Source organism: Lissotriton vulgaris, chromosome 4_1, assembly GCF_964263255.1.
Source record: "Lissotriton vulgaris chromosome 4_1, aLisVul1.2, whole genome shotgun sequence".
Taxonomy (NCBI): domain Eukaryota; kingdom Metazoa; phylum Chordata; class Amphibia; order Caudata; family Salamandridae; genus Lissotriton; species Lissotriton vulgaris.
Genome location: NC_141691.1, coordinates 2041691610 through 2042268325, shown reverse-complemented (window position 1 = coordinate 2042268325; position 576716 = coordinate 2041691610). Strand labels below are relative to the sequence as shown.

The following is a 576716-nucleotide window of genomic DNA, read 5'->3' as shown; positions in this document are numbered from 1 at the left end:
AGAAACCGGTCCCCGGTAGCTTGTTTCCTTCCCAGTATAAGAATTGGCTTGGTAGTTTGGTCTGCCCTGTTCCCATGATGCACTGGGCCAGGGTCAGACTAATTTGCATATAGCCAAGTTCTGAGCTGGGATGGTGCAGTGAGCTAAAAAACGGTGATGGATCAAGCCCTGATCTTTGGACTGGGTAAGAGTGGTCTGCTTAATTCAGACACTCTTTTCATCACCACCCCCTTTTCTGAATCAAAACTCCTTACACAGGCCTCAATATTATTTAATTTACAGACACAATTTCAGAATTTAAATATTTCCAATGTTAATTGCTTACAACTAATTACTGTTGTTACTCATTTATCTTAAACAACTAACAGCCATTAGTGTATTGACAGGTTGTAGGTGCATGTCAGTTGTGTTATAGATCTGGATGTTATAACATCTCAGAGAGAAACTAAAATACTGGTTGGGTGGCATAATATGTGACTCACAGAAATGTATTTTGCATGTTCACTTTGAGAGAGCCTTTTTTCATCCAACTTAAAGACCTGTTTGCACATATTTCTGTGTGCAGCTGTGGGTGCTTCCCGAAGGCTGGTAGGGGCATTTTCTTTCAATGTTGATGCCACATACAGTGCAAGACACTGGACAAGCACACACTTTAAAGGGCTTGAAGCTGTTGCGCTGTACAATTTGTATATTACAGTAACTGTTGAGCCTATTAAGCAGTGAAATGTTTCCAGTTTTTAATATTCTTAATTTTTCAAGACTAGATATTCTCAATGCTTTGTCAGCCTTGCTTTATCATTAAATTCAATTGCTTTAAAATGCACCATTTTGGCAATCTTTTTCCAATGTTTTCTCGGGTGGAGGGCTGAAGAAAAGTGAAAAATGACTCACTCTCCCCACCAGGGATCTATCCAGCAGTTTGCATAATAAAGCAGCAAAAGTAATTGACAGCCAATCTGTAAAATTAAAAGACATCTTTATTATAATTAATTATGAGGCTTCGTCGTCCAACCGTAGTTTTACAATTGAAAGAGGGAGCCTGCCTGAGCTTTCTCAGACAGGCCTTTTATACAAAAAGTTTGCCCCTAGGCTCACATTCTTGCTGTGAAACACATCATTGTAGGTCGCTCCCATGGTACCATAACAAAGCAGGCTATAATTATGAATTCCATTCTACTTGCCCAAACTGACCAACCCATCTTCCATCATGAACATATGTCAAACTTCACATATTTTCCTGTGCAGGCCGAAGAAGCTCACAATAGAACTGGTTTCCTCCCCATCATATAAACAGTCACCTCCCCATTGTAAAAGCCCAGAAGCAGAGAAACAGAGCCAGGTGTGGAAGATAGAAATGTAGGATAAGGGATGCTTGTGGGTCATAAACAGGCATGGCTACTGTATTCGGCCTTCTAATCTTGCTCAGGCCAATGTACACAACAAGTTGCTCAGATCTTTAATATAGATTGACTAGAGGGCATGGACTGGTTTGGTGAGGCCAACATCACATAGGCAGATTCAGCCTGTTCAGGTCATGGAGAAGTCAGAGAAAGGTGGACGTGTCCTTTGGATCAAATTCAGCCTTTAATCAAGAGAGTTGCTAAGTAGCAAAACAACACCACAGCAACCACTTGATGATCCGACAAGCACAGACCCAGACTCAGACTGACATGGGTCCAGGCCATTGCCTACATGAGGGCAAGACACAAGATGGATGCCGTGGGCTCAGGACAAGAACAGTGATTTAAGGGTGATAGCATCACTCGATCGTGACGCAAATACACAGGCATAATGTCCTGATCATTACCGGTCTATTGATACCAAATTCGTCGTGGTATGATGATATTTTCTGCACAAGTGTTTAGGCCTTGGTACACCATTATGGCGGGGTCCAGAATTTTCAGAACCACAGACGCTCCTTTTGCCCTTATATAGGCAACAACCCAAACCCATGCCAGTCCGAATCCAGGTCCACACCCATCAGATCATCAAGTGGCCACTGTAGCACCATCCTACCACCCAGCAACTCTCTCGGGACAAGTCTTCTTACACACGTAGTGGTACAAAGGCCATATATGGCAGGACCAAATAGTGAACACCTCTATCTGTAGTATGTGGTATAAGATCACCCACCCAACAATTAGTGATGTTCTAGTGTTGATGTAGAAGCTGTACAGAAGGGTCTATCAGTAAACTCTGGCCTAACCAATGTATGTTCAGGTAAAACATGGAAGTCATGTGAAGAAACAGTAAAGAAAGAAAGAGTATGTTGGGAAGTTGGTGCAGACGTCAATTGTGTAGGAGAAATAAACCAGGATATAGTAACTAATAGAATACATAAAAGTATTAAAATAGATAAAGTTATACCGCACTTAGAGAACAATATTCTATAATGTCTGTTTTTCATTTCTTGCTTTTTATCGTCATTCCTCAATACAATCTCCATTTTCTAATGTCGCTCACGCAATCTTGGTAGAGTACTTCAGCTGTGATTATTAGCAGGTCATAGGGACACTGCAAGTCCTGCAGGCCTACTGCCACTACTCAGGTCACAAACTGAACCGTTGGTACTCCTACGTGACCCTGCAACTGGCAAATGGTAACCAATCAAAAATTTAACAAAAAACCATAATACAATTTCAGAAAAAGCAAGAGAAAAGGAAAAACAAAAGTCAAATGCAAAGAAGTAATAGTAGGAAGAGACATAGGTTGGAAGGTGGGTACAGATGTCAATTGGGTAGCAACAAAAACAATCCCACCCATAAAAGACAATGTCATTTTAGAATAACACTAGAAAACACGTTGTTGAGAACATATAGACCACGGGAGGACGTAGTGACCATTATTACGAATGAAATCATAATTTTCCACAATCCTAAACAGAAGGCAAATCCTAGAATTATCTAATAGCATTCTATATAGCTTCCTATGCATTTCAGTAATCTATTATATGTTCAAGTGAAACAGTGGCATTCCTGATCAATGCTCTCAGATGAAAAAGGGATACACTTCCACAGAGAGACTTCATTCTGCTTTTACTAAACAGAATAGTACTTTAAAACAAATGCCAGCAAAGCAGCAAAAATTAGTTTCCAAACTCCAATTCTATGCAAGCTCACAGAAAATACCCAGAGTCCGCCAAACCCTCTCCTTGCAGGCTTCTATTGTCCATCAAATCCGTTTCCAGTGTCTTCTTCGCGTTGGGCCTCTTCAATTCAGGCTTTTTCATGAGAAGACAATACTGTTTAGTACGAGTGCCCTCCGGGCAAACACTCACAGCTCACTCGAAAGTCTCAATGTCTTAAAACAATGCACCAGTGTCTCTTCTTTGTGGCAGACACTACAAATGATGCGCTCTTCATTAATCAAGGGCACAAAGCATCTCGTGCAGATCCAAGCACCACTTAGCAACAAACCTAGCAAGGTCAGCAGCACTTTCAGACTCCAACACTCAATTTTAGTGTCAGAGGACGCTCAAGCTGCTCTCTCATTGGCACCAGAAGGTAGTGCCTTTTTCCAAATGTGGATCCTTGGGTGCACTGCCGTTCCGCTGGTGCAAAGCAAAAGAGGTGTGGGTGAGGCCAAAACTCGGGCCAAGGGGGTCAGGGGACCGCGCGCTGCCAGAGGTTCAAGCACATGACAGTTTGAACAAATTGCACAAAGTGGATGACAGTCCTGCCATCAAAAGCAGGGATCCTTCGCATCTTTGCACTGAACTTCTGAGGCAAAACAGCTCCTTTTTTCTTTTCTTTTCACAACGCCTTCTGATGAAACAAATGGCTTGCTTAGGAGGTACCACTGGGGGCACGCTGATGATCGCTGTCCATGCTGATGACCGCTGCCCACGCTGCTGATTGCTGTTCACGCTGGTGATTGCTGTTCAGGAATTGCAGGGCCAAGAAGTCTGTAGTCGTCTGCCATGTTTACTGATGGGGAGTGGGTTTAGTGTTGATCACAGGTCTGCAGGGAATCACTCTTCCTTTGACTCTGGAAGATCCAGCAGGACCCTAGTGATGTAGCAAGTGTAACACAATTGTTAGTTTCCTTCAAGTCAGATATAAAAACAGTTAAGCAAGTGGCCTGTAATCTGCAAAGGAGTGGCAATACACCATGGGAACCAAAATGGATGCCCTCACACAGTGGCATTGTCTAATGGGGTACATTTTTTAATGGGGTAAATACATATTCTCCTTAATGATGAAGCCTAGGTGTTCCTAAACTCCTTATCTAGAGCATCTCAAATAGAGCAATGACATAATACACATTATCAAGGACATGAAGAAGTCCCTTCTTTAAACAATGTGCATCAAATGCGCTATGTAATACAAAGGCTAATGATCAACTGTGCAGACAAAAGGACAAGAACTAGAGAGTCCTGGTATCTGCATGATTAGAACACATCTTATTAAAAAATTGAAACAGAAGAAACAGAAGAGAACTGAAAAATTAAAAATAGACATTAAAAATATGTCGTACTAAAAAAAGAATGTAAACTTGAGATATCTCCTATTGAGATGGAAAATCTCCTATTGAGATGGAAAACTTGTATTGGGTCAATTAACCAGGCTATCACTATCCTGACAGTCAGTCTGAAAAGACATTTGAAGTGGGCCTAAAGAAAATTCTCGAAAACTAGTCTGATCAATCAAAAGGGAATGTATGTGACATAAGGGGGTTCCTACTACATCACTGCAGTCTTGAAGTGTGAACATGAACAATACACCCATAATAATAAATGGGCTGACTGGTGAAAGGAAGACGGAGAAGGGAAAAAATGGAAGTAGGACACAACTAAAATCTTCAATAACTAAACATGATGCAACATTGGTCAGGGCAGAAGCAAAAAGAAAAATCTATAGGAAGGACAAGAGTTTGCTTGGGTGGCCTAAGGCATGTGACACAGCACCAAGAGCACGGGGATACATGAAAAGACCAATGTTACACCAATTTAACTCTACCGCTGACAATCTATACCCTACACGGTAATTCTAACTAATGTTCAGTTGTCTCTTCAGGGGAAAAAAATGAATCCATAGGCTTATTCAGGAATCAAAAAATGCGATAAAAAATGCGATATCAAAATTAGGCCACCTTTAGTCACGGATCTATAATTCCATCCTTAGGCCCAATCAAGGATACATAAATGCAGAGCTGCCTGTCCTTAAGGAAAAAAGGGCAGTTAAGTGACTAACAACGGATGGCAATCTTTGATCCAGTATATCATTTTAGTTTTCTTAAAAAAATCATTACAGCCAAATTAGGCATGCACTGGAAAAACAGCTGCCTTACGCGCTCACAGTATGAGGTCCATATCTGTGAAATTTATCTTAATACAAATTCATCCAATTTATTGTGAAACAATGCATATCGTCATATGTGTTCCTTCACAACACAGGGGAACTTGTACACAAAAGTAGCACCATAGAACAGAACATACACACAAAACATTAAAATAAATAAATCAAATAACGCGTTTCAGTGGACCAAATGTATGAATGAAACATAAACACACATTTTTTTCTTAAAGAAATTACGCACAAAAAAAAAACATTTCTCTTCAACCAGCCAACTCACGTGTCTTGTGAATTAATCCATGAATTATCTGTAGGAGGAAGCAGAAAAGATACACAACACACACATTTCTCATAATACAACATCAATTATAACCCTTTTTATCAGACTACAAAACATGACACAACGTGACATATAAAAACTTTTCATTACTTACCTGTAACTTATTTTCTATGTACCTTGCAAAAACGCCCATTCTCACTCAGGCCTAAGGCCTTTAAGTTGCAGAATTTTGGGGAAGGGTTTCTACTTATTGCCTATCTAAAACTCAATGTAACACTTCGTTTTTCTTTTTGTCAAATAAACTTAACTAAAAAAAATTAGTTCCTAGCATGGAGACACACATTTCTACAGATCATGTAGCAGAATGTTTGATATTTGTTTTCTCAAAGAAATCACTTTTGCATTTGCCCTTTTTAAATCATGTTCCTTCATTTTACACAGTGCTTAATTTGTAAGACATGAAGTGCAGGTGCTACAATTTTGCATGAGGAATACCTTTCCTATTTGTTTATTATCTCAGATGTGCGCTTTTAACGCAGATGTAATGTGAATGCGGCAAATGAGAACAAGCCAGCCTGCAATGAATGAAGGTTACAGATTTAAATCATATACAATCAACTACATCTCATATAAAGCGCTTGTGTGCAGCATTATGAAAGCAACTGGGAGCTATGCAAACCACGTGTGGGATCTACAATCCTTCAGGGTACTGACAAATGAGGCTGCAGTTTTACAAATTAAATAGTGTTCCTTTTATTATTATTAGCGGGATGCAATGCTGTGTCAGCCCTGCCGTATTTCTAATTTGAGATAAATGTGTTGATGACATAATTTACTGAACAACAAGCCTTGTGTGGGAACATGCTGGAGCTATTATTTATTCTTAGGCTAAAATGCAATTATCATTTGCTGTACATGTCCTTGCATCCTCTGCTCATTTTAGTTCAAAAACCCCAACCCAGCTAATGTCAAATTTGTAACGCTTTAAGAAGACACTTTTAAATTATAAACATGAGCAGGAATTAAATTTATCAGAGCAAGTCAGGCTATTCAAGTGACCTCAGGTCAGGACCGTGGCAGGGGCAGGGATTTAAACACAAAGAGGCAGCTGAAGTTAGCACCAGATGCACGTTTAACCATGTCATGCTGCATTCCACAGGCGAGGCCCTAATTAAAAGGTCACAAATGTCAACAAGACAGCCTTACAAGATAACATCTCAGCCACTACTGCTGGAAACACGTTATACAGGTTCTGCCAGTCCCCTGCTCCTGGTAACTGAAGCTGACAAGGCCAGTAGGTTTAACCACTTCCACATAACCTGCAATATTTCACTATATTTAAAACAATAATTTCTCTCTTTTTTCTTGCAATTCTATGACACATTGACTCGCTGAATCATAGGAAGGCACCACCTGCAAACATATATATTAAGGTCTAAATGTATGCATTTACTAAAGAGACGCTTTAAAAAGGGGCCCTGAAACCATTCAAAACAGTCTATTTGTCTGAAAATCGACTTTTGCATTCTAGATACTAAGAAATAAAAAATCCTACAATTTATTGCATAATGGGTATTACTAGAATGTCTAATACCTAATTTATGAATCATACTTTTGAAAATACTAAGTTATACCTTATAGAAATGAGCTTGTTTGCGCCTAGGGTAAGGGAAATTGCGCGCAGATGTGTTTGGTCATTTTCGTGGTACAACATAACTTAAATCAAACATTTTAATGCTAGGGGGTCATAGTATGAGTGTTAAGCTTCACAAATATTAAAAAACGATTTTTGTAGCACTTCTTTTTTAATAATTATTTTTCATAATTAATAATTATTTTTTTCTAATGAAGCCTAATTATTGCTATTTGTGACTGTTCTACTTATAAAACGCTCACTACATCCCTTGCCTATTATTTGATACATATTAACACACAAGCCTAGGTGCAGCTGCCTAACTGGGAATGCGTGAGATTACTGAACAGGCAATTTCGTTTTTTCATTTTTTCTTCTTTGGAGCCTTATTTACATCTATTGAACGTGACCCATACACATACATACATTGAGCTCATTCCAGACACAAAACAGAAGGGGGTCAAACACTCAGGACACACAAAACAGCGCGCTCTAACCATTTCTTGTACATAGCGCCGTTCTTGTACATAGCGCCGTCGCAATGTACAACAAAACCTACAAACAACATAGACATTTAAACACACATTTTAACCCATAGGTCAACACTTAGGACAGGGACAAGGAACAGCCTACAGACTGTGTTAAAAAATGACCTGCCAATACTAGTTGTAAACCATATTTACAACAAAAACGTTTTAGTTCCTATTTTTCTTGTTTTTTTTTAATTCTTCAACAGATTTCCAGAAGGCTGCAAAAGGGACAGCCTCACAGACCTTTTAGAGAGAGCTCATAAATTGGAGTTCCAACCGGAGGTATCAGACGCGAATCCTCCAATCGGGAATCCTTTGTTGCAACCTAGTCAGTACTAATACAAAACAAAATACCGCGACCAGGCATCTGCGCTCACTAGTCGGGTTTCAAACTTCATGGGGCTATCTCCAACGATATACACGCAAATGTACGTGACCCACGGTTTTTGAATACTGCAGTGTTCAAATAAAACCAAGGAACCAATACTGAGGAAGATTATCCAACGATAATCTGAACCACAGCAACCAAAGGCCTACCAAATGAACCAAATGTACCGGTACCCAAACCAAAGCGTCACATTTCTGCGACCAATAAATAACTAAGGACTGCGTCACATTTCTGCGACCAATAAATAACTAAGGACTCAGAACCAAAGGACTGGGAGCGACCCATTTTTATTCTTCAACTAAAACAGATGGAGAAAATATCTCTTCAACTGCCTATACAAATTGCAATTTGCATATACACAAATATTTGTCCAGATTATAACTGTCAATTCCCCACTGCACTAACAGTCTGTTAAAAAATACTTACAGCAAAAAAAGAATGGGTTCCTTAGTCAGGAGTGACATCTTTAGGAGAGTTTTAAGTCAGAAAAATCAAAAAAACATACTAGGCCACAGAGACAGATAATCCCCCAGAAAACCCTGTGCCCAGAGTACCTCTTTTTGGTAGAATTCTGTCTTGTCTTCCCCAGCAGTTTTTCCATCCTTTGACAAAATACTCCTGTAGATAACCACTCCATGATAAGGCCCCACGTTGGGCGCCAACTGAAGAAAAGTGAAAAATGACTCACTCTCCCCACCAGGGATCTATCCAGCAGTTTGCATAATAAAGCAGCAAAAGTAATTGACAGCCAATCTGTAAAATTAAAAGACATCTTTATTATAATTAATTATGAGGCTTCGTCGTCCAACCGTAGTTTTACAATTGAAAGAGGGAGCCTGCCTGAGCTTTCTCAGACAGGCCTTTTATACAAAAAGTTTGCCCCTAGGCTCACATTCTTGCTGTGAAACACATCATTGTAGGTCGCTCCCATGGTACCATAACAAAGCAGGCTATAATTATGAATTCCATTCTACTTGCCCAAACTGACCAACCCATCTTCCATCATGAACATATGTCAAACTTCACATATTTTCCTGTGCAGGCCGAAGAAGCTCACAATAGAACTGGTTTCCTCCCCATCATATAAACAGTCACCTCCCCATTGTAAAAGCCCAGAAGCAGAGAAACAGAGCCAGGTGTGGAAGATAGAAATGTAGGATAAGGGATGCTTGTGGGTCATAAACAGGCATGGCTACTGTATTCGGCCTTCTAATCTTGCTCAGGCCAATGTACACAACAAGTTGCTCAGATCTTTAATATAGATTGACTAGAGGGCATGGACTGGTTTGGTGAGGCCAACATCACATAGGCAGATTCAGCCTGTTCAGGTCATGGAGAAGTCAGAGAAAGGTGGACGTGTCCTTTGGATCAAATTCAGCCTTTAATCAAGAGAGTTGCTAAGTAGCAAAACAACACCACAGCAACCACTTGATGATCCGACAAGCACAGACCCAGACTCAGACTGACATGGGTCCAGGCCATTGCCTACATGAGGGCAAGACACAAGATGGATGCCGTGGGCTCAGGACAAGAACAGTGATTTAAGGGTGATAGCATCACTCGATCGTGACGCAAATACACAGGCATAATGTCCTGATCATTACCGGTCTATTGATACCAAATTCGTCGTGGTATGATGATATTTTCTGCACAAGTGTTTAGGCCTTGGTACACCATTATGGCGGGGTCCAGAATTTTCAGAACCACAGGGCCCACCCTTGAATCCATATTTATCCATTAAGCTTGCTCACTACGCTCTCTACATGAAACCACTTTCAAATGTCACCAGCCAATACTGCTATACATTTCATGCCATAGCTTATCTGATCGACCCCAAAAGACACCCCACAAACTTAACCACCCCACACATTGTACTCCATATTTCAGTCTAATTCACCCCTCCTAGACTCCTTCAGGAAGTCAAAAAAGAAGATGAAAGAGAGCCACCAAAGACCCCTTACAAATGTCAAATCTCTGCCGTTTACATTCTCCTCAGGTTCTCACAGATTATTCCATGCTGTGCATTTAATGTCATCGCTTGACAAATGTATGAAGAGTCACAGATGTCAAAGCAGCATTCATTTCCTTCAATTTAGATTAAATTGAACTACAGTTGAAACATTCCTGAAGGGGGCACCATTTGATCAAATTACTTAAGTACAATAACAGTTTTATATAATGCAAATTGGCAAAAAAATACAGTAATTTCTCCCTCAAATATGATCATTCATAGCAGTACTGCATTTTTCACTATTAAAAGAGTAGGGATGTATCTATCTAGAAGCCTTATTATAAAGTGCGAGTTCCAACATCTCTGAAACAAGTGCATGGCGCAGAGGCCTGCGTCGAAATATTGTTAGCACTGACATCGATTAGCTTTGCCAGAATACACACACTGGCAGGCAGTCTGTGTTAAAGTAATCATTGGGTGAGAGAGGCGCAGCACAGACCACCATGTGTGAAAAAGGCCGCTTTATTGAAACAGGGGCGCAGCACAATATTCCTAGGCATACTCACAACACACAGTGTTTTCCTGCCCTCTACCCCTAAGCTCCTCCTCACTTAACATACCTCAGCAAGTAACTATGTTATAACGTACTGCACTACTGCAATTGTCAAGTTTTTAACTTCCCCTACTGTTTAACAGTGAGTCTATTAACAACTACTAAACTTAACTTCCTATAACATAACCTTTAACTTCCTGCCTCATTCTGGTGTGAGCTTTTTTACATCCTTCCTTTGGGCTTGGTTCACCAATGGCAACAACAATAACCTTAGCTCAGCGGATCCCAATCTGTGCTCCAGATCAGCCTAGTGAGCTGTCAAAAGTAGCCAAGTGCGCTGTGCAGGAAGCGTTTCTGTTTTCAGTTTCAAGAAATAATCGCTGTGAGAAAGTCATCCTTTTTGGCCTTGATCACCCCCAGTTTTTGACTGATACTGGTCGTAGCTCACTAGGACTGTGCCCTGGGCTCTGCTAACTGGACCTAGGGCCGGTACTCTGATTAAAAGGTGTATGGAAATTAGATGTAATTGCAATTGGTACTGACAACCTACTTGTAAGTCCCTGCTTTATGACAGGGCATATAGGTTTAGGGTCCCAGCAGATTTCTTGCACTTAAGTGTGCACTGCTGTTTCGCCTGCTGTCATTTTAAAAGTCAGCCCTACTGTGCAAGCTGCTTTTAAACTGAAATTATATGCAAATGTAACTTTGGATTAAAAAGGAATTTCCAAAGTATTAAACTACCTTATTTTTGCATATAAGTCACCCCAAAGGTCTACTCTAGGTATCCCCAGAGTAGGATGCCGTGTAAAAGTAGACAGGGACATTTTAAAAGATGTTTAAATGCCCTGATGAGGGAAAAATAGCCACTTCCATGTTTCCCCATCCTCGCATTTTAGCTCCGGAAGCTAACATGTGAATACCTAATGATAAAGTATAACTATTGACAGGATTGATGGGAGACAGCTAGTACTTAAAAGATTGGTAATGATGAATTCAGTAACTTGCCACTGTTGACTTTATCATAACAAGTGCAGAAAAGAAGTTATAGAACGTTCTTGTCTGTGAGCCAAAGGCCAGCCAACTAACAGCCTCTCCTGATTGGGCAGTCTTGCCAAGTTTAGCCAAATTGCTTTGTTGAAGTGATAAGTGGCCTGCATAGAGACAAAGGTTATCTGGGAGGAGATGTGCAGCTGCAGAGAACAGCCAGGAAGGGAGCAGGGTAAACAAACTGGTATTCAAAGAGAGCAGGACAGTAAGGAGCAAGCCAGACCTGCCCTCATTTCCTGTACCCCCCTAGCCAGATGGGAACACCAGGAATGGAAATTGCAGGAGGCCCGGAAGGGGAGTGTTAAGGAAAATGAGCCACACCAGTAGGTTGGCTAGGCCAGATCCTAACCACATTGAGAAAGTTGCACCATCTTGAATTTTAAAGTACAGTGCTTTGTGGGACAAGAAGGTGGCACCATTTGATCAAATGCAACATGCAACACTTTGGAGGAAACTGTCATGCTTTTGGGTGGTACCCTGTACCCATTGGTCAGGGTATCACCCTGCTTGTCGACACAGACTACTGGATAAATATAAGAGGGCTGTATAGCAACTCGGATCTGCTGCCTGAAACTACAAGAAAAACAAGGACTATCCTGCCCGAGCCCTGGCCTGCACCAAGAGGACTGCACTCTGAATGACTCCACCTGCTGCACCCTAAGGAACTACAGCCCTAAAGATGTTACCTTGCTTTAAGAATAGAAGAAGTGGACTTCTTGAAAGCAACAGGTTAAAAGAGCTCCACCTGCATCATCTCCAGCGCGAAGAACCAGAAGGTTGGCGGTCGTCTAGCAATACAGAGCATTCCTCCTGAATTTAAGCCATGCCTTCCACTTTAGAGGTAATTTGGGTCAAAGTAAGACATGGAAAAGTTTGCTTTACCATTAATATTGCCCCAATGTGACTGTAAAAGTAAAGGAGTTTTGGAGCTCCTGTGCAACCTGTCAGGCCAGTGGCAAAGCAAGGGAGCAAGGCAAAGGCTCTTTTGATACCACTGCCTGCAAGTGGTTAGGACTCCCCTTGAGAGGGTGGGATGGACATTGATGGTCATCTAAACCCAACCACAGATTCAGGGAACTGTTATATCTTGGTGGTAATGGACCATGCCACAAGGTATCCTGAGGATATCTCCCTCAGAACAGTCACTGCTCCTTTAGTGGCTAGGATCCTACTTGGTGTGTTCACCGAAGTGGGTTTCCCAAAGGAGTTGGTTTCAGATAGAGGCGCAAATGTTATGTCAGCCTATCTGAAAGTGATGAGCTATGAATGTGGTGTTACCTACAAGTTCACCCAGGTCTGGTGGAAAGGTTTGATAAGACCCTGAATCGCATGATCATCAGATTGTGTGACAAACTCAGGAGGAGAAAGGATATTCACCTCTAATGCCTCCTGTTTGCATGTAGAGAGATCCCACAAAGAGGGGTTGGCTTCTGTGCCTTTAAATTGTTGTTGGGCACTCTGTAAGAGGCCCATTGTGCATAGTCAGAGAGTCTTGGGAAAAGTCTCTCAAGGAAACCAAGGACAATGTGCTGGACTATATACTAGGAGATCACACATGTTAGATTACATGTGAATAGCAAGAGGAAACTGGAGGTCAGCCAAGAGCTCATGTATGACCAAAGGGTGCTATTCCTGAGTAGATTCAGGGAAGTTGGTGTGGGTGTTAGATTCTGTAACTACTAGGGCCCTCCAGAACAGGGGGATGGTTATTATCCTATCCTAGGGATAAAGGATGAGGTTAACTACCTGGTTGACCTTAACATCCCCCCACACACAGAGTCACCACAGGATCTGACATGTCAATAGGTTGAAACCCTACCAAGACAGGGCAGACATGGCCATGTGGATGGTCACTGATGAGGGAGGGGGGGGGGATGAGACTGCACTACTACCAGCCCTCCTCTCCTACAATGTGAAAGATAGGTCAATAGAAGGAGTGGTACTCTCTCCCAAATTGACTGACCAACAGCACAGATACTGCAAGCCGGTGCTAAATCAGTTTGATGGTCTGTTCTCTTTGACCCAAGGTATCACCAGCTGTTATATACATGACACTGACACTAGTGACAGCCTAACCGTCAAGAACAAGTTGTACAGGTTGTTTGACCAAGTCAGATCCAGCATCAAGGAGGAAGTAGCTCAGTTGGTGGAATTGGGGTAATTGAGCCCTGTGACAATCCATGGGCTAACCCAGTGGTGCTGGTACTCAAATCTAACTCCCGAAGAGGAAAGATGGAGTTAAGGCTCTGTGTGGACTACAGAGAACTGAATTTGGTTACAAAGACTGATGTCCACCCTACACCTAGAGCGGATGAGCTCATTGATCAGTTTGGGTCTGCACAGTACCTAAGTACATTTGATTTAACCTCAGGCTACTGGCAGATTGTCCTCAGTCAAGGAAAAAGGAGAGGGCCCGCATTCTCCACACCAGAGGGACATTACCAGTTCAAAGTAATGCACTTTGGCTTAAAGAATGCACCTGCCACCTTCCAAAGGTCGGTGAGCAGGGTCCTGTATGGGCTGGAGCAGTACAGTGCAGCTTACCTGGATGATATTGCTGTGTACAGTCCCACCTCGGAGAATCACATTGACCACCTGGAGGAAGTGCTTCAGGCTCTGCAATAGGAAGCCTGATTATTAAGGTCAATAAGTGCCAGAAAGGGCAGAGTTCAGTGGTGTACCTGGGCCACCTTATAGGTGGAGACAATGGACAACCTCTTCAACCCAAAATGCAAACTACTGTGGATTGGGTAGCTCCCACATCGCAGACACAGGTGAGGCCTTCCTTGGTTTGAATGGGTCTTACAGATGATGTACAGAATTACGGGACTTTTGAGCCCCCCTGTTATGACTATACACTCTGAAATCAGCCCAAAAAGTTATTTGGACCCCAAAGTGTCAGAGGGCCTTTGGCACTTCGAAAGAGACAATGTGTTGAGCACCAGTGTCACTGCCCCTGACTACACAAAGGGATTTGCGCTTCAGACAGATATTTCAGAATAAGGAATTGGGGCTGTGTTGGCACAAGTAAGTGAGGAGGGCCATAATCATCCACTTGCCTTCATTAGCCGACAACCTTCTCCCAGATAGAAGAGGTGGAGTGCCATTGAGAGAGAGGCTTTTGCTTTGGTTTGGTCCCTGAAAAAGCTGAGACCATACCTGTTTGATACCCACTTTCTACATTCAAACAGACCAAGATAGCTCATGCAGATGAGGGGGGAGAATCCAAAGCTGTTCAGGGGATCCATTTCCCTACAGGTTATGGACCTCACAGTAGAACACAGACCTGGGGCTGCCCATGGCAATGCAAATAGACTTTCCAGGATTTTCCACTTAGTTGATGAGGACTACCAGGGTGCAGGTTAGTTACCCATCACCTTTTGTTTTGGCAGGAGTGGCTGTGTGAGAAAGGCATCCATTTAGGTACTGATTAACCCCATGTTTAGTGACTGATTATGGTAGTAACTGATTCAGACTTTGCCCTGAACTTCGCTAACTAGACCCTGGGCTGGTACTCTGACTAAAAGGTATACAGTAATTAGATCAGATGTTTTTGCAGTTGGTACTGACAACTTACCTGTAAGTCCCTAGTATATGAGAAGGCACATAGGTTTAGGGGCCAAGCAGATTTTGTGCACTTAATTGTGCACTGCTGTGTTGCCTGCTGTCATTTTAAAAGACAGCCTTACTTTGTATGCTGCTTTTAGACTGAAATTATATGCAAATTCGACTCTGGATTTAAAGGTATTTCCAATGTATTACATCACCCTATTTTTACATATAAGCCACCCCTCAGGTCTACACTGGGTGCCCCCAGGGTAGGGTGCCATGTAAAAATAAGCAGGACATTTTACACAATGTTTTATATGCCCTGGTGAGGAAAGAGCTGCCACTTTTGTTTTTCCCCATTGCTGCATTTTAGCTCCATGGGCTAATCTGGGAATACTTTAATAAAGTATACTTGTTGACAGGAATGAGCTAAAATAATATTTCAAGGACTTAAAGAATAGTAATGATGAATCCAACAACTTGCCACTTTATGATAACTAGTACAGAAAATAAGTCATATAACTTTCTTTCCTGTGAGCCATTATCCAGCCTTCTAGCAGCCTCTCCTGATTGGTCAGTCTTGACAGGCTGTGCTAAACTGCTTTGATGAGATGATATGTGGCATCATAGAGACAAAGGTTATCTGGAGGAGGAGATTTGCACTTGCAGAGAACAGGCCAGGAAGGGGGCTGGGTGAACATATTGGTCTTCAGCGAGAGCAGGATGGTACCCTGCAGCCAGATGGGAGCCCCAGGAATGGAAGGGGGAGTGTTAAGGAAAATAGGCTACACCAGTAGGTTGGCTTAGCAAGATCTTAACCCCATGGAGAAAGTTTCTCCATCTTGAATTGATAAGTACAGTGCTTTGTGGGACAAGAATATGATACACTTTGGAGGAAGCTGTCAAGCTTTTGGGGGGTACCCTATACCCCATTAGTCAGGGGTGACCCGCTCCTTGTTTCCACCGAGATAAATGAGAGAGAAATTGTGGTGATGTGATCATGTCAGAGACTTGTGAACATTCCGTGATGTCATCTGGAATATTGTGTTCAACATTCTCTGGGGGCTCAGAGTGGTAGTTGCTATCTGTGCATTGGCTGCACTATGGACAGCTCTCTTTACTCCCCAATAAATCTACTGTGTTTCTACCAGTATGTCGCATTTCTGACTGCTATCTTTATGTCAAAAAGGGAATTAGAAGAAATCAGCCGTCAGAAATTTGTTCAAAGTTTCTCTGGGGATTAACTACTTCATGCCAAGTGACTTTTCCGCCTTATTACCTGCGCTGCCTGCCTCGCGCGTTAGGTATCTGTTGTAAATAGGATGGTGATAGATGACTGGATACTTCTAGTTGATTACATGTAGATTTATTGTAGGACACAGCTGAGTACTGAACCTCGCCAGCTGACCAGACCATCAACTGACTCTAGTAGAACACACTGGTCAGATTAGAACACACACAGGTATACAGGAAGGCTGAGAAGGTGAAAACACTAAGGAAGGACTAAAGACTACAGTCAGCCAAATTACAAAAGAATCAATGTACAACACATCTCCCTCCTTACAGAAAAGAAATGAAACAAACATAAAAATAAAACTTGATGTATAGGAGACAACAACAATAATAATAACAACAGAGAGGAGGTCTAAGACGACTTGAACTAATTTCTTAGTTCATGAAGGCAAAAGAGCATATTGGGGCAAAGAGTGTAAAAGTGAAGTGTGAGGTGAGACCAAACACTTAAAACAACTAATAGGCATTGTAGGAGAGTAGGGTCTGCAATCCTATGATCACCCAGATTTTTTGCTTTTGTTTCACTGGTTTACGACTTTCTCTGGCTGTGGGCCTGCTAATCAGACCCACAGCCTGGCTGTTCTCTTTCTAAATTACGAGATGTACCCTAGGTGCATTTACCAATTGGTACTGGGCCGCCTTATCAGACCCCGTAACGCAGGGCATAGGTGTACCCAGGGCCGCCAGGGGCTGCAGCATGTATTATGCCACCCCTGGCTGGCCTCTTAAATTTGACACAACTGGCTGCACGACAGCTGGGGCGAAGACGTGTAACCACCCTTCGCTTTAGATATAGTAGCCCTATATCTAACCATACAATGGACACCCGAGTCCCTATCAGTCACTCCTATGGCAGGCCTTAACAATCCTGAAGGCAGAGTGCGTGGGCTCGTGTGAGCTAGGTTCAGGCCCGAGCCGAGCCCGGCTGCAGCTTGCGGAATCAAGACCCAATAGCTGTTCCATGATAACGCGTACCATATCGGTAACTCCGGTATCGCGTTATCAAAGCATGTCGAGTAAGGTGTCATACGAATCGGGGTGCTGCCCTCTCACCAATTCTGGCGATGAGGTTAGTATCCCACCCTTCTAGAGGGACACGACATGTACGTAACTGTGAACCCCGGTTAAAGTTAACTGAAGCCTCAGCTCCACAAAATGGATGCTGCCACCACAGACACAAGTCTGACCTCCTGCTGCTGGGAGTCCTTCCAGCGAGGAGCACTTGGACAAAGGGTTTCCTGTCGAGGGCGCTGTTCGCACCGTCCCAGACAGGGTTTGTGTATTCTGGGTAGGTAGGGCTTTGGCGAGAAGGTGACTGCGGAGTGGCACCCCGGTGCTCACTACGCATCTGCCGGTTAGAACCAGTTCCAGGGGCGACAGCCCTGGCCTGGGGAAAGTCCGGCAGGGGAGAGGGGCGTAACTACCCCCCTTCCTGGTCCCACCCTTAGGGCAGGACCTAGTCATGTACCCACCCCTTTCTTTAGGATAAAGACCGGAGCGGGGACCCTTCCAAATTAGATCATCTTTGAATCAAGAACTACTTTCTACGAAAGGACACTCAAGACTCTTCTCAAGATTTCTCCCTTGTGGCTAAGGAGTAGTCACCCTGCATCAGCGGGCACCACCTAAGAACTCTGCGGTTTGCTGCAAGTCCTTCCTCAAGGATCCGACGGCCCAGCTCGACGAGAACCGGCTTCCCTGGCACCTCTGACCTCTACCCACGTCATCAGCTCAGCTGTGATCTGTGGGTGCGACGAGACCTCGAGGGACCGGCCATCATCAGAACCTGCACGCTCTTAAAAACCAGCACGACCATCGAGGTAACTCTCTGGTGAGTGCTCTGGGGTCCGAGAAGCCCCGACCCTGAGCCGCTCTAGCACCGAAGTGCAGTCTCCCAGCATCTCCACGATCTGCGTGGGGCCCTTCTGCTCGCTGCTCAGCACGTTGTCTGGTCACTCGCCGCTGGCTTGTGCCCTTCTGTGACGACATCCGAGAATCATCACTGCTGGTCTGGTTGCTCCAGACTGGCCCTTGCTTCCATCTTTGCGAGAAGCACCCCGGACCCTCCTGGTCCACTCAAGACGCCATCTTAGGCCCACCGCGTGGCCCTGAGATCTGCCAAGGCTTGTTGCCCCATCCTGGGCCCAGCGACGCCGACAGCATCATCCTTCGTGGGACAGCTCGCACCTCCACCGTGGTCGCCGACAACGCCTCCTGGTCCGTGAGACTGCAGAGCCTAGCGTCGCCCACTCACCTAGTCGAGGTGACGGCCAACCGGTGCCTTCCTGGTACCCTCTGACTACTGGCTAGTAGTACGAACTTGGTCCCCTCTGCTTTCAGGTTTCATCAATCTCCGATCCAGGCTTGGATCTCTATGAACTATTCAGCACTGGTCGCCGGCCAGCAACTCCTTTCTTCCGGCTCCTGGCTCGTCAGCGAAGACCCCGACGCCTGTAAGACTTGTGCAGCCGCAGCCCTCGTGGCTAGGTAACTCGGCATTTCGGTGCCTGCATAGCCTCCTTACTCTAGGGTCCCGAGTCCCTCGCTTCCGACTTGCCTTATTGGGTCCGCCCGAGACCTTAACCTTTCCGTGTCCTCGGACACTTGTTTTAAACTGTGCACTTGAAGTATTTGCTAAAGAGATTTGGTTTGTGCTTAGTACCCTGTCCTCATAAAGAGTACAGGGCTGTTGTGATTCTTAATAAATATCCTGTTTATTTTCATAACACTTGTGTGGTGTCCTTTCACTGGGTGTTCAAGGGGTACATGTGTGGTAAACAGCTGGCTTAACACGCCCTCTCGAGTCTTTAGCCTTAGACTGCTCGTATCCACGCTACTAGGATAGCTGGTCTATAGGTTGACTTACAACCAAACACCATAAGGGTCGTTGGAACGATACATAGCGGTCGCTAGAATAGCGAACGTTGCATATCGGGCCAACTTCTCACATTGGTGGCAGCGGTGGGATTTGAGCTTGCTGTTGTTTTACCACACGTATCCTAAGAATATCTTGTTGAAAGATCGCACAAGTACTGTTAGTACATATAACCAAAGCTTAGAATACTCTGAGTTCTACTGAACCAGCTGTTGTAGCTCCTCAAGGCTTAGCACACCTTGGCTACAACTCTTAGCAAGGGTACAGTAGGTAAACACGTAGTGTAGGTAAGTGCACCACTTACACCACACTAGAAACAGTATGTCGGACAAAGGAGGAAACTCTGGGTCTCCCCTTATGTCAGTTGACCCTCCACAGGTCATCCCTTCAGGATATACTGTGCTGAGCTTCAAGGAGTTAAGACGACTGTGTCACTCCAGGAAGATTCAGCAGGGGTCTAACCCCACAACGTCCTTTCTGATTGGTCTCTTGGAGACTTATGATGCCAGAAGAGCTGAGAAACTGCGTAGCTCTTCTAATCCAGAAGGAGACATGCCTCCCCTCGAGGGAACCCGGGACGATCCTGACCTCATCCACCTCGCAACTGAGAACGAAGATGTGGAGGAGGATGAGGATGAGGATCTCTCTGGGGATGAGGCAGATAAGGGACAGGTAGAAGTCGTCAGACTAAGCAGGTCCAACTTAAGCAAACATGATAGCGGTACTGGGGGACCCCTGGGGCCACTATCAGGTCAGCTTAACATTGGGAATGGACGAGCCAGGTCTCTGTCAAGAGGCTCTGGCAGATCCCTTCAAACCAATGGCTCTCACAACTCGTCTCAGAGAGGGATGACGTCCCCCCAGAGGAGAGTGTACGAAGCTAAGGAAAGGGCAGCTAATCTAAGGATCGAAAGGGAAGAACTTGCCCTGGCCAAAGAGAGGCTTGCCTTTGCAAGAGAGCAACAGTTAAGTGGGGTAGTCCCCACTGGTGGCAGCAATGTACCTAGTAATAGGGAAAAGAGTTTCGATACGAAACACCTTGGTAAGATAGTGCCCCCCTTTAAACAAGGGGACGACATCCACAAATGGATTACTGCTTTGGAGAGGGCCTGCACTGTGCAGGGCGTTCCCCAGAGTCAGTGGGCAGCTATCTTGTGGCTCTCCTTTGAAGGAAAAGGAAGAGACAAGCTCCTCACCACAAGGGTGGAGGATGCTAACAATTACCAAATCTTGAAAAATACACTCGTTGAAGGGTTCGGCCTAACCACTGAGCAGTACAGGGTGCTGTTCAGGGATACCCAGAAAACGCAGTCTCAAGATTGGTCTGATTTTGTCGATTGTGCCACTAAGGCTTTTGAGGGCTGGTTGCTGGGCAGTAAGGTTACTGATTACGAAGGATTGTATAATTTGATGATGAGAGAACAAATTTTAAACAATTGTCAGAACCAGTTGTTGCATCAGCATCTTGTCGACTCGGATCTGACCTCTCCCCAAGAATTGGGAAAGAAGGCAGACAGATGGGTTCGTACAAGAGTTAAACAGAACCAGGGCCAGAATCAAGGTGGTCAGAAGAAAGCAGACCAGAAGGGTAAAGATTCTAAAGGGGAACAAAGTGACCAGAAGTCTTCGACAGGTCCCCAACAACCCAAAGAGGGTGGGGGTCAGGCTCCCCAAAAGAAGAAAGAAGGCCAATCCAAAAGATGGTGCCAGTACTGTAAAAGTAAATCTCACTGGTTTAGTGAGTGCACCAAGAAAGGAGGAGGGCAGACTCCTGCCACTGCAGCCCCTAAGGCACCTGTGCCCCCTAGTACAGTCAGCAGTGGTAGTGCGCCTCCCAAGGGTTTAGTAGGGTTAACCCTGGGTTCTGAGGGGCGTGACAACTTAGTTGGCACACTCACTCAGGCTGTCCTTGTCAGTACAGGGGACGTGGACGTGTCCCCTGACGTAAGCCCCAATTCTTTGGGCAAATACCGACAGACGCCTTTCATAAATGGAAAGATGGCTCAGGCCTATAGGGACACTTGTGCCAGCGTCACCATGGTGACGCCTAACTTTGTGGACCCTGGACAGATCATGCCAGGTACAGAATTCCTGGTGACCAATGCAAGCAATGTCACTACCAATCACAGTATGGCAATTGTAGCTTTCTCCTGGGGAGGGGTAACTGGCCAAAAGAAGGTTGTAGTTAGTCCAGACCTCCCAGTGGATTGTTTGTCGGGCAATGATTTGGAGTCGTCACAATGGTCAGAAGTGGAGCACCGGACTCACATGGAAATGTTAGGTTTGCGAGCACATGTGTTCGCTGTGACTAGGTCACAGGTCAGGAAATGCCCCACTGAACAGGTGCTGGATCCTGGAACAACGGACCAGACACCTCCCAAGAAAAAGAGCAGTAGGGTTAAGGCTGCACCTTCCCCCTTGCCCCAGGTCGAGGATCAAGTCTCAGAGGAGGCTGACCTACAGGAATTGCGGGAAACTGAGCCTAGGGAATTCGAACTTGATCAAGTTGAATTCTTGGGTTCAGGGGGACCCTCAAGGGAAGACCTGGGGAAGGACCAGTTAGACTGCCCTTCTCTTGAACCCCTCAGACAGCAGGCTGCTGCTGAGGCTGCTGGGAACGCCACAGGTACCCACAAGGTATACTGGGAAGATGGACTCCTGTACACTGAGTCAAGAGACCCCAAGCCTGGCATGACCAGGAGGCTGGTTGTACCCTTGTCTCAGCGTGGTTTCCTACTTACCTTGGCCCACGAGATTCCCTTAGCAGGTCACTTGGGCCAGACGAAAACGTGGGACAGGCTTGTCTCACACTTTCACTGGCCTCACATGAACGAAGATACCAAGGAGTTTTGCCGCTCCTGTGTCACTTGCCAAGCCAGTGGTAAGTCAGGTGGCACGACAAAGGCCCCCCTTATACCACTGCCTGTGGTGGGGGTACCCTTTGAACGGATGGGGATCGACATCGTCGGTCCCATGGAACCACCTACAGCATCAGGGCACAAGTTTATACTGGTGGTAGTGGATCATGCCACCAGGTATCCTGAAGCTATTCCCCTTAGGACCACTACAGCCCCTGTTGTGGCAAGAGCCCTAGTTGGAGTGTTCTCCAGAGTGGGCTTCCCTAAGGAGGTCGTCTCCGACAGAGGTGCAAACTTTATGTCGAGCTACTTAACTGCTATGTGGAAGGAATGTGGTGTTAACTACAAGTTCACTACACCCTATCACCCACAATGCAATGGGCTTGTTGAGAGATTCAACAGGACCCTAAAAGGGATGATTCATGGACTACCTGAAAAGCTTCGGCGTAGATGGGACGTCCTGATCCCCTGCCTCTGGTTCGCCTACAGAGAAGTACCACAGAAGGGGGTTGGCTACAGCCCTTTTGAACTTTTGTACGGGCATCCTGTAAGGGGACCCCTGTGTTTGGTGAAGGAAGGATGGGAGAGACCTCTCAAAAAGCCTGCAACCAACATAGTGGACTATGTGCTTGGCCTCCGCTCGCGGATGGCTGAATACATGGAAAAGGCATCTGAAAACCTTAAGGCCAGCCAAGAACTCCAAAAAGCTTGGCATGACCAAAAGGCTGTCTTGACTGTTTACCAGCCCGGACAGAAGGTGTGGGTGTTGGAGCCAGTGGCCCCAGCAGCACTCAAGGACAAATGGTCCGGGCCCTACACCATCCTGGAGAAAAAGGGAGAGGTCACCTACCTGGTCGACCTGGGAACTCCCCGGAGCCCCCACAGGGTGCTCCATGTCAACAGGCTAAAAGCATATGTCGACAGGAAGGACATGAGTTTGCTCATGGCCCTAGATGAGGGACAGGAGGAGGAGAGTGACCCTCTCCCCGACCTGCTCACTCAGAATCCTGACGATGGATCGGTAGATGGTGTTGTCTTTTGTGGCAGCCTCTCCGAACATCAACAGAGCGACTGTAAACAGGTTCTTCAGTCGTTCAGACATATGTTTTCTCTAACACCCAGCCAGACCGATTGGTGCACCCATGAGGTTGACACTGGTGACAGCTTGCCCGTTAAGAGTAAAATCTACCGGCAGCCTGATCACGTTAGAGACTGCATCAAGAGTGAAGTGCAGAAAATGTTGGAGCTGGGAGTCATTGAACCCTCGGATAGCCCTTGGGCTAGTCCCGTAGTTCTAGTGCCGAAACCTCACACCCAGGGTGGTAAGAAAGAGATGAGGTTCTGCGTAGACTACAGGGGTCTCAATGCAGTCACTAAGACTGACGCCCACCCAATACCGAGGGCAGACGAGCTTATCGATAGATTGGCTTCGGCCAACTACCTAAGTACGTTTGACCTAACAGCTGGGTATTGGCAAATCAGGTTAGCTGAGGACGCCAAGCCTAAAACCGCATTTTCAACCCCTGGTGGGCATTATCAGTTCGTGGTGATGCCCTTTAGTCTGAAGAATGCACCTGCCACCTTCCAAAGGTTGGTGAATCAAGTCCTTACTGGGCTGGATGACTTCTGTGCGGCGTATCTTGACGATATTGCTGTCTTTAGCTCCACCTGGGAGGATCACCTGGTCCACCTGCGGAAAGCGTTGGAGGCCCTGCAAGCAGCAGGCCTCACTATCAAGGCCACCAAGTGCCAGATAGGGCAGACACAGGTTGTATACCTGGGCCACCTTGTCGGTGGAGGCCAGGTTCAGCCACTGGAGAGCAAGATACAGTCAATCAGGGACTGGGCTCCTCCAACCACCCAGACTCAGGTTCGAGCTTTCTTGGGCCTGACTGGATACTACCGGAAGTTTGTCAGGAACTATGGTTCCATCGTGACACCATTAAACGAACTGACAAGTAAGAAAATGCCAAAAAAGGTTCAGTGGACAGCGAGCTGTCAAAAAGCATTCGATGACCTAAAGCAGGCCATGTGCACGGCGCCTATCCTCAAGAGTCCGGACTACTCCAAACCATTCATTGTCCAAACAGATGCTTCTGAGTTGGGTGTGGGAGCTGTTCTTTCTCAACTGAATTTTGATGGTCAAGACCAGCCCATTGCTTTTATAAGCAGAAGGCTGACCCCTAGAGAGAAGAATTGGTCAGCTATTGAGAGGGAGGCCTTTGCTGTGGTTTGTGCCCTGAAGAAGCTGAGGCCATACTTGTTTGGCACTCACTTCAAGATTCAGACCGACCATAAGCCCCTCTTGTGGCTAAATCAGATGAAGGGTGAAAACCCCAAACTGCTTAGGTGGTCCATTTCCCTACAGGGGATGGACTTTACAGTGGAACATAGACCTGGTACTGATCATGGCAATGCCGATGGGCTCTCCAGATATTTCCACTTAGAACAAGAAGACTCACCTGGTCAAGGTTAGCTTATTGTTCCGACGTTTGGGGGGGGGGTCATGTAGGAGAGTAGGGTCTGCAATCCTATGATCACCCAGATTTTTTGCTTTTGTTTCACTGGTTTACGACTTTCTCTGGCTGTGGGCCTGCTAACCAGACCCACAGCCTGGCTGTTCTCTTTCTAAATTACGAGATGTACCCTAGGTGCATTTACCAATTGGTACTGGGCCGCCTTATCAGACCCCGTAACGCAGGGCATAGGTGTACCCAGGGCCGCCAGGGGCTGCAGCATGTATTATGCCACCCCTGGCTGGCCTCTTAAATTTGACACAACTGGCTGCACGACAGCTGGGGCGAAGACGTGTAACCACCCTTCGCTTTAGATATAGTAGCCCTATATCTAACCATACAATGGACACCCGAGTCCCTATCAGTCACTCCTATGGCAGGCCTTAACAATCCTGAAGGCAGAGTGCGTGGGCTCGTGTGAGCTAGGTTCAGGCCCGAGCCGAGCCCGGCTGCAGCTTGCGGAATCAAGACCCAATAGCTGTTCCATGATAACGCGTACCATATCGGTAACTCCGGTATCGCGTTATCAAAGCATGTCGAGTAAGGTGTCATACGAATCGGGGTGCTGCCCTCTCACCAATTCTGGCGATGAGGTTAGTATCCCACCCTTCTAGAGGGACACGACATGTACGTAACTGTGAACCCCGGTTAAAGTTAACTGAAGCCTCAGCTCCACAAAATGGATGCTGCCACCACAGACACAAGTCTGACCTCCTGCTGCTGGGAGTCCTTCCAGCGAGGAGCACTTGGACAAAGGGTTTCCTGTCGAGGGCGCTGTTCGCACCGTCCCAGACAGGGTTTGTGTATTCTGGGTAGGTAGGGCTTTGGCGAGAAGGTGACTGCGGAGTGGCACCCCGGTGCTCACTACGCATCTGCCGGTTAGAACCAGTTCCAGGGGCGACAGCCCTGGCCTGGGGAAAGTCTGGCAGGGGAGAGGGGCGTAACTACCCCCCTTCCTGGTCCCACCCTTAGGGCAGGACCTAGTCATGTACCCACCCCTTTCTTTAGGATAAAGACCGGAGCGGGGACCCTTCCAAATTAGATCATCTTTGAATCAAGAACTACTTTCTACGAAAGGACACTCAAGACTCTTCTCAAGATTTCTCCCTTGTGGCTAAGGAGTAGTCACCCTGCATCAGCGGGCACCACCTAAGAACTCTGCGGTTTGCTGCAAGTCCTTCCTCAAGGATCCGACGGCCCAGCTCGACGAGAACCGGCTTCCCTGGCACCTCTGACCTCTACCCACGTCATCAGCTCAGCTGTGATCTGTGGGTGCGACGAGACCTCGAGGGACCGGCCATCATCAGAACCTGCACGCTCTTAAAAACCAGCACGACCATCGAGGTAACTCTCTGGTGAGTGCTCTGGGGTCCGAGAAGCCCCGACCCTGAGCCGCTCTAGCACCGAAGTGCATTCTCCCAGCATCTCCACGATCTGCGTGGGGCCCTTCTGCTCGCTGCTCAGCACGTTGTCTGGTCACTCGCCGCTGGCTTGTGCCCTTCTGTGACGACATCCGAGAATCATCACTGCTGGTCTGGTTGCTCCAGACTGGCCCTTGCTTCCATCTTTGCGAGAAGCACCCCGGACCCTCCTGGTCCACTCAAGACGCCATCTTAGGCCCACCGCGTGGCCCTGAGATCTGCCAAGGCTTGTTGCCCCATCCTGGGCCCAGCGACGCCGACAGCACCATCCTTCGTGGGACAGCTCGCACCTCCACCGTGGTCGCCGACAACGCCTCCTGGTCCGTGAGACTGCAGAGCCTAGCGTCGCCCACTCACCTAGTCGAGGTGACGGCCAACCGGTGCCTTCCTGGTACCCTCTGACTACTGGCTAGTAGTACGAACTTGGTCCCCTCTGCTTTCAGGTTTCATCAATCTCCGATCCAGGCTTGGATCTCTATGAACTATTCAGCACTGGTCGCCGGCCAGCAACTCCTTTCTTCCGGCTCCTGGCTCGTCAGCGAAGACCCCGACGCCTGTAAGACTTGTGCAGCCGCAGCCCTCGTGGCTAGGTAACTCGGCATTTCGGTGCCTGCATAGCCTCCTTACTCTAGGGTCCCGAGTCCCTCGCTTCCGACTTGCCTTATCGGGTCCGCCCGAGACCTTAACCTTTCCGTGTCCTCGGACACTTGTTTTAAACTGTGCACTTGAAGTATTTGCTAAAGAGATTTGGTTTGTGCTTAGTACCCTGTCCTCATAAAGAGTACAGGGCTGTTGTGATTCTTAATAAATATCCTGTTTATTTTCATAACACTTGTGTGGTGTCCTTTCACTGGGTGTTCAATGGGTACATGTGTGGTAAACAGCTGGCTTAACACGCCCTCTCGAGTCTTTAGCCTTAGACTGCTCGTATCCACGCTACTAGGATAGCTGGTCTATAGGTTGACTTACAACCAAACACCATAAGGGTCGTTGGAACGATACATAGCGGTCGCTAGAATAGCGAACGTTGCATATCGGGCCAACTTCTCACAGGCATCACCACTACCTACTCCCCTTAGACTGACAAAACAGGAAAAAGATAGTGCACTCCCTCCAAACTGACTTTGACCAGCAAAACAGGAAGAGACAGTCCACTCTCTCAAAATCTGTTTCCGTCCACCAACACTTTACGCTCTGAGTTGAAGATAGAGAGTTCAACAAACGCCTTCAAGCTTTATGGATACCACATTCTTACATAAACTTAGAAGATTCCAAACGTAGGTACTCCTGAAGATTACAAAGAGCAGTGTCACACGCGATGTAAAGAAAATCATTTTCCTTCTTGAAGCTTCCACTCCAAAAGATGGATTCGTCCATCCTTGCTGTAAAACTTGGAACCTTTTTTCCCAAGCACAGGCTTACTGACTTTGCGTCCGTTGTGGACTTCATGTCCAAACTCTGACTTAGGACCACAGTTCCCGTTGTGGACTTTCTGTCCAGACACTCACTTGAAACTTTTGTCCCCATTGTGGACTTACCGTCCAGAGTCACACGTGGATCCTCTGTCCTCATTGTGAACTCACCGTCCCGAGTCTCACCTGGAACCTCTGTCCCCATTGTGAACTTACCGTCCAGAGTCTCACGTGGGACCGCTGTCCCCGTAACGAACCTATCGCCGAGACTCTCACCTGGGACCACTGTCCCCATTATGGACTTACCATCCAGAGACTCACATGGGACCAGGACCTTTGTCCCCGTTGTGAACTTACTATCCAGAGTCTCACTTGGGACCTCTGTCCGCGATGTAGACCTTCCGTCGAGACTCTCACCTGGGACCTTTGTCCCGGTTGTGAACATTTTGTTCATCTTGCAAACTTGACTCTACTTGCAAGACCACTGTCCATGCTCTGTTTTTTTTTTTTAGGCTCTTTGACCAGCTTCTAATTGTGTGGGACTTTATTTCTGTTCTAGATCCTCCGAACAGCCTCTGCTCCTTAACCGATTCATGCTTCTCTTTGTTGTTCCTGGACGCACTGTACTTTTTTTTTTTTTATTTACCTCTGTCACACTTGGCTTCACCTTAACTGATTCCTGCTTCTCTTTGTTGTTCCTGGACACACTGTACTTTAAAAAAAATAAATTTATTTACCTCTGTCACACTCGGCGGCTTTTTTGCCCCAGTTATGTACACTGGTAATAATCTGCACATTGAAGTTTAACTAATTATAATTTCCAGTTGGTAGTAAACAGCATAGGCAAAATGATCAGAATAATAGTGGCTTCACGAAACACAGTACATTTTCTTATGCTTGCTCACTGACACGTTTCATATATTCTGCCAAAATATTAATGAATACAGAAAATAACCACTAGATGGCACTGTTGTGAAGAAAACAAATTAAACAGTCTTAAAACGCTGTCCTGAAATGCTGATAAGAGTGTACAGTACTGCCGTGTTGAATGCCGTTGGATGACTCGCATAATGACTGCAGCATAAAAACTTGATGAAGAATGCTGACATTTTAGAACCAAGAGTGGATATGCTCGCTTACCTAAACTTCTGGCATGAAGCTGGTAGCACATCACAAAGTTGCCGAAAATCCTCGTTTTAAGCGCTCCCATTACGCGCCACACACACAAGGAAACGCTAAACATCCCTTCAATAATACGCAAATGTTCTCCATTGCGTTGTGCTCCCGTAGCCTCGTTGCCATAGAAACAAATCTGGTCAGCAGAAAACGTCGCCAAAATGTCGTAAATAAGATGGTAATAGATGAGAGAATACTTCTAGTTGATTACATGTAGATTTATTGTAGGACACAGCTGAGTACAGAACCTCGCCAGTTGACCAGACCATCAACTGACTCTAGTAGAACACACTGGTCAGGTTAGAACACACACAGGTATACAGGAAGGCTGAGAAGGTGAAAACACTAAGGAAGGACTAAAGACTACAGTCAGCCATATAACAAAAGAATCAATGTACAACAGTATCACTCTTACTTCTCTGACCGTTTGTGTACAGAGTGATCCATCGCTGGCGCTGTCTTTTCAACACTGATGACGTAGTGGAATCTCCGGGAATCAGCGCATTCCTTCTGGTGGCTTGTTGTCACGTCATCATTGTTTCCCCTGTTGCCTAGGTACTATCGTCTGGCTGAAGAAACACTTCCAAGCGCATCATAGCGCAAGGACGTGAAACACAAAACGTCACGTCTGGAAGCCATTTTGCAACTCTGCTTACTTGGTATTGTGGTTCCCATAGCAACGCATAACTTAAGCTGCCATAAAGCCACGAAGCCATCAGTACCGAGTGTCATCGGTAAACTTACTCCACTCCTGGAATAAACAAATGGTGAGTGGAGCACGAGCATTTTAAAGCAGGGGATTGGAGCGCGAGCAGTTTCAAGCGCGAGCAGTTTCAATTTGACGCGCATGAAGGACAAATGCGCGCTAGTGTGTAGCAATAATTTGCAGGATATTAACCAGCTGACAGGCTTACACACACAGCTATTTTCTACATATGTTTTTCATACACTTCACACTGATACACACAGCACTTATGTGTCAGTCGGCAATTTTAAGGTCATTTGCATAATTTCACTGACACACACAGCATTTTGAAGGCGTCAACATGTCATTATACTTCTAATTTAATTTTACATTCAACTTCGCTGGCACACACAGCATTATTATTTGCATATTTTCAATGCTTTCGCTGAAACACACAGCTTTCACATATGTGTGTCATATTATACTGTTTATACTAAAACACACAATTTCCAGCATTTTAAACTAATACAACACTGCCATCTTGTGGTCTAATTCATCATTGCACTTATATTCATATTCATCAAGCAACTCTTTCAAAGATTTATGACTGAAATGTTCCGTCATATCTGTATGAGTGCCGAAATTTTATTCAGTGATAACGGTGTGGCTCTGGATCACTCTCTGTGTTCATATATTTTAATTTTTTCTTTGACCAGTAATATGTAACGACATGATTGTACTGCAGTAATGTTTGTACATTTGCTTTTCTCTCCTTATTTTCCGATTGCTTAATAAAAATGATTTGAACACAAAAAAAATAAAAAAATCCCCATGTTGTGATTGTTCCATTTTATTTCTCTGTGCTGCCTTTAGACGGCACTGCCGTTGCAACTCCTGCGTTTGATTTTTCCGTGGGGGGAGGGGGTGGATAGGGAGGGAGGGGAGGGATGGGGGGAGCATAGGAGCGGGATGGAGGGGCAGGGGGGAGTTAGGGGGTTGAGGGTAAATGTATTAATCGTTGTTTACCTTTTGTTTATTTGTTGCTCCTTATTTTTTGCTGACAATACCTCTTCTGTAGCACCACAAGAGTCATATACTGTGTGCAGGCTCCTATTCAGACATCACACATGTCCTTGTAGGAAGGAAAGTCCACAAATAACTAGTCCCATATTTAGCTGCAGTGGCACTCAAAGGCATCGTCCTCCAGATTATAGTTACCATTATGACACCCACCCTCCCAGCGATCAACACCCTCTAGATGGCTCAAACTAAATCCCTGTTAGAATATTTCAACATATTTTCTCTGAATGTCAAGGGCCTCAACCATCCAGTGAAACGAAGAAATGTCTTTGACTACTTAGTAAAATCATAAGGGGACGTCATCCTACTCCAAGAGACTAAGCTATCAGAGGAAGATATGGGTTTTATAAATCTCAACTGGGTTTCACACTCTTTATGCTCCTCTGTCGTCCACAAGAAAAGAGGGGTGATCACCCTAATCTCAAAGAAATCAAACATCTCCATTGCCTCACACATTCATGACGCAGACGGTGGGCTATTAATAACCCACATGTTGAGAGACAAAGACCCCATCCACGTGGTAAATATATACGGTCCTAACTCTGCCGACCCAGACTTTTGGGAATCAGTCTCATCCTCTATTGAGAACATACCGCAAGATGAACTCTTGATTGTTGGTGGCGACTACAATCTCCAGTTAGACCCCTAATAGACCGCCAATCCAAATGCACATATCAACCATCCCGCTCTCACGAGTCGCTCACTCGCATGTGTTCCAAATTTAACCTAAGAGATTCTGGCGCCTCCAACACCCTGTTGGGAGGGACTACACATTTTATTCAGCTCCACATAATTCTTACTCCAGAATTGACTATATTCTAATCTCTAGCCCCTTCACTCATCTTATAGAAGAAACAGACATAGTACCTAAACTAATTTCTGACCATTCTTGCATTAGTACTAAACTTCCAGTCTCTCACTCTATATTACCCCCAAAGCGCTGGCGCTTCAATGAGGAAATACTGTTGAATCCTTAGGACAAACGACAAATAGAGAACGCAATCCGGGATTATATCACATTAAATGATTCCCCAGATACGAACACCTCCGTCGTTTGGGATGCTCTTAAAGCTACAATTAGGGGTGTCATTATAGGCATTAGAGCGCTGACAAATAAAAAATTAAACACGGAACTTGACACACTTGAAAAAGATATAAAGGCTCTAGAAAACGCCCATTCAGCTAACTTAGACAGCAAGCCCTCTCTGGACCAGCTTATTAAAAAGAAATACGAAAAATAATACGATTGTGAGTAGACGTCCTGGAGTATGGATCAATGAGTTCAAAGCGCTTACATTGTGTGAGGGGAATAGAGCAAGGAAACTGCTTGTGTCCTACCTCAAATATAGACAGAAACAATTCACCATATCTTTGATTAAAGACTGCGCCAATAATAACCACTCCAAACAAGACAAAATATTAGCCTCCTTTCAGGCCTTCTACGAAGACCTCTACAAGAACAAGCTGACATGCGAGCCGGAAGCTTGTACTAAATACTTAGGCGCTCTAAACCTCCCTGAACTCTCAGAACAGGACAGCTCTACACTAGGGTCCCCCTTCACAGACAAATACATTTCTTCCTCTATTAAATCTCTCAAAAGCAACAAAGCCCCTGGCCCAGATGGTTTATCGGCAAGCTTTTACCAAGCGTTTGATAACTCTCTTAGCCCCATACTATTAAAATTATTCAACTCGATTGCTACCACAGGTAGTGTCTCTGAGAAGTGTGGCTCAATGGTTAGAGCGGCAGACCCTGATGCAGAAGTCTAGCCCGGGACCAGGGTTCAATTTCCCGCCTCAGCGGGTCTTGGGCTCAAAAATTCCACAGACATGATAATTCTCGCCTCGGTGCCTATTCGAATCATGGAGTCCCACTCAGCAACTCTGGGCAATAGCTTGCTTAATCTCCACAACGGCCCCCACAACGCTAAGGAAGCCTGGCCTCCACCTTGGGGGTGCCCAGGAGTGGACGCCTCACAGGGAAAGCCAGGATGGGTTCCAAAAGCGGTATTCGTACAAGCGCCTTGAGACCCTTGCGGGTGAGTAGTGCGCAATACAAGTATCAATTTACATTTGATTAAAAGGGTTAAAGCCACTATAATCATTTTCCCGAAGGAGGGTAAAGACCGCTCTTAACAAAAAACTATCGCCCTATCTCACTCATAAACCTGGATTGCAAAATCTACGCATAAATCTTGGCCAACAGACTCAATACCATCCTCCCTAAACTTATCAGCACCTCTCAAGTAGGCTCAACTCTCAAGTAGGCTTTCTTAAATACCGCATGTCCAATCATAACACAAGACTTCTATGCCATATCCTGGTGAAAGCTAAAAAACCATCCACTGCCTCTATTACTATCACCCTGGACGCAGAAAAAGCGTTCGACAGGGTGTCTTGGCCCTTCTTAAAACACTGTATGCAAGCTTTCAACCTGGGGAAGTCCTTCACTGACATGGTAATGGCCCTTTACTCTTCTTCATCTGCCCGGATAGCCATAAATGGTACCCTGTCAGACCCATTTCGATTAGAGCAGGGCACCAGGCAGGGCTGCCCCCTCTCGCCAGCATTGTTTCTCCTAGCCCTTGAACCACTCATAACAGTTATAAAATGAAGCGAAGACATTACGGGAGTGAGCTTCAGGGATACACAGGTGAAACTGGTGGCATATACGGATGATAGTCTGGTGGTTACAGAGAACCCAGAGACTTCCATAAGGGCTCTCATGTCTACCATAGAGAGATACTCTACCCACTCTGGGTACAAACTGAACCGGGACAAATCAGAGGTTAAGCCGCTAAACATCCGTGGCACCAGAGGCATGCTAGGAAATTCTGGTCTCTCATGGCAGACCGGCTTCATTAAGTACCTAGGTATTGAATTTGGCAGCACCTTTCTCAAGACCCTTCAACGCAACGAGTCCATCACATTAGAAAAAATTAAATCACAACTAGGCGGCTGGTCCCCCCGCTTTATAACCTGGTGGGGAAGGGTCGAGACCATCAAAATGATGATCTCCCCCCTAGTGAATAATCCCATTACAATGCTCCCTCTAACCTTGTCCCAGGACTTTCACCACAAATTAGACGCGTTACTTTCCAAGTTCCTATGGAAAGGGAAAAAGGCAAGGATTAGTAAAAGAACGCTCTGCCTTGATAAATCTTTAGGAGGGGTCAATTTAGCGGACTTCAAATTGTACCAGACGGCCTCCCTTGTCTACTGGCTTTCACCCCCTACTGGCTACACCCCTGTGTGGCTAGCCGTAGAGAAAGCTCTTTTTAGAAACTTTACTCGAGCGGCCATCCTAACTGCTAACACTAGTACGGCCACTTGCTCAAAATCCATCCTCCAGAATACGAAAATCGCCTTGGTGAAAATTGATAAACTCCTAGAAAGAAGTATAAGACATTCTATCTGGGAATCGCTATGGTATAATTGTGCACTACTCTACAAAGGGAAGCCGCTGCCGCTACAAAATGAACTATGGATTAAAAAGGGCGTATATTCTTCCCGCACCAACTGCTTGGAGACTCTTATCCCCTCTCTTTCAAGGAACTCCAATCCAAATATGACTTAGACTCGATGGAGTTTTACAACTTTTTGAGTATTAAAGCTGTGATCTCTAAAGCAAAATTATCCACAAAACCTCCCTCTCTTCCGAAATATCTAGTTAATCTCAATAAGCTTGGCCACCAGGTCTCTTGGCTTTACAAGCTACTGCACCCGCAACACTCTAATCTCAATAAACATCTCACACAGTTCTGGGAATCTCACTCCTCTTTACCAGTTTCAGATTTGGATTGGTCCAAAACCTGGGATTCCACTTTGAGACACAAACTAAGCCCTACACTCTTCCAGACAAAGTTTTGGCTTCTCTATAAAGCTTTCTGGACCCCGGTGCGTCTCTTCTCACACAACATTAGGGAAAATGCAACTTGCTGGAATTGTAATGACAAGGTCGGAGATTTGGAACACCTCTTACTCCAATGTCTATGCATTGTACCCTTTTGGGACCAAATCTTCGCCTTTCTCCCTAATGTCTTCCCTTTCTCTCCCACCAGGGAGCTATCCACTCTCTCACAGAAAATGATAGGGCCCTACTAGACTTACTCCTCACTGCTGCTGTAAAGACTGTTCTTAATACCTGGAAGGACACTCGCAAAGCCTCTTTTAAATGTTGGTTAGATTGGGTTACCTTCCTAAGAGGAGCTGATAACATTTCACTTCAAAAGACTCCATGGCGCCCTCTTCACAGACAAATGTGGGTCACTCTTGATAACTACTTCAGCGCACACAAACCTCCTTGAACTTTCCACCTACTCCTCTGTTTCCAGCTAAACACGACCCTACACATTCTCTGCCGACTCCAGCTCATCATGCCCCTACACGCTCTCTACGTGCTAAACCAATAAATCCATCATCTTCAATGAATGTGAACGCCTACAGGTCACTGTACTTGTGTTGATACTACCTATGCAATGTATACGATTGATGTCATGCATCTTTTTTCTTTCTGTTTGTCCCATGTTTCCATATTGATCTCCTAATGTCTATTATCGCCCATGCATTTTTTTTTTATTTCTACAGTCAGTCGCCATTCTTATTGTACCCATCATTGGTTCCTATGTTTTTCTCATTGTATGTACATGTCTTTTGTGTTCTTTTTGGAAACAACCAATAAAAACTTTTGAAAAAAAAATCCCCATGCTGTTGTTTTTCAAGACGACATTCATCTTTTTACCCAAACTGAAGCTGAACACGATTCTGTTCTTGATCAAATATTCAATGTTCTAGCAAACAGAGGGGTCACTTTACAAAAAAATAAGTGTATCTTCATGGTCAAGGAAATTGAGTATCTAGGCGAGGTCATCTCCGAACAGGGTATCAAACCCGGACCAGGTCTTATAAAGAGCATAGTTGATGCACCTTCTCCTCAAAACAAAGAACAACTCATGTCCTTCCTTGGACTCTGTGATTTTTATTAGAAATTTATGAGGGACTTTGCCAAAAACACAGAATGTTTTAGGGCACTACTAAAGAAAGGATCAACCTATGTATGGTCTGAAGAGTGCCAAAAAGGATTCCAATCCATCAAGAATCCCATAGTGCAAGCTCCTGCTTTGCAAGCATTTGTTGAAGGAAAGCAAAGCATTATCACCGTGGATGCCTCCGAGCATGGTTTGGGAGCTGTTCTCTCACAAAGCGCTAATGGAAAAGAAGATACTGTTGGATTTGCATCTAGGACTCTTCGTCCTGTTGAACGGATATATTCCGTAATTGAAAAAGAACTTCTGGCCTGCATATGGAGCATTGAAAAATTCAAACAATATGTGTAGGGCAGATCTTTCATTCTCAAAAACGACCATTGTCCCTTGGTCGACATCCTCTCAGGTAAAACATCAAGCGCACTACGGCTCGTCTGTCACGTTTATCTACCAAACTCTTGGAATACACCTTTACTGTAGAAAATGCTTTGTTGCAGTTATTAATCAGGACAACTTATCTTTTGCACAAGATGACTGGATTACGCAAATTGATAAGGATCCTATTCTCAAGGAGGTTGCATCTTTGATTAAGAAAGGCTGGCGAAGGGAGAGATGTCTTTCACATGATCTTCAGATGTTCTGGAAAGTTAATGATGAACTTTCATTGGAAGATGGAAAAGTAGTCAGAGGCGATAAACTCATTCCTCTTTCTTGTTATCGAGAGAAGATCATTCTTGCTGCAAATTCAGGTCATCTTGGAGCAACTATTACAAAGAGGAAAGTCAGGAATGACTTTTGGTGGCCCAATATGGATATGCAAATTGATGACTTGGTGAGGCAATGTTCACGCTGTAACGCCAGCGACAAAGTCTTAGTACTTGAGGTACAGTTGAATCTCCTGTACCTCCTCCTGGCAGAGCTTGGCAAACACTTGGTATGGATTTTCTCGGACCTTTTCATGTCCTTCCTTCTAGCTCCAATAATTTTTTAGTCCTCATTGACTATTTGTCCAGGTGGATGGAGATTAAACCAATTTCTTCACCCGATTCAAAAAGTGTCATTAGCTGTTTGGATGCCATTTTTTGTAGAGAGGGTGATCCTGAGGAAATCCTCACCGACAACGGTGTTCAATTAGTTTCACATGAAATTACCTCATTTTTACATTCTTACAGTATCAAACATACTAGGACTCATCTCTGTCATCCACAAAGTAATGGGAAAACTGAGAGGTTTAACAGGGTAGTGCTGGAATGTGTGCAAGCAGCTTTCAGACCTAAGTCCTGTGTTTTCCAAGCTCTAAAAGATCTTGTATGGTCATATCGCACTTCATCTCAAGTAGCTACCAATTTTTCTCCATTTGAACTTATGAGAGGCAGAACAGCGTCTTCTCAAGTGTATCCCTTCTGGATGGTTAAATCATTTCATCTTGGTTGCGACATGAGGTGTATGTGGGAATCTGCATGGAAAACTTCAAATGAAGTTTGTTCCAAACCCTACTAATTCTCCACCCCGAAAGGAACTCACAGACTCGGTGTTGGAGACTGGGTCAGGGTCAAGACCCAGTCTCAGTAAGAAAATGTTTTTCCAAATTTCTTGATTCGCAGCAAATTGTAGAAATGCGAAAAAATGCTGGTAAGTTGTCTAATGGAAACTGGTGGAGCACCTCTCATGTCGCCAAGGATCCTTCCATTTCTTCTGAAACTGTCAAAGTCAACTAAAAAGTTTCAAGCGGGATGGTGTTAGGAAAAGTATCAGAGTCTGTGTTATACCACGAAAATTAGAAGATTATGTCTAAGTTTTATTGCTTGTTCTTCTAAGTTTTATTGCTTGTTTTCCTTTTAGCTTTTTTCTGTCTTTTACCTGCTCCCTCTTTTTCTTTCTTTATCTTTTTCCCTTTACCTGTTTCTCTTTATATTATCTTATCAAAAAGGGGAGGTGTGGTGATGTGATCATGTCAGAGACCTGTGAACATTCTGTGATGTCATCTGGAATATTGTGTTCAACATTCTCTGGAGGCTCAGAGTGGCATTTGCTATCTGTGCCTTGGCTGTACTAGGGACGGCTCTCTTTACTCCACAATACATCTTCAGCTGAAATCCATATAGCGTTGTTGATCATCATTTCAAACTGTATTACAACTCGGATCTGCTGCCTAAATCTACAAGAAGAAGGACTGCCCTGAACCAAGAGGACTGCACTCTAAATAACTGCGCCTGCTGCTCCCTAAGGATCTACAGCCCCAAGGGCTTTGCCTTACTTCAAAAAGAGAAGGAGTGGACTCTTTGAAAGCAAAAAGTTAAAAGGACTTCACCTGCATCATCTCCAGCAAGAAGAACCCATCTGCCCACCTTCGGCTAGACTTTCAAGCATTTGACCGGGTGCATTGTGGGAACCGTAGTCCCAACCTTTGAGGAGCAACTCAGATACTCTGGAACTTTGGTTTTGTGTTTTGGACACTTTGAGCGCTCAAGAGGAACTCCAGGAAGACATTCCAGAAGTTTGGAGCAACTTTTGGAAAAAGCTCCATAAGGTGACTGACTAGATGTCGAGAGTCAAGCCGACTACGATAAAACGCGACCCGACCTGTATTTGAGATTAGTCCTGCTGAAAGTTTCAGGGCTAAAGACTTCCAGGAGTTGATTGTGGGCTCCTGCTGAACCAAGCTGTTGAAGATCCTGCTAATCCGGCCTGCTGGAGATGTCTGCTCGAGGACAAGAGAAAATCCTCCAGAAAAGTTTCTACGTGCGAAGGTAAAAGATTGACAGAGTCCTCCCGCTTAGTGTATCTGTAGGCTTGGCCCTTTTTGGCTAAAGTCCCTAAAAATTTTGCCTTCTCCCAGACCTTTTTTCTGATATTGTATTGTATGTGGTTTTTGTATAGCGCATGCTGTCACCCTACGGGTATCCTGGCGCTTTTTGATTTAAACCATCAACCTCAGATGAAAAGGAGGTGAGCACAGAGATACACTAGCAGGTCGGAAAGAGCCAGGTTTTCAGACTACCTCTGAAGCTCATGAGGGACTCACTCCGTCTGATACTCAATGGAAGTTCATTCCAGAGGAGCGCCGCAACCACCCGGAAGGCCCTGCCCCCCAGCCTGGACCTCTTAAATCTTGGGACTTCCAGCAGGCCAGCTCCCGCCGAGCGGAGCTGTCTCTGTGGCCGGTACCAGGAGAAGCAGCCCTGCAATGGGACTGGGCCTAAGTCGTGTATCGCTTTGAATACCAGGCACAAAGATTTAAACAGTACCCTCTCTTTGACCGGCAGCCAATGCAGGTCCCGTAAGGCCTGGGCTGATGAGGCACTTCGATTCCTCTTTAGGGCCAGTTTGGCTGCAGCTGACTGTACTCTCTGCAGCCCATCAATAACAAACTGGGGAGCCCCCAAATACAGGGAGTTACAATAGTCCAGCTGCTCAGCACAATGCTTGTCACCACCAGTGAGCGCTTATCATCTGGAAGGATCGGGAGAAGTCGACGCAGCATCCGTAACAGACCGAAGCACAGGCCGGCTGTCTTGCTGGCCTGTGACTCCATTTCTAGGTTTTTGTCGAGCAGAACCCATAGATTTCTTAATGTGTTAGACGGGGGCACTGACTCCTCCTCCGGAGTAAGCATGAACTCCCTCAGTAGGTGCTTCGTTAGCCCTGCTGGGGCGCAGTACAGCACCTCTGTTTTTTCCCCGTTGAACTGCAGTGAGTTCTTCCGGAGCCAGCTGGCTGTATGTCGCATGCATTCTTGGAATGTGTCCATCGAGACTGCATTTTTCCCTTCCAGGGAAAAGGCCAGCTGTGTATCTTCTGCATAATTAACCACCTCTACCCCAAATGATTTAATGAGGGGGAGGAGAGGCTGCAGATATACGTTAAACAGGATGGGGCTAATGGCTGACCCGTCGTGGGACCCCGTGAGCTACTGGTGTCTTGGGGGCGGAAAAGGGTGCCAGTGTAACCACCTGCTGTCACCCTGTAAGATAGGACCACAGCCACTGTAGTGCGCATCCCCACACCCCCATTCTCTCCAGTCTTCCTAGCAGGATAGTGTGGTTTACCGTGTCGAATGCGGCCGACATATCGAGAAGCACCAACACCGTGACATTCCCGTTGTCGGCCCACATTCTCAGTTTGTCCAGCATCAGAGTCAGTGCGGACTCTGTCCCGTGTGCTGGGCGGAATCCAAACTGATCTCTATCCAACAACTGGTTTTCCTCCAGGAAGCCGGATAGTGACCCACCGACTGGCCGTTCCAGGATCTTGATCGAGAAGGGCAGCAAGGAGATGGGTCTGAAGCTTACCGCTTTGGCGGGGTCCAAGGAGTTTTTTTTAACAGGGGTGTCACCATCGCCTGCTTCCAGCCATCTGGGACCGATCTCTCCTCGAGGGACTGGTTGCAGATGCGTTGTAGCCAGGGAAGGGTTGGAAGGCCATATGTCTTCCAGATTTTTACCGGCAAGGGGTCTTCTGGTGAACCTGAGGAAACACTATGTGCCAGATTGTTAGAAATGCAATCCTTAAGGTCTGGGAACCTTTCCAGGGTAGCTGGCTGGTATGAATTCCCTTCCGCCTTTTGTGGTGAGAGGTCGTGGTCTCTAAGCTCGTGACCTTGGAATCTGTCAACAATCTTTGCCACTTTTTCTGTAAAGTGACAAGCTATTTTGTTGCACAGAGACCTGTGACGCTATTATCTTGTTGCCAAAACAGGCTGGGGCGGAAAGCTCTCTGACTATTTTAAACAGCGCGTTCGTGCTGTTGGGGGCTTGTAGGATGGAGTTGGTGTAGAAATCTGCTTTACACTCCAGGATCAGCTTCTTATATTTACCCTGTACCAGTTTTAGTTCTTGTTTGTCCACCTCTAGATACTTCGTATGCCACTTCCTTTCTGTTTTTTTTCATACCCGTCTCAGCATTTTCAGCTCGTCGGTGTACCATGGTGTTGCCAACTTAGATTCTTTGGGCACTTTGCCACTGCTGATCAGTGTCAAAGTGCAAGTGCTCCCTGTAAAAAGTACAATGGTAATTGGTTGTCCATAATTGGTATGTTTGCCTTACTAGTGAAGTCCCTAGTAAAGTGCACAATGTGTGCCAGGGCTGGTAATGCTAATGCTACTAGTGGGCCTGCAGCACTATTTGTGCCACCCACAGAAGTAGCCGTAAATAGGGAACTCAGGCCTGCCATTCCAGGGCCTGTGCGCAGTTTGTTAAACTGCCATGTTGTTCTGTCAAGTGCACTCGCTTGCCAGACCTTACCCTTCCCTTTCTATGCACATTAGACACCGCTATGGTAGGTTTCGGGTACCCCCTGGACAGGGTGTAGCGCATGTGAAAGGTAGGACATGTACTAAGGCTCTTTTCTTGTTTGACATTAATTTGGTGGGGAGTTAGCTCACGCAGGTCCTTAAAACTTCTCCAGCCCCCAAGAGTATTGATGATGCAGCAAACCGCCCCACTTAGTACACTAGGGCGTGACAGCTCTGGGCAAAGGATCTCAATACTGATATAAGTGAGGAACAGTGATCCTTTTGCTGCACTCAATATAGGGCCCTAACCCTGAACTACAGGCTGCGGCTGATTCACTTTAAATTCCTACTGAGGCTATTTCATACATCTGCGCGCCTAATAGGATGGGATAGGTAGAGAATCTGTGCTGCTTGCGATGCATGGAACACAGACTTTTTGCATCTGGCGGGGGCATGCCCGAGGTTCACGACTTTTGGGCAAGAGTGCTTAGAGATATTGCTAGTATCACTGGTCACGCACCGGCCAACACAGGTTTTGTTGCCCTCCTGGGCTATGTCAAGGAGACTTCCCCTGGGGCCCGCCAGCTGACTGTGATGCTACTTTTGCTGACCAAGCATAGGGTGGCAATCCACTGGGGCAGGCAACTTGATCCTACAAGCAAAGTTTGGCTGCCAGATGCAGCTCTGTGCCAAGAGCTGCTGGATGTATACTGGGAGCTGATGCCCACCCATGCCCATCCTAGGGACATTTGGACTCCCCTAACGTGCTATCTTAGACCACTTAGCGACCTGAATTTCCTCTTGCCCGGCGACTGGCTGCTGGCAGCGCCCTGGCATGCATCCCAGCACAGTTTGCTGACTTGCCCATATGCCAACCATGCCTGCCACGTGTCTTAACAATCTGTCCTGAACTGATGTGTTTAATTCAGCCCTAAACATTATTTAGCTTGAGTGAGTCATTCGAGTGCCAAGTTACCAGTTAATTGTCTGGTTACTCCCCTCCTCTTCCCTCTCCCGCTTATCCCCTACCCCCTTTCCAGTCCCCCGACCCATCGTACATTATGGAGTGATACTGTTACCTGATGGACTGTATGCAATGCTTTCTGAAATGCAATCTGTGCCATTGCGATGTCTGTTGAGAAATAGATAACATACACTCAAAAAAGGAAGTAAACCTTCTAAAAATCCAAGAATAAATCCTACACAAACTTTGAACAGTCTTTCTAGTGTAAATAAAGTTCCGCTTGGGTTTTATGGTTAGCAAAATATATTGGACAGCTCTTCTTCACCTGTGCTGATGAGAAACCCTCCGTGATACCTTGTGAAATGAAGTCGAACTACAGAGCAAGAACATATGAAATGACTTTATTCATTTCATTTCATCAACTTTTATTCGATTATAGACTTGTATAATCATAAAAAGTACATTTTAAAACAGGGAAGTATAACATAGTCAAAAAGAACAAGAATTAAGTCAATATGCGATTGATCACAGAACTGGCATCGCTGAACCGAACAAAAGATGCCAAAGTGGGTTACTGTTATAGAAATGATACAAGGAATTAAGGAGATGCAAGTCAAGAGCTTCAAGATCCTGTATAAGGCGTTTAGCAGTGGCACAAGTGACAGAATTGAAATGAATATTTAAATCCCCAACAATAGTGAAGTTGGTAGATTGTGCTAGAAAAGGGGCGATGAGTTCAGGAAGTGAAGCAGCCCAGCAGCTAGCTGACCCTGGCGGGCGGTAAATCAGGGTACCGGTTACCCCCATACTATTAAAATTATTCAACTCGATTGCTACCACAGGTAGTGTCTCTGATTCAATGGGTAAAGCCACTATAATCATTTTCCCGAAGGAGGGTAAAGACCCCTTTTAACAAAAAACTATCGCCCTACCTCACTTATAAACCTGGATTGCAAAATCTACACAAAAATCTTCGCCAACAGACTCAATACCATCCTCCCTAAACTTATCAGCAACTCTCAAGTAGGCTTTCTTAAATGCCGCATGTCCAATCATAACACAAGACTCCATATCCTGGAGAAAGCTAAAACAACATCCACTACCTCTATTACTATCACCCTGGACGCAGAAAAAGCGTTCAACGGGGTGTCTTGGTCCTTCTTAAAACACTGTATGCGAGCTTTCAACCTGGGGAAGTCCTTCACTGACATGGTAATTGGCCCTTTACTCTTCTCCATCTGCCCGGATCGCCATAAATGATACCCTGTCAGACCCATTTCGATTAGAGCAGGGCACCAGGCAGGGCTGCCCCCTCTCGCCAGCATTGTTTCTCCTGGCCCTTGAACCACTCATAACAGATATAAAATGAAGCGAAGACATTATGGGAGTGAGCTTCAGGGATACACGGGTGAAACTGGCGGCATACACGGATGATAGCCTGGTGGTTACAAAGAACCCAGAGACTTCCATAAGGGCTCCCATGTCTACCATAGAGAGATACTCTACCCACTCTGGGTACAAACTGAATAGGGACAAATCAGAGGTCAAGTCCCTAAACATCCATGGCACCAGAGGCATTCTAGGAAATTCTGATCTCTCATGGCAGACCGGCTTCATTAAGTACCTAGGTATTGAATTTGGCAGCACCTTTCTCGAGACCCTTCAACACAACGAGTCCATCACGTTAGAAAAAATTAAATCACAACTAGACGGATGGTCCCCCCGCTTTATAACCTGGTGGGGAATGGTCGAGACCATCTAAATGATGATCTCCCCCCTAGTGAATAATCCCATTACAATGCTCCCTCTCACCTTGTCCCAGGACTTTCACCACAAATTAGACGCGTTACTTTCCAAGTTCCTATGGAAAGGGAAAAAGGCAAGGATTAGTAAAAGAACGCTCTGCCTTGATAAATCTTTAGGAGGGATCAACTTAGCGGACTTCAAATTGTACCAGACGGCCTCCCTTGTCAAGCAAGGTTCCTACTGGCTTTCACCCCCCTACTGGCTACACCCCTGTGTGGCTAGCCGTAGAGAAAGCTCTGCGGCAATCCTAACTGCTAACCCTAGTACTGCCACTTGCTCAAAATCCATCTTCCAGAATACGAAAATCGCCTTGGTGAAAATTGATAAACTCCTAGAAAGAAGTATAAGACATTCTGTCTGGGAATCGCTATGGTATAATCATGCACTAATCTACAAAGGGAAGCCGCTGCCGCTACATAATGAACTATGGATTAAAAAAGGCGTATCTTCTTCCCGCACCAACTGCTTGGAGACTCTTATCCCCTCTCTTTCCAGGAACTCCAATCCAAATATGACTTAGACTCAATGGAGTTTTACAACTTTTTGAGTATTAAAGCTGTGATCTCTAAAGCAAAATTATCCACAAAACCTCCCTCTCTTCCGAAATATCTAGCTAATCTCAATAAGCTTGGGCACCAGGTCTCCTGGCTTTACAAGCTACTGCACCCGCAACACTCTAATCTCAATAAACATATCACAGAGTTCAGGGAATCTCACCCCTATTTACCAATTTCAGATTTGGATTGGTCCAAAACCTGGGATTCGACTATGAGACACAAAATAAGCCCTACACTCTCCCAGACAAAGTTTTGGCTTCTCTATAAAGCTTTCTGGACCCCGTGCGTCTCTTCTCACACAACATTAGGGAAAATGCAACTTGCTGGAATTGTAATGACAAGGTCGGAGATTTGGAACACCTCTTACTCCAATGTGTGTGTATTGTACCCTTTTGGGACCAAATCTTCGCCTTTCTCCCTAATGTCTTCCCTTTCTCTCCCACCAGGAAGCTATCCACTCTCTCACAGATAATGATAGGGCCCTACTATACTTACTCCTCACTGCTGCTGTAAAGACTGTTCTTAATAACTGGAAGGACACTCGCAAAGCCTCTTTTAAATGTTGGTTAGATTGGGTTACCTTCCTAAGAGGGGCTGATAACATTTCACTTCAAAAGACTCCATGGCGCCCTCTTCACAGACAAATGTGGGTCACTCTTGGTAACTACTTCAGCGCACACAAACCTCCTTGAACTTTCCACCTACTCCTCTGTCTCCAGCTAAACACGACCCTACACATTCTCTGCCGACTCCAGCTCATCATGCCCCTACACGCTCTCTACGTGCTAAACCAATAAATCCATCATCTTCAATTAATGTAAACGCCTACAGGTCACTGTACTTGTGTTGATACTACCTATGCAATGTATATGATTGATGTCATGCATTCTTTTTCTTTCTGTTTGTCCCATGTTTCCATATTGATCTCCTAATGTCTATTATCGCCCATGCATTTATTTCTTTTTATTTCTAGTCAGTCGCCATTCTTTTTGTACCCATCATTGGTTCCTATGTTTTCCTCATTGTATGTACATGTCTTTTGTGTTCTTTTTGGAAACAACCAATAAAAACATTTGAAAAAAAAAAATCCCCATGCTGTTGTTTTACAAGACGACATTCATCTTTTTACCCAAACTGAAGCTGAACACGATTCTGTTCTTGATCAAGTATTCAATGTTCTAGCAAATAGAGGGGTCACATTACAAAAAAATAAGTGTATCTTCAAGGTCAAGGAAATTGAGTATCTAGGCGAGGTCATCTCTGAACAAGGTATCAAACCGGGACCAGGTCTTATAAAGAGCATAGTTGATGCACCTTTTCCTCAAAACAAAGAGCAACTCATGTCCTTCCTTGGACTCTGTGAATTTTATTCGAAATTTATGAGGGACTTTGCCAAAAACACAGAATGTTTTAGGGCACTACTAAAGAACGGATCAACCTATGTATGGTCTGAAGAGTGCCAAAAAGGACTCCAATCCATCAAGAATCACATAGTACAAGCATTTGTTGAAGGAAAGCAAAGCATTATCACCGTGGATGGCTCCGAGCATGGTTTGGGAGCTGTTCTCTCACAACAGGCTAATGGAAAAGAAGATACTGTTGGATTTGCATCTAGGACTCTTCGTCCTGTTGAACGGATATATTCCGTAATTGAAAAAGAACTTCTGGCCTGCATATGGAGCATTGAAACATTCTAACAATATGTGTAGGGCAGATCTTTCATTCTCAAAACCGACCATTGTCCCTTGGTCGACATCCTCTCAGGTAAAAACATCAAGCGCACTACGGCTCGTCTAGCACGTTTATCTACAAAACTCTTAGAATACACCTTTACTGTAGAAAATGCTTTGTTGCAGTTATTAATCAAGACAACGTATCTTTTGCACAAGATGACTGGATTACGCAAATTGATAAGGATCCTATTCTCAAAGAGGTTGCATCTTTGATTAAGAAAGGCTGGCCAAGGGAGAGATGTCTTTCAGATGATCTTCAGATGTTCTGGAAAGTTAATGATGAACTTTCATTGAAAGATGGAAAAGTGGTCAGAGGCGATAAACTCATTCCTCTTTCTTGTTATCGAGAGAAGATCATTCTTGCTGCAAATTCAGGACATCTTGGAGCAACTATTACAAAGAGGAAAGTCAGGAATGACTTTTGGTGGCCCAGAATGGATATGCAAATTGATGACTTGGTGAGGCAATGTTCACGCTGTAACACCAGCGACAAAGTCTTAGTACTTGAAGGTACAGTTGAATCTCCTGTACCTCCTCCCAGCAGAGCTTGGCAAACACTTGGTATGGATTTTCTCGGACCTTTTCATGTCCTTCCTTCTAGCTCCAATAATTTTTTAGTCCACATTGACCATTTGTCCAGGTGGATGGAGATTAAACCAATTTCTACACCGATTCAAAAAGTGTCATTAGCTGTTTGGATGCCATTTTTTGTAGAGAGGGTGATCCTAAGGAAATCCTCACCGACAACGGTGTTCAATTAGTTTCACATGAAATTACCACATTTTTACATTCTTACAGTATCAAACATACTAGGACTCCTCTCAGTCATCCGCAATGTAATGGGAAAACTGAGAGGTTTAACAGGGTAGTGCTGGAATGTGTGCAAGCAGCTTTCAGACCTAAGTCCTGTGTTTTCCAAGCTATGTAAGATCTTGCATGGCCATATCGAACTTCATGTCAAGTAGCTACCAATTTTTCTCCATTTGAACTTATGAGGGGCAGAAAAGCGTCTTCTCAAGTGTATCCCTTTTGAATGGTTAAATCATTTCATCTTGGTCGCGACATGAGGTGTATGTGGGAATCTGCATGGAAAACTTCAAATGAAGTTTGTTCCAAACCCTACTAATTCTCCACCACAAAAGGAACTCACAGACTCTGTGTTGGAGACTGGGTCAGGGTCAAGAACCCAGTCTCAGTAAGAAAATGTTTTTCCAAATTTCTTGATTCGCAGCAAATTGTAGAAATGAGAAAAATGCTGTTAAGTTGTCTAATGGAAACTGGTGGAGCACCTCTCATGTCGCCAAGGATCCTTCCATTTCTTCTGAAACTGTCAAAGTCAACTAAAATGTTTCAACGGGGGTGGTGTTAGGAAAAGTACCAGAGTCTGTGTTATATCACGAAAATTAGAAGATTATGTCTAAGTTTTATTGCTTGTTCTTCAAGTTTTATTGCTTGTTTTCCTTTTTGCTTTTTTCTGTATTTTACCTGCTACCAGTTTTTCTTTCTTTATCTTTTTCCCTTTACCTGTTTCTCTTTATATTATCTTATCAAAAAGGGGAGGGTGTGGTGATGTGATCATGTCAGAGACCTGTGAACATTCTGTGATGCCATCTGGAATATTGTGTTCAACATTCTCTGGAGGCTCAGAGTGGCAGTTGCTATGTGTGCCTTGGCTGTACTAGCGACAACTCTCTTTACTCCGCAATAAATCTTCAGCTGAAATCCATATAGCGTTGTTCATCATCATTTCAAACTGTATTACAACTCGGATCTGCTGCCTAAATCTACAAGAAGGAGAAGGACTGCCCTGGAGGAACCCTGGCCTGAACCAAGAGGACTGCACTCTGAATAACTGCACCTGCTGCTCCCTAAGGATCTACAGCTCCAAGGGCTTTGCCTTACTTCAAAAAGAGAAGGAGGGGACTCTTTGAAAGCAACAGGTTGAAATGACTTCACCTGCATTATCTCCAGCCAGAAGAATCCATCTGCCCACCTTCGGCTAGACTTTCAAGCATTTGACCAGGTGCATTGTGGGAACCGTAGTCCCAACTTTTGAGGAGCAACTCAGATACTCTGGAACTTTGGTTTTGTGTTTTAGACACTTTGAGCCCTCTAGAGGAACTTCAGGAAGACATTCCAGAAGTTTGGAGCAACTTTTGGAAAAAGCTCCATAAGGTGACTGACTAGATGTCGAGAGTCAAGCCGACTACGATAAAACTCGACCGACCTGTATTTGAGATTAGTCCTGGTGAAAGTTTGAGGGCTAAAGACTTCCAGGAGTTGATTGTGGGCTCCTGCTGAACCAAGCTGTTGAAGATCCCGCGAATCTGGCCTGCTGGATATGTCTGCTCGAGGACAAGAGAAAATCCTCCAGAAAAGTTTCTACGTGCGAAGGTAAAAGATTGACAGAGGCCTCCCGCTTAGTGTATCTGTAGGCTTTGCCCTTTTTGGCTAAAGTACCTAAACATTTTGCGTTCTCCCAGACCTTTTTTCTGACATTGTATTGTATTGTATTGTATTGTATGTGGTTTCTGTATAGCGCATGCTGTCACCCTACGGGTATCCTGGCGCTTTTTGATTCAAACCATCAACCTCAGATGAAAAGGAGGTGAGCACAGAGATACACTAGCAGGTCGGAAAGAGCCAGGTTTTCAGACTACCTCTGAAGCTCATGAGGGACTCACTCCGTCTGATACTCAACGGAAGTTCATTCCAGAGGCGCGCCGCAACCACCCGGAAGGCCCTGCCCCCCAGCCTGGACCTCTTAAATCTTGGGACTTCCAGCAGGCGAGCTCCCGCCGAGCGGAGCTGTCTCTGTGGCCGGTACCAGGAGAAGCAGCCCTGCAATAGGACTGGGCCTAAGTTGTGTATCGCTTTAAATACCAGGCACAAGGATTTAAACAGTACCCTCTCTTTGACCGGCCGCCAATGCAGGTCCCGTAAGGCCTGGGCTGATGAGGCACTTTGATTTCTCTTTAGGGCCAGTTTGGCCGCAGCCGACTGTACTCTCTGCAGCCCGTCAATAACAAACTGGGGAGCCCCCAAATACAGGGAGTTGCAATAGTCCAGTATGCTCAGCACAATGCTTGTCACCACCAGTGAGCGCTTATCATCTGGAAGGATCGGGAGAAGTCGACGCAGCATCCGTAACAGACCGAAGCACAGGCCAGCTGTCTTGTTGGCCTGTGACTCCATTTGTAGGTTTCTGTCAAGCAGAAACCTTAGATTTCTTAATGTGTCAGACGGGGGCACTGACTCCTCCTCCGGAGTAAGCCTGAACTCCCTCGGTAGGTGCTTTGTTAGCCCTGGTGGGGCGCAGTACAGCACCTCTATTTTTCCCCCGTTGAACTACAGGGAGTTCTTCCGGAGCCAGCTGGCTTTATGTCGCATGCATTCTTGGAATGTGCCCATAGAGACTGCATGTTTCCCTTCCAGGGAAAAGGCCAGCTGTGTATCATCTGCATAATTAACCACCTCTACCCCAAATGATTTAATGAGGGGGAGGAGAGGCTGCAGATATACGTTAAACAGGATGGGGCTGATGGCTGACCCCTGTGGGACCCCGTGAGCTACTGGCATCTTGGGGGCGGAAAAGGGTGCCAGTGTAACAACCTGCTGTCACCCTGTAAGATAGGACCACAGCCACTGTAGTGCACATCCCAGCACCCCGTTCTCTCCAGTCTTCCTAGCAGGATAGTGTGGTTTACCGTGTCGAATGCGGCCAACATATCGAGAAGCACCAACACCGTGACATTCCCGTTGTCGGCCCACATTCACAGTTTGTCCAGCATCAGAGTCAGTGCGGACTCTGTCCCGTGTGCTGGGCGGAATCCAAACTGATCTCTATCCAACAACTAGTTTTCCTCCACGAAGCCGGATAGTGACCCACCCACTGCCCGTTCCAGGATCTTGATCGGGAAGGGCAGCAAGGAGATGGGTCTGGAGCTTTCCGCTTTGGCGGGGTCCAAGGAGGTTTTTTTTAACAGGGGTGTCAACACCGCCTGCTTCCAGCCATCTGGGACCGATCCCTCCTCGAGGGACTGGTTGCAGATGCGTTGCAGCCAGGGAAGATTTGGAAGGCCATATGTCTTCCAGATTTTTACCAGCAAGGGGTCTTTCGGGTGAACCCGAGGAAACACTATGTGCCAGATTGTTAAAAATGCAATCCTTAAGGTCTGGGAACCTTTCAGGGTAGCTGGCTGGTATGGATTCCCTTCCGCCTTTTGTGGTGAGAGGTCGTGGTCTCTAAGCTCATGGCCTTGGAATCTGGCAACAATCTTTGCCACTTTTTCTGTAAAGTGTCAATATATTTTGTTGCACAGATCATGTGACGTTATTATCTTGTTGCCAAGACAGGCTGGAGCTGAAAGCTCCCTGACTATTTTAAACAACGCTTTCGTGCTGTTGGGGGCTTGTAGGATGGAGTTGGCGTAGAAATCTGCTTTACACTCCGGGATCAGCTTCTTATATTTACACTGTACCAGTTTTAGTTCTTGTTTGTCCACCTCTAGATACTTCGTACGCCACTTCCTTTCTGTTTTTTTTCATACCTGTCTCAGCATTTTCAGCTCGTCCGTGTACCATGGTGTTGCCAACTGAGATACTTTGGACACTTTGCCACTGCTGATCAGTGTCAAAGTGCAAGTGCTCCCTGTAAAAAGTACAATGGTAATTGGTTGTCCATAATTGGTATGTTTGCCTTACTAGTAGAATCCCTAGTAAAGTGCACGATGTGTGCCAGGGCTGGTAATGCTAATGCTACTAGTGGTCCTGCAGCACTATTTGTGCCACCCACAGAAGAAGCCGTAAATAGGGAACATTTCAAGGCCTGCGCGCAGTTTGTTAAACTGCCATGTTGTTCTGTCAAGTGCACTCGCTTGCCAGACCTTACCCTTCCCTTTATATACACATCAGACACCCCTATGGTAGGTTTGGGGTACCCCCTGGACAGGGTGTAGTGCATGTTAAAGGTAGGACATGTACTAAGGCTGTTTTCTTGTTTGACATTAATTTGGTGGGGAGTTAGCTCACGCAGGTCCTTAAAATTTCTCCAGCCCCCAAGTGTATTGATGATGCAGCAAACCGCCCCACTTAAGTACACTAGGGCGTGACAGCTCTGGGCAAAGGATCTCAATACTGATATAAGTGAGGAACAGTGATCCTTTTGCTGCACTCAATATAGGGCCCTAGCCCTGAACTACAGGCTGCGGCTGATTCACTTTAAATTCCTACTGAGGCTATTTCATACATCTGCGCACCTAATAGGAAGGGATTGGTCGAGAATCTGTGCTGCTTGCGATGCATGGAACACAGACTTTTTGCATCTGGCGGGGGCATGCCCGAGGTTCACGACTTTTGGGCAAGAGTGCTTAGAGATATTGCTAGTATCACTGGTCACGCACCGGCCAACACAGGTTTTGTTGCCCTCCTGGGCTATGTCAAGGAGACTTCCCCTGGGGCCCGCCAGCTGACTGTGATGCTACTTTTGCTGACCAAGCATAGGGTGGCAATCCACTGGGGCAGGCAACTTGATCCTACAAGCAAAGTTTGGCTGCCAGATGCAGCTCTGTGCCAAGAGCTGCTGGATGTATACTGGGAGCTGATGCCCACCCATGCCCATCCTAGGGACATTTGGACTCCCCTAACGTGCTATCTTAGACCACTTAGCTACCTGAATTTCCTCCTGCCCGGCGACTGGCTGCTGGCAGCGCCCTGGCATGCATCCCAGCACAGTTTGCTGACTTGCCCATATGCCAACCATGCCTGCCACGTGTCTTAACAATCTGTCCTGAACTGATGTGTTTAATTCAGCCCTAAACATTATTTAGCTTGAGTGAGTCATTCGAGTGCCAAGTTACCAGTTAATTGTCTGGTTACTCCCCTCCTCTTCCCTCTCCCGCTTATCCCCTACCCCCTTTCCAGTCCCCCGACCCATCGTACATTATGGAGTGATACTGTTACCTGATGGACTGTATGCAATGCTTTCTGAAATGCAATCTGTGCCATTGCGATGTCTGTTGAGAAATAGATAACATACACTCAAAAAAGGAAGTAAACCTTCTAAAAATCCAAGAATAAATCCTACACAAACTTTGAACAGTCTTTCTAGTGTAAATAAAGTTCCGCTTGGGTTTTATGGTTAGCAAAATATATTGGACAGCTCTTCTTCACCTGTGCTGATGAGAAACCCTCCGTGATACCTTGTGAAATGAAGTCGAACTACAGAGCAAGAACATATGAAATGACTTTATTCATTTCATTTCATCAACTTTTATTCGATTATAGACTTGTATAATCATAAAAAGTACATTTTAAAACAGGGAAGTATAACATAGTCAAAAAGAACAAGAATTAAGTCAATATGCGATTGATCACAGAACTGGCATCGCTGAACCGAACAAAAGGTGCCAAAGTGGGTTACTGTTATAGAAATGATACAAGTTTAGGAGTTGACTTTGCGACGAGTTGATATTACTATTTTAAGAAAAGTCGCTATCATTTTTGCTTCATGCGGGGATTTCGGAGATTGTAAGTGGGAAAGTGCTGAATATGATTGTCTGAGACCGCTTGAGCGGAGGAGGGGCAAAATCCATGTTTTCCTTGCTAGTCTGTAGTACTTGCAGAAGAGGACAACGTGTATCGTCGATTGTTCAGAGACTCCGTCGCAGGGGCATCTCATCAGATTTCTGGACCAGTTCTTCATTTCTGGAAATGAGACCAGACGGAAAAAAAGATTGAACCGGAGTCTTGTAATTAAAAACTTTTCATAGTTTGAGAGGAAGTATGTCAGGTATGGCTGTATGAGTTTCCCTGTCTGCAGTATGCGAGATTTTTCATTTTGTTTTTTGGTAATCTCAGCTTGGTTGCGGAGTTCCCTTAAGTGGCCCATACACAATTCCTTCAACTGTTTCTTCGAGATATCTTCTATTGAAGGGGGTTCGAGGAAGTAGTGCTCGCAGTCAAGATCTAGAAAGAATTTGTAAATATAATTGAGCCAAGGTATTTTCTTCCAGTACGCTAGACCGAGACATTCGGTGATGAGGGAGTGGGTGATGTGGCTTTCGGGGTTACACCATATACGCTGCCACAGTAGGATGGGCTGGCATCGTATGGTGTCGGTCATATATTCCATACCCTGCTCCCGATGTGAGGCTAGGATCGGGGAGCTTTGGGGGAGAGCTAGGATGTATTTGATAAAAGCATTCTCAGTAACCTGGAGTTGGTCGATACATCCATGGCCCCAGATGCCTGCTCCATACGTAGCCACACTGTGGCATTTTGCATAGTATATCGTTAATAGTTCCGCTGGAGCTGGTTTGCCTAGTTTCCTTGAGAAAGCACTTAATGCTGATACTGCGCGACGAAAATTAAGGTTTCTAGCTTCCACTGCCTTACTCCAGGTCAATGTGTCTTCCACTAAAATGCCCAAGTATGGGTACACCGATGTTTTTTCCAATCTGCTGTTGTTAATGGATATGGGCTTGGAGACTCCTGGTCTTGGTCCGATGGTCATTGTGAAGGTTTTTTTAATATTAACTTTTAGTCCTAGGGAGTCCATGAAAGTCACATATTTATTTAGTTGTCGCTGGAGTTGGTTGGATGTCCGTGCCAGGATGACAGAGTCGTCGGCATATAAGAGGATGGGTATCGGGCGATGATCTATCTGCGGGAGGTCCTGGCTCCCTTCCAGCATGGCCTGTTCAAGCCCGTTTGTGTATAAATTGAACAGGAAGGGAGCCAGCACGCACCCCTGCCTTACTCCTCTTGATATTTTAAAGGGACGTGATAGTTCGCCGCCAATGCCAAAACGGACTCGACCTTCTGCGTTGGTGTATAGCTCTCTCAGGAAGGCTAGTATGGGAGGGTCCACTCCGAGGTTTTCCAGGATCTGCCATAGCTTTGCATGCTGTACGCAATCGAAAGCCGCGCTTAGGTCTACATAGACCAGATAGATGTTGCCTCCTTTAGCTCGCGCGTACTTTCCAGCCAAAAGGACGAGGTTTAGGGCCTGTTCCACCGTTCCGAACCCCTTCTGGAAACCGTATTGCAGGTCGGTAATGATGTTATTCTCCCGGGCCCATGATTGTAGTCGGTCCAGGAGTATGCGACCTGCAATCTTGCCCGTGGAGTCCAGAAAGGAGATCGGTCGGTAGCACGCAGGGTCGTTGCGGTCCCCTTTCTTGAAAATAGGCAGTAATGTAGATGTTGACCATGATTGGAAGAGCCCAGTTTCGGCGACTGCTGCCATTACCCGTGTGATTATTATTGACCAATAATCGACATTATGTAGGAACAGGTCCATGGGGACCTCGTCTGGGCCGGGGGCCTTGCCAGGTTTTGAGGCCTTGATTGCTTTTCTGACCTCGTTGAGGGTAAAGCGTAACCTGATGGGATATATATTTCTCTTGGCTAGTTCAGAGTCTTGTGCCTGAATTGTTTGGGCAGCACCCGTTGGTATTCCGAAGATTTTTGAAAAATGGGAGACCCAGTCGTCCTCAGTTATTGCCACATCAAGGTGGTTTGGGTCGGTGATGTTAGCCAGAAAGGGTGATCTTATGGTCTGCCAGAAAGCAGTGCTATCTTTCCTTGATGCACTGTCGTGCAGTTGAAGCCATAGATCTTGCTTTATCTGCTTTTTGCGATTTTTCAGGGCGATATTGTAAATTTTTCTCCGTTGCGAGATTATTTGGGGATCTCTCGGTTTCTGTCTTAGGGCGTCTTTGAGAGATGTGAGGGTCTTTCGGCAATCAGCGTCGAACCATCTCGTGGTGGGAAGTCTTGGCTTGTTTTTTGTATTTATGAATAGCTCGTCCCTTATTGCTTCCTGGATGTTATAAAAGGAGGTGATAATTATTTCTGGGGATGCCTCTGGGGACAGACAGTTCGTTAACCAGAGATGCGTTTTTTCGATGACCCTTTGTGTTATCTCTTCCGGGTCGATCTTTGACCATTTAATTGCGTAGCCATTCGTCTTCCTCATGGCCAGCGATTGTTGGTCAAGGGAGCTAGCTTTTGAAGAGAGTGTTCCAGCTTTCTTCATGAAGATTTCCACACTAAGAGGATAATGGTCGCTGATTGGATTTGACCCTATTTTGTAGTTTTTTAGTTGCCCTTTATAGGAGTTTGAAGCTAAAATATAGTCGATGGTAGACTGGCAGCCTCGCCCGTGAAAGGTGGGTAGAAAGTCCTGCACCGGGTTGACTAGTTCATTGGCAAAGTCAAGGTCTAGGGTGAAGAGGATTTCATTTAGTTTGTTACCACCCGACGTGTGCACAAAGTGGGGAATGGGATTTCCGAGTTCATTCTGGAGCCCACAGTTCCCATTCTTGTAGTTTGGGCACAATGTTAAATTAAAGTCACCTCCCCAGATGTAGTTGAGTATGGAATTGGGATTTGTCTTCTGAAGTAGAAATAAGTATGCTGCTATTTCATCTAGGTATGAGCAGCATTCCAGAGTGCCGGTGTTATTATAGTAGTTTATGAATATATGCAAGTTTTTCTTTGATACTGTTGGCTGTGTGACTTGAATGATTTGGAAGATGTGTGTTTCCTTTAATAGTTTCACGGTGAGAGGAACAGTATTGGAAAAATAAATCATAAGTCCACCTTTTGGTCTTCCCATAGTGCTAGGTACTGCTTTGGTGAAGAATGTTTTGTAGCCCGCTAGGTGAAGCGGAGTTGTGCGCCAGGTCTCCTGCAGGCACAGAATTTGTTGGCTCCTTGCTGTGTCGAGCCATGAAGGACAAGTTATTTTTGTTGTTAAGCCTGCAACGTTCCAGTAGGCAATGGCCAGGCTCAGGGTTGATAGTTCCTTCACAGTTGCGGGTGTTGTCGCGTTGTTGATATTCGCTGCGGCTTGTTGGATGCGTATTCCCAAGTTGATATCAACTTCTGCTTGAGGGGTGTTTGGTGGAAGCTTGTTTGGGTGTACAGATATTGCCTCGTACTCTGGAGATGTTGCATGCTGCTTGGCGATTGCTATTTGTGGTGTGATGTCAGGTATTTGTTTGCTAGGTTTGTCCCGGATTGGTCAGTCGACCATTTCGGGACAATCAAAACGGTTTTGGGTTGGAAAGCCCTGCCATCCTTCATAGGTTTGATATGGTCTGTCCTGCCAATATGGCCTCTGGCGTTCTCTGGGCCTTTCTCTCGCTCCGCCCCTAACTATATAGTCATAAGAGTGTTCCATCTGTTTCCATGGCGCTTGGTACCATGACTCCTGATTCCACGGCTCTTTGGGGAGCTGGTGCCATGCCCAGGGTGGAGGGTTACGCTGCTGTTTCGCTGGGGGACAGAAGAAGGAAAGATGTCGAGCATCGATCCCCCCTTTTTTGTCGAGCTGAGGCCAAGCACAAATATAATCTACTGTTGAGGGATCTCTGCACGTTATAATGATGCAGTCTCCGCGTATTGATTTTGTCGTTTTGCCTATCCAGGCTACCCTACGGGCTGTGGTGATCCCTTTGGATAGATGGGATTCGAGGGGTCTATTGATGCTTAACCACTGCATTGCTTTATTTTTAAGTGACCATGCAGTTTCTGGTGTATCGTCGGTTAGCTCTGGCACTCCTGTGAGGACTATTGTGTAGGGAGTAGCTTCCGGGGGCAAATGGGCAGGACGTCTGGTTGGTGGAGGTTTTTTGGGTGTGTTTTTGGGAGTCTTTTGGGGGGGCTGTGATTTCAGTGGAAGAGTTTCGGGCCTTTTTTCTAGGCAGGCTCTGCTGGTGTCTGTCTTTGTCGTTGGGCCTGGAGTGTCTATCTTGTCTGTCTCTGTGCTTACTGTTTGCTGTACAGTTATAGCAAGAGGTTTCTCTTTCTGAGGTTGGGATGTTTTAGCTGCAGGTTTGGGAAGTGTGGTGTTTTGTTTGGGGTTTTTTTGTGCTAGGGACGTTGGGTTTGTGTGGTTGACTATTTTCTGCGTGGTTGCTTGGTTCTGTTTTTTAGGTGGCTGCGAGGTGTTACGCTGCCCCTTTATTTCTATACGGGTGTTTGAGTCTAGAAGGGTGGCCGAAATTATGGTTAGTTGGGCTTCGAGATTTCTAATGCTGAGTTGAATGGGTTTTAAATATTGATATAAGAGGTCTTTTGTTGTGGTAAGAACTTGCGAGGTGATTCTGCAAGTTTTACATTGGTTTTCAATATAGTCGTTTGAGATTGCCTTGTGTGGGAGGATAGTTTCTGGGAGAAGTAGTGTGCTATGGGAAGTGGAGTTTATATGAGTTGTTGCATGTTCCGAGCACTGGACACTAGGTAATTCTTCTTTGTTTACTGAACGTGTTTTTGGGATTGCTCCTTCCCTATCACCATTCTGGGGGGGGTTTTCGTTGGGTTGAGCATCCCCCTGAGTTTGACAACCGGCTAGATCAGGAGTTGCTTCCAGGTCGTCGAATGTTGTGGAGAGGTCTGACTCAGAATGTGTGACTGACAGGTCTACTACCGACGGAACTGTGTTTAAATCTGGTACTGACAGTGTCACTGGAAGAGAACAGTTTTGTGTATTGAGATTGATGGGAGAGGTGGCGTTTGCTATAGCGCCAAACGAAGAACGCTTCGCGTTTGCACTCATGAGATCTAATGATACTCTCTTCTCCATCAGGGCTATGCTCTGGTTTATTGTCTCATGGACCCGCAAGATGAATAAGTCAATAGGGCCTGTTACTTGTGCTACCTCCTGCGCGTGTTTAGATTTTGACTTAGAGGTGCTCCTTGTTTTTGGTGGCATGTTTGTTTGTTGGGTCAGGGATGAAAGAGAGGTGGCCCGGTCCGGTCTCTATCGGGCACTAACGGGCAACAACGGGCCCGCCCTTGGCCCGGGCTTCGCCCGGGTGTCGACCCGCACGCGTCCCGCGATGCGCGTTATGAGCCCTGTTTAAGTAAGTGTGTTACAGGGAAGGGGCGGGGCACTGGGAGGGGGCGCGGCTCACGCGGGAAGAGGGAACAGCTGGTGTTACTGACGCTGTCCCTCGCAGTCCCAGGGCCGCGCCTCTCACCTCCTCTGCGGCCTCGCGTCTCCTCGCTCAAGGTCCCGGTCTGCTTTGGAAAATGAAGGCTGCTCCTGCAGCAGTGGCAAGTAAGGCTTTGGAACCGCTGGAGAGTCATTTCAATCAGCAACCTCTATGGCGAGCGGCTCCCGCGAAGCGGGGGCCGCGAGAGGTTTTGTGCGCCTTGCAGGGGGCGGGGCACTGGGAGGGGGCGCGGCTCACGCGGGAAGAGGGAACAGCTGGTGTTACTGACGCTGTCCCTCGCAGTCCCGGGGCCGCGCCTCTCACCTCCTCTGCGGCCTCGCGTCTCCTCGCTCAAGGTCCCGGTCTGCTTTGGAAAATGAAGGCTGCTCCTGCAGCAGTGGCAAGTAAGGCTTTGGAATCGCTGGAGAGTCAGTTCAAACAGCAACCTCTATGGCGAGTGGCTCCGGCGAAGCGGGGGCCGCGAGAGGTTTTGTGCGCCTTGCAGGGGGCGGGGCACTGGGAGGGGGCGCGGCTCACGCGGGAAGAGGGAACAGCTGGTGTTACTGACGCTGTCCCTCGCAGTCCCGGGGCCGCGCCTCTCACCTCCTCTGCGGCCTCGCGTCTCCTCGCTCAAGGTCCCGGTCTGCTTTGGAAAATGAAGGCTGCTCCTGCAGCAGTGGCGAGTAAGGCTTTGGAATCGCTGGAGAGTCAGTTCAATCAGCAACCTCTATGGCGAGCGGCAGCGAAATGACTTATAATGCAGAAGTAAGGTGGGGTTTTCTTCTTTTCCAGGCAAGGTACAGACATGATTCTGAATGCGCACGTTGGACATATACTGCATACAATGGCGACGGAGCAGGCAGTCGGTGGTACAGAGGAGTTCATGGATGTGCCTCACTTCGTGAACAGCTACAAAGGAGAATGAGGCAGTTGTGTTGTGATGGAGTTGTCAGAGGTCACAAAATCGTGTTGAAAAATGTTATGTTTGTAATAAAATGTAGTAAAAGTGTTTACAAATAATGTTTTTCATTGGGCATTTTTGGATGACCAGCAAATCTTGGATTTTGCAGTAATATTCACAATGATATTACTATGCTAAAATTGTATTAAAATCAACCCAAATCATACCTTTTGTTTGTCGCATGCTTTTTTCTTGGTTTCAACAGCTGGCACCATCTCCTATGAGCCTGTGCATTCTGATCACTAGCACACAAGTATGCTTTGAAGTACAAAGGCATTGGATTTGATCTGTTTCACCTGATGAATGCACATGAGCCCACAATGGCTGTGGAAGGTGTAGAAACAGGTTGGCTGTCGAAATAGAGAGACGACTTACGATGGACATTGGATAGATCTGTGCCCCAACATCACATTCTCAAAAAGCCACAAAATAATGGGAAATTCCTAAACAAGTCTAGGGGCATATTACCAACAACTAGTCAAAAATTATCGCCGCACATCGGCGATTTTTATCGCAGATAAACCTTGCTATTAGCAAAAACGGCCGCAATGCATGAATATCGCTGAAAAGTCAGCGATATTCATGCATTATCGAGCAAATGCTCTTAGCCATGTTATCCACCTCCCATTGGATAACATGGCTAAGAGCTGCTCAGGGCAGGTGTTAGCTTTTGGAGATATTTGCGCTTAGCGCGAATATCTCCAAAAGTTGGTAATAGGAGATAGCGATGTTAGGGACTGTTTCCAGTCGCTAACATCTTGGCACGCCCACTTTGCATGTCATTAGTGATAAATATCACTGACATGCAAAGCGGGGCCCAAGATGGTCGCTATCTCCTTTTAGCTGTCACTAACTGGTGTTAGCGACAGCTTGGTAATAGGGAGATAATTTTATCTCTGCTTTCTTGGCTTTTAAATCCAAAAAAGCGGAGATAAACCCCCTTGATAATATGCCCCCTGATTTATTAATTGTATGAGTTAGTGACCATGGACAAATATAATTAGGTCCCCTCTTACTCATACATTGACGTTTAACTATTAATTATAACTTCACCTGATTCTTTTAAAGCTCTTCTGTTTTCTGTGATACCACTAAACAAGTCTTGAAGGGGCATATTATCAAGAAAAGCGTTAAAATTATTGCAGCTTTAGCGGCAGGAAACTGCTTCTAAGGCGGCGATAATGGGCTTGATAATATGCTCTTGAGAATTCCAATAGAAGCCCAGGTTCACACCAGAACCTGGGCTTCTATGGTAATTTCCACGGGCATATTATCAAGCCCATTATCGCCGCTTTAGAGGCAGTTTCCAGCCGATAAAGTGGCGGCAATTTTAACGCTGTTTCTTGATAATATGCCTTTTGTGAAAAGCCTGTAACAGCCTCAGGGTAATCTAAATAGTCACAGTCCATATCACTAATCTGTTTTAAAACATCTTTGATGTATGAGAGCCAGGGAATTTGAAAGTCCTGATCCAAAGCAAGAAAATCAGGGTGGCTTTGGTGAAAATAAATCTCAGTTTAAGTTCAAATCGAAAGCCATAAAAACAGCTTTTTTTGTACAAAAGACACCTCGATATGGGGCATCCCTGTCTCTTTTAGAATATTGGAATCCTAAATCCATTGTGGGACTGCGAGTATAGGTCTTCACATTTTATTTTCTTGTCTTTGTAATTAAATATTGCTACTGTGGCCCCACACGCCACACTGTACAATACTACCACGGTACATTTTAGACCAACGTTTCTTTAATAGGCTGTGTCCCTAATTTGGTGGCAATTGATTTCATGCATAGTACATGTTTTATTGAATCAACACTTTGTTCATTTTTTAGTGCCGTTGGTTCTCTTAGAAATGAATTAATTGCATGTGAGATTTCTTCATGGGCCTTTATGATGCAACCAAATCTCCTGGTGTAGACAGGTCATAGTATGGCTATTATCAGCGATTAGGGAGATAGTAAAACAGGATGGAACACATCCTGACCATTTAATTCTAACCCCATTCGGCCTTCCTGTTGCAGTATTCATTATCCTCGAATGCTCCATTTGCTGAGGCACATTCACTTGCAGAGTTAATACTTCCTCAACTCTATTTATGGCACCACACCCAGTCAGTCAATAAAATAGCATTTGTAAATGCAACATAGCTAGTTTCACTTGATTGTCTCTTTACAAGGGGATACTTAATCTATGCCTTACTGTACAATTACAATCACAAAAGAATATAAAGTGAATAGTGTCTAGCTCAGAAACATTTTCATAGGGAGGCTGTTTCCAATACCCCACCTCATGCAACCCTTTTGGAACATCTAAAAACCAATGTATAAAATTAAGCCTGCACCTTGTCAATAATAAATGGCGAAGTGGATTATTTGCAATCGTCAAAATTGGGTCACCTCGAGAACATGTTGTGAATAAAATGTATTGTTTTAAAGTGGATTTAGGAGGGTTCCTTTCCTCTCTTTTACACTGCCACCCAGATAGAAACGTGAAGGTGTCAGATTGGAAAAGAATTCTGTGCAGCCCACACTCTTCAGTATATCCTTGATATTCCCAAGCAAAGGGATATGCAGTGCTCCCTCAAGTGATCTACAGTCGTCAATAACACGTTGATTACGTTTTAGAGCGGGACTGGACCGAAATCTAAGCCATCGCATAACAGGATCCAGGGCGACAGTGATATACCCCAGTCCTACATCCTCATGAACCACGAATGACGTACCCCAAAAAATAGAGAGCAAATTATTCCTACATTTACAATAGACATTAGTGATTATAAATTTATACCGAATCATCAAATTATTAAGGGGTTCCCATAGGGGTTGTGGCAAAAATGTTCCTGTCTCTCTCCCTGAGTATCAATTAGTTCACATACCTCTTTTTCCGAAAGTGGGCATCTGGCAAAATATCCAGACTGAATTAAAGAAAACTATCACTTACCCAACCCTGGAGGAATGTGGCCAGATCTGTTTCCAGTATATCAACTAACCCCACTCATCTGGCATCAAATGTACTGTTATAATAATGATTAGAGTACTGGGATTATCTTCAATGGATAACAATACAAAATGATAGTATGGTGAAGTAACAATGTCTTGACCACTTTTTAAGCAAGGAGGTTTAATGCTAGGACAAGAGGACCGACCCCCCTTTCCCCTCCCCAAACTGGATAGGGGTGTGTGGCAGTAAATGACAGAAATCCATCCAAATTGATCTTAATTGCCAACCATGTCTCTTGTAAACCCAAAATCTAGGCTGTCTGGGTGCAAGTATGCCAGTTACTAAAGCAAAGCTAATTTACCAGCCCTGCAACATTCCAAGAAATAACCATACATGCGATATTTCCCCCTAGAATTAACAATGTGCTCATATAGAGTCAATCACAATTGGTTGTTGGTAGAGGGTACTAGACGAGGACATTTTCCATCCTTATGGAGGGGGTAACAACTTTCCTTATCTGAATCAATGTGTCATTCAACTTCACCTCATGACTCAAGGTGGGCGAACTGAGTAATAATAGCCACACCAGGGGCCCGATGTAGGTAAAACGCAATTTCCGATTTCAAAATACCGAATTGCACCGAATCGGTATTTTGAAATCGGAAAATGCGATGTAGATAAAAAAAATCGGAAAAATACCGATTCGGTCGTAATCGGTATTGTGATTCGATACGTACCGAATCGGCATCCACCGAATCGGAATTTACCGAATCGGCAAATACCGATTCGGTAATCGCAATACACCCCCATGGCCAAAAGGCCCATAGGAACGCATTGTAAATACCGAATCGGGATTTACCGAATCAGTAAAATCCGATTCGGTAAAATCCGATTCGGTAAATACCAAATCGGTGAATGCCGATTCGGCAAGCTAGCAAACTGAAACCAGAGACAACAGCCAATGAGGTGGATCCACCGTCCCCCACCCTAGCAGGGAGTGGCTACCCAGGCAGGTGCAGCTCATTAAGAACTTTCTGGAGAGGCAGCCTGAGCTGAGCATTCACAGTGAGCAGCAGTGGAAGCAGGATCCAGAGCACTGTGAAAGATGGCTAGCAGCAGTGAGAGCCAGAAGGCTGTGCAGAAGAGGAAACCTAAATTCAGCACCATGGAGCTGCAAGTGTTGGTGGAGGAGGTGGTGAGGGTACACAGGCAGCTGTTTGGGAGGCTGTCCCTCACTGTACCTGAGAGCACAAAGAGGAGGCTGTGGAGCGATATTGGGGAGAAAGTTAACGCTGTTGGTGTTACCCCCAGGAGCCTTGACGACCTCAAAAAGAGGTTCTATGATATCCGCAGCCTAACAAAGCGGAAACTGGCAGAGCTGCAGAGGCAAGCTGGACTTACTGGTGGAGGCAGGAATCCGGCGCCACCCCTCACTGAGCTGGAGGAACTAGTGGCAACTACCATCGAGAGGGAGAGTGTGGTTGGAGTTGGGGACCTGGATAGCTCAGCCAGAGCTACAGCTCAAGGTAAGAAGCATGCGCATCATGACACACCCTACCAGACACCTCACCTTTAGACCCAATGCACAGCCAAACCCCAGCCCAGTACTGCTACCAACAGACATGAGAAATGCATCATGGTAAATGTAGTCAGCAGAAGTAGGCAAAAATGCCAGTGCAGAAGCATAATTAAAAGAACTGTGAAACTGAATCAAAGTATTAGAAATGATATGTGCAATGCTTTAATTGTAGTGACTGTAATACATCAGCACTCAATTCACAAATGCTTCTTTATACCTAGGGGCACCATCAGGCGGCGGAGCAGGAGCAACTCAGGCACCAGCACCAGCACCATCTTCCAGTGCGGTGGCAGGGCAAAGCACCAGTCATCAAGCACAGGAGGAGGAGGAGGATGAGAACACCAGTGGCCAGGGAAATGAGGAAGACCTTGGACATTCCTTCACATTTCTACACTCCCCCCGAATATCTGGCACGCCCCCATTACTGTTCTCCCCAGAGAACTCACCACCACCGAGCCACCCTGCACCTGCCACGTCTCCTGCCAGGAGTATTGTTGTAGCTCCATTGCACCCCATCGAGGGAGCAGCGGGTCAGGCCCCAGCTACCTACACAGTTACACCTGTGGCACCCCAGCCCACACAGCAGGGCAGCAGCAATCCCCGGAGGCGTACAACATCCACCACTGCGCTTCCAGCACGGGAGGGCAGCGTCTTTCAAGGGCTGGAGGGCAGCATGGTAAAGATACAGCGGATGCAGGCTAAATCCATCTTGGCCTGCCAGCGCCAGTTGCGCAGCATAACCTGCAAATGGGAGAGATGGCGCAGGGGTTTAAGACATTTGTAGAGAGCAATATTGCTACAGGTCTTGGCCGTATGACCACTGCCATCACGCAGCTATGTACAAAACTTGATGAGCACGAGCTCTCTCGCCGCAGGGATGCCCGCATGCACAATAGGTCAATAAACCGCCTTGCTGCTGCTACCGCACAGCTATGCCAACTTGGGGCAAATATGGAGGCCAGCCTGACCCAGAACACGGCGGAGGTCACCAGGGGCATGGCCCGCATTACGTCTGCCATGGAGGCACTTATAATTTCAAACACTGTGGTCAATCCAGCCCTGGACCTGGGCGAGGCTGGGGACAGCAGCAGCCGCAGCAGCCCGGCCAGCGCAGTGTCAGAGCCGCGCCGGAGCACCAGGCGCTCTGCTGAAGCTGCTGGACATGCAGAAGGGGGAGAGGCACATCCCAGTGGGGCTGCTAAGCGCAGCAAAAAATAAGCTTGCCAGGGCGGGTGAGGCAACCCGGACAATTGACATGGAACCACTTTTTGTTTACATTTTCTTTTGTTGCACATCAGTGCAGTAACGGTGTTGTAACATTATTAAAAATTTCTTTTTGTAACATCCATTGACCTGTCTGTGCATCTGTACTCACTCAGAAATAGTTTTCTGTAATCTCCTCACGTCTGTATCTGCCATCACTTGGCGTAGACACCCCAGCAGGTTGTGTTTGTGGCACAGCAACGTCGTCGTCATGGTCCTCGTAGTCTGACAACTCCACCTCAGTGCCCTTCTTCACCGCAAGGTTGTGCAACATTGCACAGACAGCTATGATCTTGCAGCAGGTGATGGGGGTATACTGCCTTGCACCTCCACTCTTGTGCAAGCATCTGAATCTGCTTTTCCAGATGCCAAAGGTCCGTTCAACTACATTCCATGTGCTTTTGTGGGCCCGGTTATACCTCCTTTGGCTGGGTGTAGAGGGGTTGAGGTAGGGGGTGAGTATGAATGAGCGGAGGGCATATCCACTGTCGCCTAGAAGGAAAAAGGGTAACATTACTCACATGCATACATGTATTTCACTTAGCTACTTTGTGTTATGGGGGTCTGATGATGTGTCTCACCTAGAAGGTATCCTTCACCAAATTCGCCAGCCGTCAGCCGTGCATAGATGCCGCTCTGTTGAAAAATGTAGGAGTCGTGGGTACTCCCTGGGAATTTAGCGACAAGGTCTGTGATGGTGCACTTCGCATTGCAGATCACCTGAACATTGATGGTGTACGTAGACTTCCTATTGCGGTATGTGTATTCTGTGTCAGCAGGGGGGCAAATCAGAATGTGCGTGCCATCTATACAGCCAATGATTTGGGGAAATTGTGCCATCTGGTAAAAGTCAGCTTTTGTTTGTACCAGTTCCGCGTGGGTTGCAGGGAATGAGATGTATTGGTCCATCCTCTGTATCATGGCGTCAAGGAATTTGTGGAAGAACCTTGACAGGCTGCTCTGGGTCACCCCTCCTACCGCAGCTACTCCACTTTGATAGCTGCCAGACGCAAGCAGGTGTAGGCTACATAGCACCTGCACGTGCGCAGGGATGGCGTGTGCCCTTGGGGTGGGGTGGTCCAACAGTGGTTTGAGGTCCCTGATGAGCTCAAGAATGGTGTCTGAGTCCAGCCTGTACCTCTGTAGGATCTCTGCCTCTGTGAGCATGAACAGGGTGATCCTCTGTCTGTAGACCTGTTCCTCTCTTTGCCATTCCCTCTCTCCTTCCTGCTGTAGCCGTAGCCGCCTTGCAATGACATAAAAAGCAGCCATCCTGCAAGTTGCAATGCATTTTGGGTCTATTTTTATAGGTTGAAGTTGGTTACCACCTGATTGTAATCCATGGTAAATACCGATTTTGAAATACCGATTTTGAGCCAAAATCGGTATTTCTATGCTTTCCTACATCTCTCTCTCTGTCCGATTCGGAGATTTACCGAATCGGTAACTCTACCGATTCGGTAGGTTATCCGAATCGGCATTTTTCCGAATCGCTGTCTCTACCGATTCGATACATGGACCGATTCGGTATTTTTTCCGAATCGGTGTCGCTACCGATTCGGTACATGTACCGAATCGGTATTTTTAACGATTCGGTATGTTACCGATTCGTTCTCTTTCCGATTCGGGGTATTTCCGAATCGGATTATTTCCAATTCGGTAGCCATTCCGAATCGGTATATAAACCGATTTGGACGATTTTCATTGCCCTACATCTCGATGGCTGTATACCGATCGGTAACGGCCTACCTACATCGGGCCCCAGATGTTTGACATTGAAGGGCTCATTGTTAAGAAATACATTAAGTATTACAGACATGTCAGGCTTATAAAAATACCCTAAAGGCACAACTTCAATACTTATTCCCATTTTTCACCTTCAAATTGCATGTTAGATTAGGATAAGAATATGTGATTAAGCAATTGTACACAATGCAAGTTTAAAACAAGCCAATCCCCCTCATTGGATTTTCTAGAGGTGCAGAAGGCACTTGACTTTCCTCTCAGTTATGCTTTCACTGAACAGTTCGCTCGCTTTGCAAACCCTTGGCGACAGCCAGTGGACTGATTTGTTTTTAAGATACCACCAGCCTTCCTTTGAAGTGGTTTTAGTACCTGAATCCCCTTCATAATTAGTAGCTTCAGGAGGTACATGTAGCATGTCTTGTGTGCAAAAAGCATAACCTTAGTGCGCCTTGCGTCATGATTGAATGACTCTTTCCGAAAATTATCGTTATTTGAGGAGGCTTTTTCTTTATTTTCATCAAATTCTTTCCCCCAGGTAATTCCTACTCATTAACACGACAGTTCAAACTTTTCGCATAGTGTAACTCTGCGCAGGTCGCTCGGATTTGTCCACTGATGCACTTGAGAATGTCTTTGTAGTCAGGGCACTATCCACATCATTAGAACCGAGCAGTAAGTATTAATAGGACTTAACAGATTGTTTAAAAACTCCACCATATTTGCTGCAGCTGTTTCAAGCAGCAATCATTTACCCTTGACCCCTTCTGACTCCGGCTTCTTATAAGAGAGTCTGTCTCCTCAGCTGATTTGAATCACTCAGTTTGCCCCGCAGTTCGCCCCTGGCTCCCACTGGTGAGGAAGATTGCTTTTAAGTCTCTCTGTCACGCCTACAGAGCCTATCATCACACGGGTCCAATCTACCTTAGAAATAAGTTCTCACACTATGTTCCCCGGGTGCACCCCTAGATGCAATGATGCCTCTTTGGCCCACTGATGCCTCTTTTCTGCCAGTACCAGATTTAACCAGACTCTGCCAGCTGAGTCTCCTCTGTCGCAATGGTCACACTGCAGAACCGCTTCTGTTACCTTTACACAGAGCATAGAACTTGCTACACTTCATAAAGTCCTACCTATCTGCTCCACCACCACATTCTGTCAGTCTCATTGAGTCCTCTCTTCAGTAGCTAATAAAATATTAGCATAACAGCACAAAATGTGTATTTACTAAGCATTTTCACAGATGTTTGCATTCATATAAATGAACTTGTAAAACTCTCATTAAATATTGAGTCCCTTGTTAGAACAATTTGTTCAACTAACTATCTTTTGGCATAGTGAGCAGGGACACTGTGTTTCTCTTTCCCCACCTGCTGTCAATCACTTGCTCCAATTGTTTTCTCACATTCTGCCATCAATCAAATGACATGATGTCCAGAACATGCAGGGCCGGCAACTCCTCAAAGTCCATAACAGGCATTTCATGCAGGCATTCAATCACACACCAACGCTGAAGAATGGGGACAGGAAGGTGAGTCTTCACATCTGTTGTTCTCATGTGTTAAGAGATTATTGTGCATGCTCTATACTGCTATCCATGCTCAAGACCTAAAGTGAAAACCAGCAAAACAGCTAGGACTTCTTCTATGGTCCCAGGCTTGCCAGCTCTAATTGGGTGTTCTCTGCACATCCAATATCTTTCCTTCCAGTAGGTGGGCGGGTAATAGGCTGTTGCCATGCATGTCCCTTGTTCTCTGATGGAATACCATGAAAGAGTGGCTTGTCATCCATTTATAGAAATGGTTCTGTTGTCCCATCAGATGCACATCTGAGATAAGTGGTCTAGGTCGGGAAACAGGCAGCTCTAGCTGTCTGACAGATCCCATGTCATCAACACTCACAAACACACAAAGAGGGGGCTTTGAGTTAGCCCTCATCAGCCCTTCCAAGTCTGACTGCCTTTCATATGTTCTCCCAACTCAATCTTTATTTAGTTTAAAAAACAATAAAAGATACAAGATAACAACAAATAGACATTTTAGAAATACCACAAGTACAGTCATCACCTCTTTTAACAATCATTCTGTGCATGTTCAAGTTTCGTTTGCTATGAAGACCAAGCTCAATAAAACAATTTAAAATTTGCTAAAAGGAATAAATGATTTTCAGATTCATGCATTTAAAACAGAGGATATAAAACTACCAGGCTTGGAATGAGGCTACGAATTGCTAGAACATTTCAATAAACAAACTAAAAAAAAAACTCATTGCTTGGGTTTTAGGCACAGTTAAAATGCAAATGTTATAAGGTGCAAAACTGCATGTGGCTCCTATGATAATTCACATAATCTCTATTGAAAAGAAAAAAAGTGCAAATGCTGTAAAGTGCCAGATATGTCTTTGGTTCCTTGATATTCCAAGCTAGCCTCTATAGAAGTGGTAAATAACCACTAACAATATGAAAGTGCAAGCGCCTACACCATAAGACCTCATTAAAGGATATTATATTAAAAATGCATACCTTTCTTTGTTCTTAAATTAATAGTAGTATTGTGCAGTTATATACTGTTCAATTACATACCTTATAATGGTTGTAGAAGGAACAACTCACAGGAATGTGACCTGCAAGCCAAAGTCTAGCTAGATAGCCCTTTAATATTCCAGTCTCAAAATATTTATAGCAGAGAGTGGCTTTGAGTACAGAAGTTGCACTGCCCAAGTAATTTGCTCTTTCTACTCACATTATTTGTAAAGATAAATAACAGTTGAACCAAAGGAATAGAACCACTGTTTGATCTGATAGCCAGGCATCCTGGGTATGTAAATGATCCCTTGCATGACTGCAGAAGGTAGGGTGCTTTGGCTGTAGAGAAGCTCCAACAGATGGAAGACCTGCACGAGATTCCACAAGCAGATAGACGCCTTTTGAAATAGGGGCCCTAAAATTCACTTTTAAAACATTAACCATTTGATGAGCTCAGTGCTTAACTTGTCAAACAGTGAGTGCCGGGGCAATGAAATGTTGACGAGCCGGATACCAAGGCTGCATAGCCTTAACCCCACCTGATGCCTTTTTAATCAGCTACCAGACTTTCCCTGCTCATTTGTCTCACTCGTGCATCTTCCTGGGTTCTCGCTTTCTGTTTACTTTCCCTCTCCTTTTCCGGCATCCCGTTTTGTGTGGTTTTCCCTCTCTTTTTTAAGTTTAAACAGAGATTTTTATTTTGGAAAAAATACAAACAAACACATAAGGTATCAGAAGGCAATAAAACAATGAGTGATTTAACATCATACTAAGAAAAAGAAAGTAGTTGCATATAGACTTTTTTTATAATAACTGTGGAAAAAATACTAATAACGTGACATTATATATACATATGAATGTAAGAGAGCTTAATACTTTATAAAGGAAATCAACACTGTAAGGAATAATAGCTGTAAAAGAAATACAATAACAACTGAAAAAGAATAGAGAAAGAACTTATATAAGTTATTATATTAGCAAACAATATATCACTTAAACCATTCATGGTGGTTTGGGGACTTCTTCCGACGATGTTTGATGTTGGGTAAACGTTTGTGCGGAAGTAACCAAGAAAATAGTCACAGGGTTCTATATACGTTCTCTTTTCTGGAGTAGAGACATAGGGGAGATATAAGAACGATCATGTCGATGGTTATAACATGCACTGTACCACCTAGTTTGACAGGAAAGTTGTGTGGAATGTTTCCAATTTTTTGTTATTTGTTGGAACGCAATTGCAATTAATAAATCCACAACGTCCATGTTATAAGAGAGGGGTTGCCAATGTTCAGCTAGTGTACCTAGAAAGATAGCTGTAGGGGAAAAGGGAAAACGAGTGTGACAGATGGGATTAATTTGAAACCATACCTTCAACCAAAACTGATGTGCGAAAGGGCAGGAAAAAGCATTTGTAATAAGTCAGCATGAGAAGCGTTGCATGGCCAGCAATTTGAGGAAAGTGTGGGTTTGAATGTATGTAGGGACATTGGCGTGAACATAAGTCGATTGTATGTAAAGAAAAGTGTTTGCGCCGTGCTGGCTGATCTTGAAGTCTTGCGGAGTTTCAGCCATCATTTGTCCCAAAAAGTAGTGGACCATGAAGAGTTTAATTTGCATTCCCATTGAAGTTTTATGTGAGTTTTAGTTCTGTGTTCAATGGGTGTGTTGAGAAATTTGAAAATTGATGACGCGCTAGCTTGGGCACTCAAAATGGGGAGAATATTGTGGTGAGGTAATGAGGAGGATGGAGTAGAGGATATATTACAAGGAAGGCCTCAGCTATACTTTTGGTCAATAACTTAAATTTGAAAGAGAATAATTTTAGTAATTTATAAAGTGCTTGTGCATCAGAAAAAGTAAGAAAAGAGTAAAGCGGATGGAACCAAAGTAGCCCTCTGTCTCGCCAAGCCTTCCAAAAGATGGGTTCGTTTTTCATTTTAAGAAGATTTTTATGCCAAATGGATGAGTTGGTTTTCCTTCTCTTGATCTCTTACGTGTCTGATGTGAAAAAATAAGTGCAGATCCACCAAAAATGAGTGTTGGCGACCTCCACCCGCAACCACCGATTCAAATACGCACTGGGCAAGCGGATACTGTGTTTGTAGGTGCTACTCATAAATATGGAAGCAAATGGAGGGGCGGGGGTAGCCTTACTTTATTCTTCTTGAGCCACCATGCAGTGTCCCATACAGAGGGGTTATGCTGAAAAGTCTGTACCGAAATATCAGCACATCTTGGAGAAGCTGCCCTCTATCGAACTGTGAAAGACACATTCAAGGCAGAAATCCAATAACCAGTGGTTAAATGCAGAGCTGAGTAAACTACAAAAAGAAAGTTGTCAACTGAAACTCGATTATCAGAAATCATTCACTGAGGACGATAAGACACAAGCAGACTGTTTAGATGTGGCTATCACAAAACATCATCAAAAGAGACAAAAGCCCCTGGATTACCAAATTGATCAGCAAGCCCAAACGACACAAGCTGCCAGTGGAGGTAAAAACAAACTCAAAATGCAAACAACCAAAGGTATCATAGAACAAATGTATGAGGTTGTGTTTGAAAGCGTAACACTGAGTGCCTGGTTGAAGGCAGTAGGGCTTGTACCCTGTCTACTAACATCTTTCAAATACTTAGCAAAAATGTTTTTGTTGATACATTTTCAAATATAGCAGTGAAGAAGGAACAGGTGAAAACCTCAAAAAGCGGCAGCGGATTACTGAGTGTTTGTGGGAATCACAACATGTGTTAGGGTTAGTGAATGATGGTGCAAATCTGGCACGGCACTGAGGATTTCTGACAGCAAGTCTTTACAAGGTGTGAAGAGGAATGATCAATGGTGTGAGTGTGGACATGCTCTAGGGGTGTGCCATTCAAGAGAGAGCTCCACATGGAATGTGTGATGTTCAGTAACCTGTCTTCTCTGGGTTTTGAGTTGGATGACAGACAACTTTCACACTTAGAATCCAGCCACCCCTCCAATGGCTGGTTGGCTGTGTTTGCTTTGGACTCTGTATACTAGGCCTCCTGCCTTTTGGGTTGCTTATTGCTCTATAAATACCACATATGAACATATATGCATACATACAGTGAGTTTGTTAGGATATAATCTTTTATAGGAATTGATCATTTCTAATTCATGTAAACCTTGGGACATATTGCAATAAGTGCCCTGGGGATGCAACAGGAGTTTGCACCCACTTTGCACACTTTGGTATTACAGAAGGGGGCCCAGACCATGTTCGTCCCTTTCAGTAATATAAACATCCCTGGCGCACTTAAAGCACCACTGCTACCATAAGGGGGCATTCACTCATTTGCATAGGGGTATGCCCACCAATCAGTCGCTCTGTGTTTTTAGATGAATGCGCTGCCGTGGGGCAGCATGACTTCGCGGCTGCTCCGCGGGCAGCAATTTTCACCATATTGGGCATAAGGTGTGCTGGGCGCAAACAATGACAATGCGTAATATGGGTCCTGGTTCTACCTTTTTCTGGCAATTGTTTATTTTGTGGTTCATAAGTGACAGATACCTTCTCTTGTATAAGGAGTCTCTACTAACCTACCACCCACATCACTTCCAGCACTGCTGCCCTGGAGACCTGATAAAGTGCAGTAAATGAATGAACTAAGCAGCAAAACCATATAGATGGCCAAGACTTAGTACCTTAACCACACAATCATATCAAAAGATATTAACACAGTGTGCTACGGTTGATGCCAAAGCATATCTAATGTCACGGAGATGAAGTCACAGGAAAATGAAAAATACTGGCATTGTAAAGTTTAACATAGTATACCATTATGTAATGAGGCTCACAACACTGATCGCAATTCTGAAAATGTATTATAATATGAAAATAATCATTACAGAAGACAACATTTAGTTAATCATCAAGGGAACGAGAATGCACATTGTCAAATCATAATGCAAACGTTTAAGCTAGCACTCTCTACATGTCAAGCATACTGACATAAGGTCTGTCTCATCTCTGAAGCTAAAAATAAAATGATTAAGAAAGCTGGCTATCCCCAAGTAGTACATCTTTTTATAATGTTTTACACAATTTTCACAGCATGACATTACGTAAATATGCAGTACTGAAATGTTACTAGCACATCACTTTAATATTTACAAATAACATGCACTCGCATTGCCTAACAGTGCACATAATTTGATTCAGATGAGATAAACAATGAATGGTTTTGCACATAACTAAATTGGCATGATAACAAAGACCCAGGTGAATTGCTTTGCAAATCTTGCAACATGGAAATAGCCTTTCAGGCCGAAGCCTGTTAACTATTATGTGCCCGATCATAATGCGGTTAGGAAAGCATTCCCACCTAGGGCCCCAAATACGATGTGATTAGGAAGGCCCCCTGACGGCATTTGCTTCTTCCGAATTGGATCGGGAAGGTGTCTTCCTGACCGAGGGCCAGATTACGATGCAGGTAGGAACATAGGCTCCCATAGAAATCAATGGAACTCCAACCAAATCGTATCTGGAAGCATCCGGATGCATCATACTCTGTCGGCCGTACTCTCCTGATCCGAGTCGGTTGGAAACCATTTCCAAACCGCATCATAATCGTGCCCTATGTCTTTTATTTGCAAGTATTGACCATAGTTTGTAGCTGAATGAAAATGATTTTCTCAAACAGAATGAACACATAAACATGCAGGGCTCACACACATAACAAACGGGGATCAGCTTGATACGATCTAGTCACGTCAACAAAAGAGCGTGTAAATATGCTCACACATTACTGTAACAGAAAACATTAAAAATATGTCCTGCCACCAATAATGCGTAACATTCTAAGATATTTCTAATATTCTGTATGGTGCCTCTGTTTCCTGTTTGATGTTTAACCCTTTCCATGCTCATGATTAGCTCAGCTCATCATGATGCACGGTTGAGCTGTGCTGATGACGAGCTGAGCTCGTCATGGTTAGTAGGAATGACGAAAAGTCAGCATAGGAGGGGAAAACACCTAGCAGCCAAGGTGTTAAAAAAAGTCCCCTTCTTGTGTTCTCGAAAGCAGAGACCGAAATGTACTTGAGAGGAAATTGATGTGAATATAAAAAGAAGTTATACAGCATGAAACTTACCAAATTTGTTTCACCCTTATAACAATCTTATCTTACTAGGCCCATTTCATCATCAATCCGCAGTCTCACAATGGTGTCGACAAATTTATAGATTACTACAAACCATGGTCAGATGGATCTTTTTGTTGAGCTGACAGGGACTAGAATACTAGGAAACGTGAACAATTATTCTAAGAGGGCCTGAAAGAAAATAATTGTAACCTCAAACATAATCCAAAACCTTCTTCAGCCACAGATACAGATGCCTTAAGACAAAAAGTATGACCAAAAGAAACATACATAATCGATAAAGACAATTCATGGAAAATATTTATCTAATACCTCGTATTGAATAGACAAGTCAAGAAAATACACTTCAAATCAGAAATTTAATGACAAAGTATTATTACCAGTGGCCTCAGAACACAACACAGAACATTATTACACAGCTGGAAAATACTCTGTGGAGAGAAAACAGGATACATTTGAGGCTCAGTTGTTAATCATACTACCTAAAGCAAAGCTGATCGCTTCAAGTTCGTTCTCGGTTAGATCTTCTCAAATCTGATCTGCTGCACCATGTGCCACTGTTGGAGTCAGACAAGCTCTCAGCCCAAAGGTTATTTTCCTGTACACTTTACCAAAGTACAGGATTGAGGTCGAAGTTAACTATAGTTCAGTTCCTTGAAGTCTATTTCATCTAGTGTGGATGGAAAGGGGCATAGAATAGACAATAGGAATCCAAAGTCTGTCCAACAGCATGCCACGCAGGAAAGGAAAACAACAGTCAGCCAGACTCCTCCCCCGATGGGGCAATTATACCTCCAAATGTTCCAGGTTTACTCCTCTTAACATATCAATTCCATCGGTCCATGCATGAGGTTCTTATTGGTCACTCATAGTGGGCTCTTGTGGGGTGATCAGTGAGCCACACAAATCTGTAAGAATTAAGGGGGTACTTACCAAATAGCCGTGAGGTGAATGGCCAGCGTGTCCAGCGTATCCAGGCTCCAGCGCTCCTGCACAGCCGTGAGGGAAACGGCCAGCGCTCCCGGTGACACCAAACTACAATACCCAGGTGCCCCGGCGGCGGGAGTGACGCCGCACGAGCGCCCGGAGGCGCCATAAAGCACGGAGCTGCCAGAGCTCCTTGGGGGGCCTTACCAAATAGCCGTGAGGTGAACGGCCAGCGTGTCCAGCGTATCCAGGCTCCAGCGCTCCTGCACCGCCGTGAGGGAAACGGCCAGTGCTCCCGGTGACACCAAACTACAATTTCCAGGTGCCCCGGCGGCGGCAGTGACACCGTACGAGCGCCCGGAGGCTCCATAAAGCACGGAACGCCCCTCGCATCCGGGAGTCGCGCGCGGGAGCTGCCCGGGAGAAGCCCGGGACAAGGGCGGGGCCGTCTGTGGCCGTCCGGGGACGACTAGGGACGGGACGGGCCACCCCCCTTGGCTTTAATTGTGAGTACGAGTCCAATTTTGGCCGGGCTAGTGGCTATTTGTTTACAAAACTTTGATTGTGACCCCATAACTGTCCGTGACTTTCGATATACCCCCAACATGTCTATTCAATCTACCCTACCGGATAATACCTACTGAAAGTAGTCACTAGAATTAATAGCGACAGAAGGAAATTGCTAGGTAAAGGTAATTTACCTGACCTACCTTTGGTTTCATCTCTGGACCCTAATAATGCGGATATTAATAACACCAACGATACTATTATAGCAGTTGAGACCGATAACACCTGTATTAATGTTGAATCCACTGAGGCCCCTGATGATCTTACTGTGGTGGAAGATATATCGAATCCATCTGAGACCCTTGAAGGCACCCCTCAACAGTCTACTAGGGCCACAAAATTTATGAGAGCATGTAGGAAAACTGCTCCTAAACGGGGAAGCCATTCTGCCAGGAAAAAAGAAGGACACCACACATAAGGAGAATATTGGTGAAAAAGGGGCACCATCTAAAGACAATTGAGTTTCCATCAATACTAACCAAATTGATCTGCTAGTAATTGAAGTGGGTTGTGGAGCCTTTGTTAGCTAAAATTGATGAATTGTGGGCTGAAGTACTGAGACTGAGGGCTGTGGTGGATCAGCACGTAGCTAATTTGGACAAATCCATACCAATTATAAAAGATACTACATGCCCTCAACCTGCACCTAAACAAGATAAGGGAAGGCCTCACCACGTTAATAGCGCCCCTCCTGTTACTAATGTAGGAAAACAACCACCAAAGGAGACACCTGTATTGGCTCGTCCATTAGTACATGATACGGGTCGACCTTTGCAGGTACCGGCGGTTGCGTCAGCAGCCGTAGTGCCTGTAGGTTTAAACTCTGATGTAAGAACACTACCAGCACCAAATAGAGACAAGACTGTGCCGGTGCCAGCTGTGTCAGCCATACCAGCTGCCATAGGGGGCACTGATGGGGTACCTCTAAGGATATGTAGACGACCAGTAGACCTTCCCCCTGAATGTGTACCCTATGTTGTGGTCTTAACTAACGTCCCGGCTCTAACCCAGGCCCCATATACCCAGGAGTCTGGGGATTCCTTAAAAAACAAAACAACTTCATGGTTAAACCGCCATTGCGGTTATCCAGTTGGCTACTCTGATCAAATTATATCTATCAGAAGGGTCAACTGGATTGGTAATACCCGGAAGACCTGCGGGGGTTATTGCGTGATCATTAATTTTAAACACCCGCAACATGTTGCGACGGTCTTGCTCAGAGCAGCTGCATTAACGCAGTCAGAGACAGATGTCGTCGCAAGACCATTGGGCTATTTCTATAACCATCTTAACAGGTTGCCTTCTGCTAATTGTAGGGAGGGGGCTATTAATTTTAACTTCTCCTCTATTGGAAATAGACCTGTGTTGCCCACCTTTAGCCCTGGTTTTTCTGATGGCAGACCCATCCTGCCTATGCCTATGTTGAACCCTGTCCCCGGTGGGAACAGATTTTTAACACACACCCCCAATTTTGTACCCACTTGTGATAGCATTTTTTCATCTGCTAATGGGATGGTCTACCAAGTCCCAATCCAGAACAGGTACCAGTCATTGAGTTTCCTGGACCAAAACGACTGACATCAGATGGGACCTGGAATTGGGAGGGATGCTAACAAAAATTGTAATGGAGAGTCAACCATGTCTGAAAATGAATTGGTTAATAATGTGACGATAGATTGTATGTCCACCGGAGGAAAAGATGAGAATTTTAGGTACAACATTCAGCTTTCTAATTTAGATGAGAACATGTCCAAATTTAGTGATGGCCCGCCTAATGTTAGCCACTGTAGGAAAAGTGAAACTTGCAATATCGCCAGTTGGAATATTGCAGGCTTGACGGCCAAGGAGGATATTTTAGGATGGAAAGAATTTATTGGTCTATTTGATATCATTTGCCTACAGGAAACTTGGTGCAAAAATTTCAAGGGCAGTGATGGCTTTGTATCCTACGAACTTCCCGCCTTGGCATCGCCCTTTGGCAGAGCAAAAGGGGGGTTGTTGGTTTTGATTTCAGTCAAGTTACCAATTTTGGTGAAAAAGCATGTATTAGTGGGGGCTCACTCCCAAATTCTATGGCTAGCACAAGAAGCGGGTAGAAATATCCTCTTGATTAATTTTTATAATAATATATTTGATGGTACAAGGCACACAGTAATTAACGACTTAGAAAATGGGCTAAGTAGTATTGTGAATAATTTTAATGGTGTTTATGAATTTATTTTTGTGGGGGATTTTAACATTTCAGTTTGCCCCTTATCATCTCAGAAGTTATGTGGTGTCTACGATCGTTCAGGGGATGCCGATGTTCACTTTCCCCATAATCTGTATGGAGAAACTCTGAATAGCTTTCTGATAGATTATGACATGGAAATTTTGGAAAATGGAAAGAATGACTTGGGAGAAAGTTTACCGACTTTCAAAGGGAGGGGGGCTAATACTGTCATTGATTTTATGTGCATGTCCTCTAACCTAATCCCCTTGTGCTCAGAACCGAAGGTGGTTGATGTTATGCTAAGTGACCATAACTGCTTAACTATTGAAGCCATGATCTGGAAACCTGCCCCCGTTTCCGATTTGGGTACTGTTGTTAATATTGAACCCAATAGACCCAATGGTTTCAGGTTGAGGTGAAAAGGAGATAAAGCCGAAATACCATCTGACTCTATCATTAATAGCTGTATGACAGAAATTACGGCGATCCTCGAACAGGAAGAAATCATGGCTGACAGTATTGATCACTTTGGTAGAATTAATGCAATCATCAATAAGAAGTTCACTAGAGTAGCTGGGCACAAGAGTAGACAAAAAAGAGGGTGGTTTGACCATGCCTGTTCTACTGCCCGGAAAGACCTCAAAGAGGCCTTAGCAGTTAAACCTAGAGATAAGAGTCTGGTGACCCAACTTAGGCTGGATTACAACTTGACCCTTAAGCGCAGAAAGGCCGAACTCCAGCAGGAAGCGTGGGATAATCTTAGCCAAGCAGCAGAATTGAAGAATTGCACACTGTTTTGGGCCACTGTGAACTGTCCATTTCTTAAGGACGAGAAGATACCGGAGCTAACATCAAACGTGAGCATGGAATCATGGATTCAACATTTTTCCATTATCTTTGATTCTGGTAATGGCCCGGTCTCCTTTGGAGATGGTTGGCCTATTGTTGCCTTAAATATCACCATACCAGAGGTCATGGATAGTATTAGAGCTAGTAAGGGAGGGAAGGCCCAGGGACCAGATGGGGTGCCTATAGATGTGTACAAGACTGCCCCGGAGATATGGGGCCCATTTTGGTTAAGATTTTTATTGCAGCAGTTAGTTGTGAGATACCGTTAACATGGGCAGAATCAATAATTATTCCCATCTTCAAGAAAGGTGACCGGGGTGATGCAAAAAATTACTGGCCAATATCCTTACTGGATTCATCCGTAAAAGTTATGAGCCGGGTCCTTTTAGTCAGATTAGAGGAATGGGCAGAGACCAACGGGATTTTAACCAACAGTCAGTTTGGGTTCAGGAAGGGCCGTGGCACCATAGAGCAATGCTTGAATTTAGAACTTTTGGTAGGGAAATATACCCAGGCCAAAAAAGGGTCTATTTATTTATGTTTCGCTGACCTAAGCAGCGCTTTTGATATGGTAGACCAGGCTATACTCTGGGCCAAACTGATTGAAATGGGAGCTCCCGAAGGTATAGTCCACTTCTTGGCCCGCCTGTACGAAAAATTATGCACCAGTGTTCGGTATGGACCTAATGGGGAGTGTACGAGCAAGTTCAGGATCGGGAGGGGAATAAGGCAGGGGTGTGTTTTAGCACCCCTGCTCTTCACACTCTTCATTAATGAGGTGGATTCTGTTCTACAGACAGTTGCGGCAGACGTCCCGAGAGCTAACAACCTTAACATCCCTGTGTTACTCTATGCGGATGATGCCGTGCAGGACCCCATTAGGTCTTCAACGTTTGATGGACAGGTTTGTACAGTTCATCAAAAGTAGGAAGCTGGTGATTAATAGGACTAAAACTTATGGTATGGAGTGTGGGTCAGGACGATCTAAAACAACATTTAACTCCCATTATTTCATAGAAGGTGAACCGGTCCAAAAAGTTGATAACTTTTGCTACTTGGGAATTACATTCTCTAAAAACAGCTGCTGGGATTCAGAACATAAAGCTGTTAAAACAAAGATGACGAGGAGTGCTAATGGGGTATTTGTGTTCGCTAAGAAGTTGGGGAATAGGCGTATTAAAGACATGTTAAATAATTTTCAATCCAGATGTCTTTCTGCAGCCCTCTATGGGGCTGGAGTATGGGGTGTGTCACCAGCGGGGAGTCTGCAGGTAGAGGAGAATAATTTTCTGAAAAGGCTCCTGTGTTTACCCAAATCTACCTCCAACAACTTGGTTCATAAGGAAATGGGGATTCAATTTTTGAATGACATGATTATGTTAAGACCCCTATTATTGTGGCGCTCGGTATGGCTGAATGATGGTACCTCCCTGAACAGAGCCATCATCGATGATTGCCTTACTTTGGATCAGCATTTTAAGATCCCTTGGATCAAATATACTATTGATAGTTTTCAGAAGGTTTTTGGGTTTAATGTGTCCAATGATCAATATTGTGCCTCTGACATTTCCAAGTCTAATTTGAAAGTCACTTTCTTGAATTATTGTGCAGAGAGGCGTGCTTTGGAGGAACCAAATCTCTCTACTTGTATGCTGTATAACAGTATGAATGACTTTATTAGACTCCAACCGTACTTGACACAGGTGACCAGAGTCTCGCATCAGTTTGTGCTGACCAGGATGAGGATGGGAACAGTACATTATCTGGTAGTGTGTCCCAATATAAAAATGCGTCCATCCGGACCCTGTGCTTGTGATAATAATGCTGAGCAAAGCACTATGCACTTTCTTTTATTGTGTCAATTGTATGGTGAACTGCGGAAAATTTTCCTAAAGCCTATGCTGAAAAGATTTGGAGTAAGAACAATTAACGACTCTATGAAACTGCTTTTTAATCTGCACCACCCGGACATCTGCTTTTTTACGGCTACTTTCCTGCTTAAGGAAATCGGTGCTAGGAAAAGTATGTGTTTTTAATTATTTTAATTATTTATTCCATCCCCTTCTGGATAATAATGTATTATGTGTTTCTTTTTTTTAAATTGATCAAATGTTCTGTATTTATAACTGTGTGTGCTTTTATGGACATGTTTTCTATGCTCCGAATAAAAGTAATCCTTTTTGCAAATTTCATTAAGATTCATTAAGTTCAATTGTATTCCCATTTCGTCACTTCTATGGAAGTGGGTGGAACTTTACTTTGCTAACAGTCTATCCATTCCCAAGTGCTTTCCCCTGGGTTTCCAACAATACTGTTACATTTCTATCGAATATGCTTCTTAGCGAGAAGGGAGTCCATTGTTAGCTAATGCAGAAATGAAACTTCACAGAATGTTCTCAAATGGCTTAGGTGTCTTTCTCGTATTATTTTACTTTAACACAGAGTAAGAAAAGCATTTGAGACCTACATGAAAATTAGCTGAATTGCTACCATTTAATTTAATTATAAATCACACATTTCATAGTTGTATTTTTTCGATTCTCTTCATTATAGAGTTATAGTTTCTTTCAGGTACCACATATCAGTATTAGGCACTACTAAAAACCTTTTCTTGAGCATTATTTGTATGTTATCATTTTCAAAGCAAATTATTAATGTGTCACTCTCAATACATGAGTTATTGTACAAACGCTACAGAAGCTCAGATTTGCACTATATCAAATCTCTCTAATGTAAGCAATTTTGCATTTCAAGAACTTCCTCATCCATGTATATATTTCAAGTATGATGCACATTTTGAATGTTATTATCACAAAACTCTCTATTTTAACAATATTATAATAATATGTTCATGTATGTTTCTCATTGACTCTCTTTATTTTGTTTACATTTTCATATCATCATTTTAGAACACTCTGCATGCTTTTACGATGTAGCACGTATTCTCATGTTTTTCGACTTAGCAGGTTAACAGGTGTTCATCACAAAATATTAGTCGTAATGATCTTTTACAGGTGAGAAATGATAATGGTAGATGTCAGATAATATCTTCACTCCATCAGAGGCAGGATTTTAAAATTAAGAAAGATCTTATACAGACTTTGAAATATAAGACATCATAATGTTGAACTGTATTCCCAGATTGGTTTATCTCAGAGTAACAGGAAGAAAAATATGGGGAAGCTAAGTAAAGATTTACTATTTTAAACTCCACATCTACCTATCTTTAACATATATATATATAAATGTATATATATATATATTCACTGACAAAACCATAGGTTTCACACCAGTTATAGTTAGCTGGAAATTTTACTGACATAAAACCATAGAAATTCCCACGTTATAGTTAGTTGGACTCACTATAACTTGCGCGCCTGCAATGCACTGCTGATGACGTCACATATTACATCACTCATGACATGGTCAGTGACATCACTCAAGACATCACTGATGAGACCATCCTTGTGACAGAGTGACAGACCTAATTTCAGTGTAATGTAACGCTTGAAACACATATTCAAAAATAGAAACAAACATTTTCAAAAAAATGGAAATACCCAAGCCAGTAACAACAACCAATTCAGTAATTCCACCATCTATATACACATTCACTCATTCACCAACAGTTCTATATAGTCACTCATATATATACTCACTCATCATATGTAGTGATACACCTATACATCCTGTTACACATCAGCAGTCATCCAAAAGTTACTCACACACATACTCACACATGCAAATAAACTATTGAACATCCATTTATTTGCATATACATTTATACACACACTACCACCTTACTTCTAAGGAAACTTACACATACTTACTCTCTTAAACAATCACTTATAGAAACACATACTTATTTGAACAGGAACTCCTACAATCTCTCACTATATATACTATACTCACTTATATACATCAATACTCACATATACTAGATTAAAACATATGTCGTTACTAATGAAGACACTAGTGAGACAGTCATTCACTCACTAACACACACATATACACACTCATCCACCCATACAGTCCTGCACATATGCTGTCTTCAAAACACATACAAACAGTGAGTCAGTCACCAACCCCTGCAGCCACTTATACACAAAGAGAAACACTGATACAAACATTTAAATATTTAAACAATACTCGCTAATATATGTATTCACTAAGATACACTTAATAAGCCAGTTAACCAACTAATTTTTTTTTAAAAAAGCATCCATTTACACACTTATTTAAACATTTATTCTTCCATCGACCTTTACAAATACATATATAAAACAAATTTATTTTTCAGAAAGACACACATTCACTGGATGGTGTCATCAGTGATGTCATGAGTGATTTCACTGACCATGTCATGAGTGATGTAATATGTGACGTCATCAGCAGTGCATTGCAGGCGCGCAAGTTATAGTGAGTCCAACTAACTATAACGTGGGAATTTCAATGGTTTTATGTCAGTAAAATTTCCAGCTAACTATAACTGGTGTGAAACCTATGGTTTTTTCAGTGAATTTCAAAGGTTTTTTTAATGCTAATTCCTAACTATATAAGACCTGAAAGCCCACCAGGAATCTCCAGTATGCGCCAGGGGACTGCATTGCAGAGAGGTGTAATGAAGCCACAACCCTTTTTACACCTCTCTGCAACGCAGCCCCCGTGCATGTTTGAAGAGGGGGAACTAATTCCCCTTGCATACTGGGGGCCCCTGGGGGCCAATTAGCCCACCTGGAACCTCCAGTATGCGCCAGGGGCTGCATTGCAGAGGTGTAATGAGACTATGCCCCTTGTTACACCTCTCTGCAACGCAGCCCACTGCCGCGTTTGCAGAGGGGGAACTAATTCCCCTTGCATACTGGGGGTCCCTGGGGTCAACTAGTCCACCAGGAGCCTCCAGTATGCGCGAGGGAGCTGCATTGCAGAGAAGTGTAATGAGGCCACACCCTTGTTACACCTCTCTGCAATGCAGGCCACTGGCACGTTTGCAGAGTGGGGACTAATTACCCTTGCATAATGGGGGTCCCTGGATCATATCTGCCCAAACACCGATATTCCGAACGATTGTAAATGACTTTTCTTGAGAAACATTTGGATTTGGATTATCATGTCCTATACTTTGGAATTTTTGAAAGACCGACTTTGAGGATGCTATAAATTACTCTAGTCTGCCCGAATTGTGTGGGTAAAATTGATACCTAGTCACTTTGAATAAGAATATACTTATGTCTCGTCTAACATTTGGAAGAAATATCTAGTTATATGACAACTGGATACCGACATAACTTGAAGGAAATAAGAACGCCCTGAAGAAGTTCTGTTGTACAGAACGAAACGTTTCGGCTGGCTGTGGTACATAAACTTAAGGAAAATAAAAGCATTTGAATATACACCAAGATTCAGCGCTTCAATAAGGACTCTAAGTGATATGATTTGATTGAACTCATTGTGAAAGTGGTGCTGTGCCAAACTTTGGAATATTCTCCACTACTCTCTACTACTTACTCTCTCCTTCTCCACTACTCTCAAATACTCACTGTCTACTACTCATTCTCTACTACTCTACTACTCTCTACTACTCTCTCTCTACTACTCACTCCCTACTACTCGCTACTCACTACTCCCTACTACTCACTATCTACTACTCTCTATTACTCACTCTCTACTACTCTCTCTCTACTACTCACTCTTTACTACTCACTACTACTCTCTACTACTCACTCTCTACTTCTCACTCTCTACTACTCTCTCTCTACTAGTCTCTACTACTCACTCTACTACTCACTCTCTACTACTCACTACTACTCTCTCTGCTACTCATTCTCTACTACTCTCTACTACTCACTCTCTACTACTCACTCTCTACTACTCACTCTTTACTACTCTCTACTACTCACTTTCTACTGCTCTCTACTACTCACTCTACGACTTACTCTCTACTACTCTCTACTACTCACTCTCTACTACTCACTCTCTACTACTCTCTACTACTCACTCTACTATTCACTCTACTACTCTCTACTACTCACTCTCTGCTACTCTCTCTACTGCTCTCTACTACTCTCTACTACTCACTCTCTACTCTCTATTACTCACTCTCTACCTCTCTACCTCTCTCTTCTTCTCTCTCTACTAATCTCTACCTCTCTACCGCTACCTCTCTACCTCTACACCTCTACCTCTCTACCTCTCTCTACATGCACACATATACACATATATGCATATATATATGCATATGCATTTATATATATGTATGTGTATGTATAAAAAAAACAACAAAACATTATTTTTTTTTTTAAACAGCTACTTTTAAAACTGTCATTCTTTTTCCCCATGGTACGCTCCCCAGTACGCGTACCGGTGCGCGTACCGGGCGCTCCCCCCGCGAAAATAAAAAAAAAAGTAATTTTTTTTGCCCCGCGGGGCCCTTTTATGGCCCCCACATCAAACCTAGGGGGTCAAGGGGGGGTCTACTCTGCCCTCTTATGGTCATTTCCCTCTTTGTTTTGGCCACCTCTCGTGTCTCGATCCTACCGAGACACAAGATGGCGGCCGCTCCAGACTGTTTAGAATGTTTACAGACATCCCAGAGCCAATCAGCTTTCTGCGCGCAAGTCGCGTGTCGCGCCCGGTGCGCGTACCGGTGCGCGTACCGGAGCGCGGCTATAGATATATATTTTTTTGAACCTTAATTACTCAAAATCCGCTGGAGCACATATCTTGAGACATAGCAAAGGCACATCGGGCTACCAGTCCCTACAATTTTGCCAAGTTTGGTGGAAATCCATTCAGCCGTTCGGGCTAAAAGTGAAATCGACCGCACTATGGAAATTAACATGGGGAAAACGCGTTTTGGGACCCCCCTTTTTTCTCGGCCCCCGCTTGACGAATAACCCCCAAACTTTCAGGGAAGGACCGGAACGCCGCGAGGCCATTTTGAGGACATTTTGAGGCAGATTCGTCAACCGGCGCCAAAGTTATTCCAAATAGAATTTTGAGATTTAACATTGAAAAAAATCCTAACTATAACTACCTACTGGCGACCGCCAGTAGGTAATATATATATATATATATATATATATATATATATATATATATATATATATATATATATATATATATATAGGTAGGTAATATATATATATATATATATATATATATATATATATATATATATATATATATATATATATATATATATATATATATATTTATATATATATATATATATATATATATATATATATATATATATATATATATATATATATTACCTACTGGCGGTCGCCAGTAGGTATATATAGTTAGGACCTAGTTCCATAGGAAATCCCCAACATTCTATTGGGAATAACTTTGGCGCTGGTTGATGAATCTTCGCAAATTTCTCAAAGAAGATGGCTCGCTCCGCTCCGCTCCTTCCCTGAAAATTTGGGGGGGATTCGTCAAGTGGGGGCTGAGAAAAAAGGGAGGTCCCAAAATGTGTTTTCCCCATGTTAATTTCCATAGGACCTTTAGACTCGGCTACAGCCCGAACGGCTGAACGGAATTATTTGAAATTTGGTAAAATGGAAGAGACTGGTTCGCAGATTACACTTTTCTTTAAATGGTGTAAATCCGTCCAGTATTTGCTGAGAAAATTGCATGTAAATTCAATTATATGTCTATACGCGCGCACGCGTGCGCGCACTGTCCCCGCCTGCCTGCCTGAAATTGGGCCGCCGCCCTGCCCGCGGTGACCCGGAAGTGCTGCGCGGACGGATGGAAATGTCCGCCCCCGCCGCGAGGGGGAAGAAGGATGATGGCGGCTGACTCTGCAGGGCTCCCGTGATGGGAGGGAGCCCTCCCATCCGCAAGAGAAGCGGCTAAGTGCCCACCTCGTTTTTGTCTCCGCCTGCCTGCCTAAAATCAGGCCGCCGCGCTGCCCGCGGCAACCCGGAAGTGCTGGGGCCAGCCGGCCAATCCCAGCGCGGCCGGCCGGGAATGCCCGCCCCCGCCGCGAGGGGAGGAGAAGGAAGACGGCGGCTGACTCTGCAGGGCTCCCGAGGCCGGAGCTGCTGAGCTGTCCGTTGCAGCTAGAGCCTTCGGGAGCCTTCTACTACTATGCCCCTTCTTATTGAGCACTTCGGTAGTCTGTCTCTTATCAGACGCTGGATACACTCGGTCACTTGTGAGCACCCGCGTTTCTTTACCCGGTAAGATTTTTTGTCGTCTTTAAACACGACTAACCCGTTTTTACGTTAACTTTCAAGCATTTTCATTCTCTCCGGTCTTTTGTCCTATCAGGGAGAGTTAACCCCTGACAGTCTGCAAACTCGAGCGCGAATTTCGGCGCCGCGTTCAGAGGTTTAAAGATCCATCCCGACTAGATTAGTAAGCGCATTTCCTTCTAATCCACCTCTTTTGGGCACACGTTTGGATTTTTAATAACTGAAGCATGCAATCCATTCCTTTGGGCACACGTTTGAAGCTCGTGTTTGACACTAAGTATAGCACATGGTTTGCTTTCAACACACACCTCCAGAGTTTTTTCTTCCACACATGTGTCGTTTTTCTACCCTCAGTTGGTCTCTTAACCCTCATTCTTTCTCCTCACCGGTCTCCGTGTTTTCACCAGCCATGAATAGAGCACCTTTACGATCTATACACAGTTTTGTCTTTGGAGCACAAGTTCTGGCTCTCTTAATATGATATGCTATATATGTACTGTTCACCATGTATACTTATGTTCACATTATCCTCTAGTAAAATCCCCTGACGAAGGGCTGATTATTAAGCCCGAAATGCATTGGGATACACCTACAAAATAATGTATATGGAAAAATGTGTAAATTTGTGATGATACAACAATTTTACCTGCACAAGAATTAAATAATCATTGGACAATTTTCCACCAACGACATCTTGTGAAGATTTATTTGAATTGTTAACACTTTTTGTAAATATGATGAACTGCAATTTCTGATGATTAATCTACCAAAATTGTATAGATTGTGACCACCTACACTCCACGGAGTGAACAGCGCAGTGCATTAGGCTCCTGAGCAGTTCTCAGGAAACTTTCTTTCCTCTTTTAGAACAAAGGTTTAGCAGGACCTTCTACCTATTGCACGCACAGATAAGTTTCTAGACCAGAGAACGTAGTATTTGCGACATAAGCTTGAATTCACTGAGTGCAACCGCTGCTGCATACCTTCTCTATCTTTCCACCTGGCAGGGCGTGTGCCGTGGAGCAACCTGCTGTGGCTGGAGCTGCCTCCTACTTTTCCGCACAGAGGTGCAGCCAGAGCCGCCTCTACCTTTTCGCAGTAGGTAATATATAAAAAAAAAAAATATATATATATATATATATATATAAATATATATATATATATATATATATATATATATATATATTAGCTTTTAAAAAACCAATGAAATTCACTGAAAAACCATAGGTTATACACTATATATAGTTAGGAATTAGCCTTTAAAAAACCAATGAAATTCACTAAAAAAAACATAGGTTTTAGGCCTTATATAGTTAGGAATTAACATATAAAAAACCATTGAAATTCCTCCTATATAGTTAGCTGGACATTTTATTGATATAAAACCAATGAAATTCGACATATAGTTAGTTGCACTAACTATATATTTCGCACATCCGCAATCCAATGCTGATGATGTCACATATTACATCATTCATGACATGGTCAGTGACATCACTGATGACATCACTGATGACAGCTGATTTAACATCAATAATCACACCACTGATGATATACTTCATGTGATAATACAATGCACCTCCTTACACTCTAATACACCTAGTGTAAAGTACAGAGTATCATGTTTGAAACTATTGACACACCAATACCATTTACTACATACCCACTCACTGATTCCTACGTCTACATGCACATTCATTCATTTACCCATAAGGTCATTCGTACATACTGTCACTCATCATTGCAACACTATCATATGCACTCATACACCTATGCAGACACTCACACACTGCCACTCATCCATGGAGTTACTCACACACCTACTCAGTCCTGTAAAGAATCAATCACACTTTGATTTCTTCATCTATACAGTTAAACACAGAACAGCTTACATTTTCACAGATATACTAACACATACTTACTCACTTATACAATCAAATCCTTCATCCATACTCTTATACATCCTCTCATTCTTCAATATGTAAAACATATTTAAACTTTACAAAAACACACAGACACTGGATGATGTCATCAGTGATGTCATCAGTGATGTCACTGACCATGTCATGAATGATGTAATATGTGACATCATCAGCATTGGATTGCGGATGCGCGAAATATATAGTTAGTGCAACTAACTATATGTCGAATTTCATTGGTTTTATATCAATAAAATGTCCAGCTAACTATATAGGAGGAATTTCAATGGTTTTTTATATGTTAATTCCTAACTATATAAGGCCTAAAACCTATGTTTTTTTTTAGTGAATTTCATTGGTTTTTTAAAGGCTAATTCCTAACTATATATAGTGTATAACCTATGGTTTTTTCAGTGAATTATATATATATATATATATATTCAATGAAAAAACCATTGGTTTTAGGCCATATATAGTTAGGGATTTGCATTTACAAAACCTTATTTTACTCGCATAAAACCATTGAAATTCCATATATAGTTAGATGCGCTAACTATATATCGCGCACCCGCAATCCACTGCTGATGATGTCACATATTACATCATTCATGACATGGTCAGTGACATCACTGATGACATCACTGATGACAACTCAAATGACATCACTGATGACAACATCCAGTGACTGGAAGTTTCTGTAAAGTTAAAATATGTCTTACATATTGAAGAATGAGTGGATGTATAAATGTCTGGATGAAGGATTTAGTACGTGCATGACTGACTGTATGAGGGAGTGATTAAATGTGTCTCACTGAGTGCATGGGTTAGTGATTAAACTGTATTAATTTGTGTATCATTATATCTGTTGTTCTGTAAACTGCTGCATGTGTTGATCAGTAGCTATATAAATAACTATATGGGTTATTGATTGGTTGCTCAAGTATTTGTATGGGAGACTGAGTATGTGTGTGGGTGGCTGGGAGGTGTGTGACTCTGTGCATAGATGTGTAAGCAGTTGATTCACTAGGTGTATGAGTTCAAGAGTGCATGTGGAAACAGCTATATGGGCGGTTGACTGTGTGCATGAGTGTATTGGTGAGTGAATGGATATCTCAGTGCTACATGTCAAAGTAAGTACATATGTAAAACACAGTACATGTGAGAGTTAACATATATAAATAACTGTGCATAACAGCCAGTGAATGTGTGAGTGGCTGTATGGATCATTGTGAACATGTATCAAGGATTGTATAAGAGAGTAAATATGTATTAGAATATGTTTCAATAAGTAAGGTGTGTATAACTGTATAGTTGAGGAATTGGAGGTGTGTTTGATTCTTTGCATGACTGTCTAGGTGTATGAGTAACTCCATGGATGAGTGACAGTCTGTGAGTGTCTGTTTTCACTGAGTGTATCTAAGGATATATCAGAGTCTGTAGAGGTTCATCGTATTAACACATGAATGATGTCATCTGTGATGTTGTCAGTGATGTCATTTGAGTTGTCATCAGTGATGTCATCAGTGATGTCATTTGAGATGTCATCAGTGATGTCATTTGAGTTGTCATCAGTGATGTCATCAGTGATGTCACTGACCATGTCATGAATGATGTAATATGTGACATCATCAGCAGTGGATTGCGGGTGCGCGATATATAGTTAGCGCATCTAACTATATATGGAATTTCAATGGTTTTATGCGAGTAAAATAAGGTTTTGTAAATGCAAATCCCTAACTATATATGGCCTAAAACCAATGGTTTTTTCATTGAATTTTCAAGGTTTTGTAAATGCAAATTCCTAACTATATATCGACTATAACCTATGGTTTTTTCAGTGAATTTCAATGGTTTTTTAATAGCAAATATGAAAAGCTTTAAAATGTCAAGTACGTGATAGATAAAAACATTTTCGTATTTATGCACGCTGATGTGCTTTGAACGCTGCACCCCCCCTCCCCTCTTTTCTCTTAGTAGTACTCTCTCTTTGCAGATAGTGAACGGTAGTTAACGCAGACCTTTACCCCTGTTGTAATCCGTCGTACCTGCTTGTCTCTCCATTTGATTGATTGTTATCCAAGCATTTACTGTTTTACAATTGATTCTCTTTGGTTCATTATCTATTTACAAACAAGCACAAAGTCGCAATACTCTGTTTAGTCTTTGCAGATAGTGAAAAATCGTGTAAAAAAATAAAAGTAATCGAGCAAAATCAGTAGGCCACTAATTGGATCTCTTTTTGACCTCGCTAAAATAGAAATATTAGGAACAACCCTTCATGAGAAATACGAAAATAGTGAGATGAACTTAGCTCCACACCATGAGGGCTGCAAGACAGCTCGACTCCGTCACCCACCCCGCCCAAAATAACGACAAACCCTATGCAAATATTAAAAATATAGACAACACACCAGCAAAGAAACAGGGTAAAACATTTTATTAAATAACTATTTACATAACTATTTTATACTTTTTATTGCCCGATCCGGCTAGCTCAATCGATCGAGCATGAAACTCATGCACTCTGATAGCAAGCGTTGCTACTGATGCTATGCAGACCAAAACTGGTTTTCAGTTTGTACATTTTTCTAGATTTTTCAATCCAAGGTTGGTTGACTTTGTAGAACGATGGCTTCAGATTTACAACATACGGTATGGTGGCGCGGACTGGGAGGGGGCGCTTCGCTCCTGCCCCCTCCCCAAGTAAGATTTTCATACGTGAAAGTACGTTAATGGTTTTGGTCCCTGAGTTGCTTCAATGTCACTGCCATTCTCAAATGGCATAAGTTCTGGATGTTGGGTGCCATAGTTCAGAGTTCTGAGCAGCGCTTGTAACACTGTCTGAAGCTTATTTCCACCTACTGCAGCTTCACTATTCTCAAAGTAAGTGAGTGTCGTTTGTGGACCTGACTGCATTAGAAAACAATGTCATATGAAACCTTCCTAAACAGCTTGATGGAGGCCCCCGAGGGGCGGTGTGATGGCCATGGACTCGGAGAAGACACTTGGCTCCGACCCCCTCCCCAAGTCTTATAGCACCGGTGTAGCCTGAGATCGCCCCCGACATAGGCGGCCGGCTCTCGGGGTCCGGCGGAACTTTTTGCCTTTTGATGACTCTTCTATTCTGGACCTTGTCCCACAATCCGTTTGACCTGAAGACACGCTGTAGTGGGGCGCCCCTTTACCGTTTCAGTTGCCATTCCGCCCGCTTTTGCTACACTGTGCCTCTTCCGCCATTCAGCTGTTTACCGCCCGCTCTTGCGACTACAGCGTCTCGCTCACCATGTAGTTGAGTTGCTCCCGCTCTTGCGGTGCAGCGATAGGCGGCTGCCACAGGACTCTCAAAATGGCGGCCGGCTCTTCGGATTTGGGCCTGGTCCACTAAAATGGCCTTGGGACTCCTTGGAACTCGGACGCTTCCCTGATAGGGCTTGGGTCCCATTCTCGAAAACGTCCCCTCAGCCGTGAAGATTCTACAAAAGTCTTGGGGGCCCCCGACTCCCGCAGGCTTCTGGTGGGGAGCGGCTGCCATGTCTGCTCGTGAAATGGCCACGACGGAGCTACGAGATGGTAGTGCTCTCATGCTGACGCCAGCTTTAGTCTGAAACATCCAGAAACACTGTAGACTACCAATTCGATCAGTTCCGGTAGCGCCCCAACATGACCCGGAAGAGAAGAACTTGCCCTCCCCTCTTTGACTGATGGTTCTTGTTGCCTGTCCCCTCTGTTGTCATTTAACAGAACTTTTTGGACTACTGAAAGGGGTTGTGTTCCGAACGCTGGTTGGTGGAGACATTTTGACTATATTCTTGACCTACGTTGTCGCGTAATGCGTTATATGACACGCCGCGTTAGCGCACCCGGAAGTGATCCGAGGCGCGGCGCGCAGCGCGTAACGTAAGCATAACAGGTCATGTGACTTGTTAATAAAACTTTTCATTGGTTCATTTTACTTTTGTTATTTTAATGATGAAAAGCTTGGTCATATGACCTAAAAATTACGCTTTTTATTGTTTTCGAACATTATTTTTTTTTAAACATATGTTATAATATTCCAGGCTAATGTACTTTCCCGGAAAATTTACAACTGTCCTGCAAGTAAAATATATTCCTTTTTCGAGAAAAAGGGCGTTTCTTCGTTCCATGACGGAGCCGTTGAGTAAAAGAGACTCGGCCTGCTGTCTTAGTCGCCGATACGCCTGATTATCAGATTCTTATCGATCACTTTATGTTGCAGAAATAAAAAAAAAAAACTGCCCTTGACCATTTATCTTTACTGCGTTCCTACATATTATACCTTTTATCCGTCATGTAATTGGACTGCTTTATTTCACTTGCCTTTTACTGATTCGAAAACAGTGACTAAAAGTAAAAACTTTACCAATGTAAATACTACTACCGTGTTTTGTTTTAAAAACCTTTATTGTGAAAATGTCAGTATACAAATACGGGCCTATAACCACGTGGGCCGGCCACGGAGCAAACTGAAGTCGTATATGATGAGGAGACATTTACACTGTAGAGGAACGTAACGAGCGGGCCATTAGGTTGGAAGAACTAAGGTGTCTAACAGTTGCGGAATCGGTGGACGTACATTTTGTAATTAAAATAAGACAGGGCCACTTACAATAAAATTTTCTAGATATACATTAGTGGGCAAGGAGTTACGAGTCCCATTTATACCGGCGCCATTTTGGGCGAGCCCGGGCAGGTCCAAGATATAGTCAAAATGTCTCCACCAACCATCGGCCAGACCAGAACCCCTTTCGGCCCTGTATGCTACAAGATGGTGTCTTCCATTCAGAAAATATTGTTGGCAGCATTTTGAAAGGAAACAGAAACAGCCGTTCTCCTAGTGAGTTTCACATTGTTACATTTAGGAAGAATGTTGAAGAGTAGTATGTGGAAAATCTGAAGCCATTTTTCTACAAACTCTCAATCAGCCTTGGATGGAAAAAAAAATCCTGAAGAATGTACAAACTGAAAACCAATTTTTGTCTGTATAGCATCAACAGCAACGCTTGAGTCAGCTTTGTGTCAAGCCGCCCTTTTCATTCAATCAATAGCGTCCCCCTGCAAACATTCAGGGACCTGGTCGTGTCTTCAGATGAAACGGATTGTAGGAAAAGAAACAGAAAGGAAAAGGAAAAAAGTTCCGCCGGACCTCGGGAGCCGGCCGCCTATGTCATGTGCGACCTTTGGCCACACCAGGGCAATAGTGAAGCTGCAGCAGGTGCAAATAAGCTTCAGACAGTCTTACAAGCACTGCTCAGAACTCTCAACTGAGGCACTCAACATCCAGGACTTGCCATTCGGATCTTGGCGCCTTGTGCTGGTTCCGACCTATTCACACATCGGTCCACTACTGACATCACCTCATAAGCCAACGGGGCACCCCACGCCGACTTTCGGCACAGCATTGTAGGATGGCCACACCAGTGCGGCAACTTGCTGGACACAACCTCGGTGCCATCCGGATCTCTGCGCGTTCGAGTCACTGTACCGCAAAACTGATCGGAACTCAGCTGGACACGCCGTCTTTCGGCGCAGCATTGTAGGATGGCCACACCAGTGCGGCAACTTGCTGGACACCACCTCGGTGCCATCCGGATCTCGGCGCGTTCGATTCACTGTACCGCAAGAGTGACCGCAACTCAGCTGGACACGCCGTCTTTCGGCGCAGCATTGTAGGATGGCCACACCAGTGCGGCAACTTGCTGGATACCACCTCGGTGCCATCCGGATCTCGGCGCGTTCGATTCACTGTACCGCAAGAGTGACCGCAACTCAGCTGGACACGCCGTCTTTCGGCGCAGCATTGTAGGATGGCCACACCAGTGCGGCAATTTGCTGGACACCACCTCGGTGCCATCCGGATCTCGACGCGTTGTGCTGCCTTCGGCCTATTCGCACATCGGTCCGCTACTGACGCCGCCTCACGTGCCAACGGATTTTCTACGCTTTTTGTAGCCCTATGCCGCATAACAGGTCATGTGACTTGTTTATAAAACTTTTCATTGGTTCATTTTACTTTTGGTTTCCTAAAGATGGAAGGCTTGGTCATATGACCTTAAAATAACACTTTTCATTGGTTTAGAACATTTTTTTCCCAAACGATGAAAGCCCCACCTTGTTTCTGGATCATTCAGACTGAAGCTGGCGTCAGCATGAGAGCACCACCATCTCGTGGCTCCGTCGTGGTCATTCCGCGAGCAATCATGGCAGCCGCTCCCCACCGGAAGCCTGCGGGAGTCGGGGGCCCCCAAGACTTTTGTAGAATCTTCACGGCTGAGGGGACGCTTTTCGAGAATGGAGCCCAAGCCCTAGCAGGCAAGCGTCCGAGTTCCAAGGTGTCCCAGGGCCATTTCAGTGGACCAGGCCCAAAACCGAAGAGCCGTCCGCCATTTTAAGAGTCATGTGGCAGCCGCCTATCGCTGCACTGCAAGAGTGGGAGCAACTCAACAACATGGTGAGCGAGACGCTGTAGCCGCAAGAGCGGGCGCAACTCAGCTGGATGGCCGCCACCTGGGGAGGCCCGTTCACGCCGCCTCCCCCACGCCCCCCCCCCCCCCGGGCCGCCCCACGCCAATTTTCGGAGCAGCATTGTAGGATACCAAAACCAGTGCGGCAGTTTACTGGACATCACCTGGGTGCCATCAACATCTCAGCGTGTTCTGCTGCCTTGGGACTATTCGCACAACAGACCGCTACTGACGAGGCCTCCCCCCGCACCACCCGGGACGCCTCACGCCAATTTTCGGAGCAGCATTGTAGGATCCCAAAACCAGTGCGGCACCCAGGCGACATCACCTGGGTGCCGTCCAGAACTCTGCACGTTGTGCTGCCTTGGGACTATTCGCACAAAAGACAGCTTCTGACCATTGTTGCTTTTTTGGGTGAAAAATGTTTAAATGTTTTTACAGTTTTTGTTCCGTTCATTATATTTAAAAGTTAATAAAGTTTTATAATGTTACTTTGTTGGAGTGTTATAAATTTTTTTTTAAACGGGTGAATGGGGCCTTGAATCGGGTTATTGTCATGTGTGGGCTTTGCAAGTGTACTGCTACAGGATCGGACATTTCAAACTCAAATGCACGTTCTTTTTCTTACCTTTCCGAAGCATGGAGCGCAATAGCAGGCAGAGAAAGGGTGATGCACGTGTTGAACACTACCTGACCTGGCAAGTTGCTGGCAGTGCCCCCCCGCCCGCTCCTGAAAGAGGGCACACACACACCGCCGCCCCGAGTACTTCACAAATCTTTAAAAGACCATGCGCTTGTTCATGAGGCTTAAATGGTTTATCACCTCTTCTAGAACACCTGCATCGACCCTCTGACGTTTCCTGGAAAAATTACCACGTAACACAATACCAAGCCCTGTCAGCTGAAACCCCCGAGGAATCGTGGGGCATATTATCAAGGGGGTTTATCTCCGCTTTTTTGGCTTTAAAAGCCATGAAAGCGGAGATAAAATTATCTCCCTATTACCAAGCTGTCGCTAACACCAGTTAGTGACAGCTAAAAGGAGATAGCGACCATCTTGGGCCCCGCTTTGCATGTCAGTGATACTTATCACTAATGACATGCAAAGTGGGCGTGCCAAGATGTTAGCGACTGGAAACAGTCCCTAACATCGCTATCTCCTATTACCAACTTTTGGAGATATTCGCGCTAAACGCGAATATCTCCAAAAGCTAACACCTGCCCTGAGCAGTTCTTAGCCATGTTATCCAATGGGAGGTGGATAACATGGCTAAGAGCATTTGCTCGATAATACATGAATATCGCTGACTTTTCTGCGATAATAGCAAGGTTTATCTGCGATAAAAATCGCCGATGTGCGGCGAAAATTTTTGTCTCTAAACAAGTTAGAGACAAAAATTATCGCTAGTTGTTCGTAATATGCCCCCGGGTTTTTGCTTGCAGAAATCGGGAGGCGGGAGACTAGCACTGAAATCAGTAGTCTCACGCCTGAATCGGGAGGGTTGGCATGTCTGGATTCTCTTTAGCTGGGGCCATAAACTACATCCGCAGGGGTAGGTGATAGCCTGGGACCAGCCTGGCATCTAAAATGGCTGCCGTGCACGACAAAATTGTGGCATTGGAAAAAAGGCAAGATGGCGCAGACAATGTTTATCAATAAGGATTCATTTATAACAAAATATTTTATCGCAGTGACAAATTGGCGGTCCACATTTCCTGATTTCCATCGAATCGAACGTTAACAGACGTCACGCAGCAAAAAAAATAAAAAGCTCACGCACAGCCGCTGGAAAAGATGTATCAACATATATGAGCCTCCTCAGCCACCCTCATGAAACATAGGGGATTAGGATACGTCTCCCGCACCCCCTTATACCTAGTAATTTAATTAAAACGAAGCACAAAATGGCGAATTCCCGTTTCGCTACCAGTTTGCGGCCCAGCTCGCGGCCCGTGAAGCGCTTCTACCGTGAAAAATGATTTTTTTTTTTATTTTCCCCACGGGACCCTTTAATAACCCCAACAACATTCCTAGGAGGTCAAGAGGGGTATACCTTGCCCCCTTTCATTAAATTCCCCCTTCGTTTTTCACCTCTTCTTCTCTCTCGATCCTACCGAGAGATAAGATGGCGGCCGCTCCGGACTGTCACGCAGCAAAAAAAAAAAAGCTCACGCACAGCCGCTGGAAGAGATGTATCAACATATATGAGCCTCCTCAGCCACCCTCATGAAACATAGGGGATTAGGATACGTCTCCCGCACCCCCTTATACCTAGTAATTTAATTAAAACGAAGCACAAAATGGCAAATTCCCGTTTCGCTACCAGTTTGCGGCCCAGTTCGCGGCCCGTGAAGCGCTTCTACCGTGAAAAATCATTTTTTTTTTATTTTCCCCACGGGACCCTTTAATAACCCCAACAACATTCCTAGGGGGTCAAGAGGGGTATACCTTGCCCCCTTTCAATAAATTCCCCCTTAGTTTTTCACCTCTTCTTCTCTCTCGATCCTACCGAGAGATAAGATGGCGGCCACTCCGGACTGTTTAGAATGTTGACAGACACCGGAGAGCCAATCAGCTTTCTGCGCGCAAAGTTCAGTTTCGCGAAAAGTAAGCGGACCGGAGCGCAGCCCGGAGCGCTGTTACAGATATATATCTTGTTTTGAACGTTAATTTCTCAAAAACTACTGGAGCACATATATTGAGACCTAGCAAAGGCACATCGGGCTAACAGTCCCTACAATTTTGCCAAGTTTCGTGCAAATCCATTCAGCCGTTCGAGCTAAAAGTGAGTCCAACCGCCCTATGGAAAACTCAATGTTAAAAACACGTTTTGGGACCCCCCTTTTTTCTCGGCCCCCGCTTGACGAACCCCCCCCAAATTTTCAGGGGCTGCTCAGAAACAAAATGTGCCATTTTCCTGAAAATTTCAGCCGATTCTGTCCTCAAACGCCAAAGTTATTAGACATAGAATTTTCAAAAATCCCATAGGGAATTAATCCTAACTATATATACCTACTGGCGATAGCCAGTAGGTAATGTATATATATATATATATATATATATATATATATATATATATAGATATATATATATATATCTATATATATATATATATATATATATATATATATATATATATATATTTATATATATATATTATCTTCTGACAGTCACCAGTAAATAGTTATAGTGAGACCTACTTTCCATAGGAAAAGCATTATTTGATTGCTAATAATTTTGATGCTGTTTAATGAATCTTCACAACATTTTCAAAAGTAGTGTTCCAGTCAATTCAGCTGCTGTTTGAACAGCTTTGAGTGATTCGTCAGGCAGCAACTGAGAAAAGCAGGGTTCCCAAAATGCATTTTCCCAATGCAGTTTCCCATAGGATTTTTTAACATGACTATAGCTCGAACTGCTGAACAGAATTACACCAAATTTGGCAGAATGCTAGATGTTGGTCTAGAAAAAGCCTCTTTTTATAATTTGGTGTAAATACATTCAGTAGTTTTGGAGTTATTAAAGAAAGTATGTTATGAGAGCTGATTGACTGCCACTATTTTAAGCAGGAAGTGGCAGAAGCCAATTTGGGACTGGGTCTCATCTGAGTCCTGAGATAAAACATGAAAAAATGAAAAAGAAAGACAGGGTAAGACTACCCTGACCGCTGGGCCTGGTTTTGGGGTCCCATTGGGACCCCAACATTTTAAGCCCTGAGGACCCCAACCACTGGGGCCCGGTTGTGCAAACAAATTTGAGTGGGGACCTGTTAGAAATGGGGGTCTCAAGTTGGCAATGTTTTGCACCGTTGTCCAAGTAGGGACTCTTCTTCCTACTCAGGGTAAGCGGGATACACTTCTAAAATAACCCCTTCTCAGACCCTTGGTAGCTTGGCACAAACATATATGCTTATCTCAGAGGCAGTGTGTAGAGCATTTGTGCACACATACAGTAATACAGTTAAAACACTACAAATAGATACCGCTCTAGTTTAGAAAAATAGGTAACCAAACAAGAGCAAAACAACAAAAATCTACAATTAAGTAATCAAAGTGCAATTTTTAGAAGGTAAAAACAGTTTTGTCCATAGCAAACTGTAGACGAGACACTTTCAACACAAACTACCTTGGATGTGTCACAATCACATAAAAAACAGCTTCAGGGAAGGTGATGCATTGGTTCCTTACACGCAGGAAAGGCGATGCGTTGGTTCCTTACTCCAGGAGAGGTGATACATCGGTTCCTTACTGCCACGCAGGGGAGGTGATGCGTCAATTCCTTACCGAAAAGGAGGTGATGTGTTAGTTTCTTACTGTGTAAGGAGGTGATATGTTGGTTTCTTACTGCGGCCCCAGTATCGTTGTAGACTTGGCGCCACAGTGCCAAGCATGGGAATGCATCTGTTTTAGATCCGGCGGCAATGGTGCTGCATTGTTCTTTCTGGTCGGGGTCCCACAATGGGTTATTTCTTGCAACCGCACAGCAGGGCATGCATCAGAATCAGTGCAGTGATCTTGGACTTCGGAGATCGGTGCATGGGATACGGCATGCTATGATTTCTCCAGCTGTGGGCGGGTGCTGCATCAGCTTCTTCAGCAGCACAGAAGTGATGCATCGGAAACTCATGCGGATGCATCGCACATCTCGTAGTTGCATCTCTTTTCCAACTTACAATAGCAGGAACAACCTCCAGAGGCCCAACTGAGCAGTAGGCACCTCTTGGAAGGTCAGGACTCCCAGTAAGGAAGTTCAGGGGAGCTGTGGTGAAGTATTTGTGTACAAAACAGGAAGCAAGCTCTACTTCAAGCCTTGAAGATCTTCTTCAAGCAGGATACACAGCACACAGCAAAGTATGTCTCCTCTCCTTGTCAGAAACAGCTACTGCAGGCCAACCCCAAACAGCACACAGCAAATGGGCAGTACTTCTCCATCAGCTTTTCCAGCTTTACTCCTTGCAGAGGTTTCTCCTGAGTCCAGAAGTATTCTAAAGTTCTGGGGTCTGGGCCCCAATATTTATATTCCATTCCCTTTGTTCTCTTGTGGTAGAGAGGCTCTGTGCTCAGTCAAACCCAGTTCTGTCCTCACTGGTCCAGATTCCTGGCAGGAGGTGTAGCATTTTCAAACACACAATATAAAAATCATCTTTACTAACAGATGCATTTTGATATTCTGAGTTCAGGCATACTAACCTCCATCTTTCTATCTTTGCCCAATGGGAATATATACTTATCTCTCCTATGGGACAGATAGCCTTTTAATAGGGACAAATGAAATACACTATATTTCACTACCAGAACATGTCACAGACATCAATTCATGTCCTACCTTTCTCATATACTACACCCTGCCCACAGGGCTACTTTAAGGGTGACTCACATGTAAGAAACGGGAACCACTTGGCAGGTCGACATGGCAGTAGAGACAGCGTGCAGAAACTGCACTGGCAGGTCTGAGAACCCTTTGAAAGGCTGCTTGTGTGGGTGGCCCAATCAGTGCTGCAGGCCCATTTGATTTACAGGCCCTGAGCACACACAGTGCACTGTACTAGGGTCTTAGTAGTAAATCAAATAATCCAATCATGGAAATGCCAATCCATAAACACAATTTACAGGGAGAGCAGATGCACTTTAGCACTGATCAGCAGTGGTAAAGTGCCCAGAGTCATAAACCAACCAAAACAGGTTGGAAACAGGAGGCCAAAAAGCAAAAAGTCTGGAGGTAAACCTAGTAAAAAAGCCTCATGGCCCCTCCCCAAAGCCATTAATTGCCCTGGGTACCCCATCCCCCAGGGCCAACTACAGCTATGTCCCTGGGTTCCCACCCCCGGTACATAGCAGTTTCTCTGCCAGCAGTGGTGCAGGCAGGGAAACCTGTGTTTGCTCTCTGTCTCTTGGCGGGAACAGTTTTTAAGCTCTAGCAAAGCAACAGCAAATATTAAGGGCAATATGCACGAAGGCAGTTTGCATTTTCTAACGGTGCAAATCGCAATTCATGCCAGTAGGAAATTCAAAATGCCAAAACGGTATGTACGAAAAGCATTTTGATAGGTGCAAAATGCAATTTCCATTGAGTAGAAATCACATTTTGGTAATTATTAAATTGGAAACGCAAACAGGGTGGGCACCCTTGGACATAGCGGGAGCCAGCCCTGGGGGCAGCTGTCCACATGGTCATTTATGGTACTAGAAGGGGGGCCATGTGGACCCCTCCTTTGTTTGGTTTTGCCCCAGGGAGATGGTGGTCACTGGGGCTGTGGTGGGGGCAGGCGGGACCCCCCACATTGTTACTACTGTTTGACCCAGGGAGGTGGTCAGTCCACAGGGCTGCAGGGTGGTTGGGCGATCCCCCTGCATTACTACTATTACTTTTTACCCCAGGGAGGTGGTGTTCCCCCGGGGCTTTTCAAAAGCCAAAGAGGGGGGCCCTATGAGCCCCCTCCTTGGCTTTATTATAATAACCCCACATGCCCTGGGATTTGAAAAACAAGGGGGATGTGCTTCCTGAAAAAGATGCGTGTCTTGTTTTTCCCATCTTTGCCGTGGATCCTTTGTCCACCCATAAATTCATGGTAAAATTCAATAAAAAAATGCTTTTAACCCATGATGGGGAGACCCCACCCCCTACCATATCTGGGGGGATGGGGTCAGGGTATTCCTTCCCAGCACAGGGACTGTGGATCTACAATTCCATTGCAAGTATCCGCGTCCCAGATATCTATATTTTCAAAAGGTAAATATCTCTAAAACTTCTTAACGGTTTTATACCAAAACACAAAAAGCTCACATTCTGGAAAAACATCTAGCTTTCTGCCAAATCGGGTGTAATTCCGTTCAGCAGCTCGGGCTGTTGTCGTGTTCAAAAATGCTTGGGGAAAATATCTTTTCGGACACCACTTGACGGATCACCCAGAAACTTTCAACACAGCAGCTGAACCAACTGTAGCAAAAAGTGACACCGAAGTTATTGTCAAAACAAAAAAAACCTTTACCTATGGAGACATGCTCCTAACTATAACTACCTTCTCATGACTGCCAGTCCCTTAAAAAATCCTTTTTCTTAGCCTTGACCCAGGGGATGCAGTTTCCGGGCCCTCTCACAGGCATGGGTTGGAGGTCCCTACCACTGTATGTCGGGTTCAGGGTACGCTGCTCCTATGCCTTTTTTGCTATTATTGAAAGAACTAAGGAATGATGCTCGAGTCTTAAAACGGCTGCCACTACTTTATGGTTTATGTGGTAACAGCCAATCAGATCTCGGGAGGACATCTGTCAGCTCTGATGATCATCAACTGCTCAAATAGTACTGAACAGATTCACACCCAATCACAACAAGCACTCTAGCTTTCTGACAAATTTGTTGTGAACCAGTTTAGTGCTGTGGGCTGTAGCTGCGTCTAAACTAGCTATGGAAATATGTATGGGGAAAATGAGTTTTCGGATCCCCTTTTTTCGGGCCCCTCACTTGACAAATCTCTCCTAAACTTTCCATGTGTAAACTCATCAAAACAGTAGCACTTGTTGCTACAAGTTTTATAGAGATTCGTCAAACGGCACCAAGGTTTTTAGCAACCTACAAAATCCATTTCCTATGGAAACAAAATCCTAACTATAACTAGCCAGCAGTCACCACCTCTGAGTATTACGTGTGTGTGTATGTATGTATGTATGTATATATATCTGTATATCAACAACAGAGCTCCCAACATAAAAGGAGCACCGCAACTCCAGCAGCATCTATGCATTTTGGCTACAAACCAGCCTTGCTCACGATCCATATGTATAGTTAAGGTACTTCTATATGAAGTTAAATGCAATAGTTGTAAACTTATCTATTTTTTTTTGCCTTAACAATATTTTGGTCCTTGAAATTTAGGCCTCAATATTTTGGATTCAATAGTCTGGTAGAATGCCCTCATATTATCTGAATTGTCTGTAAAGTCAATGGTCATACTTAATTAATGGGATGAGCACCAGCCCAAAATATTCTAGAATTGTACTGTGAAGTTCAGAGTTGGACACAACATTGCAGAATTTGAATAAGGGAAGGAACTTCCAAATACTCATTTGGTACAATTTGGGACTGATATTAAAAACATCATGTGCTGCATAGTGCCTCTAATATGGGGGGGAGAACATGGCGGCTGCCAGCTGAGCAGCCGCTTGCCTCCGGAGGCCCCTACGTCCTGCGACTCATGAGTAGGCAAGACTGAGACCCGCATCCCGCGATCCTGTTCTTACAAGGCTGTTTGAGTGGAACTACTCACCTTTCCTGTGTTGGGGCTTCAGTTTAATCTCTTCATGGGTGATGTGCGTTGGAGCCCACAATTGGACCATTCCAATCTGCCAAACTGTCGTTGCCGTGTGGGGTCCCTCAAGGCTCATCCCTTAGTCCGACACTTTTTAACATCTATGTGTCGGACCTTGCTAGTGTCATCAAAGCACATGGGATGAGCCTAACCTCATACGCAGACGACACACAGTTGGTATTGGCCATCAAGGGTGATGGACAGGAGGTGGCAGAACGGTTCCAAAGAGGCATGACAGCTATCGGTGAGTGGATGGCAGGAAACTGCCTGAAGCTCAACTCCGAGAAAACGGAGGTTGTCATTTTTGGCAATCTCTCGCCATCGTGGCCTACTACCTGGTGGCCATCAGCATTTGGCACCCCACCTTGTCCAACCCCCAAGGTGAGAAATCTAGGAGTTACCTTTGACAACCAGCTTAACTTTACGGCTCATGCCAATAAGGTAGCGTCCACGGCCCATTTTAAACTCAGAATGATAAGGAAAATCTTGCCTTTTCTGCCTGACACGGCCGCTAAGACCCTGGTCACGTCATTGGTTTTAAGTTCACTAGATTACTGCAACGGACTCTTTCTGAATGCACAATCCAGAGTCACAAAAAAGTTGCAGACGGTACAAAATGCCGCCGCACGCCTGCTGTAAAAAAAAACAAAATTTGCACCCATCTCAGATACTCTGAGGTCCTACCACTGGTTGTCTATCCAAAACAGGATAAAGTTTAAAGCTATGTGCATAGTCTACAAGGTAATGCAGGATCAGGGGCCTCGCTTCCTAAAAGATCACCTAATACCTTACAGTCCTGCCAGAAAGCTACGATCTTCATCACTTAACCAATTAGTCGTCCCACGTAGCAGAACAGTCACATGGGGTGACTGCCGCTTCTTAGTTGCGGCCCCCAAAATCTGGAACACCCTACCATACCACATCAAAGCCAGTCCATCGCTTTTACAGTTCAGAAAAAATCTGAAGACGTGGTTATTCAACCAATAATACAGTACACCCACCGCATCCTCACCTCTAAGGAATGACATTACTGCAGTCTAGCGCCGAGACACCCAAGGGTAATTGTTCGCGCTCTATAAGTGTCAGAAAATAAATAAATAAATAAATCGACCTGTCGCGGTGGGCTATTGACGTCCTGGAGTTGTAGAGGGACTGCAGAGCAGTGGCTTGCGGGCTCCTCCGGGCCGATACCGGCAGTGTCAGCACTGGGCGATTTTCTTCTACCCTGGAGAGGGCTGCTCATGCAAAGCAGACTTGAGAAACCGTGTGTCACTTTCCTCGCAGCCCCAGCAGCAATAACCGGAGCAGGTACTGGGGGCCAGGTGGGGTGGGTCCTTCTTAGCACAGCTTACTGACATAGCGCTTACAACAAAAGGTGTAAGGAGAGGCAAAAAATGTGGTGGGGCGGCGCATGTGCCAGCAAAGGTGAAATCTGATGGGGAAAAACACTAAGCAGCTCCTGGATGGAATAGCTGCTGTAAATAGCAGTGGAAAGTGTCAGGGGAAAGGAAGTGCTACCCTGGTCGCGGTTGCTGATAGTAGCTGCTCAACTTTCCAGAGCTGTGAGGTTAAGGGCAGGAGCATAAAATCAGGTAGAGCTAAAAGTAACCCATTGGATCTGAAAATAAGGACTACCCCTTCTTTGGGGGCATACTTTAAAGTTCAACCACTGGTGATGGATGTAGTTAAACAGGGTAAGGACCTCAGAAAGAGCTTTGTTGGGCAGTTGGAGTTAAGGCCCTTTTTGGAGAGGATGGATGTGGCTGGTAGCCCTCTCCCACAGCATTAATTTTACCTGTTTCTTTACCTGTAACTCTAGGACCTGCTCATACTACAGCTTTGGATAAAACAGCAACCTACCAGGAGGGGAAACTCTAGCATGTCAAAGTATGGCGGCCAGCGGTAGCACAGAGAAGACAAAGTCTCTGAGAATCGTGAGATTGTGGGATCCTCAGTGGCAACTCTCGAGGCTCTTTTTTTCACCATTTCAGTAGATTTCAAGAAGGGTGCCGCTCGCAAGCCGTTACTGCCGCATTTGACCTATATTGGGATCCTGAACTTTAATATCACGGAGCTACATCTTGTTTGCCACGGACTCTGGGGAGTGCAATAAACGCTGATCTTGGGGCAGAACTACACCGCCTGCAGGGGCCAGGACTGCGAGACCCAGCAAGCATCGCGCATTGAACAACTCAGTGCAGCTGGTGTCTCTTCCCGCCCCCTGCTTCCCCTACTTAAGTACGCCCTCTTCCCGCGGGACGCGCACGGGACGGAGCACGAGGACGGTCGGGACCCGACCAGGCCATCCCCCTTGGGTCCTTTTCTTGACACCCAAGCTAGACTTCTACTTATAGCGAAAGGACAATGTCTACAGGAGAAACAAGGAGCAAAAGTGCGCTGGGCGGTGGAGCGCCTACTGGCACTTTGGAGAAATACTTTGCTAAAGCGGGCGCCCTCCTGATTGATGAAATCACAGTATTGGAACGGCGGATATCCCAGGAAATCGAATGGGTAAGAAGATCTTCTATGGGAACTATTGCACAAGGAAGGACTCCTGAGAAAGAACATGATTGCACGACAATTGGCACAGGGAATATTGGGAACAGTGGGGTAGCGGTTATGTCTGTTGTAGATACTTCGATTTTTTTTAATGAACTACCCCATCCACTAACCCCATCAGTGATCCACATAATGAATGAATGAATGAAAGTAAACTTACATAGCGCAACTTAGCCCATCGGGCGTCAAGGCGCCTAACCAAAAACATAATCCTAGGTCCGAGAGCGTGTCTATGGGTAGGGCTCGATGAAAAGCCACGTCTTTAAGGATTTCTTAAATAGTGCTAAGGAAGATTGTGTTTTAAGCTCGTAGGGGAGGGCATTCCACAGTTTAGGGGCCACAGAGAAAAAGGCCCTTCCACCCCATCTGACTCTATTTGTCCGAGGGATAGATAGAAGGTTATTGCTAGCGGAGCGTAGGTCTCTACTGGGGGTGTAAGGAACCAGAAGGGAGCTTTTAGCTTCAGCACAGCCGTCAGACAGAGCCCTGAAAACCAGGCACAAGATTTTAAAAGAGATCCTGGCCTGGATCGGGAGCCAATGCAAACTCTTCCTGGCAAGAGTGGCTGAGGAGATGTTAGGAACATCCAGGACAAATCTAGCAGCCGCGTTCTGGATGGTCTGAAGATGTTGGATAAGGCCTTTATATATGTCTGCATAAAGCGCGTTGCAGTAATCCAGCCGTGATGTAACTAAGGCAACCACAGTCTGCTTACGGGCTTTGGGGGAGAGGAAATGGGAGATTTTTCTAAGAATCTTAATAACTCCCCAGCAGGTGGACAGAGTTCTATTGACCTGCTGTGTCATGGCAAGCGAGGTATCAATAATCATGCCCAGATTTCGGGCGGATTTGGAAGCCAGAGGACAGGCTCAAAGAGAAGGGGGCCACCAGTTGCTTGACCATGTGTCTTGTTCCTTACCGAAGATCAGGACCTCGGGTTTTTCTCTCCGTTCAGCTTCAGTGAATTTAAGATCATCCAACCAGAGACTGCTTGCATGCAGTTCCTGAAGCTGAATGCAGAGGTACTCACCGAGTGGGAGAGGGACACCATGATCTGGGTGTCATCAGCGTAAGACACCACCTCCATTCCATGCGATCACTCTAGCCTGGCAAGTGGGGCCACATAGATGTTAAAAAGGGTCGGACTCAAGGCCGACCCCTGTGGGACCCCACATTGCACAGGTGTGGCAGGGAAGAGGTACTCTCCTAGCTTGACCCTCTGCTCTCTTTGGTTAAGGAAAGAGGTCAGAAGGCTCAATGCTAGGCCCTTCACTCCCATCTCCCTCAGACGACCTGTTAAAGTTGAGGGAGATAGGGTATCAAAGGCTGCGGTCAGATCGAGCAGGACCAGAAAAGTAGTCTGGCCTCGGTCAACCTTTGATCGGATGTTGTCTACCACTACCATAAGAGCTGACTCAGTGCTGTGAAATTTCCGGAATCCATGCTGAGATTGATCCAGGAACCCAGACCCATCGAGGAAGGTAGTCAAATGCTGATTAAGATGGGATTCAAGCATTTTTGCTGGGGCAGGCAGCAGGGAAATTGGTCGAAAATTTTTAAGGGTTTCCGGATCCAGAGTCGGCTTCTTAAGTAGAGGCTTGACTATAGCCTTTTTCCAAGCCCTCAGACATGGCACGATTAATCACCTCAAGAAGAGGGGGCAGATGAGTTTCCCTACACTCTTTCAGGACCCTCAGAAGACAAGGGTCCAGTGGAGATCCTGATTTAGTTCTATTCAAAAGCGAGTCAAGTTGATTGAGAGTAAGGGGAGGGAAGTTGGTCAGAATCTTGGAGGGATCCTTAACCCAACACTCTAAAGCCGGCTGAGCAGGGACAGGATGAGGACTCATTAAATCTCTCTGAACTTCAAGAGTAGAGTAGATATTGGCAATTTTAGTGTGGAAGAACTGTGAAATCTTGTCACACAGCTCTTGGGAACCTATGATGGGATCAGGAATTTATAGAGAGCACAGAGAATCGATGATCTTAAATAGTTCCCGGGAAGAGGTAAGGGATGTAGTTAGCTTAGAGAAATAGGCCTGCTTTTCTTTAATGACCCTAATCTTATAATCTCCAAGCAAAGACTTATGTTTTTCTCTATCTGTGGGATCCCAAGTTTTTCACCATAGTCTCTCCTGTTTCCTGCAACTCTGCCTTAAGAGCCTAAGAGGCTCTGTAAACCTCTGGAGATAGAGTTGGAGAGTTCTAGTGCTGCTTCACTGGCATCCTTCACAGAAGAGATAGTGACTTGTGTCATAAGGGGGGCAAGAGAGTCATTCGTGATATCCCTATAATTTTGCCTTAGTTCTTTATTAGTGAGGCTGAGGGGCGGTGAGGAAGAGAAGGAAGATTTAAGTTCCAAGTGGACTGCAAAATGGTATGACCAGACCAGGGGGATAGGAGGACCCGTAGAGAGTCTAGGGTCATTGGAAAACACCCCGTCCAGAATATGACCAGCCAGATACAATCTAGTCCCCCCCCTTGCTGTTAATGTAAGTCCCAATCCTAGAGCCAATCGCTTAAAGCAGGGAGCCAGGGAAGGAGCAATACCGAAAAGGAAAAGAGTGACCCAACACCCAGGCGGTCGTAAGGCAAATCTGCGCTCACACCGACCGAGAAAATTACATCAACATCTCGAGTGAATTCACCTCTCCGGGTAACGAAGCAGGTGAATCACAATTCTTGCCCGACTGAAGGAGGCGACATTACCATTCCAAAAATTTGCCGCTCTCCTGAGGTCTCTCCTTAGCCCTCTAGAAGCCCGCTTAATAAAGATTGAGGCCAGGCTAACGACCATAGAAAAGTCAACGGTGCGTTTAGCAGATGCCCTTAAAGTTAATAACAAGGTTGATAGGGGCGGGGCTGGACCTAAGAATAAGAGGGGTACACTATTCCCCCCAACGAAGGATCCTAGACAGCCTCCAAAAACTCCACAACTTGAGCCGTCCATCATCAATCCTTTAATTCCCCAGCCCACTGAAGGAGCTCCTAAATCGAGTCACCTAGGGTCTAACACCATAGCTAATCAAGGAGTCCCAGCCATGACACAAAAATCCAGGCCTCTGAATCTCCCCCCAGAGGCGACACTATGGGGGTCATTAGGATGTCGGGCGGATTTGCTCCGCCAGGGTGGCGGTGGCCACCGCCACCCTGGCGGAGCAAATCCGCCCGACATCCACAGCCCAATTCCCCCCCGCCATATTAGTATGGCGGGGGGGACCGCGGCGGTGCAAAACACCGCCCGCATGTTTTCCGCCCCGGTCGCCTTGCGGCCGGGGCGGAAAACCAGTAACATGGTGGCGGTGTCTGTTAGACACCGCCCGCCATATTACCATGGGCATTTGTCAATGCCTTTCCGTGGCGGCAATGCCGCCACGGAAAGGCATGCGGAGACTCCCTGCGGGGGCCCGTTGCGGGCCCCCTGGGAGTCCGGGGCTTGGGGGGTGCACATTGGGGGTACCTATGGTACCCCCCCGCATTTGAATGTGCAACACGGCAGGCACCGCGCGGTGCCTGTCATGTTGTGCTTTGAAATGCACAACGTGCATTTTTACCATTGCGGCGGGCGGAGATTTCAGCTCCGCCCGCCGCAATGGTAAATATACAGGATGCGCCCGCCTGTGTGGCGGGCGCATCCTAATGCCCATTTCGGGACCCCCGCCCTGTAGGCGGGTGGTCCACATCCCCGGTAGGGTGGCGGGCGGCCAAAGCCCGCCCGCCATCCTAATGACCCCCTTGATGTAGTTATTTTAGCCGGTATACCAGAGACCATAGAACAGGCCGCCTCTCTTAAGAATAAGGTGGTCAACTGGCTTACCCTAAATCGACCTCTCCCCCAAGGATATCGAGTGAGGTTCTTATGGTGAGAAGAGTCCCCTGGGTTGGCAACTCAAGGAAATCAATCAATGGTGACTGTGCCATGATCAACTTTAGGGATCCCAGGACTGTCTCTCACATTTGTGGTTGGCCTCATCGTGACCAGGGGACATCTATCCAATCCTTACCTCTATTCTTTTTCTATCCACCCCTGAAGTATGCATGCGATAAGGAGGGATGGGAACGAGTCCCTAGGCGAGGGGGTGGGTGGGGAGGCAGGGAGGGAGGAGATTTCCATTGCTACATACCCAGGCAGCCCGCCTACTTTACTACATATAACAGCTTTAGCTGCCTGGATATGATTGATTGACATTCTCAGACGAGGCGGGGAGGGGGGCACCAGCAAATTAGGGGTGACCAGGAGGGTAATACCATTCCATCCACCAATCATACTGATTGAATCTTAGGGATTATGCCCGTGCTGAACAATACTATGACCAGGAACACCAAGACCCCCTCCCAGGGATGTTGCCCACTCAGGGGGAACTGCCAGGCAATCTAGGGGATTTGGCCCCAACTATAACATCCCCGGTTAGTCCATATGACAAGAAGATTGCTTCAAGTTCCATTTCCAATCCTTTAAAGATACTCTCTTGGAACCTGGCGGGTGTGGGAAATAAGCTAGACTGCCCAGAGTGGAGCACTTTTTTAGGCTGCAAAGACATTTGTTTGTTCCAAGAAACCTGGGCACGAGAGGAACACACCCATCCAGGTTTTGCGGTATTCTCTACTCTTGCCAGATGGGGGGGGGGCAAGGGGCGGCCTTCTGGCAGCCTTGCGATTTGGGTGACCACACACCTAGGTTGTAAGGCCACATCCCATCCCACAGCCTCGGATGACATTCAATGTGTCATTCTGGAATGGCCAGACTACAGTAAACTGGCACTGGTAAATGTCTATTCCAGGCCGGTAAATGTAATCCGGGAATCGAGTACCATCGAGGAATTCTCTGCCTTCCTTAGTGATGTCCCTCAGGGAATTCCATTCTTGATAGGAGGCGATCTGAACTGCCCTTTCGAGCCTCTCGCAGGACTATCCGATGGGATACCATCGGAGGAGGATGTGTTGTGGCTAGTTCCTCCCACGACGGCCCCCCCCAGTGCTTGGACACCTCTTGCAGTACAGATCACCACTCTAACCCTCAAACATGGCATCAGAGCCTGTAATGGACGCATGAAGTCGGACATTCCCCCTAAATGCACATTCAACAGAGCGGGAAGGGAGTCAAGATTGGATTACAATTTAATTCAACTGTCTTCCTGGTCCCATATTGAGGACTTCAGGGTGATAGCCAGGGAGGATAGTGACCACAAAGCGTTAGAACTAGAATACTCCTTCCCTGGCATTGATAATGTAAACGGGGCTGACGCAGACGTGCCTGCTGGTAAACAGTCATAATATTGATTCCAAAATATAGAATGGACATAATATCGAAGTAAAAATATAGAATGGACAAAATATCGAATGGACACAATATAGTGGTTAAAAATATCGAATTTAAGGTAAGTAATATCGATTTTCAAAATATAGAAGTCAAAATATCGAAGTATACAATATAGGCATTAAATATATCGATTTTTTAATAATATCAATTTTTTTAAAGTGTTTTGTATGTTAGTATATGTGTGAAAAGTGTATATTAATTTTTGTAATGTATGTTTAATGTATTTTAAGTAATGAATTTTATGTTATTTAATTTTTGCGTAATTTAATTCTGTAGTGGGTTGTGGGTTTATAGGGAAATAGGGTGGGAAGTAATTTAATTATATTAAATTAAATATTAATTTTTAGCAATTATTATTAATTTTTAATTAAATTTAGCTTTTTAGTTCTGTAGCGGGTTGTGGGTTTATAGTGGAATAGGGTGGGAAGTAATTTAATTGTAATTAATTAAATATTTTTATTTATTTATTGGTATTCATTTTGAATTTATTGTTATTTTTTAATTGGTAATTAATTTTTATTAATTGCCAATTAATTTGTATTAATTGATTAATTGTTAATTATGTTAATTTTCTAAATGTATTTTCTGTAGCGGGTTGGTGGTTTATAGGGGAATAGGGTGGGAAGTAATTTAATTGTAATTACGTAAAAAATAAATTCATTCATTGGTATTGATTTTAAATTTATTGTTAATTAATTTTTAATTGGTAATTAATTTCTATTATTTAGCAATTAATTTTTATTAATTGGTAAATATTTTGTATTAATTAAATATTTGATAATTATGATAATTGTATTAATGTATTTTCTGTAGTGGGATGTGGGTTTATAGGGGAATAGGGTGGGAAGTAATGTAATTGTAATTAATGACATGTTAAAAATACTTTTTGTGTATTGATAATTAATTTACTGTTAATTTTTAATTGGTATTAATTTGTATTATTAATTAGTTTTTGTTATTGAAAATTAATTAGTTGTTAAATAATTATAAATAGGTTATTAATTTTTAATAACTAATATGTAGTTGTATTTCTAATTAATTATTACATAATATTAAATTGGTTGTTCATTTCAATTAATGTTTTATTGGGATTGATGTTTAATTTATTTTTAATAATATATTAAATCATTACTTTCCCTACTGTTAAACTCACTGGAGTGGGAATAGTAATTTTTACCCCTACGCTATCCAACGCTTTCCCTACTGTTGCACGCTCTGGAGTTGGAATAGTAATTTTTACCCTCCCGCTATTCAACGCTTTCCCTACTGTTGCACTCTCTGGAGTGGGAATAGTAATTTTTACCCTTATGCTATCCAACGCTTTCCCTACTGTTGCACTCACTGGAGTGGGAATAGTATTTTTTACCCCTACGCTATCCAACCCTTTCCCTACTGTTGCAGTCTCTGGAGTGGGAATAGTAATTTTTACCCCTACGCTATCCAACGCATCCCTACTGTTGCACTTTCAGGAGTGGGAATAGTATTTTTTACCCCTACACTATCCAACGCTTTCCCTACTGTTGCACTCACTGGAGTGGGAATAGTATTTTTTACCCTCCCGCTATCCAACGCTTTCCCTACTGTTGCACTCACTGGAGTGGGAATAGTATTTTTTACCGCTACGCTATTCAACGCTTTCCCTACTGTTGCACTCTCTTGAGAGGGAATAGTAATTTTTACCCCTACGCTATCCAACGCTTTCCCTACTGTTGCACTTTCTGGAGTGGAAATAGTATTTTTTACCCCTACGCTATCCAACGCTTTCCCTACTGTTGCACTCACTGGAGTGGGAATGGTATTTTTTACCCCTACGCTATCCAACGCTTTCCCTACTGTTGCACTCACTGGAGTGGTAATACTAAATGTTACCCTCCAGCTATCCTACGGTAAAATATTGTACATTTTTTATTAATAACTTAAATTAATTATATCTTAATTTTAAGGTTATTTGAGTATTTTTAAGTATGTTTTAGTTAATTATATGTATTATTTTATTAATTTTAAATTACTTTTAAGACATTTAAAAAAATTCGATATTTTGACTGACTATATTTTTTACAGACTATATTTTGGATTCGATATTTTTTTACTTACCTGTTTGTAGATAGGAATTCGATATTTTGGCATTGTATATTTTGGTGACTATATTTTGGTAAGTCTATATTTTGTCATTCTATATTATGTCAGTGATCCGTGCCTGCTATGGGGTTGTCCCTGGCCAATAATAGATGGAGAGTGAGGTGGGAAAAGCTAGCCGCTAACCCAGAGAAGGTTTCAGGGCTATATGCGCGTGTCATTCCTATATTTGAAAAGATGTGCGCATTAATGGAGCAACTTAACACCGGCGATGCGCACACAAAACTCTGGTCGGCACACGAGGATCTAATCAAGTCCATGGCAGAAGTTCTTTTATCTATGGGAAAATCAAGGGGACGGAGGCAACATTGCCCTACCTGGTATAATACGGCATGCCGAAAGGCCAAATCTGACCTATTGACTACCATTAAGGAAGGCAAAAACAGATCTCTTATACAGGAAAGGAGAAGGGATTATAAGCGGCTGATCACCCGCGCTAAGGCGGAATGGGACTACGATAAATGGGAGAATTTGGCTATCACACTAGCTGTTAGGGACTCCCGGAAGTTTTGGCGACTAGTGAATACAGGGACTGAGGAACTATTTCCTGCCATTGAGCCTAACATCTCAGCCAAGGTCTGGCAAGATCATTTCCAGACCTTGTACACGGATGGAGATAGGGCCCCAACCAAGGTATTGCCAATTACGGGTACACTGCTAGAGGGGGATCTTTTTACAGAGGTGGAGGTACGGGTGGCCATTTCAGGGCTGGCTTCAGGAAAGGCGCCTGGCCTAGATGGGTCACGGGCGATATATTTAAACAAGAACCGGATATATGGGCTTCCTACCTGTTGACAATTTTTAATGCCGTTTTGAGGGGCATGGAGGTGCCCTGTACTTGGCTGGGAGCAGAGATTGTCCCTATATTTAAGAAGGGATCGCCTCTGCTTCCAGCCAACTACAGGCCTATCAGCCTTATCGATGTGTCCCAAAAACTATTCGGCAGGCTGATATTGGATCGCCTCCAAAACTGGATCGAGGAGTTATCCATTCTTAGCCCTTATCATGCAGGCTTCCGTAGAAGGATCTCAACAACGGACCAGATTTTCCGCCTGAATCTTTTATTTTGGAAAACTGCTATAATCGAGGGAGGCAGCTTATACACGGTCTTTGTAGACCTGGGTGCCACCTTCGATTTGGTTCCAAAATCCAGGTTGTGGTCCGTGTTGGCGGAGATGGGTATTCCCTCTGACATCCTGAATATCTTGATAAGACTGCACCAAGAAAACTATGCACGGGTCAGGTGTGGTAGAAATGGGATGCTCTCAGGAAGATTCCCCATTGACAGGGGGGTGAGACATGGTTGCACCCACCCTGTTCTGCCTCTTTGTCAATGGGGTAATCGACCACCTGACTAGGAGAGCCGACATTGATGCCCCAAAGCTCAACGGCAGCAGGGTGCCCGCTATTATGTTTGCGGATGATACCCTGCTGCTGTCAAAATCCCTAATGGGAATACAACGGATCTTGGATGGGTTCGCAACCTACTGGAGATCAATGCCCTGAAAACTAAATATATGATTCTTAGCCCTCCACCTTCAGTACTTCCCAATCCGACCATAGGCACACTGAGATTAGAGAGGGTCCACACATTTGAGTACATAGGGGTGACCATCAATCAAAATATGACCTGGGATACACATCGGACGAAGGCAAATATCAAATTAGCGCAGTGCTCCAAATTTATAAAATGCAGGCGCGGGGGGGGGGCAGTCACACACGGGGGGAGCTGTGGTGGCATATATCTGCCCAAAACTTGACAACCACTGAGAATAAATTCATCAGGCAGATGGTAGCCTTACCACCAAGCACCTCTTCCCTCTCAGATTAGATCTGGGCCTAAGAACAATTGAGGAAGAACTGGGGTTAAAACCACTTACCTTCTGGCAATGAATCTGGAGTACCCCAGAGCTCTTGAGCTACAGGATGGAGTTGCAAGAGATTTTATCCTAGTCTGGGAAGGCCGGAACTGTGGTTAGATCCAGCAAATGCTTGTAGCAAGGTTTCACGCAAATCCCTATCAAAGGACTATTATGAGTCTAATATAACATCTCTATTACAGAATTCACGCATGGGGCCATTAACACACTTATTTATTCAATCCAAATATTCATATCACGAGGAAATTGTCCTTGATATAATTAGCCCTGTCCTGACAAGAAAATTATTCTTACAATGGAGGTACGGCACACTCCCTCTCAGAGTACTCACCAGTACCTGGTCTCAGCCCCCTACTCCAGAGCATTGCCCAGTATGCCCACACCAACAGGAAAAGGATTTGCACGTCATATTTTTCTGCAAGGCCTACCAGAAACCCAGAAAGTATTGCCTGGTTCCCCATCTTAAAAGCTTAGGGTTTAGGCATTACTTGCCTGCTTACAGAATTTTAAAGACGGATGTTTCACCCCCGATTGTGTTTGTGGTATACAAATTTTTAACTGCGATCTGGCACATACGTACTCGTTGCATGAATTTTGATACAGATTCGCTATAAGCTCTGCACCAATTTTATGTTTTGCCGACTTTTAAATGGAATATAGTGCAATCAATTTATGATCTTTTAATCCAACTTTCGATTTGTGACAGGCAAATAATAGGAACAGCCCGAATCTGTTTATTAGGATGAAAACTGCACTGTACTTTTTTAATTCATGCTCAATGAATTTGTTAAAATTAATTGTGTTTTTAATTTCGGATGTAATCTTTTATGATCTAATCGATCGAAATAAAGAATGAAAAGAAAGAAATTTCAGTCTCTGTAGCGAATCCAGGGGAGTTTAGGGTCTTCTGTGAGCCGCTGAAGAAGAAAATTGATCTCCTAAATTCCAGGACAGTGGTTTTGAAGAATTGAGTGATGACGTGGGAGTGGCAAAAGCTGATATAACATCGCTCAAGAGGGAAGAGGTGGTGCTTCGGAACTTCTCTTATGAAATCTGCTCTGATCCTGCCCGAGTCTCCCTGGACAGGCAATGGGAGCTGGGCAGGAAGTTGGATGACTTCAAGAAGCTTGGTGTGAATGCCCAGCTTAAATTCACGGAAACTTTGAAAAACATGCATAACAACAAGATGCACAATATCAAATCAGTGCAAGAGGCAGATGAGCTCTTAGACAGTCTGGGCAAAGTATGAAATAGTTATCCATTGAGTATTTACACATCACACTTGCACCAGGGTCCCCTGGAGTAGATCTATCCATAGGCTTTGAGGTTCACGAGGTATCAGACACCAGAGAGACAAGCAGAAAAACACATGCTTATATATTCACACAGGATTACACTTGAAGAAGGGTAGTTAAGGGAAATTGGAGGCGAGGTTCTAGTTTCTGCCTTGTGTAGTATTTGTTCATAAAGGGGCAGAGTAGATTGCCTGGGGAGCAGAAACTGGATTATATCAGTCCAGGTAATGGGGGAAGGGTTCCCCAGGGAGGGGTTCTGGTTGGGGATGGAGGGAAGGATACACGGGGTGGGGAGCATTGGGTTAAAAAATGTCCTCATTCACCTTTTATTATGGCCTTGTCATGTTTGGTCTGGAATTGTTTTTCTCGGAGACTCAGTCGATCTATGACTCATGTGTTTAAACCTCCATGAGTAAGATTCAGTTTTTGACCAGGAACGTTAATGGCCTGTGAGTGAAAACCAGGAGAGCCAAAATGTTACAGTATTTAAAAGATTCTCCAGCGCAGGTCATTATCCTTCAGGAAACCCATCTTTTAAACAGAAGAGATGTCTGGAATATTTAAAAATGTAAAGTGGGTGGAACATTTGATTAGCTCTAATCAGAGTGCTAATATCTGGGGCATTGCTATTCTGATTAAAAGGCAAACCAACACTTGCATCCTAGATTCTATGGCTGACCCAAGTGGCAGGTGAGTTATTGCAAAATTGATCATTCTAGGCTTCTTGCCTACTGTGGTGGGCTACTATTGCCCAAACCAGGATGACCCTTCCTCTCGGAATGCCATCTTTTCATTTCTTTTGGAATTTCCCGACCCAGGCATCATGGCTGGGGACTTTAATATCATCTTTAATCCCAAGCTGGACAAGTCCCCCAGTAGCAGAGCTAGGGTGCCGTCCAGGTCCAGGATGTACATTCAATCGATGATGGTGCAGACCAAACTCTGTGACATTTGGAGGGACAGGTTATGTTCTCAGCCAGAAGTTTCATTCTACAACAGCAAATATGCCCATAAGTCAAGCATTGATTACATTCTGGTCAGCCATAACCTTAGGGTAAAGTTAAGGACGTCCGTTATTTCACTCATCATCAGTCAGATTATGCAGGTGTGTGGATGGATTTGGTTTTGGCAGAAAAAGTAAAATCGAGGGTCTGGATGTTTGATCGATCTTTATTTCTTGATGAATCTGAGGTTAAGTATTTGTTTTAGGAAACAGAGTGGTTTGGCAGGGACTTCCGTGGTATGGGATTCATTGAAGGCTTTCTTAAGAGGTATGAGCAAGAGTAGGGTATGTTATAAAAACAGACATTGTAGGGAGGAGGTGGCTCACATGGAGACGGAGATGAAGGCAGTCGAGCTGAGCTTGAATGCAGAAACTGACCCTGAGAAGCGTCAAGAACATCTTGCTAAACTTGGTAGTTTAAAGGACCAGTTGGACACTATTATCCGGGCGAGGATCACAAGTAGGTGGGAGGCAAGTAAGCTTGACCACTTTGAGTATGGAGAGGGTGCCGATAAGCTTCTGGCCTGGAAGGTTAGGTCCAATTGGACTCGTAATCTGATAAAACAAATAGATAGTGAGGATATGACTACTGCGTTAACCACAGACAAAGAGATTGGTGTGCTTTTTTTTCTTTTTTTCAGGAGTTATATAAAGAGGACAGTGTGGTGGACAAAACCACTGCTATGGTGTGGTTACAGGGGAGCAAGCTTTCCCCCCTAAATCCCTCTCAGTGAGAAGATCTGGACCTAGATATATCTTAGTAAGAGGTTAGGAAGGCCATTTTTGCCTGTAAGGGAGGGAAAGCTGCAGGGCCCGATGGGCTCCCAGCTGAACTTTATAGATCTTTGGGGGAGGTAATAATCCCGACTTTAACAGTGCTCTTTAATGAGATATTATCTGTGGCGCTAGGCTCCTGTATTCATGGGGAGAAGCCACTATTTCATAGATTTTTAAAGCAGGAAAAAATCCAGTGAATTGTTGGTCTTATAGACCCATTTCGCTGTTGAATGCAGATTACCAAATCTTTGCTAGGATCCTGGCAGAAAGACTGGCTGCAGTGGCGGGAGATATGCTACATCCCGATCAAAAGGGGTTTGTTAAAGGCAGGAAACTAGCTGACCCCAATTATTAATTTGTTGGCTACTGGTTTTTTTTCTCCCCCTTGCAGCAATGTGTTGTGACTTACAACATGAGGCGGAGACACAGTACAGGTTCTAGCATTTATTATGGTACAGCAACACAACGTCAGCGCACCCGCCAGCCGTTGTTAACTGACAGGTCAGCGGGCGCCTCTCCTCATAGACTGTTATGACCCCAACATTCCACAGTGGCGCAAGGAGCAGAGCCACAGCGTAAACAACATCATAACATATCCCCCTTTCCTCTACACGCAGGTAGGGAATTAGATACATAAAAAGGACAGGAATAGGGCGGTAGATTGAAGGCAGGAACATAGAACAGAAAACAATGAGTCATCCCACCATGAAATCATGCAAATGTTGAGGAAGTCTCCTGACTCGCAAGGGTCTCTGGTAAGGTTGAGTTCCTTGAAGATCATGAGACTCTTCATTTGTAGTAATTGCCCTTTGACCAGTGCTCAAGTTATCCCCACCGGGGCCTGGTGCCCTCATCTCTGCACCTGTGCGAGCACTGTTAAGCAATTGAAGATCGTGAGCCAACATGTAACCTGAACATGAATTCTTTCTAACAAAGGTTTTCGGAGGATGGTCTCGTGAGCAATACTTTGCTACTCTACATAGGTTCAATTTTTCTCCATTGGCCAACACAACATAGAAAGGGTACACTTCCTTAACCTTGAAGGGTCCACGAAACTTACATAAACCTCTGACCCAGTGTCCTGAACGGACTTTGACCCAGTCACCTACAAGAAAATTAGTCAAGATCTTTTCCTTGGTGTGTACCTTCCTGGAAGCATGCATAGGAATACTCTCGTCACTACCACTCGCATTCTTTCCGTCAACCAATTCTCTGATCCACAGGAGGCACCAGTTTAGAAGCTGGTTTTCTGCCTCGCATGGCAATGAAGGGAACCACTCCTGTCGTGGGATTCTCAGTTGTGCGATAAGCCCATACCAATTCACTCAAAGTCTTATCTATGTCAAGATTATTGGTGAGTGCCAAACTTATTGCGCCTTTAATCATGCGATTTGCTCTTTCGACAATCCCATTGGATTGTGGGTTGTACAAAGCGGTGAACGAATGTTTAATACCACACGCACTAAGGAATTCTCTCATCTCACTGGAAGTCAACTGGGTCCCGTTGTCCATAATAAGGACTGTGGGATAACCTTCTTCTTTGAAAATCATGTGTAGTACTCTAATGGTAACTCAAGTGGTTATTTTAGGGAGGAGATAAACAATGAGCCACCGAGTATGGACATCCATTACAACTAAGACAAATCTTTTACTTGGGTAGACACCCAGCATAGGTCCGATAAAATCAAGCTATATGCTATGCCACATCACTCCAGGGTCATGGATGGAACTAGGGACAGATTGGGGTCCCACCTTGAGTCTCTTCTCACTTTTGCAACACTCACTGCATCTCTCAACCCAATCAGCCACATCTCCATCAATTCCAGGCCACCAAAATTCATTTCTCAAACGTTTCTTTGTAATAGTTTGGCCCAAGTGCCCTTCATTAGCTAAATCAAAGAGTCTCTTATGAATGCTAAATGGGGGAATTATCTTATCACCGCACATGATAACCTGATCTGCGACAGTGAATAACTTGTCAATGACTGCATTAAAAGGTCTAATGCTGATGGGCAAGGTGCTTTCGAGATGAGGTTCATGACATTTTTTAGAACTTCATCCTGAGACATAGCTCCTGCCCACTCTTTCTTACTGACAGCGCCACAACTCCACTGAACCACGTCCTCAACACTAGAGATAGCTCCTTCTCTCTCTCTTTTGGACACCCCTGTCTTCTGTACTTCCTCCTAGTCTAAGGATAGGCGTGACATACTATCGGCTTGGACATTACGCCAGCCCGAAATGAATTCCACATCAAAATTATACTCCTGTAGTCTGGAGGCTAACCTAGCCAGTCTGGCTGATCCCTTCCCTGTTCCACCTGGTGACAGTATTTTTAACAAAGGTATATGGTCAGTGCGTAGCTCAAATCTGCGCCCCCACACATACATCCTGAAATATTCCACACCCCAAGCAGCTGCCAGTGTTTCTTTTTCTATGACTGAATAACAGCGCTCAGTAGAAGTCAAAGTGCGAGAAGAGAATGCCACATTTTTTTCAGTACTGCCATCATTCTGCGATAATACAGCTCCTATGCCAGTGTCACTTGCATCCACAGTGATAACAGTTTTTCTATTTACACCAAAAGGAACTAAAATACCTGTGCTGCATATTTCCAGCTTTATGTTGTCAAAACAATTTTTCTGATCATCCCCCCAACAAAACATGACACCTTTCCTTATGAGTACCTCAAGGGGTTCTGTCTTACTTGCAAAGTTCTTTGCAAATTTGGAGTAATACTCAATTAACCCAATGAATGAGCGTAATTGGTCTCTATTGGTAGGAACTGGAGCCAATTTTATAGATGCCAGTAAGTCCCTCTTTGGTTTAACACCATCAGACGAGATGGAATGTCCCAGGTATTCCACCTCAGTTGCCAGAAAGGAACATTTGTCCCTGCGTAACGTTAAACCTGATTCTAGAATTCTGCCTAGAGCATCTTTCAAGGCAGTGTTATGATCACTCACACTCTCACCAAATACCAAGATATCATCCTGGAAATAGATGACATTTTTTAGATCTTTGAAAATCTCTGTGACCATCCTCTGAAATACACTTGCGGCCGAACATAACCCGAAGGGCATCCTGGTAAATTGAAATATCCCTTCATTGGTGATGAAGGCTGACAAGTGCTTTGAAGATTCATGCAAACGTATCTGATGATAAGCATGACGAAGGTCAAGTTTTGAAAAGGATTTGGCCCCTTTCAGCAATACCATAAGTTTGTTTATGTTAGGTAGAGGAAAAGTGTCAGGAATGATGTTCTGATTCAAACTTCTAAGATCAACACAGAAACGTAAATTTCAATCTGCTTTCTGTGAAATTACAACCGGGGAAATCCAAGATGAGCACTCAATTGGCTCGATGACTCCATTAGATAACATTTTGTCCAACATTTTCTTTACCTCCCCTTTTACCATGATGGGAACCTTTCACAGCTTGTGTTGCACAGGAATAGCATTACTTTTAAGCTTTATCTTGTGAACATATCCCTCTAGGTTGCCCAGCTGATCTCTAAAAACACTTTTACCTCCCTCCAAGATGTCTTCCACTGAAAGGTCATCCACAACCATGACTTGTTCAACAGCGTGTGGGTCAATTCTAATATGGAGGTAATATTGATGATACCATCCCAAAATAGGGGGGCCCGATTCTGCTATATACACTTTACCTTTGACAGATCTGTTTTTAAAAACAATATCAATTGCAATGTAGCCTAGTATGTCTATCTGCTCACCTTGATACCCTCCAGGGTTAATATCTTTGGGTAGTAATTTTTTGTTAAGCCACTCCTGCTTGAAAATTCTTTTAGGTATGATGGTATATAGTGACCCCGAGTCAACCATTAAATCAACTCTTTTCTTTTCAATGACAAATTCTGCTTTGGGCCTGTGTTTCCTTCTGTCATTTAAATTGTGAGATTCAGTGAGAAGGATTTCTCCATTCTCAACAACATCATACAAAGAAAGTTCAACACACAGGATTCTATCAGGTCTATAAGAGCATTTATAAACAGTTGACTCTTCTGATAACATTGCTACCTTTCCTTTGTTTGCATCTCTACACATTCTTGCAAAATGGCCCTTGCAGCCACCCCTTCTACATTCGTTCCCAATGGCCAAACAATGCTTTGATTCAGATGTGTGATAAGTAGTGCCGCACTTTCCACCCGTCTTATTTCCAAATCTATTGGGATACATTCTACCCCCAAAAGTATTCTTTACACCTTTGAACCTAGTAGAGGCAGCTACCTGCCCTTCGCAACCCTCCACAACAGAAGTTGCACTCTCATTAGACATGTTAATCTTTGAATCTCTACGATCCATTTCTTTCATGCAAATTCCGACTCTTCTATTATTTTAGCAATATCAATTGTATCCTTAAGAGAGGGGTCTTTAGCAGCCCATAAGCGTTCCTGCATTTTTCTGCTTCTACATTGAACAATCAGTTGGTCCCGGATCATATCCCCAGTCATAGGGCCAAATTTACACTTTAATGAGAGTTCGCGAAGTCTAGTGACAAAGTCATCAATAGACTCCCCTACTTTCTGTGGCTGGGTATAAAATTTGTATCTTCTCATCGCTATATTTGTTTCTTTAGCAAATTTCAATTCTAATCTTTTTGTGCCTCCTCAAAAACATTCTCAATGGGTTGACCACGCTCATTTTTTGCAACAGGTAAGTACTTAAAGATATGTTGTCCTTCTTTACCTAAATTAGTAAGTAAAATCGCTTTTTTTCCTATTGCTACTGTAGTCCTGCGCAACCAAGGCTTCAAAATAATTATCAAACATCTCAATCCACTCATCACATTCTATACTTGGATTCCCTGGTTGATTAAGAAAGTGAGGAGGAGTAGACACTGCTGAAACATCAAGGGCTGTTACATCGATTTTGAATTAAATGTATACCCCAAAACTAATTCGACTAGTGGAAATGCAGGGGATATCTGTTATTCTTCTCTATTTCTATTTATTTTTAGATGTAATGTCAGATGAAAATAGAGATTGCATCAATAACATAGTCTGAAATGTTAATAAACTAATGTGATCCTTGGATGAATACTAGTTCACTTTCTTTTTATACCCAAAACTGTCTTCAGAGTAGATCTTCTTTTTTAAAGTACATTAAATGACACATGTGTACCACTTTATACCGTTAGGTGGCAGTGTTTCTCCAAGAACTACTGCAGACTTCTGTTAAATATGCCAAGCACACGTTTTGCTTGCCGTGAATGTCAATTTCAATCAGTAGATAGATCTTTCGCCTCACAATTATAGTCTTATGGCGTATGGTCTTAAAGAGTCAAAGCGCCAGGATACCCTTTGGGTGACAGTTTAGCGCTATACAAATACGCAATACATACATACATACATACATACAATTTCCTTGATTCTCGCTCCACAGGTCCTGACAAAAGACGAGGGGACCTGGGGTGCATCCTCCAGGTCCCCTCTTAATAGCCTACATCTCCTTAATACTGAGAAACGGCAACAACGCCTTATTTTGTCGACTTGGGTCTGAGGCGAATGAGGATAAAAAAAATAGTGCCTATAATATGACCCTGTTCAGAGTTATTGATGGACACATGGTCCAATCTTTTGGGTACATTCTTATGGCTGTCTTGGAACTTACCAACCCAAGAAGTTGCTTATTTTAACCAGGCTTCACATAACAGGAATAATCGTATGCTTGACAAATCTCAAAATATTTCAATAAAAGTCCTGAGGACATTGTGGACATAAACTCATTTCACATGGCAGAGGGTGTGCCCATACAGCACAGGAAGTCTCAGCAGATGCCAAATGTGCACTTCATTTACATTATGCAACAGAACAAACTTATTTCGTTTGAAGGCAGTTTTTGGACTTGTCATCCCAGATCCGTAGTTCGTCAATGTACATTATACTTGGGGGCGGATACTGAGTGATCACAATTTATGTATGTTTTAAGGTATTTTTACTGAGCGAAGCTTAGAGGGTAGGTATAAGAAATTAACTATAGAACCCAATTACCCTGAAACAAGATTAAAAAAACCTGCATTTTACAAAGAAATCAGGAACAGCTCATGATAGGAAGATAAAGCAACCATATATCGGATAAATAAAAACAACCACAAGTCACTGAAAATATATTTCTGTAGCATCAAGATAAATTTGTGACCCAGGAACTTATTAGTGTGTTAAAAATGTGGCTTTGTGTACTAGCTGCCTCACTATGGCCAGAACTGATGACTTTGGAACTGGGGAACCAGGTTCATGTCTCGGTGTCGGCTCAACATCCTGTGATTCTTGGCAAATCACTTAATCTCCTTGCACCTTAAAAATGAATGTGTCCTTATGTAATGCAACTTGTGCTCATGCAAAGCACTCCAAGTCTGCACTCTATAAAACGGAAGAAAAAAAATATAAAAACCTCAGGACTTATCGAAGAGTGGATGAGGTGTGGCGCAGCGGCCAGGGCGACAGGCGCCGGATGCTGGGGCTCATGCAGCCTGATTCATGTAGCTAAATTGCACTCGCAAAGGGCCAGATTCTCAGAATCTGGCCCTTTGCGAGCACAATTTTTGCATTTGGTATTCATGATACCAAATGCAAAAATCGCTATTTAAGAATTCGCATATTTGCGTGGAATGGCATTTAAGGAATCTCTAATAGAGATTCCTTAAATGCTATTCATGACACACAACAAAATAGCGATTTTGGACTTTTGGGGCCGCTATTTACCGACAGGTCAGACCTGTCGGTAAATAGCAAAAACTCAGAAAAATTCTTTTAAAAGCATTTTTCAAAGTTGCATGTAGCACACACACATGTCCTTTGGACATGTGTGTGCGCAACACCTGTCCATAAGTGCATTTTAGGGGTGCTACAGGGCGTCCTTTGGACACCCCTGTCACCCTTAAAATCGCTATCTCAGTTGCGAGTAGCAAATTGCTACTCGCAAATCCCCATTCATTCCAATGGGCCTCTTGGCCCATAGGAATGAATGGGGAGTATTTGCGAGTAGCAAATTGCTACTCGCAAATAAAGAACATGTAGGAATCGCTATTTAAGTTGCAATTCCTACATGAATGCCGTTTTGCGTGTCCTCAATAGCGAATCGCTATGATTCGCTATTAGGGACACGCAAAACGGCCCGTACATGAATCAGGCTGATGGTTCGGTCCCCGGCACCGGTGGCAGGGTCTGCACAGCACCATGTGACTCTGGCTATTAGCTTGCTTAATCTTCCCGACGGCCCCCAGCGCAGGGAAACCTACGAGTAGCTGTGCGCTTTACAAATTCAGGATTACTTATTATTTGAAAAAATCGAAGATCATTTTTTGGAACAAGCAGCAGCTCCAAAGCTGACGGTCAACATCATATAGTGTCTGTGCACACATCAGAAATTCCACATTCTCCAGCCTCTCCACCTTCACCTCCAGCTGCATAAATCCCTTGCTCGTGTCATTGCAGGCTGACTCGTAATATGGAAGCACCTGACAAAAGGGCTGTATTTTGAAATTTGCTACAAGCTATCTTTAAACTATCGGTGAAGTTATCTTTCTAGTAGTAACACCTGGGCAAAGTCATAACAGAATTATTGAGTACAGGGTAGTAGTACTCCAGGAGTACTCTTTTGTGCACTCTTACATCAGCTCTATTAGTACAAGTTCTATTTGTAGTATTTGTGCAGGAATATTTTTTAAATATTCAAATGTGATTCCTATTTTAGATGTTTTGGTGACAACTCACAAAGGCATGCAATGATTTGTAAAAGAGTAAGACAGGAGTACCACTCCACACACCCATAAGTGCTTTTATTAATCAGCCCATAAAATGTGGCTGTCCCTCATTGAAAGCTGGTGCCCCTTCCTATGCAAAATCAATGCTGCCCCCATTGTGCAAGGGTCTCTGTGTTGGTGCTAGGATGCACAATGGACAGCACAAGGGGAGAGCAGAGATTCTCAATATTTTTTTTAAATATGGAGCATTACTGTTTTTTTGCTGACAAGCAACACAGTGCAGCAAGTTTCCTTGTTGCACTACTTTGTGTGAAACAATAGTAAATATGTCCCTTACAATCCCCACTAACACAGATTTTGCTTGTTGTGGGCACATGGGCAGCGAGAAGGAGGCTAAACTATCTATTGCTATGAGGTGCATATGGGGGCGTAATTGCAGGTGGAATGATCATGTGAGTTCTCAATATATGGCATAAACCTGGGTTGAGGGTCCATAATCGACATCTGGTTCCTGCCAGATGAGCACTGGTTAATGCCTGAAGATGTTTAGGAGCAGGGTCAAATCCTCAGAAAAATGGTTTTCCAAGTGGAAAATATTGAGTAAGCCACTCAGTTTGCATTGCTGAGGGCACGGAAAGGATGACATCACACTCGGCATCCACATGGCTCCGTGCATGACTCATGTAGCACCACCTAGCGATGGTGATTCCCATGAAATTCGGCAGCTGCATCAGGTTCACTTAAAGAATATGTAGGAGAGTCCACCCATTCGAATTAGCCCTGACCTATTGGATTTATCAATGCATGTTATTGTTATTTTCCATTTAAGAGGAGCTTTAAAAGTCGTCCAATTAATTCTTCACTACCACGTCCAGGAGCTAATATCTATTACAAGGGACATTTGTAAGTGGCAGGATGGGAGGGATTATCGCAGGTCCCAAGCTGATCATAAGGGTCCCAGTAGATCATTGGAGAATAGAGCACCTGGTTACTGTGGCTGCTCCCTTCTCAGTTTTGCCTGGACATTTTGGCTGCTGTTAACAACCCGAGTCTTGGTGAAAAGCACCAGACCTGAAGTATTCCTGTAGAGCCTTTTGATCCAGTTATTTGTAGAGTTGCTGGGGAATTCAGGATGAGGCCCGTCATGTGCAGTCTGGACTCAGTCTGGGAATAATATCCAATTTTAGTCTTGTTTAATTGATCCTTCTCTTTCTTCCCGTTACTTGATGTTAGAAATTGGGGGCAGATTTACAAGCCCCATGCGCCGTCGGTGAATCACGTTGCGTGTCGCACCGGTGGCCCAGCCTGCTAAGGGATATTTACAAGCACAGGTAAAGTCACCCTGCGTGACTTAACCTGTGCTTGTAAATATCGCCCCTGTTCATGCAACACTTTGCGTGTTAGGGGCGGGACATGGGTGTTGCTGTGGGTGTTCCCACGCAACACCCATGTCTACTGATGCATTTCCAGATTTACAAGAAATCGTAAACCTGGAAATACGTCAGTTTGCATTCTACAGCACGCATTGAAAGAGGAAAATGCCTTCAGTGATTGCTTTTGTGTAGGAAGGGGCCCATTCCTTCACAAAAGCAAGCTCCCCATGGTGTAGGCACCCTTGCACCATGGTGCAAGGGTGCCTGCGCCGGTGCATGTCAGCTGTTTCTGCGCCGGCGCTGGGGAGATCACAAGGAATGTGACATATGATTGTAGATATGTCGCATTCCTGTGCTCTATTAGTGCCACACGTGGCGCAGCCAAATGGCTTGCGGTGCCGCGCTGCAGCACTTTCTTGTAGATCTGCCTCTGGGTTTCTCGTTGGCAGAAGTATACACCCTGTCCAAGAAGAAACCACAATCCTAATCAGGGTAAGTCAGATACATACCCTAAATTAACCTGTGCTCACCCTTTGGTAGCTTTCACAGAGCAGGCAGGCATAACTTAAGAGGCAATGTGTAATGTATTTGTGCAACACTTAAAACAGTAAAACAGTGAAAACTCCACACACAAATAATCCACATTAGGTTAAATAATAGAACTTAATTTAATTAACAAAACAAGACAAAAATGACAACAATCTAATAAGTAGAACTGGAGCTTTTCATTTTTGAAGACTATCCTGAAATATAGTGCTTAGAAAGAAGGGCTATGTGGCCGTGCTCAGGCCAAACGTTCAGGCCAACCACGACGAAGCATGGGTCTGATGGGACCTATCTTGCTGTGCTAAAAAAGGGCTATTGGCCAGAAGATGCATCGGCGTTGGAGGCGAGATGCGCAGAGCAGGAAGACGATGCGTCTGATCTGAGACTTAGAATTTGTAGGCGATGCATCATTGTCGAGCGCCACACTCCGGAATGCATCATCGTCAAGCAGCATTGGATGTAGTCAAAGCATTGTCATCAAGCAGAGCAGCTGGCGATATGATGTCCTTGAACCATGCGATGTGTTGACACTGAAGATGTGTCGGTTCGGACCGGCGCATGACAGCGATGCATGGATTTTGCTAGTTGTAGCATAGAAAACCCACTTCCAAGGCCCAGGACTTGTTTGGCACCACTTGGCAGAACAGGACTCACAGATGGCACAGTCCATTTGCTGTTTGCAGGGCTGCTGGAATTCTTGATGTCCCTGAGACGTCAGAACAGGAGGCAAGCAGGCAAGGCTTTTGGAGTCACTCTGGTTAAAAGTGGTGTAAGTCCAATACTTTTCACCTAGGCAGAGAGGCCAGCAGACAGCAGGCACGTCAGCACAGGAGAAATCAGTGCTTTCAGAGCAGTAGTCCAGCAGAGAAGCAGTCCTTCAGCATCAGAGTAGTTGTTTCTCCTGGCAGATTATCCACAAGTCCAGAAGTGTACTGAGTTGGTAGGTTGAAGACACGTTTTTATACCCAGTGATGCCTTTGAAGTAGTGGAGACTTTAAGAGGTGCTTTGCATTGCACTGATATCTTTCCTTCCTGCCCTGGCTCCTGAACCACTACAGTGGGTAAAGCAGTCCTTCATGTGGGAGCAGAACACAGTCCATTCAGGTGTAAGTGTCAGCTCCTCCCTCCCATTCTGCCCAGGATGAACTATCAGGATGTGAATGGCCCATAAGACAAACTCCCTTTCTTGTGTGGCTGTCTAGAGGAAATGCACAAGGCCCAGCTGTCACCCACCCCAGGTGTGTTTTGCAGACATACAACAATCACACAAAGCTTAAGAGTAGAAAAATGCCAAATTTCAAAAAGTACAACATAAGGAGAGGAACTTGGTATCCTAATCGATTCTAGCAATTTATTTCTTGCAACAACCACACCATATTCTTTTGGTGATTGGGTTATTTATTTACCCTATTTTTCGACAACTCTCTTTTGAATTTACACCACATTTACAACAATTTTCGCAAACATAAATATAACACCATTTTCCACAAACATGAATACATCACAAAACCAATGTATCTTATACAATCAAATCAACACCACTAAGTGTCCTTTAGGGTTCTAAAAATCCAGTCAATTATTTCCTGAATTATACTTATATCATATATATGTGTCATATGATTATGAATGCCATATAATTGCCATCTTAGTTGTAATTGCCGACGCGTTTCAAGCCAAAAGGATTCTCAAGGGGCTCTGATCAGGGCTTCTTAGTTTTAACACATTAGAATAATCTACAAAAAAATAATAAATAACATAATCACTCTTTCACCTACACCTTTCTTTAATGTTATTGCATCTCACACTCGTGCTATCATTGTACCTGCCGTTGTTTGATTTTGAATAACTTTGAATGGCTAGGCAGCTCTCTGGGTTTGAAGATGGACCGACTGTCACCGAACCTATTTAAGCAAGAATTCCATTGAAGAAACCCAAAAGCGATTACCACTTTCTTTCTATTCAAATAATGCTTTAATAATGCTTTAATCCACATACCTCATTCGTTTTGGGAAGTGAGAAGGCAGCTATTAGCATGAACCTTTTTGTCATCTTATTAATACCTGACCAAATCTACAACCGGAAGCAGAAAAACCTTTTATCACAAACTGATCCCTGCACACTCGCACCATTGTCTTATTAAGATGTTCCTTATAGGAACCAAGGCAGCCTACATTACAATCTTGTCAATTCTTTCCTTCTCTGCCTCTTTTGTGTGAGATAATACCAACAACTCCTTAACGTCCTTTTCACTTATCTCTATAAAGGAATAACCGCCATATTCATGAAAATCGGCATTTCGCACGCGATCGCAAATTCCGTTAGCGATGACCGATAATCGCTGAATAATCGCTATTTTCGGCTACCCGCGCCTGGACTGCGAGCTCGCAAATAGCAATATCGCTATTTGCGATATCGCTATTTGCGAGATCGCAAACTCGCGAGATCGGGAAAACGGGAAGTCGCATTTCGAGCCCAGTGATGACATCACAACCAGGAAGCTGCCGGTTCCCACCACCATTCTCCACAGTGAGGCTGACAGAGAGGGAGCAATTTGGAGAGCTGCAGCTATTCAGGAGAAAACCACAGAACCACAACCCTGCTACAATGGCTGAGGAACCTGCACCTGGCACCAGCAGCTCGTCTGGGCGCAAAAGAAAATTAAAATTTTCGGAGCAGGAGCTAGAACACCTGATAGAGGGGGTGGTGGCAAACCATGACAGACTGTTTGGCACAGATTCAAGGAGGGTCCCTGAACAGGAGAAGCGCAGGATATGGCAGGGGATAGCCTCGACTGTGAACTCCGTGGGAGTGGCGGACAGGTCCCTCGAGGAATTAAAGAAGCGCTGGTACGACCTCCGAGGCCGTGCCAAGGAGAAGGTGGCGGCGCGCCTTGGGGAGTCCTCGGGCACTGGAGGAGGAGGACCAACTGTCCCACCCAATACTGCCATGGAGGACCAGGTGGAGGACACCCTGGAGAAGGAGGCCTGTGTAGGATTTACACAACTAGACTCATCCCGCACCACCCAAGACACCCAAGGTAAGTGGCATGCGACTGTGACCCTGCCCCCTATGGATGTCCATGGCCAAATAGGCTCCCCCAATGTCCCATAGGCATGCCATAGTTGCACATCAAGGAATGTCCTGAAGCATTGTGGGAGATGTAGTCTGGCCACAATGTTGTAGTACCACAATGCAGCCAGACAGGTCCCAAAGCACACAAAGCCACTGCCATTCAGGGAATGTCACCCAGCATGCATGTAGCAACTGCACGTCTGCCAGATACATGCAACTAATGATCCACCACTTACCCCCACAGGTGGCGATAGCAGCGACAGCGAAAGGCTGCAAATCGATGAGGGGGTCCAGGAGGAGGAGGTGCCACCACCAACCCAGGCACCAGCCCCTGCCGCTGCATCAACACCAGCAGCAAGAACCACCTGCAGTGTCCCCCCTGCGACTGGTGCAGCACCCAGAGCCGCTGCCAGGCCAGCCACCATTGTGCCTCCTGCTACCGCTGCTCCACCTAGAGCCGCAGCCAGGGCAGTCACCACTGTGCCCCCTGCATCTTCTACACCAGCCACACCAGCAGTCACACCCCCTGCATCTGGCGCACCTGCAACACCTGCGGTCATACCCCCAGCAGCTGTCGCCTCTACATCCGGGGCTGCGCCAGTTTCCACACAGCGGCCAGCCACACACTCAGGCCAGCAGGGCAGGCATGGCAGGTCACGGCAGCACTCCACTCCTGCAAGCAGGCGGGCCAATGATCAGGGACTGGCGCGGCTCAGCGTTGAGAGACGCATGCTTCGGATTCACCAGCGCCAGGCACAGCAGCAAGGAGCTATACAGCTGCAGCTCCATATGATAGGGCGCAATGTGGCCACAGTTGCAGGCCACATGGACGGCATGAGGGCAGCCATGGCAGGTGTGGGAGAACGATTAGACAACATGACTGCAGCCATGGCAGGTGTGGGTGAGGGAATGGCCCGCATGGCTGCAGCCATGGAGGCCAACACCGCTGCCATGTCGAGACAGCGCAGTGGAGCACGCTGGCGCCACCACCAACTTATGACCCGGCTGGCCTCTTACAACAGGGCAAGTTATTTAGCAGCAAATGCTACTTCTCTGTTGGCGTGGCTCTCCCTGACCCAGCAGCACCAACTAATACAGTGCAGCGAGGACATGACTAGGGTGCTGGAGCACCTCACCACGGCCGCCATTGCACTTCACCCTCCAGCAATTCCATCCACTGTGGGGGGTGATGATGCTAGTGAGGGGGCGTCCAGCGTCAGCTCTCACTCTGCCTCACAGGTCGCACCACACAGCCGCAGCACCAGGCCCACGCCATTGCCTGAAGCCCCGGAGGAGGATGCCCCTCAGAGGCGCTATGGCGCAACGTGCAGTAGGCGCTCCTGAGAACTTCAGACTATCAATGGCACAGGCTGACGTTAAGCCTGCCATGTAGTGATACACAGCAGTATGGCGTAATACTGTTTGTTGTAGTTATTTGGACTGGAACCTTATTTTTATTTTTGTGAATTGAACAAATACATTTATTTTGCTACACACATTAGCGTTGTGTCATCATTACATTTTGCATGCATTGTTGATTTGTGGGGTGATGGAAGTGGTTGTACTAGAAACTGTTCACTGTGATGTGGTTGCGACGTCTGTGCCCTTCTGCTGGATTCTCCCCATGTGCATGGCGCGCATGTGCAGGTGGCCGGTTGTCCCCCTCAGATTCACTGCCAGAGATGTCAACAGGTATCCGGCGCTTGGTTGCAATGTTATGTAGTATTGCGCAGACAGCCACAATGCGGCAGCACTTTTCAGGACTGTAATACATGGCCCCACCTGTCTTGTGCAGTATGCGGAACCTGCTCTTGAGCAGGCCAAATGTCCTTTCTATGCAATTCCTTGTTCGTATGTGTGCAATATTGTAGCGCCGTTGCTGGGGTGTAGCAGGGTTGAGGTATGGGGTCAGGAGGTATTCACGGAGGGCGTAGCCACTGTCACCTGAATGAGAGGAGCAGATGGTGATTGCCTGTGCTGCGCTGTTACATCTTAGCAATGTGACATTTCCAACAAAGTGTACTTACCAAGTAGGTGTCCTTCCCCAAACTCTCCCCTGACCAGTCGTGTGTGGAGGCCGCTGTGCCGGAAAATGAAGGAGTCATGGGTACTCCCTGGGTACTGTGCGACAATGTCAGTGATGTATGTCTTAGCATTGCAGACCATCTGGATGTTGAGGGAGTGGTAGGACTTTCTATTGCGGAACATATACTCCATGCCAGCTGGTGGGGAGATGGCGACGTGGGTACAGTCTATGCATCCGAGCACATGTGGAAAATGGGCTACATTGTAGAATTGTAGCTTGGTCATGTCCAATTCCTGTTGGCTGGCGGGGAATTTGATGTGACGGTGTAGCTGGGTGAGCATGGCGTCAACAAAAGTGTGGAGGCAGCGTGACATGGTGGGCTGGGATATCCCCCCAGCAGCCGCTAATATCCCCTGGAAACTCCCGGAGGCCAGGAGGTGCAGGCTACACAATACCTGCACATGTGTAGGCACAGCATTGGTACGGCTTGTTGGGTGCTGCATCAGGGGGTCAAGGTCCTGTATTAGCTGCATTATCATTTCCCCATTCAGCCTGTATTTAGCATATATCTGCTCTCTGGTTTGGCCCAGCAAGGTGACCCGCTGGCGGAATATCCTGTCCTGGATCCTGCGTCTCCTCCGTGCTAATCGCTCTAGCCTTCGACGCCTCACCACCATGTACATTCCTGGCATTGTGGGACTCCTAATGCTGCTGATTATGATGGTCCTTATGTGTGATTGGTCAGGCCAGTACCTGTTGGTGATAGGACAACGGTTTTTTGAATGTTTTTTTTGCATGGCTTTCATGGTTACCACCTGCTTTGAGTTGTCCTTATTTTGCGCGGTGCAAATAGCGATTTTTGGGTTTTTCGCTAATTGCGTTTTTTCTTGAATACCGATTGCGATTATATAGCGAATTCGCTATTATTTTCGCAGAATCCGTGGTGTGTCGCTATTTCCGATTCGCTAATGCTCACCTGCCGGGATTCTGCGAATATATTAGCGAATTCGCAAATCTGTGTTTGCGAATTCGCTATTTTGATGTTGAATGCCGATTACGGAAATTGCGCCCGCATTTGCATTTTCGCAGCGATTGCGGGCGCAATTTTACTTCATGAATCAGGCTGTAAGACACTAGTTTGTGAGGGAATACTGTGTTTTTCTTACATCTATACGTGTGATCTTAATCAGAATTCAATACTACTGCCGGCATACCTTATCGGCTCATTGTGAGCGTAGAGTTTACGTAACATAAGAAAAGTGGTCCTGGCAGCTGCGGGCAGCCAGTGGGATGGAATTCCATAGTGCAGGGGCCTGAGATTTAAAGGAGCGACCCCCTTTTCTCTGCCGGTGGACCCGTGGGACGCACAACAGATGGTGGTCAGTGGAATGCAGGGGGCACTGCGGAACGTAGGGGTTGCAGAGTCACCTGCATGATTTGGGGACCCTGGCCAGGAACAATCGTTTGTGTAGTGCAGAGGGTTTTAAACTGGAGTCTCGGTTTGATTGGCAGCCAGTGTAGACGGTGCAGGATATTGGAAGTATGACATTTCCTAGGGAGGGCAAACAGAGTATGTGCAGCTGCGTTCTGTACCAGTTGGAGTCCCAGCAGACGACCATTGCAGTAGACCAGGCGGGGCTGGACACCCGATTGGACTATCAGTTGGCAAGTGGCAGAGTAAAAAAAAAACAAGAATGGGTTTTAAGCCACGCAGAAGACCGAAACAGGTACCGGCCACTTTTTTAACGTGAGTCTCAAATGAGAGGGCGGTGTCAATCAGAACCCCCAGATCTTTAACTTCATCTTTCAGTGTGGGAGGGGTGCCCAGGGTCACAGGCCATTGGTAGTCCAACTTGTGAGTGCCCCGACCCACCAGGAGCACCTCTGTCTTTGCCGAATTGAGCTGAAGATAGTTATCAGCCATCCAGTCTGCAATAGCCATAACATCGGCACAAAATTGTAGTTGGTGCACAGCAGGGTCATTGGAGAAGGTGAATACCAGCTGGGCATCATGCGCGTAAGATACCATTTTGATGATACGCTCTTTAGCCAGGAGGTCAAGAGGGCGGACATACATGTTGAAGAACGAGGGGCTCAGGGCGGAGCCCTGCGTGACACCACAGCTAAGAGGGTAATACTTAGACTGGTAGGGGGTCGTGTACCTGAAAAGAGCGTTCTGATAAAAAAGATGCAAATCAGGCCAAAGCCCTGTCTTTAACCCTGATCTCCTCAAGACGTTGAAGAAGAATGTAGTGGGAGACCGTGTCAAAGGCTGCACTAAGATCAAGCAGAAATAGTGCTGATGTATCGCCCTCATCTAGAGTGGCCCAACAGCTGCTCAGTATCAGCCAAAAGGGCAGATTCTGTGCTGTGCCTGGGATGAAATCCATTCAGGGATATATCTAAGAGGTGGTTGGCCTCCAGATATTTGGTCTAAGTGATGTCGATATGGGACTCCATGACATTGGCCAAGTAGGGAAGCAGGGAGATAGGGCGAAAGTTGTCCGGCAGTGATGCATCTAGTGTGTTTTTATTTAGCAGTGGGATGACTTTGGCGTGCTTCCACGACTTTGAAGTCACTGCTGACAGAAGTGAGCCATTGATGAATTCCTGGCCCTCGTCAAATAAGGCAGTTATGGAATTTCCTGAAGATATCCGGTTTTATGGGATCATCTGGGGAGTCTGATTTGATTTTAGCCATTAGGGTGGCCAAGTCTTCGAGGGACATGGGTGGCAAAATTTGTAAGATGTGTGGAGGTGCTTACGGGATGGGGTTAACAAAGCTGGATGCCAGTACTGCGCACCCTGATTGACAAGTTAGAGAAATTGAGGTAAAATTCACCCAATTCCAAAGACCACTTTTTCAGTCAGCCATTTCTTTGAATCAATCTTTTATTTTTGTTTTCTTTTAACATATGAATTTGTGAATTTTTACATGTACACAAAGAAGTATTCAATAGAATTTTTTGAATTATATAAACATCATGTGATTAACATTTCACCAGGAATGAATAAGAGGGAAAAAAAATTCGCGCTCCCTAAATAAGGGGGGAAGGAGGGCTACGTGGTGAAAGCTATAAGACAACAGGACAAATCACAGTTTAAACACACAGTAGTGGACACGTATTGACGATAGACATAGACAACCACAAATGATAGAAAAATAAGAGGGCCGTGACTCAGGGAAAATGAGTAATTCAATAAGGGACCTGCACAGAATTGATTTTTGTGGCAGATAACCTAGTTAAATACGTGGACAAAAATGGTTTATCATTTTCATTAGACTAGACCATTGAATATAATTCACTTTTTCAATACAAATTGGTAGTCGATTAGTCTATGTGTTAGAAATAAACACAAACAGCACGGTCAAGAAAATCCGCACAATTGAACAAAATCATGTAACAGGGTCACAAAAAGTAGACACGATTTAAAGTGGTAACAAAATCAACAGGGTCAACGCATTTCGAATCCCTTTGAAACTCAAAGGATTCTCTTCAGGACCACACAAAACAAATCTGCAAGCCTCAGGATAGGACCTGCAATTTCAAGGTGCATGGAAATCAGAAAGTGGTCTGTCCAGATCAGAGGAAGAGGAGTATTAACAACTAAGTTCAAAAGATTAGAAAAGTATGGGTCCAATGGGTGGCCTGCCTGGTGAGAAGGTCCTTCTACCAACTAGATTAGTTGGAAGGCCTCCAAATTGCCCAGAAAGTTGCAAATATTCTGGGAATCCCGGCGTTCTAGGTGTAGGTTGAGGTCACCTTTAATGTTGAAATTAGCTGATTCTAAGGCAAGGGTAGGAACAGAATGGACCTGGGCCTCTTGGAAAGCCCTTGCTGGGCCTAGTGAACGGTAAATAGGAAAACCTGAGAAGGTAAAGTTATGTGACAGTGACATTTTAAACACAGCGCTTTTGCAGCCCGGGATAATGTATGGGGACAGTTGGCAGTGGAAAGCACTTTTGAATATGACTGCAAGAGTACCCTCTCATCCGCTAGGCATGTTCTGAGAGAGCAGCCTATAACTGACGGTGTAAGGCTAATGCCCAATTTGTTGAGAATTCATGGTCAGCCAGGTTTTCGTCAGGAATAGTATGTCTAGGGCATAGTCTATCAGAAGATCGAAGATGTCCGCATGATGCTTTACCATTGACTTCCAATTGAGTTACATATACTAATATTGGTGGAGCCTGGTGCCGTAAGGGAGCATTTGGAGTCTGTAGTAACTTTGAACCCGCAGTTGTTACACTGTTTCTGCGGGGTGTCAGGATGCCACCTATAGTTTTTGCATGGCACTTTAAGTTGCAAGGCAAGCAGGGAGGTAGGTAGGTAAATTCCTTTACTCGGCATAATTTACAACACCATAAAAAGTACATATATTTTTTTGAAAAAGAGAAGGAAAACACATTAATAATTCATTACAGGATCAATAACTATGTCAATCGATAGCTAAAAACACAGCAGCAAAAATTGTCATTGCAATTCAATCGGGGTAAGGTAGTCCTGTTTCCTGGCTCCCTCTACTATCCAGTGAGCCTCTGTCTCTCTTAATTTCAGTGCTAATCGTAGAAAACTGGTGATGGCAAGCAGGGTAAGGGGGTCCTGTGCTCCCCTCCATAATATATCTTACATTGGCCAAGGTGTTCCAGTGCAGGGCTCTTAAAATATATATGAGATTCTGGTCTACGCCTAGGCTAGGCTAGCTAGAAGGTCCCACAGCTTATCTCTATTCACACAGTCAAACGCTGCTGTGAGGTCCATAAAGGCCAAGTAGACCATCTCTGTGCCTGCAATTATATATTAGGACACCAATAAATAAAGATTCACGCACTGGTCTGAAGTTGATCTATTGGCTCTAAATCCATACTAGACGTCAGAGATGATATGATGGTCTTCCGCCCAGGTCATCAGGCGATTAAAAACTACTCACCCGAGAATTTTGCCTTGACATCTGTAAGAGGAATCGGGCGGTAGCATTGGGGGTTATCTTTATTGCCCTTTTTGAAAATCAGCACAATTGTAGCCGGCGACCATGACCGAGGTAGCCCTGTGGCTATTGCGGCATTCAATGTTCTAGTTAAAATTTGGGGCCCACAGCTCTACTTTACTTAGAAAGAGATCCGGCGGAATCCCGTCCGGGCCTGGTGCCTTATTTTTTGTTGGCCCCGGATACCCGCAGTTACCTCCTCCAATGTAAATTCTAGCGCTACATTCCATTGCCCATCACCTTCACCCCTATTTCGATGCCCCTTATGACTCCTATTGCAAAGGCCAGAGAAGTGTTCTACCTAGTGCTCCGGTAAGATGTTAGAGCCAATCTCTGGGCTGGTAGTCTCATTGAAACAGGGATTATTAATTAATATCCAGAAGGTAGCCAGATCCTTCCTTTCTGCGGTGCCTCTTAAGTCCTCCCAAACTTGCGTTTGGAGCGACTTTTTCCGTCTACTCAATTCCTTTTGTAGTGTGTTCTGCATAACGTGACCCTGAGTCTGTTCCTGGGGTTAAACCTCAGAGCAGCCCTCAGCTTCCTTTGTGCAAGTGAGCACGCATTATCAAACCATCGGGGATTCCTTCTGGGCCTTCCCAGTCCTTTTGATCTGAGGAGAGCATCAATTATGCAGCCCATTTCCTCAAAAGCCGCCACTAGTTCGGGTCCTTCTACCGAGAAATCCAAACATTTATCAATAACCCCTCCACCTTTAGTTATCAGGGATCTATAAAATCTTTCCCCATCGATTCCTGCACATTTTAGCCGCCTACCATGGTCTGTTAACCTTTCTTTATTTGGGCCCTCCCCTTTATTTCCCTTCCTGCTTGCATTTGATACTTGCAAGACCAGTGTTAGGGGGTTATGGTCACTAAAGCCACTTGCTTCTATAGAGAAACCCTCAATCTTTTTTTTAGCAGGTGTGACACTAAGATAAAATCAATAAAGGGGATAGAGCCCCGACCTTTAAAGGTGGGCGCAATCTGCCTATCTGATGGGATCCTGACTAGATCAATTGTATGAGCCAGAGTATATTTGCACATTAGCCTACTCAGACCCTTGATCTCCAATGTGTGCTCGAAGTGTGGCCCTTCCTCCAAATTACATCTGTGATGGTAAGCAAATTGGGGCACAGGTGGCAATTGAAATCCCCCACCATCACTAACATTGGAGCCATGGACTTCTGTTTTAGCTTCAACTGACTAAGCCTATCATAAAGCTCTCTCACTCTGGAGCATTTCAAGTTGTAAAAATTCACCAGGGTTGTGTTATATTCCCTATTTCTAAACTCTAGTGCAAGCAGGTCTTCCGAGTTCCATCTTAAGTCACCCCAGCTCCCAAGGCAAGCAGCCAACCGAGTATAGATTACATTTTGGGGGAGTCCAGAACCAATTGTCTGGCACCTGGTGGCATACAGGCGCGGACGGGTGCAGACGGGCTTGCCTACGGTCACATGCTTCATCATGGGGCCATCCCAGTCCTCTATGGGCTGGGGCGTGCTACGGCTTGCGAACTACGTAGGAGCATTTAAATCAGACTATGTGTGGTGTGAGAACTGTGATGTGATGGAGTGGGATACGTGTGATTTAAAATACCTGCCTAGTAAGCTATAAATGATTTATTCTTTCTCCTAGGTGGTAGAATTAAAAACGGGGAGAATAAATAGGGTGCCTAAGGAAACAATGAGTTTAGGTGTCCTATTAGTTCCTATCTGTCAACATGTTTCGAGCATCCCCCAAGTTCTTCCTCAGGACTACACTGGGCCAGCCCTGTGTTCGCCACTCCTAATAATTCCCAAACGAGCTAATAATGAAAAAATAGAAAATAAATTCATTCAATGCTGCAAGGGAATAAAGCATGCATCCAGTACCAACGTAAGAAAATAATCACGTGGTATCTGTAAGAAAGAACACAATATTGTGGTTATGGGGTAGCAACACCCCTCAAGATATGAACATACTTCTCACATACAACACATAAAACATATGATATATGCGCCTTCTTATCCATAGTAGCCCGATGGCGTGTGTATTTAAAAATGTTTTGCTGAAACAAACGTGGTTAGCACCTCGTGAATCTCCATACATACTTCATACACACAGAACTGTTCACTTTACAAACATGTTGCAGGGCCTAACTCTGCCCCGTGGACTCGGAGGATTTGTATCCCATCAATCTAGTGGTTAAAAAGAAATAGGAAAAATTAGAATAATGTTGAGTTAGTGGAAAAAGGCTAATTGTGGAGGCAGCGGTCCACCGGGACCTCCGGGGTCAGCAAACACACTTACTTGGTTACAGGATACTAGTGGCCGATTCACCTACTCTCTAGCCTCCGGACCGAATGTTAGAGAAGCGTGCAGGGAGGTTGCTTTTGTATTTCATTTCCGCATTGTCATTGTCATGGAGTAGACCGTATGGGTAGCTAAATGTTCGTGACTCTTTCTGCGGCCATCTTAGGTGTATACCGGCCGCGCTAAAGCTAAACTGGCCAAATCATGGACCGAAAATAAAAATAATTATACCGTCATTTATTTCTCTTAATGCGCATTTCAAAGGGATCATTTAGAAAAAAGTTTTTGAATGTTTCGATCTGGGTGGCTGGGTGCAGTGTCGGCCATTTTGGTAGTTTTTAGTGCAAAAACCATAAGATCAATGTTGGTTCGTAACTGGTATGCTGCCTTCATAGAATTACAATATACATATTGCTTTCTACTGTGATTGTATGATTTTTAACATGGACAAACTCATATTTAAATTGTAGCAGTCAGCGAGTTTAAACATGGGATTATATTTACAGACATGTGTGACTGGTAGTGCTTCATTGTGTGAATTTCCCCCATGATATATCATCATTGAGGCCATGGGTATGAGAACGCAATTTGAAAACCCAGCGTTGCTCTTTCTCAAACAATTTCTTTTCCATGTTTGTGTGATTCTGCATAGATTCTAGAACCACCCAGCGCATGTCATTGGGAGTATGGCCTTTTTCCCAAAAATGTGTTGTCATTTTTGTTTGGAATGTTTACACCTGATGTTACTTCGGTGTTTCACAATGCATATGCTGACCTTCCTTGTGGTCATACCAACATAGTGCAAGTTGCATGTACAGGTAATCATGTAAACCACACCTGTTGTGTTGCAATTGGAAACGGATCTAAGGTCCTAGGTGACTCCATTGTTACAGAGTACTTGTTTTGTTGCTGTGGTCAAATGACAGACACTGCAAATTGTGCATGGGTAGTAACCTGATGGTAAGGGATGTAGAAGGCCTACAGATCCTGCAGAACCCACTACTTCCTAAGGACATGTGTGGACCACAAAATCTCTGAGACTTTTACCTTTTCAGTGGCTGAACATTGGCTGCGCGAAATTGAGACCACCGCTATTTAGTGTTCTCCAATTTTTTTTTACAATTTTGGCTACTTCGTCAGAGGCTACATTGTAAGTTGTTATACAGATTGGTCTCCTGTTTTTATCTTTGTTAGTTTGATCAGTGGTCTTGTATTCCAAAAGGGCGTCTCTGTTATTGTTTGTTGCTCTTTTTTTAGCTTTTGATGTGTTTATGATAATTTCTCTGTAGTAGTTTGGTACTCAGGTCTTTTGCTTGTATGTTGACATCTTGTTTCTCTGAGCAATTGCGCCTCAGGCACAAAAACTGCCCAAAGGGCAAGTTTTCCCTCAGTTGTCTAGGATGAAAATTGTCGAATCTAAGTAAACAGTTCCTAGCTGTATACTTAAAGTGTGTAGTTGTAGTTAATTTGCCATCTTTGGCTTGACTGTTAAGATCAAGAAATACAAGCCGGGATCTGCTCTGTGTGGATGTAAATCTCAGGAAAGGGTCTTGTAAGTTTAACCAGAGTAGGAATTGGTTGACTTCACTCTCATCACCTTCCCAAATGAGTACCACGTCATCCAAAAAATAAAAACTTGAATACACGTGTGTCTGGTGGGCCATCCATCCAGTCTTTGCCTACTCTTGTAAAGCATAGAAGGAAACTGCCCCTAACCAGCAAGCTGTTTTTTCTATCCCACAATATGGACATTTACTACCATAAACAAGAAAGTTATAGATATAAAGTCATTGCTCTGGGACACATCAGCCAAATGTTTTGCACTCACTCTACACAGAGACTTGGCATATGCAAACCAGTTTTGGTCCTGCTCCAATTGGCACTCCTAGACTAGGTCCCTTTCATACAGGAACGCAACAACCCCAGAGAGGTTTTCTCCAAATTAGGGTTTGCCAGTGAAGTAAAATTTGAGTCCTATGGTACAGAGATCATAAGAGCCATGTCCAGGCACACTACTCCAACAAACAACAAATTGATAAACAGAATGCAAAAACGAAATCAGCTACTGGTGAGAGCGAAGGCCAGATTCCATCCGTCATTCTTTTGCCCACCATGCCACTCTAGACAGGCAGCGGTTCACCTTATGCAAATCAGTAGTGACTGTGCTCATCATGGGAACAGTCCATCCCAACTGCCAGTCAATGTGTCCTTTAGAAGGTAACACAAGCAACCACAGACTGGTATTAGCCTGTTTTGGCCTCACCACTTGGGTGTGGCACACTGAGCACTATTTGGGAATGCCTATTGCAGTTAGGGCATCAACTACAACGAAAACAAGGTACTCAGCTGCCTCTGAGTCTATCCTTTTTTTACCCAGTTTGTCATTCTAGTCAGGGACCGTATTGTGTATATCAATCATGGCCCTGCTCTAATATGAACATTATAGCCCGGACCAGGTACCCATCAGACAGGAACACAAGCAATGCCAGACCAATATATGCATATTTCAGCCTCATTATTTTAGTGCAGCATGTGCCCTGTGGAACAGCATGCATGGGACCCACAACTGTGCAGAGCCATCTCACTTAGGGTTTATACTATAGCTAACAACAAAGCCTGAAACAATCTCTGTTACTAGTGATTGTTCATGGACCCAGTACTGTCCATACTTTTTCATACACTGTACCATTCTAGACAGAATCCACCCATATGGAGTTCATTCTTTGACTACGTCCAATAGGAACAATCCAGTCCGAACAGCCAGGCCAACAGTGTAATCGTAAGGATTTTTGGGGCCACTGGGAAGACTTATTTGCGGACCTGTTTGTAACAACTTTGAATTATAGTATCTTTTAGATAATGTATGCTTTCATGATGCCAAACACAACTGAATGATTTATTTAACTATTTACACAAAAACAGCAAATGAATGTTCTGGTCATTAAAATTGATAGAGAGAGATAGAGTCAAAGTCAGAGGCAAGAAGAGAGAGGAAGAGGGGTTCCAACAGAGAGATGAGTACAAGTGAGATAGAGTGAGAACAGGATAGAAAGATCACTCTATGTGGGGAAGTGGGGCCGATCTATTAAAATGTTTCTGCGGACTATGGCCCTCCAGAGGGAAAACATGGAAATTAAGGCCAGATTTAACATAATTATTCCATGCAAGTGATGTAAAGCTTGCGTCCAGGAGCACAGTAATCACTGGACCATCGCCAAGGCATCTATTGCAATATGGAAATGACTGCCTGACTTCTGGTATTTGTTTTCTTTTGGTGTCTATGTAGAAATTGCGAGCCCATTGCAGCTGTGCTGCAGCAGCACAGGAGCCTGATTTTTTTCAAACTTTTTTTAGGCATGTTGGGACCTTCCTATAGGTCCCCATCTTTTCTCCCTTGTCCTCAGTGATGCTTGTGTTGATGATTTGGTCTTTGTTTTTTTGGTGTCCTCTGTCTCCGGGGTTGTGGGAGTGGAAATGAGCATTTTCATGGGCCACTTTTTCAGGAACATTGTGTATGGAACCAGCATTCTCGTCCACACCTCCTAGTTGGTTTGTGGTTGTTTGAATTGCTGCTTCTCACTCACAGTATTCATGTCCCTCAGACCACTGCCTTGACTCATTCCCAAATGACTGTAGTTTCAGAGGATTATGGTGGGTCTCAATATGCAATCACCATTGCCTGTACCCAGAGCTCCTCTAGACCTTGACCAAGAAGGCCATGTGTGCATTATTGGCTCATTATGGGCCTACTTCTCCAAAGATCAGTTGAAAGGGTATTGAATGGTTTTGAAAATACAATCAAGATCCTGAATGGCTTTCTTCAACATCTTTTCACCAACCTGGTATGCTAATGCCATGCTCCTCTGAATGACGAGAATGAGGTCTTTCGCCAATATCGATGAAGATGTAGAGCACTGTCTGAGCCAGGGAATGTAGGGAAGTTGACCAGCTTGTGTTGAGAATGTGCCTGACTCAAGACTACCTCTCTTTCCAATTTTCAGGTGGAATTTCTCAAGTAGCCTCTCCACCCAGGAAAAGGCAGTTTCAGAGTATGCTTTATGCACTGAAGCTAAAGAGAAGAAAGTAAAGTTGGTTTCCAGTTATGCACATTCAGCTTCCAATCTTGGTCTACCTAACTTTTAGACCACAGCTGAAGGGATGCACTGAAGGGTTGATTGTTATTTCATTTTTTGAGGGTGACTAAGTGTCAAATCTGGATGGTGCTCTGAAAGGCTGACACATCTCAAAAAGCTCTTTTGGGTCATGGCTCCTTTAGTAAACCTGGTTAAAAAGTCAGCAAATTACCTCATGTTAAAGACTCTTATGTGTCTTTAGTACAGGGGCATGGGTGATTCTGTGATCTTACCCGTTTTTCCAGAGGTTCAGATCAGCCCTTTTGATGGACATGGCAGGCAAAGACTTACGCTGGCCATTCCTGGTTTCAAACTGTCCTTAATGTGCTTGCTTATGCTGCCATATTATGATTATGCTGGCCCAGTAAATGGTTGGCCAAGGGAAGTCTTCAACTTCATTGTCAGGTCAAGTTCTGGAACACCCCAAATGACTTCAATAGTCACAGTCTTTTTTAGGTAGTTTGGTACTTATTAAGCAAGGAATCAACTGTTCTTGTCACCGAGGCAGAGAGGGAACTGGGCTGCTGCTACTCAATAGACATGGCAGACAAGCTTACAGGGGACTTCAGCCTGATGCTAGATATGAAAAGGATGTAGTCATATTTGCTCTACCAGGCGTTCAAAATTATTTCGCTTCAGACACTCTTACCCTAGGTCTCTCCTCTGGACTTCCTGGCCTCATTAGCCCTGATTTATACTTACCTGGATGCTTCCATCCTCCCTCCTCCTTAAAGGTTTCTCCGTTCCGTCTAAATCCTAGGACAGCATTTCCAGTTCCTTGTCCTTTTCTCTTTTGAGCTGGTTTTGGTTCCTTTGCTTAATATGGTTGTCACCGAAATTCTGGCTTATGAGGCATCCTCGTCTTTCTATACTTACACAACACGCTAAAATGTACCTCTGTTGTTTCAAAAAAAATATGGTCAGTGTCAGACTTGAGTCAGATGTGTATGCCTCCTACGTCTGAGCATACCCACCCCACTTGGGGTGACAAATTCGAAAACAACAGTTGATGGACAGAATGCAGAACTCTCTGTACTGGGGTGAATGTATGACATTGTTTTGAATTCTGTCCATCAATTGTTGTTTTTGCATTTGGTACTCCGAGTGGGATGGGTATACTCAGACGTGAGTCCCATGCTCTCCATACCACTGGAGTCAAGCTATCCTGACTGATGATGGCTGATAGCCAGAAACCAGTCCTAGGAAGCTTGATTCCAGTCCGGGAAAGACATGGCTTGGCAGTTCGGGCTGGACTGTTCCCATGAGGCACAGGGTCAAGGCTGATTTACATATGGCCATGTCTGAACTGGGGTGGTGTGGAGTGCAAAAAACGATGGATTTAGGCCCAGATCTCTGTACTGGGGTGAAGCTATGACATTGTTCTGCATTCTGTCCATCAATTGTTGTTTTTGCATTTGTCACCCCGAGTGGGCTGGGTATGCTCAGACTTGAGTCCCCTGCACTCCACACCACTGAAGTCAAGCCATCCTGGATGATGACGGTTGATAGCCAGAAACCGGTCCTAGGATGCTTGATTCCGGTCCAGGAAAGACATGGCTTGGCAGTTCGGGCTGGACTGTTCCCATGAGGCACAGGGTCAAGGCTGATTTGCATATGGCCATGTCTGAACGGGGGTGGTGTGGAGTGCAAAAAAAGGATGGATTTAGGCCCAGATCTCTGTACTGGGGTGAATGTATGACATTGTTCTGCATTCTGTCCATCAATTGTTGTTTTTGCATTGGTCGTAAGAACAGCGTGGAGGAAATACTTAGGAGCCTTGCACCTCAATGTCACTTGCTTGACCGCCTTGTTGGTTCGCACATCGAAGGGATTTGGTGTGAGGGGCTTGGGCCGTACTTGGAAGAGTCATGATCACTCATCCCATAGTGTGAGGCAAGCTTGGCCTTCACGACGGCAGTGGGGCCTCCAATCTTGGCGGATAGAAGTAGGAGTTGGTTGAGGCGTACCTGGCCATTGGCCGGGGGGAGACCTTAAAAAACTACACAGTGGCTGGCCCCTCTCCAGGTGTTTCACGGTCTGACAACCGATCCCCTGCTACTAGAGGGGACATTTGCATAAAATGGTATGGGCCCTCACCCAGGTAAGTCTAACCAAATACACAATTGCGATAGGACAGATGGGAGAGGTGGGAGGTGCAGCAAGGGGCTCTGCGGCCGCGAATGGGAGTGATCTCACACTATAACCCTCAATAAAGGACATTACGAAGGCAATAATGGATCTCCGGGTACTCTTGAACCCAAACTTGGCACAGTAACTGAAGAGATGAACGTGCTCAGGGCACACTTCTGCAAAATTGCAGGGAAGGTGGCTCACCTCATGAGGCAACAAACCGACATGATGGTCTGCCTTGAAGATCAAAAAGGAAGGGCCCAGCATATCCCAGTTGTAGGGGTTCCAGAGGGAGCAGATGGGCAATCTATACATCCTTTTCTTTAGAACTTCATTCTCCACACCCTCCAGCTCAAGTGTCTCTCAGATTATTTCTCTGTTGAGTGAGTGCATCAGACATTAAGAACACAACCGTGCCCGGGGGGCCCGAGTACATTTATAGCATGCATATTCAACTTCAGAGATTGAGACGCAATCCTATGAGCATCCACTCGCATGGTGATCTGTAGAATGAAAATGCAACAATTTATTTTTCCTCCCGAATTCACACTCAGGGTGCAGCACCCGCGATGAACTTTTGATGCTGTTAAGAAAGCCCTTCACTCCAGGACAAAAATTTTAAATACATGATGCTATACCGTCTCAAATTCAGAGGCTTAGTGGATGGGAAAGTGTTGTTCTTCACCATGCAGGAAGAGGCTTGGGAATGGCTGGAAGGCTAGAGGGTGACAAGGCGAGGAAGGAACTGAGGGAAAACAACCACCCCAAGGGGCAAATATCCGGAGACGCACAGCCCTGCACCCTCAGCCAGCCCGCCCGGCCAAGAGCTTAATGCAGATAAGTGATAACTGTTGATTGTAGGGGCGGTCTTCTGAAGACCTCTGTTCTCTACTTTAGGGACAGTGGTCGAGGGAGGCGATGAAGGGATGCATGATCTTAGGCCCCTACAGCCAGCAGTGAACATTTCTTTCTACTTACCTGGCCCGAGGGAACTCCATAGCATCATTTGACTATTGAACCTGAATTTTGTTTGTTGCTTGGGGGGATATGATTTATCACTGAGAACTATCCATGTGATCCATGTCGGTGGCGAGAGCGCCTTCCCATTGTTACATGTACACCTTTGGGTGACAGGCAACCGCCATGGACAGACCACCTCTGCGTACACTTCACCGTCAACAAACTCAAGGCACCTAAACCAGCCCCCTGCCCACCATGAAGAAACTGAAGCAAGGTTACTGACAAGCAACTGAACCCCACTCTCACCCAAGACAGCCACACCTGGGCATCAGACGCAAACATCGCAGCCAGGGAACTCCACACTTGGATCTCCAGCTGTGCAGACAAGCTCACTCTGCTACTCAACCCCGGCAAACAGCGCCCCAGGAAAGCCGCCTGGTTCATCACTGATCTCCAAGAAGCGAGGCACACCTGCAGACGCCTGGAGAAGAACTAGAGGAACACCAAGACAACCAAAAACCACTCCACCTACAACAATGCCATGACGGACTACCACAACCAAATAGGAACCACCAAGAGGAACTTAATACACAACAAAATCCTTGCCAACGCCACCGACCACAAAGAACTCTTCAGTGTTATTCAGAAATTCACCAACCCATGCAGCAAAGCCACAGACATCACCCCGTCCCAAGACTTCTGTGACAAATTTGGAACCTACTTCCACCTCAAGATCAAAACACTCTACAGCAATTTCATCGACCACCCACAAGACGCCACAGCCACCCCGCGCCCCCTCAGAGACACCAGTCAGACCACCATCTCAAACTGGACACTGATCACGACTGAAGACACCGCCACAACCATGAAAGTCATCCACTCGGGGCACACCACAGCCCCCTGCCCCCGCATATTTACCACAGAGCTGCAGACACCATTGCACCCGAACTACAATCAATCAATCAATCAATCAGTGACACTTGTAAAGCGTGCTACATACCCGTAGGGTCTCAAGGCGCTGGGGGGGGGGGGGGGGGGTTGCATCATCAACCCCTCCTTCAAAACAGGCACCTTCCCAGATGACTGGAAATGTGAAGAAGTCAGGCCCCTGCTCAAGAAGCCCATGACTGACCTCAAGAACCTCAAGAACTACCGTCCCATCTCGGTCCTCCCTTTCGCAGCCTAAGTGGCAGAGAAAATAGTCAAGAGGAAACTGACATATTTCTTCAAAAAGAACGCCCTCCTAGACCAGTCCCAATCTGGATTCCGAAGCAACCACTGCACCGTGACCGCCATATTTGCCACCACAGATGACCTCCGCAACCTCCTGGACCAAGGCCACTCCGCAGCCCATATCCTACTCGACCTGTCAGCAGCTTTTGACACTGTCTCTCATTGCACACTAGTTGCCAGACTACACGACGCCAGCATACAAGTAACAGCCCTGGACTGGATCCGATCGTTCCTCACCAGAAGAAACCAAAGGATCAGACTACCACCCTTCCTCGCCGCCCTCTCGAAAATCACCTGTGGAGTCCCATAGGGGTCATCACTGAGCCCGACCCTCTTCAATATCTACATGGCCCCCCTCTTAACCATCGTCCGACAACACAGCCTCAACATCGTATGTTATGTTATGTTATGTTATGTTATAAGGATATTTATTGCGCGCACAATTACTCAAGAGTATCCTGGCGCGAAACATAACCACAGAGAAATCGAGAGCTGAACAGCCGAACAAGCAATTTTTAATAGGCTATGTTAAAAAGATGGGTTTTAAGGAGCTTCTTAAAGCAACCAAGGTCTCTGGTGTCCCTGAGAGTGAAAGGGAGGGAGTTCCAGAGGGCAGCGGCTTTGACCGAAAAGGATTGACCGCCCAGTCTGGTTCGCCGGAAGCGGGGAACTACCATCCTTCGTTGGGAAGCCGACCTTAGGTGGCGGCTTGGGACATGAAAAGTCACTCTTTTCCTGAGGTAGGCAGGACCAGTATCATGAAGGGCTCGATGCGTGAGTACCAGGGCCTTGAATTGGACTCTTTGGGCCACCGGCAGCCAGTGAAGAGTAGCCAATTGATGTCTTATGCTGTTTCGTCTAGAGATACCCAGCAGGAGTCTTGGGGCAGCATTCTGGATAAGCTGAAGTTTATTAACCAGAAAGGAAGGGGAACCCAGATACAAAGCGTTGGCATAGTCCAAGCGGGACAATATAAGGGCCCTAGCGACCGTTTCTTTAGCTGGCTGGGGTAAGAGAGGAAAGAATCTACTCAGAGATCTGAGGGTCCCGAAGCAGGCACCCGTCAATCGCTTGATCTGCTCTGCGAACCTCAGATCTGCGTTAAACCATATGCCCAAGTTCTTAGCTGGGCCACCTTCAGAAAGGGGACGGGGAAAATCAGGTGGCCAAATTAATTCAGTGAATTGGCTTGGAAATTGACCGTATAGTAAAATCTCTGATTTTCCCTCATTGCATTTGAGTTTTGCATGAGCTAACCAGGTGAAAACGGCTGCCAGGCATTTTTGTGCGACATCAGTTTCTAATGTCGAGTTGCCCCATGTAAACAGGAGCTGGGTGTCATCGGCGTAGGCCATAATTTTTGCACCCAACTCCTCGGCCAGGTAGATCAGCGGGGTCATGTAGATGTTAAAAAGAAGTGGGCTCAAAGTAGAGCCCTGTGGGACCCCGGTCTGAACAAGCCTGGCCGAGGAGGAGTACGGGGGCATCCAGACTTGCTGATAGCGGGAGTCCAGAAAGGATTCCAGCCAGGACCACACAGCCCCAGTGATGCCTATCTCAGTGAGGCGGGCCAGGAGGAGTTGGTGAGGAACCGTATCAAAGGCGGCAAAGAGGTCCAATAAAATTAGCGCCGTTCTGCTACCCTTGTCCGTGCACTCCCTAATGGCTTCCACCACCTCCACCAAAGCTGTCTCAGTGCTGAAGGATGACCTAAAGCCCGACTGGGCTGGATGTAGCGCACCAGACTCCTCCACAATGGCGTTCAGCTGCCGAAAGACAACCTTTTCGCAGACCTTCGCCAGTGCCGGGAGCAGGGAGATGGGGCGGTAGTTGGCTGCAGTGGCGGGGTCTGCCGAAGGCTTCTTCAGGGGAGGCAGGAGTTTGGCTTGCTTCCACTGCTTAGGTACCACTGCTGATTGTAAAGACCAATTGATCAGAGTAGCGACCTCAGAGCCTACACAGTCTGCTACTCCCGCCAGAACTCTTGCAGGGCAAGGATCCGAGAGGGAGCCTGATTTTAAAGATTTTAGAAGCGTTAGGAGTCCAATTGATCCACCTTAGTGAATTTGGTAAGGCAGCTACTAGCGGGGGTGCCAGGAGCCAGCTCCGGGGGGTGTGAGGCAGCAGTGCTCATAGCTAATCCCTCCTCAATAAGCCTGATTTTGTTAATAAAGAAGGAAGAGAGCTCCTCACACCATTCGGCAGAAACCGGGATCTTTTTATGCTCCGCTATAGGTGAAAGAAAACTTTGAACTATGGCAAAGATTTCCTTATCATTGTTATCTGCTTTTAGGATCCTAGCCGCAAAATAAGCACCTTTCGCAGTCTTGACTGCTGTGTAGTACTCTCTTTGGGCTACACGAAGGTCTGCTTTAGTTTGCGGGGAGTATGCAACCCGCCAGAGTCGTTCAAATTTTTTACAAGACCTTTTTAGTTCTTTTAATGCTGGCGTGTACCAGGGTTGGGAAGGTAGCCCGCGTTGGGAAGTGTTCCGAGCCGGTTTGGAAGCAGTCTCAACCCCCCGACTGACCCAGCTGTTGAAAAGATCCACTTGGCTCTCTAGGTTGGTGGACCGGTCAATTTGGGAGTGCGTGAGGGCTTCCACCAGTCCAGGAATATAAATTTTTTGTGCTAAAGGGCCTGACTGGGTAGGAGGGTGGTGAGATGACAGTGTTACAAACCAAGAGAAAATAATCACAGCATGGTCGGACCAGGTAACAGGCTGGGGATCTTTGAGAACCAAAGCAAAGTTGGAACAAACCAAGTCCAACACGTGTCCCAGTGAGTGCGTCGGCTTAGAGACCCACTGAGTTAGGTGCGTTATGGCCAACAGGTCTTGAAGACCCAGTGTGTCCGGGGAACTAATGGAGTCTAAATGAATGTTAAAATCTCCTAAAAGGAGAAACTTTGGGAACCGTAATGCACGGTCCGTTAAGGTGTCTCCCAAGGAGTTCAGGAAGGAGCCTATCGGCCCCGGCGGTCTGTAGATCAAGGTCCCTCCCAGAGTAAAATGGGGAGAGAGAGTAAAGGAGAAATCAAGGGCTTCACCATCCAGCACACTCAACGAATTATCACAGGAGAAAGCCCATGTTTCTCTAAATATAACAGCAGTGCCGCCCCCTCTACCTGAGGAGCGATCGGCTCTAGCCAGGCGATATCCACTTGGGACTGCTAGCGCAACCACAGGGGCACATGAATCGCTTAGCCACGTTTCTGTGATGAACAGAATGTCTAGGATATTGTCTGTAATGAGCTCGAATACATTCTCTGCATGTTTCACCATAGAACGGGCGTTTATGAGAGCTGCCTTGATAGGATGCTCACTCTGGTTCTTGGGAGAAGAATGAGATAGGCATGAGGGGAGGTGGAAATTACAGACCTTGCAGTCCCATATAGTGTCGGAGCTCAGCGAACACCTCTGCAGATCCACATGAGAGCCAGGGTTCAAGGAGATCAGGGTGTCGCGACTATAAGACAGGGGACTCAAGATGTCTAAGGGAGAAAGGGCAGCCGGACCGGCACTGGGCACGGTCCAGGCGCGGACGGGCGCAGACGGGTTTGACTTATGCGCGACTTTGGCGCGCATTCGGTGCGCCCGCTGCGCCCGCCCGCTGCGCCCCCTATGCCGATGACAACCAGTTCATCATCTCCCTCACCAGAGACCCCACCACCACAAAACTCAACTCCCAGAAAGGAATCCAAGACTTTGCAGTCTGGATGACCAAAAGCTGCCTCAAAATCAAAGCCAAGAAGACAGAAGTCCTCGTCCTTGGAACCACCCAATCAGCATGGGACAACACCTGGTGGTGCACCAGCCTTGGAAGCCCACCTACCCCATCAGACCACTCCAAAAACCTTGGCATCGTACGTGACTCATCACTCACCATGAATCGACAGGTCAATGCCGTCACCTCCAGCTGCTTCAACACCCTCTGCATCCTGCGCAAGACCTTCAAATGTATCCCCCCCTAAGTCAAGGAAGTCAGTCACCCACGCACTCATCACCTACAGACTGGTCTATGGAAATGCACTCTACGCCAGCATCAACAAGTCCCTACTCCGCAAACTCCAGACAATACAGAACACTACCGCCAGACTCGTCCTTGGCATCCCCGCGGCACAAACACATCAGCAAACACCTATGGAGACTCCAGTGGCTCTCCGTAGAGAAGAGAGTTACCTTTAAAGTACTCACCTATGCATACAAATGCCTTCCTAACAACGGACCCAAATACCTCAACAACAGAATCAACTTCCAAGTATCCAAAAGAAACCTCTGATCCTCCAAACTTGCACTGGCCGAAACCCCACGCATTCACAGAGCCAGAGCAGGCTGAAGATCTTTCTCTTACATTGCAGCCAAGACCTGGAACAACCTACTGGCAGACATCAGACGTGCCCCCTCCCTGAACACCTTCAGGAAGACTCTCAAGACATACCCCCAGCGCCTTGAGAACCCCTCAGTAAGTAGTACGCTTACAATTCCCTGATTGATTGAGGCACTCTGCATGTTGGGGATGTGGGAGGTATGTTACACACTAAGTAGGGATGCAGGGAGGTTGGATCTATGGGGACTGTTTGCTTATGTTTACATGTTAATTTTTTTTCTTATTGAGGTCATAGACATTGCACAATGCGAGCACACACAATGCCTTCTGTCGAGCAGGGGCAGCTCACTCACAAGATACTAAACACCTATGGTGGAGACAGGACCTGCATGCATAAGTATATGGACGAGGAACATGAATGGGCTAGGTAATAAAATTAAATGAACAGTAGTCCTGCAGCACATCAATCTCCACTCCCTGTTATTGTACTGATACAGGAGATGCCCCTTCAGAGACATCACTACAAGGCCCTGGACCACTTTGGATACAGGCTTCCGGCCCACTCTTGGTATTACATAGAGTCCCGTGGTGTAGGCATCCTGCTTTGGAATTCCTTACCCTTTACGGTTACTAGAGTGTGGTAGGATTCCTTGGGGTGCTACATGGCCCTGACTGGTTCTTGGGAGGGTCAGTCTCTTACTTTCTGTTCACTCTATGTCCCATCCAAACTACATGCAATAATCCTGCCAAAACATAGTGTTCTTCTCCTGGTGATACCCATCGGGATCCTCCTCATGGAAAGTATATGAACGCGGTGATGGACCCTTCTTTGGACAGGCTGGGCACTGTGGAGGGGGGCGTGAGAAGACAGATTCTCCCAGACTTTAACTCCGCAATGGGTATGGTTCACCTGAGGAGAACTCATAACCCACATCTTAAAAACTACACATAATATTCAGCTCCACATGGGTCTTTTTCATGCCTTGATTTCTACTTAAAGTGCCATGACCAGGTGGGGAACTTTGAAATACTGGCGCATTTGGCACTGGGAATTTTTTATCACTCCCCAGAGGGTATTGAACTAAGAGGCCCACTTTTTAACATTGCTAAATTATCCAGACTGGACCCCTGGTACTTTTGAGACCCAGATCTTAGAGACAAACAAAAATTCAGGAGAGGACCTATATTTTAAAGAAAATAAGGGGTCTGTGTCATTCTCGTGTGGGAGGCGTTCAAGGCAATAATTTGAGGTCATCCCAGTCGTTGATGGGAGGGAAGAAGAAGGAGGCCATGATACAAAGTAGGAACATTGAATAAGAGATCCTGGCCCTGTAGAGGACGGTAGTAGAGGAGGGGAGAGTAGGCCTTCACCACAGGCTAACATGGCGACAAGGCAGCTCGATTGTATACACTGGCCACACAGCGTCAACTGTACGATGTTGGGGTCAAGGCATCCAGGCTTCTTGCCTGGCTAGACAAGAGAGATTGGGACAGATTGTGGGCAGTAGGGGTCAAGGATAGGGCAGGAGTCCTAAAGACGACAAACACTGCAATAGCTTAGCATTCGCTTCTTAGTATGTGGGTCTCTATTCACCAGTCATCACTAGATCGGGATCTGACTGCGAGGAGGTCATGAGAAATGTCTCCCTTCCTACGCTCATTAGTGACCTGAGAGGCACTCTTGACACTGGCCTCACAGAGGAGGAAATACTTGTAGCCCGCAGTCTGAGAAGGCAGTAGGGCCCAAAGGGGTGCTAGTCGAACTGCTTAGGGGGATATCCGGCAAGATAGCAAAGCCAATGTTAGAGATGTTTCAGGTGGCAACAAGGCTGGTTTTAGCACTGGTGGCGCCCAGTGGCACAATAATTTTTGGCGCTCCTACTCCCCTCGAATTCCCTCAATGATACCAGGCAAAAGTAACTCTCATCTCTCCAATCATAAGTTATTACTAAACACAGCCCCCCCCTACCTGAGATCAGTGCCCCCTCCAGATCAGTGCCCGGTGTGGCCACATCAGTCACACTGCCTAAAGCCGGCCTTGGGTGGCAAAGGAAGCTGGATCCTTGCCTGAGGATCAATGAACGGCCACAATAGTGGTTATACAAAAAGCAGACAAGCCCCCGGAGAACTGCAATTCCTACAGACTGATCAGCGAACGTGCTGGCCAAGGCCCTTGTGACGAGGTTCACAGATGGCCTTGCCTCCATCATCCATGTGGATCAGTCCGGCTTTATGCCACGTTCGAGCACCCAGCACAACCTGCTAGCAGGATGCCCGTTATCACCCTTGCTGTTTATCCTGGCACTGGAACCACTGGTGGTCTGGATACCTAATGATCCACTGATATGGGGCATTGCGTCACTGAGCAGATGGGAGGAGCGCATCTCCCTATACACAGATGACATAGTCTTGTGTTTCTCCGGACTATACTTTTCCATCATGAGAGATCTCTGCATTTTCAGTATTTTTGGGAGATACTCCACTTACAATATAAACTGTGCCACATCAGTGTTGTTTCCCCTGTAGGGCCCCCTCCAGGACTTCCAACAAGGTGTGTGGCACCCATTGTGACCGAGGGTTTCAAGTACCTAGGAATCTTCATGACTAGTGACACCTAGTTGTTTCTGCAGCAGAACCTCTTCCTTCAGCTGACTCAACGCTGAGCCCATGTGACACACTGATGCACCCTTCCACCATGTTTACTGGGCAGGGCACCCTTGTGTTAGATGATGGCCATTCCAAGCATTTTATACGTCCTTCAAAATATACCCTACCCAGTCCCTCAAACCTATTGTAAACAAATTGCCCAAATTGCTCCAGATCGTTCTCCAGCATGGACGTGCACCACTTATTGTCCTACATAAATTGCAGAGAGGAATCTACGATGCTGGATTGGCAATCCTCGATGCTAAAATGTACTATTGGGCATCACAACTTATAGCGATTAATGACTGGGTCCACACGACTGGGTAGAGCCAGCCTACAGGGTGGACAGAGAGGGCAATGCTGTCCTGCAACTATGAATCCATTCTGTAATCCCTCCGAGCGAGGATGGATTTACTGCTACATACGGCGGCTATGGTAAGGTGCTGGACTGAGGCAAATAGATATCTGGGTTGGCACTCTAGATTGACAAACATGACCCCCTGTGGCTTAGAGATCAGCTGGGGGAGGTGTCCAACTTACGGGGTTTCGTCCGGTGGGAAAAGATAGACAATGAGTCATATTCACGAGGGCACTGATCTTCCCGGCTGCTCACCCTTATAAGACCAGTTACTTACAGACCCCGTTCTGGAAAAAGGGATATCTGTAATTTATCGAAAACTGATCACCAACACCCCGGCCCCTTTAGCTCCCTCAGGCATGCCTGAACTGAGGATATAGGCAAAATTGACGACGAGGAATGGATAGAAGCGCTACAGAGTCCCCGAAACATAGTGATCTGAGCTAGATTCCGTCTGAAACAGCTTTAAGTCTTGCATCGTTCTTACTACCCATGCCCTCTGCTACATAAACTGGTGGCGGTAGAAGCATCACAATGTGCCAGAGGTTGCGCGCAGGAGGGATCCTTTTACCTCATCCTGTGAGAATGTCCCACGATCTTCAAATATTGGCAGAAGGTGACGACGGACTGCGTTATCGAGGGTCCCGTCGGAGACTGTGCCTATGGGTGCTAAATAGTTGCTTTTGATGGTTCCGGGTGAGGAGGACTGGCCCGACATATTGAGCTCTGGCTGGCGTCAGTAGTAGGAGTCGCAAAATGGAATATAGCGCAGCAGTGGGGGGCCTCTCTTACCCCGTTGGTGGCAGCATGGGAGGCTGATTTAGGCTGGTGCCAGACAGCAGAGGAAGCGATCTACAAAAACGGAGGGAGCCCCAGAATGTGAAAGAAGATATGTACCCTTTGACAGGATTATAGGGGGACATTATTGGGGTCATGACTCACCTGTGTGCTGTACCCGATTACCGTATGCTGTGATGCTGTAAAAAATGGGTGACTCAAACCCCACACTGAGCGGAGTATTGCTAGAAAGTCCGTGAGGGGTTCGGGAAATGTGCCTTGACAACTTTACAATGTAATACACATGTTTGAGTTTGAGTTTATTGATTTATAAAGCGCCTGGTTACACCAGCTGGTGTCCCCCCGCAGTATTTCACTCCAACTGACAATTCCAAGAATCATTTGTCTGCAGTTCGTGTATGGCTCTTATGTTGAAACGTCATTATGTGCTCATGAAGACTCTTCAGAGTTGTGTTGTATGATGAGCTTGTTTCATAAAAAGAACTAAAAAAGGGATAGTGTGGGAGAGGATGGGGGTCAGCGAGATAGTATTATTATATGATCACCTATAAAATTCTTTTTCCCTCATAGAATTCTGACTGCCATGATAATTCTGCTTGGGGTAAACATTGAAGAAACTAAAAGCTGTTTTCCAATAGCTGCAGGTAAGCAAAGGTCCAAAGCAATGTATTAACTTGTTTGTAGGATTTGAAAATTAACATTTATTGAATAAATCAGTGTGGCAATGTAATTTGAATAGCTACACAGCTGATTCTTTGAGATGACTAATACCACATTTGGCTCAGAGAGCCAGAGGATTGGAGTAACAAAAATACTATAAAGGTCCTGACACTTCTCCACAGTACACTTTCAAACAAGGCCTATTTAATGTAAAAAAATGTTTTCTTTATTCCCTATTTCCACATTTAATACATATAATCATTAAATCCCATCTCATCAGTAGAATACTCAATCTCTACTTATTGCTCAAATAAATTATCAGGCCCATAGCTGTAAATATTTTAATTGTCCAGTGCTGCCTGATTGCATTCATGATTATTGTTAGACTGTGTTGGCCTTAGTATGGTCTTCTCTCAAACTTCTTGCCTCTCTTCTTCCACTTTGCTTGACTTATATTTTTTGGTCTTACCACTATGTTTAGACTTTGTAGAGCCAGAGAACCAAGTCAGCAGAGCTGTTATAGAGCCAGACAACCAGGTCAGTAAAGCTGCCCTAAAGCCAGAGAACCAGGTCAGCAGAGCCACCCTAGGACCAGAGAACCGGAACAGCAGAGCTGTTGTAAAGCTTGAGAACCAGGTCAGCATAGCTGCTCTAGAGCCAGAGAACCAGGTCAGCAGAGCTGCCCTAGAGCCTGAGAACCAGGTCAGTGAAACTGCTCTAGAGCTCTGGAGTTAACATGCACCACCAACTTATGGGATAAAAATTTGCCATTTACCTCATTTAAACAGGTATTCAATAAAGCCGCCAAATTTCACTCTTTGATCACAGACAAAAACATTTTTTCTCATTGTTCCCATTCATGGACTGTGATCAATAACTACAAAACTCTTACTTCGGCGGCTTTCTTGGATACAACTTTCTCTATATTTATCAAAAAAAGATTGATGGCTCTGCGTTTCGGCAAATTTCCAACTCTTACTGACAAACCAACTTGGAAGCACGTTGAATCTATTGTTTGTCGCCTTTGTGGTCACACTAAGGAAGATTTAATCCACATAATATGTCATTGTAAAAAGCTGAATAAGGAGCGAGTGTTATTCTTGAAGAATATCTTTCTGGTTAAGAGAATACGCACATATAGGACAGCAGTTATTGAAGGTTTGGATACAACGGCTCCCCAAATGAACTGTAAGATGATAAAGTTTCTTTTGGCCTTTGAAAACAGTTTGAAAGCAAATGCCTAATTGGCTACTTAACATCTTTAAGTCTTATTAGGACAGAGGACTAAACCTGAAGTCAGTCTTATTTTAAGGTTTTAGGAAAGATATTATTTGGAAATTATATTTTTGTTTTATTGAAATTAATGTTTACTTGATTTTTATGTTTAGGTTATTTTATCTTTGTGTGAATATTGCAAAGAAAATTTGTTATGGATGCTACCAAGCGTCCCGGCGACGCACCCATGGACCCTTCGTCTGCCGATCCTGCAACTTCTCCTGCCTTCGAACAGGCACTACGCCCACCAAGACGGACAACAGCAACACCTCAAGTGCATCCTGGTCAACACCCGTTCCGTCCACAGACACGTCGTGGAACTCTGGAACCTCCTCGACACCGCATCTCCAGACGTCGCCTTCCTCACGGCAACCTGGATGAACGCCTCCTCAGCCCCCCGGCATCGCCATAGCCATCCCGGACGGCTACAAGATCATCAGGAAGGATCGCATCAACCAGACCGGAGGGGGCATCGCCATCGTTCACAAAACACCATTCGCATCTCGACTGACTGCATCGACGCATTCAACGCCGCCGAATACCTGCACTTCCAGATCCACACCGACCCCAAGACTACCCTCAGAGGCACCCTCATCTACAGACCCCCAGGACCACGCGCACAGTTCAGCGAAGACATCACAGACTTCATCAGCCCTCACGCCCTCCCCTCCGCCGACTACATCCTCCTCGGGGACCTCAACTTCCACCTGGAGAACAACAACGATCGCAACACCACCGCCCTGCTGGACAACCTCGCCAACCTCGGACTCAAGCAACTGGTCTACTCCCCCACCCACTACGCTGGCCACACGCTCTACCCTCTCTTCTCATCCAGCAAGCACGTCATCTTCAGCCACTGCACCGGACTCCACTGGACTGACCACAGCTGCGTCCACTTCAGCTTCAAAAAGAACACGGTCCACCACCACCCGAAGCAGGTTCCCCACAGAAACTGGAGCAAGATCACCGTCGACCAGCTCACCACCTCCCTCAGCCAGAACCCACCTATCAGGACAACGGACCCTAACACAGCAGCCCTCGACCTCACGCAATGGCTGACCTCCTGTGCCGACGACCTCGCCCCACTGAAGAACCCACTCACCAGGCCCAGAAGCAAGAAGCCCCCTGGTTCACCAACGAACTCAAGGACTCTAAGAAGGCCTGCCGCACCCTCGAGAAGGCCTGGCTCCTCGACAAGACCACCGACAACATGACCGCCCTCAAACTCGCCACCCGCAGACATCACCAGCTCATCCGCACCACCGAGAAGAAATCTCTGAAGGAACGACTGGACAAGAATGCCCATGACAGCAAGGAGCTCTTCAACATTGTCAAGGAGTTCTCCAACCCCAGCACCGGCAACAACAACATCACTCCCTCGCAGGACCTCTGCGACTCCCTTGCCTGGTACTTCCACCGCAAGATCGCCGACATCCACAACAGCTTCGGCGTTCCACCCCCGCACCCATCGACCGAACCTACACATCCCGGCGCCATCCTCCAGACATGGACCGAAGTGACCCCCGAAGACACGACGCGCATGATGAACACCATCCACTCCGGATCTCCGACCGACCCATGCCCCCACCATGTCTTCAACAAGGCCGTCTCCTCTATCGCTCCCCACCTCCGAGACATCATCAACACCTCCTTCGACACAGCCACCTTACCGGAGAGCTGGAAGCACGCCGAGCTCAGCGCACTACTGAAGAAACCAACAGCGGACCCGACCGACCTCAAGAACTTCCGCCCCATCTCGCTCCTTCCCTTCCCTGCCAAAGTCATCGAGAAGATCGTCAACAAGCAACTGGCCGCCTTCCTCGAGACGAACGGATCCCTCGACCCCTCGCAGTCTGGATCCAGAGCCAACCACAGCACCGAGACCGCCCTCATCGCAGCCACCGACGACATCCGAGCCCTGCTCGACAACGATGAAACAGCGGCACTCATCCTCCTTGACCTCTCCGCAGCATTTGACACTGTCTACCACCGCACCCTAATCCAACACCTCAATGACACCGGCATCCAGGGGAAGGCTCTGGAATGGATCATCTCATACCTTTCTGGCAGAACACAGAGAGTACGCCTCCCCCCGTTCCGATCTGAGGCCACCAAAGTCTTCTGCGGCGTCCCGCAATGATCGTCGCTCAGCCCTCCTCTCTTCAACATCTACATGAAACCCCTCGCTGCCGTCGCACGCCAACACAAATTCAACGTCATTTCCTATGCAGATGACACCCAGCTGATTCTCTCCCTCACCAGAGACCCCGACACCGCCAAAGCCAGCCTACTCAAAGGGATGAAAGACGTCGCCGAGTGGATGAACATCAGCCGCCTGAAGTTGAACATGGACAAGACTGAAGTCCTCATCCTGGGACCGTCGCCCGCCGCATGGGACGACTCCTGGTGGCCCCCGGCCCTAGGCACCGCACCTAAGCCAACGTACCACGCACGCAACTTGGGCTTCATCCTGGACTCCTCCCTTTCGATGACTAGACAAGTCAACGCCGTCTCCTCATCCTGCTTCCACAACCTCCGCATGCTCCGCAAGATCTTTCGATGGATCCCGACCGAGACCAGGAAGACTGTCACCCAGGCCCTCGTCACCAGCAGACTAGACTACGGAAACACCCTCTACGCCGGTACAACAGCCAAGCTACAGAAAAGACTTCAGCGTATCCAGAACGCCTCCGCCCGACTCATCCTGGACGTCCCCCGTCGCAGCCACATCTCGAGCCACCTGAGAGACCTGCACTGGCTCCCTGTCAACAAGAGGATCACGTTCAGACTCCTCACCCACGCACACAAATCCCTCCACGACCTAGGCCCAAAGTACCTCAACGACCGCCTGACCTTCTACACGCCCACCCGCCTGCTACGATCCGCGAACCTCGCCCGCGCCGTCGTCCCTCGCATCCAGAGAGCCACCGCCGGAGGAAGATCCTTCTCCTACCTGGCGGCTAAGACATGGAACTCCCTGCCCGTCCGCCTGCGGCTAACCCAGGACCACCTCGCCTTCAGGAAACAGCTCAAGACCTGGCTGTTCGAGCAGTAGCAGACCCCCTCCCCCTAGCGCCTTGAGACCCTTCCGGGTGAGTAGTGCGCGATATAAATTCCATGATTGATTGATTGATTGATTGATTGATTAATTAACTAAACAATAAAGATCAGATTCACAATTCAGCAGACCCCCTCTAGAGCCAGAGAATCAGGTCAGCAGAGCTGCTGTAGAGCCATAGAACCAGGTCAGCAGAGCTGCTGTAGAGCCATAGAACCAGGTCAGCAGAGCTGCTGTAGAGCCACTGGACCAGGTCTTCAGACACGCTTCAGAGCAAGAAAACCAGTGTAGCAGAGCCGCTCTAGAGCCTGAGAACTGGGTCAGTCGAGCCGCTCTAGAGCCAGCGAACCAGGTCAGCAGAGCCTCTCTAGAGCCAGAGAACCAGGTCAGCAGAGCTGCTCTAGAACCAGAAAACCAGATCAGCAGAGCTCTTGTAGAGCCAGAGAACCATGCCAGCAGAGCCGCTCTAGAGCCATAGAACCAGGTCAGCAGAGCTTTATGAGAGACAGAGAACCAGGTCAGTATAGCTACTCTAGAGCTGGCGAACGAGATAAGCACAAATGCTCTAAAGCCAGAGAACCTGGTCAGCTGAGCTGCTCAAGACCCAGAGAACCAGTTCAGCACAGCCACTCTAAAGCTTGAGAAATGGGTCAGTGAAGTTGCTCTAGAGAGAGAGAACGAAGTCAGCAGAGCCACTCTAGAGCCAGAGAACCAGGTCAGCAGAGCTGCTCTAGAACCAGAGCCCCAGGTCAGCTGGCTGCTGTAGAGTCTGGGAACCACATCAACAGAGCCATTTTAGAGCCAGAGAACCAGGTCAGAAAAGCTGTTGTAGAGCCAGAGAATCAGGCCAGCAGAAATGCTTTAGAGCCAGAGAACCACGTCAGCAGAGCAGCCCTGAAGCCAGAGAATCAGGTCTCCAGAGCTGCTCTAAATCTAGAGAACCATCTCAGCAGAGCTGCTGTAGAGCCATAGAACCAGGTCAGCAGAGCTGCTGTAGAGCCACTGGACCAGGTCTTCAGACACGCTTCAGAGCAAGACAACCAGTGTAGCAGAGCCGCTCTAGAGCCTGAGAACTGGGTCAGTCGAGCCGCTCTAGAGCCAGCGAACCAGGTCAGCAGAGCCTCTCTAGAGCCAGAGAACCAGGTCAGCAGAGCTGCTCTAGAACCAGAAAACCAGATCAGCAGAGCTCTTGTAGAGCCAGAGAACCATGCCAGCAGAGCCGCTCTAGAGCCATAGAACCAGGTCAGCAGAGCTTTATGAGAGACAGAGAACCAGGTCAGTATAGCTACTCTAGAGCTGGCGAACGAGATAAGCACAAATGCTCTAAAGCCAGAGAACCTGGTCAGCTGAGCTGCTCAAGACCCAGAGAACCAGTTCAGCACAGCCACTCTAAAGCTTGAGAAATGGGTCAGTGAAGTTGCTCTAGAGAGAGAGAACGAAGTCAGCAGAGCCACTCTAGAGCCAGAGAACCAGGTCAGCAGAGCTGCTCTAGAACCAGAGCCCCAGGTCAGCTGGCTGCTGTAGAGTCTGGGAACCACATCAACAGAGCCATTGTAGAGCCAGAGAACCAGGTCAGAAAAGCTGTTGTAGAGCCAGAGAATCAGGCCAGCAGAAATGCTTTAGAGCCAGAGAACCACGTCAGCAGAGCAGCCCTAGAGCCAGAGAATCAGGTCTCCAGAGCTGCTCTAAATCTAGAGAACCATCTCAGCAGAGCTGCTCTAGAGCCAAAGAACCAGGTTAGCGGAGCTGCTCTAGAGTCAGAGAACCAGGTCAGTAGTGCTGTTCTAGAGCCAGAAAACCAGGTCAGCAGAGCGACTGTAGAGCCTGAGAACCAGGTCAGCAAACCTGTTGTAAAGCGAGAGAACCAGGCCAGCAGAAAGGCTCCCTAGAGCCAGAGAACCAGGTCAGCAGAGCTGCTCTAGAGCCAGAGAACAAGGACAGCAGAGCTGCTTTAAAGCCAGAAACCCAGGTCAGAAAAGCTGCTGTAGAGCCAGAGAACCAGGTCAGCAGAGCTGCTCTAGAGCCAGATAACCAGGTCATCAGTTCTGTTCTAGAGCAAGAGAACCAGGTCAGCAGAGTGGCTTTAGAGCCAGAGAACCAGATCAGCAGAGTGACTTTAGAGCCTGAGAACCAGGTCAGCAAAGTTGTTGTAGAGCGAGAGAACCAGGCCTGCAGAAAGGCTGTAGAGCCAGAGAACCAGATCAGTAGACCTGCCCTAGCGACAGAGAACATGGTCAGCAGAGCTGCTCCAGAGCCAGAAAACCATGTCTGCAGAGCAGCTGTAGAGCCTGGAGACCAGGTCAGCAAAGCCGTTGTAGAGCCAGAGAACCAGGAAAGCAGAGTTGCCCTAGAGCCGGAGCACCAAGTCAGCAGAGGTGCTGTAGACCCAGAGAACAAGGTCAGCAGAGCTGCTCTAGAGCCATAGAACTAGGTCATCAGAGCAGCTGTAGAGCCTGAACACCAGATCAGCAGAGCCTTTGTAAGCCAGAGAACCAGGTCAGAAGAGCCTCTCTAGAGCCAGAGAACCATGCCAGCAGAGCCGCTCTAGAGCCAGAGAACTTTGACAGCTGAGTTTTGGTAAAGCCTTAGAACCAGGTCAGCAGAGCCGCTGTAGAGCCAGAGAACCAGGTCAGCAGAGCTCCTGTAGAGCCAGAGAACCAGGTCAGCAGAGCTGCCGTAGAACCAGAGAACCAGGTCAGCAGAGCTGCTATACAGTCAGAGAACCAGGTCAGGAACACCGCTGATGCTTTTTAAAGCCTCTTTTAACACATCTGAGCTAGAATCAATGTTTGCACTGATAGGAAAGACTCATGCAGCAAGTGTGGAAAATATGTAAATACTTCGAGAACGCAGTAACCCAATATTGCCTTATTCCAGTGGTCATGCCTATGAGCAAAGACTTGTAGTGTAATTGCCTTGATTTACAGACTGTGTTGTAAATCCATGGAACTGTTCCCCAGAAGTATATTTGGCAAAAAATCACCTTGATGTACTGATTCTGTGTTACTGCTAAAGTAAGGGTAAACGTGGAGGCCATGCAAGGTCACTGAAGTCAGGAAGGAATGGGCAGTTCTGGAAAGCATTGTCATTCTTCAGGTTGGAATTCCCATGCTAGGCAGCGCCAAGAATCTGGGATGAAACAAGCATTCGCAATGCAATAGGTCTCTCAATTACGTGAGTTGAAGTTAGTGGCATTGTAAATGGCGATGTCTTTTATTGATGTTTTAAAAACCAAAACATAAATAAAAGGCATTGTCATTTACAATGCCAATATCTCAAACTTGAGTAAATGTGAGACCTATTGCTTTCAAATGCTTGTTATTTGGCAATTACAAAGTGTTCTAGATCTAGACCAATCGTTTACTTCAGGGAAACTTAAAAATCTGTGCAAAGTGTTCAGTCTAAAACATGTTAGCAAAAATCTGTCATAGTCTCTAGTGATTATAAAATATATGGTTATGTGTTACAGAAGTTAAAGTAAGATGGTGTACTATTACCGTAGTTTTTCCCATTTCAGTCATAGTTCTGGTTTCACTCAGGAATTGCATACAACTGCCTTTAAGATCCTTCCTGGACACATCACAAATAGTGTAGCGGTCATTATAGTATTCTGGGTGGGCTATTTGAAGTAAAAATGTTTCAACATATTCTAGCCATCTTATGTATTTGACCCCATCAGCATATCCCCAGATTCCTGCTACATAAGTGGCAATCATGACGCATTTTGCCTTGTAGATGTGTATCAATTCCCCCGGAGAGCGTCTGTCTAGTTTTTTGCTAAAATTTGGTAACGCCATCAGTGATTTGCTAAATAACAGTCTTCTGGCTTTAATTGCCCGACTCCAACAACCTGATTGATCAAATAAAATCCCTAGATAGGAAAAAGTATTAGTACACTCTATTGCCTTGGTATTAAAAATGTTTTTCTTTTCATTAGACCCGTTCCCGCAGTTCATTGAGAACATTTTTGAACAATTATTTGTGAGACCCAGATTAGTCATAACATTTGTAAAGGAAGTTACTACCCTTTGAAGGCCGAAGGGCATACGGGCAATCAGGACCACATAATCTGCATATAGGAGTGCAGGGATAGGACTAGACGCTACTAATGGTCCCTGCACTCCTTGACCAGGGTGGATTCTAGGTCATTTATATATAGCGTGAAAAGAAATGGGTCAAGGACACAGCCTTGCCTCACTCCTCTCGATACTCTGAAATTCTTGGTGCAAACCCTGCCCTGTCCAAAACGGACCCTCGCCCTGATAAACAGTACCCCTTCCACTCTTGATCCCCTTACGATGGGAGTAATGAATTGGCCCCCTAGAGGTGGAAGACTGGAGAGATGCACTGATGGGCCCACGGTACTAACTATGTTGGCCAGGCTCCGCCTCAATCAAATGTCTTACCTTCATGACGCATATCTTACTCCTGTGCAGTTGTTTAAAGCTGGGCTCCTCCCATCGCTGCAATGCCCTCAGTGTGCTACAGAGCCAGCAGACCTTTACCATATGACCTGGTCGTGTGCCCCCCTCTACCAATAATGGGCATCAATTGTAACTGAACTGAGTGACATCCTGGGTTGGACAGTTCACCTCAGCCCCTTGCTATTTTCCTGGGAGTGATGGATGGACTGCAAGGCTCCCATACCGATGAGTTGTACCTGGGAACGGCCATGCTGGTGATGAAAAGAGATATTGAGGTGGTATGGCAAACATCAACAGGCCCCTAAATTGCAAAATTGAGGCGGGGAGTAGATTAGTGTGCCACCCAAGAAAAGTCTGTGTACGAGGCAAGAGGGTGCTCCACCAAACACAATCGCATGTGAGGCAAATGGTTGGGCTTAATAAACTGCGCCATGGGGTGGGGATTTTTGTTATTTTAATGTATCCTTTGGATGATTGACTCTGAGGCTCTCACAGATCCATATCAAAATGTCTTATATGTTGTAGTGATGGTATGTTCTGTTTTTTCTGCAAAAACCCAATAAAATTACTTATAAAAAAAGTCCAAGACCAGGCCATCATGAATGAAGGTGGTAGGGCTTACGGGACCAACCCCAAGTAGTTTTTGACAAAATCAATTCTCTTAAGTCCTAGCAGACATTTCATCTTAAAAATCTGAAGGTCAAGAGCTGTAGGTTTATTGCATATTAAGGCAGAAAACATAAAAAGAGCACCGCAAGCTTCTTTAAAACTTTGACCTCTGACAGCCATACATGAGCTCAAATTGCTATGCCAAAAGTGACTCCCAAGTATGGAAAAGAAATATCGCTCAAGATTGCAAAAAACATATTATATAAGGGCCTAACTTTAGAGGTGATCTCCTCACTGATCATTGTACGGGTTTTGGAGATATTAATGTCTAGATCAAGATCATTCATAAAATATCTAAACATGTCCACAAAGCTCCTTAGGCCATTAGCTGTGCGGGATAATAAATCCTCATCTCCTGCAAACAGCTGATATGGTGTAATGATGAAGAGTCTGGCTATTATTAATAAAATATTTATTTAGACGGAAACAGAGCAGTCAGCTTGCTTCTTAACCTCTAATCTGCAGTAACTGACTAAACCAGAACTCTCACGCATTCTTCGTGGCCATGGCTACATGGGCACTGTTCGATTTATGACATCGCTACATCTTACCCCTCCTTGACAACAAAGGAAAACAATGCTGAACAAAAATAAAATGAAATAAACAAATGAAGAATAAGGAAAAAAATCATTAACATTGTTAAATAAGTCTTTGAGGTCTTATTTGTGCCCTTCCTGTTCTTTTAAGAGGAATGCAAACATTGACATCATCCCCTTCTCTACACACTTCTGGGCAGTAATAGCTGAACCCTCACCCTAGTCACTTCCAAACGAGACGAGTGAAATCTGCTCAAAGACTTCTGTGTTTGATTTTGTCTTACCAATACCAGATCTCCGATTTCGTAACTTCCTCTATGAACATACTTCCTTTGTTCCGCATCCCGCTTCATCTTTCCGCTCATCATCTCATCTCTTTTTGCAATTTGCAATGTTCTTTAGAAGCTTTCAATGGCATTTGTGGTAAACCTGTTTGCCTTGACTGGCCAAACATCAGCTCTGCAGGAGTTTTTCCAGTCCAACCATAAGGCGTATTCCTGTAGTCACGCAAAACTTGGCACAGAGCTTGATTCATAGAAATGTCTGTTAGTTTTGTTCTTTGCACACTTTTCCTTAATATAGCCATCAATCTTTTCACTATAGCATTTGCTTGTGGCCAGAGTGGGGTAATTTTCCTATGTCTCACACCCATATAATCAAGAAATTTGGTAAATTATTTTCCATTAAAAAGCTAACCATGATACTTTGGGTATACCCCTAGCTGAAAAAAATTCATCAAGGACAGGTAGTATCACGGATGCAGAAGTGGATGGCACTGATTTTACAACTGGAAATCTAGAATATTCATCAATGAGCACAAATAAATAATGCCCTGAATCTAGAGGTCCATAGAACACGCTAGTTCAGACCATACAGCATCTGGCAGTTAGGCATCTGCAATTCTTCAACAGTTCTTTCTCTTGGGGCACACTGGCAGAAATAACACGACTATACAATTTCTTCTACTTGACTGTCAAACCTCGATAACCACACTTTTTCTCTTAAGAGTGTTTTTGTCGCTGATATCCATCTACGACTTTCATGTGCAATATGAATGACACGTGTTTGTAAATTGGCTGGAATGACTATTCTTTTTCCTCTTATAAGAATTCCAGAAGTGGCTAATGTTAATTCTGCTTGAACATTTTTTTAATTCAAGCACATCTCTTTTGCAAATTCCTGGTTGAATTGTTTTTAATGCATTGACATGCTTCCATATATTTAAGTTTATAATTCTTTTAACTTCTGCTAGGCTATTGTCTATATTAGATTCATGAACAGTTCTTGTTCAGCAATCACTTCAGGAACTGCCAACTTAATTATGAAGTTTATATGATTTTCTGTATCATCTATTTAATTTTAGTCTGCATCTGTTGGGTGTCTAGACAAATAATCAGCTGGATTTTACTCTTTTTCTGGCTTATGAATTATTTTAAAATCATAATCCATCATCCTCTTACCCCATCTTTCAATCCTAAGAGGTCTTTTCTCTTTCGCCTTTGCAAAAATACTTGTGAATGCCTGGTGATCTGTTACTATCACAAATGGTTTTCCGAACAACAAATCATGATAATGTCCACATGCCCAGACTACCGCCAAACTCTCTTTTTTCAGCTGAGAGTATTTATTTTCAATATCCTTAAGGCTTCGGCTGGCATATGAGACCACAAACCTTGGGGTGTCCAAACTTATGCCAGAGTACAATCGCACCTTGTCTCACCGGACATGCATCTATTTCTATTTCTGTGCATAAATTTGGGTCAAAATATTTCAAATTTGCTGCTGTTGCTATGTCATTTTTTATCTTCTCAAATGCATTTTTGCATTTCTTACGGCAGAGGACTGTCCGCTCCTTCTTCGTTAGATCTCTAAGGGGAGAACTGACAGTAGCTTAATCCTTGATATAGCAGGAACATAACTAGCTATTCCCAAGAAAGAGTGTAATTCTTTTATCAAATCAGTCAAAAAGATCTTTATTTCGGTGTGCGCCATAAAAGAGAACAGTGATTTACTAAAAACAGTACAAAATAAAAATAGATGGCAATATGGGTTCATTATATACATAACAGTTTCAGCAAAATTTGGCAACATAAGCTGCTATTCAGATTTCATAATTGTTGGCCACAGTTTAAGATTATTAAAACTATAAATAATTTCATAAGACAGTTTAAAAACATATAAAATGGACCGTATGCCATGGGCTAAAATTGCAGGCATAGGTTCATTCAATTAATAGCCTACGCTTAAACCACATAGCAGCCAGAAATTTTGAAACAGCGAATACTATAGGTCCAGTTCTGTCGGTTTTTAGTATTCTAAATGCCTGCATGCATCTACTTAAGCCTAAGTTTTTGCATAGGGGAACAAGCCAGTGATTCCTGGCCTTGAGATAGCCTGGGCAAAAAAAACAACACATGCAGCTTATTTTCAGTATCATGTTTACAAGCTGTACAATTGGTCGGGGCAAAGGGTGACCACAGCTCGTAGAGGTAGAACACCATGCCTCCAATTCTTTTATATCTTTTGGACAAGACATTGCTATTAGTGATGATACTTTCTTTGGATCTGGTCTCATTCCTTTGCCTAAGAATATATGACCATAAAATGTTAGTTCTGGTTTAGCAATTTCACACTTTTCAGGGTTCAATGTTAGCCCAGCTTTCATAGGTTCTTTACAAACTGCTCTTAGTGCTTGATCATGTTCACTGTCTGTTTTTTCAAAAACAAGAATATCATCACTGTAACTCATTGAATTTTTTACCGGTCTAATTCATTATTTTTATTATCTTGTGAAAAATCTCTGCGGCTGAGTATATTCCAAAATAAAGTCATTTGGTCCCATACCAGCCTTCTTTTGCCCTGTTTGCCCGCAATCCTTCTGTCCCTGCACCAGAAAACAGCCCGTGGGGGCTGCACGATCATCTTTCAGCACCAGCAATAGCCTGTGGAGGCTGCACCGATCACACACCAAGCAGGGGACACCATTCCCCAGAGTCCTGCAGTTGGGCCTGACATGAGCATCATTCTTTAGCGCCAAGAAGGAGCGTGAAAGGGGAAGCAGGGATCCCGAAGTGCGGGATGTGCACAGGCACGCCCGGACGCTGCCCGGGTGAAGCCCAGGCCAAGGGCGGGCCCATCTGCTTCGGTCAGACAACGGAAAAAGCCAGTCCGGGTGAACCCCTCTAACACCTGCGATTCTGGGCTAAACAGGAAGGTACTGTGGCCTAGGACATGTTTTATATATTCTAACGTGCCTTAAGCATCACTGCAGCTTGCACATTAGGTCCATTCTGTTACTACTCTGTACAGACTTTGTACTTTGCACCTCGCACTTTGTAGTGCTTTAACAAAACTGCTTTTTGCACATTCTGATTGCTTAGCTGCTATTGTACTTGGACTCCGCATTTTGCACCTTGTACTTTGTAGTGCTTTAACAAAACCGCATTTTGCACATTGTGATTGTTTAGCTGCTATTGTACTTGGACTCCGCATTTTGCACCTTGCACTTTGTAGTGCTTTAACAAAACCGCATTTTGCACATTGTGATTGTTTAGCTGCTATTGTCATTTTAATAGCTAAGGTACTGCTGGATATCGGGTAGAGGAATATGGGGAAAAGGAAGCAGGCCGCGAGCCAGACACCTAAAGTGCCAAGTAAACATAGGAAGATAAATATGACATTACTAAATTATCTAACCGGGGCTCTTGGCGATATTGAGGGGCAGATAATTAGTGTGGAGGAGACCATAAATAACTAATCTGTAATTTCCCATTCGGCCCAACAACAAGATCAAGGGATCAATTTGAACAGTGATGATAATGGTATAAAAGAGGGAGGGAATGAGGCATCAACAGTTGTTGCCTGTGCACAACCTAAAAATGGTTGCGTACAGGCAGTTCATGAAAAGTATCCTTAATGATTGCCCAGGAAGCAATCAAATACCCGCCAAATAAAAAGTGAGGTGCGCCAAAATTGTTGGCAATTGGAAATTCCACAGGAGTCACTGCATTAGTCCATCAGGCGCCTACCCATACTCCTAGATTTTCCAGGACACAGACAAAAAAATCAAATGGGACTGAAAAACGGGGCAGGTGCAAAACACATAGGGACCAGGCCCATCTGGGGGAGAAGAAATCGGTCACTTACACGCACAGGGAGTTATCAGAGGTGGTCAGTGCCATAAAAGAGTTAAAAGAGTTTGTGATGACTTCCATTAATACCCTTGGTCTCAGACTAGATAAAATAGAATCTAGCTTTGGGACACTTTTGGGGGTAAATTCAATCAACACTCCATGTGGAGAAGTGTGGCTCAGGGGTTAGAGGCGGCAGACCTGGAGCTTGAGTTCGGCCCGGGACCAGGGTTCAATTCCCCGCCTCGGCGGGTCTTGGGCTCAAAAATTCCACGGACTCGTTAATTCTCGCTCCGGTGCCTTCTCGACTCACGGGTTCACACTCTGCGACTCTGGGCAATAGCTCGCTTAATCTCCACAACGGCCCCTCGTGGTGGGATGCCTGGCTTTCACCTTGTGGATACCCTGCCAGGGTATCTCACAGGGGAATACCAGGATGGGTTCCCTAAGCAAGCGCTGAGATGCCCCAGGGTAAGTCGTGCGCTATATAAGTCTCATTCATTTCATTTCATTTCATGTAATGACGTACAAACCTTACATCCCTTAAATGGACCTTCGTACCCAGCCAGGTCTAACACAGAAACCATTGCAGCAGCGATTAGTACAACCCAGGAGAGCGGTGGGTGGGGAGAGCGTCAGGTCCAATGTTTGAACACACTTAACCCCCTAGAAAATAGTTGCAACCAGAGTGATGTACATCTAAGGTCTAATGCACTGGGCAGAGTATGAGAAGGTTAGAATGGAACCAAGGGCTCCTACAAATACCAACAAGAGGGTCTTCAACGACTATGGGGGAAAGTATAATCCACAAATTAAGAATCTCCACCCAACAGCGACATATTACACTCAATCATTTTAGTTGATGCCCACCAACTTTCCACCGCAACTGTGGACAATTGGTCTGCACTAAGAAACAAGACCATTAATTAGCTGGGAAATAAGACAGGTCTGACAAATGATCTTTTCAAAGAATTTAAGATGGTAAGGAGGGTGGCATGGGTGGGAAACGGCACCAAAATATATGAAGGAGATTGTATAGTTTTCTCACTGGGCTCACAACTATTAGTCAGGGAAGTTTTATTAAGAATGCATAAATTAAACTCATTAAACTCTGGTATACAAGTGCGCCCGCTAGTGTTTTTTTTATCAACCACACACTGTCAATAATCCAATGCATCTTGAGGAACCGGGATGGAGACAAGATAGGTCACATTATGGAATGGTTCTGTCAAACAGTTTTGCCCCCCTTGCCTCCCTGGACGAAAATGATTGACATCCAACAGATAGGGGTTATTATGTACATGACAATACCCCTAACATGGATACAGTGGATGCTATTGCTCTGCAGCAAACAGCTTCAGAGGCACTGAGGGAAAAAATTGCAGACTGTCCCAGCTACTCCAATAACTTAGGAGGTGGTATTATGACCCAAATGAAACATCAAACAGGATCATGTAGAATCCTTTTCTGGAATGTGACAGGTCTAAAGAACAAGATCAATATCCCAGGCTGGTTGTCTTTTATTAATAATTTTGATGTTCTGTCTCCAAGAGACTTGGGCGATAGAAAGCACACACATAAATGGGTTTAAGACATTTCATATGCCTGCTATTCAATCTTCCAGTGGTAGACCTAAAGGAGGGTTGTGCATGTACATCTCTAACTTACTGACTATAAATAAGAGCAACTTGGTTAACTCAGAAACCTTTTTCCAGACAGTTATCACACAGATGGATCGTTATCATGCAATTCTCCTTGTCAATTTTTATAGTCACATTGAAATTGGGCACCTGGACACCATACTGGATAAACTAAGTGGAGATATTGCCTACTAGTACTCAAAGTCAAACCTGGAAAATATACCTATCTGGGGTAGGGACTTTAATACAAACTTGTGCCCAGCGGCAGGAATCGGGAAGTGTGGCTTATCCTTGGATGGGGATGATCCATCCTTCCATTTCCAACATACTATCAAGGGCGAGTTGCTCAATGAAGTCAGGTTTAAGCACGATCTGGGATTTTCAAATTGTCTGTGCACGCCCCCAGTGGATTTTGGTCACACATTCATAGGGAGAGGTGCAAACACTACTATTGACTTTATCATTATCCTAAATCGTTTTGCCAGTTACATGAAAGCCTATGATATACACTCTAACGTTATGAGTAACCACTTGGCCCTCAGTGTGAAGCTAATAGCCCCAAGCGGCAGGTCGAAGAGAAATGGCAATAAATGACTATGGCTTCAGGTTATTGAATTGGGAAGGAAGAATGGTTAAGCCGTTCACTGGGGATGTAGGGATCCTAAGAAACTGAGCACTGAAATTGTTGTAAAGGCATTAGACCCTATTTTAATATGTCTAGGTGACAGTCCTTTGCATGATGAGATTCTAACTGCTTTTAATAGCATTGCGGAAACTGTGAGAAATATTCTTTTCAAGGAATCCAAAGGCTCACCTAAAGCTAAGAAAGGCTGGCTCGATAAAAAATGTACATAAAGTTACACAAACTTAAAAACTGCCTTACAGTGCAAGGTGAGAGACGTTTTGAAGATAAGGGCATGTAGGAAAATGTACAACGAAGCAAGGAAACATAGGATTTCTGAACTGAAGGATAAGGCCTGGAAGGATCTCAGCGCAGCTGCTGAATCCAACGATAGTTTGAAATTCTGGGCAGCAGTAAATGCACCATTCCTTGCAAATAAAAAGAGGTGCCAGCCATTGAGGTAGCAATAAGTGAAGAGACCTGGATCAACTTTTTTTCAGATGTATATGCTAATCAGCAGTCCAATGAGGGTACCCCGGGGAGGCAAGAATCATTGAGTTCTGATGAACATTTTATTCCCATTAACTTAGATATCTCATTAAAGGACGTTAATGCCACAGTCGTTGCTAGTAAGTGTGGAAAGGCGGTTGGTCCTGACGGGATTCCAATTGACCTATATAAGTCAAATTTGGAGGTGTGGGGTACAATTCTAACTAGGGTATTACAGGGATTCTATGAGAGAGGATTCATTAAAACTTGGTCCGAATCCATCATCGTCCCCATCTTCAAAAAGGGCGATTGAGACAACCCTGCCTGCTTTCGCCCGATATCCCTGCTGGACTCTTTGATGAAGGTGGCAGGCAGGATCGTTCTGGATCGATTGCAGGGATAGACCAAAGAAAACGGGGTTTTAAGCGACGTCCAATACAGTTTTAGGGTGGTTTTACGCACAAACCAGCAGATTTTAAATCTAAGTATTTTAATTGGCAAATATTTTAAGGTAAAATCAGGGCAGTTTTATTTGGCCTTTGTGGACCTCTCCGCGGCCTTTGATTGTGTAGTTCATGAAAAGCTATGGGGGGTCCTGAAAGAACTAAAAGTTGACCCCGTTTTAATACAAGTCTTAAGATATATATATACCGGGGTCACTGCAAAGGTCCGTTACGGAACCAAGGGTGAGTGCACTGCCCCGTTTAAAATAGAACAAGGCGTAAGGCAGGGCTGTGTGTTGGCACCAATCCTGTTCTCTCTATACACAAACGCCTTGGAACAGGAGTTGGTGACACACACCAGGGATCCGCCACATGTAAACTCTCGCCCGATTGCATCACTCCTTTAGGCCGATGATGCTGTTCTTATGGCCCGTACCCAAGTTGGTTTACAGAGGTCCCTTTCTTTCTATTCTACTTTCATGAATAGGCTTGGTCTGAGATTGAATGCTAAAAAAGTTTTGTGATGTCTTGTGGGCCAACAAAAAACAAGATAGGACATTTTCAGACGGGGGGGAAGTAATGTTAAAACCACTGATTCATTAAGCTATCTGGGTGTGCTCTTTGACAGGACAGGTTCCTGGGCACCGGTGGTCAAGACCAGGTATTCATTACATTTAAAGTCTATAGCGGCTCTTTTTAATTTTTATAAAAAACTGGGAAAAATGCCTTTAGAAATTATGTTAAAGACATATCGCGCAAAATGCGTAAGCATAGCTCTTTATGGGGCGGGGATCTGGGGATTCCAAGATTGTATGAAAATCCAGCGCACGGAAAATGCCTTTTTAAGGTCCCTCTTAAGTGTTCCCAACAGTACATCAGTTTTTAATTGCCATTCTGAGTTAGGAGTCATACACATTTCTGACTTGATCAGGGCCCAACCAGTTCTTTTATGGCACAGAATTTGGACCACAGAGAGTGCTGCTCTTAATAGGGACATAATGAGGGATGCCATGAAACTAGATAATGCCTGCAAAATCCATTTGCTGAAATATGTGGAGTATTTTATGCAGGACATTGGACATCCAGAATATTTTCACCTCCCCGACAGCCTGAATGCGATGAAATGCAAGGAGTTAAAAGGAGCCATTATGACCCACCTAGAAGAAAACAGATTAGGACTTGTCATGAATAAACCTACGATGATCCATCACCAATTATTAATAACTATGTGTAACATCCAACCTTACCTGCATTATGTTTGAACAGATACAATAGATTTCTCCTGACCAGATTTAGATTTGGGATTTTCCATCATTTAATTTCGTACCCAAACATTAATGACTGGTCGAGAGTATTATCTCAATGCCCTTGTGACGGCGCATCACAACAAAGCAAGATACATGTGGTTTTATTCTGTAAGTTTTACTTCACTGAAAGGTCAAGCTGGTTAAATCTGTTACTCAAATAGGAAGGTTGGAGGCAATGTTGCCCTGCTTTTATATATTTGCAGATGTTGGATAGTTTTTATTTTATTGGCTCCATGGTGGGATTTTTAAAAAGTGTAATAAGGACTACAAAAGCTACTAATCAGTGAATCCGGGGAAGAGCTTATTTGAATTTTTTTAAAGGCAGCATTATATGTTTATAGTCTCTTTTACGAACCTGTCCGCATAATCAATTGGATCGTCATATATAGTTGTCTTTTAATGTGATTTTGATGATGAACTCTTTCCTGCATGTATGCTTTTATGATTTTACTACTTGAAATTGAATAAAGCTTGTTTTGACTTGACTTTGAAGTAATTTGTAACAAACAAAAACCCATATGCATTGAAAAAGTTGTAATATATCTTGATTTCTCATCAATTTCCAATTGATGATACCCCTTACCGAGATCTAACTTTGAGAAAACTGTCGCCCTATTCAAAATACTAACCATGTTGTTCAAATGAGACCCAGAATGCCTCTCTCTGTCAATTGCAGTATTTAGTATCCTGCAATTGAGGACCTGTTGGACCTGTAGCAGGCTCAATTATGCCTTGTTTAAGTAAAGAACTAATTTCCTCTTCAACTTGACCTTGCATGTGAATTTGGACTCCTTGTGCATTTGTGCTACTGGTTTCACTTTTTCATTTACTTGCAATAAAATGATTTTTCCTTTTAATTTTCCAAGACCTTTTGTTAAAACAGGACAACTCTTTGAATATATGTTGTTCCATTGTCACATGAAACGGCATGGCCAACAGTCCCATAAATTGAGCTGTGACATTACTTAGCTGAAATGGTCCAGCAGTTTCTTCTTTCAATACAAGTATTTTTTCTTTAATGGCTGCTAGGGGGTTTTCCCGTCCTGCGGATTCATTATTACCACTGTTCATGACAAGGTCAACTCATCATAAGCACAGCTCAACAGTGTTTCATGACGAGCTGACCTTGCCATGAGCATCCAAGGGGTTAAGAGACAGCTTTCCATTGGATAAACTTTCTTCAAACTTTGATGAAACTAAAGGAGGTTTGTATTTCATTTTATCATATTCAGTCGTGCACAAGATATTACATGTTGCTCCACTGTCTAACACAAATGGGACTTTTTGAGATCCTACTATTATGTCAATCGAAGCCGTTCTTTCAATGTCTTCTTTTTTTAACAGATTGATCTTTTCATATTCATTTTCTTCTGACATTCAATACAATCGCTCTTGTTAAATTTCATCAGCGGAAGAATCATCAATACTTTTCATTAGTCTGATATATTTTAAATTTCCTTTCACTTGAGGTTTCCACATTTTCCGTTGTCCTTACTTTTGAACCTGCATACAGTAGAGAAATGATTAATTCTTCCACATTCCTTGCACTGTTGTCCCATGGCAGGACATACATTTGTATGTGGAAATGGTTGTCCACATCTGTAACGTGTTCTTTTCTCTTTTGGATTTTTCATTCTACTATTGATTTTTTCATCCTTTTTGTTATTCTTTTCTAAATTTTTTATAGTCTTTCTTAGTCATTTGGCGAACTTGTTCTAACGTTTGAACTCTTCCTTGCTCCATGTTATTTGCATGTTTTTGTGCTTGAGCATGAGTTTGTGCCATGCGTAGAATTGTACTCAAGTCGTAGGTTTTCTCCTGAATCTTTTTTCTGAACTCTACTGAATTGCATCTTAGAATGACCCTTAACCTGACAGCTTCCTTATTGTTAAATTTGCCAAATTCACATAACATCACTAGGTTTTTTTCTAGGTCAAAAAATTATCAATGGTTTCATTGTCTTGCTGACATGTCATGTTAAAAGTGTATCTTTCCAAATCAACATTTCTTTGTGGGTCAAATCTTTCATACAAACCTTTCATGACGCCTTCATATGTATTTTTATATGCATTTGGGAATTTGACAATATTATCTTCCACTTCATCACCCACTAAGTTGAGCAATAAATCCTTTGCTTGCTCATCAGTCTATTTTTTGCATGTTGCTTTCAGAAAATGTTCAAATTGTCTTGTCTACTTTTCCCATCTTTGAGCGATTGTTTGCTCATCTGTAATATCAAATGGTAGAGGTCTTCTATAGATCATACATCACACATTTTCTTCCTCTTGTTCATTCATGTGTGTGTGTGCGCTGATACACTTGTTGAACTTTCTCCTTCTTCAATTGACACAGTATCCATTTGCATTGTTTTATTTTTTAACTTCTTCTTAGTATATTTTTTAGGCTTAAAAGCAATTTAAAATCAAATTTGCCTGACCTTAATGTGGACTTCGATGTTATTCTATTGTAATGTTCCAAAACTTTCCTGATTTCAAAATGGCTACCAAGATGTGTAAAGTCTCATGTGGTTTCCTGGCTGCTTTTAAGATGACCACTGTTTATGACAGATCAGGCGAGCTGTTGTGTGATTTTCTCGCCTGATTCTAAAATGGCCACCATTTGTGACTTATCAGGCAAACTCCCGCGAGATTTGCCACTGGCACACTCGCATTTCATAAGAACAAGCTGTTCCTCACACCGGTAAGCAGTTTTCCTAACTTTTGGCAAAACTAGTCTAATTTGTATGCCTGAGAGACGCAACATTGAGCAGATTTTGCTCAGTTTTTAAATGACGCACAGCAAGCGCTCCTATCACGATTAGTAGAACAGGCTGAGGACAGGCAGGCATGGATTCGCATCAGCGTACGTCGCCAATCTGTAATGATGCTGAGCCTTGCTATTATTCATAAAAATATTTATTTGGACGGACATAGAGCAGTCCGCTTGCTTCCTAACCTCTAATCTGCAGTAACTGACTAAACTAGAACTCTCATGCATTCTTCATGACCCTGGCTACATGGCCACAGTTCTATTCATGACATCACTACAGACGCAATGAAATCAGCATTTACCCTAGGCATATACTTTCCATTTTCTATCAGAAACTTATTCAGGTCATTGATATACAATAAACATAGGAGGGGAGCCAATACACAACTCTACCTCACACATCTTGGGAGGTTAAAGGAGTGTGTACATTCCCACTTCTGGCCAAATCTAACAGTTGCAGCTATCTCTAAGTGCATAGCTCGTACAGAGCCAGTAGTTTTTTTGGCAAACCCATGTCAGCTAGGCCTAGATGTAGGTTATTTTGTTTTACCACTTCTTAAATACCGAATGTTACCGAATCAGTATTTAAGAAGTGGTAAAATAGAGGGGGGTGGATGTAGGTATTACAGAATCGGTAAATACCGAATCGTTCAGATTCGATATTTACCGATTCTGTAAATACCGATTCGGTAATGCCCATTGATTCCTATGGCAATTGAAGCGCATAGGAATCAATGGGCATTACCGAAACGGTATTTACCGATTCGGTAAATACCGATTCCAGCAAGGGTGCAGGGGGTGTCACTTTGACACCCTCCTGCACCCCAAATACAGACATGTGTGCCATGTGGCACACAGACATGCCCTAAGGGCATGTCTGTCTGTCACATGCACACCTGGAACGGTATTTTACCTCCCAATTGGATTGGGTGGTAAAATACCGAATCTGAAAGGCCTTTGGGACTCAGATCAGTCCCACCTACATCTAGAAGTTACCAAATCGGTAAAAATACTGATTCGGTATTTTACCGATTCAGTAAATTTACCGATTTGGTAAAATTGGCTCCTACATCCCAAAAACCCATTTACCGGTCGTTACCGGCTGTAAGCCGGCGTTACCGGCCGGTAAATGGCCCCCGACATCTGGCCCCTAGCGTTGAGCACATATCTGACCTATTAACTCAGTTGAAGGCACTGCTTAGGTCTATGAAAGCTAGATGGGGCTTTTCTTTGCCACCACATAGTTGCCTATATCAACTATAAGCAGTGCTCCATAGTTCCTTTCCCCTTCCTGAAACCATACTGAGCTGAACCTAAAATATTACTAGTTTGGGCCCATTCCTTCTATCTCCCCAAAATGAGTCATCCAGCCACCTTTACATTTGAATTTAGCAGAGAGATTGGTATGTAGCAGCTGGGATTCTGGTGGTCCAGTTTTTTTAAAACAGGCACAACTGAGGTGTGCTTCCAATCCTAAGGTATTTTACTAGATGAAATTGCATTGAGGAAGTTAGTTATCAATTGGGCCAAAAATGGAATATTTAGTTTTGTATAAAGCCCTTGGAATTCAATGGGGCCAGGAGCCTTATTGACTGGGCTAATTATAATCGCCTCTCTTACTTCTATCTACTTAGAATGTTAAGGGAATGGGAAACAATGAAATCCTCAACACCTTCATTGTGTCTACTAATGTCACACGAGTAAATGTTAGAAGAATGTTGTAACTACTGTTCCAATGAGATATTATTACTTATGTCATGGTCGGCGACTAGGGGTAAGTCCTTACCTTTGACTTTTTGCCAAAAGACTGTGGAGTCCCTCTTGGCACAAGCAGTCATTCTTCCTCAAAGTTCATTCTTCCTATGTTGTATGGCCACCTTGTACCTTGATCCGATTTACTTATTGGCCTAATGATAAGGGTCTCCTTTAGCCTCTTATTTGCTAACTTGCATTCTCGGTTAAACCACCCTGATTTTGTTTGCTTCACTGGGGCAGAGATGGTTTTCATGATCTCTTCAATGGATTTAGTGAGGCTCTCAAAGGCTTCCAAGACCTCATCTGGAGGAGGATCAATCCTAAGCAATGGGTTCATAAGCAGGTCCATATTAGTAGCAACTAGGGATTTAAATAATTTGGGGTCTGTGTAATGTACCAACCTAATTCTGCACCCCTTGTCTTCAGTTTTCAACCCAATAAAACCTAGTTTAGTGTTTCTTGCTAGACCCGAGGGTGTTGATACTTCAAAAACTATTGGGTTATGATCACTATAACTGGTGGATATGACGTCATCTAATCTAACACGATCTCCCATTGACCTTGTTAAAAAAATATAGTCAATTTTTTGTCCCCTTGCATCACCCAATAAAGGTTGGCTTGCTATTAAAGTCTTTTTCTATGAGTGAACCTAAGTCTCTTATCATCAGTTTGCCTCTTTCATCTGCATCCACTGAATGGCTATATTGCACTTCCTTCACCAAATAATTTTCATCTAAATTAAGTTGGCCTATCTTGGCATTAAAACCGCCCCTGAATGCCAAGTTAAAGCTCTGCAACCATTGAAGAGCCCTAGTTTCTAATGTGTGCAATACCTTGAATAACACTGAGATTTGTCAGCCCAAGCTTAGCACTGCATTGTATAAGGTAACTAAGAAAAAATTACAATTCTGAGTTATCACCACCCATATCACCTGGATACCACTGTGCTTGATGGGTATGACTATGGTTTTATAATGTGAATCAGGATGGATAAGCCACATTGTGCTCTCCTTCCACCCACACCTATTTCAGGGATGTGGAAGGATTCATATCCAGCCACAAAAAAGTCTTCACATGCCCAAGTTTCACATCATATGAATTATCCAGATTTTGCCATTCTGGGTCCGACACTTTTGTGGCAGCCCCCGCAACATTCTAGCAAACAAACCTAAACATCGCGGGCCTATTTTCAAGTCATTAAGGAGTATTGTTCTGATTTATTAAGGCTATGGTTAATGTAATTCCCCCTTGTTACTTTCATTTTGGAGAGCAGGATTTCCAGGTAATCAATCATTTCTGTCCAGACCTGTCAGCGGACAAGATAGGTTGGCAGAAGGAATCAAAAAATTATTCTCAGTTTTTCTCTGGTAGGTCTGGATGTGAATGTTTGTTGGCCTCAAATGACCATAGAAAAAACGTAGGGGTTTGAGGATGACTCCCTCATCTGTCAACCGTTGAGAATGGGAACTACGGATTACCCTCTTTGCCACTGATGGATCTCTACAAATTACCACAATACAATACCCTTTTTGCTGTTTTCTTCCCAGTCCCACCCATCATACCTTTGTGGCAAAAAGAATATCCTTATGCTCTCTTACGTTAAAAGATGCATTACTACAAAAGCAATGGCTAACAGTTGGGTTTTTAAAAAAGGTTTTATATTCCACGAACTAGACCCGAAGATATTAGGTATTAAAACGCTTTAATTGAGCATCAGTTTAGCTGCAGATGGAAACATTTATTTTTGTTAGGCACGGGGAAATTAAGTGATTTGCCCAAAATAACATGATGTTGCAGAGACCCGAACCCGGTTCCCCAGCTTCGAGGTTGACTGCTCTTGCCATAAGACTACGTTCTCTCTCCTTTAGTGTGTAGTTGCATAATCGATTCCTTAAAAGAGAACTCAGGGACCCCTGTTATTTCTACTACATATGGGCCACATTCAGGAGGGAGGTTTAGTGTAGTCAAGTTATCCTTCTTGTGTGAGGGGAAACCAGGACCTTCCTTGTTGTTCCTGTTACTCCAGGCTTCATTGGATAAGCCCCCTTCTACCCGGATTGGATCCCTATTTATCATCTGGGCAGGCTTTAGAGCTGACCTTGGAGAATTATCACTCCTCCCCTCTGTATCTGAGTTTTTGAATTGGTGTTTGGGCAGGGGGTAGCCTCATCAACTACAGTCCTAGCCTAAGTGACCTCAGAACCATTTGCAGGTATATTAATACATCAAGCACCCATGGTTTGATCTATTTTAGAGGTTAAAACCTCCACCATGAGTTCTATCTTGTGCATCTTCCCATACAAAGGAGCAATACGTGTATCTATTATTTGCTTAAGGTAATAGTTATTCAGGCCCTAGTTGGTATAGTTCAAACCCATGTCCAACTCAGTGCCAGAGGTCTTCAGTAGCTCCTTTTTCTTGGCGCCCCTTGTGCTTTGCTTTGCTATTATTGGGAGTTTATTTTTATGTTTCCTTTTGAACAGTGGTGCACACAGACTATCGTCTAGGCATTCTGCCCCACCAACAGTTATCCATTCAGTTTCAGTTTCGTCAGATACAGAGGGTGAGATAATCAGCCTCACAGTTGCTCTGTTTGACTGTGAGATGTGTAGACAGCTCAGGCAGCCCCCATTCCCTACCCCACACTCAAACGTTGTTCAGCTTTATCTATTTCTTTTGATATTTTCCCCACCAGACACGCCAGGTAATTGTCCACTGTGGTCTTTGGGATGGATCGCCTTCCCTACCCCATGACTAGTTTCTTCTTGCCCATTTACTGTTTTTTTAAGCTGGATCCTCATTAAATAAAGAAGAAAACCACAAGGTGTTCCCCAACCCAGCCTCTTCCAGGCTCTGATGAGTGCAGACAGACCCGCTCTTGACCCGGGTGTTTTCCCTCGGGTAAGATATACACGCCTCCGGGGGTGGGCTGAGTGGCGTTGGCAGCTCCCACAAGCATCCTTGGGGTTTGTGGTCCTGCCCCCACCAACACAAGTGCAACTAGTCATTATCCACTGTCCCAAGCAAAGGGGGGAAGGGATAGAATTTCACTCATCAGGGGAAGTTTTGCCCGGCAAAAGCAGCTGTTAGTAGGGCATGTCATGGCCCTCAGCCAGCGCTGTAAATGTAAATGTACAGGGATTTATATAGCACAAATCACCAAGCGGTTTCTAAGCACTTGCTTAGGGAACCCGTCCTGGTATTCCCCTGAGAGATAACCCCGGCAGGGTATCCGCAAGGTGAAAGCCAGGCATCCCGCCACGAGGGGCCGTTGTGGAGATTAAGCAAGCTATTGCCCAGAGTTGCAGAGTGTGAACTCATGAATCGAGTAGGCACCGGAGCGAGAATTGTCGAGTCCATGGACAGTTTTAGGACTCAAGACCCTGCCGAACCGGGAATTGAACCCTGGTCCCGGGCTGACCTCTGCTTCCAGGTCTGCCTCCTCTAACCAGTGAGCCACACTTCTCCACAACCAGTGAGCCACACTTCTCCACTTCTGTTATTAGAGCATGTTCCGGGGAAGTCCCAAAACTGATGACTAGCCGTAGAAAAATAGCAGGTCTGACAGCCCCAGCCACAGTCCTACAATCCAGATGCCCAAACAGAGGTTCTGAGTGGGGTTCATGAAGACCATCCCCCACCGCGAGCACCAATTGGCTCAGAATGTAGCCCAGCGTGAGGTCACAAAGGTGATGCGGAACCGGCAATAAGGCTGACCGCGCACCTTGCAGGCCTTTAGCGAGGCCTCCAACTCAGCCACTCAACATCAGCAAGCCGCCCAGGCCATCCTGTTCAAGAGCAGTCAGGACTGCAACCACAATCCTCCACCAGCCTCACAGCAGTCCTGTGCCCCGGGCAGAGAAATCCTTGGCCTCGGCATAGCCCCTGTCTCCGCCCAATGATCTGCAGGCCTCTCAGCTATGGGGCTTCCCCGGAGTACCAGACGAAATGGAGGGAGCAAAGAGGTTTATATTCCTCTGCAACATCTTACCAAACCTCCTCTACTTGACTTTTACACCACAGATGGAAATACAAAGGTATATAGGGTCAGAGCCAGGAACCCTTCTTCACAGAGACCTCACCCTATCCAACCGATGATGGATTTAACCCAGATCTGTGACTGGGGTGAGTGTCTGAAAAGTTTCCGGGCTTTGTCCATCATCTCCTTGTGTTTGCTTTGCCTCTTGAGATATCAGCAAGTGGCCTGGTCATGTCTGCAGCGAGTAAATATGGCCCTTGTCAGTAGGTGAATAATATGATTTGTATTTCGGTGGATTTCTCTCACAAAACCAATCATACAGGAAAGTGGATCCTGGCACTATGCCCCTGCCTCCAGAAAAATGACATACTCTTTTGGAACCAGCAGTGATGTGTCAAACACAATAGTATGATGATACAAAAGAGTTGGGAACATTCTTGAATCCACTGGACATTAGTGATACGGTTACATGAGAGACCCCGGCGGAGCCAGCAACATCCAACAGAGTGAGGTAAGATTGACTATCCGAGGACCATGATGAGCGCAGGAAGCTAGAGAGAGTCAGTATGCAAGCATGATATCGAGGTTTTATTATCGAATATTGTTTGGAAAAATATCATTGTTAATAATATCGATATTTATATTAGTGTTATGTATTTTAGTATGTATTTTATATATATGTGGAACATTTCTTGTAATGTTTTTAATTACTTTTAAATATATGTATTAAATGTTTAGAAATTAGTCTTTTAGTATCAGAGCGGGATGCAGGTTTACAGGGAAATAGGGTGGGAAATAATTTTAATTATAATTAATTATTGTTTGTATATATTGTTTTTGATCATTATTTTATTGTTAATTAATTATTAACTGGGAATTGATTGTTAATATTCGGTTAATTTATAAATATAATATGTATAATTAATGTATTATGATTTGTTATTGTTAATTAATATATTTTTAATTAATTAATTGGTGATTCATTTTTATTAATTGATTAATTCATAATTACATTAAATGTGGGTTGTTGGTTTATAGGGAATAAGGTGGGAAGTAATTTATTATAATTAAGTACATTTTAATGTGTATTAATTGGTATTGCTTATTAATTTATTTTTAATTATTAATTGGTAATTATTTGTATTAATTGATTAATTGATAATTAAATTAAATATGTTATTTTTATGTGTAGTGGGTTGTGGATTTATAGGGGAAAAGGGTGGGAAGTAATTTATTATAATTACGGAAATGTTAATTTGTCTTAATTGGTATTGATTATTAATTTATTGTTAGTTACATTTTGATTGGTAATTCATTTTTATTAATTGATGAATTTATTTATTTTATTTTATTATTTATATTATTGTTTTATGTGTATAGATGTATTTGTTTTTAAAAGATATTTTTAAACAATGTATAAGTTATTAAAATACGTATTAAAAAATTATATAAACTAAGTATATATATTATATATTGATATGTTTAATTTATTTTTACATTATGTATATATTAGTTATAATTTGTAAACATTTAATAATATTTTTAACTATGTTTATTTTAAATATACGTGTTATTTACTTTATTTTACATTATTTTTGTAACTTACAAAAACGATATTTTGAACAACAATATTTTTGTCATCGATATTTTTTCTCTCGATATTTTTGTACTTAGCATAATGTAGGTAGGATGTCAATATTCTTGCCTTCGATATTTTTGTGTCAATATGTCTGTAGGTCGATATTCTGACTCTCGATATTCTGTCAGTGATTCGATAGAGTCATGCAATGCTGGTCGTCGGATTGCAGGAAACATGCCACCAAGGGACTTGAAGTGCAGAGAAGCAAAACACGTTCACCGCTTAAAACCTAAAGTTGTTTGATGAAAGTCAAGCATGGCAGAATGGCGACTTACCTGGTAAATATTGCTAGGCTTGTGCCTAATTCTGTTGAATGTCAGATACCACCTGTATCTCACAACACAGCACAGGCATCTTCCCCTGCCACAAGACTTAGCATTGGTGGTGGTGGTGTTGGCTTTGGTGGGGTGGTGGTGGCATTGGAGGTATTGGTGATGGTAATATTGATGGAGGTGGTGGTGGTATTGGTGGTGGTATTGGTAGTGGTGGTGGTACTGGTATTGGTATTGGTGATAGTTGTACTGGTATTGGTGGTTGTGGTATTGCTATAGGTGGTGGTGGTGGTATTGGTGGTGGTACTGGAAGTGGTACTGGTAGTGGTGGTGGTATTGGTGGTGGTATTGGTGGTGGTATTGGTGGCGGTATTGGTGGTGGTGTTATTGGTGGTGGTGGTATTGGTTTTGGTGGTATTGGTGGTGGTGGTGGTATTGGTATTGGTGGTGGTATTGGTTTTGGTGGTGTTGGTGGTATTGGTGGTATTGTATTGGTGGTGATGATGGTACTGGTAGTGGTGGTATTTGTGGTGGTGGTATTGGTGGTGGTATTAGTTTTGGTGGTGGTGGTATTGGTATAGGTGGTGATGGTGGTATTGGTAGTGGTGGTATTGGTGGCCGTGGTATTGTGGTATTGGTGGTTGTAGTATTGAGGGTGGTAGTATTGGCGTATTGCTGGTGGTGATGGTATTGGTGGTGGTGGTTTTGATTTTGGTGGTATTGGTGGCAGTGGTAGTGTTGGTTGTGGCGGTATTGGTGATTGTATTGGTAGTGGTGGCATTGGTGGTAGTATTGGTGATATTGATGGTGGTGGTAATGGTATTGGTAGTGGTGGTGGTATTGGTGGTGTTGGAGGTATTGGTATTGGTAGTATTGTTGGTGATGGTGGTATTGGTATTGGTGGTGGTAGTGTTGGTGGTATTGCTGGTGGTGGTATTGGTTTTGGCGGTGGTGGTATTGGAGGTGGTGGTATTGGTATTGGTGGTGGTAGTATTGGTGGTATTGGTGGTGGTATTGGTGGTAGTGGTGCTATTGGTGATATTGGTGGTGATGGTTGTAGTATTGGTGATAGTATTGGTGGTGGTTGGCACTGGAGGTGGTGGTATTAGTGATGGTGGTATTGGTTTTGGTGGTGGTAGTTGTATTGGTAGATGTGGTATTGATATTGGGGGTATTGGTGGTGATGGTGGTATTGGTGGTGATGGCATTGTGTGGTAGTATTGGTGTTATTGGTGGTGGCGGAGGTAGTGGTGGTGATGGTTGTCGTGGTATTGGTGGCATTGATGGTGGTATTGGATTGGTGGTGGTGGTATTGGTGGTGGTATAGGTATTGGTTGTGGTGGTATTGGTGGTGGTGGTACTGGTGGTGGTGTTAACTGATTTGATTTGATTTAAAATTATTTCTAGAGCGCACGTATACCAGCGGTTTCTTGGCGCTAACTCTAACTGGATCCAAGGCTAATAGGCAGGAGGGGGAAAATTAATCGAAAGACTGCTTGAACAGGTAAGTCTTAAGGTGCTTACGGAATTGAGGGTACTGTGTGATGGTGCGGAGTTCAAGGGGAAGGGAGTTCCAAAGGGTCGGGGCAAGGGTGGCGAATTTAGAGCCTCCCCACTTCTTTCTCCGGAAACGGGGAACAGAGAGGAGGGATTGAGAAGACGAGCGCAGTTCCTTAGTAGGGATGTATGTAGTAATCTCGGATGAGATGAAGGCCGGGGCCAAGCCAAGTCGGGCCCGAAAGGTCAAGGTTGCAAGCTTGAATTGGACCCTGGCACCCACAGGGAGCCAGTGTGGAGATTTCAAGAGGGGGGGTTGAATGGTGAAACTTAGGAAGCTTGAAGACCAGGCGGGCCGCCTGGTTCTGAATTTGTTGAAGACGCCGCAAGCTGTAGGCGGGGATGCCGGCATATAAAGCATTGCCGTAATCCAGGCGGGACACCACCATGGCCAGGATTATAAGCTTGAGGGCAGGAAAGGAGAAGAAGCGAGACACTCTGCGAATAGTTCGCAAGGAGAGAAAGGAAGAAGATACCACAGAGCTGACCTGGGAGTGAAGAGTGAGTTGTGAATTGATTTTTATACCTAGGGTTTTAACAGAGGAGGAGGGAGTAGGGGGAGTGCCAAAAGAGGGAGGCCAGAAGAGAGAGGACCAGGGGCTGGATGAACCGCCCGTCAACACCAACTCAGTCTTGTCAGGGTTGAGCTTGAGGTGATTGTGGTTCATCCAGTCCCTGATATGGAGCATAACAGATTGAAAGTTTAGCACAGAAGAGGGAGAAGAGGACAGGTTGAAAACAAGCTGGAGGTCATCCGCATAATTGAATACGGCGACCTCCATCTGTTGAAGGGAAAAGATAAGAGGGGCAAGATAGAGATTGAACAAAAGGGGGGAGAGGGAGGAACCCTGGGGAACCCCGCACTGAACTCTCCGGACGTCCGCTGTGAAATCACCCATACGGACAGCCTGGGTGCGATCACTCAGGAAGGAGGACAACCAGACCAGGGCGGTCCCCCCGATCCCCGCCGCCCTGACACGGGACAACAAGATGGTATGGTCTACCGTGTCAAAGGCGGCTGAAAGATCGAGGGGCACAAGGGCCTGGTGCTGATTGGTGTCCATACCTTCCCTGAGGTTGTCTAGGACCGAGATGACAATGGACTCCGTGGAGTGAGCGGGGCGGAAACCGGCCTGGCGGGGGGCAAGGGCTCCATGCATCTCCACAAAGGAGCTCAGAGCGCAGGTGACGTGACGCTCGAGCACCTTGGCCAGAAATGGCAAGAGGGAGATGGGGCGAAAATTGGTGGGGACAGAAGGATCAGCCCCAGGTTTTTTTTAAATGGGGACAATTACCGCTGATTTCAGGGAGTTCGGAACTACGCCTTGGGCGAGGGAGCTGTTAAGGAGGTGGAGGGGGGATCCGGGCAGATAGTAAAGATGTGGCGAAGGATGTGGGCCGGGCAAGGGTCAAGAGGGGAACGAGACTTGACCAGAGGCACTAGGGTGGCCAGACTTTCTCTAGTGATAGGTGGAAGGGTGGTAAGTTCGCCCTTGGGAGGGGGACATTGGGGGTCCACAAAGGAAAGGGAGGGGGGGGAATGTTGGCCTTGATGGTGGAAATTTTGTTAATGAAATAGTTGTTCAAGGAAAGACAGAGTTCTTCAGATGGGGCAGGCTTGAGGGTTGTTCTATCTGAGAACGCCAGGCTGTGAACGATTGTAAATATCTCCTTGGACTGGTTTTCTGCGGCTAGGATTTTGGAGAAGTATGATGTTTTAGCCTCCAAGATGGCTTTTTTATATTGGGTAAGCGTGCTAGTATACTCCAATTTGAGAATGGGGCAGTAGTTTCTCCTCCAAGCCCGTTCTGCGCGACGTAATTTTAGTTTGATGGTCTTAAGCTCGACGGTGAACCATCGGTTAGCGTCCTTCTCCCGTTTGGAGGTAATGCGTTTGAGCGGGGCAACGGAGTCGCGGCCAAAGGAGAGCCATCTATCTATGGTATCCACCTGGGAAAGAGTGGAGAGGCCATGCAGGGAAGGAAGGGAAGAACTGAGAAGGGAGGAAAAACTGTCTAGGTTAACTCGGCCCCATGATCGTACCCAGGTGTTTTTAGGGCAGGGGGGCTTAGGGGAGTGAATAGGAAGAGAAAAGGAAATCAGGTGATGGTCAGACCATGGGCAGGGAGAAATTGAGAGGGATTCCACAGGGCAATTCAGGGACCAGATCTGATCGAGCGTGTGGCCTTTGATGTGGGTGGGTGAATGAACAAAGGATGTAAAGTTAAGGGAGTGGAGGGTTTCAGAAAATTCCTTGGAAGATGAACATTCGGCAGGGTCAGATGGCCAGAAATTGAAATCTCCAAGAAGCAGAATAGAGGAATTATTGATAGTGATTGTGGCCAGAATATCCAAGAAGTCAGAGAGAAATTGTAGCGGGGATTGAGGAGGACGGTAGGTAAGAAAGCAGGTCAGAGGAGGAGAGATGGAGGTGGTACGGATCACCAAAAATTCGGAGGTCGCGATGTTAGGCAAGGATAAGGTTTGGAAAGGTAGGTCGGAGCGTGCGATGACCGCGACCCCGCCCCCGGCTTTGCCATGAGGGCGATCCGCCCTAAGGGCGTAGTAGGTGGCTGGTAGGGTGGATAGTAGGGCGGGAAGGGAGTCGTCGCAGAACCAAGTCTCCGTTAGGAAAAGGAGATCTGGGTCATGGAGATCTAGCAGGACCGAAAGCTCATGCGCATGGGCGACAGCCGAACGGGTGTTAAGATAGAAAACTTTAAGGACTTTAGGAGTTGATTGGGGAACAAAACAACAGGGCGGGAGGGAAGTCCCAAGTGTGGGAGAGGAAGTAAGGAGAGGGATGGTGGGGGACAGACCAAGGGAAGAGATGCAAGAGAGTGTGGAGGACATAATAGGCCAGGGTCCCCGGAGGCATCGCAGTTGGTCCGGGGAATAGATGATACGCGGGGCAGAGTGACATGCCCCTAGTCCCGGCCAGTCGCGGACGGGCGCAGACGGGCTTGCCTTAGGCGCGCCTTCGGCGCGCAAACGTCGCGCCCGCTGCGCTCGTCCGCTGCGCTTCCTACCAAGACACATGCTTTATGCCGATGGGTCGGGAGGTTGGAGGGGGCGTGTCTCGCCTCGCCCTCGTGAATGGCGGCCAAAGGGAGGGGGTCGTTGCAGCGAGTAGCGCTGTTTCTGAGAAGAAGCCAGAGGTGCAGGTAGGTGTGGATAACAGATAAAAACACAATATCACGCCAGAATAATTAAAAATGAAGTATGTCCCTGCTCCCGGCTTTTCGCCTCAGGAGCCAATCATGAGTGCAGCGCCTAGCGTCGGCGCGCTCTATTTGTATGCTTGGCGGGGGGGCGTGGCCAGCCGAGGGGGCGTGTCTCGCCTCGCCCTCGTGAATGGCGGCCAAAGGGAGGGGATCGTTGCAGCGAGTAGCGCTGTTTCTGAGAAGAAGCCAGAGGTGCAGGTAGGTGTGGATAACAGATAAAAACACAATATCACACCAGAATAATTAAAAATGAAGTATGTCCCTGCTCCCGGCTTTTCGCCTCAGGAGCCAATCATGAGTGCAGCGCCTAGCGTCGGCGCGCTCTATTTGTATGCTTGGCGGGGGGCGTGGCCAGCCGAGGGGGCGTGTCTCGCCTCGCCCTCGTGAATGGCGGCCAAAGGGAGGGGGTTGTTGCAGCGAGTAGCGCTGTTTCTGAGAAGAAGCCAGAGGTGCAGGTAGGTGTGGATAACAGATAAAAACACAATATCACGCCAGAATAATTAAAAATGAAGTATGTCCCTGCTCCCGGCTTTTCGCCTCAGGAGCCAATCATGAGTGCAGCGCCTAGCGTCGGCGCGCTCTATTTGTATGCTTAACTGGAGGTAGTACTGGTGGGAGTGGTATTGGTGGTGGTGTTGGTATTGGTTTTGGTGGTATTGGTGGTGGTGGTATTGGTGGTATTGGTGGTGATGGTGGTATTGTTGGCGGTGGTGTTGTTGGTGGTGGTATTGGTGATGATGGTATTGGTTTTGGTGGTGGTGATGGTGGAGGTATTGGTATAGGTGGTGGTGGTATTGGTGGTATTAGTGGTTATGGTATTGGTGGTGGTGGTGGTATTTGTGGTGGTGGTTTTGGTGGTGGTGGTGGTGGTAATTGTGTTGGTGGTATTGTCATTGGTGGGATTGGTGGTGGTGGAATTGGGAGTGGTGGGGTTGGTGATAGTGATATAAATATTGGTGGTGGTGGTATTGGTATTGGTGATATGGGTGGTGGTATTGGTAGTGGTGGGATTTGTGGTGGTGGTATTGGTGGTGGTGGTAATGGTGGTGGTACAGATGGTGGTGGTATTGGTTTTGGTGGTGGTAATGGTATTGCTGGTGATATTGGTATTGGTGGTGGTGGTGGTATTGGTAGTGGTGGGATTGGTGATGGTGGTTTTGGTGGTGGTAGTATTGATGGTATTGGTGGTAGTGGTGGTATGGGTGGTGATGGTATTGGTAGTGGTGGTATTGATGGCGGTGGTATTGGTTTTGGTGGTATTGGTGGTGGTGGTATTGGTGGTGGCGGAGCTATTGGTGGTGATGGTATTGGTGGTGGTATTGGTGGTGGTATTAGTGATGATGGTGCTGGTATTGGTGTTGGTGGTATTGGTGTTTTCATTGGTGGTGGTGGTGTTAGTGGTGGTGGTATTGGTTTTAGTGATGGTGGTTGTATTAGTGGTTGTGGTATTGATATTTGTGGTATTGGTGGTGATGGTAGTATTGGTAGTGGTGGTATTTGTTGTGGTATTGGTATTGGTGGTGGCAGTATTGGTGGTTTTGGTGGTGGTATTAGTGGTTTTGGTGGTATTGGTGGCATTGGTGGTAGTCGAAAAAACAGAAGTGGTTTTGGTTGAAGCAGCACATGTTTGGCCTGTTAAAAGTAAAACTCAATAATGTAAATAGTGCTTACAGACTGTTAGACCCGTCTGCTTCTGAGAGTCCCCTCACCACTATGATTTCTTTTGTTTCCCCGTACCTCCCAAAATTTTTCGTTTTTCTTTGTCTGCCAGGTTTTTTTATGTGCTGTTTCATGGGGCTAGATGTTCCTTGACGCCAAGTTGCTCACAAGGTTTTTGGCACCTATTTACAAGGTGCCTGGCGGGACCTGTGGCATTACAAACTGGGGTTGCCAACCTGTATGAGTGGCCCTAAAATGGTGGACACCCTTTTCCCTCATGTGAGTGACTCCCATTGAGCCTCCCTGAACTCTGGCCTTTTGAGGTTTTGGCGCCCTTTGTTTGACGCACATTCCTGATAGGAATCCCTTTGTTTTCCTCAGATACACAAAATGGCTGCTCTAGAGCCACAGTACGGTAGCTGCTAGTGACCAAGATATACCTCAAAAGTGCCAAGGTATTGTCACAGCCAGAGAAGGTTCTAGAACCTTCTGGTTTGTGCCAGCACCCCAGGGCACTGGCTATAAAAGGCCCAGTCCCTGGCGGCCATTTTAGAAAGAAGAAAAGAAGGAGATTCCAGACTTGACACCAGATTGACACCTGCCCTGTTGACCCCCTGAGGTGGCTGGTAGCGTAGGCAGTAGAGTAGTAAAGGTTGCTGGCGTTGTTTCTGACTGGCGTTCCAGTCAGCTGCGCGAGTGGTGACCTTGGCCTACAGCGCCTGCCCAAAAAGTGCCTCATTTCCCCAAAGACTGTGGCCATACTTGTAGTGCCTCCCCGCCCCCCCCGGTTGTGATATCGTGACTGATACTGCGTGTCGCGAGGCAAGAGCAACTTCGCCGCGACCGCGAACTTCAGAAGTGCCCCCTTCGCGACAGGCGCCTCCAGGGGGGAGCTCGGACATCTCTGAGCCCCACCGCCGTAGAGCGCTTCCTGTGCGGACTGAAGGTGAGGTGGTGCGCCCGGGCACGGAAAGGCCGGCCTTTATCGGGTGAGACTAGCATCTCTGCCCCTTCCCCAGTGAGCCGGAAGCTGTAGCTGTGGGCGGGATCCACCCCGTATGAGGAAGTCGGAGGGAGGACCGTGGAGCCCCTGAAAACCCTGTCGCTGGTGTGAGAAGTGCTGTGCCCTGACTGAATCGCTTACCAGTTGCAGCCGAAGCGAGGTGGGCCCGTTTCTTCAGGTGGGGTGCAGCGTTGTGAAGGAACTGTGAACCGGCATTCATTTGACTGAGCGCGAAGGTTGTGTGACCCCTCCGGCAGCCCGTTCGTCAGTCTAAAGACTTTGAACTGGTGCCGCCTGTGTGCTAGCAGTGTCAAAGCCTGTAGGCGTGCATAGATTCCACCGGTAAGCAGAGATCTTCTCCCGGTGGCAGCAGAGTGCAAATGCTGTATTCACTGTGTTTCCTTGCCTTTCAGATACACACGCATTACTCCCTGAGTGAACCCTAAATAGTCTAAAGCTTATTTTGTGCCTAGGGAAGCCCGTACTCATTATCCTTGAAACCAAGGTGAACTGTAAGAGTTACCTTTCCAAGCTGAAACGTATTGCAAGTGTAATCTTCCTAAAGCATTTAATTGGTGGCAGCGATACCAGAATGAACACGTGGTTATTTATTTAAATGAACCAGTATTTATTCTGCTATATAAAAGTGATATTTATTTGTGATATTTATTCCTGATATTTATTCTATTTATCTTGCTTTTTATTCCTGAAGATCTATTTACAGTATTTATTTCAGTAACTGAATCCCAGAGAATTGTGACTAAAGAAATATGAATGTGCTTTCCCAACTGAATCCTATTTACAACAGAAAAATTTTACATAAAGGAATCGTATTTTTCTACAGCAGTGGAGTGGTGTCCTTTTTGGTGTGACTGCGCAGGGAGTTATTATTGGGTCAGAGCTGGCTTAACACTAAAGCCTTCACTTGCCTTGTCACTTGAGCCAAGCTACCCCCTTTGTGCTGGGCTTGCCCATCGCAGGTCCAACATGAAATTGGTGCTCAGCGGGTGGGATTACGAGCTGTGCTTGTTTTGTACCCCATAATAATTCAGTGTGCACCACAGGTACACACCCAGAGTTTTCTCCCAGCTGCCTTTTAATCCAACATTTTGCTTTTTCTAAATTCTTTTCTGGAGGTGGGTGGAGGTGACCCTCAGAGTTTCCTATCCTTGTAACCAACTTCGGGGTGGTTGTCCACACTTTTCACTGACAAGATGGAATTCGAAATGTCAGAGCTGGAGACCTATACTGTGGCACAGCTCAAGAATTTCTGTCAGGAAAGGGGAGTGTTCGTTAGGCGAGGGGCCAAAAGGGAGGAGCGCTGTACTAGTCTGCGAGGCTGGGTGTAAGCGCACACGGAGGGAACGGTGGAGGAGGAGGAATCAGACAGAGGTACTGTCATTGAGGGGACTGCGGAATGTCTCCCGGGGGTGGGTGAAATGTCAATCAGCCCCAAGGTAGCCTCACGGGAGGGCAGCAGTGTGTCATCGAGAGGGTTGTCAGAGACCGAGTTAGCCGACAGGAGAGAGGAAAGACAGTTAAGGTGGGAGTTGGCCAAGCTGGAGATGGAAGCGAGGAGGATGGAACACGAGTTCAAGCTACGAGAACTCGACCTCAAGGCCCATAACATCACTCCGGAGGGTGTCGAGTCAAAGGAATTTGCCAGGGAGCCCAGGCCCCATTTACCAAAGGACGTGGTCGCCAGTTATACCGCTGGAGACGACATAGCCAGGTGGCTGGCAGCCTATGAGGTCTCCTTAAGAACCCATGGGATCCATAAGAAGCATTGGGGTGGTGGAATGTACCGGTACATGCCTCCGACAGGTAGGGATGCCCTATTGGCCATAGACCGGGAGGAGCAGGTAGATTACCCCGCCATGAAGGTGGCGCTCATCAGGAAGTTTGGGTTGACCCCAGAGAAATACCGGCAAAGGTTTAGGGGCAGCCACAAACTGATCTCACAGAATTGGGTTGACTTCCTGGTTTATGCCAAGAAAGCCCTGGATGGATGGATCCAAGGTAGCGAGGTGGAGGACTATCAAGGGTTGTACGACCTAATACTCAAGGAACATCTACTCGAGAAATGTCTTCTCGAGCTGAGGCAACACCTGGTAGACAGCAAACTTACTTGCCCCCATAAGCTTGCTGAGGAGGCGAACATTTGGGCAAATACCCGAGTGTCCACAAAGGGGACGGGAGGAGATTCTCAGAAGTCCGGACAGGGCGCTCCCCAGAAGAAAGAGGGGGAAGATAACAAGAAACAGGAGTTCTCCAAAGGCCCCCAAAATAACTTTAAGGGGAAAAGTTTACTTTCTAATTCTAAGGCTAACCCGCAGAAGAACCCTAATCCTGGCCAGAGTCAGCAGCCAGGGGTTGTCCATTGCTTTGAGTGCGGTGGTGTTGGACATGATAAGGGAGACGTGAAATGCCCCAAGAGACCACCCCCTCCCACTGGAGGAAAGGCCCCAGGAGTCGCTAGTGTAGCGCTTGGGAGGAGATGCCCTTAGTTAAAGGGAGGGAGTGGGTGGGTGTCACCTTAGTGTCCCTGGGTGATCGGGAGATGGTTCCAAAGATCCAGGTGCCCTCAAATACTACCAAGTATGGGCAATGGGTCACCATCAATGGCCATTGAGGGGAAGCTCTGAGAGATACAGGAGCCAGTATGACTATGGTAAGGAGTCATCTGGTGTCCTCAGAGCAGGTGATTCCAGGCGTACTTCATCCAGCCGCAATGGCTGACGGCAGAATGGGCCACTATCCTGTGGCCAAGGTTCCCTTTGAGTGGGGAGGGATTGCTGGTTCACTTCGAGTTGCCGTAAGCCCCGCCGTGCCAGTCGATTGTTTGCTGGGTAATGATATGGAGCACAATGCTTGAAAGGAGGTGGAATACCGGACTCATTCTGAGATGCTGGGTACACCTGATTGGGCCTGTGTGAGTACCAGGTCTGCGGCTGCCCGGGAGGAGAAGTTGCGTGGGTTGGAGCCTGGAACCATGGCCCACCCAGCTGCTGATGAGGGAGCATCTCATGGACAGAAAGAGCCTGCCTCGATGTCCCTGCCCCGTGAGACGGATAGGCCACCTGCGGAGGTGGACCCGGAGTCCGCGGAGGAGGACATGGTTCCGTTGGAGGATTTGCCTGCCCCCGCTGAGTGGTGAGTGGAGGGAGGACCATCCAGGGAGGAACTGAGCAAGGGACAGAGGGAATGTCCCACCCTCGAGGGTCTGAGGCAACAGGCTGAAGCCCAGGCAGCAGGTAACGAGTCTGGGAACTATCGTGTTTACTGGGAGAATGGTCTCCTCTACAGTGAGCCCAAGGCACCAGTGCACGGGTTGTCACGGGCCCTGGTAGTCCCACAGTGTTACCGAGCCTTCCTATTAGAGTTGGCTCACGAGATTCCCTTGGCAGGACACTTGGGTCAGGACAAGACCTTTGTCCGGTTGTCCCCCACTTTTATTGGCCTCGAATGAGGGTGGCGTCTGACACATACTGTCGGTCGTGCGTGTCATGCCAAACCAGTGGGAAAACAGGGATGAAGCTGAAGGCTCCCCTGGAACCACTTCCTGTCATTGGCACCCCCTTTGAAATGGTGGGCATCGACATTGCTGGGCCCCTAGATCCACCGACATCTCCCGGTCACAGGTTTATCCTGGTACTGGTGGATCACGCCACAAGGTATCCAGAGGCAGTTCCTCTGAGAACCATTACTGCACCAGTAGTGGCAAAGGCCCTGATGGGGATCTTTACCCGAGTGGGATTCCCCAAAGAAGTTGTGTCTGACAGGGGGACCAACTTCATGTCAGCATATATGCGGGCAATGTGGAAGGAGTGTGGAGTGACCTACCGGTTCACCACTCCTTATCACCCACAGACCAATGGTCTTGGGGAAAGGTTCAACCAAACCTTGAAGGGTATGATCAGAAGTCTACCCGAAAGCCTGCGGAGGGAATGGGACATCCTCCTACCCTATTTGCTCTTTTCCTACAGGGAAGTGCCACAGAAGGGAGTGGGCTTCAGCCACTTCGAGCTTTTGTACGGGTACCCTGTACGCGGACCTCTCAGCCTGGTGAGGGACTCCTGGGAAAAGTCTTCCCGGAAAGTTCCCCCGGATGTGTTGAGCTACATGCTGGCCTTCCGGAGCCAAATGGATAAGTTGTGGAAGCAAGCTTCTGACAACTTGGAAGCCAGTCAGGCAGTCATGAAAGTGTGGTATGACCACAATGCTCACCCAGTGGAGTTGGAGCCTGGCCAGAAGGTGTGGGTGATGGAGCCTGGAGAGCTGAGTGCCCTCCAGGACTGTTGGACAGGCCCCTATGAGGTGTTGGAGAAGATGGCCAAGACTACCTATCTGGTGGACGTAAAGACCCCTCGGCATCCGCATCGGGTGTTACACGCCAATCGCCTCAAGCCCCACTACGAGAGGCCCGAAGTCATGTTGGTTATGGTGACTAACGGATCGGAGGAAGAGGACACATAGCCTCTCCCCGACCTCTTCGCCTCTCAAGAAAAGGATGGGTCAGTGGAGGGAGTGAAACTGTCACCATCCCTGACTCCTGAGCAGCAGGAGGAATGTCGCCAGGTCTTGGGGTCACTCGCTCCTCTGTTCTCCCTTGTCCCGGGTAAGACCCACCTGTGTACCCATGACGTGGACACAGGGGACAGCCCACCTGTGAAGTCAAAGTCTTACCGGCTGTCTGACAAGGTGAAGGCCAGCATCCAAAGCGAAGTAGCTAAGATGCTGGAGCTAGGAGTCATCAAACCTTCAAGTAGCCCTTGGTCTAGCCCGGTGGTTTTGGTTCCCAAAGCTAGCACACCTGGCGCCACACCAGAATTGCGATTCTGTGTGGACTACTGAGGACTAAATTCGGTAACCAAGACGGATGCTCATCCGATCCCTCGGGCGGATGAACTGATTGACCGGTTGGGAGCTGCCCAATATCTCAGTACCATTGACCTCACTGCAGGGTACTGGCAGATTCCCATGACTGATGGAGCCAAGGAAAGGTCAGCCTTCTTCACGCCTGATGGACACTGCCAGTTCTGCGTCATGCCCTTCGGGCTCAAGAACGCTCCTTGCACTTTTCAGCAGCTGGTTAACACGATCCTCACCGGGATGGAGTCATTCTCTGCTGCTTACTTGGATGACATAGCTGTCTTCAGTAGCAGTTGGGAGGATCACTTGCAGCACTTGCAAGCTGTCCTCCAGGCCCTGGAAGGGGCTGGCTTGACGATCAAGGCCAGCAAATGTCAGATTGGACAGGGGTCGGTAGTGTACTTAGGCCACTTGGTGGGCAGGGGAGCGGTGCAGCCCCTTCAGGCGAAGATTGAGGCAATCATGGCCTGGAACCCCCCCAAGACCCAGACGGAGGTCCGAGCCTTCCTGGGCCTCACAGGTTTATACAGACGGTTCGTGAAGGGGTATGGCACTATCGTTGCACCCCTTACAGAACTCACGGCCAAGAAGCAACCCAGGAGAGTCATCTGGACGGAGGCTTGTCAGCAAACCTTCGACACTCTGAAACACGCATTGTGTAAAGCTCCAGTCCTGATGACTCCAGATTTCACAAAGGAATTCATTGTCCAGACAGATGCATCCGACATTGGCATTGGGGCGGTGCTATCGCAACTCAATGAAGAGGGTCTGGATCAGCCCGTGGTCTTTCTGTCACGGAGACTGCTTCCCCGGGAACAGAGGTGGAGTACCATCGAGCGGGAAGCCTTTGCGGTGGTCTGGGCACTGAAGAAGCTGCGACCATACTTGTTTGGTTCACACTTCCTTGTTCAGACAGACTACCGACCCCTTCGTTGGCTCATGCAAATGAAGGGGGAAAATCCCAAACTGTTGAGGTGGTCTATCTCCCTACAGGGAATGGACTTTCGAGTGGAACACCGGCCCGGAATTGACCACGCCAATGCAAACGGTCTCTCCAGGTATTTCCGCCTTAGTGTTGAGATCTCCCAAGGGGTTGGGTAGCTCTCCCCACTTTCAGCTGGGGGGGACGCGTGTAAGACCTGTCTGCTTCTCAGAGTCCCCTCACCACTATGATTTCTTTTGTTTCCCCGTACCTCCCAAAATTTTTCGTTTTTCTTTGTCTGCCAGGACTTTTTATGTGCTGTTTCATGGGGCTAAATGTTCCTTGACGCCCAGTTGCTCACAAGGTTTTTGGCACCTATTTACAAGGTGCCTGGCGGAACCTGTGGCATTACAAACTGGCTGTATGAGTGGCCCTAAAATGGTGGACACCCTTTTCCCTCATGTGAGTGACTCCCATTGGAGCCTCCCTGAACACTGGTCTTTTGAGGTTTTGGCGCCCTTTGTTTGACGCACATTCCTGATAGGAATCCCTTTGTTTTCCTCAGATACACAAATTGGCTGCTCTAGAGCCACAGTACGGTGGCTGCTAGTGACCAAGACATACCTCAAAAGTGCCAAGGCATTGTCACAGCCAGAGAAGGTTCTAGAACCTTCTGGCTCGTGCCAGCACCCCAGGGCACTGGCTATAAAAGGCCATTTTAGAAAGAAGAAAAGAAGAAGGAGATTCCAAACTTGACACCAGATTGACACCTGCCCTGTTGACCCCCTGAGGTGGCTGGTAGCGTAGGCAGTAGAGTAGCAAAGGTTGCTGGCGTTGTTTCTGACTGGCGTTCCAGTCAGCTGCGTGAGTGGTGACCTTGCACCTACAGCGCCTGCCCAGCAAGTGCCTCATTGCCCCAAAGACTGTGGCCATACTTGTAGTGCCTCCCCGCCCCCCGGTGGTGATATCGTGACTGATACTGCGTGTCGCGAGGCAAGAGCAAGTTCGCCGCGACCGCGATCTTCAGAAGTGCCCCCTTCGCGACAGGCGCCTCCAGGAGGGAGCTCGGACATCTCCGAGCCCCACCGCCATAGAGCGTTTCTTGTGCGGACTGCAGGTGAGGTGGTGCGCCGGGGCGGGGAAAGGCCGGCATTCATTGGGCGAGACTAGCGTCTCTGCCTCTTCCCCGGTGAGCCAGAAGATGTAGCTGTGGGCGGGATCCACCCCGTATGAGGAAGTCGGAGGGAGGACCGTGGAGCCCCTGAAACCCCAGTCGCTGGCGTGAGAAGTCCTGTGGCCTGACTGAATCGCTTACCGGTTGCAGCCGATGCGAGGTGGGCCCGTTTCTTCAGGTGGGGTGCAGCGTTGTGAAGGAACTGTGAACCGGCATTCATTTGACTGAGCGCGAAGGTTGTGTGACCCCCTCCGGCAGCCCGTTCGTCAGTCTAAAGACTTTGAACTGGTGCCGCCTGTGTGCTAGCGGTGTCAAAGCCTGTAGGCGCGCATAGATTCCACCGGCAAGCAGAGATCTCCTCCCGGTGGCAGCGGAGTGCAAATGCTGTATTCACTGTGTTTCCTTGCCTTTTAGATAAACGGGCATTACTCCCTGAGTGAACCCTAAAGAGTCTAAAGCTTATTTTGTGCCTAGGGAAGCCCGTACTCATTATCCTTGAAACCAACGTGAACTGTAAGAGTTATCTTTCCAAGCTGAAACGTATTGCAAGTGTAATCTTCCTAAAGCATTTAATTGGTGGCAGCGATACCAGAAGGAAAATGTGGTTATTTATTTAAATGAACCAGTATTTATTCTGCTATATAAAAGTGATATTTATTTGTGATAATTATTCCTGATATTTATTCTATTTATCTTGCTATTTATCCCTGAAGATCTATTTACAGTATTTATTTCAGTAACTGAATCCCAGAGATTTGTGACTAAAGAAATGTGTACGTGCTTTCCCAACTGAACCCTATTTACAAAACAGAACTTTTACATAAAGGAATCGTATTTTTCTACAGCAGTGGTGTGGTGTCCTTCTTTTTGGTGTGACTGAGCCGGCCTAACACTTAAGCCTTCACTTGCCTTGTCACTTGAGACAAGCTACCCCCCTTTGTGATGGGCTTGTCCATCGCAGGTCCAACATAGACTAAATAACAGGTCCTGTGTAACAACTGAAGTAAAGGGGCCTGTAGCCATTGGAGGTTACAAATGACGACATTGCCATAATAAGGAGGGACTATCAAGCCTATTAACGAAACAGAAGGCAGCATTTACAAAAGACAATGAAACAAATCAATGAAAAATACGGGCAAAGAGTGAGCACTGCTTCTCTCCCATATTCTATTGGTGGTGGTATTGGTGGTGATGTTATTATTGGTCGTGGTGGTATTAGTGATGTTGGTGGTGGTGGCATTGGTGGTGGTGGGATTGGTAGTGGTGGCATTGGTGGTGGTGTGTGTGTGATGGTATTGGTGGTGGTGGCATTGGTATTGGTAGTGGTTGTATTTATGGTGGTAGTATTAGCAAAGGGGGAATTGATGATGGTGGGATTGGTGGTGGTGGGATTGGTGGTGGTGGTGGTAGTATTGGGGGTTGTGGTGGTATAGGTGGTGGTGGTGGTATTGGTGGTGGTATTGGTGGTGGTGGTATTGATGGTGGTGGTATTGGTGGTGGTATCAGTGGTATTGGTATTGGTGGTGGTAGTATTGGTGGTATTGGTGGTGGTGGTATTGGTGGTGGTGGTGCTATTAGTGGTATTGGTGGTGATGGTGGTAGTATTGCTGATGGTATTTGGTGGTGGTATTGGTAACAATAGTGCTGGTATTGGTGTTGGTGGTATTGGTGCTGGCATTGGTGGTGGTGGTATTGGTGGTGGTGGTAATGGTACTGGCATTGGTATTGGTGGTATTGGTGGTGTTGGTATTGGTAGTGGCAGTGTTGGTATTGGTGGTGGTGGTATTAGATGTGATGGTGGTACTGGTGGTGGTATTGGTGGTGGTGGTGGTTTTCGTGGTATTGGTGGTGGTGGTATTGATGGTGGTGGTGGTATTGCTTGTATTGGTGGTGGTGGTATTGGTATCAGTGTTGGTATTATTGGTATTGGTGGTGGTGGTACTTGTATTGGCATTAGTTTTAGTCATGTTAGTATTGGTGGTGGTGGTATTGGTAGTGGTAGTATTGGTGGTGGCATTGGTGGTGGTATTGGCAGTGGTGGTATTGGTGGTGGTGGTGGTGGTGGTATTGGTGATACTATTGGTGGTGGTATTGGATGGTTGTAGTATTGGTGGTGGTGGTATTGGTGGTATTTGTATAAGCGGTGGTGATATTGGTGATGGTGGTGGTATTTGTAGTTGTATTGGTGGTATTATTGGTTGTGAAGATATTGATGGTGGTATTAGTGATGGCATTGGTTGTGGTATTGGTGATGGTGTTGGTGGTATTGGTGGTGGTGGTATTGGTATTGGTGGTGGTATTGGTATTGGTGGTGATAGTGGCATTGGTGGTGGTGCTATTGGTGGTAATGCTAGTAGTGGTGGGGGTATTGGTGGTGATATTGGTGGTAGAGGTATTGGTGGTATTGTTGGTGATGGTATTCGTATTGGTGGTGATGGGATTGGTGGTAGTGGTGGCATTGGTGGTGGTGGTATTGGTAGTAGTGGAGGTGGTGGTATTGATGGTGGTGGTGGTGGTTGCATTGGTGGAGGTGGTCTTGTTAATGAAACTGGCTTTTGAAAACAACCCAACAGGTGACTTTAGTACAGATGACATGTAACACAGTTGTGCTGTTGTGAGCTTTAGCCCATTAGCACAAGATGATGTGCTAACTGGAATTCACATGACTTAATTCTCTAATCATTTCTAAATCTATTTTACTTGGGGCGTTGAAACAGACACAAGACAATGCCAGGTTAAAGTGATTGAAAGTAGGTGCCTGTGTTACAGGGTCAGCCGTGCTGCTTAAAAAAACTCAAGCGGTTTCAGCTGAAGCAGTGCAGGTCCCGCCTGCAGTAAGAGAAATTCAATAAAGTAAATAGCGCTTACAGACTAAATAACAGGTCCTGTGTAACGACCGAAGTAAAGGGACCAGTCACCATGGAAGGTTACAAAAAAGACAAGGTTTTACTAAGGAGGGACTAACAAGCCTATCAACAAATCAATAGGCAGCATTTACAAAAGATAATGAAGCAAGCCAATTAAAAATATGGGCAGACAGTGGGTGCGGCTTCTTTCTCATATTACATTACAGCAGTCTCACAGAGCAAGCAGTGCATGTGTGCTGCCGCTAGACTCAACCTCAAAAGAAAGGCTTTAAGCAGGAAGCAATTCTGGTATTTTACTGACCTCTACAGGTCGTTTTCTATCAAGACAGTTAAATAGTAGCAGAAAAAAAAGTCACCAAGCAAAAGTGGAAGCAGACAAGTCCTTGGGCTGATCTATAGAGCACACAAAGTACATAAGCAGATCTTCCAGACAGCGCAGGCGTTGTCTAGGCTCGACCTAAAAAGGAGATAAAGGCTAACCCAGGGGCCATCACACAATCTCACTTATTCATTCTCCTACAAACAATGATGGTTGAGGTCTTTTAGATTGGCTTGAGAAATAGACCGAGTTAAAAATGATTCCGTCTGACTTGCAGTACAGCTTTTGTCCCAAGCTAAGCACCATTGAGCAATCACTAAACTGGTACATTCTGATTACTAAATCAATAAACATGGCATTCATTAACCTCAGACCTCAGTTCTGCTTTTGACATTGTTAACAAGTCAACACCTTGGGGTACCCTGAATGAAATGGGGGTTGATAAGCTCATTGTAGGCTTTGTAAGACAGTTCTATATCAAAGTTACTGCTAGTGTGAGATATTGTTCAAATAGGGAAACCTTTGTGCTTGCCACGTTTCTCTTTCCATTATATATCAATTGGCTGGAGAATTATCTGTTAGAGACTGGTACTGAAGCTCCCCAGGTAGGCGAACAATGGATCCCAGGATTACTGTATATGGATGATGCAATATTGATGGTAGGATGCCCACAGAAATTGCTGGACCCATTCCCTTCATTCATAGCCCACCTGGATTTGACATCAACCAAAGTAATACCCAAATTATGGTTTATGGTCCTATGGATGCATACCTGACCTTGTAAACAGTTAAATCCTTACGAATTTAGACAATCACCCCTTTACCATACTTGGGAGTCCTATTTGATGATGCCATCAGCTGGAAGCCTTTAGAAATTTCTAAGAAAATTGTCATGCACTGTTTATGACTTCACATATTACACCACAAAATAAATGTTATATGACATGCTGGTGAACAATGTTCGGAACCAGGGTTTCATTGTAGATGAACAACTATCAATGAAACAGCAAGTGGCCAAGATATCGTCGCCCTTTTTTGTAGTCCTGCGATGGTTGAAAAAGATTCAATAGTTGATTCCTCTCTCAGCTCAGAGAACTGTGGTCCAGGTCCTTGGTATTTCAGGAGTGGATTACGGAAAAGTCATCTATCTGAGACTACCATCCACAGGTTGGAGCAAAACGCAGCAGCAAGACTTATTTTTCATCTGCCTACGTTTTTTTCTGTCTCAGGGTGCTTACGAGACTTACACTGGTTGACCGTGTCGGGCATGGTGACATTTAAGACTCTGTGTTATATGTTTATAATCAAAATAGGCTCGGCCCCAAAATACCTGCAGGATGTGATGCAGCGTTACCATCTGCCTCACCCCTTGCGCTCTGCTCAGCAAATCCGGTTTGTTGTTCCAAAAATCAGATGGGACTGACCTTATGAATTTCCTTACAAGTCTCCTGCCGAGCTGAGACCTCTCTTGTCACTGTCACTGTCCGTAAGGGTCTGAAAACCTGGCTTTTTTTAATTTGGCCTTCCCATGTTCTCCTTTCTTTCTTTCCTACCCTGCTGGACGTTGGGAAACCCCTTGGGGTAGTTATGCACCCTACAAATCTTTAATAATAATAATAATAATTGATAACACTGATAACATCATTGTTGACAACATTATAACTGGTGAATGTCCGTGTTTTTTTTTGTTTAAAATGTTATGTTTTAACTATCATTGCCACCTCACTATAACGTCACTTTACCCTTTACAGTTTTTTCAGTGAATACACATTCACTGAAAGAACTTGAGGTTAAAGTGACTCCATTGAACTTTTGAGAAAGAGTGATCAAATGCCATGAAAGACAAATTATATTACAGTGACTATTGTTGTGGTGTCACTACATACATTGATAAACCACAATCATGGTATATCTGCCTGTAATTAATTTAGACCAGTGTCTGGAACACTCTCACGTGATAGTTCAGATGCTGAAATACTGCCTTGCCCACAATGTCTTCCTTTTTGACATCAGACTCTACCTACAACAATAGGGGATATCCACAGAGACCTGCTTCACCCCACCCATACAAATGTATTCATGGGGTGATGGGAGAAGGTGGATGTTGCCTTGGCTGAAAAATATTTCAAGCACATGAAACATGTGGCACTTTGGACTTGTTTTATGGATAATCTGTTTATCCTGTGGAATGGAAATGAATTGTTGTTTGAGGATCTTCTAGCAAACAAATTAATTTAACATAACGTTCACCAGAACATACAGCACAAAATAACATTGCATTTCTGGCTGTGGATTTAACTGTAAAACTTCATGTTCAATGCTAAGACTTCACAGAATATGGTCTACATCGGTTGAATATGAAAAAGACAGCCGAAATGATTAAAAGATTTGTCTCCTGTGTATATTCATGTTGTGTCCTTGATAATACATTGACTAGAGCTAAGATGGAAAACAGTGAATCTCTCCTATATCAGAACACAAAAGATACACCTGCAATAGATAAACAGGATACCAATGTATGCAGGCTATTCATGGAGTGTAAATTTGCTGATTCAGATTTAAGAAAAGTCTTGAACAGGAATTGGCACATTTTATAACTTGATGAACCACTTAAAAGATATTGTGGGTCCAAAACCCATCATTACCTTAAGGAGGACTGCAACCCTTGGGGATATTCTGAGACATAGCTTCTATAGCCCCATTCAAAATTCATCAAGATGGCTAAAATACCCACAGTGATCAGCTGCAGAGTGCCTCGCGGGCTGCTTCTTCAACCCCACGCTTTTCAACATCTACATGGCCCGCTCGCAACTATTGTCAGGATCCACAAATTCAACATTGCATCGTATGCCGATGACACCCAGCTGATTCTCTCCCTCACTAACAAGCCCATCATTGCCTGAAATAACTTCCACAACAGGATGAAGTCCGTCACCACCTGGATAAGAGTCAACTGCCTCAAGCTCAACTCAGACAAGACTGAAGTCCTCATCCTGGGGCCCAACACCTCCATCTGGGAAGACTCAAGGTGACCTGCCGAGCTAGTACCCCCCAACACCCACTCACCATGCACAAATTCTCATCATCATACTGGACTCCTCACTCACCATGTACCACCAGATCAACCGCGTCACCTCATCATGCTTCCACACTCATCGCCTGCTTCGGAAGACCTGCAGATAGATCCCCACTGAGGTCAGGACCACAGTCACCCACACACTCATCAGCAGCAGCCTCGACTATGGCAACACACTCTATGCAGGAGCCACCCTGAAAATCCTTAGGAAACTTCAGCACATTCAGAATGCCGCAAGCAAACTGGTCCTCAATGTCTGACATGGCAGCCACATCTCCGAACACCTACGAGAACTCCACTACTCCCAGTCAACATAGGAATCACCTTCAAGGTCCTCACACACACCTAAAAATCCATCCTTGATGCCGGACCAGGATACCTGAACCACTGCCTCTCATTCCACGTACCTTCCAGACACCTCCGCTCCACCCAACTGGCCTTCCCCACCGTCCTTCGGATCTGCAAGAACCAAGACCAGAGGAAGATCCATCTCCTATCCCACCACCAAATTATGGAATGTCATGCCCTTCCACCTCAGGCTCTCCCCATCTCTGACACAATTCAGGAAGGATCTCAGGACCTGGCTCTTCACAGCGCCCAGTTTGACCTGCTAACCCCCGCCCCGCCCACTCTCCCCTCCTTGAGCACCTTGAGACCCTCACGGGTGAGTAGCCATGCTTAAGAAGTACTGATTGATTGATTGAAAATACCTGAGTAAACGTTTAGTATAATGTGATGTATGTAAAGCATGCCAGTTTGGCCAAAATACACAAGAATATTAAACACCTCAAGGACAAAGAGTTATGATAAGAGAAATGATAACATGTAATACGAGGTATGTAAAAATTGTTCTTGAATGTGACTATCAGAAACATTACATTTCTAGCCCTATCAAGAAATTGAAAGTAAGCATTTTATAGTGCACAAGGATTGTAAAAACGATGACAAAAGTTATCCAATTGCAAATCATTTTATGGAGATCCATCAGAGTTCCTTGAAGGGGTTTAGCTATTATGGCATCAAACATATAAGGTAAGGATAGAGAACAGGAACTGAGGAGCTGAGGAGACTCAAATCAAAATTGATTGTAATTATGGGAAATTAAACTCCGTTGGGCCACCTCAAATGATGCGGAATTACATTTACATCTATGAAGATCATCTTGTATTGAAGGCCATTGATGTTGACTTCTTTATGCCTAAATAGGAAATTTAATATCCATTTTGTATAATAAGTGTTCTACTATCTTAATTATGTGCCTACTTTTTATGAAAATAATGCTTGTATAATAAGAGTTTTGATGCACTTGCTAAAGTATACACAATGGTTTTATCTTTCCCTGTAGGTTTCCAAATGGCGGCATGTAGACTGATATGACAAGCCACACAAGGCATAATTAAGTGCTATTCGGGATGTAATGTGTGCATAAATAGACGATTGTTTGGTGGACCCATCAGAACCAACTATTCAGAAATAGTCATATGGATAGGATAATCATATGGGTGCACACAATACCACGAAGATGCATACTCTAAAGTTAGGGTTATTTTTTGGATTTGGTGAGAATTGATATGCCGGCATATGTATCTGAAGTGTTTTTGTGTAATCATGGTAGAGATCTTAGGATGAATACATGAACAATTATTTCGTTGAAAAGAGAGACTGACTAGAATAATCATGTGCAGATGCACATGAAATATCATGAGCACAAGGAGAGAGTAGTATAGTTGTCCCTTGAAGAAAGGAACACATGCTTTTGTAGACATACACAGGGATTAACAAAAATTCATGAAATGGAGTCATCTAGTAGAGCATGGTAACTGTGTTTATGACTAGTCAGTTGGTGGAAGATTCTCTTCCATGGGTATACTTCACACTGATGGACATGACATTTTATGGGGTAAAGCTTGTTTACTACTATTCACAGAGAAGCATGAAGCACTTTGTTACATATACCTTTTTTGCACAAACAGACTTGCTCTCTTTATGATTTTGGATTAAGATGTCATTATTGAGAAAATAAAACATACTATAAAATCTCAGTGAACACATTGTAACAGGATTAAATGAGTGAATCCATTAACAGGGACATTAATGAATTTTGTGAATGAGTTGCATTATACACAATACTGTGTGATACGTCATGCAAGTTTACTTGGTACCAAATTTCGGGTCATATTTATGGCCAAGTGACACAGCGCAGTCACCTTGCTGCATTGTGTCACAGGGAAAGGGCAGGAATGTGCCATATTTATCACAATACAGCACATTCCTGTCTTTTCCCCCAGCACTGGTGTATAATGGCTGCCTAGTGCCAATGCAGGCATGTAGGATTGCTTTTCTGCAGGAAGGCTCGTCTTCCTTCACAAAAACAATACCTTGAAGCTTTTTCCTTTTCCTATGTGTGATACAGAACACATAGAAAGAGGAAACAATTAGCGGAAATAGATATTTCTCCTTGTTTGCGTCTCATCTGGGGAGGTGTAGGTTTTTGACTCATTCCTAGGTGTACCACTTCGAGTGTACTCACCTGGAACACCCATGCAAAACCTATGGAAACACCTCCCTGGCACAGAGTAATGCGCCATAATGATTAGCACTGCATTGCGTTACTTAAGATATATGATACCATAAATCTAATTTTTAACTTGCGTCATTCTTGCACCACATTGTATGGTGAAAGAGTGTCGCAAAGAAGCTTAGAAATATGCCCCTTAGTGAACTTCTTTTGATTTTGAAAAAGGTTGCGCCACCATTGATGAATTTGAGGGAGGGAGGATCAATGAAAGACTTCGCCACCCCAGTCCAGACACAGCCATATATAGGGACACAAACATGGGTCCCTTGCACACTATGACACTCGATTCAAGGTAGCCTGGCTGGTGAGGGCAGTTAGCCCAAAACTGGTCCCAGGATGCTTGTTTTCGGTCCAGGTAAGACATGGCTTGGCAGTTCGAGCTGGACTGTGCCCATGAAGCACAGGGTCATGACTGATTTGCATACAGCTGTGTCTGAACTGGGGTGGCAAAGTGAGCTAAAGAACAATGATGGATTCAACCTAGATCTGTGACTGGGGGTGAGTGTCTGAAAAGTTTCAGCACTACAGCCATCACCTCCTTGTGCTTGCTTTGTTCACCCTAAGTTGGCAGTATATGCCCAGGCGTGGGTCTCTTGCTCACTTTGCCACTGGATTCAAGCTAGCCTGGCTAATGAGGGCTGTTAGTCCAAAACTGCTTCCTGGATGCTTGTTTCCGATCCAGGTAAGACATGGCTTGGCAGTTCCGGCTGTACTGTTCCCATGAGGCACAGGGTCAAGACTAATTTTCATAGAGCTGTATCTGAACTGGGGCGGAGAAGTGAGCTAAAGAACGATGATGGATTCAACCTAGATCTGTGACTGGGGGTGAGTGTCTGAAAAGTTTCAGCACTCCGTCCATCATCTCCTTGTATTTGCTTTGTTCGGCCTAATTAGGCAGGGTAGGCCCAGATATGGGTCCCTTGCTCACTTTGCCATTGGATTAAAGCTAGCCTGGCTGATGAGGGCTGTTAGTCCAAAACTGCTTCGTGGATGCTTGTTTCCGATCCAGGTAAGACATGGCTTGGCAGTTTGGGCTGGACAGTTCCCATGAGGCATAGGGTCAGACTGATTTGCATATAGCTGTGTTTGAACTGGGGTGGTGAAGTGAGCTAAAGAACGATAGTGGATTCAACCTAGATCTGTAACTGGGGTTGAGTGTCTGAAAAGTTACAGCACTCCATCCATCATCTCATTGTGTTTACTTTGTTCGCCCTAAGTTGGCAGGGTATGCCCAGATATGGTTCTTTTGTTCACCTTGCCACTGGATTCAAGCTAGCCTGGCTGATGAGGGCTGTTAGCCCGAAACTGTTCCTAGGATGCTTGTTTCTGGTCTAGGTAAGACATGGCTTGGCAGTTCGGGCTGGACTGTTCCTATGAGGCACAGGGTCAAGAGTAATTTGCATAGAGCTGTGTCTGAACTGGGGTGGAGAAGTGAGCTAAAGAACGATGATTGATTCAAACTAGATCTGTGACTGGGGGTGAGTGTCTGAAAATGTTCAGCACTCCATCCATCATCTCCTTGTGTTTGCTTTGATGCATGGGTGTTCCCATGCAATTCCCCTGGACGTTGATGCTTTACCAGATTTACAAGAACTTGCAAACGTGGGGATGCGTCAAAATCTTTAGGTAAAACAATTAGAAATATCTCCATTTCTCCTCCTTTCTTCGGCTTTCCATGTGTGCTGCAGTCTGTAGCCCACATAGAAAGAGGAATATGCCTGCCCTTATTGTTTTTTAGGCCGGAAGCTGTTCCTTCCTGCACAGCATCAATCCTGCCCTATGGAGCAAAGGACAGGAATGTGCCATATTTCCTTAAATACTGCATATTCCTTCCCTTTCTGTCACTCAGTGCAGCACAGCAAGGGGACTTTCTGCACTGCGCTGCATTGTGTTACAATGTCATAAATGAGCTCCTTAATACAAACAGGATGGACTGTACCCTCTTTGCACTTTTAGGAATAGGGAGTTGGTTTACAAAGTAATGAAAGAGTACGGAATAGAGTGCTATTGTAACACTACTTTCCTTTTTCATAAATACTTTTGTGAATCAGCTGCAAAGTTCATTGGTCACAATAAAGGCGGTGCTGTGACAGCTAAAATTATTGGGTCATCAGGTCAGCAAATTACAACCCATTTCCTCTTGCGCTCTAGCAGCACTGATTTCTTAGTCAACAGTTGCAGCCATCAATGAAGGGTCATAACTGCCCTGTGGCCCCACTACTTAGTGCCTCTTCCAACACTCTGAGGACACTGAGAAGTTTCCTTCCACCCCTTCCTATTCCCTTAGCTTGAAATATGTTTTCCTGTACAAGATATGAGCCCAATGCGGGCCCAAGTGCTGGGTGTCAATTTAAGATAAGGTTGAACCTTTAGCTTCCTTCACATGTGACCCTAGTGTCATGATTGTATAGTTGTATAGTATTCCTCATACTTTTCCTGGAATATTTAATTACATTTTCCTAAAACCTCTAGATGTGGTTTGCATGGAGGGCTGTGTCTGTTTCACATACCTTGATTCCCATCATTCTTTCAGGAAAGAACCTAGCAGAGCAAGGAAGAGCCAGTCAAAGTTCTACACATGCCACCTATCCATGGGCTTTTGCTTCGCGTGCCATCGATGGAGTCTATGATGGAAACTTTCATAAATCCTCCTGCAGCCTCACCCAGTTTCAAATGTCTCCCTGGTGGATGGTGGATCTGAAGCAGCCCCAAAGAATAGCGTCCGTTGTAGTATTCAACCGGAATGACTGCTGCCAAACCCGCATCATTGGGGCGGAAATCCGTGTTGGAAACGCTCAAGGAAACCGCAATCCTGTGTAAGTCATCACGACAGATTTTAGCATTTTTAATATTGTCCACAAAATGTACCTGCGTTGCGATAGATATTTGCATTTAGTTTACACCCTTGTTTAAAATTAATGTAGCATGACATGTCCAAGTGCTAATTTCACCTGTTTTGCATGTGCTACTGACTCTGGCCACATGTGTGCGCTTGGCAGCTACCACCAGTTAAAATCTGGTGGTGACTGCTAATGTAAGAAAAACACTAAACTAATCTCCTAACCTCTGCCAATTGTTAATATTATATTGTGCACCCTCAAAAACCTTCATTTACATTTAAAAGAACCATGTTGATAAAGCACCTCCGCAACTGTAAAGTAACTTCACTTGGCTAGCATCCAGAAATATGTGAACGATCTGAAGAACAAAGTTGTAGGAACATTTTATCATGTGAAATCAAACTTCACTTCTCTATACTAGCTCCTGGAGGTGTCAAAACCCTATTTAACATTTCTTTAACCCACATCAAACTTTCAGGAACAACGGACATACTTGCAGAAGTGAACAGTCTGTCATGAACCAGTCAGGACCCTGTGGTCGGCCATCTCACACCTGAACTATCTCTGAGTCCACTGCCAAACAATGTATGGCAGAATGTGCCCTACCTTGGAAGGGACTTTTATTCCCCAGGCTAAAGGCAGAAAAGAACCTAATCTCTTGTACACCAGGAAGCACCTTAAAATACAACCACACATATGTGCCTTTCAACATCAAACTTTCAGGTAAAGGTTAAAAACTTGGGAGAGCACAGTCACAGGCAAGGGACACATTACTAAATCTAGATTCAGACTTTAGTGACACTAAGCCTGCACGCATCTCATCAGCAAGAGATGGCCAGGCATTCACATCCAGTCTTAACTCAAAGCATGGGAGTGACCCTGCAGAGCCAAGCCAGCTGTAAACTGCTTTTACTCATTGTATATTATTGTAGTTTCATTTAAATAGAGCTTCATCCTACTGGTGAGGTGCCAACACATAATTTCTGATGTATTGCAAGGTCCTAGTTAGGGAGTACAACGGATGAAGAGCTTCTCGTTTAGCCTTTGTTTGGAATGTTTCCATATCATGAGTGAGGTCACAAGCTCTACCTGTGCTTTTTCACTGTGGCAATGCAGAAGTGAAAGGGAGTGAGGAATAAAATGTGATTCTATTCTAAGGATGACCTGAATGTATGTGCATGCAGTGTAACATATGTGGGAAGTGGTTTGGTGTGTGTGTTTGGCAGTGATTGCTCAAGGCCACAGTGGTAATGTTGCTGCGCCTATGCATGGGTGTAGGAGAAAATTGTGCAAAAGACACCTCCATTCATAAGCGCAAATATTTGCCATTTGGATTGGTCTGTATTAAGAAGTTTAAGTCAAATAGTGTTAGGGCATCCGAAGTGCATACAGATGAAGTACTGCAGCATATGCTATCCAGCCAAACAGGGGGCTGCACAAGTCCAACCGTTATGAATGTGCTTTACTGAACTTGGCTATTAAAATCTCCCAAAATATTTTTTTTAAACAAAACCAATGTGCATTAATGCTGGCTCTGGTAGGTGCTCCAATGAGTCCCTTAAGGAGAGACATAAGGCCACAGACTGGGCATTGTACACACTAGTGTGACACAATATTGATTATAACAATAGTATTGTACTCTTTTATTGGTGCCTAAATATTGTCCAAGAAATGTTGATTTCTACTATCACTATGTCATACACCACAAATACCGTCTACTAAAACACCTTTACAACCTATATTGTGCAGAACCCTATAGAGAATGCATTTAATAAAATACAATATAAAAAGTAAAATGTATTTTGAACAATAATATTGCCTTCCAATTTATTTGAAAAAAATCAGCCACATCAACACTATGAATTACATATATAAGGAAGCACTACGCCAACTTTCAGAAGAAAAGAACTACAAAAGGGTGTTGAATTAAATTTATCAAACAAGCATTAAAGTGTATGATGACTTGATAGGTAAATGGTATGTAAAATCGATGTTGGGGACAGAGGAACATTTATTCCTTCGCAGTAATAACCCAGTGGCCCCACCTTTTCCCATATCCCTAACTGCACTCCTCAGTCAACAGTCCAACAGAACACTTATCTCTGTTTATAGATCATTTTTTGTTTCCCTTTGTGGCAAAGTTAGAGTCATATGTCAAAGACAGTAAAGATTTTTTAAGTAAGATAGCCAATACATCATGGGATCCTAGCTATCTATTATTGGTATTAGATATAACAAGCTTGTATACCTGTATAGATCATCAGCAGGGCCTAAGAGCTGTCCAAGTGAACTTGGAGAAATGCAGCTACGCTATGCCATGCACAACCAGATGTTACTTGAATGTGTGGAATTCTGCCTTAAGAACAACATCTTTTTGTTTGAGGACCAGTTTTACAGACAACTAACTGGCACAGCGATGGGTACCTTCTTTGCCCCCAGCTACATAAACTTGTTAATTGGCTGGTGGGAGGAGCAGGTGCCCAGAACCATTGAGGGCAAGGATAAAGGCAGAGTAGTGCAGTGGCACAGATATATTGATGATTTATGCATTATATGGCAAGGTACCATTGCATCAGCGTGTGGTTACATTTAAGTCCTAAATAATAACGACTTGAGCTTGCACTTCTCAGGGACAGTAAGTCCAGTGGCAGTGGACTACCTGGACCTGAGGGTGTTTGTGCAGGACCAGAACATCCACACTGCACTCTTTCGCAAGCCCACAGTCAGGAATACAGTACTGTTCGCTAGCAGTAATCACCCACCAAAACTCATTCAGAGTATTCCTTATGGGGAGCTCCTCAGGATAAACAGGAATAGTACAAAAGACCAAGATTTTGAGGCTGCTGCCTCTGAATGCATAGCGAGATTTAGTGTCAATGGCTATGACTCTATGTCCTTAGCACAAACTATGCAGAAGGTGAGATGGATCTCGATGAACAAATTACTAGTAGAGAAAAGGGAAACAAGACTAGAAGAAGTCAAAGTAAGTTTCGTATTGTGACACCTTACTCAGCAGAAGCCAATTATCTTAAAAAAATGCTCAGAAAAACTGGCAAATTCTCAAAATGGACAGTGTCATCAAGGATGATATTCCAAACCTATCCTTGGTAACATTTAGAAAATCAAGATCATTACGGGATATGCTAGTGAGAAGTCATTTAGAGAGACCACAACAGCAGATCATCACCTTAAAGAAATTTTCCTTGTGGCAGGTGCAAGGCCTGTGCTCATAGCAAGAGGGTTTTTACATACACAATACCAGGTGTTGACAAGATCAGACAAATCAGGAAGTTTATAACCTGCAGTACTCCCTATGCGGTGTACTTCCTAGTGTGCCCATGTGGGCTGCGCTGTATAGGCAGTACAATTCATCAGCTAAGAATCAGAATATTGTAACTTATGAGAGCCATAGATAAAGTAGATCCATCCTATCCAGTGGCGCGTTACTTTGCAGAAGCTCGTCTAAATGACAGAAGTAGGCTACAACATTTTGGCCTAGATCATGTTCCCGCTAACCCAAAGGGAAGAGACAGGTTACGTAAACTCAGACGCCTTGAGTGAAGGTATAATATAGACCTTCTAACAAAATTCCCAAGAGAAATGAACAGCGGGGAAGAGATAGCTGTACATTTGGGGTCTTGACACATTTGGAAAAAGTTGTAATATGTTTCTAGCATTGGTACATAACAACAAATGTAGGAATGAACTGGAGTAGGTTAACAATTAGACAGATGTCTTATTGATCCTATTCTCAGTTTTATTCTTGGTTTGGAAATGTTTTAATTTTGTTGAGCTCTTTGAGGGGTCAAACAAATATAGCTGTGATAAAAAGACACCTCCCAGGATAATTTTATCTATGTACATAATGTGTGCTATGAAATGTGGAGCATTGAAAGTTATGCTCAGAGGAAACATGAGGAAGGGACATTAGCCGATCCACAGCTTTATATACAAAACAATGGTATAAAAAAATATACTATACCACATGTGAAGTATTGAGGAGAAATGCAGATTGTTGGCATTGATAATTAATTGTAAACCATATGGGTTTGATTTATTTTAAATTCCGTCAAGAAACACCGGTATAGTATAGGCAGACTGTGAGTGTTTATATCTGCACACCTTTACAAAATGGCAGCTGCTTTTCATATATAAAAGTTTATCCCGTCTTTGTTTCCATGTACAGGAAAATGCTTTATGTACATGCCTCCTCTAGTGTGTCATTAACACTGAAGAAGGCTTTTCACTGAAACGTTTGTGCCCTTTGTTGCCTAAAAAAAAGTTTTGCAAAGGTCCCCCTGGAATGCGGCAATTTCTTCCGGGACTGGGAGATTTGGAGCTTTTGAGATAGAAATCCACAACATTCTATTTGGAATAACTTTAGCGCCGGTAGACGAATCTTGGTGAATTTCTCAAAGAAAATGGCCTGCTCGGTTCTGCTCCTTCCCTGAAAGTTTGAGGGTGATTCGTCAAGTGGGGGCCAAGAAAAAAGGGGGTCCCAAAACGTGTTTTCCTCATGCAATTTTATATAGGGACCTTTAGCCAGGGCTACAGCCCGAACAGCTGAACGGAATTACACGAAATTTGGCAGAGAGGTAGATTTCTGTTCGCAGATTGTGCTTTCTGTTGAATGGTGTAAAAGTAGCTTCTGAGAAAAAATAAAATCCTAGCGATATCTAGAGACGAAGTTCAGCACACTTACTGAAATCTGTTCAATTACGAGCGCAAGCTGCATGCTGATTGGCTGTGAACTGTCTGTCAACACTCGAAACCAGGAAGTATTGGGGGCCATCTTGTGCCTCGCTAGAACCGAGTCACAAGAATACAGTAAAACAAAGTTGAGGAATAAGGGAAGGGGGTAGGCTACAGACATTCTGACCCTCTAGGCTTGTTCAGGGGGTCGTACATGGATGTTTAGGCTCTATTTTGTAATGTCAAAAATCGTGGCAAACGTGTATGGAAATACTTACAATTACGAGCAGGGGCTGCAGGCTGATTGGCTGTTAATACTCCAAACCAGGAAGTGTTGACCGCCATGTTGTTTGTCGGGAGAGGAGAGTCACTGGAAAACAGTAAAACAAAGTTGAGAAATAAGGAAACGGGGCAGGGTGCAAAGATTCTGAGGCTGTAGTCTTGGTCAGGGGGTGGTACATGGATCTTTAGGCTCAATTTTTATTTTTTTAAAAATAAAAAATGGCAGGGTACTCGAGTAGTATTGTACATGGTGGAAAAGGTGAAAAAAAGAGATCTCTCTCTCCCCGTACACGTTGCGGGGAACGCCACATTTCTGGGGCAGTGATATGTAAAATGAGCTTCCAGCTCCGGGTACCTGCATTGTCTGGAGTTTTTTATTAATGTTGGGAGGGTGGGCTTGATAATACACCCTTGTAAAATCCCATAGAAGCCTTTGTTCTGGTGTTAACATGGGCTTCTATGGGAAATAACAAGGCTGTATTATGAAGCTCATTATCGCCGTTGTATCGGCAGTTTCCTGCCAATAAAATGGTGATAATTTTAACATTGGTACTTGAAAATATGCACCTAAGTTTACTGGTAAAAAAAGAGCAATGGGCCATATTATCAACAAAAGGCGATACATTACAACACCGGTCTTTTTGAGCTCTCTCTCTCTCTCTCTCCCCGAACACGTCGCGGGGAACGCTACATTTCTGGGGCAGTGATATGTAAAATGACCTTCCAGCTCCGGGTACCTGCATTGTCTGGAGTTTTTTATTAATGTTGGGAGGGTGGGCTTGATAACACGTCCTTGTAAATTCCCTTAGAAGCCTATGTTCTGGTGTTAACATTGGCTTCTATAGGAAATAACAAGGCCGTATTATGAAGCTCATTATTGCAGTTTTATCGGCAGTTTCCTGCCAATAAAACGGCGATAATTTTTAACACTGGTCCTCGATAATATGCATCTAAGTTTACTGGTCAAAAAAAAGAGCAATGGGCCATATAATCAACAAAAGGCGATACATTATCGTCGTTTTTATAGGCAAGAAACTGCTGATAAAGCGGCGATAATGGGCTTCATAATATGCCCTTGTGAATACCATAGAAGCCCAGGTTAAGATCAGAACTTGGGCTGGTATGGGAATTTAGAAGGGCCTATGGTTTTTTTTTAATGTAGGGAGGGTGGGCTTGATATTACGTCCTTGTTAATTGCCATAGAAGCCTATGTTCTGGTTTTAACATGGGATTCTATGGGAAGTTACAAGGCCTTATCATGATGGTAATTATCGCAGTTTTATCAGCAGTTTCTTGCCAATAAATCGGCGATAATTGTAACACCGGCCCTTGATAATATGCACCTAAGTTTACTGGTCCAAAAAAGAGCAATGAGTCATATTATCCACAAAAGGTGACACATTTTAAACTTAATCCCTTGAAACTGCTATATATGTTGAAAAAATGTTGTTCGGACTGCCTTGTCATTCTGTATTTTCACATGTTTTTTTTATTTTATGTATTAATTGGTATGTATTCTTTTAAGTGGACCTCATTGGAGTTCCAAAACTTTAATAAACTGAATGAAATTGAATTGACTCAGGTTAAAACCATGATACATGGCATAATGATGAATGAATATTTGTGAGTGAACACAGCTTCTCGTGGTCTCATAGTGCAAAATCAACCCTTTAATCTCCAGCATGATGAAGTGATAAAAAAGGCTAGTCCTGATGTTATGGCACTGCACAAGGAACAGGCTTGCTTAATCATAAAAACATTGGCTTGAAATACACACAATCGAAGTCCGCTTGAAGTAATAGTAATCTGCATACAGCCTAAGGAAGAGGCTAGATTAACTCAACCAAACTATGAGTGATTTCGAAGCAACAATTAACCAGACTGGACTGCTCCACTCCCGATTGCATTTGTATACAGGGCGGAGTAAACCCTGAATAAAGTCGGCTGGCATGGGCGGAAGAGTGAATTAATGAATGAAAGCTTTATGTTCAATTAATCAAAATTGTTACAATATTCTATCAATAAACAAAGGAATGTTTAAAATCTCACTCGATTTTACTAATACTGAAACAATGTTAAAACGATTAAAATAATAACAGAACTAGTGCTTAGCCTTCTAATTGATGCACGCTTCTTCCACCATACCCTTCGCCTACCTTTCTGCTACCAGGTCACAAACCTGGTAGCAAACAGGTCCTGAAGTGTCCCGAAGGTGTCCTGAAGTTCCTCGTCAGGTGTCTGAACACCGGCACCTCATTTTTCACTTACCAAGTATAGGTTCTTCTGTATTGTGCAGGGATGATGGTCTAGACTACTGGAATCCTGCAAAAAATAAGGAAAAACAAACAACCTTTAAAAGTATCCACATTATCTTCAAAGGCAGTAACGCGCTCTGGGCAATGTATATATATATATATAAATATATGTATTGTGTCTTTACTTATCTGATCGACTTGTCCATTGCTTTGGAGATCTTATTTTTATATGCACATGTCTGATCAAATCCTATAAAGAAAAAGCAAACAAAGTATTAGGTTATTCATGAAGTTAAGGGACGAATCCCCATCTAGTAGCCCTGCACATTTCTGTGCATATTCTTGATTTCATTTCCGAAGGAATACTTCAAATTAGGAATATATTATATTTTGGTTTTCCTTTTTTTTATATATCTGATTTGGACATTTATTGCCTCCCTGTTTTTCACCATCATAGGTGAGTTCATATGATATTTTCCTTATATATGTACTCCGCTCTGATTGCATAACACCTCATTGTCCTCTCTTACTTGATTAGATGGTAATCTTATCATGCATCTACCAGCTTTATATCCTCAGTAGAAGCGGGAAATTTAACACGTAGCTTATATGTGACAATGTTTTATAACAGGAGTGCACTATATTATATTCAAACCATATGTATACACTAACACAAATTCTCTTTTCTTTACATACAGAAAACACATAGGAAGTATTTGAAGATAACAAGTACTAGTTGGTTGCGCATTGGACAGGAGTCTTTTTTATTCCCTTTGTTTTTCCATCTTCTCTCATCTCACCATTTCTTGCCATGACATTGTTGGATATTCGCAGTGGGTGAGGGAAGTTGGGACCTTGCTTTAGAACTTGAATCTCCCAGGTGCGGAAACTTCTGGTGAGAGTTGCAGAATGCAAAGCCCACATTTACTTTTTTTCCACGGGAGATGGAAGAGCATGCAATAACCTTGGCAGATTTAGCGTACAAGCTACGGAAGCTATAAAAGGAAACTCAAGCCCTTACTCTTAGGGTATATTCTTTATAGCAAGGCTCTATTCCTGTTACAGCAGCAGGGGTCCTGACAGGGGCGGCTGGCAATATGTTCTCCCCTGCCTCTTCATCTTCTAGTGCCAGTCACCCTGTGTTTCATGTAACCACTCCTTCTGCTACACCATTAGCACCTCTGAAAGGCTTAAAGCGATACGTAGTGGTAACTTGTAAATGTGGTATGATTGAAGGCAGACCAGTACAATTGCTACGTTCTATAAATAGCAGTTTAGACCATATGATAGGAAAGTCATGAGCTTCAGGTGGAATCTGACTACATGGTCACCCCAACTTTTTTCCTGGTGTTTTGCTGGTTTTTGACTTAGTTGGCCTGGGACCCTGCTATTCAGGACCCCAGACTATCTGCTTTCTGTATAAAATGGAATCAATGTACTTTAGGTAGATACCAGATTGGTTACTGGGTCACTTTTGTGAGCCCCTGTATAGTGTACCATAGGTACCCAGGGCATAGGTGCACCCTAGGCCTACCAGTGGCTGCAGCATGTATTATGCCACCCTTGGTTTGCCTTCCAAACTGACACCACAGGTCTGGCCACACAGCCTGGGTAAGGTGGTGTAATCACCCCTTACTTAGATATAGTATACCAATATCTACCTTTACATATGGACACATATACACCTATAAGCCACTCCTATGGTAGGCTTCGACAATCCTGGAGGCAGAGTGTTTGGTTTTATGTGAGAGGGTGCTCTGGCATTAGCTGAGCCCCTCTGCAGCTTTCTGAACCATCTCCTTATAGCTGTTCTATGATATAGCCATACCATATACTCTTAAGTGCATTATAATCCTCGTGGTTAATGCCTTTATCAAAACATGTCTTGTAAGGTGTCAAACACTTTGGAATACTAGCCCCCCTCCACCAATTCTGGTGGCGGGGGTTGCATTCCACCCTTCTAGAAGGAAAAGACATGTAGTTTACTGCTTTACCCAGTTAAAGTTAAACAGAGCCTCAGCATCACAAAATTAAGCATGGGCTGAAAATTTGTTCGGCTCGCGGAATTTGCAGATTTATCACGATTTCGCGATCCGCGAATCAGCAGGGACGAATTTTCAGCCATGCACTTACAGGGTTACAGAAGCAGGTGCAAAAGTTGAATCAAATTTTTTGTAACCTTTTACAAAAGGGTTACAAGGAAATTAACTTCAACTTGGGCACCTGATGCTGTAAGCCTGTAAGTGCTTCCTGGCGCCTAGTTGCCTACTTGCAACTATTCTCTGACCCTGCTCTGACCTTTGAAGCAGGGTCAGAGAATAGTTAAAAGTAAGCATGGGCAAAATTTGCAAATTCGCGTTCCGCGAATTCATGGATTTCCCTGCAAAATCGCAAAAGAATCTGCGAATGCCTGAATTTTCCCATGAAATCGCAGATTTTTTTGCGATTTGCCCTAGAGTACTTTCTACTGGCTAATCCAGTAAGTGCTCCCTCATTGGGTAAATGTATAGTGCTTTTACTACACTGCAGCTGCATAAAGCGCCACAAGATGTGTCTCCAGTGACCATGTGTGCCTGTAACACAGGCACAGGCACACAAGGTCACTGGAGACACATCTTCTGGCCCTTTGCCCTGCTACAGTGTAGTAAAAGCACTATGGGGCAGATTTACAAGCCGCTTGCGCCTCTTTTGCGCCGCAGTTGCGTCACTTTTGTGACGCAGCAGCAGCACAAAAGATGCGCCATGGTGCTGGGTATTAACAACGTGAGGCATCTGAGAGATGCGTCACGTTGTAAAGCCCTGCGCCATGAGGAGCCGTTCCGGTGCAGGGGAGGGCGTTCCTGCGCAGGAACACCTCCTAAAAGTGGCTGAGTGAAATCTACAAGATTTCACTCAGTCACTTTTAGGCCAATGCTGCGTCAAAACCCTGCGCCTGCTTGAAGCAGGCGCAAGGTTTGACGCAGTATTGGGGAGATAGGGACCCCCAAAGCATTGCTGGAGCTGCGTCGCGCTTGCGACGCAGCTCCAGCAATGCGCTGCTTTTACGGCACAGATGCGTGACGCATCTGTGTCGTTTTTGCCACATGGTGCGCCGCATTGTAAATCCCTAGGGATTCCCCAGTTATTCGCAAATTTCGCCCATGCTTACACAAAATGGATACTGCTGCCACAGACACAAGTCTGACCTCCTGTTGCTGGGAGAAACTCCAGCAAGGGCAGTCTGGACAATATGTTTCCTGTCCCGGGAGGTGCCAGCACCTCCCCAGACAGGGGTTTTGTGTATTGGGGTAGGGAGGGCTACATTCAGTGAATGCATCTAGAGACTGCCTGGGGCACACAAGGTGCTCCATGCATAGCCCAGTTCAAACCAGTTGCTGGGGCACTCCAGCCCCAGCTCTGGCGCAAAACTGGACAAAGGGAAAGGGGTGTAACCACCCCTTCTCAGGTCCACCCATAGGAGGGACCTAGTCATATAATCCAGCCCCCATACTTAGTATAAGTATAGGAGCTGTGTCCCCAGGACTTTAGATTGTCCTGGACGAATCTTTGTAAGACATATCTTGGACCTTCAATGTTCCATTCTGACTGGAAGATGGAAGACATCTCCCTTGTGGTCAAGGAGTGACCACCCTGTGCAAACAGGCACCAACAGCAACTTTGCCAGTATGCAGTTTCAAGGCTCCTGTTGGAACTCGGAGACTCTGTGACTCAAGAACTGGACTTCCAGACTTCTCTGACCCGACCCACATCCACAGCAAAGCTGAGACCTGTGGCGGACAAGAGAGATGTGGGACCGGACATCTTGTGCATCCTGAATTTTGCTACCTGCACTCCTTTCCTGAAGCCTCAGTAAGTTTTGCATTGGGGTACGAAAAGCCCCAGCCCCAAGCATCATCCGTACCAAAGCCCAAGCCTCCACACTCCGCAAGTGTTCCGTGGGCCCCACCTTCACATTTGTGCTTGACACATCTTCCCAGTTCCTTGCCTGTTGGCTAATGAGCCCCCAGAAGATGCCATCTCGAAATTACTTTTGCTTTCCTGATTGATCCAGGCTTGTTCCAGCTTTCCTAAAAAGGAGAAGCGCCACAGACATTGCTGGTCTGCAATAGAGTCAATCTTGACATCCTGTGTGGGTTGCAGTTGCCAAGACTTGTTGGGTCCAATCTGGATACCAATGCTGCAGTCTTCTAGATATATTGTGGGACAGCTTGAATCCAGCTCCTGGTCATCATCAATGCCTCCTGGACCTCGTAGCGGAAGAGACAAACTCACCTTCTTCACCTTAAAACACCCAACATTGCCTGCTCCTTCCTGGTTCCTTCCTGGTCACTGGCTAGTGACCCAGACTCTGTCCCTTCTGCTTTCAGGTTCTTCACATCTCCGATCCACCCTTGGATCCACCCAGACACTTTTCCTCTGGTCGCCTGCAGCACGTCTTTGCAGCTCTCCATAAAAACCAACGACGAAACCCGACACAAAAATACACCAATGCACCCAGCTTCCCTGAGTGAGGTAACACAAGTACTCCGGTGCTCCCGTGGGTCTTGACTCTCGAAGTATCCTAGTTTTAAAGGGTTCCATCCTAGTCCATCTGGATGTGTCCTTTATTTGTAACTTTGTAACTTTTATGAACTCCATAGAAAGTCAATGGGAGCCCGCGCCTGTGTTTAGACACTGCACGCGGCTCCTGTGGGTCTTCTACTTCCTAAATTGTGGTTGCTTAGTGTAGCCCCAGCGATTTTACAGGCCCTAGGCCTGCTTTCTAACTCTCATGTGATACTTATACCACTTTATTAGTATATGGTTTGTGTGGCCCCTAGGGCATAACGTATACTGTGCAACTTATTGAGTATTAACTGTGTGACTTGTATTGTATTTTTACCTCTGACCTCATAAAAAGTGCAGAGGGGTTGTGTTTAGGTTAAATACATATATATTTGATATATACCTTGTGTGGTGTCCTCTCATTTGGTATTCAAGGGATTATATATGGTAAAACAACTTGCTTAACTCGCCTACTGAAGTCTTAGCCTGAAGACTGTTATGTTAGAACTGTATTTCTTGAGCGCACGGCTACCCAGAGCGGGTGTCCCGGCGCTTTGACAGAGAGTCCTGAACACTGATGGTGGACTGATGGTTCATGCTACAACTAGGATAGCTTTCTATAAGGTTGGCTTTACAAACACCATCAATAAGGGTCAATTAGACTGGTGCAAGGTACCCACTGGAACTAGCGGACATCATATGCCAGGCTAACTTCTCACATATGGTGTCAGGTCTCAGCCTCTAAATGAAGATATTTCAAAAGAACGTGGGACCCCACATCAATATAAGGCAGGTAGACGGGGAAAATCAGAGTATCAAAACAGGAAAGGGAACCTGCCCTGAGGTTTGAACGGTCGTCCTACAATAGGTCCGAAAGACTACACATCACTCTGAACCCTACAAAGATATTTCATAGATACATCACAACATATATTTTATCAAAATAGTTTATTATAAATTATTGCGATTCATTGTTTTCTCATTTTCGTTTAGTATTTCATAGGTGGGGACAAACATGTTCAACGATAACTATCGTTTAGAATGTGTAATTATACTCCTCCCTCCATGTATGTGGATAGCTTGAATGCGTGTGAGCATGGTGTATAATAGGATATACCATGAATAGTAGTAGCTTTAGAGTTAGGTCCAAAGGAAACACTTTTTGTTGACTTGATTGTATAGTACCCTATAGCTTTGGTATAAGGTGTCCCTCTCCGTTTCTCAAAATAAAATAAACGTTACCAACAATATTATTAACAATTCACCATTACATTCATAATTATATCATAAACCCAATCCAGTTCACCATACATTATACATCTCAAAAAGGAAGTAAAAAAATCTGTCAAACATGGGTTAAATCTTGCAATAATTAGTAATCCAGCAGATTATAAAGTGTATCAATAATTAATATAACAGGATATTGTACATATTGCATATTAAAGTGGAGACGTATAGTAATTAGTGATTCCATTTGTACAAATCAATTATAAAGTGCAACAATAATTACAATAGAAGGGTAACTTCAATTATTACATTTCTAATTATTACCCTAGCAACATGGACACTAGGTTCTACAAAATATTAAACTGTGCAAATGTCTCTTAAGTACAACTGAGATAGGTCTAATACATCTCAAACTGACAGTACCAAACATTTTTCAGCTGCATTTATCCGTTATCAATTGGCATAACAACAGGATCGACTCACCAGATAAAGACATGATAAGTGCCTGGCAAGCCGATCTAATCCCAATCTTCAGAAATGGGGGTTTCAATAAGATATGCTGAATGTTAATCAAATTGGGATACACGCATACTATATGAAGTAATGATTTTTGAGGCCTTCTGCATAATCTACAGTTGGTATCTAACCACTGCCGAATCCAAGGCTGCGTACCCTCTTTTGTTAGCTGTTTTCCTATTTGTAGATTTAATAGAAATGAGCAGTCAGATATGTCTGAATATGTAGAGACTATATGAGTTAATCACATACCATTCATGTTTTTTCCCTGCTAGTGCATTTTTATCCAACTTAAGGGAATCAGCTTTAATGTGTTTTTTTAGAATTAACTTGAAAAGGGCTGCAGCACAAGCTCCAATGCAAAGAGGCACATTTTCAAACATCCCTACACCCTGTGGCAGGCACCATGCAGGGCCCATGGTGGAGGGCCATGGGGGACAGTGGCCCTGCTAGGCGCCCCAAAAAACCTTTCCTCCAGCCTTTCCACATCAGAAGAACCAACGTGAAATGATTGAAGGAAAGGTGAATTGTAATCCCCACAGAGGTGCATGAGAAGGCCTGTCTGAAGGTGTCAGTAGGTACATTGGCCAATGCGGTCTGACCATCCGCACATTGGTTAGAGATGTCGGCGGGACCAACAGCACATTGGGGTTGGTCTCACCAACATTATAATTGGCTCCTCAGTTATATTGGAGTAGGAACATTTTATTTGACAGAATCCGAAGGTTAGCAAGTCCTCTTGGTATTTTGCTCTCCCAGCTCCACCTGTAGCATACCTAGGTAGTGCTTCTGCTGTAAGCATGGGCGAATTTTGCTAATTCGCGATCCGCAAATTTGCGGTTTTGAGAACTCGCAATTCGCAAAATTCGTGAATTCGTGCAAATTTGAGAATTTGCTGTTTTTGCCAGTTCGCGAGGGTTTTGTACAAGTTTGGGAACGCGAACTTACTTGTGTGGTCGCAACGGTCGCAACCATGTTGTTTCTACGTGTCCAGCCTGTTTGCGACCCTGTGGTTCATCACAGCCACCCTCCGGTTCATCACTGCCACCCTCTGGTTCACCAATGCCACCCTCTGGATCATCACTGTCCCCCTCTGGTTTATCACAGCACCCTCTGATTCATCCCTGCCACCCTCTGGTTGATCACTGCCATCCTCTGGTTCATCCCTGCCACCCTCTGGATCATCACTGCCCCCCTCTGGTTTATCACAGCACCCTCTGGTTGATCACTGCCACCCTCTGGTTGATCACTGCCATTCTCTGGTTCATCCCTGCCACCCTCTGATTCATCACTGCCACCGTTGGGTTTGCCACTGCCACCCTCTGGATCATCACTGTCCCCCTCTGGTTTATCGCAGCACCCTCTGGTTCATAACTGCCACCCTCTGGTTGATCACTGCCATTCTCTGGTTCATCCCTTCCACCCTCTGGTTCATCACTGCCACACTCTCATTTGCCACTGCCACCCTCTGGATCATCACTGTCCCCCTCTGGTTTATCACAGCACCCTCTGGTTCATCACTGCCACCCTCTGGTTGATCACTGCCACCCTCTGGTTCACCAATGCCACCCTCTGGTTGATCGCTGCCATCCTCTGGTTCATCCCTGCCACCCTTTGGTTCATCACTGCCACCCTCTGGTTTGCCACTGCCACCCTTTGGATCATCACTGTCCCCCTCTGGTTCAAGGCTGCCACCCTCTGTTTCACCACTGCCATCCTCTGGTTCATCCCTGCCACCCTCTGGTTCATCACTGCCACCCTCTGGTTTGCCACTGCCATCCTCTGGTTCATCCCTGCCACCCTCTGGTTCAAGGCTGCCACCCCCTGGTTCATCACTGCCACCCTCTGGATCATCACTGTCCCCCTCTGGTTTATCACAGCACCCTCTGGTTAATCAATGCCACCCTCTGGTTGATCGCTGCCACCCTCTGGTTCATCCCTGCCACCCTTTGGTTCATCACTGCCACCCTCTGGTTTGCCACTGCCACCCTCTGGATCCTCACTGTCCCCCTCTGGTTTATCACAGCACCCTCTGGTTCACCACTACCACCCTCTGGTAGATCACTGCCCCCTCTGATTCATCAATGCCTCCCTCTGGTTGATCGCTGCCATTCTCTGGTTCATCCCTGCCACCCTTTGGTTCATCACTGCCACCCTCTGGTTTGCCACTGCCACCCTCTGGATCATCACTGTCCCCCTCTGGTTCAAGGCTGCCACTCTCTGGTTCATCACTGCCATCCTCTGGTTCATCACTGCCACCCTCCAGTTTGCCACTGCCACCCTCTGGATCCTCACTGTCCCCCTCGGGTTTATCACAGCACCCTCTGGTTCACCACTACCACCCTCTTGTTCACCACTGTAGATTAGGGGGGAAAGCAAAGCACACCTCCCCAGCCTCAACTGAGATGAATTAATTTGGGGCCGGTTAATGTGTCACTGAATTTGTGCTTCAAGTCTGGCACCTGCTTCCTTAGCTGTAAGACCTTCCTGTTGCAGTTATTTTTTTTACAGGAGCATTGTGCCATACTTGTAACTATTCTCTGACCCTAGCAGGGTGAGAGAATAGGTGAAAGTAGGCAACTGAACTCTGGAGGGCCTCCTCAGGAAGCACTACAGGGAATGGTTACAAATTAGTTTGAACTTTTGCACCTGCTAAGTGCTTTCAGTTTTCCAAAATTTGTTTTTCTTCCATTTCACGAGATTTGCGGGACGCGAAATCGAACTTGCAATCCGCAAATTCATGCGAATTTGATGATTTCTCTTTTTTTTGCATGTTCGGGCGGTTTTTCTTTTTATTTGCGTGTTCGGGCGGTTTTTTGCTTATTCGCAGGCCGCTTGCAGCGCACCGACCCCGAGGTTGCCCATGAGGTCATGTACGGGCGCGGCCATCTTGATTGCGTGACGTGTTTCCGTTTCCGGGCACTTGTTGCAGGTTTGCGTCGTATGTGGCGCGCGATTACATAGTCATGGGCGTTTTTGCGTGCTCGCAGGGGAAATATTGCGCAAACTTACCCACGCGGTCCTCTTTGGGCGCGGGCATCTTGTTTTTCATTCACTGATATAGTTTTGGGCATGCTACCTTTCTATCCACCTTACATCTTTGCAATCCTATGTTTTTCTGACCTTTTTTTGTTTTTGTTTTGCTTCTTATCTCTCTCTTCAATCTATATTTTGTGTTTTTTTAAAATGTTTGTTACTTTATTACCTACTTTTTTTCTTGTGCTCTCTCTCTTATTTTTTTCACACCTATTCTTCTTTCCTTCTTCTTGTGCCCAGGACCATGGCTAAAGGAGGCGGCAAGGACAAGGGGAAGGGCGCAGGCCCACGTACCCGGCTCCTTTGCGGGCTTTTGAGGGGAGAGGAAGTGCAGCCCAGAGAGATCTTTCCTGCGGTGGAGGTGGCCACCCTGCTGGTTTTTGTCCAGGTCCACCTCCCTAAGACAGTGGCAGCAGGTGGGCGGATTGCTTCCGGTTACGGCCTCCGGGAGCGTCGCCAGCTGTGGGAGAAGGTGTGCCGGCGCATGTATAAGGAGTCTGTGGTCTGGCGCACCGACCTCCAAGTGACGCACCGGTGGATTGACATATTGGACCGGGAGCATGACATGCTCGACCTGCTTGGTGTGGAGATCCCTGGGCTTGGTAAGTAGCTATTTAATAACTACTTTTTTTCTTCTGCTCTGTTATATTGCTAATCTATTTTTTTCCTGAAGAGTACGAATGCTGCTGATTAGATTACATTGCAGGTAAATTAATGTTTAAATAGCTTCTGTTATAGCAGGTGCTCGCCTGTTTATTGGCGTTTCTACTATGCTTACTTGTTTGCATTTTTTTAGTCATTTGAGATCATTTCTATGTAATGCTAGAGACAGTAGACTCAAGTCTAGTCCTTCTTTGTACTCCTGCTGCTGCCACTTTGAAGCGATAGTGGTGGATTCATACGTTGAGTATACTATTTATTACTTGTTCTAGGACATTTGTTAGTGGTCTGCAATCATGATGATGGACTGTGTCTGTCACGTGACGTCTCGTGCAGCTGAGTGATGGCAGTCGTAGTAGAACCTTTTTGTTGTTGATGTAGTTAGTGAATTACATAACTTTCCTATGAGTCGGTCTGCGAATCCTTCAATACTGTACTACTATCCTCTTAGTTGACCAGATCAGATGCAATTGATGTTAATTTGTTTCCCCGACATAATTTTAGATTGAGTACAAAGAAATCAAATATTTCCCAAAAAACAATCATCCATGTTGTGTTTCTTTATTTCATGATCACCAGCAACTCCCAGGGGCAAGGTGACGGCAGCGACAGAGACTCCGGTGGCAGAAGTTGGACAGGAGCAGTCCCTTCCAGGCTCTTCTGCTGGCCCCAGTAAGTTGTCTTATTGTTATCTTAATGCTTATACTTCCCTAACTTTTACAGCTCCTATTTATTATAAACTGGTTCCTAATATTTCTATGTTTTACAAAATAGTTTTGGATCTTCTTCTAATGTAGACTACTTTAATCTTATCCTGACTCTACCATCACTCTCAGTGCTACTACTATTTACAATTATGAGTTGGTCTGTGTAGGTAGCTAAGCTTGCCCATTCGGCAAACGGTGTGAAACAAAACTCTGATACAGCAATAGCTCTAGGCACTGAGTGTAGTCCTCTGGGTTGCCCTTGCTGTCTATTCCAGTCTTCTTAATGTAAGTGCTTTGACAATTTGCAACAACAAAATGTAATTGTTTACACCAAGTAAAAGGTAGCAGTGTCCTTTTTGATTTGAGAAGAGCACATCCCATACCGCTAGTGTTTCAGGGACTATTCTGCACACAAAGAAGTATAGACAAGATGATAGGTGCAGTTCTTCTTTCGACATACCTCAGTCCAAACAGAAGTTGAACCCCCAATCCCCTGACCGACTATCTAGAATGTCTGACCAATGATTTTTACGACCCAGAAGAACAGAAGAAGACTACCTCCGAGTCCTGGCCTATCTGAGTCACTAAAACATGACTGCCAAGTGTAGTAGTTCAAACCTTTCCGCTCACTCACTCGTAAACAAAAACCACACAGTGTTAGTTAGTTTTAAAGTTTTATTTTCAATTAAGAAATGAAAACACTATTTCTTTATTTTTAATAGCATAGTATTCTGATGGATGAAGATGACGTTAAAGTTGTAACAACATTCCCATGAACGAAATTAGTATGACTCAAAATTAATAATAGTTAACAGACACATGAAATTATTAGAATAACTGTGCAGGAGCCCCCACCTTCTTTAAAGTACTTAAAGTACTGCTGGTGATGACTTACTAGTAGTTGGAGAATTGTCTGGCAGAAGGGCAATGGAATCTTCTTTATACTTTGTGTGCTTAGTTTGTTCTCCTGAGGCGGAAAGCCGGGGGATAGGCTGAATGTTTTAAAAAGTGCTTAAAATTGTTTTTAACTGTGTTCTTTACTTCTGGGAAGATTTAAATTCCCTTTTATTCATTTCCCTTTCTGCCCTCGCTGCAATTCGAACCCCGGGTCCACGCGCAGCGATTAACAGCTGACGCGATCGGACACAGGGACGGCCGCCATCTTGGGTTGGTCGGAACAAAGGTAGAGCTCCATTCTTGTGATGCCTCCCACCCTCCTCTACCTGTATATGAGTGACCACAAGTCACGTCCGCGCAGCGGGCGGGCGCAGCGGGCGGGTACAGCGGGCGGGCGCGACGATGGTGCGCCGAAGGCGCGCCAAAGGAAAGCCCGTCTGCGCCCGTCCGCGTCAAGTTCGCGACAGGCGTGGGAGGGGCTGGATATTCTCATGCAGCCATTCCACTCCAGGCAAGTGAACTCACCAACCTTACTTTGCCCATAGGCTGTCCCTGTAAGATAGACATGGTGAAAATCAGAGGACCATTCTCGTGTAGATTTTGTCAGTGCTCATCACCCTGGGCCTCTGTTAAAAAACAGTCCCCTCTAAATAATACCTCTATGACTCCATCATATTTTAAAGGAGGGCTTATAAATTCTCGCTCCATGGGCTGTCACAGTCAAGATCTAAATGATCTTATCGTACATTCAAATCTAGACTGTCTCTTTATAACAGAGACTTGGCTGACAGAGTCCAGATGTAGCAACTGCCCTTCCACCTGGTTATAGTATCTTTAGACAAGACAGAATGAAAGGCAAAGGAGGAGGAGTAGAGATTGTACTAAAAAACCATATAAAATGTCACACCTTTACTCTAGGTCCCTTAAAAGGGATTGAAGGCTTAGGCTTTTCTATCAAGCTAAATGATTCATCTTCCTTCTCAGGTGGATTGATCTATCACCCTCCAGGGAGCCCTTCGGCATTCTTAGGCTCACTAAGTGACTCTTTAGGACAATTGCTAGTCCGATATCCTCATTTCATGCTCCTCTGTGATTTTAACTTACATCTGGAATCTTCATCCGACGTACAGGTTATGAATTTTCTCCAAACCTTGGAGATTTTTGATCTCCTTTAAATAGTTACACTGCCCACCCTTCAAGCAGGCCATACCTTGGATGGAATTTGCTCAAATTTTCCGCTCTTAGAAACGCAGCCCCCTGTCCCACAGATTTGGTCAGACCATTGTTTGGTCCCATTTCATATTAAACTTACACAGCCCCAATCTCTTATTAAATTGTCCCATAAATCAGGGAATCATATTAACTGGACACGAGTCGAGGCCAACTTAAAGCTTAATCCTATTGCTACCGCACCTATTCCCACTATGCCTGGCGATGCTGCCCAGGGTTCCAGATATTTTCATACATGGATGCGACAAGAGATCAAAGACAGAGTTCCACCGAATCGCCCTCAAAGCAAAGCGAAAAAAGGGAAGATTAATGCCCCTTGTTTCACAGCCCACTTACAAAAATTCATCTAATGTGTAGGAAAAAGGAACGTAGCTGGCGAAAAACTTATGATCCGATAGAAAGAAGCTTGTACACTCATCAGAGAAAAATGTATCTTTCGGCTATCATTTTCATTTTCAATCTTTATTTCGACCATTCGGTCATAAAAGATACACAGTACAAATAAAAATCACGTGTGACTCTGTCATAACAGATAAAACATTAAGTACATATATTTAAAAAAGATCCTATACAGACTTAAAACATCTTAAAAAGAGAGAAGAGTTTCTAAGTACTACCCAGCATCTTTAAGAAGCGATTGCGCGTATACCAGACATTAGTAAAGAATTTGGAAAGTGCAAAAACAGTTGGGCCGGAAACATCGGATTTTAAAATCCTGTACATTGGTGCATATTCCCTGCCACCCAAATTCCTTATCAAAGGGAGGAGCCAGTATTTTCTAGCTGCCTTGTAGGCTGGGCAGAAGAAGACCACGTGCAAGTCATTTTCCTCTTTGTCAACACAGACAGGGCAGTGCTTTGAGGAGGAAACCATTGACCAGGAGCTTGTGAAGGACCGAAAGGGCAATGTGCCGTATCTCCATTGGAGGAACAGCTTCCTAGCAAGTATGGGATAGATAGGGTCCAATGCCTTCTCAAATCTATAGAGATCCTTGCTTTTCAGGAACACAGATGTTAGGGACCCATCTGGCTGGGTAGCTTGGGCCCTTGCCCATTTGTGTTCGTGGTACAAATTCGCCAGGGACCTCTTGGAGATGTTTGATGCTACAATCGCCGGCTCAGTCCATAACTCAGGGAGCCCCAGTTCCATACATGTAACTTGAATATTTTTGACCCAGGGAATACTAAGCGCCTTGGGGTGATTCAGTAATTCGACCAGTTCCGTCCTATAGTCTGCGAGATCATTGCTACTCCATAGCCTACGCCAGAAGGCTATGGGCCTCAAGCTTATCTCGTCAGCTAGTGGTCGTAGCCCTAAATCAAGCCTCAAGGGGAGGAGCGGGGTACTAGAGGGGAGTGCGGCTATCTGTCTTATGAACTTATTTTCTGTTAGTGACAGGTTCCGGCAGGGCGTATGACCCCACAATTCAGCCCCGTACATGATCGCCCCCCTAGCCTGGGCCTTATATATCTGGATTAAAGCCCCCAATGGGCGGTATGACGAGCCGGTCATCATCCGGGAGATGCCCCCGGTAGTTCGTATTAGTTTAAGGTTTGCCCTACTCTGATGGGATCCCCAGGTCATGGTTTCGTTGAGGGTCACACCAAGATATTCAAAGGTGGCTACTCTCTCGAGCCGCACGGCTCCCAATTGTGGATTCGGGCGCAGTTTATGGCTCGGGTTCAGAACCATGAATTTGGTTTTTGTAGCATTGATTTCCAGCCCTCTATCAAGGCAGAAAGCCACGAAGGAATCAAGTATCCTTTGTATACCCATGGGGGTTTTAGATAGCAACAGTGTGTCGTCCGCAAACATAATTGCGGGCACCCTGCTGCCATTTAGTTTGGGGGCGTCAGTGTAGTCGGTGGCATTGAGATGGGAGATTACCCCGTTGACAAAGAGGCAAAACAGGGTCGGCGCCAGCACACAGCCCTGTCTTACCCCTCGGCCAACGGGGAATCTGTCAGTCAGTTCCCCCGACCTCCCACACCTCACACAGGCGTAATTATTGTGGTGCAGCCTCTGCAAGATCAGTAGGATATCTGGGGGGACACCCATCTCTGCCAGGACGCTCCAGAGTTTCCCCCTGGGCACCAAGTCGAAGGCAGCCCGTAGGTCCACAAAAATTGTGTACAAACTGCCGCCCTCGAACTTTGCTGTCCTCCAATAGATTAGATTCAGTCTAAAAACCTGGTCGACTTGTGGTAAATAAATATTTACCGTCGGAATTTCTATGCAGTAAAGTTCAATAAATAACTCACTCGGAAATGAGAGGCAGAGTCCGTGGTATCTGAGTTATAAGGGTTTTATTCCATAAAATGGAATGGTTCGAACCATGGTATCATGTTCCTTTCACCGCTAAGGTTCAGGAAGGGATAGACAATACTTTATTAACAGAGTACAATATATATAGTCAATGCATATAGTGGTGATGGATACAGAAGGCGTAACAGCTGAGAGAAACGAGATAAGAACACATGTGCGTAACAGAAGGCGTGCACGAGGGCGTATACAGAGGTGTGTGCTAGAAACGTCACATGAAAGTGTCACAAGTGGGTGGATACATAGTGGAATCTTGCAATGTCAGCAGAAATCTGTAGCAAAAATGCGCGCGCAGCGGCATGACGTGTGACTGACGTGAGGCTGGAGGGTGCAGGGGACTTGACATTAGCACTAGAGGAAGAGACAGAAGTCTGGCATGTCAGATCGACTCGTTCCTAAATCATATCTGATATCTTGTGTTTGGGGAACTATATTATCTAGAAGGAAAGGTCTCTTGGGCAGAGGCTACTCTATACTGACTATTAATGCGTGCATATGTGACTACGTGTCTGCGTGTAATGCGAGGGGCCATGGGCCTACCATGGTAACGGGAGCAATGAATTACTTGCATGGAGACAGAAAGGCCGGGCCCTTTGCTCTGCAGCCGGGGGATTGTTTATCTATTCTGCTAGACTGGAATGTGTTTTCGAGGAGCTGAGCTCGGCTATACTGATAACTTGAAGGCAAAATACTGTCTTTGGCAGGCAAGCAGGCCGAGCCGGGCACCGCTCGCCACGCAGGGAGTAGGACAGAGGTCAGGGAGGTATCCTACGTTGCAGCTTTCAGGAGGCAGAGAGCAGAAAGGGCTCGATGGCAGAAATCAGGGCCTAGCGCTGCAGGGCTAGGAAAACGTGAAAGTGCACCATGAAAAGACGGTGGCAAGGCATACTTAGGAACTGAATTATCAATCCATTCATGGTGGATCTGAAAGAGGACATGTTACCGTTGGACGCGAATGTATTTGCGTCTTCATAGCTGGTCGAGGAGGGAAGTTACATGCACTTTAAGCACGTACATGGAGACGGTGGGGTACACGTTAGGGGACATTTCTTGACCATAAAATTCAAATTACCTCATTCCCTCCTTGTCCCCTATGACCCTTCATGATATATCGATCTTCATTAATCCATCTATCTGTTCATATAACATCATTTGCTCATCTTTTCTCAGGCGGGATGTAGAGCGTGAACTTGAACGGGGAATGCAGGCTGTGGCACACAAGCCACATATCGCTGGCCCACATTGAATGCAGAGACAACAACTGAATACTATGGCCAATATAATCCCTAGGAAAGAAAGTAGCTTCCATCCCCAGGCTGTTATCGTACTCCAGAACCAACCGGACCAAGTCCAGGTGCCTGGATTCTGATGAATCTGATTAGCGATCTTATGAAGACGGGATATGGCTCTATATACTGACGGTGCATTTTCTGGAATGAAAACACAGCAACTCGATCCGATGACTCTACAAGCCCCGCCCCTATCACCCAGGATGACGTCAAGGACGAGACAATTCTGAAGAACAACAAGTCTTATAGCAGACTGTTCCTCCGTTATTTTACCTAGGGCGGAAGTAGTTTCATTCACTACTGCTTCAAGGGTTCTGGTCAATTTTCGTATCAATTTACTATTCGAGACAGGTCCTAAAAAGAAAAAGAATCCTCTATTGAAATCTGTATATTGTTCCCATGCTGTTTCAGTCTGATCGACAATAGGGAGTTCTCTCTTGTGTCTAGTATGTATAAGCTGAGGATTTCTATGGTAATCAGGAGGAGCTAGAAAAACAGGGGGCAGTAGGAATGCAATGTAACAAGTACCATCCCAATCTAGAGGTAAACGTATGTATGCGGTATGACCACAAATGAAATAGGAATGACGGGAAGCTTTGAATGTGGACTTGCCCTTATCACTGAATTCGATCACAGTAGTACATTCACTATGACCTAAGTGTATTGAACCATTCTTTCTGACACATAATTCGCCTTTAACGGGTAACACTGACATAGAGGGCAAGTCTGGTTCGGTTTCAGACTGGACATTCAGAATCATGAGGTTAAGTGTATAATTACCTAATCCATATACTTTGTTTTCTAGATCGGTCCCTGTCCTTTGTGGGAGACCCTCCTTGTCTGGGAAACATGCTTGATGCATGACTGTGTTCAGATTTCCCCATACCCAATTGCCTTGGTAAACCATGGAATCAGTGTCTACAGAATTAATTAAGCTGAACCAGGCACCACAGGAACCATTATGCGTAAACGGATACGGGAAGAGGGGCAGAGTTCCTTTGTATTTCTGATAAGGAGGGAGTCGGCCACATATCCAACAATTTGTAGCATTGCTGGTCTGATGGGAATGGTGTAACATACTGATGAATGTATTGTTGCGCAGCGCAAGTCTATAAGACAATTCGTGTGGAGGCAGTTCACTGAACGTGTGCTCTGCAGTGTTATTAAGAGTAGAGTGTGCAATAGGAAAAAACATATGCAATACTACACTTATGCCAATAACCATAAGACTCAGAAAAAACATAATCAATAACGTGATGATGAAATAGCTCCGGAGAGATTTACAATGTTTCTGTTTCTTGATCTGTTTCTGTCTATCTCTCTCTCTATTGGGGTCTAACTTGTACATGTCAGGAACCTGTCTAACCGCTTCACCTAGGGGAGGACTTAAACAATTAAACTGTCTGACTTACTAGACCTCAATTTTGTTTTGTACTCCTGAGACGGAGTTTTCTCTAACAGGGGGAGTTTAGAGTCACTGGAATCTGGGCAGTCCTTAGAGGGGGGGGAAGAGTCTGGCAACAGTCCGTGAAACTTTTTTATATGGCTTGTGTGGAGCCAGCCCTTCCTCCCTTCCAACTTCACTGCGGTCCTTGTATTTAGTAGCACCAACTTTGGCTGCTTCCATCTGGGCTCCAGCGGACTTTTCCTGTCGAAATTTCGGGCGATGACAGTGTCCCCTGGACGGACGTCGTGTTGTTTTACTTGGGTGTTGTCCGGAAAAGCTGCGGCAACCTGTGAACGACAAGATTGTAGTGCAGACATCAAGGAGGCAAGGTAATCTGTCAACATGTTACTATCAACATCGGTTATTTTCCTCGGCAAAGGCGTCCCCCACATATTCGGTGGCCTACCAAAGACCACCTCATACGGGGATAGCCCTGTTCTAGAGTGTGCGACCATTCTCATATAAAACAATGCAACTGGCAAGGCGACTATCCAGTCTACCCCTTTCTCGGCACAAATCTTAGCAAGACGTGTTTTCAGTGTCTGATTGTGTCTCTCTACGAGACCTGCTGCCTCGGGATGTCGGACGCAGTGGAACTTCCACTGATATCCTAGCAGGAGTGATACCTGCTTCATTAGCTCGGATGAGAATGGCTGACCGTACACGACACGAGGCAAACCGTACCGTGGGAAGAATTCACGAACCAACTGTTTGGCAGTGGTCGGAGCAGTGTAATCTGGGACTGGATATGCTTCTGTCCAACGGAAAAGTGCACATACAACTACGAGGACATATTTGAATCCTCGACATCGTTCCATCTGGATATAATCCATCTGGAGGACTTCAAAAGGGTGATCGGGAGGATGAAATCCACCTTGCTCTACAGGAATGCTTTTGCCTGGGTTGAACTGACAACAGATCATGCAAGTACGCACTTTCTGTTTTGCTGCTGCTCGTAAATGTTTATTGTACCAGAGATTCTGTAAACTGTCTAACATGGCTTTTTCTCCTAAGTGTGCTGGACTGTGTGCGGTGTTAATCATAACTTGAACCATAGAGTCGGGGAGAAACCATGTGGCTTTTCCCTTCGTCATCCATCCCTGGTCTGTCTGGATCCCTCCTAGTTCAGTCCATTTCTTTATTTCGTCTGGAGTAGCATGTGTCTGTATGTCAATTACATCTAGTGCGGGATCCTTAACTGTCATGCAATGTGTCGGTGTCAGAACTATTGTCTTTGTCATATCAGCTGCATGTGTGTGAGTCAGAGCTGTGTGTTTCGCGGTTCGATCGGCCAGGTCGTTACCCTGGGAAATAATATCTGTGACTTTAGTATGTGCTTTGCACTTCATGATAGCTACGGCTGATGGCAAATGTATTGCTTCTAACAATGCTTGAATGAGGGGACCATGCTGGATCTTGGCTCCGTGAGAGGTCAAAAAACCTCTTTCTTGCCAGAGTACACCGAAGTCGTGTACGACTCCAAATGCATAACGTGAATCTGTGTATATGTTAACGTTCCTGTTCTTGGCTACTATACAGGCTCGAGTCAGAGCAATGAGCTCTGCAGCTTGAGCAGACAGTGTATCAATACGGTGTGTTTCTTTGACTTCAGTTTCAGTGGTCACTGCATATGCGGCCACTAATTCTCCTGTGCTTGTTCTCATACATGAACCATCCACGTAAAGTGTCAGGTCTGGGTTAGTCAGTGCAACATCAGTCAAGTCTCGTCGGGGCTTTGTTACTGCATTAATGATCTCTATACAGTCATGTGGAGCTGGATCTGTTGTGTTCGAGGGTAACAATGTGGCAGGATTGAGTATATTGCAGCGTCTGATTTCTATGTGGGGCTGGAACAATGTCAATTCATAACCTGTCAGTCGTGCTATAGTCAAGTGTTGAGTCTGTGTTCTGTTTAAAAGAACTTCCACAGAGTGTGGAACTTGTACTGTCAATTGGTGTCCTAACACTATGGAATCACTTTGTCGGATTGCTAGGGCTGTCGCTGCAACTGATTTTAAGCACGCAGGCAAAGCCTGGGCTACTGGGTCTAATGTACTCGAAAAATAAGCACACGGCTTATGTGAACCTGCTTGGTCTTGTGTGAGGACAGATAATGCTGTGCCATCACGTTCTGTAACGAAAAGTGTAAAAGGTTTGCTGTAACATGGTGTTGCTAAAACTGGTGCTTGACATAATGCTTTCTTTAATTCATCAAAAGCCTATGTGTGTTCCTGAGTCCAAGGGAGGACAGTCGAAGTCGCTGCCTCCTGTGTTGTCAACTGTATAAGTGGCTTGGCTAGAAATGCGTACTGGGGAATCCATTGTCTGCAGTAAGAGGTGAGGCCAATGAAGGCCCGCACTTCCTTTTGTGTCCTGGGTTGCGGTAAGTGTGCAATTAACTGAATGCGGTCAGGTGTTAGCTGTCTCCCCCTCTTGGACAGCAAGTGCCCAAGGTACACCACTTGCTGAACACAGAATTGTAGCTTTGAAGGGGACACATTGTGTCCCTTGTCAGCCAGAAAATACAAAACTGTCAGTGATGCTTGCTCACATTCTGGTTCACTCCGAGCGGTGATCAACAGATCATCGACGTACTGGAGTAGGGCAGTGTTAACTGGCATGTGAATACTGTCAAGTTGTCTTTTCAAAGCTTGGCTGTAGATGCTGGGGCTTTCTGTGAATCCTTGAGGTGCGCGTGCAAATTTGAAGCTACGGCCATTTAAACAGAATCCGAAAAGATATTGGCTTTCCGGATCAATGGGGACACTAAAGAAGGCGTTCTTGAGATCAATTACAGTAAAGAACGTCGCCTCTGAATCAATAGCAGTCAATAATGATGAGATGTCTGGGACCACAGGATACTGTGGTACGATGCATTTATTTAATTCTCGTAAATCAATCACCAACCGATAAACTGGAGGTGCATTCGGGTCAGTACGTTTAAGAATCGGGATGATAGGGGAATTACAGACATTTGAGTCCGTTTCTACAACCACTCCTTGTGCAATGAGCTCTTCAATGATTTCCAGTAAAGCCACTACAGCATCGGGTGGTAACTTGTATTGTCGGATTCGGGGTAATACAACTCCTGGCTTGAGTGTAACTCGGTATGGCGTAATGTGCATACAACCTACATCAGTTGGGCCTTGCGCCCACAAATGTTCTGGTACATTTTTCAATCTGACATCAAAATCTCGTAATACATAGTGACCCTTAAAGTCACGCAAAAACAGTCTAACTCCTTCCGGAGAACAACATATCACTGCTCCTAGAGCTTTTAGTGTCTTGATACCCAGCAAGTTTTCTGGACATGATTTCGTGAGCAATAAGTCTGTAGTACGTGACAATGGACCAACTGCTAGGGGAACAGGTTTCGATACTTCATTAACAATAGGCTGTCCTGAAAATCCAAGGGAAACATTCTGTGAGCCTGAGAGGGGTGCCCCTGGAACCTCGTCGTGACATATTGTTGTTCGACTTGCCCCTGTGTCAATCAAAAACTTTCTATCTTTTCCTAATACTTGACTATGTACATAAGGACCCTCTTGATCTACAGGAACTTCAATGAGAGGCAAGCCAACCTCCCTCTATAGGCTATTTCATGAGTATCGCTGATAATCGGGGTAATCAGACTGTGCATACTGGTACATCTGCTGTGAAACTTGCTGTGTCGCGGCAATGGGCTGTGGATGTGGTACCGCTACTGTCTGTACTGTCTGTTGTGGAGCAGGCATAGGCTGTACGTTCTGTGGAATATGTTGCTGGACCTGATGTTGGACCTGATCCTGTCTAGGCTGACGTGGTCTCTCTTTAGTTTTACCTGTTGCTATATTGTGTTTCAGAACTGTACATTCATTCACATAGTGACCTGGCTGTTTACAATAGTTGCATGTCCCTTTAACGGGAGCCGCCGTATTATTAGACTGTGTCATACCCCTTTTCTGACCGTCAGCTGGAACTGACTGAGCAACTAACATTTTCATTTTCGTATCTTTCATACGTCTCTGTTCGTAATCTTGTTCTTCCCTAATTCTATTCTGGTGATACTGTAACATTTGTAACATTTGGGAAGGCGTATTTGCTTGCCATGTGCTTTCGACTTTCAAAACACGGTTCTTAACTTGAGGCAGGGAATACTCGACTAATTTTGATACAAAGAGGTGTGGGTATGACTCGCTACTTGTTTTCAGGCCACTGTTAATAATAAAACATTTCTCGAATCTAGAATAAAAATCACTAGTGTCTTCATCGTGTTTCTGCTTACAGGCTGAGATTGCGTCCCAGTCTTCCTTTTTAGTCGCTAACAGTCTAGGCAAAACCTATACTATTAAACCTGGTAATGCTTTAGCTTTATCCCCAAGGCCTAACCCTGGGGTACGACCATTTTCTTCGACTTCTAATGCAGCCCAATCAATCTTTTTGTCTCCCACCTCCCATTCTTTCTCCTTTAGTTTCTCGTAAATTCCTGCAGGCAACAGTACTTTTAACATTTTCATAATATCCGAATACGTGTAATCGCCCATGAGTAACATATCTTTAATTTCTCTGTGAAAACCTGCAGGGTCTTTATCATGACTGGGCACTATTTTCTTCATTTCCAATAATTCCATTTTAGTTATGGGTGTGTATACGAATACACGTTCTAGTGTGTTATCGTCTTTTCTGACCGGATGTACTTCCCGTAAGGGATTCTGGCTGTCGAAGTAAAACGTTTTTCTTTCTGGGGGTGGTGGAGCTGAAATAAACTGTGGTTTCAGGAAGGCACTATATTTGTGTCGATGTTCTAGAATTTCTTTAATTAAATCAGTACCTAGGCCTCTCCATCTATTCGAGAGCAGTTCTATTAATATATCCGTTAAGGGACCTGGATCAGAATGTTGGCTTTTGAACAACGTAATGAGATGCTGAATCATGTATATACCAGCTAATTTCTGTTCATCAGGGGAGAGGTTAAAAAATGTCTGTGCTACTGCATCATCATTATATGTACTAGAATTGTCAGCCCATTGTACTGCGGACCGGGCTAGTTCTTGTTCATCCATGGAATTGAGTACATGGTACCCCATTCGATCTTGAAGTATTTTATCGGTAGCCTGAAACATATGTTCAGGAGAACTCGGATTTGATATAGCAGAGAGAAAAAGTCTTTTGCTTTCTGGACGTATTGTTTTCTTAAGGGATCTTCCCTTACCTACATATGCTATCATGTCTCTAGTTGCTAATTGCGACGTTTCTGCTGTGGTCTCTGGTTGTTCTTCCTCCTCTGAGGTTTTCCCGTCATCTGACTCTAGTTGCTCTTCAGATACTCGGCGGGCATGTATTTCTATTATTTCTTTACGGAACTTTCTAACCATAGTATGTACACTGTTCTCCTTATCATGTTTACCATCCGCAATATTCTGGCTCCATCTATTCAGTCTATTCATCTCACTTTGTGGAAAACCTGCCTGATCTTGTTCTCTTATTAAACAATTAACCAAAAATCGCATTATTAAACCTTTGTTCTCAACTTTCTGACGTGACATGGCTTCAGCAACACACTCCGGTCCTTCTCCTGTTCTAATAAAATAATACAATTTGTCTAGATGTTCTGGCATTTCTGGTAGTAACATCAAATAATCTGTAACGCGTCTCAAACGTAGGGACGCTAACAACATGGGTCCTGTCGTACCAGGCACTGTGTCATATCTGCAGTCTGTAAGTTCTCTTCTAAGTTGTTCGGCCGGTGCACCTTTAGGTGTCCGAGCCTTTGCTAACTCTCTCATTGTCACTCGGTGTAACGGTGGGGGTGTTTGATAACGTCCTGTAGCACCTCCTGAAGCGGAGGCTTGAGCATAATCTGGCTGTAGGGTCGGTACCTGCTGTAGCTGGGTTGGATCCTGGACCACGCCAGTCCCAAAAGGATTAGATGGATGCAGTTGTTGAATACCAGGGGGAACAACAGGAGCGGGTGCGGGTAGCAAACCTGGAGGGATCTGCTGTTGCGGACCTGGGGGCTGATGATCAGGGGGCGGGTTACCGTCAGCAGGTGGTACACGGGCAGGTACATTGGCATATGCGGGAGCTACATCATCCAAGTAGGACGAAATAAAAATGTCTGCTGCGGTCTTGTGACGTAATTTAGTCGGAACCAATGGAGCGGGCAGGTCTTTTGGTATTTCCGGAGTGGCCTTAGGTAAACCCTCGGCCAAAAGAGGATACATACCATTCACAAGAGTGTTTCGTTGTCGGTCTACTTGTTCTGCTTTAACTCGTATTCCTTCTTCAACTAGTTCGTTTTCTCGAGCTTTATCTGAATCTTCTCTACGTTTTTCTGCTTTTCTGAATTCTTTCTCTGTACGTCTATGCGATTCTTTACGCCACAATTCTATGGCGTCTTTCTGAGATTGTCTGGCTTTCTTTTTCCATAGCGCTTCTTCTACTCTCATGATGCAATCTGCATCCCATGTCCCTGTAACGGGCCATCTATATTTCTCGTCTAGGTTCTTAGTATAATCGACCCATAAATCTAGATATAATATGGCATCTAAGCCGTGTTTGTGATACATAAAATTTCCAGGAGTGTCCCTAGGTGGGACAGGAATCGCTTCCTCTAGTATCCCTTTCCTAGTTCCTAACTGTCTTAACTTTGAGAACAATGGCATCTTGATACTTTGGCACTTGACACTTACTCGAACTTGAACACAGTTTTTACACAGAAACACAGTAATGTAGATCAAACAGTCACTCATACCACGACATTAATCACATAGAAACATTTTGAACACATATTGACTATACATGAATTCTATAACGAAAACAAAATCGAACCGTTGAAGACACGAATTACTTGATATACTGCTAAACAGTACAGATACACTGCTAAAACAGTGCAGGCCGGGTCTGTGTACCCAAACCCGTCTTGACCGGATACATAGTAATTCACCCTTCTAGATGCGTCCCCAGCAACGGTACTCACCGGGAAGGATGGAACGGAAGGCCTCGGAAACTCGTCTGGACTGGACCGGACTGGACTCGACTCGACTCGTGACGTCACAGGTACGTCGGAACTGGTGGGCCTCTAGACACCTCGGACCTTGCTCTCTCGGCTGGGCTCTGGTCGGGATCCTCCGCACTCCTCACCGCCTCGTCTGGATGCTGATCGCAGTCTCCGTCACCTCCGTAGGCCTGAGGGAGATACAGGAAATCCTGCGGGTACGCGTAATTGTCCGTCACGGCTGTGGCAGGGGGCAAAGCCTGCGACGCACCTACCGGCGCGTGGGGTGGGGGAGGCGTTCCTGTTCGGGCGCCAAATTAATGTGGTAAATAAATATTTACCGTCGGAATTTCTATGCGGTAAAGTTCAATAAATAACTCACTCGGAAATGAGAGGCAGAGTCCGTGGTATCTGAGTTATAAGGGTTTTATTCCATAAAATGGAATGGTTCGAACCATGGTATCATGTTCCTTTCACCGCTAAGGTTCAGGAAGGGATAGACAATACTTTATTAACAGAGTACAATATATATAGTCAATGCATATAGTGGTGATGGATACAGAAGGCTTAACAGCTGAGAGAAACGAGATAAGAACACATGTGCGTAACAGAAGGCGTGCACGAGGGCGTATACAGAGGTGTGTGCTAGAAACGTCACATGAAAGTGTCACAAGTGGGTGGATACATAGTGGAATCTTGCAATGTCAGCAGAAATCTGTAGCAAAAATGCACGCGCAGCGGCATGACGTGTGACTGACGTGAGGCTGGAGGGTGCAAGGGACTTGACATTTAGCACTAGAGGAAGAGACAGAAGTCTGGCATGTCAGATCGACTCGTTCCTAAATCATATCTGATATCTTGTGTTTGGGGAACTATATTATCTAGAAAGAAAGGTCTCTTGGGCAGAGGCTACTCTATACTGACTATTAATGCGTGCATATGTGACTACGTGTCTGCGTGTAATGCGAGGGGCCATGGGCCTACCATGGTAACAGGAGCAATGAATTACTTGCATGGAGACAGAAAGGCCGGGCCCTTTGCTCTGCAGCCGGGGGATTGTTTATCTATTCTGCTAAACTGGAATGTGTTTTCGAGGAGCTGAGCTCGGCTATACTGATAACTTGAAGGCAAAATACTGTCTTTGGCAGGCAAGCAGGCCGAGCCGGGCACCGCTTGCCACGCAGGGAGTAGGACAGAGGTCAGGGAGGTATCCCACGTTGCTGCTTTCAGGAGGCAGAGAGCAGAAAGGGCTCGATGGCAGAAATCAGGGCCTAGCTCTGCAGGGCTAGGAAAACGTGAAAGTGCACCATGAAAAGACGGTGGCAAGGCATACTTAGGAACTGAATTATCAATCCATTCATGGTGGATCTGAAAGAGGACATGTTAACGTTGGACGCAAATGTATTTGCGTCTTCATAGCTGGTCGAGGAGGGAAGTTACATGCACTTTAAGCACGTACATGGAGACGGTGGGGTACACGTTAGGGGACATTTCTTGACCATAAAATTCAAATTACCTCAGACTGTGGATACCCCCTTCCTAAATCCCGCCTGGTAGGGACTAAGGGCGTCCACCTCCTCCATCCAATCCTGAAGCCTGTTCAACAAAACCCTGCCGAACAGCTTCTGTGCTACATCTATCAGACTAATCGGTCTGTAGTTGGCTGGGAGGAGGGGCGAGCCCTTTTTAAAGATGGGGACCACCTCTGCCCCCAGCCAAGTACTAGGGATTTCCATCCCACAGAGAACACTGTTGAAAAGGGCAACAAGGTAAGGCGCCCAAACAGTGGGCTCCTGTTTAAACAAGTCCCCCGGTAAGCCGTACAGTCCCGGCGCCTTCCCCGAAGCCAGACCTGAGATGGCAACAGTAACCTCACCCAGTGTTATTGGATCCCCTTGGCAGCCCGGCCGGTCCACCTCAATAGGAGCAGGGAGTTCTCCCGGCTCAGAGCTGTATAGGGACTGGAAATGGGCCTGCCACACCCCAGGTGCTATATTAGGCTCTAGTGCCGATTGTAAACTCCCTGATCCCCCATTCACGGTCCTCCAGAACAAGCGTTGGTCTTGGATCGCTAGGGCCTTGGTGAGTTCTTCCCACTGGTTTTCCTCCCATTCTACTTTAGCCTGGGCAAGGAGCTTCTTGTAGGCTTGCCTGCTTTGTTTAAGGCGTTCCCCTCCTATACCCTCCTTAATTACTCCAAGAAGTTCTGTTTTTGCCCGTCTACATGCTATATTGTACCACAGTGTTTTGCCTTGGCACCTCTCCCTTGGCCTTCGCGAACTACAGGTGAAATGAGGTGCCGCTGCTTTTATAAGTTCCTCATGTGCCTTGTACAATTTGATCTGTGAGTCTCTATTGTTTGCCTCGATGTCATGGCTCCCCACGATTTCCAAGATGGAAGAAATCTCAGCATAGAGTAGAGGGAGTTTATCCTTGTTTGTAACCAGGTGCTCCCACCTGATTCTTCTCCTGTTGTTATCCAGGAGAAGCGCGGGGTTGTTCCCTTCCACTTTAGGCACTGAGGCTTGGGGGCCTGGATGCACAAGGTCGAGCTCAAGGGCGTTGTGGTCGCTATCAGTCCTTTCCATCACCCTAAAATCCTGAATTGTCGGCCACCTCACTAGTTGGGCCAAGACATCGTCCAAGCGGGACTCTCTCCCCAGTCTATTGTAAGTATTTTTACTGGGTGTATCAGATTTCGTTCACCCGTTACAGGCTCTGAGTCCAAACCTTAGGGTGAGGGCAGTAATTTGCAGTGCTAGTGTGGTCCAGGCTTTCGGGGGTGGAGCTTCCACCGAGGGTACTGCCCACCTAGCCTCTTCTTCCGATGAAAACCCTTCCAGGAGGCCGGGGAGTGGCTCAAAATGAGAATTAAAATCCCCACCCACCACATAGTATGAATCATTCGGGAGTTCAGATAAAAAATTCGAAAGTTCATCAATGGTTGGTGATTCCTTTGCCATTCCCATCGGCCTGGAATAGATGTTAACCAGCACAAGTTTAACTTTGTTTGGCCATAGTAGTGAGACCACAAGGATATCTTCAGAATTAAACGGCCTCCGTGTGGCCACGCAGCCCAAATGAGATGCAACCCACGTCGTGAGCCCCCCTGATGGACGGCCTTTGCCTTCCCACCTTGCTGGGATGGAAAATGATGTATAGCCTTGGTGCCCGTAGTCCTCTCTGGCCCAGGTTTCCTGGAACATACATACATCGCCAGTCTCGATGTAGTTTACCCAGTCCGGCTCACCCAATTTGTTGGCCAATCCCGCGATGTTCCAGCAGATTAGCTTCAAATGTTCAGGGGTGTCGGTTGCCATGCCATAAGGGTTAGGGGAGATAGTTCCGGGCACCACTTCCGTCGGAAGGCCAGGGGCAAGGACAGCAGTGGGTGCAAGTGGCTCAGAGAGTCTAAGCGAACCGTTGTCCGCAAGCAAAAGGTCCTTGGCTATCCCCTCAGCTGTGTCTACATTATCAGCGGATGGGTGGGAAGATCCACTGATGCCGTTATCGAGAGTCACTAGTTTGTTCGATAGGCCAGAGGTTATGCCAGTAGCCACGGTGGGAGGTTCAGAAAGTCCGCAGGAGCCATTATCCCAGGTCACTGGCTTGTGTACAGTGAGTCAGTCGACCCCGTCCAAGCCATTCAAGCAATTGAAACGATTAAAATGGAAATAGGGTGTATCCGGCGGTTGGAAATGTGGGCGTTGTGCATAGTCCTTGTGTCTGCGTCTGCGTTCCACCCTTGTCCATTCATCATGCGATGGAGCCTGGTGCATGCGAATGGGGGGGAAGAAGAAGGATACTGGAAGGGTCTGAATGGTGGAATCCAGTGATCTATTTACTCCTTCACAGGTGTGCAGAACAGTGCCCGGATCTTTAAAAGTTACCAGAATGCAGTCCCCTATTATGGTTTTTCTGCTCTTCCCTAACCATGGGACCCTTCTCACCATAATAATCTCATTGTTAAAATGGGCTGGTAGGGGTCGGTTCCAATTAAGCCATTTGATGACCTTTTTCTTAAGGGATTGATAATCTTCATTTTCCCCTGATCTTAGATGGGGGGCACCTGCTAAAACCACCGTTAGGCTATTGGCTTCTGGCGGGAGGTCTGGCCTCCGTGGTCTTGGGGCTGGCCGGACCGGAGAGTGTGGGGGGGCTTTACCGTCTTCTTGGCATCTTGCGTTAGTCTCCGCCTGAGATCTATGAGGGGCATGATCTAATGATTGCGTGGGTCCATTAGTTTGGTTGTTATACTGTGCCTGGAGTGTGATAGCCATAAGTGGTTGCAAAGGGGGGGCAGATGACGCTTTCTGGGGGGGGGCTTTGTTGGCGATTATTGAAGCTCCTACTTTTGGAGGGTCCCCTACAGAAGGATGAGTTCCCACTAGCTTAGTTTGCTTACTGACTAAGGTGTTCAGGGTAGTAAGAGATGTTTCTAATAAAGTGAGCCTAATCTCAACTTTTTTCAAACTATCGCTAATGGGCTGCAGAAGGGAGCGAAATAAGAATTCGATGCTCCCTGTGGCTGTGAGTGGAGGGATTTAGTTCGATGTGTTAGCCTCTGGTTCCTTGCTAGTGACAGCTATGGTGGGGCTTTGAGCCTTAGGAGGTGGGATGGTAGGCACGATCTCATTAACCTTCCCCGGTAGGAGTGGGTTAGTGTGTTTCTTGCCGAAATCTAGATGAGATAGTTTAGATTTCCCCCGTTCCCCTATTGACTTCCTAGTGCGTTTACTAGGCGGAGGCCTATGCACCTCCACCACAACATTTGGTTTTGGCTTACTCTTCTTAGCTATTTGCATAGGAGGAGTTTGGGTTACCAGGTTAACAGGAGTAACAGATGACCATGGGGGAGTTGGGTCTGCGTGCTTTCCGGGCACTCTCCCCGGGTTGGAGGGAATTTCCCTAAGTAAAAGGGGAAAGTCCTCAAGGGTCAGGGGATTTGAGCTGTTGGGGGGCGTGCCTTCCTCTTGAGAGATAGGGTAGGGGATAATCTCATTCAAGGGTCTTTTTTTCATGGATTCTATGGAGCGCCTACGATCCGCCCTACGTTTCTCTAGTGAGCTTTCCCTGGCCGCATCTCCCTTAGCAGATTTAACATAATTGTCCAAAGTCCCTGTACTGGAGGCCCCCTCCCTTAATGGAGTTTCTCGTGGTGGTGGCGAGGGCATTACCTTGTTCGTGTTGGAGACTGGGATTAAGGGAATGGGCCCGGCCCGGCCTCCGTCGGCCCCGGACGGCCACAGACGGTCCCGCCCTTGTCCCGGGCTTCTCCCGGCGCGCTCCCGCTCGCTCCCGCGGAGCGGAGATTGTGATCAGCTTTGAGCACCGTTACTGCTTGTAATTGGTTGGTGGACAGGGGGGTGTGGCCAGCGGGGAGAGCAGCCCAGGTGTGACTGGTTGGGCGCGCAGGGACTCCTGGACGCAGGAGTCCCTGCCTCAATGCTCGCAGCCCCGCTAGCTCACTCGCCTGCCCCGCGCTCCTCAGAACTCCCACAAGCTGCTCCCACAGTCAGTATAGCAAGCGCTGCGGGACCCGCGAAGCGGGTCCGGCGAGGCGCTACAGATGTCCTTAGGTGCAGGGGTGCACGGTCTTCCCGCCGAGTGTCAGGATCCACAAAAGGGCATCAACAAATCCTTGGAGGGTCCCAGGAAGTCGGGTGTCGGTTCCGCTTTTGGCTCCGTTGGTGGGGGGCGTGGCCAGCGGGGAGAGCAGCCCAGGTGTGACTGGTTGGGCGCGCAGGGACTCCAGGACGCTGGAGTCCCTGCCTCAATGCTCGCAGCCCCGCTAGCTCACTCGCCTGCCCCGCGCTCCTCAGAACTCCCACAAGCTGCTCCCACAGTCAGTATAGCAAGCGCTGCGGGACCCGCGAAGTGGGTCCGGCGAGGCGCTACAGATGTCCTTAGGTGCAGGGGTGCACGGTATTCCCGCCGAGTGTCAGGATCCACAAAAGGGCATCAACAAATCTGCTATCAAATTAGCTAAAAAGACTTATTACACAGATGCTATCAATACAGCTGAGCAAAAGCAAAAAAAATTATACGCCATTGTCAAGTCTTTCACGCATCCTAGAGCTCTGCAAACAGAAATTCTACTGTCTCTAAAATTGTGTAATCAGATTGCGGACTTTTTTGAAGAAAAAATCCTATTGATAAAAAAGGACTTTCAAGATCCATGTCATGTCCTGTCTGCCACTTCATTGGATTGTGAAAAGAATCTGAAGGCAAGTCTTAGAATTTTCACCCCGGTCACGCTACCCCAGACTCAGGAGGCTATTATGTCATGCAAATCGGGTGCCCCCTCAGATTCATGCCCACCTAAAATCCTTCACCAACTGATTGAGGTAGTTAATCCTATCATTAACGAGATTGTTAATGCTTCCCTGAGCACATGAGTTGTGCCTAGCGAATGGAAGCATGCAACCGTGAGACCCCCTCATGAAAAAAGCAAACAAATCTCCCACAGTCCTTGGGAACCTACGCCCGATCTCACTCCTTCCAGTTCTGGGTAAGATCACAGAACTGATGGTCCATAAAGAATGAAAAAATTACATAGACACCCATCACATTCTTCATCCGCAGCAATCGGGCTTCCGTGCTCACCATTCCATGGAATCTGCCCTGATCGAACTCACGGACTCAATAAAGCTATTGCAAGATCAGGGAAAGAACGCCGTCCTAATTCTACAAGATCTTACGGTGGCGGTCAATACCATCTCCCATTCTATATTGATCAATAGACTTAGGGAGATAGGAATCACGGATGTTGCATTGGATTGGTTAATTTCCTTCCTGACAGACAGGTCCCAGACCATCTCCTTGGGCACCTTTCTTTCTAAAGAGAAGAAGGTACATTCTGGAGTCCCTCAGGGATCAATATTGAGCCCCTTATTGTTCAATATATACATGGTCCCACTCATCTCTCTTATTGAGTCGTACGGCATATTAGTAACATCATATGCCGATGACACTCAGCTGATTGTCCCTCTGGAGAACAACTCTACAAATGCTGAGTCAAATTTTAAGAGGTGCTTAAAAGATGTCTTCTGCTGGATGGAGAAAAACCATCTTAAATGTAACACCAGTAAGACTGAAATCCTGCCCATGGGTAGAAATCCCCAATTCTGCCCCAGAAAATGGTGGCCTGAGAACATTCCTGCGCCTCCACAAGTAGTTACATCAGCGAGAAATCTTGGCGTTCTTTTCGGCGCCAAATTATCTTTTGACCAACATGTCAGGAATGTTGCAGGAATTTGTTTTAATATCATAAAGTCATTGAAGAAGTTCTTTGACTTTCTCCCCATAGACTCAAGAAAGGCAGTGTCAGTGGCTTAATTCTTGCACGTCTTGACTACTGCAAAGGCTTGATGGCAGGCGTTAAAAAAAAAAAAAAAACCCTCAGAAAACTCTAAAAACCTTACATTGGCTACCACTCCCTAAAAGAATACTGTTTAAAATCTTAATAATAGCATTTCGGGCATTCAATGGCACTGGCCTGACTTATCTCATCAAACGGTTTCCTCACTACAATCCTGTAAGGTCCTTGAGATTCTCAGGTCAGAACCTGATCAAGCCTCTCAAATTTAAACTCAAGACCAAAAGAGGCAAGTCTCTATCCTTTCTATCTGGGAACGCGTGGAATTCTATCCCCACCCACCTCAGATCTTTAACCCAGGAAAACCTTTTTAGAAAACAACTTAAAACATGGATCTATTCCCTTTCTGACGATTATGTAATGTCCTTCATTTAGCTGCTTTCTCTGTTTCCGTTTTTCTTTCTGCACACTTTGTAGTTAGTGCCAAAATGCTCCTTTCGGAGCGATGGTCTGCGCTTTATAAATACACAAAAATACAAATACAAATTCTTTCTGTAATGAGAAAAATGGTGCCCGTTAAGCAAGCATTCTTCAGTTGTCATAAGAACAGGTGTAGCATTTAATGGAATAAGTATATAAAGGATTAACACCCTCCCCAAAACCGTTACTTTTTTTCAATCCCAGTAATAAAAAAAATGTGTTATGTAACATTTTCTTCCGTTACAAGACAAAATAGGGGGTTGTGTATAGCATCTGAAAGTATGACATGTTTTTCCTAGACGCCACAACATCTGACGCGGCACAGATGACACCCAGTGCCGGGGCCAGCAGTGCGGAGGGGTCCACTCAGGATGCGGTGGTGCCAACAGGAGGAGCTGGGGGGGAAGACTCAGCGGCGGCGAACGGTGGTAAGTTGTTATACTCCTTACTTATTGAAATTTTTTTGAGTAGCCTCGCAAAGGAGTGTATGATGTACTGTACAGTAGTACACAGTACACTAGTATAAGTACACTGTACTGTCAAGAACATTTACTAATTTAGAACTACTTTTTAGGCTATCACGGAGAAGACAGTCAACCTTGACTTTTAATAGCATTAGCTGCGGTACTTCTCTGGTAACCAATGGCCCCCTCTATTTCACTTCAACTCAGCTGGCAAATTTTTATTGTGATTTGTGGAGCCAAGTCAAATCAGATGAAGTTTAGGGATGTGAAGAACGAAAAGTTAAAGAAGGGTGAAACGAAGGACGAGCGAGTCTTAATATTTATGACTGTAAAGAATTCAACATAAGAAGACAGCGCTTTCCAAAATATAATGAAAAGGGTATTAGTTGGTTTTTGACAAAAATAAATGTTGGTACATTTGAGACATCAAGAAGAATCATAGACATACTTTCGAAGCCTGGATGTTATCTTCTTTATCTTCCTCGTCGATAGCAGAGGTGAATGATGTAGTAGAGCAGACGCTGAGTGGAAGAAGTATGGCCAGTGGCAGTGCCACCCCTATAAAAAAGTAAGACATTCAGATCCCCACTTGAATGTACTGCTTAAAGTACTGCAAGTCTGCATCATCATGGCCGGTGTTTGTATTTCTTGGGTGAAAGCAGAGTGAGCTGCCATTATGGCGGCGAGCACAAGTTCACGTACCAGTGATTTCTTTTGCAACCCAATAGAAAAAAAGTTTAAAAAGGCCTTTTTTTAGTACTCTCTGACTATGTATGTAGTAGTAAGTCCACCCATAGTGCTTCTAATGGATTTCCTGAAACTCCCAGTAATGTCACAGGCTTACAAAGACGGCGGAAAGATAAATGCCAAAATGTTATACAGTTTCAACAGGTATCTGTGCACACGTCGCCTTTTATAGAGTAAATGCTGTAGGTAATCAAACAACATAACCAATAGACAAACAATGTGGAAGTAGTCTTGATAGAAATTTGTCTTCAATTCATATTTTATCCACCACGCCCAGCCAACACGTGTTTCGTCAGGGCTAGTAGCCCGCAACTTCATCAGGGCTCCCGGGGGCAGTGGTTCCAAAGCTATTGCCACAATGGCTAGGTGCTCTCAGCCGCTTCCAATTCCGACCCGGCTACCGGGTACTGTGGAGGTTCTCGCTGATTCGTCTTGCTGGTGTTACTGATGCTGGTGTTACTGAGTGTCGACTTTCTGTTGAATTATTTTGACTTTATGTTAAAGACTATTGGCTACAGTATTTTTCTTTCTTTTTTCATAGATGCTACTCCCAAAAAGCTCACCCGTAAGGAGATGGCTGTCCGGGCCAGGGCCCGTAAGCTGGAGGCTATTTGTGTCAAGTATCGACGGTTGTGGGCTAGGGAGCATGAGGAGGAAACTACAACAACCTCCAGTCCATCCTCCTCCACTGCCCCGGGTCCACCAGCCACAAGCCTCCAGCCAAATGGAGCCGTGGCCTGACAGCCTCCTGCCGCCGCCGCACAGCAGCAAAAATAACAGCTGCCCCCCCCCAGAGCCTGGATGGTACACCAGCGCCGCCTCCGAAAGCGAGTGGACTACCTGGAGTGGTTAGCCGAAAAACATCAGCGCCAGCTCCGGGACCTCCGCAAAGAGCTGCGGGACGTGCAGCACCAGCTGTCCAAACGCCACCGGAGGAAGTGACTGTCCCTTGTCCCTTTTTTAAAGACTGTTGGGGGGTGAGAATTGGGTTTTTGGGAAAGGGTACTTTTTGATTTTTGGACATTGGTTTGGTTAGGGAGGGGGGTGAGTTGGGGTAATTCTATTTTTGTGACGACAACAACATCCATAATTTATATTTCTTAATATTTATATTTTTAATTCAAAAACACAGTATACGCGCTCATATTATTTTGTGTGGGGGTTGGCAGTGGTTACTGGACATTTTAGTTTTTCAAACTCACCCGCATGAATGAAACATCTTGTACTGAAATGTACCAAAATAAAAGTAACCGAGTAAGTCAATTCAGTAGCCCTACTACTGTACTTTACTAGTAGTACTGTTAGTCTCTGCTCTCTCCCAAACTTAGCCCTAGCCCATTATTCTACTACCTCCCCAATATGCTTATCTTACCAGTGATTTGCGAATCACGGTTGGTGAATAAGGTTGGTTGTTGACTTGAATCCTCGACGGATGCAATATCATTGTTGTGCTGGTGGCAGTAGTGGTACACACTGGCAGTATCACCATATGAAAAAAAGAGGAAATTAAACATTGAGTGGCCTGAGCGTAGCATTAGAAACAGTACAATAGATAGTACGGTACAGAACAGTGCCCTAGCCTAAGCAGTACCAACGTAAGGTAAGCATTAATCATTTCATTGTTGTTAATGTCGTGTAGGAGGAGGATGTTCTTATCAATCCACGATGGCGCACATGGTTGCTTTGACCTTATCCTCCCCAGCAACTGTGTGGAATTTATTGTTGTTGTCAGTCACACCTCAATGAAATACCACATAGCCCGGGGGAAGAGGGTTAGGGTTTGAAAATTGGAATGGAATGGGGGTTTTTGGTAAAGTTTGGTAGAGAGGAAAAAAACACAGCAAGGACAGTCAAACAACAAATGAAGAGAAACAAATCTTTGGATTAGAAGATATTGATAAATCTTGAAAGGGACATAAAGGAAGTGCACTTCTGCATGCCATAAGTAGTAAATGGATGGTTAGGTTACTGAAAAGTAGTACTACTACTTACTGCAACTTTCAAGTAACTACGAAGAAACAAGTTGACAGTACAGGGATGCAGTCATTACGCAATTTCACTTGCCTCTCAGAGAGAAAAAACACTGAGAACATTAAATTAGTGTTAAACATAGCAAAGATGTATCTAATTGCTGGAGGGAGGGATGATTTTGAAGCAGAGATCAAACAAACGCACAGAGTCACACTCGTAGAAGTAAGTTGAAAATCACAACAATATCATTTAACCCCTTTGCTGCATCGAACGTTCAGCACCCAGTGCTGAACTTTCGAATATACAGGCGCTGGCCCATCGGCCAATGGTCGTTCGCAGCACTGGGGAGGTAGTGCAGCCGTCGGCCGTTGGCCGACGGCAGCGCTTAAGGGGTGAAAAGATAAGGAGAATTTTGGATACTGTTACTGTACTACTTTTTTGTAGTTGTCCCGTTGAATTTGTGAAGTCGATGCATCCAGCCATTCCTCTTATTTGCGGTACTCCTTCATTCCATCGGATGCTCCGTCGATCAATCTTGGTGACCAGACACACTGTCCACTGTCTGCCTACAGCGGATTTGCGGATCGCTAATTGCAAGCCTGAGTAGTACATCGATGGCACAGGGTAAAAGCCTGCCTGTAATTGATGATGGAAAAATACAACAGTAAGTGTTAAAGACACCTCGGAGAAAAAAATATGTAAGGCACGCTGTGTAGTGCAAAAATTATACTGTCACTTTCAGATATGACAATCTCCAAAATCTAGAACACCCCACATTACCCTCCCAAAAACGTGCAGAATACTGCTGCTACCTCACAGAGGCCTCATTTCAAATCGTGTCAAAACGCACTCAGAAAGTCTGCCCAAAACCCCCTTTTCCCACCATGGATTATGTTCAAACGACTTGCAATCAAAATTAGACATTACAACAAGTTTTCCAAGACCCCACCCAGTCGTAAAAATCTATAACCACCGCCCAAACACATGCAATACAATACTGCTAACCCTAACGAGCCCTAAGTTAAGAATAGTGGCAAACACTTTCTTTAACTTGGCCAAAGCCACCCTTTCCCACCATGGATTTTCTTCAAACCACTTGCCACTTGCAACCAAGATTACACATTCCCACGAGTGCTGTAAGACCCCAGAACCCAGTTGCAAAAATCTAGAACACCCCCAAACACATGGAATACTGCTGCTAGTGCTAACCCTAACGAACCCTAAGTTACAAAAAATGCCAAAAGGCTTTTGAGCATGGATTTTGTCCAAACTACTTTTATCCGGTATTAGACCTTCCTAGCAATGCCCCAAGACCCGCCAACCCACCCGCAAAAAAGCACAACACCCCCAAACAGCCAAAACGCAAAAATGGAAAATCTCATACTTACAATATTTTTCGGCCTTCTTTCAATTTGTCCAATCGCGCTGTGCAGCTAGGCCATAACTCCCGTTTTCCACCATGGATTTCCTGAAAAACAAATGCAATCAAAATTAGACTGTGCCAGCAGTGCTCCCAGACCTCAAAACCCACCCACAAACACCCGGAACCCCCCCCAAAGAGCACCTCAAAGACAAGCAAGTCAGCAAAAATGCAAAAACAATTTCGCCTCCGATTTTGTCCAAACCACTTTTATTCGGTATTCGACCTTCCCAGCAATGGCCCCAGAGCCGCCAACTCAGGCGAAAACAAGTAGAAGACCCCCAAACAGCCAAAAAGCAAAACTGCAAAAATGGGCACTTAGAAATTTTCTGGCAAATTTCCAGAATCACGCCGCGCGCGCTCTGCAGCTAGGCCCTAACTACTCTTTGCCACCATGGATTTTCTTCAAACCTCTTGCAATCAAAGGTATCCATACCCAGCAGTGCTCCCAGACCCCGAAACCCACCCACAAACGCCAGGAAGCCCACAAACAGGCCCCCAAAAACATGATAGTTAGCAAAAAGGCAAAAACTTTTTCAAGTGTGATTTTGTCCAAACCACTTTTTTCCGGTATTAGACCTTCCCAGCATTGCCCCAAGACCCGCCAACCCACCCACCAAAAATCACAACAACCCCAAACAGGTAAAAAGCAAAAATGGAAAATCTCACACTCATAATATTTTTTGGCCTTCTGTCCAAACGCGTTGTGCAGCTAGGTCATGACTACATTTTTCCACCATGGATGTCCTAGAAAACAAATGCAATCAACATTAGACTGTGCCAGCAATGCTCCCAGACCCCAAAACCCACCCACAAACACCAGGAAGCCCCCCAAACAGGCCCCCGAAAACATGATGGTGAGCAACAAGGCAAAAACTTTTTCAAGTCTGATTTTCGCCAAACCACTTTTATCCGGTATAAGACCTTCCCAGCAATGACCCCAGAGCCGTCAACTAACCCGCAAAGAAGTAGAGCACCCCCACAAGTGCAGAGTCTTTCTTCATTGGGCATAATCCAGCCCTCTGCTTTGAGGGAAATAGGAGTCTGGAGGAGGAGGATAGAGGAGCATGTTCTTGTGAACATGTGAACCTGAGGAATGCAGACTGCAGCACCTTCAAATCAATAAGCAAATAAGTGAAGGCAGTTCTGCTGATGGGCTTGTTTTTGTGATTAGGTGATTAAAGTTTTTATTTATATTGACTTTGCAAAACAAAGAAAGACATACACAGAGGAATAAAAGTGAATAAGGACGAAAAAGAAAGTTATTGATTGTCAGGTAAGAAGAGTTTGTCCTCATAATTCAGGCGGGAGTAGGTCACCTTACAGAGAGTTGAGTCATTTAGATAGTCCTGCACCATCGACTCAAGGTTCTCCATGGTTCCTCCACTTTGCTTACTTTTTGATGGGACCTTTCGAGAAGCAAACCCAAGCTGAGATAGCCAATCCTCTTCTTCACACAATGTTACTGTTGTGTCTGGTGCAGATGATCCAGTTGCTGGTGTCTTTAACGGCTGAGAGGTCACTTCTGCCACAGCCACAGGTGCAGAAATGGATTCTTTTGACACCGGATGGTCTGCTGATGCTGATGTACTGCCTTTTCCTTCAATTTCCTGCCGTTCTCTTTCAAACCTCATGGCTGACACAGGTAGCCAACGATTGTACTTTAAAACTTCTGCGTCACCAAAGGGAAAGAATGCTCTGCCTGCCAGTGCCTTTTTGTAGCGTGGATCCAGAATAGTAGCACAAATGTAATGCTGTTCTGTGTGGATCTTTTGAAGACGTTCATCGCAAAGTAGGAGCTGTAATATTTTTTCCGCCAAATCAAAAGCTTCTTGCTTTTCTTCATCTTTTTGAAACGTAGAAGACACCGCCTTCAGTTGGTGCTCTAGCATGCGCAATATTGGGATAGCTTTTCCCAAATTACAGTCCTCCCTGCTGACTGCACGCTTGAAGACCTCAAAAGGACGAAGCATGACTGTCAGGCTTTTAACTAGCTTCCATTGCTCCGCATGTATCCTCAGGTCCTTCATAGCTGTTCCCAGTGTAAAGAAATACTGATCGACTACCGTAACCTGCTCATACAGACGCTCAAGCATGTAGAAGGTTGAGTTCCAACGTGTTGCCACCTCCTGGATGAGTGCTTTCACTGGCAGTCGACGTTCATGTAGCAGGCCCCTCAGATGCTTCCATGCCTTAAAAGAATGGCTGCACATTTCGTCGGCAGGTGGTCAGTAACTCGCACACTGGACTTTCTTCACTCAAGAACTTTTTAACAACCAGGTTGATACAGTGCGCCAAACACAGCACTCTGAAATAGTTACCCTTAACTACATTGGCGCTATTATCTGTGGAAACATAACCAATCTTGCGTTTTTTTGGGGACAGCCATTGAAAGACCTTTGTGTTAAACTCCTGCAAAATGTTTTCTCCTGTATGACTTGTCTCCATGCCAAACATGGCTAGTGTTGCATGTTTCCGAGCAGCTTTAAAAACGTTGTCCGGGTCAACACCTGCCCTTAGCTTCGCCGAAACTCCTGAAAAAGAGACCCAGTGTGCAGTGATGCACATGTAATCAGTGCCTGCGCCACTGGTCCACATGTCTGTTGGCAGATGTATAGTGTGAACAGCTTTCTTCTGCAAAGCTGCCTCAATCACCTCTAGCACATCTGTATGTAGTGCTGGAACCGCAACTCTGGCAAATTAGAACCGGCTAGAAACCTTCCATTTAGGGCTGAGCGTTGCCACTAATTCAAGAAACCCAACCCCTTCCACAAAAGAAAAAGGGAGAAGGTCCAGAGCTAGCATTTTAGCCAGCTTAGTGTTATACAGACGCGTCATTGGGTGGGTGCGTTCAAATGGCGCTTCTGAAAACAACATGCTTCTAATGATGGGCTGGACCATGATTTTACGGGATGATGATGATGACTTCTTCAACCCAGTTACGCTTGGTGATTATGAACTTTTTCGCATTGGTGTCTCGCTGTCTCCCACACTCTTAGTGTGGCTCACAGGGGGTGTGCTGCTGACAGGGGTACTGAGTGTAAGTGAAGAAATGTTTGACGCTTCTTCCTCCTCGTCATCATCAGATGAAATATCAACGATACAGTTTGTTGATTTCCTTTAGGTGCGCATGCCATTGGACAGTGTGCTGTCTCTCAAGATGACCTCTCTGGCCTCCGGTACCATAGTTGGCACCAAGCTTACCATGACTAACTGCAAGCTTACAAATGCTACAAATGGCTATGTTTTCCCTTGTTGTGCAAACACTAAAGAAGTCCCAAACTGCGGACTTCAAATGTCTGTGGGGGGCGGAGGAGGCGATACTGGTCATGCTGCTAATGCCAGATGAAGTGGAGGATGTGTGTTGCTGAACTTTACTACGTTGTGCACTTGCACCACCACTAATTGAGGTCGAGGTGGATGGAGGTCCCTTCTGGCGAGAAAAAAATATGGAAGTGGTATGTGGTGGTGTACTAGTCAACTCCAATGATGGTGGTCCCATTGCCTCCTCGTCGACAACATCACGCTCAGCAGCTTTTCGGGCTAGAGTAAAAATGTCTGTTTGCTGCATGCCCGCTGAGGCTGGAGTGGCGTGTATGATGACTGCGTCGTCGTCGTGAGAGTCTTCATCGGCAGGAGTAGTATACGCCACTTCTTCAGCGTCATCATCACACCCCATAACTATGAATCTTTCGGGGACCTTCCTTTTACGCTTAGCTACCTTTGTCAGATCATGGTGTGCCTCACTCTCAGACGGCAGTGGTGGTTCCCAAGTTGGATCCATATCATCAGAAGGAAGGGGGCTTGAAGAAGATGTAGGCACCATCCTTGATCTTTTCCTTGCTAGGGATGTGGAAGACAATGAATGATCAGGAGGAGTGGCTTCCTCAAATGATACCTCGGCTTGAATGTCAATTTGCTGATGTGCCCCTACTTCGGGAGGAACAACTATTGTGGGCACTTGTGCCCCTCCATGCACCTCTGCTTGTGCATCTCCTTGCGCTGCCTCTCCTTCCACATGTACTTGGTCTTGTACTTGCACATGTGGTTGCTGTTGCGGCTGTGGTTGTTGAACACTAGTCAGATGAGTTACAACCTGTGTTGAATGAGGGACATTGCTGCTACTTTCTTGCGATGAGCCAACATCACTGTTCGATGGTGATTGAACAACTAGACTAAGTGCCTCTGAGGCACTCAGGGGCTGGGACTTAAGTTGGCGTGGTGGTGGTGGCACTGAGCCCAATGGAGCAGGGGAGCTGCTCCCAGCTTGGTCCCCAGCAGATCCCGCTGCTGCTGCAGGCATACTTTTTTTTTTTATTCTCAAAAAATGTGGCGGGCGGCAAACCAGTCTCCTTGGTAACTTGCTTCTTCTGCTCCTTACTGGCAACTTTCTTGCTAGAGGAGCTAGGGGGAACTTTTTTTGGGGCCATCTTCTTTAGATGTCAGAACAGCAGGCCGCAGTTGCACGAGTTGCAGAGTTCTCTTGTCTGTGGCCACACGTGACGTCGCGTGACGTTATGCTGCACACACACCGCTGCAGGACTTCTTCCTGGCACTGGTGGTTCTCTTGTGCACCTAAAAGAATTTGTAAGACAGAGGAACATCAGTTATACACCCCAAAAAGTCAGAAAAACAAATAAAAATAACCACAATCCCATGCCATCCATGCCCTCAATGATGTTTTAATTCAAGACACCCCAAAGAAAGTCTAGGCCCATGCACCACTGAGTACCCCTGGGCATAAGGGATGAAAGCTAGGCCAAACGGGTGCAGGCCTGAGAACACTGCATGCCTTCAAAATGGCCCCTTGCCCCCCAGCACATGGCCAGGCCCTGCCTGTACCAGCACTCAAAATGGCCCCCACCCTCATGGCCAGTCCCCATCAACACTCCCAAAAATCAAAACACACATAAATCAGCACAATTTTATGCCACCCATGCCCTCCATGATGTTTACATTAAAGAGACCCCCACAGAAAGACTCAGTCCATGCACCACTCACTGCCCCTGGGCAAAAGGCCCCAACAGCAGCCAAAAAAATCAAAAAACACAAAAATCAGCACAATCCCATGCCATCCATGCCCTCTATGATGTTTACATTCAAGACACCCCACAGAAAGACTAGTCCCATGCACCACTCACTACCCCTGGGCAAAAGGCCCCAACAGCAGCCAAAGAAATCGAAAAACACACAAAAATCAGCACAATCCCATGCCATCCATGCCCTCAATGATATTTAAATTCAAGACACCCCACAGAAAGACTAGGCCCATGCACCACTCACTACCCCTGGGCAAAAGGCCCCAACAGCAGTCAAAAAATCAAAAAACACACACAAATCAGCACAATCCAATGCCATCCATGCCCTCCATGATGTTTACATTAAAAAGACCCCACAGAAAGACTCAGTCCATGCACCACTCACTAACCCTGGGCAAAGCCCCAACAGCAGCCAAAAAAGTAAAAAAACACACAAAAATCAGCACAATCCCATGCCCTCAATGATGTTTAAATTCAAGACACCCCACAGAAAGACTAGGCCCATGCACCATTCACTACCCCTGGGCATAAAGGATGAAAGCTAGGCCAAATGGCCGCAGGCCTGAGAACACTGCCTGCCTTTAAAATTGCCCCTTGCCCCCCAGCACATGGCCAGGGCCTGCCTGTACCAGCACTCAAAATGGCCCCCACCCACATGGCCAGGCCCCATCAACAACACATCAAAAAATCGAAAAACACACAAAAATCAGCACAATCCCATGCCATTCATACCCACCATGATTACATTAAAGAGACCCCACAGAAAGACTCAGTCCATGCACCACTCACTATCCCTGGGCAAAAGGCCCCAACAGCAGCCAGAAAATTCGAAAAACACACAAAAATCAGCACAATCCCATGCCATCCATGCCCTCAATGAGTACCCCTGGGCATAAAGGATGAAAGCTAGGCAAAATGGGTGCAGGCCTGAGAACACTGCCTGCCTTCAAAATGGCCCCTTGCCCCCCAGCACATGGCCAGGGCCTGCCTGTACCAGCACTCAAAATGGCCCCCACCCACATTGCCAGTCCCAACAACATCCCAAAAAGTCGAAAAACACATAAAAATCACCACAATCCCATGCCATCCATGCCCTCAATGATGTTTAAATTCAAGACACCCCAAAGAAAGTCTAGGCCCATGCACCACTGAGATCCCCTGGGCGTAAGGGATGAAAACTAGGCAAAATGGGTGCAGGCCTGAGAACACTGCATGCCTTCAAAAATCAAAATGGCCCCTTGCCCCCCAGCACATGGCCAGCCCCTGCCTGTACCAGCACTCAAAATGGCCCCCACCCACAAGGCCAGTCCCCATCAACAACACTGCCAAAAATCGAAAAACACACAAAAATCAGCATAAAGGGTGAAAGCTAGGCAAAAGGGTGCAGGCCTGAGAACACTGCCTTTCTTCAAAATGGCCCCTTGCCCTCCAGCACATGGCTAAGGCCTGCCTGTACCAGCACTCAAAATGGCCCCCACCCACATGGCCAGTCCCCAACAGCAGCCAAAAAAATCAAAAAACACACAAAAATCAGCACAATCCCATGCCATCCATGCCCTCCATGATGTTTACATTAAAGAGACCCCACAGAAAGACTCAGTCCATGCACCACTCACTACCCCTGGGCAAAAGGCCCCAACAGCAGCCAAAAAAAATCGAAAAACACACAAAAATCAGCACAATCCCATGCCATCCATGCCCTCCATAATGTTTACATTAAAGAGACCCCACAGAAAGACTCAGTCCATGCACCACTCACTACCCCTGGGCGATAGGCCCCAACAACTGCCCAAAAATCGAAAATTCCAAAATTGTAGTTGCAGCAACTGTAATGACCCAAACAAACTTACTTGTGAAATTTCTAATCCAAAAGTGATCCAATGAAAGTCAAAAAGGCCTCTAATCCAAATATCCAGCAGCATCCACAAAAAGTAATTCTTCCAGGTCAAGAATCCAAATGAAAGGGACCAGCACATGAAGAAAGCACTGGGAGGATCCTGCTGGACAGGAACAGGAAGTTGGAGACTGTGGGGCACTTCCTTCCTCCCACCCCCCCCCCAAATGGACTCCTTGCAAAAAAAAGTGGAGGCAAATATCAACCTGAGGAGTTATTCTGATAAAAATCATCATTTTCAGAAGGTTTATGCTGCTTGCTGGTGGATTTCTTGTGCAGAATTGCAAATTTTGCAATTTCGCGGGTGCGAGATTGTTGCTGCCCGCCACATCTACGTGTTCGCAATTGTTTACTCCCGCGATGCATGATCACGAGCCTTTATGACGTACTCGCGTTGACAAACTCTAGCTGTGCAAGGTGGCGGGCGTGATGACGTAATCGCGGTTGACAAACTCCCGCGGGATCACGCAGCTAGAGCCAAAATGGCGCAGCACATGTAAACATGGAGAAAAACAACTCTTCAAACGCTGAATGACGGTAAGTGAACGGCGCGTGCTGCAATATTGTATTTGTCAAGAGCGACCAAGCAAAAAAATCCGCTGCGTGCAAATTCGTGAATTTTCGGCAAATTCGCGAGAATTCGTGTATCGCGAATTTGGCAGAAATCCACAAATTCCGCGAGCGGAACAGATTTTACGCCCATGCTTACTCTGCTGTCACCGCCACTGACTGCGGTTTGAGGCACTACTCCCACTTCCTGCCGGTTGGACTTGGCCCTCCTCTGCCTAACTTAATTTTCATTTTCTCCCTTAATTTCACCTCTTAATTCTTCTTCCTTTTTCCTTAACTTTGTTGCTTTTTTACTTCATTTTACTCTATTCTCTTTTACTTTCCCTCTTCGCCTCAGCCTCCTCTCAGCTGTTTCCTGGTGCTGCTCCCCCGCGGCTCCTCCCACGTGTTCCTTCTCCTGGTTCCCAGCTGTCCTGCCCTTCCCGACCCCTACATAATGGCGGCCGTTGTGCGCGGAGACAAGCAAGTCCCCTTGTTATTCTGCTCTCCCAGCACTCAGCTTCTCCACCTGTAGCACACCTAGGCGGTGCCTTTGCCTGTCACCTCTGCTGACTGCGATTTGAGGCCATGCTTCAATTTCTAGTCAGTTGCACTCAGCTATCCCCTGCCTGTCTTCATTTTCATTCGCTCCCTTTTTTTCACCTCCTTTTTCCTTCAATTTGTTGCTCCTTTACTCTACTTTATTGCTCCTTTACTTTATTTTCCTCTACTCTCCTGTACTTTTCCTCTTTGCCTTAGCCTCCTCTCAGCTGTTTCCCACAGCTGCTGCCCCCGCAGCCCCTTTCACGTGTACCCGCTTCTGCCTCCCAGCTGTCCTGCCTCCCCCGACCCATAGTTAATGGTGGACATAGGCATTCCAAAGCCAAGCTCATATGCGCCCGTCTATGACCCGAACGTGACCAGCACCAGGAACCCTGGTCCTCCGACCTGCCAGTGCTACAGTTCCTCGGCTCTCTATGCTCTCAATAACAAAACCCTCAAAAACCTGAAAATGAGCTTAAAAAAAAAATCACCAACAATCTAAAAACATAAAAGGAAATGTAAAAAAATAACTTGTTTCAAAGAAACAAAATAAAGTTTCCTTTTTTAAAAATATAAACGCATCTTCAGCATCATCCCTTCACAAATCGACAAACCTGTAAATAAAAAAAGAACACACTCCCATTATAACATGTACAAACCCACAAGCATTAGTATCAAAATTAAATGCAATGTAACATAATTAAACAGCACATAACTAACACTATATAACACTCTATTTCTACCCAACACTACTTCAAACACATTAAACACTAAGCTACCAAAACAACACCTAACTACACTAAAAAGGAACCATCAATGTCCCAGCATATCTAACTACACTACTAATACCTCGCCCTAGCATAAAACTACATTAAAAGTAAAATAAATCAAACGAAACACAGCTCCCAACTGTGAGGATCCATCTTGCAAATGACCGAAAAACTAAAAAGATAGACAGAAAAGAGAGGAAAAGGAAGAAAACAAAATTGCAGCGTAATAAAAATGAAAAAAACTCCCCATAGACAAGAATGGAGAAATAATAAATAAATCCCCAAAGTTAAGAGCATATTTTTAGTTGTATTTTTTTTTTCAATAGTTCAAAAAAACAAAAGATTTGGGGCCAGATGTATGTAAAATACATTTACCGATTCTAAAATACCGAATTTTACCGATTCGGTATTTTAGAATCGGTAAATGATATGTAGCAAAAAAATCAGTAAACATTCCTATGTGCCTCCAGGCCAATAGGAATGAATGGCAATTACCGAATCGGTAAATAGCAATTCGGTAAAATGGGGGATACATTCAAGGGTGCCATGGTGTCACTTTGACACCCTGTTGCAACCCTGAATCGTGCTTGTGTGCCACATGGAACAGTTGAAAATGCACAGATTTGCATTTTCAAAGGTATTCGTTATTTACCACCAACTTATAGTTTCCGTAATTTTCTGATTCGGTATTTTAAGGAATCAGTAATTTACAGATTCCTTAAAATACTGAATCGGTAAATTACCGAATTTGCAATTTAGGCCACCTACATCTCAGTAGCATAATACTGGTCGGTAACAGCCAAAATTTGGTAATTTCGACCATTACCGAACGGTATTGGGTGACCTCCAACTTGCCCATAATATTTAAAATATATTAAATGTATGTTTGTTTCATGTACTCAACTTTAAAGTATAAAATTACAATAAACCTATTGTAAATGTGCAACCAATATAACAATATTTATAAAAAAATATATATGATACAAAAATATATTTGTAAAAAAAATTGTAAATTATTAAATATATAATATATATTTTAATAATATTTAATATACTAAATAATACAAAAATTAAAATTATGAATATAAAAAATACATATATAATTTGATAACAGCAATAAAATTATATACAATGTATTTACAATTTTTTTAAATCAAATGTACTAAAATATTGATTTTTTTCTCATAAGAAATGATAAATAATAAAAAAGGGGGTCATTTTGATGGAGGACGGACTGAAGTCATTTCAGCATCCGGTCCGTGTTTTGCGAGCAGCTGAGGCACACGTGGAAGAGGAGCAGGGAGTGTGGAGTGTGAGGAGCGGGGATCTCACAGCGGCGCTTGCCGTCCAGCGTCGTTTACCAAAGACCAATGGTTCCAATACAGATAAATAAAAAACATCAGCGTGGCACGCGCCCACGACCCTCGATCCCTGGACCTCTGAGCCTTGAGCCGCCCTGCTCACGGAAACTCGTGCCCTTCAAGCCCGCAGCTTGCGGGGCTCTGCATTCTGCGTTCTGCATTCTGCTGCTGGCCTGTCACGTACTGCCCAGCCCTGAGAAGGTGCTGTGAAGTTGCGGAGAAGAGGAGAAGAGGATTCTACCAAGCTGTAGTCTGCCGTCCCCCTTTTGCCGCCTCCACCACAGTCTACCACAGCCAGGTGAGTGTGCAGAGGGAACAGTAAGCAGACAGTGGTGTGTGGGGAGCAGGGAGCCCTTTGAAATCGTTCAGCTTATCAGCCTCTCAGCCCCTTTCCAGCTCTGTTTGGGTGCTTTGCTTACCGCATTCGGACGGCAGCCAGAGAAGTGACTGGGGCAAAGGGGAGCGGCCAGTGGAAGTGGTAGTGGAGGAGGAAGAGAGGTTCGCCGAAAGCAGTTTCAGAGGAAGGTACCGTACAACAGGGTACCCAAGAGTAAAGGAGGCAACAGAACCGCATCTGGGAAATCTAATTTACTCCACTTCCTCTCCTTCTGCTTAATTCCTCCTTGCCACGGGGTCACCGGGCCACTCTTTTCATTCCGTGTTACACCTGTTCCATTCTGCTCACTTGAAATGAGATCAGGCAGGTTGAGATCCACAGCTCCACTAAAGAAAAGGAAACGGAGAGGGAACACAGAGATGCCAACTGCAGCCCCTGACAAAATCGTAAACCTGTCATTGAATGACCCTGGAATTACTACGGACTGTATGTCCCAACTTCCTCTGTGGGGGTCTGACGGGATGGCCAGAAAATCCTTCAGTAACCAACCAAAAATTACATCAAAATTCTCTTTTGTGAAAGATCCAGGGTCGGCTGTATTTTCAAGCAACACGAACATTGCGGCTTACCAAATCCCTTGAGCCCTATAGTGAATATCATCAACAAAAGCTCTGGGGGAAACAAGGTTCCTGTCACATCCTTGGGAAGTCCATCAATCAAGCCCACTTCAATCCACCTAGAACAAAGACGCGATTCCATCTCCACTTTTGCCATCTATTCAAACCATATTCTCAACAAAAAGGTCCATCCACTTGACTCAGATGGAGGGATAATTAGCAATTCAATACCAAAAATCCCTGCCTCTCATGTTGTCAGTTACACTACATTGAGCAGTCAAAATGTCCAATCTGTAACGCCTCCAAAAAAGGTCAGTGCAATGCCTACGAAGGAAAAAGAAGCCAGTTTCAGTATATTGAGTAGTCAAAATGTTCAACCTCCACTCCCTCCTAAAAAAGACAGTGAAACGAAAACGGAGGAGGACGGAGTTGACATCTCTCCTCTCCTTGAAGCCGACGCAGTCGTGACAGACCTCTCCTACTTGGAGTCAAAGGAATGGGAAAAAAAGCTGTTTTCATACGGTAACACCAACCCTGGATACTCTAGGCCATCTTCCTCACCAAACGAGGAGAAAAAGGAGGATTTTATGCAAGAGAAGGCTTGGGTCATAGCCTTAGACATTCTTCAAAGGTCAGCTGACGCAATGACCTATCAAGCTAACAAAATGGACATACAAATAAGCCTTCTGAACACACTGGCTGTGTACGTAGTCAAAATAGACGACAAGATCACAAATTTAAACAGCTTGATTAGACGGGCCCAAGCAGCTGCGGATAGGCCGCAACAAGAATGCGATTGTACTCCAATAGTCGAGAAACTTAGTACACTTCCTGAGATGATGGAAAAACTCCTGGCAGACCTAAAAATAATCACAACCCCAAAGTCCTTCCATGAAAATGGTAGTGTTGGAGACTCAGCCGTGGTTCACAAAGTAGAAACTGCAACAAACTCGGGGCAACAAGGGGATATGGAAACTAACTCCTCGTCACCCCCGGACACATTAGCGTTCACTCGTCATATGAGCAAACTACCACAACCCCTATCTACAGGCAGAGCAAACTCCACTCTTCCATCCGTAACTAATCAAGATATGGAAGCTCTTGCAGGAAAGGGGAAAAGGATGCAACAAGATGGGAAGGTGCAAACAAGATCTTAGCCTCTATCCGGTGTTTAACACTCTCAGACGACCAGAAGTTACAGAGTGCACTGATCCAAAAAGTACAGACGAGCAAAGTTCTATATCAGAAGAACAACCAATTTTGCAGGGAAGGTAAAAAAGGAAGAGCGGCACTCCTCCTTCATCATCAGAAAAAGAAGCAGCAAGTGCTCCTTTAGGAAAACCGCACGCAGCGGGTTAATGGAGCAAAACACAACCACGAACAAGGCCTTGTCAGACAAACCTCCCCCGCATAATGCACAGGGCCAAAATTCCAGCCAACTCTTCAATCCATCTGGAAGTACGACGACGTTAAACCAAGCCCCCACCAAAAGTCTTGCCAAACATCTTCCAGGTTTATCCCAGGAGTACGAGAAAGGAGCCGCAGCTCAGACAACCCGAGGAAAAAAGCAAAAGTGCCTCAGCGAACAGATCGAGGGCTTTTCCACATCCATACGCAAATTAACAAATGCTCAACCATTGGGCCCTCTGATAAAATTAGACCAAATGCCTTGTGCCCAAATACCAGAGCTAAATCCTGGGCCGTCTAGGGCCTCCCTCAGCGGCGATCTAAATTCCATACTCTTCTACCAGGAGTATAAGTCCAAAGGAAGCCACGATATCTTGAATTGCGGGAACATCATAAAGCTGATACAAGCAAGAGGCCTGTCAAACACCATATCCTCGGAAGATATCACATCAGTAGAATTTATTCCACCATGCCACGACCAAATAAATGAAACCACGAAGGTCACCTGGAGATCGGAAGAGGCAAGGAATAACTTTTTAGGGCACATAGAAACTTTTAAACAGTGGGGCATACTCATACAACCGGGGAAGGAAGTGGCCTACCCTCATGTCCTGCATGCAAGCGGTCACACCGAGCGTACGCGAGTCGAAAGGGGAGCAGTATACTCAGTCCTTAGGGGTGCTTGCAATAAAACACTGATTTGTGACCATAAAGGCAGGAAACCAAGAGACAACAGGATCCCATCCAACAGGGATCGGGACGAGGCCAGATCATGGTCATGGCTGGCAGGCACCCTCAACACTACTCGGCTCCTACGCTGACAGCTCAACAGTGAAAGGAGCGCGACTATGTATCCCCTAAAGATTTGCTCGTGGAACATAAACGGTTTAAACAACAAAATGGAGGACCAAGCGATAATCTCCTATCTTCGAAAATTCGACATATTATTACTACAAGAGACATGGCGATCTGAACCGCAGCACATAGAAGGCTTTAAGACTCACCACACTCCAGCCCAAAAATTGAAATCTTCGGGTAGAGGCAGTGGCGGCCTGGGGATCTACATTTCAATCGACAACGCAATTGCCTCATGGGAGTTAGCAAATTCATCACACTCCCTCCAATCCGTGGGCATTTACTACACTGTCAACAAAGGCAAGCGCAGGTCTCTCATCCTAATAAATGCCTATGTCCGCCCAAATTCGGCATCAAGGCAATCCTTCACTGAAGAGGTAATAGTGACAATACTAACAGTGAAAACTGGATCCCCCAATCCAGAAATAATACTATCAGGGAATTTCAACATGTGGCTAATGTCTGATTTACATAAAAACAAAGTAACCAAATCACACAAAAGCAAGTGGGTCATACCACCACAGGACCCCCCCAGGATGGAACAAGGACAGCCTGAGGGGCCGCTCTCTACAAAGCAACCTTGGGAATCTGGGTCTTAGAGCCCTAAATGGGCGCTTTCCTCAAGACAAGCCACCTTGCTTATCCTACGTATCGAAGACCGGTGCCTCGCTAATTGATTACACCTTTGTTAGCCTGTCACTTCTTCATGAAATAACAGGGTTTAGTTTTGGAAGCAGAACGGAAAACGATCACCGTCCTCAAGAAATAACGCTTATCTCCGGACTAACCCAACATGAAGAGGAAAGGGCACTGCCATCCGATAGGTATACAATCAACCTTAAACAAATTAAGTGCTCCTTCAGCAACTTCCAACAAATAGCAACTGAGGCCAAACAAATTATCGAGAGCACTAGCAGAAACACCATCGACCATATTGCAAACTGGTCAAATTTTGCAATTGAACTGATCAATAGACACGCCAAACCGATAAGGCATGCCAACCCGAATGGGCAAAAGCTGACGCCTTGTAGGAATCTCGACATACAATCTGCAACCATGAATCGGTTATGGCGGGCTTTAAAAACAAACCCAAAAGACCCGCTAATAATAGAACAATGGAGAGAGGCCCGCAGCTATTTGAAGAAGGCAAAAAGAGAACAACGTAGAATTCATTGGAACTCCTTCTGGGTCAGACTACAGCACGACATCAAATCAAATAACTCTGCAAGGTTCTGATGCACTTTCAACAGCCTATCTGGGCGCGCTCAAAAAGTCACGTCGTCAACCATCTTGGAGTCCGAGTGGGTCGACTTCCTAAATACTAATTTTAATGAACGAAAAGATATAACCTTTTATCAGAATTTTATTGCTGAAGGCACTACAGTATGGCCTACTGACCAGGAATCCAAATTGCTTACAATGGAGTTATCCCTCAATTCAGATCAAAACATCGAAAGAACAACACAGGGTCCCAGAAACCGAAATGGGAAAGAACCAAGTATTATCCAGAAGGACCAAATTGAAAAACTAATCAAAAAGGGTCGCAAAGATGGGGCGCCAGGCCCAGGCGGAATTCCTCAGGCTGTGTTTAAGGAGGACGTTACTTTCTGGGCCTCGAAGTTAACCACCCTTTTTAACACCATCCTACATAACAACATCATTCCGCCCTCTTGGCAGGGGTCAATTCTCGCGCCAATTTTCAAAGGCGGGGATAAAACATCAGCTGGGATCTACTGCCTAATAGCCCTCATAGACAATGAGGCAAAGTATTTTGCCGGATTGTTGCTGAATTCACTTAGGGCATGGGCAGAAGATCACTCAGTAATTCCTCTGAATCAAACTGGCTTTACAAGCAATACAGGCACCTCTGTCAATCTAATGTCCCTAAGGACACTTCCAAAAGCCGTGAGGTGAACGGCCAGCTAGGTCAGCACACAGCTTGCCTTACCAGCGCTCCAGCACCTGAAGGACGCCGTGAGGGAAACGGCCAGCGATAGCAGCGCTGACATCCATAGTGCTCCACCGACCATCCAGAACACAACACCCAGGTGCCCCGGCGGCGGAAGTGACGCCGCACGAGCGCCCGGAGGCGCTTGAAAGAACGGAGCGCCCGGAGCTCCTGTGGGACACTTCCAAAAGCCGTGAGGTGAACGGCCAGCTAGGTCAGCACACAGCTTGCCTTACCAGCGCTCCAGCACCTGAAGGACGCCGTGAGGGAAACGGCCAGCGATAGCAGCGCTGACATCCATAGCGCTCCACCGACCATCCAGACCACAACACCCAGGTGCCCCGGCGGCGGAAGTGACGCCGCACGAGCGCCCGGAGGCGCTTGAAAGAACGGAACGCCCCTCGCCCCCGCGAGTCGCGCGCGGGAGCGCCCGGGGCTAAGCCCGGGCAAAGGGCGGGCCCTCTACGGCCCTCATCGGCAGGAGGAGGCAGGGGCAGGGCCAGAAACTCTGCAAGTGTGAAGACATCGTTTGTCCCTCAAGTAAGTCACGTACATATATTATACAGTCTGAGCAATGTCTAAAAAACCTGTAGCAATGCAACAAAATAAGATAAACAACTACATGGTCCAGACTGTACAGAAAATAAACATGCAAAGGAGGGAGTCATTGGGGCTGAGCCTATCACCTGACTTGCTATGCCCATCACCACCTACATCCGCTTTAATCCTGCTCGATGGTACATTAACTCAGGACATTCATACTGTAGACTCTACAGCTGATTTTACACCCCAAGTTATACCGGGATCACCGGAGAATGCAATTCCGGCTCTTGAAGGCTTGCCTACTGATGTTATCATAGACACTGACATTGATCAAGACCCAGAGCAGGATACACAATCACAGGTCTCCGTCCTAGATCAATCCCTTATAGGACACGCTGGTAGACCTAAACGTCAATGCACAAAGAATCCTTCCAAGCGGGGGGGTTTACGCTCAGGGACTAAGCGGAAGAGGGCTACCACTCCAAAGCATAAACAAATGACTCTTGTTGAGGAACACCCTTTTTGTTCCTCCGAGGAAGCCCTCCTTGATAAAATCGCTGATCTCATTGAGATGAAAATCAATATCATTGTCAAACCTCTCATATCCAAGATCGATAAACTGCAAGCAGAGGTCAAGAAGTTGGGCGCACTTCAAAATACAGTTGCAAGTGGTATTGAGAAATGTACTACGCTAATTACTAATCTGGATAATAATCCTAGAGGAGTTGAAGCTGGAAGTAATACGGATGTTGGAGATGAAATGGAACTGCTTGGGCCAAATCCAACGCAACAAACACTATCAGTAGCATTTGAGGGCTCCATACCAGCATGCTCCACATCAGACCCAACTCCTTCGCTTAACATTCCTCCCGCGCAAATACAAGTGCAACCTCAAACTCATCCCACGGACCCCTTGCAATTTATTGTTGAGGCCACACCCGTGGTTTTGGTCCTCGCAAACGTACCCCCTTTAGAAGGGGGCATAGCTGAAACTTCAACTTCACTCTGCAGCAAAGCCCTACACTGGTTAACTACCAATATGCGACTAGCACCAGGTGGGAAACACCATCTTGCAAGTGTGATTAAATCTGCAACCAGGGTTCCTTGGCTGGGAAACCGGCCAAAAAAATTTAAAGGGGATTGTGTGGCAGTGAGCTTCTCTAACCCAGACGTTCTTCCCAATATTCTTACAAATATTTTTCCTCCCCAACGAAGAAGAGGCACTGTGGTTCCACTTACTTTGAAATTTTTTTATGGAGAGCAGCAGAATGTCTCTTTTCCAAGGACTCCCGCCCCAGGGTGGGATACTAACTGGGAGTCTCAATATAGATGGGGGCAAGACCTAAGGAACAACGCCTCAGTTCACCGTCATCAACCTCCAACGTTTAACCCTGTCATTCAGCCACTTGAACTTTTTAATCGTTTTGCGCCTCTTTCATTCATGGACCAAAATGATTGACTTTTGCCAGCCGGAGAAGAAAATAACTCAGAAGGTTTACAGCCAGCTCCTGGCCCTTTGGCTCATTCTTCAGTAAGTGCTGAGGTTCGAAGAATTATGAGCTGGAACATCGCTGGGCTTAGAGCTAAATTTAAAGATAAGAACTGGCTGGACCTAATTAGAAACTATGATATCCTTGCATTCCAGGAAACTTGGGAAACATCAGTGTGTCTGCCTATAGATGGTTATTCACTTTTTTATGTACCTGCAGAACCCAGTAAAGCAGGAAGAGCAAGGGGTGGGTTGGCTTTATATATTTCACTTGATGTAAAAGGAAAAGCGAGGCATATTAAGTCTAACACTAAAAATTGTTTAATGGTGGAATTGAGCTCATCAAACTCCCATCCTATTTTACTCATCAATTTTTATAATTCCCCAGCCAGTCAATTTCCTACCGAGCATTTAGCATCCCTAGAGGACCTCCTATCGACTTACGATACAAATAGTTCTTATGGGTACGAGGTGATCCTCATGGGAGATTTTAATATTCATCCTTGCCAGGCGGGTTGCCAAAGAGAAACAGAGGAATCTTTTCTATATTCTTCCACGCCGCACTTTGAACACACACCTAGTGGCGAGGCTCTGGAACTGTTTTTGGCTACCTTCAACCTCTATGAATTTTATACTTGCTCAAATGACTCACGGTTACCGACTTATGAGGGCAAGGACCGAGGCACAATCATTGATTATATTTTTGTATCTCTTAGACTTTTATCTGATGTATTTGTTTGCAAAGTTTTAATCTCTGTTTTTAGCGATCACAATCCTGTGATTTTAGAGGTTTTAGCACAGGGAGCTTTGGGTAATAGAACGTCTGATAATTTATGCGCAACAGACCTTGCGCTGAGAGACCAAAATCGAAGGCTTAAATGGGACAAAGTTACCCCTATAACCTTCTTACAAGATACACTGGCCAAGGTAGAAGGTGAAGTTGCCATATGTCTAGACAACAAAAATTCTAGCACTACTCTGGTTGAGGCCTTTAGCACTATTTGTCAACAAGTCAATCTAGATCTGACTGTGAAGGTTAAATGCAATAAGACAATGGGCCCCAAATGGTTCGATACAAACTGTTCTAAGGCCCATTCAATTCTACTTAAAGCCTTAAAAAACAAACCTAGAAACAGAGTATTGGTAGCATCTCTAAGGAAAAAATATAATTTGGCTATTAGAAAGAGGAAATCCGAGATAAAAGATGAAGCTTGGAATAACCTGTTACTGCCTGAGACACAGAAAGATAGTGCTAAATTTTGGGCAGTAATAAATCACCCGTACTTTGTAGGGTTAGATCATCAAAGAGCGGATTGTACCATCCCAGACGAGCAATGGGTGACACATTTTAGTAATATTTATCGTCACAATGACACGAGCATAGAACGGGTACTTCCTCTTTCCCTAACGCCAAATCCCATCTCTCCTTTTACTCAGGAAGAGGTGAAAAAAGCTATCAACGATACACTCTGTAAAAAGGCACCAGGCCCAGATGGGGTTCCGGCAGACTTTTTCAAGAGTGCCCCTGATTTTAGTTCGAAAATTTTAACTAATGTTTTTAATGCAACACGGGAATTTATTTTCCCCTCTAGCTGGGCAAACTCAACTATAGTGCCAATTTTTAAGAAGGGTCAGAGGACAGACCCGGCTTGCTATAGGCCAATTTCTCTTATTGACTCGAGTGTAAAAATTATGGGCAGAGTCCTATTATCAAGACTGACCCTTATTTTAGAAAGTAGGGGTATCTTATCTAATGCACAATATGGTTTTAGATCCAAGAGAGGAACGTTAGATCAGTGCCTAAATCTAGAATTAATTTTAAATAAGTATGTAGTCGGCAGGGAGGGATCTCTATACATGGCCTTTATGGATCTGTCATCGGCTTTTGACCTGGTTAACAGGGCAAGGCTGTGGCGGATCCTTTTGGCCATGGGTCTCGACCCCCCCCTGGTCGAATACCTGGCCGAGCTACACAAGGACCTTTTGACCTCAGTCAGAGTTACTCGGGAAGGTAGATGCACTTGTCACTTTAAGTCGGAGAGGGGGGTTAGGCAAGGGTGCATACTTGCTCCCCTCCTCTTCACTTTATATATCAATGACCTAGAGGCAGTAATGATAACAGTCCACAGCGATATTCCGCGTGCAGGGGAGACTAAGATTCCTGTACTCCTGTACGCGGATGACGCTGTTCTTCTGGCACGCTCCGGAGTTGCGCTAAATAAACTTCTTGCATCCTTTGGGACTTTTATGTCATCTTTGGACATGAAAATTAACACAGACAAATCACATGTAATGATCGCTGGACCCGCAGGAAGGAAAAGAAAGTTACTAACTTTTTCCTGCGCAGGAAAGGAGGTTAAGAGAGTTTCCTCCTTCCCATACCTAGGAGTCACTTTCGACGATAGGGGTACTTGGGGCCCTCAGCTTTTGGTCAAAAGCAGCGCTGTCGCTAGAGCAGCCGCAGGGCTGCTGGGTTTTGCCAAAAAGCTGGGTGCCCGCCCCATGGAAAGCATCATTAAAGTTTATAACTCCAAGTGTTTGTCAGTTGCCCAGTATGGCTCGGTAATCTGGGGATATACCAGCCCAGCTAAAATACAGATTGTAGAGAATAAATTTTTGAGATCCTTGCTCTCTGTCCCCCAATCAACTTCGACCTTTGCAATACATACAGAGCTAGGTGTGGGCTATATCTCAGACTTATTAAAACTAGCCCCAGTGATTGGCTGGTTAAAAACATGGCTCAATCAGGAGCTTACTTTAAATCATACCATCTTAAAAGATTGTTTAGCCCTGGATAGAGCCCTCTACATTCCCTGGTTGAGATACGTTAAAATGCAGCTTACCCTGGCAGGTCGTCCGGAGCTCTTCTCTTCTCCAGAGGGGATAACTTATGGCGATATAAAATCAGTCAAAAACACCCTGACAAATTTATACGCCATGGAAAGGGAAGAAGTAGAGCTAAAAAAGATTATGGTGAGGAAACATTGCACGCTCTCCTTAGCTCCAGGAATGGAACCTTATCTCCTTTTTACTACAAATTCCTATCATCGCTTTCTCTTAACGAGATTCCGCTTTGATCTAATTCATTTTGTACTGGGTAACTTCAAATCTTGGTCGCGACCCGAGGATGCCGATCCATGCGACTGTGATCACTTCTCGACACAGGACACGATGCACTTTATTATGTTCTGCGGACATTACACTGAGTTTAGGAAAAGTTATCTGCTCCCTATTTTACGCCATCAGGGCTTCATCCAGGTTAAACCAGCCCTGTTGTTCTTGCAGCTCCTCCCCAATGTACATGTAGCTTTCTCAGTGGCTAGTTTTCTGGTTGCAGGTGCACGTCAAAATAAGCACCGCACAAGGCACAGGCACTTTATCCTTGACAAATGAATTTCCTCTCTTCCTCATTTTCTAAATGAATTGTGCTCAATAAACCCTTCTTTTTTAGCTTTTTTTAGATATTTATGTATGTTGCATGGCAGCTTATCTGTTTTTATATTATTGATTGAATGTTTTAGATTTGTTAAATTGTTTTGTGCTTCAATGAAATGTATTGTAACCATGTTATGTAAAATGCTTGCTCTTTTATGATTTTAAATAATCGAATAAAGAAATTTGACTGACTGACTGACCCTCTCCTGTTTGATTGACCAGGCGGAGGCCAGTTCCAGCTCACTCTTTATAGGATTCATAGACTATAAAGTCGCTTTTGATAACGTGAACAGGGAAATGCTTTGGCAGAAGCTCTCCAGGTTAAACGTCCCAGAAGACCTTTTAAGAGCCATACAGCTTCTGCATCAGGACACATGGGTGAGGATCAAGATTAGGGACGGCTCTAGATTATCACGCCCAATTCTGACGACAAAAGGCCTAAAACAAGGATGTGTTTTGGCCCCCACCCTTTTCAATTTGTTCCTATCAGACCTTTCTGAAGCCCTAAATAAGGTAAATTCCCATGCTCCTAAAGCAGCTGGCTTTGTTTTGTCAAACCTGCTATATGCCGACGATGTGGTCCTCCTTAGTAAAACAAAGATTGGCATGCAAAGACTATTGGACGCAATCTCCGAATATTCAACCAAAAATGAGCTTCAGATCAACAACAAGAAGACAAAAATTTTGGCAGTGCGTCCAGGAAGGGCAAAGAAGCTGTTTTGGGTCCTGAACCGGTAAAGCATAGCTGAATCCAGCTGCCATAAGTACCTTGGCGTCTTTTTTAATAACAACGGCAGATATAAAAACCACCTTGAAGAACAAAAAAAGACGGGAGCAGCACTTGCTTTCGCAGTAAGCACCCTACACAAAAAGCTACTTGGCCCAACATTTGCACCAACAATACAGGTCGCAAAGGCAAAAATCATTCCAACATTAACCTACGGTAGCGAGGTGTTAAAAGTATTGGACAGTGGCAATTTGGATAAAATCATCGCAAAAACTTATAGAATAGTGTTCAAGCTACCAAACCAAACATCATCGGCGCAGACAAGGCTGGAAGTGGGCATCTGTAACCAATCATTGGCCAGAGCCAAGAGCTTCTTAATGTGCTGCCACAAATTGAGGTCATCGAAGGAAGGTAGCCTAGGCCAACACCTATGGGCCAGTCTTAACAAGAACCTTTGGCGAGCAGGACATGACTATTGGGAAAAAGGGCTAAGAACCCTAGGTTTGAACGACCTTTGGAATCTGCAAGTAAGCCAAAATGAATTCAAACGATTAGCAAAAATAAGCGCTAAAAAACTTTCTTTAGTGGAAGACAAGGCTCGGCTAGCAAAAAGAAGTCACGGCTGGATGACTTTGCAATCCTATGTCCAGCTGATTCCACAGCCGTACCTAACCTTAACATTCACTGCATGTACAAAACTAAGCTTCTTAAAATTAAGAATGGGACTCATCAACTTGTCGTGTCACTTGCCAAAATGGAAAAGAGTCAATGGCCACGAACCCTGTCGACTTTGTGGGAAACACAAAGAAGACATCACACACATCCTATGCCTCTGCCCAAACCTGTTGCACGAAAGACGGTTCCTCTTAAGGAAACTTTGGACCAAAAATATGTTGAGATCATGCAGGGCAGCAGTTCTGGCATGCTTTGATCCCCGGAACACCAAACTAAATTGTGCCCTGGTCAGGTTCTTGGATCAAGCAGAAAAAAGAGTTTGTGATGTGATCGATCCAAGTGACCTTCCATCAGCATAATATTTGCTACTTTTATTTATACTGGACTGGAATTTGCATTCCTTTTTTACATATGTACACTTTTAAATACTTTTATTTTTTGTAACTTGCAAAGGTTTTTTTAAATCAAGCAATAAAGTCTAATTAAAGTTGGAATATCAGCATCTTCACGGGGATTGGGACTGGCTGCCAATATGACGACGGTTCCGCAAGTGCAATTACAATGCGACTGCTACTGTGGCAGTTGCATTGTGCATGTTTACCATTGCCTCAAAGGTAAAAATGCATGTTGTGCATTTCCCTGCACTGTGTGGCAGGCACCACGCAATAAGTCAGACATCAGTAGTCGATGATTTTTACGCTATTTCAGCATGGTGACCAGACTTCAACCTGTGCCCTTTCTGTATGCCATTACCAGGACATGGCCCCAAATCACCCTTCAATACCACATTAAAAATGTGTTTACCTCTGGGACATTTTAATATATATTTTTTGTGTTACCGTCAGCAAGAATCCATCATTACTACTTCTCTGAATTATGGCATTGTATTAATCGGTGCCCAAGTTGCGACATTTGCTTCCACTATCCACAATTGCGTCATTTCTGTGCCCTCCAACTGGGCCTCATCCATAATTTCATAAGCAGACCCTCTTTTGGTTTAAGATATGGAATTATCATGGCTTTCCTGTTGACGGCATAATGCATTCCAATACGTGCGTAGAAGACAGTCCATGACCGTCCTGACCCGTGCAGAAGCGGTTGCTCCCCTCAGTCCTCCTGGGTATCGTAGCGCTATTCAACGCTGCTTGTGCTCTGTGCTTTTATCCTGCAACTAAATCATTGCTCCGCATTGTGCTTTAAGCGTGATCTGACCTTAGCGCTGCTTTGTAATTTCATTTCATTGTGTTCAAAATCATAGCGCCGCTTTGTGCTTCTCACGTGCTCTGCTCATAGCGCTGCTTTGTGACCCTTCATAGCGTCCACCACTCATCAATTTTATTTGTAAAATAATTATTAGTAATAGGGCTCCACTGCTCGCCCCAACCTCTCCCTGCGTAAAGTTGTTATTGTTGCAGCCATTTTCTTGTTGTGACGTCCAAGCCCGTCCCTCCAACACGCTGCCGCCTCCCAGCTGAGCCTGCCTCCCACTGATAGAATAGGTCGACCCCACCCCCTCCGAGAGTTGTGACTGTCCTGACCCGTGCAGAAGCGGTTGCTCCCCTCAGTCCTCCTGGGTATCGTAGCGCTATTCCAACGCTGCTTGTGCTCTGTGCTTTCATCCTGCAACTAAATCATTGCGCCGCATTGTGCTTTAAGCGTGATCTGACCTTAGCGCTGCTTTGTAATTTCATTTCATTGTGTTCAAAATCATAGCGCCCCTTTGTGCTTCTCACGTGCTCTGCTCTTAGCACTGCTTTGTGACCCTTCATAGCGTCCACCACTCATCAATTTTATTTGTAAAATAATTATTAGTAATAGCGCTCCACTGCTCGCCCCAACCTCTCCCTGCGTAAAGTTGTTATTGTTGCAGCCATTTTCTTGTTGTGACGTCCAAGCCCGTCCCTCCAACACGCTCCCGCCTCCCAGCTGAGCCTGCCTCCCACTGATAGAATAGGTCGACCCCACCCCCTCCGAGAGCTGTGACCGTCCTGACCCGTGCAGACGTGGTCGCTCCCCTCAGTCCTCCTGGGTATCGTAGCGCTATTCCAACGCTGCTTGTGCTCTCTGCTTTCATCCTGCAACTAAATCATTGCGCCGCATTGTGCTTTAAGCGTGATCTGACCTTAGTGCTGCTTTGTAATTTCATTTCATTGTGTTCAAAATCATAGCGCCGCTTTGTGCTTCTCACGGGCTCTGCTCATAGCGCTGCTTTGTGACCCTTCATAGCGTCCACCACTCATCAATTTTATTTGTAAAATAATTATTAGTAATAGGGCTCCACTGCTCGCCCCAACCTCTCCCTGCGTAAAGTTGTTATTGTTGCAGCCATTTTCTTGTTGTGACGTCCAAACCCGTCCCTCCAACACGCTCCCGCCTCCCAGCTGAGCCTGCCTCCCACTGATAGAATAGGTCGACCCCACCCCCTCCGAGAGCTGTGACCGTCCTGACCCGTGCAGACGCGGTTGCTCCCCTCAGTCCTCCTGGGTATCTTAGTGCTATGCCAACGCTGCTTGTGCTCTGTGCTTTCATCCTGCAACTAAATCATTGCGCCGCATTGTGCTTTAAGCGTGATCTGACCTTAGTGCTGCTTTGTAATTTCATTTCATTGTGTTCAAAATCATAGCGCCGCTTTGTGCTTCTCACGTGCTCTGCTCATAGCGCTGCTTTGTGACCCTTCATAGCGTCCACCACTCATCAATTTTATTTGTAAAATAATTATTAGTAATAGCGCTCCACTGCTCGCCCCAACCTCTCCCTGCGTAAAGTTATTATTGTTGCAGCCATTTTCTTGTTGTGACGTCCAAGCCCGTCCCTGCAACACGCTCCCGCCTCCCAGCTGAGCCTGCCTCACACTGATAGAATAGGTCGACCCCACCCCCTCCGAGAGCTGTGACCGTCCTGACCCGTGCAGAAGCGGTTGCTCCCCTCAGTCCTCCTGGGTATCGTAGCGCTATTCCAACGCTGCTTGTGCTCTGTGCTTTCATCCTGCAACTAAATCATTGCGCCGCATTGTGCTTTAAGCGTGATCTGACCTTAGTGCTGCTTTGTAATTTCATTTCATTGTGTTCAAAATCATAGCGCCGCTTTGTGCTTCTCACGTGTTCTGCTCATAGCGCTGCTTTGTGACCCTTCATAGCGTCCACCACTCATCAATTTTATTTGTAAAATAATTATTAGTAATAGCGCTCCACTGCTCGCCCCAACCTCTCCCTGCGTAAAGTTGTTATTGTTGCAGCCATTTTCTTGTTGTGACGTCCAAGCCCGTCCCTCCAACACGCTCCCGCCTCCCAGCTGAGCCTGCCTCCCACTGATAGAATAGGTCGACCCCACCCCCTCCGAGAGCTGTGACCGTCCTGACCCGTGCAGAAGCGGTTGCTCCCCTCAGTCCTCCTGGGTATCTTAGTGCTATGCCAACGCTGCTTGTGCTCTGTGCTTTCATCCTGCAACTAAATCATTGCGCCGCATTGTGCTTTAAGCGTGATCTGACCTTAGTGCTGCTTTGTAATTTCATTTCATTGTGTTCAAAATCATAGCGCCGCTTTGTGCTTCTCACGTGCTCTGCTCATAGCGCTGCTTTGTGACCCTTCATAGCGTCCACCACTCATCAATTTTATTTGTAAAATAATTATTAGTAATAGCGCTCCACTGCTCGCCCCAACCTCTCCCTGCGTAAAGTTATTATTGTTGCAGCCATTTTCTTGTTGTGACGTCCAAGCCCGTCCCTCCAACACGCTCCCGCCTCCCAGCTGAGCCTGCCTCACACTGATAGAATAGGTCGACCCCACCCCCTCCGAGAGCTGTGACCGTCCTGACCCGTGCAGAAGCGGTTGCTCCCCTCAGTCCTCCTGGGTATCGTAGCGCTATTCCAACGCTGCTTGTGCTCTGTGCTTTCATCCTGCAACTAAATCATTGCGCCGCATTGTGCTTTAAGCGTGATCTGACCTTAGTGCTGCTTTGTAATTTCATTTCATTGTGTTCAAAATCATAGCGCTGCTTTGTGCTTCTCACGTGCTCTGCTCATAGCGCTGCTTTGTGACCCTTCATAGCGTCCACCACTAATCAATTTTATTTGTAAAATAATTATTAGTAATAGCGCTCCACTGCTCGCCCCAACCTCTCCCTGCGTAAAGTTATTATTGTTGCAGTCATTTTCTTGTTGTGACGTCCAAGCCCGTCCCTCCAACACGCTCCCGCCTCCCAGCTGAGCCTGCCTCCCACTGATAGAATAGGTCGACCCCACCCCCTCCGAGAGCTGTGACCGTCCTGACCCGTGCAGAAGCGGTTGCTCCCCTCAGTCCTCCTGGGTATCTTAGTGCTATGCCAACGCGGCTTGTGCTCTGTGCTTTCATCCTGCAACTAAATCATTGCGCCGCATTGTGCTTTAAGCGTGATCTGACCTTAGCGCTGCTTTGTAATTTCATTTCATTGTGTTCAAAATCATAGCGCCGCTTTGTGCTTCTCACGTGCTCTGCTCATAGCGCTGCTTTGTGACCCTTCATAGCGTCCACCACTCATCAATTTTATTTGTAAAATAATTATTAGTAATAGCGCTCCACTGCTCGCCCCAACCTCTCCCTGCGTAAAGTTGTTATTGTTGCAGCCATTTTCTTGTTGTGACGTCCAAGCCCGTCCCTCCAACAAGCTCCTGCCTCCCAGCTGAGCCTGCCTCCCACTGATAGAATAGGTCGACCCCACCCCCTCCGAGAGCTGTGACCGTCCTGAACCAAACATCACCGGCGCAAACAAGGCTGGAAGTGGGCATCTGTAACCAATCATTGGCCAGAGCCAAGAGCTTCTTAATGTGCTGCCACAAATTGAGGTCATCGAAGGAAGGCAGCCTAGGCCAACACCTATGGGCCAGTCTTAACAAGAACCTTTGGCGAGCAGGACATGACTATTGGGAAAACGGGCTAAGAACCCTAGGTTTGAACGACCTTTGGAATCTGCAAGTAAGCCAAAATGAATTCAAACGATTAGCAAAAATAAGCGCTAAAAAACTTTCTTTAGTGGAAGACAAGGCTCGGCTAGCAAAAAGAAGTCACGGCTGGATGATTTTGCAATCCTATGTCCAGCTGATTCCACAGCCGTACCTAACCTTAACATTCACTGCATGTACAAAACTAAGCTTCTTAAAATTAAGAATGGGACTCATCAACTTGTCGTGTCACTTGCCAAAATGGAAAAGAGTCAATGGCCACGAACCCTGTCGACTTTGTGGGAAACACAAAGAAGACATCACACATCCTATGCCTCTGCCCAAACCTGTTGCACGAAAGACGGTTCCTCTTAAGGAAACTTTGGACCAAAAATATGTTGAGATCATGCAGGGCAGCAGTTCTGGCATGCTTTGATCCCCGGAACACCAAACTAAATTGTGCCCTGGTCAGGTTCTTGGATCAAGCAGAAAAAAGAGTTTGTGATGTGATCGATCCAAGTGACCTTCCATCAGCATAATATTTGCTACTTTTATTTATACTGGACTGGAATTTGCATTCCTTTTTTACATATGTACACTTTTAAATACTTTTATTTTTTGTAACTTGCAAAGGTTTTTTTAAATCAAGCAAGAAAGTCTAATTAAAGTTGGAATATCAGCATCTTCACGGGGATTGGGACTGGCTGCCAATATGACGACGGTTCCGCAAGTGCAATTACAATGCGACTGCTACTGTGGCAGTTGCATTGTGCATGTTTACCATTGCCTCAAAGGTAAAAATGCATGTTGTGCATTTCCCTGCACTGTGTGGCAGGCACCACGCAATAAGTCAGACATCAGTAGTCGATGATTTTTACGCTATTTCAGCATGGCGACCAGACTTCAACCTGTGCCCTTTCTGTATGCCATTACCAGGACATGGCCCCAAATCACCCTTCAATACCACATTAAAAATGTGTTTACCTCTGGGACATTTTAATATATATTTTTTGTGTTACCGTCAGCAAGAATCCATCATTACTACTTCTCTGAATTATGGCATTGTATTAATCGGTGCCCAAGTTGCGACATTTGCTTCCACTATCCACAATTGCGTCATTTCTGTGCCCTCCAACTGGGCCTCATCCATAATTTCATAAGCTGACCCTCTTTTGGTTTAAGATATGGAATTATCATGGCTTTCCTGTTGACGGCATAATGCATTCCAATACGTGCGTAGAAGACAGTCCATGACCGTCCTGACCCGTGCAGAAGCGGTTGCTCCCCTCAGTCCTCCTGGGTATCGTAGCGCTATTCAACGCTGCTTGTGCTCTGTGCTTTTATCCTGCAACAAAATCATTGCTCCGCATTGTGCTTTAAGCGTGATCTGACCTTAGCGCTGCTTTGTAATTTCATTTCATTGTGTTCAAAATCATAGCGCCGCTTTGTGCTTCTCACGTGCTCTGCTCATAGCGCTGCTTTGTGACCCTTCATAGCGTCCACCACTCATCAATTTTATTTGTAAAATAATTATTAGTAATAGGGCTCCACTGCTCGCCCCAACCTCTCCCTGCGTAAAGTTGTTATTGTTGCAGCCATTTTCTTGTTGTGACGTCCAAGCCCGTCCCTCCAACACGCTCCCGCCTCCCAGCTGAGCCTGCCTCCCACTGATAGAATAGGTCGACCCCACCCCCTCCGAGAGCTGTGACCGTCCTGACCCGTGCAGACGCGGTTGCTCCCCTCAGTCCTCCTGGGTATCGTAGAGCTATTCCAACGCTGCTTGTGCTCTGTGCTTTCATCCTGCAACTAAATCATTGCGCCGCATTGTGCTTTAAGCGTGATCTGACCTTAGTGCTGCTTTGCAATTTCATTTCATTGTGTTCAAAATCATAGCGCCGCTTTGTGCTTCTCACGTGCTCTGCTCATAGCGCTGCTTTGTGACCCTTCATAGCGTCCACCACTAATCAATTTTATTTGTAAAATAATTATTAGTAATAGCGCTCCACTGCTCGCCCCAACCTCTCCCTGCGTAAAGTTATTATTGTTGCAGCCATTTTCTTGTTGTGACGTCCAAGCCCGTCTCTCCAACACGCTCCCGCCTCCCAGCTGAGCCTGCCTCCCACTGATAAAATAGGTCGACCCCACCCCCTCCGAGAGCTGTGACCGTCCTGACCCGTGCAGACGCGGTTGCTCCCCTCAGTCCTCCTGGGTATCGTAGCGCTATTCCAACGCTGCTTGTGCTCTGTGCTTTCATCCTGCAACTAAATCATTGCGCCGCATTGTGCTTTAAGCGTGATCTGACCTTAGCGCTGCTTTGTAATTTCATTTCATTGTGTTCAAAATCATAGCGCCCCTTTGTGCTTCTTACGTGCTCTGCTCATAGCGCTGCTTTGTGACCCTTCATAGCGTCCACCACTCATCAATTTTATTTGTAAAATAATTATTAGTAATAGGGCTCCACTGCTCGCCCCAACCTCTCCCTGCGTAAAGTTGTTATTGTTGCAGCCATTTTCTTGTTGTGACGTCCAAGCCCGTCCCTCCAACACGCTCCCGCCTCCCAGCTGAGCCTGCCTCCCACTGATAGAATAGGTCGACCCTGAAGTATTTCGGGGTTCCCAAGGCCTACACGCTCCAGAGATTACCCACTTACACAAGAACTGTTGGCACGGAAACTGTAAAAATGCAAAGAACAAGTTTATTAGGACCCCATGGGGTGGTGGTACACTCAAACAGCACCCTTCGGTAATGCAAGAGGTATCACACCGAACACCGGTGTGACCCCGTTTATATACAATTTTGGGGCAATAAAAGTTTAGGCGGCACAAGTTAAGACACAGTTTAGAGACATATATGGTCATGTTTTGGAATACTGCCAGCTCATTGGAGAGTTTCAAACCCGCTGGTCAGTTAGTAGCACATTCCTGAAGGTTTACGGGTCAGTGAGAACTGCGCATGTGTGGCTTGACCAGTACTAAAAATAGCCTGTTGCTGGGCAGATGAGAGTGGTCAGTGGAACGGACAAAGGACTAAAGGGCACGTCGGCCACGAGGCCGCTCATGGTCTAAGATGGCCGCTGCAACATTCGAAATGGCGTTTATCGTATATAGCCAAGTTAAGAAGCGAAACGTGTAGGTTCAGCTAATCGCTAATCCGATCGGGCCAATTACGACAGACGACCCTTTTAGCGTTTAGCTGAATCTACCTCATAATGAACATAGTCTGGATGTTCGTCCTCGATGTCTATTAACATAATTTTTGTCACCTCTTTGTGTAGCATCATTTTATCCTGAGTAAGAGCTCGTCTCGATGGTAAACAAGCTGATAGACACGTTGAGCATAAGGCAGGGCCACATTGAATACACAAGCATATAAAGAACATTGCTCCCACAAGTATGCAAAGAATTGTCAACAGTTTCCAGCCCCAAGTTGCAATCATGGACCAGAACCATCCAGAAAGTGTCCAAGTCCCATTGTCCGGGTGTATTTCGGCAGCGATTTTATGCAGCTTGGAAATCGCATCATACACAGATGGAGAATTATCAGGGACATAGACACAACAGCTGCTTCCGATGATTCTACATGCCCCCCCACGGTCAGCCAAAACAACGTCCAGCACCATCCTGTTTTGGAGGGTGACAATTCTAGAAATCTGCAGTTCTTCGGTAATATTCCCCAGGGCAATGGCAGTGTCATTCGCAACAGCCTCAACAACGCGAGTCAGCCGTCTAATTTTCCGGCTGTTCAGTGCAGCCCCCACAAAGGAGAATAGTCCCAGATTGAAATCCACATACTGTTGTAATGCAGTGTCCGTTTGATCAATGTCCTCTAGGGCAACAGTTCGTTTAACTCTGTTCAAAACAAAATCGTGGTACAGAGTATAGTCGTTGTGGTACATTGGAGGGGCAATAAACACAGGAGGTAGCACAAACGATACGTAGCACGTGCCCAACCACCCTACTGGAAGCTGATGGTACCCCTTCGTTCCACAAATGAAGTAGGTGTTTCGAGATGCAACAAACGAAATGCCATTCGGGCTGTCAAACATAAGAGTGATATTACATTCGCTTTTCCCCACTGCAATCGTGCCTTTGTTTCTAATACATAAATCGGCTTTTGTGGCAATGACATTTATGACATGAGCACTAGATACATTCACATTTCGCTGATTGCTATATTTTCGTGGAGCAGATACATTATCAGGCCTGTACTCTTCCCATTCAAAACGTGTACCCTCAGCCCGGGGAAACCCATCCTTGTCATGGGAGCATACTTTATTCAAACGGAAAAGCACCCCCCCTTTTTTTGGCCATCTCAAAGTAAAGAGGAGGGTGTACCAAGCATTGCATGACCCATTGTGCGAAAACGGAAGTGGAATAAGTGGGGTACCCCCTCTCTTCTGGTGCCCAGGCAACATTCCACACACCCAGCAGTTAGAGGTATTGGTCATATTATGCGTGTGGTGAAGAATCTGAATGAAGCTGTTATTTAAGTACGTTTGGCGATGGCGTTCTTCATGGAATGGCAATGTAAAATGGAAATGTTCAGACGGTGCCGGGGTAGTCGGCAGCAAATGTTCTCGTACAGGCACCACAAGTTCAACTACCCAAGCAATAACAGCTATCACCACAATCGTAAAAACAAAAAGAAAGGCACCCAGTATTTTCTTATCATGCGATGCCGTTGATGCCATAGTTTCAAGGGAGTCTGTGCAAAGTCTCAAACGACACAAATTGTTCACAGTTTTTCACAAATAGTCTTTGATACACGTACGTGTATACCCTAAAAAAAAAGAAAAATGCGGTGCTGAACTCCGAGGTAGCCGTTGTTTTCTTCTCCGGGCCAAGACGGGTGTCGCTACTCTGGCAGAACTGATCCCCCCCCCTTGGAATTCCCGGTTTCCGTTTCACAAACCTGGAGCGGTTACCAACCAGTCTAAAAAGGAACAAAAAATCTTCTTTATCGCGGTCGTAGATTGTAGCGCTCTCTCCCAGTAGCAGATTGGTCCGGGAAGACTCCCTCCACTTCGGCCGACGTCACAGCTGGGCTCTTTTCTTTCTCCAAGATCTCTTTGTAATCAGTCAGCACAGCAGGAGTCACCAGGTCCGGAGAGACACGGCGACAATGGGTCGAATGCACCCACCGCTTTCTGTTTGTCACTCGTACTGCGGTGCGGGTCGCCAAGAGGACCTGCTCGGGGCCTTTCCACCTGGGCTCCAAACTGCTTGCTCTCTCAAATGAGCGGATCATCACATGATCCCCAGGACGAAGATCGTGGCCTTCTCCAGTGGAGTTATCAGGGAGCGCTTCTCGAACCTGTTGATGAATAGAGAGCAAATCATTTGTTAATCGTGCCAAATAATCATTCATCATAACACAAGGCACATCATGTATTAATCGCGGCTTGGGCACCCCCCAGATATTCATAGGCCGGCCAAACACCACCTCATAGGGCGTAAGGCCGGTTCGTGAGTGGGGTACTGATCTAAGGGAGAGCAGTGCTAACGGCAACGCATCTGGCCACTTCAATGATGTAGACGCCACAATCTTGGCCAGCTTAAGCTTCAACGTTGCATTATACCGCTCGACCAAACCTGCTGACTGAGGGTGGAATACAGCGTGGAACTTTTGCTGAATCCCCAACCCCTTCAGTACATATTCCACAATCTTTCCAACAAAATGGGGCCCATTATCACTCCACAAAAATTTGCAAACTCCAAAGCGAGGAAAGAATTCCTTAAGCAACACCTTAGCTGTTGTCAAAGCCGTATTGTCTTTCGTGGGGTAGGCCTCAACCCATTTACTAAAAGCACACACCACCACTAGGACATACTTCAGGTTGTTGCAGCGCTCGAGTTGAATGTAGTCCATTTGAAGCACTTCAAATGGTGCAGAAGGTGGAACGAACCCTCCTTTCGGAGTATGGATCCCCTTTCCAGGATTGTGTTGCAAGCATACCAGGCAGGTCTCCACTACTCTCTTTGCAGTGTTCGCAATCTCGGGATGCTCCCAAACTCGTTGTAAAAGCCGAGTTATTGCAAGAGCTCCGACGTGGGCCAGTCCATGAGTCATCTGGACCATCGCCTGTAAGTAAGCCGCAGGCAATTTCCACTTCTCCATGTCTTTACTTCTCCAACAACCCTCGTCATCTAGTACCCCATCTACTGCCCAAGCCGCAAGTTCAGATTCTGTAGCTGATTTTTGAATGTCCCGTATCTCTGCTCTGGCATCACTCCATCTCTCAGCCTGTGATTGTACCACATACATAGGGGAGCTAGTTCGGGACATAGCCGTCTGCCTTGCTATGCTGTCTGCAAAGGCATTTCCTTGACCCACTTTATCCGTGATCTTTTTATGGGCACTACACTTCACTATCGCTACTTTCTTAGGGCAAAGCAACGCATTTAGGAGATCACGCACTAACTCTCCGTGCATAATGTGCTCCCCGTGTGATGTCAGAAACCCACGCTCCCTCCAGAGGAGCCCGAAGTCATGGGCCACTCCAAAGGCGTACCGGCTGTCCGTGTATATGTTCACACATAGGCCAGCACTCAATTCGCAGGCTCTTGTCAAGGCTATCAGCTCTGCTGCCTGAGCCGATTTTTGTGGTATTCTAGCTGTTTCAACCACCGTCTTAAGAGTCGTGATCGCATATGCTGCAGAAGTCGTACCATCTGGCAGCCTCAAACACGATCCATCAACCCACAGTTCCCCATCCACATCAGGAAGTGGCACATCCTGTAAGTCAACACGACCCTTTGTCTGTTCCTCAGTCAGGAAAACACAGTCATGATGTTTTTCTTCCTGACTTTCCTCGGCCGGATAGGGCAATAAAGTCGCGGGGTTCAAAATAGCGCATCTTTTCAATGTTATGTGAGGCGCTAAAAGCGTCAGCTCATATCCTGTAAGTCGTGCGCTCGTAAGATATTGGGTCTTTGTTTGGTTTAACAGGGCATCTACTGCGTGGGGAACTAACACCAATAGTTTGTGTGATAACACTATGCCCTCACTCTGTCGTATGGCTACTGCTGTTGCCGCTACCACCCGAAAACACCCAGGCAACCCTCGTGCTACAGGATCCAAAATGGCAGAGAAGTATGCACATGGTCTCTGCTTATCCCCGTGTAACTGCACTAACACTGACAATGCACACCCATCATTCTCATGCACGTACAGTGTGAAAAGTTTCGTGTAATCTGGTGTTCCTAACACGGGTGCAGAGCAAAGGGCCTGTCTCAACTGTTCAAAAGCTTTCTGACATTCTTCTGTCCACTCAAGAGGCATCGGTGTAGTTTTGGACAGTAATGCTAGCAATGGTTTTATGATATGTGAAAAACCCATGATCCATCGCCTACAAAAGGATGTCAACCCTATGAAATCACGCACATCTCTCTGCGTACGGGGGACTGGTGTGTCTAAAATTGCTTGAATTCGATCTGATGTTAATGCCCGCCCCTCCTTAGACAACAGATGACCGAGGTAGGTCACCTGGGGTCTACAGTATTGAAGCTTTTTCTTGGAAACCTTATGATTGTTTTGTGCCAAAAAGGAAAGCAACGCAAGCGTACTCTGTTCACATTGTGCATAGGAGTCGGCGGCGAGCAGAAGGTCATCCACATACTGGATGAGTGCCACGCCAGACTGTAATGTAAAGGAATCTAGTTGACGTTTCAAAGCCTGGCTGTAGATGCTAGGGCTCTCAGTATAACCTTGGGGAACGCGACAAAATCTATACGATTTATTATGGAGCGTAAAACCAAACAGATATCTACTATCCGGGTGAACAGGAATAGAAAAGAATGCATTCTTTAGGTCAATAACGCTAAAAGTGGTGGCTGTCGGTGGAACCAAAGTAAGCAAAGTCGTGATATCAGACACCACTGGGTATTGGGGAATGACAATTTTATTTATTTCACGCAAATCAATAATAAATCGATAGATCTTGCCATCTGAATCTCTTTTAAGAATCGGTAGAATAGGGCTATTACAAACATTATAAGGGACCTCCTCCACCACCCCTGCGGAAATCAAATCCTGAACAATATGCGTCAGTGCAATTTCACCTTCCTTCGAGATCTTATACTGTGGCACTCGTGGTAGGGGGGCCCCCTCCTTAACAGTAATGTGTATTGGTGGAATGCGCATCTCTCCCACATCCGTATCTGATGTCGCCCACAACGTGTGCGGCAGAGAGGCCAGAGCGGGAATATCTAAAATGACACAAAATCTGTCAGGGTCAGGGCAATCATCAGGGTCAGGGTAGTTGTCATTCAGAATAACCCGCACTCCCTCTGGAGCGCAGCGTATTGTTGCTCGAAAATATTTAAGCAAATCAATGCCCAAGATATTATCTGGGGTATGGGGCGATAACAAAAATTGGCCAAAGCTAAAGTATTTGTCAATGCATAGTGCAAGGGGCTTGGACAATGGGCTGGGGGAGGGTGTGCCATCAAACCCTACACACGTAATCATTTCGCCAGACAGGGGAGCCCTCGGAACCAAGTTTTTCGACAGAGCGCTACGAGTAGCTCCTGTGTCGACTAGAAACTGATCAGTAGAACCCAAAATACCCGCTGTTACATATGGACCTTGCTGATCTACTGGCACTTCAACTGATTCCTTACCCCATCCTACGCAATCCTATGCATGCACGTAGTCCTGATGTTCCACATTCTCTCCTTCCGAAATCTGATATTGATTCCGTCTATCAAACGTATTTCGTTCGTCCTGGCCACGGCCCCTCTCCTCAACCTGTCTACGATCACCTCCGCCACCTCTCGTTCCAGTATAACCTCCCCTTGACCTTCCACTACCTCGACCACGCTGACTACGCTGTTCGCGAAGTACCGGACAATCTTCTGCCCAATGCCCAAACTCCTTACAATAAGCACACTGATCCTCCGCAATGTCCGTACGACCATACGATGCATTTCCCCCACCGCGTCTACCTCTATCATTCCCTCTACCCTGTGTTCCCCGAACCTGTGTCAACATCACCTTCGTTTTCAATTCCTTCGTCTTCTTCTCTACACTTTCTTTAGCTTCCACCTCCTGCCGCTCATAATACTGAGCCATAGTTAACAAGGACGCAGGGGTCGCCGTGGCCCAGGAACTTTCACTCGATTTCAATCGCTTAGCAATCTCTGGTAGGAGATTAGCTACATACTTATCTACAAACAGATGCCGACCCGTATCGTCTGTTAAGGATTGACCACTGTAATCATGAAAGGCCTCCTCGAAGCGTGTAAAGAAATCAGAGACCGTTTCATCGGGTTTCTGCTTGCACGACGTTAACATGGTCCAATCAATCTTTTTGGCGGGAACAAGCGTTTTCAATTTATGCAAAATAGCTGCCGGAAGATCTAAAATTAGCGGACAAGGCTTACATGCCGGTTCCCTATCTAAATCTGCAGCGTTTATTTCTTTCCAGGTTCCCCCCAAGATCGTTTCATCATTAGTCTTACGAATTTGCCTCCACATATCAGGTGGTAAAATTAGCCCAAAAAACAAATCTATATCTACAAGAGTCATCACACAAGACGATATAGCCCCTTCCACCCCCTCATAAAATGCCGCTGGGTTCTTTCGGAGATCAGGTAGAGAATTTTTCAGTGCCATGACATCTGCCCTATTCCATGGCGTATATACCCAATTATACACAAAATACCCCTTCGCATCCTTCGACAACTTATCATCATCCGTACCTTCCCCTTTTGGTGGAACATACAAAGGCGCGGCTTCACGCATAGGCATAACACGCAACGCAGAGCTCTTATCTGAACCACGGAGAGAACACTCCTTAACCGCCCCGTCATTTCCCGGCTCGGACTCTTTTTGCCTCCGTTTCCGTTCCTGCCTCAAATGGGTTGTCTCGTCTCGCAGCTTGATCAATTGCTTGAACAGGTCGTCAACATCTGAAAGATCAAAGTCACCTTTAGCTAAATTTTCACGGTACACCGACAACACTTTTGGCTCTAACGTATCCGAAAGATCTCGATATGCGCTTACAACCTCATCAGCCAAGGAAGACAAAAAATACATCACTTCAAGATCCGTCCACCCTGCTTTCTCTGATATCAATTGATCCTGAGTAACACTATGCTTATTCACTTTGCGAGCCCAACTACGTAAATGAGCGGACCTCTCCGCAGTAAACCTGAGAGCCGATACCCCCTTCTTGCCCGACTTATCCCGTCCGTCATCGTCAAAGTCCACAGCTGGGGCCATCGGCGTAACATACGGAGGCGGTGACCGATCTAACAAAGAAAAATCATCAACTTCATTATTAAGGACGGGATAAAGTGGTCGGCGAATAAGAAACTGACCAGCAGTTTGCAAATTACGTTCCCGTTCCTCCCTTTCTTTCTTCTCCTGAGCCTCCTTTTCCTCAAGCTGTAAAGCCTTATCCCGAGCAGCCTTGCGCTGCTCTTTGTCCGCCAAGGCAACCTCACGCTTCATTCGTTCACGCGCCGCTTTCTCCCACATTCGCACACAATCAAACATGTTTTGTCTAGACCTGCGCTGAAACATACATTGCTCCACAAATTGGATTTTACTCAAATCGTATGACCCGTGTAGAGGCCATTGCAATTCGGGATCGGCCTTAGTGTACTTATGCCACAATTTACTGTACATAATAGGGGGGAGGCCGAACTTGATATACATTTCCCTATTTGGAGTCCCCTCTGGGGGAGCCGGCTGCGATTCCGCTAACCTGATTGAGGCACCTTCTCCTAAACAACACATTCCTCGGAGTGTGCTAAAAACAGGCATGTTCAAAAAGTATCACGAAAGCGCGACACCAGACAAAATGGCACTTACAGTCCTCCACACGATCGTGCCGCTCAAAGGAAAAAAACAAAGTTAGAGAAACATCTCTACATGCCTGCCTATGTGAAGTGCACTACACATATAAGTTCAAAGATCACAAATTCACAATGTTAGCTAACTCAAATCAAAGTTCATAGAATTCGGCAAGCGTCCTCACCGATCACAAAGCACAGATTTTTCAGTAAGCGTCCGAAGACTACCTTACCGAACACAATTCGTAGGACTTCAGTAAGCGTCCGAAGACTACCTTACCGAACACAATTCGTAGAACTTCAGTAAGCGTCCGAAGACTACCTTACCGAACACAAAGCTTACCAAATACTCAACTGTCCAGGTTCCAACTGCCAAGGTCTTGTAAGCCAAATCAGCCAAACGGCACTCTCTCAGTGATGCGGACACTTCGAAAACTCAGTCGGAGACCGGCGCCACCTGGAAGGTCAGATCGGAAGGAAAGGAAAAAACACCGTGGCAGCCAAGACTCGGGTCACTCGTGGCAGCGCGCGCCCATGGCGGATTTCCAAGCCTTCGTCACGACCTCTCCTTCGGGCATCCGAGTCGCCGATGAGTCCCTTCGTGGTCGCCAATTGAAGTATTTCGGGGTTCCCAAGGCCTACACACTCCAGAGATTACCCACTTACACAAGAACTGTTGGCACGGAAACTGTAAAAATGCAAAGAACAAGTTTATTAGGACCCCATGGGGTGGTGGTACACTCAAACAGCACCCTTCGGTAATGCAAGAGGTATCACACCGAACACCGGTGTGACCCCGTTTATATACAATTTTGGGGCAATAAAAGTTTAGGCGGCACAAGTTAAGACACAGTTTAGAGACATATATGGTCATGTTTTGGAATACTGCCAGCTCATTGGAGAGTTTCAAACCCGCTGGTCAGTTAGTAGCACATTCCTGAAGGTTTACGGGTCAGTGAGAACTGCGCATGTGTGGCTTGACCAGTACTAAAAATAGCCTGTTGCTGGGCAGATGAGAGTGGTCAGTGGAACGGACAAAGGACTAAAGGGCACGTCGGCCACGAGACCGCTCATGGTCTAAGATGGCCGCTGCAACATTCGAAATGGCGTTTATCGTATATAGCCAAGTTAAGAAGCGAAACGTGTAGGTTCAGCTAATCGCTAATCCGATCGGGCCAATTACGACAGACCCCACCCCCTCCGAGAGCTGTGACCGTCCTGACCCGTGCAGAAGCGGTTGCTCCCCTCAGTCCTCCTGGGTATCTTAGTGCTATGCCAACGCTGCTTGTGCTCTGAGCTTTCATCCTGCAACTAAATCATTGCGCCGCATTGTGCTTTAAGCGTGATCTGACCTTAGCGCTGCTTTGTAATTTCATTTCATTGTGTTCAAAATCATAGCGCCGCTTTGTGCTTCTCACGTGCTCTGCTCATAGCGCTGCTTTGTGAACCCTTCATAGCGTCCACCACTCATCAATCTTATTTGTAAAATAATTATTAGTAATAGCGCTCCACTGCTCGCCCCAACCTCTCCCTGCGTAAAGTTGTTATTGTTGCAGCCATTTTCTTGTTGTGACGTCCAAGCCTGTCCCTCCAACACGCTCCCGCCTCCCAGCTGAGCCTGCCTCGCCCCTCCCCTCCCACTATCCACATATGACAGAAGCATTTGCGTGCAGCGTTCACGCGCAGTGGGGGCTCCCAAGTCGCGCCGAAGGTGCGCCACGGTAAGCCCGTCTACGCCCGTCCGTGCCTGGACCGCGCCCAGTGTCAGACCCCATGTTCCCCGCCGTACCCAGCCCACTAGACTCACATATGATGCCGCAACTCTACTCGCCCTCAACCCCGGACGCACACCACAATGCTGCGAAGCCACCCCAGGACGTACCCACGGCCCATTCGCCTGCCTCTCCTGCAAGTTCAACTGCCTCAGGACCCTCACCAAACCCTCCTCCTCCAAACACAGCTCTGATCCTAACCACCTGAAGTGCATCCTGCTGAACACCCGCTCGGTCCACAGACACGCAACTGAACTCTGGGACCTACTCGACACTGCGTCACCGGACATCCCCTTCATTACAGAAACTTGGATGAACACATCATCAGCACCCGACATCGCCATAGCCATACCTGACGCTTACAAGATCACCCGTAAAGACCGCACCAAACAAATAGGAGGAGGCATCGCCATCATCCATAGAAACACCATCAAAATCACGACCAGCTCCGATGATAACCTTGCAACCGCCGAACATCTCCACTTTCAGATCCACCCCGACCCCAGGACCACACTTAGAGGCACCCTCATCTACAGACCTCCAGGAACCCGCACTCAATTCAGCAATGACATCACTGACTTCGTCAGCCCCCATGCCCTCGCTTCCGAGAACTACATTCTACTGTGAGACCTCAACTACCACCTTGAAAACAAACACGACAGCAACACCTCCACCCTTCTGGATAACCTGGCCAATCTTGGACTCAAACAACTTGTTGACACCCCCACACATGTAGCCGGACACACACTCGACCCCATCTTCACCTCCAGCAGGCACATTTCCTTCAATCGCACCACAACTCTCCATTGGACGGACCATAGCTGTGTTCACTTCAGCTACAATACCACCCTGATCCACAACCACCCCAACCGATTCCTCGAAGAAACTGGAATAAAATCTCCCCCGAACAACTCCTCACATCACTCAACCAAAACCCTCCCACTCTATCACTGGACCCAAACCAAGCGGCCATCAATCTCAAGCAATGGATCACCCACAGTGCTGACGAATTAGCACCCCTGAAAACGCACCAGATCAAACCAAGCAACAAAAAGGCTCCCTGGTTCAATGATGACCTTATAAAATCAAAAAAACGTTGCCGCACCCTGGAGAAGACATGGAGAAAAAACCCAACCACCGTCAACATGGCCACCCTCAAAGCAGCCACCCGCAAACACCACCAACTGATTTGATCCACCAAGAAATCAGCATTCAAGGATCGTCTTAACAACAACGCCCACAACAGCAAAGAACTTTTCAACATCGTCATAGAATTTACCAACCCACCGCAGCATCTAACGACATCACTCCTTCCCAAAACCTCTGCGACGCGTTATCCTCCTTCTTCCACAACAAAATTGCCGACATTCACAACAGCTTCGAAAACACTCCCAACGTTCAACCCCCCCCACCCTCCTCAGATCCTACTCCGCCAACCAACACCCTCAGTGCCTGGAACCCAATCACCACTGAAGACACCATTCGCCTAATGAATTCAATCCACTCTGGCTCGCCAACCGACCCCTGCCCCCACCACATCTACAACAAAGCTGACTCCATCATCGCACCCCATCTTCGTGATGTCATCAACTGCTCGCTCAACTCGGCCACGTTCCCTGAAAGCTGGAAACACGCCGAACTCAGCGCCCTCCTGAAGAAACCCACAGCTGACCCCTCCGAACTTAAAAACTACCGACCCATATCCCTCCTTCCCTTCCCCGCCAACGTCATTGAGAAGGCCGTCAACAGCCAGCTCGCCGCCTTCCTTGAATCCAACAACTCCCTCGATCCATCTCAATCCGGATTCCGAGCCAAACACAGCACCGAAACCGCCCTCGTTGCAGCAACAGACGACATCCGAACACTGCTGGATAACGGAGAAACAGTGGCCCTCATCCTTCTCGACCTCTCCACCGCTTTCGACATAGTCTGCCACAGCACCCTTATCCATCGCCTCAGCAACATCGGAATACAAGGAAAAGCCTTGGACTGGATCAGCTCATTCCTCGCCGGAAGAACTCAAAGAGTCCGACTTCCCCCATTCAACTCAGAGGCCACTGAAGTCATCTGTGGAGTACCGCAAGGATCATCACTCAGTCCCACCCTCTTCAATGTGTACAAGATCCCACTCGCACCCATCGTGCGCCAACACAACCTCAACATCATCTCTTACGCAGATGACACCCAGCTAATCCTTTCCCTCACCAAAGACCCCAACACCGCCAAAACCAATCTTCACGAAGGCATGAAAGAAGTAGCTGAATGGATGAAACATAGCTGCCTAAAACTCAATTCAGACAAAACGGAGGTGCTCATCCTAGGATCTTCCCCCTCCGCCTGGGACGACACCTCGTGGCCTTCCGCTCTGGGCACAGCACCCACACCCACCGACCACGCACGTAACCTTGGCTTCATCTTAGACTCCTCTCTCTCGAAGTCCAGGCAGGTCAGCGCAGTCTCATCCTCCTGCTTCAACGTACTTCGCATTCTCAAAAAGATCTTCCACTGGATCCCCCTCGAGACAAGAAAGACTGTCACCCACGCACTGGTCACGAGCTGACTGGACTATGGCAACACACTATACGCCGGAATCACAGCAAAATTGCAGAAAAACTCCAACGCATCCAAAACGCATCAGCGAGACTCATACTGGACATCCCTCGCCAAGATCACATCACCGAACACCTAAAAGACCTCCACTGGCTTCAAGTCAGCAAGAGAATTACATTCCGTCTTCTTACCCATGCACACAAGGCCCTCTACAATCTAGGACCCGATTGCCTCAACACTCGACTGTCCTTCTACACACCCACCCGCCAACTAAGATCGTCCAATCAAGCCCTCGCCGCAGTCCCACGCATCCGAAAATCCACCATGGGTGGCAGATCCTTCTCCTTCCTGGCTGCCAAGACCTGGAACTCACTCCCCACTCACCTCCGCCTTACTCAAAACCACATCTCCTTCAGAAAAGAACTCAAAACCTGGCTATTCGACAAATAATGAACCCCTCCCCCTAGGGCCTTGAGACCCTCCGGGTGAGTAGTGCGCTGTATAAATGCCTGAACTTGAACTTGAACATTAATCAGTCACTTTATTTATTTGTCCCTCGTATCAGCAAAACTAGAATCGTAGGAAAGTCCTTCTCTGCCTCACAGACAAACTCTGCCTCTCCACAGTTCACGAAGGAAGACCTTAAGACTTGGCATTTGGGTGACCCCAGTACTCAACGGAGCCACCCCCTCATCCACAGCACCTTGACACCCTCACGGATGAGTAATTGCCCTTTTCCAACCCTGATTGAATGATTGATTGATGCAACAACAACTTCTGTTGTATATGCTGCATGTTACACATTACATGGGTCTCGAATTTCGCAAAACATAAAAGTTATAAGCTGGCTGCCAAACATGTACATGCATGGTATTGTACAAAGTTCATCAAGGTACATAGTCACCCCCTTCTTTTCTGCTGTCTGGCTCTCAACTGCCCATCGAGGTTGGTATAGGTCACCACCAGGATGCGACACATAAGGGGTGTCAGGGTGCGGTGCCCGCCCCTCCTGTCTGGAGGAGCCAGGCTCAGCTGTACTTCAGTGATCTTTGCCCAGTGTCTCAGGCCCTGCCAACATTTGAAGCAGTGGGCACTGAGTTAGCATGTGACACCCAGGAAATGTACCTACCGTACAATGGCCCTCTACAGGATTACCTTCTTACAGGGTTGAAATGTAAGTATGACATGGCATTGGACACATGCTGTTTCTGTTTCATAAACTTTTATTCGATTACCACTTGTTTGCAATCATAAAAAGTACACATTTTAAACAGTAAACTTGTACAAAACAATGGTTAGATTAAAAGAAAAATACTATTTATAATAAAGAAACAAACTTTAGAAGAAAAATTAGGTTAAAATATAAAAATTATAAAAAGAATTACACAAGCTTTAAGGTAGAAATTTCATATTAGTCATAAGCTTGACGTATTTTAATGCTGGCTTTTAAAAAAGTGGCTATGCACTTTGCAACGTGTACCGAGTCCAAGAGCTGCAAGGAAAGGAATGCAGGGAAGCATAATCTATGGCCTGAGGAATGAAGAAGTGGTAGAATCCAGGATTTATGTGGTATTTTATAGTATTTACAAAAGAAAATAATATGAATTGTTGATTGAGTAGAAACTCCGTCGCATGGGCAGTTCATGAGGATTCAAGACCAGTTTTGAACTTTTGGAAAGGAAACTAAGCGGAAAAAGGTGTTGAAACGAAATCTTGTCAATAGATATTTTTCATGATTGGACAAATAATACTTCAGGTAAGGTTGGATGCCTTTGACAATTTGAGTTGCACAGATTTGGGAGTTCGAAGGTTTTGTAATCTCCATTTGATTACGCAGATCTCTCAAATGGTCCATGCACAACTTCTTTAGCTCTTTTCTAGAGATGTCCTCTACACTAGGTGGGTCATCAAATTAAGAGCTACGGCCTAGATCATTGAAAAAGTTCCACACATAGACTAACCAGGGAATCCTGTGCCAATTGGTTAAGGCTGTATAGTCCGTGATCAAAGATCGTGTTAAGTGACACTCTGGTTTGGACCAAATGCGTTGCCATAGAAGAATTGGTTGGGAACGTATGGCGTCTGTAATATATTCCATACCGAGTTCATTATGTGAAGCATAGTTCGGAGCGCTTTGAGGAAGAGCCAGCAGATATTTAACAAAACCATTCTCTATTGTCTGTATAGGATCTATTGGACCATATCCCCAAACGCCTGCTCCATAGGCGGCCACACTATGGCATTTTGCGTAATAAATTTTCAGGAGTTCGGGGGGAGCGGGTTTGCCTAACTTTCTCGAAAAGGAGACCAAGGCCGATGTTGCTCGCTGGAAGAGAAGTTTTCTACTGGCCGTGGCCTGTCGCCAACTTAAGGAATCGTCCATGAGGATGCCCAGGTATGGGTAAACAGAAATTTTCTCTAGTCTTGTTTTGTCCACCAGAATTGGTTTGGAATTCTTGAGCCTAGGACCAATATGCATGGTAAATGTCTTTTTTATATTGATTTTAAGACCAAGTTAACCCATAAAGCTGCAGAATTTGTTAAGTTGTTTTTGGAGTTGATTCAGCGTTCGAGCTATAATGACAGAGTCATCTGCGTATAGCAGTGTTGGTATTGAACGATGATTTATCTGGGGTAGATCCTTACTCCCTTTACTATAGGAAAAGAGGGAGATAGCTCTCCGTTGACTCCAAATCTGACACACGCCGTGGCGTCAGAATAAAGTTCACGGAGGAAAGCTATAAGGGGAGGGTCCACTCCAAGATCGCTAAGGATAGACCAAAGTTTAGAGTGCTGAACACAGTCAAATGCCGCGCTGAGATCGACATATACAAGAAAGATGTTACCTTCTTTTGCACCCACATACTTTCCAATCAAGAGGGCAAGGTTCAGGGCCTGCTCCACGGTCCCAAGTCCCCTCTGGAAACCATATTGCAGGTCGGTCATGATGTTATTTTCCTGGGCCCACGATTGTAAACCTGGGTGAGTATTGGTGACCAGAGTTCGATATTATGGAGAAAAATGCCCAGAGGAACTCCGTCTGGCCCGGGAGCTTTCCCGGTTTTCGACGCCTTAAGTGCTTTGGCAACTTCCAAATGATTGAAATGGATGTTAATCGGATAGATGTTCTTCTCTAACTTGTGGCCTCCGCTGTGGTCTATTCCTGCTGAGTCCGTATGGGAATGACCAAAGATTTTGGAAAAATGCAAGACCCAGTCGTCTGCCGTGACTACGACATCTAAATGCTGTCCCTCACCACGTCTTCAACAAGGCCGACGCTGTCATCGCACCCCACCTGCGAGACATCATCAACACATCCTTCGACACCGCCACCTTCCCTGAGAGCTGGAAACAGGCCGAACTCAGCGCTCTACTCAAGAAACCAACAGCGGACCCCACCGAACTCAAGAACTACCGCCCCATCTCGCTCCTCCCGTTTCCAGCCAAAGTCATTGAGAAGACCGTCAACAAGCAGATGGCCGCCTTCCTCGAGACGAACGGATCCCTCGACCCCTCACAGTCCGGCTTCCGAGCCAATCACAGCACCAAGACCGCCCTCATCGCCGCCACCGATGACATCAGAGCCCTGATGGACAATGGAGAAACAGCAGCCCTCATCCTCCTAGACCTCTCCGCGGCCTTCGACACGGTCTGCCACCGCACCCTAGTACAGCGCCTCAGCAACATCGGAATCCAGGACAAGGCGCTGGAATGGATCATCTCCTTCCTCGACGGAAGAACACAGAGAGTCCGCCTACCACCGTACAAGTCAGAGGCCTCCGAAGTCATCTGCGGCGTCCCTCAAGGATCATCTCTGAGCCCCACTCTCTTCAACGTCCACATGAGCCCCCTCGCGGCCATCGTACACAAACACAACCTCAGCATTATCTCCTACGCCGACGACACCCAGCTGATCCTCTCCCTGACCAACGACCCCGCCTCCGCCAGAGCCAACCTGCACGAAGGGATGAGAGAGGTAGCCGAGTGGATGACGACCAGCCGCCTGAAACTGAACTCGGACAAGACGGAGGTCCTCATCCTGGGCTCTTCCCCCTCCGCCTAGGACGACTCCTGGTGGCCTCCCGCCCTGGGCACCGCACCCAAACCGACAGACCATGCACGCAACCTGGGCTTCATCCTGGACTCCTCCCTCTCCATGACCAGACAAGTCAACAACGTCTCCTCGGCGTGCTTCAACATCCTACGCATGCTACGGAAGATTTTCCGGTGGATCCCCACCGAGACCAGGAAGACCGTCACCCAGGCCCTCGTCACCAGCCGACTGGACTACGGCAACGCCCTCTACGCCGGTACCACCGCCAAGCTCCAGAAGAGACTCCAGCGGATCCAGAACGCCTCAGCCAGACTCATCCTCGACATCCCACGAACCAGCCACATCACCGGACATCTAAGAGACCTTCACTGGCTCCCCGTCAACAAAAGAATCACCTTCCGCCTCCTCACCCACGCACACAAAGCCCTACACGACCAAGGCCCGAGCTACCTCAACAGCCGGATCAACTTCTACGCACCCAAACGCCACCTCCGATCAGCCAACCACGCCCTCGCCGCCGTCCCCCGCATCCGAAGAGCGACTACAGGAGGAAGGTCCTTCTCCTACCTGGCCGCCAAGACCTGGAACTCCCTCCCGACCGACCTGCGCCTGACCCAAGACCACCTCTCCTTCAGGAAGGAGCTGAAGACCTGGCTGTTCGAGCAGTAGCGCCCCCCCCCCCCCCAGCGCCTTGAGACCCTACGGGTATGTAGCGCGCTTTACAAGTGTCACTGATTGATTGATTGATTGAAGTATCTGCCAGAAAGGGGGATCTGATGACTTGCCAGAAGAGGGCGCTATCCTTACTTTGGCAGCTGTCATGCAGTTGAGCCCAAAGATTTTTCTTGATTTCTCTTCTGCGCGTTCCCTTCTGGCTGAATTATAATGTTTCCTTAGATTTGAAATTGCCACGGAATCCCTCGTAGGTCTGTGAAGGGCTTCCTTTAGATTCGACAGAGCCTTGAGACAGTCTGCATTAAACCACCTCGGAGAGGTAGACTTATTATTCCTATGGTTACCAGAAAGTTCCTTTCCAATTATCTTCAGAATATTCTGGAAGCTACCCACGATTGTCTGGGGAGTGGAAGCTGGTGATGGACAGTCAAGTACCCAAGGTTTAGTTTTTACGAGGACCCTCTCTGTTATTGCAGCCGAGTCCACCTTGGCCCATTTGACTGTATAACCATTCACTTTGTTCATAGTTAATGTATTTTGTTTTAGATGACTAGAAGTGATAGAGTGTGATTTAACCATTTTTAGCTTAACTCTTACACTAATCGGGAAGTGATCGGTACTAACATCTGTCCTAGTGGAACAATTGGTCACTTGACCCTTGAGGAACTGGGAAGTCAGAATATAGTCTATTGTGGTTGAGAACCCTCTACCATGGAATGTTGGATAGAAATCTTTTTGTGGTTCCACTAGGTCATTTACAAAGTCCAGTTCTAGGGAAAATAGGGAATGGGCGAAATGGGACAGAGGAGTACCATGTTCATCCTGCAGGCCACAATTTCTATTTTTGTAATTAGCACATAATGAGAGGTTAAAATCACCACCCCAGATTATGTGTACTGGGGAAGACTGGGAATCATTTTGCAGGGATGCTAAAAAAGTGGTAATGTCAGTTAACGTTTTTAGACAATCCGTTGTATCTGAGTTATTATAATATTATATAATTAGAATATAAGTACTGTATTTAGTAAAATTTATTTGCAGAATTTGGTGAATTCCTTTAGCTTGCAAATAGATATGGAAGGCAAAGTATTAGCGACATAAATCGCAAGTCCCCCCTTTGGTCTACCCATAGCTCCCTGCATCGCTGGGGTATGAAAGGTTCTGTATCCCACTAAATGGCTTGCCATTGTTTCCCGGAAACATAGTATCTGGTGCTCCCTTACTGTTTCAAGCCACGGATGCAGTGACAGCTTAGCACGCAGGCCTGCGACATTCCAGAATATTATTGAAAAGCTTAGGTCTGCTGTGTAAAAATGGTCGTTTAAGTGAGATGGTAACTGGCGAACAGAAGATCGCGGTGGTAAACACTCTGGTGGGATCACAATGGTTTCTTTACTAATGGTCAGATCACTGAAATGATGTAGGTTTGTGTCATTTGCGCCCATGGAGGTTATCGGGAAACTGATCATCGTTTTATTTAAGACAGCATTGGGAGGTTGTGTAATAGGCCCTATCTGAGAGCTATTGGTAGGGGGCAAAGTTAAGTCTGCTTGGACTTGAGGCTTAGGCTGATGTAATTGTGAACCGGGAGTAGAAGGGGTGACCGTGGTTTTTAGGACCTGGGTCGTACTTGTTATGGTCACTAGCGGTCAATCTACCATTTCCAAACAGTAGTACCTATTTCTGGTTGGAAAACCCTGCCAACCCTCCATTGGAAAGAGGGATCTGCTTTGATGCCAGGGCTGAGACTGCCAATCTCTATTCCTATTTCTATTCCCATAACTGTAGCCCGCCTGGTTCCATTGCCCTTCCCGAGGGTGTTGCCAGTTTGAAATGGGAAGGTATTGGTGTGTGATCAGTGGGGAATAGAAAAAGGAAAGGTGTTGGGCGTCAATTCCGCACTTTTTCACCAGAGTTGGCCAAGAGCAAATATAGTCCACAGTATTTGGATCGTTACAATTTACTATGATGCAGTCGCCCTGGATTGATTTACGTTCATCCCCTACCCAGGATGCTCTACGAACTGTAGAGATCCCCCCAGAATGGTAGGGCTCTAGTGGTCTGTTTAAGCTTAGCCACTGCAGGACCTTATTCTTAAGTGACCAGGCAGATTCATCAATACCTTCAGTTAGTTCAGGTACACCTGTGAGAATAACCGTGTAGGGGGTTGCCTCCGGTGGAAGGTGCACTGGGCGCCTTGGTCGTATTCCATTTTTGGCTGCCATCAGGGGTTTTGTTTCCATCATTTGGAAGGTGAAAGTGTCGGTTTTTTATTGGTAATTTGATTTGTGTTTGCATTTGCAGTTTTTGCAGTTTTTGCAGATCCTAATCCTGATGGGGTCTGGGGCGAGGCGGTAGATATTGTTGCCATTTGCACACTTAACGCTGGATTTGGCTGTTGTTTAGCTAATGGAGCAGTATGCTTGGATTTTGGAAGAGATGGAGTAGCCATTACAGGCTGGTTGGTTCCTGCACCAGGTTGTGGAGGTTGGGGAACTTTTATTGAGTGAGTAGATTTCCCCTTCCCTTGTTTAGGTGGGTGTGAGCTAGGCACAGTAGAGGGGGTACGTGATAGAATTGCTACTTGGGTTTCCAGATGCCTCAAACTAGTTTCTATTGGTTTCAGATATTGGATGAGAAGCTCTTTTATGGTAGTTAATATTTGCGAGGTGGAATTACAGGCTCTACACAAACCCCCGACTGTGATATCTTAAGTGAGTTGTCTATATCCTCTGCAGTGATAGTAGGTACTATGGAATTGTTAGCGTTTGATGTGTTTGTACTTGGCTGTATGGGCTGTGAGATCCGATCCCCTCCGGACTCCAACGGGGTGTCAGGCGCCGCGATATTACCGCGTGACTTGGTATTGCCCCGTTTAGGGATGGCTCCTTCCCTAGCTCCCCCGGAGCTGCTTATCTAAGGTTGTTTCCAGTGTGCCCAGTGATTGACATAACTCTAAGTCTGGAGTAATCTCTAAATCTATTGACAAAGAAGAGTCAGACTCAGATTCAAGTTGAGTTACAGACAAATCCACTGAGCACGGTACTGTATGGATATCTTCGGTCGTAACAGATGGTAACACAATAGAGGTAGTGGGAGCTTGCTGGATAGGGGAAACCGCGGTAGCCAAAAAGCCCATAGAAGACCGTTAAGCATTAACGAGGTCCAAGGATACTCTACGTTCCAAGAGGGAAATACAATGCTCGATGACCTCGTTAGTCTGTGAGATAAATTGGTCTATAGGCCCTGTAATCTGGGCTACAGCTAATGCGGATTTAGTTTTACTTCTGGTTCTTCCAGGCATAATGGGAATGAAGGACAAGGCTAACTGCAACAATGTGCCGGGATAAACTTGCAACGAAACTCAGGGGTGTGGCCCGGTCCGGTCCCTTCCGGGCACAAACGGGCAACAACGGGCCCGCCCTTGGACTGGGCTTCGCCCGGCGTCCCGCGAGACATTGGTAGCATCTTTTTTATGCGCCTCCTGGTGCTTAGCGGTGACGGGGACCCCAGTAGGGCTTCTGGGATTTGTGGTCCTGCCCCTCGCCGGTCTCCTCTCGGCGGCTCCCGCTCCAGTTGGGAAAAGAGCGGAGGAGCGGCGGGAGACTGGCGGGCGGGTCAGCGAGGGGTACTGTTGCTCTGTGTTGGTTTGTGGCTACAGCTAGTTACAGGATCGTCACCTTTGGCACTAACACGGGCATAAAGGAGTTCCATGCAAGATGTACATATGCATGCAATTTGTGACATAGGTCAGCAATAGTTTGCGTAAACAATAAGCAAGTTAGCATACTAGAATTCGCAACACTGCACCAAACATGTGATCTTAACATATTTCATGATACTTTTACATTTAATGTTGACACCACATTCCAACCTGACCTTTACCTAAGTGACCATGCAACACCACTCACTACACTGTGGAATGGATGAACAACACATGTGCCATGAAAACTCATAACGACTGACATCAGCAAATCTATGTCTTCTGTAGAAGGGAACAGTTGCATTTTGGCCCTGGAAATACACCTAACTAGTATGCCACATTGTGATTGATTACACTGTGTCAGTTAGAAGTTGTCTAACATGATCTGCACATGACCTGAATGGACATTATAACACATACACCTGATCACCTTTCTACAGCTGACAAGAACATTGTGGAGCACTGTGATCTGCCATGTGGGGGCTTGTGACTTGACTGACGTAAAGCTGATATTCCAGCATGTGTGTTGAGTTGTTGTAGTGACTATTTACAGTAACAGCTTGACCAAATATTCAAATGACATTTCACATTCACCACTAGGGTCAGTCTTGCTATGACTCAACAAGTCCACCAACATCTTTAGCTCCTTAGCTGTGAAGTATGGACACTGATCCCTGGACAGCGAGACATTGGATCTCCCAGCAGATGTAAACAGCAGCAGAGAGATGGGGAGGCATGTAGAAGTTCAGGTTCTGAAGGGAAGTGATCTGTGTAGCAAAGCACAAGTTTACATCTAGACCGCATAGGCGGTCTTCCGTGTGCGCTGTCAAAGGAGTAGGTTGCATTTTCCGAAGTCATACAATGGATTCAATCACTGCCTGACACTCCGCCTAACACGTGGTTCAAAATAGCCAGCAGGCCGCAAGTAAGATTTCTACATTAGCAATGGAAGTTTACTTTGTTGGTCTTCACTGCAGGCTGACACAATCAGCGAGCCGCAATTCTCAACATAGCAAGTTACAGCCTATGGCTGTGCCCGCCTCGGTTCTGACCCGCCTACCGCAACTTATGAATGGAGATTCGGTTGGTGGAAAAAACGTGAACATATTGACATTTTGTACTACACTATGCCTGAATGCACTATATTGTGTGTTGAAGGAGCATACAAAGCAAATGCACACATTCACTTGAATAAGTCACTTTGAGAGAACCCTAAAAATCTTTTGGCAGAGTACAGATTCTGATTTTCTATTTGTAGTATGCAGCCCATGTCCATTAAAAGGTGTGAATACACAACATACCAGTTTGGTAAGCCACTGTCACTCAGTGTGTGACATGTGTGATGTTCAGGTGGATAAGGGGTGTGTGTCTGATGTACAGTATCCTATCTTCCCAGAGGACCTATACACTCAAAATTCAATCATCCTGAGTCATTGAGGGCAAATGGGACATTGTAAGTGGTCTTTGTGTACCATACTTAAGTTACATCTGCATTTTGAGAAAGATGTAAATTGCTAATGGGTTGTGAATGTAATTGTATGTGCAATGCAGACATGACAGCATGACAGTGTACACCATATACCATTTGTCTGCATTAAGTGCCGAGTGAATTTCAAGATGTATGTGGTGTACATAAAGTCATACATAACTCGTTCCTACTATTTTTACAACATTTTCTTAGTCATTAGACATACCTAAGTCATGCGCTAATGGCTTGTGAGATTTAAACTTTTGTAAAAAAAACTACCACTATTGATATCAGTCAAGTGTACTTTCCTTCTTGTGTAACTATACATTTGAGACATAATCAGGAATATCATGTATGCTGTGGTATGATTAGTATATTTTTGTTTTGTGAAATCTGGTTTGCACTGTCATGGACTGTCACGGGTGCTCACTTGGTCTTTGATGGTTGTCTAAGTACATGTTGCTGGCCTGCAAACCATGGAGGAGAGAGACGTGAACAGAAAATTCTGTCTAATTAAGGCAACATTAAAGATTTGTGTCTGCGGTTGGTACCTTCATTGAGTCCACATCGCTACTATTCTCCAGCACTGGCGCCCAAAGTCAAGGTGATGGCAATACTGCATTTCATGGCCATCGGGTTTGTCCAGGACACAGTAGCAACATCTGGCAGAATATTCCAGCCCATGTTTAGCAATGTACTTCAGGATGTACTGTAGGCATTGACCAGACACATGGACAGCTACATCAAGTTTCCCAAACAAGGGGAATTGGCGGATATCAGATCAGATTTTTATGGGTTTGGGAAAATCCCACATGTCAATAGAACAATGGATTGGACACATATTGCTTTGAATCCCCCACAGACCAATAAGCAAGTATATTGGAACAGGAAGCATTTCTACTCAATCAACATACAGGTGTTGTGTTTGGCAGATATGTGTATTTTCCACATTTGTGCCTGATTCCCTGGATCAGCCCACAACTCACATATTCTATGGACCAACATCATACCCCATTTGGTGACTCAACAACTTACAGAGCGGGCCTGACTTGTTGGTAAGTAAGCTTTTTAATGCTGTTTGTTGTGAGTGGCTTTGTGTGTCTTATCAGTTCATGTTTGCTTGAACATTGTACAATGAGGCACGTGGGAGAACAAGTTGGATAGTGGGGCTGACTTTTGGCCTCCTGAAGGTAAAATTATTCTGTCTTGACAAAACTGGAAGAGCCCAAACACCGTTGCCTGCCGCATGCTCAACAACCTGGAAATCCCTCTGATTGAAGGAAACCAGAAAGTGCCACCGTCTGAGAATCTGGGACTGGTCAATGAAGACAGCAGTGAGGAGGAAGGAGTTGACTTACAAGAATAGCTAATCAGCAACTACTCTTCATGAATGTAAGTATGCACTGAGATGTCTTTCATATTCCAATGTGCTTGTTGTTGTGTAGCTATGTGAACTATGTTTATGTACACATCACAGTGTAGAATAAGTGTGCCAATCTTTATGTGGGACAGGTTTGGGATATGGTCATAGTAACATGCACACTGTATAATCCAGACCGAACTAGTGTCAGCAGTGGCAGTTCACTTTGCCATGTCTTGAACTGAGGGGTGTCCCTGGGTTGTGCCATCACCAGGCATATGATGCTGAGTCTGAGTGCAATGTGGACATGGATTGATCCTGGGATGTCTGACACAGACTTTAAGGTTACATAACAGTAATGACACCTGCTTGAAATTAACCCAGGGTGTAGTTTGCGTAGTTGCGGTACGCAAAGCTATGCAAAGATGTTAAAGCGCGAAATGAGCTACGTGTAGCTACCCGAGCGGGCGTAGTTGCTTATCGCGCCTGTTCTTGTTATGGAACAGGTTACGTGTTTTCGGGATCCCGTTTGTATGCTCAGGGGATGGTATCTCACGAACCTGCCCATGTGGTTGCCTATGTGCACTGCCATCTTGTTTTTGAATTCTCCCGCCCATCCGCGATGCCCTATTTACTGTACCAGGTCGTGTATAGCGTGTTCGCGATGCACATTGCATGTTCGGGAACGCGTTTTACTTGTTCGCGTTTCTTTTTGCATGCTCGGGGTAAAATATTGCACGGTCTTACCCACGCATTCACGATGGGCGCGGCCATCTTGTTTTTCTATCTCCCTCAATCTTTGCAATCCTTAGTTTTTTTCACAGTTTTTCAGATTTTTTAAATTTATTATCTATCTCTCTCTGTCCCTAAGTCTATATTTTGCATTTTATTTCTACTTTTAATGTGTGTTTTAAAAAAAAACTTTTCTACAGTTTTATATTACTTCCTTCTTTAAGCTCCTACTTCTTCCCCTAACTTTATTTTTTCCTTCTAACTTTTCTTTTCTGCCTCCCAGACACTCCAGAACCATGGCGAAGGGTAGCACTACCGGCTCCAAGGGCAAAGCGCCTGCGCCCAAGAGCCGCCTGCCTGCCTTGCGGCATAATGGGCCCTGCAGAGGTGCAGGTCCTTCAGCTTTTTTGTGCAGGGGAGGTGACCGCCCTTGTTTTTTTTGTGCAGCGCCACCTCCCTTTGACCTTGGCAGGCCAGGCTCTGGGTAACCTACCCAGGGGCGTCACTGCCAGTGGGCGAAGGTGGCAGAGCAGTGTTCTGCTGCTCAGGCATCCAGCGCACCCATGACCAGCTGGCCCACAAGTGGTCCGATATCCTTTACCAGGAACAGGACCAGTAGGCCCTGTCGGGTGTCTAGGTCATGGGGCTTGGTGAGTAGCTAATATATACTAGTATAAGTACTGTGTATAATTTTTTTCCGAATAACAAGAATCCTGCTGCTTACATTTCAGGTAAATTACGTTTCAAAATGTTCTGTGATTGTAGGAAACAGGTGCTTGGCGCTACTCTTACCTGTTTGCAACTTTGCTCCTGCTTGGGCTGATTATGTAAGAGTTTACTTTAGAGAACTTAAGTTAGGTCATGATATTGCTAGAGAGACTCTAGTCCTTCCTTTGTCCTCCAGTCAAATAGTGGTGGATGGATTTATAGGTTTAGTTAGTATAGTTGAAAATATTTTAGTGGTCCGCGTAATGCATCCTCTGTCACTGAGTGCTGCTTACCCCAATCCTTAGTAGAACCTTTTGTAGTTTGTTTAGTGAGTGGTAGGCTTAGCAGTGTCAGTCACTAGAAGAACATCAGATGTAACCAATTAACAGTTTGGTGTATGCACAAACGTATGCATGTGTCCTCCATCTCATCTATGCATTTTTGATGGCTAAAATAAATGGAAATGGTGACTTAGTGAACAATTGGCCAGTCTGGAATTGGTGGGCTGGGTCAGGTGGTACTTAGGCTTAGTTAGTGTTCTGGAATCAGAATGGAACACTGGATTAGTGCTCATAAATAAGTAGACTGTCCTTGAATCCCGCAATAATACTACTAGTAGATCTAATTAGATAGGTTAATTTTATTGCAATTGTTGTTTCCTAAAATGTTTTTTGAATGTTTTTTAAAAATATTTTATTTGTTTCACAGCAAGCATTAATGTTTGTCTCTTTCTTTATTATATCTTACATGATCAGCAGCACCCAGGGGCAAGAAGACGGGGTTCGAGTCGGCGGGACAACCAGAGGACAGCTCCTCTACCGAGGGCTCTCCTGCTGGCCCCAGTAAGTCCTCCAGTGGTGAATATTAACAATTATATTTCCCTAACTCTTACTGCACCTTATTTTTTCCGAACTATTAATTCTGGTTCCACTTCCTAATTCTATTTTTTACAAAATTTTCTTTGATCTTGACTATCTGTTTCTAAATTCTTGTTATTCCTGCCTCTAAGTTCTAACTGCCTGTGCCATGACTCTCTGTACTACTACTATTAGTCTGTCTGTGGCTAAGATTGCGCAGTTGTCCACTCTTAATTTAAGGTTTTAAATAAAACTCAGATTGACCAATAGCTCGAGCCACTGAGTCCAGTCCTTTGGTCGTCCGCTTCTAGTCTTCTTAATCTTGAGGCTTTGACAATTCCCACCAACAAAATGCCCAACCAGATATGTGACTATTTTTGATAGGATATAGTACATACTATTACTGTTGTGGGGATTCGGCACCGCCACATACAAAACTATGCACAAGAAAATAGGATGTTGGTGATGGGAGGTTGGACCTTCATCACACCTCAGTCAGAACCCACAGTCCCCTGATCGACTACCAATAGTGTCTCTTTAGGTACCCGAACTCCCACTCGAAGATACCAAATGATTACACAACCCAGAACATAACACCCTTTTGCTCACTCACATGTGTAAATCCACAACCACACCAAATACCACAGAGTCTATGTGTAAGTTCAAAAGGTTTATTTTCAACTAACAAGCTCTTCACGTTGTTCTATAATTCAGTATACCACAGCCAGCTCCAAACGCAAAATGCATAAGATTAAAACAATAAACATTGTTACAAGTGCATTGAAGACAAAAGATCTGTGCTAAATTTGGGAGACCCCTAACCGTAGAACTTAGAAGGACTGGTTACATGCATCATAAGCTCTGCAAATCTCTGGTTCGTAGAAGGGAATCTTCCTCTTGTTGAACAATGGTGCGTGTTAGATAGTATAATGCAAGCATTTCTCAGTCATGCCAAAAAGTGTAACATGTTATGGCTAAGCAATAGACTAACCAAACTCCATAACAAAGTGGCTTGCTTTTCAACCTCTTGTACACAATGCTGAGACAGTAGCTGTATGAGCTCAGGTGGGCTCAAATGCATTCTACTGCACAACACAACAAGCTGTGAGGTAACATGCACAAAAGACATGAAGCTAAAATGGTTGCATGACTCAGGCTAACTTTACAAAGAGTGGAGTAGACTATATTGACTCTAGAGACCATAACACTACTAGTGTCTACTGACTCTACTCTAGTACCCGATTTGGATTAGTGATGTTTGTTGTATATGTATGTATGAACTCTTTTTCCAATCTTGCTAGTGAAAACGAATAAATAGTGGGAGGTGTAGAGGCATCTAAAAATTTGTAATGTTTTTTCTAGGCGTACTACCGACCACTAGTGCCGGCGGGGCCAGCGGTGATGGCGATGCGGCCTTTCCGAAGGGGGCAGGAGATGCGGCACCTGCAGGAGCTACAGGGGTTGAGCCAGCATCAGTGGCTGGTAGTGGTAAGTTATATTCCTTACTTATTGACATCAAACTAGATGGAAGGGTGTTCATTTCACTCACTGTACTGTTGAGAATTAGCAAGTATGATGTTGCAGTGAACATTATAGAAGGGTTGAAGAACACACCCTTTATTTAGCATTTCCATTAGCAATAGCATTAGCAGCGTGAGTTGAGTAACCAATGGTCTCTTCTATCTGACTTCAACTCAGCTGTGAAAGTTTTATGTAGAAGAATAAAAGTCAGATCAGATGAACTTGATGGATGTTTTGAACCAAAAGGGAAAGAAGGGTGGAAGTAGGAAGGACAGGCGAGATGTAATATGACTGGCAGAGAAGGATACGTTGGAAGCATGCATAATCAATCAATCAATAAATCATATCATTTTTAAAGCGCACTACTCACCCGTGAGAGTCTCAAGGTGCTTGGGTGGGGAATGCTGCTACTGCTCGAAAAGCCAGGTCTTGAGGAGTTTTCTGAAGGTCAGCAGGTCTTGGGTATGTCATAGGTGGATGGGGAGGGTGTTCCAGGTCTTGGCCACGAGGTGGGATCTCATTTTGTTTTATTTTTGGAATTTCATTGCGTGCACTGCATCGCATTTGGCGATGCAGTGTGCACAACAAAATTTGTTTTATTTATGTATATGTTTACTTACCTGTAATTGGCCGTAATCCATAGTTTACTACCCCCCACCTTGTCCCTCCCCCTCCCCACATTACCACCCGGCAGCATTCTCACCATTGACCGCTACTGACCTTATTTCGTTATCCCTTATATAAGCAATGAGCTTTGAATCAGATACATAATCTGCCTTTTTGTAGTAGCCAAGGCAGGGTGAAAGTGAAATTGAGTAATTGCCCTTCATGTAACAGAGAGAGTATGGCCAGTGCCACCTTTAATACAAAAATACGAGCTTCCTCACCTACAGACAGTAGTAAATAAAATGAACATGAGTCTAAATCATGACTCGTATGTTTGTCTTGGGTGCAAGTTTAGCTGACTGAGCTGGCATGCCAGCTACAACAAGGTTACACTATTGATTGCTACACGAGCGCTGGTCGCGCTGTCACCTAGCTCGGACAACTGGTGATTTTAAACTCCCTTTGCCTATCTCTGTTCATTTTGGTTTTTTAAACCCCTGTTTTTATCGCCGCTACATTGGGCTTGCTGTCCCCTTACCTGCATTTAATTCAGGAAAACACACCGCCATTTGGCGGGTCCGGGTTCCGGGGCCGATTTCATTGTGGGCGCCATCTTTGGTTGGGCTGAGTGTGTGTGTGCGCGGGCGCCATCTTGGAGCGTCCCGACGCTCGAGTGGATGTGGGAGACGCCTATTTAAGGCGGACTCGATTTTTCAGGCTTTCTATTGATTGCTACATGAGCGCTGGTCGCGCTGTCACCTAGCTCGGACAACTGGTGATTTTAAACTCCCTTTGCCTATCTCTGTTCATTTTGGTTTTTTAAACCCCTGTTTTTATCACCGCTACATTGGGCTTGCTGTCCCCTTACCTGCATTTAATTCAGGAAAACACACCGCCATTTGGCGGGTCCGGGTTCCGGGGCCGATTTCATTGTGGGCGCCATCTTTGGTTGGGCTGAGTGTGTGTGTGCGCGGGCGCCATCTTGGAGCGTCCCGACGCTCGAGTGGATGTGGGAGACGCCTATTTAAAGTCGTCCTCTTCCGCGCAGCGGAATCGCGCAGCGGGACGCCGTCGCTTAGCCGGAGTCGTGCCAGAGTCCTGCCCGTCTGCGCCCGTCAGCGTCCCGGAGGCGTACGAGGCGACGGGCAGGACTGGGCAATTCAGCTCATAGTCAGCTTGTATATGTGAGCATCATGCTCCACTACTCGGGTTCGGAACTTCGGTCTTGGCAGTACATAAATGGCTCCTGCCGGACGGTTTTTCCTGCTCGCCACAAGGGCAAGCATTGCTGCCCTGAGTGTGGCTGGCGCCCGCAGAAACATCTTGGCGATGCGCCGCAGAAGGCGGCGGCTAGCGCTAAACATCTGGGCCTACTGCTCAACACTAGATCTCTTGGCCGGCACGCTCTGGACATTTTTGATTTGCTGGAGTCAGAAAAACCCCTGTTTCTGATGCTCACCGAGAGGTGGCTCGGCGAGGCGTCCAACCCAGATATTGCCACCGCTATCCCGCCCGAGTATAACATCTTCAGGCAGGATAGGCCGAAGGGGCGTGGAGGTGGGGTGGCATTAATAGTCAACAAAATGGCCACCTGTACCATCATCCCATCGGACGCGATCAAGGATTGCGAATCCCTTGCCTTCGCCATTGTCCTTTCACCACACCAATCGATGAAGGGTCTCCTAGTCTATCGGCCGCCAGGGCCCACGGGCTCTTTTTTTGAAGAGTTCCAGTCGGTGACCTCTTCTTTGCTACTTACATCAGAGCATTGTATTGTCGCCGGGGATTTCAACGTCCATATGGACGTGGAAACGGATGCCGATGCGATGAAAATGTTGGAGGTCACAGCCCCTATGGGCCTGTTTCCCTATCATGTTGGGCCGACCCATGAGAAGGGACATACCCTTGATTTGACCTTCTCTACGACCCCTATAGAGATGCTGGCTCCCACCCAGGTGCTTTGGTCTGACCACAGGCTGGTGAAATTTTATTTCTCGGAAGTTGGGAAGCCTTCCGGTGCCCCCCGGCAGACTTCCGTGGGATTCAGGGCACTTCACCGGATTACTCCGGAACTGTTGGCACAGTCTTGCGCGGACCACCCCTGTGCTTTAACGGGGAACTTAGAGGAGGATGTGGAGCGTTTGCAGGTCTGGTTCTCAGAGAGACTTAATGATCTTGCTCCTCTGAGACCCCTCCGCAAACCCGAAAAAGGTGCATCTGCCCCTTGGTTTACGGAAGCATTGGCGGCTTTACGTCGGCAATGCAAGGTAGCGGAAAGAGCATGGCGCGTGAAATATGACGCGACGGCGAAACTCGCCTACAGGTCTTTGGCGAAAGCGTACCATCGGAACATCCTCGCGGAGAAGAAGGCTTATTTCGCGAGAAAAATTGAAGCCGCCTCCAATTCCTGTAAGGAGCTCTTCGCCATTGTGCGGGAGTTTACAACTTCTCGCGCAGCACCTACCCAGACCCCCCCTCCTGCGCCTTGGGTCAGGGCGATTGCGGACTTTTTCACCTCTAAGATCCAGCGGATCCAGGACTCCTTCCTTGTGCTGGAGCCTGAGATGCCAGGTCGGGCGGAGAATGCCGCTGTTACCCGACCTAACGCAGATGTGGCCTTGGCAGCTTTCCCTCCTCTCTCGCTGACAGCTTCATTTGACCTGATGGCTGGGCTTAAGTCAGGTTCCCCTCGGGATGCCTGCCCCGCAAAATTTCTGGCTAAAATGGCAGCTGTCATTAATCCACTCGTGAACCCCCTGTTGAACTGTTCTCTTGCACAGGGTGTGGTTCCCCAGTCCTGGAAGCAGGCAATGATTATTCCCCTGCTCAAAAAGCCTGGTCTGGATGTGGAGGTGTTAGCGAATTACAGACCTATCTCGCTCCTGCCGGCTTTTGCGAAGGTCATTGAAAAGCACGTGCATAAGGTGCTTGCCGATTACCTGGAGTCCCACGACCTACTGCACCCTACCCAGTCGGGTTTCCTCGCCAATCTTAGCACCGAAACAGCTCTCCTGGAAGTCTCGGAGGCGATAAAGGAGGTGCTGGATTCGGGCGGGAGAGCGATGCTGGTGATGTTAGATCTGTCGGTGGCCTTTGACACCGTCCCTCATGAGGGTCTGCTTGCTAGACTCTCAGAGATTGGTCTTCGAGGGACGGTGCTCCAGTGGTTTCGATCTTTCCTGGCAGGCCATCTACAAACGGTCTGGGCTTCTGGTTGCTCCGCCGAGATGTCGCCATTGGGTGTCGGAGTTCCCCAGGGCTCTGTTCTGAGCCCAACTCTATTTAACATCTTCATGACCCCTCTGGCGGCACTGGCGGAGTCCTTCGGGGCCCAGATCGTTTCCTACGCCGATGACACCCAGCTCCTCTTCACCTGTGAGAGGGGTGCGGACTTCGATGGAGGTAGGATCCAGGGTTGCCTTGAGGCTGTGTTTCAGTGGTTCCATCATAACAGCCTCAAGTGCAACTCGGATAAATCCGAGGTCCTCTTTTTTGGGTGCAGTTCGGACCCGGACTGGAAAGTGTGGTGGCCTGAGAACATGTTTCCACCAGCAAGTTCGTCCCAGGTGGCTAAAAACCTTGGGATTAAGATCGACAATGGCCTCACACTACGCTCGCAGGTAATCGGTCTCACTGGCACCTGCTTTGGCCTACTCCGGATGCTTCGCAAGTTCCTTCCCCTGCTATCGGAGGAACACAGGAAGATCACGGTGCAGGCGATTATAGGCTCGAGAATAGACTATTCCAACGTCCTCTATCTCGGCCTGCCAGAATACCTGCTCCAACGGTTACAGGTTGTCCAGAATTCGGCGGCACGTGCCATCTTTGGACTATCTCGCCGTGCCAGAGCCTCGGGCCTCCTGGAGGCTTTGCACTGGCTACCTGTCCGGAAGCGGATAATTTTTAAGACTCTCACCCTGGCACACAAAGCCTTGCACGCCTCCGGAGCTAAATATCTTCAGAAAAGGCTGTCCTTTTACCTTCCTGCCAGGTCGCTTAGGTCTGAAGCCTTGTCTCTTGCTGCAGTGCCCCGCGTGAAGAGAGCTCGCATCGGTGGCCGCTCTTTTAAATTACTAGCGCCTCAGTTGTGGAACAAACTGCCTGTGTCCCTGCGCAGCACTCCTAACTTGTTGGCCTTTAGGAAGGGGCTTAAAACCTGGCTTTTCACCTCTTAGTTTCGGGCTCTATTAGGTTTCCTTTTCTTCTGTTTTTGTTTACTTTCCCTGTTGTGTTATGAGATTAGTGTGCAATTCAAAGCGTCGGGACACTCTTTTGAGTAGCCGTACGATATATAAAACCTTTGTATAACATAACATAACATAACATATGTAATTTCGCTAAACTAGAGATAAGAAGACTGGTCTACTGTGTACTGAAGTCCATAGTGCTTGTATAATGCCCGAAACTCCCACAAATGTTAGAGGCCGAGGAAGTGGGAGGATAGATACTTACCACGAATGTTATGTACTGTGCTTGCTAGTGCTACTGTGCCACTATGTGTTGAACTAATTTTGCATTACTGTTTTGCTAAGAGTGTTGGTTACAATATATTTTTTCTTTCTTGATATAGATCCTCCTTCCCAAAAAAAACCAACAAGGAAGGATTTGGCTGCCATGGCCCGGCGCCAGAAACTGGATGCCATCTCCCAAGAGTACCGACGGCTGGTGGCTCAGGCGGTGGAGGAGGAGGCGGCAGCAATTTTAGCCTCTTATAATGCCCCAGGCCCCAGCCAGGGCCCGCCTCCAGTGGCACGGCACCGTGGTCAGGCAGCTGCCCACCGCAGCACTTTAAAATCCAGCACTGCTGCCCCCCAACCTGGATGCAACTGCAGGGAATTTCACCGCCAGATGCTCCTCTGAATGGCACGCCTGGAGAAGCACCTAGAGGGGCACCTAGAGGCGCGGGTCAAGATCCTCGTCAACAAACACCTAGAAGCCCGCCGAATCTAAGAACTATCTATGACCCCGTTGGATTGCCCCTTTCTTATTCCTTTTGTGGTGGGTGGGAATTGGGCATTGGGGTTTATTATTATGGATATTGTTTGGACTTTTTCATTTTGGACATTGGTTGGGGTTAGGAAGAGGGTGGGCCAGGTGTGGGATAGTTTATTTTTGTTAGGGTAATACATTATATTAATACTTAAACATACAATGTTAATGTTTTATGGGGGGTTAATGTTTTAAGAATTCACCTCACAGCCAGTGTTTGATTAGATAATCTGCCGAATTTGTAACAAACAAACAGATAGATGCGGTACCCCTCACTGAGTTATTTGTCCTACTAGTACTGTCAGCCTCTCCTCCTAGTTCATTATACCTCCCACCAAACTTAGTTTACCTGTGATTGTTGATGGTTAAGTTAGGCACAGCGCTGGCTGCATGGTTTCCCAAGATAATGGAGAAGATGCCATGGTTGTGGTGGTAGTAGCAGACACTGGCAGTAGCATTTGCCCCCCAAAAAAATGAGACAGTCACTCACCTGAGAGAGACTGTGGGAGGAGTAGTAGAATGAAGGAAAGTACAGTACACAAGAAGACTGCCAAACAAACAATATTGCAAATGCTAAAGTAAAATAAAACATAATGGTTACGGGGACAGCCTAGTACAAGAAGTTACAAACTGTAGTTGTATTGAGTCACTTAACACAATCGTAATTCTCAACCTTTACTGCTGTGTGGTAGGATGTTGATGATGAATCCAATCAATGGCGGCAATTAATTAAGATGTATTAGGTCCCTTTGGAAAAAAATTGGCTTGCACATAGACTGAGAATGGGTGGGAAAGCAGAAGATCCTCGCCCTGCCTTGAAATTGAATTAGTGTTGCTTTCACCAGATCTGCCCCTGCAAGCGTGTGATCAATTATTGGTGTACATTTAATGTAGTCACACCTCAATATAAATCACACTGCTCGGGGAAAGAGGGTTAGGGTTTAATGAATGGATGGGCAGGGGGTTTGGGGAAAGGTTTGACAAAGAAAAACAGAACGCATGGACACAACAAAAGCAAAATACAATCTTGGCAGACAACCATGATCTTATCCAATGAATGCATGATGAAGATAACTTGATGGTTAATGAGTAGTACTTACTAACTACTACTAGACAATTAGATAGTACAAGGCAGCAGTATATTAATATGCAATTTGCCTTCCCTGTCTGCACTCAGAGAGACCCAAATACATTTTGTACCGGGCTTACTTTTAATAGCAAAGAAAATAAAAAAATTGTTGTAGGGATCAAGTAGCAAACAAACAACAACAACGCACAGTCGTAATGATTGAAGAGAAAAAGGAATCAAATTAATTAAAAGACGATGAATGATACTAAAGTTACTGTATTATCCTGGACAAATTATGGAGTTGCATCTCTTCATTCCTCTTGATCCTCCCATCCATGGGCCCTCTGTACCTCAATCTTGGGTGCCACTGCCTGCCTGATGCGGATTTGTAAGGTAAAGGTGAGTTGTTTCTCCCAGTATAGCACAGGGTAAAGGCTGGCCTGTAAGTGTAGATGGAAAAACAAAAGGGGTATTGAAAAATCAATGAATAGAAAAAAGCATCAATTACGGTGGAGTGCAAGAAGAGAAGAGAGAACACTTTCAGACTGAGGCGGCTTGGATACATCGTGTGTACTCTGTTTACGGCACTAAGCTACATCAACAACAGGACAGAATAGGCCCACGGCACTGGGCCGTGACCCAACCTCCATTTAGCTTAAATTGTTACAGAGCCAGACCAAGGCATATACAGCAACCTAGCATTTTCAAAATTAAGTGACTAAATCAATGCGCCGCTGTCAGTCATACCACTACACTCAACTCCACCACTACACTGACATTTAGGTCTGCTGTGGTTCTTGTTGAATTGTTGTTTTTACCTTTTATGCCACTTCATGAAAGGTAGATATTCCATCAATCATCTCCGATCCTACTAAGAGTATAGTATATGGTCATTATGATCATGGTGTCCAACTCAGTCTGTAGTGTACCGAGTGAGTCCAGAGTCCATATTCAAATATCCAATGGATCTCCCTGCAGTAGAAGTACACCTTTGTTACCAAACAACAAGTCTGTTTCCAACATTAACCTGAAACAGGACACATATACAGCAACATAGCATTTTCCAAATTCATACCTCCACTACTACACTCGTGACTAGTACTACTCAACTCCATCACTACACAGACATGTAGGTCTGCTGTGGTTGTTGACTTATTTACCTTTTAAGCCTCTTGATTTGAAAATAAACACCTCAAGTTATCCCATCAATCATCTCCGATCGATCTGAAATACTGTGCAAAGGGGTTTTTAGAAAATTAGGACTCAGGGGGCGCGCTGCCTGGGTTAAAACGTTACAAAGTGTGTGAGGAACAAGAGTGTCTTTGTGTAGTGCGTAAAGAGCAGACGGCAAAACACCCTTAACCGTCCAAACAAGTCAAGAGACAAGGCAATTTAACAAAAGTAAGCTCTCGCAACTACATGTGTGTTTATCAAAACAAGGTACAATGACCAAAAGTTAAAAAGAAGCGCAGAAGCAGGTTCTTTGGTGTAAATCTTCTTGTCACAGCAAGATGTTTAATTTTCTCCAGACTTGAGAATAATATCAATCGCCATTGGCAATTGATATTATTCTCAAGTCTGGAGAAAATTAAACATCTTGCTGTGACAAGAAGATTTACACCAAAGAACCTGCTTCTGCGCTTCTTTTTAACTTTTGGTCATTGTACCTTGTTTTGATAAACACACATGTAGTTGCGAGAGCTTACTTTTGTTAAATCTCCGATCGATCTGACTGACTTTGTGCAAAGATAGTATGGTCATCATCATGGTGTGGTACATGTTGTCCAACTCCAAATCAGTCTGTAGTGACTCCGATTAAGTCCATATTCCATATTAAAAAATTGCAACAGATATTGGCCCGCACCTGCAGTAGTAGGAGTACAATTTGGTTATTAAACAACAAGAAGGGAAATATTGACTGTCACTTGAGTTACTTTTACTTGGTAGATTAATTACTAGTAGAGTTCGACTTCATGCACAACATCAACACAAACAACAGCAATCGCTCAGAGTCAACAAGCATCCAATGCATGCCATCATTACCTGTCTTGCTATTCTCTTTGGCTGTCAGATCAGATGCCTAGTTCTGACTGGTGTGTGTTTTTTTAATGAGGCAGTGGCCTTATTATTACTCCACATTCATTTTGAGTGTTGTTAGTAGCTGTTTCGGTTTTCTTCTTTTCATCTGTGTAGCGGTCATTGGTCAATTGAGTTTGCAGAAATGTCAGCAAGTTTCTTCGAAGAGTCTTGTTTCTCTGCCAAGTACCTTCTGTTCTGAAAGTGATATGCTTTGGATGCCTGCCGAGGCTGTAGCCTTCTGACAGTGATGAGTTTACTTTTGGATGCCTTCCGACTGGCGAAAGTCAAGTTTTTACAGTGAAGAGTTGTAGATGCTTGCAGAGGCGATAGCCTTCGGACTGTGAGGGGGAAACAAAAGGAGGATATCTATAGTCATGTTGCACTTCTTCAGGAGGGACTGTTAGAGGCAACATTTCTTGAACTATTCTCCATCCAATGTCTGGCTTGAGGGAAATATATTTTGGGTGAGTCAGAAGATGGAGCAGGTCTCTGAGAAGTGGCCAGTTAAATGCACAGAGGTGCAACTCCAATAGGGAAATAAAACGAGAAGACAGTGGTGATGGATTTGCTGTGATTTGATTTGAACTAAAAATACAGATACACACACAAATAAAGGATGGAAGAAAGCCTAGTTGTCAGGGAAGAGGAGCTCATCCTCAAACTCTGGTGGTTCGAACAGAAGTAGATCATCTAACCCACTACTTCCATCATCGAAGTCGCTCTCCTCTTTCTGCTGTGATTCAGGCTACCCTCTCCACGCGTTTGGGTGAGAGACTGGTCCTTTTCAAAGTTACAAAGGCACCAGCAGCACTGAAAGCATGCTCAGAAGAGACACTTGCAACAGGGGAAGCCAGATACTTTATCACCAGCCTACTGAGCACTGCCCATTGGCTTCTTTTCCCATACCAATACACAAATGGGTTTCAATCCATGAAGACCTCTGTTATGTCATCAAGAAAGTCCAGGACCGTCCGCCCAATGCTCAGGGGTGCTCTGATGTGCTCTGCCTCTTTTGCCTTTGCATCAGCACTAGACTTACCATACCCCTACAGAAAGAGGATAGTGTCCCTTTGCTCAAACAGCCGGACTACCTGTGTGGTCCAACCAATGTGGTGCCAGAGGTAGCAGTTCTATATTTGCACCCTTCCTGATGCGCAACCAAAACACACGTGAGGTGAACTGAATTAGTGTTAGCAGTGTTACCAATTTTTATAAAAATACATTTAGACAGAAAAACTTTTACAATAAATCAAGAACTATATTCACAAGTTTGTTGTTAAAAGCAGAACATACATATGTTTTATTTCAATTCATACAGTTGTATAAAAAATTGATAACATGTTTGTACATTAAAATCATGGACTACATAAACAATATTCAATGAATAATACACAAAAATGATTAAAAATTATTGCACAAAAGCAAATAAAATTGTTCTAGAGAACAAGTGTCGACGCAGCGTTTCAGTTTTCGGAGATATACACCTTCTTCAGGACAGCTTCTACATAAAGAGACACAGAATTACCTAGCAATAATGATACAGCAAATAAAAACAGTGAATACAACAAACAACAAACTACATAGTTCTGTCTTAATTGCTATTGCCTACTATATTTGGCGATGTCCACTGTACTTAAAAAAGGCCATTGTACAAACTAAACACTGCATTAGTTCACTCTTATTTCCCTATTCATGTTATGTCTGCAGCAATGGGTAGGTTGGTAAATATCAGAATGGACCTGTAGTCTCTCTGGGTTTTCATTAACACGGGTAAAGTGCTAATAAACATCTAGGTATCATACCTCAACTATTCATACTCTGGATTTCCTCAGATTCATAGATAAATCGAGATCCTGATGTGGAAACACGAACGTAATAACGTCTCATGCTTCAATCTTTTCTGGGTACGTGTGCATGAGCCTTTCTTTAATGTAGAAGCGTGTTTCTTGCAGGAAAATTATTCTACCTTGTTTGAATGAATTCAATTATTCCCCTGTCCAGGAGAAACCACCGATTTTTGAAAAAAATTGGTTCTGTCACTCTTGTTCTGGTAGGGAAAATGAATGTATGATTAATATCCCAGCTCACTATCCTTGTCTGCAGGCATGGGTTTACAAGGCAAGACTCACCAATTGATTGTTTAAAACTTTTTGAATCGCTGCAACCGTAGACCTATTTCACTTTGTCTGTCGGCGTATAAAATCTCGGGGGAGCGATGATGCCACCAATCTGTTAAGAGAGTTAGAGTCTCGGTTATATAAGCCTGACTGGATGGATATATCAGTTATAGTCTTAGATATATATGCCTGACTAGATGAAAAATCCTGTTTAAGATTTACCTGCATAAATATTAATTACACCTTGCATCTTATTGTCTGGTTCTCAGATGGTATTTAGATATCTGTAGGAGGTACTTGTATCAAGTTTGTAATACACATATAGCTGTTGTGAAAAAAAAATCTTTTCTTGTAGTGAAGAACGATGTTTTAGTCGCTTATTCATATAGTGGCATAATTGTTAATAAACATAAGGGTTTGACTCTTAATATAAGCGCCACTTATCGTTGGCATTCGTGCTGATTCTTGCTTATGTTACTCGTGATCCTATTATCCTATGTTTTTAGTGATATACTAATACCTCCTCTAATTCATAATATTATTGCATCGAGTTATTGATCAGATTGTATTCTGGTATTCTTATTGTAGCCAATGCAGTGTCAAGGTTAAGCCATTGGAATAGGTGGTATGCATTCATCTTTAGAGCTAATCACATCTGATATAATTAATAGGTTTCATTCGGCTAGAATACTATGGGGTATCTAAATCAATTCTCATTGCGGAAAAGATTAATTCAACTTTCAAAAAACATCAAATTCAAAGAAATTGCCCATCCTTTAGCTATTAGACAAGCTCTCGGCCAAATCGCTATTGTGGCGATCCAGTAACCTACGGGAAGTATTTTTACAGTTTTATATACTATAGTCGGGTACACTTCTTAAATCTAGATAATAACGAATACAGTTTGCGTATGTTATGTGTTGTAGATTACGGAATATTTTGTGTCGCATTAAGATTATATTTGAGCAGATATTATATAACGGAAAACAATCGAATAATTCAAGCCCAATTGGACTCGAAAGCTTAGGACGTTATTTTCAAATGCTTGAAAAAAGGCCGGGACATGTAGAATAAATTACCCCATCCACCTTACCGATAAGTAGGTAGTCGGCCTCCCTGCTCCTCCTAGTCCAGCGTCTCCGGTTTCGTTTCCGTGTATAAAAGTAGGTTTAAACGCGATGTTAACAATCACCGTTTAAATAAGAGCTCCATACTGATTGGGTGAACCCGTTCTAGTGAGCGATCAGTAATCAATAGTTCGACAGACTCAGTGTAACTTTGTAGCTTGTCAGCATAAAGCTATGCCTTGACAATTTTACTCCCCTTTTTTCAAAACAACAAGAGTGATTCTGATCGCGTAGAATGCCCCGTGTCACAAGGTACATTACAACCAATAGCACACTTGAACAGGTTCACCCAATCAGTATGGAGCTCTTATTTAAACGGTGATTGTTAACATCGCGTCTCAATCTCTTGTACCCCGCGAAGGGAGTCAGAACACCGAAAGGTGGATTCTTTGCGAGGAGGATGACAGCATCTGGTCAGTGTGTTAGGCTGAGATGCCACTTCTCCTGGAGTCATGGTTTCTTCTGAACTTGCTGAGGCGAGCCAAGCCATATCAAGCCTTGGCTTGCCTTGGTAAGGCAAGATATATTTATAACTGGAGGGTGCTTAGGAATGCTAGCATTGACGTAAGTCGGGCAGAGGAAGACGTCATGAATGAAACCCTTAGGAATAGTTGTTCATGCATAATAAATGAGTTCTTTGAGAAATCAATATTCCAAGCAGGGAAAGTCCCAATAGCTTAAGAGTCTGGTTTCTAGGAACTCGTTGTGACGTGGGATGGACAGATGTAGGTGACCATGCCTGTATTTGGTTAGAATGGGCAATGCCTAAATAAGGACTGGCATTCTATGCCTAAATAAGGGCAATGTGAGTTGTGCCTATATAAGGACATGATTTGGAAAACCTATGTACGGGTATCTAAATCGGAACACAACACTCACTCCAGTTTCGTATGAACGACATTACTAAATGCTAAACATGCTAAAACATATTAAAAATGGAGTTTCACATGGCTGGATGCTAGGTGCGCACTAGCGGAATGGCCGAGGCTTTGTAAGGCTCCCGCCGTCTGGTCATTTATATAACTGAGGAGGCAAGACGGATCCTGGATCTAGGAGGATCAGTGGCAGTGATCCTCCTCGAACTAAGTGCCGCATTTGATACGGTACACCACAAAATCCTGCTAACCCGCCTTGCCGACTTAGGAGTGACCGGAGATGCCCTGACATGGTTCGAATCTTTTTTATCTGACAGAACCTTTCAGGTCTTTGACGGCACATCCCGCTCATCCAGTCGTCCTCTGGGGCTCCTCTTTAAGCCCTACGCTCTTTAGTGCATACATGAGGCCACTGGCTGGGATTGTTCGTCCGCATGGTGTCAATATCATCTCCTATGCGGACGACACCCAGCTGGTGGTCTCCCTTGCACAGAAGAGCGGCCTCCAGTCGCCACCAGACCTAGCGGCCTGCCTGGAAGACGTAAAGAGGTGGATGATGAGCTCATGCCTAAAGCTCAATGACGACAAAACTGAGCTCATGCTCCTGGGCCCAGCCTCCCCTGCCACCATAGAGCTGATCTGGCCATCAAGCATGGGAGTGGCCCCACCCCCCAGAGACAACATCAAAAGCTTAGGCGTCTGGCTCGATAAATCTCTGAGCCTTAACACACAGGCCACCAAGATATCAGCCACTTGTTTTGGCCTCCTCAGGGTGATCAAAAAAGTCCTTCCCCTCCTCCGCTTCGAGGCCAAACAGATAATCATACAGGGCCTCATCCAATCTCGTCTGGATTTTAACAACGCCCTCTACCTGGGAGCACCAGACTACCCCTACAAAAGCTTCAACGCACCCAGAACTGTGCTGCCAGGGCGCTGCTGGGAATCCCTCGGACGACCTCAATAAAAACCGGCCTAAAGACCTTACATTGGTTACCTGGTAGGGACAGAGTAAAATTCAAAGCGCTCTGCATTGCCCACCAGACATTCTGGGAAACGGGCCCAGACATCAACCGCTCCCTGATTTCTCCCTACAGGCCCAATAAGACCCTCCGCTCCTCAACGGCATTTCTAGCCAAGATTCCCAGAATCTGTAGAGCCAGAGCAGGAGGACGCTCCTTTTCGTATAATGTCTCTAAACTTTGGAACACCCTCCCTCTGCAGCTGAGAAACAACCCCAACCTGACTAGCTTCCGCAAACAGCGAAAAACCCTCCTGTTTAATGCTTAACAAAGTAACCTTATGAGGGCTTTCTCTGTTGTTAGCGCCTGGACGCCTCAGGGCAGCTGCAGCGCTCTACAAATCACATTTTCATTTCATTTCATTTCATTTATATTTAATTTATCCAGCAGATACGCCTCGAATATAACCAAATAAATGGCAGTCTTCGATGTAGGAGAGGCTGCTGCAACAAGTGGCGGAGTTTGACTGCCGGTGGCTGCTGTTTGCTCCTGCTATGGGGCTGCGACCAGCGAGGCGGTGACGGGCCCGAATCCCTCTGGTGCCTGCAACCGGGAGCGGCAACTACGAGAGTGCCGCGGCTTCCACGTAGGATTAGAGGCCGCAAAGTGAATTGCGCTCGGCTGAGCATCCAAAACACTGATTGACGGTGTGCGGCGGCGATAATACCACACATCGCACTGCAGGTATTTGTGTGGTCTGGCCGAGGGGCTTCATTCGGCTGGCCTCCACGCTGGGTATCCACTGGGACTGCCTGCTTACTGCCATCCGGGGCTGGCGGTTGGGGATATTCCCGCGTTGTGAGCCTAGGCTTGGACGGCCGCGATTTGGACTTCAAAACTTTGCAAGATTTGAGTTTTGCACGCCGCGGCTGCCAGCATAATATGCACATTGGCCATTAATTTGTACAGTTACCTTGGAACCCGGCGTGGTCCCAGAGCCCCGGCATCCTATTGCCATATCACTAAAGGCCGCAAAGTTCAAACACTACGCGAGCCCCGGGGAGAGACGCTGTGAGGCTGGAGAGTGGGGGCTACTGGCTCCGGAGCTTGGTCGCACTGAGGCCCCTGCCCCCCGGAGCCTGTGTTGTGACTGCTGGGCGCACGATACATTGACCGAGCACCATAGCGATTCTGGGAGTGAAGCGCCTGGTACATGGGACCTCCCGTTTGTCGCCCTATTCACCGGAAGTGTTGGGGGGCCTTATTGCTAGCTTCATAGTTCCCCCTTTGCTGACCGAACTGAGGTGGGTCGAGATAGCGTCTGTGGGGTGGCGCACTGTTGGCCAGACATAGGCTTGCTGCTACAGACCCGTGGAACTGCCAATGCGGAGCTCGTGCCTCGCACGTATAGGGGCCTTGGTTGAATGGTAATTTGCTGGGAGACGGAGATCTCTGCGCTACCCTACCTGCCTGGATAATGGGTTATATACCCGGAACAACTGCACCCATGGCGGCACTTACTCAGGCATCACATACTGACTGCTAGGAGAATAGTGGTATACCGGATCACTGTGTGCCACAGATACTGGAGCGCCATGGGCTGCCCGGATGCCCGCCAACCACGCTTGACATTTGAAACCAGAAAAACCCAGAAGAAAACACTGGGGAAGGAGGGGCCTGCCAAAAACGAGACCATTCCTGAATCGAACCACGGGGCTGGCTTTACCACCATCGCGTCAAAAATGGATAAGCTCACAACCCGCATGGAGGACATTACACATAAGCTGTATGGCCATGAGACTAGGATAAAGGAGGCAGAACAGAGAATCTCGGACTCTGAGGATGCTATGGAGCAGCTCAAGGCAGCGATGACCCAAATGGACAAACTCATGCGTATCATAGATGCCAAGAACTAGGACATCGAAGCTAGAAGTCGTCATAACAACGTTCGCATCCTAGGCATTCCCGAAACAACCATCACGGGGGCGGTTGGAACAGTATGTTGAAAAACTTCTCATGGCAATCGCAGAGGAGGGTACGCTGTCCGCCCAGTTTCTAGTGGAGAGGGCACACCGATCACTGCGGCCCCGTCCGCCCCCGGGAGCGAATCCTCGCCCCATCATAACCTGCCTGCTGAACTATCGGGACCGTGACGTAGTCTTAAATGTGGCAAGAGACAAGAAGCAACTCAATTACTCTGGTGTATCCTTCACCATCTTCCTGGATTTTGCGGCTCGGGTGCAAGAAAACCGCAAAAAGTTCAATGGGATTAAGCAGAAACTTCGCCAGGAGCAAGTGGACTATGCCCTTCTGTACCCAGCGCAGCTGCGGATCACCCATCAGGGTAAACCAAGCTTCCACATGACACTGCAGTCAGCGGAAAAGTTTCTTAAGGAGATCACCAGGCGGAGGAAGAATACCACAGGTCCCGATAACGATGATCAGCAGCTGTTGTCTGATGTGGAATGATCTGCCACAGCTATGCATAACCAGATGGACAGAGACGATACAGGCTGGGGGCGGACACACAATGGCCATGTGTGGCATTGCCCTGCTAACCACTGTAATGTATACTTTTGATTATTCTAATGGGATTGTCCTATATAGTATTGCTCGACTGTTCCTAATGAATTTAGTGCATGGACCGTATCACATTGTTTATTTGTACCGGACACCCTTGCTGGTTCTGGGGATTGTCGAATGTCGGCGATCTCTTGACCTATAGCGAGGTCTTAGTGCGCCACTTACAGGCTGCACCCCCATTGGTGTTCCCTCACTACTTTCTGTATTGGTTGTGTTGTTGGGTGGGAGGGTGGGGGGTGGAGAATGACTGGCATGATTGGGATGCTTCAGTGGGAGGGGGGCGGGAAGAGGGGGAGAGATGACAGAGGGCAGAGGGGGACAAGGGGCTCAATTGGGGGGCCTTGATGGGGCGGGGGCAGGGGAGGGAGAAATGTCAGTAACTGCAAGGACTATGGCAACGCGAGAGGTAACATTGGACAGACTTGAACTATGGGGCATGGTAGAATCGGTGTGGAAATTGTGTATATATACTGGATATGACTTAATCGCTGATGATGGGTGAATCGAATACAAATAGATGTACAGTATTATCATGGAATATACGTGGCATTAAAGATGCTCGCAAATGCAGACAAATGTTAGCCTATTTTGATAGACATAAAATTAATGTGGTGATGCTGTAGGAAACACATATACCCCCACATGCTACCCCTACCTTCACTAGCAGATGGGCGGGTGTCAGGGTATTCTCCAACTACTCGTCATATGCCCGAGGCACGGCCATTCTGATACACCGCATGACTCCCTTTACACTCATGGGGCAGCTGATAGACAGGGCAGGACGATATGTAGTACTGTGGGGGGAGATTGGGCAGAGACACCATTACTTTCGTTAACTGCTATGCTCCCAATGTAGACACGCCGGAATTCTTTACAGTGCTATGGGGACTGATATCGGATATTGGCTTGCGTCATGTCATATGGGGGGAGACTTTAATGTGGCTGTTACACCTGGGTTAGATAGAGCAGATGGACAGGCTCAATACCATCCCAGGGCGAGGGAGGCACTGCGGGGCATTGTGGAAGACGAAGGACTCATAGACGGCTGGAGACATCTGCACCCCACGCTTAGAGAAGGGGCACATTTGACCTCCTACACAGGAACATGGGCGAGAATAGACTATTGATTTCTGCTCAGAGGTCTGGCCCCCTGTATGGCGGCTGCAAGACATCTGGCCAGGACCCAATCCGATCATTGTCCGGTGCTGCTTACACTAGTCGTGCCGGGTTATGATTGCCCCCGGCGTCCCTGGCGGCTACAGCCGAATGCTCTGTTGGACACTGTATTCCGCGAAGAATTGAGGGAATACATTAAGGACTTTTTCCCCCGTAATAAAGACACAGTAGACAGCGTGGAGACAATTTGGGAGGCCTTTAAGGTCACTGTTCGGGGGTGGTGCATTGCCAAAAGTTTTGGTGTATTACGGGATATCCAAAGCACGTTACAGAAACTAGAAGGAGAATTGCAGGGGCTAGAATGCTTAGTGAGAATGCGGGATGATTACACCAACAATTCCGAACCAAACTTTCGAAGTATGAGGCGGAGGCGTTGCGGGAGGTGAATTTCAGGGACAAGTATTGGAAGGCTCGCAAATATAATGAGGGAGAGAGACCCTGTAGGGCACTATCAATGGTGGTGCAAGGTGCGCAAGGCACTAACACTATCTTAGAACTTTAAGATGCCACAGGGGAGGTCTGTAGAGATAACAATCGCATATTGGCTGCTCTACAAACCCACTATACGCACTTATATACTACTCAATCCATAGGGGACATTGATATGGAAGGTTTCCTGGGGGTGCTGGCTCTGTGTTGGCTGAGCGACATACATAGAACGTTCCTTGGTGCTCCGTTCGAATTGGATGAGATCCGAGATGCCATAATGTCTCTTAGCAACGGAAAAGCGCCTGACTTAGACGGCATTCCAGCTGAGTTCTATAAGTGCTATATAGATATCATGGCTTCGGTGTTAAAATAAGTGTTTGAGGACTCCCTAGAGGTAGGGATACTACCCCGCTGTATGAGGGAGGTGGTGATCACGTCTCTCCTTAAACCAGGCAAAGATCCAGCCCAATGTGACTCCTACCGTTCTTTGTCATTGCTTAACTGCGATGCTAAGATCCTAGCAAAAGTTTCGGCTATGGGACTTTCCCTCCTTATGACTAGAATTATCCTTCCCGATCAGTCTGGTTTTGTACCGACGAGGGCAACCTCGCACAACCTGCGAACTATATTCTCACTCATACAAACAGTGGCCCCTCAACTTCCGTTAGCTGCGATATTCCTTGACGCATCTAAGGCGTTTGACTCCGTGGAATGGCGTTATTTGTTTACTGTCTTACACAAGATGGGCTTTCCCCCGATTTTCATCAGGTGGATACGCCTATTGTATACTTAACCCTTGGCCAAGGTATTGGCAAATGGTCGTCTATCGGAGGCCTTCGCATTAACTAGGGGCACTCGTCCGGGATGCCCGCTGTCCCCCCTTTTGTTCGCCATTGCGATAGAACCACTGGTGTGTCGTATACGGCAGCTACACAAGGACAGCTCCTTTCACTGTTTTCAGAGACAGCTATCTATCTCATTGTACACAGATGATGTCACACTATATGTCGAAGACCCACAAAATAACTTGAATGCCCTTTTGAGGGAATTTGAAGTCTTTGGAAGGCTATCTGGTGTGGCATTTAACTGGGGGAAATCGCAGTTTTTTCCATTGACTACCGCTGTGTCTGAATTTCCGTTGGATTTCCCCCTGGAATGGTGTCACGCTGATCTGCGCTACTTAGGTATCCAAATATCCAGGGATAAGGGTGAGACGCTCCGTCTAAATTATGGCACGGCCATTGCCAAACTGACGGATTCAGTCACGCGTTGGATTGCGCTCCCCCTTTCAATGGCGGACAGAGTATCTCTTATTAAAATGGTCATATTGCCCCAATTTCTTTATTACTTTCTTAATATTCCCTTTTACCCAGGGTCATTTTTCTTCAAGACCTTGAAATCTGAATTTATTCGGCTGGTGTGGGGGGGTAGACAGGAGTGACTTAAGTGGGCTGTTATGGCACAGCCATATCACATGGGAGGCTTTGATATACCAGACTTTGAGGCATATTACTTGAGTGCACAGGCGCACTACTTATATCACTGAATAAAACCTACTAGTTGTATGCCACAGATAGCAGGCGAGGACTGTATCGCCCATCCCTTGCCTTTGGCTGGCATCGTCTATGGTCCTACTGTGGTGGTAGACACTCTGCCAACCACCGTGACGTGCACGATTGATGCTTGGCAGAGGATCGGGCGTCGACTGCAGATACCGATGCTATATGCGCCCCGAATGCCTCTTGCCTATCTTGCCCGGATGGCAATCTTGCAAGAAGTTGGCTTCTGGAACTTGAGCCGCCGGATAAATATGGTAACATGGGGGATCTCTTCCTTAGAGGGGAATTTCTTACACAGGAGCAATATTTTGGTGAACCCCCCCTAGCCCACTAGAGGTTTTTTATTATATTCGTTTGTGAGAAAGCATGAAAACCGTCCTTCCAGAATACTCTAAAGAACCACCCTGCACAGCCCCTTTGAATGTAGTCTTGCACAGCACTGATGGTGCACACTTAGTTTCTAGCATCTACAGCAGCATTCGTGGCCACACAACGGAAGTGACAGGCATAGCCAGGGTGCACTAGAATGTAGATTTTGACAGGGAGGTGACCGATGAGCAGTGGGAGTATTGCTGTGGACTAACAGGGAATTTGATGTCTAGTTGTTGTTTCAAAATAATTCATTATAAGTTCTTAAACAGAATTTATTATACCCGAGCCCGAAAATACAGGTTTCACCTGACAGACTCAGATTGCTGTGAACGCTGTAAGCAACCTGGAGCCGGCTTTCTTCACCTGGCATGGGAGCGCCCGCAGGTGAGCCAGTACTGGGGGCAGATCCATGAGGCGCTGGAACTCATGATTGATAGTACAATTGATATTGACCCTCTCATCTTTCTGTTAGGCTACACGGCACAGATACCGAGGGGCAGCAGAAAATGTGTTAATGCTGTACTGCTCTTGGCCAAGCGACAACTAGCGTGCAGGTGGGGGAGAGGAGGCGTCCCTAAATTTAAGGAGTGGGTACAAGATGTGGTGTATTGTCAGGAGCAACATGGAATATACTCGGAAATGCAACCGCAGGCTTCTAAGCCGATGGATATATGGGGGCCGCTGCAAACATACCTGATACAGTCGACAGCCCAGACGACTGAAGATGCTCTGCCAGAACCAAAGGGGAGGGAGACCTTTATATAGACCATGTTAGTATGCTGATAGTCGACGCGTATGGGGGGATGTTGATACCCCTCTCATGTGGTATATACATGAACAGAATACACTTGCGTTATGAACAGGGAGAACTGCTATTGTAGTCTGTCCTGACAGGTATGACACACTTCCCGGACCGAGTACTACTTACACAACCCACTGCAGATACTGCCCGATACACAAAGCTGCGAGTCTCAGGTAACTCACGCCCGTCTCGTGGTATCTGCAATGTATGTTTCAATGGACAATGAGGTACAAAACACTGCAAAATTAAATGATACACGTAGGTCTGAAACGTATTGTGAGGAAAATGTAAGGTAAAGAGTAGAACGCTAACTGCATGTCCCACAAATCTGATTTCTTCTGCACATTTCTGTCCCTGCGAGGTCTCTATACCTGTTACCACTGCTGATTCCAGTTACAATGACATCAGTTTAAACGTGGCCGGCCCAAAGTGGTTGTAGCGGCTTGCTGTGTTAATATGCATTTCGTTATAAGTTATAATTTGATGACTGATGATTACTGCAAAGCGCTGCCGGCCATGCTATGGTTGTAGGCACTAAGCTGTGTCTATGCTCGCAATTACCAATAAAGGTTTTGAAAACTTAAAAAACAAATGGAGTTTCACTTGAATTGCTAAAAACGTGCCTAAAGACATATTTCTAAAAAAATCATTTAAAACTGTTGCTATGCATGAAATGTAAGGGTGCTGTACATATTAACACCTTCGCTGCTAGGTGTTTTCCCCTCCTATGCTGACTTTTCGTCATTCCTACTAATCATGACGAGCTCAGCTCGTCATCAGCACAGCTCAACCGTGCATCATGACGAGCTCAGCTCGTCATGAGCATGGAAAGGGTGAAAGCAATGTTTCATTCTAAGCATTTGTTTACATTGAATGCTAAATGAATAAACATAAATATATACACATGATGAAAATACAGAAGAAAAAGGTTCAGAGCCATTTCATGTCATAATTACATAAATGAAAATGGTGACAATGTGTCCATGGAAGTGTTCAAAGAAGTCTTTTCACTATGAATAGTTCTACTGTAAGCAGATTACTGTGCCATAAAAATATTGGAAAAAAAAAATTATCATAGGAAAACGTTCCAAGGTTTGTCTTTGTTTTTAAAAAATGAAGGCCGAATTGAAAGATTCCCGGGTACACTGTGTGTTGAATCAAAAATCAGTGTATGGGGCTGGGGAAAACATGAAATCCTCTATTCCTGTAGACAAAAAGTCATTTACCAATGTAAGTGATAGTTGAAATACCTCTTTTTAGAATATTAACTGCACATAGATGCTAAGCATCTCCGTCAGCATTTGAAGCATCAGCAACGTTCGATGTTACCTGTGCACCTGTTGTCTCCTCTCGTACCTCAGCAGTAGCAATTTGCGTCTGTGAGATCTCAATGAATTCCGTCATCGGGATTGATAGCTGCTGGGGATAACACAGAGCATGGGCCGTTACCGGGTCCAGCAGAATATCGATATCCATAGGCATGACTGATGGGAGTGTTAGACAGATGTCTAGCACGCATTCTTCACCGCAAAGCAGGCAGCATAGAACAGGTAAGATGCAATCTTGCCAGATTGGCCTGAATGTTAAAAACCATGTGGTATTTAACCCCTTCGCTGCGGGGTGTTTTCCCTTCGCTGTGTGGGGGGCGCGCACAGCGCCCCCATGCTGGGGACGAGCTGAGCTCGTCATGAGTCACAGCAAAGCTGCCCTCATGAAGAGCTGAGCTCATCACGGCCGCACCCGTTTTTAGAACGTTCAGCACAGCGGGGTAATTACCGCCGCGTGTGAACGTTCCAATGACCGTGACGAGCTCAGCTGGTCATGAGTACAGCTCAATTATACTCCATGACGAGCTGAGCTCGTAACCAGCATGGATGAGGTTAATTCTCTTAGATGAGGTAAACCCAAAAGTTCGACTGTGCGCTCACGACATTTCCTTTCCAATAGAGCTGTCTCCATGGTGCTGGGAGTGACACCGGTGGATTGGCTTGCCATAGCGTAGCAGTAGGAAGAAAAACAGGATTCCTGCAAAGAGTGCTAGAGTTAGCGGCAGACCACCAAACACAGAGTGCACGAAGTTTAGAATGATTCCGAGGACTGCTTGGAAAAGATGCTAACAGTCCTGGACATAAGGTCTTTGATACATGAACAATAGCGCTTGTATCAGATATGTTTAAGATACATGTCAACATTTCTGTGAAATGTATAGGGCAGTTTGTACCCTGTATCTCAGCCGAAGTCCTTGCAATTTGTAGATCATAGGTTTCTTTAGCCAAGGGTAAAGGCACGGTTTGTTGCAAAAGAATGGCTTTCATTCTGCTTAAATAATCAATTTGTATAGAAGATATGTTCAGTGAAAGCCATAATCGCGACTCCCTGACTGTATCTACTTGGGGTAACAAGACTTGCATACAGCAAGTGACCCTGGAAGTAACCGTTACTAGATATGGGATGCCTGGCAACATGCCACAGCAGCTGTGATCATTCCATATGAGGTAACTTCTATTTGAAAGTAGTCCAAACTTTGGATTAATCACTCCGGCTGGTGAACCTTGCAGGTGACAGGACAAATTTTCAGTGGAACCGTTACAGGCCCCGTGTAATTTAATACCCTTACATAAGAGAGAACCGCTTAGTGCGTTTTAACAGTGTATATTGCTAAGAAACACTTCACGCCCCCCACTCCAACATCTGTGTGTGTAAGGTAAATCCTAGGATGTCTTGAGGTATTCTTTACTCAACCTTTCATATTTGTCTGCTGGTATACATTTCAGAGACGAAGCCCAGTATAATGATATTCACCCTGTTCAAGTGCCTATCCAGGTCATTGTCTGTCAGATAAATATCATCGAGTTATGACAATGCCTCATCATCATAAATATGTAGTAGCTCTGCTACTCTTGCTGAGAATAACCCTGGGCTGTTCTTGAACCCTTGAGGGAGTCGACAGAAGTGACCCTGGTTCCCCATTGTTGAGACAGCTGTCTAATACCTACTTTCGGGTGTTATATTTTGACAAATGAAACCTTTTGAAATGTCTTATGTGGTTTTATATTTTTTACGCATAATGTTATTCATTAATGCTGTACTGTGTGCATTCTGCGCTGCAAATGTTTTAGAACAAGAGTTCAGGTGTCTGTAATCCAAAACTAGATGAAATGTATTGTCTGGTTTGGAACAGGAAACAAAAGATTGTACATTGATTAGGTGCATGTTTCAATCAACCCTCGGTATTCAAGTTGATCTAAGAAATCCCTGACAGTTGGTTGAGTTTTTTAACTGGATCTTATCACATCCTACATGATTTTTATATAATGCTAGGGGTTGGGCATTTGCCCATTTCCTGGCATAAGTATATTTTAAATGTTTGATTAATCAAAAGAAGAATGGACACTTGATACTACTTAACCATTGGTTAAGTTGGGACACTCTCATAAACGCGGTGTTGTTCGTGCGGTGTATATCTTTCTTCCGCCCCTCACTCGCGTTGTGGCATTTATCATTGAGGGCCCCAACAACGTGCTATATGCCAAGCCTCAACCAGAGGCAACCTCTGGCGCAAGTAGCAGTGTCCAGAGATAAAAAAGGATGAAAAAAGGGCACCCAGAAAAAACGAATAAAAAACTTATACCACACCCGTGGTGAATTTTAATGAAAAAGGTGAAGTATTGTTATTAAAAGATTGCGGTATTACTGGAGGTCGTGTTAATGAATCTCCTTATACCTTATAAACTAACGTGTCAACATGTTTCTGCTCCATGTTGCCCAGCCGGGTCTACGGAGCATTCGTCAGGACAGTACATAACAAAAAAACAACAAATAACAAAGAAATTACTTGCACGATTTGTGTAGTAATATGGTTTCAAAAGTTGTTTCCAAAGTTGCCTTTTGGAAATTTTCTCATGTAATAGCTGTATTTAGCTTCAACAGGCGGCTAAGGGACTCTCTGGTCCCAGACAGCGCGTGGGGAGTTCCCGGGACTTGTGCTGTCTCTGCCCCTGGATCAAGACAGAGACAGCACAAGTCCCGGGAAGGTATAAGGAGATTAGGCGGAAGAAAGATATACACCGCACGAACAACACCGCGTTTATGAGAGTGTCCCAACTTAACCAATGGTTAAGTAGTATCAAGTGTCCATTCTTCTTTTGATTAATCAAACTACTGGTACTGGGGTGATGAATGGACCTTCTACCCTCCTCCCTACATTTTGATTATCGTATATTTTAAATGTACCATAACATGGTTGGATAAGACTGGCATAATGATGTGTTCACCAAGTGGGCACTCCCGGACAAATTCTGGGGGCCAGTCCAGTTCTGCTCGAAGTATATCATAACCCTTTGAAAGTCGCTCCCAAAAGAGTGCTTTCACTTTTCTTGGTATATCTCCCTCCATCGGAGTGTTATCTCATATAACTTTTGTGGAGAACTAACCCTGGTGTCTACAGTCTCAACTTGTATGCAGTCATTCAAGTCCACTGTCTCCAGAAGTTCCTTCAGGTTCTGGCGAGCTATTGTCACTTCTGCTGCACTGTCTAACATTGTCTGAGCCCATTCTCTGTTCCTGAGTTGTGTTCTCAGAAATCTCTGCATGTCTGATCTTCAGAACTGCTACCTTCTTCTTGGTGAATTGAGGTTTTGTTTTTTCTGAACGTGTTGATCATCTTTGGACTTCACCCGTTCTTCTTTTTGATCTGACCGTCCTCTTCTTTCGGATGTCTGTGACGATATCTGAAAGGTACGAGAAGAACGTGTATCAGTATCTTGATACCTATCAGGTTTTCTCAAATTATACCTATTCCTGAGTTATACCTCCTTTCAGAGGGCTCCTTTTGAGGAGACCTACCTCGGGATTGGGAACGTTTCTCTTTTGAATGTTGTTTGATATTTTTCCACTTCTTTTTAGAAGATGTAGGATTGTGTTTGAAAAAAGTCCTTCTCAGGACCTTCAGACAGTTGTTGTTTAACTGGTTTCCCACCCAAACTGTCTAATTCTTCATATGATTTTTCAATTATTCCGGGTAGTTCTTGTTGATGTTCTGTTACATCAAATTCCCTTAAGCGTTGGCGGATCACCACTGATGCTGCCTCCCCGTTATTATTAGATAATATTATTGTTGAGACCTGGTTGAATTTTTTAAAGTAATTTCATACCTAAATTCAGAGAAGGCTCTGTCCCGTATTCGTTTTGAATTTGTTTCAGGACATCAGGTATTACAGCAATAGATGGAACACCATGTGTTTTAGTGTAGATGGCAGCAAAGACTGTGCCCCAAGTGGTGCAGTCTTCCAGATGTGGTGGGATCCCCATTGGTAAACAGATTGTTAGGATTCTGTCTTTCTCATTAGGGCTAGTATTAGGAAATACTGCTTTGATTTGAGTTGTTCCCGTTTAATGCATAATTTACCCATGACTGCGTGTAAAGTCTGTGGAGTCATTTTTAGTGTATTCCCCTAATGAGGGGTCTAATTTGGAAGGGTTAATGGTGGTTGGACTGTGAAAGTTGAGTTGAGCGAGTAGTTCATCCTTTGACATGTCTTCAATGTCAGGATGAAGTGTGTAGCCGGCTAACATCAGCCATGCTGCTCCTGGTCTACCTAGTGGACCGAGCCTGGTTAAGGGATTTAGGACACCTTTAAACCAGAGATTATACCCCTGGTATGTGAGTGGAATTTCAACATCCTTGAAGGGAATATATTCCTCAGGTGGTTCATCTTCTTTGAAGAAGTGAAACATTCTTGTTACTGGATTTGATTCTGGGAATACTATCCATGAATAGAATACTTCAGTCTGAAAAGATTCATGTGCCTCTATCACGAAAACTGCTCTACCACCTCTCTGTGTTAGGCCATGTTTTATAGGTTTTAGAGTGATGGCTTATTATAAACATCCCTCCAAATTTGGCTTTCCTTAAATTTGGAGGGATGTTTATAACATCCTCATCGGTTTCATTGAAACCTGTATGATTAAAAGCTGTAGCGACTTGGTCGGCCGCAGCTCCACCGGTTGTGGTTTTAGTGTCCTCGTTATCGGACATTGTTTAATGAAAAATGCAGAGCAAGTTTCAAGGGACCACAGATAAGGTACACAATATTTTTGGAACATTGTATCCTTCAACGCTGAACAAAACAAACAGCTAATATATAGGATTCACGTCCTACTTAGCTATGGCGAAATTAGGGCCCAATTCACAGAATGAACTTAAGACTGGAAAGGGGCGGCCACTCGGTCCCCCCGAACGTATGGTCGGGTGCCCCGATCCCCCCGGGAAACCATTTTGGGCGGGAGGCGTGTCACGGCTGGTATGCCCGAAGCGGCGTAGCCGGGGCGCGCCTTTTCCCGCCCAAGAGGGGTTGTCCTAGACACCTACACCGTTGGCCACGCCCTGTAGGCGGTCGGAGGAGGGTCCACGCCCTCCCAGAGAAGAATAAAAGGAGCAACAGTCCAAGGAAGCATCCTCTTGTTCCTGTGCTTGGAAGCTGCACCCCTTCGTTGCACGTGAGCCCTTGACGGAACAAGAGCCAATTTTGAGAACTTGTAATTTTGTGTTTCTTCTTTCAGCGCTTTCGAAGCTGGTTGACCTAGGTCTCGGGGAATATCCGTGAAAGATGCCTGGCAAGAAGGTCGGAAAGAAGGTCGGAACCTAACAGATGCTTCGTATGCTGGTGAAGGACATGGCGGACATGAAGCAGCAGATGGCGGCAATGAATGGTGCGGGTGGACCGAAGAGAGTCATCGGACCAGCATTGCCGGGAGTAGTCCCTAACGGGAGAGGTAGAAGGGCCAAGAAGGGGGCATCGGGTGGGGAGGCTCCAGTTCCCGAATTACCTCCAGCGAACCCGGTCACTCCGATCGAGGCCCCAGTTCCGGTCCCGGACGGGGGACAACCGATCCCTGTGGTGGTCACTCCCGTGAACGAGGAGGATATGCCTCCTGAGCTGGCTGCCCAGTTGGCGGCATGGTTGGGCAGAGAACACGAGGGGGCCACGGCTGAAGAAGCCAGGTCGATAATGAAGCAGTTGCGGCAATCGAAAGATGCTGCAAAGGCACCGTGTCCTCTTGTTTCCCCGCAGGTTCCCGTGGAACGACCAGTATCGGGTGTTTGTTCGGCAGCGACAACGGTCACAGCTACCGCTTCAGGTAAACAGCCATTGACGATGGCGGGGGAGGGATCGTTACCCTCAAGGAGGGAAAAAATCGTACAACATATCCCGATTGATGTAAAGGAAAGGATTTGGGCGGATAAATATGTGAACATGTTTTCCTTACTGACCGATCACTATGAGATTGAGCATGTAAAAAAACAGAAAGATTTGTTGCATCCTAGTGTATGGCGCTCAAAGATGGCGGGTTTCAGAGTAGATGAAACGATAGCCAATTGGGCCAGAGCGTTTGGAATGTTCACTGCAATTATGGGGGAACGTAGGCCCGATTTAGTGATGGAATTAACCGATTATCAGACACGTATTATGGAATTCTATGAATTGTACGGGGGTAATCAATGGTGTTGTTATGACAGCATATTTCGTAAGTCCAAAGAGCACGACTCATCCCTGACGTGGGATTGTTTCGACTCCATTTCCTGGCAGAAAATAGAGAGGTCAAACACGGCGTAGTCGCCATCTTTAGGCGGGAACGGGGTTGAGCCTTCCCGCCATTCTTTGGGGGCGCCCTTTCGGGCGGGTACAAACAGTGATCAGAACACAAGGAATAATGGCAACTCGGGTAGGAAAGGGGTCTGTTGGAGCTTTAACAGGGGCAAGTGTTCTAGGCCACAGGGGTCATGCAGGTTCAGGCATGAGTGTGCAGGGTGCGGGCAGTCCTCGCACCCCGAGAGTTCGTGCAGAGCCAAGACTGGTGATACGGGAGGTAGAGGAGGCGCCAAACAGGTCTAAAATAGACAGAGGGGCACCATTACCTACCCCTGTTGATATTATGGCATTGATCCCTTGGCTGAACGAATACCCTGATTATATCTCCGCCGGGGTGTTGCGAGACGGTTTCTCATATGGTTTCCGCATCCCGGCGGGGGATTTTCGGGGGGAAGCACAATGTAAGAACCAACTATCGGTTCAGCAGAATTCGGCGGTGGTGCAGGCAAAGATTGGGAAGGAGGTGGCCCGAGGTCGGGTTGCTGGACCGTATGACATGCCACCAGTTGGCGATTTTGTTTGCTCACCTTTGGGAGTGGTCCCCAAAAAGGACCCAGGGGAGTTCAGGTTAATACACAACTTGTCAGCTCCTAGGGGTCTTTCGGTGAACGATGCGATTGACCCGGGAGTTTGTTCGGTGCGGTACGCATCCTTTGATGAGGCCGTCGCCATTTTGAATCGCCTGGGGCCCGGGGCGCTGATGGCTAAATCAGATATCGAGTCAGCGTTCCGGTTGCTCCCGGTACACCCAGAAGATCACCGTCTCCTAGGTTTTATGTTTCAAGGACGTTATTACATGGATAAATGTATGCCAATGGGTTGCTCCATCTCTTGTGCGTATTTTGAGAAATTCAGTAGTTTTTTGCAATGGGCGTTAACAAGAGCCACGGGCTATACACATGTTATGCATTATCTTGATGATTTTCTGTTTCTGGGGGCAGCCGGGGACACGGAATGTGCACAGGCCTTGGGGGAATTCTGTAATCTTATGAAAGAATTTGGCGTGCCACTGGCACCAGGTAAGACGGTAGGGCCATCTACTACACTCGAGTTTCTGGGAATTGAGCTCGATTCTGTAGAGGGGTGCTTCCGCTTGCCCAGAGAGAAGGTGATGAAATTCAGGGCCTCGCTCGAAATATGTCTCGGCGAGAGAAAGGTAACTCTCCATCAGTTGCAACAGGCTGTGGGGCAGCTTAATTTTGCCTGAGAGTAATTCCGATGGCTCGCCCCTTTTCCCGTTCTATCGCACAAGCCATGGCGGGCCTCAAGGAAGGGCACCACTGCACAAGACTGTCGGCAGAGGTTCACCAGGATATACGCATATGGCTGGCATTTCTGGCGGATTTCAACGGGCGTGTCGTGTGGACTGATCCACCAGTTTCCTCAGAAGAACTGGGGTTGTGGACCGACTCGGCTGGGAGTGTAGGTTTTGGCGCCATATTTGGCAATCGATGGTCGGCACGAACCTGGCCTATGTGGTGGCACGATAATGGACTCAATGGTAACATTGGGTTCCTGGAGTTGTTCCCCATTCTGGTGGCCTTGAAAACTTGGCCAGAAGGGTTTCGTGATCGCTCTGTGGTGTTCTGGTCGGATAATATGACCGTGGTTGAGTGCATCAATAATCAGGCAGCACGCTGCAAATGGATTTTGAGATTGCTGAAGGAAATTGTCCTGCTATGTATGAGACTAAACGTCCACTTTAGGGCAAGACACGTGCCAGGGGTATTAAACCAGGCAGCTGATGCACTCTCTCGTTCCCATATGCAGGCCTTCTGGGGTTTTCTGCCCTCAGCGGACTCGGTGGCGGCACCATTTCCCGAAGCTCTCTGGTCTCTCGGTGCCCCGGATTACAAAACCTCGTGGGAGAGAGTCTAGCAACCAGGACAAAGAAGGCATATGAAGGGGCGTTCCGTTCCTATTGGTCCTTTTTGGGTTCGGCTAGGGGGGAGCACTGGGGGCAGGAGGAGTATGTCCTGAAATTTCTGGTATCATTACATCAGGCAGGCAGATCAGTGGCTACGGCCAATAGGCACCGAGCCGCCATTTCTTTCATGGCGCGGGCTCATGGCATTCAGGACCCCACATCGTCCTTTATTGTACAGAAGGCACTACGTGGGTGGCAACGCCTTGAGGGTCGTAGAGTCGACGAGAGACACCCGATAGGTTCAGAAAGGTTGTCCCTGTTAATGTCCGTACTTCCTGCGACATGTTCATCTCATTCAGAGACGGTGCTGTTCCGGGCCGCTTTTGCATTAGCATTCAATGGGGCTATGCGGGTAAGCGAACTGGTAGCAAGGAACAAGCCGGATACGGGGGGAGGTTTGTGTCGAGAACACATTCAAATTAAGGGCGAGACAATGGTGATCTCAATAGCCAGGTCCAAGACCGATCAGGGAGGGATCGGGGACAGTGTGGTAGTCCAGCGGATTCCGGGATCTCCCATGTGACCGGTAAAATGCGCTGAGGAGTATTTAGCGCAGAGGGCGGCATCATGGGGGGAAGCTTGCTGAGGCACACCGACGCAACCCCGCTGACTAAGTTTCAGTTTCAGCGGGTGTTAACAATGGCAATCGCGGCAGCGGGCTTGAACCCGAGCGATTTTGGGACCCATTCCTTCCGGATAGGGGCTGCTACAGAGGCTACAGCCAGGGGTCTGAGTGTTGAAAAGGTGAAACAGTTGGGGCGTTGGTCCTCGAATTGTTATAAAAGGTATGTGCGTTTGCACATGTTGTGCAGCTAATGCCATGCACTCACGCTTCTTGTTTTCTGTTTGGTTTACAGTTTCGCGAGCAGGCTTTGCGGGGCGGACTGTGCAGTTGACCCGACACCTGGGGACCAGCGGTCAAAGATCACCGGCTGAGGAAAGAGTGGTGTGGGTCGTTGGCCACTCATACGAGAGGCGCGCCGCGGACGTATTCAAAGCAGGTGACATGATTCACGTGGCTGGGGAATACGGGTACAGGGTGACCTTCCACGAAAGGGGCGGACTCTGTATTGACCAGTTTCAAAGTTTTATTGAGGGACTGTTAGGGCGGACGAGGTTACCGCCATCTGTAATCATAGTGCATCTTGGGGGCAATGATTTGGTGACCATTGGTCGACGAGTGCTTCTCGAGTTAATTTTGTCCTCAGTAAGTTGGTTGGCAAGAAAGGTCCCTGGCTGTACAATTGCATGGTCACACATGATTCCTCGGAAGGTGTGGCGGGGGGCCCTCTCTGTGCCAGCCCTGAACCAGTCGGTAAAGAAGGTTAATAACAAATTGAGTAGGTTGTTTCGTACAGGTAAACTGCAGTGTATTTCACACGGGTGCATCCGGGGGGATCAAATGTATTTGGCGGATGGGGTCCATTTGTCCCGGGAGGGAAATATCTTACTAATAGGAGACTTCTTAGCCTGGTTAAAGAGTTTACGTAACCATGACCTTTAGTAGGAGCTTTGTGGGGGGTCCAGATAGCCGGTCAACTATCCGGCCTGTGGCGGTAAGGTCATGATCGGTGAGCAGTAATTTGAAGATCCCTAGAGGTGGGGCGCCACCCATTATGGATGGGAGCGCCCGGGGGGAGGCGGCCATTGGCCCCTCACACGGGGAGGCGGTACGCCTTCCAAAAGCTCAAGAACCGTATCCGTCTTCCCATTCTTGGGGATTGTGTTGGGAGGGGCCATATGGAAAGGGGCGACCACTCGGTCCCCCCGAACGTATGGTCGGGTGCCCCGATCCCCCCGGGAAACCATTTTGGGCGGGAGGCGTGTCACGGCTGGTATGCCCGAAGCGGCGTAGCCAGGGCGCGCCTTTTCCCGCCCAAGAGGGGTTGTCCTAGACACCTACACCGTTGGCCACGCCCTGTAGGCGGTCGGAGGAGGGTCCACGCCCTCCCAGAGAAGAATAAAAGGAGCAACAGTCCAAGGAAGCATCCTCTTGTTCCTGTGCTTGGAAGCTGCACCCCTTCGTTGCACGTGAGCCCTTGACAGAACAGGAGCCAATTTTGACCCACCCACCAGCCCCTGATGACAGCGATTTGTATTGCAATAAAAGCGATTGATGTGGATATTATCTCTTTTTCAGGTTGTTTCTAATAAAGTTTGGTCTGTTTTGAATGACAATAAATGGTTGCTTTTTAGCACAGACTCAGGCGAGTATCGCAGCTGGGTTGAAAGAAGTGTATTGTAGAGATAAAAGTTTATACTTGAAATGCCCAGTATAACTGTTTATTTCATTCTCATTAGGTTAAAACAATGTCGTATTTAATTTTTGGTCGGCGGTAAGGTCATGATCGGTGAGCAGTAATTTGAAGATCCCTAGAGGTGGGGCGCCACCCATTATGGATGGGAGCGCCCGGGGGGAGGCGGCCATTGGCCCCTCACACGGGGAGGCGGTACCCTTCTAAGGATGGGACCGCCGAAAGGGAAGGCGGTCAAGGCCCCTCCCTGGGGAGGAGGGGCTACGGGTCCCCTCCTTGGAATTTACCGGGGCCAGGACATCCGCGACGGCGGATGTGGTAAGCAGTGTGGGGTGGGAGGGGGGTCTACGCTACCTTCTAGACACCTCACACGAGTCCTCGGACGACCACCAAGATGGCGTCGAGTAAATATGGGGCCCCCGCTAAGACAAGGGAAATCGGAAGTTGGCACAGAGGTACAGTCCTCTGTGCGCCCGCCCCTCACAAGTGAGGGGGGAGTTCTGGTATTAGGGATCTGACACCGGTTACGACCTTGCCGTTGGCCCGTAATGTTAGGATGTACAATTTGAATTTTTGAGAAATGCATTTACAGGATGTTTTAGAATCGGCTAGGAGAACCTTTGTATTAGAGATATGTTAAGGTTAGCCAATAAACATCGTAATGTATAAATGAAATTGTACATGATATGAAACTGTTATTTTAATGTTTTAATTTTGTTTCATATTTTAATAAATACGGCCGGGAGGGTAACTCCCTCCCGCCTTCCAAAAGCTCAAGAACCGTATCCGTCTTCCCATTCTTGGGGATTGTGTTCGGAGGGGGTGACGGGTATCCAGGCCCTATCAATCATAACTACTATTTTGGTATTCACAGAATGCACTTACTACTTTTGGCATTCACAGAATGAACTTACTACTTTTGGTATTCACAGAAGTTAGGATTTTGTCTTAAGGCTGTCTTAATTCATCTTAAGTCTGTCTTAAGTTTGTCTTAAGACAACCTTAAGACAAAATCCTAATCTCTGTGAATACCAAAAGTAGTAAGTTCATTCTGTGAATGCCAAAAGTAGTAAGTGCATTCTGTGAATACCAAAATAGTAGTAAGTTTTGGATTGAGTCTTAAGTTCATTCTGTGAATCGGGCCCGTTACCCCTACCCACTCCAGACGTCTTATGAGTAATATAAGTAGGGGTCTCTGAGAAAAGCACGACTGAGTTACTTCAGTATCTAGCGTTAAATTAGTGTCTTCCCAAACCGTTGTATTTATCAAAACAACAAGTGGTCCTGAGCATACAAGAATAGGGAAAACAATTGATATATATAGATCACAATGGAGCTCTATATAGTTCAAGATTCCTTGACCAGCCGGCCAAGGAATATTTATTGGTTCAATAAGTTTGTGATCTCAATGGTACAACAAATAACCCAAGAAATGAGGGTTAAATTGGGGCACAGTCCTGTGCCATGCAAGAAGGAGAAAGGTAGGAAAGTAAAGGTAAGTGAAGAAAATTTATCAGGCAAACAGTGTGAGCTTGCAGGTCACTGATATTAGTTATACATTAGCAGTGTATCCTGGAGTCATTCATGCAAACAATAGTATCAAAGAAGTACATGTATGAACTACTCTAAGGTCGACGTTTCGATCCCTAGCTCGGGTATCACGGGATCATCATCAGGACAAGAGAAATAGGGTTATTTGTTGTACCATTGAGATCACAAACTTATTGAACCAATAAATATTCCTTGGCCGGCTTGTGGTAAATAGTTTACCGTACATGTTTTCCATATAATTTCAAGTAAAATAATAGCTCAATAAAATGAAAGGCAGAGTCCGGGGTGTCTGAGTCTTAAAGGGCTTTAATTCAGAAATGACTCGAGTCAATGGAGATCTATTCCATCAATACAAGGGTTCGGGTATGCAAGGGAAGATGTCAGGAAAGATGTCAAGGATTTATTCACAGTACATGACATATATAGTGAAATGACACAATAGCATTGCATTACAGTAGGCGTGACTAGTGAAATGTATATGATAAGAACACATGTGCGTAGCAAAAAGGCGTGAACATGGGTGTGCACATAGGCGTGAACTAGAGACGTCACAGAAAAGTGTCACAGTGGGTGGATGCTTAGTGAATTCTTGCAGAGTCAGCTGAAACCTGTGGCCTGAATGCGCGCGCAGCTAATATGACGTGTGATTGACGTGCATCTGGAGGAAGCTAAGAGTCTGACTTTTAACACTAGTAGAAGAGACATACGTCTGGCATGTCAGATCGACCTGTTCCTAAAACATATCTGATATCTGGTGTCTGGGGGATGTTTAATCTGGAGTAAAAGGTCTTTCGGGCAGAGGCTATTCTATACTGAATGTATGCGTATCTAGGTGCAAATGCGCGGAGCCAGGGCCTACCATGGTAACGGGAACAATGAATTACATGAGGAGGACAGGAAGGCTTGGCCCTTTACTCTGCAGTCGGGGAACTGTTTACTTATTTTACTAGACAGGAATGTGTTTTCGAGGAGGCTGAGCTGGCTACGCTGATAACTTGGAGGCAAAATACGGTTTTTGGCAGGCAGAGCAGGCCGAGCCGGGCACCGCTCGCTTGGCAGGAAGTAAGGCAGAGGTCAGGGATGCATTTCATCTCCACGTTGCAGCTTTCAGGGACAGAGACGGCAAAAGTGGTTCAATGGCAGGAATCAGGGCCTAACTCGGCAGAGCCAGGAAAACGTAAAAGTGCACCATGTAAAGACGGTGGCACGGCATACTTAGGAACTGAATTATCAATCCATTCATGGTGGGTCTGATAGAGGACATGGTAACGTTGGACGCAAATGTATTTGCGCCATCAAATTCGGTTGCGGAGGGAAGTTACATGCACTTTAACTCGTACATGGAGATGATGGGGTACTCGTTAGGGGACATATCTGACCATAAAAATTTCAATTACCTCATTCCCTCCTTGTCCCCTACGGACCCATTAGGATATATCTATTTTCATGAGACCATCTATCTGTTCGTATAACATCATCTGCTCTTCTTTCTTTAATCTGGAATGGGAACGTGAACTTGAACGGGGAATACAAGCTGTGGCGCACAAGCCGCAAATCGCTGGCCCACATTGAAGACATAAACAGCAACTGAATACAATGGCCAATATAATCCCTAGGAATGACAATAGCTTCCATCCCCAGGCTGTTATTACACTCCAGAGCCAACCGGACCAAGTCCAGGAGCCTGGGTTCTGGTGTATCTGATGGGCAATTTCGTGAAGTCTGGTGATGGCCTTATAGACTGATGGCGCGTTATTAGGAATAAACACGCAACAACTGGATCCGATGACTCTACAAGCCCCGCCCCTATCGGCCAGGATGACGTCAAGGACAAGGCGGTTCTGAAGAACAACAAGTCTCATAGCGGACTGCTCCTCTGTTAAGTTGCCCAAAGCTGAAGTAGTCTCATTCACTACTGCTTCGAGAATTGTGGTTAATTTGCGTATCAGTTTACTATTGGACACTGTGCCTAAATAGGGAAAGAATCCTTTATTGAAATCTGTATATTGTTCCCATGCGGTTTCAGTAAAATCAACTAATGGAAGATCTCTTTTGTGCCTAACTAGATTGAGGCGGGAATTTCTGTGATAATCAGATGGAGCTAGAAAAACTGGTGGCAATAAGAATGCGATGAAACAAGTACCATCCCAGTCTAGAGGTAAACGTACATAAGCTGTATGACCACAAATGAAATAGGAATGTCGGGAAGCTTTGAATGTAGACTTGCCTTCATCACTGAATTCGACCACAGTAGTGCAATCACTATGGCCTAGATGTACTGAACCATTCTTTCTGACGCATAATACACCTTTAGCTGGTAAAACTGATATGGATGGCAAGTCTGGACTAGTTTCTGACTGAACATTTAGAATCATGAGGTTGAGTGTAAAATTGCCTAATCCATACACTTCATTTTCTAGATCGGTCCCTGTCATTTGTGGAAGACCTTCTTCGTCTGGGAAACATACTTTGTTCATGACAGTGTTCAGGTTCCCCCATATCCATTTGCTTTGGGAAACCCTTGATTCAGAGTCTAAAGAGGATATTAAACTAAACCATGCACCACAGGAACCATTATGTGTAAACGGGTAAGGAAAGAGGGGCAGAGCTCCCTTGTAGTTCTGATAGGGAGGGAGTCAGCCACATATCCAACAGTTAGTAGCATTGTTGATCTGGTGAGAATGGTGTAACATGCGGATGAATGTATTGTTGCGCAGCGCAAGTCGATAAGACAGTTCGTGTGGAGGTAGTTCACTAAACGTGTGCTCTGCAGTGTCATTAGAAAAAGAATGTGCAATCGGAAAATACATGTACAACATTAAGCTGATGCCAATTAACGTAAGACTCAGAAAAAACATAATAAGCAGGGTGCAGATGCACCTACTACGGAGATTTTTACAGTAACGATTTCTTTTCATGATCTCCTGTCTATCTCTCTCTCTATTTGGGTCTAACTTGTACATTGTCAGAAACTGCCTAACCGCTTCACCCAGGAGGGGACTTAAACAATTAAACTGTCTGACTTACTAGACCTCAATTTCTGTCTGTACTCCTCTTGGGGAGTTTTCTCTCGAAAAGGGAGTTTAGTATCTGTCTCTGGTAAGTGAGAGTTCTTTGAATCAGGGTTTGGCGGAAGTCCATGAAATTTCTTCACGTGGCTGGAGTGCACCCAGCCCTTCCTCCCCTCCAGTTTTACAGCAGTCCGGGTTGTTAACAAAACAATCTTCGGCTCCTTCCAGCGGGGCTCCAAAGGGCTCGTCCTATCGAAGTTCCGGACGACTACAGTATCACCCGGGACCAGTGCATGTGGCTTCACCTCGGTGTTGTCTGGGAAGGCTGCTGCAACCTGTGAACGACATGATTGTAGTGCAGACATCAAGGAAGCAAGGTAATCTGTCAACATAGTACTTTCGACATCAGTGATTTTTCTCGGCAAAGGCGTCCCCCACATATTAGGAGGTCTACCGAAGACCACCTCATACGGGGATAGCCCTGTCCTAGAATGGGCTACCATTCTCATATAAAACAGTGCAACTGGCAATGCTACTATCCAATCTACGCCCTTCTCTTCACACACTTTTGCAAGGCGAGTTTTCAGAGTCTGATTATGGCGCTCCACGAGACCTGCTGCCTCTGGATGCCGGACACAGTGGAACTTCCATTGATACCCCAATAAAAGCGAGACCTGCATCATAAGTTCAGATGAGAATGGCTGACCGTTGTCTGAATACACGACACGGGGCAAACCGTATCGAGGGAAAAATTCACGAACCAGCTGCCTGGCAGTGGTCGGGGCAGTGTAATCTGGAACGGGATATGCTTCTGTCCATCGGGATAGGGCACATACAACTACGAGGACATACTTAAATCCTCGGCATCTTTCCATCTGGATATAATCCATCTGGAGGACTTCAAAAGGATAGTCAGGAGGATGAAATCCACCTTGCTCTACGGGAATCCCTTTTCCTGGATTGAACTGACAACAGATCATGCAGGTACGCACTTTTTGTTTTACTGCTGCTCGTAAATGCTTGTTGAACCAGAAATTCTGTAAACTATCTAACATGGCTTTTTCACCTAAATGTGCTGGACTATGTGCAGTATTGATGATAACTTGAACCATAGAGTCGGGGAGGAACCATGTGGTTTTTCCCCTCGTCATCCAACCCTGATCTGTCTGGACCCCTCCTTGTTCAGCCCATTTCTTGATTTCTTCTGAAGTAGCATGTGTCTGTATGTCAATGACATCTAGTGCAGGATCCCTGACTGTCATGCTGTGTGTCAGTGATGATACGTCAGTTTTTGTCATATCAGTCGTATGAGTATTAGTCTGTGCTGTATATTTCGCTGTCTGATCTGCAAAGTCGTTACCCTGTGAAATCTTGTCTGTTACTTTCGTATGTGCTTTACACTTCATGATGGCTATGGCTGTAGGCAAATGTATTGCTTTTAACAGCGCTTGAATGAGGGGACCGTGCTGGATTTTGGCTCCGTGAGAGGTTAGAAAACCTCTCTCTTGCCAGAGGACACCGAAGTCGTGTACGACTCCGAATGCATAACGTGAATCTGTGTATATGTTTACTTTAAGGTTCTTGGCTCGTATGCAGGCTTGGGTCAGAGCAATGAGCTCTGCTGCTTGGGCTGACAGGGTGTCATTGCGATGCGTTTCTATGACTTCAGTTTCAGTGGTCACTGCATATGCGGCCACTAGCTCTCCTGTACTTGTTCTCATGCATGAACCATCCACATAAAGTGTCAGGTCTGGATCGGGTAATGCAACATCTGTCAAGTCTTGTCTGGGTTTCGTAACTGTGTCAACTACATCTACGCAATCATGTGGAGTAGGATCTGTTGTGCTTGATGGTAAAAGTGTAGCAGGATTCAGTATATTACAACGTCTGATTTCTATGTGTGGTTGGAATAATGTCAAATCATAACCTGTCAGTCGTGCTATGGTCAAGTGTTGGGTCTGTGTTCTGTTTAGGAGAACTTCCACAGAGTGTGGAACCTGTACTGTCATTTGGTGTCCTAATACGATGGAATCACTTTGTATGATTGCTAGAGCTGTTGCTGCAACTGATTTCAAGCACGCAGGCAAGGCCTGGGCTACTGGATCTAATGTGCTTGAAAAATAAGCACACGGTCTGTATTTGTCTGCCTGGAGCTGAGTGAGAACCGACAACACTGTGCCATCGCGTTCTGTGACGAAAAGTGTAAAAGGTTTGCTGTAACATGGTGTCGCTAACACTGGTGCTTGACATAAGGCTTTCTTTAATTCGTCAAAAGCTTGTGTATGTTCCTGAGTCCAGGGGAGGATAGTCGAAGACGCTGCCTCTTGTGTTGTCAACTGTATGAGTGGTTTAGCTAGAAATGCATATTGTGGAATCCATTGTCTGCAATAAGAAGTGAGTCCAATAAAGGCTCGTACTTCTTTCTGTGTCTTGGGTTGTGGGAGATGTGCAATTAACTGTATATGATCTGGTGTCAGCTGTCTCCCCTCCTTGGACAGCGAGTGCCCAAGGTACACCACTCGCTGGGCACAGAATTGTAGCTTCGAAGGAGACACCTTGTGTCCCTTGTCCGCCAAGAAAAACAAAACAGTCAGTGAGGCTTGTTCACATTCTGGTTCACTTCGGGCGGTGATCAGTAGATCATCGACGTACTGTAATAGGGCAGTAATAGGAGGCATGTTAATATTGCCGAGTTGTCGTTTCAATGCTTGACTGTAGATGCTGGGGCTTTCTGTGAATCCTTGAGGTGAGCGTGCAAATTTGAAGCTTCGGCCATTTAAACAGAATCCGAAAAGATACTGGCTTTCCGGATCAATGGGGACACTAAAGAAGGCGTTCTTCAGATCGATTACAGTAAAGAACGTCGCCTCTGAATCAATAGCTGTCAATAATGAGGAGATATCTGGGACCACAGGATACTGTGGTACCACGCATTTATTCAATTCACGTAAATCAATAACCAATCGATAAACTGGAGGTGCGTTTGGATCAGTACGTTTAAGAATCGGAATGATAGGAGAATTACAAACATTGGAGTCGGTTTCTACAACCACTCCTTGTGCAATGAGCTCGTCAATGATTTTCAGTAAAGCCACTACAGCATCTGGTGGTAACTTGTATTGTCGGATACGTGGTAGTATAACTCCTGGCTTGAGTTTGACACGGTATGGTGTAATGTGCATACAACCTACATCAGTGGGGCCTTTCGCCCATAAATGTGCAGGAACATTCTGTAACCTGGGGTCAAAATCTCTCAATACATAATGACCCTTGAAGTCACGAAGAAACAGCCTGACTCCTTCCGGAGAACAACAAATTACAGCTCCTAGAGCTTTCAGGGTCTTTATACCAAGCAAGTTTTCTGGACATGATTTCGTGAGCAATAAATCTGTAGTTCGGGACAATGGACCAACTGCAAGGGGTACTGGTTTCAATACGTCATTAACAATAGGCTTTCCTGAAAATCCAAGGGAAACATTCTGTGAGCCTGAGAGGGGTGCCCCTGGAACCTCTTCATGACTGATGGTTGTCCTGCTTGCCCCTGTGTCAATCAAAAACTTTCTATCTTTCCCTAATACCTGACTATGTACATAAGGACCCTCTTGATCTACAGGAACCTCAATAAGAGGCAAGCCAACCTCCCTCTCTAGGCTGTTTCATGTGTATTGCTGATAATCGGGGTAATCGGATTGAGCATACTGGTACATCTGTTGTGTGACATGCTGAGTAGCGGCAATGGGTTGGGGCTGTGGTACCGCTACGGTCTGTTGTGGAACATGCATAGGTTGTACATTCTGTGGAACATGTTGTTGGACCTGATCCTGTCTGGGCGGACGTGGTCTCTCTTTGGTTTTACCTGTGGAGATATTGAGTTTCAAAACTGCACATTCGTTTACATAGTGACCTGGCTGTTTACAATAGTTGCATGTCCCTTTAACGGGAGCCGCTGAATTATTTGACTGTGTCGCGCCCTTTTTCTGGCCATCTGCTGGAACTGACTGAGCAACTAACATTTTCATTTTCGTGTCTTTCATACGTCTCTGTTCGTGATCATGTTCCTCTCTAATTCTGTTCTGGTGGTATTGTAACATTTGTAACATTTGGGATGGCGTATTGGCTTGCCATGTACTCTCGACTTTCAAAACACGGTTCTTAACCTGGGGCAAAGAATTCTCGACTAATTTTGACACAAAAAGGTGTGGGTATGACTCGCTACTTGTTTTCAGGCCACTATTAATAATAAAACATTTCTCGAATCTAGAATAAAAATCACTAGTGTCTTCGTCGTGTTTCTGTTTGCAGGCTGAGATTGCATCCCAATCCTCCTTTTTAGTCGCTAACAGTCTAGGCAAAACCTGTACTAATAAACCTGGTAATGCTTTAGTTTTCTCCCCAAGACCTACACCTGGGGTTCGACCAGTTTCTTCGGTTTCTAATGCAGCCCAATCAATCTTTTTGTCTCCCACCTCCCATTCTTTTTCTTTGAGTTTCTCGTAAATACCGGCAGGCAATAACACTTTCAATATTTTCATAATGTCGGGATAGGTGTAATCACCCATGAGTAACATGTCTTTTATTTCACGGTGGAAACCTGCAGGATCTTTATCATGACTGGGAACTATTTTCTTCATTTCCAATAATTCCATTTTAGTAATGGGCGTGTAAACGAACACACGTTCAAGGGTATCATCGGCTTTCCTGACTGGATGTACTTCACGTAAAGGATTCTGTTTGTCTAAGTGATATGGCTGCCTGACTGGGGGTGGAACGGAAACAAGATGTGGAGTCAAGAAAGTTCTATATTTGTGACGTTGTTCTAAAATCATTTCAATTAAATCGGTACCTAGGCCTCTCCATCTTCTCAGGAGTAAGTCTTGCAATAAATTGTATAACGGACCTGGATCAGATGCTTGATTCTCATACTGTATAATAAGGTGTTGGGTCATGTATATACCAGCTAGTCGCTGTTCTTCTGGAGTGAAACTTAAAAATGTGTGCACTACTGAATCGTCTTTGTATATGCTGTCATCCCCGGCCCACTGTACTGCGGACCGGGCTGGTTCCTGATCACGTAAGGTATTTAGTTCTTGATAACCTACTCTGTCTTTCAGTACTTTGTCAGTATTTTGGAATATATGCTCAAGGGAATACCGCTCTGGTATCGGACAAAGGTAACGTTTCTTGTTTTCTAAACGAATGGGTCTGTCAAAGGGCCGATCAAGAGGAGATGGTCTAGGGAGTTTCTCTCTACCTACGTATGCTATCATGTCTCTATTTGCTAGTTGCGAGGTTTCTGCTGTAGTCTCTGGCTGTTCTTCCTCATCTGAGGTTTTCTCGACATCTGACCCGAGTTGCCTATCAGACTCTCGACGGGCATGTATTGCTATTATTTCTGCACGTATTTTTCTAACCATAGCATGTACACATTTCTCCTTGTCATGTTTACCCTCTGCAATATTCTGACTCCATCTGGTCAATCTATTCATCTCTCCTTGTGGAAAACTGGGCTGATCTTGTTCCCTTATCAAACAATTAACCAAAAATCGCATTCTTAAACCTTGAGTCTCAACTTTCTGACGTGACATGGCTTCACCAACACACTCCGGTCTTTCTCCTGTTCTGATAAAATTATATATATTGTCTAGATGGTCTGGCATTTCTGGTAGTAAAACTAAATAATCTGTAACACGTCTTAAACGTAGGGATGCTAACAACATGGGTCCTGTTTTTCCTGGCACTGTATCATATCTGCAATCAGTAAGTTGTTCTTTAAGCTTTTCGGCTGGAGCTCCTTTAGGTGTTCGCGACATTGCGTATTCTCTCAATGTCACACGTTGTAACTGTGGCGGGTGCGATAACCTCCTGTGGCACCTCCCGAGGCGGAGGCTTGAGCTTAACCTGGCTGTAGGGTCGGTATTTGTAACGGGGTTGGGCCCTTAACAGCGCCAGGCCCAAAAGGATTAAGCGGATGAATATCGGGGATAACTATAGGGGAAGTGACAACAGGTGCAGGAAGTGGTGCAGGAGGGGTTTGCTGTTGGGGACCTGGGGGTAGATGATCGTGGGGTAGGTTAACGTCAGCAGGTGGTACGGGTACATGGGCAGGTGCATTGGTATATGCAGGAGCTATATCATCTAAATAGGAAGAAAGGAAAATGTCTGCTGCGGTCTTATGACGTAATTTAGTCGGAACCAATGGAGGGGGCAGATCTTTCCGTATTTCCGGGGTCGCCTTGGGCAGGCCCTCGGCCAGAACTGGATACAGTCCTGTCACAATGGCATTACTCTGTCTGTCGTGTTGTTCCATTCTAACTCGTTCTCCTTCTTCTATTCGTTCTTTTTCTTTGGCTTTTTCGGAATCCTCTCTACTTTTCTCTGCCTTTCTGAATGCTTTTTCTGTCCGTCTATGTGATTCTTTACGCCACAATTCAATGGCGTCTTTCTGTGATTGTCTAGCTTTCTTTTTCCATAACGCTTCTTCTACTCTCATGATGCACTCGGCATCCCATGTCCCTGTAACAGGCCATCTCTGATTCTCTGACAAGTCCTTCGTGTAATCCACCCACAAATCTAGATATAACATGGCATCTGAGCGGTGCTTGTGGTACATAAAATGTCCAGGAGTGTCCCTGGGTGGGATGGGAACTGCTTCTTCAAGAATCCCTTTCCTAGTCCCTATCTGTCGTAACTTCGAGAACAAAGGCATTGCTGCCTCTAAAATGGACACGAAAACAATGAACACAATATAATATGCAAACAGTCACTCATACCACGACATTAAACACATTGAAACATTTCGAACATATATTGACTACCCCCTAATTCAATAACGAGGACAAAATTGAACCGTTGAATACAAGAATTACTTGATATACTGCTAAACAGTACAGATACACTGCTAAAACAGTGCAGACTGGGTCTGTGTACCCAAACCCGTCTTGACCGGATACAAATTAATACACCCGTCTTGATGCGTCCCCAGCATCGGCACTCACCGGGAAGCACGGAACGGAAGGCCTCGGAAACTCGACTGGACTGGACTGACGTCACTGCTTCGGCTGCGCACTACGCATGCGCCTCGGCACTACAGGTGGGCCTCTCGACACCTCGGACACTGCTCTCTCGGCTGGGCTCTGGTCGGGATCCTCCGCACTTCTCACCGCCTCGTCTGGATGTCGACCGCAGTCTCCGTCACCTCCGTGGGCCTGAGGGAGATACAGGAAATCCTGCAGATGCGCATGGGGTCCGTCACGGCCGTGGCAGGGGGCAAGGCCTGCGACGCATCACCGGCGCGTGGGGTGGGGTCCCTATTCGGGCACCAAATTATGTGGTAAATATTTTACCGTACATGTTTTCCATATAATTTCAAGTAAAAGAATAGCTCAATAAAATGAAAGGCAGAGTCCGGGGTGTCTGAGTCTTAAAGGGCTTTAATTCAGAAATGACTCGAGTCAATAGAGATCTATTCCATCAATACAAGGGTTCGGGTATGCAAGGGAAGATGTCAGGAAAGATGTCAACGATTTATTCACAGTACATGACATATATAGTAAAATGACACAATAGCATTGCATTACAGTAGGCGTGACTAGTGAAATGTATATGATAAGAACACATGTGCGTAGCAAAAAGGCGTGAACATGGGTGTGCACATAGGCGTGAACTAGAGACGTCACAGAAAAGTGTCACAGTGGGTGGATGCTTAGTGAATTCTTGCAGAGTCAGCTGAAACCTGTGGCCTGAATGCGCGCGCAGCTAATATGACGTGTGATTGACGTGCATCTGGAGGAAGCTAAGAGTCTGACTTTTAACACTAGTAGAAGAGACATACGTCTGGCATGTCAGATCGACCTGTTCCTAAAACATATCTGATATCTGGTGTCTGGGGGATGTTTAATCTGGAGTAAAAGGTCTTTCGGGCAGAGGCTATTCTATACTGAATGTATGCGTATCTAGGTGCAAATGCGCGGAGCCAGGGCCTACCATGGTAACGGGAACAATGAATTACATGAGGAGGACAGGAAGGCTTGGCCCTTTACTCTGCAGTCGGGGAACTGTTTACTTATTTTACTAGACAGGAATGTGTTTTCGAGGAGGCTGAGCTGGCTACGCTGATAACTTGGAGGCAAAATACTGTTTTTGGCAGGCAGAGCAGGCCGAGCCGGGCACCGCTCGCTTGGCAGGAAGTAAGGCAGAGGTCAGGGATGCATTTCATCTCCACGTTGCAGCTTTCAGGGACAGAGACGGCAAAAGTGGTTCAATGGCAGGAATCAGGGCCTAACTCGGCAGAGCCAGGAAAACGTAAAAGTGCACCATGTAAAGACGGTGGCACGGCATACTTAGGAATTATCAATCCATTCATGGTGGGTCTGATAGAGGACATGGTAACGTTGGACGCAAATGTATTTGCGTCATCAAATTCGGTTGCGGAGGGAAGTTACATGCACTTTAACTCGTACATGGAGACGATGGGGTACTCGTTAGGGGACATATCTGACCATAAAAATTTAAATTACCTCAGGCTGGTCAAGGAATCTTGAACTATATAGAGCTCCATTGTGATCTATATATATCAATTGTTTTCCCTATTCTTGTATGCTCAGGACCACTTGTTGTTTTGATAAATTTGCTACCCATGGTCCCGAGTGATTTAATGGGTTCCCCTTGTCCCTTCTTGATGATTCCCAAACCGTTGGGCACCATGTAATGTAGTTCCTATTTCCCTTATAGACTCTGCACATTGGAATAATATGCACTATAGTTTTTTGCATAGGACTAAGGTCAATATGCCTCTATCGAGTATATTAAACTTAATTACTTTATGTGCCAGCTAACTCAGAGGTCACTATAAACTTCCCGGCGGGGTTGCTAGAGTAAGTTTCTTCTCCAATCTCAGCGACCGATTGGTTGCGTGCCATACATTAGTATAATGTTTAGTAGGGCCCGTAAGAGGGAATTTACCTGGTTTTGAATATAGCACCCGATTGAAGGTCCCCCCTGGGAGGAGCCACCTGTCCATATTATAACCAGGGTCATATGCACGGCCATTCATACCATGGTTTATAACTGCGAGGTGAGTCGCACAGTTATATTTTTTAATGTCCGGTAGGTTGCTTCCTCCATCATACCAGTTGATGGTTAATTTTTGTAGTGCAATTGGGGTTTACCGTTCCACACAAGATCTCTCTGAAGCTCCTCAATTTCTCTAAAATATGCGTTAGGGACAGGATCAAGTGAGTTCTGCAATGCCTACAGGAACCAAAGGTAGCAACATCATTTTAAAAAGTGCTACTTTGCCCAACAGCGAGGGAGGGAGCGTTTTGCTGCTCATTATGTCTCGCTTGAGTCTTTGCAGCGAAGAAACAAGATTACAGGTGTAACAGAGTGTACTGTCTACGGAGATGTAAATCCACAGATATTTAAAACCAGCTGGTGGGGTGTCCAGTCTGCAGGGAAGGCCACCGGTCAATGGATCCGGAGTTGGATCTGTGCGGCCGATCCAGGAGGGGATCAGCGATCGGGGAGTGAATCTGTGTTGTCGCTTGCTAGCCCATTTGAAGACATCCAGTGGGTTCTTTCAGCATGGTTCAACGAATCTGCATTATCCAGGGAGATCCTTATGCAGGGAACACGCCGACACGCCGATCGCCGATCGCCGACGCGCCGATCGCCTATCGCCGATCCCCTCCTGGATCGGCTGCACAGATCCAACTTTGGATCCATTGACCGCTGGCCTTCCCCGCCGACTGGACACCCCACCAGCCTTGGCTTCCCAACATAGGGTTCTGATGAACCGACGGACCGGGCACTAGACTCACGCTGCCATCAGACTACACCTTACGCAAGTCCTGATGATGATCCTGATTTGAAAAGGATCAAACGCCGTCGACCGTCCAGCGCGATACCTGCATTATCATATCGAAGTCAATTTCAAACAAATCAGGAACCATTCTGTGTGTCTTTTACTCACTGTATATATTAATCACCAGTCACCTGCGCCGCCGTCGCTGATTATTGTCCCTTGTGTTCCTACTGTGCCGCTCACTCACTCGCACTGAGCACCAAGTACAATTTGGGTTATCTATAATTGTGTTACATTGCCATTTGCAGTGCAGTAATAACTGCAAAATTATTTCTTTTGATTTGTGTTTTTTTCCTTTTTACTCCTACAATAAATATGATGCCACGCGCACATAAGTGAAATACCAAAAGAGGCTCCTTATCTCCTTTTGATAATGTTTTATACATATCTTAACTAATTGCCTCCAAATTATACTCGTTGGGATACCTTATGTTAATTGCCTGCACTCTGGGCGCCCAACTGCCCATTTAAACCTGCAGAGCGCCTGTCGCCCAACTGGTAAACTAAAGGAAGAATAATTTGGGGTACAACACCCACCCCCTTGCCCTGCCCCTTCTGATTTGATTACATAGAACCCAAACAAGTCACAGCCTACTAGTATTGTAGTCGATACGCCGGGAAGGGCTCCAGTTCAAGGGAAGTCCCCTCCAGACCCATGCATGTATATGACTCTAATGGGGATTCAGCCATGGCGAAGGTGTGGTCTCCAAACGTCGGTCTGTTTCGGTCACCTGGTCGAACTTCTGAGCGGTCTCGACGGTTGGTTTGCCCAGAATCACGGTCAACCTGGCTGTCCAACCACTCCGATGCTACATCAGGCTGCTCGAAAAACCAAGTTCACCCCCTTGCCTCCACTCTTAGTTTTGCGGGGAAAAGCATGGCATATTTGAATCCTTGGTATCTATGCTGTTTCTGGACCATCTGTGTAAAATCTGGAAAAAAGGTTATGTCAGCATTTTTATAGTGGAGGTGTTGGGTCATTCTGGCATTTTGAAGGATTACATCTCTGTCTGTAAAGTTCAACACCCTCGCTAGAAGGGGACACGGAGGGGCCCTTGGTCTCAGACGACCCCCGGCACCAAGTGTGCCCTTTCCAAACCAAAGAATTTGCTGAGTCCTTTTGGCTAAGTGTTTCAGGATAAGTTCTTCCACAAAGAGGTCAGGCGTCTGTCCCTCTGCCTTCTCAGGGGCCCCTAGTATGCGTATGCTGTTCCTCCTAAGGCCCCATTCATTATCGTCCAATTGGTGCTCAGTAATTTTGCGGAAAAAATGTAGACCGTGTGCATTTTCTTGATAGTGTGTTACTGCTTCACAAGTCTCGCCGCTGTAATTTCGACCTGTTTGATCTTATCAGTGGCTTTGGTGAGGTCTGCTCGGATGAGATTTACCTTGATTGATATGGTGTCCATTTTGTGCTCCAAGGAGGTTCTGATACCTACGAAAGCCTCCATAACATCTTTGAACATTAGTTCCTGGCTTTCCCCTACGGATTCACTCAATGTCCGTTTCCTCAAATGCAAGTCTTTAGGCGAGTCCTTGTGGACTGTGTGACGGTCAAGGTTTTTGGATTGAACTGTTTTGTGACCCCTCGGGCCAGTTATCTTCAGCTTTTCTAAGCTTACCATTTGGCGGGTTAGGGGCCGCGACAAGCCAGGCTCCCCCTTTTTTCCCAAAGCGATGCATGGGCCGATCGGAACAGCACAAAGTGACAACAGATACAGGTCCCCCCACCTGGTGGCCCAGTAATATACATAGTCTCATATGACAGATCTAAGGTGCCCACCTGGTAAAGAATTTAGGACTCCCGGAGGGCCAAGTCACATGGGAGAGGCTCAGCGGGCAAAGCACCAGTTTAGTCCTCCACCAGCCCGGGGGGTATGCATGTGTCTTCTCTCTGTGTCACTTTAGCATGGGGGGGAGGACGACCTCAATCACCCATCCACTCAAATGGGTAATACCGCTCCCCGATCTTCGCTGTTGCCCCCGGGGACCTCCACACCCCTTAGTCTTCGTGTCGGAGGTCAAAGAACTGCTGCGTCTGTCTCTGGACACTCTAATTCCGTCCCGCTCTGCTACACGGCCCCAGCAGGAGGCTCCCTCAGTGGTCGACACTCCTTCCAAGAGGTGGGAAGGCTCTGCCAGAAGTCACCAGCGCAGTGTGGGTCTTTGTCGGGAGTGCCTAGCGTGGCCCCAGACTTGCATTGCAAACCGTCCGCCTTCCCTCACTCCGATCTCAACCTCAATCAGCACCTCAGGTCCTGGCTTGGATGCGCGTGCAGGCCACTCTTTGCCGGGAGTCAAATGTCCGGCCACGGACATCTGTGCGACATGGGAGTGCCTAGGAGAGAGTCAGCACCCATTCTGGTTCTTAAATTCAGGCTTGAGTGTCGGATTTGTTTGGCGGATAGATGCAGGGAGGAACTACAAGGACGGAGCTCACAGTTTAAGCGGTTATCACGCTACGCCCCTTGGCCACGCCCCAGGAGAGCTTACTTGAATAGATGAATAAGCTCCTGTAGAAGAGCTGTCATTAGAGGATTGGATTCATCTGACCCCCAAATGAACTGTAAATTGATAAAGTTTCTACGTTCTCATGACCAAGCAGTAAAAGCAGAAGCACTTTAATGAGGTAACCTTAACAGGGGAGGAAAGCCACTCCCACTTGCTACTGTACAGAGTAGGTGATGACACAGGTGGCCATTATCAATTGCCTGAATTAACAAAGTGGCCCCTCTTCAGTAGCATTGTCAGTATACTTTTGTAAGTTGAGGGACTAAGAGACTTACAGACGTAACTCATAGCCAGGCAGGAAGTAAATAATTAGACTGACACATTAAATGTTAACTTTTATCACATGCACTTTATTTGTATTTTAGCATGCTTAGTTAGTAAAACAAGGATGTAAGAGCAAAGTTGACACGTGGTATATACTGATTTTATATTTTTTGCTTTTTATACACTTCATGGTGGTTTTATTTTGTCAAATGTTAACTCTTTTTAAATTTTTGCGTGAAGGATGTCACCTTATGTAAAATAGTTATGGTTTTGTCTAACTATACAATAAACTAATAAACTTATTATGGATGAGTACAAGTGTGTGAGCAAAAGGTGTTTCCTGTTGCAATCCCTGAGAGGGTTAGGAGTGTTGAGTTCTAGGGAGTCAAGCCACTTGTCTCTCTGGATATGGGTAGGAGGGCAAGTGAAACACTATAGCTAGACGGACTCCGGCTCTTGGGGCTGCGGTGGTATAGTGACTCAGTCCCTATCTTCTAATGTTCTATTGTCCCAAGCACAGTTCTGTTCCTGAGCAGAATCCTTGCAACATGGCGCCATCAATGTTTGGTCAGGTACCTACTTGCGGGAACCCTGAGTAGCGCTTGTGCTTGTCCACAATACCCTTGTACCATTCTGTGTCAACGTTTGTGGACTTTTCCTCCACTGTTGTCTAGGGAACATCTAGTTCTGTTGGTTTTTCAAGCTTTAATATTCAAATGTTTATACCTACCTTTGTGCTGCCTATTTGGATCCTTTACATATTAGTTATGGCCGTTGCAATTGTGGCTAATTGCCTCCCAGCGGTTACTCAACAGTTACTGCAGCACGGAGTCCCCAATGCAGGGGTTCCTGCAGTTTTTGTGACTAAAGAGGACGCTAAATACCACTTTGAGGTTTTTTATTCCTGGGTCACATTCCCAGCTGTCGATACTAATGATAATCTGTTTCATTCTCATACCGCTGCCAAAGCACCAAATGTTTATCGTCCGTATGCACTTCTTGAAATTCCTCTTATGGTTTGGGAACACCAGACTTGTTTTAATGGCGCGTTGCCCCATGTCCCGGGCATTGTTTGTATGCTCCCCTTAACTCTTTAGGTGCATCTGATGGCCAGGAGCTGTCCGATGCACCAGTGGACGCACCAGTGCTCCTGGCCATCCGCACACATGGCACTGGAAATCATTTCCTTTTCCCCCAATAGCCTCGCAAGCTGGGGAAGGGCTTCCCCAGCTCCCAAGCCTGTATCTTTGGTTTCTCTGAAATTACAATAAGTGTGCACCTCGTGCTGATGTAATTTCAGAGAAACCAAAGCTGAAATGACCCAATAGACTCATTTCAGTTTCACTTTCTATGTGCTCAGGGGTCTATCTCAGGCCCCGAGCACGTAGAAAGACAGGAGAGCTATTATTAAAAAGGGTAGACTATCCCCTTTCCAATGGTACTCCTTTGTAGTGGATCCCTTCTTGGGGAGGGAGTGCAAAGGCCTTTCTCCCCCTAAAATAATTTGAGAAAATTAGTCTTTCTGCCCTCTGAGGGGATGCAGAAAGCCCACTAGATGCCAAGGATTATTTTTTATCTTACATTTCGGGGTGGGGGCTGCTTGAGAAGGGCATGCCAATGCTACCACACTCTGCAATATTTCACAGTCTTTCTGCCCCCCGAGGCAGATGGGGCAATAGCCCCCAATCCCCCCTCCTCCCCCAGTGGAAAGCTCTTTAGATGCCAGGGATTCTTTTTCTTATTTTATTTAGGGATTGTGCTGTTTTTTATATGCAGGAGTGGGGGCTAGAGAGAACGGGCATGCTAATGCCCCCACTAGGCACCAGGGATATGTTTATGGGCATGCCAGGGAGAAGCAAAAAATGAGAGAGTTCCTTTCTGTGTAACTAGCTTTCTATTTGTGACCCAAAGTTCTACACACTAATATGACCTTTTTAGTGTTAAAACATGACACGGATAATTATATCTGCACAAATCTAAGGTATCTTTTTGTCTCACAAAATGTATTTTGATTGTATTAAAAACATATAGATTCCTTTCACTGGGAAGGAAACAAGCTTCCGGGGACCGGTTTCTGGCATGCCCTGTTCCCATGATGCATTGGGCCAGGGACAGACTAATTTGCATATAGCCAGGTTCTGAGCTGGGATGGTGCAGTGAGCTAAAAAATGGTGTTGGATTAAGCCCTGATCTCTTGACTGGGTGAGAGTATTCTGCTTAATTCAGAAACTCTGTCCATCACCACCCCCTGTTGTTTAATTATTTTGTCCACCATAAGCGTGGAAAGGTATACTCAGACGTGAGTCCCTTGCTCATTGCACCATCAGGATTCAAGCAAGCAGGGCCGAAGACGGCTGAAATGCCAGAAACCGGTCCCCGGTAGCTTGTTTCCTTCCCAGTGAAAGAATTGGCTTGGTAGTTTGGTTTGCCCTGTTCCCATGATGCACTGGGCCAGGGACAGACTAATTTGCATATAGCCAGGTTCTGAGCTGGGATGGTGCAGTGAGCAAAAAAATGGTGTTGGATTAAGCCCTGATCTCTTGACTGGGTGAGAGCATTCTGCTTAATTCAGAAACTCTGTCCATCACCACCCCCTGTTGTTTAATTAAACTGTTTTAACACCTTCTTCAGGACAGACTTTTAATTAAAAACCAAATGTCTTCAATCTAAAAACAAATACATACAGTTAATATCATATATTTCAGTGAGTACAAAATGCATTACATTAGTGCGCATGGTTGCTCACGTGTCACGGTACAAGCTAAGAGAGGCTATCTTACTTGCTAATGTATTGTCGCGGATCTTGTATCTTTTAAGATTCCACACATTTGAGGATTGAATATCACCTGATCCTCTGTGTTATATGTGTTTTTTTATTTTTTTCAATTTCTCTAAAAATAGAGAAATACCTTGATCAATTATATATGAGACTACATATCTAAGTTATTCCCCATTTCACTTACTTTAAACTGGGAGAATAATATCACTTGTGTCTTATTCCAATATTGCAGCTTTAAATCAACGCCGGGTCATTTGGAATTAGTGGCTTAGGCTAGGTCTGAAAAAGAGCATTTGTATTTATACGTCTCTTGCTCATAGAGTTTTAGGGTGTCTTTGTTATTAGCCATACACTAGTTCACCACACACCTTAAGACCTGGTTGTTACTTGTAGACGGATTATCCTCTCGTCTTGGGGGTATCTTTACTTCATACCCTTGTCTCAGGATGCCTCTATATGTCTTTTTGTAGGGTATCTTGGATAAGGATATTTGTATCAGTCTACTTTGTTTCCCTTATTGCTTTATTAACACATCATTTTCTAGTTATTAGCATTATTTTATAAATTTCTGTGTAAGACTTTAAACTCATTTGTTCAGTCTCCATTGTTGACGTGGTCCCTTGATGAGGGTGGCCGGACAACCCATACATTGTTAAAATGTATGGTTTTATCCTAAAACTGATCTATTTGGCAACCAATTTGCATATCATTAAAGTTACCGCCAATGCAAATTTGTGACATTAATCTTTCAAGTTGCCCAGTTTCAGCTTGTTTACTCAGTTATCCTTCCCTAAGGACAACACCACTCTCTGAATACAGGAGGGGGACAAGTGAACTAAACAGTAGTTTACATATTTTTAGAGAAATTGAAAAAAGAAAATAACACATATAACACAGAGGATCCAGTGATATTCAATCCTCAAATGTGTGGAATCTTAAAAGATACAAGATCTGCGACAATACATTAGCAAGTAAGATAGCCTCTCTTAGCTGATACCGTGACATGTGGGCAACCATGCGCACTAATGTAATGCATTTTGTACTCACTGAAATATATGATATTAACTGTATGTATTTGTTTTAAGATTGAAGAAATTTGTTTTTTAATTAAAAGTCTGTCCTGAAGACGGTGTTAAAACAGTTTAAGGCACCAAAACGCATCGACTAAGGACTTGTGTCTTTTTATATTTGATGTTATGATGTTTTTGTAAAATTTCTCCATATGTGAATAATATTTTGTACTGATTGTTTTTAACTCAAGTGGGAATATCTGAAAGTAACAGTGTATGTATTAGATAAATTTTGATTGATGATATGTTTTTAGAAAATGCTATGTAACAAAGGAATCTATATGTTTTTAATACAATCAAAATAAATTTTGTGAGACAAAAAGATACCTTAGTTTTGTGCAGATATAATGATCCGTGTCACGTTTTAACACTAAAAAGGTCATATTAGTGTGTAGACCTTTGGGTCACAAATAGAAAGCTAGTTACACAGAAAGGAACTCTCTCTTTTTTTGCTGCTTTATACCCGGTCCTTTCTGGTATTCTGGGAAACTCTCTCTTTTGAAAGCATGCCAGGGAGAAGCCACCATAGACAAGGGTTGCTCCCTTTTTTGGCACACATTTTGGCTGTTTCAATGATATTTTTATTCTCATCTGCACCCAAGCGGGCCAGAAATCTCTAGAAACCAGGGAGAGTTTGGTAATGTGCAAACTGGAGTTTGGCGACGGTCTGCGTGTACTGACCTTTGGCTGGCATTTTGCTGTGTGTGGACTTGCACATGGCTAATAATGTGGGTGGACTTGCGCTTTATGTTGTTGAGTGTAGAGTGGCGCTTGCCTGGTGGTGTGCTTGCAGTGGTGCTTGGATGGCTGTGTGCATGGATGGTGCTTTGCTGCAGGGCTGGACTGTCCGTAGCAGGCACCTGGCACTTCCCTGTGGGCAAGAGGCCCGTTTCCTAGTTGTTGGAGGTGTTTTATTATGCAGCAGTGCTGAAATATGGGGCCCCAGTAACAAAAGCGGGAAAGGGGCCTTATACTAGCACATCCCCCATTCTAGGGCCAGTCGAGCATCAATCTGCCAGGGCTGGTTGGTGTTACCAGTCCAGCCCTGCTCGGCTGGCAGTGTGTGGGAAGGTGCTTGGGTGGCAGATTGCGTGGGTGGCACTTGGCTATCAGTGTCCATATACCAACAACCAACTGAACTGGGGGTCCCAATATATGTCAAACCACCAGGTGCTAATTCAGTTATTAAAGACAGAGTTAGAAGAGTGAAAATAACAAGAATAGTAGAGGAATCAAACAACATTGAGCTGAATTTGGATTCCCACCAATAATCAGAGTGATCAATCTTATCATCTGGTCATCCACCCAAATGGATAATATGTCTCCTGATCATGGAGACAGATTGCCAACCAAGGTATTCGCTCAATAGAAATAGATTAAGGACTACAGAAAAAAAGATAGGCAGACTGTACAATCTTTTCAGTCTGTGACCACTAGGGAATCGGAAAGCAGTGCAGAAACAAAAAGTAAAAAAGTGTGAAATATTAAAATAGAGTCATGAGGAAAAAGTGCAAACCCTCTAGTTTAAAAATAGAACAGTGCAGAGAGCAGTATTAACAAATAGCTGCTAGATTAACAAGGCCAACATGTTTCAGCCAATAGGGTAAGAGTAACCTTGGCTTTCGTCAGAAACTCTGTTCTTAATCAATGCTACTGCTTAAGTCACTCTCAAAATAAAGTGAAAAGTGAAGATAATAAAAGAAAAAAGCTTAACAGGTTGGAATTAACACAACCTGTTTCCACATTTCTTCCGCTTCAAGAGATGCAATTGGCATCTGTCTTGATCGGGGACTGTACCTGTATCAGTGTGCATGGAGATTTCTTGGCTGACTGTGTGCATTGATAGTATTTGGCTGGCGGTGTACGTGGTTGGCACTTGGCTGGTGCTGTGCATGGATGGTGCTTGGCTGGCAGTGTGCATAGCTTTCACTTGGTTGGTGGTGTGCATGTATGGTGGACTGATTCTTGGCTGGTGGTGTGGATTGCATGGATCCCCCAGCGATCTCTTACCCAGAATCCCCTGCAAACCTCAAATGTACTTAGAAAGTCCCATTTTCCTCACATTGCTGTTTGGGTAAGTTGTAGGATCACCACCAAGGCATATATTTCCAACTAACCAGCATTACCCTTGGTCTCCTGAGAAAAATGATACCTCACTTGTGTAGATTCTCAAAATAGTATCAGCTTAAAAACGTATAAACAAACTGCCCTTTTGGACACGCTTTGGGCCCTCCTCAATCTCTATACGTTTTTGGTCCTTCCATGTCATATGCCCTTGGCCCATCCACACAAGTAAGGATTATCTGGAGACTGAGGGGAACTCTGAGTGGTAGGACATTTATGCTGTGCGGTGATACCATAACTTTCCCACACAGATATTAGAGGGAAATTTGACTTTTTAGCTAAATTTGAGGTTTGTTGTGGATTCTTGAAAAAAAGATGTTGAGCCACACCTCCCTGGACTCCCACGGGTTTTTTAGGTTTTCCTAGATGTCTGCAAGCCCGGGACCAAAAACACAGATGCACACCTATCTATAAAAAAAAAATCAGTTTTTCACAAGGGTCACCTGCGTTTTTGGTCCCAGGATCAGCAACAATCTAGCAAAACCAACCAAATCCACACATTTTTTAAAACCTAGACACCCAGGGGAGTCCAGGAAAGTGTGGCTTGCATGGATCCCCCAACATTTTTCACCTGGTGTATAGTTTTCAGAAATGTGTGGGCTTGGTAGATTTCCCTCGATAGCCACCGAGCCAGTAGCCAAAAACTAAGGTGAGCCCCCTTGCAAAACCAGGTACTATTCTTATCAGGAGACCTGGTGGAACGCTTGGTGGTAGGAAATTGTATCAGCCCAGTGATCCCACACAGAAATGTCAGAAATATGTGATTTTTTCAGCTAACTTTACAGTTTGCAGGGAATTCTGGGTGGGTTTGGTGGGCCAATAACCCAGTAGAGCCCATTTGTAAAACAAAGTCTCCACAATACGTTTTGGGCCCTTCCCTGCCACGTGCTCTTGGCCCACCCACACAAGTGAGGTACCATTTTAGTTGAGAGACTTTGTAAAATGCAGGGGTAGGTGGAAGTTTGTGAACCCACACAGATTCGAGAACTTTTGATCACAGAAATGTGGGGAAAATGTGTTTTTTGTTAACAAAGTTTGAGGCTTGCAAGGGATTCTGGGTAACAGAACTTGGTGAAAGCAACACAAGTCACCCCATCCTGGATTTCCCTGGGTGTCTAGTTTTTTAAAAATGTATAGGTTCACTAGGATTCCCTTGGTGCCGGCAGAGATGGGGCTCAAAATCCACAGCTGGGCACTTTGCAAAAAAAGGGCCAGTTTTCACTGAAAAAATGTGGTGTGTCCACATTGTGTTTTGGCTTATTTCGTGCTGTGGGCCCTAGGCCTACCCACACTAGTGAGGTACCATTTTTATCAGGAGACTTTGGGGAACCCAGGGTGGGTGGAAGTTTGTGGATCCACGCAGATTCCAGAACTTTCTATCACAGAAATGTGAGGAAAATGTGTTTTATTTACTACGTTTCAGGTTTGCAAGGGATTCTGGTTAACAGAATTTGGTAAGAGCCACACAAGTCACCCCCTCCTGGATTTTCATGGCTACTAGCTTTTATAAAGGTATAGGTTTGGTAGGTTTCCCTAGGTGCTGGCAGACCTACGGTCCAATATCCACAGCTAAACACCATTCAAAAAAGGGTATGTTTTCAATGTAAAAATGTGGTGTGTCCACCGTTCATTTTGGGCTGTTTCCTGTCGCGGGCACTAGGCCTAGCCACACAAGTGAGGTTCCAGTTTTATTGGGAGACTTTGTAAATACATATGTGCACTTGAAATCTTTTTTTCACTCTATATTTTACCAAATAAATTGCTGTATACTCGGTATACAATGAAAAACCATTGCAGGACTCAGATTAGGTATTGGCTCTGGGTTCCTCGGGTTCTTGGTGATACTACAAATCCTATATATTCCCACAACCAAAAGAGTCCAGCGAATGTAATGGTATATTGCTTTAAAAATCTGTCATACTTAGAAGAAGTTATAGGTGACAATATTGGCACACATGGCTGTTATTTTCAATTTCTTTTACATTTTTCTTATTTTCAACTGTTAGTTGCTATAGACAAACCTTTACGGATCTACACAGGTTTTCAGGTTTTAAAGTCTTTATTTCGATTAAAAAAAATCATAAAAGACAAATAATAACAAACATTAATTGACGATAAATACACATTCATTAACAATAAAAAAGAGCATTAAACAATGTAAAGACAGTCCTGAGGCAAGTTATCCTTGAAGGGAAAAAGGATTACAAATAAATTCCAAACGGTAAAATATTGATAAATCAAAAGTAATCAGTAACAGGAGCAGATAAGCAAACTTACAAAAAAGAAAATGCTCGAACCATCGATATGTTAAAACAATCCAAGGTTGGACTATTGTTTTGCCCTGAGTATCCAGGCCCAGCCCAGGTATTTGGCCATGCACACTGTAATCATTTCTAGTGTATTAGTTTTTAATACATGAATGGCCTCTTCAGATTTTCTAATGGGCAGGTGCTGAAACAGTGGTTTTAGCCATTTGGCCCTTGGTGCATGGTATCTAGGACAAGCAAACAAAAAATGACCCACAGTTTCCTTATGGCCTGGGCACCATTTGCAATGATCCGTGGTGCTTGATGGCCAATTTTTCGTAAAGGTGTTCAGTGGCAGTGTGCCCACCCGGAACTGGTGAAAAAGTTTCCTGTCTAAGGATTTAGAAACCGTATCCCAATATTGTTCACGAGATGGGTCCAACTTAAAGGAAAGGAACCTACCCGTGAGGTTGATAGAACTGGAGGCATTGATTCTGTTCAGACGGAGCGTAGCCCAATACAATTCTTTAAGTGCCAGTTTAGTTGGAAAGGTACTGGTGGCAGGGGATATCCAGAGCTGCTCTAAACCCATATCCATCAGGATGGATTTTACCCTTTGGAACCAGGGGATTTTCCCCGATCCCCTGATTGACCTAACTTCTGCTACCCCGTTTGCAAATAAGGTAAGGTCAGGGGAGGTCCATAGGCGCCTCCAGAAGGCAACCAGTCTAAATCTGGCCATCTCATTAATCGGAGGGCATCCTAAGTCCAGACAAAGGGGAATGGAGGGGGACGACTGTGGCAAACCTACCAAATTACTGAGGAATTTACACTGTATTTTAAACAGACCCGTAAGATCCATATGGCCCCACAGATCTGCACCATATAAAATCGCAGGATTGATTTTTGCATCATAGATTTTAAGAGCAGGGGTAACCCGCTTGGTGATAGATTTTCTTTGCTCACTAAGGAGGCAGCCAGTGAGTCGAGCAAGCTTAAGATGTTGAGCATCAACTTGGGCTTTCCATTTCAGGCAACTATCTAGCGTGACCCCCAGATAAATCATATTCTCTACTTGGTCCAATTTGACTCCACCCATACTAACTGAGCTCCGGACAGGGCAGTTCTTAGTTAACACCATAAATTTGGTTTTTCCCACGTTCACCTTAAGGTCGCTGATGGCACAGAACTCCTCAAAGCGGTCCAAGGCCCGCTGTAATCCGCTGCGTGTTCTGGAGAGGAGTAAGGTGTCATCAGCAAAGATGAGCATTGGGAAACGCTGTCCTGCCAGCATAGGGGCATCTGTCGGGGTCGATTCAAAAAATTTGACCACTTGGTCGATGAACAATAAGAAAAGGGTGGGTGCCAGTACGCACCCCTGGCGAACACCTTGGGTGACTGGGAAAGGTTCTGTCACTTGGCCCTGTCCTCCCCATCTTACCCTCGCAAAATTCTCCTCATGCAATTTATTTATCAAATCAAGCAGTTCTACAGGCATTCCTAGACTCCTCAAGACTCCCCATAGTTTGTCCCTCGGGACTAGATCGAAGGCGGACTTCAGATCAATGAACGCTGCGAAGATGGTACCGCCGCCAAGCTGTACCACCTTCCAGTAGATCAGACAAAATCTGAACACCTGGTCGATGGTGCTTGTTCCTGATCTGAAGCCCGCCTGCATTGGAGATAGAATGTCCTCCATTTCGATCCAGCCTTGGACCCTGCCTTTACGGATCTACACAAATTACCCCTTGCTGAATTCAGAATCTTCTCTAGTGTCCAGAACTGTATAGCTGTCTGGGATCAATTATAACTTTCACGCCCATTTCTACCACTAACGGAAAGAGGTTGAAAGCACAAAAAGGAGCAAAAATGGGCTATGTCCCAGTAAAATGCCAAAACTGTGTGGAAAATGTTGGTTCTCTGACAAAAGTCTGCTTGTCCCTAAAAGCTGGGACAATGGTGACTTCAGCACCGCAAACCCTTTGTTGATACCATTTGCATATAAAAAGCAGATGCTTTCTTTTGCAGCACTGTTTTCCTATTTCCACCCCCTTAAAAAAATCAGCTGTGTTTTACCGAATTTCTGGGTCCCCTCCAGGGGAATCCATAAAACCTGTATACCTTTAAAATCCTCATGATGTTGGAAGAAAAGGACGCACATTTAGTGTTGCTGCCTTTAGTAGACAAAAAGTTAGAGGGGCCTAAGTGCAAATTGTAAAAAAAAGGCTTATCACGGCTGGAAAGGCCTAGCAACAAATGGGTTAAGTATTGACGGGGCCACTTGGTCTACTCTTGCAGGCTTCACACCTTGTCCACATTTAGCTGATCTAAATTTGACTGAGATAAGGTTATTATTTTATATAGATGCTTAATACGATTAGTTTCTTGTGCCTTTCTGGCTGGTCCTGTGAGAGCTGGTGTGTCTGCTCAGGGCACAACATGCTGTAGGACTTGTTATTAGTCTGGCCATTGTACATTTGCTTATGGGCAAACACCCACTTAATCGTGAGGACAGTCCCTTTTGGTTTGCACAGAAAATGTATAAACTTGTTGCTCTGTTTTCCTTTATTGGACCACAAGATAAACATTGAATTTTAATGATGTGTTTGCCTAATGGTCTTGTTCCCCCTTTGGCCGACTGCAACACCTGGGGCACTGTGTTTGTCACAGTGTACACTCTCTGTTATAGCACTCCCTCGATGGGCCTTCTGTCGAACGTCCTCAAACAAATATAGAATGAATAGGGATGAAACTTGTTGGAATTTTTCCAGTTGTCTCTTAAATGATTCTTTCTAATGCTAAGGGTGAAATTGCATCTTTGGATGTTTTCCAAAAACGTGTTGCAGTAGCTATTGCCAACCATGAACGTGAGCTGCCTATTATCATTTCTCAGGTGTACACGTCCTTAGACGTAACAGTTTGAGGACCACACCTTCTGTTTCAACCTTTGTAAAACCAACTTCTGACAAAAATCCTTCTCTGAAGAAAACATGGAATGAATCTAAACCACCACAACCAAAGGCCCCTGGAATACTCCGAACAGTATTACGGTATAGGTGACCACTCCAAGATTAAAACTCCTGATTGATTTCAAGTTCCTGATCCCTGTTCTCTTCATTCATTTCAGAACTCTTCTGAACAACTGTACTACACAGGAGTTTTTTTATGGTCCCAAGCATAGTTATGTTCCTGGGCATAATCCCTGGATCACACAGAGATGGCTTTAATGTGGTGTGGAAGGGGGCTTTCCATGCTTTAGGAGCTGTGTAGGCGGAGGTGCAACCTTCTGCTCTGTTTTTGTGCATGCTTGGTAGGTGTGCTATCAATAGTCTGGCTGAACAGAGATGCCTGGAGGGCTGGTAGAATAAAATGTGGCAATTTAGGTAATCGACCCTATGATATGTAGTGCCTTGTATGTTTTGTTGAGTGGCTTGAACTGTGTGTGCTAAAGGTAACCAAAGTAGTCTCTTTTAGTATGGGGCCATGGGCCTGACGTTGGAGGTTACATACTAGTATGTCTGCTGTGTTCTGGATGGTGTTAAGTTTTCATGTGAGTTAGTTGATTATACCTGCATAGAGGGTGTTGTTGTAGTCTTTTCCGCTGTTTATGAGGGCTTTGTGATGGTTTTCCTGGTGTTGGTGGGGTACCACTTAAGTATTATGTTTAGTATTCTTAGAGTGTGGAAGCAGACTGCAGAGACTTGTTGACCTTTGTGGACATGCCCAGGTTTCTGTTGATAATGATTCTGAGATGAATTACTTGTGTGCTGAGGGTGGTGGCAGACATTTTGTCCAAAAGGGATAATATCAGTTGTGTGCCATTGGTGTAGGTTAGCATATTGATGGTGTGTGCATATAACCTCTGCCTGAGACATCACATAGATGTTGAGGAGAGTTGGTCTGAGCGAGGAACCCTGCAGAGACCAGAAAATTAGTTTATGTGCTCCTGTGGAGTAAAGAGACATGTTGGCTGTTTTTGTTCTGATAATAAAGGTGCATATCCATTTGATGGGAGACTGTGTAGAGACTGAAGAGAGGTTGAGTAGGATGAGGGCTGCATTTTCTCCTCTGTCGAGTATCATCTGGATGTTATCTGATTCTTCTATGACAGTTGTCTCAATGCTGTGTTTAGGTATGAAATCTGCTTTAGAAAAGCTGATGGTTGGCAAGTTGGTCAGTGAGGCACCTGTTGATTTCCTTCTCCAGGACCTTACTCAGGTATGGAAGGAGTGAGAGCTGTCTGTAGTTTGCAAGTTTGGTTAGTAATGCTGAGGGCTTTTTCAGGCAGGCCATCATGGTGCATGCTTCCAGGCTTCCGGGAAGGTGGCTGTGTTGATGGAGGTGGTGAGGATGCTGGTGGTGAGCATTTTGCCGATGGGAGTTAAGCCTTTGTGGAAGGTGTGGTGAGGGCAGGAGTCAGACGGGGCCTGAAATTGATGGTCTACGTGATAGCTGTAGATTCCTCTGTAGTGATTGGGTCTCATGTTGTCAGGGTGTTTTTGTTTGATACTTAGAAACTTCTTACGCTGCTGATATGATCTGGTTGTGGATTGAAGATGTGTAGATGGCTGTTATTTTGCTTTAGAAGAGGTCAAACAGGTCGTGGCACAGTTTGATTTTGTGTTCTGTTGCTGGGGTTTGCTGCGCATGTGGATGCGCTTGACTTAGGCTTTCCAATTGACTTCACAGATTTGATGATGGTATTGAATCTGGGGAGATTTGAATAGTGCTTTGTCCAATTCTTCTTGGCTCTCCATCACTCCCCTAGCTTCAATTTTCTCATCCAGAGTTCTTGGTGTACCAGGTTGCTAGCATTCGTGTTATCGCTGCTTGGATTCTTTTCCAAGGTGAATGGGTATCAAAAAAGGGTTAGTTCCTCCTTTACCAAAGATGACCACTGAGGGTTGACCCGATTGGCTAATAGTCCTGTTACAAAAAGACCTGAAGGTCAGATCTTGGTGCCCCCATTCACCCATTAGGGTGTCATGTTTCATCATTGGGCTCTCAGCGTCAGGCGGGCACTGCAATGCCTGATGGACCTGGGGGCTCATTGGCAGAGATCTTTGAGATCTGAAGGCAGCGAATAGAGGAGTGCAAGTGAGGGGGCTACTTAACCGTGTGGATGGCAAAGTGAGTAAGTGCTGGCTAAAATAGGCTCTGGTATCTAATGTACTGTTTTAATAGAGATTTGATACCAGGTCTTAACTAAAAACAGTGGTGCTATCATGTAGTCTACAAAGTACCAGAATTGCTTCTAGTGTCAAGTGCCCATGGATCTGGCGGCACTTTGTCAGGACCAAAGGTTAGTGAGGTATGCTTCTGCCTGGGGCTATTGGTCTCTCTCTAATAGGGGATGACCCAACAAGATTGAACAGCTTACCCCTGAGTGTATGCTGGTCTATTGTTTCACCTAAAAGAGAGGGAGACATGAGGTGGCAAGGTACATAAGACATGTGATTACAAACTAAATTCACAGTCACCCTAATGGTACTCTGGCACATCATCGAAGTATCAAGAATGGTGACATGTGTTTGATCATTTACACAGGGTGGTCACCAATGCTCGCTGGTAAAAGCAAATAGACAAACTGTGTGGGTGATGGTATAGGGGAATATAATTTTTGTTATATTGTAACCGTCTTCGTGATCTGGTATAAAAAAGGGGGGACAAGCTAGAACACGCGTGGTGATAATGTGCACCTTTTGAAGTGTAAGTAACTTACCTCGTAAGAGGCAGAAACGGTAATCAGACAAAATATCGAAAAAAAAATATCGGAAAGACAAAATATCGAAGTTTAAATATCGAAGGTCACAAATATAGGGAAGCAAAAATATCGGATACAAAAATATCGGAATAGGTAAGTGTAAAAAAATATCGAAAACAATAATATCGTGTGACAAAATATCGTAAAAAAAAAATATCGTGTAGTAATGGAAATAATCAATAGTATAGGAAAAAGTAAAATAATTGTATATAAAATGTATTAAAAAAGGTGTATTCTTATAAAAAAAAAACAATTATAGATAAATTAATTAAAAAAACATATCTAGGTTTAGGAGCGGGTTATTGGGTTTATAGGGGATAAGGGTGGGAAGTAATTTAATAATAATTAAATAATTAATATATGTTATTAAATAATCCTAAATTATTACTAATTGGTAATTATTTATAATTAATTAGTTAATTAATTAAGATCATATAGTCCATATTATTAATTAGTAATTAATTGGTAATTAATTAATATCAATTAAGAAATTATAATAATGTACTTAAATAATTAAACATTTATACATTTTTATTTTGTATTCCAAAATTTTTAATAACATTTTTTTTATAAAAATATTTCAAGGTTTAGGAGCGGGTTCTTGGGTTTATAGGGGATAAAGGTGGGAAGTAATTTAATAATAATTAATTAATTAATAAATGTTATTAAATATTCCTAAATTATACCTAATTGGTAATTAGTTATAATGAATTAGTTAATTAATTAAGATCATATAGTCCATATTATTATTTATTAATTAATTGGTAATTAATTAATCTTAATTTAGAAATTATAATCATGTACTTAAATAATTTAACATATATACATTTTAATTTTGTATTAAAAAATTTATGTTACAAAATTTGTTATAAAAACATTTCAAGGTTTAGGAGTGGGTTATTGGGTTTATAGGGGATAAGGGTGGGAAGTAATTTAATAATAAATCAATAAATAATATATTAATCAATATTCCACAATTAAACCTAATTGGAATATAATTTTATTTAATTAGTTAATTAATGAAGATCATATAGTCCATATTATTATTAAGTAATTAATTGGCAATTAAATAATAATAATTAGTTAATTATAATAATGATTTTTATTATTTATACATATATTCTTTTTTGGCTTATTTTACATTTTATTTTAAAAAACATTTTAAAAAACATATCTAGGTTTAGGAGTGGTTTTTTGGGTTTATAGGGGATAATGGTGTGAAGTAATATAATAATAATTAATTAATTATTACATGTTTATCTATACTTCTATTTTTTAGCTAATTGGTAATTAATGTTAATTAATTAATTAATGAATTAAGATCATATACTACATATAATTATTTACTCATTAATTGTTTTTAGGTTAAGGGGTATTTGTTGGGTTCCGGGTCAGTTTTCAGTTTTTGGGTAAAGAGGTATTTGTTTGGTTCTGGGTCAGTTTTCAGTTTTTGGGTAAAGGGGTATTTGATGAGTTAAGGGTCAGTTTTTAGTTTTTGGGTAAAGGGGGATTTGTTGGGTTCAGGGTCAGTGTTTAGTTTTTGGGTAAAGGGGTATTTGTTACACCAACTCAAATTTACTGTAGACTACAGTTGGAATATTATTTTATAATTAATTAGTGTACAGCACATATTAAAATTTTATGTAGAATGCAGTAGGAATATTAATTCTTATTTTATTAGTGTGCAACACCTACTCTAATTTAATGTACACTGGATTTGGTATATGAATCATTACATTATTAGAGTCCAACATATACTCACATTTATTATACAGTTAAAAATTATTAGTAAGTTTGATACTTTCTAGTAAGATAATGATACAAATTGTTCAACATGATTGTAGAAACTTTTATTTTATTTATGTTTTAACTACAATTTTTTTTCATAATTACATTTTTTTATTTACATTTCCTTTGAAAACATATTTTATAAACACACTCAAAAACAACTATACAGAAGCATTATTAATATTTTATTTTTTTAACAGAAATTAACATTCTTTATTATCTCTTTTACATATTGTTATGTCAGAAAATAATTTTAAATATCACAAATATTTTTCTATTAAGCTTTTTTCTGCTTCATTTGTGAAGGTCACATTTTTATAATATAAAATACACATTTTTTACTCTTTTTTACATTTTTTCATTTTGTGACAATGTACTTACATTTTTTAACATTGTTAACATAAACATTATTTTTTTCATAATCTTTAATTATTACATTCATGTACATTTTTGTTTATGATTTCTTTGTAGGATTAAATAAAACATTTTTTCACAATAACATACATTGATACTTTTTTTAACACATTTGGTTCTGTATAGATATTATATTTTACACTTGGGACTATTTTATTGCTTTTTGGTGCTTTCTTTTGTAACCGGGTTAGGTCGTTTTGGGTTATTTGGAAGAAGGGCTGATCGCGGTTGGGAGACACTTCACGTCGCTGCAGGTAAGGTTGATTTTATATGTTATATGTGTATTATTATGATGTTTTTAGACTAGTGACCTTATATTTAGTGTTGTTGAATGTGAGGGAGTTATGTTTTAGATTTGGAAAACAGATATTTACGTATGGTATATACACGTTGTGTTAGTTAGGTAACAAATTATTTATAGAGTGAATTTAAGTCTTTTAGGGTATATCTAACATTAAATCATCAATGTTAATGTGTTGGTATATAATTATTAGCTACTTAATGTGGGTGGGAATGTCTGTTTTCTATGTTTTTTTCATAGGTGTACGCTACATCGGAAGTTCCGTTTTTTTTTAAAGGAAGTTTTTTTTTTTTCATTCAACACTGATTTACAAACACTTCTTTACATTTTTCGGGTTTCCCGGAGCGATTCTTTCTTTTTTTCTACTTTTTCGGGTTTTTTATGGTAGTTTGATGGCTAAGGACCGCGTGGATTTCTTAATTTTGGAACAGTTGTATTTTTACATTTTTTTGGGGTTAATTTTGCACTACCTGGATTACTTTGGTGGAGAAGGACGTTATTGGATTGCCAACATAATTGGTAAGTCTTTGCTTTCTATTTTTGTGTGGGTGGGTAATGTCATATTTATTATGGAATAGTTTTAAACTTGTTATTTTGTTTTAATGTGTGCATATATTAAAATAATATCTTTATATATTGCATACATTAAATACTTTAGAAGCTCACGTTACATATTTTTGCATACTTAGGTGCTACTTTTGGTGTTTTATAACAGTTTCATAATTATTGGCTATGATGTTTAGGTATTCTATGCCTTTCGTATTAGGGTAAAGTTTAACTTGTTCTTCCAGGTACTTGTGCATTTGTTTATTTTGCTTGGATATTTTTGGGACAAGTTCTGTTACAGATTGGTCCATTCTAAATTCTTGATAGCTCTGTTCTTTCTGTAGGCATTTTATGAATTTTTCTAGAGTAGGTTTGGTTCTGCCAGTTGATTGTACAAATGCATTGTGCCAACCTTCCACGGCATTGTTAGTTTTTGATTCCCAGTTAAGGGTACTATTGTACACGTTCCACCAGGGAATGAGGAATTTGGGATTTCATCTGTGGCCAGATCTGTGGAGTCTGCCTACCCAGGTGTCTTCAAAGTAATCGAGAAAAGGACTTAGGCAAGTGCAATTAGTTTTCTGATTTGGAAAGCAAATGATGAATTTGTAGCATATTCAACACTTAGGGTAGTTTTTTGAAGGTGTCTCCATAAACACTGGTTGAAATGATAATAGCAGCCTTGAATGCAGGTATGGGGGTGGATTTTTAGAATAGTTGAGAGCATTGCATGCTCAAAATCAAGAATGATTTTTTCTGGAGAGAAATCATTCGTTTTTTGTTTTATGACATTTAATAATTCCATATATGTAGAATTGTTTTTGTTAGGCAATAGTGCATATAACAAAGGGATGTTGCAGTTGTGGTAGAGCCCATGTATTGTGTATAATTGGAAGAATGGTTTGGGACAGATGTTAAATGTTCCATCCATCATCCAATATTGGCTTTGCTGCAGTTTCACTAAATTCATATTGGTACCAAAAATTATAAGCCTATTCACATTGCTTTCGTTGTCATAAACTATAAATGGTTGTTTATTTAAAGTTATTATTTCGTTTGCTGTAAAATTTATATCCTCATATGTTCTGGGAGATGGTGTTGATGCAGTTGTAGCTTTTTTGGTTCGTGCTATAGTTCTTTTTAATGATAGGATATTTGGCATTTGGGTTGTGGCTGTTTTTGGGATTTTAGGAATGGCTTCTTTTAAAATTACATTTGTTTGCTTTTGGAAACCGGTACTAGCTTCTTTTATACTTTCCATAGCTGTTCTAACTTCTATTTCTGTAATATTAGGTGGATGATTGTGTTCCCTAGTATATAGTACTGTAGCTTCTCTAGTTGTTGCTCTGCCATAGCACTTGTTCGAATAATATTTACAACATTTCCAATTCACTTTCATGCCATATTGCTTTTCCTGTGTGTACGTGTAACCCATGTAGCATAGTAATAATTTTCCTTTTTGGCTGGTCACAAATTCGGCTCCTTCGGTCATTTTGTACTTTGTATATCTATAAAATATATATATAATAGTTAATGTCAAATTAAATGTGATAAATAATCTATGTTAGTGATAAGTAGGAATGTTTATACTTACGTGTTTTAGAATGTACAGCAAAACTTAGGAGTTTCTTCCTTCTTTAGTTGAGGATAAATGGTTGTGATGTTGTTGTAGCTGTTATGAGAAACATGAAAGTAGTATATTATTAATTAATGTTTAGGTACATTTGCAATTTTAGAGCTCATTTTTACTACAAAAGTGTATCTTCATGATTCACATTGTGAAGATACTTACATATTTTTTTGTGGTTGGTATTTGGCAGTATAATTGTTTCTTCAGCTTCTGGAGAGTAGTTTGTAGTGTTATCTTAAAAAAATAAGGAATATATGAGTTAGTTTAATCACCATATTGGTAGGTTTTTTTAAACATTATGTGGTAAATATGTTATTTAATATACTTACTTTGTGATTTGTATTAGTATTATTTAGAATGTGAAGTTCTGTATGTTGTCTGTATATCTATTCGCCGTGTGTGCTCTGTAAATAAACAATATATAATTGAAATTAATTAGAACAGTTATAAATGTTTGTATTGTTTTTCCACATTTATTTTAGTTGCATAATACTTACTTACTAAAATGTATTTTAGAAATAGTACTGAGGTCCTTAGTTAATTAGTAGTGCAGTTTTCAGTAGTCGAATCTACTAGAAAAAAGAATATGTTGAGCACAACTGATTATTTCAGTGTGTTTAGATTTTTGAGCACATAATGAAACAATGTGACATAACTTACATAGTTATTCGATTCTGTATTCCTATGCTTTGTTCACAGTTAGTTTGAGCAGAATATTCAGTAGTCGTAGTATCTATAAAAATAATATTATTTTATTATTTGGCATGTTAAGTTGTATGAATAGCAAAGGGCCACTGGGTATTTAATTAGTAGTAGCAAATTATGCAGTTTCTATTTTATGTACTTACTTTGCAAAAAGTATTGTAGAAATAGTACGGATGTTCTTAGTTCAGTAGTAGTGCAGATTTTAGTAGTATAATCTATAGAAAAAAAGAAATATGTGGGGGACAAATGATTATTTCTGTGTGTTTAGATTTATGTGCACATAATGAAACAATGTGAAATTACTTACATAGTTTTTTGATTCTGTATTCCTATGCTTTGTTCACAGTTATTTTGAGTAGAATATTCAGTACTCGTAGTATCTTTAAAAAATGGTTGTAGATAATTATTTAGCATGTTAACTACAATGAATAGCAAAGGGGTACTGGGTATTTAGCAGGTAATTAAGTAGTACTAGCAAATAAAGCAGTTTCTATTTTATTTACTTACTTAGTAAAAAGTATTGTAGATATAGTACAGAAGTCCTTAGTTCAGTAGTAGTGCAGTTTTCAGTAGTAGAATCTACAGAAAAATAAAAAGATGGTGTGCTAAAGTCATTATTTCTGTGTGTTTAGATTAATGTGCACATAATGAAACAATGTGAAATTACTTACATAGTTTTTAGAATCTGTATTCCTATGTTTTGTTCACAATTATTTGGAGTAGAATAATCAGTAGTGGTAGTATCTAAAAAAAAAATTTAATATCATTATTTAGCATGTTAAGTAGTATGAATAGCAAAGGGGCACTGGGTATTTAGCAGGTAAGTAAATACTATTAGCAAATAATGCTGTATTTATTTTATTTACTTACTTAGAAGATGTAATAGTAGGTTGATAGTCTTGTTCTTCTAGTTGTTGTGCAGCAATTCGGATAGAGATGAATCTCCTTCAGTGACTTTTGGCAAGTAGTTTGTGCTTACTTTTTCATTGCTTATATAGGGGAGTGTCAGTAGTAATTACTTTGCTATTGGTTCATTAAAAAAATTTGGGTTGTGATTGGTTAGTTAGTATATTTGAATTTCAGTTGTGATTAATTAGTATTAGAATTGAAAAACCAACATTAATTATAAAAGTATACAAAGTAGCATAGAATATTTTTATATGTGTAGATGATATAATTATACCAATAGTAAATATTAGATGAATTTAGAGTGTGTCTATAGTATAAATTAAAGTATTGTATGTTTATTTTGATGTGAAAACATATAAAGCGTTAGTTAATGATGTAAAGAAATGCTTATAAAAAGTCGATATAGTTTATAACCCGATATTTATGTGCACGATATATTTGATGTCGATATTTTTGTTAATGTCATTATTTTTTGCAGAATGCGATATTTTTGTATTCCGATATTAATGTAGTCGATATCACAGTAAACAATGTTTTTGTATATCGATATTAAAAAATCGATATTTGTGTAGATATCTAGTTAAGTATAGGAACCCGATATTTTTGATATCGATATATTTGTTCCAATATTTTTGTACATCGATATTGTGGTTTTCGATATTTTGTCAGACATTCGGCAGAAACATGCTCCTTTGGATAACGGAGGGCCCCAGTCAGTTGGACTGACACCTTCCTTGTCAAAGGAGAGAGGCATTCAAGGTCAGATATCATGTGCTCAGGTAAAAGCATACTGCAATAGTTTATGTCTATGGTATTATAGGCTTTGTACGTCTATAGAAGAAATCACTTTTTAGATCAGTTTCAGTTCTGTAGTTCTTGCTCTAAGTGCATACAGCACATGTAGCGGGTGGTAAATAATTGACAAAGCGAAAAGGTCTAATGAAGTTCATTGTAAGCGGGGCATCGCCCATGTCACATATTCACCCATTCAGCAGGACAAAGTGATACATCCCATTTGTGTAACAACGGGGAAGGCTCTAGTTGGTTGTTATCGCTGGTAACATATGCACCTATTCAACTACCCATAGGGAGGAGCTTGGGTTTTGGACCTCGTACAAACATTTTGCTATTCCTCCACACCTTGAGTTTGAGAGTACTTTCCCAAGGTGCCTGGTATCGGAGCGGGAGGGGATCCAGTTATTGAAGTTGCTGATGTCACTTGATAGGTGGTCTGTGTTTTTTCGTTGTTTTTTGTAGTATGGGGGATCAGGTGGATAATGGAGGCTCTTCTGTGTCGGGGAAAGTTTCATTGAGAAGCTGACACTAATGTAATCCATCCAGGTGATGGGAGTGGGTGCACTGACCAAGACAATTATTCAATGAGGTGCAGACCGGGTCTAAGATGTGCCATTCTACATGGGAGGGGCAGACATATACTGAGTTTCCAAAGCTCTTGGTAAGGGCGGCAAAGTTGGGGTTGTTCAAGTGTTCTGGGTGGAAGTTCATGTCTCTTACAAGGATGTAGATGCTGGAGTCGATGACGAGTGGGAGGACGGTAGATCAGAGTTCTGCTTATGGTGAAGTTGGCTGTGACTTGATGCTGCAGCTGATGTTGTCCTTTGTAATGATGGTGATCCCTCCTCCAGGTTTGTTACGGTGGTCCTGCTGATTATCTTGGAGCCGGTGGGGATGGCTGACGCAATGTCTGGTGTTGATGCTGTGGTTACTCAGCCATGTTTTGCTGAAGAAAGGGAGATTTGGGGAGAAGTTGATCAGTAGGTCCCAGATATCTGTTGCAATATGTTGAGGGATGGGTGTTGAGCATGGTATCAAGGGGTGTGGCGTAGTTGGCCTTTGTGTGCACGTAGGGTTTTGAGATTAATCATGTGATTGTGGTGGTTGTCAGAGTCATGAGTGTTGCAGTGCTGGTGAAGTGGCAGGAGGTGCAGGCTCCTTACATGAAGTGAGGTGTGGTGCAGCAGTACTGATGTGAGTTTAGTTGTGTTCAGTGAGTGGAGGAGCACAGATGGTTAGTGATGGGTTGGGGGTTGAGGGTGCTGATCAGTGTAGGCACAGACGTTGCACAAACGGGCTAGCCTTTGCTTTACCATTGGCATGTCAGTGGTAAGTAAGCTAAAGGTCAGCACTGCTACTGCAAATAAGTAGGTACTGGGAGGGGGAAGAGAACAGGTGGTGGTGGCTGGTGCTGGAAGTGGCGCGGGTGAGAGCTGGGAAATGGCACAAGTAGCAGGTAAGGAGCAAATGGGAGGGAGAGGATTGCAGAAAGGGCACCAGCAGTTAGAACTGAGGTGTGGTGCAAGGCAAAAGACAAGGGCACAATAGGTAAAGAAAACAGGTGAAAAGGTATGAAAATTAGAGTAAGGTCAAAAGCAAGGACACACTAATAGACGAAAGGCAGAAAAAATGAAGGGTGAAAATGCAGTCAAAAGACACTTGAAAGGAGATTAGAGAAAGACAAAACTGGCACAGGCAAAGAATTGAGAAACCCAGATGGATTAAATACAGTGAAATGACTCTTAATAAGAGATGTGAGAGAGACAAAACAGGTACAGAAAAAGTGGTAAAAAGCAAAGATAGGCAAAATCGGGTGAAAAGACACTTGGCAAGAGAGAGATACCACAATGGTCAGGAAAGGGTGAACACAGTGAAGAGAGTGAAAAAGGGTGAGATAAATGGAGAGAACAGCAAGCTGGGAGCCTCAATGCACTAAAGCTGTGCCTAAAATAGCCTTGACCGGTTGGAGGACAGTTGATGGGTTAGTTCCAAGGTGCTAGGGCCACCACCTGCATAAATATGTAGTTTAATAGAAGGGCATTTGGCACTGAAGAATCAATTTGAGTAGTCTAGCTTTATGGCTTTCTTAACAAAGGATTTGTAGATCCTCTGGAAATGTGTGACCAAAGATTTGTGTATTTGGATTCTGGCTTCGTACCACGAAAAGTATTTGGTGTGAACCTTGCAAATAAAATGGTTGTGTGGACTTCTTGTGGCACCCACATATTGGAAGAAAGAGTTAAGAGATGTATTATTAACTGCAGAAATGCCCAAAAATCTCAGACTAGGTCATGTCCACTACAGTCTGCGCCCTTACCAAAAAGACTGTAGGAAAAAGTTAGATGGATTTCCTAATACAATTCTAGGTTTTGTCTATTATAAATAAAATGCTTTGGTGTTTGCTGAGTATTACTTTAAAATAGTACACTGCATGTTTTTACTGGATCCTGATTTTTGTTTCTATGGCGCTGTGAAGAAGTTTAACTGTAATATTGTGTCATTTATGGTGGTTTGTGGAATACACGAAGGCTGGTGAAAGCAGGAGGGCTGGTATTGAGGGAGGAGCATATTTTGGAAGCAGACAATCAACATGACAATCAACATGATACAGAGGACACATGAATATTGCCATTCAGAGCTTGAAAGCACAGAATTCTAATCTATTTAAAATATTAGTGCTTCAAATGATGTTTCGAGGCTGGACACAGTATGGCTTAGGTTCCACCGCCCCTGTCATAACCACCTGCTACATTTATAGTTTGTTGTCTTAGTGGTAGGCAGCCCTTTTATCCCTTAAAGGAGAGCTTACTTCTTGTGTGGGATAGACTTTAATTGGAAAAATATGTTTTTACAAAGACATTTCCCAAAAGCATAGCTAAAACATAATTCATGTCTCCCATGTGGGGGAACATGTTTCTTACTATAGACTAGACATTTGTGGACTTTTTTCGCTGTAGTCCACCATGATTTTAATGGAAGTTCCTTGTGGAACAGGTGCTGGGGTACACGGAACCTCTGATGCCATTTCCTCCAGGTGAGGGTTCATATGAGACTGACAGTGCCAGTGGCTAATCTGATCCAGAAAATGGCGTATTTTACATGGCTTTAAAATAAGATAACAAAAAAGAAGGGTGAGCAGACACGGTGGTACCAAAGATTTAGAATTAACCCATTACCACCCTTCTCTAAAGAGGAAAACAGTACAGGTATTTTGAAGCTATGTTTTTTTATTACATTCCCACACTTTGGGGCATATGTACAAGCCCCTATCGCCGCGGGAACGTCACTTTTTGTGACGTTCCGGCGGCGATAGGAGCCTTGCCTTATGTACAAGGCAGGGTTAAGCCACTTAACATGGGTTAATGCTGCCTTGTACATAAGGCACCCTTTCACGCTATGTTTAGTTTAAAAGGGGCATGCAGTGGGTGTTTTGGTGGGCGTTCCACTGCAAAACCCATTATATTTGATGCTGCCCCCTATATACAAGGGTGGCGTACAGAGGAGGGAGTGCCAAAATTAAAAACAGGAAAATCCAGGTCTTAAATTGGCGAAACGATAAAAAATGTCATATTTCTCCTCATTTTTGCTTGACGCAGCACACATGAAAGTTACAAAATGGCAATTTAGGATTGGTGCAGGAAGGGACATTTTCCTACACATAACCAATCATCCCCTGCACACAGACACCCTTGCACTCTGTCTCAAGGGTGCCTGTGTTGGTGCCATCGCAGGGGGAGCGCAAGGCTGCACCACACTCTTGTATATATGGTGGAGCCTTGCGTTTCCAAAGTGGCGGAGCATGTTGTTAAGCCCAGGGGGCTACGCCACTTCATTGTGCATATCCCAATTTGTGTCTAAATTGACCTTGCTCTGTGTTTTTTAATTCTTAGAAGGGACAGATTTGATATGTGCATCTTACTGTGTCATTTACATTTCATGGTAGATCTTGAATTCTGCAGGGATAATGGAAATGGCAGCTGGTGTACCTGTCAAAAGTCAAAATATATGTTTATTATGACCATGGTCTTTAAACAATACAGTGAACATAACGCAGAATGGAGTATGCACCATAAATTCATACACTTATTTTTAAAAACGTGTCCATTAAAAGATCATACACACCATTATCAAAAGTACAAAATTCAGTAAAAATTACACTTATCTTAAAACTTATTTTGTATATTAAAACCTATTCACATTCTTACTACTCCAAACAATTTCATTCCGCTAAGATCCATACAGTACTACATGTAATTCTTTGGCTCTCAATGCACTCAGGGCCACCTTTATAAATTTCCCGAGGGCAATTGCAATATTGATATAGGGGATTTCTGTTAAGAGGCTGGCCGCCTGCGACCTTGTTTTTACATCATATTTTATAAACTCTGGGCGCAGCCAAAGTTTTCTATGTTCTAGGAGTGTCAGACAATCTAACATGATATGCAGCAGGTCTCCCTTAGTTCCCAAATTACACCTGCAGCGACCTGCCTGATCTAAAATTTTTATTTTAAGGTCTCTGTTTATTAGCCATGGGTTGATCCCAATTCGAAGCCTCAGGATCTCTTGCCTGAGTCCACGATTGGGTAATCTATCAAGGTAGGGGAACAAGTTTTCTTTGGACCAAGCATTTAGCATATGCGCCACTGATTTTTTCTTTGTTAAATAGCCTATATCAAGCAATTTGGAAACTTCTTTTCCCCTTTGCTTCAGATCACCTTTGATACTAGGGATTTGATATGTTCCCAGGTCCAAGTCGATCTCTAATGAATTACAGATTCCCTTCAATTTTTCCCTACTGGCCTTCGCCCATTTTAACTCGCTTTTCTGAATTTCTTTGCGACACCAGTATGCTACTTCTTTACTTTAGGATTGGTGCAGGAAGGGACATTTTCCTACACATAACCAATCATCCCCTGCACACAGACACCCTTGCACTCTGTCTCAAGGGTCCATGTGTTGGTGCCATCGCAGGGGGAGCGCAAGGCTGCACCACATTCTTGTAAATATGGTGGAGCCTTGCGTTTCCAAAGTGGCGGAGCATGTTGTTAAGCCCAGGGGGCTACGCCACTTCATTGTGCATATCCCGATTTGTGTCTAAATTGCACCTTGCTCTGTGTTTTTTAATTCTGAGAAGGGACAGATTTGATATGTGCATCTTACTGTGTCATTTACATTTCATGGTAGATCTTGAATTCTGCAGGGATAATAGAAATGGCAGCTGGTGGACCTGGAGTTGACCTGCAACTCTTGTCATGAAATAAATAGTGGAAGTTACCCCCTGCATGATTACAGCACTATTTTTAATATAAACAGTCTAGACTGACAAAGCTGGCATGGGTAAAGGTTTTCCATTTCCAAAAAGAAGGTCTGTGGTGTAGAAAAGAATGTTTGATTAAAGCCAATCTACTTGAACATTGTTTTGGTAAACAGTCTACATTTTTCTATTGTAGAGAAATTGTAAATCCAGTTAAAAGATACCACTTTTTCTGGATGAAAGTACACCCAATTAATTGAAACATCTTCTCTCTTCTTCCATAGCTGTGGCATCTTTGGTAGGAGCTCTGTGTACTATCCTGCCCAGTTTTGCTGCCGTGGGAAGGTGGGTCGGTATATCAGTATCATCATCCCAGATCGGAAGGAAATTCTTTCACTGTGTGAGGTGGAGGTCTATGGTCTGAGGGGACAACGTCTCTGAAGTCTGATGGAGAAAGATGTGGGCTGTGAGACATTCTTCTGGCATTGCACTGCCATGGACAAGGAGATGACATTTGACCAATGTGGCACTTTCTCTTAATGCAAAATTCACAGTAGCATGTAGTTATTTTTCTGAAGAAACAGTTTTTGAACAGATACAATTTGATATCTTTCACCTATCAGAAACACTGTAGCATTTCACTTCTGCTTCAACCGCAGGTTAAACCACAACTTCATCCCCAAGATGTCCAACCTTCTCGCTGTAGCCTAAGCACCAATCATGTACCACTTGTCAATGGGACAACCTAACTAAGGGCCTGATTAATACCTTGGCAGGCGGGTTATGTCTTCACAGCAGTGACAGATATCCCATCAGCTGTAATATGAATCCTATTGTATCCTATGAGATTTATATTTTGAAGGACAGGTTATCCGTCACCATTGTGACAGAGTAGCCATCTTTCAATATCTAAATCAGGCCCTAAGTCTGTAAAATACTTCTTCTAACTTCCCTCTACGTAGCAACGTAATCACCCAGCGCCTCAATCTCATAACGCTCACTGAAGTTAACATCACAGACTTCACCTGCTCCAGCCTGTCAAACCAGACCTGCCATCTTTGAGGCATGGTGGGCTAGACTGACCAATGGAACATTGCTTTTCAACTTCTCTGATCCCCTTCTCCATAATGAGGAAATCAAAATCCAGCACAACTGCATTACAGCTCTCTCAGGAACTTCCAAATGCACTCCACACACCTATGTCAATACTAATTACCATAGCCTTTAGACTCTTTTCAGCAATTTCAAGCTAATCCTTCAATCAGCAGCTGACACCCGCGTCCCACTCCAACGTTATTACCAGAAAGCAAAACCATCTGCCCTGTGAAAATGCCAAGAGCTCCCCAAGAATAAGAGAACAAACAGTGCTGAACAATGCCACAAGAATATATGCTGACACTGAAATGCTTCTGCATCAGCAGCATGCAACTGTTCAGTCAAGACCACGCACTACATCACCTTCATCAAAAAGGCCTCTAAAAGGATCAACACCCTCCTTAAAACTTCAAACATTGTGTAAATTCCACTAGAGGTCCCCCAACCATCCAGTCCAAATAGAAATACATTGCTTTGAGTTAATTATTCTCCAACAGGTGCATTAGAATCAGGAAACAGAGAGTTGGTATGAACCATCCAGCACCAACACAAATATCCCACCACACAATCTACCTGAATTGACCACCTGTATCACTTTCTCTACTGACTTTGTCATCTGATGATCCTTCATGCCACCACCTATGTAGGCAGCATTATTCTTTTATTCTCAGCCAATAGAACCCAACCCTTTTGGAGTTCCCATAGTTTGCAAATGGAAACTAGTTTGATCTTCAGTGAGCCCTCCCTATATGTAAACACCCTGTTGTTCACATAGGGAGTTGCCACTACCTTTCCCATGATACATTGCCTATGCCATCTTCCCCTGCAATTTTGTCATCTCTCCATGATATCTTGTTACCAAGTGTCACCTGAAGAAAAATATGCTACCTAAGTAAGCAAGTTCAAGATGCCACTTCATCAGGTAATCCATCTGCTAAACATGTACCCTCTGCAACAACCTATACTTTTTCTCTGATTATCCCCTTTTCATTAGGCCTGCAGCAATAAAATGCATGTCTCTTTTTTCTGGCAACATTTCCGAAGAGCTTTTATAAATGGCACATTGTTGTTTTGTTCACGTGAATCCATTGATCGTACTCTGACCTCGAAATCACTTTTCCCCCCTAAAGGCTATATCCATGGTATATTGATAGTCTATTGAAAAATTAATAAGAGAAAAAATATTCAGCGTCCTACCTACATCACATTGCCCACCTGCCCCAGCTCCATCATGTCACTGAGGTTCTGCCTGATCATTGTCTGCCCAGGAGGTTTCTGATTAGTTGTTTTTTACCATCATTGTTGCTGTACTGTGCTTCGAGTCATGCCATGTCTTGCCGTATTTGAATGTTTCTTTAAAGTAAAGGTCCTATTCACAAAGACATTTTGTAGGAGTAATCAGACCCTCCAGGATATCGCGATTTCGCGATTTGCCGCAAAATCGGCACTTTTAAAAAAATGCAGCGATTTTTACAAAAATGCCAGCGAAATCGGCATTCTTTGTAGAAATCGCGGCATTTTTCGCTATATCCTGGGGGGTCTGCTTTATGTGGCTATCGCCTGTGAATTGGGCTAGCAGCCAAGATGCTCAGCAGCATTGGAGAGGCACAGCGGGGTGGCAACCCTCACACCTCCAGCCCTTGATGACCTGTTAAGTGGTGCTTCGAAGGTGACTGAGAGGAGGGGGGGGCAGCGCTGACACCTCCAGCCCTTGCTGACCTGTTAAGAGGCGCTGCGAAGGTGACTGAGAGGGAGGGGCTGCAGGCTCAGGAGCAGCGACATCCATTCACATGCAAACAGCCCTGAATGCATCATGTCTCTGCTATTTGGAGGGGGCTCGCACATTCCATTTCTACCCAGGGCCCCAAACATCCGAGACTCGGCCAGATTACAACCCTGATTACACCGAGGCAGCACGTGGTTCTCTTCACAGAGCGTAATTACTGTCACTAAATTGTAAGCAAACCTCGGTTCTTCAACATGCAGTCTATAATGTAAGAAAATAAAGAAATGGCACAATCGCACCCACACTGATTAACAAAGTATGGTGGACAATCAGTTCAATCAGTTCTCTTAGAGTATCTCCTGTAAGTACTGTACATCACAGTGGGGGATGGCATTTTGGACAGAGAGCCTGTCTTCTCGTTGTCTTGTGCAGGAGGGGGCGAGGAGCCCAAGATGATACTAGAATACTGCATGCCCACCCCTGTGCCCACCCTGGTGGATCCTGTTCCCTCTCCTGTGATGGCTCCTGCCCTCCCCTCAGTGATGGCTCCTGTCCCCCCATGTGGTGGCTCCAGTCCATCCCCCGCCTGTGATGGCTCCTGTCCCCCCATGTTGTGGCTCCAGTCCACCTAGACCTGTGATGGCTCTTGTCCCCCACTGTGGTGGATCCTGTCTCCGCCCTGCGTGGCCTCTGTCCCAGTCCTGGAACAGCCCCTACAGCGAGGGTGAAGTTCTTGATGGGCCTCTTCTCAAAAAGGCTCAGCTCAAGATTAATATGGAAAGGTCGGTGAGTAAGTAAGTGAAGGGATGGGTGAATGGCTGCATGAATTAGTGAAAGGGTGAATGGATGAATGAAAGATTGAATAATGGATAATGAGAGCGGATGGATGGATTGATGAGAGGGGACGGAGAGAAAATGTAAATAGCTGGATGTATGGGTGGAAGGGTAGCTGGATGATGGATGAGGGGAAAGATGGATGAGGGGAAGGATGATGGATGAGGAGAAGGATGGATGGATGGAGGGGAAGGATGGATGGATGAGGGGAAGGAAGGATGGATGATGAGGGGAAGGATGGATGGTTGATGAGGTGGTGGGTGAAAGGATGGATGATGAGGGGAAGGGTGGATGGATGGATGAAGAGGGGAAGGGTGGATGGATGGATGATGAGGGGGTGGGTGAAAGGATGGATGGATGGATGGATGATGAGGGAATGGATGGATGATGAGGGGGTGGGTGAAAGGATGGATATCAGGTTGTGTTCAAAATACACTGTAAAGGGGCGATAGGTATAGCCATCATTAGTGCAGCAGGTACAGTGGCACCAAGCTCTAAGGCTATTGCACGACACAAACTGACCTGCAATGGTACGCCTCTTCTGGCGCAGGGCTTTGCAACGTGACGCATCTGGGAGATGCGTCACGTTCTCAATACCCCGCACCATGGTGCATCTTTTACTCTGCCGCTGCGTCACAAAAGTGATGCAACGGCGGCGTAAAAGCAGTGCATGGGGCTTGTAAATCTGCCCCAAAGATCTACATTGTAAAGAAACCAAATATACGTTGCTTTATGTTGTTAAATAACTAAAAAAAACTAAGATATCTGTGTTTGTCGTAGGAAAAATGGCCACATAAAATGCCGCAAAATTGCCGCTAAATTTCCATATTTGTGCCGCTAAATTTCCATTTTTGTGCCGCTAAATTTGCTAATCCATGCCGCTATATCCTGGGGAGTCTGAGTAATGCCCAATTAGTATTGCGTACCATATTCACAAAAGCTATCCACTAATTTCCAGCTGGAGATCTCTGCATCCTTCTTCTTATCTCTTATTTAGGGGCCTCTGCCATAAGTCTGCCAATATCAACGGGAAAATATGACATTTATACTACTAAATTGGTGGGAAGCAGATGCATTTATGAAACAGGTTTAAGGGGTGGACAAGGAATTCATAAAAACACCCATGAAAGAATAAGACAGTTTTGATTCACAAAAGTTAATCCTACATCTAGAACAGTAGTACTGCTGAAAGAATAGGCTCATATCTTCTCCAGCCAAAGCTTTGTGAACAAGCTGTCCTCCTCCTCCACCTGTTCAGTGATAAGGATTGTGTTGCTGTGTCTCAAGTTCCTCTTGGTCAGGCTCATTGTAATAATTTTTGGCAGCACCGGGTGTCTAGATTGCCGCCTCCTCCCTTGGTCCTACCCCACTTTTTCTAACTTCACTATCATGGCATTTTGCTCTTTCCCCGAGGAGCACATCCGCACACAAAGTAGTGCCATTCAGGTCTAGGGACTATTATGGCATTGTGTGCTTTCTGAGACCAAAAATATAAGTCATCTGTATAAATGACTGCAGATTTGTATCCCTGACGGTGGTGACTGTACCAAGCACAACAGTGGTGCACTTACCTGGGAAAGAGAGCTCCGGCCCAGCAGAATTCCATCACCTCCAAATGCCATCAATGACAGACAGCACTTTCTTCCTTTTTCAGGGCATTGTAAGTGGGATCAAAAAGCTCTGACAAATGTGCCGCCTAACCGGTACTGCTTTCATGGTGTAATTAGAAAAGAATGGGATTAGCTGTGATTGCATTATGAAAATCTTTCGTTTATTTATAGCATTCTTCTCCTGTGCGGCAGGTCTAATCATGGCTGCTGATTACCAATACCCATTGGAAAACCAGGGTCAGCTATAAAAATCCAGAGCTATACAGACTCGGTGTGTGACTCAGTGCAGAAGCTTGCATATGTAACTCCATTTCAAAGACAGTGGAGTGTTGCTCCAGACCATCTTGCTTTATCAACATGTGTACTGATACTGTCATATTCCTCTTTCAGGGCAATTGGATGTTATTCTTCAGGGCATAAACCCTAACAAATAAGTGAGATGGACTAATTAGCATAAGCAGTGCAATGATTTCAAATGGAGTGATTGTTATATCCTAACTCTGTCCTCCCCTGTGCCCTGTCCACCTCCCTGACGCGAGAGCTCCCTTGTCACCTTCCCCCCTCCCATTGGTTCCCCCAACGTTCTACCCCTCTCCTCATTCCATGCAACTGCCTAACTGTCACCAGAATGATTATCGCACTGACCGGGTGTGGGGCTGTTATATGAATAAACTTAAGTACAGTTTAAACTTCCTGCTTCCAGCTTCCTGCTTTCACCAGTGGCGACGAGGTAAACCTACAGCCCCTCACCACAGATTAATTTATTTTCACTAGTCGGAAACCTGAGAGGAATTTGATTGATATACGGAAACCAGCCTTTCTACTTGGGTTCTGCGAAATACTCATCGAGACACCCTGAGAGTGAGGTAGGCGCCTTCGTGGTTTCCCTGCTAAACGCCGGTGATCGGAGCTGCCGTGCTGCTTTGAACTGCTTCTCAATGCGGGTCTGCTGTCCTCCGCGCTGAATTTCACGGTGCTCTCCAGTGTTGGCCGTGGTTAACGACCCTTCGGTGAACCTTGCCCCGAGATCGTGTGGATGGTCCCCAGCAAATGCCATCTGCCATTCCGCTGGTAAGAGCCTGGTCGGATGGGTGTGAGTGCCTGGGCACGCTCTGCAGCGCGTGTATTGTGGTTCCGAAAGCAGCGCCTGTGACTGTCAAACACGCCATGTCAATTCCTTTTGGAGCATTTAATGGCGTGAAAGAGTCTGGCGTTTTGTGAGGCGCGCAGTGACATTTCCAGTGAGCTGCCTTCGCGCGTCAATTTCCTGTCAGCCTGTCTCTCACTGGAACACAGTGTCTGGCGCAATCTTGTGGCAAATTTTCCTTCAGTGATCTGAACCCCTTAATTTTAAAGGCACACGCACACGGTGATGTGCACACCTTTGTAAACCAAATGGATTTATTTTCCTCTCACGCAAGAACTATACAACCTTGTTCTTTCACAAGTTGTACCATGGTTTTGACAAAATTGATAACCCCAGCCTGTGAAACAGTCCTGTTCTAACTGAAGCTTATATTGGGGGCAAGTGGACATTCTTTCTGGTCTGCATACATCTAATTCTTGAATTTATTCTCCTAAGGCAAGTGGCACCTTGTTTTTCTTCCTTCCTTCTCCCATTCACAATGTGTGCCCTCAGTTCATTAAATCTTGCGCAACCCCAAGCCTTCCTACCTCTTAAAGGCGCTCCTTCTATGTCACGGAAGGAGTGGAAAGAGTATTTCACCAATTACATAGAAACTGTTGAAGATGAAGATTTCACTGCTGAAAAGAAAAAAAAAGTTTTATTGTACTGCTTAGGTCCCGGGGGTGTCAAGACCTATAACAACATTGAAAAAAAAGCAATGGAAGGAAATGATGTTTATCAACATGCATTAGATGACTTGGATGCACATTTTTCACCTATTGTTTGTGTTGCTGTTGACCGGTATAAGTTTTCTAGAAGAAAACAGGGCAAAGATGACAGCATTGATGATTATGTTGCGGCCTTGAACAACTTGGCTCTAACCTGTAGATTTGGTCAATTGCAAGAAGAATTTGTTCGTGATCAAATCATCATGCATGCAAGTAACCCCAACATCCAAGACAAACTATGGGGTAATGGAGAATCTTCCTTAAAAGAAGTTGTTGCTCTAGTTAAAAAAGCTGAACTTACAGGCAGGTGTGCCAAAGCAGTTTTAGATGAGCCAATTGTAGTTAAAGCTATTCATTCTTCTAATGCAAACAAACAAAGACAAAGGGTCAGCAATAAAGAAGCTGCGCATGAGTATTCTAAGAAAAGTGAACCTTACAAATCCAAGCACAAAGGTGAAAAAAGTCACAGCAGTAAATATAAAAATCCACCTGAACTCAAATGCTATCGATGTGGTTCTCCTAACCATTTAGCAGATTCCACAAAGTGCCCTGCTAGATATCAGAAATGCTTGTCATGTGGTTTAACAGGTCACATCGCCAAGGCCTGCAATAGGGCATCTTTTAAGCTATACAGACAGGTCAGACACATTCAGGATGAAAGTGACTCTTCAGAAGAGAATTCTGAATACTCGGATTCTGATAGCATCAACTACGTGTTCTCCATTGAGTATGATGTATTAGAACTTACACCCACTAAAAAAAGAAAACCTATGTGCGATGTGAAATTGGGTCGGGTAACTGTAAACTTAATGGCTGATTCTGGCTCCCCTTTCACGATCATCCATGAGAATGTATGGAAACAATTGCTCACTGATAAAATTGGAACACCGCTAGAGAAGTCGAACATCATTGCCAGAAGTTACACAGGCAACAACATCGAATTTCTTGGAACATGTGGGCAAGAATTTGAGTTCAAGAACAGGAAAGCTTGTTGTAAACTCTTCATTGCAAAAAAAGGACCATCTGTACTTGGCTGGAGTTATCAAGCCGATCTGGGAATAATCCTTAACCCTAACAGCGCTGATCCTGTTTTGTCCCCATTAAGACAATGGGGTGACCCAGAACGTCAAAGAGACCCGGGTAATAAATGTTATTCAAATACAGTGGTCTCAGACACTTATTTATACTTAATACTAATCAATAAATGGTAACCTTCTCTTAGTCATGGGGCATGTCCAGTGGATCAGCCCAGGTACATTCAATGATTATTAGTATACAATCAAGCCAAAAAGCAACATCAGTAAATATGTATCCAGGGCAATATTTAATTCATGACAATCATTGCTATCTCAATATATAAAAAGAGAGAATTTAGGTTGCCCAAATGAAGTATGTGCAGGAAAATGAATATAGAGTGCTAGAATGGAACGTGTAAAAAGAATATAGAGTAAAAAGTACTTCAACATTTTATATACATGCAGTAGATTCGCACAATGTACAATTTACAGATGACCTGGTGTGAAATAGATTCAAACCACTTTTTTATGGAGACATTGCTTCTAAAATTATATTGCACATGAAAGTATATATCAACATCCAGGGCAGAAACAATTATATGGCGTTGACGTTTCGACTCGTCTTTAGGGTCTTATGGAAAATTAAACCTTAGCCTTGCGAGTCTTCATCAGGACTATTGATATGGGCAGCCAGAGGAGTAGCACAAGCCCTGAAACAGATTGGATATATATATAAGGCTTTTGCATCACCAAAATGATTGTCCAAGTCTCAGAATTGGGTTATAAATGAGATTTTGGCTTACCTCACCAATGAAGGTAGCGGGAGGGGTGATGTTTTCAATCTCACACCCAGGGGTAGGGAATTAATACCTACGGAGATAACAAAATTGGTCACTAGACCAATCCTACAGTAGTTATAATTCACTAGTAGGGCCTCCTAATTAATGAATTTACCTTATTCACAAGGTGAGCCTGGGTTGTATGTTAAATCCAGTATTGCAGGTATTAGAACTCTGCTTCTTCGTTGTTCATGGGAATGAATCCTATTTACAAAGGGAGGGAAAGTGGACCCATGAGGAATTAATCTTAAAATTAAAAACGTCCTTTATGTGTGGATAGAGATATTCGATATACTCTTACCCGGCTTGCTTGCACGAGGCCCCTTCAATCGGCCAGTTTTAGGGTGGAATCAAAGTCAAGGAGAATAGTGTACAGCAGCCCTTCGGTTCGCGCTGCGTGTCGAGTGCCTAAAGGTGCAAAGGAGAATGGATCAGTTGCAGCGTTTTGGCCAGATCAAAGTTATGGAATTCAAAGCGGTAAAGAACCGCACTTGCCAGTTAAGTTATCAGTCACCAGTTAAGTTATCAGTCAGAGCAACTCGGTGTTCAGTTCCGAGTGAGTCTGTCATCCGTCATTGAAAGAGAAGACGGACTCAATAGGAACGACGGACTGAATCCACCGGCGTGCCGGGAATTCAAGGTTTATATCTAGTAACTACATTGCTCATGTAGTTTGAGTCAATTTCAAGAGGCTCCCATATGATGGAAAAAGGAAGAAAAGAGACCTCATTACGTTGCGCAGCTACATTTGGTATAGAGAATGTGCAGTGTGTCGGCCATTTTGAGTTGGGACCGCCGATCATTTCTTTCACATTACAATGCACAGCGTTCTAATCAGTCCGAGGGATAACATATCAGACCTATTTAGATAGTGAACCATAATGCAATGGTATTTTACATTATGGTATATTAATACTTACATTCCAAAGTATGATCTAGATTAACATTTAGCTTACCACATTATGCAATAAGTCACCAAGAACATTGAAATTCATATTTATACATCAGATTTTTCAGGTGCATAATGTTACACAGTAAAACGGGGTCATACAGAGGAGAATAAACACTCAAGTCTACAAATTGTTCAAAACTGTGGTAAAGATTATTCCCCAGACCAGTGTTGCTCATGATATCTAGTCAGTTGTTACTCGGTTGTCAAGGAAACCTAAACCTTCAGCAGAGATACTTGTCTATTAATTTCCTCCTGTTCGTTAAGTCCCTGGTTCACAGTGTTGAGTGAATATATCTATTTACATTCTCTTAAACTGAGTATGTTACCAAAGTCACCCCCACGTGCATGCGCTGTGACCTTCTCAATCACCCACCATCTGAGGCTGTTACAGTCATGGCCAAAAGTAGTGAAATGTTCAACCAGAGGTGCTCCTGGTGTTTTGCATCTAATACGACTGCAATGCTGGAGAATTCTACATTTCACTCTTTGTGTAGTTTGACCTACATATAAAAATCCACAAGGGCATATGATTGTGTAAATAACCCCTGCAGTATTGCAGTTGCTGTGTTGTTTTAGAATGTGCGTTATGTTATAATGCCTGAATGTGGTGCATTCTTTTGTTAAAGGGCATGCACGACAAGAGCCACACTTTGTGTGACCCTTGATCGGGGGAAGGTCCCAAAGCGTGGTTTGCCCCACCACTTGTTTCATGGGTAAGAGAGATCGAACCAGATGGTCCCTTACATTCATTGCCTTGCGGAATGCATGCAGTGGAGGGGGGGCTACCCCGAGTTTGTCACTTACTAGGTGCCAATGGAGATTGATGGATTTCTTGATGGCGCTACTCTTGGTGTTAAAGGTAGTCACACACACAAGGCGGTCTTCACTTTGCTTTTTGAGGGTTGGGACCAATAGATTCTCACGGTGGTTGTGCCACGCCCTTTGCGGGCTTTTTTTAGGAGTCGCATAGGATATCCACGCTCTTGAAGTCTCACAATGAGCAAAGAAGATTCCTCTATACACACATAAAGGACGTTTTTAATTTTAAGATTAATTCCTCATGGGTCCACTTTCCCTCCCTTTGTAAATAGGATTCATTCCCTTGAACATTGAAGAAGCAGAGTTCTAATACCTACAATACTGGATTTAACATACAACCCAGGCTCACCTTGTGAATAAGGTAAATTAATTATTTAAGAGGCCCTACTAGTGAATTATAACTACTGTAGGATTGGTCTAGTGACCAATTTTGTTATCTCCGTAGGTATTACTTCCCTACCCCTGGGTGTGAGATTGAAAACATCACCCCTCCCGCTACCTTCATTGGTTAGGTAAGCCAAAATCTCATTTATAACCGAATTCTGAGACTTGGACAATCATTTTGGTGATGCAACAACCTTATATATATATATCCAATCTATTTCAGGGCTTGTGCTACTCCTCTGGCTGCCCATATCAATAGTCCTGATGAAGACTCGCAAGGCTAAGGTTTAATTTTCCATAAGGCCCTAAAGACGAGTCGAAACGTCGACGCCATATAATAGTTTCTGCCCTGGATGTTGATAAATACTTTCATGTGCAATATAATTTTGGAAGCAATGTGTCCATAAAAAATGTGGTTTAAATCTATTTCACACCAGGTCATCTGTAAATTGTACATTGTGCGAATCTACTGCATGTATATAAAAATTTGAAGTACTTTTTACTCTATGTTCTTTTTACACTTTCTATTCTAGCACTCTATATTCATTTTCCTGCACATACTTCATTTGGGCAACCTAAATTCTCTCTTTTTATATATTGAGATAGCAATGATTGTCATGAATTTAATATTGCCCTGGATTCATATTTACTGCTGTTGCTTTTTGGCTTGATTGTATACTAATAATCATTAAATGTACCCGGGCTGATCCACTGGACATGCCCCATGACTAAGAGAAGGTTACCATTCATTGATTAGTATTAAGTATAAATAAGTGTCTGAGACCACAATCCTGTTTTGTCAGTTGATGAGTCATGCATGAATTCCATTCATAAAGATTTTCCTGAAGTGTTTTCAGGAAAAGTTGGTCTTCTTAACAGTTTGAACACAAAATAGAACTTAAAGACTCAGCTGTTCCATGTATTCACATAGTAAGACACTTACGTGTCAGTAAGGAGTGATGTACAAACAGAGTTGAATAGACTGGTCAAAGAAGGAATAATTGAGGAGGTTGAATCCGCGGAGTGTGTTTCTCCCTTAGTTGTGGTCAAACGTCCCAATGGGAAAATTAGACTGTGAATCGACCTTAGGGATCTTAACAAAAACATTATTGTTGACCAGTATCCCCTACCACGCATTTGTGAAATGTTTAATGCCACCAATGATATGTGTATTTTCTCCATAATAGATTTGAAATCCGCATATCACCAGATACCCATACACATGGACAGCAAGAAATACACCACATTCATCACCCCTTTTGGTTGTTACCGTTTTACTAGGGTACCGTTTGGGTTAGCCTCTGCCGCAGCGCTTTTTCAAAGGGTCATGACTTCCATCTTGGAGGGCGTTGCAGGCATCAGGTTCTTCCAGGATGATATTTTAGTAATGGGCGGCAATCAACAGGAACATGACACACGCTTAAGGCAAGTCTTCGACAAACTCAAAATGCATGGTCTTACAGTCGAACTAGATAAATGTAAAATATCTCAGGACAAAGTGGTTAACTTGGGGCACACCATTAGTCACGAGGGCATCAAACCAAAACACGGCTTAGTGGATGCCTTTCTTAATGCCCTCTGCCCATCTAGTAAAGAGGACATCAGAGCCTTTCTCGGTTTAACGGAGTATTACTCCAAATTCATAAGGAACTTTTCTGAGTAAATGTACAGCCTAAGACAACTACTGAAAAATAAAACGAAATTTGAATGGTCCCCAGAATGTCAGAACACCTTTGAAACGATCAAAAGAAAAATAGGTGAAGCACCATTCATCAAAGGATTTGATCCCAAAGCAGAAATTTATGTCACAACCGACGCAAGCAACAAAGGTTTGGGTGCGGTGTTAGCACAGAAAGATAATTCAAACCAGGAATGAGTTGTAGCTTTTGCATCCAGATCACTCACTCCTGCTGAGGAGAAGTACTCCGTGATTGAACGTGAGATGCTAGCATGTTCATGGGCACTCAATCACTTCAGAGCATACATATGGGGATACAAAATACATCTTCGCACAGACCACAAGCCATTGATCAAAATCTTATCCGCTTCTGGCTTACAAAATGCCTCACCACGACTAAGCAAAATGTAAATAAAATTATTGGACTACAACTACACAGCAGAATATTGGCCAGGTATCAAGAACAAAGTTGCTGATTTTCTCAGCAGATTACCCCAGCCACATAATGAGAACATAAGTACGTCTGAGGATGATGAAAGAGTGGCTCTACTCTTCAACACGAATTTTGAAGGGATCTCTACTGGAGAATGGGAGAATCACATGTCTCAAGATTCAACGTTAAAAGACGTATGTAAATTTGTCAACACCTCCTGGCCAGAGAAACGCCACCTTCAGGATAACATTAAGGTGTATTGGGAAATAAGGAATGAAATCAGCTTGGAAAATGGAGTGTTGTACAGAATTGGAAAGGCCATAGCCCCCATCACTCTCAGAGACAAAATACTGAAACTTTGCCACATAGGTCACCTTGGCATAACAAAAACAAAGCAAAGAGTCAGAACCTTTTATTGGTGGCCCGGTATCGACAAACAAATTGAAATCCTCATAAGAAACTGTGTCGAATGCAGTGATTCAGATAAAACTCTCAAGACTTCCAAAGTGGCCCTTTCTCCACTTCACCCTCCCCAAATGGCCTGGGAATAATTAGGCCTGGACATTGCCGGACCAATTGAAGGACACGATGGAGGAATCAAGTACATCATAGTGGTCATTAATCACTTCTCCAAATGGCCAGAAATAGAAATTGTTTCTGAAATAGACAGTTCAACTATCATTTCCTTCCTAGATAAACTGTTCTTAAGTGAAGGTCTTCCTAAATTTATTCTCACAGACAATGGTCCACAGTTTTGCTCAATGACGTTCAAATCATTCCTTGAAAGGAACTGTATCACCCACCACACTACTTCTCTATACCATCCAGAAGGTAATGGTCTTACAGAACGCTTCAACCGTGTCTTGAAGGGACACATACAATTGTCTAGGAATGCCAACCTTAACTGGGAAGAAGCAGTGTTCAAACTCATCTGGGCTTTCAGAAGTTCTCCTTGTACCAGCACCCGCAATGCACCCTTCATGCTCATGAGAAGCAGACAACCTCTGAGCATTGACCTTGGTTGGATGCCTGTTTCTAAGAAACTTGAATGGTCGCCTGATGTCATCAGAAACAACATAATCAAGGCGCAAAAATACTACAAAGAGTGGTATGACTCTAAACATAGTGCAAAAGAACACTCTTTCAAGGTAGGGAATCTTGTGAAAGTTCGTTTAGAAAAAAAAGTGAGGAAAGGAGAAAGCAGATTCACCTCTTCTCTTCGCATCAATGATCTCTTTAACAATGCTGCTAGGCTCAGTGATGGGAAAGTGTGGCACATGAGTAGATTGGCAAAATGCCATCTTGAAGGCATAGCTCCAAGTCAAATGCAACCTAAGGTGAATAGCAAAGATTTGTGGGTTGATTATGATATGTCTAAGTCTGAACATAGTTGCATGCCCAACATCGAGTCTTCACATGTTCACCCACCTGTCTCTGACTTTGCTGATTGTCATTCATCAGACCGGCCTGTTGATGTCAGTCCTCACACTCCTTTGCCAATGCGCGGTTGTCAGGGCGACTCACAATCTGACTCTGAAGTCATGTCTGACATTCATAGCTTCAGTGGTAGGTCAGGCAGAACCAGTAATGATCCTCACTCTGACACCGATTGTGTTCCTTATCCTCACCTTGTCACGGGAAGGTTTGGTAGAACGATTCGCAAGCCAAAACGTTTTGAAGACTTTGTATATGATTAATGTTCACTGTTTTTCCTGCATGACCTCATGCTATGATTATTGTTCACTGTTTTCCCACATGACTATATGCTTCACTGCCTATTGTTTAATCCTTTAAAAAACTCTCAAGAGAGGAAGATGTGTTATATCCTAACCCTGTCCTCCCCTGTGCCCTGTCCACCTCCCTGATGCGAGAGCTCCCTTGTCACCTTCCCCCCCTCCCGTTGGTTCCCCCTAACATTCTACCCCTCTCCTCATTCCATGCAACTGCATAACTGTCACCAGAATGATTATCTCCCTGACCACGCACTGAACGGGTGTGGGGCTGTTTTATGAATAAACTTAAGTACAGTTTAAACGTCCTGCTTCCAGCTTCCTGCTTTCAACAGTGATGTCTCGTGAAGAAATGAAATACACAGAGCATATTTATGCAGCAAGAAGACTACACCAGTAAAAATGGTCTATGTAAGTTCAAATCTAGCACCGAAATCACCATCCGCAGAATTGTAGGCAGCTCCCTGTGTCTCATGGATGATTATATGAAAGTCCCTTACGGAGTCCGCCTACACTCCACCGTAACCCTCCAACTCTTCACAGCATGTGGAACCATTCAGAGATATACTAACAAAACATGCTATTTTCTTTGTACAAAAAAACAGATGACACTCCGCTGCATGATAAAAAGTAGTGCACCGATAGCCTCGAGACTCTTACTACCTTTTGTCTTAAGAACATTCAGAGCTGCATGAAAAACATGAAACTAAAGTTGAACCTGAATTTCTCCCCCTCTCACCCAAGGACAAGAACTTCCGACAGAGGGTTGAACCAACTGTAGGACATGAACCTCACCCCGAAAATGATCAACTAACTTTCTAAGCTACTCCACCTTAGTGTCTGGGTGAAAAAGGTTACCATACACCCCTGATTCCAAACTTTTTCCAAACAAAATTTTACGCCCTGTCATTTCGGACGCAGAATATGGAAATGCACATAATTGGAGTGTTCCACCACTCACAGGAGTCCTTCATTTTCCATCCTTTTGTCTGAATACAAAAAAGATTTCTGTAGATCACTCTGGTCCTTATATTACTCGATTGGCTTTCCATGAATCATCATTCACCATTCAAGAGGGCATGCCTTACCTACAACCCGGTTCTCATGAACACACTTGAATAAGGATCTAAGCCATGCCCAAGAGGGACACTTAAGATTCAGAAGTTATTCGCTCTCCGACAGTCCTACTCTGGCAATGCACCAAGGCTTTGGAATGCTCTCCAATACTACAGGTTGTGACAATGTCCGCCTATAAAATGAGGGCATCCAACAGCAGTTTCAAAAATATATACATAATTTGTACCCACCAACTTGAACCTGGCCTCCTTGAACCACTACTGTGCCAATGTCACTCTCTCCATGAAGACCTTAATTTCATGATTGAGGACTTGTCCATACTTGTTCAATGCTCCACTAAGTAGTACTGTAAAGCATTTTGCCACCTTCTGCCCATGGTCCTGACGCGTACTATATAGAACCATAATAAAAATATCCATATTCCTATTACTTAGATTTCTTGAGAACAGCTTATTTCACTGAGAAAGAAACTTTGCAATGCATGTTACATATATGAATGTACATTTATGCTTTCAATTTAGGTATTCTGATTTACAGCTCACCATTAGGTCTTTGGCATAGATGCATCAAGATAAAAACCGCTCGCAAAGGGGAAGATTCTCAGAATCTGCCCCTTTGCGACCGATATTTTTGCATTTGGGATGCATCATCCCAAATGCAAAAATCGCAATTTAAGAAATCGCAAAATTGCTATTACTTAAATTGCTATTGCATTTAAGGAATCTCAAATTGAGATTCCTTAATGCAATGCATTAAAGTAAAAAAAATTAGCGATTTCGCTAATAGGGGGAGCAAAATACCATGAAGTTGAACTTCATGGTAATTTGCAAAAAGTTCCATTTTAGTCACAAACATGCCCTTAGGGCATGTGTGTGTGCAAGATACCCATATGGGTGCAACAGGGTGTCCTTTTGACACCCTGGCACCCTTGAAATTGTAATCTCAATTTGCTATTCTCTAATTGAGAATCGCAAATTGAGATTGTCTGCCCATTCATTCCTTTAGGCCTCTACATCCATAGGAATGAATAGGGAGGTATTCCTTAATTGCGACTCGCAATTTGCGAGTCGCAATTAAGGAATTTTAAGAAATCAATATTTTTTTAGCGAGTTCTTCATGCAGAGCCTTTTGCTATTACTTATTAGCAAATCCTTATTTTTCGCCAATATTAGCAAAATGAATGCTTGATGAATCTATAGGTTTGTCTTTAAAAAACAATTCTTGAAGGCGTCAGGCAATGTACGAGTCATTTTACAGATAGACGTTTTAAAGCATGGGCAAAGTGGGCACTGCTTAGGCGCACCTGGGCAGTGAATGTTCTCTCTATTAAACCTGTGAGGATTGGTCATTATGATAGTGCTCTTTTGACCACATGTCCTGATGACTTGGAGTTCTATACAGCAAGATGGGCCGAGAAGCTAGGTTCCGAAACTATCTGTCTGGAAGAATCAATTGCTTTGGCTAAAACTATTTTGGTCACTGGAAGAGCCCGTACCCAGCACTACATGGCCCTATATGACCTATACTATACGCCCTTAAAAATCTCAAAATGGGCTGCGACGGTTGGTACAACATGTAATAGATGTGGTTGTCAAGCTGCAGACACGATACATATGTTTTTTGCATGTCCACTGTTAGCTCCTTTTTTAGAGGCAATTCAGACATTTCTTATTATAGTGCTTGGCTATTCATTCACTCTAACGGGGGAACATGTTTTCATTGGGGTAACCTCGGATGTGTTACCAGAGGGAAAAAAAGCTCTTATATTTATATCCATGGCCATAACGAGGGGCTGTATCACTTAAACCTGTGCCTATGCTATTTCTCCTCTAACTCTCTCAACATCTCTACTTGCATCTACTCTGAGTCTGTCTCTCTTCCCAGTGCTAGTGTATGGATTATTTGGATCCTGGACACGCCAAATTGCAAACGTTTTCGTGACACTGTTAAACTGTAGCATTTAATTCAAATTTGTTACCGACAGAGCCACCCAAAATATGTCTAATCCCTTAAAATGATGCTTGCATTGAATAACACGCATACCTTTCCAGGCAGCGACGCTGTTCCTTGCGAGGTATTCAGTGAGCGTTTTACGGGCAGTCTGTCCTCCACCTACCCTTTCGTCCCGCTGGGATTGCGCTACGTTTATAGCTTGTTCATTTTCACATGCCGAGGGCGCTCGTGAGACCGATGACGCCACCTTACTTCCAAGTGCCACTACACTGAAGCAGCACGGAATTTAAACAAATGGGGTACAAACATCAATTATGCTGCCACCACAGATATGTAACGAACATAAATTCCTGACGGCCTGCTTTTTCCAGCTCTCCTCATTAACAGCCCTAGGGGCTGCTGACGCAGATACAGGTCTGATTGTGCACACACAACAATGTGGTCTTTTCAAGCCGCGCTGCAGAGGATGAGGGAGGCCCTCACCCGGAGCGGTCCACACAGACCTAAAAAATAGAGGTACCCCCTTTTTGTGATACGACTATCATCCACTGTGCGAGTTTAATGGGCACAGAGAACAACACAAATGCTGTTTTAGCACAGACCACAATGTGGTGTGTTTTATAACGTGTGTGGTCATCCATGGGGTATAACTTGCACAGACAGTTTTTTCCCCGATTTCGCATATGTTTACCTCTTACTCACAGTGATGCAAGTACAATTTCTTCCAGTGACACCTGGAAGAATTTGCCTGCACAAAAAATGCAAATGATTGTTTATGTGGTCATCTCATAATGGGTACAAAGTGAAAAAAAAGCACGCTTGCACAGCAGCAGGGGGCAGGGATTCACTTGCGGGAGCAATAATTGCGACCAGATGTCCCGCACCCTCCCGTGAGTGGATCTCCTGACGTGCACGTGTTGCCATTGAAGGCAATGGAACGCGTGCACGTGCTTGGCTGAAAAGCCTAAGCGCTCGGAAGAGGTTGTTTTCCTTTGCAGTGCATGCGCGCTGTGAAGGCTCGACCTAAAAAGCAAGCATCACAAATGAAAAACACACTCTCATAGACGTTAATGGAGGCACATAATAGGATTGTCACCACATTAGAAACAATAGAAAATACATTGGAAAATATTTTCAAATGTCAACTTTAAAAAAAAAAAATTTAAAAAATGAAGGAGGAGTAACATGGCGGCCGCTAGCTGAACGGCCGTACTCACCTTCCCTCTCCCATGGAGTAGCTGTTTTCCTGCGTTTAAATGGATTACCTATAGACCCATACTATAATTTTCCTGCAAATCTTTTTTTTCCAACCCTGCGCATTATTTCGCACTGTACGGTTGTACCGTTGCCGTTGCCGATCGAGCATGCCCCCGGATCTTTGCGTGCGTCTGCTCGCTCACTGAGAGAGACGAGAGGCCAGCTGGAGGAGGGACCAGCACGAGCGGACCGAGGGGGACGGTGTCAACGTCTTGAGGAACCGGTATTGGCTGTGGGAAGAGGTGGCCAGGTTACGGAGGAGGCGCGATTCCGCCTTGTTAGTGCTCCGGGTCAATGGTGGCAGAGCCAACAGTAGTTTTCGTGGAGCTGATGCGGTGGGAGAAGCGGGGAGAGCAACAACAGAAACTGTAAGTAGAGTTCTGTCCAGGGAACGAAGCGGCGTAAGCAGTGAGGCAGAGAGCCGGCAGGGGGGCGGAGGGGGTGAGAGCAGCACACAGGCCAGCGCTTTTAGAGGATTTAACCCCCAAATATATTACAGCAATTTTGCGAGTACCTCAGCAAGGTGTATGGATGTAGAGGGAAGTGGTGACAAAGGCATAGGCGTTGTTGGTAAAGAGAATACAAACGGAGCCAGTAACACAGAGGAAAACCATCCCCCAGCCCCCAGAGATAAGAAACAGATATACATTAAGGGCCAGGACAGTGTTAAATACATCCAAGGGAAAACCTGCATATCCACCGCGCATATCACCCCCTATGTGTAAGAAGGGGAAAAACTAGGCGGAACACCTCTGAAGAGTATTTAAGCCCTAAAAACGTTAAAAGCAGGGGAAAAAACAAAGGAGCTAAAGTGGCAGAGGCAAGTACAAAAGTTTCCCCCTTGCTTAAAACATACTACAAAGTAATGTCTAACACTGTTACTATACCCTCTGCTTCTGGCTGCCACCCATTGGAAGCTCGACCTTCCCAGCATGCAATTTCTACTCAGCTTGCTCAGAGCAATAAGGGTAATGAGTCCCCCCAGCACCCTCAGCCTACCTCAGTTACCTCGGGGGAAAACACCTTAGGAGGTTCGTCACAGGGAGGGGCTGAAGGGAACAGCACCGATAACTGGAGAAGTGTGGACCCTGATGCAGAGGTCTGGCCCGGGACCAGATTCAATTCCCCGCCTCGGCGGGTTTGGGCTCAAAATTCCACGGACCTGATAATTCTCGCCTCAGTGCCTATTCCAATCATGGAGTCCCACTCTGCAACTCTGGGCAATAGCTTGCTTAATCTCCACAACGGCCCCCACATCCCTAAGGATGCCTGGCCTCCACCTTGGGGGTGCCCAGGATTGGACGCCTCACAGGGAAAGCCAGGATGGGTTCCACAGAGGTATTCGTACAAGCGCATTTAGACCCTTGCGGGTGAGTAGTGTGCTATACAAGTATCAATTTACAATAACTGTACCGTCCCAGTGGAAGTAGAGGTAACAATACATCCAGACATCGGTCTAACTAACTAATAGATATTCGGCATTAGAGGAGGATGGCCCAAGCGGCACGCAGGATATCATATTATCGGCCTGAAGCACAGATACGCTGAACACAGCGCAAGATGCGCCAAAATATCGATCTGACCTCTCTGACAGTACAGACACAGGTGCTGAGTCCAATACAGATAAACCGGACGCAACTGCAGGGACGTTGGTTGCTATATTATTGGCCATGAAGGAAGAAATCACCAGTAGGTTTATAGTATTGGAAACAAACCAAGCTGAGATGGCCAACAGATTTACAGTATCTGAGGCCAACCAAGCAGCAATAAAGGCTTCATGCGAAGAACTGACCAAGAGGGTAGATGAGGTAACTCTCAGGACCGAGGCAATGGAGTTGGAACTCCCTAAGATCAAGGAGTCGATTACTAAGCTGTCTGCACAGAATAAGTAACTCAAGGAAGACATTGAGCGCTTGGAGAATTATTCGCGTCGGAATAATCTAAGAATCCTGAATGTGCCGGAGTCCATGGAGGGGGGCGATATCAAGGAGTTTGAAGGGGTATCAAGGGATTTGAAGGGGTCAGTATTAAAAGATACACCAGAGGTAGATCTGCTGCATGACATACAGAGGGTACATCGCGACCCTTTCAGGAGAAATCTTACAAAACAGAAACCCAGAAAGATCCTGGTGAACTTCTTGACATACTCCATAAAAGAACAGATTCTTTCCACCGCACTAATCCCTTCACCTTCTATATAAGATCCGATATATCACATATTACCGCAGCAAGGCAGTGGGAGTTGGGAAAAAGGCTGGAGGAGTTGAACAGCCTAGGAGCCAAGGCGCAGTTAAAATTTCCGGCACAGTTGAGAGTAATGTGGAATAACCATATGCACCAGATTAGGTATGGGGAGGAAGCGGATGCCCTCATAGCCAAGATAAGAGACAGAAAAGAGGGGTAGGGGTCAAAATAGATCAAGATCAAGACAGATTAAATGGGTCTCTAATTAAAAATGAAGTGTAATTAGTAGGAACTTTTGTAAACAAATAACTGGGATCACATAGTTGCTACATGGGCGGAGAGATGGCTAAATAGGCTTTTGCCTATTAGTAGGGAGGGTTCCTCACCGGTAGAAAGGGCACGGGGTCATGGGGGGTGTGCAGGTAGGAGGGGGGTGGAGGGGGGGGGCACGTGGTGGGGGTCCAGTGGGAAAAAAAGTAATTTTTTTTGCCTAATCCAAACCTTCTGTATATTCATGTCAATTCTTGCCTCAAAAAAGGCTGATGCTTTCACGTAGGAAAAGAGGACGATGGCAGGTGTGATTTTAAAAAATAGAGGGATAATATTTGTCACATGGAACGTTAATGGTTTGAGGTGCCTCCGGAGGCAGAGGTTAATACTTAAACATTTAGAACTATCAACTGCACAAATATGTCTATTACAGGAGACACACCTGAGCCATGAAGAAAGCACCTCAATTTTCTCAAAGACTACGTGGGTAAAGTGCTTTGGTGCTTCAAAACAAATAGCCCAAAATAGAGGGGTCGCTATCCTAATTAAACAAGGGACGCCCTGCAATATAAAAAAAAAGTTCAGTCTGACTTCTCTGGGAGATGGTTGACCGTTACATTAGAACTTGAAAACCAGGATATGGTTTGTGCCTCTTTTTATGGTCGAAACACGGACGATCCAGGTTATATTCACAAATTACAATCTGTGCTGATGCTGGAACCTCCACCATACGTGATAGGGGGGATTTTAATGTCTTGATAGACCCCCTCAAGGATAGATCTAAATTAAGCCATTACAAAGGTGCTGTGAGGGTACGCCGGGCATTAGTTAATATGATTCACGATATGGACTTAGTTGATCTATGGTGGGAAATAAAAGGAGACGAGAAGGGATTCACCTACTATAGTAAAAAGCACTGTCATTCATCTAGGATTGTATAACACACGAAACACAGGGGGTCTACCAGCTAAATTATAGAGCTGCACTGTCGTTACCAAGTCCACAGGATCTCGGAGTGTATATATCACACAGAGACAGCGTATTTCAGAAAGAAAGGGTGAACACTACATGCATAAAAGACCGGCACATCATGAGTTATTTGTACATGGCTGACAAATCCAAAGCAATTAGTAAAGGGTTCTCATCAAATTGACACAATGATCAGTCCTATCATTTGGCCAAACCCAGGTGCATATTAGGCTGGTCCCCTGATCTTTGAGACATCAAACACCGCACCTTATTGCTGTCTGGGGATTTGGTCCACTAAAATAAACAAACGGTCCATGATGACTGATCTTTTGATGGTAAAGTAAACAACAGTGCAACAAAAAACTTTGTGACTTAAAGAGAGACAGTAACAGTTACTGTCTCTCTTGCACTGTTCTGGTTTTTTAATTAGGAGGCGTGTCTTGTCCGCAGAAAAAAGTTGTCAGAAGGAGGGCATTCCATCCTATTTTAAGTCACAACGTTTTTTGTTGCACTGTTGTTTACTTGAAAGCACCCATGAGTGCTACTGAAATCTGCCTCTTGGGTCTGTAACTCCCCAGACTGGACCACTCAAATATTGAAATCACAAAAAGGTGTCAAGGGAGATTTTTTTTCTAGTATTCATGATAAACCCTAGACCATTGATTCAGAGGTTTGTAAGCTTTATTTCGCTTAGTTTTGATATTTCAAAAAGACATTCATAAATCAATTGGACATGACTTTTGAAAGGAAACATCACATTAGTAAATCACACAATTACAACACATTTCAATGCGTGATTTAGAACCATTTAATTTGAAAAAATCTACAACACATACATAATAAAAGATTTTTTTTTGTGAGAAATATATATACGATAAACCAATGATCACAAGACAAACATCAATAACTTATGTGTGTCAGCCTGAAATCAAACCAGTCCTGCGTTTACACTGAAAACACTAGGCAGACAATTTTTCAAAGACAAATGATTACCATGGATTATTTCCGTGCTACCTACTGACTGAGAGTGCATCCTGCAGGGTTGAGGCCCGAGACACACTGCACTTCATGACCCTTGATATCGTCTGGGGCCTCCCGTACTGGAGATATTGAGTCAATTGGTGATGCTGCAGTAGGCAGTTGAACCCAATGGCTGGACCCCATGTTGGGTGAGTAATCTTTTTCCCTGTTTGTAAAATGGAAATTATCTGTCCCGCTGCCACACAGGAGGGTGATGGACAGAAGGCTTGGGACCTGCTTCATCTCTAATGCCCTTAATGATTGCTGTAGTTACTAGCACCATATAGCTGTGGATGCCTCCACCAGATAGCGAACTGCTTCCCTCCAATCACTGTAGCCAGGATCCTGTGCCACTCTGCACAGCTTTGAGGGAAGGGTGTGTATAACCACAGCTACCTCTCCTCCTTCGGGGCCTACGATCAGTGAGCGTCCAAATCAACATTGTATGCCCTTTCCTGCGTGAAGCCTGGAGACACCACCAGCACAGACTTAGTGCCCAATTTGAGCTAGCCAATGGCCCTGATGTCACCTCGAGGCGGAGCAAGGGAAGCAGAGAGGATATCGGTGGGAAAGCCGACAGGCTGCAAGGTACATATATAGTGCCTCTGGCAGGCGGCAGTGACTTTTTTGTTTGTTCTTTTATTGAATTTTAACATCAACACAGTACATTGGTAGCCATCATATTTGCATTGGGAAAAATATTGAAGTACATTCAATCAATTAATAAGTATAGCGGTTCTTTATTCTGGATCTCAATTATTGCCTAAAGGTCTAGTGCTATTGTCCCATCTCCAATGTGTATTTGTGCTCCCCACTCAGAAGTCCGGGGCAGATGAACCAAGAAACAGAAAAGAAGGGGGAGAGGGAGGAATGGAAAGATAGGGGGGAGAGAATACTCTATGGCCTCCAGAGGTTCTGTGTATGCAGGCTGCATAGATGTGCACTATCTGGGTGCAAGTGGGTCCCATCAGCCCGTGCCTCCCTACTCGTCTACCTTAGGAGTCCCATTTTGGTCCAGGGGGTCAGATAGAAGATAGCTTTGAAGTGGTTTCTAGATATCCCGTGGTGCGCCTGTGCAGCCATCAGCTTCCAGTATTTGGACAGCTGGCCACCCTACTCGTCTACCTTAGGAGTCCCATTTTGGTCCAGGGGTGAGATAGAAGATAGCTCTGCAGTGGTTTCTAGATATCCCAGGGGTGCGCCTGTGCAGTCATCAGCTTCCAGTATTTGGACAGCTGGTCATGGCAAAACGTTGCATCCATGAGCCAGTCAGTGGCACACGGGCTCCTGCTGCGGCCCCAATGCATCACTATTTGCCAACAATAAAACATAGCTGCTAATTTCCTGTTTGTCGTCGGCACAGTCTTTACATATCCAAGCAGCGCTTATGGGGGGTGCTCAGAATACTACTTTAACATTGCCTCAAGCACCTCACATATGGTTCCCGCTATATCGTGCAATTTCCAGACAGGACCAGGCCAATTGCAAGAATGTCACATCTGAAGCCCCGCACCGCACAAAGCGCACATCCTCACTCAGGTCAGTTTGGTGCAGCCTTACAGGTGTCCTATGTAGTTTGTGTATGAACTTAAAGTGGATTTTCCTTAACCTGTAGTTATGGGACAGCTTCCTGGCTTGCACGCAGCATTGTGCCCATTCCTCATCCTCTATGGGTACCCCCAGTATCTCCACCCAATCATGTTGCGATGGGGGGCACTAACCAGTGCTATGCGCTGCATGCCTCAGTATAGCTGAGTGATGAGTTTACGCGGTGACGGGTTACCTAGAAATTCTTCTAATACCTGGAACATTGGGGACGCTATCGGAAAGAGGCCATGGGACCACAAAAAGCTGTATTCTTCCCTTCAAGCTCTGTCAAGAAACATGAATATACCATCGGGAAATGTGTGTCCCATGGTGTGTAGCCGGAGTTTCCTCAGTCTCTGGCATACTCATCTTTCTGCTTAAAAATGTAACTCCAGATGCTTCAGCAGTGGCATTGAGGGAGCATACATTGCCTCAAGTTGTGTCCTGCATCTCAGCTCTTGCCTTGCCCAAACTGTGCATCCAACCGTAACCACCTCCAAGCATGGCCTAGACTGTGGTCTGTAGAGGGCCACATGTAATGTGTCAGAGCTGCTTGGTTATGTTCAGGCACAGTATGGACTATAAACTAAGTCAGGTAGACCCAGTAGAACCCAAATTGGGCCTGTGTGCAATTGAAACACAATTCCATGTCTAGGGCACCCAGGCCCTCCTGTTCAAATGGCAATGCCAGGGTCTCCCAGGAAATCCTAGGTTGTTTGCTAGCACAGGCAAGAGTGACCAAGTACGACCCCTGTCTGTGCCTAAAGTCAGTGTTGAGAGGTAGCCGGAGATTAACAAATACATAGAAGAACTTAGGGAGCACAGCCATCTTTGCTATGGCTAGTCATCCCGGAAGGGATAGCGGTAATGCCATCCAGCAGCCTAAGCGACCTCAACCCAGTCCATGAGTTTCCCATAGTTATATTGCCAAAGCTCCTCAATGTCATAGCTGAGCCAGAGTCCCAGCTATTTCACCGGGGTCTTTGCCCAGCTCAGTGGGAATTCCAACTGGACCCGGCCGGTGACCTGGGCCAGCAGGAAGACTTTCCCCATTTGATGATGATGCCCGATAGGCCACCAAACCTTATGATTTCTCTGACCAGGAGATCAATATTCACAGCTTGGCGCTTAACATAGAGTCATAGCGTCTGCATACATGGATACCAGAATCACTCTTGTGACGAATGCTAGGCCACGGTGCTCATGATGCTGTCTTAGTCGGGCTGCCAATAGCTCCAAGGCAATGGTAAAGAGAAGGGGGGGACAACCTTGCCTCATGCCGTGGACCACCGAGATGGGGGAGAAGATTATGCCATTTATCTGAAGCCTCGCCATTTTTTTAAAGTTCAGCTTATGCCCAAACGAGGGTGAAGTGCAAAAAGATATGGCCACTCCACTGTATTACAGGCCTTGCTGGCATCCAAGAAAATAGCGACAGCTGGGAGGAAGGGGTCTATATCTTGCATAGACATTAAAAAGGTGTGAAGGTTGTAAGATGCACCCTTACCGGGGATGTAACCACACTGGTCGTGGAGCAGCACCCTGGGCAGTAACAGGAGTAGCCTTGTGGCACTCAGTTTGGCAAGGATTTTATTGTACAGGTTGATCATTGATAGCGGTCTGTAGGAATCACACAGCTGCAGGTCCTTTTCTTGTTTAAGAATTATGATGATGAGTGCCGCTCAATCTGAAGGAGGAAGTGCAACCCGCTCCAGCGACTCCTCAAACATGTTGAGAAGGTGTGGTGCTATAAGCGGAGCCAATTCTTTATAAAAAGAGACTATCAGTCTGTCTAGTCTCTGGCCTTATCTTCAGGCAGAGCACGGATTACTCCAATCACCTCCACCTCTGAGAACAGCTCATCTAGGTGTCTACATTGGACATCTCCTACCAACCAGGCAGCGTTACTTACCATTGAGGACCCCTCCCCTTGTTTCCTAATGGGATCCATCTTGTTGCAGTGGGGCGTATCTCTTACAAAATCAGCTATCACGACAGGGGGCAAGGGAGAGCCTAATGTCCATCAAATTAAAATAGATAAATATGTGCTCCCTAAAGGTACATCTACTGGAGTGAAGCCTCTGGCTGTGCATTCCTCTGCAACTTTATTGGCCCTAGAGACTGATTAATTCACTCCCCATGATGTCCTACCAGCAATTCAAAATGTGTGCACTTCTCTGGAAACCAGAAAAAACTGTGTCTCAATAAAAGTTGCACTTGTCAGAGCAGATCTCCGAAAGATGGGGACTCAGATGTTAGAAGTGAAGGAGTCAATTGCCAACCTAAAGAAAGACATGAAGGTCCTGCAAAATCAAGTCAAGAAGCTGGGTACCACTGATAAGGTTCTAGAGGTGTGTCTGAAGGACTATGAAGGCCGCTCGCAATGCAATAACATTTGTTCAAGCAAAGTCCCTATGCAAGCAGAGGGTCTAGCGGTTGACCTATTTACATATCAAAATGGATGCAACCCAGAGGTTGTCTAACATCTTCTCAGTGGTGCGTGCCCACCGAGTCCCAGGGACACTCCCAGAACCAGAGCACCGCAGCACCCTATAATAGCTCCCATATTTAAGTATTGGGACTGAGATGTTATATTGCAGACCCCACGAAGCACACCTCTACTCCTATATGAAAATGCCAGGATTACCTTTTGCCCAGACCTGCCGTGTTCAGAGACTGCAACAAAGTTTCCTAAAAGTCAAAGTGCATTGAGGCACCGAGAAATGAAATACTCAATGATTTTTCCAGTGAAACTTCGTTTGGCGACTGAAGGAAAGAGCCTGTGCCTTACAACCCCAGGTGACCAGTGGGATTGTTCATAGGAATAGAGGACAGTCAGCAAACCCACGCAACAGGCAATAATGGAATGACACCACCGACCCAACTTAACAAACTGATGATGCTGATTTTCAGCAACAAAGTGACTCCCCGTGAGAGTGCACAATCTGTTTATTGCTCTGTTGAAAGGTTGTTAGTGACTAGCTATAGTCCACGGTGAACTGTTCACAGTGCAGTTTGTTTGTCTGCATCTGAACAGCTGTGGATGCTGCTGAGGTGAACATTTATCAAGTAGACATTTGGGTACATTAAAATGTTTCCTTTATTTGAGGAGTGACCTATGGAGGGTTGGTTGGCACTGACCTCTGCCACTTACTGTTGATTATGTTGTTAAGGGGCGACAGGCACTGCACAGTTGGGGGAGCAAGCAGATCAAGGTCTGCTATGCAGGGAGGGGTGACCGGTTTTGGTTTTTAATTTTTTGGTTTGTTGTTTTTTAGTTAACATACTATGTATGTAGCGAAACATCACTCGCACAACTCTTGCTCAAGCATCTCTGGTCCTCTCCTCTCCTCTTCCTTCTCTTCTTATATTACAGTCGGAGCATGCTCACACTCTCTGGGCCCCACATCTGCCTATGGCCTCTGATAATATTGCTCCAAACCTTAAGTTTTTATCCTGGAATGTCTTTGGCCAAGTGGAAGAAATAAAAAGAGGAGTAGTGCTACAATATCATAAGCGTCACTCCCCAGATATAGTTTTCCTACAAGAGACACATCTCCATGGCAATACCAACTGTGGCGGTATAAAATGATAGCCCATGTCGGTTTTACCACTTATTCCCAGGGGATGGCCTTTTCCGCTATGCAAATCCTTGCTGTTCATCATACAAAATTGTGGCTTGAAACATATGGAGGTATGTCATGATCCCTGGCTTGTGGGAGGGCAGAACGCTTCACATCATTTCAGTATATATTCCCCATGACTACATAATGCCACATTTACAGAATTGGGAGTCCTCCTTCTCCGTCTATCCAAAGTAGAATTCCTAATGGGAGATAATGCAATAATAATGCAGTAGACCACTGACTGCCTCGATGGCTGGACTCTCCCCGCCGTCCCCTGGCTGATTTCCTGGTGGCCTTTGGCTTGTCGATACATGGCATATTCACAATCCCACTGGACAGCCCAACACATTTCACTTGGGAGCCCATGGCAGCCTTTAATGGATTGACTATGCTGTTCCCTTGACTAGCAAACTCCCTCTTTTCTGAGAGGTTCATCATCTGCCATGGGGTATATATGACCACTCTCCACTTTGGGTGATCTATGGCCTCCCAGACCAACTAGACCATATTACAATCTAACCTTGTTATCTTTAAGTGCCCCATATTCACACAGGTCTTACATAGGGGAACTATTTCACAGAAAATGAGACTATACGGGACGCCTACAAAGAAGTTATCAATTGCCACAACCTTTCATTGGTTGAATGTCACAAAAAAGACCAACTAGAGAAGCTGGAGGGAGAGATCCAGGAGTTGTAGTCCAACATGGTAGATTCAGGGTATGAGGACACTCATCATGCCCTATCCTTAAAGCAAAGGGGGTACAGAGATATTTCTTCAGAAGCTGCTGCATCTCATCACAGGGTGATTCAGCATCACCTGTAAGAAGTTGGTCACAGAGCTGGGAAACTCTTTGCCTGGCATGACAGCAGAGGCAATGCCAACTATTGGCTCTAGGAGATACTGAAAGAGCAAGGTGAAAGGGGTAGCAATAGACAGGAGATAGGTAATGCCTTTGCGGCCTACTACGAACAGTTATATTCACCAGCGTCCATGGCCTCGGCACAAGAATCATGTGAATATTTAGCAGATATTAGACTTGTGGTGCTCTCAGAGTCAGACAAGGCATCTTCTAGAAAAAGACCTGACTGAAGATGAAGTAGTACAGAAAATCCATGCATTATCTCCAGCAAGGCCTGGGCCCTAATGGTGAGGTCTATTGAACTATATAAACTCACAGCCCCTGCAATTGCCCCCCAGCTGCTTCACCTGTTTCAGGAAAGCCATGATTCGGGTTCACTATACAAAGACCAGTGACTGGGCAATATACTTGTAAGAAGGTGGACAATGTGCCTCCTATTGACCCACTTCGTTATTAAATTCAAAGTCAAATTTCCAGGTAAAGCTGCTCGCAACTCGGCTGGTGGTAATGATTACCTCACTAGTACACTTGGATGTATCCGGGTACATTTATCAACTCTGACCCAGACAGATTTCATGCTGATCATCTCGAGCAACCACTGACATACCTAAAACAAGATGTTCAGCATTGGCAAACCTTGCCCCTGTCCCTTCTTGGCAGGGTAGCTCTTTATAAAATGTTGGCACTACCCCGCTTTCTTTATGCACTCCCAAAACGACCTACGCTGTCCCACCCTCCTACTATAGAGCAAAAGAAATAGAAGTCCACACTATATTGTGGGAAGGTGGTCCTGCGTGTATCGCCATTAACCCCTTCGCTGCTGATGACGAGCTCAGCTCGTCATCAGCCACGGGTGGCGTGTGCTGATGACGAGCTGAGCTCGTCATGTAACGCGGAAAACGTAAAACAGTCGCCCAGCGCAAAAATCACCGCAGCAGCGATGCGGTTAAAAAGCTAGCTAGGGGTTTGGACAGCGGTGAATAGCCCGGCCAGATGTTTAACAGTATTATTGGGCGGCACAACTCTCTGCTGTCAAATCAAATCAAAAATAGCTTTATTCGGGTTCAAATTTAAGAATCCATAAAAGCACAATTTAACATTTTTCCAAAGTACATAGAGAATAAAAAAATTAACATAGTCATTTAAGATCAAGGTCTTAGACCGAAGCAAAGTTAATCAAAATACTAACATCAATTCATTGCTAATCTAAGTCTCATGATATTTTTTAAAAACATTGACACAGCATGCAATGTCAGCTCGTCCTCTAGCATTTGCAATCTCAGTAAGGCTATCTACATTGTCTTAATCCTCACTTCTTGAGCAATACAAATAAATACCTTTTCCTAATTGAGGTGTAATATTTACAAAACAATATAGAATGTATCATCGACTGGTGAGAAACACCATCACAGGGGCACACAATTAGTGTCTTTGACCACGTATTTACAACAGGGAAGGTCACTAATCTAAAGAGACTCCCTCCCCTGAAGTGTGTTAAGATCATCCTCGTATAACTACTTTCCGTGCACACTAAATAACGCTGTATACCCTGGTTCTGTAACCTTAATTGGTTTTGAGTAACTGACATTTTCTTACCCTCTATTTGCCACCTTTTCTGTTCCAGAAAAATTAGGCACATTTTCTTCAGCTTTTTCCTGGAAATTCCTGCCATAATTGGTGGATTATCAAAGTATTCAGCGTGCCCAATGTCTGTTAAAAAATGTTTCACATAAGTAAACCATTCGATTTTTTGGCTCCCCTGTAATTTCAGACAGTTCTGTCTCTTGAGAGACCAATATCTTATGCCACAGCAATACCGGGCTCACCTTAATAAGATCAGTTATATAAACTAAACCCAGCTCTTGATGGTAAACATAGGTAGAAGTGGACTTGGGGGTGGCCAATAAATAACGCACAAAACCGTTTTCACACAACTGGATCTCGCTTATGTCTGCAATCCCCCAAATCCCTGCACCATAAGTTACAGTGGACACACACTTTGCTCTATAGATGTCCAACAGGATGTTTACAGTTTGGCCACCAAGCTTGATGGCAAAGTTTCGCACAGCTCCAATAGCACGTGAAGAAGCCAGTTTCCTAGTATTTACAGCTATAGTCCACGTCCCACTCTTATCAAAAATGATCTCCAAGTAAGAAAAAGTCTTTGTACTTCCAATCCTTGTATCAGAAAGAGAGATGTTACACTGAACAGTCCTCTTTTTAGAACAGCACATGCTAAAGGTTTTGCTGATATTCATTTTAAGGCCTCTTGCTTCCATAAAATCTGAAAACGCAGCAAGGGACCTCTGTAGACCCACTTTGGTCCTGGCCATGATCACAGCATCATCTGCATACAATAAAATCGGCGCAGGATTTCCTCCAATTTGTGGGAAGTCCGCTTTACATTGTACTAAATGGGATGCTATACTATTGATATATAAGTTACATTAAAAAGGCGCCGGTATGCATCCCCGACGGACTCCTTTTTTTATTGGGAATTTGGCGGTACACTCTCCTTTTCTGCCATAGCGAACCATAGCACCAGCCCCCCTATATCGCTCTTTGATAAAATTTAGTAGGCTCGTGGCGACTCCCAGCCGGGTAAGCGTTTCCCTTAAAATGTTGTGGCTCAGGCAGTCAAACGCCGAGCTTAGTTCCACGAATACTAAAAAAAAGCTTATCACCTTTTGCAACCACGTGTTTTCCAATAATTGTGGCTAGGTTCAGTCCCTGTTCCACTGTACCTGAGCCAGATTTAAAACCATATTGAAATTTCGATAAAATTCCTGTGACCTCCGCCCACTCTTGCAGCCTATTTAAAATGACCCTGCCTGCCACTTTCATTAGGGAATCTAACAATGAAATGGGCCTGTAACTTTTTGGGTCGTTCTGGTCCCCCTTTTTAAAGATAGGGACCACTATAGCTTCCTGCCATGTTATAAAAAACCCTGTTTTGTTAGCACAGCTTAAGACATTGGTCAATAAGGGGCCTATAGGTTAGTATTAGATTTAAAAATGTCTGTCGATAGGGACCCCATCGGGCCCTGGAGCCTTGCCCCCGAGCTCTCACAGATGGCTAATTTCACCTCATGCAATTCAAAAATGATGTCCAGAGGGAATAGACCCATAGTATTATCATCAACATTCTCCCCAATAACTTCAACCTCACTGTTTTCTGGTAAAGCATCCTTCTTGTAAAGTTCTATAAAATGTGTAATCCAAGTATCTTCCTCTATTGCATCAAATTTTCTATCTCTCAGTTGTCAATCGTTGGGTTTATCTTTCATTGTCAGAACCAGCCTGCCAATAGGATAGACATGTCCTGCAACTGGGAGGCTATCTCAGAGCCATTTATGGTGTGCAACATCGCAAACCCCTGCCCTATCCGACAGCTGTCACTCTTACTCTATGGCACACAGCACTTAATGCTCTGGGTTGGCACTGTAAGATTGTACAGGCCACGCCCCTCTGGGAGACTGCACAACTGGTTACACTCTGGGGACACCGGCATAATAATAAATGGAACCTCATTATCTTATCAATGGTTGGGGACCTCTGGGAACACGGAAGGGTTGGCCAATTTGCTGAGCTCCAGGACCAACACTACTTAGCGCCCATTGTAACCCATCGCTATCTACAAATTCGGTATGCCCTGCAAAATACTTCACCGAGGGGAGTGGACCTTCCCTAATTCTAAGCACTAGAAGATAGATATCGACTGACTATATGCTTAACAGAATGATCTCCCTCATCTATCAGAAGTTGGTTAATAACTCCCCAGATGCCCTAGGACGTCTTGGTGAACATTGGGAGTGCGATCTTGGATGTGTAGAAGATGATGAATGTCCTGAAGTACTGACATCCCCCGGAAAGGTGTCCATCTGCTCTAGATTCCATCTGGTGCTACTTAACATTCTACACAGATCTTACTATGCATGCACCGCTATAATAAAAATGGGAAGGGCGGTATCCACATTGTGCCTTAGGAACTGTGGAAATATAGGTACATTTTTCATTATGATCTAAGAATGCCCGTCCATCAACATTATTTGGAAGTGGCCATCTTTTGTTTAAACAATGTCTGTGGGAGTGAGGAAGGAGCCTCTGCAAAGTGGTAACTTTTGAATATTTGTGTGGCCACTGAACTAACCCGCATGGATGAACTATGGATGACTTTGGGTCTTATGATTGCCGAACACAATGCAGCATGTGTGTGGTGGTCAAGCCAAGCCCTACAACTAGATGCCTGCAAACAGGACATGGACTGGTGTATGTTAGCAGAAAGGGGTGTCTACAAGAGCCTGGGCTGCCCTCATAAATGGACGAAGATCTAGGGAAAGTGAAATTATTATCAAGGGGGTCTATGTGACGCTGTTGTCACTACCAATGGTATATCAGAGAGACTGGAGTGTGATGGACTGGGGGCTTTCTAGTGAGGCAGGGGGGAGGTTGCAGAGTTTTTGGGTCTCTGCGTATTGTGTTTCGATTTGATGCTGTCTCTGTGCTACATAACATTTTATTTGTAGAACTGTGTTATTTTGTACATCTGTAATGTAAAAGTAATAAACCGTTTTGGGAAAAAAACAATGTTCAAACACAATATATAAACTAGAACAGAGTGTTATGGGACAGAGAGAACCTTAATACCAAGAACTAGCGACGGAGAGTCATTTAGAACAGTAATCATCTTTCCTTGCTGAAGGCTTAATGCAGCTAATCTGCCAGCTTGAAGACACTGACAGCTGTGTCTGTTTCTTTGCTGAACATTGCTTCTATTTCTCTTAAATGTATGTGGGTGGGCGTGGCCAAAATGGCGGAGTGAAAGGACGCTTCTTCTCGCAGCTCCCCGATCCGACTAGGCCCAAGCCCTGAAATATAGCTTGTTCTCCTCCCGCTGAAGTTCAGCGGCGCAGGAAGAGGGGGTGAACCCGGAGCGAAGACTTTGGCCCGGAGCTGGCCTCAAATCGGTCTCAGGACAGCTTGTCAGACGGCGTTAGAGGTCGGGACCGGGAGTCGGAGGAGAGGGGGGGCCGGCCCCCGAAGCAAGGTGGAAGGCGATATGAACAGCCGCATGCCGTGCCGATCCTCAGCCCGGTGTGCACCGACGGGGGACGGAGAGACCCTACGGCGCCCGAACTGCCTCGAACAGCGGCCGGAGACCCGACGAGTGGGCATGCACTAGTGGAGACGCGGTGGGTGGTACTCGAGACCGCGGCTTCGGCCTAGTCAACTGGACGCTCGCTGGGAGTGAACCGAAGCAGACGGAGCATTCGCCCAGAACTCCACTGTTGGTCTTGAGAGCCAGGTTCCCCCTGGAGCCCCCGTGGACTAGAAGGCGGGCAGAAGACGCAGTGGGGGCCCCGTGCGACCTGGAGGCTCAGAAACAAGGATCAGCACACGCTAACCGGCCACCGGCTGCTACGTTCGTGGCGCCGAACACAGCTGGGCCGGAGTGGCCGCCGAGAACAGCAGCCTGAGAGGCCTCCAACGGCATGCATACCTGAGGGGTACCGAGAAGGACCAGCAGACCCCACGACACAGACCCCGTCCAAGGCCTATCGAGGAATAGCAGTGATGACAAGCGTGTCGGCGGCATTGAAGATCGCAGTTGCGGCCCACAAGCAATAACTCAAACGGAGGCCCATCGGAGCGAACCGATCCCGCCTGCTTGTCGTAAGGCGGAGTGCCTAGCGGAGTTGACCACGGCCGGAGAACAGTGAGGCCCAGCAGAAAGGTCGAGCGGAGTGGCAGTGTCCGTAGTTACGGCTACGGCTGCAACCTGGTGACGGAGGTGCTGGAGGCAAATTTCCAGAACATACCCGAACCTACAGTTGATATCGGATGGTGGTCCCCTGATAAGCCCAGGAGGGCAGCTACAGAGCCTGGAGTAACGGGCCAAGGGGACTGTCCGACCTGGCCTGCACTCGTTCCAAGATCGTGGCCAGCAAGGGTAACAAAGAAGTGAACGGCACTCTACCGGAGATGCTTAATAGAACTCAGCAGAGAGGGGACAGGGGACAACTGTCACCGAGCTCCGCCGGAGGATCACAGACAGCGAGCGGAGGGGAGCCGCCTGTCACTAGATCCTTCATGGAATCCCTGTTCAGCACTCTCAGGAACAATTTTCAGACGCTGAAGCAAGAAGTGGCGGGAGAAGTACGGGAGGTGCTCAGAGAGGTAGACGACTTCGGAGAGCGAGTAGCCACAGTGGAAAGCACGAATCACCGACTCGACAAGGACATTGTGCAACTGCAACAGGAGGTGTTGTGCCTGTGAGACCAGCATCTGGATCTCCAAACTCTCAACGAGGACCTTGAAAACAGGTCTCGGCGAAATAACATTCGGGTCTGGGAAATTCCATCTACAGAAAAAGGCACGGATGTGGCTGGCTACTTACGAGACCTATTCAGGGCCATCTTGGGCGAACCAGCTGACTTCCCAGTCCGGATTGATAGGGCGCATAGGGTAGGACCACCGCGGCGTGCATCGGCGTCACCACCGGACATTCTGGCATTTCTCCCAGACTTTCCGTTGAAAGAATGCATTATGGCTGAGGCACGAAAGCAACCTTCATTCACTTTTCGCGGTCACTCTGTGGCCCTGTATCATGACTTGTACGGTATCACCCTCCAAAAGGGGAAAGTGTTTAAAATTGCAACTGACTTTTTGAGAGAGCATGAAACTTCCTATGCCTGGGGACACCCGTTCCGCCTCATTGTCAGGTGGAATTGCACCATGCACCAATTGCGATCACTGCAGGAGACTTGTGAGGTTCTGGGAATCACAGCAGAGGAGGAAGAAACGGCTACGCCAAGCCAGAGACGCGGCCCTAGAGACAGTTGGCAGAAGGTATCGAGGAGACGAGCGCCCACCACTCCCAGGAGGCCGCACTCACCCACCATTAGAGCCAGCATGGCGAATGCCGTTTCCGAAGTGGCCAGAGACACTGCTCCCAATGGTGACGTGGCGCTGACAGTATAACAACGCTCCGGGGAGAGATCGACACAGCCTTACTGATGCTGCAGGTTTGGGGTCCTTGGGGGAGGGGGGCCATTGGGAGGCGTACGTGGCCGGACGTCCAATTTGGTAATTTACCACAGACTTGTCCACTTGGGACATGACTGGGACTAAAAGTTGGTGGGGTTCCAGGGGAATACGGAAGGGAAGGAAGGGAGGGGGTGGAGAGGGTTTGGTTGTTTGCATGAGGGGGATGTTGGGGGGAAGACGGGGGAGGGGCGGGGGTTGAAAGGGGAAGGGCAGTTTGAGGGAAGTTTAAGGGGAGTTGGGGGGAAGGGACAGGGACCGTCGAGTGCTTTTGATGCATTCATTCTAGCCTTACAGTGCTCCTACGTACTACCTGCCCCAGAGCCGCCCCTCCTGGGCCGTGATTCACTGCTTGAGCTATGCTTCTACCCACACCGATAACAGCCCTTACGGTCGTCACCCTTAATGTGAAAGGGTTGAAAAACCATGTCAAGAGGAGGGCGGTGCTGTCCTTACTGGAAAACACACAAGCAGATATTTGTCTCTTGCAAGAGACCCACCTGCTAGTCCGAGATTGTCAGAGGATGCAATCTCATAAATTTCCAACACAATTTTTCTCATCGAACACTACCAAGACAGCCGGGGTTACAATCCTAGTGTTCAGAACATTTAAAGGGGAGATCCTACATATATTGGCAGAACAGAAAGGGAGGCTCCTAGTATATGGAGTCAAGTTGGGAGGTCTGGTGTTTACCATTGGGTCGATATATAGCCCCAACGAACATCAGGAGCGATTTCTCAATTCAGCCATAGTGGACAACACCGCCACCCCGGATAGGCATATAATCATAGGGGGGGACCTGAATATAGTCTTCGACTCGTCCTTAGATAGATCGGCACAGAGACATCCGCACATGGGGGAAATTTTGCAGATAGGCAAATCCCAACTAGAGGAACTCGATCTCCACGACCTCTGGCGCCGCCTCTATCCCACCACCCGAGACTACTCCTAATACTCACACGCACATAAGACCTATGCGAGACTGGACCACCTTCTGGTCTGTGACCTAGCTATAGCCTCTGAAATAGGGGTTCTCTCACTGTCGGACCACGCGCCTGTCATGGACACATTCTGACTACCACCGATGTCCCCTTGCGCGGGGTCTGGCGCCTCAGGGATACTCTTTTACATAAGAAGACGGTGGTGAAGCATATAGAAGACTCGGTTCGTGATTATCAGACACACAATGATCAATCAATCAATCAATCACAGATATTTATAGAGCGCACTACTTACCCGGAGGGTCTCAAGGCGCTTGGGGGGGGGGGGGTGTGCTGCTACTGCTCGAAGAGCCAGGTCTTGAGCTTCTTCCTGAACGAGAGGTGGTCTTAGGTCAGGCGCAGGTCGGCCGGGAGGGAGTTCCAGGTCTTGGCGGCCAGGTAAGAGAAGGACCTTCCTCCTGTTGTCGTTCTTCGGATGCGGGGGACGGCGGCGAGGGCGAGACTGGCTGATCGGAGTTGGCGTTTGGGAGCGTAGAAGTTGACGCGGTTGTTGAGGTAGCTCGGGCCTTGACCGTGTAGGGCTTTGTGTGCGTGGGTGAGGAGACGGAAGGTGATTCTTTTGTTGACTGGGAGCCAATGCAGGTCTCTCAGATGTCTGGAGATGTGGCTGTGTCGTGGGATGTTGAGGATGAGTCTAGCTGAGGCGTTCTGGATCCGCTGGAGTCTCTTCTGGAGCTTTGCGGTGGTTCCGGCGTAGAGGGCGTTGCCGTAGTCCAGTCGGCTGGTGACGATGGCCTGGGTGACCGTCTTCCTGGTCTCGGTGGGGAGCCACCAGAAGAACTTCCGTAGCATGCGCAGGATGTTGAAGCATGACGAGGAGACGGCGTTGACTTGTCTGGTCATGGTGAGGGAGGAGTCCAAGATGAAGCCCAGGTTGCGTGCGTGGTCTGTCGGTTTGGGTGCGGTGCCCAGGGCGGGGGGCCACCAGGAGTCGTCCCAGGCGAAGGGCGAGGAACCCAGGATGAGGACTTCCGTCTTGTCTGAGTTCAGTTTCAGGCGGCTGGTCGTCATCCACTCGGCTACGTCTTTCATCCCTTCGTGAAGGTTGGCTCTGGCGGTGGCGGGGTCGTTGGTGAGGGAGAGGATCAGCTGGGTGTCGTCAGCGTAGGAGATGATGTTGAGGTTGTGTTGGCGTGCGATGGCCGCGAGGGGGCTCATGTAGACGTTGAAGAGGGTGGGGCTCAGCGATGATCCTTTAGGGATGCCGCAGATGCCTTCGGTGGCCTCTGACTTGTACGGTGGTAGGCGGACTCTCTGTGTTCTTCCAGCGAGGAAGGAGATGATCCATTCCAGAGCCTTCTCCTGGATTCCGATGTTGCTGAGGCGCTGCACTAGGGTGCGGTTGCAGACAGTTTCGAATGCCGCGGAGAGGTCTAGGAGGGTGAGGGCCGCTGTTTCTCCGTTGTCCATCAGGGCTCGGATGTCATCGGTGGCAGCGATGAGGGCGGTCTCGGTGCTGTGGTTGGCTCGGAAGCCCGACTGTGAGGGGTCGAGGGATCCATTCGTCTCGAGGAAGGTGGCCAGCTGTTTGTTGACGGTCTTCTCAATGACTTTGGCTGGGAACGGGAGGAGCGAGATGGGGCAGTAATTCTTGAGTTCGGTGGGGTCCGCTGTAGGTTTCTTTAGCAGGGCGCTGAGTTCTGCGTGCTTCCAGCTCTCCGGGTAGGTAGCGGTGTCGAAGGAGGTGTTGATGATGTCCCGCAGGTGGGGTGCGATGACAGCGTCGGCCTTGTTGAAGACGTGGTGAGGGCAGGGGTCGGTTGGAGATCCGGAGTGGATAAAGTTCATCATGCGGACGGTGTCTTCGGTGCTGATCGGAGTCCAGGCGCAGATGGTGGTGGTGGGGGGCGGTGGTTCGGTCGTGGCGAGCGTCGGTTGAGCGCTGAAGCTGTTGTGTATGTCAGCGATCTTGTTGTGGAAGTAGGAGGCGAGGGAGTTGCAGAGGTCTTGCGATGGGGTGATGTCGTTGTTTCCGGCGTTGGGGTTGGAGAGCTCTTTCACGATGTTGAAGAGTTCCTTGCAGTTGTGTGCGTTGTTGTCCAGCCGGTCCTTGAAAGCAGTTTTCTTGGTGGCGCGGATCAGTTGGTGGTGTTTCCGGGTGGCAAGCTTGAGGGTGGTCAAGTTGTCCGGTGTTGGATACCTTCTCCAGGCTTTCTCGAGGGCTCGGCAATTCTTCTTGGAGCTCTTGAGTTCGTCTGTGAACCATGGGGCCTTCTTGCTGCAATGATAATGCTGACACCACCCCAGCGACACAGTGGGCAGCATTGAAAGCGGTGCTCCGGGGGGAATTCATTGCTATTTCCTCGGCGGAGAACAGAGAGCAGCAGCAAAAGCGGGACGAACTCACCCACAAAGTGCGTGAGCTGGAACAGGTACATCAGAGAACGGGAGCCCCAGAATCTGGAAGCAACTTAAGGCAGCGAGGAAACTCCTGTCAGCTATAGATACAGACAGAGCGAAATATGCTGCGTTACGCTTGAAACACGCGTACTACACAGGTGGAGATAAGTGCGGCCGGCTTCTGGCGAACAAACTCAGGGTGGCGCATCAACGCCATTTGGTGAAGGAGCTGTCGATCTCCGCTGGAGAGACGGCTACAGAGGATAGCCAGATAGCGGAGGGTTTCCGTCGGTACTACGCAAAACTATACGCGAGCGAGCCCCAGCAGCACAGGCGGAGGCAGATTATCTGGACTCGGTTGACCTTCCCTCTCTCACTCTAGAGCAAGCGGAGCATCTGGAAAGAGACATTTGAGTTGAGGAGGTGATTACGGCCATTTTCAAACTCAAACACGGGAAGGCTCCGGGTCCGGACGGTTACACATCACTCTTCTATAAAACATTCTGCCCCGTGCTGGCGCCCATCCTTACCCGCCTCTTTAATTCATTCTCCGCTCCCTGAGCTATCCCTCCAGATCTACTCCAAGTGACGGTATCGGTCATCCCCAAACCGGGGAAGGACTGAACATCGATTCCAAATTGTACACTGGGATCCTGGCGGCCCGGCTGGCACTTCATCTACCGGGACTGGTGGACCCAGATCAAGCGGGATTTGTCCCTGGGAGGCAAACGGTGGACAATACCAAGAGAGTGGTTCATATCCTAGAGAAAGTATCCCGGATTCCCGGGGAGAGAATGCTGTTGGCTGTCGATGCGGAGAAGACGTTCGAACTGGTACACTGGCCTTACTTGGAGCGGGTCCTGTCGAAGGTGGAAATAGGAGAGAAATTTTGCACCCTAGTATTTAATTGTTACAGACTTCCATCTGCGGTGGTGCGGGTGAATGGCTGCAGCTCTCAGAGGTTTGCGATAGAGAGGGGCACCAGGCAGGGATTCCCATTATCCCCGCTGCTCTTCGCACATTATATGGAGCCCCTTGCCCAAAGGATACGCCAAAACCAGAATGCGACGGGAATACGGATGGGGAGGTATACGCATACCATTAGCCTCTACGCAGATGACATTATCTTGACACTAGCTGACCCAAGGAGGGCGCTCCCAGTGTGCATCGCTGAGCTAGAGCATTTTGCAGCTGTTGCAGGGTTCAAAATGAATATGGGGAAGTCGGCGGCCCTCGACGTTTCATTGACTGCTGCCACGAGAACCGACTTACACCAGGTCTCTAGACCAGTGCATGGAGAACTCTTCTCCATGCACTGGTCTAGAGACCTGGTGCCCTACCTGGGCATACTATTGGCGCCCACCTTACCCGCTATGGTGACCGCCACCTATGCAGCCTTGGGGACGAAAATTAAGGAGGAATTAAGTCGTTGGAACAGAGGCACACTCTCTTGGCTAGGCAGAATAGCTGCAGTGAAGATGACCATCCTGCCACAGGTGCTATACCTGTTCCGGGCTCTGCCGCTCCAGCCCTCGAAAGGATGGATACAACACACTTAAGCTGACCTTGCACGCTTCATCTGGCAGGGTCGCAAATCCAGGCTCAAGAGGGCACTGACCACACTGGCCCCTGAGGCAGGGGGACAAGGTGTACCGGACGTACGCAAGTATTTCCAGGCGGCACAACTGCGCTATCTGGTGGAGTGGAGCCGGTGGGAGTCAGATAAATACTGGCTTTTCCAGGACCAGGCGGTAGCGGGCCGGCCTCTACAGGAGGTGCCCTTTTTACGTAGGGCTCATCGTCCCCCCAACCTTTACGCGTCTATTATCACGCAAATCCCGATGAGAGTATAGGACTCCACTAGTGTCGTGCATGATCTCACTACATTCCCCTCTCCGTTCACGCCATTGGTGGAGAACCCGGATTTTCATCCCGGGATGGAAACGGGGGCCTTCACGTACTGGGGGACTGCAGGATGCAGAACGCTGTTCCATATGTATACACCGGAGGGCGTCATTCCGTTTCAGGATTTCAGGAGAGAATATCAACTGCCCGAGACGGAAAGGATGCAGTATATACGAGTGCGCCACTGGGCGCTGCAGCCGCAGGTGCGTGAATCGGCAGATAGGAGGCTCCTGCCTTATGACAAGTGGCTTGTGACACGCACTTCAGACACAAAACTAATTTCGGATCTATACAAATTCTTGCAGCCTTGCTCCTCTCATCTTTATAACCCGGGTAGGGAGCGCTGGGAGTGAGAGCTGGGGAAGGCCTTAAGTCAAACAGAGTAGGACCAGATTTCCTACCGAGCACGACACTCCGCGTACCACACGGGACTTACGGAAACGTTTACTAAGGTATCCACCTATTGGTATTACACACCAGAGAGATTGCATGAAATGAATCACAATATCGAGAACACTTGTTGGCGGGCTTGTGGACAGATAGGCACACTTACACATGTTCTATGGGACTGCCCCCTACTGTACACCTATTGGAAAGAAGTCTTATACAAGATTGATTCACACTTTGACATTGAACTGCCACGCTTCCCTACGTATGTACTGTTGGGCTTGCCCAACCGGCTGGTTACCCTCTGAAGTCTCGTAGAGGCAGGCAGATTGCAATAGCACTGGGCTCTGCAGTTCAAAATATACTCATTCATTGGCGCACCACTACGCTCCCCTCCACTACAGGGTGGCTGCATAGATTGTGGCATGTTCTGGGGATGGAGAAGTTGCCGCTCATGGTGGCGGGAGAGGTGGAGCAGTTTAATGACCTGTGGCAGCCGTTTCACTCATTACTAGTTACGGAATTTAAAGAACTTACATGTCCCCGATACCTTCGATTGTTGAGATTGACTTCACCAGTGGATTCAGTTAACCAATGAGTCTCGGATTAAGATCTGCTGGGAGGGGAAGGCGGCTTGGGGGAGGTGAAGTGGGAGGACGAATTTAGCACTGGATGGGGGGAGCGGGAGAGATTCGGGGGGATGGAAGGGTAGGGGGGAGTTATGAAAGGGGGTTGTTTATTTTTGAAGTTATTGTTGCAGCATGCGCACCAAGCGACACACTTGGATGGACATTACAATAGCAGAGACTTTGCACACTGGATGCGCTCCTATATGGTTGTACCTTAGCACTGATTCCTTGGTACAACTCTTTTCTATTTTGTAAATGTCTTAATAAAATGCTTTAAACCTAAATGTATGTGGTTGTGCACCTTCTTAGAAAAAGGATTAGGGTTTGCACCAAGTACAACAGGATGAAGGTTTGCCATACAAAAGGATGTGAGAGATCTTTTTAGAAAAATCTGAATACATTTTTTTTTGAGGGAAAGGAAAGGAGAGAAACAGACAACACGTCAGGATTTAAACCACCATCAACATGGACACCTAACATATGAATGGTTGGGCAAGAATTTGATGTCTTTGAAAAAACTGTGACAATAGGTCTCGAAAAAATATTAGACACAAAAGTATGGACACAAAACAACCCATCCAAATTAGAAATAGAGGCATTAAAAAACTTGTCTACCTGTGAAGAGATAACCATAAAACCCAGGGACAAGGGGGGAAGTTTTGTGCTATTAAAAACAGATGACTATGAGAGGAGAATGCTGAATCTCTTGGATAATGAAACACACTATAAACCATGTAGCGCTAGAGATTGGGAAAATCTAAAAAAGAAAGTGAGAGAGATTGTGAGTTTTGCAAAGGAAGATAATATCATTTGTGAGGAAGAATACCATTTTTTGATTAATGATCATCCTAAGATTCCAGCCCTTTACGGGCTTCCAAAGGTCCATAAAAACATGGAGGATCCCCTATGCATCCCATAGTGTCCGGAATTGAATCATTAACGGAACCACTTAGTTACTATGTGGACCATTATATCCAACCCCTTGTAGCACAGTTACCATCCTACATTAAGGATACAAAGCATATGATCTCCAAAATTGAAGGTACAGCATTCAATAAAGACTCTTAATGGCTTGTATGTCTAGATTTAGATGCCTTATATACTAACATTCCTCAGCAAGACACAGTGAGGATGATGGAGGACATCCTGAGGGGCGAATCAAGCGACCTTACGGCCCAGGATATGTTTACCATAGAGTGCATAGATATAATTTTGAAGAATAATATTTTCTTGTTCAAGAAAGATTATAATTGCCAAATAAAAGGTACAAGTATGGTGGCGACATGCGCTCCTAGCCTTGCATGCCACTATGTAGGTAAATTTGAAACCCAACATATATATAATGAGATGAGTCCCTTTTTCGAAAATGTAAAATATTGGTCTAGATTTATAGACAATATTTTCTTTGTATGGGATGGTCCAGAAGAGGATCTTAATAACTTCCTTGAGTGGCTAAATTGTGGTGACTCTAACCTTAGATTCACTTCCACCAACAGTCAATGTACAGTAGATTTTTTGAATATCAGGATCCATGACAATGGTGGTATTCTCAATGTAGAATTATATGTGAAGCCATCAGATTGTAATACTTTACTTCACCACACCAGTTATCATCCCAAATGTCAAAAAGACAGGATACCGTTTAGTCAATTTTTACTGAAAAGGCGTAACTGTAGTGACAGAAAGAGTTTTGAAGTACACGCAGAAAACCTGAAAAACCGGAAATTGAAGTTATCTCAACGAGGCTATCCAAAATGCCTAATAAAAGAAGCGTACAAACGCGCCAAGTACTACAACCGCAATAGCCTCTTTGAAAGTACTGCGAGAACTGATAAACAAAAGAACGGGATTCATTATGGTATCCGATTTTAATGGCTTCAGTAACAAAGTAAAGAATTTGATCAACAAAAATTGGTCCACACTGAATAAAATAGGAGCTGTACCAATAGATAAGCCAATTATGCATAAAGGAGGAACAGAACAATTAGAAACCACCTTGTGCAAACATTTAGAGAGCCAAAAATTGGAGGACAAAAAATGTTTTGGACAACACTCCCATCAGAGGCAATTTGCCATGTGGGACCTGTACACACTGTAAAAACATCATAAAAACAGACAAATTGGAAATAAATGGAATCTCCTATTGGATAAATGACCATGTCAACTGGCGGACATCCAATGTAGTGTATCTAAAAATCTGTCCTTGCCAAAAATGTTATATAGGCGAAACGGGACGAGAAATGCATCTACGTCTCACCGAACATCGGTCAGCAATAAAAAATCAAAAAAAGAACGCACCCCTAGTTGAGCATTGGATTACCGAAAAACATGGTTTACATGACATTAAATGTTTCATCCTAGAAAAAAATCAAAATATCTGTCAGAGGTGGGGACCAAAACAAGAAACGCAAGCAGCGAGAACAGTTTTTCATGTCAAAATTCAAATCTTACTACTTAGGGCTTAATGGCCGAGAAGAATGGGACAGACTGATAAGATAATGCACACTGTCAGCTCCTATCCCAATAACAGTATTTGAAGAGATGTGGTTTGGTTGTTATAATAATTGGAGATAATACAAGTAACTCAATACTATATAAATCCAAGTGGAATATCCTCAAACAAATAAAAAAAAACAGGTAGAGTTATATATATATGTGATTGGTAGGGGTAGTGAATAAAGGGTGACCATAGTGCTTTATATAATAAACCAGATACACATCTATGGATAAAATTATATGATTCCAATGATACTGTATTGATGAATAATGTGGTTTGGTCTTAGTTCAAAATGTGAATGAAAAGTAGACATTTCTGCAGCCTTGGAAATAATGTAAAAATGTGCACTAAATTTTCCCATCATTAGTTAATATCTGTTTTAAATTATAGGATGATGTGTTGAAAATACATGAAAGGTTAAAGATTAGCAAAAAATTTGAATGCAAATGTTTTCGCAATTAGGAAGAGGGTCTAGAGTCGATGCAACCACAAGACCAATGTAAACAAATGCATTATGAATGTCTATTGTTTTTGTTATCATCTATTGAAAAATTAATAGGGAACTATGCCAAACTTAAACGATAAATATGAAATGCATTTTCACAAGTATACCGACATGTGCATTTGTATCAATAATAAACTGTATACGAAAAATTACCATTATGTACAGCTTAAAATATGTTGCAGGCACGTGCACTAGTGTGAGTAAATTATCGGGACAACCAGTGCTGTCATTACGGGACACGGTGTGTTAGACTAAAGTAGTAAAATAGAGGACGGATGTACTCGATAGAAATACACAACCGTTAACATACTATGACCAGCATTAAATAACTCTTGCTTTATTGCGCCTGTAAAATAGAGATAGGCTTTTGAACTATTTATTTGAACCAGTTATGCAATTGTTTTTTTCACGAGTCTAATGGATCATCACATAGCGCTTCAAAAAAACGGATTGCGGTCCCAGTAATTATAAAACATGTGTGAAAGCGTAGTTATAGACTCAGCTAAAATTGATAATATACTCAGTGAAACTAGAATGTCAAAAAATATCTATTGACAATAGATAATAGACACTCTTTACATTAAAGTTGGATAAAGGGAAATCAACTTAAAAACTACCAAAATGGCGCGACTATATACGCCGACCTATGACACCCTGATATTGAGTAGTCAGCCAGTTTCTCTGCAAAACTACAAAAATGGCGGTCAGATTAAAAGCACAGGTGAGACCAATTTAGGGCCGCCTGAAATGCCAATTGCGCAATTAAACAAATAGGAGGCCCCTATATAAAGCTCCCAACCAGCCGTCATTTCATTTCGAGCACGGGGAGCAGGACGGTGCCAGACGATATCTGAACGCCAAAACACGGTAAGGAGCGCTGGTAGAATAGGGGGGTACGCTACATGTTTAGAATATCACTGCTAAGTTTTAGGCACAATGCCGAACAGCGTCTAAAACATTAGTTAACCACGGGTAGGACTCGTAAAATTTAAAGTAAAAACGCCTGCTCGCTCGCTGTTACTGGGGACAGCGAGCGAGATTCACAATAGAGGAGCGTGCGAAGAGCATGTGACACAGAGGACATTAGGCATCCAGGATATGCTTTACCTGGCTGTAGCTACAATATTGAACTATCTGCTTTTAAACTAAGCTGCCGATAACCGGTAGTTCTCTTTGTAAAATTCAGAGTGAACATGTCTATCCCTTTTGTTACCAGTTACAGCGAATTAAAGTTATGAAATGGGCAGCATGCGCTGAGTACTAAACTCGGACTTCAGACTTAAATGCACAGATAATAACCAAAAAACACATGCTCATTGAATTATAGACAGAGATATGTGTATTAAACATACCCCTATTATTTAGGTATTACAGAAGAAGTGGGCCATCATATCAAGACGGGTTTAATTGACTATACCCGGATCATCGTCTCAAAAATGAAAGGACAGCGTGAAAATAATAAGCTGGACTAAGTGATGTGCCTTAAGTTTATTGGTATGTATCTGCACCTAAAAGGATCTAGTGAATGTCTATAAGAAAATGACATATTGTATAGACCCTAAATAGCATGTTTGATTAATTCATGTAGGTATTGTGTGTACCAGAATCTACAAGATGTTCTGCGCAGATTGAAAGACGCAGCTATGATAATATGACATTGTAGATACGAGCCTCCCTGTTTTTAAGTAAGTAGGCACCGTTATCCATCTTATGCCGATCGGGCAAAGACAGTTGTACTTATCCTTATCCTTATATTTTCCTCTTGAATTGCAGAATTCGTGAGCTAGATTTTATTTGCTCCGTAACTATAACGAACACGATATTCATTGGCCTCAACATTGATGAGAAGGACCAGTAGTTGACTAACTAAAGTAAGCCTGTTAGTTTTTAAAAATGATAAATTCTCTAAACCATGACACGAACAGTACACAACTTGTTTGACTAGACTATCTCTCTAGTCAATATAAATAATTATATGCATTCAGTTTTTAGAAAGAAGATTATACTTGTTTTAACTCGTCTGTCCTGAGGAAGGTGTTACAACACTACAAAAGCACCGAAACGCGTCAACAAAGGACTTTTTTTATATTTATGTATTATGTTTATTAAATTGATTTTACGTATTATGTACATTTATTGATTTGTGATCCAAGTTAAGTTTTGATCAAAGTATTGGGATCAGTGTCTCTGAGGCAGTAACCGTAAATTGGAATTGTTAGTTAGATTATGATATTATGTACCAGAGCACACGATCTTGATCACAAGACCCAGTTTATCTTTTCAACCTAAAAGTAAAAAATTATTTTTTTAACGTAAATAAAATCTGAGAGACAAAAAGTAAATCTAGTGTTGTGTAGTAATAATTAACGGTGTTGCAATTTCAATATGAAGTAAATCATGACTTGTGTGTAGGCCTTTCGGTCAAGAATTAGAAGCATAACAACACAGAAAGGAACTCTTTTTGTTTACAACCTTCTGTGAAGCTCGCAGTTGATCTTATTTGGTGTCAGGATTAGCTTAGTTAGCTGAAAGAAAGGTGGTTTTGGGGACATTGATAAAAGGAGATTTATAAAACCATTATGTCACAATCCATTTCACTATTCTGCTCCTTGATTAGAATCATTTTTGCTACTGTGTTCATCTTTATAAAAGATACTGATCTCCTAGCTTTCTTAAGATCGCTCATTCATGATGAAAGAGAACTTGGAGTCTAGTAATTATGTATTGATTGTAAGCTAAAACACACTTCACTCAAGTTATGCTCCGTGGGTTGCAAGGTGGTTGCAATCCACCGGATTGTCTGTTTCAGGATGGCATATTGACTACGTTCTTAGTCCCAGAGGGTCTAGAAAACTCATGTATGGGTTGTATTCAGGAGCATAATCCAGGAAACTTATCAGTGATGCCCAAACGTGGTATGGATTTTCTCGGTGTTTCAGTAATTTGTATGACACACTTAAATGTTTACAAGTTATTGCGAATAGCAGAGATGTCTGTTGTAATATTGGTCATCTCCTTCAGTTCAGAAAGCTGCACCCTCTCCACTACAGGTATGTCAGGTGCTAGATGTATAAAAGTTTATGCACCATTTTTATTTCAGTTTTATATTGGTCCTACAACCTATTCTGATAGAAGTAGAATTTAGAGGACCAGTTGCACAACACCTTTCTTTCTAGGGATTTTCTTAATTTAGGGGGTGGGGTATCTTTGATGGAAATGGACCTGCTGCATACCCTTTTGAGGCAGTTTACTCATGGGTGGAGTTTGATGCTGTAGATCCCAGTACAGGAAATGTTCTTAAATACAGATCTGCTGTAGAATCTGCTAGTTATGTACCCTATCATGACCTATATGTCCCTTTGAGATGTTATGTTATGTTATGTTATGTTATGTTATGTTATGTTATGTTATGTTATGTTATGTTATCGGTATTTGTTATGCGCACAGCTGCTCCAGCGAAGGAGCGTCCTGGCGCAGTGACAAGGTAGGACATAGCATAACAAAGAACAGAACAGGGAAAGACCACTGAAAAGACTAACTAAAACAAGAATGTTTTAATAGCTTTCCAAAAAAGGATAAGGTCCTCCAACAGGCGAATTTCAACCGGAAGGGAGTTCCAGATGGTTGCAGCTTTGACACTAAAAGAGCGTCCGCCCGCACGACAGAGCCTGAATCTAGGGACCACGGCGAGAGCCTGGCCTTGGGAACGCAGAGTGCGTGTAGGAACATAAAAGATACCGAGAACATCAAGCATTAATTGGTGGACAACTACTTTGTGTAATGCAGAATGTTAAACTAGGTCCTTTGAGTAGTGACGAGATTACCTGGCCTGTGTTGTTTGAGTATACAGGAAACCTGAATACTCCAGAAGCAAGACGCTTACTAAATGAGATAATGGCTATTTACATGTGAATTTAACAGTACGTTCCACAATCAGTTGATACAGGAGCATTTGTTCCTGATGGCCCTGCACAACAAGTGCATCCTGTTGTGTAGCGATCTTAACTATGTGTGTTCCACTTAGCATGGCACCACTCTAGAAGAGCGTACAAAATGGGGGGAAATCGTTTTGAGGATTTAAACATCTATACATGGCACACCCTCATTATTGGTATTACCAGAGGCGTTAAAACAGATACAGAATGAGCAGATAAGCTCACCAGCTCTGGACTTAAGAAAATAATTATTAAGTAGTTGTTAGACGATTTCCTTGAAAATTCTGAGTAATATTGGGCAGAAGATATGGTTCTGGCCGTCCACACGTTGTTAGCAGCAGATCCTGTTCAAGATCATGAAGAGCTAAAGATGCTGAGGACGATCTTCAAATTGCTACCTAGCAAACATTAGAAAAAATACATTGCTCATGCACTAATCACCAATAATTTGAACTACGGGAACACCATCTACACCAGAATCTTCAATCAACTCACGAGAATACTAGAAGACATCCAGAGCTTGGTATCCATCCTCAAGCTCCAACACAGAATTCAAATCACACCACACCACAGGAAGCTCCACTGGCTACCTATACATAAATGCACTCATTTCAAACTCGGTATGCACACACATGCTTTCAAGGCACCACACACGCTAGCCTCACCTACTTCAACAATTACATCTCTTTCCACCAACACCTCTGCTCAGCAGGACTCCTACTCACATCCTTTTCTTGCATATCACCTTGACTGCTGCAGCAATTCCCGCTCGGTGCTGAACTTTTCAGATTTCCATGGTTCATGACGAGCTCAGCTCGTCATAAGCACACGACCAGTGTACTGCATGACGCGCTGAGCTCGTCATGAGCATGGAAGGGGATATACAGAGCCACTCAGGTAGGACAGACTTTTGAGGCATGACTCTTAAAACATGAAATCCACAGGAAGCTGATGACCTGGATTTGCAAGTTACCAACCTACCTGAAGTTTCCACAGGCACACACCCGCTAGTCACCAGGACACCCTCATTGACAATTGTGTGCGTTACAAATACACATAACATGAAAAATAACATAACATTTTGCTATCTGTCTACAAGTCTACAGTGCAGATTTTTAACACTGTTGCTTCGACAGTTTCAGAGATTGAAATGTGAAGTCAATACAAGGTAAACTGCTTCAGGGAACGATAGCTATTCTACAGGGTAACCTTCCTGTGGTCATGTACAGCACAACATGGCCCATAAAAGAGAAGGAATTCATGTTTTAGGGAATTGTGCCATGAACCTGGTTGTAAAACCAGAGATGAAAACCTTTAAAATAGCAGCTGTAACTTAATCTCAAACTAAAATGGATACAGGTATTTTAGTGTCTATGCAGGCAACCTTGAAAAGAGAAGAGTCTCCTAATGATTTCCCCTCTAGATATGCATATACACTCACTGAAGATAATGTCCTCATTAGTTTTATACCTGGGTTTAGAAATATGCATATCCCTGATGAGCAAACCAGATTAGATTTAGTTAGGGCATGCCATGAAGGGATAACTTCTGCTCATTCAGGTATCAGCACTGCTGTATCAATACTTCAGCAACTATACTGGTGGAAATATTTACCAAAGCTTACATAAAAATATGAACAGGAATAAAACTTTGTCAACCCATAAAACATTCAGTTGTTTTAACACCTGCACCTAATCCCCTTCCTATAAAATTTTCAGAGTAACCTTCCACAATCATGTAGGTCCATCACAGAGTGGTAATACATATACATTGGCTGTTGTTGATTCATGCTCTAGATCTAAATGACCATTAGGTATAATGGGGTATCCCAGTGAACCTCAGAACCTGGGTCCTAAAGCGAAACAAAAATTGTGGCTCCGTCGGGGTGTATCGCAATTTCTTTGCTTATCTATGTAATTAGCTATTATTTACGTATGTTACAGAGAACCATTCAATAACAAATTATAAAGACTAACACCTTTCTTTAAATTTGAAAGAGTTTTCTTATTTATAAGTCTTTTGCATGTATTAGTCAAGTATACACTATGGCTGTCCAAAACAAATGTGATATACAATCACATACAAAGTGAAAAACTTTGATGACTGGTGGTGACAAGTGATAAGTGTGCTATACAAAAATCATTCTGTTGAAATGCCTGAGAGTGCTTACGGCCAGTGTCCACCTTTTAAGAAAAGGCTACTGCTGCACAGCTAGGGTACGAGTTTCTCGACTGGTTACACTTAAACTCATCAGCACACACATGTGGTGTTATTGTGCAGTCATGTGCGACTTGAGTGTGTAAGACTACGATCAGCCTGATGATTCCACCTAGGTAGCCTGTCACCGATTGATACTAATCTGAGATAGGCCTTACATTGTTAGAGGGCATTCATAGTGTAGGTATGTACCACTTAGTGAATTCAATGGTGCAAAGTCTGCACCAAAGTACAGTTGAGCATCATGTATGACTATAAGGTCTAGTCAGGTTGATATCAATCTTAGGTTACGAATGTATGCTAAATGTAGATCCATGTCACGTTCATCATAACTACACTCCTTATGGCACTTAACAAATTGTCAAATTTCCCTGGCTCAGACCTAATCATATTCCAGGCCTTTATACCCCACCTACTGTGCCAAGCTAATTACTCCATGACCAGCAGGAGGATTAAATACTTCCCCGTACACAGTAGAACTAATACAGTGCTTGACCTGGTTCCTGGGAAAGGAAAGGGTGGAGAGGAAATCTGAATCTACTAATTAAGTCTCCACAGTGCACCTGGCCTGGGTAAGCTAAAGTCCACAGATCCACGGGGGAAAGACAGACCTCCAGAGCCATACACAGGAGAGGCTGCCTTTGAAAGTTTGGTAGGAAGATATCAGGTAGCTGTGTCACTTGGGGGGGAGCTGAGGCTGCCAGGGAACAGAGTTACAGAAGCGGGTCGTGGGACTGTCTCAAAGTATAATTGATTTGAGCGCCATTATATGCATTTCTTGAAGCATCATAAAACAATTCCTAGATTCTTTCTAGAAAGCGGGATATGGACCTAGTCCTAGAGTGATAAATGACTCCCACCTGATAACAAATGCAGGTGGGTCTCGACCTTGCGTGGTAACAATGATGGCCATTTGGTAATGTGCCCAGCTGTCAGGCATGGGCAGCTAGTGAACAGTGTTTCTAACTTCATGTGGCATATTTATGGTGTTTTGGGAATGTGCACCCCTCCAACCATTTGCACTTCATTGGGGCTAATCTCCCGGATCATTGCTGTGATGCTGTCTATCTGTGGGATTAATCTGGGTTTTTCCTGTTTGCACTTTTCTTCTGATGATTATGTATCACCCACCTGGGATCTATCAATCAGTTGCCTCAGTCCTAGGTTGCAGGGTCTGCCTGGCCACTTATTTCTGACTCAGGTTGATGGAGAGGTCGTATCAGGTGACTTCGATAACAATGATTCAATTTCTTTTTTTGCTCACATGTATCTTTGAATACATCAACATCAATATTAAAAGAGACACACTTGAGAAGACACTGGACCTGGAGCTGCAGTGCCAGACCAATGTCAATGCACATCAGTGCTACCATGTGCAGTGTGACATTGCAACTCGGATTACTGAAGACTTTGAAACCATTTCTGCCACCTTCAGACTTCATAATAAACAATAGAAAATGCACGTGCTGCCTATCAGCTATGTGCCTTCGTTTTGCTAAACATCAGAAATGAAACAAATGTTTATTTTGACCAAAAAAGTGTCATTTATTTTATTTTATTTTGATTGGAATCATTTAGTCATTTTCAGACTTCAAGCAAGCAGTAAAATCACTTGTGATCTCCAGACTAAAATATGTATCAGCAACCCTGTCAGGTCAACCCAAAGCGAGAACAGCTCCACTCTAATTGACTCCTAATGCTGCAGCGAGCCTGGTACCAGGAATTAGACGCTTTGACCACATCACTCCTTCACTTAGGTATCTAGACCGGCTGCCCCTTGAGGCAAACGCTCAATTGAAAATTGTCTGCCTTACACACGAAGCACTACATTTTAGCAGACCAAGATACCTGGTAGAAAAGATTTGAATCTCCGGTGGCAGCCGACACCTAAGAAGTGCTAACTCTCTCAGGCTCGAAGGTCCTAGATTCTGAAAACAAAAAACATACACACGCTAATTCTCCGGAGCAGCGACAAGATCCTGGAACTCCTTACCATTAAAGGTGCGCTCAAACCCATCATCCCACATTTTTTTTAAAAAGAAGTGAAAATGATCCTAATGATTAGATTATTTGGATAGACTCTCGGAGAGCCCTTCCCCAGGGGGCAAGGATCGTCACAATGACAGCATTTCCTAGATTGGTCAGAAGCACGTCATTTACAGGAGAACCCTTTAAAATGTTGCTCCCGTCGGTACCTGGATCTGAATACTTTAAGAGCAGTAGCAAAATAACCTCCATGAATATGCTAGAGCAATGCAGACTAAGGCAATATTAATGGACTAACAGACGTTTTATGTGATATCTCTTGCAACAGCTTACTCTGGCTCGGTACTTTCGATGTACCTGTCTATAGTTTTTCCTCTTTTTAATATATTTTTTATTGATAACAAAGGCAATCAAAATTTTACACCAATGAGTCAATTAAGTAATCATATTCAATCGTACAATACAGTGTAGCAGGCAAAGAAAAAGCAAACAAAGCACATGCAAAAGGCAAAGTTCATTAGTAGTTAACATAAAACATCAAATATATCTTGGGAAAAGAATTCCCCAAATATTATCTATTTTTTTTAATGATCGATTCCCTCTTTTTTTCGGCCAAAGCATATTCCATATCATATATTTCATTAACCAAAAACCACCATTCAGCCACATGAGGTGGTTTATGAGCCGGGAGTAGAGCGAACTTTGCATATTTTAATTCGAAATTGACAGAATTGTTTGTGTCTTTTTAAATCTTGCACTCACCTGCCCTGAGCACCTCGCGCTTTCACGAGCCTCTGACAGCTAAGCCAAAAGCTACCTCTGGCGAGGGTTTGTTTTGCTTTCCCTGCCGCCATTGCGCAGGACATAGGCCACGCCCACCTGGACAGGCCACGCCCACTCCCACCTTCCCGCGCTATATAGAGAGCGCTGACTACAAGCGCTGCATCTAGTAAAAACGGAACCTCCTGAGGCTTGAGCCGGGAGTAGAGCGAACTTTGCATATTTTAATTCGAAATTGACAGAATTGTTTGTGTCTTTTTAAATCTTGCACTCACCTGCCCTGAGCACCTCGCGCTTTCACGAGCCTCTGACAGCTGAGCCAAAAGCTACCTCTGGCGAGGGTTTGTTTTGCTTTCCCTGCCGCCATTGCCCAGGACATAGGCCACGCCCACCTGGCCAGGCCACGCCCACTCCCACCTTCCCGCGCTATATAGAGAGCGCTGACTACAAGCGCTGCATCTAGTAAAAACTGAACCTCCTGAGGCTTGAGCCGGGAGTAGAGCGAACTTTGCATATTTTAATTCGAAATTGACAGAATTGTTTGTGTCTTTTTAAATCTTGCACTCACCTGCCCTGAGCACCTCGCGCTTTCACGAGCCTCTGACAGCTGAGCCAAAAGCTACCTCTGGCGAGGGTTTGTTTTGCTTTCCCTGCCGCCATTTCCCAGGACATAGGCCACTCCCACCTGGCCAGGCCACGCCCACTCCCACCTCCCCGCGCTATATAGAGAGCGCTGACTACAAGCGCTGCATCTAGTAAAAACGGAACCTCCTGAGGCTTGAGCCGGGAGTAGAGCGAACTTTGCATATTTTAATTCGAAATTGACAGAATTGTTTGTGTCTTTTTAAATCTTGCACTCACCTGCCCTGAGCACCTCGCGCTTTCACGAGCCTCTGACAGCTGAGCCAAAAGCTACCTTTGGCGAGGGTTTGTTTTGCTTTCCCTGCCGCCATTGCCCAGGACATAGGCCACGCCCACCTGGCCAGGCCACGCCCACTCCCACCTTCCCGCGCTATATCGAGAGCGCTGACTACAAGCGCTGCATCTAGTAAAAACGGAACCTCCTGAGGCTTGAGCCGGGAGTAGAGCGAACTTTGCATATTTTAATTCGAAACTGACAGAATTGTTTGTGTCTTTTTAAATCTTGCACTCATCTGCCCTGAGCACCTCGCGCTTTCACGAGCCTCTGACAGCTGAGCCAAAAGCTACCTCTGGCGAGGGTTTGTTTTGCTTTCCCTGCCGCCATTACCCAGGACATAGGCCACGCCCACCTGGCCAGGACACGCCCTCATCTCATCCCTCCTGCCAGCTATAAATCATGTGTCCATACAGGAAGCACAGCGGACGAGCGCAGCGGGCGCGACGATTGCGCGCCGAAGGCGCGCATAAGGCAAGCTTGTCTGCGCTCGTCCGCGCCCGGCCGGGCCCCGGGCCCTGCCCCATGGCTCTTCAGGGGCCAGCAGACAGGTTTACAACTCGAGCTCTTTACTGCAGCTACGTCCACCGATACTACCAAGTTGTGGAGCCCCAAGACACCCCTTGGAGATCCCCCACCGCTGCATGCACTGTAAGTCGGAAATAATCTCTAAATCCGCCAAAACCAGAGCTGAGGCAAAGGACTACTCAATGTTCCTACTTAACTGCAGGTCACTAGTAAAACACTGTATAGAAATCTCTCTGTTACTAGATGAACACTCTCCTGATGCTATTTTTCTAATTGAAACGTGGCTGAACCAAGATTCACAGCCGGACTTAGCACAAGCCTTAATCCCAGGATACCAGATAGCAAGAGCCGATCGACCACTAGGTAGAGGTGGCGGCCTCGCAATTATCCATAAAGAGAACTACGTTTGCTGCTGTTTAGCGGACAACATTGAGTATTGCGAAAATCTCTCTTTTTCCATCGAGTTCTCCCCTAACTCCAGTTTTACCGGCATCCTCATTTATCGTCCCCCGGGTTCCATCGGACAATTTAATACCTCTCTCCTTACAGTGGCTTCCCAGTTGGTTATCTCCCCCTCTAATTTCTCCATTCTGGGAGATTTTAACATCCACTTTGACAACCTGCTAGATCCCACGGCATCAGAGATACAATCAAACCTGTCGGCCATTCAACTTGAACAACTAGTTCCCTCGGCCACACATGAAAAGGGGCATCTTTTAGACCCAATTTTCAGTAACAGTGACCAGCTCAAAGTAGGCCCCATTAACAACCTCCCATGGTCTGATCACTTCCTGATACCTTTTACCTGGACCACGAACAGACCACCTCCCTCCCTGTTTACATCCAGGAAAACTCGAAAATGGTCTAAACCCCCTCTTGACAACTGGATGAAGACCCTCAGTAGCACTAGACCCTCCCTCTCTCATGATCCCACGTCCAATAACATCAAATACGAAGAGTGGCTAACAACCTCGTTGGATTCTAGTCTACCATCATGTCCATTTAGATCCAAAAGACAAAGTAAATCAGCTCCGTGGTATTCGGAACATCTCAGAAACCAGAAACTTCTATGCAAGAGACAATAGAGGAAGTGGCGCTTATCCTACAACCCAGCTGAAAAAACTATATACAGGGAAATGATTAGGAAGTACAAAATGACCATAAAAACCTCGCAAGCAGCCTACTACACCGACAAAATATCAGTGGCAAAATCGAAACCTAAAGAAATCTATCACATAGTTAATTCTTTGATAAAACCTCCCCCATCTGTCTCTGATAATAACAATTCATCGTCCAAATGCAACGACTTGGTGGAATTCTTTTTCCAAAAAGTGAATAAAATATACTCTTCCTTCTCAAACCCACTCACCGACCTCCCCCCTCAATGCTGGGACTCTGCGCTGGACAGGGACTTTGAGCTGAAATCAGTTCCCCTGATAACAATGGAAACCCTAGAGAAGCTAGCTCTTCAAATAAAAACCAGCTCCCCATGCGACCCGGCCCACCCAGGTCCACTGGGCCTAGCCAGTAACATCATCTTTCCCACCCTTTTAGAACTGCTGAACTCCTCCATACTGAGTAATACAGTACCCGTTACCTGGAAGCACGCAATGGTGCGGGCCCTCCTAAAGAAACCATCCCTTGACCCAGCTAACACCAGTAACTACCGCCCAATTTCCCTGCTCCCATGGGCTTCTAAGATCCTGGAGAAGCACGTCAATACCACTCTGACGACATTCCTCGAGGACAACCACCTCCTTGATGCTTCCCAGACAGGCTTTCGCCCTAAACATGGGACAGAGACCGCCCTTCTGGCGGTAACCGAGGAGGCAAGACGGATCTTGGATTGAGGGGGATCAGTGGCAGTGATCCTCCTCGATCTGAGTGCAGCGTTCGATACAGTACACCCCAAAATCCTTCTGAACCGTCTTGCCGACCTAGGAGTGTCTGGAGATGCCCTGTCGTGGCTGGAATCCTTCTTGTCAGACAGAACCTTCCAGGTCTTCGATGGCACATCTGTGTCCTCTAGTAGGCCACTAGGGTGCGGAGTGTCACAGGGCTCTTCCCTGAGCCCCACACTCTTCAATGCTTACATGAGGCCGCTGGCTGGGATTGTTCGTCCGCATGGTGTCAATATCATCTCCTATGTGGACGACACCCAGCTGGTGGTTTCCCTTGCACAGAAGAGCAGGCTCCAGTCTACACCTGATCTGGCGGCCTGCCTGGAGGACGTAAAAAGATGGATGTTGAGCTCATGCTTGAAGCTCAACGATGATAAAACTGAGCTTATGCTCCTTGGCCCAGCGACTCCCTCCACTCTGGACCAACTATGGCCCCCAAGCATGGGCACCACCCCACTTCCCAAAGATAACATCAAAAGCCTGGGAGTATGGCTCGACAAATCACTGAGCCTTAACACTCAGGCCACTAAGGTATCAGCCACCTGCATTGGTCTTCTCAGGGTGATCAAAAAAATCCTTCCCCTCCTTCCATTTGAGGCCAGACAAATTGTCATACAAGGCCTGATTCAATCACGGCTGGACTTTAACAATACCCTGTATCTTGGAGCCCCTGACTATACCCTACGAAAGCTCCAGCACACACAAAACTGTGCTGCCCGAACACTCTTGGGAGTTCCTCGGAGGACCTCCATAAAATCTGGCCTAAAAACTCTTCACTGGTTGCCTGTCCGGGACAGAGTAAAGTTCAAGTCTCTCTGCATCGCCCACCAGACCTTCTGGAAAACGGGCCCAGAAATTAACTCCTCCCTGATCTCTCCCTACCTGCCCAATAAAACATTACGTTCCTCAACCGCCACACTTGCCAAAATCCCCAGAATCTTCAGATCCAGAGCAGGAGGATGCTCGTTCTCATACAATGTTGCCAGACTCTGGAACACCCTCCCCCTGCAGTTGCGCAACAACATTAACCTTACTAGCTTCAGGAAACAGCTTAAAACTCTCCTGTTTAACAACTAGTAACCTCAGAGGTCTGGTCCGTTTTCTAGCTCTAGCGCCTGGACGCCTCAGGGCAACTGCAGCGCTCTACAAATCTAATTTTCATTTCATTTCATTTCATTTCATTTTCATTTCATCTGATATCCATACCCTTGTAAAAATCAATTTAGAAAAATAAAAAGCAAATTTTAAATGGAGCAGTAGTCGGTTGTATGCCTAAAAGTATCATCTCTGCTGATAGTGGGGCAGAGATCAATCCTTTTTCTGCTTTAAGATATCTTCTAAATTTTTCCAACAAGTACTCAGAGTAGGGCATGAGACAATCATATGCTCCAAGTCGGTCGCCAATTAATTACATTTCGGGCATTGTGTACGATCGTTTGAAACATTATTACCAGACCATCTAGAGATTTGTAGTGGAGTATAGTAAAGCTGACAGATCGTCATATAAGCTTGTAATTTTAAACTAGATGATTGAACAAGCTTGTCAATAATATTTAAAAAAGAAGAAATGTTGTTCGGTGATATATCCACACTAAGTTTAGAAGCCCATTTTTGCACTAGCTTAGGACAATCATCAGTTTTAAATTGGATGAGACATTTATAGCTCAAGCTGATTATCGATAGATTTTTCCCCCTTCCCCGTATAAACATACCCAAATATCAGAATCTACTATTTCCTTGAGTTTCATTTTACCAATCAAAAAATTACGTATCTGTATATATTTAAATTGCATATTTTCGGGTAGTTTATAGAGTACTCTCAATGTTTCAAACTCTAAGAAACCCATTGAATCATATAAGTCACCGAGCTTAGTTATACCTAAGTCAGCCCATATTTTTCCTGCAGAGTCATTGAAAATTCCTGGAAAATCCAGGATTGTTCCATAGTGTTAGATTAGGATGATAAAGTGAAGTTTTATCAATAGCCATTGTTATATTCCATATACGAACTGCATCTTTAGCGGTCCTAAACCTAACTTTCTTATAGTAATTCGGGTTGATGGTTCTTGCAAGGAATTGTATGGAATTGGATCCTAGCATAAATTGGTGAAAATAATACGGGTTGTTAGAGTTAAAAAGACTGCGAATTCGTCCAAAAACGGAAGCATAAAAATAAAATTTAAAGTCAGGGAAATTTAGACCTCCTTTACTAAAAGGAAGCTTCAAAAAAGAAAGTGCCCTACAATTTTTTTTATAACCCCAAACAAAACTACCGAGGACACCATCTAATTTTTTTAAAAAAATGGTTATTAACAAAAAGAGGGATAGACCTAAACAAATTCAAAAATTTAGGTAGAATATTCATTTTGATAAGATTCATTCGTCCTAGCAGGTTTAAGGGGATCTTATGCCATTTCTTAAGTAACTTAGCAGTGCCTCTTAATAAAAGATCATAGTTAAGTGTCTTGATGCCCCTGATGTTAGATGTCATTTTAATACCTAAATAAGTAGCAGTATGGCAGATACCCGTAACTGGAACGCTTGGTTTATAGTTTACGATGATTCGCGTTTTATTCAAGTTTAATTTGTATCCAGAGACGGCCCCAAAATCATTCGCTTCTTTAATAATTCTGACCATTGCTTCTGTCACATCGGTTGTATAGATAGCCAAATCATCGGCATAGGCTGTGATTTTAAGTATATTAACACCTGAAACAAAAGGTTTAATAATTTGTTGAAACTGTATTGCATTAATAAACGGCTCCATAGATAGAGCAAATAAAAGTGGTGAAAGAGGACACCCTTGACGGGTCCCTCTTTGAATTGGAAAATTAAAATATAGTAGATTGGCATATTCTATTTTAGAGTTAGGGCAATCATAAAGCACCTGTATTCTTGTTAAAAACTGCGTCTTAAAGCCAATTGCTTTAAGAGTTGCTCACAAGTAATCTCACCCCACCCGGTCGAATGCCTTTTCTGCATCGAGTAATACCATGCCAAGTGTGGTGGGATTAGTTGCGGCAACATCAAATGCTGTAATGGCCATATTAATATGGGAAGTTGTATCTCTGCCTGTCACAAAACCGTGTTGGTGTTGACTAACCAGCTTGGGCATAAGTGGAGCCAATCTCATAGCTAATAATTTAGCGTATGCTTTAGCATCCATGTTAATCAAAGAGATGGGCCTGTAAGATCTACATTCTGCAGGTGTTTTGTTCTTTTTTAAAAAGAAAATTATTTTAGCAGTTTTCCAAGAGTTAGGGGCTCCACCAGCCACATCTATCTGATTAATAACAGAGCTTAGCAGGGGTAGCAGTTCATCACTACAAATTTTATAAATTTCAATTGGAAGTGTGTCTTCTCCTGCAGCTTTCCCGGAGAGGAGAGAAGAGATTGCTAATTTTAATTAATCAAGAGTGAAATCTTTTTCTAATTTTTCCATCTCTTGTGTTTTTTTTTCTAAGATCCAGTTCTTTTTGATATAGTATCTATCACAGGAGAGTATTCCGGAGTGTACAATTTACTGTAATAAGTGACAAAGTTTATAGGATTTGTTCCGGCTGAGTATAATTATTTCCATCTGCCCCTTTTATGTGTTTGATTAGTGAATTGGCTCTGTCTTCCGCAATTTTATATGCAAGAACCTTGACAATTATGTCCCCACTCTCATATTGTGTTAACTTATATTTTTGGAGTTTGGAGCTAATCTTTTCTCTTAGAGCTTTTTTAATCTTAGACCGTAAAGTGATTAGTTTAAGTTCTAATTGATCTCTGTTTGAAGTGGGACATCCCCTTTCTTCTTGTCTAAGAGTTTCTGCCAAAAGTTGCTCCAATAACCTGATATTTAGTGTTATGTCTAGAGTCTCTTTTTTTTGTTTCAAATTCTGCATAATTATAAACTGTTGGGCAAACCCTCTAATATTTGCTTTACATGAATACCAAACAAAAATAAGTGGAGCTGAATTTATATTAAACTCCAAAAAATCTTTGATGTTCTTTTTCAAGTCAGAAATAAATACAGAGTCTGACAACAAGTATCTCGGAAATGAAAATAATCTAGCCTCTTGCTTTTTTGGAGATAGTATTAAACCATAAGAGCATAGGATTGTGATCCGAGGTTACTCTTGGGCATATTTCCATTTCGCAATCACCTAATATATTATCAGAGGCCCAAGCCATATCAATACGAGAACATAATTTGTGCTGGGCAGAGTAATATGTATATCCTGCTAGCATAGGATAAAGATTTCTCCATATATCTTTCAAGTTATGTATATGTGAAAGCTCTAAGATAGCAGCTCTGGTCTTACGCATACGTTGAGATGAAGTACCCTTTGTGGTGTCTTTGGCGTAGTTAATGACACAGTTGAAATCGCCCTATAATATTATCTCTCCTTCCCAATCTAGTAGCTCAATGTTAAGTTGGTCAAAAATTGCCGCCTCATCATGGTTGGACCCATACACAGCACATAGAACATATTTACAATTTGTCAATTCAATCTGTGCAATTGCCCATCGTCCTGCTTTATCAGAGGCTACTCTAGGAATGTCTAACTTGAATCTCTTTTTCTTTAATATGGCCACTCATTCGTATTGGAGCATTTAAAGTAGTACAAATAACTAAGTCATAACCCCCTTGTTCCAGCAGTTTTCTATCCTGAAAATGGATATGGGTTTCATTTAATAATGCAAAATTATACATTTAAAGTTCTTCAAAAACCAAATGCCTTTTGCTTTTATTATTAAGACCTGAAACATTCCAGGCAATGCAATTAATCAGATACATATCTTAACCCAAATGTATTTTGATTTCTCAACTTAACTTGAAAAATAATGTTTCTGCTGACTATGTACCCTAATTCTTCTATGCCTGTGTCATTTTGTTTAACCCTGACCCTCCCCTCCCTACAGCTCCTTTTTCCTGCCCTCCAACCCATACACCCTCCCTCCAGTACCTACTCGGGAGCCTACCTCTATCTTCTGCTGCCGCTCGAAGGGGCAGCCAATCAGAGAGGTCTCCCCCAGATCCCTGTCCCTCCATATTATTATCATATATAGAAATCAAAAACAGAGCCAGATGCCCTAGTTAGTTAGAGGATAGATAGTAGAAATTAAGCTTGAGTCTTTTTTTTTCCCTACCCCTCTTTCACTCCCCTCTCCCCCCCTTTCTCTATCTTTCTCTCCTCTGACTTTCATTCCTCTCTATTTATTTACATATTTGAATCCATTTTTGCAAAAAGTTGTTCCGCTTCCTTTAACTCAGTAAAGTAGTAGGTATGGCCAGCTTTCATAACTTTAAGACGAGCAGGTTCTTGAAGATAGACTATTGCCCCCCGAGACTTAAAAGCATCAATCAGTTTGCGCAACCACCTTCTTTTATCTATAGTGGTTTTGCTAAGGTCAGATTTTACAAAAAAGGTTAAATTATCTATTGTCACAGGGGTATTCGGTCTAGGTTTAATTGAGACCGCTTGTCTTAACACATAGTTGCCGAAATAAATCATGATAGGTCGTGGGTATTTACTCTCTTTGTTTCTTAAAGTTACAGGCAGTCTGTGTACCCGTTGAAGTTGGGAATCCCAATCCCAGTCAGAGAGGTCAGGGAATGCTCTTTGGAAAAGTTTGACCAAGTAAACCCTGGCATCTGAGCTCTCTGACCCCTCGGGTATCCCAAAAAGTCTCAGGTTCTGTCGCCTCTGCCTATTTTCCAACCTGTCTATAGCTATCACTTTTTTCATTCAACGGTATGTACAGCTCTCTGAAACCCTTTCGTTATGTACGCACTTTATAAACCACTCTAAATAAATAAATGCTTACTACAAGAAGAAGCCACCTAACTCTACTGAGCAGATGAACTAAAGGAATTTGACTCCAATTGGCACCAAAGACGAGATTGGGTCTCTCCAGGACAAGTGGTCCTGGCCTCATTATGCCTCCTGAGAAACAGTTAAGGGAACGCGCGTGCTCTGTGACCCAGGATGGTAAGTCTGAGGGCTTCTGTGGACTGGCCCTTGAAATTCACTGACAGACACCTATCCTTCAAGTAGCCAGGAGGCAGTGGGACCTGGGGATTGTGGAAGTTTGCTGGCTGTGGATGGAGTCTGAAAGTTGTCTCTAAACACAGGAGAGAGCATCAGGAGACCAGGCAGAGAACAGGCATGGCAAGGTATCAACACAAACAGGCTTCCCACCTAAAATACCCTTTTGGGGCCATTTGGGCTAGAGCTCCTCCCAAGAGCAAACAATATCAAGATCGCTGTAAGTGTTGCAATGGGATTGAAGAAATGTATCTCCAAAGCAAGGTCCACTGGAGGGACAAAGTCAGAAAGCTGCAACTACGGCTTGGCTGTTAATCTGGAATATTTCCCCAGGGAGGACCAAGACCCTAGTGGTCAGCTCATCTTTGTTTACTTATTTTTTATGTGAAGGGAAGTGAGTGGGGCCTCTGCCTGAGATCAACCTTGGTGCTGGGGACCCCAGCCCCTGGGGCCTGAAACAATGTAATGTTTCCCAAGGCACCACATCCCTGGGACAGAGGGACACAAGGAGACTTTGGGGTGCTCAAACAGCCCTGTGTCCATTTCTGGGGGCATCATGCACCCTGCTCCAAAAACACCCACTTCTGATCCACAGGTGCTTCAATGCAGAAGAAGCTGTCTCGTCCATGGCAGCGAGGAATAGGCTCCCCGCAGGCAGCACTCAGGTGTGCATCTAAACAAGAAGTTTGCAGGATAAGGTAGCATATGAAAAAGAAGGGACCATGCACAGAAAAACACTTTTGGAAAGTGGCAAAGCCGCTCAATATATATTTTCACTTGTAGGGCCACAGAAACACAGTGTAACTCTTACCTGAAATTTACAAAGGTGCGAGATGCAAGTCCTAACGTAAGATCCCAACTGGCCTCATCCACCGCAATTCCCAACAATGTCAAAGCAAGGAATGGTGAAATGGGGTGAAGGGGAAGAGGGGAAAGAGGGGTAAACAAGGGAAGAGAAAATTACTGTCCAAGGTGAACTCAGGGAGGACTGGTAAGCTTGAGATACTTCCTATATGTTTTCTGCATATAAAGAAAAGGGTTTATGTGTTAGTATATGTATATTGTTTGGATATAATAGATTGTAATTCTGTTATAATGTTGTTCTTACATATCAGGTTTAACTACCTGTTAATTTCCCCTCTTCCACTGAGGATATAATGCTGGTAGATGCAGACAAGGTTACAATCTAAGCAAGTATAAGAGAACAATTAGATGTTATGCAATCATATCAATGTACATATATAGAAAAAGATATTGTTATATAAACTGACCTAAATTGATGAAAAATAGGAAGTAAAAAGTCCTCAAATCAGATGTTCAAATATCTGAGGAAAAAAAAAAAATGTATTTTTAATAGGAAGTGAATCCTAGAAAACACAATCAGGCATAGGCACAAAAATGTGCATAGCTAGTAAATAAGGAATAGTTCCTTAACTTCAAGAAATAACTAATCCTTAATGATTTTTCTTAATACATTTTCAGCAGACGTATAGAAGAAAACGAGATCTCCAGCACGTCATGGACAAATCAATCAGATAAGTAAAAGACACCAAGTACATAAATATTGTTCAGCATAGGGTTACCACCTTATGTATAAGACTTGGGTTCTTTACATGTTTTTTTTCTGTTTCCTTCTTTCATGCACAATTCCTGGAGTGGAGAAACTTCTGCCCACAAGATATGTACAAGCCCAACACAGCAAAAAGCATAGATTGAGAAGCCAGCATTCATCATCTTGTCGATGAACCTTAGGATGTGACGTGTAGCGACTCTCAAGCTGATAAGTAGGCTGACCAGCTGGCATGGGTGCATATTTAGGACAGTGAGTAAAAAAATTCAGGGCAAAGGGTCAAAATTCAGGACAAACATTCAGGACAGGAGGTAAAAATTCAGGACTAAACGTCTGGACAAAAGGTATGTTTTACAGACACATCAGACGAGGTTGCGCAACAGTATGTAGGTAAATAGACAACCTTTTAAGCACCGGTCAAAGTAAGTTTATATTGGGTTGAAAAAAGCATGTACTTCACAGTTTTTAAGTATGCACACAGCTTTGATCAACTGTACAGGTCTTTTTGTGGTATCTCATGTGATAATAATCTATATATATATGTATGGTTACAGCACTGAATTGTCCAGTCTGATATTTTGTTTACAATTCAAGGTCCTGAGCAGGCATGTTTGGTGAGAGAAATGGTCGGGAAGATCTGCTCGGATAGACATTGTGAAATGTAAAGTGGCACGCATAAGATGCAGCTAATCCAGATCCAAACATATTCAGCCATTTGTAAACCTATCCATTATGTATCCTTCCATCCATCATTTCACTCATCCATCCCTCCATCCACCCTTTTACTCATCCATCCATTATCCATCCATCCATCCTTTCACCCTATCTATCCACACACTCATCCATCCACCCTTCCACCCATCCATCCATTCACTCATCCATCCAGTCATTTAGTCCTTCACCCATCCAGCCACCCTTTCATTTACTCATCCATCCACCTAGTCACTCACCCTTCCACACATTCCCCCTTTCAGTCATCCACACATCCATCCTCCATTTCTCTCTACAATGTCTGTTTCACTTAGCCATCCATCCTTCCTTCCATCCACCCAACCATCCATCTACTCACCCACTCATGAATCCATCCCTTGACCCTATCACTCATCCATCCTTTTAATTATTCAATTATCTTTTCTCTCATCCATTCACCCTTTCACTCCTTCACTCAGTTATCCAACCTCTTGCATATGCACCCTCCCCTTCACACACTCATCCATCCTTACATCCACCCTTTCACACATATCTCCATCCATTCACCCTTTCACTTATCAATTCATTAATCCATCTACCCATCATTTCACACATCCATCCACCCATTCTTTCTCTCATCATCCATCCATTCACTCTTTCATTCATGCATTCACCCTTTCACTAATCCATTCAGCCATCCACCCATCCCTTCACTTACTCTCTCACCCACCTTTTCACATAATTGTGAGCTGAGCCTCCCTCTGCAGGGCTGCAGATAGAAGAGACCTATCAGGAACTCACCGGTCGCTGTACTTCCTAAAGCAAAAGAAAAGGTTCAAGATGCCTCTGCACAATGTCAATCCAAAACCTTGGAAGCCATGCATGTTGCACAGCGCTAAGATGTGAAGTGACTGTGGCATGGTGTACTTTCCAGGACTTTAAGTGGAATGACAAAACTGTGGGGTCTCTCCAAAGGGTGTGTTAGATGTAATTAGGGGCGTAGCTTAAAACACCTAAGCTAAAAATCAACTGTGCTTAGCATAGTGTGCCGCCCTATTTGTATTCTGCTAATTCTGTTATTGCATCCAGATATATAATAAATCACACCTACTACATTTTGGCTTTGTCAATTGGTGTTAGTTTCATAAAATAAAAAAGCAGACACAATGGCTTCCTTGAATATATTATTGAAAATGCATCAGTTCGAAAGCACTGCAACCCTTTTTTAAAGTACAATCACCACTTTATTTTGATGAACTGGATTCTCTTGTAGTAGCATGGGCGTTTGCCTACATTTCTTCCTTCTGACAGAATGCCCGAGGCTGGAGGAGGCCCACTACATGCTTTACCAGTCAAGCTGGTCCATTGTCATTCTGGATGTGGCAATCAGCCGCATACAGAATGACAATGGGGGGGGGGGGGTGACTCTGCTCTTGTGCTTGAGGTGTGCGAGGCGGCCCCATCAGGGCATTGAAGATTGACACAGGGGAACAGTGCTGTTCCCCAAAGGCCAAAATTATGGACAAATGGCATCTGTAAAAGGGATCATCACGGAGAACGGACGGGAGGTCCCAATTACGGACGGTCCATGAAATTTACGGACGGTTGGTCACCCTACTAGTAATTAAAAAGATAAGGCGGAAAATGTGCAAGTCAACTAAAACTTGAAGCTCTCTTCCGACTATTCCGGCACCCTTTATTCAGGATCTTGCTCCACCCCGTCTGCAGACGCCGTCGGGAGCTGAGCATTTGTAACAAAAAGCGGCTACATAAGGCTCAAATCTGCATATTTCTCTGATCATGGTACACCAAGAATGCGCAATATAGTAACCTGGGGCTTTAAGGTGTTGTGGTGACCTGCAGGAAGTACAGCAGGCCCCAGAACCTTCCCCCCAAAGTTCTTTTTAGACTCCCAGAGGGTTATATTAATGCCCAAAGAAGTGCATGCTTGGTTTAAAAGCTCTTCTTGAGTCTTAACTAATATATACAGGGTCTGACGTGTCAGTTGGTTGACTGCATTGGCAGCATATGTAATTAGAAAGACAACTCTCGGGCATGGTATTGATGACAATGCTTTATTGACAATGTTGATCGTTGATAATGCAATGTTTTACATTATAATTTACATTATCGGATAGTTCGCACTTTGATTTCAGGCGTGTTGCAATGATGGACTGTAACATGTTTTCTGCTATTTTTAATGTGATAACACTTTGGCAAAGCCAGTAGGTCTCCAGTATTGATAATGCCACCCTCTTTTATTGTGATATTGCATTTAGTATAAGTAGGGGTACTGCGGCAATTGGGTTCAGGACCCACTATGGGAGTAACATGTTCTGAGGGCATCATCATTGGTATTTCCATCTACCCAATTGTATACATTTGTAAATAATTTGTAGTATTTAGTAGTGATTGTGTAATGAAAGTATGTTTTCCTTATATAATGAAAATAAAGGACTGGCCAATGATTTGATCAGTGGTATTGTTGTGCAACAGTGAGCTTGGGGAGGTAGCCCACACCACTGCCCCTGAGTAGTCCTTGGACTGCTCTTCAACACTATCCTAAGACAGTCATGTGCTACAATGAGGCAAAGAAAAAGGGCCTGATTTAGAACTTGGCAGATAGGATACTGCCTAGATCAGGTGTTATTGCCCCATCTGCCTCCTGGTGGGGGCAGAAAGTACTTTGCCTTCTTTGGGGTTAGGTGGGGGCATTGAGATACCCATTATGGGCAGCAGCCACCCCTGTTCTCTAAAAAAGTTAATCCCTGGCGGCTAGGTTGCTTCCTTCCCCTGGGGGTCAGATAGGGTGGTACTGCCCCCATATGCCCCACGGGGGTGCAGAAAGACTGTCTGTGGCAAAAATATATGGGGGAGCATAGGGGCCACTCCACCCTCCCAGGTGTTACTGGGTGGATCCAAGCAGGGATCCACAAGGGAAGGGTACCATTGGAACGGGGGGATTCTCCCCATTCCAACAATACCTCTCCCTTGTGTTTCGGGGCTCTGGCCTGAGATAGCCCCACAAGCACTAAAGCTTTGAAACTGAAGCTAAGTTTCAGTATAACTTTCGCTACAATGACGACAGATCGCCATGCGCGCGATCGTCATTACAAGGAAAATCAAAACCATGCTTTGGGAGGTTCGGGAACCTCTTCCCCACCTTCCGGGTGGAAAATATTGCTGCCAACCTCCGTGCTAGACAACATGATCAGAGGTGACCGGGTCCTAGAGACCACTGTGGTGGAATCCTCTTACAGACTGCTGTGAAGTGTCCCCATCCGCATCACAGCACCACCGGAGGCAAGAAGAACGCGATCGCGAGACACAGCCTAGCTGAGGAGTGTGTAAACCGGAGTTCGTAGTGCGGGCTGGGCTGCAAAGCTGAGTGGTGTGGCCCGACCAGAGAACCCAACCCCTGAGAGGGATGTGGTAGGCCCCTGCTGCATGAGACCACAACCTAACGGAGAATATCCCACATGGACAGAGGCGACCAAATTGTGCCCTCTGGAGTCACCAGTACGCCCGCTCCTTGCGCGACCCCAGATGACTCCTCACCAGGTAACCAGCAGGGGTGATAGCCACTGAGACATGAGAACTACTATCGCCCCCTGGATCAGTCGGGCGGCCTGGACTAGGCCACTACCACTTGAGCCGTAAGAGAGTGGCAACACCGGAGACCAAACCCTGTGTACCATAGACAGCTACCATAGACAGCTACCACAGACACAGAGGCCTACACACTGGCCCCCCATCCAGTTTACAGCAATACAATGAAGAGGTGGACACACCAGTAAGTGTTAAGGGAGACTGTGATGGGGAGAATTGTTGGAGGCCACGGGAACCCTGTGTACCCCAGGACCGAGACAGCAACCAGGCTGGAACTGGAAGAACCCCTGAGGAGTCACCTGGATAGAAAGACCCTAGATAAACAGAGGTGGAACAAATTCACACAGTGGTTGGTCCGCTGCACACCCCCTACATAACCTCAAAGCATAGGTACAAATGGGCTGAAATACCAAAGAAGTGGCAGAAGACCGGGGTGAAGTAGGGGAAAGCCAAGGTACCCCTTGCTCACAAGATCCCGATTAGAAGCTACTCAATGGGAGACCCCCGTTCAGCTGGTGGGGAAAGGAAGAAGCATTCATACACTGGACAACCGATCCTAAGGCGAAATGCTGGAGTGGGGGCAGGGAAAACCTTGCCCCGGTGAACAAGCTACACACAATGGTAAAGGAAAAGGAATCTAAACCGTAGAGCCAGGGAAAAATGAACCAATACACATAGATTGTCGACCCACTTCAGGGGGCAGAAGGCAAAACGCCTCTCCAGCCGGATAACACAATCCTCCAATGAGCAATATAGTCATCCAGAGAAGCCTTGGAGTGAAGAATTGAACTCTGCTGTGACAAGAACTGCAAAACGTGTCGAAGAGGGTAACGCAGGCGGAACAGCATATCTTAGAAGAAGAGGACACATCCCACACACTCGTCAAAAAAGTCATGAGTCTCGCTACCTCCATGAAAGTAGTTGCATGGAGAGTAGAAAATGCTGAAAACAGGGCACGCATGAACAGCTTTCTGTGGGATTTTCAGAAGGCGCAGAGATAAAAGATGCAGGACCTTTCCTCATCTTGTGGCTGAAAGACTTTATCCCAGCAGCAGATCCTCATGCTTCATAATTGAGAGAGCACATAGGATGTCCCGCAAGGTTTCTAATAGCACGCCACTTGAACTTTCAAGACCAAGATTTGATACTGATGGAGATGAGGATCAGAGGAGAGGTCAGACATAACAATGCCAAGATCATGGTCTTCCCGGACTACTCAAGGAAAGTTCAGAAGCAAAGACCGACTGTTTTTATCTGTCAAGGCAAAATTGAGGCTGTTACATATTCAATACATGCTGCTTTTCCAACCTAAATTGAAGGTCATATATATGGACAAATCGCTCTTCTTCCAGATGCTGGAAGAGGCCTGGAGGTGGGGAGAGGAACGCCTTACTCTGAGACGTAACCATGAGGATCTGGGGATGCAACATCAGAACCAGTTACGAAGCACTGACATGTGGCGAGAAATAAAGAATTGAAATCCTGGAACTAACAGGGCAAACAGGACACAGGCAGCACCGAGGCATGGAGACCCACTCCTCGGAGATGGAGGAGGACAATCAGATAAGGAAGGACAGAAAGATGAAATCCAAGACCCGAGTAGATACCATCTCAGACCCGGCCAACCAGTAGCACTCCATAGACACGGATAACAACCTTCCACTTCTCCAAAAGATCACCAATATGGAGGAACCAGGAACAGAAGCAGCTGTTCAAGAACTGCCACAACAACAAGTACAGGAAGGAGGTGAGGTCGCACAAAGAAGGACTTGTCGGAAGCCAAAGGACAGTAAGACAGCACTAAGTGCCCCCAAACATCTACACGTTGCGCCAGTAGGGTGCTTAAGTTAGAGTGAGAAATAACTTCCTTTATTTCTATTATTTTTCTATTATTCTTAGGGACGGTGGCACAGTTGTCATGCTGAAAGTTGGGGCCATGAGAGTTGGTAAACTCCCAATCCCAATTAAAAAAAAAACCTGAAGCCGACCCATCGGTGTTCAGCAACTACCGGCCAATCTTCCTTTTATCCAAACCAGCCAAAACACTGGAGAAAGTAGTGCAAGAACAACTCTCTAACTACCTTGAGTCCGGACAACTTCTCCATGATTCGCAATCTAGTTTTAGATCTGGTTACAGTACCAAGACTGCTCTTCTGGAGGTGACAGAGACTATTCGCGAATGCGCGGACGTAGGCTATGGAGCCATGCTAGTGCTCCTTGACCTGTCAGCTGCATTTAATATGGTCTCCCATGCCATATTGATAGAAAGACTGTACAGTCTTGGGATTCAGGGCACCCCCTGGACTCTATAAGATCTTTTCTAAGCGGTCGTACCTTCAACCTTTTATCTCAGAGAAAAAAACACTTAGTTGTGGTGTCCCTCAGGGCTCTGCCCTGAGCCCACTGTTTTTCAACGTCTATCTATCACCGCTGGACACGGTGGTTGAATTCTGTGGGGTCAGAGTGATCTCATATGCTGATGACACACAACTGCTGTTTTCATTTAGAGATCACTCTGACGCTATCTTCTCCAACTTCAGATGCTGCCTGAGCAACATTTCCTCCTGGATATCACGTAACACTCTCAGGCTCAACTCGGACAAAACCGAGGTGCTGTTTTTTAAGCAAAAAAATCCCCCTCCACCCTTACTTTGGTGGCCACCTGAGTTGAATCCTCCCACTACACCAGTGAATTTAGCCACAAATCTTGGTTTACAATTTGACAATGAATTGTCCTGCAACGCTCAAGTAAAGAAGGTCACTTCTGCGCGCTTTGGCAAGCTTTGCATGATCCGTAGAATTCTCCCTTTTCTTTCCGTTGACACTAGTAGGACCATTATTCACGCCCTTATAACATCACACCTGGACTGCTCGAACAGCCTGAATGTTGGAGCACCAGCCTATATGGTCAATTTAAAAACCTGGCTGTTTGCCAACCCTTAGCCGCTCAGAGACACTTACAATTCCCAACCGTCCCTAACGCCAGGACACCCCGTTTAGGGTAGCTGTGTATTTATAAGTTTCTAACTAAATAAAAAAAGTAGAGACAGAGAGTAGGGAGGGGGTTTAAAGTTCAGGTTTGGATTTTCAAAGTTCAACTGAGAGGGGGATATTCACCACCACAGAACAGACAAGAGAAATGTGGAAGTAAGGGCAGGAAGATGCATGAACGATGTTCTAAATATCCATTGCAGCATTATAGCTGGGTACTCGAATCTGACATGCAATGTCAGATTCGCTCTGAAATAAGATAAAAAGGAGATTGGTGGACAAATGTTTTAAGGGATTAAAACCTGACATAATCCTGCTCCAAGAGACATACCTCTGAGGGTACACAATGCACATTCTTGGGAAGGAGAGCCTACACCCCCCTGGTACATGCTGGGTACACATCAAGATATTGAGGGGTGGCCATACTAATTAAAAAGAACCCCCTTCATACGGTTAAAATGTGGGTTGAGCTAGATGGCCCATTTGCTGTGATACAGCGGAGGTGAGGGGCAGAGGGAACTTGCACTGGTCAGCGTGTACACCTCTCCTAGACTGCAAACGCACACACTAGATAAAGTAGCAGGGATAGTATTAGAGTCAGCACCCTCAAAGCATATAATCAGAGGAGACTTCAATGAAGTGGTGGATCCACTCATACACTGCACATATACAACAGGACAGCAATACATCTAGCAGGGTTTTTAAACACACTAGGTCTGGTCAACCTGTAGCGTAATTACCACACCATAGAAATACACTTACTCCTTTTTCTAAGGTGCTCACAGGGTGTTCTCTAGACTGGACCACCTTTTTACCCCTGCACGAGCGGTAGGGATGGTTGAGTAGGTAGAGTCCTTGGCACAGGCTGTCTGATCACTCTCCCCTGTGGCTCTCAGTAGGAGGAAAAACTCACGGACAGCGATCGGGATTGAGACTGAAAGAGTGGGAGCTACGAGATAGGACAGTAGTGTGTAAGATTAGGGTTGAATAAGAGCTATATTTTCTTGCAAATGAAGGCACAGTGTCCTCAGCAGTCGTTCTGTGGGAGGCATAAAAAAGGGTACTTCAAGACGAAGCATAAAAAACCATAGCACACAAGAGGAAACCAGAGTCCCAAGAGATAGAAGCTCTAGAATGCAAGCTCCTAGAACTGGAGGGACATCTTGCCCGGATATCGACCCATACATTATACGCCTGATCGCCATTACCCATAAAGAATACAATGCACTAGCCTAAAAAGAAGCCTAGTCCCAATTCATAGCACTGCACCACTGCCTCTACGAATCGGGTGGTAAAGCAGGAAGAACATTTGTATGGCTAGGTAGAAAAGAAAGAGGAGCGAGGTGGATATCAGCCATAGAGAGAGATGGAGTTACATATACAATAGCACAAGACATAGCAGAGGTCTTTGAACAATACTAGGCAGAATTTTACAAGGTTAGACCACTGGCAGCAGACCCCCAAATTAGGGATTATCTTAGCGCAGTTAATACCCCCACCTTATCCACAGAAGACAAAGCAACTTCGAAAATGAAATATCTCTTGAAGAAAGTCCCGGGCCCCAACGGATCACATGCAGAATTTTTAAAAATGAATGCAGCCCTTTTGGGACCACATCTCCCAAAAATGTACCTGGCAGCCAGGACAGATGGTACCCTTCCATTAGATCTCCGTAGCACCACAGTAGTGGTTAGCCCGCTACCGCCGCAGTTGTTTTTTTTGGCGGTTGTTCCTAATTTGACCGCCAGTTTCTCCGCAGTCCCGGCGGGCGGTTGTTTCCTGCCTCCATGGCGGTCGGGGTGGTTTTCCGCCCGTGATCCTAATGGGGCCCATAGTTCCTATATAGGGAGGGTGTTAAAACTAGGCGCTATAGCACCTGTTTTCACCATCATTGTAATATGATTTCTCCTTTTGTATTTTATGGAATTGTAACCATGCTGACCATATTATTTTTAATCATATGTCTGCTTATGTTGGCTAAGATACTGCACATGAGATCACGTCATTAAAATAAACATTTTAACCTTACAGTGTCTCTTATTTACTCCTATTGTAGAATGGTATGAGAGTATAACAAAAAAGTGTTCTCACTTTCTACCATTCCTGAGATGGTCCTCAGTCGCATGTTCTAGTTTGTCTAATCATTGGTTACTTTGCTCTAGGAGAAAGAGCTAATGTGACACTGATGCTAGCTGGTTGGAGTTTTTCTAGGTACTGAGGTGAGTTTCTGGTACATCACAATTCACTGATGTCCTAGGTCTATTTGCACAGTTCTGTGTATGAGCAGGATCCTTGCAACATAACTATACCTCTTTATTTAAAAAAAAGAATACTGTTTAAAAAAATGTTAGATTTGCATCCCTTACATGTATCCAGAAATATGCGGATGTCCCAAGATTCCTGACATTACTGATAAAAATGTTTTAATAACTTTCTTTTATTAATGTACAAGTTTATTTACTATCTTAAAACTGTAACCTTTTTAAAAAAAAAATTATTTTGCATCTTTCTGAGATAAATACAGTACACAGCAAGAAGAATAGGAGATCTTTAAACAGTAGATGAAGAGCATTGTGAAAGATCACATCCTTGAGTTCAGTCGGCATTGATACAGAAACACACATTTGCGTAATTGGTGTCAGTAAACTTTGTTTGCCGAGTAGTATTGACTTACGGTATATGTCTAAGGGAAGTGGATGGGTTACTCATCTTCATCTTATTTCTGGCACCCTCAGTCATGCTCAGGGCTCTAGCCCCTCACCCTCCATTTCCAGTCCATACTATCTCAGATCATGGTGAATATTTTAAAGGCACCCTCTTGCCTGGCATGCAACCCTTTCTGCACAGGTCCATTTTCTTCCTCCATTCTGTCAATGTGGGGAGAACCTGGACTCCCCAATGTCTTGCAATGCCTCTCTTGGCTACGATCAGCCCCCGTTGACATAGTAGGAGTTTGTGAGGGAGATATCTACCTCAGAGGGTTTACCTAGAATAACGTAATTGGGATCTATGGGTATCTCTAATCCTTCTAATATTTGGGACCAGTAGTTTTATGCCATTGCATTTCCATAATGTATGTATATATGTCCCTTGCTCCACCTTACCCCAGTAAGCAGTGTTTTTGAATATTAGTCCTGTGGAGAAACGCAGGATTCTCACAATTAGTTTGCAGAATGACTTAGTGCCAAACGTGAATGAATGTACAACTTGGGGTGTGATTTTTGCAGCAGTCTATGCTAGGTGTTTTGGCACCCCCGTCCATGACTGTCCTGCCATCTGTGATCAAGCGTGTTCAGGATGAACACGGACTGGAGGCAGCTGTGGAGCTGGGAATGCGACTCATGGGATTGTTTGACATTGTAAACAATCTCATCCTTGCTAATGTATGTCCCCAACGCAGATAAACCCCGTCAATTACCGAAAAATATTACGGAGGCTTATAAGACCGTTTGCCATAATAGTTTGGGAGTTAAGCCTTTCGCTAAGAAAGAAAAACAGCAGCAAACTCAACAAGCGTCATCTGATAAAGATGCCCGCCCAAAAGTTCAGAAACAAAATTGGAGTAAGAACAAAAAACAGGGAAAACAGCAACAGAAACAGGGGTCCCGTCCTGCTTCACCTACACCTGCCCCTGCTGAGAGTACATATGAGTTGCGCGACCTCAGTACTATTAAGTCCCCTGATAGATTTCAGGTTCCTGAACAACGTTCTCCTCGCTCTTTGCAGGAAACATCAGTAACAGTCACCGGTGGAGAAGGCGGCGGCAGAGGTCAAAGTGCCCAACAAAGCCTTGAACAACCTCACAAGGCTGACGGAAAAGGCAAGCAGGACGAGACAACGCGTCAAAGGCCCCAGTTTCAGAAGAAGAAAGTTGCTGCGGTGACAGCAAGATATGCCACAGATAGTGAGAATGCAGCTTCAGAATCTGACATGGGCACTGCCGCTGCTGGACACGGTGATGGAGATTACCGTCACTCGAGAGGCATTGCATCCACTACTGAAGGTGACAGCGACTGACACCTTCGTTGTAGTTGAGACGGCTGACACTAGAGCGGCTCCCCCTGACAGGCTTTATGAAATTGTTCTAATAATTGAAGGTGACACAGAACGTACCAAAAAATGGGTCTTTTGGAAAAATCTCACAACTACCTATGATATTTTGTTGGTGGAGGTCGACTGGCCCCAACCCTTTGTCTTAGCTGCTCCGCAAGGGGCGGAGGTAATCCTCCCTTTTCGCGCACACAGTGCGGAAGGAGTAGGCTTCGCAGTTTGCAGAAAATTGGACTAAGGTGCTTGTGCCGGCATTGTACCGTCTGTGGATGGGACAAATGTTCCCCTCGACATGAGTTTCCCTTGCGGTTGATGCCACAGCCCTAACCCCAATTTGCCATACGGCGAGATGCAAAAGGCTCCGTTGCAGAAATCCTTGAACAATTGGAATATCAAGGTGTAATTCAATCGTCTTTGTCTCTGATGAATAACCCACTTTTTACTGTAACCAAGCCAGATGGCTCGTACCGTTTGGTAGTGGATTACCGCCACTGGAACTCACATTGTCGTACGTGCACGGTGCAGAACACTCACAGTTCTGCTCTTGTGGATAATCTCGTGCGTTAAAGGTTTAAAACCACACTTGGCATATCCAATGTTTTTTTTGCCCAAAATTTGTCTCTCTTAGTAGTCAATAGACGGCTTTTACAAGTGGTGGCAAACAGCGCCAATTCCTCAGTTTGGCTATGGGCTACAAGAATAGCCCGGGCGTTTTTGCCGCCCCCATTGTCTCTGTCCTGGAGAGACTCTACGCAGATGCATGTTCGTTTGTGGATGACATTTATCTCACAGACGACGAGTTATGGGCGCCTCTGTGCCGTGTTGACCACATAATTTGCCGTTTTGGGGACATAGGCTATACATTTAACAAAGTGTTGTCTCTGAGCTACAAGCTCAACAATGAAGGTCAAGGTTTAGCTCCTAACTTCTTGGAGAAATGCCTGCTTTTGCGAGCGCCTACAACACTAAAAAATCTACCATCTTTATTGGGCTTTTTGAATTTCGGTCGTACCTACATAGCGGAATATGCCCAGCGTATCAAGCCGCTTTATGCATTAATACAACCTACTTTTTCCAAATCGTGCTGGCTGCCAGAACATTCAGTTATCTCGCAATCTTTGCAGGCTGAGTTCCATGAATCTAAATTCGTGTTGACTCGTGATAACCACACCAACCTGGTAATAAGAATCATGCCAGGGGTGGTGGGTTTCACGTACCTCACCTTTAATGAGGGTAACACAGTCCCTATCGCTTACATGTCACACTTGTACACTTCAGCTGAGTTGCGGTTTTTCCACTGTGGAAAAAGTTTTGACAGCAGTGCAAATGGCGATTCTTAAGGAATGTGCACTGTCACAGGGAAAACGCATTTTGGTTGTTACTGTGTATCCTGCCTTGGAGGCAGTGATGAAAGCCAGTGTACCGAATTCCAAAGCTTTGCACCCTCGGTGGATACAATGGGCTACATCCCTGACATCCCCGGATGTCACATTCATTTTTGATTCCTCACTGCAGACTCAAGAGTACTTGCAGTATGAATTTGTTCATCCTGCTCCTCTGACTATGCGCCCACTTGAGGATTTCCATTGTATCATTTACACTGATGGAAACACGCGAGCGGCTACGGGTTCAAAGCACACATAGTCTTCAGCCTGTGCAATTGTGGTTGGTACTATCGTGGATGGTGAATTCAAGTCAGATGTCATGCATACACAGACATTAGGGGACTGTACCGCCCAGTTGGCAGAACTTCGTGCTCTGATGCTTGCATTGGAGTACGCTGATCCCAGTGGGACTACTCTTATTGTCAGTGATTCTTACTACTGTGTTCAGACTTACAATGACAATCTACCCTTTTGGACTCAAAATGATTATTGTGACTCCAAGGGTCGCACAATAAAACATAACATGATCTGGGTTTGAGTGGCTGAGCTCAGAGAATGACTCCCACACTTTTTGTAATTCACTCTCTGGGTCATCAGCATGCTGGAGTTCATGCTGTTGACAACTGTCCCGTGGCCAAGGCTGAGAAGACAGCAGTTGCAACATATGTAGTGGCAGCGGTTACACTTTCCAAAAATAAGATTGATAACAACAGAGAAGGGAGGTAATTTCCTGCCAAAGTCATCGAGGAGACTGTCAACAAACAACTCCCCGCCTTCCTCGAGACAAACGGATCACTCGACCTCTCGCAGTCCGGTATCCGAGCTAACCACAGCACCGAGACCGCACTCATTGCAGCTACCGACGACATCAGGTCCCTGCTCCACAACGGGGAAAAAGCTTCCCTCATCCTCCTGGACCTCTCAGCAGCCTTTGACACTGTATGCCATCGCACCCTGATACAGCGCCTCAGCAACACCGGTATCCAAGGATCGGCCTTGGAGTGGATCATCTCGTTCCTCGCCAGAAGAACCCAGAGAGTCCGTCTCCTCCGGTTCCGATCCGCGGCCATCGAAGTAATCTGCGGCCATCGAAGTAATCTGCGGCATTCCACAAGGGTCCTCGCTCAGTCCCACCCTCTTCAATGTCTACATGAGCCCTCTCGCAGCCATCCCACTCCAACACAACCTCAACATCATCTCCTACGCAGACGACACCCAGCTGATCCTCTCCCTCACCAACAATCCCACAACCGCCAGAACCAGCCTCCAGGAAGGAATGAAAGACGTTGCGGAATGGATGAAGCTCAGCCGTCTGAAAATGAACTCAGACAAGACGGAAGTCCTCATCCTGGGACCATCCCCCTCTGCCTGGGACGACTCCTGGTGGCCCTGGGCACTGCCCCAAGCCAACAGACCATAAACACAACCTGGGCTTTATCCTGGACTCCTCCCTCACGATGACCAAAAAAGTCAACGCCGTCTTGTCATCCTGCTGCAATACCCTGCGCATGCTCCGAAAGATCTTCTGGTGGATCTCCACCGAAACCAGGAAGACGGTCACCCAGGCCCTCGTCACCAGCCATCTGGACTACGGTAACACCCTCTACGCTAGAACCACAGCCAAACTCCAGAAAAGACTCCAGCGCATACAGAATGACTCGGCATTATTCTGGACATCCCGCGTCACAGCCACATCTCTGCCCACCTGAGAGACCTGCACTGGCTCCGCATCAACAAGAGGATCACATTTAGACTCCTCACTAATGCACACAAGGCTCTCCACGACATGGGCCCCAAATACCTCAACAACCGCCTCACATTCTACACACCCACCCGCCAGCTACGCTCGGCCAGCCTCACCTTCGCCTGCGTCCCACGAATTCGCAGAACCACCGCCAGAGGAAGATCCTTCTCCTACCTGGCGGCCAAGACCTGGAACTCCCTCCCCACCCACCTATGGCTGACCCAGGACCACCTCTCCTTCAGGAAACAACTGAAGACCTGGTTGTTCGATCAGTAGAGCCTGCCCCCCCTCCCAGTGCCTTGAGACCCTAGCGGGTGAGTAGCGCGCTTTACAAATCTGTATGATTTATGAATTACCTTAGAGGTTTCCCTTCTAAATACTCTTATCATTTAAGTCTTGATAAAGTTCCTTATGTGAGGATTAACAACGTTGGTGACAGGTTGATTCCCAACGTTCAATCAATCAATCAATCAGGAGTTTGTTAAAGTGCAACTATTCACCCGTAAGGGTCTCAAGGCACTAGGGGTGGGGGGGTGCAGGTTCAATTCCATCAAGCAGGGGGTCTCTCGAAGAGCCAGGTTTTGAGGTTTCTTACGAAGATGGAGAACAATGTTGTCTGTCTGAGGTGGAGCGGAAGGGCGTTCCATGCTTTGGCCGCGAGGAAAGAGAAGGAGTGGCTTCCGGATCTGGTATTTCTATTGCCGGGGACCTCAGCATAGGAGAGCTGGGCTGATCGTAGGGTCCTTTGGGGTGTGTGGAATTTGAGCCGGCTGTTCAGGTATGCTGGTCCGGTGCCGTGGAGGGCCATGTGTGCAAAGGTGATTCTCGCCTCGACGGGGAGCCAGTGGAGTTTGCACGATGTTGAGTCCGTAGGCTCTGACGATGGGGGCAAGTGGAGCCATGTAGACGTTGAAGAGCGTCGGGCCGAGCCCTGGGGGACTCCGCAGGTGATCGGTGTGGGGTCCGAGAGGAAAGGGGGGAGTCTGACCCGCTGCGTCCTGCCGGAGAGGAAGGAGCAGATCCAGTCGAGGGCCTTGTCCTGGATTCCTGCATCGTAGAGTCTGCATATTAGGGTGTGGTGGGAGACTATGTCGAACGCCGCTGATAGGTCGAGGAGGATGAGGGCTACTGTTTCTCCTTTGTCCAGTAAGGTGCGGATGTCGTCTGTTGCGGCGAGGAGGGCGGTTTCCGTACTGTGGTTTTTTCTGAAGCCTGATTGGGAGGAGTCGAGGATGTTGTGTTCTTCAATGAATGTGGCGAGTTGGCTGTTGATGGCTTTCTCGATGACTTTCGCTGGGAACGGGAGCAGGGAGATGGCTCTTTAGTTTTTGAGGTCGGTGAGGTCCGCTGAGGGTTTCTTTAGGAGGGGGTTGATCTCGGCGTGTTTCCAGTCGTCGGGGAACGAGGCGGTCGCCAGGGAGCGGTTGATGGTTTGGCGGAGCATGGGTGCGATGTTGTTGGCGGCTCTGTTGAAGCTATGGTGGGGGCAGGGGTCCGTGGGGGCCCCTGAGTGGATTGACTTCATTGTCTTCAGTGTGTCTTCGGTGGTGAGGGCTGTCCAGTCATCAATCGCTGGTTTCCGGGTGTCGGGGGTGGTTGGTGAGGGTTCAGTGTGTTGGTTGTCTTCGTCGAAGTTGTCGTAGATGCTCTTGATTTTGTGGTGGAAAAAGATGCTGAGTTTGTCGCAGAGGTCTTGTGAGGGAGGGATGTCGGTAGACTCGCTGGTGGGTTGGGCGAACTCCTTGATGATGCTGAAGAGTTCCTTGCTGTTGTGTGCGTGGGTGGAGATTCTGTCTTCAATCGCTTTTTTCCTCGTTTCTCTGATGAGTTGATGGTGGGCGTTGGTGGCGGCTCTGAAGTTGCTGTGGGCTTCTGTGGATTTGGTGTTTCTCCAGGCCTTTTCAAGGCGGTGGCATCTGCGCCTGGACTCTCGAAGTTCGGTGGTAAACCATCTGGCTTTCTTGGCACAGGTATTGTTTTTCTTGAGGGGGGCTATGGTGTTGGTGCTGTCCGAGATCCATCTATGCAGGGTTTGGGCTGCGGTGTTGGGGTCGTCGTTTTCTGCGATGGTTGGGGTGGAGTTGTTGAGTGAGGAGGTGAGCTGGTCATCGGTGATTTTGGTCCAGTTTCTTTGTGGAAGCAGATGCTGGTGTATGTGGATGGTGGGTTTTCTGAAGGTGAAGTGGACGCAACGATGGTCGGTCCATGGGAGTTTGGTGGTGTGGCTGAAGGTGATGGAGTTTCCTGTAGTGAAGAGGGGGTCGAGGGTGTGTCCTGCTGAGTGCGTGCGCTCGGTCACAAACTGGCGGAGTCCAATGTTGTGGAGGTTCTCCAGGAGGGATTTGGTGTTGGGGTCCAGTTGATTGTCGAGGTGGAAGTTGAGGTCTCCCAGCAGGGTGTAGTTGGTGGATGCGATGGCCTGGGGGGAGATAATGTCCGTGATGGAGTTGGCGAATGGTACGCGGGGTCCAGGGGGTCGGTAGATGAGGGTTCCTCAGAGGGCGGCGGTGGGGCTGGCCAGTACCTTGAAGTGAAGGTGTTCCATCAGTTCTGTGGACTCGTCAGGGAGTGTGCTCAGGCGGAGGCTGGATTTGTGGACGATGGCGATTCCTCCTCCTGGGTGGATGGGGCGGTCCTTCCTGGAGATCTTGTATCCTTGGAGCATTTTTTGGATGTGGGAGTTCCAGCTAAATGAATCATTAAGGCGGATACCCAAATAATCAAACTCGGATACCCTCTCCAATGGAACAGAATTCAAAGTCAGAGGTTTCTGTGTTGATTACCAATCCCCTCCGTGAGAAAAAATCCTGAAAACTTTTCAGGAGGCTCTGTAGGCCCATGGGGGACTCTGAAATGAGAAGGGTGTCATCTGCAAAAAGCAGTGTAGGAATCCGTTTGCCCGCCAGGGAAGGCGCATCGGAAGGGTTTCTTAACAAATGCTCAACATTAAGAGAGAACAGAGTGGGGGCTAGCACACATCCTTGACGGACACCCCTTCCCACAGGAATCCTTTCAGATTTTTCGCCGTTTGTGCCCCATCGCACCTGCGCAAAATTACCAGCGTGTAGTCTCATGAGGAGAGATAGAATGTATGGAGGCAACCCCAGTTCTGATAAAACCTTCCACAACTCCTCCCTTGGTACCAGGTCAAAGGCAGTCTTAAGATCTATAAAGACCAAATACAGACTGCCTTTGCCCAGCACCACCACCTTCCAAAACAAGACAGCCAGTCTGAAAGCCTGTTCAATAGTCCCAGTTCCAGAGCGAAATTCAGCTGGGAGGTCCGACAGGATATTGTTGTCGTCCACCCACTGGAGGACCCTTCACAAAATCACCTTCCCTACCACTTTTTGGGATGAGTCGATGAGACTTATTGGCCTGTAGTTAGCTGGGTTGTCCCGACACCCCTTTTTGAATATCGGGACAACCTTCTCCCCCTTCCATGATTCTGCTACAGGCGCACCTTCAGTAATAGAGTTGAGCAATGATGAAACCAGCTTCCCCCACTCCTTGGGGTTAGCCCGTAGCAAGTCGCCCGGTATCCAATCAGGCCCTGCTGCTTTTAGAGGCACCAATGATTTAATTACACATTCCACCTCTCTGGCAGTAAATGGAACGCCCTCAAAACCCCCTATAGAGTTAGCCATGGAGAAGGTGGCCTTAGAAGCCACCACAATAGGGGTATAGAGAGAAGAGAAATGGTCGAACCAGTTCTGGGCAGGAATGTTACACGTCAGCAAAGTGCTATCTGGCCTATCCCTAGTTCTAATAAGGTTCCAGAAGCTTCTGGCATCCCTGCCCGTACTTGCTTCCATGAGATCCGCCCAGAACCTGTCCTCCCATTCTCTCTTTGCTGCAGAAGTGGTCTTGGTGTACTCTTTCCTAGCCAGTCTGATTGCAGCCTGAGATTTGCTTTTAACAGCACTAATCAGGGCATTTTTCACCCCCCTACATTTTTTAGTATACCATCCCGGCGGTTTGGGCAGCTTCTTGCTTTTACCAGTAAGTGAGGGCTTATTTGGGAGAATGAAAAGATCACTCAAGGCCTTGGTTGTGTCACAAAAAAGAACTGTGACTTCCCAGGACTGAGTGATCAACAAATCCAATTTGGACTGAGCTGTATCTAGAAGTGCCCCAATAGCTAGCATTTTCTCTTCATCTATGTTAAGCTTGCTCCATTTCAAGCGTCTGCCACAGTTGGAAGGATATACTTTCTGGGGGGTAGGCGCTGAATGAGACGTAAGCGCCCCCTGGTTTCCGCTCCACATAGGACGGAGTGCAAGAGAGAGTAGATTGTGGTCACTCTCAACTGGAGGGAGTACCTCCATATCCTGCAAAAAGGTCCACAGTTTTACATCAAGGAGAATATAATCAATCCTGGACGTGTGGTTGGCCCTGTTGTAAGTATGGGCTCCAGAAGGATCTGACATCGTCCTTCCATTAACAGCCCTAAGGCCGAATTCCATATTTAAGGAGTTAATTTGGATCACCACTTGAGACCATCTCCTGATGGGAGATATAGTTAGGGCTGGTATCCCTCTCCTAATGTCTTCATCGGCGGTTCCCAAGGTGTCCTCCAGCCCAAGGGGCTCAAACGTGCAATTTAGGTCCCCTGCGACCAGGACATGAGAACTAATGGGGCGCTGCCTAAGCAGAGACTCCAGCTCTGATACTATAGGTGAATGCGAGCCTCCCTTCGTGCCCCTGGCGTGAATATGAAAGATGTCCAAGATCAGCCCTCTACTCGGTCCCTTAATTGATATACTCAGTAGATCTGGTGAATCTGAAACATGCTGAGTAACTTGACAACCAAGTGAAATGGCAACCCATATAAGGAGACCTCCTGAGGGGCGGCCCTTCCCCGAGAGGGGGGACACTGCTGGTACAAAGAAGGATGAATAGCCTACCTTGTGACAAGGCTCCCTGCTCCAAGTTTCTTGGAAAATGCAAATAGAGTAGCCTTCCACAAGGGTGTTCCAAACGGGTAGAGCCAGCTTCCTCAGAATACCCGCAACGTTCCAGCTGAGAATCCTTAGATCAGGATCCGCCACAGCAGGCTCGCCGCGGGATTTGGGGCTAGATACTCCCTCCCTCTCGGGGGGTGTCCAAAGTGCACTTTCTCCTTGTTGGATCCCAACAACCAGGTTAAGATCCTGAATTGGGGGGCTACATACAACAGGTGTAAGTGTCGGGCTAGCATTACCAGAGCCTGAAACATAAGGCACTGGCACAAAACCCGGGCTCGGGCCCAAAAGAACCACCACAGGGGTGTCGTTTCAATATCCTGGCATCCTCCCGTATGGTCCAGACCATGCTACTGATTGAAGAGGCAGAGGGATGAAATGATTCTCGGGAGGGATAAAGTTATACTTCCATCTTCCTCCCAGGTGGGCACCACATACGTTGCCTACAGATCTCGGGTAGAAGTAGGTCAAATCTACTACCCCAATGCCCGCACCACCAGTCCCCAGATACTGGTTACAAATTGTTTGGGCAACCCTAACATCCTTGAAGTTAGCCACCACACAGTCACCCTCAAAATGCTTATGCCCATACCCTACCCACCCTACCCTTCTAACACCAAGGATCAAGCCATCAAGTTTCCTAGGGAGGGGTCTATCTGTCCTTAGCCAATGCATGGTTTTGTTTTTTAGCATTAGGTAGGATTCTTCCTGGTCAGCCTTCAAGGGTGGTACATTAGTAAGAATAGCAACATAGGGCTGACAGTCTGGTGGTAAGACCATGGGTGTTATTCTAGGGGCCTCTTTGGGAGGGGGCACATCAGGCTGGATACCAGGTAGAGGAATGGAGCTAATTTTCCTAGGTTGTACTTGCTCAAGACTTTTGCTAATGCCAGAGTTTCTGGGGTTGACATGGCCATTTTTGCCAGGAGCCTCAGGATGCACAAGCTTCTTAACTGGAGCACTACTGGCCTTTGTAGTGTTTGAATGGTCTGTAGCACTCATTGAGCTCATTGTGGCCAACCCAGAATTCCGAATACCCCCGTTAGAGGCCGCATCGGGTACAGCGTAGGCTTTTACCGCTGCCACCCCTTTCGCCGTTCCAGTTACAATAGATAGATCCTGTGGGGATATGGGGGTCGCCCGAACAACAGATTCCCCCCCTGGGTCATCCTCCTTGTATTTTATGATATTGTAACCATGCTGACCATATTATTCCTAATCATATGTCTACTTATGTTGACTAAAATACTGCGCATGAGATCACGTAGTTAAAATTAATATTTTAACTTTACCTTGTCTCTTTTTTACTCCTGTTGTGTACTGGTATGAGAGTATAACAAAAGGGTGTTCTCACTTCCCACCATTCCTGAGATGGTCCTAAGTCACATGTTCTAGGTTGTCTAATCATTGGTTACTTTGCTACAGGAAGAAGAGCTAATGTGACACTGATGCTAGCTGGTTGGGGTTTTCTAGGTACTGAGGTGTGCTTCTGGTACACCACAATTTACTAATGTCCCAGGTCTCTGTGCACAGTTCTGTGTATGAGCAGAACTACTTGCAACAAAACCTACAGGTAGGTAGTTATCTTCACTGGGAGGTCTGTATGTGGGAGGGAGGCCTGCACTACTACTCCCAGCATGCCCCCTGTCCCACACCCCAGCAAGAAGGAGCCCTTCCCACACCACCGAGGAGCACCTGGAAGCCATTGCATTGTTCACCAAACAAACTAACAGGTAGGTATCCATCTTGCTTGGGAGGCCTGTATGTAGGAGGGAGGCCTGCAATCCTACTCCCACCATGCCGCCTGTCCCACACCCCTAAAGCATGGAGCATTTCCTCCCTCCCACAAGCACTGTGAAGCCATTGCATTGTTCACCAAACAAACTAACAGGTAGGTAGCCATTTTCACTGGGAGGCCTGTATGTGGGAGGGAGGCCTGTACTTCTACTCCCGCTGTGCCCCCTGTCCCACACCACAGCAGCATAGAGCACTCCCTCCCTCCCACAAGCACAGTGAAGCCATTGCATTGTTCATCAAAAAACTTATAGGTAGGTAGCCATCTTGCTTGGGAGGCCTGTATGTGAGAAGGAGGCCTGTACTCCTACTCCCACCATGCTCCCTGCCCCACACCACACCCCAGCAAGATGGAGCCCTACCCACACCACCCAGGAGCACCTGGAAGCCATTGCATTCTTCATCCTCACCTTACAGGTAGGTAGCCATCTTCCCTGAGCTGTCTGTTTGTGGGTGGGAGACCTGCATCACTATACACAGCACCAATTGCATGCAATGCATTGATACCTGACATGTACAAATAATGTATGTACAGCTGCACCATGTAATGAGGCACAGTATTGCACTTACAGAAAATAGTGAAGATAAATGTAAAATGTAAATGTGGGATTCTTGTAAAGCGCACTGTTACTCTACCCGAGTGTCCTGGCGCTGTAGACCGCTGGGGAACCCGTCCTGGTTTTCCCTGTGAGATGGTCCCTTTCTGGGTATCTCCAGGGTGAAACCAGGCATCCCCGGCGTCTGTGGGGGGCCGTTGTAGAGATGAGGCAAGCTTAATGCCCAGAGTTACCGAGTGTGTTCCCTGGTTAGAGTAGGCACTGAGGCGAGAATTATTGAGTCCGTTGACCCCTGGTCCACGACCCTGCCGTGTAGGGAATTGAACTCTGGTCCCGGGCCGTTCTCTGTTTACAGGTCTGCTGCCTCTAACCAGTGAGCCACACCTCTCCACAAGATCAGTCAATTGTGAAGTGTACAGACAGTGGATGACGCACAGCTAACAGAATTCTTACACAGTGCACAACACTAACCATTCCCCATATAATCCACAGGTGACCAAGAACTAACTGCTGAAGACGACAACAATGACCAGCAGAGCAAGTCTCCACCGCGGGTACATGGACTCTTGGAAGTAGACTCCCAGGATTCACTGAACGATATGCTCCAGGCCGGCCCATCTGGTTTGCCAGGAAGCAACAGGTCCCAGGCCCCCATCCTCCCTACCACCACGCCTGCTGCAACAACAACTGCACAGCAGACCCCTGCAGTTACGGCCTGTGCCTGCACCGCCACTACCACTGCTACCACCACCACCAGTGCCACCTGCAGCACCCTCCCTGTCCCAGGGGATGACCAGCCCACACCAACAACTGTGGATGGCAGGGAGAGTGTGCATGGACGCACAGTGGTGAGGCAACAGGCCCATGGCAGCAGGGCAGGTGGGAGGGCCAGGGTCACTCCCAGACCTCAGGAGGTTGGGACACCATCCCTGAACCACTTCACCAGAATCATCGGGGCCTACGAGCAGGTCCAGGGACATAGTGGCCAGTCTGAAGAACTATTACCCGAGCTTATCCTGCTGATGAGGTCCATTGACACCGGCATGGGACAAATGGTGGACCTCAAGGGCAAGCAAGAGGCGTTACTGAGGAACAGGCCTGTGTCCCAAACAACACCTCTGCCCCCCTCTGTTGTGCTGCAGGATGACAGTGCACCATCTTCCCCTGTGGCCACAGAGAGTGGTGAGTCCTCAGACGCCGCTGGCCATGCAGCAGGGTCCCCCCTGCAAAGCAACCAAGGGGGCCTCCAAAGAAGAGCCTGGGAGTCTCTGGAGGCAAAGCACCAGCCAAACGCCAGTCACAGAGCCAGCCTTGATGGCAACCCTCTTCCCCACTGCATTGACTGTTTGGACTGTCCTTCCCCACACTGCCTTGTAAATGGCACCTGTCGTACTGGGTCACCACATCGATGTGATGTCTACATCTCATTTACCATGACTGTCAACTCACTGCTCCATCACCACCTCCATGTAAATCTGCCCACACCCCTCACATGTCAACTTTGTAAATAAAATACCTTACACACTTCAATTGGTTTAGCTTTGTCTTTAGAGCAATATTTACAGTGTTCAAAATGTCCATAATGTATCTAAAAGGTGTACAGTATGTAGGCCAGGATAATTTCAAGGCACCTAGGGAGACAGAACAGAACAACAGTCACTGGTGTGAGGGTGGCATCACAGAAGTTGTAACGCGTCACCCACCTTAAAGTGAAGTAGCAGGTGATGAGCTGTTGATGCATGTCAACTCCTTCCTCCTCTCCACTGTCCTCATCACTGGACTCAGGTCCTTGGGCAGGCAGGGGCCTTGGGTTATCATCATCATCCAGGAGCAGGAGATTCCCCTCATGAATGGCCATGTTGTGTAGCATACAGCATGCCACACGATCTTACAGACCTTTCCATGCGAGTATGACAGTTCACCTCCAGGCCTGTCAAGGCAGCGGAATCGTGACTTGAGCAGGCCAAAAGTACGCTCAATGACACAACGTGTCCTGTCATGGGCCTCATTGTACCTGATATCAGCCAGAGTCCTGGTATTACGTAGTGGGCTCAGCAGCCATGGACGGCTGGGATATGCAGAGTCACCTAGGAATGACAAACATACATTGCAATGTTGCACAGGCAGAGGGCAGCAGGTCACACACACAGCATGCCATATTACTAGACATACCCACCCACAATCCAAGCACGCTCGGGAAGCAGATTTGCCATCATCCAGGGCACAATGCTGTTCCTCAGGATGTACGAGTCATAGACAGAGCCAGGGAATCTGGCACACACATGCAAAATGGTCATGTCTGCCAGGCACACCACCAGCACATTGATCGAGTGATAGTGTTTTCGATTGCGAAAAATGCGCTCACTTGCCTGTGGTGGCACCAGACCGACATGTGTGCAATCAATGGCACCAACAACATGGGGGATGTTCCCAAGCGGATAGAAGTCTCCCTTCACAACGGCCTATTCTGCTCCCGTGGGGAAATGTATGTATATGTCCTTATAGATCTTCATGGCTACAAGAACATCCCTCAGCACCAGGCTGAACATGGGTTGAGACATCCCTGCAGCGCTGGCCTCGGTCTCCTGGAAGGAACCAGTTGCAAAATAATAGTGGGCTGCCATCACTTTGTACGTTGGTGTGAAAGCTGTTGGGTAGTGGCGACGAGGCTGCAGGTGGGCCTGCAACAGATCACAAAGGGTCTTTAGGATGGGTCTGTCGAGGCGGAATTTGTAAATGATCGCAACATCCTCTATGTCCTCCAGCAGTGTCAAGTGATGTAGGAGATTAGGCCTCCTCCTAGTTGAGATGAAAATGTACACATATCAATGACAACTATCATGAGATGGCCACAGCACGTCCCGTTAAGGATGTCACGGAAAAACAAAGACTGCCCTGAGAAATGTGTGACACGCCAGGTTACATGGGTGGACGTTTGAGCCACACAGAGGGCACACCTCTCCATTTACCATACACAAGTGCCTCAAACAGCACATAGGTCAATGTGAATGCACACATACTAAACCCCACATTTCACATATGCACGCCTTGCAGCGTACCATCCAGCCAAAGTGTGTAAAATGAACATGACTGTCTCATACTCATCTGCTGTACCTGTCACACCTCAATGTATCATGTAAATTTGGCCAACATCCACAACACAATGATCACAGTAGTCCGCGAACTGTCAATTGTGTGTATGAGCAGATATAAAAGCACAAGTAAGTAACAACATCATACAGTGAGACAAGCCTTGCCACGGTCATCACTGACCAACAACACATTGATTAGTGCATACATTGTTGAGTCCACTTCAACACTGCCACACATCATCAACTATCAAATGCATAATTGACATGGCAGGGACTACAGTCAGATGTACGTCACACATACCCAACCATGGCACGTGCGGACACCTGTGGATCCAATGGAATATGGTATTGTGTGCACGATGATGTGCCCTTCACCAAGTTGCCACTGAGTATGTGTTCAACTGTTCCTGATGGACATTGCCATTGCATGCCACCCTACTCACGGTAGCTACGCCTGGCCACTGCGGTGTGTCACCAGCACAACCCCTAACACAAGTGCGGTAGTCATTGGCATGGAGATATGCCCAAATGGCGGTGGGTATGATTTGCCACCCTACTTGCGGTAGCTACCACCTGGCCATTACGGTGTGTCACCAGCACCACCCCTTACACAAGTGTGGTAGATAGTGGCATGGAGACATGGGAAGATGGCGGTGGGCATGCTCTGCCACCCTACTCACGGTAGCTACCGCCTGGCCCCGGTAGTGTATCACCAGCACCACCCCTTACACAATTGCGGTAGTCATTGGCATGGAGACATGCCCAGATGGCGGTGGGCATGCACTGCCACCCTATTTGCGGTAGCTACTGCCTGGCTACGGCGGTGTGTCACCTCCATGGAGCATTGCCTATAGCCAATGGGAACGATGATTGCGGTGGCATGATGCAGTTTTCAAAATCACGGAAGGCGTGCTCCGCCACCGCAGAGGCGGTCATTGGATGCTTTTGAAAGATGCACCATCACGGTAGTGCACCCCGGGTCCCTGCGGTGCATCACCGCCAAGGAGCTAAGTACAACCTGAAGACGAAGGGCGGAAAAACCTTAAGCTTCCTGGCCACTAAAGCTTGGAACAACTTGCCCAAAAAACTGAGACAACAAACCCTCGAAAAACCCTTCAGAAAACTCCTAAAGACCTGGATCTTTAACCTCTCCGATGACTACTCCAGCGCAGCCATCTAATCCCCTACCGTTACCAGGACAGGTCATCCAGGATTTTCAGCACCAAGATGCTCCCTCCGGAGCGAACGTTGCGCTTTAGAAATACCCCCACAAATATCACAAATACAGCCTATGGGTGCGATGATTGTGGTGGCATGATGCAGTTTTGAAAATCGCAGAAGGTGTGCACCACCACAGCGGAGGTGGTCATTGGAAGCTTTTGGAAGAGGCAGACCTGGACAACCAATTGTTGCAGCTTGGCACCTATGAAACGACCACAGGGGGCTATAAATCTGTGGGAGTGAGCCTCACATTTCCACTGCTCACAGAGCCTGCCACCTGGGACCCTCTCCTGCTGCTGCCTACAGAGCCAGCTGCCTGGGACCCTCTCCTGCTGCTACCTAGGGAGCATGCTGCCTGGGACCCCTCACCACCCACTTAAACCACAGGTGTACCATGTCCATAGGGAAGGCAAGGACAGAGAAGATCTGTGCCAGTCCATTCATAAGCGAGGATCTGGAGGTCCTGCTGGATGAAGTGCTTGCACAGTATCCAAGTCTGTATGTTGCCCCAATGTTGTGGTAAGTCATCGTAAAGGGAGGTGTAGGGCAGGGGGGCAGACATGTAGTTGTACTGCTGTAGTATATGCCTGAGGGTGTGGGGTTGTGTCATACACTGACAAACATGCTGTCTCCGGGGCAAAGGAGTGTGTGTGTCCCACTGGCTGCAGTTGTATGTCTGGGTGGAGTGTGTTACATTTTCAGCCATACAGAGCCACAGGCTGTTGGACTTGCAGGCGCCAGGACAGTAATTGCTCGGCTGATTATCTCTGTGTGCCTCTGTTGTCCGACTCAGTGTGAATCCAAAGGCTATGCTTAGTGCCCACACACCAAGACGAGATCACATCACTGCACTTACTGTGCCCTACTCTTGTTCATTCACACTGAAATAAAAATATGCACCATCTCAGCCCTGTATAATTGCACACAACCAGACTTGTGTAGATGGATATTTTGTTGGTGAGTCCATGTACCCCGATGCCACACACCTTACATACACATATGTTCACAGGACATGCCTATTGAATTCTGCCCAGTCATGCACACATTGATTCTACACACAGACACAGGTCGATATGTGATGTATGTAGTGGCCAGACTTGCATAGGACTGGAGATGTGTGCAAGTTACAGAGGGGGTTTGGTACAGTCATCTTGCATGCGTGTGAGATTATCAGCGACCCTGTACGCCCTCATAAATGCATGCAATCACATCTGCTTGGCCCATGCAGGGTGCCCTTGTGAGGTGTGCCCTAGTTTGGGATGAAGGGAGATTACATTTGGTAATGAGTCTGTGTCTTGCTACTGTACTGATAGATGTTGGTACATGACGCTGTGTCACTGATCGTTTCCCCTTCTTTTCTCCCATGTCTGCAGCTTAAGGTACACAAGCGTAAGGCCGTGTGGAGGGCCATCGCAGCAAAGGTGCAAGCCCTGGGGCTATCTAATCTACGACGCACCCACTGCCACAAGAGGTGGGGCGACATCAGCCGGCTGGCAAAGAACTTGGCAGAGGTGACCTTGGAGCTGCTACCAGGCACTAGGCATTTGGCATAGCACACCATGACAAAAATGATGGGCCGCATATTGGCCGTGCTGGATGCACGCCTGAAGGAGCATGGCAGGAGTGAGTATTTGGGTAGGGTGACTTTGGCTGGGAGCGGATTCATGTGTACAGGGCCTGTGGTAGAGGTGGCCCATGTGATGTTCATGGGGTGGTGCTGTGCTGTTTCATGTGAGTAGCTGCTGGGATGTGTGCCAGTGTCATACATTGGCCTAAACTGGCCTTACCAAGGTGATCCTCCCTGCTGTGCATTTCAATAGCCAGATGTGTTAGTATCTACATGGTCATTCAGCGTTGGTATAGTGTGGAGAATCTTTTAGGGGGTGAACAGCAGTGTACACTATCTAAGTGTGACTTCATGTATGCCTACGTTGCATGCACCATGATCGTTGAGGCCCACACATCAGACAACAATGTGCCCAGGAGTACCATGAGCTACTTGCCAGTGTGGACTGTCATGTCCTAATAGGTTTGTGTGTTGTCCCCTCCTGTTCCCTCAAGGTATATCAGTGGTAGTAAGTGGTGTCCCCACATCATGTCCCTAGGTGTGGGCAGAGCAAGTTGTGTGTCTGCTACACTTCATTCACGGGCAGGGTGTTGTGCTGTGTGGCCTTAAAATAGCTCAGTCATGGCAGATATAGGGTTACAGGCACTGTTGTGGTCTATGTAGTGTGTTGCTTCAATGTGATTGTAGGGTGTGATGGTCCCCATGTTGATGTGGGCATCTCTTGTACTGCATTGATTGAATTGTGTTGTCCTGCTGATGACACTAACACAACCCTGCATCTCTTTCTCATGCGGAATCGCCAGCGGACACGGAGAAACAGGAGCCGGAAGCCAGTGGTGGCGAGAGTAGCACTACAGCTGCACTGGAGCCCAGTGACACAGAGCTTACCAGCGCATCTGAGGGGGACCGGAGTATGCAGGAGGAATCCCTGCCTGAGACACAAAGTACTACATCATCTGATGCCAGCAGTGATGCATCCATGTTGGCAGGCACAGGGAATGGGCGATCTTCTATCACACAGCCGCCAGTGGACAATCCCCCATCCACTTCCTCTGGTGCTGCTCGTGTCCATGTCAGTAAGAGTGGGCGAGTTAGATTCACACATGGCACCGTTGAGCCTGCACCTGTCTGTAGAGCTCCTGTGCCAGCTTTGTGTGGGCCAGACATCCCTGCTCAATGCCTTCAGTGACCATGACAAAAAAATTAGGCCAGGTGGTTGGCCACAAAGAGGGCATACACTCTGACGTGGGTGTGCTATACCGTACACTCCAGGCTTTGTCCAGGCTTTGTCGTCCAAAGTGACGTCTGCCCTTCAACAGGCACATACTGCTATTCCTGCTCCATTGCCTTTATCTACCCCCCAGTCAGTGGCCACATCGACTGATAGTGACCACGGTTCCCATGCATCACAGTCAAGATACAGCACAAGAAGCACCCATCAGAAACAACCCAAGTGGGCCCGCACACAGACACCATCCCCACAAAAGAGCCGAGCCACCCCAGAATGCAAAGACAAGAGCAAGTCAGGGCAGAGCAAGGCCAAAAAAGTAATGAAACAGACAACAGGCTCCCATGCCTCAGAGGCATCACCAGCGAATAACTCTCTAGGTCCTAAAACTTCATATAGAGCTAGGCGTGCAGTGTCTAGGCCCACTGAGGAGGTGTTTTAGGGCAAGGGTACACCTAGGAAGGGCTCAGGGCCACATTGCCCCACCACATCACCTCCAATTCCAAGCCCAGTGAATCAGGTGAAGGAGGGCACTGTAGGGGCTACCCTTGGCAAACAGGCAAAAGAAGGCACTGTAGGGGGGACACCTGGCAAACAGGCAAAGGAGGGCCCAGTAAGGGGTGACACCTGGCAAACAGGCAAAGGAAGGCACGGTAGGGGGAACACCTGGCAAGCAAGCAAAGGAGGGCACCATAGGGGGTACACCTGGCAAACAGGGGAAGGTGGTCCAGAGGCGTAGCCAGACAAAGCATTCTGCAGGATCCAGCACAACACAAGAGGGAGTGCCAGTGTCTGCACCTGATTTATTTATTTATTTTTGTGTATTTGTAGAGCGCAGACCTGTCACCCAGAGGGCGACCTGATGTGGGTCTGTTGGTGTGTGTGCCTGTTGTGTCATCACCAGTTCCCAATGACCCCAGTACAGGGAAGGCATTTCGAATTCCTAAGAAGTGGAAAGGCACCCCTCAAACCTCTCCCACCCACACTGTGTCACAGGTCTGCATGACTCCACCTCCATGTGCCACTACACCACCTGGTCCAAACAGTCCTCCAGCTTGCCAAGTCACTGATAGCCCTAGATCACCTGGGCCTCTCTCTCCCCAGTCAAGTGGTCCTGCTGTCCCCACCACACAGCCAGCTCCAATTCAGCCTGACAGCCAAGAGTGAGTGGTAGCCCCCTCATACACCTGTCTCTCATACAGGTGTGCTAGCCCTGCCCATTGTTTAATACCTGGGTGTGTTGCTGTCCATGGAAGGGCACAGTCAAACACACTCACTGTGCAGCTTCTCATGTCTTGACTGTGCACTTTGCCATGCCCACTGGCCTTGTCATTCACTACTGTTCTGACCTTGCCTGTGCAGCTTCTCATGTCTTGACTGTGCACTTTGCCATGCCCACTGGTCTTGTCATTCACTGCTGTTCTGGCCTTGCCTGCGTAGCTTCTCATGTCCTGACTGTGCACTTTGCCATGCCCACTGGCCTTGTAATTCACTGCTGTTCTGGCCTTGCCTGTGCAGCTTCTCATGTCCTGACTGTGCACTTTGCCATGCCCACTGGCCTTGCCATTCACTGCTGTTCTGGCCTTGCCTGGGCAGCTTCTCATGTCCTGACTCTGCACTTTGCCATGCCTACTAGCCTTGTCAACCACTGCTATTCTGGCCTTGCCTGTACAGCTTCTCATGTCCTGACTCTGTACTTTAACATGGCCACTGGCCCTGTTGCTCTGCTGTGTTGTACTCTCACCTGTGCCACGGACCCTGGCCCTGTTGCTCTGCTGTGTTGGAGTCTACCGTGTGCAGCCTCTCATGTACTTGCTGTGCCACCAGCCATGGACACTGGTCCTGTTGCTCTGCTGTGTTGTACTCTCACCTCTGCCATGGATACTGGCCCTGTTGCTCTGCTGTGTTGTACTCTCACCTGTGCCCTGGACACTGGCCCTGTTCTCTGCTGTGTTGTACTCTCACCTGTGCCATGCCCACTGGCCCTGTTGCTCTGCTGTGTTGGAGTCTCCTCTGTGCAGCCTCTCATGTACTTGCTGTGCCACCTGCCATGGACACAGGCCTTCCTGTTCGGAGTTTGCCTGTGCAGATTATCTTGCATATGATCAGCATTTTGTGCCTTGCTCTTTTCTACTGTTGTTCTACTGTTACATCTGTGCAATATGTGAATAAAGACAGTTACTCCTGTTGTTTGTTTTGTCAGTGTCCTTGCTGTTTAAAGTTTTTTTGGTTTGCATTTGGTTGACTGTTACGAAGCTATTCACTGCTGGAAAACCCTGAGGAGAGCGCATTCCTCGTCATTCTGTGCCTTTAACCGCCCGCCTCCCGCCGCCAGACCCCAGCTCCACCACCGGGTCCGGCCGCCGAGCGGAGCGCGGTGCTGGTTCTCGCCAACAACTACAAATCCCAGCATTCCTGTAGACGCATTCCGCGTCAATCACGCGCCAGGCGGCGCATAAATCTGCTGTCACCCCGGTCGAGGGGGGGAACTGTTACGAAGCTATTCACTGCTGGAAAACCCTGAGGAGAGCGCATTCCTCATCATTCTGTGCCTTTAACCTCCCGCCTCCCGCCGCCAGACCCCAGCTCCACCACCGGGTCCGGCCGCCGAGCGGAGCGCGGTGCTGGTTCTCGCCAACAACTACAAATCCCAGCATTCCTGGAGACGCATTCCGCGTCAATCACGCGCCAGGCGGCGCATAAATCTGCTGTCACCCCGGTCGAGGGGGGGGAACTGTTACGAAGCTATTCACTGCTGGAAAACCCTGAGGAGAGCGCATTCCTTGTCATTCTGTGCCTTTAACCGCCCGCCTCCCGCCGACAGACCCCAGCTCCACCACCGGGTCCGGCCGCCGAGCGGAGCGCGGTGCTGGTTCTCGCCAACAACTACAAATCCCAGCATTCCTGGAGATGCATTCCGCATCAATCACGCGCCAGGCGGCGCATAAATCTGCTGTCACCCCCGTCTAGCGGGACGCGAGCGGGACGCCGGGCGAAGCCCGGGCCAAGGGCGGGCCCGTTTCAGCCCGTTCCAGACCGAACCAGGCTGGGCTGGGCCACCCCCCTTGTCACTTTCATATGGACATTGCCTAAAGGTACTGTTTTCACTCATTGACATTGGACATCTGTTTAACCTATTGTGAGATCATAAATTGCTATAACCATGACTAGGGGTTTAAGAAGTAAAACAGCTCTTAAAGCTGCCTCATTTACAGGTCCTATCGATCTATTTATCTCTAAAACAACTGAGGCCATTAATCAGAACATTGCTGTTTTAGAACGTAGGGTCTCCCAGGACCTTGCGATTGCCCGGAGATCCTCATTGGGTCCCATAGCAACTGCCTTAACCCCATTGCCATCAGTTACCCCAATCCCAATCCTAATACAATCTGGCACCATAGCACAAGTTCACTCCATCCCTAGTGCGGTGGATTTATCAGCCACTAATTTGTCACTGGAATTGGATTTAACGGAGAACCTTGAGATAACCCCTGACCTTGAGCATATTATATCTGAAGACCCGGTTCAGGATCCTGCACAAACCAACAAGCTTAGGGGGGTCAGAGAAGGCGCCGTCCCAAAGCAGCCCGAACAGCACAAAAAGGGGAATACTAAATCAAATTCCCATACTACCAGCAAAAAGAAAGGGCCAACTGTCCCACTATCCAAAAATGTCTCTCCTAGTAAAACCTCAGTTGCATCAGATCCATCTAGCCTACAATGTCCCACCTTGGTCAACGTCCAAGAAGGCGGCCATAACCCGCCGGACAGTGACACATCACAACTCCTTGCTACTTTCAGGGACCTACTAAAACTCCACCTCCAACCCTTGGAGAAGAGTATCATGGCAATAGAAAAGCAACTTGCCATACTCCTCACTAAAATACCTAACCAGACCAGGGCGGGTATCACTAAAACTGGAGGGGGACCTATTACCATCAATTCGGGGACTACACCGGCTAATCCACCCAGACCGCCGGTCACACCTAAAGTACAGGTAAAAAATAAAGAGCTTTTAACTACCTCCTTACCTGCACCAAACAAGAGTGTATCTTCCAAACCCAATGCCCAATCTTCATCACAACCTGTATCTCAGCCACATCCAACTAGTCAACAAAACCCTATCCAACTGTCCCCTGCAGTTCTACCCCCTGCTGCTAATACCACCGCTGCACAGGGGTCACTGCAGCCACCCCAAGATAAACCCCCGGTCACTCAAAAATCTCATCATATAGATGCTAAGAGGGGACCCAGGCCTAAACGCCCAGTTCATCTTCCACCAGAGGTCTCACCATTCACGGTAATCCTAACGGGAGTCCCGGAACTTCCAGTAGGTACTGATGTACCCTCCTGGTCCCTTTTGAATAAAATCCTTCAATGGCTTAGCATCAACAGGCCACTACAGCCTACTAATACCTGTAGAATATCTTCTGTCCGTAGGGTTCCATGGGTGGGGGCGAGTCCCAAGAGTATTCAGGGGGATTGCGTCATTGTTACCTGCGAAGACGCATCCTCGGTGAATCATATTTGTTCTTGGCCAGAGTTGGAGAAGAAAGGGGGAATCGATACTCAGCAGCTCTCCTTTTTCTATCCACCAGTATTCAATTTTCACGCTCCAATATTAGCCCCCTATTGGGTTATCCCCCAAGAACAGCCCTGGAATTTTGGAGGCCCCTGGCTGACACAAAAGAGCAGGAATAGGGATTGGCTACCCCGTCGCTGGTATCCCAACAAAGGCCAACACGTGGGGAATGGATGGCAAGGTATCCATACTAGCAACAGATTTGACTGTCTGGAGATGGTCGACTGACGTAGTGCCCCATTACCCTTTAGCGAGCTTGCCACCAAGGTATCTGCCTATGATAAAGTTACGGCACCCCGTATGTCGGACTGTGTATCCACTGCTGTACGGGTGGGCAGACGATATGATACGGTAAAAGAGGGAAGCCCCAACGAACAATCTACATTTTATACCACTTCGAGTAACAATCCAAATACTCATCCCTTTAAAGGTACCCATTGTATTAGTCCTGATGCGAGTACACCTATTGACGCCCCTAGACCAGGCTTAGTCCAACTATACCCTGTGTTACCCAGCCGGGAACTGCCATTCATGATACCATCAAGTTAACCGGTCTTACCCTTATCTCCTGGAACATCGCTGGTATTGCAGGGAAACTAGACTCACCCTTTTGGACCAGGTTTATTGGGGAAGGATTTGATATAATCCTCCTCCAGGAAACCTGGTGCCAGGAACAAGTTAATATTGAAGGTTACTCATCCCATTGCCTTAAAGCTACTAAATCCAGCTCAGGTAGGGCTAAGGGGGGTCTTCTGCTGCTCCTGTCAAACAAGTTAAACAACTGTGTAGTTAGAAGTAGTACGACTGTGGGAACCCACAGCCAGGTAGTGAGGGTTGAGTGCAGTAAGGGGATCGATCTGGTTATAGTAAATTTCTATAACAATATCTTCGATGCCTCTAGAGGGAACATTTTATACCCCCTTGAAAAGGAAATTGTAAGGGTCATGGGCATTTCGAATAGAAAGGTAGAGGCTATATGGGCAGGGGACTTTAACCTACAGCCATGCCATTTGTATAATGGGAATCCCTGTGGTCTAGGAGCTGTAATGTCTAACCAATGGGGGGGACCGGGAGAGAGGGAGGAATTCCTCCACTTCCCACACTGTCATTATGGCACATTACTTAACAAAATGTTAACTAAGTTAGACCTGTACCTGTTAAACTGTAATAAAAACACACAGGCAGTCACATGTCCTACCTTTACAGGAAGGGATGCTGGGACATTTATAGACCATATCTTGCTGTCTAGTACCGGAGACTTCTCTAACTTATATGTTAAAGAAGAAAGCCTCAGTGACCATAAAAGTATTTGTATTTTATTCCTGGGTCACGGTACATCATCATCAGCGTTAGGAGAAAAGTGTTCTACTGATCTAGTAACCATCAGACCAAATGGTCTAAGGATCAGATGGTCTGGAACTAATTCAAAGGCCAAACAGAAGGAGGTTATAACTAGCTGTAAATCCCAAATAAGCTATTGTTTTAGCAATGTAATTAACCCCGAGTCCCTATTGTTACATTTTATCAATATCAATACTACTATCGAAGGTATTTTCACTAGGGCACCTTCATCCGCCAGAGGTGTAAAGCAGGGGTGGTTTGACAAACCTTGCATGTTTGCACTTCGGGAATTAAAGAAGGCATTAGGCACCAAACCACGTGACAGGGATGGAATAAAACATCTTAGGGCCAACTATAAAATGGCAATCACCAACAGAAAAAAGCTCCTAAAGTGTGAAGCATGGGACAAGCTAAAGGAAGCTGCAGAGACCAAAAACTGCAAATTATATTGGGAAACAATTAACAGCCCTTTTCTCAATAATGATGACATCCCGGAACTAACTTCCTATGTCGCATGCAATGACTGGATTACCCACTTTACCAACATCTTTAACCCGGAAGGGATACCCCTCGAGGTACTAACTACCGAGGCTACACCTTGGATACCCCTACCTTTGGGAGTAACGCTGGAGGAAGTCTATGATGGGCTCTCCAATAGTAAAGGAGGAAAAGCTCCAGGCCCGGATGGGGTCCCGATCGACTTGCTAAAAGCCGAACCTCATCTGTGGGTCCCCATCCTGGTGAGGATCTTTAATTGCGCGGCAGAAGATAATTTTCCCCCTTCTTGGGGCCAATCAGTTATAATTCCCCTATTCAAGAAAGGCAGCAAATCTGAGGCTTCCAACTATCGCCCGATTTCTCTGCTGGATGCCTCAGTAAAGGTTATGAGTCGGATTCTGCTAAAAAGGTTAGAAACCTGGGCAACTGATTCAAACATTTTAACTAAAGTACAATGTGGGTTCCGTAAAGGTATGGGCACCCTGGAACAATGTGTTAATTTGGACCTCATTATTAACAAATATACTGTGGCCAAAAATGGCAACCTCTTTTTATGTTTTGCTGATTTGAGCAGCGCGTTTGATTTAGTTAACCATGTTATTCTTTGGGAGGTTTTGCTTGAGTCCGGGGCACCGAAGGAAATAGTCCACTTTTTAGCCAGGCTTTATGAAAAACTTTCATGTAAGGTCCGTTATGGCACACTAGGCGAATGTACACCATTTTTCAAAGTTCCACGGGGAATTCGCCAGGGATGCGTTTTGGCTCCTCTTTTATTTTCCCTTTTTATTAATGGTGTTGACCGTACCTTTGTTGATATCCCCGCAGATGCCCCTTTGATTGGAGGAAAACATATCCCACTTTTACTTTATGCGGACGACGCTGTTCTTTTATCCCGCACACAGATTGGCCTCCAGCGCCTAATTGATAGTTTTATGTTGTTCATCCAAAACAGGAGGCTCTGTGTGAACAAATCCAAGACGTATGTTATGTCATGCGGGCAGGCTGCAAATAAGACGAAGCATAGCTTTTTCCTGGACAAAGATAAAATGACACACGTCAAAACATTCTGTTATCTGGGAATCACTTATAATAACAGTGGGTCTTGGATTTCTGAATTTGATAACATTAGACTGAAAATGTTGCGGACAACTAGCAGCATATTCCGATTTGCCACTAAACTTGGCTCTAGAAGTATCCCAGATATGACTAACATATATAACGTTCGCTGTGTCTCTTCTGCACTGTATGGGGCAGGTGTATGGGGCCATAGTGAAGGCCCCTCGCTCCAATCTGATGAAAATACATTTTTAAAGAGATTGTTATGTGTTCCTTCCTCCGCCTCTGTACAATTGATCCATGACGAGGTAGGGATCGAGTTTATATCTGACTTAGCAGCCGTTTGGCCACTCTTATTGTGGCGTTCTATTTGGGCTAAGCCAGAGACTCGATTCAGTCAAGAGATTATTCTTGATTGTATAGGTCTGGACCACTCATTACGTATACAGTGGATGAGATACATTCATTTCTGGTATAACCTTCTATTTGACATCGATGTTTTTCTTGATCCAGAGCAGGCAGCTGCCATTTCCAAAAAAGAAATCAAGTTAACGTTTCTAAACTTTAAAAAGGTTGAGCGTGACAAAGTGCATGGTAAGTTAGCCACCGTGAAGTTCTATAAAGACCTGAATTTAACTCCGGGGCTACAATCTTACCTTGTGAACGTGACCCGTCCATCCCACCAATTTGTACTAACCCGTGTTAGATTGGGTATCGTACACCACCTTGTTGCGTTCCCAACCCAGAAAGCCAGATCAGAGACTCCCTGCCCGTGCGACAATACTTCACGCCAGAGCTGTTGCCACTTTTTACTTTTTTGTAAATTTTACCATTTTCTCAGGTTAAAATACCTTAAGCCTATTTTTATAAAATATAACACTCGAACCACAAAGACCGCATTAATGTTACTATCCTCAAAGGAGAATGTGGATATTTGCTTTTTTGTGGCTACCTATATTTTGAAATATACAGCTGCCAGGAAAAGTATAGTACTGTAACCCTTGTATACTTACCTGTTTGTACCGAATGACCTGTATATACCATATACAAAATATCTTTAAAATTTGTATTATATTAGTTTTATACTCTTTTGAGACGTACAGCTGCCAGGAAATGTATAGTGCTGCTATTATTTTATACATTCCTGTCTGTACATTAAATTTTTATTTTTATTTTTTTATTAGTTGTAAATATGGAATGGTTATCCATGTTTTATGTCCACAGTATGTATTGTAAAGTCCCTCTTTACACCCCAAAATTCATTCTTTTATGCCCATTTGAGCGGTCTGGATTTTGTTTGTTTCAATGTACAGCTGCCAGGAAACTCCACTTGTGTGATAAATATACTGATTTCCTGTCTGTACACATTTGTATATATTCCCATATCGCTTCTATTTTTAAACTACTAACTGCTGCCCAACAATTGTTGTATATGCTTCTTATTTTCCCTTTTCCGCACTATTAATGTGAATATTGAGAATTACTTGTATATTTATGGTGCTGTATTTTTAATGTCGCTTGTATGATTTGTATTTTCAAATCGAATAAAAGCTTATGAAATTGAAATTGGTTGCCTGTGCCCCATGCTTTATGTGTCACTTAAACATTGCCAAGCTCTTTGGCCGCATCACATTTCAAAACAGGGGTACAGGGTCTTCAGTCCATTTAGACACTGATACTAGTGTTATCTGTGATGGTTATTTTCCCTGTCATGCAGTTCTCTTTTTAGTGGTTTGCTATTGTTGGCTACATTGTTCACATGTCAGGTTGGGAGACACTGTCAGAACAGGGTGTGATGCTGTGCACAGGTTTGCAAGCAGGCTGGGCAATGCCATGATGTATGTGTGTTATTCCTTTATGTGTGCCCAGCTATGTATGTGTATGGTCATCTTGTGTTGGCCCTTAGTCTTGGTCCCATGGCCTACATGCGATGTGTGCTCTTGGGTAGTCAAGAGGTGTGCAGTGTGAAGGGTGTGATTTTGTAGGGGGTGTGTATGTGTGTGTGCCCCTGGATTGTGAAAGACACACATGTGTCACCCAGGAGTTGTGTGCATTTTGTTTTTATTGTTCTGCCCTATGGATATGGTTGTATGCACATGTGTGAGTTGTATGTTGTGCACTGTGCAGTGTGTTGGTGTGTCTATGCCGTTCTGTCTGACTCCTCATTGTTGTTTTAGTCACTTATGTGTGTGCAAAGTGTGTGACTTGCACATCAGTGTTGTGTTTGTTTGATCATCCATGTGTCTTGAGTGTGTTTGTGTAGACTGTGTAGCCCTGCTGCTCCACACTGCCATTGGGGTTGTGTTTCTCATGCATTGCAGGCACATGGTACCTTTTATCCTCCTTTATGGCATGTGTGTGTGGTGTAATGCCATCCCCTATGTGTGCCACTTATGCCTACCCATTGTGGGTCTGCAGTCCCTCTATTTGTGTATGGTACACCACTTACATGTCTACTACTGACATGCAAGTCAATTAACTTTGATGCCAGCGTCCCCCTTGGTTTACATGTGTGTGTGCCTCCCCATCACTTCATTTGTGACACTGTGCTTTGTGGTGCAGTTCTTGGCCCAAGTGTGATTTTCCACTCTGGACATTGAGCCAATGGTTCAGTGAGGATTGCTCCTGTGCACTTCAGCTGTGTGTGCTGCCAAGTGCTCTGGTCAAGATGGTTCTGCTCTTGTATCGCAGAATGGTGCATCTGTTGTTGTGTTGGATGTGTGTGTGTTGGCTGTTGTATTGCTTCACTTCGTGGGTGTACAGTTGTGTTTGTGCTGTGCTGATTTGTGTTGTGTGTGTTGATGTTGTGTCAGTCATGTCTGTGTGTGACTGTTCTGCTGGTGTGCACACACTGCTTGTTGTGCATACACTGATGTGTGTATGTGGCCTTGGCATTACCCGATGTGCATCCCCTGATGTCCCGTAGTGTTTGTTCATTTTTGATTTCATGTGCATCTGTGGTTGGTTTCATGTGGCAGTGTAGTTATGTGATGGTGCACTTCTTGTGTGATTTGTGGTATGTTGTGTGTGTTTTGTTCCTGAGTGATGGGGTTGTGCACTCCTGTGTTTCTGTGCTCCCATTGCATTTCCACAGTTTGGCTGACAGGGTACGTCTGTTTCTGATGGGGATCTATGTGTGTTTTGGTTACACCCAGGGTGTGTGTTTGTTTTGTGTGTACGTACTGGCAAGTATTGGCAGCCTTCAGTGTGTTCCTTGTCAGCCACTACTCCAGTGGCTGTCTCCCTGGTTGTTTGTTGTGAGGTACAGGGTGTGGATTGTGCTTAATTGTTGCTGTGCTTGTTGCTTGTTGCTGTGCGATGATGTAACCGGGACATTGCTGCAAGTTCGCGGTTGATGTGTGTCCAGGGTGCAGTGGGGTGACTTGATGGCAGGTGGGTAATGTATGGGTGCCATTGTGGATGTGTTGTTGCCCCCAGCAGGGTGTCTGTTGTTGTTTTGGACCCTGTGTCAGCCTGTTTGTTGTGTGTTGTATTTGTGTAGTTGTGTACCTACGGCATCGTCCTGTAGCAGTGACAGCACCAGATACACATGTAGAGCTGGGTCCATGGCGGTCATGACCGGGTGGTGTGGACTGGGTCTCTGCTCTTGTGCTCCGCTGTCGAGTTTCAGCCGTCTCTGGTTGGGCGGTGTCTCCGCTGCAGTGCGTCTGCATGTTTGGGCCATCCTAACTTGTGGAGCAGGGCGGACATCATTCCGCACGGCAGAGAGTCTCCATTGGCTCCCACCGCCGCTGTAGCGGGCACACTTTGATGGCGGTACGCGTCTCTCTGCGACTGATGGGATTTGACCTATGTTTTGCTATACTAATATGCGGACATGTTTCCCGCTGCTTGCTGGTGGAAAAAGGACTCCTAAATATTATAAACTATAGAAGGTCTCTTGGGCTTGTTTTGGGGGACCCCATTACCTTTTCGCTCAGTAAGAGTAAATTACATCTGGCTCAGCATAAGCTCCCTGCATCCCTTGAAGCAGAAATCTTCCAAGTGCCTGAGATGAAGGCGAGTGTGCGATAATAAGGACGCCAGAATCTTACTTGGCTCACAGCTGCCAAAATGTTGTGTCTAGAAAACATTACCCGAACATGTCAAAAAACAACTAACATGTTTTGATACCGTGACGGCTTAAGCACTCACTGTGCAGTAAGTCTAGAGATGTTGAAAACAAACCTTTTCTCATCTGTAGACCTTCGTGAAGGCTAACTTACAAAAACAGCTATGCAGTGTTGTGTGCAAAATCAGCAAAAGGTAAAATGGCGTTTAAACTTCTAAAAGCCATGCTTACATAACATGCACACAAAGTAGGCCCTAGGCCATACTACAGTTATTAGTAAATAAAATATTAGGAGATACAACTAAATAATATGGAAATGTAAAGTTGAAAGAAGTTGCAGAATTACATTGGATATGCGGTGGCGTCACAGACCGCATGTGACTCAAAAATAGAGATTTGAATGGTTAAAATTCCTGTCATCTTTAAGTTTGCTAGATCCCACCCTCCTTCTTCTAATTTTGGGTGTGGTTAGCAACTGTCATACTCACTCAGGAGCAAGCCAATTTTGCAGGTGTTTTGGTGTTTTGGAGATTAGAACTTTGAAAATGAAAATGACAATACTACTGGACTTGCAGGAGGAGGAGGAAGAGACCCTTGTGGAGGGGGAAGAGGAGCCATGGTGCAAAAAGAAGAGTGTGGTGTTGCAACGTATATTCAAGAAGGGGCTGTTTCGTAGGTCTGCTGTACATCATGGATGTATAAGCACCTTAGGACGATGCATGAAATTAATTATGGGAACCAAAATTCGCAGGCTTCTACCTCAAGAACTGGTGACAGGCTGCAGTAAATTCTACCGACTCTCCCTGATTTTGCGAAGGCAGGACTTTTCTGTCCTAAATGCATCAATGTTCTAAGTGTTGGGGTATTGTTCTAACTATGTTGGACACTATTAACTACCGTTGTTATTTCCTTCCCCCAATGAGTCACGTTGTTTTGTGCTTGTTTTTGTTTTGTTTACATTTTCATTGTTAAAATCTAAAATTAACACCAAAGAAAAGCAAAATAGTGAGAAAAAAGTTTAAAATAGTAAAAAAAAGAAAAAGGAAAAACATGGTTGTTACAAAACTAACTATTCAGTTTAAAAAAAGAAAAAGTATATGTTGTTTGTATAGATGCGTCAATGCGTACTGTCTGTGTGAGTGCATGGGTAGTGTCTGAGTCATTCGATGAATGTATGGTTAGTGCCTTGATGATTGCATGACTGCATGGGCAGTGCCTGAGTGAATGGATGAGTGTATGGGTAGTGTATGAATGAATTGGTGAGTGCAGGAGCAGTGCCTGGGTGATCCACGAGTGCATGGATAGTACCCGGGGGAAATAATTTGTGTATGGTTAGTGTCTGGGGGATTGGATGAGTCTATGCATAGTGCCTGTTTGGTTGCATGAGTGCATGGGTAGTCTGTGGGTGATTGCATGAATGCATAAGTAGTACCTAGGTGAATATAGGAATGCATTGGTAGTGCATGGTGAATGGCTGAGTGCATGGGCACTGCCTGGATGATTAGGACAGTGCATGCATAGAGTCTGGGTGATTGGTTGAGTGCATGGGTGATTGAATGAGTACATGAGTAATGGCTGAGTGAACAGATGAGTGTAGGGATAGTGCATGAACAAATAGATAAGTGTAATGATTAGTGTATGGTTGTTGAGATGAGTGCAAAGGTATTCCTTCAGTGAATGCATGAGTGCATGGATAGTGTTTGAGTTAATGAATGAGTGCATAGGTACTGCCTGACTTAATGTATAAGTGCAAAGCTAGTCTCTATTTGATTAATAAGTGTACAGGTAATGTGTAGATCAATGTATGAGTGCATGGGTTGGACTGTATGCAGTAGATTCTATCCTTTAAATCTGAGGCCTATTTTAAAATCATGCTTCAAATAGAATATAGAATAGAAGCCATTTGTAGAGCGCCTGGTTACTCAAAACAGAGTGTCCCCTCGCTGAAAACTGCAAAGGAACCTGGAGGAGTGAATACAGGGGAAAAAGAACAGGGCCAGGGGGGAGAGAGGGGGATCAGATGCAGGGGAAGAGGAGAGTTTTCAGTTTTCCTCGGAATCTTGTTTCAGAAGGTTTCATCCGCATCTCGATGGGGAGTTCGTTCCAACCTTTGGCAGCCTGGTATCTGAACGAGGAGCCGCCCATCTTGGCTCTGGTTATTTTAGGAATTTTAAACATCATCGTACCCGAAGATCTAAGATTCCGGGTAGGGCGATGTATTGTAAGTAGACTGTGCAGATAGTCTGGGCCAGTTCCGTGGGCGATGCGGTGGGCGAAGCACAGGGCCTTGAATTTAATTCGCTCCTTGATGGGGAGCCAATGGAGTCTAGTTAAGGCCATTGAGCATAAGGCGCGCAGCAGCATTTTGTGCACATTGGAGCTGGTGTATGCTCTTCTTGCTCAGACCCAATAACAAGGCGTTCCCATAGTCCAGATGGGGGGTGACTAGGGCATGCACAGTTGTCTTTCTTGAGTCCAAGGGAAGAAGATCAAGGACCTTCCGAAGAACCCTCAGTATGCTAAAGCATCTTGCTGTGACTTTGTTCACATGAGATTTGTTTGACAGGTTGGAATCCAACGTTATGCCCAAGTTCCGCACCGAAGGGCAGGGTAGACTGCCTAGTTCCGTTGGCCACCACATGTGGGACCATGTGGAGGAGGATTTTCCCACCACCATCAGCTCAGTTGTGTTGCCATTGAGGCGAAGGCAGTTGTTGCTCATCCAAGCTGCCACGGAAGAGAGGCAGTTGGAGAAATTGGTGGCATCCTTCCTGTGGTCGGGTGTGAGTTTGAACATAAGTTGGGTGTCATCAGCGTAGCTAACAATGCCCACCCCATAAGTCTCTACTATGCGAGCCAGGGGCTCCATATAGATATTAAATAGGGTAGGGATCAAACTTGAGCCCTGAGGGACCCCATGGCTCGCATTTCTCAGAGAAGACTTGAAGGGGGGGCAGTGTAGCTGAAAGTTTCTGTTGGTCAGAAAAGACTCCAACCACGCAAGGGCTGGCCCCTTAACTCCCATTCCAGACAGCCGAGACAGCAGCGTTGAGTGCAGCACAGTATCAAAGGCTGCACTTAGATCTAATAATATCAACACTGCTGTCTCTCCTTCATCCGCTATGCGCCTAAGCGCCTAAGACTCTCTGTGGAGAAAAGTAGGGCTGACTCAGTAGAGTATCCGGCTCTAAACCCAGATTGAGTAGGGTGTAAGAGCGAGTGATCTTTAAGATAGCTCATGAGCTGTATGTTTACTACTTTCTCCACGATCTTGGCACAGAAAGGGAGGAGGGATATGGGGCGAAGATTCTGGAGTTGGGAGATATGAATGTTAGCCTTTTTTTTAAGGGGATAACTTGGGCGATTTTACAGGTATCTAATACCTTACATTCCTCGAAGGACAGGGATACAATTTGGTGGATGTAGTTGATGACCGTAGACTCCATGACTCCTCTGCAGCGAGTCGGTGGGCATACGTCACTCGGGAAACCAGATTGTATGCTGTTAACAATGCTGAGAAGTTCTTGTTTCTCCGGGGTGATAAAACACGTAAGATCACAGGTCCTCGTGTTACAATTGTTCATTTCTGTCAATTCGCTAGATCTAGACTCCAAATGAGGGGATACATCAAACTTCAAAACTTTCAAATATAATAAAACCACTTTCAATCACTAAACTTTATTTCGGTCACAAGACCATAAAAGCACAGAATAAAGACAATAGACATGTACAGTTTCGTTACAGATAGATCATCCTAGTCCAATACATGCTCAATAGTTAATTTAAAAACATTGTTAAAATAAATGCAAAAGTACTGATTGATCATGCCCCAGGAGTACAAAGACTTCATCTAAAAACATTAAAAATAAGGGCTAATAAAAAAATACGTTACACGGCTGTACTGTGGGTACACTTTAAAATACATATGGTCATTGCATCACAGTCCTATAGAGATTGTTTTTTATATTTAGGTCTTACAGATACATTGACTGACAGTTGTACAACTAATATAGTAAAAAAACTAAAGCGCATGTGTGAGATTGAAAAAACCAATCAGATCACTAGTTAATTAATGGGGGCATATACACTAGTTTTTACCTAGCCACCTTTTCTGAGAGACCCCTACGTAGGTGCCACATTAAATTTAGAAGGCGGGAAACTGCAAACACTATTGGCGGATGGGTGTCATGTTTTAGTAATCTATAGGCCTCTATGTGGGATCTGAACCCCAGAATGCGGCATATTTGGGTTATCCATCTTTTGCGTGGGGTGTTGTATATCGGGCAAAAGAACAGAACATGGATTTCCGATTCTTCTCTGTAATTACATGCGGGGCATTGCTTCTTGTTCACTGTTGCCCAGTTGATGGTGAGGGCATTTAGTGAGAGACTCCCCACTCTGAACTGCATATAAAGTTTCCTGGCCTGAATAGGATAAATCAGGTCCAGTAAATCTTCCTTCCTGTATTCAGCCTTTATTAACAGAAACTCTGCAGTCATCGACCCCCCTGTGGCCCTCCCCTGGATGGCTATCAAGTTTGCCTCTCTATAAAGGTACAGAAAATCTTTCCTGGAAGTTGCTGAGCATGAAGTCTCTGAGGTTAGCCAAAGATCCAACCTACCCAGCCTAGCCAAGAGTTCCTTTATATGGTATAGCCACGCTATGTTTTTAGTTGGTAAAATGGTAAGGATCTCCCTCAGCTCATCCCTGTATGTTGAAAGGTCTGGGGTTGCCCACACCCTGCACCAAAATATAATAGGCCTCAGGGCGATTTCTTCATTAATAGGCCGCAGACCTAAATCCATGTGAAGGGGCACCAGGGGGGAACTCAGTGGCAAACCCACTGGCTGCCTCATAAAGGTATTCTCTAACCCCAGCAGATTCGCTGTGGGTGTATGCCCCCACAATTATGCCCCATACAGGGCGTACCCCCTCGCCTGGGCTTTATATATTTCTACAGCGGGAGTCACTGGCCTGTATGTGCTTGACCTACGGAATTTCATTAGCCCTCCCGTAGTCTGAGATAGTTTTAGTCTTGCCTTATCCATTTGAGTTTTCCATAGAAAATCTTCTGTTAGCTTGATGCCTAGATATTCAAATGTCCTCACCCTGTCTAGGGGAATGTTTTCAAGAGTGGGATTAGGCAGAGTGGATTTGGGCGGGTTGAATATCATATATTTGGTCTTAAGTAAATGTATTTCCAAACCCCGCCTCAAACAAAATTCGGCAAATCCATCCAGAATGCGTTGTACACCTGATGGACTTTTAGACAACAACAAGGTGTCGTTCGCAAACATTAGTGCAGATATCTTCCCCAAACCCAGTTTCGGGGCATCATTGTCCTTTATGTTGTTAAGATGATCAATCAGCCCGTTGATATACAGACAAAATAATGTAGGGGCGAGGACGCATCCCTGCCGACCCCCTTCGTTACAGGGAAGCGCGCAGATAGTTCCCCCTGTTTCCCACTCCTGACTTGCACATACGTTCCTATGTGTAGCCTCATTAACACTTGGCGGAGATAGGGTGGAATTCCAAGATCGTTTAAAACCTCTCAGAGTTTCCTTCTAGGGACCAGGTCGAAGGCCGACCTCAGATCAACGAAAATAAGATAGAGGCTGCCACTCTCTATCTTAACTGTTTTCCAGAACAAAAGTTGTAACCTAAATATCTGGTCCACCGTAGAGGTGTTTGATCTGAAGCCGGCTTGATAGGGACTTAGAATCTCATTCGCTTCTATCCAGTTTTGTATACGTTCAAGGACGAACCCTTCTTATCAGATTTTGTGAAATATCAATTAGACTGATGGGTCTATAGTTACCTGGTGACAGGGGGCAGTCTTTTTTATAGATGGGAACAATCTCGGCCCGTGCCAAGTATCCAGCACGGCCATGCCCTTTAGAATGGCATTAAATAGAGCACATAGGTAGGGGGTCCAGACCCCAGGTTCAGGGAGCTTATTTAGGCCTGGTGCTTTATTAAAGGGTACTCTGTTGATGGCATTCCCTACGTCAGTCAAGGTGATGTCTCGCAGCCCTTCTGTACCGGACTCATGGGTGGTTCCCCCAGGACCTGGCATTTCCTCGCCCACCAATTCCTCCCCGGCATATAAGTCCCCAAAGTGCCTCTCCCAGACTTCTGGCGCTATGTTGGGCTCCTGAGCTGCTTGACCTTCCCTATTTGCTGCACTTACTATCGCCCAGAAAGTTTTCAGGTCTCTATCCTTCAGGGCGGTCCTAAGTGCTTCCCATTTTTCGGAATCCCAGTTATTCTTTTCCCTTTTTAGGGTCTCTTTATAATTTGCCAGCTGGCATTTAATTCTGGATCTGTCCTTTGTTTTGACTGCAGCTATCAGATCCTGCTTGGCCCTGTGGCAATTTCCATCAAACCAGGAATTAGTATTGTGCTTGAGCCCTCTAATATGTTACAATAGGGTATACTATCTCAATCAGACTAGCCCTTAACTGTTCGTGAATTTCCCCTGCCCTATTTTGGGTCCCCTGGCAGCTCTCCTTCTGGCCTAGTTTCCCCATTTCCTCTATCAGGGGAGTCGCCGGCTCATATACTTTGGCCAGCTTGGTTGGTGAATGTTGTATATTATACCACCTAACTCTTCGTCTATTATTTGAAAGCAAGAGTGGGTCAGGCCTATTAGACTGTGGAAGTGTTGCGTTTAAGACACCCGTATTATCTGATTTTAGGGAGAGTACCAGAGCGTTGTGGTCACTGTCCTGCTTCTTAAATACCTGGAAATCCAGGACCTTGTCCCAGGATTTTGTTTCCACTAAGATATAATCAATCAGGGATGTTTGGCCTTCCCTATTGAATGTGGGCTGGCCTGGTTGGTCAGATTTAGTTCTCCCATTACAGGCTCTAATAGAGTGGGCTAGGGTCAATGAATGGAGTTGGATAGCCAATGGTGTCCAAATTTTTATAGAGCTAACTTGTGGTTCAGGTATAGACCAGTAACAATCTTCTTCTGAGGGTTCGCCTTGGTTTGGGTCAGTTAGTGGTTCATACTGACAGTTAAAGTCTCCCCCTACAATAGGCATTATGCCCTGCTCTAGAGTTGATAGAAAACAACCCAGTTTATCCAGAACCCCTGATTCCTGTCTATAACTTACAGGCCTTGAATACACGTTGATAAGCGCTATTTTAAATTTATTTGGAAATGTCAACCAGACGCATAGGATATCATTGGTTTGCGAAGATATCTGTTCTGCCTTTGCCTTGATATGCGAACCCAGCCAAATAGTTAAGCCTCCTGACAGTCTACCCCTTCCACTGGAGGAGGCCAGGATGCTAAAGGATGCAAATCCCACCCTATGATGTTCCTCCAAGGCCCAGGTCTACTGGAAGAAACAGATGTCATGGAGATCTATAAAGCCTCCCCAATCTGGACCGGATAGTTTGTTTTTTAGTCCTGCCAGGTTCCATGACAGAATCTTTATGCTAACCTCTGCTTTTCTAGGCATTTCCTGTACTTCCACAGTGGGAGTGCAAGCATTTCCAGTATAGTTGTTACCCAGCTGACCTTCATTACATGGCTCTGACCTTGTCGCTAAAAGTGTGTTTAATGTATCCATTAGAGGCAACCCCCTATTGGCCTCCAATAGGACCTTTGCTAGGTGTGCTATAGACGATTCCCCCTGCCCATGGGAGCTGTTAATATGGATTGATGGTACATATTTATCGCCCAAATTGCCACCGTTGCCACTCTCGGGGTTTGTCAATCTACCAGGTTGAGGGGACTATATATGTTACTTACAGGTATATTAAAGAAAGAGGTATTGTACCTCTACCAACCACCTTTCTGTATATAGCTCGTATGGGCAGCTGTGTCCCAACTCATTTTGGCTGTGGCCATCCTTGCTTCTGAAATGCCCTGTGGATAAAAATAACACAGTGGAAGTGTTTGCATATTATTGCTTGCCATAAAAGACGGCATCCCACAATATGCTGGACCGCATCCCTGTTCCTAAAATTAATCAGGATACAATCCCCCTGTATGTCTTTCTGCCTTTTTCCTATCCAACTAACCCTACGCACATGGATAATTTCGCTATGAGCCCAAGGTGGAAGAGGCCTGTTATTATTTGACCAGAATAGAACTTTGTTTCTTAGTTCTATTTATGATTCCGCCCTGCTATTCTGCAAACTAGGTACTCCAGCTAAAACCACTACATAGGGAGAAGAGGCTGGTGGCAAATCTATTCGTGGAAGGCGAGATTCACTTGGTTGGATGGTTTGGCAATTCGTATCGTTTTTGCTCTTGGCTTCGTCACTGTGGTACCTATGGGCCTTCTCTAAGTTAGGTATACCCACAGGACATTTCACAGGGCCCTTTTCTTGATTTAAAACTTCCCCATTTGGGCAACCACTGACTCCTGTTGATGGCTGGCCATCAGAGGGAGGGTTTAGGGGGTTAGGTAGATCATTCGATGGTGCTATTACCTTGGTGTACTCTTCAGGGGCTGCCCTAGGAGCCAAGACTTTCGCACACTCAGTCCCTTGTGTAGTGGGTGGTTGTTTGGTTTCCCAGGACTCTGCTAATGATGCTAATGGTTCAATTTTGCTCAATACCTTCTCTATACTGTTTGTGATCACCTGATCTATGTAGGTTTTAAGGTCTTTTATCATCTCTAAGGCCCAGTCTGGAATATTCCTTCCTTCCTTATTACTTGGGTCCGGTGTGTGGACCTTAGTTGAGCTCCTGGATTGAGCAGCCGAGGTTTTACATGGATGTTTATTACCTGAATTAGCTCTACTTTTCTTTTGGGGCTTCTTAGTCTTAGGTGGGTTATTTTCAGAGTCTACCCCCCGCATCTCCCCCTTGCGTAGGTGTTGGGACTACATCACCCTGCGTTACTGCTACCTGACAATTCGGTAGGGAGTTAGGTGAGAAGTCTCGAGGTTGGGATTCCCCAAATGGGGCTATTTCCTAGGTGGGCGAGGATGGAGGTAGTGTTGGTGTTATCGATAAACGCTTCTCAGTTCGTGAGATTTCATTGGTTACTGCCCCGATGGCATGCTGGAGCATTTTACCATTGGGATGTGAGAGAGCGTTTTCTGCCTAGTGCTGGCTCTGGCTGGTGGGGGGGTGTGTTTACCCATACTTGACTTAATAGATGTAGTTAGCGATCGCCTGATTTCCACCCCTATATCAGGCAAGGTAATAATGAGTTTTACAATATGTAGCAACACTGATTACCCCAAAAATAGTTAAAAAAAAGGAAGAAATCGGAAACTGCAGCATAGAGCAAATGGAAAAAGCTTTGGTGGGCTAGCAGTCAAGTTCCTGCATGGGAAGCAGTTTAGCGCGCTCAGTCTCAGTTACAGTACCTTTTTTGAGTGTCCCCGTAGTGCTAAGTTAGAAGGCAAACCCGGCCCGGCCTCTTTTGGCCCCGGACGGCCACAGATGGTCCGCCCTTTGCCCGGGCTTAGCCTGGCTAGTCCCACGTGCGTCCTGCAATGCAGAAGGTGCTGCATGTTTTGAAGTGCCTCTGGGCTCGTTCTGTGCGTGGGCGTGGTGGAGGCTCCTGGGAAAGGTAGTTCTTCTTTCCCCCACTCGGCGGCCGTGCCTGGTCACGAAAGTCAGCAGCAGCGGGATGAGGGGACAGCAGGAGGAACAGAGCAGTTGGACAATTGGACACCCGGTAAGTTTGGGAGCAACCACTTTCAAAACCCACCTGTCCTGTATAAAGATGAGAAAGTAATACAAACATTTTCTTGTATGCAAATTTCGTGAACATTTAGTATGAAAGAGATGTATTCTAATATGTGCAGGCTTCTCCATGTATTCTAACATGTGTTGTGCATCTCACGACTCTAACTTAAAGTAGTTTATCATACAGTTGCAATAATCTTATTTATTTATTTATTATATTTAAGGTTTTTATAGAGCGCGTAGTCACCCGAGAGTATCCCAGCGCTATACCTAGTAGTCAAGAGGAGAGGTAGTACAGGAAATTGGGGGGTTTAGGGGAAGAGAAGGGTTTTGAGCGGTTTCCTGAAGCGGAGGAGGTTGGGTTATGTTCTTAGTTTCAGAGGAAGCGCATTCCATTGTTTCGCTGTGTGCACCAAAGCTATCTATGTATGAGTGTCAGAAGTCCTTGACTAGAGAGTTTAATACACACCTGCCCTGTGTAATGAGGAGTAAATAACTTGCAATAAAAGTAATGTATTGGTATATGTACTTGTGAAAAGAATAAGCGTGATACTGGTCCTCAGAAATATAATGGTATTTTTTAAATAGTCAAAAAAGATGAACATTATTTATATTACAAACAAATAATATAAATTTACATCTTAAACATTTTTTCCAGGTTACCATGTGTATTGCATTATGTATTCTTTCGATACATCATTCAGTAAATCTGATTTAGAGTACTATTATCCTAAACAGTATTAAAACTGTTTTCAAAGTTCAACAGTAGATACTATACAGAAAAAACACCTTTTATTATTGATCATATATTAGAGAAATTATACTATATTTTTGTGAACACAACATAAGGTTAACATTCCATAACATTCTCAGTTTCCAGTTTTTGCTTTTCTCAGATAGGACAAAACTTCACAACACACAGTGATTTCAATGTAGCATCATAATTGAACAGCTGGAATTAAAACATTCAAATTGATTGTAAAAAAATCAGCATAGAACATGATTATCAATATGTGTACCTATGCGTTTTACTATCTACAGTTTGTTCATCACTTCTTTCATCTACATTAACTCTATTATCTTTCACAAATACATTTGACAAAATGTACAATCCCATTTAAATCTGGTACAATATGGAAAACAAATATATAAACTATATGCTTTTAAAAACAATGCTCCAAATATAATATCAAGTAGGGCAAATAATAATAAAATTATTATTTATAAACACTAATAGTTTGCAGTGCTGTTACTTTCTGTTGACATCTATGTAAGACCTTGAGAATCACATGAGTAAAACGGTTCATACCTGAACTATTTTCCAACTGGTTTCCTACAATGTCATCAACACTTTTTTTCTTTTTGCCTTCAATTTTCTTTTCAATAGTTTTCTTTTTTTGAACCTAGTTTTTGACATATTTCCATTTTGGACACACTGCACGTTTTTCATATATGGGGTATTCACCAAAATGATGAGCATGAAGTCTTCTTAATCAATTGTACTCTCTTACATAATTTGCATCAGCACCAATCTTTTTCTCATCAAAATCTTTCAAATACAAACCAGACAATGTTCTTACTCGAAACAATGCAATGTATGCCATTCCGTGATTGAACACCATACTTCCAATATTAACAAAAGCTCTGTCTGTTCTTAAACCTTGTGATTTATAAATAGTTAATGCAGATGCTAGAGACAGAGGAAACTGTTGTCTGAAAAAATGCATGTCTTTTAAAAGCAAAACATGTACAACACAACACCCAATCTGTCTTACCGCATTAATCTGATCAAATTTTATAATCAAAAAGTTTATTCATCTCTATTTTAAAAATTTGAAATTACAAAAAACATCTACAACTTTTCTTTGCTCCATTAAGTAATCCTTCTTCTACATTCAAATTCCATAGCAAAATTACTTGACCGTTTTACACATATTGTAAAGTCTTTTCTAATCCTGCTGTTTTAGAAACAGACTTTTCCAAAGAATCCAATTTAGCATGTAGTTTCTCAATAAGAAGAATTGTCTCTCCCAAGAGTTTGATTTTGTAAACAGCTTTAAATTCCACAATTTGTTGTTTTTCCAGTTTGAGAAGTAGTTGATTAAATGTAGAACATTTTTGCTGTGTATGCATTAAACACATTATAGACTAGCAGCATATAACATATTACTTCAGCTGCTGTTTTTCCATTTAGTAGCTTGACGCATATTCTTAGCAAGTACTTTATAGTTAAAGTTTAACCAAATATTTACATTTCCAATACTTCCCAAAGATTTTCTTCTGTCGTCATGGAGAAGTGTTTTAAAAACAGGTTTTCCTTTAATGGGAGCAAGTTGTAGTAGGTTTCCAAATACATTAAAATGTTTTCCTCCAAACAGAACATTGTAATCTATTTGGAAAGGGGCGACCAACTCGGTCCCCCCGAACGTATGGCCGAGTGCCTCGATCCCCCCGGGAAGCCATTTTTGGGCGGGAGGCGCGCCTCAGCTGGTATGCCCGAAGCGGCGTAGCTGGGGCGCGCTCGTTCCCGCCCTAGAGTGGGCTGGCCTAGACACCGACGCAGCCAGCCACGCCCTCGGGGCAGGCAGGGGCGGGTATACGCCCGCCCTGAAGACGGATAAAAAGGGACGCAAGACCAGAAGACATCCTCTTGTTCTTGTGCTCTGAAGCTGCACCTCCTCGCTGCACGTGAGCTCGGGACAGAACGAAGAGCCAATTTTGAGCGTTTTAATCTCTCTTTTGTCTTCTAGGTACTTCGTCTGAAAAGATGCCCAAGAAAGGCGCGAAGAGAATGTCGACTGACCAGTTGGTTCGGGCCCTCATGAAGGACATGTCCGAAATTAAGAAACGGTTGGCGGAGCGAGACGGCGAGGAGGGATCGGGGCGTCCACCGGCCGGACGGAAGCCGAAGAGGCCGAGAAGGGGGCCGGTCGGGGGAGACGTCCCGGTTCCCTGTTCCCCGCTCGAGGCGCCAGCCCCGGTACCGGCCCCGGTACCGAAGGAGGGGAATCCGATTCCCGTAGTAGTCACCCCGACATCCGCTGAAGATATGCCTCCCGAGTTGGCGGCACAGTTAGCGGCGTGGTTGGGGGACAGTAGCGAGGGCGCCACGGCTGCCGAAGCGCAAGCACTCATTAAACAGTTGCGCGAGAAACGTGATACAGCCAAGGTGCCCGCGTCGGATGCGGTGATAGACAAGCCACGAGTGGCGGAGGCAGCGTCCGGTGCAGGTAAGCGGCTATTGCCGATCGCAAGAGATGAGTCAACACCCTCTCGTAGAGAAAAGTTGGGGCAACATGTTCCTTTGGCAATAAAGGAAAAGATTTGGGCGGGGGAATACGTAAACATTTTCTCCTTGCTCGTTGATCATTATGAGGGTGAAACTGTTAAGGGCCAAAAGGATCTGATGCATCCAAGTGTTTGGCGCGCAAAAATGGCCGCCTTTAAAGTGAATGAGAATATTGGCAACTGGGGTAATGCTTGGGGAATTTTTACGTCAATTTTGGGGGAACGTAGGCCTGAATTGCTTCCTGAATTTCCAGTATATCAGTCACAAATTATGGGGTACTCGACATCGCACCAAGGTAACCAATGGTTCTGTTATGACAACCTTTTCAGGAAAGCGATGGAGCATAACAAAAGTTTAACCTGGGACTGTTACGATTCTTTGACATGGAATAAAATGAAAGAGTCGGGGATGTTGAAAGTGCCGTTGGTGGGAAGTACTGTTGGTGAGTCCTCCCGCCAAAATGTGGGGACGCCCTTTCGGTCGGGTACGGGTACAGACGATTACCCGAGACCCGCCGGCAATACAGGGAAGAGGGGTTTCTGTTTCAATTTCAACAAAAGTAAATGTACTAGGCCCCCAGGATCTTGTAAATTCAAACACGAATGTAGTGGTTGTGGGGCACCCCATCCTGAGTCCTCGTGCAGAGCCAAATCGGGTGAAAATGGGGGTAGAGGGGGCGCCAAACAGGTCTAATATAGTCCGAGGGGCGCCTTTACCAACCCCGATTGATACCCTGGCGATGATTCCCTGGCTCAGCGAATACCCAGATCGTACCTCTGCTGGGGTGCTACGGAACGGTTTTTCATATGGTTTCCGCATCCCGGTGGGGAACTTTCAGGGTGTCGGGACGTGCAAAAATCAACTTTCCGCCTTGCAGCATACGACTGTAGTACAGGATAAGATCCGGAAAGAGGTTACCCGAGGTCGGGTTGCCGGCCCGTTTAGTGTTCCCCCGGTACAGAATTTTGTTTGTTCTCCTTTAGGGGTGGTCCCCAAGAAGGACCCAGGTGAGTTTCGATTGATTCACAATTTATCAGCTCCTCATGGCCTTTCTGTAAACGACGCAATTGATCCAGAGATATGTTCGGTGCGGTACGCATCATTCGATGAGGCCGTAGCCATTTTGAATCGCCTGGGGCCCGGGACGCTGATGGCGAAATCAGATATCGAGTCAGCGTTCCGTTTGCTCCCGGTATACCCGGAAGACCAACGTCTTTTGGGATTCATATTTCAAGGTTCGTATTACATGGATAGGTGTATGCCGATGGGGTGCTCTATATCTTGTGCATATTTCGAGAAATTCAGTAGTTTTCTACAATGGGTTTACACGAAGAAAACGGGTTTTCGAAATGTGATGCATTACCTCGATGACTTTCTGTTCCTTGGGGCCGCTGGGGATGATGAATGTGCCCGGGCCTTGACTGAATTTTGTGTTTTAATGAATCAATTTGGTGTGCCATTGGCACCAGGTAAAACTGTGGGTCCCACGACTTGCCTCGAGTTTCTCGGGATCGAGTTGGACTCTAGTGAGGGTTGTTTTCGTTTACCAGCTGCCAAAGTGTCGAAATTCAGGGCAGCCCTGCAAATGTGTATTATTGCTTCTAAAGTTACGCTGCATCAATTGCAGCAATTGGTGGGGAAGTTGAATTTTGCCCTAAGGGTGATCCCGATGGCCCGCCCCTTCTCCCGTTCAATTGCCCAGGCGATGGTCGGCCTAAAAGAGGGTCATCATCGCACGAGATTATCGGCCGAGGTCCGCCAAGACATGCGTATTTGGTTAGCATTTTTGGCGGATTTCAATGGTCGAGTCGTCTGGAACAAACCGGCCTTGTCCTCTGAAGAACTTGGTCTATGGACGGATTCAGCGGGAAGCATGGGTTTCGGCGCCATCTTCGGCACAAAATGGTCGGCACAAAGGTGGCCAACATGGTGGCATGAAGAGGGGCTGACGAGTAATATTGCTTTCCTTGAACTGTTTCCCATTTTGGTGGCCCTCAGAACCTGGCCCGATGGATTCAAAAATCACTCTGTCATATTTTGGTCTGACAATATGACCGTTGTAGAATGCATCAATAGTCAGGCAGCACGTTGTAAAATGATTTTAAGGCTGCTTAAAGAAATTGTCTTACTGTGTATGCAACTGAACGTGGTATTCAGAGCAAAACATGTCCCAGGGGTGATGAATCAGGCTGCTGATGCACTGTCTCGTTTTCAAATGCAGGCTTTCTCGGGTTTCCTTCCCTCAGCGGACCCAGAGCCAGCACCCTTTCCCGAAGCTCTCTGGTCTCTCGGTGCCCCGAACTTCGTTACCTCGTGGGAGAGAGTCTAGCACCAAGGACGAGGAAGGCATACGAAGGGGCGTTTCGGGCTTATTTAGCCTTTTTGGGGACTGAGAGAGGGGGACTTTGGGGGCATGAGGATTGGGTAGTACATTTTCTGATGTCCTTGCGTAAGGCTGGGAAGTCGGTGGCTACAGCCCAGAGGCATCGTGCTGCCATTTCCTTTGTTGCCAGGGCTCATAATATCCAGGACCCGACAGCGTCTTTTGTGGTACAGAAAGCGCTGCGTGGGTGGCAACGCCTTGAGGGTCGCAAAGTAGATGAGAGGCGCCCGATAGGTCTGGATAGGTTGTCCCAGTTGCTGGCCACACTCCCCGCCACATGCTCGTCTCAGTTCGAGGCCTGTCTGTTCCGAGCTGCTTTTACGCTTGCATTTCACGGGGCAATGAGGATAAGTGAGCTGGTAGCAAGGAGCAAGCGGGATGTGGTGGGGGGTTTGTGCCGGGAACACGTTCAGATCAGGGGTGAGACGATGACTGTATCCTTTGTCAAGTCAAAGACCGATCAAAGTGGGGTGGGAGACTGCATAGTCATTCACAGGATCCCAGGGTCTTCCATGTGTCCGGTGAAGTGTTTAGAAGATTACCTAGCACGAAGGGTGGCATCATGGGGGGGGGCATTGTTGAGACACGCGGACGCCACCCCACTGACGAAGTTTCAGTTTCAGCGGGTGCTCGCGATGTCAATTACCGCAGCGGGCTTGGACCCGGGTGAGTTTGGGACCCATTCCTTTCGGATAGGGGCTGCCACTGAAGCTACAGCCAGGGGTCTTAATGTGGAACAAGTAAAACGAGTGGGGCGTTGGTCCTCCAATTGTTATAAGAGGTATGTGCGGTTGCACATGTTGTGAAGCTGTAATAATGTACTCACGCTTCTTGTCTTTTGTTTGGTTTTCAGTTACGCAAGCCTTCGAGGCGGGGCGGACTATGCAGTCGACCCAACACCAGGCCAGCGGTCAGACATCACCGGCTGTGAGAAAGGAGGTGTGGGTCGTGGGCCACTCATACGTGAGGCGTGCCGCAGACGTATTCGAAGCAGGTGACATGATTCACGTAGCTGGGGAATACGGGTACAGAATGTCCTTCTACGGAAGGGGCGGTCTCTGTATTGACCAGTTTCAGGCATTCTTTGAGGGTTTGTTAGGGCGGACGAGGTCACCGCCGTCTATAGTCATAGTACATTTAGGGGGCAATGATTTGGTTACCACCGGTAGACGACTTCTCCTGGAGGCAATGCTTTCCACTGTAAGTTGGTTGGCGAGGAAAGTTCCGGGGTGCATAATTGCGTGGTCTCATATGATCCCACGAAAAGTGTGGCGGGGGGCTATTTCGATCCCTGCTTTGAACCATTCTGTTAGAAAACTTAATAACAAAGTGAGTAGGTTGTTTCGTTCCAGGACATTGCATTCTATCTCGCACGGTTGTATTAATGATGACAGTATGTATCTGGGGGATGGTGTGCATTTGTCTCGGGTGGGAAATGAGTTACTCATACGAGACTTCTTAGCATGGTTAAAAACGTTGGAACATGACCTTTAGCTAGGAGTTTTGTGGGGGGCCCGGATAGCCGGTCAACTATCCGGGCCTGTGGCGGTAAGGTCATGATCGGTGAGCACTAATTAGTAGATCCCTATGAGTGGGCGTCACCCAACACGGATGGGAGCGCTCGGGAGAGGTGGCCATTGGCCCCTCAATGGGGAGGCGGTCCCTTCTAAGGATGGGTCGCCGGAAGTAAAGGAAAGGCGGTCAAGGCCCCTTCCTTTGTAGGAGGGGTTACAGCCCCCTCCTGGGGAATTTCCCGGGGCCAGTGACATCTGCGACGGCAGATGCGGTAAGTTGTGTGGGGTTGGGATAAGGTCTACGGTACCTTCTAGATACCTCACACGAGTATTCGAACGACCTTTAACTGGCGTCGAGTCTTTAGGTGCCCCCGTCAAGTCAAGGGAAATTGGTAATAGTTGCACTTGAGGTACGCCTCCGTGCTGTCGCCCAGCCCAAGTGGGAGGGGTAAGTCTGGTTAGGGATCTTGACACCGGTTATGACCTTGCCGTTGGCCCTTAAACGTTAGGTTGTACAATTTCAATATGTCAAGAAATGTTTTGTAGGATGCTAGTTCGGCTAGGAGAACCTCTGTATTAGAGAATCTGTTAAGGTTAGCCAAACATCGCAATATGGTAATGAAATTGTACATAACATGAAACGTTTAATGTTTGAATTTTGTTTTAATAAATACGGCCGGGATGGTCACTCCATCCCACTTCCAAAAACTTCAAGAACTGTTTCCGGTTTCCCTCCTTTTGGGGATTGTGTTGAGAGGGGGTGGCGGGTATCTCGGCCATATGGAAAGGGGCGACCAACTCGGTCCCCCCGAACGTATGGCCGAGTGCCTCGATCCCCCCGGGAAGCCATTTTTGGGCGGGAGGCGCGCCTCAGCTGGTATGCCCGAAGCGGCGTAGCTGGGGCGCGCTCGTTCCCGCCCTAGAGTGGGCTGGCCTAGACACCGACGCAGCCAGCCACGCCCTCGGGGCAGGCAGGGGCGGGTATACGCCCGCCCTGAAGACGGATAAAAAGGGACGCAAGACCAGAAGACATCCTCTTGTTCTTGTGCTCTGAAGCTGCACCTCCTCGCTGCACGTGAGCTCGGGACAGAACGAAGAGCCAATTTTGACCCACCCACCAGCCCCTGAAGACAGCCAGTTGTGTATAATAAAGTTGATTAATTTTGCTTCGGTTTTCGTATACAGGTTGTAGTGCCATGTTGATGTTGAGTTAATAAAGAATGGTCGTTTTGAGTATGTTTGCCATTAAAGATATTCAGATTAGTGTTGAATTTTGAATGCATGCTCTTTCGGTCATAGTGGCCAATGTATTCGTAGGTTAATTTGCACTGTCGTATTTATTTTGGTAGGCGGTAAGGTCATGATCGGTGAGCACTAATTAGTAGATCCCTATGAGTGGGCGTCACCCAACACGGATGGGAGCGCTCGGGAGAGGTGGCCATTGGCCCCTCAATGGGGAGGCGGTCCCTTCTAAGGATGGGTCGCCGGAAGTAAAGGAAAGGCGGTCAAGGCCCCTTCCTTTGTAGGAGGGGTTACAGCCCCCTCCTGGGGAATTTCCCGGGGCCAGTGACATCTGCGACGGCAGATGCGGTAAGTTGTGTGGGGTTGGGATAAGGTCTACGGTACCTTCTAGATACCTCACACGAGTATTCGAACGACCTTTAACTGGCGTCGAGTCTTTAGGTGCCCCCGTCAAGTCAAGGGAAATTGGTAATAGTTGCACTTGAGGTACGCCTCCGTGCTGTCGCCCAGCCCAAGTGGGAGGGGTAAGTCTGGCTAGGGATCTTGACACCGGTTATGACCTTGCCGTTGGCCCTTAAACGTTAGGTTGTACAATTTCAATATGTCAAGAAATGTTTTGTAGGATGCTAGTTCGGCTAGGAGAACCTCTGTATTAGAGAATCTGTTAAGGTTAGCCAAACATCGCAATATGGTAATGAAATTGTACATAACATGAAACGTTTAATGTTTGAATTTTGTTTTAATAAATACGGCCGGGATGGTCACTCCATCCCACTTCCAAAAACTTCAAGAACTGTTTCCGGTTTCCCTCCTTTTGGGGATTGTGTTGAGAGGGGGTGGCGGGTATCTCGGCCATAAGTAAATCAGTTGCATTCTCAGTTGTACAAAAGGCAAGAATTAAGTTTAAGACTATGCTCACCTCGTCAATGATTAAAAGTTTGACTTTCTTCAGAACTCTTGAGACTTCATACCAAGCTTCTCCAGATAGCTTCTGGTATTCTAATTTATTATCATGTTCAACAGGTAACATAAATAATCGCTGTAAAGTAATACCTTTAATGTTGGGTGCTGCTAATCCAGTTGGAGCTGTTACCACACTAGATAAATGTGATGCTGTAGTTTTATGTAGATAAATGATCAAACATTTAAATAAGAATAATTTTCCTGTTTCACTGACGTACAATAGAAAAGGTTTAAATGATGAACATTTGTTTTTTTCATGCAGGAAACCATGTTCCAGCTGTTGTTAGACTTGTGCATATATGTATTTTTGTTCATTATTAAGTTGTTCCTTTCCCAACTGATTCATTTGTTGCATTGCAGTTTCTACCTCCTTTATGGCTATTGCTGCTTCATTTTCAATAATTGGTTGTCCCAGTGGATTTTGATTCCGTGGGCCAGAGCTTTGGCTGCTTTGTGAACTTTCTCTAGCTATTTCAGCTACAATAGTACTTTCCTGTTCAATCTCATCATTTAACATGTGCAGATTAGTTGGGAAAATTCTGCACTGAATGTTGTCTTTAGTTGCATTCAAAGAATCTTCATAGCAGTCAAAATCTCCAGGTAATGCTGTTTCACTACGCCAAGACTTGAACAGTTGCACTTTCAAAACTCAGTTTTCTGTGATTAATAAGATTATCTTTTACAAGTTCCACTCAACATCCACCACATCAATCAATCAATAAAACTTTATTTCGGTTTTGTTTTGCAAACCATAAAAGTGCAAATGAAGCGATACAAAAATCATTATTAAAGAAAAACACATCAAGATACAAAAATAGAAGATGAGCAGCACTTTGAGGAAATACATGTTTTGCCAAAATACATTAAATACAGATTCAGAAAGGAGTTTGACAAAGATTCATTACAAATCCCAGCATTTTCTATACTTTACAATAGATTCACCATATCCAATTACTGCATATTTTTTATATTTTATATTTTCTATAATATTCTTTTTAAATGTATAGTGCTGAAGTATTTCATACAGACATAGGTTTTAAAAATGTGGACTCCTTTTGGGATAGTATGTATCTAACATATTAGTTTTAACAGTATCAGTACTTTCTGGCTCATACTGTGCTAAGTATTTGATTTCTTGGTAAGATTGCAATACTCAATTTCATGTGGAGGTTACCCAAATGATATCTCTTGACTTTGACTATAAACTAGTTGAGCTCAAGTGATCCATTCCAAACAATCATAGGATCCAATCTCTCTATGGGAAAGCATTTTCAAACTGAAGCTGTGCAATGTCTTCCTAACATTCTTCTCTGCTGAAATGTCTTCCCATGTTTCTTTCATGTCTATCTTTTCAGGTCTTATATTATATCATGTAACATAGCGAGCAGCACCAATTGAATTATCAGTAACATATTGATTATTCATTTTTGCATTCCACATTTGCAAAATAATTGGATTGTAGTCTTTAATGTTCTTTGAAGCTTCTGTTCTGTTTAAGTTGTATGTATTCTTGGGAGATTTCTGAGCTATTGTTTGTCTTTCAGGTGACAAAAAACAAGTTACTCTTCCTTTAGAAGTCATAGGTTGTGGGAATCCAAAACAACATTTTGTATAAAATTTCCCTTTACATTTTTATTTTTGTTGGCAGAATTTCCCACATCAATTACTTTGAAAGCATAACACGTGTTGTTGCAAGCTCTTTTCTCTTCCATCTCTTGGAATGGCACTTGTAACATAGTGTTCGATGAAAACACTATCTGTTCCAAATGTTGGTGCATTTTTCATCCATAATAGCATGTGTTTATGAGGAGCACCTCTGGCTTGGTACTATTTCTGCCAAAAGAAATCAGTTACCTCTCCAATACGTGGCCTCTTTTTATTGCAGATAAATGACATCATAGCTTGAAACCTATGAATAAAATACCTGCACACATTTACAGGATACAATAAACATAGTTCTCCCACTGTCTTCTATTCAATGTTTTTAACATTTGAATTTCCTTCTCGTAGAAACTCAAGGAAATCATCCTGCGCATGTTCAGCATAGCTAAGTTTTACAAACCATGTAGGTGTACCTACATTTCTTAACATGCATTTAGGTTCACCATGACAGCAATACCAATATTCATTATTCATTGGTAACACGTTGACACACCATCAAATTAATTATTTGGGATTGTAAATTTTCATCTCTTTGCTCAATTTTGTCCATGAACTGTTTTGCAGAACCATGTTGAGGATGAACTCCAGTTTTTAATACATGGTTCACTGCATATGAAAGTGCTGACAAATCGCTTTCAAACAGAAAATGAAATATATATTGAATGCAATGCCGAAATCTTGGATCTTCACAATAGATTCTTGTTGATTGTTATTCTGAAGCTGGAATCCTTACATCTCGCTCATCAAGTCATATACCTTCTTCTGTGGGGAATAGCTGTGACAAACAAGCTTCTAAACTTTTTTTCAAATAAACTCATGTGAGTTTTTTCTGCTTCCTTCATTTGAAATAATTACTATAATTTTTTTCTAATGCAGAGTATGTAATGTATAATGTTCATAAATCTCTTCAGTCCTAGACTTTTCTACTTTTTAGGTCTCGCATAGGGCAGCGCATGGCACTGCCTCTATGAGGCATCAAGTATTTAGCACTACTAGTTAAACTCCACCCATTGCATTTCTGTTTGCTTTTTTCAGTTACCATTGGGGAAGTCTGTCATTGCTTTTCCTAACGTGCTCTTTGTTGGCTAATGGTCCGTCACGTCATTTCCATTTTCTTCTATTTCTGGCGGAAGCAGCACCAATCAACTACTGTTAACTTGTGCTGTAGGGCGGCATCTTTTAATGTAGGCACTCTTTGTTGTTTTTTTCCCATGGCGCCTGGTTTGCACCCCTTGCTCCTTGTTGTTCTCTGTAGGCTGAAGTCTTCCAACCTGTATAGGGAGCCGCACCGACTCTGTCTGGGATGAGTAGGGATATGAGAGGTCAGACAGGTCAAGACCTCGGTCAGGGATCGGTAATGAACATAATCATGCTGTGTGGCGCAGAGCCGCAGCGAAAGTACCCCGGTAAGTTTGAGGAAATCACGTTGGTCCAAAACAGTAGCTCAAAACTCTCCTGTTTGCTCCCAGGTGCTAAACCCTCAAAGTGCCTATAGTCGAGGGTACCACCCGCATCCCTATACACCTTTGTTGTGTTCCAGACTCGCTGGCTAAACAATTACACGCAGATCCTTCTCAGAGCTTAACTAAATGTCATGTCACCCCCAGCCCCATTGAGGCTGGAACTGTTGTGGAGGGGGATGGGCCGCTCAGGTGTCCACACCGGCCCCTCCTCGGATCGGGAAGGAGGGGCGCAGGGATGTATATATGGAGGTAGCGCTTCTTGAATACGTGGAGCATTGCCTGGGCTTGGGCGGGAGGTTCGGAGGGCCACCCATATCTGCAGGAGCATGACAGGGCAGCTGCTCAGGAGAGACACCACCCCACTCTTCAGGAAGTAAGTGTATGTGAATGGGGTTGCATGCTGCACTATCCAGATATTACAACCCAAGAGGATAGCTCGGTTGGTTAAATCACCTGTTTAGAGGCTTGTTTATAACCTAGCAGTTCACGGGCTCCAATTTTGCCAGAATCAATCGATATTTCATCCTTGCGAGGTCGATAAAATGCGTAGTTAATTTTGAGGAATGGGACGCATGTATAAATCAAACCCCAAGGCACTGCCCTGCTTGTGAGGCTGACGTAGGCTCCTCGAGAGGATGCTGTGTATGCGCGCGCATTGTGACATGAGAGGTGAAGCGCCTTCTCTGGTGACGCTTTTTATCAAAACCACACGTTGTCAGGAGCCGCGCCGGCTCTGTCAGGGGTGAAGAGGGGACATGAGAGGTCAGACAACTGGAGACCTGAGTCGGGGGTGGGTAGGGGACATGAGAGGTCAGACAGCTGGAGATCTCGGTCAGGGCATTTTTTTTTAGTACTGTTTATCTGGATGGTCAGCATTAAAAACACGCAGTTTGTGCAAAAATGAAGAACCTAGCCTGATATCAACTATTTTCTCCACAGGTATCTCTAAAACATCGGGGGATTTTTAAAGAGCTTTATCAAAATGTGGTGGAGAAGGGAAACCGAGCAGCCCTTTGGTACAAACTAGAGACTCTTCTCTAGTGGAGAAGTGTGGCTCACGGTGTAGAGCAGGCAGACCCGGAAGCTGAGGTCAGACCCGGGACCAGGGTTCAATTCCCGACGTGGCAGGTTCTTGAGCTCAAATGTCCACGGACTCGATAATTCCCGCTTCGGTGCCTGCTCTAATCATGGGTTCTCACTCTGCAACTCTGGGCATCAAGCTTGCCTAATCTCCACAACGGCCCCCTGCAGCGGGATGCCTGGCTTTCACCTTGGGGATGCCCTCTAGGGGCTATCTCACAGGGAAAAGCCAGGACGGGTTCCCAAGGCAAGCGCCGGGAAACCTACGGGTAGCTGTGCGCTCAATAAATGCAATAATAATAATAATAATAATTGCATTGCAAATGCTTGTTTAATTTGGCCACTTGACATTACTGTTTCATCTTCTGAGCATATTACTTCCTCATAAATATTTACATTTTTGTAATAAATATTATTCTGTACCAGGTATACTGTAGCAATTTAAACTTTATTATCATCTACAAACACTTGCCAGATTTTCCATTTACCATTTACTGGAATAACTACTTACTCATTTTCTTCTTGGTCTAAACCAACAGTTTCAATGATTTTCTGAACATCTAAAGACAAGTATTCAACTCTTCCTTTGAGACCTATTTGCAAATTTGTGGGTGACATTCTACCTGTTTTAGGCTCCATACGAACCATGGCCTGAAATAGGTGTTCAGATTGAATAAGAATAGACCCATATATATTTAAATCTGCCAGTTAATGGGGAATAAGTACCAACTCTTAGGGGCTCATTATGATGGCGTAACAATCGCCATCGTAACGTGAAATACCCCTACCCTATTATGATGGCAGGGGTATCGCGGCAGACGCAAATTCCGTCTGCCGCTTTTCCACCAGTCGGCAACTGTTTCAATTGCCCGCTGGGCGATGCTGGGACAGCCAGCCATATTAATATGTTGCTTGCAGACAGGCGGCCATGGAAAGGCTGATGGGGATTGGATTTGGGGGCCTGTTGTAGGCCCCCAGGGGTACACTTGGGGGTACTCATGGTACCCCCTACAGTTCACTGCACAAAGTGGCAGGCACCTGCCATGTGGTGCACGGACATGCTGTGCATACACTTTTACCATTGCAGATGGTTCGGCAGCCAGCAGCACTGTTGCAATGGTAAAAGGACAGGATGCACCCGGCAGTATGGAGGGCACTTCCTAATTGGGATTGTGGGACTGCCGCATATCTGGTGGTTGGTCCCATCCCCATTATGATGACGGATGAACAGATGTCCGCCCTCCATCATAATGAGCCCCTAAGTTGTTATGTACTGATCTAGCTGACATTTTGTTTTCTTCTAATTTGTTGTAGCAGTACTTACAGATCACAGATATTTGATCACTAGCCAACTCAAACTGACCCTCTACAAACAAATAAAGACCAAATTGCAGCCACTAACCATTGTTTTCTTTATCACTTTTTGAATATAAATAAACATTCCTAGTTTGACGTCTATAGTGAGTACGTCGACAACAAATACAAATATAGAGTAGTTTTTCAGACAAAAATATGTTAACTTTGCAATTTCTTCTGCAATACCAATCTCTTTCTAGTGTTCTTCGACACATCAAAATCTCAGGGGCATATTATCAAGCCTGTGCGCTAAAATTATCGCCGCTTTATCGGCCGAAAACGGCCGATAAAGCGGCGATTATGGGCTTGATAATATGCTCTGTGGAATTCCAATCGAAGCCCATGTTAGATGTCTTCACATCTAACATGTGCTTCGATTGGAATTCCATAGAGCATATTATCAAGCCCATTATCGCCGCTTTATCGGCCGTTTTCGGCCGATAAAGCGGCGATAATTTTAGCGCACAGGCTTGATAATATGCCCCTCAGTTTCTCGACAATCCCCTTCTGAACTGAAAAAACAAAACTGTACATCATGCAAAAGAGCTGTAATCATTTCACTTAAACATAATACAGGGGTTTTTACATAGTAGAGTCTACTTACTAACGTCTGCATTTTAGAGTGTTGTACAGATAATATGCTTAAATGATGTAATGTACTTTCCTTGAAAGGCAAGCCAGCAAATGACCTTGCAACTTAGTATATTTTTTTATTTTACATGGATCTAGTAATTGTAACATCTTAATCTTCTGTTTAACACTTTTTTTGGTACATACTCATGAACAAATTCAGTTATATATAGGAGCTTGTGTACGCCTCCCTCGAATTTCTTTAGCTATTACTCCTTCCATATTCCTAGGAACCATTTTCTCATTTGGAATGGGAGAACCATCTTTCACCTCATAGCATCGACCACTAATATCAAGTGCATGTACTAATGTGTTCTCTTGAAAATAGCTTTCTTTATTAAAGAAAGGCTCAGTAATGGAAGTGTGCTTCCATACACCAGTGAAAGTTTTACAAAAGTTAAATCTATTAACTAGTCTTTTTCTTTTGCTTTTCTCCTTCATGAACACCATTGTTTTTTCCAATGTTCTCATTCTGTCATATATTAATATACATACTTTTAGTTTTATTTCAAAAGATTTATCTACTACACTTTCAATCTGTCGCTTTTTCTTATAAGCTGCTGATCTTTTTTTTCCCATTTTGTTTAATCATTTTAATACATTTTAAATTACTCTGCTTCTAAACATTCTTCTTCCTATATCATTATATTCTTTTTGCCTTCTTGTAAAATGCATTGTTTTCCCATGACATGATGTTGTTTTACCATGACAATCTGATTTTCCTTCTGGTTTGTTGTAAAACTTTTCTTTTTCTTTTCAGCATTGTTGACTTTTTTAAATTTAAAAAAACAGTTTAGTGCTCTTACCAGAAGAGTTTGTATTCTGTATAATGTTTTGTTTTTTGCTCTTTTCACTTTTCTTTAAGTAGTATTGTTTTTTTCTCTTCTCTTTTCATGTTTTCTTTCCATCTTCAATTTCAGTTCCAAATCAATCAGTATCCAAAAAACAAAAAAACTGTTTAATTACTTTTTACATCAATTAATAATTGTATCAAATGGTCCGAAGGGTGGTGGCAAGGTACACACATCAGTTACAGTGTAAAAAGTAACATTGTAAAAAGTCCATAAGTAACATGCTGCTCTGGAGGAGGAAGAGCCACCGATCCTTCTCCTTATGGAAAATAAATGTTCCAATAAAGTTTTAAACAGGTCTCTGAGCACTCAATAAATCAATGTGAATGGCAGGGTATCCACTGTACTTTTATTGCTGTATCTGATTTTTAGTCTCTACATTCAGACTTGCAAATAGCCCAATGTCCTTGCCAACACTTGTTTCCTCTATGCTGTATCCTGTCAAAGCGGACTTCCTCAGGGCTATAATGTAAATATACATGTATTAAAAGCAGATGAAATTCTAAAATGTATTTTAAAGTGTCCAGTCACCTGGATCAGTGTTCCAAAAGAGCACCCCGCTCATGCTACCTATAACCGATAAGCGAGTAAGAAGTGTAAAGGTAAGTGTAGCTACTGGGGCAGGATGGTTCGTAAAAAAGGGAAGGAAGATGGAAGTGTAAAAAGAAAAGGGAGAAATGCATATACAAAGTTGTCCTCCATGCTGCTAGTTTACAAGTGTATATCATATGCCATCTATATAGTGAATCTAGTTAGGTTCATATAACCCAAAGTATACTGGCTAGTCGATTAATATGAGGCACTATACCTAACCTAATTCTCACAATAAATGTAATAAACATTTATTGAGTCTCTTGTAGTTCCAGATTGTTTTATCGTTATCAATTGGACATTTCATAAGTCATATCTAAGGAGAACCCCATACAGTACTCAATTAAGGATTCCATCAGGGCCATTTCTAAAATAGTGTAGCAAAAATGAGATGTCTCACCATATATTTTGTGTCCCAGAGTTTGGGCCAGTAATGTACTGAGCAATATCTGTAACAAAATAGTATTTCCCCAGTTATCAAAACTGTATCAATAGGTATCCTCCTCATTCGCAACTAAATCATATTCTTTATAAAAATCGGCAGGACTAGCCCTCCAGACTTTAAAAATAATCTAAACAACCCATCTTAAGAAGCATCATTGCCCAATATCCAGTCCTAGACCCTCATTTATAAACTGAATGTAACCCATCTTAGTCAGTCTATTTCATTTGAAAAGGAAACTGTAATAGGATTCAAGCCAACACAGTCTTTTGAGCATTACAAATCACGATTGCCATCTTGGAGTAGTGATACCGTGATCTGAGTGTATGATGATATAATATTTCAATGATAAATCAATTCAAGCTCATCATATTAATTTGTGACTGTTGTAAAATGAGTGTACTGTGATCTACTAATCATACAATCAAGTCAACAAATTACAATGAAAGGGGATGCCACCTTCCACAATGTAGCAATTGAACTAAGTATACTAACAATTTCATCATAAACAACAATCTGCTGCCTATTTCAATATCATAATGATCTATGCCGTTCCATTTGAAAAGGAAACTGTAATAGGATTCAAGCCAACACAGTCTTTTGAGCATTACAAATCACGATTGCCATCTTGGAGTAGTGATACCGTGATCTGAGTGTATGATGATATAATATTTCAATGATAAATCAATTCAAGCTTATCATATTAATTTGTGACTGTTGTAAAATGAGTGTACTGTGATCTACTAATCATACAATCAAGTCAACAAATTACAATGAAAGGGGATGCCACCTTCCACAATGTAGCAATTGAACTAAGTATACTAACAATTTCATCATAAACAACAATCTGCTGCCTATTTCAATATCATAATGATCTATGCCGTTCCAATATTCAAATTATTTCATGGACATCATTATTATGTTAGTAGAATTACTGTCTTCTCATTAATCCTATTCTGGGTATGGAGACATAATATTGATGTTTAAAAATCAATGTACCGGAATATCGATGTTTAAATATCAATGTGGCACAATATCAACTTGCAAGAATATCGTCAACCAGAATATCGACATGCAGGTACGAAATATCGTCTTACTTAATATCGAAGTTAGTAATATCGTTAGTAAAAATATTGTTGTTAACAATATCAAAATGTGATTTAGTGTTCTCTATTTTATTATATGTGTTAAAAGTATGTGATTTAAATATTTTGTATAAGTATAGCTTATTTTTGTAATGTATTTTTGACATTTTTTGAAATAATTAATTTTATGAAAATTCATTTTTGCGTATTGTAGTTCCGCAGCGGCTTCTGGGTTTATTGGGGAGTAGGGTGGGAAGTAATTTAATTATAATATATTTATTCAAAAGTTATTAACTTTATCAAAAAAATAAATATTGCGTTTTAGTTCTGTAGTGGGTTGTGGGTTTATAGGGGAATAGGGAGGAAAGTCATTTAATTAGAACTAATTATTTCATTTTTTAATTAATTAATATTTTTATATTTAATAATTAATGTTGTGTGTCATGTTGATTATTGTGTTAATATTTAGTTATTCACTGATTATTACACATTAATTAGTAAATATGTTCATTAATATTTATGTATTTAATAGTTTATATTGTTAATTGTGTTAAATAATGTATTATTACTTAATTATTAATTGGTTATTAATTAATAATAATTAATTGGTAAATATGTATATGCTTTATATAATATTTAGTTATTGCTATTTTATAGTCTTAATAGTGTTAACTAATTTATTACTGATTGTTTTTAATTTGATTGTTCAGTGTTATTAGTTAATTAATTAATTGTTTAGCAATTATGTTAATTGTGTCATGTTTTACAATATTGGTGGTGTCATTTATAGGGGGATTTGGTGGGAAATAAATAATTGTTTATTATTCAAGTAATTGTTAATTAATGTTTATTATTTTACTGGAGTGGGAATAGTAAATTATTCCACTCAGCTATCCAACACTTTCCCGCCCGTTGCACTCAATGGAGTTGGAATAATATATTGATCTCCTACGCTATCCAACACTTTCCATAGTGTTGCACTCCCTGGAGTGGGAATAGTCATTATATCCCCTCCGCTATCCAACACTTTCCCTACTCTCACACTTGCTGGAGTGGGAATAGTAAATTATTCCCCTCCATTATCCAACACTTTTGTATAGTTGCACTTGCTGGAGAGGGAATAGTAATTGTATTCCCTCTGCTATCCAACACTTTCTCTACTGTTGCACTTGTTGGAGAGGTAATAGTAAGTTATCCCCTACGCTATCCATGACTTTCCCTACTGTTGCAGTCCATGGAGTGGGAATAGCAAATTATTCCCATCTGCTATCCAACACTTTCTCTACTGTTGCACTTGTTGGAGTGGAAATAGTAAATTATTCCCCTCAGCTATCCAACACTTTCCCTACTGTTGCACGTGCTGGAGTGGGAATATTAAATTATTCAACTCTGCTATCCAACACTTTCCCTACTGTTACACTTGCCGGAGTGGGAATAGTAATTCCCCCCCCGCTATTTAGTTAATGTAGTTTACATTTATGTTACAGGTGTATGTATATATATATATTTTTTTTTATAATTTGTATTACGTTTCTAACATTTTATAATTTAATAAAATAATTATTTATCAATTTTATTAAGTATATATATATATTAATTTGTATATATGTATGTTTAATTGTTTTTTATATTATATTTATTATTTATAATTGTTAACATTTTCTAATAATTCTAACTATGATTTTTTAGATTATATTTATTATTTCATTTATTTTTTAAATTATCTAAAAAAAAACAATAGTTTGAACACCAATATTTTAAACAACAATATTTTGGTTTTGACATTTTTGTACTTGCCTTTGTAGAGATAGGATGTCGATATTCTTGACATAAATATTCAGTACACGATATTTGTGTACCTCGATATTCCTGTTGTCGATATTCTGTCAGTGATCCCCTATTCTGTGAACACAGGTAAGATGAGCAAGTTTGTGGATAGATTTGTAAATGATCAGTTTCAGAAACCACCATCAAGAATTTAATGTGCATTGGCTAAAAAGGAAGGTTATTGTGTTGCACACATTTTCGCATGAAAGTAGTGTACAAATGTATACAGAATACGTATACAGCAGTCACGTATATGAATATATCACATGTGAGACATATAGTAACTGTGTGAGGTCACACTAAGCCCCCCCATTGTGGGCTATTTCAATGATGGTATAATCAATAGTCAGTACAATCAATTTGAATTAATGCAGTATATAACTATACATGCATATCATACTCATTCAATCCAGAATACTGCAAAGATCAGATATGCACATATTACCTATACTGATGTTCAGAACCATGGTTACTACAGAAGTTAGTCTACCAAGAAGTACTGAAGCTCTCTATCATAATTGAGTCCCATTCCCACAGCTCTGAGATGCATAAGCCAGACTGCTTCCTGTTGAAGCAGTTTGAGTTCTCGATTGCCAACCCTCACACTATGGGCCCGATTCCGATCCGCTAAAATTACCATCCGTACAACTTGCATCCGGAGCCGTCTCCGTATGAATTGTACACACGCCGTACGATCCGACGAGTATGATCCAGACCGTGGTATCAGGACGCGAGTCATACAGTCCAAGTCAGGTAAGGGCTATTCGTACGGAAAAGCGCACAAACACATACACACCGTACGGCGCATACCCCCCATGATCCCAGGGGTACGGCAGGTACCCCTGCGATCATAGGGGGGTATGCTCTGTATATCCAGTGTACATGGGGTACGCGCCGTACACCCAGTATACATGGGGTATGGTGCGTACCCAATGTACACTTGGTATATGGCGCCTACCCACCATTATCGCAGGGGTACGCGCTGTACCCCTGGGGTCATGGGGGGTACGCACAGTATCCGGGGGGCCGTTCTGTACCTGTTTCAGGGCGAACTCTGCTTTTGAGGCTGTTTTCAGCTCTCGTAGAAAAAAGGGTTCTACAGTGCGTACCCAATACGAATCGTACTTGCTGGCTCGTAAAAAGCAGCCGCGAACCGTTCAGATGTTGCGTACAGCGGGTTCCGAGTGAGACTCGTACGGAGATTAGAGTCATACGGTCTCTGTACGATTCGTACGGAGTCCAGCTCCTGGTACGAATTGTACTTCATCGTACGTACGGGGGACATTACAGGGTACGATTCGATGGGAAAAACGCTCCAAACGGCTATTAGGAGCGCTTTTTACCAGATCGGAATTGGCCCCTATGTCTCATCATTTCCAAACCATGGAAGTGAAAAGTCCTGTGATAGTCCTGTTTCTCACAGATTAATATGGGGAATGCTAATAGGTATTTAGACACTCCCTGTTTGAACTGCCCAAAAATGTTCTGATATACTCTGTTTTAAGCATCCTAATTGTGCAGCCCACATATATCTTATTGCATCTACAAATGAATATGTAAACCACAAACGTGTAGTAAAATTGATGTTGTGCTTAATCTTATATCTGGGGCTCTGAATATAAGTGAATACCTTGTTTGGTAATGTGGGTGTTGATAGTGACATCTACAGTTAATAAATACCAACGCCTTTATAAAATGTTGCTAATTTCAGCAATGGTATTACCATATGTCGTAATCGGGCTTACGATCTTTTCAAATCTGCCTCTCTTGGGTTTGCTATCTGTTAATGTCTTGTGTCTCTCTAGTTTTTTTGCTGTGTTGTATGCTTTGATAATAGTATCCTCGTCATACCGTCTGATCCTGAGATAGTCTTGATGATTTTTATAAAGAATATAATTAAATTTTGAATGAGGAGGATACCAATTACTGCACTTTTGGTAACTTGGAAAATAATATTCCGTTACAGATATTGCTCAGGACATTACCAGCCCACACTCTGAGACACAAAATATATGGTGAGACTTCGCATTTTTTCTCTACTATATTAGGGATGGCCCTGATGGAATCCTTAGCTAAGTGCTGTCTGTGTTTCTCTCCTTTGAAATGACTTGCAAGTTATTCAATTGATAGTGATGAATGGATTTGGAACTATGAGAGATCCAATTAAAGTTGCTTATATTTGTTTTGTGAATGAGGTTAGTTATAGTGCCTGATATTAATCATCTACCCAGTATTCTTTTGGTTATTTGAACCTAACCGGATTTACTATATAGATGCCATATTATATACACTTGGAATCTAACAGCATGGAGGACAACTTTGTGTATGCATGCCTCCCTTTTCTTTTTATACTTCTGTCTACCTTCACTCTTTTATGAACCATCTCACCAAGCTACACTTACCTTTACGCTTCTTACTCACTAATTGGTCATAGGTAGTACAAGTGGGGTGCTCTTTTGGATCACTGATCCAGTTGACGACTATTTAAAAGAAACTTTAGAATTTCCTTTGCTGTTAAAACATGTAAACTCAGGGGAGTAGGACTAGTAGAAAACCTACCTCTGAGAGATCTCTCCAAAGCCACATAAAAATACCCCAGGGTGCTCAGTTAGACATTATGTTGGCAGAATTGAGAGTTTCCATCTAGAGGTATTACAACTGGTGGCAAATATGAGGACAAAAAAAAAAGTTAAAAAAACAAACATGTAAACTTACATTATAGCCCTGAGAAAGTCGGTTGTGACAGGATACAGCAGAGACAAAGCATATGTTGGCAAGGAAATTGGGCTATTTACAAGTATGAATATGTGGACTAAAAATCAGATACTGCAAAAAAGTACAGAGGATACCGTGACCATGAAATTAATAATGAAAAATTAAGTACATATTAATATTAATAATACTCAATAAGCAGTTGCTTACAATTACATTGGCATTCTCTTCATAACACATACATATGCAGGATACCTAATTATGAACATTAACAAATCTCTAAATGGTTGACAATCTGGGGAAAACATCTATAAATTACTGTACACTTCCATTTTCTAAATGTATGTACAAGAAGATATATGCACTACGTTTTGCTCATTATATAGAGCACTCTGCTTTTTAACCCTATAGTATAGTGGTTCTATGTTTGCTACCTAGGTAAATGATCTTACTTTAGCAACTAATGCTGTAGTAGGACTTCTGTAACACCTATGTAGTTAATGTATCACTGCTTTTCTAACTGAATGGTGTAGTATGACTGACAAGTTGTGTGCACTTGTATAATAAGCTATCAGGTTTTTTAGCTAGCATCTTCAGATGCAAAACACATATTACCATGCATGGACAAGTAGACATACCTCACTCACAATACCTCAATCACAACCTTTAAACGTGGCAGACTGCACTTCCCATTTGAAGCAGACACCTAAATGTATATGGCCTACTTCAAATGTACCAACCAAAGACTCATACGAAGTAGCCTAATCACTAATCCCACTGCCAACATGATTTAATCAACACATTTCTCTTGCAGCTTCAGCACTCACCAACTGCAATAGAAAATTGGACCTACCAAATATGAAGCAGCAATCCTTCCAATGTCACTGTTGTAAGTCTCACCATGTTTCTGAAGGCATGACTGCGTGTGTCTGTGTATTGTGCTAGTGACATGAGACATAAAAAGAAACATACAAATAGTTGAATACCTGTGTTTCAGACAGCATACTCTCTAAATGTGTCTACAAGAAGCTGTATGTATTCCTTCCTGCTTATAATACAGGGCACATGGATATTGAATAGTATATTTTTGGGTTCTCTAACACTTACATAAGTAAGCCAAATCTGCCTGTGCGACTAAATGACAGAGAAGAACTGAGAAGAAGATTTGCACATGTGAGAATGCATGTACAAGTAGACACATACCTCAGTCACGAGAGCACAGAGACCTTTAAATTTGACAGACTGCACTTCCCATTTTAAGCAGACACCTACATTTTCACGGCCTACTTTGAGTATACTGCTCCACAGACTCATACGAAGTAGCCTAATCACTAATCACTCTGGAAACATGTCTTAACCTTACTTTTCTCTTGCAGCTTCACTATTTACCGACTGTTCAGAATGTTGATCCTAGACAAATTTAAAACAGCAACAGTTCCTAAGCCACTGTTCTAAGTCTCACAATGTTTCTCAAGGCATGAATGCGTGTGTCTCTACCTTTTGCTAGTGACATGATACATAAAAATAAACATACAAATAGTAGAGTACCTGATTTTCAGACCGCATGCTCTATAAATTTGTCTGAAAGAAGGTGTATGTATTACTTTCTGATCATAATGCAGGTCACATGGGTATTGAAAAGTCTATTTGAGGGGCTCTATAGAACCTACATAGGTAACAAAATGTCTGCCTGTGTGACTGAATGACAGAGCAGAACTGAGATTTGTCCACCTGTAGGAGAAGCTACCAGCTGTTTAACCCCTTGGACACTCATGACGAGCTCAGCTCGTCATGATGTAAACCTCCACACACTCATGACGAGCTGAGCTCGTCATGAACAATGGGATTTTCAAATCTGCAGCACCGCAGGAGAATACCATGAGCATCGATGGTGTTAAGCTAGCATCATCAGATGCATAACATGTGTGATAATACTTGTACAAGAAGATTCATGCCTCAGTCACAATTAATGATTGAATCAGGTAACAATCCCAACGACCCTTACTTCTCTTCGGGTATTTTAATTATCCCTGGGCACCAATGGGCACTTATACTTACGCTGCTCTTACTCCCCAGTGCAGACACAGCACGGCCAATTCCTATGGCCGGCGAACATCAAACTCCCCAGCAAAAATATATATCAAGCACGGCTGACCCTGCGGCTGGTTAGAACGCTGAAGTCTCCAGCCAGGTACGTTATTGTCAACCTCTAGCCTCCGTGGTGCTCTTCTCTCATGCCACTTCGACTGTATGTTTTTTCATGCTCATAATTAATTCATAAATTGCTCAATTAGCCATGCTCCCTCTCTCTACCCATCTCCTCCCAGCAGTCCATACCTTATTTATACTGCGACTCCCCAAGATGCCTCGAGTTATCCTCCATTCGTGGGTTACAAGGTTTCAATACATCCAGGGTCCTTCCAGGTAACCCCCAACATACTCCCCTTTCACCTGCTCCTTGACTGAGCAATACAGGCCCTTTAACTAATATCTCCTCCCTTCCTCCACAGCACTCCCCCACTCAGACAACCAGTCCTGAAGATGACCCAAAATGCTCTGGTCGAAACGCCGTCGACCTAACAGCGTGACCAATAGGCGCACTTCTTCTACGTGGCTCTAGATTTAAATTAAATCAACTGTGCCCACTGTGATATCACAATGTCACATGCGCCGTTAAGCCACTTACTGTAAATAGTTTGCACTTTATGCACAGTGCGCCAACAACGCTGTGTTCTTTTCACTTGCGTTGCCACCTGCACATTTTTCACGTTTGCTGCACCAAGTTCTATGTGGTTGTCATACATTCTAACGCAGTGCTTTTCTTAACTGTATATGCCCGACCTTGAAATTAATGTTACCACATAAAGATGAATAATTATCTTCTGACTAAAAAATGAGTAATCTCCTTCTTGAGTAATGCTATGTGCATGCTATCTAGAATTGTCTATTAACTTTTACCTTTCAGGACATTGTTTTCTAGCTGCATCAGTCATAAGAGCACACTATTCTATTATAACTTGACAGATTGATTTATATGGCCAACTTCAAGTGTACCTTTCCACAAACTCATACGAAGCCTAATCACTAATTTATCTGTGAACATCTCTTAAACCTCAGCTTTCTCTAGCAGATTCACTATTCAGTGACTGCTCAGAATGTTGGGCCTACCAAATTTAAAACTGCAATCCGCTCCTAAGTCACTGTTGTAAGTCTCACAATGTTTCTTAAGGCACAAATGCATGTTTTTATGACTTTTGCTAGTGAAATGATACATGAAAAGAAACATACAAATAGTTGAAAACCTGTGTTTCAGACCACGTGCTCTGTAAATGTATGTACAAGAACGTGGATGTATTCCTTTCTTCTCATAATACAGGTCAAGTGGGAATTACATAGTCTATTTGAAGGGTCCATAAAAACCTACATACATAAGACATGTCTGCCTGTTCAACTGAATGACAGAGCAGATCTGAGAAGATTTGCTAATTGTAGGAGAAGCTATCACAATTTTAAAATAGCATCTTTAGATGTATAACAGATGTGAGAATACATCTACAGGTAGACACATACCTCAGTTATGAGAGCATGCAGACCTTTAAACTTGACAGACTGCACTTCCCATTTGAATCAGACAACTAAATTTATATGACCTACTTCAAATGTACCTTTCCACAGACTCAAACGAATAAGCCTAATGACTAATCCCTCTACCAATTTGTCTTAAACTTCTCTTTTCTCTTGCATCTACACTATTCACGGACTGCTCAGAATTCTGGATCTACCAAATTTAAAAGAGCAATCCTTCCCAAGTCACTGTTATAAGTCTCCCCATGTTTCCGAAGGCATGAATGCATGTCCCTATGCCTTTTGCTAGTGACATGATACATAAAAAGAAACATACAAATAGTTGAACACCTGTGTTTCAGAATGCATGCTCTGTAAATGTGTATACAAGAAGGAGTATATATTCCTTTCTGCTCTTAATACAGGGCAAGTGGGAATTGAATAATCTATTTGAAGGGTCTTTAACACCTACATACATAAGATAAGACTGTCTGCCTGTGCAACCGAATGACAGAGCAGAACTGAGAAGATGTGTCCACTTGTCGGAGAAACTACCAGGGTTTTAGTGAGCATCTTCAGCTGTATGACACGAGTGAGAGTACATCTACAAGTAGACACACCTCAGTCACATGAGCACACACATTTTACAGACTGCACTTCCCACTTAAATGTATACTGCCTACTTCGAATGTTCCTTTCCACAGACTCATACGAAGTGGCCTAATCACTAACATGTCTTAAACATCAATTTTCTCCAGCAGCTACAATATTAGGTTGGGCCTAGCCAAATTTAAAGCAGCAATCCTTCCCATGTCACTGTTGTAAATCTCTCCATATTTCTGAAGGCATGAATTTGTGTCTTTGCCTGTCAGTAGTGATATGATACATAAAAAGAAGCATAAAAAAAGTTGAATACATTTGTTTCAGACTGTATGATCTCTACATTTGTGTACAGGAAGGTGTATATATTCCTTTCTGCTCATAATGCAGGGCATACGGGTATTGAATAGTCTATTGAGGGCTCTATAACACCTACATACGTAAGACATACCTGCCTATGTGACCGAATGACAGAGAAGAACTGAGAAGATTTGTCCACTTGTAGGAGAATCTACCAGACCTCCAAGCTAGCATTTTCAGATGCATAACAAGTTTGAGAATACATGTGCATATAGACCCATACCTCAGTCACGAGAGCACGCAGACCTTCAAACTTGACAGACTGCACTTACCATTTCAAGTACACACCTACATTTATACGGCCTACTTCAAGTGTACCTTTCCACAGACTTTTACAAAGTAGCCTTATTACTTATCCCTCTGCCACCATGTCCTCACTTTTCTCTTGCAGTTTCACTGTTCACAGAATGCTCAGTATGCTGGACCTACCAAATTTAAAACAGCAATCCTTCCTCATGTATCTGTGCCTTTTTCTAGTGACAAGATACATAAAAAGAAACATACAAATAGTTGAATACCTGTGTTTCAGACCACATGCTCTCTAAATTTGTATACCAGAAGGTGTATCTATTCATCTTATCTTATCTTATCTTATCTTATGCGGAATTTGTTAAGCGCACGGTCACCCAGGGGTTTCATGGCGCTGAAGAAAACAGATGGTAGATGGTAAATGAAGAGACAGATGGAATAGTGCTCTAACCGTGCGCTTGTTTGAATAGCCAGGTCTTCAACGCTCTCCTGAACTCTGTCAGCTTGGTACAGTTCCGGATAGACAAGGGCAATGAGTTCCAGGTTTTTGAGGCGAGGTATGCGAAGCAGGATCCGCCAAGTCGTTTCTTTTTGAAAGTCGGCACCATGAGGAGGGACAGATGGGCAGAACGAAGGTCTCGGGTCGGTTCATATTTGTTTATGAGTTGATTGACGAACCTGGAGCTTTTTCCGTGGAGAGCCTTGAAAATTATGCAGCCTGTCTTAAAGGTAATCCGATGGGCTATGGGGAGCCAGTGGAGGGAGGCCAACAAAGGTTTGTCTGACTTCCTGCGATTGCTCTTGAATATTAATCTGGCCGCTTGATTTTGAACAATCTGCAGGCGTTTGGCGATGGCGAGGGGAAGGCCCAGGTAGATGGAGTTGGAAAAATCTAAGCGCGAGAGGACCAGTGCGAGTACTACCTGGATGAGAGCGGAATGGGTCAGCAGATGGGCGATTTTCTTAATCTTTCTCAGCTGAAAGAAGCAGGAGGAGATCACTGTTCCGGCCTGGGTTTTCAGTGAGAGGTCGGCGTTGAGAGTGACCCCAAGGCTCTTTACTGACTGGGAGGGGGATGGGGGAGTGCCCATTGAGGATGGCCAGAAGTGGGGGCCCCAACTGAGTGAGCTGTTGCTAGGGAGTACCAGCTCAGTCTTTCCTGGATTCAGCTTAAGATGATTCTGATCCATCCAGCTCTGGATGTGCAGCATGGTCTTTTGAAATTCCTCGATGGAATCCGGAGAGTTGAGGGGGAATACCAGCTGCAGATCGTCTGCATAGTTGTAAATAATGACTTTTCTATTTTTCAGGGAGTGCAGAAGGGGTTTAAGATATAAATTAAAAAGGAGGGGAGACAATGAGGAGCCCTGTGGGACACCGCAGGTGGAGGGGAGTATAGGTGCTGTACAGCCTGGGATCTATCCGTCAGGAAGGACTTGATCCAAGCGAGAGCCGCGCCGCTGAGGCCGGCTTGTTCGACACGGTGTAATAGAATAGTATGGTCCACCGTGTCGAACGCGCCCGATAGGTCAAGAAGTACGAGGGCTTGGTGAATTCCATTGTCGGCATTGGTCCTTAAAGTATTCTGCACAGCGAGGATCACCGCCTCGGTAGAGTGTGCCTGGCGGAATCCCGCTTGGTTGGATTCCAGGTAGTCTGATGTTTCAATGAAGTTGGATAAGCAGCTGGTTACATGTGCTTCCAGCAGCTTGGCGCCGTAAGGGAGAAGGGAAATGGGGCGGTAATTAGAGAGGTTGGAGGGATCGGCACCTGGTTTCTTGATTAGAGGGACCAGGGTGGCATTTTTAAAGGAGTCGGGTACTATTCCTCGTGATAGGGAGGTGTTCAAGATGGGGAGTATGCCCTGAGGAAGTGCGGCATAAACTTCTTTCAGTATATGCGGGGGGCAGGGATCGTTAGGTGAGCCCGATTTTACTCTGTTCATTAGTTCCAGTAATTTGGGTGGATCGATGGGGGGGGATATACTGAAGGATATTAGGATTTCTACTGATGTCCGGGTAGTCTGCCATAGCGTGGTCGGTTTGGATGCTGTTTTTTATGATGTCGATCTTCTCCTTGAAGAAATCGTTGAGTCGGTTGCACATCATTTGTGACGCTGGTTGGGCGGGAGAGGTTCTGGAGTCGTTGCATAAGTCGTTTACGACTTTGAAGATTTCCCGTGATTTGTTTTGGGCGTTGGAGATTTTATCTGAGAAAAAAGTTGCTTTGGCAGATAAGATAGAGCTCTTATAATTTTTGCGGGCTGTCTTGTATGATGCTCTGTCTATGGCATGGTAGCCATGTCCCACTTCCTCTTTAGTTGGCGGAGTTCTAGTTTCTGCTTTTTTAAGTCAGCGGAAAACCATCTGTGGGCGTCCATGCGACGGGCGCGGGAAAACTTGGTAAAGGGAGCATGTTCGTTGCAAGCAGGGCGGAGCCACTCGGTGTGCGCTTTGTCCATCAGATTGATATCTGGTCCATGGGTAGGGATGGAGTTGGTCAGGGTGAAGAGGAAATCTTGGAGGTTTAGGGATCTCCATTTCCTGGCTGACCCCCCCGAGGGCGCTTGATTTTTTGGGTGACCCTGAACATGCTCATAATACAGCGCATGTGGGTTTTGAATAGTTGAATAAACTATTTGAGGGTGTCTATAACAGCTACATATGTTAGACAAGTCTGTCTGACAGAGCAGATCTGAGAAGATTTGTTCACCTGTAGGAGAAGCAACCAACCAGGTTTTTAAGTTAGCATCTTCAGATGCATAACACGTGTGAGAATACCTGTACAAGTAGACACATACCTCAGCCAAAATAGCACGCAGACCTTTACATTTGACAGACTGCACTTTCTATTTTAAGCAGACACCTAAAGTTTCAAGGCCTATTTTGCGTATACCATTCCACAGACTCATACCAAGAAGCCTAATAAGGAATCCCTCCGCCAAATGTCTTAAACCTTACTTTTCTCTGCAGCCACACTATTCACTGTCTGCTTAGAATGTTGGTCCTAGCTACATTTAAAACATCAATCCTACCCATGTTAATTTTGTAAGTTTCACCATGTTTCTGAAAGCACAAATGAATCTGTCTGTGCATTCTGCTAGTGACATGAGACATTAAAAGAAACAAAAAGAAAAGAAATATACAAATAGTTGAACAGCTGTGTTTCAGCCTGCACGCTCTCTTAATGTGTGTACAAGAAAGTGTATGGATATTGAATAGTCTATTTGAGGGGTCTGTAACACCTACATACATACGACAAGTCTGCGTGTGCAACCGAATGACAGAGATGAGCTGAGAAGAATTGCCCACCTATAGGAGAAGCTACCAGGTTTTTAAGTTAGCATCTTCAGATGCATAACACGCATGAGAATACTTGTACAAGTAGACACATACCTCAGTCACAAGAGCATGCAGACATTCACATTTTACAAACTGTACTTACCATTTCAAGCAGACACCTACATTTATACAGCCTACTCCGAATGTACCTTTCCAGAGACTCATACAAAGTTGCCTAATCACTAATCCCTCTGCCAACATGTCTTGAACTTTACTTTTCTCTTGCAGCTTCACTATTCACCAACTGCTCAAAATGTTGGGCCTAGCCAAATCTAAAATAGCAATCCTTCCCTTGTCACTGTTGTAGCGGTAAGCATGTTTCTGAAGGTATAAATGCTTTCTTCTGTGCCTTTTGCTACTGACATGAGACATACAAAGAAACGTACAAATACTTGAGTACCTGTGTATGTATTCCTTTCTGCTTATTATACAGGGCACATGGGTACATATGTATATAGATTGGGATGCAGTTTAATGTGTCTGTCAACATGTTTTAAACATCAGTTTTCTATAATACTTTCATTAGAAACCCAGGAAGCACACATATTTGTATGCAGAACCTATTTCAATCTTCAGTTCAGTACAATAAAACAAACTACAAAACACATTTGTTCTTTTGATAACTTATTTCAAACATCACATGTCTCTAATGCTTTGCAATCTTTATAAATAATGTATTACAAAGTTATAATAATCATTGCAAACACTGAAGCACCCCTACCCAATACATAAAACACCTTTCACATTTCTAACTCACCTCTGAAATACTATTGCAGAATATGAAAAGGACAGAAATTTTCTTTCCAACACCATAAATGTGGTGCACCACTCTCAACATGGTAAAACCAGTACTGGCAAACATTCCCTCTTTTTCTGTACACAAATGAATGTAAGTAACAAATCAAAATGCTCCCTTCATCTTTTCATATTCTAAAACCCATTTCTATTGTATACACATATTAACCCTTTCCTACTCTATTCTAACCATGCCCTATCTGGTTTTGTAACCACAGCGAGGATAAACGTGGCACCAATTGCTGCCTTTGGTTAAATCCTTTATGCATCTCCATCACTCTGACCTCGTGATTGTGCACTGTGATGGCAATGACCTGGGCACATTGACTGGAGGAGGATTGGAAATCATAATGAAGGACAACTTTGCACAACTGATGTCGCTTTTCCCTCACACTGTCTTTGTATACTCTAATATATGGCAAAGACAGAAATGGAAGTGGTCAAATCAATTCTGTCCACAGATTCACAAGGCTAGGAAGTAGATCAATACAGCTGTTTCTCGTTTCGTCAGAACCATAACATGGACTCTATCTATAACAACAATCATTATTTGACATGCATTACATCTACAGAACTGATAGAGTTCACTTCACAGATGAAGGGAACAGCGTATTTCTCAACGATTTTAAGCTGTGCATTCATTGCATGTACCTTCTACAAAGCCAACAATGTCATATTAAACACAACAGGTCTTCTTAAAGCCACTCTGGAACCCAACAGTGTAAGTTATATATTTTTCAACATATATATAATATTTTTGAATATTTTCCAGATTTGCAAACCCATTGTGAATCCGCAAAACAAAAGCACCAATTCAATGTACTACAACACATTTCACCTTTCAAATTTAGCTTTTAATTTACATTTTAAATATTATTTCAACATCTGACAATTTTAATGTGATTATGAATTTAAATCTCACTATCTCTATAAAAAAAGTTTACAAATTTAACACTACCTTCTGAATTAGATAGTATTTAATTGTTTATGTAAAAATGGATGTTGATTCCATCGCAACCTTACACGGGGGAAACACTTAGAGCTGCGATAGGATCATGTCTCTTACCACAAGAGAAATAAAATAATGTCACTTCCATAGGGCTATTTAGGCAACAGGGATGCCATCCTCCGGGGCCAGACCATTTAATTTATTTTTAAGGAGAGGAGCCACACAGCCCCCCTACTCAGGCCGATTACAGCCCTGGGGACCCCATCGCCTGGGAACTGACTATTCAATTTTTTATTTAAAAAGGAGTGGGGCCATTTTCTGTACCGGGGACCTCATCCCACAGGCATTGCCACCTGTTTTGGAACCGCAGTCTCAGCCATCTCCTGTCTCCTGTGCCAGCATGCCTTTTTACCCCCAGGGAGCTGTTGACATGCAATTCCCTGGAGGTAAAAAGCAAGTGCTCCACTGTGAACAAGTGAGAGCAAAATGCTTTCACTTGTTCATAGTGGAGCACATGTTTGCTATGGGATGGGGAACCCTTTCTCCCACCATCACATATCAAACTGCAATGTCCCAGGTGTGGTTACCCTAGGACATTGCTGGAGCCGCCCCTGGGGGGTGGTGGTCCTCAGGGCCATGAAGTTCTCCATGAGAGGTGCCACGTGGCCTCCCACCTGGGAAGGTGGTGGTCCCTGAGGTAGTGTGGGGAGCTTGAACCCTACTTCATTTTATAAACATAGTCCTGGGGAGGTGGAGGTCCATGGGGCTGGGGGGGCCACGTGGCCTGCATTTAATAACTATAGCCCCGGGCAGGTGGCAGTACCCTGGCTGCATTAGAAGGGACAACTGCCCTGTCCATGCATTTTTAACAACAAAGCCCCAGAGAGGTGGCAGTCCCTGGGGCTGCTGGGGGGTTGCGTGCCCACGCATTTAATACATTTAATGACTATCACCCCGGGGAGGTCATATTTGTATTTATCCGAGATCTGACCCTCCCGGGTTGGCTTAAAAGAAACAAAGTACTGGAGATGTGAATCCCTGAATTCCGTGTGGGCCTATTGGTTGAGGGTTTTTCTACCCGTCTCCTTTTTCTTGTTTAGAACCATTTTTTTGTAACTCGGTTCAACCAAGTCACAAGATGGCTGCCAACACTTCCTGGTTTGAAGTGTTGGCAGCCAATCAGATCTCAAGCTCGAGGTCAGGAGGGTTTGCGGATCCTTCACAGGGATATATGTAAATATTTAAATTTCTCAGGAACTACAGAATGGATATACACCATTAAACATAAAGAGCACATTCTAAACCAAGAGCTACCTTTTTGCCAAATTTGGCGTGATTCCGTTTAGCAGTGTGTGCTCCAGCCAGGTCTAAAGTTTAGTTTCCTATGTGTTTTAGCATGGAGAAAACATGTTTTTGACCTAACCGCCCCATTAGTTTGGAACATTTTGTGAAGATTTATAAAACGACTCCAAAGATATTGGCAAATCAAACAAAAACTCTTTTCCCATGGAAATATATATTAATCAACTCATGATTTGATTTATTTTGATTTAATATTTTATAAAGCGCGCGATTGCCAGTGGGCGTCTTGGCACTGATCAGGGCCGGACTGGGAACCAGAACCGGCCCTGGCAAAGTGCTAAGCCGGCCCCCCTCCGGGAGGAGGGGGGTGGGGGCGGTGCTACCGCGCTCTGTGTCAGGGCCGGTTTTCTGCCGTTTTTGTTACAGGGCCGTTTTTGCAGCATAACGGCCCTGTAACAAAAACGGCCCCCAGGGGCCCAAAACCGGCCCCCAACCATGCGGCCCACCGGGGGATTGCCCGGTGCCGGCAACGGCCAGTCCGGGCCTGGCACTGATTCTGATTTCAAAGACACATGGTCTGGCTTGCTCGCATCTATCTTGCCTTAAACAACCAGGTTTTTACTTCCTTCCGGAAGGAGAGCAAAGGAGTACTGTTTTTGAAGGTGACTGGGAGTAAGTTCCAGGCCCTAGCCGTCTGCAGTATGAAACTCCTTCCTCCCTATCTGGTCTGTCTAAACCTGGGAACCTGGAGCAGTCGTGACTGACGGGATCTGAGGGTTCTAGATGGTTCGTAAGGTTTGAGTCGTGTTCTAAGGAACAAAGTGCCTGAGCCGTGGAGGGCCTTGTAGGCCAGGCAGAGTGATTTAAACGCCACTCTTTTAGATATCGGGAGCCAATGGAGGTGATCCAATCTATGGGCTATTGGCTCATACTTGGGGTACATCCAATACCAGTCTGGCTGCTGCTTTTTGTAAGCGTTGGAGTTTCGTTATAATTTGGGCCTGGGCACCGGCATAAAGTGCGTTCCCATTGTCTAGCCTTGATAAGGCCAGTGCTGTTACCACCGTTTTCCTGGTGTCAAGCGGGATATATGGTAGAAGCTTTCTTTTCATTTTCAAAATGAACCATACTGCAGATGTCAGTTTGCTGGCCTAAGCATCAAAGGAAAGCTTGTTGTCCAAAATTATACCAAGGTTTTTTACTTTCTGAACCGGGGAAGGACAGTTGCCCAGGCTGTCGGGCCACCATTCTGGTGTCCATACCTTGGCATCCGATCCTAGCAGCATTACTTCACTTTAGCACCATTCAGTTTTAAACAGTTGCTTGATTTGCAACATGCAGGTCTTAAATTGTTTTGCAGTTTCATCGACATCGTTGGCTATGGACACAGCTATTTGTTTGTCGTCGGCATAGGAGACTACAACGGAACCACTTTCTCTTATGATTGCCGCCAAAGGTGCCACGTACAAATTAAAAAGAGTGGGGCTTAGGGAGGACCCCTGCAGCACACCGCATGGTGATCTGAAAGGTTCCGATCTTGCTTCTCCCAGCTCCACTGTAAAGGATCTATTTCTCAGATATGAAGCCAGAAGCGTACAGGCTACGCCCTGAACTTCTACTCCGGCCAGACGAGTCAGAAGTGTCTCATGGTTGACCGTTTCGAAGGCCACCGAGAGATCCAAAAAGACCAAGGCGGCCTTCCCCCCAGCATCGAGAACACTCCTGAGCTCCTCCACTGCCGTTAGCAGTGCCGTTTCAGTACCGTGTCCCTCTTGAAAACCAAACTGAGAGTGGTCTAGGATGTTTCCATCTGTGAGGAATTGGGCTAGTTGTTTGTTCAGTAGTTTCCCCAACACCTTAGCCACAAAAGAAATCCTTGCAATAGGTCTGAAGTTGGAAGGATCTTCCTGGTCTAGATTTGTTTTTTTTAGGAGTGGCATTACTGATGTAGATTTCCAGGCTTTCGGGAAGACTCCAGATGTTAGAATATGCCTGAACAGTTTTTCCAGCTGTTTGCTCAGTAGTTCGGGAAAAAGCTGCATCACCTTTGGAGGGCATGGGTCCAAAGGGCAACCAAACTTGGCAGTCATAACCGCCTGCAGAATCTACTTCTCTGATGGTGGCTGGAAAAGAAACCGAGTGTTCTGCTGTGGATTGGGGAGAGCAATCTTAATCTCAGAGTTTATCTGGCTTTCCCTAGCTGCATCGATATTGTTAAAAGGAGACCGAACCCCTTCGGTTATGGCTGTTTTTTAAAAGACTCATTTAAAAAAAAAATAGACGGAGACTTTGGTGACAAAGAAATCACCCAGCATGTTACAAAACTCAGAGCTAATCTCTACCAAGTCATTGCTGCCTAATTTTGTCAGTTTTTTTACTGTGGCGAAAAGCTCCTTACTGGAGTCTTTGGCCTCATTAATTTTACGCGTGTAGTAGCTGCTTTTTTCTGTCTTTATAAGTTTTTTATATACTGCCAATAAGGCTTTATAGTCTTCCCTTGGCCCTACATCGTGATTCGTCCTCCACACTTTCTCCGCTTTCCTGCATTTTCGTTTTTGCGCCCTAAGGGCTTCAGAAAACCATGGTTGAGATGGAGTTTTCCTTATAATAACCTTTTTGTCAGTGGGACTGCAGCACTCACTGCTATGTTTATCCCATTGGTAATCTGCGCCGTGGCTGCATTACTGTCTGGGGTCAATTCAGGGACTAGCGACTAGAGTTGTTCTTGTAGTATCCACGTGTTAATCTTAGCCCAGTCGCGATATATGACCATCTTTGTTTGTGGGGATGACCTGGCTAGTGCTTCTGTGCCCTCGATTGTAAAAATGATCGCCTTATGGTCCGACCACGGAAACGGTAAGGTTTCCAGTATTTTTACCCCCCTGATGGATGTAAATACCCCATCAAGTGTGTGGCCTGCGTTGTGGGTGCCCTGCTTGACCATCTGTTCCATGGCCAGGTTTGCTAGGGCATCGTTAAGTGTTGCTATCGCTGTGTCCGAGCTTTTCTCAAGATGTAGGTTGAAATCCCCTACAATTGTGTAATCGGCGCCTCTCACGCTGGATTCTATAAAAGGGTTTAATAGATGGATAAGGTCTGTAAATTAGAAGTCCATTAAAGGTGTAGTTGCCATGAATCTTGATCTGAATATCTAGCGTCTCACAATCCCTGCTGCTTCCCTTATCTGAGCTCTTTAACTTAAGTTTTTTGTTTGATATAGTGGCCACGCAACCCCCCGTTTCTCCTTCCTATCTGCCCTGTTGAGCCTGAAACCCTCAGGTATGGCTGTGGCTAGATCTCAATCTGATGCCTCGTCTGCCCACGTTTCTGTAACGCAGAGGAGGTCAAGGTTTTGTCTTTCAATCAGTTCCGCTGTTTGAACGTTGTGTTTGACTAGGGACCTAGCGTTAATTAGACCCGCCTTGAGTGGCTTCGACTCTGTTATATACGCTTGTAACATCTGAGTGCTCCAATTTTCCACAGGGCAAAACATGAACTCGAGATGGCAGACCGGACATTGTTTGGGTTCCGAATGCAGGTCTATTCTGGGACACGAAGGAATCCCTTTAAGTGCGCGAAGAGCATGGCTGGGGTAGCTGATCCTGCCCAGGCCTTTTTTGTTTTGATCAGGGGATCTGGCCCTGGGCCCGATCCAGGCACGGACGGGCGCAGACGGGCTCGCCTTTGGTGCGCCCGCGGCGTGCCCACAGCGCGCATCCTCTGCACATCCGGATAGGGATCTGGTCTAAGTAAGATAAGGGCGTCGGAGGACTAGAGCGCGAAGCGCCGGAAATAACCACCCGGAAGTGAGTATCTGCTCTATCCCCCTGGGCACCCTCCGTTCAATCGGCACTTGCAGCGACAGACCGGGGTGCCTGGGTCAAGCAGTTTTGTGCAAATTGGCAGGGTAACTTTACTGTCTGTGCAAAAAGGCATAATACATAAAAACAGTACATTTTACAAAACACCGCATTCACCTGGCCAAGCAGCGAGTCTCTATGGCCAGACTCGCATCAACTCTGCCCCAGGCTTAAGTGCAAATAATCGATGTGCAACGTAGCAATAAGACTTTTTAAAATGAGCAATGTGCAAATAAGCAATGAGCAATGTGCAGCGTTGCACTAAGATTTTTTAAAAAGAAATAATTCCCAGTTCTAAAAAGCAGCCTTTCCCTGGCCAAGCCGCTAGTCTCTATGATCAGACATGCGTCGGCTCTGCATATTCAATACATGCAAGATTCAGTGACATACTATTCCTATATGTTGTAGGCAGCATATGTCAGATACTAGATATTATCAGTGATATCAAGAGTAATGTCACTAACCATGTGATGAGTGATGTAATATGTAACATCATCAGCAGTGCATTGCGGGCGCGCAAGTTATAGTTAGCTGAAGTAACTATAACGGGGGAATTTCATTGGTTTTATATGAGTGAAATGTCCAGCTAACTATAACATGTGTCAAACCTATGGTTTTTTCAGTGAATTTCATAGGTTTTTCAAATGCTACTTCCTAACTATTACGTGTGTAAAACCTATGGTTTTTTCAGTGATTTTCATAGGTTTTTTAAATGCTACTTCTAAACTATAACTTGTGTAAAACCTATGGTTTTTTCAGTGAATTTCATAGGTTTTTTGAATGCTAGTTCCTAACTATAACGGATATACCTAAAATGAATATCGCCATACCAATTTTACGTGCGCGACCGAGTGCGCGCACCCGCCTATATATTTCGTGAAAGCTTTGCAATTTGAACCTAATGAATTTCTTCATAGATCAATGAAAGAACTTATAGTACGTTAAAGACACTGAACCTAGGCTTCTTTTTTTTCATATAAACCTTTTAATTAAATGGAGCCAAATATCTTTTTAATCTTTCGTGCGTGACTGGATGTACACACCTTGATATTTTTTTTTAAAATATGAAAGGTTTTATAGTTTAACAATTGTATACTTAAATCGAGCTCTAAAGATATGTGAAATTCGTATGTGTTTGAATTGACTCCTTTTCACGTTTTAAAACTTCGCTGAAGAAGATCGCTACTTCCAAATCACGTACGTGACTAGATACTGTCACCGCGTACACTTCCTGAGAAGCGCATGTGAAGTCATGTGACTTGAAAACAACACTTCCAATTGGTTCTTAGTAGTTTCTATTCTGGAATTTACACGCAGCACTCCACCCACTTCCCTCACTATCTTTTCTACTCTCAAGAGAGAACAACGTCCAACATTTTTCCGAAGACTTTGCTGAAATGGCTGCCACTCCGCATTCATCTTCCGAATCTGAAGAAAATGAGCGACTACCTTTAAGAAGAAAAAAGGAATCTTTCATTTGGCAATTTTTCACTTATCCTAAAGATGAAAAGAAAGTGAATGCTCCAAAAGTAACCTGCACGATATGCAAATCGGAGCTCTCAAGAGGAAATCCAACAAAAAAATATTCCTTTTCCATACATACCATGAAGCGGCATGTCAAACAAAGGCACCCTATAGAGTTTGCAAAGGCATCGACAAGAGCTCTAGCCACGCTATTACCATCAGAAGTGGCCAGCACATCTTCTGCAGGACGACCTGTATCTCCATCGAGTGCTGAGATGGACTTGAGACCATATCTTGGGAAGGTGCACATGAAATGCAACGACTGTGGAGAAATTCTTCTATACGGAGAGCAGAGCCTTATTCTAATTAAACTCAAAATTGAGAGTCATAAATGCTCCGAGAAAAGATAAATTTCTTCATTTCATTTTGATGGTATGACAAACTTAAAAATGTCGTTGCAAGTTTAAAAAATCGAAAGCAACATAACACTTGTTTCCAAAAAAAAAAAGTTCTTTTCAGAACTAACTCTTTGCACCAAAACGAGCTCCAAGAGCATATTATAAAGGGAAGTTTATCGCCGCTTTCTTTTAGTGCGCGACCGGGTGCGCGCACCCACCTATATATTTCGTGAAAAGTTTGCAATTTGAGCCTATTGAATTTCTTCATAGACCCTTCAAAGAACTTATAGTACATGAAAGAGACTAAACCTAGGCTAATTTTGTATTATTATCAACATTTTCATTAAATAAAACCAAATGTCTTTTTAAGCTTTGTACGTGACTGGATGTACACACCTTTGTATTTTTTTAAAGAAATATAAAAGGTTTTATAGTTTAATAATTGTATACTTGAATCGAGCTTAAAAGATATACGAAATCCGGATTTGCTTGGATTGACTCCTTTTCACGTTTTGAAACTTCGCTGAATTACACCGCTACTTCAACATAACGTACGTGACTAGATAGTATCATCGCGTACAGGTCCTGAGACGCGCATGTGAAGTCATGTGACTTGAAAACAACACTTCCAATTTGTTCTTAGTAGTTTCTATTCTGGAATTTACACAAAGCACTCCACCCACTTCCCTCACTTTCTTTTCTACTCTCAAGAAAGAACAACGTCGAATATCTCCAGGAAGACTTTGCTGAAATGGCCGCCGTTCCGCATTCATCTTCCGAATCTGAAGAAAATGAGCGACTACCTTTAAAAAGAAAAAAGGAATCTTTCATTTGGCAATTTTTCACTTATCCTGAAGATCAAAAGAAAGTGAATGCGCCAAAAGTAACCTGCACGATATGCAAATCGGAGCTCTCAAGGGGAAATCCAAGTAAAAAATATTCCTTTTCCATACATACAATGCAGCGGCATGTCAAACAAAGGCACCCTGAGCATTATGCAAAAGCATCGACAAGAGCCCTGGCCACGCTATTACCATCAGAGGTGGCCAGCACATCTTCTGGTGGACGACCTGTATCTCCATTGAGTGCTGAGATGGACTTGAGACCATATCTTGCGAAGGTGCACATGAAATGCAACGAGTGTGGAGAAATTCTTTTGTACGGAGAGCAGAGCCTAATTCTTATTAAACTCAAAATTGAGAGTCATAAATGCCCCAAGAAAAGATACATTTCTTCATTTCATTTTGATCCTGTGTTACACTTCAAAATGTCATTGCAAGTTTAAAAAATCAAAAGAAACATAACACTTGTTTCCCAAAAAAAAAAAAAGTTCTTTTCAGAACTAACTCTTTGTACCAAAACGAGCTCCAAGAGCATAATATAAAGGGAGTTTATCGCCGCTTTTTTTTCGTGCGCGACCGGGTGCGTGCACCCACCTATATATTTTGTGGGGGGTTTGCGATTTGAAGCTATTGAATTTCTCCATAGACCCATCAAAGAACTTATAGTACGTGAAAAAGACTAAACCTAGGCTTATTTTTTGTTATTATCAAAATTTTAATTAAATATAACCGAATGTCTTTTTAAACTTTCGTGCGTGACTTGATGTACGCACCTATGCATTTTTTTTAAGAAATATAAAAGGTTTTATAGTTTATTAATTGTATGCTTGAATCGAGCTTAGAAGATATACAAAATCCGGATTTGTTTGGATTTACTTCTTTTCACGTTTTAAAACTACGCTGAATTAGACCGCTACTTCCAAATGACGTACGTGACCAGATACTGTCACCGCGTACACATCCTAAGACGCGCATGTCAAGTCATGTGACTTGAAACCAACACTTCCAATTGGTTCTTAGTAGTTTCTATTCTCCAATTTACACGGAACACTCCACCCACTTCCCTGGAGAAAAAGTTTATCGGAAAACTTTTAAACCCTCCTCTTATCAAACATTCGACATCGTTAACATAACAGTGCAGTAAATAAAACTAGATCCACCCCGTCCCTTAATTACAAAACTTTTGTTTTCACGCGATAATGTGAAATACTGAGCCTGTTACAGGATTTTCTTTCACATATATGTTCCCATTGATCTTCAAGCACTAACACCGTGGAAAATACCAGTGATAGCGGTGATATTTTTTAACGCCGAGAACGGGCGATTTTTATCGCTTAGAGCCCTTGCTATTATAAAGGTTTATCTCCTAAGTCTCTGATTCTCCAACTGTGCAATGCGGCTCCCCTGTGTGTCGTAATGAGGTGCTAGGGGCGCCGCGCACACTCTACTGTGACTAAGCATCCATAAATTCCACGGACATCTCTACCCTGCTATCTGCAATTGTAAACATCAAAAGGAGCTACGCTGCGCCCCTTGGAGAGGCCTCACTCCCACTACTACAGCGGCTTGGCAGTCGCCAAGATCCATAAGAACAGCGTCTCGGATCCATTGAACTTCTGTGGCGGTCTCAGTGAAAATAAGCACTGAAGAATATTCAAGTATGTAGTAGTCCTCCTGCTACAGCATACAGAATGCATTCTGTTAGGTATAAAAAAGGGAAACACCCACGCCACAATCATACAGAACACTTCCTGTAAAGAAGCCTGTGATTGGAAAGGGGCGACCACTCGGTCCCCCCGAACGTATGGCAGAGTACCTCGATCCCCCCGGGAAGCCATTTTTGGGCGGGAGGCGCGTCTCGGCTGGTATGCCCGAAGCGGCGTAGCCGGGGCGCGCTCTTTCCCGCCCTAGAGTGGGCTGGCCTAGACACTGACGCGGCTGGCCACGCCCTCGGGGCAGGCAGGGGCGGGTTTACGCCCGCCCTGAAGACGGATAAAAAGGGACGCAAGACCGGAAGACATCCTCTTGTTCCTGTGCTCTGAAGCTGCACCTCCTCGCTGCACGTGAGCTCGAGACGGAACGAAGAGCCAATTTTGAGCGTTGTAATCTTTCTTTTTGTCTTACAGATACTCGGTCGGAGAAATGCCCAAGAAAGGCGGGAAGAGAATGACGACCGAACAGATGGTTCGGGTCCTCATGAAGGAGATGACGGAGCTGAAGAAGTGGGTAGCGGAGAGAGACGGGGAAGGGGAGCCGGAGCGTCCGTCGGCTGGAGCAGCTCCGGGAGGAAGAGCCAAGAGGCCAAGGAGGGGACCAGCTGGGGGAGACGCCCCGGTTCCCTGTACCCCGCTCGAAGCGCCAACCCCAGTACCAGTGGAGGGGAATCCGATTCCTGTGGTGGTCACCCCGGTGTCCAACAAGGATATGCCGCCCGAGCTGGCAGCACAACTTGCAGCGTGGTTGGGCGACAGTAGTGAGGGCGCCACGGCTGCCGAGGCCCAGGCGCTGATGAAGCAATTACGCGAGAAACGGGATGCAGCCAAGGCGTCCGCGCCGGTTGCAGTTGTTGACAAGCCGCAAGGGACGATTGCGACCGCAGATGCAGCGTCCGGTGCAGGTAAGCGGCCATTGCCGATTGCGAGGGATGAGTCAGCACCCTCTCGTAGAGAAAGGTTGGGTCAACATGTGCCTTTGGCAATTAAGGAGAAGATTTGGGCGGGGGAGTACGTGAACATCTTCTCGTTGCTTGTTGATCATTATGAGGTGGAGCATGTTAAGGGTCAGAAAGATCTTATGCATCCGAGTGTTTGGCGCGCAAAAATGGCCGCCTTTAAAGTAAATGAGACTATCGGAAATTGGGGCAATGCATGGGGAATTTTTACGTCAATCTTGGGGGAACGTAGGCCCGAGTTGCTTTCCGAGTTGCCGACCTATCAGTCAAGAATCATGGGGTACTCGACATCACACCAGGGTAACCATTGGTTCTGCTACGATAATCTTTTTAGAAAGGCAAAAGAGCATAATAAAAGCTTAACCTGGGATTGTTATGATTCTTTGACATGGGATAAAATGAAGGAGACAGGTATGTTGAAAATGCCATTGGTAGGAAGTAATGTTGGCGAATCCTCCCGCCATTATGGGGGGACGCCCTTTCGGTCAGGTACGAGTACCGACGATTACTCGAGACCTGCCGGCAATACAGGAAAAAGGGGGTTCTGCTTCAATTTCAACAAAGGTAAATGTACCAGGCCCCAGGGATCGTGTAAATTTAAACATGAATGTAGTGGGTGCGGGTCATCCCATCCTGAGTCCACGTGCAGAGCCAAAACGGGTGATAACGGGGGGAGAGGAGGCGCCAAACAGGTCTAACGTAGTCCGAGGGGCGCCTTTACCTACCCCGATTGATACCCTGGCGATGATTCCCTGGCTCAGTGAATACCCGGATCGTACTTCTGCTGGGGTGCTGCGGAACGGATTTTCGAATGGTTTCCGCATCCCGGTAGGGGACTTTCAGGGCGTGGAGAAGTGTAAAAATCAAATTTCCGTCCTGCAACATACGACCGTGGTTCAGGAAAAGATCCGGAAAGAGGTTACTCGAGGTCGGGTCGCCGGCCCATTTAGTGTACCCCCGGTACAGAATTTTGTTTGTTCTCCTTTAGGGGTGGTCCCCAAGAAGGACCCGGGTGAGTTTCGACTGGTTCATAATTTGTCAGCTCCACGTGGTCTTTCTGTAAACGATGCAATAGACCCAGAAGTGTGTTCGGTGCGGTACGCATCCTTCGATGAGGCCGTAGCCATTTTGAATCGCCTGGGGCCCGGGGCGCTGATGGCGAAGTCAGATATCGAGTCAGCGTTCCGGTTGCTCCCGGTACACCCGGACGATCAGCGTCTCCTAGGTTTTATGTTTCAGGGTTATTATTACATGGATAAGTGTATGCCGATGGGGTGCTCTATATCTTGTGCTTATTTCGAGAAATTCAGTAGTTTTCTACAATGGGTCTTCACAAAGAAGACGGGTTTCCAACATGTAATGCATTACCTTGATGATTTTCTGTTCCTTGGGGCAGCCGGGGATCTCGAATGTGGCCGGGCCTTGGCCGAATTTTGTGTGTTAATGAAGAAGTTTGGTGTGCCATTGGCACCAGGTAAGACGGTGGGTCCTGCGACTTGCCTCGAGTTTCTGGGGATCGAGTTAGACTCCAGAGAAGGTTGTTTTCGTTTGCCACCTGACAAAGTGTGGAAGTTCAGGGCAGCCCTGCAAGTGTGTCTAAATGGATCTAAAGTTACGCTGCATCAGTTACAGCAGTTGGTGGGACAGTTGAATTTTGCCCTGAGAGTTATACCGATGGCCCGCCCCTTTTCTCGTTCAATTGCCCAAGCTATGGTCGGCCTAAAGGAGGGCCATCATCGCACGAGACTATCGGCTGAGGTCCGCCAGGACGTGCGTATTTGGTTAGCATTTCTGGCGGACTTTAATGGTCGAGTCATCTGGAACAAACCAGCCGTATCCTCTGAAGAGCTGGGGCTATGGACAGATGCAGCAGGTAGCATAGGTTTTGGTGCCATCTTCGGCACAAAATGGTCGGCACAAAGGTGGCCGACATGGTGGCATGACAATGGTCTGACAAGTAATATTGCTTTCCTGGAACTTTTTCCCATTTTGGTGGCCCTGAGAACCTGGCCAGAAGGGTTCAAAGATCACTCTGTGATATTTTGGTCTGACAATATGACCGTGGTCGAGTGCATCAATAGTCAGGCAGCACGATGTAAACTGATTTTAAGACTGCTCAAAGAGATTGTTTTACTGTGTATGCAACTGAATGTGCTGTTCAGAGCAAAACATGTCCCAGGGGTACTGAATCAGGCGGCTGATGCACTGTCTCGTTTTCATATGCAGGCTTTCTCGGGTTTCCTTCCCTCAGCGGACCCAGAGCCGGCACCCTTCCCCGAAGCTCTCTGGTCTCTCGGTGCCCCGAACTTCGTCACCTCGTGGGAGAGAGTCTAGCACCACGGACGAGGAAAGCATATGAAGGGGCGTTTAGGTCCTATTTAGCCTTTTTGGGGACTGATAGAGAGAGGCTTTGGGGCCACGAGGAAGGGGTAGTGAATTTTCTGATGTCCTTACGTAGGGCCGGGAAATCTGTGGCTACGGCCCAGAGGCATCGTGCTGCTATTTCCTTTGTTGCCAGGGCTCATAGTATCCAGGACCCGACAGCGTCTTTCGTTGTACAGAAAGCGCTGCGTGGGTGGCAACGCCTTGAGGGTCGCAGAGTAGATGAGAGGCGCCCGATAGGTTTGGATAGGTTGGCCCAGTTGTTGGCTACACTCCCTGCCACATGTTCATCTCAGTTTGAGGCGGTGTTGTTCCGAGCCGCTTTTACGCTAGCATTTCACGGGGCGATGCGAGTAAGCGAACTGGTGGCAAGGAACAAACAGGATGTGACAGGGGGTTTGTGCCAGGAACACGTTCAGATCAGAGGAGAGGCAATGACGGTCTCCTTTGTCAGGTCCAAGACCGATCAAGACGGGATGGGTGACTGCATAATCATACGCAGGATTCCCGGGTCCTCCATGTGCCCGGTAAAGTGTTTAGAAGATTACCTAGCACGAAGGGTGGCATTATGGGGGGGGACCTTGTTGAGACACGCGGACGCCACCCCACTGACGAAGTTTCAGTTTCAGCGGGTGCTTGCGATGTCAATTGCCACTGCGTGCTTGAACCCGGGCGAGTTTGGGACCCATTCCTTTCGGATAGGGGCTGCTACGGAAGCTACAGCCAGGGGTCTTAATGTTGAACAAGTGAAACGAGTGGGGCGTTGGTCCTCCAATTGTTATAAGAGGTATGTGCGGTTGCACATGTTGTAAAGCTGTAATGACGTACTCACGCCTCTTGTTTTTGTTTGGTTTTCAGTTGCGCAAGCCTACGAGGCGGGGCGGACTATGCAGTCGACCCAACACCGGGCCAGCGGTCAGACATCACCGGCTGTGAAAAAGGAGGTGTGGGTCGTGGGCCACTCATACGTGAGGCGTGCCGCGGACGTATTCAAAGCAGGTGACATGATTCACGTAGCTGGGGAATACGGGTACAGGGTGTCCTTCTACGGAAGAGGCGGTCTCTGTATTGACCAGTTTCAAGCATATTTTGAGGATTTGTTAGGGCGGACGAGGTCACCGCCGTCTATAGTCATAGTGCATTTAGGGGGCAATGATTTGGTCACCACCGGTAGACGACTTCTCCTGGAGGCAATGCTTTCCACTGTAAGTTGGTTGGCGAGGAGAGTTCCGGGGTGCACAATTGCGTGGTCCCATATGATCCCACGAAAGGTGTGGCGGGGGGCCATTTCTATTCCTGCTTTGAATCAGTCTGTTAGAAAGCTTAATAACAAAGTGAGTAGGTTGTTCCGTTCCGGGACATTGCATTCTATTTCGCATGGCTGTATTAATGATGACAGTATGTATTCGGGGGATGGTGTGCATTTGTCTCGGGTGGGGAATGAGTTACTCATAGGAGACTTCTTAGCATGGTTAAAAACGTTAAAGCATGACCTTTAGGTAGGAGCTTTGTGGGGGGTCCGGATAGCCGGTCAACTATCCGGACCTGTGGCGGTAAGGTCATGATCGGTGAGCAGTAATTGGAAGATCCCTATGAGTGGGCGTCACCCAACACGGATGGGAGCGCTCGGGAGAGGTGGCCTTTGGCCCCTCAACGGGGAGGCGGTCCTGTCTAAGGAGAGGCCGCCGGAAGGAAAGGAAAGGCGGTCAAGGCCCCTTCCTGTGTAGGAGGGGTTACAGCCCCCTCCTGGGGAATTTCCCGGGGCCAGTGACGTCTGCGACGGCAGATGTGGTAAGTTGTGTGGGGTTTGGGGGGAGGTCTACGCTACCTTCTAGATCTCACACGAGTCCTCGAACGACCTTTAAGTGGCGTCGAGTTTATTGGGGCCCCCGTCAAGTCAAGGGAAATTGGTAGTTGCACTTGGGGTACGCCTCAGTGCTGTCGCCCCTCCCAAGTGGGGGGGGTATTTCTGGTTAGGGATCTTGACACCGGTTACGACCTTGCCGTTGGCCCTTAAACGTTAGGATGTACAATTTCATTATTTCAAGAAAATGTTTTGTAGGTTGTTAGTTCGGCTAGGAGAACCTCTGTATTAGAGAATCTGTTAAGGTTAGCCAAACATCGCAATGTGGTTATGAAATTGTACATTAATATGAAACTGTTTAACGTTTAATTTTTTGTTTTAATAAATACGGCCGGGGAGGGTCACTCCCTCCCTCTTCCAAAAACTTCAAGAACTGTTTCCGGTTTCCCTCCTTTGGGGATTGTGTTGAGAGGGGGTGGCGGGTATCTCAGCCATATGGAAAGGGGCGACCACTCGGTCCCCTCGAACGTATGGCAGAGTACCTCGATCCCCCCGGGAAGCCATTTTTGGGCGGGAGGCGCGTCTCGGCTGGTATGCCCGAAGCGGCGTAGCCGGGGCGCGCTCTTTCCCGCCCTAGAGTGGGCTGGCCTAGACACTGACGCGGCTGGCCACGCCCTCGGGGCAGGCAGGGGCGGGTTTACGCCCGCCCTGAAGACGGATAAAAAGGGACGCAAGACCGGAAGACATCCTCTTGTTCCTGTGCTCTGAAGCTGCACCTCCTCGCTGCACGTGAGCTCGAGACGGAACGAAGAGCCAATTTTGACCCACCCACCAGCCCCTGAGGACAGCCAGTTGTTTTACAATAGATCGATAATTCTATTTTCGTTTACAGGTTGTGGTATTATCATGTTGATATTGAGTGTGTAATAAAGTTGGTCGATTTTATGTATGTTTTGTGATTAAAGATATTCGGTTTTTAGTGTCCGTTTATAAGCATGATTATTCTGGTCATAGTGGCCAATGTATTGTTGGTTTAGTTAGCATTGTCGTATTTATTTTGGTCGGGCGGTAAGGTCATGATCGGTGAGCAGTAATTGGAAGATCCCTATGAGTGGGCGTCACCCAACACGGATGGGAGCGCTCGGGAGAGGTGGCCTTTGGCCCCTCAACGGGGAGGCGGTCCTGTCTAAGGAGAGGCCGCCGGAAGGAAAGGAAAGGCGGTCAAGGCCCCTTCCTGTGTAGGAGGGGTTACAGTCCCCTCCTGGGGAATTTCCCGGGGCCAGTGACGTCTGCGACGGCAGATGTGGTAAGTTGTGTGGGGTTTGGGGGGAGGTCTACGCTACCTTCTAGATCTCACACGAGTCCTCGAACGACCTTTAAGTGGCGTCGAGTTTATTGGGGCCCCCGTCAAGTCAAGGGAAATTGTAGTTGCACTTGGGGTACGCCTCAGTGCTGTCGCCCCTCCCAAGTGGGGGGGGTATTTCTGGTTAGGGATCTTGACACCGGTTACGACCTTGCCGTTGGCCCTTAAACGTTAGGATGTACAATTTCATTATTTCAAGAAAATGTTTTGTAGGTTGTTAGTTCGGCTAGGAGAACCTCTGTATTAGAGAATCTGTTAAGGTTAGCCAAACATCGCAATGTGGTTATGAAATTGTACATTAATATGAAACTGTTTAACGTTTAATTTTTTGTTTTAATAAATACGGCCGGGGAGGGTCACTCCCTCCCTCTTCCAAAAACTTCAAGAACTGTTTCCGGTTTCCCTCCTTTGGGGATTGTGTTGAGAGGGGGTGGCGGGTATCTCAGCCATATAACTTTAAAACATAAGATTAACCTTTTTTCACTCTCTCATCATTGTTAAAGATAAGTATTTATAATACTATATTAAACAATGCCATGGTTGCTTTTTTATTTGAAGAATCTTGCAATCATTCACAAATCCAAGACTCATGCCTTCTTTTTCATGAGAAAAATCTTGCAACATTATATATCTACATAGAATAACAGAAAAAACATAACACTGCAAAGGCCGAAAACGCTACTAAATGCAGATTTGTAACATATAGGGCAGATTTATGTTAACTACTTCATACCCAGATATCCACCAGTTAATGTGCACCACAGTATGGTAGTGCTCCGTAACCCATGGTGTGCCACATTTAAAATGAGGCGCACCATGGCACAAAGACAGTATACATGCGTAACATATCTGTGCAGAAAAAATAATACATTACTAGAGTTGTATGGCAAATGTAATGCAGCTACAGCAAGGCTCACCAGTGCACTTTGGGGCATATTATCATGCAATAGCGATAATTATCGCTATTGCTTGGTTAGAGACAAAAATTTACCGCAGCGCTGCAGCGATTTTTACCGCAAATAAACCTTGGTATTAACAAGGTTTAACGCAAATGCGGTAAAAATCGTTGCAAAGCATGAATATCGCTGAAAAGTCAGCATTATTCATGCAATAGCGAGCTAATGCTGTTAGCCATGTTATCCACCTCCCATTGGATAACATGGCTAAGAACTGCTCAGGGCAGGTGTTAGCTTTTAGAGATATTCCCGCTTAGCGCAAATATCTCCAAAAGCTAGTAATAGGAGATAGCGATGTTAGCGACTGTTTTCAGTCGCTAACATCTTGGCACGCCCACTTTGCATCTCATTAGTGATAAATATAACTGACATGCAAAGTGGGGCCCAAGATGGTCGCTATCTCCTACTAGCTGTCGCTAACTGGTGTTAGCGGCAGCTAGGTAATAGGGAGATAATTTTATCTCTGCTTTCTTGGCTTTTAAAGCCAAAAAACAGAGATAAACCCCCTTGATAATATACCCCTATATTCAAATTGCTGCGTCAAGACCTACGCCTGCTTCAAGCACATGCACAGTTTTGAAACAGCATGGGCCTGAAAGTCACTGAGTAAAATCTCATGGATTACAGTCAGCCACTTTCAAGATGCATTACTTCAGAGGAACACTTCCTTATGATACAGGGCTTTAGAATGTCACATATCTCCTAGATTCATTAATGTTGTATATATGATACATTATTTCCACTGTCATTATAAAAAATAAAGTGACGAAATTCTAGCGCAAAGAGACGCAACGTCAACATAAAGCTGCCACAATCTGTTTTAAAGTACCCTTTAAATTACAACCAACACTCTCTTTATAGAGACCCCTCAGGTTTATTTAACAGCTGTTAAATATTTCCATACTCATCACAAAGCCGCTCCATCACAAGCATTGCCTCAGCTGTCCTCAGGACGGACGACATTTGTAATGGACTTGCCACTGTGCTTGCGCAACACTAACATTGCGCTTCCATGACACGTTCTATTGACTAAGCAGAACCATGACGGAACCACTCTATCATGAACACACCTCAACCATGGCTCCGGAAGGAGTAGCTCTATAATGACCATACAAGTACCACTCAGCCCCCCAGCCACCTAATCCTGAGGCAGAATTACCACTGCAACACAGGATTTAAAGTCCTGCAAAGAACACCATGTAACATTTAATATCATTTTCCACCAATATTTTCATATATCAGTATTGCTAAACTCACTCACTGAAATGTCACTCATTTTATTAAATCACTTTTAAAGCATGCCTTATAACAATGCACCCAATCCTATGTGGAAGTGTTTATATAAAACATGACATTGCTTTAACGAGGATTGACAAAGAAATAACACAATGATGTAAAAGTTTCTTTATTTTATATACTTACCTAAAAAAAAAAAAAAAAAAGTACATTTCTTTTTAAAACGTAGTACCTGTGGAAGAAAATTAAAAATAAGATTATAAAGTACATTTTATTAAAGAAAAAACAATAGGAGACAATAAGAGAGACGCAGAGAAAACTCTCGGATATTATTAGTTGAACTTACCTTATAAATATAATATCTGTGGAGGACAGTAAAAAAAAATCTGTTATAATACATATTTCTGAATGCAATGTAACAAAATAAGTCAAACAACATATTAAATGGTTTAGTTTTGCTGTCCTCAGAATACATTGATTTTCACTATGAAGAGTGATTTCAATATTAATCATCATATAATAGCAGGGAAAAAAAACACAATCAAAATGATTGTGTTTAACAAACCCATACAAAATCTGTATACATATTATAAATACCTGAAAAAACATGTCTTAAATGTTTTTCTCAAATTCACAATTTCTTAAGTAAGCACACTACATCTTCCACAGTTACAAACTAATTAAAGTATACCACTTATTTTTCAAGATATCTCAACAAAGCCCCGTGCAAGTATCTCCTATAAAAAATCTATTTGAAGGAAACATTTTCTTCTCTCATACATTTCCGCGTGGCCAATTGTATAAGCTAACTCATTATCTTTTAAATACCTCTCCCAAAAACTTGCGTCCATATAAGTTTTAAAATAATTATCTAAAGTACTCATTTTCTTCTCTCATATTTTTCCACGTGGCCAAATACTATGAGTTAAGAAGTTTTTTTCTGAAATTATTTAATCTTAGTCTTATCTATTGTTTTCTGAACCTTTACAATTAAAATTTGTAACATGTTTTATACCATCAAACATTAAGTAAATTTGTACCTGATGTTATCACTATGCAAAAAACAAATTTCATTTATAGATTTGTACACCCTCAGTCACATGATATTTGTACACTAGTAAATTTCAGATCTTTACAGTATACATCTTCCTACAGCAAGTCATTCTACTGAAATTTGGGTTCCAAAAATAACAGATAAGAGTTAGTTAAGGCAAAAGGCAAACATTTTTTAAAAGTCAATTGGCTATCATTGCAAAGCGTCCAGTCACTAGCACACTTCAAGTAAGCTGTATAATGTCCTGATGATGTAGACGGCCCTTCATGAAAAATAATGGCTACAGTTACAAATTTTCTTCTAGAAATAGAAACTTGAGAAGCCACAACATTTTTAATTAAAGTTGACAATTTACTCCCATCAGCTCTGCATCGTTGAAACATTAAAATTACATATTTTCTGTATCTATGGATAAATAAAGTTGATAACATTTCAGACTTGCATTGAGAACAGACCAGGTTCTGATGCGCATCTTTAACTAGTTTATTAAAAGGCACTTCTTTGCAGTCTGGTAATGTCAAATATAAAAATCTTTCACTGTGTATCTCAGTACTACTTAAAAATGAGCAATTATCACACTTATGTTCCCATTTATAAGAAAGGCCAAAAAGACTATCAATATCTACACCTTCATCTTCCAAAACTGTAAACATATACATGATAAATTCCTGACAATCTTGCTGAATATTCTGAGAAAATTGATTTACTCCTGCACATATGTCTAAAACATTCCTTAGTTCTGAAACACTTGCTACTTCACTATCACCACTACTACATATTTCATATATAGAATTTAAAGAATAGCAAAATGTTTGCTCCTGATTTTCTATAATCTGTACCTTAACATTTTTCAGAAAGAAAACAACATTAACTACTACATTTGCATAGCAGTTGACACCAGACCTTTTTTCAAACTTAAATCCAACAATCTCTTCAATACGAACAGTTTTGCTACGGCTACCAATTACAGCTACATCTTTTTTTCATCGTTTCTCGACTACTTCAGCACATTTGTCCTCATTTTTCCTTCTCTGACCAACTATACGCCTTTCAATTAAAGGATATTGAGGTAAACTTGGAGCATATTCTCTTCTTAACCTATTACACTCCTTCACACAATTTAAATCTGCACTAATCTTTGTCTCATCATAATCAATTAGATAAAGTCCACATAAAATTCTAACTTGCGATAAAGCAACATATGCCATACCCTCTTTGAATACAGTGCTTCCAATATTTACCAAAGCACAATCTACACTTAAACCTTGAGATTTATGTATAGTCACTGCATATGCCAAACAAATTGGAAATTGCTTACGACGGACATATAAGTCTTTCACAAGCAAAAAACGAGTTGAACATCGACTAATTTGTTGAACTTCCTCAATTCCATCAAATTTTATTCTCAAAAATTCAATCTCATCTCTATTTGCATAATTGACAAAACCAACAACATTACCCATTGCTCCATTTACCAATCCTCTTTCTACATGTAAATTTCTCCTTGAAATTATCCAACAATTTAAACATACATACAGATTTTTCTCTAAACCAGCAGTTTTAGATATAGTTTTTTGAAGAGAATCCAATTTTAACTTCAACTTTTCAGACAAAACAATAGTACTACCTTCATGCTCTATTCTAACTTTAGCTTCCAGTTTCGTAATTTCTTGATTTTCTAAATTCAACATTTTCTCATTAAAAACTGAACATTCTTTCAGAGTTACAACAAAACGATTCAAAAAAGGGGGTGGTGATGGACAGAGTCTCTGAATTAAGCAGAAAGCTCTCACCCAGTCAAGAGATCAGGGCTAGATCCAACACCGTTTTTTAGCTCACTGCACCATCCCAGTTTCAGAACCTGGCTGTATGCAAATTAGTCTGTTCCTGTCCCAGTGCATGATGGGAACAGGGCAAACCAAACTACAAACGCCAATTCTTACACTGGGAAGGAAACAAGCTCCCGGGGACCGGTTTCTGGCATTACAGCCGTCTTCGGCCCGGTTTGCTTGAATCCTGATGGTGCAATGAGCAAGGGTCTCACATCTGAGAATACCCTTCCACGCTTAGGGTGGACAAAAATATTTACAACAAGGGGTGGTGAGGGACAGAGTCTCTGAATTAAGCAGAAAGCTCTCACCCAGTCAAGAGATCAGGGCTAGATCCAACACCGTTTTTTAGCTCACTGCACCATCCCTGTTTCAGAACCTGGCTGTATGCAAATTAGTCTGTTCCTGTCCCAGTGCATGATGGGAACAGGGCAAACCAAACTACAAAAGCCAATTCTTACACTGGGAAGGAAACAAGCTCCCGGGGACCGGTTTCTGGCATTACAGCCGTCTTCGGCCCGGTTTGCTTGAATCCTGATGGTGCAATGAGCAAGGGTCTCACATCTGAGAATACCCTTCCACGCTTAGGGTGGATAAAAATATTTACAACAAGGGGTGGTGAGGGACAGAGTCTCTGAATTAAGCAGAAAGCTCTCACCCAGTCAAGAGATCAGGGCTAGATCCAACACCGTTTTTTAGCTCACTGCACCATCCCAGTTTCAGAACCTGGCTGTATGCAAATTAGACTGTTCCTGTCCCAGTGCATGATGGGAACAGGGCAAACCAAACTACAAAAGCCAATTCTTACACTGGGAAGGAAACAAGCTCCCGGGGACCGGTTTCTGGCATTACATCCGTCTTCGGCCCGGTTTGCTTGAATCCTGATGGTGCAATGAGCAAGGGTCTCACATCTGAGAATACCCTTCCACGCTTAGGGTGGACAAAAATATTTACAACAAGGGGTGGTGAGGGACAGAGTCTCTGAATTAAGCAGAAAGCTCTCACCCAGTCAAGAGATCAGGGCTAGATCCAACACCGTTTTTTAGCTCACTGCACCATCCCAGTTTCAGAACCTGGCTGTATGCAAATTAGTCTGTTCCTGTCCCAGTGCATGATGGGAACAGGGCAAACCAAACTACAAAAGCCAATTCTTACACTGGGAAGGAAACAAGCTCCCGGGGACCGGTTTCTGGCCCGGTTTGCTTGAATCCTGATGGTGCAATGAGCAAGGGTCTCACATCTGAGTGGTCTGCTCAATTCAGACACTCTGTTCATCACCACCCCCTTTTCTGAATCGGTTTTGGCCACTATAGGTGTGGCAGGGTATACTCAGACATGAGTCCCTTTCTCACTGCTCCATCAGGATTCAAGCAAGCCGGGCCGAAGACGGCTGAAATGCCAGAAACCGGTCCCCGGTAGCTTGTTTCCTTTCTGGTGAAGAATTGGCTTGGTAGTTTAGTCTGCCCTGTTCCCATGATGCACTGGGCCAGGGACAGACTGATTTGCATATAGCCAGGTTCTGAGCTGGGATGGGGCAGTGAGATAAATAACGGTGATGGATCAAGCCCTGATCTTTGGACTGGGTAAGAGTGGTCTGCTCAATTCAGACACTCTGTTCATCACCACCCCCTTTTCTGAATCGATTTTGGCCACTATAGGTGTGGCAGGGTATACTCAGACATGAGTCCCTTTCTCACTGCTCCATCAGGATTCAAGCAAGCCGGGCCGAAGACGGCTGAAATGCCAGAAACCGGTCCCCGGTAGCTTGTTTCCTTTCTGGTGAAGAATTGGCTTGGTAGTTTAGTCTGCCCTGTTCCCATGATGCACTGGGCCAGGGACAGACTGATTTGCATATAGCCAGGTTCTGAGCTGGGATGGGGCAGTGAGATAAATAACGGTGATGGATCAAGCCCTGATCTTTGGACTGGGTAAGAGTGGTCTGCTCAATTCAGACACTCTGTTCATCACCACCCCCTTTTCTGAATCGATTTTGGCCACTATAGGTGTGGCAGGGTATACTCAGACATGAGTCCCTTTCTCACTGCTCCATCAGGATTCAAGCAAGCCGGGCCGAAGACGGCTGAAATGCCAGAAACCGGTCCCCGGTAGCTTGTTTCCTTTCTGGTGAAGAATTGGCTTGGTAGTTTAGTCTGCCCTGTTCCCATGATGCACTGGGCCAGGGACAGACTGATTTGCATATAGCCAGGTTCTGAGCTGGGATGGGGCAGTGAGATAAATAACGGTGATGGATCAAGCCCTGATCTTTGGACTGGGTAAGAGTGGTCTGCTCAATTCAGACACTCTGTTCATCACCCCCCCCTTTTCTGAATCGATTCTTTCAGAGTTGGCATCAAGCATATCAGTAGTGAAGTAGTGTGGCTCACTGGTTAGAGGCGGCAAACCCGAGAGCAGAGGACGGCCCGGGACCAGGGTTCGATTCCTGGCACGGCAGGTTTCTGGACCAGGGTCAGCGGACTCGATAATTCTCTCGCCTCGGTGCCCACTCTGATCAGCGATCACACTCGGCAACTCTGGGCATTAGCTTGCCTCATCTTCACTAACGGCCCCACCAGACCGCCGGGGATGCCTCCTCTCACCCTGGAGATACCCATTAAGGGACCATCTCTCAGGGAAGCCAGGAAGGGTTTCGCAGCGGTCGAAGTGCCTTGGGACCCTCCGGGTAAGTAGTGCGCTATATAAATGCTTATACATTTACATTTACATATCACTGACTTATCTGCTACCTCTTTACTATATATTTTTTCAGGTACATTATCTTCATTAGGAAACAGCTTGGAAAGTAATCGGGTTCGTAGAGTGTGTTTCCCATCTTCAGTTAGTTTTCCAATCCTAATATCTTGAAGAATATTTCCATATTTAGTATCCTTTGCCTGTCGCATATTTTGAATCAGTTCAGTATATTTGAAATGTGACCATATATTTACATTTCCAATACTGCCCAGGCACTTTCTGGTCTCCTCATGTGTAACAGTTTCAAATACAGGTTGTCCTTTCACAGGAGTTAGCTGCAGTAGATCTCCAAAAACTATGACATGTTTACCTCCAAATAACACATCATACTCTGTCTTAAGTGTCTGTTGCATTCTTAAATGCACAAAAGCAAGCATTAAATTGGATACCATGCTTACTTCATCAATAATAGGAAGTTTCATTTTTTTAAGGACTCTAGACACTTCAAAACAATCTTCTCCAGATAGCTTCTGATATTGTAATTTATTTTCATGTTCAACTGCCAGCATCAGTAAACGATGTAAAGTAACACCTTTAATATTATGTGCTGCCAATCCAGTTGGAGCAGTAACAACACATGACAGTGTTGACTGAGTTGTTTGCTGTAAATATATAGCAATTCCTTTAATTAGGAAACTTTTACCAGTCCCAGCTTCTCCACTTACATATAATCGAATAGGTTCAAATGACATACATGAGCAATCTTTTCTCTCATGACGAAAGCCATGCTCAATGTGCTCTGTCACTTCATCATATATCTGTCTTTGCTCAACATTAAACTGCTTCTTTAATTCTTCTAGGTCGATAACTTCCTCTTGACCTTGCTGCATTGCTCTTTCCACCTCATCCATGGCGGTGGCTACTTCATTTTGGATAATTGGTTGTCCCAGTGGATCTTGACTTAATGAAGCCGAACTTTGACTACCTTGTGAACTATCTCTAGCAATCTCCGCGGCAATTGTCGCTTCTTGCTCTATTTCATCATTCAACATTTGGAGATAATTACTAAAAACAGTACATTCAATATTACTTTTAGATGCGTTGAATGAATCTTCATAACTATCAAAGTCTCCAAGTAGTTCCTCTTCTCTACGCCATGGTTTAAAGAGTTGCAAAAGAGCAAAATAGTAAAATTCTCTTTTGTCAGGTGTTTCGCAACTCAGTTTCCGATGATTTATCAAGTGTCCTTTTCTTTGTTTCACCAGACATCCTTCATGTCCAATTACAGCATGTACACCTTTATCAATGTTCTCCGTACCATTCCTTTTAAAAGTATAATTTTGAAGTATTTCATACAGACAAATGTTTTCAAGCAGAGTACTTCTATTTGGATAGTATGTATTCAACATATTTGTTTTCAAAATGTCTGTACTGTTTGGTTCTTTCTGGGCTAAATATTCAATTTCTTGCACAGGTTTCAGAACACGGTTTCGTGTTTCTGCTAGGCCCAAACTCACCCAGAGAATAGTCCTTGATTTAGCATAAAGACTTGCTGATGATAATCTGTCACAACATTCATATGCTCCAATTTCTCGATGAGACAGCATCTTCAAACTGTACGTATACAATTTCTTGCTTAGGCTCTTTTCATGAGAAATGTCTTCCCACATCTCCTTCAATTCCGTCTTTTGAGATTTCGTAATGTAAGACGTTACATATCGAGCAACAGCAATAGAATTGTCTGCAACATATTGTATGTCCATGTTAGCATTCCACATGGACAAAATGACGGGGTTATAGTCATTTATATATTTGGATTCTTCACCTCTTCTTAAATTGTACGTATTTTTAGGTGACCTCCTTCTGATATTATGTCGCAAACATGACATCAAATTGTTGACATTTGGTGTAGAATTTGCTCTTTGATTTGAATTTTCGCCGACAATATTTTCCACAACGATGACTTTGAAAACGTAACACTTTTCCTCTTAAGTCCTTAGCAGTTGTACTATTAGGTATGTCACAAGTGGCATACTGTTCAATAAAAGACAGTACAGTCTCATCCGAGTCTGTTCCAAATTTAGGAGCATCCTTGATCCATAACAGCATATGAATATGAGGAGCACCTCTTGCTTGATATTCTTTTCTCCAAAAGAAATCCAGTACTTCACCAAGAGGCAGATTTTTCTTGTTTATAATGAAAGACATCATAGCTTCAAATCTATGATTCAAATATCTGTAGACATTAACTGGATCTAATGAACACAGTTCTCCAGGTTTCTTGTAGTTTATGTTTTCTATGTTTGCATTCGCCTCCCGAAGAAATTCAAGTAAATCTTCCCAAGCATACTCTGCACAGCTTAGAGTTAAAAACCATGTTGGTGCTCCTAAGTTTCTAAGCATGCACTTCAAATCTCCATGACGACGGTACCAATACTCATTAGTACCCCGCTGACAAGCCATTAAATAAATTAGATGTGAATCCAAAACACTATCATTCTGTTGCACTTTATCCATAAATTCCTTTGCTGAAATATTTTGCAGATGTACACCACTTTTTAAGATATGATTTACTGCATAAGACAGACCAGATAAGTCACTCTCAATCAGAAGATAAAACAAATATGGAATGCATTGGCGAAACCTCAGATCTTCTGCATATAATCTTGTTGTCCGGTACTCAGATGCAGGAATCTGCATAGGTCGATCACCATATCGTGTGCCTTCACCTGTAGGAAATAACTGTGGAAAACAACGACCTTCCAAACTTTCTTCCCACACACTAATAGGATTTACTTTCACCTTTTTTATCTGAAATAATTCAATAGCATTCCCTTTTGGTTCTTTGGAATGCAGTGGATGCACACTGTAATGTTCATACATTTCTTCAGTTCTGGATAATCAACTTTTTCAATTTTTCCACTAGACAAATCACTATCCTCTTCTTCACTTACATCTTCTTGTTCTACATATACATCTTTGTAGTACTTATTGTTTTGCACTAAATACAACTTGCCTTTTTCACTTTCCTAACATCCACTAACTCTTGCCAGATTTTCTTACTCTTTGTAGGTACACCATTAACTAGAATAACTAGAGGTTCCTCTTCTACATTTTCAACACCAATTGTTTCCATATTTTTTTTTTAATCAAGTGGCAAATACACAACTCTACCCTTTAATCCTCTTTGTAAATCTGAAGGATTTAATTTACCAGTCTTAGGCTCCATACGAACAATAGCCTGAAAAGGATGTACACATTGAATCAGAATAGTCTCATAAGTATTTAAATCCATCAATTCTGATGGAATATTTATCAACTCTAGATTATTATGAACAGCTCTAGCAGGCATTTTATTTTCATTTAATTTATTATAACAATATTTACAAACACGTTGCTCAAAACCCAAATCAAAAAACTTTTCCACCAACAAATAAGTTGCAAAATCTTTCCATTGACCATTACTTTCATCTTCACTTTTTAAATTTAAATCAACTAACCTAGTTTGACTTTTGTAATGAATGCGTCGACAACAGACACAAGAAAAATGTGGTTTCTCACCTGCAATTACCTTAAACATTATTATTTCCTATTCAAAATTTTCAATATTAACATTTCCAACATTTTCTAACACATTTCCTTCTATAATTATATGAGTTTCTGCATTATCTTCCTCTGAACCAATTTCTGCACAAATCTTCTTAACATCTAATTCACATCCATGCAAAAGAGCACTATTTAACTGTTTACGTTTAAGTGTTGGACTTTTTGCATAGTACAACTTTCTCACTAATTTTCTCATTTTAGTATGATGCACTGCTAACATCCTGAAGTGATGAAACACACTCTGGCATATTTTCTTAGAAAGACAAGCCAGAGAATGGCCTTGCAGACCTCTTTTTTCTCGCACTCTGCATTGATCTAATTCTTGCAACATTGAATTTTTTTTTTTTAGACTTCCTTTAGTGTACTTACGTAAGAAATTGCGAAAGAAATCAATTGAATCCTGTCGTGCACTACAAATGCTACTACAATTCCAACTGTAAACAGGAGCATTAGGACGTCCCTCTAAAGCTTCTCTAGCCATAACCTCTTCTGCATTTCTAACCACAATTTTCTCTTTCTCAATAACACAACCATCCTTCACCTCATACACTCAACCACTGGTGTCAACTGCATGCAACAGATTGTTACTTTGAAAGTAACTCTCTTCATTGAAAAATGGCTCAGAAGTTGAAGTATGCATCCACTTCCCAGAAAACACTTTACAAAAATTACTCCTATTTATGTGTCTCTTCCATTTACTTTTACCTTTTAAAACTCGAATTGCCTTATTTAAAATATTTATTCTATTAAGTATTAAAATAAATAATTTTCTTTTTGTCTCAAATGTGCGCTCAACGATACCCTCTATATATTGTTTCTTCTTAAGGAAAGCAGATCTTCTTTTAGAAACTTTCTCCTTTTGAAATAAATTCGAAACTACTCTGTTGTAAAACATACGCTTCCTGATTTGGCTGTATTGATTAGTCTGGGTTTTACTGTATACTTTTTCTTGTCTCCTAATTCCAGAAACATTTTTATCTTTGATTCCATATCTCCTTCTAGATACTGACATCGTTTTCTCCTTCTGGACTTCAATATTAACATTTTTCCTTCCCAAAATTCCTTTCAAAAACTTTTTAGTTTGCTTACCAGGAGCACTCTTCATTGTATCCGTCCTCTCTTTCTTAGAAAATTGTTCAATTCCTTTTTTTCTTCAAACTGTAAGTCCGTTTGTAGAGTTTCTTTTTTTCAATTCTGGTCGGCATCTTAATTTAAAATTTTGATGAAATTGTCAATCTGTAAAACACAAAAATAACAAATATTATAGTTCACAACTAGCATATACCGTACAAATTAAAACCACAGATTCATTTCCTAATAGAATACAGATAATAACAGAAAATCTCTGAACAAAGTAGTAAATCCTGTAGTGAATGTTTGTTCTAAATTTATCACACTCCATATCTGTTTTAACATTATAGACAGTTTTTTATTCTAATTTTTAAAGCATACAAACAGTACACTTTTTTCAAGAACTATCGGTCATCGTAGGTGTTTTAATCTTTTTTACTACAATCTCTTTTACACTTCATCAGAACATATCTTATCACTCTCATAAAGCACATCATCGACGAATATATCAAGAAAACTGTCATCACCAATGCTTTGCTATCAAATTTTTTTTATTCATTCAAAAGTTCATAATTTAGAAGAACTTCCAACATTAGTTCATCAGGGACTTCTTCAAGTCCATTGTCCTCATCTCCTTCTACCATCTCTAAATAAGCTGAATCTAAAGATATGTCCATGAAATCATTATTTTCATCCGTTTCCTCTTGAAACACTGAGTCTAAAATTTCCTCCATCGGTTCGTTAATGATGTCAAAATGAATTTCATTGTCTTCTGACCAATTCTCCATAACTAGACTGTTTTTATTCTTCTGTATCCTTTTAAAAAAATATAGAGACTAAATTATATCTTTTTTCAGAAGTGTATAACTGAAAAGTACCTTTACTAATTTTTAAACTACATATATTTTTATAATCTCTAACTTATTAACTCTATATATTGTACGATACCACATTCCTAAATAATAACTGTTGTTAAAAGACATTTCACTGTAAAATTTATTTTTAGATTTTCTAGATATCTGAAATATTTATTACCTGTACAACAATTTTTAGAGACCCATTTTTTCAGTTCATCACTACAAAGTGCAATATAAATTTATGCACTCTGAAGAAAAGGATCACACTATACAAATCATAGCATTCACTTAACAGATTACTACTTCCCACAGTGACAGTTCCATTTATGTTTCAACAGCATACTCACCATGTAAATGTCATAGCATATGCAAAATGTCATACTAACCATGAAGAACCACCTCATAATAAAGCTCTGCATTAATATGTAAAAAAGTGCCTATACATAGTATAATCACAGATATGCAGGAAAGATGACCATCACATTTAGAACCATATCATAATACCTCTCTGTAAATAAAGGTGAAACACTGCCAAACATAATACAACAAGATTTCAAAAATAATGAGCACTTCACAAGAATTAATTAAAGGAAACCTGAAAGAATTATACTCCAATGATCCGTAAATCTCAACTCCTTCCAAAAGAACACATGCACCAAGCTCATTAAAGATAATTTGAACTGTAAATGGAGAACATCTCAAAATACATATCTAGTATAAGCAGATAGAACCACATGTGAAAAATGTAAGATAAAATCATGTTCCAAACATTTTAAAAAATATTCATTATTATTTTCATCACCACCCACAGAAATTGCCAAAGCAAAAAAAGTAACTCACCTGAAAAAAAGAATATATTCCCTCAAATTGTATAATTCAAAAGGCAGGTTGTTGCTTTCAGGCACCAAACACTCTAAGAAAGGAAATAATAAAATGTTATTAACTTATTGCAAACTTATTTCCTACATAATATACAGTCATTATAGCATTGAACAAGCATAACTGATAAGTTCCCCAAAATCCTCTGCATTAAAACAAGATACAAAATTTCTCATTTATAAAAGCATTGCGCCACAGATATGTCACTTTTTTCCATGTTAAAATTGATGCACCTGCAACAGTAGGCCTTCATAACTAAAAGCCCAAGTCACAAAAAAACAAAGGCCTTATTTATGAAGACCTTGCGCCGCCGGAGCGTCACTTTTAACATGGGAAAAGTGACGCACCGGTGGCGCAAGGCCTTCATAAATAAGGCCCCATGTCCATAGACAAAAAATACAGGGCTAGCATTAGACACATGCAAGCAGTACACTTGCACAGGACCACCAAACCCCAAGGGCCACCATGTTAATATATATCCTTAATATAATAATCCTCTGAGAATGGATACATATTTGCGTGGCAGCCCATACCAGAAATTTGGCATCCTCTGAGTCTGATCCAGTACCAAAGACCCTACCCCCCCCTCTTCACTGAACTCCGCACTCCACCCCACCCGGACCCCCTGTTACAAACCCCCTACCTACCCTCCCTGCCCAAGGCCACCATGAGCCTAGAACCGCCCCTGGTAAATTTATTAGACACAGCAATACTAAAACTCAAAGAATACGCAACAGGCAGATAAACTAAATAGTACATGAAGACACATATTTTTTACATAATCCCATTGAAAAACATGTAGTAATTTTTTTTAATCTATCATGCATCTGGCCCTCCAGAACTGCTTTGAAAACTCCTGCTTTAAACCTTTACATTTCATTTTTAAACCATACACTTTCAATTACATTTTTTATTTAATACAATTCCTGTAATGTTACACACCTTTTCAAATATACACCAGTCCCTGTTATTATAACGATTTTTTTTCATTCTTCATCAGTGATACTTTCTTAACATATAATGAAAATCACTATAACTTTTTAAACGACAAAGCTAACGCGGTAAAAATAACTCTCCATTTGCTTTCCTTTAAGAAAGTAGATTATCTACCCCACGCATGCGATCCTTGATATTTGCATTTGGCAGCGAATACCGACCTTGAATCGGAAGACATGAACAACAGCTCCATTGTCACATTTAGAACTTAACGTAGCATCTGCTCACACACATATCTTTCACTTAGCTAATATTCACAGAGAACAGCATTCGTGTAAAAAAAAAATTGACCGTCCTTTACAATTTGCTCAAATGACTCCCTTATTTTTTAACGCATCCTCCACTTCAAGACAGGCTATTTTTTTGATAACTACTAAGCAATATTTAAGTGACTACTCTGCTAGAAAATTTATCAAGTCATTCTGCTACTCTTCACTCCATAGCCGGCGACCTATTTCTGTGGAGTTCTTGTTGAACTGGCAGTGCTGCGTCGTTTGCCAAAATGGATGTCCCTCCTATCTTCGCAAACAACCTGGACCACTTAGAACTATTTCGACAGAGGATGCTTCTCTACTACGGCACCTTAGCACTCTCGACTTTGAATACTTCATATCGATTATCATTTCGATGTTCGTATTTCACCTGTGTGCAGCCTGTATTTCATTGCCTGAGCTGTGAATTCATGTGGGCCCTGGACTTATGTCTCTGCAACTTAGTACCTCCTGAAGCGAATTACAATCACCTCATGAATCCGTTAATTGGTCATGAACAGCTTTGGTACAACGGAGGGTTTATGGCCTTTGCAGCGATACAAGAAGTTCTGGGTCATTGGAATATATTCGCAGCGGCGCAAGATTTCCTAACAGAGAGCTACATCGAAAACCCACCGAGCTGTCCTCTGATGGTAAAAGAGGCTCCGATAATAACAGATCATGAATGCTGCTTTCCTCTTTTCAATTGGATGGCTGACATGTTTTCAGATGATAACAGTGATTTCCTGTTAAGTCAAGTCAAGTCAAAAACCACTTTATTCGATTTTGTTAAAAATCATAAAAGCATGCTACAAACAATTAAAAGACAATCCAGATACATATAAAAAATTTCATACAATACAATATCAATGTCAAGTATAAAAACAGTTAAAATGTCAGGTTTAAAAAAATCCTCGGCCCATATTAATGAGGCCTTGCGTCAGTTTTGCGCCTGTCGGTGCGTCACTTTTTGTGACGCACCAGTGGCGTAAAATATGCGCCTAGTTGCGCCATATTTAAAAAGTGACGCATCTAGGTAGATGCGTCACTTTTTAAACCCCTGCGCCACATTATACCTGCGTCAGGTATAATGTATGCAGAGGGGGCGTTCCCCCGCAAAAAGCCTCGTAATAGTGATGCAGTGAAATCTATGAGATTTCACTGCGTCACTTTTAGGATGCTGTTGCGTCAAAATCTTGCGCCTGCCTCACAGCAGGCGTAAGACTGACGCAAGCCCTTTCACATGGGGCTTTCCCCATGTGAAAGGACGCATTGCTGGAGTTGCGTCACTTTTGTGACACACTCCAGCAATGCGTCACTTTTGCGCTTACAGATACGTCCGAAATACTGACGTATCTGTAAGTCCTTGCGACATGATGCGTCATACATTAAATATGACGCATCATTGGTGTCGCAAGGAGTGCGCAGTGAAAAGTGACGCATCGCTGTTTTCACGCAGCGATGCGTCACTTTTCATAAATGAGGCCCCTGGTGTGCAAAAAGGCTAAGCATACCAACATTCATCACAGACCCCAATGTTAGACTTGTAATTTCCTCTTCCTAATCCTAACAGCAACAACGAGGTAATTTGCCACACTGAACATCACCAAGGGAGATTCTAGCATTTGTAAGTACAGGAGAGCTGGTTTTGCCTGTATGAAAGCTTTCCCTTTCAATAAAGGTACCAAATACTTCTGTCTTGGGACATTATAAAAGCGGCAGAACAACATAAGGTGCATATTATCTTGAATGGAAAAGTTATCACATTTGCATACAGGTGCGTCCTCAGGCTTAAACCAACCCTGACTATCACAGAGTACCAAATAAATCTGGTTAAATCGAAATTTAACCAGAAGCCACCTGTGAAACGGAATATTAACTAAGGCAAGGTACGGTTGAATGGCTATGCAGGTAATTGTCATATAATGGGCTCTAACCGTGGGTTTAGTTAGTTGATGTTGCTCTCTCTCCAAGGTCTTAAGTTTGTAAAAATTTTGCTTAACCCAGTCTAGGTCTGCTTTTTTCAGGTCAAGCGGAGAGGAGAAAATCTCCGGGTGTCCAAGTTCTACTGAGCACTTGTGAATATATGACAGCCAAGCAATATCTTTATATTTATCAAGTTTTAAACAATCCATCAAAATTTTGTGATTTAGACCTAAGTTGTTATTGATCCAGACCCTAATCCATAAAAGGATAGGTGCCATAGAGAGGATATCAGTAATATACCCTACTCCAAGCTCCTGATGGACAGAAAAGGTGGCTGTCGACAGAGGGAGTCCTAACATAGCGCAGAAATACTTGTTAACCTCTATTTGAATAGTTTCAGTTTTTACGTAGCCCCACAGTCCAGCTCCGTACCTTGCTATAGCCAAGGTTTTCGCCCTGTACAAAGCTAATAATGCACCACTTGGTTTCCCCCAAGTCTCCTTGAGAAGCTCAGAATAGCGTTTACAGAGCTCCTCACCGCTTTAGTTTTTGCTGTTATCTGAGGAATCCAGCTGCCCTTGGTATCAAAAATTACACCGAGGTAAGTGAAAACTTTAACGTTAGTAATCACTTCCCCCTTACAATAAAAAGATTTAATATTATTTTTAGCAGCCCCAAAAACCATAACGTGCGATTTAGAATTATTAACCACTAGGTCAAGAGAAGACATAAAGTCACTAAATGCATTTAAAAGTCTCTGGAGGCCTAAATCTGTCCTAGCTATTAAAGCGGCATCATCCGCGTACAGGAGCACTGGTATATGAGTGTCTCCTGCACGCGGTGTGTCCACAGAAGCAGCAAAAAGGTTTTTTTCCAGAGAATTTATGTATAAAGTGAACAGCATAGGGGCAAGGATGCAGCCTTGCCGCACACCCCTACCTGATTTAAACCATGCTGTACGATGTCCCTCTTGATCCATTCTAATAGAAGCCTTTAGATCCTTGTGGAGTTCAGCTAAAAAATGGACCAGAGGAGGGTCCAATCCCAATTTTAACAACATGGCCCACAGCTTTGCTCTGTTAACTAAATCAAATGCTGTGGATAGATCCATGTAAGCAACAAAGATTGCCCCCTTTTTTGCCTTTGTGTATTTTGAAATTATCATGTGCAAATTTAGGCATTGGTCCTCTGTCCCTCTTCCTGACCGGAAACCATACTGGGCATTGGACAAGATATCATTTTCTAGTGTCCACTTGTTAATTTTGGCCAACAGTACTTTACCCAGGATCTTCATAGAAGAATCCAGCAAGGATATAGGGCGGTAGCATTTGGGGTCACTTCTTAGCCCTTTTTTAAAAATTGGGACTATGATTGAGCATGCCCAGGTACTTGGAAAACCCCCTACAAGTACATGGTTAAAAACATTCATTAATATTGTTGCCCACATCCCAGGGTTTGATTTATATAAATCCAGAGGAACCCCATCAGGTCCAGGGGCTTTATTCTTAGCGGAACCAATTATCGCGACCTTGACTTCGTTTTCACTGAAATCTAGATTGGGTTGCGTATCAGAATAGCAGGGTATATGGAATATTTCATAATCTTCATTACTCCCATATATTACAGAAAAGTGATTATGCCACTCTGCTTCTGGTATGTTTGCCTCAAGATCTATATTACGTGATTGGGCAAATATGGGGTTATTTATTATGGACCAGAATTTAGAGCTATGTTTAAGGGTGGTCGAGTCCATTAAAGCGTCCCAGGCTTCTTCTTTAACGGCTTTTTTACGTGTCTTTACCGCCTCAGCATATTTTTTCCTTAGCTGCGCTACCAGTAACTTATTTCTGGGAGAATGTTTGAGCGCTGCCAACAATGCAGAGTGAGCTTTAGAACAAGTATGGTCGAACCAACCAAAGACTGGAGTAGGTCCCCTCTTTGGGCTAAGTGTAAGCTCTTCTTCCACCCTAGAGCAGATAGCCTCAAAGGCAGCAACTATCTCTTTTCCCCCCATGTCAGGGTCCCTACAAGTCTGAAGTTCTACCATCATATCTTGTTCAATAAGATTTAAGAAGTCCTCTGGGCAAACTTTACACCATTTTAGTCGCCTCCCTTGATCTTTGCTCTTTACATTCTTCACAGAAGTGGCCAACAGGGCCCCTTTGAGTAGTCCAAGCGACCCATCCATAATTAAAGACACCGGATTGTGGTCACTAAATCCACTTTCGATGGCATTGTAAAACCGAACATAATGGAGGAGTCCTGGAGACAAGAAAATGTAGTCAATAATAGATTCACTACCCCTCGCATTATATGTGACCACACGGTCATTTGGATCAGAAAAGCCCGGTTCATATAAATCATTTGCTGATAACAGATCTTCCATAGCTGAACCCTTCAAACTATGCTCAAAATGGGGAGGAATCGTAAGATCAGACCCATCAAAGTCTTTAATCTGACAATGTGATCCACACAAATGAACATTAAAATCGCCCATTAATATGATTTGTACAAAAGTGGTTTGTTTTGACATATAATCAGTTTAAAACAAGCTTAAACTTTCTAAAACAAAATTTGGGGGTCCCCCCTGCAAAGAGTTATAACAGTTAATAAGAACTGTCTTGTTTTTGCCGGATGGAGGATTTCTAGGAACTGAAAATAATGTGAGGAGCTAGAAATTTCCCTCACACTTCCAACTATATTAACAGACACCAGTAACATCAGGCCACCTCTGTCCCTTCCCACCGGGGTACACTGTGCTTTGACAAAGAATGAAGAGTAACCATCCAACCAGAAAGACCATGTTTGCTGCATGGCAACTATATCGTGTTCTTTTAACTTTTCCAGCCAAATTGGATCATTCTGTTTAGCATGTAATCCCGCAATATTCCAGGACAAAACCTTAACTTTTCCTCTCCCTTGCTTTATTGGAACCTCCCCGTCATTAGATGGTATGTTACAGGGGGTAGGAATGTTAGCATTGTCATCCTGGTCATTAGCTATCAAATTTATTTGATTGGGCTCTAGTCAGTCCATATCGGCCTGATTGGCGAGTGCCGCAAATCTATTTGATAGGGTTAGGTCATCTATGTGCGTATTCCTTACAGTAGTGGCTGCCCCGCCGCCCCTAGGTTTCATTGTCACCCATTCATTCCCTTGAGGAGGGAAATTTTGTCTACCCTCTACCCAGTGATTGTTATTTTGCTGCAGCCTACTATACCCGCCGCCAGCAGTCATGAGTGCAGGTGGATAGAAAAAACCCAGAGGCATAGCGCGCACACCCTTGCCTACGGGATCCAAGGGAGAAGCATCCCAAAAAAGACGGCTAGTGACATCGCGAGATTTAAAATTGACTATAACACAGTCTCCTGCCACGCATTTCTTAGTTTTTCCCACCCAATTAACCCTTCTACACATCAGTATATTAGCTGCAATGTTACTTTCACCCGTACAATTCGCATTGCACCATTTTTCCGTGTGGTTGAGAAGTGTTTCATGATGTTCTACCTCCCCCGCGCCTAGTTTAGGCACATTTACCAATACTGCTACAAAAGGAGTTGCATCTGGGGGTAAGTGCACCGGGGGTACCCTACCCACCCGTTCTCCCAGTAGACCTCGAGGCCTTTCCAATGAAACAGGATTAGGCACTGTTTGCTGGAGGGGCGTGTATCTACCAT

At 44.9% G+C, this 576716-nt stretch overlaps 1 protein-coding gene across 1 annotated transcript; it reads left to right on the top strand.

The window, feature by feature from the left end:
* Window positions 1–157525: 157525 nt before the first annotated feature.
* Window positions 157526–391031, top strand: LOC147724927 (pentraxin fusion protein-like). Its single transcript, XM_086918136.1, has 3 exons — window positions 157526–157592; window positions 212400–212682; window positions 390875–391031. Exons 1-3 carry the CDS (start codon window positions 157532–157534, stop codon window positions 391029–391031), a joined length of 501 nt encoding a protein of 166 aa, XP_086774262.1. The 5' UTR covers window positions 157526–157531.
* The last annotated feature ends 185685 nt before the right edge of the window (window positions 391032–576716 follow it).

Bases quoted from the DNA above. Each gene is read 5' to 3' on its own strand.
- LOC147724927 (XM_086918136.1), top strand. From the start codon at position 157,532: ATGATAATTCTGCTTGGGGTAAACATTGAAGAAACTAAAAGCTGTTTT. The intron at 157,593-212,399 runs GTAAGCAAAGGT...TCATTCTTTCAG, and splicing joins CTGTTTTCCAATAGCTGCAG to GAAAGAACCTAGCAGAGCAA. The intron at 212,683-390,874 runs GTAAGTCATCAC...CTTCTTCCATAG, and splicing joins CAAGGAAACCGCAATCCTGT to CTGTGGCATCTTTGGTAGGA.